The sequence below is a fragment of the Pseudophryne corroboree genome, chromosome 11 (genome assembly GCF_028390025.1).
Source record: "Pseudophryne corroboree isolate aPseCor3 chromosome 11, aPseCor3.hap2, whole genome shotgun sequence".
NCBI lineage: Eukaryota > Metazoa > Chordata > Amphibia > Anura > Myobatrachidae > Pseudophryne > Pseudophryne corroboree.
In genome coordinates this window covers 310,316,649-310,893,364 of record NC_086454.1, presented here as the reverse complement: position 1 = coordinate 310,893,364, position 576,716 = coordinate 310,316,649, and the positions used below count along the sequence as shown (strand labels likewise).

The window sequence follows — 576,716 nt, the reverse complement described above, 5'->3', positions numbered from 1 at the left end:
AAACTAACAGTTAAACTGGGGATATATCTGGATCAATGATGCATCCTCAAGGAATGATTCCTCTCCCCAGATATCTGTGGTGAAATCACATCCTCAACACTGGAAGAGAAGCAGATGGGCTTCTACCACAGGAGCTCCGGGGCAGGTATCCTGTCAGTTATGTGGCTTGGATGCATAACACCTCACGCATGCTGGCCTCGAGAAGGAGCAGAGGACTGACTCTACTTCCCATAGGAAGAAAAGGGCATTTTAAACTGGGAGAATTACCAGAGAGAAACTTTCCCACTGTGGCCATGGAAATAATCTTGCCCAACTCCGAGCTGACAATAACCTCTCCCAAGCAGGCCAGGGACTTAAGATCCTTTTTGGTCTCCACATCTGCCTCGCAGGTTCTAAGCCAGAAGACACAGTATGCAGAGGCTAATGAGAATGCCCTTGACAAGGTCCATCCCACCCGCAACAGTAACAGCCATCCTCCATCGCATTTCCCTTGCAGTGTTCGGAGTGGTGGTGGTGGTCTTGCGACCTACAGGACAATCAGCCTTCGTCAGAGAACCACATTTCACTGCACCACTCATAGGGACTGTAAAGAGACATAGCTTCCATAACTCCTTAAACCTATGATCAAGCTTTGCACAAAAGGTCTTCTAACTGAGGGGGGAGAACAATAAGTTTTCAAAAATCTGATTCCCCCACTGTTCATTTCCTGAAGCTGGCTCACACTAAACCTCCAGTCTCTGCGTCCTGCTGGAGCCCTCTCTAGCTGCCTTTCCTACCTCCTGGAAGGTGAGCCGCCAGACTTTTCACTTGTACTGTCAGGGGCTGTTGGTGGAATCGGATATCCTTTTAAGGGAGACCACACCTGACCTTGCACTGACAGAGCCCAGACTGACTGTTCAGATGCCGCAGGTGTGTGTGTTCAAAGGGTGTTGCCCTGTAGCTCCTGAGGGACAGGTGAAGGAGGAAGGTTCCCTGCTCTGTTCCTTTGCATTTGCGATGAGTGGGTTTGTCAGTTTCCAAGAAGGTGGTGCTGAACACAGAAGCCCCCAAACACCTGGAATTTTAAAAGAGCCCAACCTCCAGCAGTGCACTCTATGCCCCCATTAGGATGAATGACAAAGCTATTTAATTATGCATGTGTAACTGCGCAAATGAGATGGATCTTCCCGGAATAAGTGTTCCGCAGTCTCCTACACTGAGTAGTCTGTCAGGCCAGTGCCGAACGCTTCTTGTGCATCGGAGATGTCTCAGATATGTGCAGAAGGGCATTGGGCACCGGAGGTATCTCATGCGCAGAAGGGCATTGGGCAACGGAGGGGTCTCAGATATGTGCAAGAGGGGTGTTGGGCACTGGAGGTATCTCAGAACACCCCTTCTCCACAAATCAAAGATCTAGACTCCGCGTGTCCTTTGCAATATTTTTAAACACTTTTCTCTGACGTCCTAGTGGATGCTGGGGACTCCGTAAGGACCAAGGGGGATATAGCGGCTCCGCAGGAGACAGGGCACAATAATAAAAGCTTTAGGATCAGGTGGTGTGCACTGGCTCCTCCCCCTATGACCCTCCTCCAAGCCTCAGTTAGATTTTTGTGCCCGGCCGAGAAGGGTGCAATCTAGGTGGCTCTCCTGAGCTGCTTAGAATAAAAGTTTAAGTTAGGTTTTTTTCTTTCAGTGAGACCTGCTGGCAACAGGCTCACTGCTACGAGGGACTTAGGGGAGAGAAGTAAACTCACCTGCGTGCAGGATGGATTTGCTTCTTAGGCTACTGGACACCATTAGCTCCAGAGGGAGTCGGAACACAGGTCTCACCCTGGGGTTCGTCCCGGAGCCGTGCCGCCGACCCCCCTTGCAGATGCCGAAGTTGAAGAGGTCCAGAGATCCAGAAACAGGCGGCAGAAGACATTCAGTCTTCATAAGGTAGCGCACAGCACTGCAGCTGTGCGCCATTGTTGTCAGCACACTTCACCAACAGTCACCAACTGTCACTGAGGGTGCAGGGCGCTGGGGGGGGCGCCCTGGGCAGCAATGTACAGATGTAGCCACCTTTATCTTGAGTGGCCGCGGCGGTTGTCCCGTTCGACCATACGCAGCGTACTGTGGCGTAGCGAGGCGCGCCTAGCCACAGAGAGGCTATCTAATCGCACGGAGACAGACATTTGACGTTTGGCGTTACCTTTACGTGTAATACCTGCGATCAGCCACCAGATGTCGCTTTTTACAATCACCACTGCGCATGCGTGTGGTCTCCCGTAAAATACAATACTGACATACATAATAAGGACTACTTTACTAAGGCGTCTCATTACGCTGCATACAGCAAATACTGTACTCATTACGCTGCATTATTTAATACAGTACTGTATATACAGTACGACACCGACGCAAATACAGTAGTACAGCATACAGTATATGATCCATCTACAATACTTTATGAATACTGTATGTGAGCGTCCAAGTCCCGCAGACAAAACACAGTACTGTAAAACCAGTAGTGTACACTGTCGCAAATGGATGTGTGTTACAAGTTCACTATTGCCTCTCAAGATTAGGAATTTTCTACAGTATGTTATCGTCCTAATCCCGTAGCCATTACAGCATAATCAAAACCAACGGATTTATACATTTGTCTGCGGCGAAGTGGTGAAGTGTTTCGCTTCCTATACTCAGAGTCCAGGGTTCGATTCCTTAAGTACGAATGCATGTTACTGTAGTTTTTTTCAGACACTTTATTATTTTTTTTATTCACATACTGTAAACCAGGGCATACAGTAGCTGCATGAGCGGTTCTATGCGATCGAGTCCGGTGTACCATAATGTGCAGGTTCTATGCAGGTTAAGGTACTATGCTCCGTACACAGTACACATACAATTCTGTAGCTGGGCAGACTGAATAGAAATGGCTACCACCTATGACTCCTTGCCCCACAGAGGCCCTAGGCTACGGAGCAAGTAATAGTCCAGATTGTACAGACTATGGGGCAATGCTGAAGGAGCGTCACAATCCCCTAGCTAAAATACACAGTATGCATATTATGGTACACCGGACTCGATGACATACTGTAGCACACTGGCAAAATGGCCGCCGCCCCTGAACCCTTGTGCAGGTTATGGGGCAATGCTGAAGGAGCGTCACAATCCCCTAGCCAAAATACACAGGGGAGGGATAAGCCACTGTAGGATTGCATACAGTATTACGGTACACCGGACTCAATCGCATAGCACACTGTCAAAACGACCACTACCCATGAACCCCCACCTCCTGAACCCCCACCTCGTGGCATGCAGCAGTTGGGTATGGAATGAGAAATGGCATAAGCTGTGCAGGCTACGGGGCGATGCTGAAGGAGCGTCACAATCCCCTAGCCAAAATACACAGAGATACTGTAAGCGAGGTCTATGCACATTACAGTACTGTACGTTACACCGGGCTCGGTCGCATAGCAAACTGACAAAACACAAGTTTTACAGTACATACAGTAAAGCAGGCCAAAGCTGCAGGAGAGTTTCTACTGTAAAGGTTCTATGCACCGTACGGTAATGTACACATACCTGTACAATTCTATAGCAGGGCAGACTCAATTGAAATGGCTACCGCCTGTGACTCCTACAGTAGCTCCTAGGAGGCACTCAGCTATGGAGCAAATAACAGCACAGATTTTGCAGGCTACGGGGCAATGCTGAAGGAGCGTCACAATCCCCTAGCTACAATACACAGGGGTGATAGAGATAATCGAGTGGCTGGAGGGGGGTCCCCTTGATTTAAGTGGCCCCCACTCCTCCAGGGTACTCCGGCCAGGTGTGACTAGTTGGGTATTTAATTCCATGGCCGCAGGGACCGGTATAAAAGTCTCCCCCGGCTGTGCATTATCTGTCCAGCTAGTGGAGCCCAGTGCTGATTCAAAAAATATGGGGAACCCCTACGCTTTTTTTGTCCCCCTTATTTTTTGCACCAGGACCAGGCGCAGAGCCCGGTGCTGGTTCTAAAAAGATGGGGGATCCCGTGTCCATTTTTTCCGTATTCCTTCCGGAATTCGACTGCAATTGCATATACAGTACTGTACCCCTTAATGTCACTGCTTACAGTATACAGTATTTAGACATGAGCTTGTGTACAGTATCTGTCATGAGGTGCTTTTTTCACTGACACTATAACTTTTTTCTATTGTGATATACTGTACAGAGGCGGCAAACTAGCCAAACGGGAATAATCAGCTTCTGCAGAATAAAATGAGATGCTACAGTACATGCCTATATTCTGTGAGTGACTGCGGCTCTATGAAATTAAATCAGAAAATTTAAATATGAAATGCATTACTAATGTGTGGCATTACTGTACTGTATGTGTATAAGGTGTACTACAATATTTTCTGGTGTAACATAAGGAAAGGGCACTACTGCATGGTCTAATGCAGTGGTTCTCAAACTTGGTCCTCAGGACCCCACACAGTGCATGTTTTGCAGGTAAACCAGCAAGTGCACAGATGTATTCATTACTAACTGACACATTTTAGAAGGTCCATACAGTAGGTGGAGCTAATTTTTTCACTTGTGATTCTGTGAGACCTGCAAAACCTGCACTGTGTGGGGTCCTGAGGACTGAGTTTGAGAACCTGTGGTCTAATGTAAATAAAGATGAATGTGGTGGGGTGTAATGTGAATAAGGGGCATTACTGTTAGGAGTAATGTGGTACTATGATATGATGTCATGAGAATAAGAGACACCACTGCATGATATAATGTGAATAAAGTTGCAGTACTGTGTTGTGTCATTTCATCTTCGGGTATTATTGTGTTACCATGCCCCTTCCCAGCAAGAACATACTGTACACTGTTTTGGGCTGGCACTAAATGTGCACATTGTTCTTATTTAGATTATAGGGGGTAGGAGCGCCAAAATGGGTGATGGTGCTGGGAAAGGGGTGCAGGGTTAGAGGCGGAACTACGTAGCATCTGTGCAAGAGGGCATCAGCCAAAATCTAGCCTAGGGCATCATGTTGGTCAGGTTTGGCTCTGATAATACTGTATACTGTACTCTTACTGTACTTTGCATTCAATACAGATACTGTTTGCACACAGGTTTTACATGAATCATTGGCAATGCTGCAGGAGTGTCTCATTAGGCAATCTAAAATATACCACGACTATGGGTGGGGATACAGTAGGGAAGTTCTGTCACCATAAGCTGTCTGCTGTGTATAGCATATTTCCATCTGAGATGCATTTGTGTGTTTGTAATAAGAAAAAAACATTTTACTGTACATTTAGTGGATACAGTATTTCTCCCCCATAATGACGTATCATACTGTACAGGTACCCTCATGTACTGTACCGTACCATACTGTAAAATTGAATATTTATTGGAAAAACATCAATATTAATGTAAAAATAAAGTATTACAACATCCGATTCCATGTACTGCACTGATCAAAATGTACAGTACTCTTATTCAGGACTTATAAAACTGAAAATAACTGTTCATACAGTACACATCAATAACATTACTACTGTATAATATTCTACATTAGTTTATGCAATAATCAGACAAAGGCAATTTTATCATTTTTTTTAATAATGCACCAATTTAAAATTTTAAACAGAAAATACAGAACTACATATTTGTGGCTTGACCATTTCTTTCAACTACAACAGGTAATACTTTATACAGGTGATTTATATAATTATTACAATGTTCAGGTGTGAGTACTTCTAGCCAAAATTTCTTTATCCCATCCACCAGTTGCTGTTTTGTTGTTGGCTTTGCAACACTCCTAACGTACCTCTTCAATTGAGCCCACACTAATTCGATTGGGTTCATGTCTGGTGATCTATATAAAAATAAAAAAAAAGCGTATAGAAAAAATTAATTACATTACAGTAAATAGAGAAAATTAAACATACAATATTGTACTGTTTATTAAACAAAATTTTTTTTTACAGTACTAGAGTGCTATCCAAAATTTTACTTGTACACTGTTGAAAGAATACTCACTCTGGTGGTGTGCGTTCCCAATTCATACCTTTCTCTTCCATAAATTTGGCTGAGGCGGAGTGTTTAGGATCATTGTCTTGGAATATCCTATGGTGAGTTGGGTAATATTTATTCACAAATGGCACCATACATTTCTCTACTATTGTTTCTTGGAAATATTTCTTATCCATGATTCCTACAGAAATCAAAAAATGTTGTTCATTAATAAGCAACTCCTTTTATTGTGCAGTTACACGTACTCTACAGTACAACATGTATTTTTACAGAACACAGGCACAGAATAAAGTATAGTACTGTACCTTCGAAAAATAATAGGGGACCAGCTCCTAATCGTGATATGCCTCCCCATACATGGACTTTCAATGGATGCTTTGGGCGTGGTTTTAAAGAGATATGGTTACGTTTCCTGAATGACATTCTGGAGAACCGCTCAAGGGCAACAGACGATTCATCTGTGAAAATGACATCATCAAATGTTTCACCACTCTCAATCCATCGCCGTGCCTGTTCCACTCTCTTTTCTTTATTCACATCTCTTATCATTGGAGATATCCTGTGAAGAGCCAAAAATAATGAAATCAGATACAGTTATGAAATTACAGATTTACAGATTACTGTATATACAGTAGACTGTATGTGCAGTATACTGTATTATATACCTACTGTATACATTAAACTGTACATACAGTACATTAAGTTACATACAGAGTAATATATATATACATACTGTACATACACACAAACACACACACACAGTATACAGTATGTAATCATCACAATAAGCCGGCAATGCTTCATTGCTGTCTCTGAGTGCCTATACAGTAGGTATCTCTTTTGGGATAGAATATATACAGTATATACACACACACATACTGTATATAGTATAAAGTACACACTCTGTATAATGATTTATGGCATTATTATATCACGTATCAAGGGATTATTAACAGTGCATTTACTGTATGGTTTATACTGCTTTCAGTATTTTACCTTGTTGCGCCAAAGGTCCATCCCATTTTCCGTCGCATCCTTCTGATGCTGGTGGCCGATATGTCCAGGTCATACTTGGAATGGAGAATTCGTTTTATTTGCAGAGCAGTACGCTCATCATCCTCACGAGTTAGTTCCTCCACAATTTGTTGCACTCTCCTACAGTACAATACAGTATGAAAAATATGAATTCATGAACAGCACAATCACAGTTACAATTGATGAAGTTTTTATTTTATTTCAAAAAAATTGTTTATGGTATAAAGCAAGTCATTTAAACATTACAGTAGTGTACAGTACGTACCATGTGCATTTTGTAGGAAATACAAATCTGGGCGTTGTTCTCTCGAATGCATGATAGCGCACCGTTTCTAAAGTGACTATAATGCCACTTTCCTTGAGCCATGCATGGATCTCTTTGATGGTTTTATTTTCTTTTTTCATGTTGGCGATTATCTTGCTCATCGTTTTGTTGATAGTTACTGGCATGTTGTCCAACTATAATTCCTGTATGGAGAGAAAACATTTGTGAATACTGTAGTCTAAAATTTACACATCTGAAAATGCATAAGAGTTTTATGATAGAAGTTAATACTGTACATGTTTACTATCCAGTACCTGATGTTCAAATGTAAGTATTGTATACTGTACAGTACTGAAAATACAACTTCAGTGTTATGGACTGCAATTAGTTTCCTGTATGAAACAGATACAGTACAGTAAATAACCCTCCTTGGAAGTGCATGGGCCCTGTGAGACTTACAGTAGTGTACAGCATAAGGGTCGACTGACATGATGTACAAGCATTACATACAGTACATGTCAGTACTGTATGTAAATTCTTCAATTATTGCCTAACAACAATGCTGCTTACTGTATATTAAATACTGTAGGCCTAGAAATGTGCATCTCAATATAGTAGTTAAAAACACAGGGGCCTATGTGGATAAGCGAGTTCTATGCACACTAAAAATGGCCACCGACCGTGAACCCCCAGCACGTGGCAGCGCTCGTATATGTAGTGAGATACAGTATGGCATACATTTCACAGTTCAGGGGGCAATGCTGAAGGAGCGTCACAATCCCCTAGCTCAATTACATTGGGATAAGCGAGGTCTATGCACATTACGGTATACCGAGCTGGATCGCTTAGCAACCTGACAAAATGGCCGCCGACCGTGAACTCCCAGCACGTGGCAGCGCTCGGATATGTAGTGAGATACAATATGGCATACATTTCACAGTTCAGGGGGCAATGCTGAAGGAGCGTCACAATCCCCTAGCTCAATTACATTGGGATAAGCGAGGTCTATGCACATTACGGTATACCGAGCTGGATCGCTTAGCAACCTGACAACATGGCCGCCGACCGTGAACTCCCAGCACGTGGCAGCGCTCGGATATGTAGTGAGATACAATATGGCATACTGTACATTTCACAGTTCAGGGGGCAATGCTGAAGGAGCGTCACAATCCCCTAGCTCAATTACATTGGGATAAGCGAGGTCTATGCACATTACGGTATACCGAGCTGGATCGCTTAGCAACCTGACAAAATGGCCGCCGACCGTGAACTCCCAGCACGTGGCAGCGCTCGGATATGGAGTGAGAGATGGTATACATTTTAAAATACACCGGGATAAGTTGTATAGGCCATGGAGCAATGCACAGGGACATTCATCATTTACGTACAGTATATAAATAATTGTAAACCGTAAATGAAAGAATTACCGGTCAAATACTGTATGACGAAACTGTGTCAATGAGCTGGAACAGTATGGCCTGTGAAGAAGTTTTCGAAGGCAGAAACGGAGAGCAAATTATCAGGAGATTTCTGAAAGGTCGGAGAAGATCCACACAGCAAGTCTGCTTACGAGGAAACAGCTTTGCAAAGTGGGTAGCGGGGCGGTGACTGAGACGCTCTTTTATTCACATTCACACAAAAGGAATTCTTACCGCTGTGATTGGTGCCAATATAGGCGCATTCATCCTTACACCAATCACAGAGCATACTGTACTTTTGAATGTGAATAAAAGAGCGTCTCAGTCACCGCTGTTGGTTTATGCCTTAGAGGACTCGGACGCTCGCATTTGTAAAGCACGGTGTTTTCCTCCGCCTCCTGCTAGCCTGTTGCCCTTCCCCCATGGGAGCCTGCACAGATCATGCAGTAGACAGGGAGGGAATGCAGGTCATGTGCAATACACAAACGCCCACTGTAGTACTATTTTGCTCACTTACAGTACCGTACTGTAGGTTGCATTTAGCGTAAAGAATCGCTCCTGCAGATGTACTTTGATTTATGTGAAACCTGTGTGCATCCTTCCATTGGATGTACTGTATTGGAGAGAAAAAAAAAAATGTTAAAGTGAATGTCACGGGAACACATTAAAAATAAGGTTGGCACTTCCTTCCCATTGGTGTTGGTTTACAGTATGCCGTAGTGTACTCGGACGCTCATGTAATTGCATTTCAAAGGCACAGTATTTTCCATCGTCTCCCCCCTACCCCCATCGCCCTTCCCCCCTGGGGGCCTGCACAGGGAGGAAATTCAGGTCCTGTGCAATGCACAAACGCTGAAGATCTACAGTACTGTTTTGCTTAGTTGGTAGCGTCAGAATACACTCATTTCATTCACGCTGTTTGGGTGCATTTAGCGTAAAGAATCGCTCCTGCAGATGTACTTTGATTTATGTGAAACCTGTGTGCATCCTTCCATTGACTGTCTTACAATGTAAATAAAATAATACAGTGCATTATTACAGAAAAAAAAAAAAAAAGAAAGAAAGCACATCATGTCTCGAACCCTGGACCCCCAGTGAGGGAGGTGGGAGCCTTCACCCCTAGCCCACGATGCCTCATGAGAGATTTCTAATTTCATGTGTGAAAGTACTGCAAACAGCGCCCGGCCCTCGCCCCATTGCTGTTGGTTTATGCCTTAGAGGACTCGGACGCTCGCATTTGTAAAGCACGGTGTTTTCCTCCGCCTCCTGCTAGTCCTCCATTCCCATTATGCATTAGCGAACTCAGACGCTCATATATTTTAAAAGCACGGTGTTTATACATTGTACTGTACATTCTTCCTTTTACACAATTACTGTAGTTGCGTCTCCATACACATACAGTACTGTACTCCATACTTTTTCCACCGCCTCCCGTTACGCCTACAGTATTGCCAGAGCTGTAGATCAATCCGCCGCTATACTGTACGATCGAAAGTACTGGATTAGTGGAGCATTAGCCACACAGTGGTGGAGATGTGTAATGCATGATGAGTATCTAGATCGTCTCAACGCGCCTGCCTGTGATTAAACTCAGCTATCGCCTTAGCGTGGCTAAACGCCCGTCTCGGCGGAGAAACAGTCAAGATAAAGGTGGCTACATCTGTATAATACCTTTTTATGGCTAAAATACATCACATATAGCCCTTGAGGCTATATGGATGTATTTAACCCCTGCCAGATCTCACAAACTCCGGGAGAAGAGCCCGCCGAAAAGGGGGCGGGGCCTATTCTCCTCAGCACACGGCGCCATTTTCCTGCTCAGCTCTGCTGTGAGGAAGGCTCCCAGGCTCTCCCCTGCACTGCACTACAGAAACAGGGTTAAAACAGAGAGGGGGGGCACTTATTTGGCGATATGATTACATATATAAAAATGCTATAAGGGAAAACACTTGTATAAGGGGTTGTCCCTGTATAATTATAGCGTTTTTGGTGTGTGCTGGCAAACTCTCCCTCTGTCTCCCCAAAGGGCTAGTGGGGTCCTGTCCTCTATCAGAGCATTCCCTGTGTGTGTGCTGTGTGTCGGTACGTGTGTGTCGACATGTAGGAGGACGATGTTGGTGAGGAGGCGGAGCAAATTGCCTGTATTGGTGATGTCACTCTCTAGGGAGTCGACACTGGAATGGATGGCTTATTTAGGAATTACGTGATAATGTCAACACGCTGCAAGGTCGGTTGACGACATGAGATGGCCGGCAAACAAATTAGTACCTGTCCAGGCGTCTCAGACACCGTCAGGGGCTTGTAAAAACGCCCATTTACCTCAGTCGGTCGACACAGACACGGACACTGACTCCAGTGTCGACGGTGAATAAACAAACGTATTTTCCTTTAGGGCCACACGTTTCATGTTAAGGGCAATGAAGGAGGTGTTACATATTTCTGATACTACAAGTACCACAAATAAGGGTATTATGTAGGGTGTGAATAAACTACTTGTAGTTTTTCCTGAATCAGATAAATTAAATGAAGTGTGTGATGATACGTGGGTTTCCTCCGATAGAAAATTATTGGCGGTATACCTTTTCCCGCCAGAAGTTAGGGCGAGTTGGGAAACACACCTTAGGGTGGATAAGGCGCTCACACGCTTATAAAAACAAGGGGCGTTACCGTCTCCAGATACGGCAGCCCTCAAGGAGCCAGCTGATAGGAAGCTGAAAAATATCCTAAAAGTATATACACACATACTGGTGTTATACTACGACCAGCAATCGCCTCAGCCTGGATGTGCAGCGCTGAGGGGGCTTGGTCGGATTTCCTGACTGAAAATATTGATACCCTTGACAGGGACAAGATTTTATTGACTATAGATGCATTTCTATATATGCGAGATGCGCAGAGGGATATTTGCATTTTGGCATCAAGAGTAAATGTGATGTCCATATCTGCCAGACGAAGACACGACAGTGGTCAGGTGATGCAGATTCCAGATGGCACATGGAAGTATTGCCGTATAAAGGGGCGGTCCATCGGACCTGGTGGCCATGGCAACAGCTGAAAAATCCACCTTTTGTTACCCCAAGTCACATCTCAGCAGAAAAGGACACAGTCTTTTCAGTCTCAGTCCTTTCGTCCCCATAAGGGCAGGCGGGCAAAAGGGCCAGTCATATCTGCCCAGGGGTAGAGGAAAGGGAAGAAGACTGCAGCAGGCAGCCCATTCCCAGGAACAGAAGCCCTCCACAGCTTCTGCCAAGTCCGCAGCATGACGCTGGGGCAGTACAAGCGGACTCAGGTGCGGTAGGGGGTCATCTCAAGAGTTTCAGCACGCAGGGGGCTCACTCACAAGTGGACTCCTGGATCCTACACGTAGTATCCCAGGTGTACATTGGAAATTCGAGACGTCTCCCCCTCACAAGTTCCTGAAGTCTGCTTTACCAACGTCTCCCTCCGACAGGGAGGCAGTATTGGGAACAATTCACAGGCTGTATTCCCAGCAGGTGATAATCAAAGTACCCCTTCTACAACAAGGGAAGGGGTATTATTCCACACTATATTGTGGTACTGAAGCCAGACGGCTCGGTGAGATCTGAAATATTTGAACACTTACATACAAGCGTTCAAATCAAGATGGAGTCACTCAGAGTAGTGATAGCGAACCAGGAAGAAGGGGACGATATGGTGTCACTGGATATCAGGGACGCTTACCTACATGTCCAAATTTGCCTTCTCACCAAGGGTACCTCAGGTTCGTGGTACAGAACTGTCACTATCAGTTCAGACGCTGCCGTTTGGATTGTCCACGGCACCCCGGGTCTTTACCAAGGTAATGGCCGAAATGATGATTCTTCTTAAAAGAAATATGGACGCTTTCCTGATAAAGGCAAGGTCCAGAGAACAGTTGGAGGTCGGAGTAGCACTATCTTAAGTAGTTCTACGACAGCACGAGTGGATTCTAAATATTCCAAAATCGCAGTTTTTTCCGACGACACGTCTACTGTTCCTAGGGATGATTCTGGACACAGTCCAGAAAAGGATGTTTTCTCCCGGAGAAGAAAGCCAGGGAGTTATCCGAGCTAGTCAGGAACCTCCTAAAACCAGGAAAAGTATCAGTGCATCATTGCACAAGGATCCTGTGAAAAATGGTGGTTTCTTACAAAGCGATCCCATTCGGTAGATTTCACGCAAGAACCTTTCCGTGGGATCTGCTGGAAAAATGGTCCGGATCGCATCTTCAGATGCATCAGCGGATAACCCTGTCTCCAAGGACAAGGGTGTTTCTTCTGCGGTGGCTGCAGAGTGCTCATCTATGAAAGGGCCGCAGAGTCGGCATTCAGGACTGGGTCCTGGTGACCACGGATGCCAGCCTGAGTGGCTGGGGAGCAGTCACACAAGGAAAAAATTTCCAGAGAGTGTGATCAAGTCTGGAGACTTCTCTCCACATAAATATACTGGAGCTAAGGGCAATTTACAATGCTCTAAGCTTAGCAAGACCTCTGCTTCAAGGTCAGCCGGTATTGATCCAGTGGGACAACATCACGGCAGTCGCCCACGTAAACAGGGCGGCACAAGAAGCAAGAGGGAAATGGCAGAAACTACAAGGATTCTTCGCTGGGCGAAAAATCATGTGATAACACTCTCAGCAGTGTTCATTCCGGGAGTGGAAAACTGGGAAGCAGACTTCCTCAGCAGGCATGACCTCTACCAGGGAGAGTGGGGACTTCATCGGGAAGTCTTCCACATGATTGTAAACCGTTGGGAAAAACCAAAGGTGGACATGATGGCGTCCCGCCTGAACAAAAAACTAGACAGATATTGCGCCAGGTCAAGGGACCCTCAGGCAATAGCGGTGGACGCTCTGGTAACACTGTGGGTGTACCAGTCAGAGTATGTGTTCCCTCCTATGCCTCTCATACCAAAAGTACTGAGAATCATAAGAGGGAGATGAGTAAGAACGATACTCGTGGTTCCGGATTGGCCAAGAAGGACTTGGTACCCGAAACTTCAAGAGATGTTCACGGAAGACCCGTGGCCTCTACCTTTAAGAAAGGACCTGCTCCAGCAGGGGCCTTGTCTGTTCCAAGACTTACCGCGGCCGCGTTTGACGGCATGGCGGTTGAACGCCGGATCCTGAAAGGGCATTCCAGATGAAGTCATCCCTACCCTGGTCAAAGACAGGAAGGATGTAACCGCAAAACATTTTCACCGCATTTGGTGAAGATATGTTGCGTGGTGTGAGGCCAAGAAGGCCCCTACAGAGGAATTCCAACTGGGTCGTTTCCTACATTTCCTGAAAACAGGACTGTCTATGGGCCTAAAATTAGGGTCCATTAAGGTTCAAATTTCGGCCCTGTCGAATTTCTTCCAGAAAGAACTGGCTTTAGTGCCTGACGTTCAGATGTTTGTAAAAGGGGTACTGCATATACAGCCTCATTTTGTGCCCCAGTGGCACCTTGGGATCTCAATGTTGTTTTGAGTTTCCTAAAGTCACATTGGTTTGAACCACTCACCACTGTGGACTTAAAATATCTCACATGGAAGGTGACGATGCTATTAGCCCTGGCTTCAGCCAGGCGTGTGTCAGAATTGGCGGCTTTATCATATATAAAGCCCTTACTTAATTTTTCATTCTGACAGGGCAGAATTGAGGACTCGTCCTCAATTTCTCCTTAAGGTGTTTTCTGTTTTTCACATGAACCAACCTATTGTGGTACCTGCGGGTACTAGGGACTTGGAGGACTCCAAGTTACTTGACGTTGTCAGGGCCCTGAAAAATATGTTTCCAGGACGGCTGGAGTCAGAAAATCTGACTCGCTGTTTAGCCTGTATGCACCCAACAAGATGGGTGCTCCTGCTTCTAAGCAGACGATTGCTCGCTGGATTTGTAATACAATTCAGTTTACACATTCTGTGGCAGGCCTGCCACAGCCAAAATCTGTAAAAGCCCATTCCAAAAGGAAGGGGGCTCATCTTGGGCGACTGCCCGAGGGGTCTCGGCTTTACAACTTTGCCGAGCAGTTACTTGGTCAGGGGCAAACACGTTTGCTAAATTCTACAAATTTGATACCCTGGCTGAGGAGGACATGGAGTCTCTCATTCGGTGCTGCAGGGTCATCCGCACTCTCCCGCCCGTTTGGGAGCTTTGGTATAATCCCCATGGTCCTTACGGAGTCCCCAGCATCCACTAGGACGTCAGAGAAAATAAGATTTTACTTACCGATAAATCTATTTCTCGTAGTCCGTAGTGGATGCTGGGCGCCCATCCCAAGTGCGGATTGTCTGCAATACTTGTACATAGTTATTGTTACAAAAATCGGGTTATTCTTGTTGTGAGCCATCTTGTCAGAGGCTCCTTCGTTGTTATCATACTGTTAACTGGGTTCAGATCACAGGTTGTACGGTGTAATTGGTGTGGCTGGTATGAGTCTTACCCGGGATTCAATATCTTTCCTTATTATGCACGCTCGTCCGGGCACAGTATCCTAACTGAGGCTTGGAGGAGGGTCATAGGGGGAGGAGCCAGTGCACACCACCTGATCCTAAAGCTTTTATTATTGTGCCCTGTCTCCTGCGGAGCCGCTATATCCCCCTTGGTCCTTACGGAGTCCCCAGCATCCACTACGGACTACGAGAAATAGATTTATCGGTAAGTAAAATCTTATTTTTAATTAACCATTATAGTTCTTGGTTTGTATTACAGGACGGGCTTTATAAAAGTCAGTGACTGCATGTAAGGACATGTCTGTACATTATTTGCATGTAATAAACAGAATGGGGTAATGTCACAAAGGTGCTTTAGGTGTGGCATATGTATACACAGTTATCCTTCCTGTCCCCAGTGCCCTGACTCGCAGGAATCCCCCCTAGGTGGCGCTACATGGAGCAGTGAGACAGTAGCCCTACTAGCATGTAGTTGCTGTGTTAGCATGCACACACATGCACTGTTACATGGCAAGGCAGCACAATATGTAACACAAAGGCAGAAAAGTGGCACTTACTGATGGATGTTAGGAAGAAGCTCAGACTATGGTGGAAGGACTGAGGGAAATGTGACGTGGGTTCTGGGGAGAGATGCAGTCATTAGTGAGAGGTTAGGATTTAGCACCTGCAATAAAAAGCATCCAATCAGGAGATATTCACAGTCGCCGGGGCGTGACGGCTGGTCACACAGAGTCACAGCCGCCTGGGCGTGAGGGCTGGTCGCACAGAGTCACAGCCGCCGGGGCGTGAGGGCTGGTCGCACAGAGTCACAGCCGCCGGGGACCGTGAGCGCTGGTCGCAGAGTTACAGCCGCGGGGACCGTGAGCGCTGTTCGCACAGAGTCACAGCCGCTGGGGACTGTGAGCGCTGGTCGCACAGAGTCACAGCCGCCGGGGACTTGTGCACTGGTGCACAGAGTCACATCCCGCCGGGGACTTGTGCACTGGTGCACAGAGTCACAGCCGCCGGGGACTTGAGCGCTGGTCGCACAGAGTCACAGCCGCCGTGGACTTTAGCACTGGTGCACAGAGTCACAGCCGCCGGGGACTTGAGCACTGGTGCACAGAGTCACAGCCGCCAGGGACTTGAGCGCTGGTGCACAGAGTCACAGCCGCCGGGGACGTGAGCGCTGGCCGCACAGAGTCACACCCGCCGGGGACGTGAGCGCTGATTGCAGAGTCACAGCCGCCGGGAGCGCTGATCGCACAGAGTCACAGCCGCCAGGGGAGTGAGCGCTGATCGCACAGAGTCACAGCCAACACCTCAAGAAAATATTTCAACTTGTCAAAAGGAAAAACAAAAAAGTCTAATTTTCATTGCTCTTTCTGTAAATTCAGGGAACAGAGAACGGAGAAAGATAATTAGTGTATATTAATAGTATAATAATCCCACAATGGGGTCGATTCAATTTGTCAACTTATGAATAGCGCCGGGAATTAGCTCCCGACGCTATTCAATTCAGCTCCAGTTAAGTCGGCGATGTCCCGTTCTTGCCGACTAAACAGGTTGAATTGTCGGGAGAACGGGCATTCTCCGACTTAACTCCCCGGCGCGAGGCTGATTTCCCCGGGGATGAGAGAAGAATTCCTGACAATTGCGGGTAACTAGCAGCTGAATTGAATAGCGTTGGGAGCTAATTCCCGGCTTTATTCATAAGTTGCCGAATTGAATTGACCCCAATGTCTCATTAATATAAAAAAGTGTAAATTTTAATACGTTTATCTATATGTAATAGAAGTGGATACATAACATCAGGTAACAGCGCTGATCATAGTTAATTAGAAACCCACCGATGGCTACAGGCGGCTGGGGTGCAGGTAATAGGCTCTTGTACCTTTCCCAAGTATCCAGGCAGCAGTCAGTGGTACCAGGATAATAAGTAGCAGGTTATAATTACTCAGACACTTATCAGTAAAGTTGTATATTGTTAATGAAACTTGTTTTATTCCAGCGTGTAAAACATTAATCTAGATTTAATAAGTGGACGCTTCCTCTATTAGTGTATAACAACCATACTCTCCCCTCCGGGGTTAATCATGCAGCCTCAACGTCCTGTGTACCTTACTGTCAGCAGCAGAACAGCTCTGCAACCCCATCGTCCTAAATACCATACAGCCAGCAGCAGAACGGCTCTGCAACCCCATCGTCCTGTGTACCTTACTGTCAGCCGCAGAACGGCTCTGCAACACCATCGTCCTAAATACCATACTGCCAGCAGCAGAACGGCTCTGCAACCCCATCGTCCTAAATACCATACTGCCAGCAGCAGAACGGCTCTGCAACCCCATCGTCCTAAATACCATACTTCCAGCAGCAGAACGGCTCTGCAACCCCATCGTCCTAAATACCATACTGCCAGCCTCAGAACAGCTCTGCAACCCCATCGTCCTAAATACCATACTGCCAGCAGCAGAACGGCTCTGCAACCCCATCGTCCTAAATACCATACTGCCAGCAGCAGAACGGCTCTGCAACCCCATCGTCCTAAGTACCATACTGCCAACAGCAGAACGGCTCTGCAACCTCATCATCCTGTGTACCATACTGCCAGCCTCAGAACGGCTCTGCAACCTCATCGTCCTGTGTACCTTACTGTCAGCCGCAGAACAGCTCTGCAACACCATCGTCTTGTGTACCATCCTGCCATCCACAAAACGGCTCTGCAATCTCATCGTCCTGTGTACCTTACTGCCAGCCACAGAACGGCTCTGCAACCTCATCGTTCTGCATACCATACTGCCAGCCACAAAACGGCTCTGCAACCCAATCGTCCTGTGTACCTTACTGCCAGCCGCATGGGTGTAACAGTCACAGAACAGCTCAGCAATCAATGTAAAGGGTTCATAACCCTAACAGGAGCCCCAGGAAGCGCTGACACAGGGGCAGGGCGGCTGCACAACGCCTTCTGTACAGATCACGTGTAAGACACAAATCATGGGCAGAACTGCTCCACATTCATGAAAAGTTACTACATAGTGAAACATAATATTTGACGGCAGATAAGAACCACTTGGCCCACCTAGTCTGCCCTAAAATAAGGTTAAACCTTCCTAATAGTGATTGGATGATGTAATGAAATTCTAGTCATGATTGGTCAAGACCATGGGTCCTCAACCCGCGGCCCTCCAGCTGCCGCGGAACCACACAGCCCCGCATTCCCCAGCACAGCCCTGCTATTAAAACTGAGGCAGAGCATGCTGGGATGTGCAGCCCCCACAACAGCCAGAGGGCCCGCAGTCCGAAGACGCATGGTCAAGACACTTAAGTTGTGCAACCTACTTCGTGGCTAATTGAGCCTGCCCCGAAGACTCTTTGGTGGCTCCCTACACCTGCGTCTTATTTTACCTCCCCAGAACTGACAGCAACTCATAAAAAATATAACCACATGGTCTGATTAGGGTTATTGATGATTTTATTAGAAGGATATTAAATATTGGAAATAGGCTGATGCCACTATAAAAATAAGATTTTACTTACCGATAAATCTATTTCTCATAGTCCGTAGTGGATGCTGGGGACTCCGTCAGGACCATGGGGAATAGCGGCTCCGCAGGAGACAGGGCACAAAAGCAAGCTTTTAGGATCACATGGTGTGTACTGGCTCCTCCCCCTATGACCCTCCTCCAAGCCTCAGTTAGGTACTGTGCCCGGACGAGCGTACACAATAAGGAAGGATCTTGAATCCCGGGTAAGACTCATACCAGCCACACCAATCACACCGTACAACTTGTGATTTGAACTCAGTTAACAGTATGATAACAATGAAGTAGCCTCTAAAAAAGATGGCTCACAACAATAATAACCCGATTTTTTTGTAACAATAACTATGTACAAGTAATGCAGACAATCCGCACTTGGGATGGGCGCCCAGCATCCACTACGGACTATGAGAAATAGATTTATCGGTAAGTAAAATCTTATTTTCTCTAACGTCCTAGTGGATGCTGGGGACTCCGTCAGGACCATGGGGATTATACCAAAGCTCCCAAACGGGCGGGAGAGTGCGGATGACTCTGCAGCACCGAATGAGAGAACTCCAGGTCCTCCTCAGCCAGGGTATCAAATTTGTAGAATTTAGCAAACGTGTTTGCCCCTGACCAAGTTGCAGCTCGGCAAAGTTGTAAAGCCGAGACCCCTCGGGCAGCCGCCCAAGATGAGCCCACCTTCCTTGTGGAATGGGCATTTACAGATTTTGGCTGTGGCAGGCCTGCCACAGAATGTGCAAGCTGAATTGTACTACAAATCCAACGAGCAATAGTCTGCTTAGAAGCAGGAGCACCCAGCTTTTTGGGTGCCTACAATATAAACAGCAAGTCAGACTTCCTGACTCCAGCCGTCCTGGAATTATATATATATATATATATTTTCAGGGCCCTGACAACGTCTAGCAACTTGGAGTCCTCCAAGTCCCTAGTAGCCGCAGGCACCACAATAGGTTGTTTCAGGTGAAACGCTGACACCACCTTAGGAAGAAACTGGGGACGAGTCCGCAGTTCTGCCCTGTCCCGAATGGAAAATCAAATATGGGCTTTTGTAAGACAAAGCCGCCAATTTTGACAATCGCCTGGCCGAGGCCAGGGCCAACAGCATGGTCACTTTCCATGTGAGATATTTCAAATCCACATATTTGAGTGGTTCAAACCAATATGATTTGAGGAATCCCAACACTACGTTGAGATCCCACGGTGCCACTGGAGGCACACAAGGGCTGTATATGCAATACTCCCTTGACAAACGTCTGGACTTCAGGAACTGAAGCCAATTCTTTCTGGAAGAAAATCTATAGGGCCGAAACTTGAACCTTAATGGACCCCAATTTGAGGCTCATAGACACTCCTGTTTGCAGGAAGTGCAGAAATCGACCTAGTTGAAATTTTTTCGTGGGGCCTTCCTGGCCTCACCCACGCAACATATTTTTACCACATGTGGTGATAACGTTGTGCGGTCACCTCCTTCCTGGCTTTGACCAGGGTAGGTATGACCTCTTCCGGAATGCCTTTTCCCTTAGGATCCGGCGTTCAAACCGCCATGCCGTCAAACGCAGTCGCGGTAAGTCTTGGAACAGACAAGGTCCCTGCTGGAGCAGGTCCTTTCTTAAAGGCCGATGCCACGGTTCCTCTTGGAACAGACATGGTACTTGCTGAAAGCAAATCCCTTCTTAGCTCCCGAGGCCATTAGTCCTCTGTGAGCATCTCTTGAAGTTCTGGTTACCAAGTCCCTCTTGGCCAATCCGGAGCCACGAGTATAGTTCTTACTCCTCTATGTCTTATAATTCTCAATACCTTGGTTATGAGAAGCAGAGGAGGGAACACATACACCGACTGTTACACCCACGGTGTTACCAGGACGTCCACAGCTATCGCCTGAAGGTCTCGTGACCTGGCGCAATACCTGTCCCATTTTTTGTTCGGGCGGGACGCCATCATGTCCACCTTTGGTCTTTCCCAACGGTTCACAATCATGCGGAAAACTTCCCGATGAAGTTCCCACTCTCCCGGGTGGAGGTCGTGCCTGCTGAGGAAGTCTGCTTCCCAGTCGTCCACTCCCGGAATGAACACTGCTGACAGTGCTATCACATGATTTTCCGCCTAGCGAAAAATCCTTGCAGTTTTGCCACTGCCCTCCTGCTTCTTGTGCCGCCCTTTCTGTTTACGTGGGCGACTGCCGTGATGTTATCCCACTGGATCAATACCGGCTGACCTTGAAGCAGAGGTCTTGCTAAGCTTAGAGCATTATAAATTTGCTCTTAGCTCCAGTATATTTATGTGGAGAGAATTCTCCAGACTTGATCACACTCCTTGTGTGACTGCTCCCCAGCCTCTCAGGCTGGCCTCCGTGGTCACGAGCATCCAATCCTGAATGCCGAATCTGCGGCCCTCTAGAAGATGAGCACTCTGTAATCACCACAGGAGAGACACCCTTGTCCTTGGATATAGGGTTATCCGCTGATGCATCTGAAGATGCGATCCGGACCATTTGTCCAGCAGATCCCACTGAAGAGTTCTTGCGTGAAATCTGCCGAATGGAAGCGCTTCGTAATAAGCCACCATTTTTTACCAGGACTCTTGTGCAATGATGCACTGACACTTTTCCTGGTTTTAGGAGGATCCCGATTTACTCGGATAACTCCCTGGCTTTCTCCTCTGGGAGAAACACCTTTTCCTGGACTGTGTCCAGAATCATCCCTAGGACCAGCAGACGTGTCGTCGGAACAACTGTGGTTTTGGAATATTTAGAATCCACCCGTGCTGTCGTAGAACTACTTGAGATAGTGCTACTCCGACCTCCAACTGTTCTCTGGACCTTGTTCTTATCAGGAGGTCGTCCATTTTCTTTGAAGACGAATCCTCCTTTCGGTCATTACCTTGGTAAGGACCCGGGGTGCCTTGGACAATCCAACGGCATCGTCTTGAAACTGATAGTGACAGTTCTGTACCACGAACCTGAGGTACCCTTGGTGAGAAAAGGCAAATTTTGGGACATGGAGGTAAGCATCCCTGATGTCCCGGGACACCATATAGTCCCCTTGTTCTTTGCTATCACTGCTCTGAGTGACTCCATCTGGATTTGAACCCTTGTAAGTGTTCAAATTTTTCAGATTTAGAATAGGTCTCACCTAGCCTTCAGTACCACCATATAGTGTGGAGTAATACCCCTTTCCTTGTTGTCGGAGGGGTAATTTTATTATCACCTGCTGGGAATACAGCTTGTGAATTGTTTTAAATACTGCCTCCCTGTCGGAGGGAGACATTGGTACAGCAGACTACAGGAACCTGCGAGGGGGGAAACCTCTCGACATTCCAATCTGTACCCCTTGGATACTACTTGTAGGATCCAGGGGTCCTGTACGGTCCCAGCGTCATGCTGAGAACTTGGTAGAAGCGGTGGAGGGCTTCTGTTCCTGGGAATGGGCTGCCTGCTGCAGTCTTCTTCCCTTTCCTCTATCCCTGGGCAGATATGACTCTTATAGGGACGAAAGGACTGAGGCTGAAAAGACGGTGTCTTTTTCTGCAGAGATGTGACTTAGGGTAAAAAACGGTGGATTTTCCAGCAGTTGCCCTGGCCACCAGGTCCCATGGACCGACCCCAAATAACTCCTCCCCTTTATACGGCAATACATCTTTGTGCCGTTTGGAATCTGCATCACCTGACCACTGTCGTGTCCATAAACATCTTCTTGCAGATATGGACATCGCATTTACTCTTGATGCCAGAGTGCAAATATCCCTCTGCGCATCTCGCATATATAGAAATGCATCCTTTAAATGCTCTATAGTCAATAAAATACTGTCCCTGTCAAAGGTATCAATATTTTTAGTCAGGGAATCCAACCAAGCCACCTCAGCTCTGCACATCCAGGCTGAGGCGATCGCTGGTCGCAGTATAACACCAGCATGTGTGTGTATACTTTTTAGGATATTTTTCAGCCTCCTATCAGCTGGCTCCTTAAGTACGGCCCTATCCGTAGATGGTACCGCCACTTGTTCTGATAAGCGTGTGAGCGCCTTATCCACCCTGAGGGGTGTTTCCCACCGCGCCTTAACTTCTGGCGGGAAAAGGTATACCGCCAATAATTTTCTATCGGGGGAAACCCACGCATCATCACACACTTCATTTAATTTATCTGATTCAGGAAAAACTACAGGTAGTTTTTTCACCTCACATATAATACCCTTTTTTGTGGTACTTGGAGTATCAGAAATATGTAACACCTCCTTCATTGCCCTTAACGTGTGGCCCTAAAAGAAAATACGTTTGTTTCTTCACCGTCGACACTGAAATCAGTGTCCGTGTCTGGGTCTGTGTCGACCGACTGAGGTAAATGGGCATTTTACAGCCCCTGACGGTGTTTGAGACGCCTGGACAGATACTAATTTGTTCGCCGGCCCTCTCATGTCGTCAACCGGCTTGCAGCGTGTTGACATTGTCACGTAATTTCCATAAATAAGCCATCCATTCCGGTGTCGACTCCCTAGAGAGTGACATCACCATTACAGGCAATTTGCTCCGCCTCCTCACCAATATTTTCCTCATACATGTCGACACACACGTACCGACATACAGCACACACATAGGGAATGCTCTGATAGAGGACAGGACCCACTAGCCCTTTGGGGAGACAGAGGGAGAGTTTGCCAGCACACACCAAAACGCTATAATTATCCAGGGACAACCTTTATATAAGTGTTCCTCCCTTATAGCATTTTAATATATATACATATCGCCAAATCAGTGCCCCCCCTCTCTGTTTTAACCCTGTTTCTGTAGTGCAGTGCAGGGGAGAGCATGGGAGCCTTCCCACCAGCCTTTCTGTGAGGGAAAATGGCGCTGTGTGCTGAGGAGAATAGGCCCCGCCCCCTTTTCGGCGGGCTTCTTCTCCGGAGTTTTAGATATCTGGCAGGGGTTAAATACAACCATATAGCCTCAAGGGCTATATGTGATGTATTTTTCGCCATACAGGTATTATACATTGCTGCTCAGGGCGCCCCCCCCCAGCGCCCTGCACCCTCCGTGACCGCTGTGTGAAGTGTGCTGACAACAATGGCGCACAGCTGCAGTGCTGTGCGCTACCTGATGAAGACTGAGAGTCTTCTGCCGCCTGGTTCCGGACCTCTTCATCTTCAGCGTCTGCAAGGGGGGTCGGCGGCGCGGCTCCGGGACGAACCCCAGGGCGAGCCCTGTGTTCCGACTCCCTCTGGAGCTATGTCCAGTAGCCTAAGAATCCAATCCATCCTGCACGCAGGTGAGTTGAAAATCTCTCCCCTAAGTCCCTCGATGCAGTGAGCCTGTTGCCAGCAGGACTCACTGAAAATAAAGAACCTAAAAACTTTTTCTAAGTAACTCTTTAAGAGAGCCACCTAGATTGCACCCTTCTCGGCCGGGCACAAAAACCTAACTGAGGCTTGGAGGAGGGTCATAGGGGGAGGAGCCAGTACACACCATGTGATCCTAAAAGCTTGCTTTTGTGCCCTGTCTCCTGCGGAGCCGCTATTCCCCATGGTCCTGACGGAGTCCCCAGCATCCACTAGGACGTTAGAGAAAATAGTAGACCTATTTACACATGAAAACAATACTGACGGCCAAGAAGAATAAGAAGGTGCAAATTTCTAATTCACACTTTACCTCAAACTAATATTTAGCTAATATATTAGTACTAGGTGATTCATCGTGCCCTAGGGGCTCTCTTCACACCGTGGTAAGGGGCTACGCCCCCTTAACCCTTGCACATCCTTGTGGCGTGCAATATTTTTATTATATGGAGTATTACCTCCAATCATAATTGTGTGAGTGGTTAAATATTGCACGGACAAAGAGCATGCAATTTTTAAGGGGTGAGAAGCCCTTTGCAACGGCGTGAACAGCGCACACAGGGCATGATGAATCACCTAGTAAGTGCTTTGGTTGGGGGAGTGGCGGGTGCGGGGAAGATGCGGATGGGATCCAGGGGTGCCGCGGGAGTGGGAGGAGCACTTGCGGTGGTGCCGCAGGTGGGGGTCCGGAGTCACCGCGGGTGTGGGAGGAGCAGTTGCGGGGTTGCCCCAGGTGGGGGAGGGGCGGATGCGGTGGTGCGGCAGGAGGGGCAGGTGCGGGGTCGCTGCGGGTAGGGGACGAGGTCTGGAGCAACCGCGGGTGGTGGAGGGGGTGTGTGGGGGTGCCGCAGATGGGGCCCGGAGGTACTGTGAGTCGGGGAGGGGCGGGTAATGCTTCTCCTCCTGTCAGCAGCTAAGCTGCTGTCCTCCCTTTGGCAGTGGCTCTCCCAGAGACTCGCACAGCAGCCAGTCACTATTGTTTGCGCCGGTGACCCAAAGCGCTGCATTACAGGGAAGAAGATGAAACTACAGCTCCCAGCAGCCCTAAGGACTGGAATGCTTTGGCGCTAAGGGCTGCTGGGAGTTGTAGTTTAGGGGCGCTACGTGTGTATGCATCACTGGTACAGGGGGCGTTACGTGTGTAAGCATCACTGGTACAGGGGGCGTTACGTGTCTAAGCGGCACAGATACAGGGGCATTACATGTCTAAGCGGCACTGGTACAGAGGGCGTTACGTGTGTAAGCGGCACTGCTACGGGGGCGTTACATGTGTAAGCGCAGAGCCGGCGCTTCCATTAGGCAGCTTTAGGCAGCTGCCTATGGGCGCCGGGACTTGAGGGGGCGGCCCACTGAGACTGCCTAGTAGAAAAATGAAGAATGTCTCTGAGAGACACCCTTGTTTTTAGATTAGGGGTCGGCGGGCATAGGAGCAGCGCCTGTGTCATCAGCTGCTCAGGGAGTCAGGCACAGTCATAGAGATCGGCACCACTGAAAGCAAGAGAGGATGCAGAGCTGACAGGCAGGCGCCAGGGACAGAGGAGGACAGCGCGTTACCTGCCGCCGGAACTTCCAGGTTCCCTGCAGGCGTCTAAACGGCATTGCGCTTGCGCAGAAGCTGCAGCTGTACCCGGCCAGCGCTTTCAGCTGCATGTCCTGAATTCTTGGCAGCAAGGACCGCCGGACAAACAGCGCTTGACCTGAGCCGCCCCCACAGCACAGTATAGTCGCCAGGCAGAGGAGGAGAAACGAATCTGAGGTGAGGTAAGAATCTCTCCTCAGCATACACAACACTGAACTCCCAGTGCGGGTTTTGTATCTCCCCAATGCTCTCTTCCTCCACGATGATCCCAAGTGAGGTCCTGTGTCCCATCTTCCCCCCTGATGTCCCTAGATCCAATGTACCTTTTCCCCCCCTGATGTCCCTAGGTCCTATGTAACCCCCCCCCCCTTATGTCCCTAGGTCCTATGTACCTCTCTCTCCCCCCCCCTGATTTCCGTAGGTCCTATGTACTTCTCCCCCCCCCCCCCCCCGATGTCCCTAGGTCCCATGTCCCTCCTCACCCATCCTCCGTCTTGTGCCCAATGTCCTGTGTCACCCTTTCCCCCTCGTGTACTGTACATGTCCTGTGTCACCTCTCCCCATGTCCTCTGTTCCTGTGTCCCTCCTCTCCCTCTCTCCACCCTCATGTGCCCATGTACTGTCACCTTCTCCCCATGTGTAAATGTCCTGTGTCACCTTCCCATGTCCCCAGGTCCTGTGTCCCACCTCCACCCCTGATGTCCCTAGGTCCTATGTCCCTCCTTCCCTTTCCCCCATCTTGTGCCCATGTCCTGTGTCACTTCCTCCCATTCATGTTCCCAGGTACTGTCACCCCTTCCCCCTAATGTGTCCAGGTCTTGTCACCCCCCCCCCCCATATCCTGTGTCACCCCCCCCCCCCCATGTCCCCAGGTCCTGTGTCCCTCCTACCCCTCTCTCTACCCTCATGTCCCAGGTCCTGTGTCATCTCCTCCACCTCATGTGTACTGTACTTGTCCTGTGTCACCTCCCCCCCATGTCCCAAGGTTCTGTGTCCCCCCTCTCCCTCATGTGCCCAGGTCCTGTGTCACACCCCCTCATATCCTTAGGTTTTGTGTCCCTCCATCCCCTTCTACCCGCCTCATGTCCCCATGTCGCCCCTCATGTGCCCATGTCCTGTGTCACAGCTTCACCGGCTCCTCCATCCCTCCAGGGGGGGCAGAAAGCTAAAATTTTGCCTAGGGTGCTTAGAAACCTTGCACCGGCCCTGTGTAAGCGTCACTGCTACAGGGGGGCGTTGTGTGTGTAAGCGTCATTGGTACAGGGGGGCGTTACGTGTGTAAGCGTCACTGGTACAGGGGGTGTTACGTGTGTAAGCGTCACTGGTACAGGGGGGCGTTACATGTGTAAGCATCACTGGTAAAGGGGACGTTACGTGTGTAAGCGTCACTGGTACAGGGGGGCGTTACATGTGTAAGCGTCACTGGTACAGGGGACGTTACATGTGTAAGCGTCACTGGTACAGGGGGTGTTACGTGTGTAAGCATCACTGGTACAGGGGGACATTACGTGTGTAAGCATCACTGGTACAGGGGCCGTTACGTGTCTAAGCGGCACAGATATAGGGGCGTTACGTGTCTAAGCATCACTGGTACAGAGGGCGTTACGTGTCTAAGCGGCACTGGTACAGAGGGCGTTACGTGTGTAAGCGTCACTGGTACAGAGGGCGTTACGTGTGTAAGCGTCACTGCTACAGGGGGAGTTACGTGTGTAAGCGTCACTGGTACAGGGGGTATTATGTGTGTAAGCATCCCTGCTACAGGGGACGTTACGTGTGTAAGCGTCACTGGTACATGGGGGCATTACGTGTGCAAGCGTCACTGGTACAGGGGGGCATTACGTGTGTAAGCATCACTGCTACAGGGGAGGGGGCGTTACGTGTGTAAGCGTCACTGGTACAGGGGGCGTTACATGTGTAAGCATCACTGGTAAAGGGGACGTTACGTGTGTAAGCGTCACTGGTACAGGGGGGGCGTTACGTGTGTAAGCGTCACTGGTACAGGGGGGGGGGGGGGCGTTACGTGTGTAAGCGTCTCTGGTACAGGGGGCATTACATGTGTAAGCGTCTCTGGTACAGGGGGCGCTACATGTGTAAGTGTCTCTACTACAGGGGGTATTATGTGCGCTGTGCCTTTGTAAAGTATGCGAGGTTGCCAATTTATAGTTTGCAAGGGGGCGCCGAACACCCTAGCACCGTCCCTGACTGCACACCCACTGCACTGCACAGCACTGTCACCTTTTACATTGATTCTGTGTCCAGACATTACCCTCCGTGATATCACCTACTCTATCCGTTACATTAGCCATCTTGGTGCTTCCAGTCCGGCAGCCCAGGTGCTGTGTTGCGGAGTCAGGGCCTCTGGGGATCTGGGCGCGGCTCTGGCGGGGAGGCACTTCTGTGACATCACACGCAGAGAGGCTCGGGGCTCAGGGAGTATGCAGCGCAGGGAGGGCTATGAAAGCCTTCTGCTGTGCCGCTTTCATACACATGTATGCCAGTGGCCGCAGCAGCTTTTGTTCCACCTGCGCTGTGGCTAGGGACTGGGGATTGTTGATGCTGGAGGGGGCAGGCGGCCTGCCAGCAGGACATAGGACGCTGCAGTAAAAGGATGTTTTTTACCCCTATCTACAGCGCAGAGACTTGCTGCAGATGCAGTGGCATACCCTCCAGCTGCACCTTTTTGGCAGGTACAGTCCTTTTTTTTTATGGTCTGTACCGATTATTGACTCTCCAAGCTTCCATTGAAAGTATGGGAAAAGGGGCCTGGCCACATGGCTGTACCCGTGACCACGCCCCTTTTTCGAATTTGTATCAATGTTTATGTGTAAAGTGTTGGAGGGTGTGTTGCTGCAGATGTGGTGGGTCTATTTTGGGGTGTGGGGCTGGAGTTGCAGCTCCATCAGTCCCATTGCTAATCCTGCTCTGTGAAAACACAGCAGGCAAAGGGCAGAGCCCCCCATTGGATGTAACCTGTGTGGGAGGGAGTTTGTCGCCCAATCAGCTGTGGACTCGGTGTGATAGACCTGCCACTTACCCAATGAGAGATGCGTTATACACACAGGCACAAAGTCACAGAGCTGGGCTATTATATAGGAGAAGGGCTGTGAATGAGGCAAAACCTATGGGGATTTTAATGCATACCTAGTGGAAATATGTTTTTATTTCACAATAATATTAACAATACTAATCCCCTATCTCAGAATACTTTCCCTTTTTTTTTGCTCTTGACCTGATTTTCCTTATTGTGAGGTGCCCACCCTGATAGTATCTTATATTTGCGCACGTCGGGAGTGATAGGAAGTAGAGGAATAGTAGTGTATACTGTATGATAAGATTATATGGTACTTCAGTCTTTTAGTCCTTTTCCTAAACACAGGTCCTGCAGGCATCTGTAACTGCCTCCTGCATGCATTGTGATGTCAGTGTGATGTCACAATCGCCCTGTGATGTCACCATCACCCTGCCGCCCTATGTAAGGCATGCCCGGGCAGCTGCCAGCCACTTTGTGGTGGTAGCTTCTATCACTACATTGACTCCTCGTGAGTTCTTGTCCTTTATTTGGATAAACCTTTAACTAGTGACTTCTGATACAGATTTCACAACGATTGGGGGTACCAACTTCAGGTATCCACTTTTAGCCGTGCACGCAGACTGCACACCTGATATGAGCTTGACGACCATGCAGCCCTCCAGAGACAACACCGAGATGCTGCTTTATGAACTGAAACTCCTCTACTCTCCAGTGACGATAGAATGTCTTCCAGAGATCATCGCTGCTATGCCGCTGGAGAAACTTCTGCAGAAGATCGGCAGAATAAACGCTTTCCTGAGAGAGGGATCGCCCATTACTGAATCGCACCGGCTGATCTTTGCATTTCTGCGCCAAGCGTTGGAGGCGAGGATGGATGTGAGCAGCGCATTCACCGATATGCTTCCCGTTATTGTAAAGACTATGATTTGGGCAGAGCATGATAAGGTCACTTGGCTTTCAGCCAGCAAACTACTGTACCTGTTAGCCAGGGACCACATGGAGACCACAATAATGGAGCTAGAGACTACCCTACTGGTCCGCGGTAACTGCCCTCGGCGCTCTGTATTTACCACGCTAGCTGCAATACTGACATATCCCACCGTGCCATTTGATCACAAGGTCTATGTGTTACATGAGGTATGTTCAGCGATGGAAGCCATAACTCACCCCGGCACCCAGACGACTGTTTCAATGCTCATTAATAACGCTGCTGTGGCTTTTGGAAGTAGTGCGATGCAAGATCCGGATATCAGAGGATTGTTTACACAAGCCTGCACTACGCTCGCCAAGTGGGAGACCCTAAACCGGGATGGTGCTGTGGCGGTTGCCGACCTAATCACAGCCATCATAGGCCAAGTGAACACCTTACTGGCCGACGGTCTGCAGGGAACCAAGGCGACAACAGTCTCTTTTGGAGATGGTGAAATATACAGTGAACATCTAAAAGGCATTCCGTGGCATGAATACACTGAGAACGTTGTTGAACATCTTGCCGAGACCGGGGACTGGAAAGAAGTTGTGAGTCTGCTCAGGCCACTCTGTAAGTCGCCTGATATCCAGAGCAGATACACCTGTGTCACAGTATTTACATCTCTTGTGACATTTCCTGAATGTGTCAATGGGGGCCTACTTAACTTGGTTCTTGGCGACATCCTACTCATCATGGATGGCGCAGATAACTATGCAAGCCAGGAAGTTCTACAGTTCATTGAGATCTTCGCATGCTTCTACCCTAAAGAGGCAAAGAAGTTCCGGAATGCCTTTATGCAGCCACTCCTCCGTATGCTCAAAGAAAAAGAACATCAAACATTGGTTCCGGTCATCCTGAAGACCTTGGTGACCGTTATCCAACTGAGCAAGAAGAAAACTTGGTACAAGTATAATGATACCCTCAGCCACATCGCAGCAGAGTATCTATGTCAAAACAACCGTGACATCCAGCTACAGGCAACTAGACTGTTTGGGGAGCTTGTTCAGCGATGCAGAGTGTTTCCCTACAGTCCCATCACCAGGCTAGTGAGAGAACATTACTACTCATTAATGCTGAAGCTGCAGAACTCCAACCTGGAAATATCATCAGCTGCAGCGGTCTGCCTCACCCAGTGCTTTCCCCACCAGGGCTGAAGAACCATCGTCCAGGAAGAGGGCACCGACTAGGACACAGGGGACCCTCGTGCCATTTGTCTGGTAGAGATGTGAAAGGGGCAGACATACTAAAGAGAAGGAGGTAAAAGAGGGAATAATAGCAAGCGGGTCGTCAACAAGGCAACACGGAGAATAACACCTATCCGATGTCCGCCTAACCCAGCCTATGTGAAGTGCATAGCCGGTCCCAAGCCCGGATAAATGGGGAGAGGGTGGTTTCCATGGTGAAGGAACTAACGCCCAGCTACACAACCAATCTTAAGACAACTCTCAAACAAACACAGAGACACAGACTAAGTAGTGCGCAAGTTACAAATCTTACCCATAACTCTACCTGCGCTTGAATAGACATAATAAAAAGACCACTTTAATCAGATAAAGAAGCATGGGGGTAAGGAAAAGCCCAAGAAATGGAAGAGGCCATTAGAAAGAATGATTGACGGGCGCTGCTGTACAGCGTATTACACAGCTGCAATTACTGCTATATCTAGTGTTCACCTAATATCACTGTATTCAGCGTGTTTCTAAGGTGAGACCACACACATCTTAATCAGGCCACACACCCTTGTCGGGAGCGCGCCTTTGGCGCGCGCATGCTTTTTCTTTTTATAGCTATGGGGAGGGGGGCACATTTTTTTTTAATAGCAATGGGGGGGGGGGGGGAGCGCGGGGGAGACTTATCAAATCTTGGAGAGGGACAAAGTACCAACCAGTCTGCTTCTATGATTTCTCTACCACAGACTGTCAAATAGTTAGGGGGGGGGGGAGGGATTCGATTGTTTTACGTGCCCGCGCGTCCTATCTCCCATCTGAAGTGATGGAAGATTGTTTTGTTTTCTGCAACGCGAAAAGTGCAGTTTGTGCGCCCAAACGGGTTACTTTTCACTTGCTCCTGCTCGCCAGCCCAAGAGACTGGGAGCTAAAATGCCGACGCGCACAGCTGTTTATGCCCGAACAGAGAAACAATTTAATTTCTCCGTCTGGCGTCAACTAGTGGCTGCCGACACGTAAAAAACAATTGGATTTTCTATTTACAATCTGACTGGTGGTACTTTATCTCACTCCGAGATTTGACAACTCTCCCCCTAAATGTTCTTTACTATCTCGACACCCATTGTGCAGGCGTGGCTTTGAAATCACAAAACGTTTGCTTTATTTGTAAATACTAATAACACCTATTACACTTTTATTAAAAAACAAAACAACTTTTAACACTTGGAAGAGGAATTTAGTTTTTCCCACTGTTTGAGTCTTATATGTTTCTATCTACGGTAATACAGGTTGAGTCTCCCTTATCCAAAATGCTTGGGACCAGAGGTATTTTGGATATTGGATTTTTCCGTATTTTGGAATAATTGCATACCATAATGAGATATCATGGCGATGGGACCTAAATCTAATCACAGAATGTATTTATGTTTCACATACACCTTATACACACAGCCTGAAAGTAGTTTTAGCCAATATTTTTTTATAACTTTGTGCATTAAACAAAGTGTGTGTACATTCACACAATTCATTTATGTTTCACATACACCTTATACACACAGCCTGAAGGTCATTTAATACAATATTTTTTTATAACTTTGTGTGCATTGAGCCATCAAAAAACAAAGGTTTCACTATCTCACTCTCACTCAAAAAAGTCCGTATTTCGGAATATTCCGTATTTCGGAATATTTGGAAATGGGATACTCAACCTGTACAAAATAAGAATTTACTCACCGGTAATTCTATTTCTCGTAGTCCGTAGTGGATGCTGGGAACTCCGTAAGGACCATGGGGAATAGCGGGCTCCGAAGGAGGCTGGGCACTCTAGAAAGATTTATGACTACCTGGTGTGCACTGGCTCCTCCCACTATGACCCTCCTCCAAGCCTCAGTTAGGACACTGTGCCCGGACGAGCTGACATAATAAGGAAGGATTTTAAATCCCGGGTAAGACTCATACCAGCCACACCAATCACACCGTACAACTCGTGATACTATATCCAGTTTGACAGTATGAAAACAACTGAGCCTCTCAACAGATGGCTCAACAATAACCCTTTAGTTAGCAATAACTATTTACAAGTATTGCAGACAATCCGCACTTGGGATGGGCGCCCAGCATCCACTACGGACTACGAGAAATAGAATTACCGGTGAGTAAATTCTTATTTTCTCTGACGTCCTAGTGGATGCTGGGAACTCCGGAAGGACCATGGGGATTATACCAAAGCTCCCAAACGGGCGGGAGAGTGCGGATGACTCTGCAGCACCGAATGAGAGAACTCCAGGTCCTCCTCAGCCAGGGTATCAAATTTGTAGAATTTTGCAAACGTGTTTGCCCCTGACCAAGTAGCTGCTCGGCAAAGTTGTAAAGCCGAGACCCCTCGGGCAGCCGCCCAAGATGAGCCCACCTTCCTTGTGGAATGGGCATTTACAGATTTTGGCTGTGGCAGGCCTGCCACAGAATGTGCAAGCTGAATTGTACTACAAATCCAGCGAGCAATAGTCTGCTTAGAAGCAGGAGCACCCAGCTTGTTGGGTGCATACAGGATAAACAGCGAGTCAGATTTTCTGACTCCAGCCGTCCTGGAAACATATATTTTCAGGGCCCTGACAACGTCTAGCAACTTGGAGTCCTCCAAGTTCCTAGTAGCCGCAGGCACCACAATAGGCTGGTTCAGGTGAAACGCTGACACCACCTTAGGGAGAAACTGGGGACGAGTCCTCAATTCTGCCCTATCCATATGGAAGATCAGATAAGGGCTTTTACATGATAAAGCCGCCAATTCTGACACTCGCCTGGCTGAAGCCAAGGCCAATAACATGACCACTTTCCACGTGAGATATTTCAGATCCACGGTTTTTAGTGGCTCAAACCAATGTGATTTTAAGAAACTCAACACCACGTTGAGATCCCAAGGTGCCACAGGAGGCACAAACGGGGGCTGAATATGCAGCACTCCTTTCACAAATGTCTGAACTTCAGGTACTGAAGCTAGTTCTTTTTGAAAGAAAATCGACAGAGCCGAGATCTGTACTTTAATGGAGCCTAGTTTTAGGCCCATATTCACTCCTGCTTGCAGGAAATGCAGAAATCGACCTAGTTGAAATTCCTCTGTTGGGGCCGTTTCGGCCTCGCACCATGCAACATATTTCCGCCATATGCGGTGATAATGATTTGCCGTAACATCTTTCCTGGCTTTAATAAGCGTAGGAATGACTTCCTCCGGAATGCCCTTTTCCTTCAGGATCCGGCGTTCAACCGCCATGCCGTCAAACGCAGCCGCGGTAAGTCTTGGAACAGACAGGGCCCCTGCTGTAGCAGGTCTTGTCTGAGCGGTAGAGGCCACGGGTCCTCTGAGATCATCTCTTGAAGTTCCGGGTACCACGCTCGTCTTGGCCAATCCGGAACCACGAGAATTGTGTTTACTCCTCGCTTTCTTATTATTCTCAATACCTTTGGTATGAGAGGCAGAGGAGGGAACACATAAAACGACTGGTACACCTACGGTGTCACTAGAGCGTCCACAGCTATCGCCTGAGGGTCCCTTGACCTGGCGCAATATCTTTTTAACTTTTTGTTGAGGCGGGACGCCATCATGTCCACCTCTGGTATTTCCCAACGGTTTACCAGCATCTGGAAGACTTCTGGATGAAGTCCCCACTCTCCCGGGTGGAGGTCGTGTCTGCTGAGGAAGTCTGCTTCCCAGTTGTCCACTCCCGGAATGAACACTTCTGACAGTGCTAGTACATGATTCTCCGCCCATCGGAGAATTCTTGTGGCTTCTGCCATTGCCATCCTGCTTCTTGTGCCGCCCTGTCGATTTACATGGGCGACTGCCGTGATGTTGTCTGACTGGATCAGCACCGGCTGGTGTAGGAGCAGGGATTTTGTTTGACTTAGGGCATTGTAAATGGCCCTTAGTTCCAGAATATTTATGTGAAGGGAAGTCTCCTGACTCGACCATAGTCCTTGGAAGTTTCTTCCCCGTGTGACTGCCCCCCAGCCTCGAAGGCTGGCATCTGTGGTCACCAGGACCCAGTCCTGTATGCCGAACCTGCGGCCCTCTAGAAGATGGGCACTCTGCAGCCACCACAGTAGAGACACCCTGGTTCTTAGAGACAGGGTTATTAAGCGATGCATCTGAAGATGCGATCCGGACCATTTGTCCAACAGGTCCCACTGAAAGATTCTGGCATGGAACCTGCCGAAGGGAATTGCTTCGTAAGAAGCTACCATCTTTCCCAGGACCCGCGTGCAGTGATGCACCGATACCTGTTTTGGTTTCAGGAGGTCTCTGACTAGAGATGACAACTCCCTGGCTTTCTCCTCCGGGAGAAACACTTTTTTCTGGACTGTATCCAGAATCATACCCAGGAACAGTAGACGTGTCGTCGGAACCAGCTGTGACTTTGGGATATTCAGAATCCAGCCGTGCTGGTGCAGCACTTCCTGAGATAGTGCTACTCCCACCAACAACTGTTCCTTGGACCTCGCCTTTATTAGGAGATCGTCCAAGTACGGGATAATTAAAACTCCCTTTTTTCGAAGGAGTATCATCATTTCCGCCATAACCTTGGTAAATACCCTCGGTGCCGTGGACAGTCCAAACGGCAGCGTCTGGAATTGGTAATGGCAATCCTGTACCACAAATCTGAGGTACTCCTGGTGAGGATGGTAAATGGGGACATGCAAGTAAGCATCCTTGATGTCCAGGGATACCATGTAATCCCCCTCGTCCAGGCTTGCAATAACCGCCCTGAGCGATTCCATCTTGAACTTGAATTTTTTTATGTATGTGTTCAAGGATTTCAAATTTAAAATGGGTCTCACCGAACCGTCCGGTTTCGGCACCACAAATAGTGTGGAATAGTAACCCCGGCCTTGTTGAAGTAGGGGTACCTTGATTATCACCTGCTGGGAATACAGCTTGTGAATTGCCGCTAGCACCGCCTCCCTGTCTGAGGGAGCAATCGGCAAGGCAGATTTTAGGAACCGGTGGGGTGGAGACGCCTCAAATTCCAGTTTGTACCCCTGAGATACTATTTGAAGGATCCAGGGATCCACCTGTGAGCGAGCCCACTGATCGCTGAAATTCTTGAGGCGGCCCCCCACCGTACCTGGCTCCGCCTGTGGAGCCCCACCGTCATGCGGCGGACTTGGAAGAAGAAGCGGGGGAGGACTTTTGCTCCTGGGAACCTGCTGTTTGTTGCAGCCTTTTTCCCCTACCTCTGCCTCTGGACAGAAAAGGCCCGCCTTTTCCACGCTTGTTTTTCTGGGTCCGAAAGGACTGAACCTGATAAAACGGCGCCTTCTTAGGCTGTGAGGGGACATGGGGTAAAAATGCTGACTTCCCAGACGTTGCTGTGGAAACTAGGTCCGAGAGACCATCCCCAAATAATTCCTCACCCTTATAAGGCAAAACTTCCATGTGCCTTTTAGAATCTGCATCTCCTGTCCACTGGCGAGTCCATAAGCCTCTCCTAGCAGAAATGGACAATGCACTTACTTTAGATGCCAGCCGGCAGATTTCCCTCTGTGCATCTCTCATATATAAGACTGAGTCTTTGATATGGTCTATGGTTAGCAGAATCGTGTCTCTGTCTAGTGTGTCAATATTTTCTGACAGTTTATCTGACCACGCAGCGGCAGCACTGCACATCCATGCTGACGCAATAGCTGGCCTAAGTATAATGCCTGAGTATGTGTATACAGACTTCAGGATCGCCTCCTGCTTTCTATCAGCAGGTTCCTTGAGGGCGGCCGTATCCGGAGACGGTAGTGCCACCTTTTTAGACAAACGTGTGAGCGCTTTATCCACCCTAGGAGGTGTTTCCCAACGTGACCTATCCTCTGGCGGGAAAGGGAACGCCATTAGTACCTTCTTAGGAATTACCAATTTTTTATCAGGGAAAGCCCACGCTTCTTCACACACTTCATTTAATTCATCTGATGGGGGAAAAACTACGGGTAGTTTTTTCTCCCCAAACATAATACCCTTTTTAGTGGTACCTGTATTTATATCAGAAATGTGTAACACCTCTTTCATTGCCTCAATCATGCAGTGAATGGCCTTAGTGGGCATCAGGTTAGACTCATCGTCGTCGACACTGGTGTCAGTATCAGTGTCGACATCTGCGTCTGCGATCTGAGGTAGCGGGCGTTTCAGAGCCCCTGATGACCTTTGAGACGCCTGGACAGGCACGAGCTGAGAAGTCGGCTGTCCCACATTTGGCATGTCGTCAAATTTCTTATGCAAGGAGTCTATACGTGCACTCATTTCTTTCCATAAGCTCATCCACTCAGGTGTCTGCCCCGCAGGGGGTGACATCCCTTCTAAAGGCATCTGCTCCGTCTCCACATCATTATCCTCATCAAACATGTCGACACAGCTGTACCGACACACCGCACACACAAAGGGAATGCTCTAACAGAGGACAGGACCGACAAAAGCCCTTTGGGGGGACAGAGTGAGAGTATGCCAGCACACACCAGAGCGCTATATAATGCAGGGACTAACTGAGTTATGTCCCCTATAGCTGCTTTTTCTATATAAATGTATACTGCGCCTAAATTTAGTGCCCCCCCTCTCTTTTTTACCCTTTTCTGTAGTGTAGACTGCAGGGGAGAGCCAGGGAGCTTCCTTCCAGCGGAGCTGTGAGGGAAAATGGCGCCAGTGTGCTGAAGGAGATAGCTCCGCCCCTTTTCCGCGGACTATTCTCCCGCTTTTTCCTATATTCTGGCAGGGGTATTTTCCACATATATAGCCTCTGGGGCTATATATTGTGGTATTTTTGCCAGCCAAGGTGTTATTATTGCTTCTCAGGGAGCCCCCCCCCCCAGCGCCCTGCACCCTCAGTGACCGGAGTGTGAAGTGTGTGTGAGGAGCAATGGCGCACAGCTGCAGTGCTGTGCGCTACCTTGGTGAAGACTGATGTCTTCTGCCGCCGATTTTCCGGACCTCTTCTTGCTTCTGGCTCTGAAAGGGGGACGGCGGCGCGGCTCCGGGACCGAACACCAAGGCTGGGCCTGCGGTCGATCCCTCTGGAGCTAATGGTGTCCAGTAGCCTAAGAAGCCCAAGCTGGCTGCAAGCAGGCAGGTTCACTTCTTCTCCCCTTAGTCCCTCGCTGCAGTGAGCCTGTTGCCAGCAGGTCTCACTGAAAATAAAAAACCTAATTTCTATACTTTCTTTCTAAAGGCTCAGGAGAGCCCCTAGTGTGCATCCAACCTCGGCCGGGCACAAAATCTAACTGAGGCTTGGAGGAGGGTCATAGTGGGAGGAGCCAGTGCACACCAGGTAGTCATAAATCTTTCTAGAGTGCCCAGCCTCCTTCGGAGCCCGCTATTCCCCATGGTCCTTACGGAGTTCCCAGCATCCACTAGGACGTCAGAGAAATAACGATGTTCTTACTGCGGAAATGTATTGGCGGTTGATGAATCTGGATTTTTCCACAACCGGGGAGATGATGCTGGAACTGTTCCTCCTCTCTGGAAAGGTGTACTGTGCCGAGGCATCGCAGGGAGAACCGGCATCTTCAGACAGGTTGTCCTGTGGAATACTGGAGACGCAGCCGCTGTCCAAGCCACTGGATCCAGCACCAGACATGCACTGCGAGGTCTCCGAGCTCTCTGTGGCTGTAAGAAGAACAGGGGAAACGTCAGGTGGGTACACAGGAGAAGACGCAGAACCAGCAGACACTCCCCACCACACGTACTCATGGAAGGCTGACTGCAACTCGTCTCATTCTCCAACTCGTCTTCCTCCAGGCAGCTGCTCGTCTCAAAGGGTCTGTTGGCGGAGAGAACTCCGGGCAGAAGGGTCTGATTGACATACATATGCAGGTTTAGGGGACCCAGCAGTGAAGCCGAGGAGGGTCCGCAAGCAGAGGGCACAGAGCTGCAAGTGATGGGGGCCTGGGTCCTTTTGTAAGGATCTGAATGATCAAATAAGGACACTGCAATAGACGCCCTGGTCCTGGCACCTGCAAAAAATAAGAATTTACTCACCGGTAATTCTATTTCTCGTAGTCCGTAGTGGATGCTGGGGACTCCGTAAGGACCATGGGGAATAGACGGGCTCCGCAGGAGACTTGGCACTCTAAAGAAAGATTTAGGACTACCTGGTGTGCACTGGCTCCTCCCCCTATGACCCTCCTCCAAGCCTCAGTTAGGACACTGTGCCCGGAAGAGCTGACACAATAAGGAAGGATTTTGAATCCCGGGTAAGACTCATACCAGCCACACCAATCTCACCATATAACTCGTGATAGGAACCCCGGTTAACAGTATGATAACAATGGAGCCTCTGAACAGATGGCTCGCAATAACAACCCGATTTGTGTAACAATAACTATATACAAGTATTGCAGACAATCCGCACTTGGGATGGGGGCCCAGCATCCACTACGGACTACGAGAAATAGAATTACCGGTGAGTAAATTCTTATTTTCTCTGACGTCCTAGTGGATGCTGGGGACTCTGTAAGGACCATGGGGATTATTCCAAAGCTCCCAAACGGGCGGGAGAGTGCGGATGACTCTGCAGCACCGAATGAGAGAACTCCAGGTCCTCCTCAGCCAGGGTACCAAATTTATAAAATTTTGCAAACGTGTTTGCCCCTGACCAAGTAGCAGCTCGGCAAAGTTGTAAAGCCGAGACCCCTCGGGCAGTCGCCCAAGATGAGCCCACCTTCCTTGTGGAATGGGCTTTTACAGATTTAGGCTGCGGTAGTCCCACCGCAGAATGCGCCAGCTGAATAGTGCTACAAATCCAGCGCGCGATAGTCTGCTTAGAAGCAGGAGCACCCAGCTTGTTGGGTGCATATAGAATAAACAGCGAGTCAGTTTTCCTGACTCCAGCCGTCCTGGAAACATAAATTTTCAGGGCCCTGACTACGTCCAGAAACTTGGAATCCTCCAAGTCCCTAGTAGCCGCAGGCACCACAATAGGTTGGTTCAAGTGAAAAGCTGATACCACCTTCGGGAGAAACTGAGGACGAGTCCTCAACTCTGCCCTATCCATATGGAAAATCAGATAGGGGCTTTTACAGGACAAAGCCGCCAATTCTGACACATGTCTGGCCGAAGCCAGAGCCAACAGCATTACCACTTTCCACGTGAGATATTTTAAATCCACAGTCTTAAGTGGCTCAAACCAATGTGATTTCAGGAACTCCAAAACCACATTGAGATCCCAAGGTGCCACTGGGGGCACAAAAGGAGGCTGAATATGCAGAACTCCCTTGACAAAAGTCTGAACTTCAGGCAGTGAAGCCAGTTCTTTCTGGAAGAAAATCGACAGAGCCGAGATCTGGACCTTAATGGACCCAATTTGAGGCCCAATGTCACACCTGCTTGCAGGAAATGCAGGAATCGACCCAGTTGAAATTCCTCCGTTGGGGCCTTCCTGGCCTCACACCAAGCAACATATTTCCGCCAAATGCGGTGATAATGTTTTGCGGTGACATCCTTCCTGGCTTTGATCAGGGTAGGGATGACTTCCTTCGGAATGCCTTTTTCCTTTAGGATCCGGCGTTCAACCGCCATGCCATCAAACGTAGCCGCGGTAAGTCTTGGAACAGACAGGGTCCCTGCTGCAGCAGGTCTTGTCTGAGCGGCAGAGGCCAAGGGTCCTCTGCAAGCATCTCTTGAAGTTCCGGGTACCAAGCTCTTCTTGGCCAATCCGGAACCACGAGAAGAGTTTTCACTCCTCGCCTTCTTATTATTCTCAGTACCTTGGGTATGAGAGGCAGAGGAGGAAACACATAAACCGACTGGTACACCCACGGTGTCACTAGAGCGTCCACAGCGATCGCCTGAGGGTCCCTTGACCTGGCGCAATATCTTTTTAGCTTTTTGTTGAGGCGGGACGCCACCATGTCCACCTGTGGTCTTTCCCAACGGGTTACCAATATTTGGAAGACTTCTGGATGAAGTCCCCATTCTCCCGGGTGGAGGTCGTGCCTGCTGAGGAAGTCTGCTTCCCAGTTGTCCACTCCCGGAATGAACACTGCTGTCAGTGCTAACACATGATTCTCTGCCCATCGGAGAATCCTTGTGGCTTCTGCCATTGCCCTCCTGCTTCTTGTGCCGCCCTGTCTGTTTTCTTGGGCGACCGCCGTGATGTTGTCTGATTGAATCAGCACCGGCCGGTTCTGAAGCAGGGGTCTTGCTTGGCTTGGGGCATTGTAAATGGCCCTTAGCTCCACAATATTTATGTGAAGCGAAATTTCCTGATTTGACCACAGTCCTTGGAAATTTCTTCCCTGTGTGACTGCACCCCAGCCCCGAAGGCTAGCATCCGTGGTCACCAGGACCCAGTCCTGTATTCCGAATCTGCGGCCCTCTAGTAGATGAGCCCTCTGCAGCCACCACAGCAGCGACACCCTGGTTCTTGCCGACAGGGTTATCCGCTGTTGCATCTGGAGATGGGACCCGGACCATTTGTCCAACAGGTCCCACTGGAAAGTCCTTGCGTGAATGGAATTGCCTCGTACGAAGCTACCATTTTTCCCAGGACTCTTGTGCATTGATGTACCGACACCTGTCCCGGTTTTAGGATGTCTCTGACTAGAGATGACAACTCCTCTGCTTTTTCCACTGGAAGAAACACTCTTTTCTGGTCTGTGTCCAGAATCATTCCCAGGAACAGAAGACGTTTCGTCGGGACCAGCTGTGACTTTGGAATATTGAGAATCCAGCCGTGCTGTTGTAGCACTTCCCGAGAAAGTGCTACCCCCACTACCAACTGTTCCTTGGACCTCGCCTTTATCAGGAGATCGTCCAAGTACGGGATAATTAAAACTCCCTTCTTGCGAAAGAGTATCATCATTTCGGCCATTACCTTGGTAAAGACCCTCGGTGCCGTGGACAACCCAAACGGCAGCATCTGGAACTGATAGTGACAGTCCTGTACCACAAATCTGAGGTACTCCTGGTGAGGAGGGTAAATGGGGACATGCAGGTACGCACCCTTGATGTCCAGGGAGACCATGTAATCCCCCTCGTCCAGGCTCGCAATAACCGCCCTGAGCGATTCCATCTTGAACTTGAACCTTTTGATGTAAGTGTTCAAGGATTTTAGATTTAAGATGGGTCTCACCGAACCGTCCGGTTTCGGTACCACAAACATTGTGGAATAGTAACCCTTTCCTTGCTGAAGGAGGGGTACCTTGACAATCACTTGCTGTGAATACAGTTTTTGAATAGCCACCAAAACCGCCTCCCTGGCAGAGGGAGTTGCTGGTAAGGCAGATTTTAGGAAATGGCGGGGTGGAGACGTCTCGAATTCCAGCCTGTACCCCTGAGATATTACTTGAAAGACCCATGGATCCACTTGTGAGAGATCCCACTGAGCGCTGAAATTCCTGAGACGGGCCCCCACCGTACCCTGGTCCGCCTGAGCAGCCCCAGCGTCATGCTGTGGACTTACCGGACGCGGGGGAGGACTTCTGCTCTTGGGAACTAGCTGTGTGTTGCAGCTTTTTTCCTCTACCTTTGCCTCTCGGCAGAAAGGATGAGCCTCTAGCCCTCTTGCTTTCTGGGGCCGAAAGGACTGTACCTGATAATACGGTGCTTTCTTTTGCTGTGGGGCAGCCTGTGGCAAAAAGGTCGATTTCCCAGCAGTAGCTGTGGACACGATGTCACAACTGAGGGCCTGAGCTGACGGGAGGCAGCCTCCGTTGTAGGGGCTGAGATGTAACGGAACCTGGGAGGGTGTATCAGACCCCTAGACATGTAAGTAACATGTAGAAGAACTGCCCGAAGGCGTGACCACGACAACCAGGGTAAAAGTCAATGATGTTTATTTATGACAAACTCCGTAACACAGCAGCAGTAAAAAGAAAACATAAAAATCAGCAGAGGATAAATACAGTTCCTGGGTACTACAGGGTGGCAAGGGCCACAGGGCTCTGGTAGTGAGATAGTTCTTATAATCTTCTAGTTGGAAAGTCCTTACCAGGCCCGACTGTAGCAATGGAGATAGCCCAGGATCGTACCAGCTGGTGTTCCAGGAAAAGCTGGGCTGCTGTGGATAAAACGGCTGCTGTGGGTACTGGCTGGAACCAGACTGATGTTGGCACGGAGTGGATACTGGCTGGAACCAGTTAAATAATAAATGTAGCTTGAGAGCGATGAAATATGAAGTGATGTTTGGAGCTTGAGAGCGGTGAAATAATAATGCCGGTGATAAATGATAATCTGCAGAAAAGGGTACCGGCACTTTAAGAAGAGCTGACCTCTGCTGGAAGCTGAATGCTGAAAGCAGGTGGATCTGTAGCTGGAAGCAGATGAATCCAAATGGATAGGAGAGTCAGGCTACACCGCAGGTGGAATGCTGGTGAGGGTCTCTTTAGTGGAAGTGTGGAGATAGGAGCTGGAACCTGGAAAACAACCACAGGAGAGAGACAAACTGGAACTAGGTTTGACAACCAAAGCACTGACGCCTTCCTTGCTCAGGCACAGATTACTTATACCTGCAGCAAGGAAGGGATTGGCTAGGCAATTATGCAGATTAACATTGCAAACAACAGATTGGTGGAAATGAACAGATGACAGAATCCAAGATGGCTGCGCCCATGCAGACACTTGGAGGGAAGTTTGGTTTGTAATCTATGTGGGAATTAAAACAGTAATGGCGGCGCCGGCCACAGGAGACAGGAGACGCCAGACTGATAAGTGCACATTTAACCACGCGGGCACAGCGGAGGCCGCGGCTGACGTAATCACCACTCTGACATTCTGCATGTAGAAACTCAGGAACAGCGGCGGAGGCCGCGGGAGACGCCATTCCGGATGTAACAGGCGCTGCGGTGACCACGTCTCAGAATGACAGGAGAGGAGGCAGGAATGTGGACATCAGTATAACAGATGGTATCCGGTCCTGGAACGCTGAGCCAGCCTTAGGAGGCATCTGAAGGGTAAGTAATGGCGTCCAGATACCCGGATCGTGACAGCACCCCCCCCTTTAGGAGTGGCCCCAGGACACTTCTTTGGCTTTTGAGGAAACTTGGAATGGAATCTCCGGACCAAGGCAGGAGCATGGACATCAGAAGCATTGGTCCATGAGCGTTCCTCAGGGCCGTAACCCTTCCAGTCAATAAGATACTGTAATTGACCGTAACGGTGACGTGAGTCCAGGATCTTGGCCACTTCATACTCAACGCCTCGTTGAGTTTGGACTTTCGGAGTTGGAGGAAGTGAGGAATGAAACCGATTCAGGATCAGCGGTTTCAACAGGGAAACATGGAATGTCCTGGGTATTTTTAAGAAGGGAGGTAACTGAAGTCTGTAAGCAACAGGATTGATGACTTGTTCAATTTTGAAAGGACCGATGTAGCGAGGTGCAAACTTCATACTGGGAACTCTTAACCTCAAATTCTTTGTGTATAACCATACCCGATCACCCACCTTGAGAGCAGGAACCGCTCTACGCTTCTTATCCGCAAACCTCTTGTACCTGAACGATGCCTTGAGCAGAGCTGATCGTACACTCTTCCAGATGTTTGCAAACTGATGCAAGGTGATATCTACTGCTGGAACAGAAGTTGCTGGAAGCGGTTGGAATTCAGGAACTTTAGGGTGGAATCCATAGTTAGTGAAGAATGGTGTAGAAGAAGATGAGGAATGATATTGGTTGTTATGACAGAACTCAGCCCAAGGAAGTAATTGAACCCAGTCATCTTGAGAGGAAGACACATAGATGCGGAGGAAGGCCTCCAAGTCCTGATTTACCCTCTCAGTTTGACCATTGGTCTGAGGATGGTAGGCCGTGGAAAACTTAAGTTTGACTTGGAGGACTTGACATAAACTTCGCCAGAATTTGGCAGTGAATTGGACTCCTCGATCTGAGATAATTTCTTCAGGAAGACCGTGGAGTCGGAAGATCTCTTGTATGAACACTTGAGCCAACTTGGAAGCTGACGGAAGACCGGTAAGAGGAATGAAGTGTGCCATCTTGGTGAACCGGTCAACTACCACCCAGATGGTAATGAACTTGTTGCACATGGGTAAGTCTGTAATGAAATCCATCGACAAATGGGTCCATGGTCGACGGGGAACGGATAATGGAACCAGTTGCCCCGCAGGCGACTGGCGGGATACTTTATGTTGGGCACACTTTGGGCAAGATGCAATAAACTCCATGACGTCCTTTTTCAGAGTTGGCCACCAATAGGACCTAGAGATAAACTCCAGGGTTTTTTGGATACCTGTATGTCCGGCAAAACGGGAAGCATGGGCCCAATGCATGAGCTTCTTCCTTAGCACCGGCTTCACAAAACTTTTCCCTGGTGGGGGCATAGAGTCCATCCCTACCGTGGAGAATGCCAACGGATTGATAATAGGACGCTTGTCTGAAGACTCTGACTCATTTTCTTGCTCCCATGAGCGGGAAAGGGCATCGGCCTTGCGATTCTGAGAGCCCGGACAGAACTGGAGTTTAAAGTCGAACCTGGAAAAGAAAAGTGCCCATCTGGCCTGACGAGGGTTGAGACATTGTGCGCCTTTCAGATATAAAAGGTTCTTGTGGTCTGTAAGTATGGTGATTGAATGAGAAGCTCCCTCCAACAGATATCTCCACTCCTCTAGAGCGAGCTTGATGGCTAGCAACTCCTGGTCGCCAATGGCATAGTTGCGCTCCGCTGGGGAGAACTTCCGGGAGAAGAAACTGCAAGGATGTAAATGGCCATCTTTAGCCCTCTGAGATAACACCGGGTATCGGCCAATTCTGGATTGCTTGTAGTTTCTCAGGATCCATCTCTAGTCCGGAACCGGACACAATGTAACCTAGAAACGGAATGGACTTGACTTCAAAGACGCATTTCTCTAATTTGCAATAGAGATGATTGACACGGAGACGGGACAGAACCTCTTTTACCCAAAAACGATGTTCCTCTAAATTGTTGGCAAAAATGAGGATATCATCTAGATAGACCACGACATGACGGTATAAAATGTCTCTGAAGATCTCATTGACAAAATGCTGGAAGACAGCTGGAGCATTGCTCAATCCGAAGGGCATGACGAGGTACTCATAATGTCCGTCACGGGTGTTAAAGGCGGTCTTCCACTCGTCACCCTCACGAATCCGGATGAGATTGTATGCACCTCTCAAGTCCAGCTCTGTGAAGATGGTAGCTCCGCTAACTCTATCAAAGAGCTCAGTAATCAGGGGTAGTGGATAGCGGTTCTTGATGGTAATGTCGTTCAGACCTCTGTAGTCGATGCACGGCCGCAGACCACCATCTTTTTTCTTTACGAAAAAGAAGCCTGCGCCGGCTGGAGAAGAGGAAGGTCGAATAAACCCCTTTGCTAGGTTCTCTTTAATGTATTCCTCCATAGAATGCGTCTCAGGCAGAGACAACGGGTAAGTTCGGCCTCGAGGTGGAACCTTCCCTGAAACGAGATCAATCGGGCAGTCCCATTCTCTATGAGGAGGAAGGATATCAGCAGAAGCTTTACTGAACACATCCGTGAAATCTTGAAATGGAGGAGGTGGAACATCAGACGACCTGGGGGAGGAAGAACAGACAGGCAATACTTTAAACAAACATGTCTCAGCACAGGAGGGACCCCATGCCAGAATCTGCGTAGTCGTCCAATCAATAGATGGATTGTGAAGACGGAGCCATGGAAGGCCCAGGACCACAGGATGTGTGGCTCTTGGAATCACTAAAAAAGAAATAAATTCGGAATGAAGAACTCCCACTCTCAGACGAACTGGTAGAGTCCTTAGAGAAATAACTGCATCAAAAATCTTGCTGCCATCCACGGCAGTTAAGGAGATGGACGAAGGAAGTCTCTCGGTGGGTAGGGACCACCGTTTAACATAGGCTTCGGTAATAAAGTTCCCAGCTGCTCCGGAATCAAGGAGGGCAATGACGTTCCGATAACGATACCCGGATCGTGACACACGAGGTCCGAAAGACCATCCCCAAACAGTTCCACCCCCTTATAGGGCAAAACTTCCATGTGCCGTTTCGAGTCGGCATCGCCAGACCATTGCCGAGTCCATAACCCCCTTCTGGTGGCAATGGACATAGCGCTTATTTTTGATGCCAGCCGGCAAATATCCCTCTGTGCATTACGCATGTATAAGACTGCATCTTTTATATGCTCAATCGTCAGCAAAATATTGTCCCTATCCATGGTATCAATATTATCCGACAGGGAATCGGACCACGCAGCAGCAGCACTGCACATCCAAGCTGATGCAATAGCTGGTCGCAATATAATGCCCGTGTGTGTGTAAATAGCTTTTAGGGTAGTTTCCTGCTTCCTATCAGCAGGTTCCTTCAGGGCGGCCGTATCCGGAGACGATAGTGCCACCTTCTTTGATAAGCGTGTCAGCGCCTTATCTACCCTAGGGGGTGTTTCCCAACGTGACCTATCCTCTGGCGGGAAAGGGTACGCTGCCAATAACCGTTTAGAAATTATCAATTTCTTATCGGGGGAAGTCCACGCTACCTCACACACCTCATTTAATTCCTCAGATGCAGGAAAAACTACAGGTAGCTTTTTCTCACCAAACATAATACCCTTTTTTGTGGTACCTGGGGTATTATCAGAAATGTGTAAAACATTTTTCATTGCCTCAATCATGTAACGGGTGGACCTATTGGAGGGTACACTAGTCTCATCATCGTCGACCAGCAGCCCTAAGGAGACCATCTGCTGAGAAGGAAGCAGAATGGATATTTATGTAGTTCATGACCCAACTGTGAAATTCCAAGGTCAGGGCTGTTTCTCACTCATAGGGCCTTAAACAAGTAGCTAGGTCTTGATCAGACCTCAGGAGGCTAGCATGAACTTGGTTAATAACGTTAGTGCTAGTAATTAGCTGAAATTTTGAACAGAAAATGATGGGACGGTGGAGACACTGGTGTCCCTTTCTACCTAACATACAATGTTTCCTTAATGTCCATGAACTCCTCCTGCTCCATGCTTTTGCTGGCAGACCTCACAGACTCCATCTTCAGCTTTTCCACTTGAAGCTGGACCTTCAGAAAGAGAATACAAACCCAACTCCCTTGGTCTTCCAGAACTTTGAACCACTAGTTCTTTGGAAAGTAAAGACTGAATCTTTCTTTAGACCTGAAAGGCATTGCTTGGTCTTCAGCGAAACTAACGGTTAAACTGGGGATCTATCTGGATCAATGATGCATCCTCATGGAATGATTCCTCTCCCCAGATATCTGTGGTGAAATCACATCCTCAACACTGGAAGAGAAGCAGATGGGCTTCTACCACAGGAGCTCCTGGGCAGGTATCCTGTCAGTCATGTGGCTTGGATGCATAACACCTCACGCATGCTGGCCTCGAGAAGGAGCAGAGGTCTGACTCTACTTCCCATAGGAAGAAAAGGACATTTTAGAATGGGAGAATTACCAGAGAGAAACTTTCCTACTGTGGCCATAGAAATAATCTTGCCCAACTCCGAGCTGACAATAACCTCTCCCAAGCAGGCCAGGGACTTAAGATCCTTTTTGGTCTCCACATCTGCCTCGCAGGTTCTAAGCCAGAAGACACAGTATGCAGAGGCTAATGAGAATGCCCTTGACAAGGTCCATCCCAAAGTATTAAAAAGACTTCTATATCTACTCTACCAGGGTCAGCGATTCTAATCTGGTGCTTCCTGATATTAAACCCCCCCCCCACTTCACCCCCCCCCCCCCACCCCCAATAGCAACAGCCATCCTCCATCGCATTTCCCTTGCAGTGTTCGGAGTGGTGGTGGTGGTCTTGCGACCTACAGGACAATCTGCCTTCGTCAGAGATTCCCATTTTACTGCACCACTCATAGGGACTGTAAAGAGACATAGCTTCCATAACTCCTTAAACCTATGATCAAGCTTTGCACAAAAGGTCATCTAACTGAGGGGGGAGAACAATAAGTTTTCAGAAATCTGATTTCCCCACTGTTCATTTCCTGACGCCGGCTCACACTAAACCTCCAGTCTCTGCGTCCTGCTGGAGCCCTCTCTAGCTGCCTTTCCTACCTCCTGGGAGGTGAGCTGCCGGACATTTCACTTGTACTGTCAGGGGCTGTTGGTGGAATCGGATATCCTTTTAAGGGAGACCACTCCTGACCTTGCACTGACAGAGCCCAGACTGACTGTTCAGATGCCGCAGGTGTGTGTGTTCAAAGGGTGTTGCCCTGTAGCTCCTGAGGGACAGGTGAAGGAGGAAGGTTACCTGCTCTGTTCCTTTGCATTTGCGATGAGTGGGTTTGTCAGTTTCCAAGAAGGTGGTGCTGAACACAGAAGCCCCCAAACACCTGGAATTTTAAGAGAGCCCAACCTCCAGCAGTGCACTCTATGCCCCCATTAGGATGAATGACAAAGTTATTTAATTATGCATGTGTAACTGCGCAAATGAGATGGATCTTCCCAGGAATAAGTGTTCCGCAGTCTCCTACACTGAGTAGTCTGTCAGGCCAGTGCCAAACGCTTCTTGTGCATCGGAGATGTCTCAGATATGTGCAGAAGGGCAGTGGGCACCGGAGGTATCTCATGCGCAGAAGGGCAGTGGGCAACGGAGGGGTCTCAGATATGTGCAAGAGGGGTGTTGGGCACTGGAGGTATCTCAGAACACCCCTTCTCCACAAATCAAAGATCTAGACTCCGCGTGTCCTTTGCAATATTTTTAAACACTTTTTAATTAACCATTATAGTTCTTGGTTTGTATTACAGGACAGGCTTTATAAAAGTCAGTGACTGCATGTAAGGACACGTCTGTACAGTATTTGCATGTAATAAACAGAATGGGGTAATGTCACAAAGGTGCTTTAGGTGTGGCATATGTATACACAGTTATCCTTCCTGTCCCAAGTGCCCTGACTCGCAGGAATCCCCCCCTAGGTGGCGCTACATGGAGCAGTGAGACAGTAGCCCTACTAGCATGTAGTTGCTGTGTTAGCAGCATGCACACACATGCACTGTTACATGGCAAGGCAGCACAAGATGTAACACAAAGGCAGAAAAGTGGCACTTACTGATGGATGTTAGGAAGAAGCTCAGACTATGGTGGAAGGACTGAGGGAAATGTGACGTGGGTTCTGGGGAGAGATGCAGTCATTAGTGAGAGGTTAGGATTTAGCACCTGCAATACAAAGCATCCAATCAGGAGATGTTCACACTCAGTCGCCGGGGCGTGAGGGCTGGTCGCACAGAGTCACAGCCGCCGGGGACCGTGAGCGCTGGTCGCAGAGTTACAGCCGCGGGGACCGTGAGCGCTGTTCGCACAGAGTCACAGCCGCCGGGGACTGTGAGCGCTGGTCGCACAGAGTCACAGCCGCCGGGGACTTGTGCACTGGTGCACAGAGTCACAGCCGCCGGGGACTTGTGCACTGGTGCACAGAGTCACAGCCGCCGGGGACTTGAGCGTTGGTCGCACAGAGTCACAGCTGCCGGGGACTTGTGCACTGGTGCAGAGAGTCACAGCCGCCGGGGACTTGAGCGCTGGTCGCACAGAGTCACAGCCGCCGGGGACTTGAGCACTGGTGCACAGAGTCACAGCCGCCGGGGACTTGAGCGCTGGTGCACAGAGTCACAGCCGCCGGGGACGTGAGCGCTGGTCGCACAGAGTCACAGCCGCCAGGGGAGTGAGTGATGGTCGCACAGAGTCACAGCCATCGGGGACGTGAGCGATAGTCGCACAGAGTCACACCCGCCGGGGACGTGAGCGCTGATCGCAGAGTCACAGCCGCCGTGAGCGCTGATCGCACAGAGTCACAGCCGCCAGGGGAGTGAGCGCTGATCGCACAGAGTCACAGCCAACACCTCAAGAAAATATTTCAACTTGTCAAAAGGAAAAACAAAAAAGTCTAATTTTCATTGCTCTTTCTGTAAATTCAGGGAACAGAGAACGGACAAAGATAATTAGTGTATATTAATAGTATTATAATCGCACAATGGGGTTGATTCAATTTGTCAACTTATGAATAGCGCCGGGAATTAGCTCCCGACGCTATTCAATTCAGCTCCAGTTAAGTCGGCGATGTCCCGTTCTCGCCGACTAAACAGGTTGAATTGTCGGGAGAACGGGCATTCTCCGACTTAACTCCCCGGCACGAGGCTGATTCCCGATAGAATCAGCCTCGCGCCGGCTGCGAGGCAGCACTTTTGTCGGGTTTCTTCTCTCATCCCCCGGGGATGAGAGAAGAATTCCCGACAATTGCGGGTAACTAGCAGCTGAATTGAATAGCGTCGGGACCTAATTCCCGGCTTTATTCATAAGTTGCCGAATTGAATTGACCCCAATGTCTCATTAATATAAAAAAGTGTAAACTTTAATACGTTTATCTATATGTAATAGAAGTGGATACATAACATCAGGTAACAGCGCTGATCATAGTTTATTAGAAACCCACCGATGGCTACAGGCGGCTGGGGTGCAGGTAATAGGCTCTTGTACCTTTCCCAAGTATCCAGGCAGCAGTCAGTGGTACCAGGATAATAAGTAGCAGGTTATAATTACTCAGACACTTATCAGTAAAGTTGTATGTTGTTAATGAAACTTGTTTTATTCCAGCGTGTAAAACATTAATCTAGATTTAATAAGTGGATGCTTCCTCTATTAGTGTATAACAACCATACTCTCCCCACCGGGGTTACTCATGCAGCCTCAACGTCCTGTGTACCTTACTGCCAGCAGCAGAACGTCTCTGCAACCCCATCGTCCTAAATACCATACTGCCAGCAGCAGAACGGCTCTGCAACCTCATCGTCCTAAATACCATACTGCCAGCAGCAGAACGGCTCTGCAACCTCATCATCCTGTGTACCTTACTGTCAGCCGCAGAACGGCTCTGCAACCCCATCGTCCTGTGTACCTTACTGTCAGCCGCAGAACGGCTCTGCAACACCATCGTCCTAAATACCATACTGCCAGCAGCAGAACGGCTCTGCAACCCCATCGTCCTAAATACCATACTGCCAGCAGCAGAACGGCTCTGCAGCCCCATCGTCCTAAATACCATACTGCCAGCAGCAGAACGGCTCTGCAACCCCATCGTCCTAAATACCATACTGCCAGCAGCAGAACGGCTCTGCAACCCCATCGTCCTAAATACCATACTTCCAGCAGCAGAACGGCTCTGCAACCCCATCGTCCTAAATACCATACTGCCAGCAGCAGAACGGCTCTGCAACCCCATCGTCCTGTGTACCTTACTGTCAGCCGCAGAACGGCTCTGCAACACCATCGTCCTAAATACCATACTGCCAGCAGCAGAACGGCTCTGCAACCCCATCGTCCTAAATACCATACTGCCAGCAGCAGAACGGCTCTGCAACCCCATCGTCCTAAATACCATACTTCCAGCAGCAGAACGGCTCTACAACCCCATCGTCCTAAATAACATACTGCCAGCAGCAGAACGGCTCTGCAACCCCATCGTCCTAAATACCATACTGCCAGCCTCAGAACAGCTCTGCAACCCCATCGTCCTAAATACCATACTGCCAGCAGCAGAACGGCTCTGCAACCCCATCGTCCTAAATACCATACTGCCAGCAGCAGAACGGCTCTGCAACCCCATCGTCCTAAATACCATACTGCCAACAGCAGAACGGCTCTGCAACCTCATCATCCTGTGTACCATACTGCCAGCCTCAGAACGGCTCTGCAACCTCATCGTCCTGTGTACGTTACTGTCAGCCGCAGAACAGCTCTGCAACACCATCGTCCTGTGTACCATCCTGCCATCCACAAAACGGCTCTGCAATCTCATCGTCCTGTGTACCTTACTGCCAGCCACAGAACGCCTCTGCAACCTCATCGTTCTGCATACCATACTGCCAGCCACAAAACGGCTCTGCAACCCAATCGTCCTGTGTACCTTACTGCCAGCCGCATGGATGTAACAGTCACAGAACAGCTCAGCAATCAATGTAAAGGGCTCATAACCCTAACAGGAGCCCCAGGAAGCGCTGACACAGGGGCAGGGCGGCTGCACAACGCCTTCTGTACAGATCACGTGTAAGACACAAATCATGGGCAGAACTGCTCCACATTCATGAAAAGTTACTACATAGTGAAACATAATATTTGACGGCAGATAAGAACCACTTGGCCCATCTAGTCTGCCCTAAAATAAGGTTAAACCTTCCTAATAGTGATTGGATGATGTAATGAAATTCTAGTCATGATTGGTCAAGACCATGGGTCCTCAACCCGCGGCCCTCCAGCTGCCGCGGAACCACACAGCCCCGCATTCCCCAGCACAGCCCTGCTATTAAAACTGAGGCAGAGCATGCTGGGATGTGCAGCCCCCACAACAGCCAGAGGGCCCGCAGTCCGAAGACGCAAGGTCAAGACACTTAAGTTGTGCAACCTACTTCGTGGCTAATTGAGCCTGCCCCGAAGACTCTTTGGTGGCTCCCTACACCTGCGTCTTATTTTACCTCCCCAGAACTGACAGCAACTCATAAAAAATATAACCACATGGTCTGATTAGGGTTATTGATGATTTTATTAGAAGGATATTAAATATTGGAAATAGGCTGATGCCACTATAAAAATAGTAGACCTATTTACACATGAAAACAATACTGACGGCTAAGAAGAATAAGAAGGTGCAAATTTCTAATTCACACTTTACCTCAAACTAATATTTAGCTAATATATTAGTAAGGGCTGTGAATGAGGCAAAACCTATGGGGATTTTAATGCATACCTAGTGGAAATATGTTTTTAATTCACAATAATATTAACAATACTAATCCCCTATCTCAGAATACTTTCCCTTTTTTTTTTGCTCTTGACCTGATTTTCCTTATTGTGAGGTGCCCACCCTGATAGTATCTTATATTTGCGCACGTCGGGAGTGATAGGAAGTAGAGGAATAGTAGTGTATACTGTATGATAAGATTATATGGTACTTCAGTCTTTTAGTCCTTTTCCTAAACACAGGTCCTGCAGGCATCTGTAACTGCCTCCTGCATGCATTGTGATGTCAGTGTGATGTCACAATCTCCCTGTGATGTCACCATCACCCTGCCGCCCTATGTAAGGCATGCCCGGGCAGCTGCCAGCCACTTTGTGGTGGTAGCTTCTATCACTACATTGACTCCTCGTGAGTTCTTGTCCTTCATTTGGATAAACCTTTAACTAGTGACTTCTGATACAGATTTCACAACGACTGGGGGTACCAACTTCAGGTATCCACTTTTAGCCGTGCACGCAGACTGCACACCTGATATGAGCTTGACGACCATGCAGCCCTCCAGAGACAACACCGAGATGCTGCTTTATGAACTGAAGCTCCTCTACTCTCCAGTGATGATAGAATGTATTCCAGAGATCATCGCTGCTATGCCGCTGGAGAAACTTCTGCAGAAGATCGGCAGGATAAACGCTTTCCTGAGAGAGGGATCGCCCATTACTGAATCGCACCGGCTGATCTTTGCATTTCTGCGCCAAGCGTTGGAGGCGAGGATGGATGTGAGCAGCGCATTCACCGATATGCTTCCCGTTATTGTAAAGACCATGATTTGGGCAGAGCATGATAAGGTCACTTGGCTTTCAGCCAGCAAACTACTGTACCTGTTAGCCAGGGACCACATGGAGACCACAATAATGGAGCTAGAGACTACCCTACTGGTCCGCGGTAACTGCCCACGGCGCTCTGTATTTACCACGCTAGCTGCAATACTGACATATCCCACCGTGCCATTTGATCACAAGGTCTATGTGTTACATGAGGTATGTTCAGCGATGGAAGACATAACTCACCCCGGCACCCAGACGACTGTTTCAATGCTCATTAATAACGCTGCTGTGGCTTTTGGAAGTAGTGCGATGCAAGATCCGGATATCAGAGGATTGTTTACACAGGCTTGCACTACGCTCGCCAAGTGGGAGACCCTAAACCGGGATGGTGCTGTGGCGGTTGCCGACCTAATCACAGCCATCATAGGCCAAGTGAACACCTTACTGGCCGACGGTCTGCAGGGAACCAAGGCGACAACAGTCTCTTTTGGAGATGGTGAAATATACAGTGAACATCTAAAAGGCATTCCGTGGCATGAATACACTGAAAACGTTGTTGAACATCTTGCCGAGACCGGGGACTGGAAAGAAGTTGTGAGTCTGCTCAGGCCACTCTGTAAGTCGCCTGATATCCAGAGCAGATACACCTGTGTCACAGTATTTACATCTCTTGTGACATTTCCTGAATGTGTCAATGGGGGCCTACTTAACTTGGTTCTTGGCGACATCCTACTCATCATGGATGGCGCAGATAACTATGCAAGCCAGGAAGTTCTACAGTTCATTGAGATCTTCGCATGCTTCTACCCTAAAGAGGCAAAGAAGTTCCGGAATGCCTTTATGCAGCCACTCCTCCGTATGCTCAAAGAAAAAGAACATCAAACATTGGTTCCGGTCATCCTGAAGACCTTGGTGACCGTTATCCAACTGAGCAAGAAGAAAACTTGGTACAAGTATAATGAGACCCTCAGCCACATCGCAGCAGAGTATCTATGGCAAGACAACCGTGACATCCAGCTACAGGCAACTAGACTGTTTGGGGAGCTTGTTCAGCGATGCAGAGTGTTTCCCTACAGTCCCATCACCAGGCTAGTGAGAGAACATTACTACTCATTAATGCTGAAGCTGCAGAACTCCAACCTGGAAATATCATCAGCTGCAGCGGTCTGCCTCACCCAGTGCTTTCCCCACCTGGGCTGAAGAACCATCGTCCAGAAAGAGGGCACCGACTAGGACACAGGGGACCCTCGTGCCATTTGTCTGGTAGAGATGTGAAAGGGGCAGACATACTAAAGAGAAGGAGGTAAAAGAGGGAATAATAGCAAGCGGGTCGTCAACAAGGCGACACGGAGAATAACACCTATACGATGTCCGCCTAACCCAGCCTATGTGAAGTGCATAGCCGGTCCCAAGCCCGGATAAATGGGGAGGGGGTGGTTTCCATGGTGAAGGAACTAACGCCCAGCTACACAACCAATCTTAAGACAACTCTCAAAAAAACACAGAGACACAGACTAAGTAGTGCGCAAGTTACAAATCTTACCCATAACTCTACCTGCGCTTGAATAGACATAATAAAAAGACCACTTTAATCAGATAAAGAAGCATGGGGGTAAGGAAAAGCCCAAGAAATGGAAGAAGCCATTAGAAAGAATAATTCACGGGTGCTGCTGTACAGTGTATTACACAGCTGCAATTACTGCTATATCTAGTGTTCACCTAATATCACTGGATTCAGAGTGTTTCTAAGGTGAGACCACACCCATCTTAATCAGGCCACACACCCTTGTCGGGAGCGCGCCTTTGGCGCGCGCATGCTTTTTCTTTTTATAGCTATGGGGAGGGGGGCACATTTTTTTTAATAGCAATGGGGGGGGGAGCGCGGGGGAGACTTATCAAATCTTGGAGAGGGACAAAGTACCAACCAGTCTGCTTCTATGATTTCTCTACCACAGACTGTCAAATAGTTAGGGAGGGGGGGGGTTTGATTGTTTTACGTGCCCGCGCGTCCTATCTCCCATCTGAAGTGATGGAAGATTGTTTTGTTTTCTGCAACGCGAAAAGTGCAGTTTGTGCGCCCAAACGGATTACTTTTCACTTGCTCCTGCTCGCCAGCCCAAGAGACTGGGAGCTAAAATGCCGACGCGCACAGCTGTTTATGCCCGATCAGAGAAACAATTTAATTTCTCCGTCTGGCGTCAACTAGTGGCTGCCGACACGTAAAACAATTGGATTTTCTATTTACAATCTGACTGGTGGTACTTTATCTCACTCCGAGATTTGACAACTCTCCCCCTAAATGTTCTTTAATATCTCGACACCCATTGTGCAGGCATGGCTTTGAAATCACAAAACGTTTGCTTTATTTGTAAATACTAATAACACCTATTACACTTTTATTAAAAAACAAAACAACTTTTAACACTTGGAAGAGGAATTTAGTTTTTCCCACTGTTTGAGTCTTATATGTTTCTATCTACGGTAATACAGGTTGAGTATCCCTTATCCAAAATGCTTGGGACCAGAGGTATTTTGGATATTGGATTTTTCCGTATTTTGGAATAATTGCATACCATAATGAGATATCATGGTGATGGGACCTAAATCTAATCACAGAATGTATTTATGTTTCACATACACCTTATACACACAGCCTGAAAGTAGTTTTAGCTAATATTTTTTATAACTTTGTGCATTAAACAAAGTGTGTGTACATTCACACAATTCATTTATGTTTCAAATACACCTTATACAGACAGCCTGAAGGTCATTTAATACAATATTTCTCTGACGTCCTAGTGGATGCTGGGGACTCCGTAAGGACCATGGGGAATAGACGGCTCCGCAGGAGACTGGGCACATCTAAAGAAAGATTTAGGACTATCTGGTGTGCACTGGCTCCTCCCCCTATGACCCTCCTCCAAGCCTCAGTTAGATTTCTGTGCCCGGCCGAGCTGGATGCACACTAGGGGCTCTCCTGAGCTCCTAGAAAGAAAGTATAGTTTAGGTTTTTTATTTTACAGTGAGACCTGCTGGCAACAGGCTCACTGCAACGAGGGACTAAGGGGAGAAGAAGCGAACCTACCTAAGTGGTGGTAGCTTGGGCTTCTTAGGCTACTGGACACCATTAGCTCCAGAGGGATTGCACACAGGACCCGACCTCGTCGTCCGTTCCCGGAGCCGCGCCGCCGCCCCCCTTACAGAGCCAGGAGCAAGAAGGTCCGGAAAATCGGCGGCTGAAGACTTCTGTCTTCTCCAAGGTAGCGCACAGCACTGCAGCTGTGCGCCATTGCTCCTCATGCACACCACACACTGCGGTCACTGATGGGTGCAGGGCGCTGGGGGGGGGGGGGGGCGCCCTGAACAGCAATAAATAACACCTTGGCTGGCAAACTGACACCATATATAGCCCCAGGGGCTATATAGGTGCAAATTAACCCCTGCCAGAATTATTAAAATAGCGGGAGAAAGCCCGCCGAGAAAGGGGCGGAGCCATCTCCCTCAGCACACTGGCGCCATTTTCCCTCACAGCTCCGCTGGAAGGATCGCTCCCTGGCTCTCCCCTGCAGTCCTGCACTACAGAAAGGGTAAAAAAGAGAGGGGGGGCACAAAATTAGGCGCAGTATAGAATATAATGCAGCTATAAGGGAAAACACTCTTTATAGGTGATATCCCTGTGGTATATAGCGCTCTGATGTGTGCTGGCATACTCTCCCTCTGTCTCCCCAAAGGGCTTTGTGGGGTCCTGTCCTCTGTCAGAGCATTCCCTGTGTGTGTGCTGTGTGTCGGTACTGCTGTGTCGACATGTATGATGAGGAAAATGACGTGGAGGCGGAGCAAATGCCTGTGAATGTGATGTCACCCCCTGCGGGGTCGACACCTGTGTGGATGGACTTATGGAAGGAATTACGTGACAGTGTCAACTCCTTACACAAAAGGTTTGACGACATAGGACAGCCGGCTACTCAGCTTGTGCCTGTTCCAGCGTCTCAAATGTCATCAGGGGCTTAAAAACGCCCGCTATCTCAGATGACAGACACAGATGTCGACACGGATACCGACTCCAGTGTCGACGACGATGAGACTAGTGTACCCTCCAATAGGTCCACCCGTTACATGATTGAGGCAATGAAAAATGTATTACACATTTCTGATAATACCCCAGGTACCACAAAAAAGGGTATTATGTTTGGTGTGAAAAAACTACCAGTAGTTTTTCCTGCATCTGAGGAATTAAATGAGGTGTGTGAGGAAGCGTGGACTTCCCCCGATAAGAAATTGATAATTTCTAAATGGTTATTGGCAGATTACCCTTTCCCGCCAGAGGATAGGTCACGTTGGGAAACACCCCCTAGGGTAGATAAAGCGCTGACACCTTTATCAAAAAAGGTGGCACTACTGTCTCCGGATACGGCCGCCCTAAAGGAACCTGCTGATAGAAAGCAGGAAACTACCCTTAAAGCTATATACACACACACGGGCATTATATTGAGACCAGCTATTGCATCGGCATGGATGTGCAGTGCTGCAGCTGCGTGGTCAGATTCCCTGTCGGATAATATTGATACTATGGATAGGGACAATATTTTGCTGACGATAGAGCATATAAAAGACGCCGTCTTATACATGCGTGATGCACAGAGGGATATTTGCCGGCTGGCATAAAAAATAAGCGCTATGTCCATTGCCGCCAGGAGGGGGTTATGGACTCGGCAATGGTCAGGCGATGCCGACTCGAAACGGCACATGGAAGTTTTGCCCTATAAGGGGGTGGAACTGTTTGGGGATGGTCTTTCAGACCTCGTTTCCACAGCTACTGCTGGGAAATCGACTTTTTTGCCACAGGCTACCCCACAGCAAAAGAAAGCACCGTATTATCAGGTACAGTCCTTTCGGCCCCAGAAAAGCAAGAGGGCTAGAGGCTCATCCTTTCTGCCGAGAGGCAAAGGTAGAGGCAAAAAGCTGCAGCACACAGCTAGTTCCCAAGAGCAGAAGTCCTCCCCTGCGTCCGATAAGTCCACAGCATGACGCTGGGGCTGCTCAGGTGGACCCGGGTACGGTGGGGGCCCGTCTCAGAAATTTCAGCGCACAGTGGGCTCTCTCACAGGTGGATCCCTGGGTCCTTCAAGTAGTATCTCAGGGGTACAGGCTGGAATTCGAGACGTCTCCCCCCCCGTTTCCTAAAATGTGCCTTACCGGCAACTCCCTCTGCCAGGGAGGCAGTGTTGGTGGCTATTCAAAAACTGTATTCACAGCAAGTGATTGTCAAGGTACCCCTCCTTCAACAAGGAAAGGGTTACTATTCCACAATGTTTGTGGTACCGAAACCGGACGGTTCGGTGAGACCCATCTTAAATTTAAAATCCTTGAAAACTTATATCAAAAGATTCAAGTTCAAGATGGAATCGCTCAGGGCGGTTATTGCGAGCCTGGACGAGGGGGATTACATGGTCTCCCTGGACATCAAGGATGCGTACCTGCATGTCCCCATTTACCCTCCTCACCAGGAGTACCTCAGATTTGTGGTACAGGACTGTCACTATCAGTTCCAGACGCTGCCGTTTGGGTTATCCACGGCACCGAGGGTCTTTACCAAGGTAATGGCCGAAATGATGATACTCCTTCACAAGAAGGGAGTTTTAATTATCCCGTACTTGGACGATCTCCTGATAAAGGCGAGGTCCAAGGAGCAGTTGGTAGTGGGGGTAGCACTTTCTCAGGAAGTGCTGCAACAGCACGGCTGTATTCTCAATATTCCAAAGTCACAGCTGGTCCCGACGACACGTCTTCTGTTCCTGGGAATGATTCTGGACACAGACCAGAAAAAAGTGTTTCTTCCAGTGGAAAAAGCCAAGGAGTTGTCATCGCTAGTCAGAAACCTCCTAAAACCAGGACAGGTGTCGGTACATCAATGCACACAAGTCCTGGGAAAAATGGTAGCTTCGTACGAAGCAATTCCATTCGGAAGGTTCCACGCAAGGACTTTCCAGTGGGACCTGTTGGACAAATGGTCCGGGTCCCATCTCCAGATGCAGCAGCGGATAACCCTGTCGGCAAGGACCAGGGTGTCGCTGCTGTGGTGGCTGCAGAGGGCTCATCTACTGGAGGGCCGCAGATTCGGAATACAGGACTGGGTCCTGGTGACCACGGATGCCAGCCTTCGGGGCTGGGGTGCAGTCACACAGGGAAGAAATTTCCAAGGACTGTGGTCAAATCAGGAGATTTCGCTTCACATAAATATTCTGGAGCTAAGGGCCATTTACAATGCCCTAAGTCAAGCAAGGCCCCTGCTTCAGAACCAGCCGGTACTGATCCAATCAGACAACATCACGGCAGTCGCCCATGTAAACAGACAGGGCGGCACAAGAAGCAGGAGGGCAATGGCAGAAGCCACAAGGATTCTCCGATGGGCGGAAAATCATGTGTTAGCACTGACAGCAGTGTTCTTTCCGGGAGTGGACAACTGGGAAGCAGACTTCCTCAGCAGGCACGACCTCCACCCGGGAGAATGGGGACTTCATCCAGAAGTCTTCCAAATGTTGGTAAACCGTTGGGAAAGACCACAGGTGGACATGATGGCGTCCCGCCTCAACAAAAAGCTAAAAAGATATTGCGCCAGGTCAAGGGACCCTCAGGCGATCGCTGTGGACGCTCTAGTCACACCGTGGGTGTACCAGTCGGTTTATGTGTTTCCTCCTCTGCCGCTCATTCCCAAGGTACTGCGAATAATACGAAGGCGAGGAGTGAAAACTATTCTCGTAGTTCCGGATTGGCCAAGAAGAGCTTGGTACCCAGAACTTCAAGAGATGCTTTCAGAGGACCCATGGCCTCTACTGCTCAGGCGGGACCTGCTGCAGCAGGGGCCCTGCCTGTTCCAAGACTTACCGCGGCTGAGTTTGACGGCATGGCGGTTGAACACTGGATGCTAAAGGAAAAGGGCATTCCGGAGGAAGTCATTCCTACGCTGATTAAAGCTAGGAAGGATGTCACTGCAAAACATTATCACCGCATTTGGCGAAAATATGTTGCTTGGTGTGAGGCCAGGAAGGCCCCAACGAAGGAATTTCAACTGGGTCGATTCCTGCATTTCCTGCAAGCAGGGGTGACGTTGGGCCTCAAATTGGGGTCCATTAAGGTCCAGATTTCGGCTCTGTCGATTTTCTTCCAGAAAGAACTGGCTTCACTGCCTGAAGTTCAGACTTTTGTCAAAGGAGTTCTGCATATTCAGCCTCCTTTTGTGCCCCCAGTGGCACCTTGGGATCTCAATGTGGTTTTGGAGTTCCTGAAATCACATTGGTTTGAGCCACTTAAGACTGTGGATTTGAAATATCTCACGTGGAAAGTGGTCATGCTGTTGGCCCTGGCTTCGGCCAGGCGTGTGTCAGAATTGGCGGCTTTGTCCTGTAAAAGCCCCTATCTGATTTTCCATATGGATAGGGCAGAATTGAGGACTCGTCCTCAGTTTCTCCCGAAGGTGGTATCAGCTTTTCACTTGAACCAACCTATTGTGGTGCCTGCGGCTACTAGGGATTTGGAGGATTCCAAGTTACTGGACATAGTCAGGGCCCTGAAAATTTATGTTTCCAGGACGGCTGGAGTCAGGAAAACTGACTCGCTGTTTATCCTGTATGCACCCAACAAGCTGGGTGCTCCTACTTCTAAGTAGACTATCGCGCGCTGGATTTGTAGCACTATTCAGCTTGCGCATTCTGCGGTGGGACTACCGCAGCCTAAATCTGTAAAAGCCCATTCCACGAGGAAGGTGGGCTCTTCTTGGGCGGCTGCCCGAGGGGTCTCGTCTTTACAACTTTGCCGAGCTGCTACTTGGTCAGGGGCAAACACGTTTGCAAAATTCTACAAATTTGATACCCTGGCTGAGGAGGACCTGGAGTTCTCCCATTCGGTGCTGCAGAGTCATCCGCACTCTCCCGCCCGTTTGGGAGCTTTGGTATAATCCCCATGGTCCTTACGGAGTCCCCAGCATCCACTAGGACGTCAGAGAAAAATAAGAATTTACTTACCGATAATTCTATTTCTCGGAGTCCGTAGTGGATGCTGGGGTTCCTGAAAGGACCATGGGGGGGGGGATAGCGGCTCCGCAGGAGACAGGGCACAAAAAGTAAAGCTTTAGGATCAGGTGGTGTGCACTGGCTCCTCCCCCTATGACCCTCCTCCAAGCCAGTTAGGTACTGTGCCCGGACGAGCGTACACAATAAGGGAGGAATTTTGAATCCCGGGTAAGACTCATACCAGCCACACCAATCACACCGTACAACTTGTGATCTAAACCCAGTTAACAGTATGATAACAGCGGAGCCTCTGAAAAGATGGCTCACAACAATAATAACCCGATTTTTGTAACTATGTACAAGTATTGCAGATAATCCGCACTTGGGATGGGCGCCCAGCATCCACTACGGACTCCGAGAAATAGAATTATCGGTAAGTAAATTCTTATTTTCTCTATCGTCCTAGTGGATGCTGGGGTTCCTGAAAGGACCATGGGGATTATACCAAAGCTCCCAAACGGGCGGGAGAGTGCGGATGACTCTGCAGCACCGAATGAGAGAACTCCAGGTCCTCTTTTGCCAGGATATCAAATTTGTAGAATTTTACAAACGTGTTCTCCCCTGACCACGTAGCTGCTCGGCAGAGTTGTAATGCCGAGACCTCTCGGGCAGCCGCCCAAGATGAGCCCACCTTCCTTGTGGAATGGGCCTTAACCGATTTAGACTGTGGCAGGCCTGCCTCAGAATGTGCAAGTTGAATTGTGTTACAAATCCAACGAGCAATCGACTGCTTAGAAGCAGGCGCACCCAACTTGTTGGGTGCATACAGTATAAACAGCGAGTCAGATTTTCTGACTCCAGCTGTCCTGGAATATATTTTCAGGGCCCTGACAACTTCTAGCAACTTGGAGTCCTCCAAGTCCCTAGTAGGTGCAAGGCACCACAATAAGCTGGTTCAGGTGAAACACTGACACCACCTTAGGGAGAGAACTGGGGACGAGTCCGCAGCTCTGCCCTGTCCGAATGGACAAACAGATATGGGCTTTTTTGAGAAAAAACCACCAATTTGACACTCGCCTGGTCCAGGCCAGGGCCAAGAGCATGGTCACTTTTTATGTGAGATGCTGCAAATCCACATATTTGACTGGTTTTAAACCAATGTGATTTGAGAAATCCCAGAACTACGTTGAGATCCCACAGTGCCACTGGAGGCACAAAAAAGGGGTTTGTATATGCAATACTCCCTTGACAAACTTCTGGACTTCAGGAACTGAAGCCAATTCTTTCTGGAAGAAAATTTACAGGGCCGAATTTGAACCTTAATGGACCCCAATTTGAGGCCCATAGACACTCCTGTTTGCAGGAAATGCAGGAAACGACCGAGTTGAAATTTCTTTGTGGGGCCTTCCTGGCCTCACACCACGCAACAAATTTTCGCCACACGTGGTGATAATGTTGTGCGGTCACCTCCTTTCTGGCTTTGACCAGGGTAGGAATGACCTCTTCCGGAATGCCTTTTTTCCCTTAGGATCCGGCTTTCCATCGCCATGCCGACAAACGCAGCTGCGGTAAGTCTTGGAACAGACATGGTACTTGCTGAAGCAAGTCCCTTCTTAGCGGCAGAGGCCATAAGACCTCTGTAAGCATCTCTTGAAGTTCCGGGTACCAAGTCCTTCTTGGCCAATCCGGAGCCATGAGTATAGTTCTTACTCCTCTACGTCTTATAATTCTCAGCACCTTAGGTATGAGAAGCAGAGGAGGGAACACATACACCGACTGGTACACCCACGGTGTTACCAGAACGTCCACATCTATTGCCTGAGGGTCCCTTGACCTGGCGCAATACCTGTCCCGTTTTTTGTTCAGACGGGACGCCATCATGTCCACCTTTGGTATTTCCCAACGGTTTACAATCATGTGGAAAAAACTTCTCAATGAAGTTTCCACTCTCCCGGGTGGAGGTCGTGCTGAGGAAGTCTGCTTCCCAGTTTCCATTCCCGGGATGAAAAACTGCTGACAGTGTTATCACATGATTTTCCGCCCAGCGAAAAGTCCTTGCAGTTTCTGCCATTGTCCTCCTGCTTCTTGTGTCGCCCTGTCTGTTTACGTGGGCGACTGCCGTGATGTTTTTCCCACTGGATCAATACCGGCTGACCTTGAAGCAGAGGTCTTGCTAAGCTTAGAGCATTATAAATTTACCCTTAGCTCCAGTATATTTATGTGGAGAAAAGTCTCCATACTTGATCACACTCCCTGGAAATTTTTCCCTTGTGTGACTGCTCCCCAGCCTCTCAGACTGGGCTCCGTGGTTACCAGCATCCAATCCTGAATGCCGAATCTGCGGCCCTCTAGAAGATGAGCACTCTATAACCACCACAGGAGAGACACCCTTGTCCTTGGATATTGGGTTATCCGCTGATGCATCTGAAGATGCGATCCGGACCATTTGTCCAGCAGATCCCACTGAAAAGTTCTTACGTGAAATCTGCCGAATGGAATTGCTTCGTAGGAAGCCACCATTTTTACCAGGAATGATGCACTGTTTTTAGGAGGTTCCTGACTTGCTCGGATAACTCCCTGGCTTTCTCTTCCGGGAGAAACACCTTTTTCTGGACTGTGTCCAGAATCATCCCTAGGCACAGCAAACGTGTCGTCGGGATCAGCTGCGATTTTGGAATATTTAGAATCCACCCGTGCTGATTGTAGCAGTATCCGAGATAGTGCTACTCCGACCTCCAACTGTTCCCTGGACTATGCCCCTATCAGGAGATCGTCCAAGTAAGGGATAATTAAGACGCCTTTTCTTCGAAGAAGAATCATCAATTCGGCCATTACCTTGGTAAAGACCCCGGGGTGCCGTGGACAATCCAAACGGCAGCGTCTGAAACTGATAGTGACAGTTCTGCACCACGAACCTGAGGTACCCTTAGTGAGAAGGGCAAATTTGGGACATAGAGGTAAGCATCCCTGATGTCCCGGGACACTATATAGTCCCCTTCTTCCTGGTTCGTTATCACTGCTCTGAGTGACTTCATCTTAATTTGAACCTTTGTAAGTGTTCAAAAAAAATTTTTTAGAATAAGTCTCACCTAGCCTTCTGGCTTCAGTACCACAATATAGTGTGGAATAATACCCCTTTTCTGTAGTAGGAGGGGTAATTTAATTGTCACCTGCTGGGAACACAGCTTGTGAATTTTTTCCCATACTACCTCCTTGTCGGAGGGAGACTTGGTAAAGCAGACTTCAGGAGCCTGCGAAGGGGAAACGTCTCGACATTCCCATCTGTACCCCCGGGATACTACATGTAGGATCCAGGGGTCCTGTACGGTCTCAGCGCCATGCTGAGAACTTGTCAGACGCGGTGGAACGCTTCTGTTCCTGGGAATAGGCTGCCTGTTGCAGTCTTCTTCCCTTTCCTCTATCCCTGGGCAGATATGATCTTATAGGGACGAGAGGACTGAGGCTGAAAAGACGGTGTCTTTTTCTGCAGAGATGTGACTTAGGGTAAAAAACGGTGGATTTTCCAGCAGTTGCCGTGACCACCAGGTCCGATGGACCGACCCCAAACAAGTCCTCTTCCTTTATACGGCCATACTGTGCCGTTTGGAATCTGCATCACCTGACCACTGTCGTGTCCATAACATCTTCTGGCAGTTATGGACATCGCGTTTATTCATGATGCCAGAGTGCAAATATCCCTCTGTGCATCTCGCATATATAGAAATGCTCTATAGTCAATAAAATACTGTCCCTGTCAAGGGTATCAATATTTTTAGTCAGGGAATTCGACCAAGCCACCCTAGCTCTGCACATCCAGGCTGAGGCGATCGCTGGCCGCAGTATAACACCAGTATGTGTGTATATACTTTTTATTATATTTTCCAGCCTTGTCAGCTGGTCCTTGAGGACGGCCCTATCTATAGACGGTACCGCCACTTGTTTTGATAAGCGTGTGAGCGCCTTATCCACCTTAAGGGGTGTTTCCCAACGCGCCCTAACTTCTGGCGGGAAAGGGTATACCGCCCATAATTTTCTATCGGGGGGAACCCACGCATCATCACACACTTTATTTAATTTATCTGATTCAGGAAAAACTATGGTAGTTTTTTCACATCCCACATAATACCCTCTTTTGTGGTACTTGTAGTATCAGAAATACGTAACACCTCCTTCATTGCCTTTAACGTGTGGCCCTAATAAGGAATACGTTTGTTTATTCACCGTCGACACTGGATTCAGTGTCCCTGTCTGTGTCTGTGTCGACCGACTAAAGTAAACGGGCGTTTTAAAAACCCTTGACGGTGTTTTTGAGACGTCTGGACCGTACTAATTGTTTGTCGGCCGTCTCATGTCGTCAACCGACCTTGCAGCGTGTTGACATTATCACGTAATTTCCTAAATAAGCCATCCATTCCGGTGTCGACTCCCTAGAGAGTGACATCACCATTACAGGCAATTGCTCCGCCTCCTCACCAACATCGTCCTCCTACCTGTCGACACACACGTACCGACACACAGCACACACACAGGGAATGCTCTGATAGAGGACAGGACCCACTAGCCCTTTGGAGAGACAGAGGGAGAGTTTGCCAGCACACACCAAAAACGCTATAATTATATAGGGACAACCTTATATAAGTGTTTTCCCTTATAGCATCTTAATATATATATAAGCATATCGCCAAATTAGTGCCCCCCCTCTCTGTTTTAACCCTGTTTCTGTAGTGCAGTGCAGGGGAGAGCCTGGGAGCCTTCCCTCCAGCCTTTCTGTGAGGGAAAATGGCGCTGTGTGCTGAGGAGATAGGCCCCGCCCCTTTTTCGGGCGGCCTCGTCTCCCGCTCTTAACGGATTCTGGCAGGGGTTAAATATCTCCATATAGCCTCCGGAGGCTATATGTGAGGTATTTTTAGCCAAAATAGGTATTCATTTGCCTCCCAGGGCGCCCCCCTCCCAGCGCCCTGCACCCTCAGTGACTGCCGTGTGAAGTGTGCTGAGAGGAAAATGGCGCACAGCTGCAGTGCTGTGCGCTACCTTTAGAAGACTGAGGAGTCTTCTGCCGCCGATTCTGGACCTCTTCTTACTTCAGCATCTGCAAGGGGGCCGGCGGCAAGGCTCCGGTGACCATCCAGGCTGTACCTGTGATCGTCCCTCTGGAGCTGATGTCCAGTAGCCAAGAAGCCAATCCATCCTGCACGCAGGTGAGTTCACTTCTTCTCCCCTAAGTCCCTCGTTGCAGTGATCCTGTTGCCAGCAGGACTCACTGTAAAATAAAAAACCTAAGCTAAACTTTCCTAAGCAGCTCTTTAGGAGAGCCACCTAGATTGCACCCTTCTCGGCCGGGCACAAAATCTAACTGGCTTGGAGGAGGGTCATAGGGGGAGGAGCCAGTGCACACCACCTGATCCTAAAGCTTTACTTTTTGTGCCCTGTCTCCTGCGGAGCCGCTATCCCCCCCCCCCATGGTCCTTTCAGGAACCCCAGCATCCACTAGGACGATAGAGAAATAAGAATTTACTCACCGGTTATTCTATTTCTCGTAGTCCGTAGTGGATGCTGGGCGCCCATCCCATGTGCGGATTGTCTGCAATACTTGTAAATAGTTATTGTTACACAAATCGGGTTGTTATTGCGAGCCATCTGTTCAGAGGCTCCATTGTTATCATGCTGTTAACCGTCGTTCCTATCACGAGTTATACGGTGTGATTGGTGTGGCTGGTATGAGTCTTACCCGGGATTCAAAATCCTTCCTTATTGTGTCAGCTCTTCCGGGCACAGTGTCCTAACTTAGGCTTGGAGGAGGGTCATAGGGGGAGGAGCCAGTGCACACCAGATAGTCCTAAATCTTTCTTTAGATGATCCTGCGGAGCCGTCTATTCCCCATGGTCCTTACGGAGTCCCCAGCATCCACTACGGACTACGAGAAATAGAATTACCGGTGAGTAAATTCTTATTTTTTTTATAACTTTGTGTATTAAACATAGTTTGTGTGCATTGAGCCATCAAAAAACAAAGGTTTCACTATCTCACTCTCACTCAAAAAAATCCGTATTTCGGAATATTCCGTATTTCGGAATATTTGGATATGGGGGATAGTAGGGATACTCAACCTGTACAAATAACGATGTTCTTACTGCGGAAATGTATTGGCGGTTGATGAATCTGGATTTTTCCACAACCGGGGAGATGACGCTGGAACTGTTCCTCCTCTCTGGAAAGGTGTACTGTGCCGAGGCATCGCAGGGAGAACCGGCATCTTCAGACAGGTTGTCCTGCGGAACACTGGAGACGCAGCCGCTGTCCGAGCCACTGGATCCAGCATCAGACATGCACTGCGAGGACTCCGAGCTCTCTGTGGCTGCAAGAAGAACAGGGGAAACGTGAGGTGGGTACACAGGAGAAGACGCAGAACCAGCAGACACTCCCCACCACACGTACTCATGGAAGGCTGACTGCAACTCGTCTCATTCTCCAACTCGTCTTCCTCCAGGCAGCTGCTCGTCTCAAAGGGTCTGTTGGCAGAGAGAACTCCGGGCAGAAGGGTCTGATTGACATACATATGCAGGTTTAGGGGACCCAGCAGTGAAGCCGAGGAGGATCCGCAAGCAGAGGGCACAGAGCTGCAAGTGATGGGGGCCTGGGTCCTTTTGTAAGGATCTGAATGATCAAATAAGGACACCGCAATAGATGCCCTGGTCCTGGCACCTGCAAAAAAAGAAAACAATAATTGGTGATCTTAATCCAAACATTATGTTCCGGCCACCAGAAACCATATACACCTTATTACCCCCTTGTCTCACTTATACAGACACATCACCGCATAAATATGGCGGCTCCATGCAGTTAGCTGCCCCATAGTCAGCAGTCACCTGAGCCTGTATTATGGAAGATCAGGGCTTCTCACACCCGCTGCTCTAGGCACACTAACAGTCAAGGTTTTACGGCTAGCCATGCTTGAGCATAGAAGGTCAAATCAAAATGACTACAGGTACTGTGGTCATTTTGGGTGATCTTTAGTTTTACCAGCTGTCGGGTTCCCGGCGCCGCAATCCCGACAGCCGGCATACCGACACTTTTTCTCCCTCTTGGGGAGAATAGATAGTGTGGCGTGCATAGCGCGCCACCGTGCCCGCAGGGGGGCTCATTTGCACTCGCCCAGCTGTCGGTATGCCGGCGGTCGGGATTCCGGTGCCGGTATGCTGGTCGCCGGGAACCCGGCCGCCAGCATTCCCTACTACACCAGTCATTTTGATATAACCTTCTATGCTGAAACATAGCTAGCCTTAAAGCCTGTAAATGTACTTTGAGGAGCGGGTGTGAAAAGCAGGTAGAAGAGGTAGATGATAAACTACCCTCCGGCCGGGGTTTCTAGATATCCTGTGCATGTCACAATATCCTCCACATCAGGTCAGCTTGCATTGGGATTATTGTCCCTTTAAAATTCTGAACATTTCTAGGGTTCGTGCAAGAGTACTTCCGTGTCCTCTGCCTCCTTCCTGCGGATCTCATCACTACTACAGAGTATGGATCCGAATGTATTCCGTACCTCTCCCCTTCATGATGTAATCAATAGCGCGGTTGTTAATTGCTGCGTCACTTGGCTTTATGTCCAGAAACGGCTTGTTGCCAACACCCATAGAGACCATTTCCTGCATGCGGACCTCTGCCAGGGGAAAGGAGACACGTTCTGTGACACGGACAGTAATCCACCAATAGAAGCGCTCGCTTACTATACAGCATCTCGCTGGTTTACAGCACACTGACCACACACAATGATCCCTGTAATCCCTACTACATGTTTTATTTTATTTACAAATACGATCTCTTATTTCATACATAGCACTTAGTTCTATTTCTGTGATATGACTTCGGATATTTAACACGGGGTTTACATTTGCTATTCAGCTGCATATACAGGCTTAGAGGTTGCTGGCTGCAGTTCATTCAATGTAATTACAGACAGGAAGTATGCAGTGTGCAGGGAAATATCTTCCTCCACAACCACTTTATCTGACACACCTTTTATCTGGATTGGATCCTACAACATTATTAGCAGCCAACCAACCAGTATTTGGGGCTTAGTGACCCTGTATCTGCTATAAGTGACTTGATTGCAGGGGGCAGAGAAAATGGCAGTAAGACTGATGACGTACCCTTATTACAGGTCGCCTGCTGCCAGAGGATTTTAGCAATGTCCACGGTCCAGGCCTGCTTGATGTCGGCATTGCTCGCCTGGAGAATGTGTGTGTCGTTGGATTTACGTCGCCTGAACCAAATTTCAAAGCGCAGCCCGCTGTCTCCGGAATTCTCTGTCAGGCCGATGTCTGCTGTCTGCCAATCAGAGAATGTGGCATAAGCGGCAGGGCCGGCTACAAACTGGCCACCTCATGAGAGATCACTAACACACAGAGCTAAATGCCCAGGGCGAGAACCGTGCTCTTTGGGTCATTAATGTGATCCCTATGGCAATAAGCACAGATGTATATGATGTGATGTATCGCTACAGCTAATGTAAGGATACAACACACAGAAAATTGTACCCTTGAAAATTAAAATACACACGTCATACAATTTAGTTATTTTTACACCGTTATGTAAATATCCATCTGAAAATGTAACCTGCCAGTTCTCCCGCATGTGTACATTATATGGGTGTGGTATGCAAGGTCCACCACACTTAGGTCGACAGTGTCTAGGTCAACCACTATTGGTCAACAGTAAGTAGGTCGACATGGTTTCTAGGCCGACAGGGACAGTAAGTCGACATGACAGAAGGTCGACATGAGTTTCTGCACTTTTTTTGGTGCCATCTTCTCCATACAGTGACCGTAATCCCCAATTAGTGCACAGTGTCCCCTCGCATGACTCGTTACCGTTCCCAATTGTAGTCCACGTGGATCGTAAAGTATGAAAAAGTTTTTTAAAAATGTGAAGAACTCATGTCGACCTAGAGTCCCCGTCGACCTAGAGACCATGTCGACCTACTTACTGTCGACCAATGGTGGTAGGCCTAGACAGTGTCGACCCAAGTGTGGTCAACCTAGAGACCGGATACCACATTATATATATGTGTACACTATACAGAGTTTCCCACCATTCTAGGATCCTGGGATTCCCACGGTATTTATTCTTTTCCCGCATGCAGAAGTCCTCAGGGTGGAAGGAAGAGGTGATAGGGATACTGGGGTGTTGGGACCCTAGTAGACATTCTGGGGCTTCCCTTTGTGTGTGACACTCCTATACGAGTGGGTGATGGGCTGAGCTGCTTCACTTACTTTAAATGAGCGTTTGTATATGTAGACATCCAGTCCCCCTTCAATCCTCTTGGGCTTGCTGAATAAGATGAGATCCTCGAACAGGAAGACGTGTCTCTGGCACTTCCTCCGGCCCAACCACACTGTGAATTCGTCCTGTCTCACCAGCTGCCCTTGTTCCTTTAGATTCACCTGTTAACCCAAAATATGTAGGAAGGGGGGATGTCATCAGAGTGTATTACGCTGGGTGTGTGATATGTGACAATACATAGGAAGAATGACACAGGAACACATCACGTGTGACGTGTACACAAAGAAGTGTCTATAAAGTAGTAACTGCACTGTCCACCTCCTGAACCTGCTGCCCCTTCACTCACATCACAGTCCCGTATGGCGTCCATGGCTAGGAGGTCATTGCCGTGACGGAGCTGGAACTTCACCATTTCCTCGGCGGCGCGCAGATACACCAGCTCCTGTTCCTGAGCCTCACTCCTTGATCAGGTCCTTCAGGAGCAGAGCGTACTTGCTCATTCGCTGGATGGGCTTCAGCAGATACGAGGCCAGGTCCATCTTGTCTCCCAGCTGCCGCTGCTTATTCTGACAATAAGCACACAGCATGCATTAATCATTGTGGGGCACAACCTGCGTCTACTGATGCCAGAATCACAGAGTAGTCACAGAGGGGAACAGAGATCCTTTACATCTAGTGTAACGTTCTCACCTTAAAGAATATGTTCCCGTGGCTGGCTAGTAACAAGTCGGACCGGGGCTTATTCTTGCTGTATATAAAGCGTACATCCCAAACTGGTCTTTCTAGAGGGAAAAAATCAAAAAGTCTGTAATTTACCCTGAAACACTGCTCAGGGGCGTTTATCTGGTCGTATCTAAGAGCAACCGAGAAACATCTACTAACGGACTAATTATTTTCCGAAAAAACCCTCAGAAAATGTCAGGGTTTTTTATGCTTGAAATAGTTGTAGACTGTGTATTTAACCTTATTCAAAATTATTTTTGTTTAAAAAATATATATATTTTCTAATGTTTAAAAAAAAAAAAAAATTCACTCACCGGTAATTCTATTTCTCGTAGTCCGTAGTGGATGCTGGGTACTCCGTAAGGACCATGGGGAATAGACGGGCTCCGCAGGAGACTGGGCACTCTAAAGAAAGATTTAGTACTATCTGGTGTGCACTGGCTCCTCCCTATATGCCCCTCCTCCAGACCTCAGTTAGGGAAACTGTGCCCGGAAGAGCTGACATTACAAGGAAAGGATTTGGAATCCAGGGTAAGACTCATACCAGCCACACCAATCACACCGTACAACTTGTGATACTATACCCAGTTAACAGCATGAACAACAACTGAGCCTCATTTAACAGATGGCTCATAACAATAACCCTTTAGTTAAGCAATAACTATATACATGTATTGCAGAGAGTCCGCACTTAGGACGGGCTCCCAGCATCCACTACGGACTACGAGAAATAGAATTACCGGTGAGTAAATTCTTATTTTCTCTGACGTCCTAGTGGATGCTGGGAACTCCGTAAGGACCGTGGGGATTATACCAAAGCTCCCAAACGGGCAGGAGAGTGCGGATGACTCTGCAGCACCGAATGAGCAAACTCACGGTCCTCCTCAGCCAGGGTATCAAACTTGTAGAATTTTGCAAAAGTGTTTGAACCCGACCAAGTAGCAGCTCGGCAAAGTTGTAAAGTCGAGACCCCTCGGGCAGCCGCCCAAGAAGAGCCCACCTTCCTCGTGGAATGGGCTTTCACCGATTTAGGATGCGGCAGTACAGCCGCGGAATGTGCAAGTTGGGTCGTGCTACAGATCCAGCGAGCAATTGTCTGCTTTGAAGCAGGAGCACCCAACTTGTTGGGTGCATGCAGGATAAATAGCGAGTCAGTCTTTCTGACCCTAGCTGTCCTGGAAACATAGATTTTCAGGGCCCGGACTACGTCCAACAACTTGGAATCCTCCAACTCCCGAGTAGCCGCAGGTACCACAATAGGTTGGTTCAAATGAAAAGCTGATACCACCTTTGGGAGAAATTGGGTACGAGTCCTTAAATTCTGCCCTGTCCATATGAAAAATCAGATATGGGCTTTTACACGACAAAGCCGCCAATTCTGACACACGCCTAGCTGAAGCCAAGGCCAACAGCATGACCACCTTCCACGTGAGATATTTTAACTCCACGGTCTTAAGTGGTTCAAACCAATGTGATTTAAGGAAATCCAACACCACGTTGAGATCCCAAGGTGCCACTGGAGGCACAAAAGGGGGCTGAATATGCAGCACTCCCTTAACAAACGTCTGAACTTCAGGTAGTGAAGCCAGTTCTTTTTGAAAGAAAATAGACAGGGCCGAAATCTGGACTTTAATGGACCCCAATTTTAGGCCCATAGTCACTCCTGACTGTAGGAAGTGCAGAAATCGACCCAGCTGGAATTCCTCCGTTGGGGCCATTCTGGCCTCACACCAAGCAACATATTTTCGCCATATGCGGTAATTCTAACTGAGGTCTGGAGGAGGGTCATAGAGGAAGGAGCCAGTGCACACCAGGTAGTCCTAAAGCTTTCTTTAGTTGTGCCCAGTCTCCTGCGGAGCCGTTATTCCCCATGGTCCTTACGGAGTCCCAGCATCCACTTAGGACGTCAGAGAAATTTAGATTTATTTATTCAATGTTTTCAGTCCGTTCAGCATCCTACTGAGTGTTCTCCCTTCATTGCACTCGTTCTCCTGTTCAGTGGTTTTCTGTAAAGTTGTAATAGAAGTTCTGCATTTTGGCACCAGTCCCAGTGGATTCAAAGAAAAGGGTTTAGCAGAAGTATAAAAATGCCATATTCTGGCTGACGTAAGACCTGGTCACTAGTACACAGAATGACCGGTTTGTGTTTCTCTTCTGTAGGATACCCACCATACAATAACCTTACTATTTTGAGTAATTCTGGGATTATGTTGCAGATTAATAATCTCACCCCACACTACTCCGAAGTCGTTCACCTCACCTGTATTCTTATTTGTTTATAGCTGACTCTGCCATGTGCAAGAAAATTCAGCCAGTGCATTAAGATGATGCTACAGAAAGGGGGTCACCGGGCGGTATCCTGTCCTGCCGTCATGACCGGTAGCTGAAATTGTTCTGTTTTGTTTCTCAGTCCATAAAATCTGATGCCGGGGTTCCTGATTTATCAGGGGGGTAATTTAAGACTTGATCTGACAGGTTGAGACGTTATTTTATTGTACTAAATGTAACTATAATATGTTAATAAACATTTCTGCTAAACTGATGTCCTGCAAAGTGGGAAAAGGTAACAAATCTACAGACGTATATTAAATATAAATGTGATGGTACAATGATCCCATTTAATGGACTATACAAACAGGTCCTGTATACAGATTATCGTACGTTATTATAGTCTTGGGTACAAACTACCAGGGTAGCCAGAAGATCGTTTATTATTTAGGGCAATTTATGCTGTGTTAAACAACGAATGCAAGAGAAAAAAAAAATGAATCACTCAAATGAGATAAATCTGTTTTATTCAGATTTTAACATTATCTCCAGTAAATAAATTATTTCTAGTTTGGTAACAACTATAACAAAATAAGACGCACATCAAATTCCACTTCAACATGAAAAAATGACCTTTGTTATTTAAATATCTATTTAGCAAAAATGTTTTTTTTCAATAAATTGTACAAACTGTGCAGCTTAACAGGTAGATGAATCACCTGGAGGTCCTGCAGCGAAGTTCCTGGCTGACCCCCTCTGCTGGTATAATAAACTATATACAGGGAGAGAGGCCTGTTACACATTAACAAGCCACTAACTCATCATCTCTGGGAACAGAGCTGGATTAATGCTTCGGGGGGCCCGGAGCATTTAAGACAAGAGCCCCCCCCCCGACCCCGTGGACTAAAATAAATATATTGAAAACACTTGAAATGGCGTAAATGTTGCCTGTTTGTATAACATTTCTTTTTATCATATTATTTAGGTTCATAGCAGCAATCAGTCAAACTGTATTGAGATAGGTAAACAGTGACCTTCTGTGTTTCCTATTACAGAATACCACCATGCACAGGGGCCATTTTTGGTAGAGTGTTCCTGGGGAACCCTGACGGAACTACATCTCCGAAGTGTAGCACATATTAATACATCGGGCAGCATCGCATCCCCCATAGAAAAGTATGGGGGATGCGGCTGCAGGCAGAAATGGAGGGATCGCGGCAAGTATCAGAAATTCCTGCTGGGGTCCCTCCTTCTTACATTGCAGGGATACATAATATTTGCGGCTAGCCCCCCAAAACGGGTGTTTTCGGGGACATAGCTGCAAATGTTGTGTGATAAATTGTCCCTAGGTGTATTGTGCAAAGAAAGCAGCCTGGTGATAATACTGTGTGCACTGCACACATACAGCAGCCTGATGATGACACTACTGTAGATGCATATTGCACACACAGCATCTTGATAATGACGCTAGGTGCACCATGCGCACACAGTAGCTCTGATTTGGGGTCTCCAGTTGCAGTATAAGTAGAGTGGCCACCAATTTATGCACACACAATAGGTGAAGCTTGTTGTCTTCAGTATTAGTATTATGTATATTATATGGGGGGGCGGGTATTACTGTAAATCACCAACTATAGCCCCCCCCTGTCAGGTATGCCTCCAATATGGCTGGTGAGGCTGGAGCAGTATACAGAGGTACCCAAAAATTAAGGTCTCTCTGAGGGTTTATGGATCTCTGCTGCAATGGTGCGTGTGACCCTATCAGTGCCTGCTGGCACATATCTCCATCTGCAAGGTTAGAGGAAGGTGGCCCCAACCCTGCAGCTTACCTAGCGAGAGGGAGGCGCACGGGAGTGAATATCCTGCCTGTCAAATGATGCCCGGCATGGCCGCATCCTCCTGCTGGTGCGCTGGAAAAAGCTGCACCCGCCGAGGCTGCTGCTGCCAGCGTCATCCTCCTTCTTTTCCTCCGTGACCCGGTGATCAGCTGCTGCTGATCTCCAGGTTAAGCATCTGCTGGTTCCTAGCTCCTGCATTGTTAAGTAGCAAGGACGCCAGGTCAATTTACTGTATGTAGTGCGCATTCCTAAATTAAAACAATAATAATACGTACATGGTGAATGGTAAGCACGGGGGCCCCTGAGGGAGAGGGGGGCCCGAGATAATGTATCCCCTGAGCACCCCCCTTAATCCGGCTCTGTCTGGGAACAGAGGGTTCACGATGTCTGGAGGCAGCGGCTGGGAATCCAGGTAGACAAGTGGCGGCTGCCATTCTCCACTTGGAAAAACCTAAGCGTCCTGGAGTCCTGACTTGTTCAGACCTAGAAAATGACAAACGAGTAACCATAAGTCACCAATTGTAGTGTCTGGAGAGCAGGGGTGTACTGTCTGAAGAGCTACAGAGTGTTTTAACCTTTGCCCCACTGATCCATTTCCCAGTTATGTGCTAATGTATCACAAAGATGTAGTGTCAAGTGATGTACAGTAACAGATGCTCAGTAGTAGTAAAACTATCACCAATGATTTAAATGTAGCACAACATTAATTTTCCTCAAAATATATTTAATTCTGCTTCTCGTCAGGTTGCCGGTATTTATGGGGAAGTTTTAGGGTTGTTACAAGCAGAGATGCAACATGTTTAGTGAGTGCGACACATGTTTTTCCAATCCCGCTGTATGCGTAGTTCATGAATGTACCCACAGAACCTATTGTAGTGTTAAAACTTCTAAACGCTGCATGCAGCATTGCATTTGGCACTTGGAAAGTGCTTACAGGTTGTTGTTGTTTTTCTTTGGGGGGGGGGGGGGGGGGATTAGCTTGAGAGGTGCTGCAAAGAGGAATGGGTGAAACTGGCTAAAGATAGGTGTGCCAAGCTTGTGGCGTCATATATACAAAAAACTTGAGGCTGTAATTGATGCCAAAGGTGCATCAGCAAAGTATTGAGCAAAGGCTGTGAATACTTATGTACATGTGATTTCTTAGTTGTTTTTTTTTTTAATACATTTGCAAACATCTCTCAAAAAAAAATTTCACGTTGTCATTATGGGGTTTTGTGTGTAGAATTTTGAGGGAAAATGAATTTATTCCATTTTGGAATAAGGCTGTAACATAACAAAATGTGGAAAAAGTGAAGCGCTGTGAATACTTTCCGGATGCACTGTATGTTTTCTAGATTTCCTTGAATTGCTATGCCTAATTAAGCTAAGGTTCTGTAGACTGTCTTTTTGAAGTTTAGATTTATTACATGCATATATAGCCTGTTGTATCTGCAATTATTAATACCTGCAGGTTAGGGGGGTTATTCAATTAGTGCCGGCTTTTTCGGCTAGCCGGGAAAAAAAACGGCACTAATTCGACTCTGGGTATTCAATTACGGGCCCGTTTTTGAGTCCCTATTTCGCCCATGCCTTTTCACTTTTTTTTTTTTGTTGTTGAATCGGCATGGGCCGAAAACGGACCCAAAAATTATTAGGCCCGTGAATACGCCAGTGCCTAATAATCGGCACAGGCATTGAATGGAAATTTTACCTAAAAATGAGGGGAAAATACATTTTTTTTCAAATGGCTGAAAAAACGGCACTAACTGAATACCCCCCTAAGTAGCACATACTAACTTGCTGGTTATCCTCAGTTCCTCATACTGTATTATCATTATCATATGCCCTGTATATAAGCAAAGTGGTATTCTTGGTTGTTGTATCACTAAGAGTGAAAAATATTATAATAGTCAGATAATACTGATAATACCTAATACTAGGTATGGGCCCGGGGTGCTCCACCCCGGGCCCATACCTAGTATTAGGGACCCCCAGTGACGGAGAAGCCTTGTCAATCGGCCTGGGGGCTTAACCCTATATCTGCAGATATACGCAACTAAGATCTCCGTATTATCTGACTATTATTATGTAGTAATATTTTTCACTCGGTGTGCATTAGGGAACACAGTTTTTTTCCTACACAGAATTACCCCTCCCCTTTTAGCACCTGAGTGACATTACAATCTGATTGAGCAGCTTTCCATTTTGTGTATTGTATATAGAGAGGCATAAATGGGTCAGCATTAGGAGGGATTGCTGACTCCAGAAGTGCCACAGGGGAAGACAGGGGTATCCCCAGGTAAGCTGGCTCTCAGATGCTGTAGGTGCCATTACCATGTGGCCTTACACTGGGAATTTAACCCAGATATATTTGTAATTATTTATGGGGTGGGTGTGGGGTGCGGTGGCCCCTGTGTCGGTATGGCTGGGCTGCTTCAGGTCGGCACACCCTAACACTTTATTAACACTTATTATTTTTCCTATCACTTTGTATATATTATTTTAATCACACCACTTACAAAGCACTTCTGTGCTTCTTATTAACCCTATTAATTCTCACCTGTGTGCTGACCTGGGGTGGCCGACCTGTGCCGACATCGTGGGGTCCTGCACCCCGGGCCCATACCTAGTATTAGGGACCCCCAGTGACGGAGAAGCCTTGTCAATCGGCCTGGGGGCTTAACCCTATATCTGCAGATATACGCAACTAAGATCTCCGTATTATCTTACTATTATTATGTAGTAATATTTTTCACTCGGTGTGCATTAGGGAACACAGTTTTTTCCTACACAGAATTACCCCTCCCCTTTTAGCACCTGAGTGACATTACAATCTGATTGAGCAGCTTTCCATTTTGTGTATTGTATCACTAAGAGGTTGGCTGCGTGAAATCAATCACATTGGGGGAAAATTTACTAAAGCTTCTAAAAATGAAAAGAGAATCTGATTGGTTACTATACGCAACTTCACCAGTCTATCATTTTCTAGGATGCAATAGAGAAATGATAGACAGAATCTTGATTGTTTGCTATGGGAAACATCACCACTTTTCATTTTTAGAAACTTTAGTAAATTTATCCCATTGTTTGTGTTTGTGTGTCTTGTTTAGTCAGTCTTTATTGAAAAAATGAAATCTTCAGAGCAACCCAGACAGTAGAATTCTTCCCTCCTGTACAGTGTATCTAGGTTTCATTACTCTTGGAAGCACCATTGGTCTGTATAATTAGAAGAGATAATTAGGTATTATAAGTTCAAAACTATTTATTTGTCACTAAGATTTACTTCTATTTATGAGTACCGCTGTTCAGTGTAAGCCTGTGTGCCTGCCCACCCCTATCTCTCCTTCCAGCAGGTTTTATCCATAGTCCTGAAGGAGACCTGCCACCCAGCCTTTCAATGCTAAATGCCGAATAGGCTACTCTTGTTGAGGTCATTGCCTGGTCAAAGGAAGGTGAGACTTGCTCAATTTCTGAAAGCGTTAGATCTGGAGCTCCCTCGAGTGAAAACTGTATATTGAAGGTGATTACCATACAGCCGAGCACCTACATGCACCAGTGTGAGCCAACAGGAACTTCACTAGGATCTTGTTCTCCTGTGTGAATACCCTCTGCTGGAAAGTATCAACCAGCAGCCCTAAGGAGACCATCTGCTGAGAAGGAAGCAGAATGGATATTTATGTAGTTCATGACCCAACTGTGAAATTCCAAGGTCAGGGCTGTTTCTCACTCATAGGCCTGAAACAAGTAGCTAGGTCTTGATCAGACCTCAGGAGGCTAGCATGAACTTGGTTAATAACGTTAGTGCTAGTGATTAGCTGAAATTTTGAACAGGAAATGATGGGACGGTGGAGAGACTGGTGTCCCTTTCTACCTAACATACAATGTTTCCATAATGTCCGTGAACTCCTCCTGCTCCATGCTTTTGCTGGCAGACCTCACAGACTCCATCTTCAGCTTTTCCACTTGAAGCTGGACCTTCAGAAAGAGAATACAAACCCAACTCCCTTGGTCTTCCAGAACTTTGAACCACTAGTTCTTTGGATAGTAAAGATTGAATCTTTCTTTAGAGCTGAAAGGCATTGCTTGGTCTTCAGCGAAACTAACAGTTAAACTGGGGATATATCTGGATCAATGATGCATCCTCAAGGAATGATTCCTCTCCACAGATATCTGTGGTGAAATCACATCCTCAACACTGGAAGAGAAGCAGATGGGCTTCTACCACAGGAGCTCCGGGGCAGGTATCCTGTCAGTCATGTGGCTTGGATGCATAACACCTCACGCATGCTGGCCTCGAGAAGGAGCAGAGGACTGACTCTACTTCCCATAGGAAGAAAAGGGCATTTTAAACTGGGAGAATTACCAGAGAGAAACTTTCCCACTGTGGCCATGGAAATAATCTTGCCCAACTCCGAGCTGACAATAACCTCTCCCAAGCAGGCCAGGGACTTAAGATCCTTTTTGGTCTCCACATCTGCCTCGCAGGTTCTAAGCCAGAAGACACAGTATGCAGAGGCTAATGAGAATGCCCTTGACAAGGTCCATCCCAAAGTATTAAAAAGACCTCTATATCTACTCTACCAGGGTCAGCGATTCTAATCTGATGCTTCCTGATATTAAACCCCCCCCCCCCCACCCGCAACAGTAACAGCCATCCTCCATCGCATTTCCCTTGCAGTGTTCGGAGTGGTGGTGGTGGTCTTGCGACCTACAGGACAATCAGCCTTCGTCAGAGATACACATTTCACTGCACCACTCATAGGGACTGTAAAGAGACATAGCTTCCATAACTCCTTAAACCTATGATCAAGCTTTGCACAAAAGGTCTTCTAACTGAGGGGGGAGAACAATAAGTTTTCAGAAATCTGATTCCCCCACTGTTCATTTCCTGAAGCTGGCTCACACTAAACCTCCAGTCTCTGCGTCCTGCTGGAGCCCTCTCTAGCTGCCTTTCCTACCTCCTGGAAGGTGAGCCGCCAGACTTTTCACTTGTACTGTCAGGGGCTGTTGGTGGAATCGGATATCCTTTTAAGGGAGACCACACCTGACCTTGCACTGACAGAGCCCAGACTGACTGTTCAGATGCCGCAGGTGTGTGTGTTCAAAGGGTGTTGCCCTGTAGCTTCTGAGGGACAGGTGAAGGAGGAAGGTTCCCTGCTCTGTTCCTTTGCATTTGTGATGAGTGGGTTTGTCAGTTTCCAAGAAGGTGGTGCTGAACACAGAAGCCCCCAAACACCTGGAATTTTAAAAGAGCCCAACCTCCAGCAGTGCACTCTATGCCCCCATTAGGATGAATGACAAAGCTATTTAATTATGCATGTGTAACTGCGCAAATGAGATGGATCTTCCCAGGAATAAGTGTTCCGCAGTCTCCTACACTGAGTAGTCTGTCAGGCCAGTGCCGAACGCTTCTTGTGCATCGGAGATGTCTCAGATATGTGCAGAAGGGCATTGGGCACCGGAGGTATCTCATGCGCAGAAGGGCATTGGGCAACGGAGGAGTCTCAGATATGTGCAAGAGGGGTGTTGGGCACTGGAGGTATCTCAGAACACCCCTTCTCCACAAATCAAAGATCTAGACTCCGCGTGTCCTTTGCAATATTTTTAAATACTTTTTAATTAACCATTATAGTTCTTGGTTTGTATTACAGGACGGGCTTTATAAAAGTCAGTGACTGCATGTAAGGACACGTCTGTACAGTATTTGCATGTAATAAACAGAATGGGGTAATGTCACAAAGGTGCTTTAGGTGTGGCATATGTATACACAGTTATCCTTCCTGTCCCCAGTGCCCTGACTCGCAGGAATCCCCCCCTAGGTGGCGCTACATGGAGCAGTGAGACAGTAGCCCTACTAGCATGTAGTTGCTGTGTTAGCATGCACGCACACACACACGCACTGTTACATGGCAAGGCAGCACAAGATGTAACACAAAGGCAGAAAAGTGGCACTTACTGATGGATGTTAGGAAGAAGCTCAGACTATGGTGGAAGGACTGAGGGAAATGTGACGTGGGTTCTGGGGAGAGATGCAGTCATTAGTGAGAGGTTAGGATTTAGCACCTGCAATAAAAAGCATCCAATCAGGAGATGTTCACAGCCGCCGGGGCGTGAGGGCTGGTCGCACAGAGTCACAGCCGCCTGGGCGTGAGGGCTGGTCGCACAGAGTCACAGCCGCCGGGGCGTGAGGGCTGGTCGCACAGAGTCACAGCCGCCGGGGACCGTGAGCGCAGGTCGCAGAGTTACAGCCGCGGGGACCGTGAGCGCTGTTCGCACAGAGTCACAGCCGCTGGGGACTGTGAGCGCTGGTCGCACAGAGTCACAGCCGCCGTGGACTTTAGCACTGGTGCACAGAGTCACAGCCGCCAGGGACGTGAGCGCTGGCCGCACAGAGTCACAGCCGCCAGGGGAGTGAGTGATGGTCGCACAGAGTCACAGCCATCGGGGACGTGAGCGATAGTCGCACAGAGTCACACCCGCCGGGGACGTGAGCGCTGATCGCAGAGTCACAGCCGCCGTGAGCGCTGATCGCACAGAGTCACAGCCGCCAGGGGAGTGAGCGCTGATCGCACAGAGTCACAGCCAACACCTCAAGAAAATATTTCAACTTGTCAAAAGGAAAAACAAAAAAGTCTATTTTTCATTGCTCTTTCTGTAAATTCAGGGAACAGAGAACGGACAAAGATAATTAGTGTATATTAATAGTATAATAATCCCACAATGGGGTCGATTCAATTTGTCAACTTATGAATAGCGCCGGGAATTAGCTCCCGACGCTATTCAATTCAGCTCCAGTTAACTCGGCGATGACCCGTTCTTGCCGACTAAACAGGTTGAATTGTCGGGAGAACGGGCATTCTCCGACTTAACTCCCCGGCGCGAGGCTGATTTCCCCGGGGATGAGAGAAGAATTCCTGACAATTGCGGGTAACTAGCAGCCGAATTGAATAGCGTTGGGAGCTAATTCCCGGCTTTATTCATAAGTTGCCGAATTGAATTGACCCCAATGTCTCATTAATATAAAAAAGTGTAAATTTTAATACGTTTATCTATATGTAATAGAAGTGGATACATAACATCAGGTAACAGCGCTGATCATAGTTAATTAGAAACCCACCGATGGCTACAGGCGGCTGGGGTGCAGGTAATAGGCTCTTGTACCTTTCCCAAGTATCCAGGCAGCAGTCAGTGGTACCAGGATAATAAGTAGCAGGTTATAATTACTCAGACACTTATCAGTAAAGTTGTATATTGTTAATGAAACTTGTTTTATTCCAGCGTGTAAAACATTAATCTAGATTTAATAAGTGGACGCTTCCTCTATTAGTGTATAACAACCATACTCTCCCCTCCGGGGTTAATCATGCAGCCTCAATGCAACCCCATCGTCCTAAATACCATACTGCCAGCAGCAGAACGTCTCTGCAACCCCATCGTCCTGTGTACCTTACTGTCAGCCGCAGAACGGCTCTGCAACACCATCGTCCTAAATACCATACTGCCAGCAACAGAACGGCTCTGCAACCCCATCGTCCTAAATACCATACTGCCAGCAGCAGAACGGCTCTGCAACCCCATCGTCCTAAATACCATACTTCCAGCAGCAGAACGGCTCTGCAACCCCATCGTCCTAAATACCATACTGCCAGCAGCAGAACGGCTCTGCAACCCCATCGTCCTAAGTACCATACTGCCAACAGCAGAACGGCTCTGCAACCTCATCATCCTGTGTACCATACTGCCAGCCTCAGAACGGCTCTGCAACCTCATCGTCCTGTGTACCTTACTGTCATCCGCAGAACAGCTCTGCAACACCATCGTCTTGTGTACCATCCTGCCATCCACAAAACGGCTCTGCAATCTCATCGTCCTGTGTACCTTACTGCCAGCCACAGAACGGCTCTGCAACCTCATCGTTCTGCATACCATACTGCCAGCCACAAAACGGCTCTGCAACCCAATCGTCCTGTGTACCTTACTGCCAGCCGCATGGATGTAACAGTCACAGAACAGCTCAGCAATCAATGTAAAGTGCTCATAACTCTAACAGGAGCCCCAGGAAGCGCTGACACAGGGGCAGGGCGGCTGCACAACGCCTTCTGTACAGATCACGTGTAAGACACAAATCATGGGCAGAACTGCTCCACATTCATGAAAAGTTACTACATAGTGAAACATAATATTTGACGGCAGATAAGAACCACTTGGCCCATCTAGTCTGCCGTAAAATAAGGTTAAACCTTCCTAATAGTGATTGGATGATGTAATGAAATTCTAGTCATGATTGGTCAAGACCATGGGTCCTCAACCCGCGACCCTCCAGCTGCCGCGGAACCACACAGCCCCGCATTCCCCAGCACTGCCCTGCTATTAAAACTGAGGCAGAGCATGCTGGGATGTGCAGCCCCCACAACAGCCAGAGGGCCCGCAGTCCGAAGACGCATGGTCAAGACACTTAAGTTGTGCAACCTACTTCGTGGCTAATTGAACCTGCCCTGAAGACTCTTTGGTGGCTCCCTACACCTGCGTCTTATTTTACCTCCCCAGAACTGACAGCAACTCATAAAAAATATAACCACATGGTCTGATTAGGGTTATTGATGATTTTATTAGAAGGATATTAAATATTGGAAATAGGCTGATGCCACTATAAAAATAGTAGACCTATTTACACATGAAAACAATACTGACGGCCAAGAAGAATAAGAAGGTGCAAATTTCTAATTCACACTTTACCTCAAACTAATATTTAGCTAATATATTAGTACTAGGTGATTCATCGTGCCCTACGGGCTCTCTTCACACCGTGGTAAGGGGCTACGCCCCCTTAACCCTTGCACATCCTTGTGGCGTGCAATATTTTTATTATATGGAGTATTACCTCCAATCATAATTGTGTGAGTGGTTAAATATTGCACGGACAAAGAGCATGCAATTTTTAAGGGGTGAGAAGCCCTTTGCAACGGCGTGAACAGCGCACACAGGGCATGATGAATCACCTAGTAAGTGCTTTGGTTGGGGGAGTGGCGGGTGCGGGGAAGATGCGGATGGGATCCAGGGGTGCCGCGGGAGTGGGAGGAGCACTTGCGGTGGTGCCGCAGGTGGGGGTCCGGAGTCACCGCGGGTGTGGGAGGAGCAGTTGCGGGGTTGCCCCAGGTGGGGGAGGGGCGGATGCGGTGGTGCGGCAGGAGGGGCAGGTGCGGGGTCGCTGCGGGTAGGGGACGAGGTCTGGAGCAACCGCGGGTGGTGGAGGGGGTGTGTGGGGGTGCCGCAGATGGGGCCCGGAGGTACTGTGAGTCGGGGAGGGGCGGGTAATGCTTCTCCTCCTGTCAGCAGCTAAGCTGCTGTCCTCCCTTTGGCAGTGGCTCTCCCAGAGACTCGCACAGCAGCCAGTCACTATTGTTTGCGCCGGTGACCCAAAGCGCTGCATTACAGGGAAGAAGATGAAACTACAGCTCCCAGCAGCCCTAAGGACCGGAATGCTTTTGCGCTAAGGGCTGTTGGGAGTTGTAGTTTAGGGGCGCTACGTGTGTATGCATCACTGGTACAGGGGGCGTTACGTGTGTAAGCATCACTGGTACAGGGGGCGTTACGTGTCTAAGCGGCACAGATACAGGGGCATTACATGTCTAAGCGGCACTGGTACAGAGGGCGTTACGTGTGTAAGCGGCACTGGTACAGGAGGCGTTACGTGTGTAATCGTCACTGCTACGGGGGCGTTACATGTGTAAGCGTCACTGCTACAGGGGGGCGTTATGTGTGTAAGCGTCATTGGTACAGGGGGGCGTTACGTGTGTAAGCGTCACTGGTACAGGGGGTGTTACGTGTGTAAGCGTCACTGGTACAGGGGGGCGTTACATGTGTAAGCATCACTGGTAAAGGGGACGTTACGTGTGTAAGCGTCACTGGTACAGGGGGTGTTACGTGTGTAAGCGTCACTGGTACAGGGGGCGTTACATGTGTAAGCATCACTGGTACAGGGGACGTTACGTGTGTAAGCGGCACTGGTACAGGGGGCGTTACATGTGTAAGCGTCACTGGTACAGGGGACGTTACATGTGTAAGCGTCACTGGTACAGGGGGGTGTTACGTGTGTATGCGTCACTGCTACAGGGGGCGTTACGTGTGTAAGCGTCACTGGTACAGGGGGGCGTTGTGTGTAAGCGTCACTGGTACAGGGGGCGTTACGTGTGTAAGCGTCACTGGTACAGGGGGTGTTACGTGTGTAAGCATCACTGGTACAGGGGGCATTACGTGTGTAAGCATCACTGGTACAGGGGCCGTTACGTGTCTAAGCGGCACAGATACAGGGGCGTTACGTGTCTAAGCATCACTGGTACAGAGGGCGTTACGTGTCTAAGCGGCACTGGTACAGAGGGCGTTACGTGTGTAAGCGTCACTGCTACAGGGGGAGTTACGTGTGTAAGCGTCACTGCTACTGGGGGTATTATGTGTGTAAGCATCCCTGCTACAGGGGACGTTACGTGTGTAAGCGTCACTGGTACATGGGGGCATTACGTGTGCAAGCGTCACTGGTACAGGGGGGCATTACGTGTGTAAGCATCACTGCTACAGGGGAGGGGGCGTTACGTGTGTAAGCGTCACTGGTACAGGGGGGGGCGTTACGTGTGTAAGCGTCACTGGTACAGGGGGGGGGGGGGGCGTTACGTGTGTAAGCGTCTCTGGTACAGGGGGCATTACATGTGTAAGCGTCTCTGGTACAGGGGGCGCTACATGTGTAAGTGTCTCTACTACAGGGGGTATTATGTGCGCTGTGCCTTTGTAAAGTATGCGAGGTTGCCAATTTATAGTTTGCAAGGGGGCGCCGAACACCCTAGCACCGTCCCTGACTGCACACCCACTGCACTGCACAGCACTGTCACCTTTTACATTGATTCAGTGTCCAGACATTACCCTCCGTGATATCACCTACTCTATCCGTTACATTAGCCATCTTGGTGCTTCCAGTCCGGCAGCCCAGGTGCTGTGTTGCGGAGTCAGGGCCTCTGGGGATCTGGGCGCGGCTCTGGCGGGGAGGCACTTCTGTGACATCACACGCAGAGAGGCTCGGGGCTCAGGGAGTATGCAGCGCAGGGAGGGCTATGAAAGCCTTCTGCTGTGCCGCTTTCATACACATGTATGCCAGTGGCCGCAGCAGCTTTTGTTCCACCTGCGCTGTGGCTAGGGACTGGGGATTGTTGATGCTGGAGGGGGCAGGCGGCCTGCCAGCAGGACATAGGACGCTGCAGTAAAAGGATGTTTTTTACCCCTATCTACAGTGCAGAGACTTGCTGCAGATGCAGTGGCATACCCTCCAGCTGCACCTTTTTGGCAGGTACAGTCCTTTTTTTTTATGGTCTGTACCGATTATTGACTCTCCAAGCTTCCATTGAAAGTATGGGAAATGGGGCGTGGCCACATGGCTGTACCCGTGACCACGCCCCTTTTTCGAATTTGTATCAATGTTTATGTGTAAATTGTTGGAGGGTGTGTTGCTGCAGATGTGGTGGGTCTATTTTGGGGTGTGGGGCTGGAGTTGCAGCTCCATCAGTCCCATTGCTAATCCTGCTCTGTGAAAACACAGCAGGCAAAGGGCAGAGCCCCCCATTGGATGTAACCTGTGTGGGAGGGAGTTTGTCGCCCAATCAGCTGTGGACTCGGTGTGATAGACCTGCCACTTACCCAATGAGAGATGCGTTATACACACAGGCACAAAGTCACAGAGCTGGGCTATTATATAGGAGAAGGGCTGTGAATGAGGCAAAACCTATGGGGATTTTAATGCATACCTAGTGGAAATATGTTTTTATTTCACAATAATATTAACAATACTAATCCCCTATCTCAGAATACTTTCCCTTTTTTTTTTGCTCTTGACCTGATTTTCCTTATTGTGAGGTGCCCACCCTGATAGTATCTTATATTTGCGCACGTCGGGAGTGATAGGAAGTAGAGGAATAGTAGTGTATACTGTATGATAAGATTATATGGTACTTCAGTGTTTTAGTCCTTTTCCTAAACACAGGTCCTGCAGGCATCTGTAACTGCCTCCTGCATGCATTGTGATGTCAGTGTGATGTCACAATCGCCCTGTGATGTCACCATCACCCTGCCGCCCTATGTAAGGCATGCCCGGGCAGCTGCCAGACACTTTGTGGTGGTAGCTTCTATCACTACATTGACTCCTCGTGAGTTCTTGTCCTTCATTTGGATAAACCTTTAACTAGTGACTTCTGATACAGATTTCACAACGATTGGGGGTACCAACTTCAGGTATCCACTTTTAGCCGTGCACGCAGACTGCACACCTGATATGAGCTTGACGACCATGCAGCCCTCCAGAGACAACACCGAGATGCTGCTTTATGAACTGAAACTCCTCTACTCTCCAGTGACGATAGAATGTCTTCCAGAGATCATCGCTGCTATGCCGCTGGAGAAACTTCTGCAGAAGATCGGCAGGATAAACGCTTTCCTGAGAGAGGGATCGCCCATTACTGAATCGCACCGGCTGATCTTTGCATTTCTGCGCCAAGCGTTGGAGGCGAGGATGGATGTGAGCAGCGCATTCACCGATATGCTTCCCGTTATTGTAAAGACCATGATTTGGGCAGAGCATGATAAGGTCACTTGGCTTTCAGCCAGCAAACTACTGTACCTGTTAGCCAGGGACCACATGGAGACCACAATAATGGAGCTAGAGACTACCCTACTGGTCCGCGGTAACTGCCCACGGCGCTCTGTATTTACCACGCTAGCTGCAATACTGACATATCCCACCGTGCCATTTGATCACAAGGTCTATGTGTTACATGAGGTATGTTCAGCGATGGAAGCCATAACTCACCCCGGCACCCAGACGACTGTTTCAATGCTCATTAATAACGCTGCTGTGGCTTTTGGAAGTAGTGCGATGCAAGATCCGGATATCAGAGGATTGTTTACACAGGCTTGCACTACGCTCGCCAAGTGGGAGACCCTAAACCGGGATGGTGCTGTGGCGGTTGCCGACCTAATCACAGCCATCATAGGCCAAGTGAACACCTTACTGGCCGACGGTCTGCAGGGAACCAAGGCGACAACAGTCTCTTTTGGAGATGGTGAAATATACAGTGAACATCTAAAAGGCATTCCGTGGCATGAATACACTGAAAACGTTGTTGAACATCTTGCCGAGACCGGGGACTGGAAAGAAGTTGTGAGTCTGCTCAGGCCACTCTGTAAGTCGCCTGATATCCAGAGCAGATACACCTGTGTCACAGTATTTACATCTCTTGTGACATTTCCTGAATGTGTTAATGGGGGCCTACTTAACTTGGTTCTTGGCGACATCCTACTCATCATGGATGGCGCAGATAACTATGCAAGCCAGGAAGTTCTACAATTCATTGAGATCTTCGCATGCTTCTACCCTAAAGAGGCAAAGAAGTTCCGGAATGCCTTTATGCAGCCACTCCTCCGTATGCTCAAAGAAAAAGAACATCAAACATTGGTTCCGGTCATCCTGAAGACTTTGGTGACCGTTATCCAACTGAGCAAGAAGAAAACTTGGTACAAGTATAATGAGACCCTCAGCCACATCGCAGCAGAGTATCTATGGCAAGACAACCGTGACATCCAGCTACAGGCAACTAGACTGTTTGGGGAGCTTGTTCAGCGATGCAGAGTGTTTCCCTACAGTCCCATCACCAGGCTAGTGAGAGAACATTACTACTCACTAATGCTGAAGCTGCAGAGCTCCAACCTGGAAATATCATCAGCTGCAGCGGTCTGCCTCACCCAGTGCTTTCCCCACCTGGGCTGAAGAACCATCGTCCAGGAAGAGGGCACCGACTAGGACACAGGGGACCCTCGTGCCATTTGTCTGGTAGAGATGTGAAAGGGGCAGACATACTAAAGAGAAGGAGGTAAAAGAGGGAATAATAGCAAGCGGGTCGTCAACAAGGCAACACGGAGAATAACACCTATCCGATGTCCGCCTAACCCAGCCTATGTGAAGTGCATAGCCGGTCCCAAGCCCGGATAAATGGGGAGGGGGTGGTTTCCATGGTGAAGGAACTAACGCCCAGCTACACAACCAATCTTAAGACAACTCTCAAACAAACACAGAGACACAGACTAAGTAGTGCGCAAGTTACAAATCTTACCCATAACTCTACCTGCGCTTGAATAGACATAATAAAAAGACCACTTTAATCAGATAAAGAAGCATGGGGGTAAGGAAAAGCCCAAGAAATGGAAGAGGCCATTAGAAAGAATGATTGACGGGCGTTGCTGTACAGCGTATTACACAGCTGCAATTACTGCTATATCTAGTGTTCACCTAATATCACTGTATTCAGCGTGTTTCTAAGGTGAGACCACACACATCTTAATCAGGCCACACACCCTTGTCGGGAGCGCGCCTTTGGCGCGCGCATGCTTTTTCTTTTTATAGCTATGGGGAGGGGGGCACATTTTTTTTAATAGCAATGGGGGGGGAGCGCGGGGGAGACTTATCAAATCTTGGAGAGGGACAAAGTACCAACCAGTCTGCTTCTATGATTTCTCTACCACAGACTGTCAAATAGTTAGGGGGGGGGGGGGAGGGATTCGATTGTTTTACGTGCCCGCGCGTCCTATCTCCCATCTGAAGTGATGGAAGATTGTTTTGTTTTCTGCAACGCGAAAAGTGCAGTTTGTGCGCCCAAGCGGGTTACTTTTCACTTGCTCCTGCTCGCCAGTCCAAGAGACTGGGAGCTAAAATGCCGACGCGCACAGCTGTTTATGCCCGAACAGAGAAACAATTTAATTTCTCCGTCTGGCGTCAACTAGTGGCTGCCGACACGTAAAACAATTGGATTTTCTATTTACAATCTGACTGGTGGTACTTTATCTCACTCCGAGATTTGACAACTCTCCCCCTAAATGTTCTTTACTATCTCGACACCCATTGTGCAGGCGTGGCTTTGAAATCACAAAACGTTTGCTTTATTTGTAAATACTAATAACACCTATTACACTTTTATTAAAAAACAAAACAACTTTTAACACTTGGAAGAGGAATTTAGTTTTTCCCACTGTTTGAGTCTTATATGTTTCTATCTACGGTAATACAGGTTGAGTCTCCCTTATCCAAAATGCTTTGGACCAGAGGTATTTTGGATATTGGATTTTTCCGTATTTTGGAATAATTGCATACCATAATGAGATATCATGGCGATGGGACCTAAATCTAATCACAGAATGTATTTATGTTTCACATACACCTTATACACACAGCCTGAAAGTAGTTTTAGCCAATATTTTTTTATAACTTTGTGCATTAAACAAAGTGTGTGTACATTCACACAATTCATTTATGTTTCACATACACCTTATACACACAGCCTGAAGGTCATTTAATACAATATTTTTTTATAACTTTGTGTGCATTGAGCCATCAAAAAACAAAGGTTTCACTATCTCACTCTCACTCAAAAAAGTCCGTATTTCGGAATATTCCGTATTTCGGAATATTTGGAAATGGGATACTCAACCTGTACAAAATAAGAATTTACTCACCGGTAATTCTATTTCTCGTAGTCCGTAGTGGATGCTGGGAACTCCGTAAGGACCATGGGGAATAGCGGGCTCCGAAGGAGGCTGGGCACTCTAGAAAGATTTATGACTACCTGGTGTGCACTGGCTCCTCCCACTATGACCCTCCTCCAAGCCTCAGTTAGGACACTGTGCCCGGACGAGCTGACATAATAAGGAAGGATTTTGAATCCCGGGTAAGACTCATACCAGCCACACCAATCACACCGTACAACTCGTGATACTATATCCAGTTTGACAGTATGAAAACAACTGAGCCTCTCAACAGATGGCTCAACAATAACCCTTTAGTTAGCAATAACTATTTACAAGTATTGCAGACAATCCGCACTTGGGATGGGCGCCCAGCATCCACTACGGACTACGAGAAATAGAATTACCGGTGAGTAAATTCTTATTTTCTCTGACGTCCTAGTGGATGCTGGGAACTCCGTAAGGACCATGGGGATTATACCAAAGCTCCCAAACGGGCGGGAGAGTGCGGATGACTCTGCAGCACCGAATGAGAGAACTCCAGGTCCTCCTCAGCCAGGGTATCAAATTTGTAGAATTTTGCAAACGTGTTTGCCCCTGACCAAGTAGCTGCTCTGCAAAGTTGTAAAGCCGAGACCCCTCGGGCAGCCGCCCAAGATGAGCCCACCTTCCTTGTGGAATGGGCATTTACAGATTTTGGCTGTGGCAGGCCTGCCACAGAATGTGCAAGCTGAATTGTACTACAAATCCAGCGAGCAATAGTCTGCTTAGAAGCAGGAGCACCCAGCTTGTTGGGTGCATACAGGATAAACAGCGAGTCAGATTTTCTGACTCCAGCCGTCCTGGAAACATATATTTTCAGGGCCCTGACAACGTCTAGCAACTTGGAGTCCTCCAAGTCCCTAGTAGCCGCAGGCACCACAATAGGCTGGTTCAGGTGAAACGCTGACACCACCTTAGGGAGAAACTGGGGACGAGTCCTCAATTCTGCCCTATCCATATGGAAAAATCAGATAAGGGCTTTTACATGATAAAGCCGCCAATTCTGACACTCGCCTGGCTGAAGCCAAGGCCAATAACATGACCACTTTCCACGTGAGATATTTCAGATCCACGGTTTTTAGTGGCTCAAACCAATGTGATTTTAAGAAACTCAACACCACGTTGAGATCCCAAGGTGCCACAGGAGGCACAAACGGGGGCTGAATATGCAGCACTCCTTTCACAAATGTCTGAACTTCAGGTACTGAAGCTAGTTCTTTTTGAAAGAAAATCGACAGAGCCGAGATCTGTACTTTAATGGAGCCTAGTTTTAGGCCCATATTCACTCCTGCTTGCAGGAAATGCAGAAATCGACCTAGTTGAAATTCCTCTGTTGGGGCCGTTTCGGCCTCGCACCATGCAACATATTTCCGCCATATGCGGTGATAATGATTTGCCGTAACATCTTTCCTGGCTTTAATAAGCGTAGGAATGACTTCCTCCGGAATGCCCTTTTCCTTCAGGATCCGGCGTTCAACCGCCATGCCGTCAAACGCAGCCGCGGTAAGTCTTGGAACAGACAGGGCCCCTGCTGTAGCAGGTCTTGTCTGAGCGGCAGAGGCCACGGGTCCTCTGAGATCATCTCTTGAAGTTCCGGGTACCACGCTCGTCTTGGCCAATCCGGAACCACGAGAATTGTGTTTACTCCTCGCTTTCTTATTATTCTCAATACCTTTGGTATGAGAGGCAGAGGAGGGAACACATAAAACGACTGGTACACCTACGGTGTCACTAGAGCGTCCACAGCTATCGCCTGAGGGTCCCTTGACCTGGCGCAATATCTTTTTAACTTTTTGTTGAGGCGGGACGCCATCATGTCCACCTGTGGTTTTTCCCAACGGTTTACCAGCATCTGGAAGACTTCTGGATGAAGTCCCCACTCTCCCGGGTGGAGGTCGTGTCTGCTGAGGAAGTCTGCTTCCCAGTTGTCCACTCCCGGAATGAACACTTCTGACAGTGCTAGTACATGATTCTCCGCCCATCGGAGAATTCTTGTGGCTTCTGCCATTGCCATCCTGCTTCTTGTGCCGCCCTGTCGATTTACATGGGCGACTGCCGTGATGTTGTCTGACTGGATCAGCACCGGCTGGTGTAGGAGCAGGGATTTTGTTTGACTTAGGGCATTGTAAATGGCCCTTAGTTCCAGAATATTTATGTGAAGGGAAGTCTCCTGACTCGACCATAGTCCTTGGAAGTTTCTTCCCCGTGTGACTGCCCCCCAGCCTCGAAGGCTGGCATCCGTGGTCACCAGGACCCAGTCCTGTATGCCGAACCTGCGGCCCTCTAGAAGATGGGCACTCTGCAGCCACCACAGTAGAGACACCCTGGTTCTTAGAGACAGGGTTATTAAGCGATGCATCTGAAGATGCGATCCGGACCATTTGTCCAACAGGTCCCACTGAAAGATTCTGGCATGGAACCTGCCGAAGGGAATTGCTTTGTAAGAAGCTACCATCTTTCCCAGGACCCGCGTGCAGTGATGCACCGATACCTGTTTTGGTTTCAGGAGGTCTCTGACTAGAGATGACAACTCCCTGGCTTTCTCCTCCGGGAGAAACACTTTTTTCTGGACTGTATCCAGAATCATACCCAGGAACAGTAGACGTGTCATCGGAACCAGCTGTGACTTTGGGATATTCAGAATCCAGCCGTGCTGGTGCAGCACTTCCTGAGATAGTGCTACTCCCACCAACAACTGTTCCTTGGACCTCGCCTTTATTAGGAGATCGTCCAAGTACGGGATAATTAAAACTCCCTTTTTTCGAAGGAGTATCATCATTTCCGCCATAACCTTGGTAAATACCCTCGGTGCCGTGGACAGTCCAAACGGCAGCGTCTGGAATTGGTAATGGCAATCCTGTACCACAAATCTGAGGTACTCCTGGTGAGGATGGTAAATGGGGACATGCAAGTAAGCATCCTTGATGTCCAGGGATACCATGTAATCCCCCTCGTCCAGGCTTGCAATAACCGCCCTGAGCGATTCCATCTTGAACTTGAATTTTTTTATGTATGTGTTCAAGGATTTCAAATTTAAAATGGGTCTCACCGAACCGTCCGGTTTCGGCACCACAAATAGTGTGGAATAGTAACCCCGGCCTTGTTGAAGTAGGGGTACCTTGATTATCACCTGCTGGGAATACAGCTTGTGAATTGCCGCTAGCACCGCCTCCCTGTCTGAGGGAGCAATCGGCAAGGCAGATTTTAGGAACCGGTGGGGTGGAGACGCCTCGAATTCCAGTTTGTACCCCTGAGATACTATTTGAAGGATCAAGGGATCCACCTGTGAGCGAGCCCACTGATCGCTGAAATTCTTGAGGCGGCCCCCCACCGTACCTGGCTCCGCCTGTGGAGCCCCACCGTCATGCGGCGGACTTGGAAGAAGAAGCGGGGGAGGACTTTTGCTCCTGGGAACTTGCTGTTTGTTGCAGCCTTTTTCCCCTACCTCTGCCTCTGGACAGAAAAGACCCGCCTTTTCCACGCTTGTTTTTCTGGGTCCGAAAGGACTGAACCTGATAAAATGGCGCCTTCTTAGGCTGTGAGGGGACATGGGGTAAAAATGCTGACTTCCCAGACGTTGCTGTGGAAACTAGGTCCGAGAGACCATCCCCAAATAATTCCTCACCCTTATAAGGCAAAACTTCCATGTGCCTTTTAGAATCTGCATCTCCTGTCCACTGGCGAGTCCATAAGCCTCTCCTAGCAGAAATGGACAATGCACTTACTTTAGATGCCAGCCGGCAGATTTCCCTCTGTGCATCTCTCATATATAAGACTGAGTCTTTGATATGGTCTATGGTTAGCAGAATCGTGTCTCTGTCTAGTGTGTCAATATTTTCTGACAGTTTATCTGACCACGCAGCGGCAGCACTGCACATCCATGCTGACGCAATAGCTGGCCTAAGTATAATGCCTGAGTGTGTGTATACAGACTTCAGGATCGCCTCCTGCTTTCTATCAGCAGGTTCCTTGAGGGCGGCCGTATCCGGAGACGGTAGTACCACCTTTTTAGACAAACGTGTGAGCGCTTTATCCACCCTAGGAGGTGTTTCCCAACGTGACCTATCCTCTGGCGGGAAAGGGAACGCCATTAGTACCTTCTTAGGAATTACCAATTTTTTATCAGGGAAAGCCCACGCTTCTTCACACACTTCATTTAATTCATCTGATGGGGGAAAAACTACAGGTAGTTTTTTCTCCCCAAACATAATACCCATTTTAGTGGTACCTGTATTTATATCAGAAATGTGTAACACCTCTTTCATTGCCTCAATCATGCAGTGAATGGCCTTAGTGGGCATCAGGTTAGACTCATCGTCGTCGACACTGGTGTCAGTATCAGTGTCGACATCTGCGTCTGCGATCTGAGGTAGCGGGCGTTTCAGAGCCCCTGATGACCTTTGAGACGCCTGGACAGGCACGAGCTGAGAAGTCGGCTGTCCCACATTTGGCATGTCGTCAAATTTCTTATGCAAGGAGTCTATACGTGCACTCATTTCTTTCCATAAGCTCATCCACTCAGGTGTCTGCCCCGCAGGGGGTGACATCCCTTCTAAAGGCATCTGCTCCGTCTCCACATCATTATCCTCATCAAACATGTCGACACAGCCGTACCGACACACCGCACACACAAAGGGAATGCTCTAACAGAGGACAGGACCCACAAAAGCCCTTTGGGGGGAGAGAGTGAGAGTATGCCAGCACACACCAGAGCGCTATATAATGCAGGGACTAACTGAGTTATGTCCCCTATAGCTGCTTTTCTATATAAATGTATACTGCGCCTAAATTTAGTGCCCCCCCTCTCTTTTTTACCCTTTTCTGTAGTGTAGACTGCAGGGGAGAGCCAGGGAGCTTCCTTCCAGCGGAGCTGTGAGGGAAAATGGCGCCAGTGTGCTGAAGGAGATAGCTCCGCCCCTTTTCCGCGGACTATTCTCCCGCTTTTTCCTATATTCTGGCAGGGGTATTTTCCACATATATAGCCTCTGGGGCTATATATTGTGGTATTTTTGCCAGCCAAGGTGTTATTATTGCTTCTCAGGGCGCCCCCCCCCCAGCGCCCTGCACCCTCAGTGACCGGAGTGTGAAGTGTGTGTGAGGAGCAATGGCGCACAGCTGCAGTGCTGTGCGCTACCTTGGTGAAGACTGATGTCTTCTGCCGCCGATTTTCCGGACCTCTTCTTGCTTCTGGCTCTGTAAGGGGGACGGCGGCGCGGCTCCGGGACCGAACACCAAGGCTGGGCCTGCGGTCGATCCCTCTGGAGCTAATGGTGTCCAGTAGCCTAAGAAGCCCAAGCTGGCTGCAAGCAGGCAGGTTCACTTCTTCTCCCCTTAGTCCCTCGCTGCAGTGAGCCTGTTGCCAGCAGGTCTCACTGAAAATAAAAAACCTAATTTCTATACTTTCTTTCTAAAGGCTCAGGAGAGCCCCTAGTGTGCATCCAACCTCGGCCGGGCACAAAATCTAACTGAGGCTTGGAGGAGGGTCATAGTGGGAGGAGCCAGTGCACACCAGGTAGTCATAAATCTTTCTAGAGTGCCCAGCCTCCTTCGGAGCCCGCTATTCCCCATGGTCCTTACGGAGTTCCCAGCATCCACTAGGACGTCAGAGAAATAACGATGTTCTTACTGCGGAAATGTATTGGCGGTTGATGAATCTGGATTTTTCCACAACCGGGGAGATGATGCTGGAACTGTTCCTCCTCTCTGGAAAGGTGTACTGTGCCGAGGCATCGCAGGGAGAACCGGCATCTTCAGACAGGTTGTCCTGCGGAATACTGGAGACGCAGCCGCTGTCCGAGCCACTGGATCCAGCACCAGACATGCACTGCGAGGACTCCGAGCTCTCTGTGGCTGTAAGAAGAACAGGGGAAACGTCAGGTGGGTACACAGGAGAAGACGCAGAACCAGCAGACACTCCCCACCACACGTACTCATGGAAGGCTGACTGCAACTCGTCTCATTCTCCAACTCGTCTTCCTCCAGGCAGCTGCTCGTCTCAAAGGGTCTGTTGGCGGAGAGAACTCCGGGCAGAAGGGTCTGATTGACATACATATGCAGGTTTAGGGGACCCAGCAGTGAAGCCGAGGAGGATCCGCAAGCAGAGGGCACAGAGCTGCAAGTGATGGGGGCCCTGAGTCCTTTTGTAAGGATCTGAATGATCAAATAAGGACACTGCAATAGACACCCTGGTCCTGGCACCTGCAAAAAATAAGAATTTACTCACCGGTAATTCTATTTCTCGTAGTCCGTAGTGGATGCTGGGGACTCCGTAAGGACCATGGGGAATAGACGGGCTCCGCAGGAGACTGGGCACTCTAAAGAAAGATTTAGGACTACCTGGTGTGCACTGGCTCCTCCCCCTATGACCCTCCTCCAAGCCTCAGTTAGGACACTGTGCCCGGAAGAGCTGACACAATAAGGAAGGATTTTGAATCCCGGGTAAGACTCATACCAGCCACACCAATCACACCATATAACTCGTGATAGGAACCCCGGTTAACAGTATGATAACAATGGAGCCTCTGAACAGATGGCTCGCAATAACAACCCGATTTGTGTAACAATAACTATATACAAGTATTGCAGACAATCCGCAGTTGGGATGGGCGCCCAGCATCCACTACGGACTACGAGAAATAGAATTACCGGTGAGTACATTCTTATTTTCTCTGACGTCCTAGTGGATGCTGGGGACTCTGTAAGGACCATGGGGATTATTCCAAAGCTCCCAAACGGGCGGGAGAGTGCGGATGACTCTGCAGCACCGAATGAGAGAACTCCAGGTCCTCCTCAGCCAGGGTATCAAATTTATAAAATTTTGCAAACGTGTTTGCCCCTGACCAAGTAGCAGCTCGGCAAAGTTGTAAAGCCGAGACCCCTCGGGCAGTCGCCCAAGATGAGCCCACCTTCCTTGTGGAATGGGCTTTTACAGATTTAGGCTGCGGTAGTCCCACCGCAGAATGCGCCAGCTGAATAGTGCTACAAATCCAGCGCGCGATAGTCTGCTTAGAAGCAGGAGCACCCAGCTTGTTGGGTGCATATAGAATAAACAGCGAGTCAGTTTTCCTGACTCCAGCCGTCCTGGAAACATAAATTTTCAGGGCCCTGACTACGTCCAGAAACTTGGAATCCTCCAAGTCCCTAGTAGCCGCAGGCACCACAATAGGTTGGTTCAAGTGAAAAGCTGATACCACCTTCGGGAGAAACTGAGGACGAGTCCTCAACTCTGCCCTATCCATATGGACAATCAGATAGGGGCTTTTACAGGACAAAGCCGCCAATTCTGACACATGTCTGGCCGAAGCCAGAGCCAACAGCATTACCACTTTCCACGTGAGATATTTTAAATCCACAGTCTTAAGTGGCTCAAACCAATGTGATTTCAGGAACTCCAAAACCACATTGAGATCCCAAGGTGCCACTGGGGGCACAAAAGGAGGCTGAATATGCAGAACTCCCTTGACAAAAGTCTGAACTTCAGGCAGTGAAGCCAGTTCTTTCTGGAAGAAAATCGACAGAGCCGAGATCTGGACCTTAATGGACCCAATTTGAGGCCCAATGTCACACCTGCTTGCAGGAAATGCAGGAATCGACCCAGTTGAAATTCCTCCGTTGGGGCCTTCCTGGCCTCACACCAAGCAACATATTTCCGCCAAATGCGGTGATAATGTTTTGCGGTGACATCCTTCCTGGTTTTGATCAGGGTAGGGATGACTTCCTCCGGAATGCCTTTTTCCTTTAGGATCCGGCGTTCAACCGCCATGCCGTCAAACGTAGCCGCGGTAAGTCTTGGTACAGACAGGGTCCCTGCTGCAGCAGGTCTTGTCTGAGCGGCAGAGGCCAAGGGTCCTCTGCAAGCATCTCTTGAAGTTCCGGGTACCAAGCTCTTCTTGGCCAATCCGGAACCACGAGAATAGTTTTCACTCCTCGCCTTCTTATTATTCTCAGTACCTTGGGTATGAGAGGCAGAGGAGGAAACACATAAACCGACTGGTACACCCACGGTGTCACTAGAGCGTCCACAGCGATCGCCTGAGGGTCCCTTGACCTGGCGCAATATCTTTTTAGCTTTTTGTTGAGGCGGGACGCCATCATGTCCACCTGTGGTCTTTCCCAACGGGTTACCAATATTTGGAAGACTTCTGGATGAAGTCCCCATTCTCCCGGGTGGAGGTCGTGCCTGCTGAGGAAGTCTGCTTCCCAGTTGTCCACTCCCGGAATGAACACTGCTGTCAGTGCTAACACATGATTCTCTGCCCATCGGAGAATCCTTGTGGCTTCTGCCATTGCCCTCCTGCTTCTTGTGCCGCCCTGTCTGTTTACTTGGGCGACCGCCGTGATGTTGTCTGATTGAATCAGCACCGGCCGGTTCTGAAGCAGGGGTCTTGCTTGTCTTGGGGCATTGTAAATGGCCCTTAGCTCCAGAATATTTATGTGAAGCGAAATTTCCTGATTTGACCACAGTCCTTGGAAATTTCTTCCCTGTGTGACTGCACCCCAGCCCCGAAGGCTAGCATCCGTGGTCACCAGGACCCAGTCCTGTATTCCGAATCTGCGGCCCTCTAGTAGATGAGCCCTCTGCAGCCACCACAGCAGCGACACCCTGGTTCTTGCCGACAGGGTTATCCGCTGTTGCATCTGGAGATGGGACCCGGGCCATTTGTCCAACAGGTCCCACTGGAAAGTCCTTGCGTGGAACCTTCCGAATGTAATTGCCTCGTACGAAGCTACCATTTTTCCCAGGACTCTTGTGCATTGATGTACCGACACCTGTCCCGGTTTTAGGATGTCTCTGACTAGAGATGACAACTCCTCGGCTTTTTCCACTGGAAGAAACACTCTTTTCTGGTCTGTGTCCAGAATCATTCCCAGGAACAGAAGACGTTTCGTCGGGACCAGCTGTGACTTTGGAATATTGAGAATCCAGCCGTGCTGTTGTAGCACTTCCCGAGAAAGTGCTACCCCCACTACCAACTGTTCCTTGGACCTCGCCTTTATCAGGAGATCGTCCAAGTACGGGATAATTAAAACTCCCTTCTTGCGAAAGAGTATCATCATTTCGGCCATTACCTTGGTAAAGACCCTCGGTGCCGTGGACAACCCAAACGGCAGCATCTGGAACTGATAGTGACAGTCCTGTACCACAAATCTGAGGTACTCCTGGTGAGGAGGGTAAATGGGGACATGCAGGTACGCACCCTTGATGTCCAGGGAGACCATGTAATCCCCCTCGTCCAGGCTCGCAATAACCGCCCTGAGCGATTCCATCTTGAACTTGAACCTTTTGATGTAAGTGTTCAAGGATTTTAGATTTAAGATGGGTCTCACCGAACCGTCCGGTTTCGGTACCACAAACATTGTGGAATAGTAACCCTTTCCTTGCTGAAGGAGGGGTACCTTGACAATCACTTGCTGTGAATACAGTTTTTGAATAGCCACCAACACCGCCTCCCTGGCAGAGGGAGTTGCCGGTAAGGCAGATTTTAGGAAACGGCGGGGGGGAGACGTCTCGAATTCCAGCCTGTACCCCTGAGATATTACTTGAAAGACCCAGGGATCCACTTGTGAGAGATCCCACTGAGCGCTGAAATTCCTGAGACGGGCCCCCACCGTACCCTGGTCCGCCTGAGCAGCCCCAGCGTCATGCTGTGGACTTACCGGACGCGGGGGAGGACTTCTGCTCTTGGGAACTAGCTGTGTGTTGCAGCTTTTTTCCTCTACCTTTGCCTCTTGGCAGAAAGGATGAGCCTCTAGCCCTCTTGCTTTTCTGGGGCCGAAAGGACTGTACCTGATAATACGGTGCTTTCTTTTGCTGTGGGGCAGCCTGTGGCAAAAAGGTCGATTTCCCAGCAGTAGCTGTGGACACGATGTCACAACTGAGGGCCTGAGCTGACGGGAGGCAGCCTCCGTTGTAGGGGCTGAGATGTAACGGAACCTGGGAGGGTGTATCAGACCCCTAGACATGTAAGTAACATGTAGAAGAACTGCCCGAAGGCGTGACCACGACAACCAGGGTAAAAGTCAATGATGTTTATTTATGACAAACTCCGTAACACAGCAGCAGTAAAAAGAAAACATAAAAATCAGCAGAGGATAAATACAGTTCCTGGGTACTACAGGGTGGCAAGGGCCACAGGGCTCTGGTAGTGAGATAGTTCTTATAATCTTCTAGTTGGAAAGTCCTTACCAGGCCCGACTGTAGCAATGGAGATAGCCCAGGATCGTACCAGCTGGTGTTCCAGGAAAAGCTGGGCTGCTGTGGATAAAACGGCTGCTGTGGGTACTGGCTGGAACCAGACTGATGTTGGCACGGAGTGGATACTGGCTGGAACCAGTTAAATAATAAATGTAGCTTGAGAGCGATGAAATATGAAGTGATGTTTGGAGCTTGAGAGCGGTGAAATAATAATGCCGGTGATAAATGATAATCTGCAGAAAAGGGTACCGGCACTTTAAGAAGAGCTGACCTCTGCTGGAAGCTGAATGCTGAAAGCAGGTGGATCTGTAGCTGGAAGCAGATGAATCCAAATGGATAGGAGAGTCAGTCTACACCGCAGGTGGAATGCTGGTGAGGGTCTCTTTAGTGGAAGTGTGGAGATAGGAGCTGGAACCTGGAAAACAACCACAGGAGAGAGACAAACTGGAACTAGGTTTGACAACCAAAGCACTGACGCCTTCCTTGCTCAGGCACAGATTACTTATACCTGCAGCAAGGAAGGGATTGGCTAGGCAATTATGCAGATTAACATTGCAAACAACAGATTGGTGGAAATGAACAGATGACAGAATCCAAGATGGCTGCGCCCATGCAGACACTTGGAGGGAAGTTTGGTTTGTAATCCATGTGGGAATTAAAACAGTAATGGCGGCGCCGGCCACAGGAGACAGGAGACGCCAGACTGATAAGTGCACATTTAACCACGCGGGCACAGCGGAGGCCGCGGCTGACGTAATCACCACTCTGACATTCTGCATGTAGAAACTCAGGAACAGCGGCGGAGGCCGCGGGAGACGCCATTCCGGATGTAACAGGCGTTGCGGTGACCACGTCTCAGAGTGACAGGAGAGGAGGCAGGAATGTGGACATCAGTATAACAGATGGGATCCGGTCCTGGAACGCTGAGCCAGCCTTAGGAGGCATCTGAAGGGTAAGTAATGGCGTCCAGATACCCGGATCGTGACAGCACCCCCCCCCCCCCCCCCCCCTTTAGGAGTGGCCCCAGGACACTTCTTTGGCTTTTGAGGAAACTTGGAATGGAATCTCCGGACCAAGGCAGGAGCATGGACATCAGAAGCATTGGTCCATGAGCGTTCCTCAGGGCCGTAACCCTTCCAGTCAATAAGATACTGTAATTGACCGTAACGGTGACGTGAGTCCAGGATCTTGGCCACTTCATACTCAACGCCTCGTTGAGTTTGGACTTTCGGAGTTGGAGGAAGTGAGGAATGAAACCGATTCAGGATCAGCGGTTTCAACAGGGAAACATGGAATGTCCTGGGTATTTTTAAGAAGGGAGGTAACTGAAGTCTGTAAGCAACAGGATTGATGACTTGTTCAATTTTGAAAGGACCGATGTAGCGAGGTGCAAACTTCATACTGGGAACTCTTAACCTCAAATTCTTCGTGTATAACCATACCCGATCACCCACCTTGAGAGCAGGAACCGCTTTACGCTTCTTATCCGCAAACCTCTTGTACCTGAACGATGCCTTGAGCAGAGCTGATCGTACACTCTTCCAGATGTTTGCAAACTGATGCAAGGTGATATCTACTGCTGGAACAGAAGTTGCTGGAAGCGGTTGGAATTCAGGAGCTTTAGGGTGGAATCCATAGTTAGTGAAGAATGGTGTAGAAGAAGATGAGGAATGATATTGGTTGTTATGACAGAACTCGGCCCAAGGAAGTAATTGAACCCAGTCATCTTGAGAGGAAGACACATAGATGCGGAGGAAGGCCTCCAAGTCCTGATTTACCCTCTCAGTTTGACCATTGGTCTGAGGATGGTAGGCCGTGGAAAACTTAAGTTTGACTTGGAGGACTTGACATAAACTTCGCCGGAATTTGGCAGTGAATTGGACTCCTCGATCTGAGATAATTTCTTCAGGAAGACCGTGGAGTCGGAAGATCTCTTGTATGAACACTTGAGCCAACTTGGAAGCTGACGGAAGACCGGTAAGAGGAATGAAGTGTGCCATCTTGGTGAACCGGTCAACTACCACCCAGATGGTAATGAACTTGTTGCACATAGGTAAGTCTGTAATGAAATCCATCGACAAATGGGTCCATGGTCGACGGGGAACGGATAATGGAACCAGTTGCCCCGCAGGCGACTGGCGGGATACTTTATGTTGGGCACACTTTGGGCAAGATGCAATAAACTCCATGACGTCCTTTTTCAGAGTTGGCCACCAATAGGACCTAGAGATAAACTCCAGGGTTTTTTGGATACCTGTATGTCCGGCAAAACGGGAAGCATGGGCCCAATGCATGAGCTTCTTCCTTAGCACCGGCTTCACAAAACTTTTCCCTGGTGGGGGCGTAGAGTCCATCCCTACCGTGGAGAATGCCAACGGATTGATAATAGGACGCTTGTCTGAAGACTCTGACTCATTTTCTTGCTCCCATGAGCGGGAAAGGGCATCGGCCTTGCGATTCTGAGAGCCCGGACAGAACTGGAGTTTAAAGTCGAACCTGGAAAAGAAAAGTGCCCATCTGGCCTGACGAGGGTTGAGACATTGTGCGCCTTTCAGATATAAAAGGTTCTTGTGGTCTGTAAGTATGGTGATTGAATGAGAAGCTCCCTCCAACAGATATCTCCACTCCTCTAGAGCGAGCTTGATGGCTAGCAACTCCTGGTCGCCAATGGCATAGTTGCGCTCCGCTGGGGAGAACTTCCGGGAGAAGAAACTGCAAGGATGTAAATGGCCATCTTTAGCCCTCTGAGATAACACCGGGTATCGGCCAATTCTGGATTGCTTGTAGTTTCTCAGGATCCATCTCTAGTCCGGAACTGGACACAATGTAACCTAGAAACGGAATGGACTTGACTTCAAACAAGACGCATTTCTCTAATTTGCAATAGAGATGATTGACACGGAGACGGGACAGAACCTCTTTTACCCAAAAACGATGTTCCTCTAAATTGTTGGCAAAAATGAGGATATCATCTAGATAGACCACGACATGATGGTATAAAATGTCTCTGAAGATCTCATTGACAAAATGCTGGAAGACAGCTGGAGCATTGCTCAATCCGAAGGGCATGACGAGGTACTCATAATGTCCGTCACGGGTGTTAAAGGCGGTCTTCCACTCGTCACCCTCACGGATCCGGATGAGATTGTATGCACCTCTCAAGTCCAGCTTTGTGAAGATGGTAGCTCCGCTAACTCTATCAAAGAGCTCAGTAATCAGGGGTAGTGGATAGCGGTTCTTGATGGTAATGTCGTTCAGACCTCTGTAGTCGATGCACGGCCGCAGACCACCATCTTTTTTCTTTACGAAATAGAAGCCTGCGCCGGCTGGAGAGGAGGAAGGTCGAATAAACCCCTTTGCTAGGTTCTCTTTAATGTATTCCTCCATAGAATGCGTCTCAGGCAGAGACAACGGGTAAGTTCGGCCTCGAGGTGGAACCTTCCCTGGAACGAGATCAATCGGGCAGTCCCATTCTCTATGAGGAGGAAGGATATCAGCAGAAGCTTTACTGAACACATCCGTGAAATCTTGAAATGGAGGAGGTGGAACATCAGACGACCTGGGGGAGGAAGAACAGACAGGCAATACTTTAAACAAACATGTCTCAGCACAGGAGGGACCCCATGCCAGAATCTGCGTAGTCGTCCAATCAATAGATGGATTGTGAAGACGGAGCCATGGAAGGCCCAGGACCACAGGATGTGTGGCTCTTGGAATCACTAAAAAAGAAATAAATTCGGAATGAAGAACTCCCACTCTCAGACGAACTGGTAGAGTCCTTAGAGAAATAACTGCATCAAAAATCTTGCTGCCATCCACGGCAGTTAAGGAGATGGACGAAGGAAGTCTCTCGGGGGGTAGGGACCACCGTTTAACATAGGCTTCGGTAATAAAGTTCCCAGCTGCTCCGGAATCAAGGAGGGCAATGACGTTCCGATAACGATACCCGGATCGTGACACACGAGGTCCGAAAGACCATCCCCAAACAGTTCCACCCCCTTATAGGGCAAAACTTCCATGTGCCGTTTCGAGTCGGCATCGCCAGACCATTGCCGAGTCCATAACCCCCTTCTGGCGGCAATGGACATAGCGCTTATTTTTGATGCCAGCCGGCAAATATCCCTCTGTGCATTACGCATGTATAAGACTGCATCTTTTATATGCTCAATCGTCAGCAAAATATTGTCCCTATCCATGGTATCAATATTATCCGACAGGGAATCGGACCACGCAGCAGCAGCACTGCACATCCAAGCTGATGCAATAGCTGGTCGCAATATAATGCCCGTGTGTGTGTAAATAGCTTTTAGGGTAGTTTCCTGCTTCCTATCAGCAGGTTCCTTCAGGGCGGCCGTATCCGGAGACGGTAGTGCCACCTTCTTTGATAAGCGTGTCAGCGCCTTATCTACCCTAGGGGGTGTTTCCCAACGTGACCTATCCTCTGGCGGGAAAGGGTACGCTGCCAATAACCGTTTAGAAATTATCAATTTCTTATCGGGGGAAGTCCACGCTTCCTCACACACCTCATTTAATTCCTCAGATGCAGGAAAAACTACAGGTAGCTTTTTCTCACCAAACATAATACCCTTTTTTGTGGTACCTGGGGTATTATCAGAAATGTGTAAAACATTTTTCATTGCCTCAATCATGTAACGGGTGGACCTATTGGAGGGTACACTAGTCTCATCGTCGTCGACCAGCAGCCCTAAGGAGACCATCTGCTGAGAAGGAAGCAGAATGGATATTTATGTAGTTCATGACCCAACTGTGAAATTCCAAGGTCAGGGCTGTTTCTCACTCATAGGCCTTAAACAAGTAGCTAGGTCTTGATCAGACCTCAGGAGGCTAGCATGAACTTGGTTAATAACGTTAGTGCTAGTAATTAGCTGAAATTTTGAACAGAAAATGATGGGACGGTGAAGACACTGGTGTCCCTTTCTACCTAACATACAATGTTTCCTTAATGTCCATGAACTCCTCCTGCTCCATGCTTTTGCTGGCAGACCTCACAGACTCCATCTTCAGCTTTTCCACTTGAAGCTGGACCTTCAGAAAGAGAATACAAACCCAACTCCCTTGGTCTTCCAGAACTTTGAACCACTAGTTCTTTGGAAAGTAAAGACTGAATCTTTCTTTAGACCTGAAAGGCATTGCTTGGTCTTCAGCAAAACTAACGGTTAAACTGGGGATCTATCTGGATCAATGATGCATCCTCATGGAATGATTCCTCTCCCCAGATATCTGTGGTGAAATCACATCCTCAACACTGGAAGAGAAGCAGATGGGCTTCTACCACAGGAGCTCCTGGGCAGGTATCCTGTCAGTCATGTGGCTTGGATGCATAACACCTCACGCATGCTGGCCTCGAGAAGGAGCAGAGGTCTGACTCTACTTCCCATAGGAAGAAAAGGACATTTTAGAATGGGAGAATTACCAGAGAGAAACTTTCCTACTGTGGCCATAGAAATAATCTTGTCCAACTCCGAGCTGACAATAACCTCTCCCAAGCAGGGCAGGGACTTAAGATCCTTTTTGGTCTCCACATCTGCCTCGCAGGTTCTAAGCCAGAAGACACAGTATGCAGAGGCTAATGAGAATGCCCTTGACAAGGTCCATCCCAAAGTATTAAAAAGACTTCTATATCTACTCTACCAGGGTCAGCGATTCTAATCTGGTGCTTCCTGATATTAACCCCCCCCCCCCCCCCCCCCACCCCCAATAGCAACAGCCATCCTCCATCGCATTTCCCTTGCAGTGTTCGGAGTGGTGGTGGTGGTCTTGCGACCTACAGGACAATCTGCCTTCGTCAGAGATTCCCATTTTACTGCACCACTCATAGGGACTGTAAAGAGACATAGCTTCCATAACTCCTTAAACCTATGATCAAGCTTTGCACAAAAGGTCTTCTAACTGAGGGGGGAGAACAATAAGTTTTCAGAAATCTGATTCCCCCACTGTTCATTTCCTGACGCCGGCTCACACTAAACCTCCAGTCTCTGCGTCCTGCTGGAGCCCTCTCTAGCTGCCTTTCCTACCTCCTGGGAGGTGAGCTGCCGGACTTTTCACTTGTACTGTCAGGGGCTGTCGGTGGAATCGGATATCCTTTTAAGGGAGACCACTCCTGACCTTGCACTGACAGAGCCCAGAGTGACTGTTCAGATGCCGCAGGTGTGTGTGTTCAAAGGGTGTTGCCCTGTAGCTCCTGAGGGACAGGTGAAGGAGGAAGGTTACCTGCTCTGTTCCTTTGCATTTGCGATGAGTGGGTTTGTCAGTTTCCAAGAAGGTGGTGCTGAACACAGAAGCCCCCAAACACCTGGAATTTTAAAAGAGCCCAACCTCCAGCAGTGCACTCTATGCCCCCATTAGGATGAATGACAAAGTTATTTAATTATGCATGTGTAACTGCGCAAATGAGATGGATCTTCCCAGGAATAAGTGTTCCGCAGTCTCCTACACTGAGTAGTCTGTCAGGCCAGTGCCAAACGCTTCTTGTGCATCGGAGATGTCTCAGATATGTGCAGAAGGGCATTGGGCACCGGAGGTATCTCATGCGCAGAAGGGCAGTGGGCAACGGAGGGGTCTCAGATATGTGCAAGAGGGGTGTTGGGCACTGGAGGTATCTCAGAACACCCCTTCTCCACAAATCAAAGATCTAGACTCCGCGTGTCCTTTGCAATATTTTTAAACACTTTTTAATTACCCATTATAGTTCTTGGTTTGTATTACAGGACAGGCTTTATAAAAGTCAGTGACTGCATGTAAGGACACGTCTGTACAGTATTTGCATGTAATAAACAGAATGGGGTAATGTCACAAAGGTGCTTTAGGTGTGGCATATGTATACACAGTTATCCTTCCTGTCCCCAGTGCCCTGACTCGCAGGAATCCCCCCCTAGGTGGCGCTACATGGAGCAGTGAGACAGTAGCCCTACTAGCATGTAGTTGCTGTGTTAGCAACATGCACTGTTACATGGCAAGGCAGCACAAGATGTAACACAAAGGCAGAAAAGTGGCACTTACTGATGGATGTTAGGAAGAAGCTCAGACTATGGTGGAAGGACTGAGGGAAATGTGACGTGGGTTCTGGGGAGAGATGCAGTCATTAGTGAGAGGTTAGGATTTAGCACCTGCAATAAAAAGCATCCAATCAGGAGATGTTCACACTCAGTCGCCGGGGCGTGAGGGCTGGTCGCACAGAGTCACAGCCGCCTGGGCGTGAGGGCTGGTCGCACAGAGTCACAGCCGCCGGGGCGTGAGGGCTGGTCGCACAGAGTCACAGCCGCCGGGGACCGTGAGCGCTGGTCGCAGAGTTACAGCCGCGGGGACCGTGAGCGCTGTTCGCACAGAGTCACAGCCGCCGGGGACTGTGAGCGCTGGTCGCACAGAGTCACAGCCGCCGGGGACTTGTGCACTGGTGCACAGAGTCACAGCCGCCGGGGACTTGTGCACTGGTGCACAGAGTCACAGCCGCCGGGGACTTGAGCGTTGGTCGCACAGAGTCACAGCTGCCGGGGACTTGTGCACTGGTGCAGAGAGTCACAGCCGCCGGGGACTTGAGCGCTGGTCGCACAGAGTCACAGCCGCCGGGGACTTGAGCACTGGTGCACAGAGTCACAGCCGCCGGGGACTTGAGCGCTGGTGCACAGAGTCACAGCCGCCGGGGACTTGAGCGCTGGTGCACAGAGTCACAGCCGCCGGGGACGTGAGCGCTGGTCACACAGAGTCACAGCCGCCAGGGGAGTGAGTGATGGTCGCACAGAGTCACAGCCATCGGGGACGTGAGCGATAGTCGCACAGAGTCACACCCGCCGGGGACGTGAGCGCTGATCGCAGAGTCACAGCCGCCGTGAGCGCTGATCGCACAGAGTCACAGCCGCCAGGGGAGTGAGCGCTGATCGCACAGGGTCACAGCCAACACCTCAAGAAAATATTTCAACTTGTCAAAAGGAAAAACAAAAAAGTCTAATTTTCATTGCTCTTTCTGTAAATTCAGGGAACAGAGAACGGACAAACATAATTAGTGTATATTAATAGTATTATAATCGCACAATGGGGTTGATTCAATTTGTCAACTTATGAATAGCGCCGGGAATTAGCTCCCGACGCTATTCAATTCAGCTCCAGTTAAGTCGGCGATGTCCCGTTCTCGCCGACTAAACAGGTTGAATTGTCGGGAGAACGGGCATTCTCCGACTTATCGGGGGAAGTCCACGCTTCCTCACACACCTCATTTAATTCCTCAGATCAGGGAAAACTACAGGTAGCTTTTTCTCACCAAACATAATACCCTTTTTTGTGGTACCTGGGGTATTATCAGAAATGTGTAAAACATTTTTCATTGCCTCAATCATGTAACGGGTGGACCTATTGGAGGGTACACTAGTCTCATCGTCGTCGACCAGCAGCCCTAAGGAGACCATCTGCTGAGAAGGAAGCAGAATGGATATTTATGTAGTTCATGACCCAACTGTGAAATTCCAAGGTCAGGGCTGTTTCTCACTCATAGGCCTTAAACAAGTAGCTAGGTCTTGATCAGACCTCAGGAGGCTAGCATGAACTTGGTTAATAACGTTAGTGCTAGTAATTAGCTGAAATTTTGAACAGAAAATGATGGGACGGTGGAGACACTGGTGTCCCTTTCTACCTAACATACAATGTTTCCTTAATGTCCATGAACTCCTCCTGCTCCATGCTTTTGCTGGCAGACCTCACAGACTCCATCTTCAGCTTTTCCACTTGAAGCTGGACCTTCAGAAAGAGAATACAAACCCAACTCCCTTGGTCTTCCAGAACTTTGAACCACTAGTTCTTTGGAAAGTAAAGACTGAATCTTTCTTTAGACCTGAAAGGCATTGCTTGGTCTTCAGCGAAACTAACGGTTAAACTGGGGATCTATCTGGATCAATGATGCATCCTCATGGAATGATTCCTCTCCCCAGATATCTGTGGTGAAATCACATCCTCAACACTGGAAGAGAAGCAGATGGGCTTCTACCACAGGAGCTCCTGGGCAGGTATCCTGTCAGTCATGTGGCTTGGATGCATAACACCTCACGCATGCTGGCCTCGAGAAGGAGCAGAGGTCTGACTCTACTTCCCATAGGAAGAAAAGGACATTTTAGAATGGGAGAATTACCAGAGAGAAACTTTCCTACTGTGGCCATAGAAATAATCTTGTCCAACTCCGAGCTGACAATAACCTCTCCCAAGCAGGGCAGGGACTTAAGATCCTTTTTGGTCTCCACATCTGCCTCGCAGGTTCTAAGCCAGAAGACACAGTATGCAGAGGCTAATGAGAATGCCCTTGACAAGGTCCATCCCAAAGTATTAAAAAGACTTCTATATCTACTCTACCAGGGTCAGCGATTCTAATCTGGCGCTTCCTGATATTAAACCCCCGCCACCCCCCCCCCCCCCCACCCCCAATAGCAACAGCCATCCTCCATCGCATTTCCCTTGCAGTGTTCGGAGTGGTGGTGGTGGTCTTGCGACCTACAGGACAATCTGCCTTCGTCAGAGATTCCCATTTTACTGCACCACTCATAGGGACTGTAAAGAGACATAGCTTCCATAACTCCTTAAACCTATGATCAAGCTTTGCACAAAAGGTCTTCTAACTGAGGGGGGAGAACAATAAGTTTTCAGAAATCTGATTCCCCCACTGTTCATTTCCTGACGCCGGCTCACACTAAACCTCCAGTCTCTGCGTCCTGCTGGAGCCCTCTCTAGCTGCCTTTCCTACCTCCTGGGAGGTGAGCTGCCGGACTTTTCACTTGTACTGTCAGGGGCTGTTGGTGGAATCGGATATCCTTTTAAGGGAGACCACTCCTGACCTTGCACTGACAGAGCCCAGACTGACTGTTCAGATGCCGCAGGTGTGTGTGTTCAAAGGGTGTTGCCCTGTAGCTCCTGAGGGACAGGTGAAGGAGGAAGGTTACCTGCTCTGTTCCTTTGCATTTGCGATGAGTGGGTTTGTCAGTTTCCAAGAAGGTGGTGCTGAACACAGAAGCCCCCAAACACCTGGAATTTTAAAAGAGCCCAACCTCCAGCAGTGCACTCTATGCCCCCATTAGGATGAATGACAAAGTTATTTAATTATGCATGTGTAACTGCGCAAATGAGATGGATCTTCCCAGGAATAAGTGTTCCGCAGTCTCCTACACTGAGTAGTCTGTCAGGCCAGTGCCAAACGCTTCTTGTGCATCGGAGATGTCTCAGATATGTGCAGAAGGGCATTGGGCACCGGAGGTATCTCATGCGCAGAAGGGCAGTGGGCAACGGAGGGGTCTCAGATATGTGCAAGAGGGGTGTTGGGCACTGGAGGTATCTCAGAACACCCCTTCTCCACAAATCAAAGATCTAGACTCCGCGTGTCCTTTGCAATATTTTTAAACACTTTTTAATTAACCATTATAGTTCTTGGTTTGTATTACAGGACAGGCTTTATAAAAGTCAGTGACTGCATGTAAGGACACGTCTGTACAGTATTTGCATGTAATAAACAGAATGGGGTAATGTCACAAAGGTGCTTTAGGTGTGGCATATGTATACACAGTTATCCTTCCTGTCCCCAGTGCCCTGACTCGCAGGAATCCCCCCCTAGGTGGCGCTACATGGAGCAGTGAGACAGTAGCCCTACTAGCATGTAGCTGCTGTGTTAGCAGCATGCACACACACATGCACTGTTACATGGCAAGGCAGCACAAGATGTAACACAAAGGCAGAAAAGTGGCACTTACTGATGGATGTTAGGAAGAAGCTCAGACTATGGTGGAAGGACTGAGGGAAATGTGACGTGGGTTCTGGGGAGAGATGCAGTCATTAGTGAGAGGTTAGGATTTAGCACCTGCAATAAAAAGCATCCAATCAGGAGATGTTCACACTCAGTCGCCGGGGCGTGAGGGCTGGTCGCACAGAGTCACAGCCGCCTGGGCGTGAGGGCTGTTCGCACAGAGTCACAGCCGCCGGGGCGTGAGGGCTGGTCGCACAGAGTCACAGCCGCCGGGGACTGTGAGCGCTGGTCGCAGAGTTACAGCCGCAGGGACCGTGAGCGCTGTTCGCACAGAGTCACAGCCGCCGGGGACTGTGAGCGCTGGTCGCACAGAGTCACAGCCGCCGGGGACTTGTGCACTGGTGCACAGAGTCACAGCCGCCGGGGACTTGTGCACTGGTGCACAGAGTCACAGCCGCCGGGGACTTGAGCGTTGGTCGCACAGAGTCACAGCTGCCGGGGACTTGTGCACTGGTGCAGAGAGTCACAGCCGCCGGGGACTTGAGCGCTGGTCGCACAGAGTCACAGCCGCCGGGGACTTGAGCACTGGTGCACAGAGTCACAGCCGCCGGGGACTTGAGCGCTGGTGCACAGAGTCACAGCCGCCGGGGACGTGAGCGCTGGTCGCACAGAGTCACAGCCACCAGGGGAGTGAGTGATGGTCGCACAGAGTCACAGCCATCGGGGACGTGAGCGATAGTCGCACAGAGTCACACCCGCCGGGGACGTGAGCGCTGATCGCAGAGTCACAGCCGCCGTGAGCGCTGATCGCACAGAGTCACAGCCGCCAGGGGAGTGAGCGCTCATCGCACAGAGTCACAGCCAACACCTCAAGAAAATATTTCAACTTGTCAAAAGGAAAAACAAAAAAGTCTAATTTTCATTGCTCTTTCTGTAAATTCAGGGAACAGAGAACGGACAAAGATAATTAGTGTATATTAATAGTATTATAATCGCACAATGGGGTTGATTCAATTTGTCAACTTATGAATAGCGCCGGGAATTAGCTCCCGGCGCTATTCAATTCAGCTCCAGTTAAGTCGGCGATGTCCCGTTCTCGCCGACTAAACAGGTTGAATTGTCGGGAGAACGGGCATTCTCCGACTTAACTCCCCGGCGCGAGGCTGATTCCCGATAGAATCAGCCTCGCGCCGGCTGCGAGGCAGCACTTTTGTCGGGTTTCTTCTCTCATCCCCCGGGGATGAGAGAAGAATTCCCGACAATTGCGGGTAACTAGCAGCTGAATTGAATAGCGTCGGGACCTAATTCCCGGCTTTATTCATAAGTTGCCGAATTGAATTGACCCCAATGTCTCATTAATATAAAAAAGTGTAAACTTTAATACGTTTATCTATATGTAATAGAAGTGGATACATAACATCAGGTAACAGCGCTGATCATAGTTCATTAGAAACCCACCGATGGCTACAGGCGGCTGGGGTGCAGGTAATAGGCTCTTGTACCTTTCCCAAGTATCCAGGCAGCAGTCAGTGGTACCAGGATAATAAGTAGCAGGTTATAATTACTCAGACACTTATCAGTAAAGTTGTATGTTGTTAATGAAACTTGTTTTATTCCAGCGTGTAAAACATTAATCTAGATTTAATAAGTGGACGCTTCCTCTATTAGTGTATAACAACCATACTCTCCCCACCGGGGTTACTCATGCAGCCTCAACGTCCTGTGTACCTTACTGCCAGCAGCAGAACGTCTCTGCAACCCCATCGTCCTAAATACCATACTGCCAGCAGCAGAACGGCTCTGCAACCTCATCGTCCTAAATACCATACTGCCAGCAGCAGAACGGCTCTGCAACCTCATCGTCCTGTGTACCTTACTGTCAGCCGCAGAACGGCTCTGCAACCCCATCGTCCTGTGTACCTTACTGTCAGCCGCAGAACGGCTCTGCAACACCATCGTCCTAAATACCATACTGCCAGCAGCAGAACGGCTCTGCAACCCCATCGTCCTAAATACCATACTGCCAGCAGCAGAACGGCTCTGCAGCCCCATCGTCCTAAATACCATACTGCCAGCAGCAGAACGGCTCTGCAACCCCATCGTCCTAAATACCATACTGCCAGCCACAGAACGGCTCTACAAACTCATCGTCCTGTGTACCTTACTGCCAGCCACAGAACGGCTCTGCAACCCAATCGTCCTGTGTACCTTACTGCCAGCCACAGAACGGCTCTGCAACCCCATCGTCCTAAATACCATACTTCCAGCAGCAGAACAGCTCTGCAACCCCATCGTCCTAAATAACATACTGCCAGCAGCAGAACGGCTCTGCAACCCCATCGTCCTAAATACCATACTGCCAGCCTCAGAACAGCTCTGCAACCCCATCGTCCTAAATACCATACTGCCAGCAGCAGAACGGCTCTGCAACCCCATCGTCCTAAATACCATACTGCCAGCAGCAGAATGGCTCTGCAACCCCATCGTCCTAAATACCATACTGCCAACAGCAGAACGGCTCTGCAACCTCATCATCCTGTGTACCATACTGCCAGCCTCAGAACGGCTCTGCAACCTCATCGTCCTGTGTACGTTACTGTCAGCCGCAGAACAGCTCTGCAACACCATCGTCCTGTGTACCATCCTGCCATCCACAAAACGGCTCTGCAATCTCATCGTCCTGTGTATCTTACTGCCAGCCACAGAACGGCTCTGCAACCTCATCGTTCTGCATACCATACTGCCAGCCACAAAACGGCTCTGCAACCCAATCGTCCTGTGTACCTTACTGCCAGCCGCATGGATGTAACAGTCACAGAACAGCTCAGCAATCAATGTAAAGTGCTCATAACCCTAACAGGAGCCCCAGGAAGCGCTGACACAGGGGCAGGGCGGCTGCACAACGCCTTCTGTACAGATCACGTGTAAGACACAAATCATGGGCAGAACTGCTCCACATTCATGAAAAGTTACTACATAGTGAAACATAATATTTGACGGCAGATAAGAACCACTTGGCCCATCTAGTCTGCCCTAAAATAAGGTTAAACCTTCCTAATAGTGATTGGATGATGTAATGAAATTCTAGTCATGATTGGTCAAGACCATGGGTCCTCAACCCGCGGCCCTCCAGCTGCCGCGGAACCACACAGCCCCGCATTCCCCACCACAGCCCTGCTATTAAAACTGAGGCAGAGCATGCTGGGATGTGCAGCCCCCACAACAGCCAGAGGGCCCGCAGGCCGAAGACGCATGGTCAAGACACTTAAGTTGTGCAACCTACTTCGTGGCTAATTGAACCTGCCCCGAAGACTCTTTGGTGGCTCCCTACACCTGCGTCTTATTTTACCTCCCCAGAACTGACAGCGACTCATAAAAAATATAACCACATGGTCTGATTAGGGTTATTGATGATTTTATTAGAAGGATATTAAATATTGGAAATAGGCTGATGCCGCGATAGAAATAGTAGGCTTATTTACACATGAAAACAATACTGATGGCCAAGAAGAATAATAATGGGGGTAATTCCAAGTTGATCGCAGCAGGATTTTTGATAGCAATTGGGCAAAACCATGTGCACTGCAGGGGAGGCAGATATAACATGTGCAGAAAGAGTTAGATTTGGGTGGGTTATTTTATTTCTGTGCAGGGTAAATATTGGCTGCTTTATTTTTACACTGCAAATTAGATTGCAGATTGAACACACCACACCCAAATCTAACTCTCTCTGCAAATGTTATATCTGCCTCCCCTGCAGTGCACATGATTTTGCCCAATTGCTAACAAAAATCCTGCTGCGATCAGCTTGGAATTACCCCCAATGTGCACATTTCTAATTCACACTTTACCTCAAACTAATATTTAGCTAATATATTAGTAAGGGCTGTGAATGAGGCAAAACCTATGGGGATTTTTAATGCATACCTAGTGGAAATATGTTTTTAATTCACAATAATATTAACAATACTAATCCCCTATCTCAGAATACTTTCCTTTTTTTTTTTTGCTCTTGACCTGATTTTCCTTATTGTGAGGTGCCCACCCTGATAGTATCTTATATTTGCGCACGTCGGGAGTGATAGGAAGTAGAGGAATAGTAGTGTATACTGTATGATAAGATTATATGGTACTTCAGTGTTTTAGTCCTTTTCCTAAACACAGGTCCTGCAGGCATCTGTAACTGCCTCCTGCATGCATTGTGATGTCAGTGTGATGTCACAATCTCCCTGTGATGTCACCATTACCCTGCCGCCCTATGTAAGGCATGCCCGGGCAGCTGCCAGCCACTTTGTGGTGGTAGCTTCTATCACTACATTGACTCCTCGTGAGTTCTTGTCCTTTATTTGGATAAACCTTTAACTAGTGACTTCTGATACAGATTTCACAACCACTGGGGGTACCAACTTCAGGTATCCACTTTTAGCCGTGCACGCAGACTGCACACCTGATATGAGCTTGACGACCATGCAGCCCTCCAGAGACAACACCGAGATGCTGCTTTATGAACTGAAGCTCCTCTACTCTCCAGTGATGATAGAATGTATTCCAGAGATCATCGCTGCTATGCCGCTGGAGAAACTTCTGCAGAAGATCGGCAGGATAAACGCTTTCCTGAGAGAGGGATCGCCCATTACTGAATCGCACCGGCTGATCTTTGCATTTCTGCGCCAAGCGTTGGAGGCGAGGATGGATGTGAGCAGCGCATTCACCGATATGCTTCCCGTTATTGTAAAGACCATGATTTGGGCAGAGCATGATAAGGTCACTTGGCTTTCAGCCAGCAAACTACTGTACCTGTTAGCCAGGGACCACATGGAGACCACTATAATGGAGCTAGAGACTACCCTACTGGTCCGCGGTAACTGCCCACGGCGCTCTGTATTTACCACGCTAGCTGCAATACTGACATATCCCACCGTGCCATTTGATCACAAGGTCTATGTGTTACATGAGGTATGTTCAGCGATGGAAGCCATAACTCACCCCGGCACCCAGACGACTGTTTCAATGCTCATTAATAACGCTGCTGTGGCTTTTGGAAGTAGTGCGATGCAAGATCCGGATATCAGAGGATTGTTTACACAAGCCTGCACTACGCTCGCCAAGTGGGAGACCCTAAACCGGGATGGTGCTGTGGCGGTTGCCGACCTAATCACAGCCATCATAGGCCAAGTGAACACCTTACTGGCCGACGGTCTGCAGGGAACCAAGGCGACAACAGTCTCTTTTGGAGATGGTGAAATATACAGTGAACATCTAAAAGGCATTCCGTGGCATGAATACACTGAAAACGTTGTTGAACATCTTGCCGAGACCGGGGACTTGAAAGAAGTTGTGAGTCTGCTCAGGCCACTCTGTAAGTCGCCTGATATCCAGAGCAGATACACCTGTGTCACAGTATTTACATCTCTTGTGACATTTCCTGAATGTGTCAATGGGGGCCTACTTAACTTGGTTCTTGGCGACATCCTACTCATCATGGATGGCGCAGATAACTATGCAAGCCAGGAAGTTCTACAGTTCATTGAGATCTTCACATGCTTCTACCCTAAAGAGGCAAAGAAGTACCGGAATGCCTTTATGCAGCCACTCCTCCGTATGCTCAAAGAAAAAGAACATCAAACATTGGTTCCGGTCATCCTGAAGACCTTGGTGACCGTTATCCAACTGAGCAAGAAGAAAACTTGGTACAAGTATAATGAGACCCTCAGCCACATCGTAGCAGAGTATCTATGGCAAGACAACCGTGACATCCAGCTACAGGCAACTAGACTGTTTGGGGAGCTTGTTCAGCGATGCAGAGTGTTTCCCTACAGTCCCATCACCAGGCTAGTGAGAGAACATTACTACTCACTAATGCTGAAGCTGCAGAGCTCCAACCTGGAAATATCATCAGCTGCAGCGGTCTGCCTCACCCAGTGCTTTCCCCACCTGGGCTGAAGAACCATCGTCCAGGAAGAGGGTACCGACTAGGACACAGGGGACCCTCGTGCCATTTGTCTGGTAGAGATGTGAAAGGGGCAGACATACTAAAGAGAAGGAGGTAAAAGAGGGAATAATAGCAAGCGGGTCGTCAACAAGGCGACACGGAGAATAACACCTATACGATGTCCGCCTAACCCAGCCTATGTGAAGTGCATAGCCGGTCCCAAGCCCGGATAAATGGGGAGGGGGTGGTTTCCATGGTGAAGGAACTAACGCCCAGCTACACAACCAATCTTAAGACAACTCTCAAAAAAACACAGAGACACAGACTAAGTAGTGCGCAAGTTACAAATCTTACCCATAACTCTACCTGCGCTTGAATAGACATAATAAAAAGACCACTTTAATCAGATAAAGAAGCATGGGGGTAAGGAAAAGCCCAAGAAATGGAAGAGGCCATTAGAAAGAATGATTCACGGGTGCTGCTGTACAGCGTATTACACAGCTGCAATTACTGCTATATCTAGTGTTCACCTAATATCACTGGATTCAGCGTGTTTCTAAGGTGAGACCACGCCCATCTTAATCAGGCCACACACCCTTGTCGGGAGAGCGCCTTTGGCGCGCGCATGCTTTTTCTTTTTATAGCTATGGGGAGGGGGGCACATTTTTTTTAATAGCAATGGGGGGGGGGGGGGAGCACGGGGGAGACTTATCAAATCTTGGAGAGGGACAAAGTACCAACCAGTCTGCTTCTATGATTTCTCTACCACAGACTGTCAAATAGTTAGGGGGGGGGATTCGATTGTTTTACGTGCCCGCGCGTCCTATCTCCCATCTGAAGTGATGGAAGATTGTTTTGTTTTCTGCAACGCGGAAAGTGCAGTTTGTGCGCCCAAACGGGTTACTTTTCACTTGCTCCTGCTCGCCAGCCCAAGAGACTGGGAGCTAAAATGCCGACGCGCACAGCTGTTTATGCCCCGAACAGAGCAACAATTTAATTTCTCCGTCTGGCGTCAACTAGTGGCTGCCGACACGTAAAACAATTGGATTTTCTATTTACAATCTGACTGGTGGTACTTTATCTCACTCCGAGATTTGACAACTCTCCCCCTAAATGTTCTTTAATATCTCGACACCCATTGTGCAGGCGTGGCTTTGAAATCACAAAACGTTTGCTTTATTTGTAAATACTAATAACACCTATTACACTTTTATTAAAAAACAAAACAACTTTTAACACTTGGAAGAGGAATTTAGTTTTTCCCACTGTTTGAGTCTTATATGTTTCTATCTACGGTAATACAGGTTGAGTCTCCCTTATCCAAAATGCTTGGGACCAGAGGTATTTTGGATATTGGATTTTTTCGTATTTTGGAATAATTGCATACCATAATGAGATATCATGGTGATGGGACCTAAATCTAATCACAGAATGTATTTATGTTTCACATACACCTTATACACACAGCCTGAAAGTAGTTTTAGCCAATATTTTTTTATAACTTTGTGCATTAAACAAAGTGTGTGTACATTCACACAATTCATTTATGTTTCACATACACCTTATACACACAGCCTGAAGGTAATTTAATACAATATTTTTTTATAACTTTGTGTATTAAACAAAGTTTGTGTGCATTGAGCCATCAAAAAACAAAGGTTTCACTATCTCACTCTCACTCAAAAAAGTCCGTATTTCGGAATATTTGGATATGGGATACTCAATCTGTACAAATAACGATGTTCTTACTGCGGAAATGTATTGGCGGTTGATGAATCTGGATTTTTCCACAACCGGGGAGATGATGCTGGAACTGTTCCTCCTCTATGGAAAAGGTGTACTGTGCCGAGGCATCGCAGGGAGAACCGGCATCTTCAGACAGGTTGTCCTGCGGAATACTGGAGACGCAGCCGCTGTCCGAGCCACTGGATCCAGCACCAGACATGCACTGCGAGGACTCCGAGCTCTCTGTGGCTGTAAGAAGAACAGGGGAAACGTCAGGTGGGTACACAGGAGAAGACGCAGAACCAGCAGACACTCCCCACCACACGTACTCATGGAAGGCTGACTGCAACTCGTCTCATTCTCCAACTCGTCTTCCTCCAGGCAGCTGCTCGTCTCAAAGGGTCTGTTGGCGGAGAGAACTCCGGGCAGAAGGGTCTGATTGACATACATATGCAGGTTTAGAGGACCCAGCAGTGAAGCCGAGGAGGGTCCGCAAGCAGAGGGCACAGAGCTGCAAGTGATGGGGGCCTGGGTCCTTTTGTAAGGATCTGAATGATCAAATAAGGACACCGCAATAGACGCCCTGGTCCTGGCACCTGCAAGAAAAGAAAACAATAATTGGTGATCTTAATCCAAACATTATGTTCCGGCCACCAGAAACCATATACACCTTATTACCCCCTTGTCTCACTTATATAGACACATCACCGCATAAATATGGCGGCTCCATGCAGTTAGCTGCCCCATAGTCAGCAGTCACCTGAGCCTGTATTATGGAAGATCAGGGCTTCTCACACCCACTGCTCTAGGCACACTAACAGTCCAGGTTTTAAGGCTAGCCATGTTTCAGCATAGAAGGTTAAATCAAAATGACCACAGGTACTGTGGTCCTTTTGATATAACCTTCTATGCTGAAACATGGCTAGCCTTAAAATCTGGCCTGTAAGTGTGCACTGAGGAGCGGGTGTGAGAAGCACTGAGATAGATGATAAACTACCCTCAGCTTGCACTGGGATGATTGTCTCTTTAAAATTCTGAACATTTCTAGGGTTCGTGCAAGAGTACTTCCGTGTCCTCTGCCTCCTTCCTGCGGATCTCATCACTACTACAGAGTATGGATCCGAATGTATTCCGTACCTCTCCCCTTCATGATGTAATCAATAGCGCGGTTGTTAATTGCTGCGTCACTTGGCTTTATGTCCAGAAACGGCTTGTTGCCAACACCCATAGAGACCATTTCCTGCATGCGGACCTCTGCCGGGGGAAAGGAGACACGTTCTGTGACACGGACAGTAATCCACCAATAGAAGCGCTCGCTTACTATACAGCATCTCGCTGGTTTACAGCACACTGACCACACACAATGATCCCTGTAATCCCTACTACATGTTTCATTTTATCTACAAATACGATCTCTTATTTCATACATAGCACTTAGTTCTATTTCTGTGACATGACTTCAGATATTTAACACATGGTTTACATTTGCTATTCAGCTGCATATACAGGCTTAGAGGTTGCTGGCTGCAGTTCATTCAATGTAATTACAGACAGGAAGTATGCAGTGTGCAGGGAAATATCTTCCTCCACAACCACTTTATCTGACACACCTTTTATCTGGATTGGATCCTACAACATTATTAGCAGCCAACCAACCAGTATTTGGGGCTAAGTGACCCGGTATCTGCTATAAGTGACATGATTGCAGGGGGCAGAGAAAATAAGAATTTACTTACCGATAATTCTATTTCTCGGAGTCCGTAGTGGATGCTGGGGTTCCTGAAAGGACCATGGGGAATAGCGGCTCCGCAGGAGACAGGGCACAAAAGTAAAGCTTTTACAGGTCAGGTGGTGTGTACTGGCTCCTCCCCCTATGACCCTCCTCCAGACTCCAGTTAGGTACTGTGCCCGGACGAGCGTACACAATAAGGGAGGATTTTGAATCCCGGGTAAGACTCATACCAGCCACACCAATCACACCGTACAACTTGTGATCTAAACCCAGTTAACAGTATGATAACAGAGGAGCCTCTGAAAGATGGCTTCCTAAACAATAACCCGAATTAGTTAACAATAACTATGTACAAGTATTGCAGATAATCCGCACTTGGGATGGGCGCCCAGCATCCACTACGGACTCCGAGAAATAGAATTATCGGTAAGTAAATTCTTATTTTCTCTATCGTCCTAAGTGGATGCTGGGGTTCCTGAAAGGACCATGGGGATTATACCAAAGCTCCCAAACGGGCGGGAGAGTGCGGATGACTCTGCAGCACCGAATGAGAGAACTCCAGGTCCTCCTTTGCCAGGGTATCAAATTTGTAAAAATTTACAAACGTGTTCTCCCCTGACCACGTAGCTGCTCGGCAGAGTTGTAATGCCGAGACCCCTCGGGCAGCCGCCCAAGATGAGCCCACCTTCCTTGCGGAATGGGCCTTAACAGATTTAGGCTGTGGCAGGCCTGCCACAGAATGTACAAGTTGAATTTTGTTACAAAACCAACGAGCAATCGACTGCTTAGAAGCAGGTGCACCCAACTTTTTGGGTGCATACAGTATAAACAGCGAGTCAGATTTTCTGACTCCAGCCGTCCTTTAAATGTATATTTTTAAGGCTCTGACAACGTCCAACAACTTGGAGTCCTTCAAGTCGTCTGTAGCCGCAGGCACTACAATAGGCTGGTTCAGGTGAAACGCTGATACCACCTTAGGGAGAAAATGCGGACGCGTCCGCAGCTCTGCCCTATGTCGAATGGAAAATTAAATAAGGGCTTTTATAAGACAAAGCCCCCAGTTCAGATACTCTCCCGGCCGAAGCCAGGGCCAGTAACATAGTCACTTTCCATGTGAGATATTTCAAATCCACATTCTTTAGTGGTTCAAACCAATTGGATTTGAGGAAATCTAAAACTACATTTAGATCCCACGGTGCCACCTTAGGCACCACAGGAGGCTGTATATGCAGTACTCCTTTGATAAAAATCTGGACCTCAGGGACTGAGGCCAATTCTTTGTGGAAGAATATTGATAGGGCCGAAATTTGAACCTTAATAGATCCCAATTTGAGACCCATAGACAATCCTGATTGCAGGAAATGTAGGAAAACGACCCAGTTGAAATTCCTCCATCGGAGCACTCCGCTGCTCGCACCACGCAACATATTTTCGCCAAATACGGCGATAATGCTTCGCGGTGACTTCCTTCCTTGCCTTTATCAAGGTAGGAATGACTTCTTCTGGAATGCCTTTTCCTTTTAGGATCTGGCATTCAACGCCATGCCGTCAAACGCAGCCGCGGTAAGTCTTGAAAAAGACAAGGACCCTGCTGAAGCAGGTCCCTTCTCAGAAGTAGAGGCCACGGATCGTCCGTGACCATCTCTTGAAGTTCCGGGTACCAAGTCCTTCTTGGCCAATCCGGAGCCACTAGTCTTACTCCTCTTTGCCGTATAATCCTCAATACCTTTGGTATGAGAGGCAGAGGAGGAAACACATATACCGACTGGTACACCCAAGGTGTTACCAGCGCGTCCACAGCTATTGCCTGCGGATCTCTTGACCTGGCGCAATACCTGTCCAGTGTTTTGTTGAGGCGAGACGCCATCATGTCCACCATTGGTTTTACCCAACGGTTTAATAGCATGTGGAAAACTTCTGGATGAAGTCCCCACTCTCCCGGGTGAAGGTCGTGTCTGCTGAGGAAGTCTGCTTCCCAGTTGTCCACGCCCGGGATGAATACTGCTGACAGTGCTATCACGTGATTCTCCGCCCAGCGAAGGATCCTGGCAGCTTCTGCCATTGCCCTCCTGCTTCTTGTGCCGCCCTGTCTGTTTACATGGGCGACTGCCGTGATGTTGTCCGACTGGATCAACACCGGTCTTCCTTGAAGCAGAGGTTCCGCCTGGCTTAGAGCATTGTAGATTGCTCTTAGTTCCAGAATGCTTATGTGAAGAGACTTTTTCAGGCTCGACCACACTCCCTGGAAATTTCTTCCCTGTGTGACTGCTCCCCAGCCTCTCAGGCTGGCATCCGTGGTCACCAGGATCCAATCCTGTATGCCGAATCTGCGGCCCTCCAATAGATGAGCCTCCTGCAACCACCACAGAAGGGATACCCTTGTCCTCGGCGACAGGGTTATCCGCAGGTGCATCTGAAGATGCGACCCTGACCATTTGTCCAACAGATCCCTTTGCATGGAATCTGCCGAAAGGGATTGCTTCGTAAGAAGCTACCATTTTTTCCCAGGACTCTTGTGCATTGATGTACAGACACCTTTCCTGGTTTTAGGAGGTTCCTGACCAGGTCAGATAACTCCTTGGCTTTTTCTTCGGGAAGAAAAACCTTTTTCTGAACTGTGTCCAGAATCATCCCCAGGAACAGAAGACGAGTTGTCGGCATTAATTGGAATTTTGGAATATTCAGAATCCATCCGTGCTGCTTTAGCACCTCTTGAGATAGTGCTAAACCCATCTCTAGCTGTTCTCTGGACCTTGCCCTTATTAGGAGATCGTCCAAGTATGGGATAATTAATACGCCTTTTCTTCGAAGAAGAAATATTATCTCGGCCATTACCTTTGTAAAGACCCGAGGTGCCGTGGACAAACCAAACGGCAGCGTCTGAAACTGATAGTGACAGTTTTGTACAACGAACCTGAGGTACCCCTGGTGTGAGGGGTAATTGGAACGTGGAGATACGCATCCTTGATGTCCAAGGATACCATAAAGTCCCCTTCTTCCAGGTTCGCTATCACTGCTCTGAGTGACTCCATCTTGAACTTGAACTTCTTTATGTATAGGTTCAAGGACTTCAGATTTAGAATAGGCCTTACCGAGCCATCCGGCTTCGGTACCACAAATAGAGTGGAATAATACCCCTTCCCTTGTTGTAGAAGAGGTACCTTGACTATCACCTGCTGAGAATACAGCTTGTGAATGGCTTCCAAAACCGTCTCCCTTTCTGAGGGGGACGTTGGTAAAGCAGACTTCAGGAAACGGCGAGGTGGCTCTGTCTCTAATTTCAACCTGTACCCCTGAGATATTATCTGCAGGATCCAGGGATTTACCTGCGAGTGAGCCCACTGCGCGCTGTAATTTTTGAGACGACCGCCTACCGCCCCCGAGTCCGCTTGCGAAGCCCCAGCGTCATGCTGAGGCTTTTGTAGAAGCCGGGGAGGGCTTCTGTTCCTGGGAAGGAGCTGCCTGTTGCTGTCTCTTCCCTCGTCCTCTGCCTCGTGGCAGATATGAATAGCCCTTTGCTCTCTTATTTTTAAAGGAACGAAAGGGCTGCGGTTGAAAGGTCGGTGCCTTTTTCTGTTGGGGAGTGACTTGAGGTAGAAAAGGTGGATTTCCCGGCCGTAGCCGTGGCCACCAAATCCGATAGACCGACCTCAAATAACTCCTCTACGCATCGCCTGTCCACTGTCGTGTCCATAAAGCTCTTCTGGCCGAAATGGACATAGCACTTACCCGTGATGCCAGTGTGCAGATATCTCTCTGTGCATCACTCATATAAAGAAATGCATCCTTTATTTGTTCTAACGACAGTAAAATATTGTCCCTGTCCAGGGTATCAATATTTTCGATCAGGGACTCTGACCAAACTACCCCAGCACTGCACATCCAGGCAGTCGCAATAGCTGGTCGTAGTATAACACCTGCATGTGTGTATATACCTTTTTGGATATTTTCCATCCTCCTATCTGATGGATCTTTAAGTGCGTCCGTCTCAGGAGAGGGTAACGCCACTTGTTTTGATAAGCGTGTTAGCGCTTTGTCCACCCTAGGAGGTGTTTCCCAGCGCTCCCTAACCTCTGGCGGGAAAGGGTATAAAGCCAATAACTTCTTTGAAATTAGCAGTTTTTTATCGGGGCACCCCACGCTTCATCACACACGTCATTTAATTCTTCTGATTCGGTAAAAACTACTGGTAGTTTTTTCACCCCCACATAATACCCTGTTTAGTGGTACCTGTAGTATCAGCTAAATGTAACATCTCCTTTATTGCCAAAATCATATAACGTGTGGCCCTACTGGAAAATACGGTTGATTCGTCACCTTCACCACCGGAATCAGTGCCTGTGTCTGGGTCTGTGTCGACCGACTGAGGCAAGGGACGTTTTACAGCCCCTGACGGTGTTTGAGGCGCCTGGACAGACACTAATTGAGTGTCCGGCCGCCTCATGTCGGCAAACGACTGCTTAAGCGAGTTGACGCTATCCCGTAATTCCACAAATAAAGGCATCCATTCTGGTGTCGACCCCCTAGGAGGTGACATCCTCATATTTGGCAATTGCTCCGCCTCCACACCAATAACGTCCTCATACATGTCGACACACACGTACCGACACACAGCAGACACACAGGGAATGCTCTATACGAAGACAGGACCCACTAGCCCTTTGGGGAGACAGAGGGAGAGTCTGCCAGCACACACCAAAAAGCGCTATATATGACAGGGATAGCCTTATGATTAAGTGCTCCCTTATAGCTGCTTTTATATTAATATATTGCCATTTATTCTGCCCCCCCTCTCTGTTATACCCTGTTTCTGTAGTGCAGTGCAGGGGAGAGACCTGGGAGCCTTCCTGACCAGCGGAGCTGTGACAGAAAATGGCGCCGTGTGCTGAGGAGATAGGCCCCGCCCCTTTTTCGGCGGGCTCGTCTCCCGCTATTTAGTACATTTAGGCAGGGGTAAATATCTCCATATAGCCTCTGGGGCTATATGTGAGGTATTTTTAGCCTTTTTAAAGGTTTTCATTTGCCTCCCAGGGCGCCCCCCCCCAGCGCCCTGCACCCTCAGTGACTGCCGTGTGAAGTGTGCTGAGAGGAAAATGGCGCACAGCTGCAGTGCTGTGCGCTACCTTAAGAAGACTGCAGGAGTCTTCAGCCGCCGATTCTGGACCTCTTCTTGCTTCAGCATCTGTGAGGGGGCCGGCGGCGTGGCTCCGGTGACCATCCAGGCTGTACCTGTGATCGTCCCTCTGGAGCTTCATGTCCAGTAGCCAAGAAGCCAATCCATCCTGCACGCAGGTGAGTTCACTTCTTCTCCCCTCTGTCCCTCGTTGCAGTGATCCTGTTGCCAGCAGGAATCACTGTAAAATAAAAAACCTAAGCTAAACTCTCTAAGCAGCTCTTTATGAGAGCCACCTAGAATTGCACCCTTCTCGGCCGGGCACAAAAATCTAACTGGAGTCTGGAGGAGGGTCATAGGGGGAGGAGCCAGTACACACCACCTGACCTGTAAAAGCTTTACTTTTGTGCCCTGTCTCCTGCGGAGCCGCTATTCCCCATGGTCCTTTCAGGAACCCCAGCATCCACTTAGGACGATAGAGAAAATGGCAGTAAGACCGATGACGTACCCTTATTCCTGGTCGCCTGCTGCCAGAGGATTTTAGGAATGTCCACGGTCCAGGCCTGCTTGATGTCGGCGTTGCTCGCCTGGAGAATGTGTGTGTCGTTGGATTTACGTCGCCTGAACCAAATTTCAAAGCGCAGCCCGCTGTCTCCGGAATTCTCTGTCAGGCCGATGTCTGCTGTCTGCCAATCAGAGAAAGTGGCATAAGCGGCAGGGCCGGCTACAAACTGGCCACCTCATGAGAGATCACTAACACACAGAGCTAAATGCCCAGGGCGAGAACCGTGCTCTTTGGGTCATTAATGTGATCCCTATGGCAATAAGCACAGATGTATATGATGTGATGTATCGCTACAGCTAATGTAAGGATACAACACACAGAAAATTGTACCCTTGAAAATTAAAATACACACGTCATACAATTTAGTTATTTTTACACCGTTATGTAAATATTCATCTGAAAATGTAACCTGCTAGTTCTCCCGCATGTAGCGATGGCCAATGTGTGTACATTATATGGGTGTGGTATGCAAGGTCCACCACACTTAGGTCGACAGTGTCTAGGTCAGGGCTGGCCAAACCAGTCCTCGAGATCTACCAACAGTTCACATTTTCCAGACCATCTAGCTGGTGCACAGGTGTAGTCATTACTAATTAAGATGTGCTGCATTCATTCCTAACTGCCAATTCTACAGATCTCCAGGAGGCCTGGAAAACATGTACTGTTGGTAGAACTCGAGGACCGGTTTGGCCAGCTCTGGTCTAGATCAACCACTATTGGTCAACAGTAATTATGGCCGACATGGTTTCTAGGTCGACAGGGACAGTAAGTCGACATGACAGAAGGTCGACATGAGTTTTTGCACTTTTTTTGGGTGTCGTTTTCTCCATACAGTGACCGTAATCCCCAATTAGTGCACCGTGTCCCCTCGCATGGCTCGTTACCGTCCCCAATTGTAGTCCACGTGGATCGTAAAGTATGAAAAAGTTTTTTTTTTAAATCAAAAATGTGAAGAACTCACGTCGACCTAGAGTCCCTGTTGACCTAGAAACCATGTCGACCAATAGTGGTAGGCCTAGACAGTGTCGACCCAAGTGTGGTCAACCTAGAGACCGGATACCACATTATATATATGTGTACATTATACAGAGTTTTCCACCATTCTAGGATCCTGGGATTCCAACAGTATTTATTATTTTCCCACATGCAGAAGTCCTCAGGGTGGAAGGAAGAGGTGATAGGGATCACAGATACTGGGGTGTTGGGACCCTGGTAGACATTCTGGGGCTTCCCTTTGTGTGTGACACTCCTATACGAGTGGGTGATGGTCTGAGATGCTTCACTTACTTTAAATGAGCGTTTGTATATGTAGACATCCAGTCCCCCTTCAATCCTCTTGGGCTTGCTGAATAAGATGAGATCCTCGAACAGGAAGACGTGTCTCTGGCACTTCCTCCGGCCCAACCACACTGTGACTTCGTCCTGTCTCACCAGCTGCCCTTGTTCCTTTAGATTCACCTGTTAACCCAAAATATGTAGGAAGGGGGGATGTCATCAGAGTGTATTACACACTGGGTGTGTGATATGTGACAATACATAGGAAGAATGACACAGGAACACATCACGTGTGACGTGTACACAAAGAAGTGTCTATAAAGTAGTAACTGCACTGTCCACCTCCTGAACCTGCTGCCCCTTCACTCACATCACAGTCCCGTATGGCGTCCATGGCTAGGAGGTCATTGCCATGACGGAGCTGGAACTTCACCATTTCCTCGGCGGCGCGCAGGTACACCAGCTCATGTTCCTGAGCCTCGCTGCACTCCTTGATCAGGTCCTTCAGGAGCAGAGCGTACTTGCTCATTCGCTGGATGGGCTTCAGCAGATACGAGGCCAGGTCCATCTTGTCTCCCAGCTGCCGCTGCTTATTCTGACAATAAGCACACAGCATGCATTAATCATTGTGGGGCACAACCTGCGTCTACTGATGCCAGAACCACAGAGTAGTCACAGAGGGGAACAGAGATCCTTTACATCTAGTGTAACGTTCTCACCTTAAAGAATATGTTCCCGTGGCTGGCTAGTAACAAGTCGGACTGGGGCTTATTCTTGCTGTATAAGGCGTACATCCCAAACTGGTCTTTCTAGAGGAAAAAAAGCAAAACGTCTGTAATTTACCCTGAAACACTACAGATCAGCAGCTTACGCCCATCTGTCCACATTGCTCAGGGGCGTTTATATGGTCGTATCTAAGAGCAACCGACAAACATCTACTAAGACGACACAGAATCTGGAGTTTCCCTTTAACGGACTAATTATTTTCCGAAAAACCCCTCAGAAATGTCCGTATGGAATTTATGGATTTCCAGGTTTATTTATCCTAAATTAGTAAAGGCTAACTGCTCCTCACCTCTGTTATGTGCACCGGTGGCCACTGGAGGCCGCCACACAGACCAAATGAAAATGAAAGTGATCATGCAGGGAGATGTTCCAGCCTGCTGCTAATTACCTAAAAACACTGATCTGACTGTTTCACAATTGCTGAATATGGAGAGAGTGTGCTGGAGAGAGAGAGCGTGTGCTGGAGAGAGAGTGTGTGTGTGTGTGTGCTGGAGAGAGTGAGAGTGTGCTGGAGAGAGTGTGTGTGTGCTGGAGAGAGAGTGTGCTGGAGAGAGAGAGAGAGAGAGAGTGTGTGTGTGTGTGTGCTGGAGAGAGAGAGAGTGTGTGCTGGAGAGAGAGAGAGTGTGTGCTGGAGAGAGAGAGTGTGTGCTGGAGAGAGAGAGAGTGTGTGTGCTGGAGAGAGAGAGAGAGAGTGTGTGCTGGAGAGAGAGAGAGAGTGCTGGAGAGAGAGAGTGTGTGTGCTGGGGAGAGAGAGAGTGTGTGTGTGCTGGAGAGAGAGAGAGCATGCTGGAGAGAGAGAGAGAGTGTGTGTACTGGAGAGAGAGAGAGTGTGTACTGGAGAGAGAGAGAGCGTGTGTGTGCTGGAGAGAGAGAGAGTGTGTGTGCTGGAGAGAGAGATAGTGTGCTGGAGAGAGAGAGTGTGCTGGAGGGAGAGAGAGAGAGTGTGTGCTGGAGAGAGAGAGAGAGAGAGTGTGCTGGAGAGAGAGAGAGTGTGTGCTGGAGAGAGAGAGTGTGTTTGCTGGAAAGAGAGAGAGAGAGTGTATGCTGGAGAGAGAGAGAGAGAGAGAGAGTGTGTACTGGAGAGAGAGAGAGTGTGTGTACTGGAGATAGAGAGTGAGAGAGAGTGTGTGTGCTGGAGAGAGAGAGAGAGAGTGTGTGTGCTGGAGAGAGAGAGAGAGAGAGAGTGCTGGAGAGAGAGAGTGTGCTGGAGGGAGAGAGAGAGATAGTGTGCTGGAGCGAGAGAGAGAGAGAGATAGTGTGCTGGAGAGAGAGTGTGTGTGCTGGAGAGAGAGAGTGTGTGTGCTGGAGAGAGAGAAAGTGTGCTGGAGGGAGAGAGTGTGCTGGAGGGAGAGAGATAGTGTGCTGGAGCGAGAGAGAGAGATAGTGTGCTGGAGAGAGAGTGTGTGGGCTGGAGAGAGAGAGAGTGTGTGTGTGCTGGAGAGAGAGAGAGTGTGTGTGCTGGAGAGAGAGAGAGTGAGAGAGTGCTGGAGAGAGAGAGAGTGAGAGAGTGCTGGAGAGAGAGTGTGTGTGTGTGTGTGTGTGTGTGTGTGTGTGCTGGAGAGAGAGAGTGTGCTGGAGAGAGAGAGAGTGTGTGTGTGCTGGAGAGAGTGTGTGTGTGCTGGAGAGAGAGAAAGAGAGAGTGCTGGAGAGAGAGAGAGAGTGCTGGAGAGAGAGAGAGAGAGAGAGAGAGTGTGCTGGAGAGAGAGAGTGTGTGCTGGAGAGAGAGAAAGTGTGCTGGAGAGAGAGAGAGAGAGAGAGTGTGTGTGCTGAAGAGAGAGAGAGTGTGCTGGAGAGAGAGAGAGAGTGTTCTAGAGAGAGAGAGAGTGTGTGCTGGAGATAGAGAGTGAGAGAGAGTGTGTGTGCTGGAGAGAGAGAGAGAGAGTGTGCTGGAGAGAGAGAGAGAGTGTGTGTGCTGGAGGGAGAGAGTGTGCTGGAGGGAGAGAGAGAGATAGTGTGCTGGAGCGAGAGAGAGAGAGAGAGAGAGAGAGAGAGATAGTGTGCTGGAGAGAGAGTGTGTGTGCTGGAGAGAGAGAGTGTGTGTGTGTGCTGGAGAGAGAGAGAGAGTGTGCTGGAGGGAGAGAGTGTGCTGGAGGGAGAGAGATAGTGTGCTGGAGCGAGATAGATAGATAGTGTGCTGGAGAGAGAGTGTGTGTGCTGGAGAGAGAGAGTGTGTGTGCTGGAGAGAGAGAGTGAGAGAGTGCTGGAGAGAGAGTGTGTGTGTGTGTGTGTGTGTGTGTGTGTGTGTGTGTGTGTGTGTGTGTGTGTGTGTGCTGGAGAGAGAGAGTGTGCTGGAGAGAGAGAGAGTGTGTGTGCTGGAGAGAGTGTGTGTGTGCTGGAGAGAGAGAAAGAGAGAGTGCTGGAGAGAGAGAGAGTGTGTGCTGGAGAGAGAGAGAGAGAGTGTGTGTGTGCTGGAAAGAGAGAGTGTGTGCTGGAGAGAGAGAGTGTGCTGGAGAGAGAGAGAGTGTGCTGGAGAGAGAGAGTGTGTGCTGGAGAGAGAGAGAGAGTGTGCTGGAGAGAGAGAGAGAGAGTGTGTGCTGGAGAGAGAGAGAGAGAGAGAGAGAGAGAGTGTGCTAGAGAGAGAGAGTGTGTGTGCTGGAGAGAGAGAGTGTGTGTGTGCTGGAGAGAGAGAGAGTGTGTGTGCTGGAGAGAGAGAGAGTGTGCTGGAGGGAGAGAGAGAAAGTGTGCTGGAGCGAGAGAGAGAGATAGTGTGCTGGAGAGAGAGTGTGTGTGCTGGAGAGAGTGCGTGTGCTGGAGAGAGAGAGAGAGAGAGAGAGAGAGTGTGCTGGAGAGAGAGAGAGAGAGAGTGTACTGGAGAGAGAGTGTGTGTGCTGGAGAGAGAGAGTGTGCTGGAGAGAGAGAGAGTATGTGTGCTGGAGAGAGAGAGAGAGTGTGTGTGCTGGAGAGAGAGAGTGTGCTGGAGGGAGAGAGATAGTGTGCTGGAGCGAGAGAGAGATAGTGTGCTGGAGAGAGAGTGTGTGTGCTGGAAAGAGAGAGAGAGAGAGAGAGTGTGCTGGAGAGAGAGAGAGTGTGTGTGCTGGAGAGAGAGAGTGCTGGAGAGAGAGTGTGTGTGTGTGTGCTGGAGAGAGAGAGAGTGTGTGCTGGAGAGAGAGAGTGTGTGTGTGCTGGAGAGAGAGAGAGCTGGAGAGAGTGTGCTGGAGAGAGAGAGTGTGTGTGTGCTTGAGAGAGAGAGTGTGTGTGCTGGAGAGAGAGAGAGAGAGAGAGAGTGTGCTGGAGAGAGAGAGAGTGTGTGTGTGTGTGTGTGCTGGAGAGAGAGAGTGTGCTGGAGAGAGAGAGAGAGTGTGCTGGAGGTAGAGAGAGTGTGCTTGAGGGAGAGAGAGAGTGTGCTGGAGGGAGAGAGAAATAGAGTGTGTGTGTGCTGGAGGGAGAGAGAGAGTGTGCTGGAGAGATAGAGAGTGTGCTGGAGAGATAGAGAGATAGTGTGCTGGAGAGAGAGAGAGAGAGAGAGTGTGTGTGTGCTGGAGAGAGAGAGAGTGCTGGAGAGAGAGAGTGTGTGCTGGAGAGAGTGTGTGCTGGAGAGAGAGAGAGAGAGTGTGTGTGTGTGCTGGAGAGAGAGAGAGTGTGTGTGTGCTGGAGAGAGTGTGTGCTGGAGAGAGAGTGTGTGTGCTGGAGAGAGTGTGTGTGCTGGAGAGAGAGAGTGTGCTGGAGGGAGAGAGAGATAGTGTGCTGGAGAGAGAGTGTGTGCTGGAGAGAGAGAGAGTGTGTGTGTGTGCTGGAGAGAGAGTGAGAGAATGCTGGAGAGAGAGAGAGAGAGAGAGAGTGTGTGTGCTGGAGAGAGAGTGTGTGCTGGAGAGAGAGAGAGAGAGAGAGTGTGTGCTGGAGAGAGTGTGTTGGAGAGAGAGAGAGTGTGCGCTGGAGAGAGAGAGTGTGTGTGCTGGAGAGAGAGAGAGTGCTGGAGGGAGAGAGAGATAGTGTGCTGGAGAGAGAGAGAGTGTGTGCTGGAGAGAGAGAGTGTGTGTGTGCTGGAGAGAGAGATAGTGTGCTGGAGAGAGAGACATAGTGTGCTGGAGAGAGAGAGATAGTGTACTGGAGAGAAAGAGATAGTGTGCTGGAGAGAGAGAGAGTATGCTGGAGAGAGAGAGTGTGTGTGTGCTGGAGAGAGAGAGAGAGAGAGAGTGTGTGTGCTGGAGAGAGAGAGAGAGTGTGTGTGTGTGTGCTGGAGAGAGAGAGAGAGTGTGTGTGCTGGAGAGAGAGAGAGTGTGTGTGCTGGAGAGAGAGAGTGCTGGAGGGAGAGAGAGAGATAGTGTGCTGGAGAGAGAGATAGTGTGCTGGAGGGAGAGAGAGAGAGTGTGCTGGAGAGAGAGAGATAGTGTGCTGGAGAGAGAGAGTGTGCTGGAGTGAGAGAGTGTGTGTGCTGGAAAGAGAGAGAGAGAGAGAGAGAGTGCTGGAGAGAGAGTGTGTGCTGGAGAGAGAGTGTGTGTGCTGGAGAGAGAGAGAGTGTGTGTGCTGGAGAGAGAGAGTGTGTGCTGGAGAGAGAGAGAGTGTGTGCTGGAGAGAGAGAGAGTGTGTGCTGGAGAGAGAGAGTGTGTGTGCTAGAGAGAGAGATAGTGTGCTGAAGAGAGAGAGAGAGATAGTGTGCTGGAGAGAGAGAGAGAAAGAGAGAGAGAGATAGTGTGCTGGAGAGAGATATAGTGTGCTGGAGAGAGAGAGAGAGTGTGCTGGAGAGAGAGAGAGAGAGAGTGTGCTGGAGAGATAGAGAGAGAGAGTGTGCTGGATAGAGAGAGAGAGAGAGAGAGTTTGCTGGAGCGAGAGAGAGTGAATGTGCTGGAGGGAGGAGAGAGAGAGAGAGAGAGAGAGAGTGTGCTGGAGAGAGAGAGAGTGTGCTGGAGAGAGAAAGAGAGAGTGGGGGTAGGGTGCTGGAGAGACAGAGTGCTGGAGAGAGAGGGCCAGATGTACTAAGCCTGAAAAGTGATAAATATCACTGTGATAAAGCACCAGCCAATCGGCTCCTAACTGTCATTTTTCAAACACAGCCTGTAACATGGCAGTTAGGAGCCGATTAGCTGGTGCTTTATCACAGTGATATTTATCACTTTTCAGGCTTAGTACATCTCCCCCAGAGAGAGAGAGAGAGAGAGAGAGAGAGAGAGATAGTATGCTGGAGAGTGTGCTGGAGGGAGAGAGAGAGATAGTGTGCTGGAGCGAGAGAGAGAGATAGTGTGCTGGAGCGAGAGAGAGTGTGTGTGCTGGAGAGAGAGATAGTGTGCTGGAGAGAGAGAGAGTGTGTGTGCTGGAGAGAGAGAGAGAGAGTGGGGGGTAGGGTGCTGGAGAGAGAGAGAGAGAGAGTGTGCTGGAGAGAGAGAGTGTGTGTGCTGGAGAGAGAGAGAGAGTGGGGGGTAGGGTGCTGGAGATAGAGAGAGAGAGTGCTGGAGAGAGAGAGAGAGAGAGAGAGAGAGTGAGTGGGGGTAGGTTTTGGTGTGGCAGTTGCCATTTATAACAACCTTTCATATTCAAATGTGACTGGATTTTCTATCCTGTTGTTTGATTTCCACTTACAGTTACATTAGTCTAACGCTGCGCCTCACCTCTGTGGTGCCGGTGGCAGCCACTGGAGGGACAAGGACACACACACTCCCTTTGTACACTGCACCCCCGATCATATACAGCCCCTATATACACACTGCACCCTTATACCTCTCCATATAGTGCCCCCTATGTACAGGACACATCCCTCCTCCATATACCGCATACTCTGCACCCCTCCGCCATATACTATGCTGCAACCCCAGTTTACTTGCTATCCTGGGACTCGGCAACAAGTAGCTGCAGTAACCAGGAAACGGATGCAGGAACCACCAGACGGTCCCGTACCACACCGGGGACACGTGTGGCCGCTTACCAGCAGGGGTAGAAGGTGAATCAGTCCGGCAGGAAAGGGTGAGACCCTGTGTGGGGTGAGCAGTGCAGTGACCAGAGGAGGAGGGGTCGGCAATGGAGCTGCAGATAATGCCGGTGGGGGGCAGATAATCGGTTTAACTGCCTTATATATACCGCACACCAGTGGGGTCCTCTGCTTGCCCCTCCCACACCCTGCACAGGCCATGCCCAGACCCCTCTGGCCAGCTGCTGGTGTACTCTACCCCTAGACTAGGCAAGAGCTGTGCAGGGATTGGTGAGCTTACACATGCCAGCACTGATGTATACAGTGCAACATCATTATAGACTGCCCATTACAGATATACAATATATATATATATATATATATATATATATATATATATAAGGCTAATGCTACACCCTCAGCATGACAGAGCCCCAGCTAACAGCAGCAGGGCTTCCAGAAACCCGGCAGCTCCTGTGTGAGCCCACCCACCCCCACCATAATCCGCCCCTGGTGTCCGTCATATTGACGGGCTTTTCACTAGTACTATATAGTATCTGTAATAAAATAGTGAGAAACCAAACTAGACGGATTTATTTAGTCAAAACAAAAAGGACAAAAGCTACCTGCAATAAATGTCATCAGAGTAGCGTTTAAGAAAACGGTTGCTTAGTGCTACCAAGACATTGTGCAACCCTATGTAACAGCCTGCGGGATGCGGGCATGGGTGCGATTCCGATGAGTTAGCCCGTCTTTTTAATGTAGCAATAATTTAACCAATTAACTGATGATTTTTCCCTTCAAAACTGTTCATGACATTGTTTTTTTTAAATGTATTTAATATAATTTAAAAAGTATTTTTTTTTTTTATATTTAAATATATTATGCACATGTGCAGAAAGTATCTCCTCGTCAAAAAATAAGATTTTACTCACCGGTAAATCTATTTCTCGTAGTCCGTAGTGGATGCTGGGACTCTGTAAGGACCATGGGGAATAGCGGCTCCGCAGGAGACTGGGCACAACTAAAGAAAGCTTTAGGACTACCTGGTGTGCACTGGCTCCTCCCACTATGACCCTCCTCCAGACCTCAGTTAGGATACTGTGCCCGGAAGAGCTGACACAATAAGGAAAAGATTTTGAATCCCGGGTAAGACTCATACCAGCCACACCAATCACACCGTACAACTCGTGATATTATACCCAGTTAACAGTATGAATACAACTGAGCCTCTCAACAGATGGCTCTCAAAAATAACCCTTTTAGTTAAACAATAACTATATACAAGTATTGCAGACAATCCGCACTTGGGACGGGCGCCCAGCAGCCACTACGGACTACGAGAAATAGATTTACCGGTGAGTAAAATCTTATTTTCTCTAACGTCCTAAGTGGATGCTGGGACTCCGTAAGGACCATGGGGATTATACCAAAGCTCCCAAACGGGCGGGAGAGTGCAGATGACTCTGCAGCACCGAATGAGCGAACTCTAGGTCCTCCTCAGCCAGGGTGTCAAACTTGTAGAACCTTGCAAAAGTGTTTGACCCCGACCAAGTAGCTGCTCGGCAAAGTTACAAAGCCGAGACCCCTCGGGCAGCCGCCCAAGAAGAGCCCACCTTCCTCGTGGAATGGGCTTTTACTGATTTAGGATGCGGCAGTCCAGCCGCAGAATGTGCCAGCTGAATCGTGCTACAGATCCAGTGAGCAATAGTCTGCTTAGAAGCAGGAGCACCCAGCTTGTTGGGTGCATACAGGATAAATAGCGAGTCAGTTTTCCTGACTCTAGCCATCCTGGAAACATAAATTTTCAAGGCCCTGACTACATCCAGCAACTTGGAATCCTCCAAGTCCCGAGTAGCCGCAGGCACCACAATAGGTTGGTTTAAGTGAAACGCTGAAACCACCTTAGGAAGAAATTCGGAACGAGTCCTCAATTCCCCTATCCATATGGAAAATCAGGTAAGGGCTTTTACATGACAAAGCCGCCAATTCTGACACACGCCTGGCCGAAGCCAAGGCCAACAGCATGACCACCTTCCACGTGAGATATTTTATCTCAACGGTTTTTAGTGGCTCAAACCAACGCGACTTTAGGAAATCCAACACCACGTTGAGATCCCAAGGTGCCACTGGAGGCACAAAAGGGGGCTGAATATGCAGCACTCCTTTAACAAATGTCTGGACTTCAGGCAGTGAAGCCAGTTCCTTTTGGAAGAAAATCGACAGAGCCAAAATCTGGACCTTAATGGAACCCAATTTTAGGCCCATAGTCACCCCTGACTGTAGGAAGTGCAGGAATCGACCCAGCTGAAATTCCTCCGTTGGGGCCTTCCTGGCCTCACACCACGCAACATACTTTCGCCATATGCTGTGGTAATGTTTTGCGGTTACATCCTTCCTGGCTTTGATCAGCGTAGGAATGACCTCCTCCGGAATGCCCTTTTCCTTTAGGATCCGGTGTTCAACCGCCATGCAGTCAAACGCAGCCGCGGTAAGTCTTGGAACAGACAGGGCCCCTGCTGCAGCAGGTCTTGTCTGAGCGGTAGAGGCCATGGGTCCTCTGAGACCATCTCTTGAAGTTCTGGGTACCAAGCTCTTCTTGGCCAATCCGGAACAATGGAATAGTTCTTACTCTTCTCCTTCTTATTATCCTCAGCACCTTTGGTATGAGAGGAAGAGGAGGGAACACATAAACCGACTGGTACACCCACGGTGTCACTAGAGCGTCCACCGCTATCGCCTGAGGGTCCCTTGACCTGGCGCAATATCTTCCTAGCTTTTTGTTGAGGCGGGATGCCATCATGTCCACCTGTGGCCTTTCCCACCGGTTTGTAATCAGCCGGAAGACTTCTGGATGAAGTCCCCACTCTCCCGGGTGGAGGTCGTGCCTGCTGAGGAAGTCTGCTTCCTAGTTGTCCACTCCCGGAATGAACACTGCTGACAGTGCTAACACGTGATTTTCCGCCCATCGGAGAATCTTTGTGGCTTCTGCCATCACCACCCTGCTTCTCGTTCCGCCCTGTCGGTTTACAAGGGTGACTGCCGTGATGTTGTCTGACTGGATCAGCACCGGCAGGTTTAGAAGCAGGGGTCTTGCCTGACTTAGGGCATTGTAAATGGCCCTTATTTCCAGAATATTTATGTGTAGGGACATCTCCTGGCTTGACCATAGTCCTTGGAAATGTCTTCCCTGTGTGACTGCCCCCCAACCTCGAAGGCTGGCATCCGTGGTCACCAGGACCCAGTCCTGTATGCCGAATCTGCGGCCCATCAGAAGATGAGCACTCTGCAGCCACCACAGTAAAGACACCCTGGTCCTTGCAGACAGGGTTATCATCCGATGCATCTGAAGATGCGATCCGGACCACTTGTCCAACAGATCCCACTGAAAGATCCTTGCATGGAACCTTCCGAAGGGAATTGCTTCGTAAGAAGCTACCATTTTTCCCAGGACTCGCGTGCAGTGGTGCACCGACACCTGTTTTGGTTTTAGGAGGTCTCTGACTAGCGATGACAACTTCCTGGCCTTCTCCTCCGGGAGAAACACCTTTTTCTGTTCTGTGTCCAGAACCATCCCCAGGAACAATAGACGCGTTGCAGGAATCAGCTGCGACTTTGGAATATTCAGGATCCAGCCGTGCTGTTGTAGCACTTCTCGAGCTAGTGCTACTCCGATCAACAACTGTTCCCTGGACCTCGCCTTTATAAGGAGATCGTCCAAGTACGGGATAATTATAACTCCCTTCTTGCGAAGGAGTATCATCATTTCGGCCATTACCTTGGTAAATATCCTCGGTGCCGTGGACAGACCAAACGGCAACGTCTGGAATTGGTAATGACATTCCTGTACCACAAATCTGAGGTACTCCTGGTGAGGAGGGTAAATGGGGACATGCAGGTAAGCATCCTTGATGTCCAGTGATACCATGTAATCCCCTTCCTCCAGTCTTGAAATAACCGCCCTGAGCGATTCCATCTTGAACTTGTATCTTTTTATATATGTGTTCAAGGTTTTCAAATTTAAAATGGGTCTGACCGAACCATCCGGTTTCGGTACCACAAACATAGTGGAATAGTAACCCCTTCCTTGTTGAAGGAGGGGCACCTTGACTATCACCTGCTGCGAATACAGCTTGTGAATCGCCTCTAGCACTGCCTCCCTGTCCAAGGGAGTCGTTGGCAAGGCAGATTTTAGGAAACGGCGAGGGGGAGACGTCTCGAATTCCAGCTTGTAACCCTGAGACACTACTTGTAGAATCCAGGGATCCACCTGTGAGCAAGCCCACTGATTGCTGAAGTACTTGAGACGGGCCCCCACCGCACCTGGCTCCGCCAGTGGAGCCCCAGCGTCATGCTGTGGACTTTGAGGAAGCGGGGGAGGACTTTTGTTCCTGAGAACTGGCTGTATTTTGCAGCTTTTTTCCTCTACCTCCGCTTCTAACCCGCTTGCCCTTCTCGGGCCGAAAGGACTGTACTTGATAATACGGTGCTTTCTTTGGCTGCGAGGGAACATGGGGTAAAAATGCTGATTTCCCAGCTGTCGCTGTGGAAACTAGGTCAGAGAGACCATCCCCGAACAACTCCTCACCCTTGTAAGGCAAAACTTCCATGTGCCTTTTAGAATCTGCATCCTCTGTCCACTGCCGAGTCCATAAACTCCTCCAGGCAGAAATGGACAGTGCACTTACTCTAGATGCCAGCCGGCAAATATCCCTCTGTGCATCTCTCATGTATAAGACAGCGTCTTTTATATGCTCTATGGTTAGCAATATAGTGTCCCTGTCTAAGGTATCAATATTTTCTGACAGAGAATCTGACCATGCTGCTGCAGCACTGCACATCCACGCTGAAGCAATAGCTGGTCGCAGTATAATGCCTGAGTGTGTATAAATAGACTTCAGGATAGCCTCCTGCTTTCTATCAGCAGGTTCCTTGAGGGCGTCCGTGTCCGGAGACGGCAGTGCCACCTTCTTTGATAGACGTGTGAGCACTTTATCCACCCTAGGGGGCGTCTCCCAGCGTAACCTGTCCTCTGGCGGGAAAGGGTACGCCATTAGTAACTTTTTAGAAATTACCAGTTTCTTATCGGGGGAAGCCCACGCTTCTTCACATACATCATTTAATTCATCAGATGGGGGAAAAACCACTGGTAGTTTTCTCTCCCCAAACATTATACCCTTTTTTGTGGTACCTGGGGTAACATCAGAAATGTGCAAGACATTTTTCATTGCCGCAATCATATAACGGGTGGCTCTATTGGAATGTACAGTAGTCTCCTCGTCGTCGACACTGGAGTCGGTATCCGTGTCGACATCTGTGTCTGCCATCTGAGGTAGCGGCCATTTTAAGGCCCCTGATGGCTTTTGAGACGCCTGGGCAGGCACGAGCTGAGAAGCCGGCTGTCCCACATCTGTTATGTCGTCAAACCTCTTATGTAAAGAGTCGACACTATCACGTAATTCCTTCCACATTACCATCCATTCAGGTGTCGACCCCGCAGGGGGTGACATCACATTTATCGGCACCTGCTCCGCCTCCACATAAGCCTCCTCATCAAACATGTCGACACAGCCGTACCGACACACCGCACACACACAGGGAATGCTCTGACTGAGGACAGGACCACACAAAAGCCCTTTGGGGAGACAGAGAGAGAGAGTATGCCAGCACACACCAGAGCGCTATATAACACAGGGATTAACACTATAACTGAGTGATTTTTCACAATAGCTGCTTATATATGTAATACTGCGCCTAAATTTAGTGCCCCCCCTCTCTTTTTTACCCTGTATAGTCTGGAAACTGCAGGGGAGAGCCTGGGAGCTATCCTTCCAGCGGAGCTGTGAGGGAAAATGGCGCCAGTGTGCTGAGGGAGATAGCCCCGCCCCTTTTTCGGCTGACTTCTCCCGCTTTTTTATGGATATCTGGCAGGGGCATTTTGCACATATATAGCCTCTATGACTATATTATGTGCTTTTTATGCCAGCAAGGTATTCTATTATTGCTGCCCAGGGCGCCCCCCCCAGCGCCCTGCACCCATCAGTGACCGGAGTGTGAGGTGTGCATGAGGAGCAATGGCGCACAGCTGCAGTGCTGTGCGCTACCTTGTTGAAGACCGAAGTCTTCTGCCGCCGATTTCCAGGAACGTCTTCTCGCTTCTGGCTCTGTAAGGGGGACGGCGGCGCGGCTCCTGGACCGGACGACCGAGGCTGGGCCTGTGTTCGATCCCTCTGGAGCTAATGGTGTCCAGTAGCCTAAGAAGCCCAAGCTAGCTGCAAGCAGGTAGGTTCGCTTCTTCTCCCCTTAGTCCCTCGTAGCAGTGAGTCTGTTGCCAGCAGATCTCACTGAAAAAAAAAAAACCTAAACTATTACTTTCTTTCTAGGAGCTCAGGAGAGCCCCTAGTGTGCATCCAGCTCAGCTGGGCACAAAATTCTAACAGAGGTCTGGAGGAGGGTCATAGTGGGAGGAGCCAGTGCACACCAGGTAGTCCTAAAGCTTTCTTTAGTTGTGCCCAGTCTCCTGCGGAGCCGCTATTCCCCATGGTCCTTACGGAGTCCCAGCATCCACTTAGGACGTTAGAGAAACTGGAGGACACAGTAGGGCAGCGCGGTCACATGTGACGTGACCATGTTGTTTCTGCCTTCCAAATTATTGGTGCTTTACAAAATACGGTCTAATGTGCCGGAATCACGCCTGCATCTCGCTGATTGTGTTGTCCTCGCAGTTGCTGGCAATTACGTTTTCTTGAACCTACAAAGTGCTGGTCACAGTGAGGTTGTGACCACTCCAACAAGACCAAGCCATGACTGTGGCCACCTATAGGGCAAACACACGGGCAGCGGTAGTACAAGTAACCCAGGCAGGATGCCGGGCAACGTGTGATGGGTACTCACATGTCGGAGAAAGCAGTGGCTGACACGCAGAGGGTGGTTGCAGCAGCTCTCCAGCTCCTTCAGGAAATACTGTCTGTGGAAGTCCCTCAGCTTCTCCAGGTTGCCAAAGATGATGCCCCTTTTCCCGCGGAGGTCCTGGGGGAGGTCCATGCGATCCATTTCGGGGAAATAGTTCTCACTGATGTACCAGAGGGATCGTACATATTCCCTCTCTGTGGTCACCATCTCATCGATGATGTGCCGGAGCTTACTGCAACAGTAAATGAGAAACAAGTCAGGGTAGAGAGTGATGAAACTGATGCTTGTACAAACTGTAGGAGCAGAAACATTTCCGGGGGATGGTCCTGAGCCCAGCGCCCTACAGTCAGATAAGGATTCAATAACCTTAAACTACAACTTTTAAGACCTTTGAGGTTCTTAAACTGGATAATTCAGAAAACATCCAGAATGGGCTAAACCAATTCATTTCATTTAAAAAGCACTTCCCTCATACACTATTCATAGCACCGACCTCTACATGAAATACAATCGCATTGTAATGTGCCAAGTATCTCACTGGGCACTGATAAGCCAATGCACAGCAGTAAGACATTGTTACACTTTGGGAAGGACCCAAATGTCTCTTTATACCCCTGAGGAAACACAGAGAGAGCTGGACACCAGCCAGTTCCTACTACTTCCCACTATGCTGGGAGTAACGCACCTTCTGTGCTTCTTCTCATGAAACAGGCAGCAATACAAGGAACACTTTGGATAATGCAATTGGTTTACACTCATCTAGTGTAGCCTAAACTTCATCATATAATCACTATAAATCCCCCTCAGGTAGAGTCCACGTCAGTGGTTCTGTGTCTATGACACCTTTCATATTACCAATGAGGGGGACGCGGCTCTCACCTTCCATCTTTATTTATACACGGAGGCACTGGCCGCTACAGCGATGATCTACTCAGACACTGGGGTTCCGCCGGGGCACAATAAATAAAGGTGGTTTGTTTGAGGATGTTACACTGATTTCTATATCTTAGCGGCATCTTTTCCTTCCGGTATATAAAAACAACACCCTTCTACAGCAATCTGAAGATATATGTAACTTTAACCCATTTGTTAACTGTTTAATGCCTGGTCCTGGCCTCCACTATCATACCCCAAGGTCATCCCTGTGGATGGGATCAGGATTGAAAGTCGACAGTAACTAGGTCGACAATGTCTAGGTCGACCACTATTGGTCGACAGTAACTAGGTCGACAGGGTCAAAAGGTCGACAGGGTCAAAATGTCGACATGTTCTAGGTCGACAGGTCAAAAGGACTTTGTCGACCTCGTTACTGTCGACTTTCAATACCACACCCAAAAGCAATAGAGCAAATTGATGTTACAAAACGGGGAGGGGACAGGTTTAAGCGATTATGCAAGAGAGAAGCCTATTGGATATATGTATTGGGAACCCTCATCCCCGGAGGGCTCAATGATACAGTAGAATTAAATAATGTATAAATATAGAGGCTAGTATTTTAGTTAATTTTTATTATCCATTATTTATTTTTTAGATTAATGAGCAGTTTTTATGGGGGTGGTCTGTCTGTAATACATATGCGTCTGGGAACAGCTGTACAGCCTCATATGTATAATTGGTTCTTAGAGGTTATGGGTGATGCGCCTGCACGTATACTAGATGTGTATGTGCGCATCCTTCCATTATTTGTCCTGTCGTTCTCTTAGTTTGATGAGTCCTATCCTATTTATTCATATTATGGGTTCTGTCGTTCTCTTAGTCTGATTAGTTCTATCCCATTTAATCATATTTGTGTGTATATATGCGTTTGATGCACCCATGTCTGCATATATGTGTCAGGTATATGCGCATATACATGTGTACAGTTCTTATGTACGCCTATATATATATATATATATATATATTTATATGTATTTGTTTTTAAGTTTAGCGATAATGATTGCTGAAAATAGTAAAACTGAATTAACCTAATAATGAATATCTGGATGCACCTGAGTGGAGAATATAGGGATGTGAGGGATAGTGTGAACATGTGATATAACATCTGTGATCTTCTCCCTCACATGTTTAGCTTTAATTTTTTATTTTTTTTATTTTATAATTGTAAGTGTTAGGTTTATTGTAACTATGTCTCGATGCTGTGAAATTCTATTGTCCATTGAAGTTTATTAATAATGGATTATTTTGATTGTCCCTGTTATTAATGGACCATTTAGATTGTCCTTGACTAACTGTAGAGACTATGGAAAAAACTCTGTTAATCCTCTATGAATGGAGTCGAGTTGTCGGGACAATATGATCCCGCTGCTGATAGCGGCTACGCGATACAGCGGAGGAGAAGATTACAGCTGTATGTACGGCTGCGGTCCGACTTAAAACGAGGCTTGGATGGCAGCGCAGCACACAGACGTGAGTGAGACGTGTCTGTTACTCAAAATGAGGATTGGATGGCAGCATAGTGCGCATGCGCAAGTGGGACAAGGCTGCTATTTAAACAGCAGTATTGAGACATAGTGACATCGTCTCTGAGGAAGCCGCCGAGCGGTGATAAGGCGGAGAAACGCGTAAGTCTCTTACTAACTATCCGGTACCGGTACTTGGGACTCTGCTTATTGAGTTATTATCAAGCCCCCGCATTGGACACTCTTGATATGGCACCTCAAATGTGCTGAAGGCACCAGGAGCCGGGAGGCGCTTCCTATGCATTGGTGGAAGCTGGGCTAATTCCAAAGGTGATTTAAATGCTCACTATGTCTGCTTGCTGCATAATCTTCTAATACCAAGTTTGGCAGTATACTAACATAATTAATTGCAAGTTGGACTAATCCATCTAACACCGATTGGGCACCTGATGCCATTTGAATGTGTCTTTTTCAACTATACGGAGTTTATTGGGACTAATGATCTAATGGCTTGTTTCTAACTGTTTAATTAATTGCAATGAAAGTATTGGACTTTATTATAAGTCTTTATATGTCTGTTAATTTGCAGGCTCTCTATCCGGTCCGATTTTAATTGATATAATTATTTTAAATTGTGGTAATAAAACTTTTACTTATATACAGTAGCGCTGTTGTAATTGTTTGTTCTGATGCTGTACCTGCCCGTGTGTGACTGTCACCGAGTGACACTATACACGTGTGACTGTCAATGAGAGAAATTATTTCTGACCCCCTTGCTCTTGGACTTCCCACTTCTTTTATGAGTACTATCACCTGTGCTGGGTGATTGTTGAGGGGTGTGGTATGGAAGGTCAACAGGGTCTCTAGATCGACAGGTCAAAAGGTCGACGTGAGTTTTTTAATGTTTTTTTGGGAGTCGTTTTCTCTGTACAGTAACCAGGAACCCCAATTAGTGCACCATGTCCCCTCGCAAGGTGTCTCGCTCTGCTACCGCTGCCCTCGGCACAGGTTACTATTCCCATTCGTAGTCCGCATGGATCGTTAAGTATGAAAACGTTCAAAAAAAGATGAAAATTGTAAAAAATTCATGCCGGCCCTTTGACCTGTCGACCTAGTTACTGTCGACCAATAGTGGCCGACCTAGTTACTGTCGACCTAAAGACCGGAGGGAGTTTAACACAGGTGACAGCAATCACAGAGTCAGAGGGAAGTCCAGGAGCAGAGGACTTTGTACCTGACGGTTACAGTATGTTATAATTGGGTATATTGTGTGTGACTATCACTGGGTGACTGCATTACTATGGGCCTGATTCAGCATGTATCGCAAAAGCACATTTTTCTCAAATGGACAAAACCATGTGCACTGCAGGTGGGGCAGATGTAACATGTGCAGAGAGAGTTAGATTTGGGTGGGGTGTTCAAACTGAAACCTAAATTGCAGAGTAAAAATAAAGCAGCCAGTATTTACCCTGCACAGAAACAAAATAACACACCCAAATCTAACTCTCTCTGCACATGTTACATCTGCCACACCTGCTCGCACATGGTTTTAATCCATGCTGAATCAGGCCTTATGTGTGTGTGTGTTATGGGCCCTACACATTGCACAATCCGCCGCCGAGCTGCACAACGGCGGATACGGGCGACCCGGCGGCTGGGGGGCAGTGACAGGGGGAGTGAAGTTTCTTCACTCGCCCCGTCACCTGGCCCCCTCGCAGTGCAGGCAAATATGGACAAGCGACGGGGCACCAGCGATGAACGAGCGCGGGGCAGCGCATCGTTCATTGCTGGTGCCTCCACACTCAAAGATATGAACGGTATCTCGTTCATTAATGAACGAGATCGTTCATATCTGTGAGTATTATCGCCCAGTGTGTAGGGCCCTTAACAATTGCAGGGCAACATGGCCGTCTTAACAGCAGTGTAGGCCCCTGGGCACAGCAATGCACTGGGCCCTCTACCCATCCTCCAGGGATGGGGTGCTATCAGCAGGAGCTGGATGGAGTACACTAAACTGTAGATGGGGCATTGGGCTGAATGAAGGGTACCTATTACATGAGTTCTAGGGTGGTAGGGGGTGTTTAATACACGGGAGGAGTGGATAGTGGAGTGGGCTTAATATTTATCATTTTCTGGTGGGAGGGCAGCTTGCTTGACTGCAGATATCTCAAGTTCCTGAAAATAGATTTCTAAGCTTTAATGGAAATAAACACTAGAGAGTCCAGCCTTTCAGGAGGTACTGGGGACACCTTTCAGGAGGTACTGGGGACTTGGGGATCAGAGTTCAGGAGCCAGAGCAATCCACCAACAAATATAATACTGCATACCAGGCGTATGGAGCTGGAGCAGGGACCAGCTGCTGGAAGGCTGATATCTCTGGTTCTGGTCATAGCAGAGACAAGCTGCCAGTATCCACTAAAAGGGGAGAGTCAGACCGAACCCGAGATATCTGGCTGGAAAGAGCAATTAACAGGCTTGGATGGGGACTACTGCTTTTAAGTCAGATATCTTTGGTTCCCCATGGCTAGATTTTCTAAAATCTGGTACCCCAGGAAAGAGGGGACCCTCTGTCTTCAAGGCACACTAACATGGCAGGATTTAGTGATATCCAGACTTCAACACAGATGGTTATATCAAAATGATGACTGAGGTACTAATTAACTCACCTGTGCTCAAGCATGGATATCACTAAAACCTGGACTGTTAGTGTGCCTTGAGAACCGTGGTTGGGAGTGCCTGCTATAGAGATTCAATTTTCTCTTACGTCCTAGAGGATGCTGGGGACTCCAAAAGGACCATAGGGTATAGACGGGATCCGCAGGAGCTTGGGCACACTAAAAAAGACTTCAGACTAGGTGTGAAATGGCTCCTCCCTCTATGCCCCTCCTCCAGACCTCAGTTAGACTTTGTGCCCAGGAATGACTGGATGCACACTAGGGGAGCTCTACTGAGTTTCTCTGGAAAATACTTTTTGTTAGGTTTTTTATTTTCAGGGAGACCTGCTGGCTACAGGCTCCCTGCAGCGTGGGAGTGAGGGGAGAGAAGCAGGACCTACTTCTGTGAGTTTTAAGGCTCTGCTTCTCGGATACTGGACACCATTAGCTCCAGAGGGTTCGATCACTTGGTGCGCCTAGCTGCTTGTTCCCGGAGCCACGCCGTTACCCCCTCACAGAAGACAGAAGTCGGGTGAGTATGAGAAGATCAGAAGACTTCAGGACGGCAGAAGACTCATAGGGACACTCATAGGGACTGTAAAGAGACATAGCTTCCATAACTCCTTAAACCTATGATCAAGCTTTGCACAAAAGGTCTTCTAACTGAGGGGGGAGAACAATAAGTTTTCAGAAATCGTATTCCCCCACTGTTCATTTCCTGACGCCGGCTCACACTAAACCTCCAGTCCCTGCGTCCTGCTGGAGCCCTCTCTAGCTGCCTTTCCTACCTCCTGGGAGGTGAGCCGCCGGACTTTTCACTTGTACTGTCAGGGGCTGTTGGTGGAATCGGATATCCTTTTAAGGGAGACCACTCCTGACCTTGCACTGACAGAGCCCAGACTGACTGTTCAGATGCCGCAGGTGTGTGTGTTCAAAGGGTGTTGCCCTGTAGCTCCTGAGGGACAGGTGAAGGAGGAAGGTTCCCTGCTCTGTTCCTTTGCATTTGCGATGAGTGGGTTTGTCAGTTTCCAAGAAGGTGGTGCTGAACACAGAAGCCCCCAAACACCTGGAATTTTAAAAGAGCCCAACCTCCAGCACTGCACTCTATGCTCCCATTAGGATGAATGACAAAGCTATTTCTCTAACGTCCTAAGTGGATGCTGGGGACTCCGTCAGGACCATGGGGAATAGCGGCTCCGCAGGAGACAGGGCACAAAAATAAAGCTTTAGGATTAGGTGGTGTGTACTGGCTCCTCCCCCTATGACCCTCCTCCAAGCCTCAGTTAGGTTTTTGTGCCCGTCCGAGCAGGGTGCAATCTAGGTGGCTCTCCTAAAGAGCTGCTTAGAAAAAGTTTTTAGGTTTTTTATTTTCAGTGAGTCCTGCTGGCAACAGGCTCACTGCATCGAGGGACTTAGGGGAGAGAAGTTCAACTCACTTGCGTGCAGGATGGATTGGATTCTTAGGCTACTGGACACCATTAGCTCCAGAGGGAGTCGGAACACAGGTCTCACCCTGGGGTTCGTCCCGGAGCCGCGCCGCCGACCCCCCTTACAGATGCTGAAGATTGAAGGTCCGGAAACAGGCGGCAGAAGGCTCTTCAGTCTTCATGAAGGTAGCGCACAGCACTGCAGCTGTGCGCCATTGTTGTCACACACTTCACACCAAGCGGTCACGGAGGGTGCAGGGCGCTGCTGGGGGCGCCCTGGGCAGCAATATTTAATACCTTTATGGCAAAAGAATACATCACATATAGCCATTGAGGCTATATGTATGTATTTAACCCATGCCAGATATCTAAAACTCCGGGAGAAAAGCCCGCCGAAATAGGGGGCGGGCTTATTCTCCTCAGCACACAGCGCCATTTTCCTGCTCAGCTCCGCTGTGAGGAAGGCTCCCAGGACTCTCCCCTGCACTGCACTACAGAAACAGGGTAAAACAGAGAGGGGGGGCATTTTTTGGCGATATTTTGATATATTTAAGCTGCTATAAGGAACAACACTTATATAAGATTGTTCCCATATATATTATAGCGCTTGGGTGTGTGCTGGCAAACTCTCCCTCTGTCTCCCCAAAGGGCTAGTGGGGTCCTGTCTTCGATAAGAGCATTTCCTGTGTGTCTGCTGTGTGTCGGTACGTGTGTGTCGACATGTATGAGGACGATGTTGGTGTGGAGGCAGAGCAATTGCCGATAATGGTGATGTCACCCCCCAGGGAGTCGACACCGGAATGGATGGCTTTGTTTATGGAATTACGTGATAATGTCAGCACATTACAAAAATCAGTTGACGACATGAGACGGCCGGCAAACCAGTTAATACCTGCCCAGGCGTCTCAGACACCGTCAGGGGCTGTAAAGCGCCTTTTACCTCAGTCGGTCGACACAGACCCAGACACAGACACTGAATCTAGTGTCGACGGTGATGAAACAAACGTATTTTCAAGTAGGGCCACACGTTATATGATCACGGCAATGAAGGAGGCTTTGCATGTCTCTGATACTGCAAGTACCACAAAAAGGGGTATTATGTGGGGGGTGAAAAAACTACCTGTAGTTTTTCCTGAATCAGAGGAATTAAATGATATATGTGATGAAGCGTGGGTTAACCCAGATAGAAAAGTGCTAATTTCAAAAAAGTTATTAGCATTATACCCTTTCCCGCCAGAGGTTAGGGCGCGCTGGGAAACACCCCCTAGGGTGGATAAGGCGCTCACACGCTTATCAAAACAAGTGGCGTTACCGTCTCCTGATACGGCCGCCCTCAGGGATCCAGCTGATAGGAGACTGGAAACTACCCTAAAAAGTATATACACACATACTGGTGTTATACTGCGACCAGCCATCGCCTCAGCCTGGATGTGCAGTGCTGGGGTCGTCTGGTTGGATTCCCTGACTGAAAATATTGATACCCTGGATAGGGACAGTATTTTATTGACTATAGAGCAATTAAAGGATGCTTTCCTTTATATGCGAGATGCTCAGAGAGATATTTGCACTCTGGCATCGAGAGTAAATGCGATGTCCATATCTGCCAGAAGGAGTTTATGGACGCGACAGTGGTCAGGTGATGCGGATTCCAAACGACATATGGAAGTATTGCCGTATAAAGGGGAGGAATTATTTGGCGTCGGTCTATCGGATCTGGTGGCCACGGCAACTGCCGGAAATCCACCTTTTTACCTCAGACCCCCTCCCAACAGAAAAAGACACCGTCTTTTCAGCCGCAGTCCTTTCGGTCCTATAAGAACAAGCGGACAAAAGGACAGTCATATCTGCCTCGGGGCAGAGGAAGGGGTAAGAGAGGACAGCAAGCAGCCCCCCTGCCCAGGAACAGAAGCCCTCTCAGGGTTCTGCAAAGCCCTCAGCATGACGCTGGGGCCTTACAAGCGGACTCAGGAGCGGTGGGGGGTCGACTCAAGAATTTCAGCGCACAGTGGGCTTGCTCACAGGTGGACCCCTGGATCCTACAGGTAGTATCTCAGGGTTACAGGTTGGAATTCGAGAAGTCTCCCCCTCGCAGGTTCCTAAAGTCTGCTTTGCCAACGTCTCCCTCAGACAGGGCGACGGTATTGGAAGCCATTCACAAGCTGTTTTCTCAGCAGGTGATAGTCAAGGTACCCCTCCTACAACAGGGAAAGGGGTATTACTCCACGCTATTTGTGGTACCGAAGCCGGACGGCTCGGTAAGACCTATTCTAAATCTGAAATCTTTGAACCTGTACATACAAAAATTCAAGTTCAAGATGGAGTCACTCAGAGCAGTGATAGCGAATCTGGAAGAAGGGGACTTTATGGTGTCCCTGGACATAAAGGATGCTTACCTGCATGTCCCAATTTGCCCTTCACATCAAGGGTACCTCAGGTTCGTGGTGCAAAACTGTCATTATCAGTTTCAGACGCTGCCGTTTGGATTGTCCACGGCACCTCGGGTCTTTACCAAGGTAATGGCCGAAATGATGATTCTTCTGCGAAGAAGAGGCGTATTAATTATCCCTTACTTGGACGATCTCCTGATAAGGGCAAGGTCCAGAGAACAGCTGGAGGACGGAGTAGCACTAACCCGACTAGTGCTGCAACAACACGGGTGGATTCTGAATTTTCCAAAATCTCAGTTGACCCCGACGACACGTCTGCTGTTCCTGGGAATGATTCTGGACACGGTTCAGAAAAAGGTGTTTCTTCCGGAGGAGAAAGCCAGGGAGTTATCCGAACTTGTCAGGAACCTCCTAAAACCAGGGAAAGTGTCTGTGCATCAATGCACAAGAGTCCTGGGAAAGATGGTGGCTTCTTACGAAGCGATTCCATTCGGCAGATTCCACGCACGAACTTTTCAGTGGGATCTGCTGGACAAATGGTCCGGATCACATCTGCAGATGCATCAGCGGATAACCTTATCGCCACGGACAAGGGTGTCTCTTCTGTGGTGGTTGCAGAGTGCTCATCTGTTAGAGGGCCGCAGATTCGGCATACAGGACTGGGTCCTGGTGACCACGGATGCCAGTCTGAGAGGCTGGGGAGCGGTCACACAGGGAAGAAACTTCCAGGGAGTATGGTCAAGCCTGGAGATGTCTCTTCACATAAATATACTGGAGCTAAGAGCGATTTACAATGCTCTAAGTCTGGCAAAACCCTGCTTCAGGGTCAGCCGGTGTTGATCCAGTCGGACAACATCACGGCAGTCGCCCACGTAAACAGACAGGGCGGCACAAGAAGCAGGACAGCAATGGCAGAAGCTGCAAGGATTCTTCGCTGGGCGGAAGATCATGTGATAGCACTGTCAGCAGTATTCATTCCGGGAGTGGACAACTGGGAAGCAGACTTCCTCAGCAGACACGATCTACACCCGGGAGAGTGGGGACTTCATCCAGAAGTCTTCCACATGATTGTGAACCGTTGGGAAAAGCCAATGGTGGATATGATGGCGTCCCGCCTCAACAAAAAACTGGACAGGTATTGCGCCAGGTCAAGAGACCCTCAGGCAATAGCTGTGGACGCTCTGGTAACACCGTGGGTGTTCCAGTCAGTGTATGTGTTCCCTCCTCTGCCTCTCATACCAAAAGTACTGAGAATTATACGGCAAAAGGGAGTAAGAACGATACTAGTGGCTCCGGATTGGCCAAGAAGAACTTGGTACCCGGAACTTCAAGAGATGCTCACGGAGGATCCGTGGCCTCTACCTCTAAGACGGGACCTGCTTCAGCAGGGACCGTGTCTATTCCAAGACTTACCGCGGCTGCGTTTGACGGCATGGCGGTTGAACGCCGAATTCTAAGGGAAAAAGGCATTCTGGAAGAGGTCATTCCTACACTGGTAAAAGCCAGGAAGGAGGTGACTGTACAACATTATCACCGCATTTGGAGAAAATATGTTGCGTGGTGTGAGGCCAGGAAGGCCCCCACGGAGGAATTTCAACTGGGTCGATTCCTACATTTCCTGCAAACAGGATTGTCTATGGGCCTCAAATTGGGGTCCATTAAGGTTCAAATTTCGGCCCTGTCGATTTTCTTCCAGAAAGAATTGGCTTCAGTTCCTGAAGTCCAGACTTTTGTAAAAGGAGTACTACATATACAGCCCCCGGTTGTGCCCCCAGTGGCACCGTGGGATCTTAATGTAGTCTTGGATTTTCTCAAATCCCATTGGTTTGAGCCGCTCAAATCGGTGGAGTTGAAGTATCTTACATGGAAAGTAACCATGCTACTGGCCCTGGCTTCAGCCAGGAGAGTATCAGAATTGGCGGCTTTATCATATAAGAGCCCATATCTGATTTTCCATACGGACAGGGCAGAACTGCGGACGCGTCCTCATTTTCTGCCTAAGGTGGTGTCAGCGTTTCACCTGAACCAGCCTATTGTGGTGCCTGCGGCTACTAACGATTTGGAGGATTCCAAGTTGTTGGACGTGGTCCGGGCATTGAAAATATATATTTCAAGAACGGCGGGAGTCAGAAAGTCTGACTCACTGTTTATATTGTATGCACCCAACAAGATGGGTGCTCCTGCTTCTAAGCAGACGATTGCTCGTTGGATTTGTAGCACAATTCAACTTGCACATTCTGTGGCAGGCTTGCCACAACCTAAATCTGTCAAGGCCCATTCCACAAGGAAAGTGGGCTCATCCTGGGCGGCTGCCCGGGGGGTCTCGGCATTACAACTCTGTCGAGCTGCTACTTGGTCAGGGGCAAACACGTTTGCAAAATTCTACAAATTTGATACCCTGGCTGAGGAGGACCTTGAGTTCTCCCATTCGGTGCTGCAGAGTCATCCGCACTCTCCCGCCCGTTTGGGAGCTTTGGTATAATCCCCATGGTCCTGACGGAGTCCCCAGCATCCACTTAAGACGTTAGAGAAAATAAGAATTTACTTACCGATAATTCTATTTCTCGTAGTCCGTAGTGGATGCTGGGCGCCCATCCCAAGTGCGGATTGTCTGCAATACTTGTACATAGTTATTGTTACAAACAAATTCGGGTTGTTATTGTTGTAAGCCGTCTGTTCAGAGGCTCCTACGTTTGTCATACTGTTAACTGGGTTCAGATCACAAGTTATACGGTGTGATTGGTGTGGCTGGTATGAGTCTTACCCGGGATTCAATATCCTTCCTTATTGTGTACGCTCGTCCGGGCACAGTATCCTAACTGAGGCTTGGAGGAGGGTCATAGGGGGAGGAGCCAGTACACACCACCTAATCCTAAAGCTTTATTTTTGTGCCCTGTCTCCTGCGGAGCCGCTATTCCCCATGGTCCTGACGGAGTCCCCAGCATCCACTACGGACTACGAGAAATAGAATTATCGGTAAGTAAATTCTTATTTTAATTATGCATGTGTAACTGCGCAAATGAGATGGATCTTCCCAGGAATAAGTGTTCCGCAGTCTCCTACACTGAGTAGTCTGTCAGGCCAGTGTCGAACGCTTCTTGTGCATCGGAGATGTCTCAGATATGTGCAGAAGGGCAGTGGACAACGGAGGGGTCTCGGATATGTGCAAGAGGGGTGTTGGGCACTGGAGGTATCTCAGAACACCCCTTCTCCACAAATCAAAGATCTAGACTCCGCGTGTCCTTTGCAATATTTTTAAACACTTTTTAATTAACCATTACAGTTCTTGGTTTGTATTACAGGACGGGCTTTATAAAAGTCAGTGACTGCATGTAAGGACATGTCTGTACAGTATTTGCATGTAATAAACAGAATGGGGTAATGTTCCAAAGGTGCTTTAGGTGTGGCATATGTATACACAGTTATCCTTCCTGTCCCCAGTGCCCTGACTCGCAGGAATCCCCCCCTAGGTGGCGCTACATGGAGCAGTAAGACAGTAGCCCTACTAGCATGTAGTTGCTGTGTTAGCAGCATGCACACACACGCACTGTTACATGGCAAGGCAGCACAATATGTAACACAAAGGCAGAAAAGTGGCACTTACTGATGGATGTTAGGAAGAAGCTCAGACTATGGTGGAAGGACTGAGGGAAATGTGACGTGGGTTCTGGGGAGAGATGCAGTCATTAGTGAGAGGTTAGGATTTAGCACCTGCAATAAAAAGCATCCAATCAGGAGATGTTCACAGTCGCCGGGGCGTGAGGGCTGGTCGCACAGAGTCACAGCCGCCTGGGCGTGAGGGCTGGTCGCACAGAGTCACAGCCGCCGGGCGTGAGGGTTGGTCGCACAGAGTCACAGCCGCCGGGGACCGTGAGCGCTGGTCGCAGAGTTACAGCCGCGGGGACCGTGAGCGCTGTTCGCACAGACTCACAGCCGCCGGGGACTGTGAGCGCTGGTCACACAGAGTCACAGCCGCCGGGCACAGAGTCACAGCCGCCGGGGACTTGAGCGCTGGTCGCACAGAGTCACAGCCGCCGGGGACGTGAGCGCTGGTCGCACAGAGTCACAGCCGCCAGGGGAGTGTGCGATGGTCGAACAGAGTCACAGCCATCGGGGACGTGAGCGATAGTCGCACAGAGTTACAGCCGCCGGGGGAGTGAGCGCTGATCGCAGAGTCACAGCCGCCGGGGTCACAGCCAACACCTCAAGAAAATATTTCAACTTGTCAAAAGGAAAAACAAAAAAGTCTAATTTTCATTGCTCTTTCTGTAAATTCAGGGAACAGAGAACGGACAAAGATAATTAGTGTATATTAATAGTATAATAATCGCACAATGTCTCATTAATATAAAAAAGTGTAAACTTTAATACGTTTATCTATATGTAATAGAAGTGGATACATAACATCAGGTAACAGCGCTGATCATAGTTAATTAGAAACCCACCAATGGCTACAGGTGGCTGGGGTGCAGGTAATAGGCTCTTGTACCTTTCCCAAGTATCCAGGCAGCAGTCAGTGGTACCAGGATAATAAGTAGCAGGTTATAATTACTCAGACACTTATCAGTAAAGTTGTATGTTGTTAATGAAACTTGTTTTATTCCAGCGTGTAAAACATTGATCTAGATTTAATAAGTGGACGCTTCCTCTATTAGTGTATAACAACCATACTCTCCCCACCGGGGTTACTCATGCAGCCTCAACGTTCTGTGTACCTTACTGCCAGCAGCAGAACGTCTCTGCAACCCCATCGTCCTAAATATCATACTGCCAGCAGCAGAACGGCTCTGCAACCTCATCGTCCTGTGTACCTTACTGCCACAGCAGCAGAACGGCTCTGCAACCCCATCGTCCTAAATACCATACTGCCAGCAGCAGAACGGCTCTGCAACCCCATCGTCCTAAATACCATACTGCCAGCAGCAGAACGGCTCTGCAACCCCATCATCCTAAATACCATACTGCCAGCAGCAGAATGGCTCTGCAACCCCATTGTCCTAAATACCATACTGCCAGCAGCAGAACGGCTCTGCAACCCCATCGTCCTAAATACCATACTGCCAGCAGCAGAACGGCTCTGCAACCCCATCGTCCTAAGTACCATACTGCCAACAGCAGAACAGCTCTGCAACCTCATCATCCTGTGTACCATACTGCCAGCCTCAGAACGGCTCTGCAACCTCATCGTCCTGTATACCTTACTGTCAGCCTCAGAACGGCTCTGCAACACCATCGTCCTGTGTACCATCCTGCCATCCACAAAACGGCTCTGCAATCTCATCGTACTGTGTACCTTACTGCCAGCCACAGAACAGCTCTGCAACCTCATTGTTCTGCATACCATACTGCCAGCCACAAAACGGCTCTGCAACCCAATCGTCCTGTGTACCTTACTGCCAGCCGCATGGATGTAACAGTCACAGAACAGCTCAGCAATCAATGTAAAGTGCTCATAACCCTAACAGGAGCCCCAGGAAGCGCTGACACAGGGGCAGGGCGGCTGCACAACGCCTTCTGTACAGATCACGTGTAAGACACAAATCATGGGCAGAACTGCTCCACATTCATGAAAAGTTACTACATAGTGAAACATAATATTTGACGGCAGATAAGAACCACTTGGCCCATCTAGTCTGCCCTAAAATAAGGTTAAACCTTCCTAATAGTGATTGGATGATGTAATGAAATTCTAGTCATGATTGGTCAAGACCATGGGTCCTCAACCCGCGGCACTCCAGCTGCCGCGGAACCACACAGCCCCGCATTCCCCACCACAGCCCTGCTATTAAAACTGAGGCAGAGCATGCTGGGATGTGCAGCCCCCACAACAGCCAGAGGGCCCGCAGGCCGAAGACGCATGGTCAAGACACTTAAGTTGTGCAACCTACTTCGTGGCTAATTGAACCTGCCCCGAAGACTCTTTGGTGGCTCCCTACACCTGCGTCTTATTTTACCTCCCCAGAACTGACAGCGACTCATAAAAAATATAACCACATGGTCTGATTAGGGTTATTGATGATTTTATTAGAAGGATATTAAATATTGGAAATAGGCTGATGCCGCGATAGAAATAGTAGACCTATTTACACATGAAAACAATACTGACGGCCAAGAAGAATAAGAATGTGCAAATTTCTAATTCACACTTTACCTCAAACTAATATTTAGCTAATATATTAGTAAGGGCTGTGAATGAGGCAAAACCTATGGGGATTTTAATGCATACCTAGTGGAAATATGTTTTTAATTCACAATAATATTAACAATACTAATCCCCTATCTCAGAATACTTTCCTTTTTTTTTTTGCTCTTGACCTGATTTTCCTTAATGTGAGGTGCCCACCCTGATAGTATCTTATATTTGCGCACGTCGGGAGTGATAGGAAGTAGAGGAATAGTAGTGTATATGATAAGATTATATGGTACTTTAGTGGCAGATGTATTAACCTGGAGAAGGCATAAGGAAGTGATAAACCAGTGATATGTGCAAGGTGATAAAGGCAATCAGATCCTAACTGTAAATTTACATATTGGAGCTGATTGGCTGATGCCTTTATCACCTTGCACATATCACTGGTTTATCACTTCCTTATGCCTTCTCCAGGTTAATACATCTGCCCTTCAGTGTGTTAGTCCTTTTCCTAAGCACAGGTCCTGCAGGCATCTGTAACTGCCTCCTGCATGCATTGTGATGTCAGTGTGATGTCACAATCTCCCTGTGATGTCACCATCACCCTGCCGCCCTATGTAAGGCATGCCCGGGCAGCTGCCAGCCACTTTGTGGTGGTAGCTTCTATCACTACATTGACTCCTCGTGAGTTCTTGTCCTTTATTTGGATAAACCTTTAACTAGTGACTTCTGATACAGAATTCACAACCACTGGGGGTACCAACTTCAGGTATCCACTTTTAGCCGTGCACGCAGACTGCACACCTGATATGAGCTTGACGACCATGCAGCCCTCCAGAGACAACACCGAGATGCTGCTTTATGAACTGAAGCTCCTCTACTCTCCAGTGATGATAGAATGTATTCCAGAGATCATCGCTGCTATGCCGCTGGAGAAACTTCTGCAGAAGATCGGCAGGATAAACGCTTTCCTGAGAGAGGGATCACCCATTACTGAATCGCACCGGCTGATCTTTGCATTTCTGCGCCAAGCGTTGGAGGCGAGGATGGATGTGAGCAGCGCATTCACCGATATGCTTCCCGTTATTGTAAAGACCATGATTTGGGCAGAGCATGATAAGGTCACTTGGCTTTCAGCCAGCAAACTACTGTACCTGTTAGCCAGGGACCACATGGAGACCACAATAATGGAGCTAGAGACTACCCTACTGGTCCGCGGTAACTGCCCACGGCGCTCTGTATTTACCACGCTAGCTGCAATACTGACATATCCCACCGTGCCATTTGATCACAAGGTCTATGTGTTACATGAGATATGTTCAGCGATGGAAGCCATAACTCACCCCGGCACCCAGACGACTGTTTCAATGCTCATTAATAACGCTGCTGTGGCTTTTGGAAGTAGTGCGATGCAAGATCCGGATATCAGAGGATTGTTTACACAAGCCTGCACTACGCTCGCCAAGTGGGAGACCCTAAACCGGGATGGTGCTGTGGCGGTTGCCGACCTAATCACAGCCATCATAGGCCAAGTGAACACCTTACTGGCCGACGGTCTGCAGGGAACCAAGGCGACAACGGTCTCTTTTGGAGATGGTGAAATATACAGTGAACATCTAAAAGGCATTCCGTGGCATGAATACACTGATAACGTTGTTGAACATCTTGCCGAGACCGGGGACTGGAAAGAAGTTGTGAGTCTGCTCAGGCCACTCTGTAAGTCGCCTGATATCCAGAGCAGATACACCTGTGTCACAGTATTTACATCTCTTGTGACATTTCCTGAATGTGTCAATGGGGGCCTACTTAACTTGGTTCTTGGCGACATCCTACTCATCATGGATGGCGCAGATAACTATGCAAGCCAGGAAGTTCTACAGTTCATTGAGATCTTCGCATGCTTCTACCCTAAAGAGGCAAAGAAGTTCCGGAATGCCTTTATGCAGCCACTCCTCCGTATGCTCAAAGAAAAAGAACATCAAACATTGGTTCCGGTCATCCTGAAGACCTTGGTGACTGTTATCCAACTGAGCAAGAAGAAAACTTGGTACAAGTATAAGGAGACCCTCAGCCACATCGTAGCAGAGTATCTATGGCAAGACAACCGTGACATCCAGCTACAGGCAACTAGACTGTTTGGGGAGCTTGTTCAGCGATGCAGAGTGTTTCCCTACAGTCCCATCACCAGGCTAGTGAGAGAACATTACTACTCACTAATGCTGAAGCTGCAGAGCTCCAACCTGGAAATATCATCAGCTGCAGCGGTCTGCCTCACCCAGTGCTTTCCCCACCTGGGCTGAAGAACCATCGTCCAGGAAGAGGGCATCGACTAGGACAGAGGGGACCCTTGTGCCATTTATCTGGTAGAGATGTGAAAGGGGCAGACATACTAAAGAGAAGGAGGTAAAAGAGGGAATAATAGCAAGCGGGTCGTCAACAAGGCGACACGGAGAATAACACCTATACGATGTCCGCCTAACCCAGCCTATGTGAAGTGCATAGCCGGTCCCAAGCCCGGATAAATGGGGAGGGGGTGGTTTCCATGGTGAAGGAACTAACGCCCAGCTACACAACCAATCTTAAGACAACTCTCAAAAAAACACAGAGACACAGACTAAGTAGTGCGCAAGTTACAAATCTTACCCATAACTCTACCTGCGCTTGAATAGACATAATAAAAAGACCACTTTAATCAGATAAAGAAGCATGGGGGTAAGGAAAAGCCCAAGAAATGGAAGAGGCCATTAGAAAGAATGATTGACGGGTGCTGCTGTACAGCGTATTACACAGCTGCAATTACTGCTATATCTAGTGTTCACCTAATATCACTGGATTCAGCGTGTTTCTAAGGGGGAGACTTATCAAATCTTGGAGAGGGACAAAAGTACCAACCAGTCTGCTTCTATGATTTCTCTACCACAGACTGTAAAATAGTTAGGGGGGGAATTGGATTGTTTTACGTGCCCGCGTGTCCTATCTCCCATCTAAAGTGATGGAAGATTGTTTTGTTTTCTGCAACGCAAAAACTGCAGTTTGTGCGCCCAAACGGGTTACTGTTCACTTGCTCCTGCTCGCCAGCCCAAGAGACTGGGAGCTGAAATGCAGACGCGCACAGCTGTTTATGCCCGAACAGAGCAACAATTTCATTTCTCCGTCTGGCGTCAACTAGTGGCTGCCGACACGTAAAACAATTGGATTTTCTATTTACAATCTGACTGGTGGTACTTTATCTCACTCCGAGATTTGCCAACTCTCCCCCTAAATGTTCTTTAATATCTCGACACCACTGTGCAGGCGTGGCTTTGAAATCACAAAACGTTTGCTTTATTTGTAAATACTAATAACACCTATTACACTTTTATTAAAAAACAAAACAACTTTTAACACTTGGAAGTGGAATATAGTTTTTCCCACTGTTTGAGTCTTATATGTTTCTATCTATGGTAATACAAATAACGATGTTCTTACTGCGGAATTGTATTGGCGGTTGATGAATCTGGATTTTTCCACAACCGGTGAGATGATGCTGGAACTGTTCCTCCTCTCTGGAAAGGTGTACTGTTCCAAGGCATCGCAGGGAGAACCGGCATCTTCAGACAGGTTGTCCTGCGGAATACTGGAGACGCAGCCGCTGTCCGAGCCACTGGATCCAGCATCAGACATGCACTGCGAGGACTCCGAGCTCTCTGTGGCTGTAAGAAGAACAGGGGAAACGTCAGGTGGGTACACAGGAGAAGACGCAGAACCAGCAGACACTCCCCACCTCACGTACTCATGGAAGGCTGACTGCAACTCGTCTCATTCTCCAACTCGTCTTCCTCCAGGCAGCTGCTCGTCTCAAAGGAGCAAAAAGAATTTACCAAGCAAATGGATGATCGGGCGCTTTCAGGTGTTGTGTCTCTAATGCTGCTGCTATGACAACTTGGGGGTAGTCACACCCCAACTATACATCAAAGAAAACCAAGGAAATATATAGCAGCGCTACTGGAAATATTGTATAAAAATGCTAATATGAAGGATTGAATAAAAAATACTTCAATTTAATAAAACATGAATTAAGGCCTCAATAAAACATTGGATCCACGATCCATATATATCAATTTAAAACATGACAAATAATTAGCATGTATGGGTCAATAAATTATAGCTGCCTGTCACATTAATATCCGTTCCTCAAAAACCAGCCAGGCAATGCAGCTTTTTAAAAAAAAAAGCTGCATTGCTTGCAGTGAAACGCGTCAGGAGGAGGCTACTTGGGTCACTAAGTGTGCTATTTGCTGCTGCCTAAATATATCCGGACCAGACTGGACTTTGCCATCTGCAGAAAAAAACGGGACAAGCATCTAATAACCAGGAACACTATTTACCCCATCTCTATGAAGAGGACACCGCATCAAATGAGGATCCCAAACCTGGCTGGTTTTTGAGTCAAAACAACAGAGACACTCTTAAGGGACTACACCTCTAGCGGCCTTTGGGTAATGTGTACTGGTGTGACTACATTGTTAGTCTGTCTCCATCTGCTATAGAATCCAGTTGCATGAATAGGAACGGATATTAATGTGACAGGCAGCTATAATTTATTGACCCATACATGCTAATTATTTGTCATGTTTTAAATTGATATATATGGATCGTGGATCCAATGTTTTATTGAGGCCTTAATTCATGTTTTATTAAATTGAAGTATTTTTTATTCAATCCTTCATATTAGCATTTTTATACAATATTTCCAGTAGCGCTGCTATATATTTCCTTGCTCGTCTCAAAGGGTCTGTTGGCGGAGAGAACTCCGGGCAGAAGGGTCTGATTGACATACATATGCAGGTTTAGTGGACCCAGCAGTGAAGCCGAGGAGGGTCCGCAAGCAGAGGGCACAGAGCTGCAAGTGATGGGGGCCTGAGTCCTTTTGTAAGGATCTGAATGATCAAATAAGGACACCGCAATAGACGCCCTGGTCCTGGCACCTGCAAAAAAAGAAAACAATAATTGGTGATCTTAATTCAAACATTATGTTTCGGCCACCAGAAACCATATACACCTTATCACCTTCTTGTCTCACTTATCATAAATATGGCGGCTCCATGCAGTTAGCTGCCCCATAGTCATCAGTCTCCTGAGCCTGTATTATGGAAGATCAGGGCTTCTCACACCCGCTGCTCTAGGCACACTAACAGTCCAGGTTTTAAGGCTAGCCATGCTTGAGCATAGAAGGTTAAATCAAAATGACAACAGGTACTGTGGTCATTTTGGGTGGTCTTCAGTTTGCCAGCTGTCGGGATCCCGGCGCACAGTATACCGGTGCCGGAATCCCGACAGACGGTATACCGACACTTATTCTCCCTCGTGGGTGTCCACGACCCCCCTGGAGGGAGAATAGATAGTGTGGCGTGCATAGCGTGCCACCGTGCCCGCAGGGGGGCTCATTTGCACTCGCCCAGCTGTCGGTATGCCAGCAGCATTCCCTATGTCAAAGTCAGAAAAATATCACGCTGCACGTTGCCATATATGCACTTCATGCGTGTGTGTGCTGCATATTTAATCAAAATAATGTATTTTATAAGTTAATATTCCCCTGAGTTCAGCAAAGTATGGTATATTTAAGATGGCTCTTTGACCTTAGAGATTCCCCAAACAATAGTTTGCATGTTGGGAGGGCTTCACATGTTCTTATGCATAGTTAAGCACAGGAATAGTAATTGAAGATTAATTGTATTCCGAATCAGTTTCTTTCCCGCAGACGGAGTACAATAGCCTTTAATTACACTAAGCTTTGAGACTCAATGAGGAGGGCCAACACCTGTGTTTACGAATGGGGCTGGTTTTGTCTCCAGAAGAATGATTGCTGAGATGTCATTGTCTCAACTGATAGTGGACATTGAGAATACCGATCAAAACCCAGAGACAGGGTTTGTTTTGTATTCGCCAAACAATAGCTTTCCACAAGACAGGAATGTGTTAGTCATCACACAACGTTTTGCATAACCAAGATCACATGCTCAGCTCACTGATACAGCTAGCCCACATGCTGTGAAAGACACACACTTCCTGTGGTTGACACACCCCCACAGCTGGAATGCAGGTATGATATACCCACTGGAAATCACAGGGCACACTCACTCACACAGCTACCTTGCACCCAGCAAGCATGGCTGGCTCATCACCAGGACTGACCTCCTTACGAAGGCTAAGTATTGAATTCACATGGCTTAATGGCATAGAATAGTTTAAATATGTGTTTGTGGTAAAGTAGTTGTGAAATGATTGGCATAGAATAGTTAGTTTGGAGATACAAATGGCTTAAGGTTAATGATGCTTGTGCAGTTGTGTGATTGTTGGGTGTTTGGGATGATACTCTATGAAATCTGTAATGAATTGGAACAGTAGACAATCTGTAGCATAGCATCTCTGGTATACATTTATGGATGGTGATTTATAACAGATTATAGTAGTTTTACATGATACATCTTGCTGAAGGTTAGAAGTCAAAACATACTTCCTTTTGTTACTGTAGTCATGTGCTTGTAGCAATAGCAGGCTGATACTTGTGGGTACCTGGTTATTGAGATACTGTGTTGGCTTGAAATTGTGAAAGGTGATTTAGATGGTTTGGAATTGTAAAATCAGAACATATGCATTATATTGAAGCTTAGACATTTTGGAATATAGTGGAGTCTTATGTCTTCTGCTATGTGATTATGGTATAGCAAAGAATGCCATGTGTTTGGACTTGCAAATCTAAAATGGCTGCTAGCATTCCCTTTTAAATCATATGTTACAGACTTTGGAATCATGGGAGTTTTTCCCAAAATGGAGTCTAGCTTCTGTCCCATGCGGTATTGTAGGGACCATTGTGTTGTTGCTGTGTGTGTTGTGTATATAGGGACAGCCAGCCAGGGTGAGCACAAGTTTCTCAACACAAAGGTTCTCAACATTGACTAACTGCGCAGCGATCGCTCCCACATGTGTAAATTCTCTGCAGACATATTTATCTCCTATTAATGTTGTAAGCCATCTCTCTCTCTCTCTCTCCTTCCCCCCTCAAAAGTAAGTGTGTCTTTATTGTATTTTAACGTGTAGTAATTCAGTTAGGTATTTTATGTTAGTTTGGTAGTGTATGACTTGTATTGTGTATTCTTTTGCAATAGAACGTTCATTTAAGGTGTTAGAACCTAAGACCGGTATCTGAGTGTTTATTACATTGCTAAAGGGTTCTCAGAGCGTCACAATCGCTCATACTGCTTTTAAACTAACAAGGTTACACTGTGTTGCATTTACACCTTATCACTGCACAAATGTTTACAGTATAAGTACATTCCTTAAGGTATAGTTATTAAAGCTTAATTCTGTAAGTGTCTGCGACGCCTGTGCTCACACCCTGTGCACAGCGTCTGCTACACTAAGGGCGTACCCTTGCGGTACCTTTTGCGCCAATTGCGTACTGTGTCTCTTAACCTTTTAAAGTGTTTTAAATAGGATAAACATATAGGCTTTGTCAATTGAGGGCTCCTCCGGTCTTCACATATCTGCACTAGGTAATTTTAGCAGACATTATCGGTCAGCAAAGGGTGGAAAGGTAGTATCCCTCGTTAAACCGTTTGGAGGTCGGGGATACTGCAGTGCTGACCAGATAAGCGTCTGCTTCACTTGGTAAGGAGTGCTGAGGGAATTCGGGAACTGGAAGGTAGGAACAGTACGTTATTGTCTTTGTAAATCCGGTTTTTATTTCTATTTGGTGCCAACTACACACGCAGATTGGATGGTTTGTCTGTTTAAATAGGTTTAAAAATTATTTTTAATCGCTCTGCATAGCGTGATAACTAAAAGGAGCTGGCATGATGATTTTCTTTGTGACAAATGGTCTGTCCACCATTTTGTGTGGCCCTCATGGATGTGGAAGGGGGAGGAGCAGCGGCCATTTTGGGAAGGTCAAATTTTTCCCCCCCTAAGCGGCTGATTTTCAGTTGACTCGGGAAATAATCAGCCATCCATTGTCAAAAAGAAATCATCATTTAATGAGTTTTTTTTTAATGCATTTATTTAATCTATATCATAGTCAATCATAAGTAATAGTGATTGGTACATATATGTAATATCTATATGCGTGTGCTTACATCAATGTATGTTATTAGATTAAATTTAGAATTGCATTTTCATCTGTGTATTTTCGCATCTCACTTTCCTGTTTGCCATTTCATAATTGATAACGTGCTAAGAAAGATTTGTTGCTATTGGTAGTTAAAGAGTAAAAATAATACATTAAGGGGTAATTTGTAAAACATGCACACAGCCTTGCCTAAAGACATAAAGGAAGACCTGTGTGGTGCTCGGTAGATGATTACAGTTAAAGATCATCTACATTGATATAAACGTGTTAATTGTATTTCTGTGGACATATCTGGCTGGCATACACGTGTCTCTAACAAAAGGGTGAGACTAGTGTATGCAACACAAAGGCCGACGCACGTAGCGTATATTACGCAACGGAGCGTCTGGGTACGCCCACATAATACAAATCACACGATAGTATTATTTTAAATAGGTGAGAAGGAAGTAACGCGAGAATAGCGCAAGTCAATTTTAGTGTCCAAAATTTTAAGCTAATAGATCCTTCTCTAATTTGCGACTCATCTGGTCTAGACTGTGTTACTGAATGAAAGGGATTTCTGCGCAGAAATAAGTAAAGTGTACATGTGGTGAGTGTGTGTATAATTATATAAGTTTCTACAATTTTTTTGGGTTGAACCACAAGAAGTCGAGTTCTCGTGAGGTACATACATGTAATTGACGTGCATGGTGGCTTGGGAGGCATCCCTTGTTAAACATTAAATTGAGCATTAGAGTATAGCAGACCAAGAGGTCTACTGTAGCACAGACCAGGAGGTCCAAACAGACCAGGAGGTCTAGGTACAGCAGACTAAGAAGTCCGCTATAGAGAAAAGTAGCACAACACCAGGAAGGGTTGGTGCGGAACCCATATAGGCCATTAAAGCTCTGGCTGAAGGAATTCGCAGCCGAAATTTTCGATTCCGTTGGTCGCTCCGCACATAAGATTAGTTGCTTATGTGCAGAACGATTGTACCGCACGTAATTGTGTGCATTAGTTAGTAAATTGACCCAGTACCATTTGCGTACGCCAGAGAGGTCATAAACGCTATTTGTACATTCTAACGTGATTTGTATAATTTTTTTTATTTTAAGGGAGGTTCGCTGGTCACTCAGGAACTATCCAACAACCAATAGTTACTGGAAAGGGTTAAGTGCTCTGCGGATCACACTCACATGTTCCAGTAAATAGAGGTTCAGGTCGCAGGGGCCCTAGGTCGAGTACGCCAGCGCTAAGGCAGTGTGTGGGCGTATTGGTCGGCGTGGGCGAGTGAGTGGAGTACTCGGTAAACTGCCACCGTCGGCCTACCCCGGACATCTTGGTTTTGTAAGGGTTCGCTGAAGACCCTGATTTGAAGGTCAGAGGTAGTGAAAGCAACACCTGCAAGGATGGGGGCCAGTTGTTCAGGTAGGGGGCGATCAACCTTGGTTCGGGTTGATTCAGTAAACCGGCCAATCGGGTCGGCAAGGTATGTAATGTGTGAAAAATACGGTTCACACACAGAGGTTTTATGTGATGAATGGGAAAGAATGACTGTGCATGACGGGGAAAAGTTTCCCCGGGTAGGCAGCTTTAGCCCAGATGTGTTACAAAATCTAAGGAGAAGGATATGTCTCATTAAATCAGCAAAGAGACGGATCAAACATTATGACTATTTACAATTGTGGCAACAGAAAGGTGAAATACAAAGAAATTTAACTTACATATCAAACTCTCATCTTGGGAAGAGAGACATGGCAATGGAGAGGATTATGGCTGCAGAGAATGGCGCAATGGTGTACGATAAAAAAATGCACTTAGCAACTGTATTATAGATGATAAGAATAATTGTAATAAACGTAACAATGATAATTGTAATACTGTTAAATGTACAACTATTAACCCATGCAAATTGCACCCCATGTTAAACTTCCCTCAGGATTACCAGCGAGAAGGTGAAACCAACACGATGTCAACACTCTACCCAGCAGTCATCATACGAGACACCCAGAGGGACACGGCCAAGTTGGTAAAGGCAATAGCAGAACCCCCTAACGGAGGATCAGGTGAGGTCGTGTCAACAGGTAAGTACGGTATTGTATGTTACTCACAGACAAATGCATCTTACACCAAAGAGTTAACACAAAATAGCATAATGGAACAAAATCCTGTCAGGGTGAACACAATATATTAAAACAAATGTACACTACAGGAAAGTAGCAGTTTATGTGTTAATAAATGGTTTAAAGGAAGTATTAAGAACGAGTATACAAGCTTCTCTACCTAACTGGAGAAATAACTCAGTAACTGCATTAAGGAACTCCGCTGTTGGGCATGAGCAAAACATCATCAAGCACATGGAAACAAAGAAGCCCCAGATCCCTGTGGGTAAGTCAAAGGTGAAAAGGTGTTATAATTGCCAGAAGGAAGGTCATTTTGCAAGAGATTGTAGATCAAGAAGTAGACCAAATTCATATAAACCCCCTAGACAAAGATATGAGCAAAGTTATGACACACCAAATTGTAATCAGAGATCACATAGGAAGGAGTTTGGGCCGCACCTGTAACACGCAATCAGGAAAGGTGATCATTAGGACTGATAGTAAGCCTGAGGTTACAGTTAATGAAATGGGAGGTCAGTTCCTTGCAGGCACAAGGACGGCCGGGTAGACGTTGTAATTTATCTGTAAATGTTCTTTTCCCCATCTCTGACGTTCATCGGCAGGACCCAAATATCACATAGCTATTTGGTCCTTGCAGAAGTCTACCTAACCCCAGTATGACCTACCAGCATCGATGTATCCTGGCCAGATACAAAGGGTAGGTATGGAAATACTGGTGGGAGAGACTATGCAGGGATACCATTGGACATGTAGATGTGACAGCCTGAGGGTGAACGGAAGATCTGATAATGGTTTTTTTTGTTTTTTTTTGTTGCTTAATGAAAAATGTGATGAATTGTTCTCTCTCGTTTGTTTTTTTTCCTCTCTCTCTTCTCACTCATGTTTTCATGTTTTAAAGATGGTATGTCACACATCAGTTAGACAAATGGTAATGCAAGATTTTTGCTCCTTACAGAGAGATCGCTGATTTGGAAGGAATATTGCATCACCGGAGTGATCGTTTGGAAGACTGAGAGGCAGCACCTTTGAGATGACAGCAGAACAAGAAGAACAACAAGACTAGAGAACTAATTATCGTAACAAGTTTCTCTCCCCCTCAAACTGTTTTCCTGTACCCCCATTACAAATTTCTCCTTTTCTCCTCCTGTAAGATGGACTTGCCCCAAGAGACTGTGATATGGATTTTCCTGTTGACCATGATGTTGACCAGAGCAGTCTGTTTCGGTGAGAGTACCAGTGAGGTCGAGAAAGGATCCAGAAAGGTTCTGATGACAAAGATGGAGGCGTAGATTTCCAAAAACAACATAATCATCAAGCAAAGGCGAGTATCAGAAAACGATCTGGTAGCATTGACCATAGAAGGAATTGTGAAGGATTGTTAGCTGAAGAAAATTGCATCTGTAGGCATTGTGATAACTTAGTTGAGGATGGGTGCATCAAGAAATGTCAGTCCAGTTTTAACATTAACATGGACCGACATCCATTGGGTGACTATCACTCATTAGTGGGTAAGGTGTTAAACCAAACAGACTGTTGGCTATGCTCTCAAGTACCTCAAGGCCATAGCAAATCAGGATTAGTACCATTCCCTTTAACTATAGGAGAGGTACTTGAGTTAAGTGGTGGGAGACCGGTGGACAAGAGGTTTAATATCTCTAGTCCTCCTAGTTTGAAGCTCCACCAATATCATGTGGATAGGTCCTTAGTGTGTTTTAACATTTCCAATCCCCGAAAGCCGGGAAATTGGGAAGTGTCATGGAATAACAAAACCATGACCTTTTCATATAGAGCCGATAGAATGCCTACAGATACAGAGCTCATACGCCACATAGCCGATAGTGGAAAATATTTCCGATATAGGTATACCCTAGGAAGTAGGATCATGAGAGTTGGAGAAGTATCACCAGGATACTGTGCACATATCATACAATCGGATACGTGTACCAGACAGATGGGAAAATTAGGGTTAGGAGAGTCCACATGGAAAATGTGTAACATGGTAATGACATATTCAGTCCCATATGTTCTCCCCGATGATGCATATTTCATATGCGGGAGAAAGGCGTATGAGCGGCTTGCCCCAAACTCAGAAGGATTATGTTATATTGAAAAAGTACCGCCTGAAGTAATGACTGTATCGCATAACAAAATTGATTTGATTTACGACCCAACCATTGAAACCACGCTGTGATAAAAGGTGATTCCACGACCTGTTTCTTTCACCCGTTTCTCCTTTGTTTTCCTCCAAGGTACAAAGACATCCGCTTGGAAGAAGAATTTGACAACCTTTTACACAGACAACTGATGGACTATGCCATAGACCCCCATATCCCTAGTAATTTTAACTTACGCTAGCCCAACACTTTTTGTAAGTCTATGGACATTGAAAAAGCTTTTTGCACACCGTTGATAGCAAAAGCATCGGGAGACTACAGTCAACATGTACATCAAGACAAGACACCAGACAAGACTTCAATCAACAAATGTTTATTAAACTCACATAGTTTATGACTGCATTTACCATAATTGCTCTTTATCTTCATTTCTACAACCATCAGGTAATGACACACATAGTCGATAGGGAATACAGGCACAGATATCAGCACTCACATATCCCCCCATTCATGTATCATCAACTAAAATGTGCTCCCCCATTTTGTTGCAACCAAAAGCTGAAAAGAGCTCGGTAAAGTTTGACAGCCCATCCACAGACCCTTAATACGGGATAAGAAGGAATTCAAATGTATACTTCGCAATACCTCGAAGCTTGATTTAAAACACGTACGGCACGATGATACATGACCCCCCAAACACGGATTCATACACACATGCTTCTGCTATCTCACTAGGTCATACCCTTTTCCCACCTTCTTCTCTCCTCCCTTACCCAATCATAGAAATGTATTTACATATGACATATATTTTTCTCTTTTTGAAATGTTTTAGGAAGTGGCAGTTATTGGTGACTGCCAAAGGGTGGACTGTCAAAGTCAGAAAAATATCACGCTGCACGTTGCCATATATGCACTTCATGCGTGTGTGTGCTGCATATTTAATCAAAATAATGTATTTTTATAAGTTAATATTCCCCTGAGTTCAGCAAAGTATGGTATATTTAAGATGGCTCCTTGACCTTAGAGATTCCCCAAACAATAGTTTGCATGTTGGGAGGGCTTCACATATTCTTATGCATAGTTAAGCACAGGAATAGTAATTGAAGATTAATTGTATTCCGAATCAGTTTCTTTTCCGCAGACGGAGTACAATAGCCTTTAATTACACTAAGCTTTGAGACTCAATGAGGAGGGCCAACACCTGTGTTTACGAATGGGGCTGGTTTTGTCTCCAGAAGAATGATTGCTGAGATGTCATTGTCTCAACTGAAAGTGGACATTGAGAATACCGAACAAAACCCAGAGACAGGGTTTGTTTTGTATTCACCAAACAATAGCTTTCCACAAGACAGGAATGTGTTAGTCATCACACAACGTTTTGCATAACCAAGATCACATGCTCAGCTCACTGATACAGCTAGCCCACATGCTGTGAAAGACACACACTTCCTGTGGCTGACAAACCCCCACAGCTGGAATGCAGGTATGATATACCCACTGGAAATCACAGGGCACACTCACTCACTCACACAGCTACCTTGCACCCAGCAAGCATGGCTGGCTCATCACCAGGACTGACCTCCTTACGAAGGCTAAGTATTGAATTCACATGGCTTAATGGCATAGAATAGTTTAAATATGTGTTTGTGGTAAAGTAGTTGTGAAATGATTGGCATAGAATAGTTAGTTTGGAGATACAAATGGCTTAAGGGTAATGATGCTTGTGCAGTTGTGTGATTGTTGGGTGTTTGGGATGATACTCTATGAAATCTGTAATGAATTTGGAACAGTAGACAATCTGTAGCATAGCATCTCTGGTATACATTTATGGATGGTGATTTATAACAGATTATAGTAGTTTTACATGATACATCTTGCTGAAGGTTAGAAGTCAAAACATACTTCCTTTTGTTACTGTAGTCATGTGCTTGTAGCAATAGCAGGCTGATACCTGTGGGTACCTGGTTATTGAGATACTGTGTTGGCTTGAAATTGTGAAAGGTGATTTAGATGGTTTGGAATTGTAAAATCAGAACATATGCATTATATTGAAGCTTAGACATTTTGGAATATAGTGGAGTCTTATGTCTTCTGCTATGTGATTATGGTATAGCAAAGAATGCCATGTGTTTGGACTTGCAAATCTAAAATGGCTGCTAGCATTCCCTTTTAAATCATATGTTACAGACTTTGGAATCATGGGAGTTTTTCCCAAAATGGAGTCTAGCTTCTGTCCCATGCGGTATTGTAGGGACCATTGTGTTGTTGCTGTGTGTGTTGTGTATATAGGGACAGCCAGCCAGGGTGAGCACAAGTTTCTCAACACAAAGGTTCTCAACATTGACTAACTGCGCAGCGATCGCTCCCACATGTGTAAATTCTCTGCAGACATATTTATCTCCTATTAATGTTGTAAGCCATCTCTCTCTCTCTCTCTCCTTCCCCCCTCAAAAGTAAGTGTGTCTTTATTGTATTTTAACGTGTAGTAATTCAGTTAGGTATTTTATGTTAGTTTGGTAGTGTATGACTTGTATTGTGTATTCTTTTGCAATAGAACGTTCATTTAAGGTGTTAGAACCTAAGACCGGTATCTGAGTGTTTATTACATTGCTAAAGGGTTCTCAGAGCGTCACAATCGCTCATACTGCTTTTAAACTAACAAGGTTACACTGTGTTGCATTTACACCTTATCACTGCACAAATGTTTACAGTATAAGTACATTCCTTAAGGTATAGTTATTAAAGCTTAATTCTGTAAGTGTCTGCGACGCCTGTGCTCACACCCTGTGCACAGCGTCTGCTACACTAAGGGCGTACCCTTGCGGTACCTTTTGCGCCAATTGCGTACTGTGTCTCTTAACCTTTTAAAGTGTTTTAAATAGGATAAACATATAGGCTTTGTCACCTACTACACCAGTATGACCTTCTATGCTGAAACGTAGCTAGCCTTAAAACCTGTAAATGTACTTTGAGGAGCGGGTGTGAAAAGCAGGTAGAAGAGGTAGATGATAAACTACCCTCCGGCCCGGGGTTTCTAGATATCCTGTGCATGTCACAATATCCTCCACATCAGGTCAGCTTGCATTGGGATTATTGTCCCTTTAAAATTCTGAACATTTCTAGGGTTCGTGCAAGAGTACTTCCGTGTCCTCTGCCTCCTTCCTGCGGATCTCATCACTACTACAGAGTATGGATCCGAATGTATTCCGTACCTCTCCCCTTCATGATGTAATCAATAGCGCGGTTGTTAATTGCTGCGTCACTTGGCTTTATGTCCAGAAACGGCTTGTTGCCAACACCCATAGAGACCATTTCCTGCATGCGGACCTCTGCCGGGGGAAAGGAGACACGTTCTGTGACACAGACAGTAATCCACCAATAGAAGCGCTCGCTTACTATACAGCATCTCGCTGGTTTACAGCACACTGACCACACACAATGATCCCTGTAATCCCTACTACATGTTTTATTTTATTTACAAATACGATCTCTTATTTCATACATAGCACTTAGTTCTATTTCTGTGACATGACTTCGTATATTTAACACGTGGTTTACATTTGCTATTCAGCTGCAAATGTAATACCCACCAAGGTAAGTATCATGTGCAATTTAGGATACACTTTTATTTTAAAATACCTTTTGTAAAGACTTTAAAGACAATATCTAGAGACTGGAATTTTATTCAACTGTAACACTTCAGTGTAACTTCTTTTACTGTGAAACTTCGAGTAGTCAAGAGCGAAACAGTATTCGTATTATACTCAACATATGTTGCTTATAAAAAAAAACGTATTACAATGCACAATATTTAGAGAATAACAATCCTACTAAGAGAAAACATAAATTTACAATGGCATTCACAATAACAATTACCTTTTAATTGGGGCCCCTTTGTAACCTCTGTAATGTTCATATAAGTATATATAGATATTTCATAGTTATAGTGCACTTTCTCTAGATAGTCAATCTCCTGAGATTAATCACTGAATCTGGGTATGCTAAAAGTAATAGCGGAGAAATGACACAAGAAGAAAGGCAGCTTATTCCGTGTAGTCAGAGGGCTTGGTGTTGGAGTTCTGTCTGTGAGAAATTGCAGCGATGTTACCTTGCATGCAGCTGCAGTAACTGTGGAGACTGCTAAATCTTTCTAATTACACCCTGGTTAGTCTCAGAGCCCAATGTGTTACTAGCCAGCTGTACTTTATTACGGTGGATCTAAAGAACTGTTCCTTAGCAGAGATTGTCCATAATCTCTAACACTGTGATGAACCTAGCTAGGTTAGCTGTATCACTTGGTCCAGACTTGGCCTTGGCTCACCTCTCTGCTTTTAAGGGTGAGCTGCTGAATGCGCCGCCTGTATCACTAAGTATCTAAGCCGCTGAATGTGTCTCGGCTACTTTGGCCTGCAGCTACCGGTCCATATCACTGTGTTGGCCACTAATATATAACTGTTACAGATGAAATGACTTTCCTTGGACTCTCTAGAAGCATGGCAGCTGATACTGAGTGTATGATTGTGGCATGTATAAATAAGTATAGGCACGTATGCTGTCCTCTTTTCACAGTCTCTAAACTGTAAGTCTTTAATGCTAAATGATTTAACAACAGCTGCAGCAAGGAGAGGGTAAACTGCTGACAGAATATTCTTAGTAAGGGTTCTTGGGTCTGAAAGGTGCAATGTACTCAGTGTTTCCTCACCAGCTCCTGTTCACTGTGCTCACTGACGCACCGTCCCCTTTCTCAGGCTGGGAACTGCCTTCAGTCTGCCCCTATAGAGGATGGGAGCTACATCACCACACTCCCATGTCAGCTGCGATCACTGGAAGCTGTAGATATGCTGCGGGAGGCTCTCACTGCTCTCTGGTTGCCATTTCTCTAACTCCGGTCACGGGGACAGTGGCTTTTACAGGTAACCTGCGCAGCACCTCCTCACGCCAGTCCAACCACCGTGCTCTCCCTAAGATGTCCGCCTAACCTTCGCCAACTGTCACACCTGAAATTGGTCATGTGACCACCTCCTGACCTCTTGAGCAGCTGCAGAGACTGTTGGGAATTATCTGCCTGTGAAATGACAGAAATGCGTTGTAGTGCACTGCACAGTGTCAGATATAAAGTAGTATCTTGCATAGCAGGGTATTACACATATACAGGCTTAGAGGTTGCTGGCTGCAGTTCATTCAATGTAATTACAGACAGGAAGTATGCAGTGTGCAGGGAAATATCTTCCTCCACAACCACTTTATCTGACACACCTTTTATTTGGATTGGACCCTACAACATTATTAGCAGCCAACCAACTAGTAATTGGGGCTTAGTGACCCTGTATCTGCTGTAAGTGACATGATTGCAGGGGGCAGAGAAAATGGCAGTAAGACCGATGACGTACCCTTATTACTGGTCGCCTGCTGCCAGAGGATTTTAGCAATGTCCACGGTCCAGGCCTGCTTGATGTCGGCGTTGCTCGCCTGGAGAATGTGTGTGTCGTTGGATTTACGTCGCCTGAACCAAATTTCAAAGCGCAGCCCGCTGTCTCCAGAATTCTCTGTCAGGCCGACGTCTGCTGTCTGCCAATCAGAGAAAGTGGCATAAGCGTCAGGGTCGGCAACAAACTGGCCACCTCATGAGAGATCACTAACACACAGAGCTAAATGCCCAGGGCGAGAACCGTGCTCTTTGGGTCATTAATGTGATCCCTATGGCAATAAGCACAGATGTATATGATGTGATATATCGCTACAGCTAATGTAAGGATACAACACACAGAAAATTGTACCCTTGAAAATGAAAATACACACTTCATACAATTTAGTTATTTTTACGCCGTTCTGTAAATATTCATCTGAAAATGTAACCTGCCAGTTCTCCCGCATGTGTACATTATATGGGTGTGGTATGCAAGGTCCACCACACTTAGGTCGACAGTGTCTAGGTCAACCACTATTGGTCAACAGTAAGTAGGTCGACATGGTTTCTAGGTCGACATGACAGAAGGTCGACATGAGTTTCTGCACTTTTTTTGGTGCCGTCTTCTCCATACAGTGACCGTAATCCTCAATTAGTGCACAGTGTCCCCTCGCATGACTCGTTACCGTTCCCAATTGTAGTCCACGTGGATCGTAAAGTATGAAAAAGTTTAGATTCACCTGTTAACCCAAAATATGTAGGAAGGGGGGATGTCATCAGAGTGTATTACGCTGGGTGTGTGATATGTGACAATACATAGGAAGAATGACACAGGAACACATCACGTGTGACGTGTACACAAAGAAGTGTCTATAAAGTAGTAACTGCACTGTCCACCTCCTGAACCTGCTGCCCCTTCACTCACATCACAGTCCCGTATGGCGTCCATGGCTAGGAGGTCATTGCCGTGACGGAGCTGGAACTTCACCATTTCCTCGGCGGCGCGCAGGTACACCAGCTCATGTTCCTGAGCCTCGCTGCACTCCTTGATCAGGTCCTTCAGGAGCAGAGCGTACTTGCTCATTCGCTGGATGGGCTTCAGCAGATACGAGGCCAGGTCCATCTTGTCTCCCAGCTGCCGCTGCTTATTCTGACAATAAGCACACAGCATGCATTAATCATTGTGGGGCACAACCTGCGTCTACTGATGCCAGAACCACAGAGTAGTCACAGAGGGGAACAGAGATCCTTTACATCTAGTGTAACATTCTCACCTTAAAGAATATGTTCCCGTGGCTGGCTAGTAACAAGTCGGACCGGGGCTTATTCTTGCTGTATAAAGCGTACATCCCAAACTGGTCTTTCTAGAGGAAAAAAAGCAAAACGTCTGTAATTTACCCTGAAACACTACAGATCAGCAGCTTACGCCCATCTGTCCGCATTGCTCAGGGGCGTTTATATGGTCGTATCTAAGAGCAACCGACAAACATCTACTAAGACGACACAGAATCTGGAGTTTCCCTTTAACGGACTAATTATTTTCCGAAAAACCCCTCAGAAAATGTCAGGGTTTTTTATGCTTGAATTAGTTGTAGAATGTGTATTTAACCTTATTCAAAATGATTTTTGTTTAAAAAATATATATATTTTTTAATATTAAAATGTATTTAATTTTATTTTGAACATCGGTCGACAACATCAAAAACATTGCAGCTTTAATTTTGAAAGCCGGGAGAGCCACCACCAGGTACACAGGGGGGGCTTGGGAGGGGGATCATTTACACTTCCCCAGTGGCTGCTATTGTCTGCAGACGCTGGAGGGGAATGGGGGGGATCCTACCGTGCTGACCAATCAGCAGTGATCGGCAGCACGGCAGACAAGAGGAGAGTGCAGGGAGGCAGAGGGACCTTCCTGTCCCTCTGACAGCAGCAGCGGAGGGAAGTTTCTCTTCCCTGCTGCTGCTAACACTCTATCTGACTGGTCGCATCCTGTGCGACCAGGTCAGATAAGACACTTGCTGGTGTGGTTGCATCCGATGCCAAGCAAGTGGTTAAATACTGCATTTAACTTATCCGAATGGAATTGATGGATTTCCAGGTTTATTTATCCTAAATTAGAAAAGGCTAACTGCTCCTCACCTCTGTTATGTGCACCGGTGGCCACTGGAGGCCGCCACACAGACCAAATGAAAATGAAAGTGATCATGCAGGGAGATGTTCCAGCCTGCTGCTAATTACCTAAAAACAGGAGAGAGAGAGAGTGTGTGCTGGAGAGAGAGAGAGTATGTGCTGGAGAGAGAGAGAGAGAGAGAGAGAGAGAGAGTGTGCTGGAGAGAGACAGTGTGTGTGTGTGTGTGTGTGTGTGTGTGTGTGTGTGTGTGTGTGTGTGTGTGTGTGTGTGTGTGTGTGTCTGTGTGTGTCTGTGTGTGTGTGCTGGAGAGAGAGAGAGAGAGAGAGAGTGCTGGAGAGAGAGAGAGAGAGAGAGAGAGAGAGAGAGAGTGTGTGTGTGTGTGTGTGTGTGTGTGTGTGCGTGCTGGAGAGAGAGAGAGAGAGTGTGTGTGCTGGAGAGAGAGAGTGTGTGTGTTCTGAAGAGAGAGAGTGTGTGCTGGAGAGAGAGAGAGAGAGAGTGCTGGAGAGAGAGAGAGTGTGTGTGCTGGGGAGAGAGAGAGAGAGATGGAGAGAGAGAGAGTGTGTGTGTGCTGGAGAGAGAGAGAGTGTGTGTGCTGGAGAGAGAGAGAGAGTGTGTGTGTGTGTGTGTGTGTGTGTGTGTGTGTGTGTGTGTGTGTGTGTGTGTGTGTGTGTGCTGGAGAGAGAGAGTGTGCGGGAGAGAGAGAGAGAGATAGTGTGCTGGAGAGAGAGAGAGTGTGCTGGAGGGAGGGAGAGAGAGAGAGAGTGTGTGTGCTGGAGAGAGAGAGAGTTTGTGTGCTGGAGAGAGAGAGAGAGTGTGTGTGCTGGAGAGAGAGAGATAGAGAGTGTGCCGGAGAGAGAGAGAGAGAGAGAGAGTGTGCTGGAGAGAGAGAGAGTGTGCTGGAGGGAGAGAGAGAGATAGTGTGCTGGAGAGAGAGAATGTGTGTGCTGGAGAGAGAGAGTGTGTGTGCTGGAGAGAGAGAGAGAGAGAGAGAGAGAGTGTGTGTGTGTGTGTGTGTGTGTGTGTGTGTGTGTGTGTGTGTGTGTGTGTGTGCTGGATAGAGAGAGAGAGAGAGAGAGAGAGAGAGAGAGAGAGAGAGAGGGGGGTAGGGGTAGGGGTAGGGTGCTGGAGAGAGAGAGAGAGTGCTGGAGAGAGAGAGAGCATGGGGGTAGGGTGCTGGAGAGAGAGAGAGAGTGCTGGAGAGAGAGAGAGAGAGAGTGTGGGGGGAAGGTTTTGGTGTGGCAGTTGCCATTTATAACAACCTTTCATATTCAAATGTGACTGGATTTTCTATCCTGTTGTTTGATTTCCATTTATGGTTACATTAATCTAACGCTGTGCCTCACCTCTGTGGTGCCGGTGGCAGCCACTGGAGGGACAAGGACACACACACTCCCTTTGTATACTGCACCCCGGATCATATACAGCCCCTATATACACACTGCACCCTTATACCTCTCCATATAGTGCCCCCTATGTACAGGACACATCCCTCCTCCATATACCGCATACTCTGCACCCCTCCGCCATATACTATGCTGCAACCCCAGGTTACTTGCTATCCTGGGACTCGGCAACAAGTAGCTGCAGTAACCAGGAAACGGATGCAGGAACCACCAGACAGTCCCGTACCACACCGGGGACACGTGTGGCCACTTACCAGCTGGGGGAGAAGGTGAATCAGTCCGGCAGGAAAGGGTGAGACCCTGTGTGGGGTGAGCAGTGCAGTGACCGGAGGAGGAGGGGTCGGCAATGGGGCTGCAGATAATGCCAGTGGGAGGCAGATAATCGGTTTAACTGCCTTATATATACCGCACACCGGTGGGGTCCTCTGCTTGCCCCTCCCACACCCTGAACAGGCCATGCCCAGACCCATCTGGCCAGCTGCTGGTGGCTACTGGTATCCTCTACCCCCAGACTGGGCAAGAGCTGTGCAGGGACTGGTGAGCTTACACATGCCAGTACTGATGTATACAGTGCAACATCATTATAGCCTGCCCATTACAGATATACAATAATAAGATTTTACTCACCGGTAAATCTATTTCTCGTAGTCCGTAGTGGATGCTGGGAACTCCGAAAGGACCATGGGGAATAGCGACTCCGCAGGAGACTGGGCACAACTAAAGAAAGCTTTAGGACTACCTGGTATGCACTGGCTCCTCCCTCTATGCCCCTCCTCCAGACCTCAGTTAGGATACTGTGCCCGGAAGAGCTGACACAATAAGTAAAGGATTTTGAATCCCGGGTAAGACTCATACCAGCCACACCAATCACACCGTACAACTCGTGATACTATACCCAGTTTACAGTATGAAAACAACTGAGCCTCTCAACAGATGGCTCAACAATAACCCTTTAGTTAACAATAACTATGTACAAGTATTGCAGGCAATCCGCACTTGGGATGGGCGCCCAGCATCCACTACGGACTACGAGAAATAGATTTACCGGTGAGTAAAATCTTATTTTCTCTGACGTCCTAGTGGATGCTGGGAACTCCGAAAGGACCATGGGGATTATACCAAAGCTCCCAAACGGGCGGGAGAGTGCGGATGACTCTGCAGCACCGAATGAGAGAACTCAAGGTCCTCCTCAGCCAGGGTATCAAATTTGTAGAATTTTGCAAACGTGTTTGCCCCTGACCAAGTAGCTGCTCGGCAAAGTTGTAAAGCCGAGACCCCTCGGGCAGCCGCCCAAGATGAGCCCACCTTCCTTGTGGAATGGGCATTTACATATTTTGGCTGTGGCAGGCCTGCCACAGAATGTGCAAGCTGAATTGTACTATACATCCAACTAGCAATCGTCTGCTTAGAAGCAGGAGCACCCAGTTTGTTGGGTGCATACAGGATAAATAGCGAGTCAGTTTTCCTGACTCTAGCCGTCCTGGAAACATACATTTTCAAGGCCCTGACTACGTCCAGTAACTTGGACTCCTCTAAGTCCCTAGTAGCCGCAGGCACCACAATAGGTTGGTTCAAGTGAAAAGCTGATACCACCTTAGGGAGAAACTGGGGACGAGTCCTCAATTCTGCCCTATCCATATGGAAAATCAGATAAGGGCTTTTACATGACAAAGCCGCCAATTCTGACACACGCCTGGCCGAAGCCAAGGCCAATAACATGACCACTTTCCACGTAAGATATTTTAGATCCACGGTTTTAAGTGGCTCAAACCAATGAGATTTTAAGAAACTCAACACCACGTTGAGATCCCAAGGTGCCACTGGAGGCACAAACGGGGGCTGAATATGCAGCACTCCCTTCACAAACGTCTGAACTTCAGGCAGTGAAGCTAGTTCTTTCTGGAAGAAAATCGACAGAGCCGAGATCTGTACCTTAATGGAGCCTAATTTCAGGCCCATAGTCACTCCTGCTTGTAGGAAGTGCAGAAATCGACCCAGTTGAAATTCCTCTGTCGGGGCCTTTTTGGCCTCGCACCAAGCAACATATTTCCGCCATATGCGGTGATAATGCTTTGCAGTTACATCTTTCCTGGCTTTAATCAGTGTAGGAATGACTTCCTCCGGAATGCCCTTTTCCTTCAGGATCCGGCGTTCAACCGCCATGCCGTCAAACGCAGCCGCGGTAAGTCTTGGAATAGACAAGGCCCCTGCTGCAGCAGGTCCTGTCTGAGCGGCAGAGGCCATGGGTCCTCTGAGATCATCTCTTGAAGTTCCGGGTACCACGCTCGTCGTGGCCAATCCGGAACCACGAGTATTGTTCTTACTCCTCGTTTTTTTTTAATTCTCAATACCTTTGGTATGAGAGGCAGAGGAGGGAACACATAAAACGACTGGTACACCCACGGTGTCACTAGAGCGTCCACAGCTATCGCCTGAGGGTCCCTTGACCTGGCGCAATATCTTTTTAGCTTTTTGTTGAGGCGGGACGCCATCATGTCCACCTGTGGTTTTTCCCAACGGTTTACCAGCATCTGGAAGACTTCTGGATGAAGTCCCCACTCTCCCGGGTGGAGGTCGTGCCTGCTGAGAAAGTCTGCTTCCCAGTTGTCCACTCCCGGGATGAACACTGCTGACAGTGCTAGTACATGATTTTCCGCCCAACGGAGAATCCTTGTGGCTTCTGCCATTGCCATCCTGCTTCTTGTGCCGCCCTGTCAATTTACATGGGCGACTGCCGTGATGTTGTCTGATTGGATCAGTACCGGCTGGTGTAGAAGCAGGGATTTTGCCTGACTTAGGGCATTGTAAATGGCCCTTAGTTCCAGAATATTTATGTGTAGGGAAGTCTCCTGACTCGACCACAGTCCTTGGAAGTTTCTTCCCTGTGTGACTGCCCCCCAGCCTCGAAGGCTGGCATCCGTGGTCACCAGGACCCAGTCCTGTATACCGAATCTGCGGCCCTCTAGAAGATGAGCCCTCTGCAGCCACCACAGCAGAGACACCCTGGTTCTTGGAGACAGGGTTATTAAGCGATGCATCTGGAGATGCGATCCGGACCATTGGTCCAGCAGGTCCCACTGAAAGATTCTGGCATGGAACCTGCCGTAAGGAATTGCTTCGTAAGAAGCTACTATCTTTCCCAGGACCCGCGTGCAGTGATGCACCGATACCTGTTTTGGTTTCAGGAGGTCTCTGACTAGAGATGACAGCTCCTTGGCTTTCTCCTCCGGGAGAAACACTTTTTTCTGGACTGTATCCAGAATCATACCCAGGAACAGTAGACGTGTCGTCGGAACCAGCTGTGATTTTGGAATATTCAGAATCCAACCGTGCTGGTGCAGCACCTCCTGAGATAGTGCTACTCCTACCAACAACTGTTCCTTGGACCTCGCTTTTATTAGGAGATCGTCCAAGTACGGGATAATTAAAACTCCCTTTTTTCGAAGGAGTATCATCATTTCCGCCATTACCTTGGTAAACACCCTTGGTGCCGTGGACAGTCCAAATGGCAACGTCTGGAATTGGTAATGGCAATCCTGTACCACAAATCTGAGGTACTCCTGGTGAGGATGGTAAATGGGGACATGCAGGTAAGCATCCTTGATGTCCAGGGATACCATGTAATCCCCCTCATCCAGACTTGCAATAACCGCCCTGAGCGATTCCATCTTGAACTTGAATTTTTTTATGTATGTGTTCAAGGATTTCAAATTTAAAATGGGTCTCACCGAACCTTCCGGTTTCGGGACCACAAATAGTGTGGAATAGTAACCCCGGCCTTGTTGAAGTAGGGGCACCTTGATTATCACCTGCTGGGAATACAGCTTGTGAATTGCCGCTAGCACCGCCTCCCTGTCTGAGGGAGAAATCGGCAAGGCAGATTTTAGGAACCGGTGGGGTGGAGACGCCTCGAATTCCAGTTTGTACCCCTGAGATACTATTTGAAGGATCCAGGGATCCACCTGTGAGCGAGCCCACTGATCGCTGAAATTTTTGAGGCGGCCCCCCACCGTACCTGGCTCCGCCTGTGGAGCCCCACCGTCATGCGGCGGACTTGGAAGAAGAAGCGGGGGAGGACTTTTGCTCCTGGGAACCTGCTGTTTGTTGCAGCCTTTTTCCCCTACCTCTGCCTCTGGACAGAAAAGACCCGCCTTTTCCACGCCTGTTTTTCTGGGTCCGAAAGGACTGAACCTGATAAAACGGCGCCTTCTTAGGCTGTGAGGGAACATGGGGTAAAAATGCTGACTTCCCAGATGTTGCTGTGGAAACTAGGTCCGAGAGACCATCCCCAAATAACTCCTCACCCTTATAAGGCAAAACTTCCATGTGCCTTTTTGAATCTGCATCCCCTGTCCACTGGCGAGTCCATAAGCCTCTCCTAGCAGCAGGGCCGGTTCTATGATTTGTGGCGCCCCGGGCAAAATATGGGGGGCGTGGCTTCGATTGGGGGCGTGGTCAGCGCGCTGAAAGAAAAAATAAAAATAAATAAAAAGTATACTTACCATCCCCGTTCCTGATCCAGACCCCCTCCGCCGGCGGCGCCGCTCTTCTCCTCTCCTCCTCTCTTCTGTTCTCTTCGATCTATGGGAGAGACGTTATTACGTCTCTCCCATAGAACAGCATAGACACTAGAGGTCAATTATGACCCCTAGTGTCTGTGCCACTATGCTGTGCGGTGCGCGATGACGTCATCGCGCATCGCACAGCAAAGGTCCTCTAGACGAAGGGAAACTAGACCGTAGCGTCTAGTTTCCCTTCATGGAGAGGACCTTTGCTGTGCGGTGCGCGATGACGTCATCGCGCACCGCACAACTAAGGTCCTCTCCATGAAGGGAAACTAGACGCTACGCGTCTGGTTCCCTTCAAAGCGGGGGGGCACAGCAGGGCACTACGAGGGGCACAGTGGCGGATCTTGCCCTGGTGCGGCGCCCTCCGGATGGCGCCGGCGCCCTCCGGAAGGCGGCGCCCCGGGCAAAAGTACCGCTTGCCCGTGGCAAGAACCGCCACTGCCTAGCAGAAATGGACAATGCACTTATTTTAGATGCCAGCCGGCAGATCTCCCTCTGTGCATCTCTCATGTATAAGACTGAGTCTTTGATATGCTCTATGGTTAGCAGAACAGTGTCTCTGTCTAGTGTGTCAATATTTTCTGACAGGGAATCTGACCACGCAGCGGCAGCACTGCACATCCATGCTGACGCAATAGCTGGTCTAAGTATAATGCCTGAGTGTGTATATACAGACTTCAGGATCGCCTCCTGCTTTCTATCAGCAGGTTCCTTGAGGGCGGCCGTATCCGGAGACGGTAGTGCCACCTTTTTAGACAAACGTGTGAGCGCTTTATCCACCCTAGGAGGTGTTTCCCAACGTGACCTATCCTCTGGCGGGAAAGGGAACGCCATTAGTAACTTCTTAGGAATTACCAATTTTTTATCAGGGAAAGCCCACGCTTCTTCACACACTTAATTTAATTCTTCAGATGGGGGAAAAACTACGGGTAGTTTTTTCTCCCCAAACATAATACCCTTTTTAGTGGTACCTGGATTTATATCAGAAATGTGTAACACCTCTTTCATTGCCTCAATCATGCAGTGAATGGCCTTAGTGGGCATTAGACTAGACTCATCGTCGTCGACACTGGTGTCAGTATCCGTGTCGACATCCGCGTCTGCCATCTGCGGTAGCGGGCGTTTTAGAGCCCCTGATGACCTTTGAGACGCCTGGACAGGCACGAGCTGAGAAGCCGGCTGTCCCGCATTTGGCATGTCGTCAAATTTTTTGTGTAAAGAGTCTATACGTGCACTCAATTCTTTCCATAAAACCATCCACTCAGGTGTCTGCCCCGCAGGGGGTGACATCCCTTCTATAGGCATCTGCTCCGCCTCCACATCATTATCCTCATCAAACATGTCGACACAGCCGTACCGACACACCGCACACACACAGGGAATGCTCTAACAGAGGACAGGACCCCACAAAAGCCCTTTGGGGAGACAGAGTGAGAGTATGCCAGCACACACCAGAGCGCTATATAATGCAGGGACTAACTGAATTATGTCCCCTATAGCTGCTTTTATCTCTATATATATATATATTGCGCCTAAATTTAGTGCCCCCCCTCTCTTTTTTACCCTGTTCTGTAGTGTAGACTGCAGGGGAGAGCCAGGGAGCTTCCTTCCAGCGGAGCTGTGAGGGAGAAAATGGCGCCAGTGTGCTGAAGGAGATAGCTCCGCCCCTTTTCCGCGGACTATTCTCCCGCTTTTTTCTGGAGTCTGGCAGGGGTATTTACCACATATATAGCCTCTGGGGCTATATATTGTGGTGTTTTTGCCAGCCAAGGTGTTTTTCTTGCTGCTCAGGGCGCCCTCCCCAAGCGCCCTGCACCCTCAGTGACCGGAGTGTGAAGTGTGTATGAGGAGCAATGGCGCACAGCTGCAGTGCTGTGCGCTACCTTGGTGAAGACTGATGTCTTCTGCCGCCGCTTTTCCGGACCTCTTCTTGCTTCTGGCTCTGCAAGGGGGACGGCGGCGCGGCTCCGGGACCGAACACCAAGGACGGGCCTGCGGTCGATCCCTCTGGAGCTAATGGTGTCCAGTAGCCTAAGAAGCCCAAGCTGGCTGCAAGCAGGCAGGTTCGCTTCTTCTCCCCTTAGTCCCTCGCTGCAGTGAGCCTGTTGCCAGCAGGTCTCACTGAAAATAAAAAACCTAATTCTATACTTTCTTTCTAGAAGCTCAGGAGAGCCCCTAGTGTGCATCCAACCTCGGCCGGGCACAAAATCTAACTGAGGCTTGGAGGAGGGTCATAGTGGGAGGAGCCAGTGCACACCAGGTGACCTAAAGCTTTCTTTAGTTGTGCCCAGTCTCCTGCGGAGCCGCTATTCCCCATGGTCCTTTCGGTGTTCCCAGCATCCACTAGGACGTCAGAGAAATATATATATATATATATATATATATATATATATAAGGCTAATGCTACACCCTCAGCATGACAGAGCCCCAGCTCACAGCAGCAGGACTTCCAGAAACCCGGCAGCTCCTGTGTGAGCCCACCCACCCCCACCATAATCCGCCCCTGGTGTCCGTCATATTGACGGGCTTTTCACTAGTACTATATAGTATCTGTAATAAAATAGTGAGAAACCAAACTAGACGGATTTATTTCACCAATAATTAGTCAAAACAAAAAGGACAAAAGCTACCTGCAATAAATGTCATCAGAGTAGCGTTTAGGAAAACGGTTGCTTAGTGCTACCAAGACATTGTGCAACCCTATGTAACAGCCTGCGGGATGCGGGCATGGGTGCGATTCCGGTGAGTTAGTCCGTCTTTTTAATGTAGCAATAATTTAACCAATTAACTGATGATTTTTCCCTTCAAAACTGTTCATGACATTGTTTTGTTTTTTTTTAAATGTATTTAATATAATTATAAAGTATTTTTTTCATATTTAAATATATTATGCACATCTGCAGAAAGGATTTCCTCGTCAAAAACTGGAGGACACAGCAGGGCAGCGCGGTCACATGTGACCTGACCATGCTGTTTCTGCCTTCCAAATTATTGGTGCTTTACAAAATACCGTCTAATGCACCGGAATCACGCCTGCATCTCGCTGATTGTGTTGTCCTCGCAGTTGCTGGCATTTACGTTTTCTTGGACCTACAAAGTGCTGGTCACAGAGAGGTTGTGTCCACTCCAACAAGACCAAGCCATGACTGTGGCCACCTATAGGGCAATCATGTAATTGGCGGGCAGCGGTAGTACAAGTAACCCAGGCAGAAAGCCGGGCAGCGCGTGGTGGGTGCTCACGTGACGGAGAAAGCAGTGGCTGACACGCAGAGGGTGTTTGCAGCAGCTCTCCAGCTCCTTCAGGAAATACTGGCTGTGGAAGTCCCTCAGCTTCTCCAGGTTGCCAAAGATGATGCCCCTTTTCCCGCGGAGGTCCTGGGGGAGGTCCATGCGATCCATTTCGGGGAAATAGTTCTCACAGATGTACTAGAGGGATCGCACGTATTCCCTCTCTGTGGTCACCATCTCATCGATGATGTGCTGGAGCTTACTGCAACAGTAAATGAGAAACCAGTCAGGGTAGAGAGTGATGAAACTGATGGTTGTACAAACTGTAGGAGCAGAAACATTTCCCGGGGGCTGGTCCTGAGCCCAGCGCCCTGCAGTCAGATAAGGATTCAATAACCTTAAACTACAACTTTTAAGACCTTTGAGGTTCTTAAACTGGATAATTCAGAAAACATCCAGAATGGGCTAAACCAATTTATTTCATGTAAAAAGTAGGGATGTGCACTTGAAATTTTTCGGGTTTTGTGTTTTGGTTTTGGGTTCGGTTCCGCGGCCGTGTTTTGGGTTCGAACGCGTTTTGGCAAAACCTCACCGAATTTTTTTTGTCGGATTCGGGTGTGTTTTGGATTTGGGTGTTTTTCTTTTCAAAAAAACCTAAAAAACAGCTTAAATCATTGAATTTGGAGGTCATTTTGATCCCATAGTATTATTAACCTCAATAACCATAATTTCCACTCATTTTCAGTCTATTCTGAACACCTCACACCTCACAATATTATTTTTAGTCCTAAAATTTGCACCGAGGTCGCTGGATGACTAAGCTCAGCGACCCAAGTGGCCGACACAAACACCTGGCCCATCTAGGAGTGGCACTGCAGTGTCACGCAGGATGGCCCTTCCAAAAAACACTCCCCAAACAGCACATGACGCAAAGAAAAAAGAGGCGCAATGAGGTAGCTGTGTGAGTAAGATAAGCGACCCAAGTGGCCGACACAAACACCTGGCCCATCTAGGAGTGGCACTGCAGTGTCACGCAGGATGGCCCTTCCAAAAAACACTCCCCAAACAGCACATGACGCAAAGAAGAAAAAAAAGAGGCGCAATGAGGTAGCTGTGTGACTAAGATAAGCGACCCAAGTGGCCGACACAAACACCTGGCCCATCTAGGAGTGGCACTGCAGTGTCACGCAGGATGGCCCTTCCAAAAAACACTCCCCAAACAGCACATGACGCAAAGAAAAAAAGAGGCGCACTGAGGTAGCTGTGTGAGTAAGCTAAGCGACCCTAGTAACCGACACAAACACCTGGCCCATCTAGGAGTGGCACTGCAGTGTCACGCAGGATGGCCCTTCCAAAAACTACTCCCCAAACAGCACATGACGCAAAGAAAAAAAGAGGCGCAATGAGGTAGCTGTGTGAGTAAGCTAAGCGACCCTAGTGGCCGACACTAACACCTGGCCCATCTAGGAGTGGCACTGCAGTGTCACGCAGGCTGGCCCTTCAAAAAACTACTCCCCAAACAGCACATGACGCAAAGAAAAAAAGAGGCGCAATGAGGTAGCTGTGTGAGTAAGCTAAGCGACCCTAGTGGCCGACACAAACACCTGGCCCATCTAGGAGTGGCACTGCAGTGTCACGCAGGCTGGCCCTTCAAAAAACTACTCCCCAAACAGCACACGACGCAAAGAAAAAAAGAGGCGCAATGAGGTAGCTGTGTGAGTAAGCTAAGCGACCCTAGTGGCCGACACAAACACCTGGCCCATCTAGGAGTGGCACTGCAGTGTCACGCAGGATGGCCCTTCCAAAAAACACTCCCCAAACAGCACATGACGCAAAGAAGAAAAAAAGAAAAAAGAGGTGCAAGATGGAATTGTCCTTGGGCCCTCCCACCCACCCTTATGTTGTATAAACAGGACATGCACACTTTAACCAACCCATCATTTCAGCGACAGGGTCTGCCACACGACTGTGACTGAAATGACTGGTTGGTTTGGGCCCCCACCAAAAAAGAAGCAATCAATCTCCCCTTGCACAAACTGGCTCTACGGAGGCAAGATGTCCACCTCATCATCATCGTCCGATTCATCACCCCGTTCACTGTGTACATCCCCCTCCTCACAGATTATTAATTCGTCCCCACTGGAATCCACCATCTCAGATCCCCGTGTACTTTCTGGAGGCAATTGCTGCTGGTGAATGTCTCCAAGGAGTAATTGATTATAATTCATTTTAATGAACATCATCTTCTCCACATTTTCTGGAAGTAGCCTCGTACGCCAATTGCTGACAAGGTGAGCGGCGGCACTAAACACTCTTTCGGAGTACACACTGGAGGGAGGGCAACTTAGGTAGAATAAAGCCAGTTTGTGCAAGGGCCTCCAAATTGCCTCTTTTCCCTGCCAGTATACGTACGGACTGTCTGACGTGCCTACTTGGATGCGGTCACTCATATAATCCTCCACCATTCTTTCAATGGTGACAGAATCATATGCAGTGACAGTAGACGACATGTCAGTAATCGTTGGCAGGTCCTTCAGTCCGGACCAGATGTCAGCATCAGACTGCCCTGCATCACCGCCAGCGGGTGGGCTCGGAATTCTGAGCCTTTTCCTCGCACCCCCAATTGCGGGAGAATGTAAAGGAGGAGATGTTGACAGGTCGCGTTCCGCTTGACTTGACAATTTTCTCACCAGCATTTCTTTGAACCCCTGCAGACTTGTGTCTGCCAGAAAGAGAGATACAACGTAGGTTTTAAATCTAGGATCGAGCACGGTGGCCAAAATGTAGTGCTCTGATTTCAACAGATTGACCACCCGTGAATCCTTGTTAAGCGAATTAAGGACTCCATCCACAAGTCCCACATGCCTAGCGGAATCGCTCTGTGTGAGCTCCTCCTTCAATGTCTCCAGCTTCTTCTGCAAAAGCCTGATGAGGGGAATGACCTGACTCAGGCTGGCAGTGTCTGAACTGACTTCACGTGTGGCAAGTTCAAAAGGTTGCAGAACCTTGCACAACGTTGAAATCATTCTCCACTGCGCTTGAGACAGGTGCATTCCACCTCCTTTGCCTATATCGTGGGCAGATGTATAGGCTTGAATGGCCTTTTGCTGCTCCTCCATCCTCTGAAGCATATAGAGGGTTGAATTCCACCTCGTTACCACTTCTTGCTTCAGATGATGGCAGGGCAGGTTCAGGTTTTTTTGGTGGTGCTCCAGTCTTCTGTACGCGGTGCCTGCACGCCGAAAGTGGCCCGCAATTCCTCTGGCCACCGACAGCATCTCTTGCACGCCCCTGTCGTTTTTTAAATAATTCTGCACCACCAAATTCAAGGTATATGCAAAACATGGGACGTGCTGGAATTTGCCCAGATTTAATGCACACACAATATTGCTGGCGTTGTCCGATGCCACAAATCCACAGGAGAGTCCATTTGGGGTAAGCCATTCTGCGATGATCTTCCTCAGTTGCCGTAAGAGGTTTTCAGCTGTGTGCGTATTCTGGAAAGCGGTGATACAAAGCGTAGCCTGCCTAGGAACGAGCTGGCGTTTGAGAGATCCTGCTACTGGTGCCGCCGCTGCTGTTCTTGCGGCGGGAGGCAATACATCTACCCAGTGGGCTGTCACAGTCATGTAGTCCTGAGTCTGCCCTGCTCCACTTGTCCACATGTCCGTGGTTAAGTGGACATTGGGTACAACTGCATTTTTTAGGACACTGGTGAGTCTTTTTCTGAGGTCCGTGTACATTCTCGGTATCGCCTGCCTAGAGAAGTGGAACCTAGATGGTATTTGGTAACGGGGGCACACTACCTCAAGAAATTGTCTAGTTCCCTGTGAACTAACGGCGGATACCGGACGCACGTCTAACACCAACATAGTTGTCAAGGCCTCAGTTATCCGCTTTGCAGCAGGATGACTGCTGTGATATTTCATCTTCCTTGCAAAGGACTGTTGGACAGTCAATTGCTTACTGGAAGTAGTACAAGTGGTCTTCCGACTTGCCCTCTGGGATGACGATCGACTCCCAGCAGCAACAACAGCAGCGCCAGCAGCAGTAGGCATTACACTCAAGGATGCATCGGAGGAATCCCAGGCAGGAGAGGACTCGTCAGACTTGCCAGTGACATGGCCTGCAGGACTATTGGCTTTCCTGGGTAAGGAGGAAATTGACACTGAGGGAGTTGGTGGGGTGGTTTGTGTGAGCTTGGTTACAAGAGGAAGGGATTTACTGGTCAGTGGACTGCTTCCGCTGTCGCCCAAAGTTTTTGAACTTGTCACTGACTTATGATGAATGCGCTGCAGGTGACGTATAAGGGAGGATGTTCCGAGGTGGTTAACGTCCTTACCCCTACTTATTACAGCTTGACAAAGGCAACACACGGCTTGACACCTGTTGTCCGCATTTCTGTTGAAATACTTCCACACCGAAGAGCTGATTTTTTTGGTATTTTCACCAGGCATGTCAATGGCCATATTCCTCCCACGGACAACAGGTGTCTCCCCGGGTGCCTGACTTAAACAAACCACCTCACCATCAGAATCCTCCTGGTCAATTTCCTCCCCAGGGCCAGCAACACCCATATCCTCCTCATCCTGGTGTACTTCAACACTGACATCTTCAATCTGACTATCAGGAACTGGACTGCGGGTGCTCCTTCCAGCACTTGCAGGGGGCGTGCAAATGGTGGAAGGCGCATGCTCTTCACGTCCAGTGTTGGGAAGGTCAGGCATCGCAACCGACACAATTGGACTCTCCTTGTGGATTTGGGATTTCGAAGAACGCACAGTTCTTTGCTGTGCTTTTGCCAGCTTGAGTCTTTTCATTTTTCTAGCGAGAGGCTGAGTGCTTCCATCCTCATGTGAAGCTGAACCACAAGCCATGAACATAGGCCAGGGCCTCAGCCGTTCCTTGCCACTCCGTGTGGTAAATGGCATATTGGCAAGTTTACGCTTCTCCTCCGACAATTTTATTTTAGATTTTCGAGTCCTTTTTTTACTGATATTTGGTGTTTTGGATTTTTTTTTTTTAAATTCAATAATTTTTTATTAGAATTTTAAATTTTTCAAGAACATTTCACACAACAAAAAGAAAAAACAAAAACGAAAACATACAAACCATTACATACATACTCAATATGCATAAAACAACTGCACATATACAGAGCACATGGTACATCAATTATATATAATACCTCCTATAAGATATACTCACAGATGGACTATTCTTAAGAGTATCGCATCACAAACATATATTTCGAAAACAGACACCAGTATATCAGAGCAAGCACAGTAGAATTCACTAGGTTTCTGCAAGGCCTGCCGCGGGGCAACCACCCCCAAAGTGTACCGGGACAAAGTAAGGAGAAAGGCACATGGCAGGATTTTATGAATCCTTGAAGTATTTAGACTCTATCCATCTGCCCCAAATTGTACACCATTTCCTCTCCACCTTCCTCGCCAGGAACACAAATTTTTCGTGTGCGACAGTTTCGTTGACCAGGGCTATCCAGGCCTTAACTGTCGGGGCCTCACCCGCCAGCCACAGCCGGGCTATACAGACTCTGGCTAGAGCGCATAGGTTGACAACATATCTTCTGCTAGGTGGGTCTAGAGCTTCCTCGTCCACTATCAACAGGGTACATAAAGCAGGTGTGCATATGGCGGAGGGGACCCCCGTATCACCTATAGTGCGTATGACAGCCATCCAAAAGCGAGACACGCCAGGGCACACCCAGAGCAGATGCCAGAAATCAGCACCTGTGGTTCCACACTTAGGGCATTGGGAGCTGTGAGATCCCCCAATATGTGCTAACCTCACCGGGGTCATATATACTCTATGCAGGATATATAATTGTATTTGTTGGTACCTGGCAGAGGAAGTGGAGATCCGATGGGCTCCCATAGCGGCACTCCATGCATCGTCCGACAACATACCCACATCCGATTCCCACTTTCCCCGAAGAGCAGTTAGAGGATCCGTATGATGTAGCTGCAGAATACGGCCATATATCTTAGAGACCAAGTATCCCGAGTCTAACGTCTGCAGCATTAGTTTGACAGGGGAGTCAACAAGGATCGGAGGGCCATCTGGGAACTGGGTAGCCAGAGCGTGTCTCAGCTGAAGGAATCGATAAAAGAACCCCGAGGGGATATTATGTGCCTGTTGAAGTTGTTGAAATGAGGTGAGGGTCCCATCACTATATATCTGTCCCATGGAGTGTACTCCCCAGTTACCCCACACCTCCCTAACCTGAAGTTGACACAACTCCGGCAGCCCGTACGCGTTATCCAGTGGGGTATCAGGATCAATACCCTGGCCCCGCATCACAGAGTGCACCGATTTCCATATCAGGATGGATTGTTTAATCAGTGGCAATGTGGACATTTTGACGCTACCACACAAGAGCAGCTGCAATGGGGAGCCCCTAGGGTAGTCATGGTGCAACATCAGTGAGTGCAAAGCCAGGGCATCAAGGTCGGTAATCCACTCCCAGACATGCGCCAGCTGCGCAGCATAATAATAAAAGCGGAAGTTGGGGAGGGCCAAACCCCCCATGTCCCTTGACCTGGTCAAAGCATCTAATCGCAGACGTGCCCGCTTACTAGCCCATACTAGGGAGGAAAGTAGCCCATTTATTTGTTTAAAAGTCTTCAGCGGGATATAAACGGGAGATTGTTGGAGAACATATAGAAGTTTGGGCTGGAAGACCATTTTTACCATATTTACCCTCCCTGTGACTGTTAAGGGTAGTTTCCCCCATACCTTCACCCGACCACGGAGATACGTTATTTGTGGAGTGATATTTAGGGAGGAGAACTTTTGAGGATCAAGTATTTGAATGAGTCCACCCACCGCAACGGAAGAGCCACCAATGGGAAAGCAGGAACCTCCCCCCGGAGAGGGATAATAAAGGATTTCTCCCAATTAATCAGGAGCCCAGAGTATCGCCCGAACTCAACAATAATTCCCAAGATCCTAGGCATAGACTCAGCATAGCGATCCACGAATAACAGAACATCATCGGCATATAGTGCCACCCTGTCCTCGCGGGCACCCACCCTGAAGCCAGTGATCCCCGCATCCGCCCTCAGGAGGCAGGCAAGGGGCTCAATGGCCATAGCAAATAGAGCAGGGGACAGTGGGCAACCCTGTCGCGTACCCCTAGATAAAGGAAAGGAATGAGATACAAAACCGTTAATTGCCACTCTCGCCAAGGGAGAGGAATACATCAATTGAACATATTTAATGAAGTTTGGACCTATACCGAATCTACGCATAACTTCCCACAAATATGCCCATTCTACGGAATCAAAAGCCTTAGCGGCGTCCAACGAGACGACTATGGAGGTGGTGGGGTCCGTACAGGGGAGTTGTAGATGGGTAAACAGACGTCTAAGGTTAATGGATGTCGACTTATTGGGCATAAATCCCGTCTGATCCGGATGTATAATATGAGATATGACTGTATTTAATCTGCCGGCCAGAACCTTAGCCAATATTTTAATATCAGTGGGTAAAAGGGATATAGGGCGATAGGACTCAACTCTCCTAATATCCTTATCTGGTTTAGGGAGAACTACAATCAAAGCCTCCGCCATAGACGGAGGGAGAGACTCCTGTGCAAAAATTTGGCCGTACAGCTCTAGAAGGCGAGGGACAAAAAAATCCAGATGGTGCCCGTAGACCTCTGAAGGTATGCCGTCCATGCCGGAGGCCTTACCACTAGGGGAGGCCTTAATAGCAGCCATGATCTCTTCGGGTGAAATAGGCGCTTCCAGTAGGTCACAAGCCTCGCTGGACAGGGTGGGGAAGGAAACAGTGTTCAAATAATCCTTGAGATGCAATTGAGTGCACTCCAGCTTGGATTCATATAAGCGGCTATAATAGGACACAAATTCAGCCGCCATTTGTGGGGTCTGAGTTAGGGAAATGCCATCAGAATTTAAAATTTCAACCACTACATTAGTAGGTCTGTCACCCCGGGCCAGGGAGGCCAAGTACGCCCCCGGCCTATCACCCGTAGCGTAAAATTTATGGGAGGAGAAAAGGAGTCTATGCTGAGTCTTCTCCATTAGATAATCTTTCCATTCTCTCTGAGCCGATAACCAGGCTAACTTAGAACTATTCAAGGAGTCCTGCAAGTACTGCAATTCTGCGGCGACACTCTGGGCCTCCAACACCATCTCCCGTTGTTTATAAAAGGACTTCAAGTTAGCTACCCGTTTAATCAAACTCCCTCGCATAAAGGCCTTAAACGCGTCCCATAGAATAGATATAGCAGTTCCGGCACTATTTAACTCAAAGAATTCCCGCCATGTGGCCACCAGGTCAGAACCATCCCCCATGTGGACAAGCCAGAACGGGTTAAATTTCCATACGGTCTGGCCCCTAGAACAATTAAAATCTAAGGTAAGAGTCAAAGGGGAGTGATCCGATATACCCCTAGTTTCATACCTAATATCGCCCACCCGGGGAACCATGTCGCTCGAGAGGAGGGCCAGGTCAATCCTGGAGAACGAAGAATGGGAGTGAGAGAAACAGGAGTATTGTCTAAGAGACGGGTGTCTCAACCTCCAAGGATCAACTAGGCCCAACCCCGACACCACGTTGGCAAAAGAGAGATTCCCAGGGCATGCAGTCGACGGAGACCTAGACAACCTATCCAACGCTGCATCTAGCACATTGTTAAAGTCCCTGAGGCAAATAACCGATATCCCGGGGGAAGAGGCCATGAACCCGGCAGCCCTCTTAAGTACTTCAGGGGAATAGGGAGGGGGCACATAAACCGCCAGAAGAAGGACAGGGACGTAATATAATCTACATTTTAGAAACACATATCTCCCCCACGGATCCGTCTGCACAGATTCCAGCACGAAGGGGACGGTCCGCTTAATGAGGACTGAAACTCCACGAGAGGCAGAAGTATACGTGGAATGGTACGCCCATCCCACCCAAGGCCTTTTTAGTGAAAGAATCTTATTCCCCACCAAGTGTGTTTCCATAAGGCAGACTATATCAGCGGCACACGTTTTAATCTGTCGGAGTACCAAGGACCTCTTAACTTTGTCACTGAGACCCCGCACATTCCACGATAACACTTTAGTCCCAGCCATAGTGCATCAAAAGTAAAATAAATGTAGTACCCCGCGGCCAGCCCAATCCACCATGCTTATGCTCAATCACCAGATGCCAATACTCAGATAATACAACAATGAACCATGTCCACGTACACCATACCTCTCCACACACATTAGAACCATAACCCAGAACCCTCCCCCACCCCCCTCCCTGTATACCACCCCCAACTTGTAGCATACTTGGATCCCAAAACTAAACACAAGTACCCAAACTCAAATACACAGCTTTCGTAGCACCATTAAGTGGTGCAAGTACACCTTGATCGGGCCAAGAATATAATGACTCTTGGGAGAACAGAGATAGCCTCCCCTCCAGCCACCAAACCCCCCCCCACCCCCCCTATCCAGACAGGAGGGGAAATCACAGACATCCCCCCCCCCCTGGGTCTGTGTACAACTAATACGAAACAGCACACCCGCGTAGACAAGAGCCAACATAGCGAACTGTGGGTGTAACCCCCCACCCCCACCCCCCAGAGACAACAGGGGATAACAGAAATTACAAAGCCTACCTGAAGCATCGAGATAAACAAACGAGTAGTCCCTCGACCTGTCGTACCTGTGGTAACAGAGTATTGTAACTAGGGTACTGAAGTATAGAGGACAATGATCCCAGTTCAATGGTGTTTTGGATTTTACATGCTCTGTACTATGACATTGGGCATCGGCCTTGGCAGACGACGTTGATGGCATTTCATCGTCTCGGCCATGACTAGTGGCAGCAGCTTCAGCACGAGGTGGAAGTGGATCTTCATCTTTCCCTATTTTTGGAACCTCAACATTTTTGTTCTCCATATTTTAATAGGCACAACTAAAAGGCACCTCAGGTAAACAATGGAGATGGATGGATACTAGTATACTTATGGATGGACGAGCGACTGCCGACACAGAGGTAGCTACAGCCGTGGACTACCGTACTGCGTCTGCTGCTAATATAGACTGGATGATAATGATATAAAAAATATATATATATCACTACTGCAGCCGGACAGGTATATATTATATAATGACGGACCTGCTGGACACTGTCAGCACTGCAGACTCCTAAAGTAAGCTACTAGTAGTATCAAGAAGATTGAAAAAAAAAAAACACCACAGGTAGGTGGTATACAATTATGGATGGACGAGCGACTGCCGACACAGAGGTAGCTACAGCCGTGGACTACCGTACTGCGTCTGCTGCTAATATAGACTGGATGATAATGATATAAAAAATATATATATATCACTACTGCAGCCGGACAGGTATATATTATATATTGACGGAGCTGCTGGACACTGTCAGCACTGCAGTCTCCTAAAGTAAGCTACTAGTAGTATCAAGAAGATTGAAAAAAAAAAAAACACCACAGGTAGGTGGTATACAATTATGGATGGACGAGCGACTGCCGACACAGAGGTAGCTACAGCCGTGGACTACCGTACTGCGTCTGCTGCTAATATAGACTGGATGATAATGATATAAAAAATATATATATATCACTACTGCAGCCGGACAGGTATATATTATATAATGACGGACCTGCTGGACACTGTCAGCAGAATGCGTTTATAGAATAAAAACACCACACGACGAGTGTTTAACTTTTTCAGGCAGACAATTACAATATACTGGTGGTCAGTGGTCACTGGTCAGTCACACTGGCAGTGGCACTCTGGCAGCAAAAGTGTGCACTGTTAAATATGTACTCCTGCTATAACTGCTCCCCAGTCTCCCCCACAATTAAGCTGTGTGAGCAGTGAGCACTCAGCACAGTCAGATATACAACATAGATGATGCAGCACACTGAGGCTGAGCACAGATATGGTACTGTGTCACTGTGTATCGTTTTTTTTCAGGCAGAGAACGGATTATATTAAATAATAAAACTGCACTGGTGGTCACTGGTCAGTCACTACTAGTAAACTCTGCACTCTCTGAGTACTCCTAAGCTCCAGTAAATCAAGTGTCTCACTCTCACTCTCTATCTATTTCTAAACGGAGAGGACGCCAGCCACGTCCTCTCCCTATCAATCTCAATGCACGTGTGAAAATGGCGGCGACGCGCGGCTCCTTATATAGAATCCGAGTCTCGCGATAGAATCCGGGCCTCGCGAGAATCCGACAGCGGGATGATGACGTTCGGGCGCGCTCGGGTTAACCGAGCAAGGCGGGAGGATCCGAGCCTGCTCGGACCCGTGTAAAAAAAGCTGAAGTTCGGGCGGGTTCGGATTCCGAGGAACCGAACCCGCTCATCACTAGTAAAAAGCACTTCCCTCCTACACTATTCATAGCACCGGCCTCTACATGAAATACAATCGCATTGTAATGTGCCAAGTATCTCACTGGGCACTGATAAGCCGATGCACAGCAGTAAGACATTGTTACACTTTGGGAAGGACCCAAATGTCTCTTTATACCCCTGAGGAAACACAGAGAGAGCTGGACACCAGCCAGTTCCCACTACTTCCCACTATGCTGGGAGTAACGCACCTTCTGGGCTTCTTCTCATGAAACAGGCAGCAGTACAAGGAACACTCTGGATAATGCAATTGGTTTACACACATCTAGCGTAGCCTAAACTTCATCATATAATCACACTCTATAATCCCCCTCAGGTAGAGTCCACGTCAGTGGTTCTGTGTCTATGACACCTTTCATATTACCAATGAGGGGGACGCGGCTCTCACCTTCCATCTTTATTTATACACTGAGGCACTGGCCGCTACAGCGATGATCTACTCAGACACTGGGGTTCCGCCGGGGCACAATAAATAAAGGGGGTTTGTTTGAGGATGTTACACTTGATTTCTATATCTCAGCGGCATCTTTTCCTTCCGGTATATAAAAACAACACTCTTCTACAACAATCTGAAGATATATGTAACTTTAACCCATTTGTTAACTGTTTAATGCCTGGTCCTGGCCTCCACTATCGTACCCCAAGGTCATCCCTGTGGATGGGATCCGGATTGAAAGTCGACAGTAACTAGGTCGACAATGTCTAGGTCGACCACTATTGGTCGACAGTAACTAGGTCGACAGGGTCAAAAGGTCGACAGGGTCAAAAGGCCGACATGTTCTAGGTCGACAGGTCAAAAGGACATTGTCGACCTAGTTACTGTCGACTTTCAATACCACACCCAAAAGCAATAGAGCAAATTGATGTTACAAAACGGGGAGGGGACAGGTTTAAGCGATTATGCAAGAGAGAAGCCTATTGGATATATGTATTGGGAACCCTCATCCCCGGAGGGCTCAATGATACAGTAGAATTAAATAATGTATAAATATAGAGGCTAGTATTTTAGTTAATTTTTATTATCCATTATTATTTTTTTAGTTTAATGAGCAGTTTTTTATGGGGGTGGTCTGTCTGTAATACATATGCGTCTGGGAACAGCTGTACAGCCTCATATGTATAATTGGTTCTTAGAGGTTATGGGTGATGCGCCTGCACGTATACTAGATGTGTATGTGCGCATCCTTCCATTATTTGTCCTGTCGTTCTCTTAGTTTGATGAGTCCTATCCTATTTATTCATATTATGGGTTCTGTCGTTCTCTTAGTCTGATTAGTTCTATCCCATTTAATCATATTTGTGTGTATATATGCGTTTGATGCACCCATGTCTGCATATATGTGTCAGGTATATGCGCATATACATGTGTACAGTTCTTATGTACGCCTATATATATATATATATATATATATATATATATTTATATGTATTTGTTTTTAAGTTTAGCGATAATGATTGCTGAAAATAGTAAAACTGGATTAACCTAATAATGAATATCTGGATGCACCTGAGTGGAGAATATAGGGATGTGAGGGATAGTGTGAACATGTGATATAACATCTGTGATCTTCTCCCTCACATGTTTAGCTTTAATTTTTTAATTTTATAATTGTAAGTGTTAGGTTTATTGTAACTATGTCTCAATGCTGTGAAATTCTATTGTCCATTGAAGTTTATTAATAATGGATTATTTTGATTGTCCCTGTTATTAATGGACCATTTAGATTGTCCTTGACTAACTGTAGAGACTATGGAAAAAACTCTGTTAATCCTCTATGAATGGAGTCGAGTTGTTGGGGCAATATGATCCCGCTGCTGATAGCGGCTACGCGATACAGCGGAGGAGAAGATTACAGCTGTATGTACGGCTGCGGTCCGACTTAAAACGAGGCTTGGATGGCAGCGCAGCACACAGACGTGAGTGAGACGTGTCTGTTACTCAAAATGAAGCTTGGATGGCAGCATAGTGCGCATGCGCAAGTGGGACAAGGCTGCTATTTAAACAGCGGTATTGAGACATAGTGACATTGTCTCTGAGGAAGCCGACGAGCGGTGATAAGGCGGAGAAACGCGTAAGACTCTTACTAACTATCCGGTACCGGTACTTGGGACTCTGCTTATTGAGTTATTATCAAGCCCCCGCATTGGACACTCTTGATATGGCACCTCAAATGTGCTGAAGGCACCAGGAGCCGGGAGGCGCTTCCTATGCATTGGTGGAAGCCGGGCTAATTCCAAAGGTGATTTAAATGCTCACTATATCTGCTTGCTGCATAATCTTCTAATACCAAGCTTGGCAGTATACTAACATAATTAATTGCAAGTTGGACTAATCCATCTAACACCGATTGGGCACCTGATGCCGTTTGAATGTGTCTTTTACAACTATATGGAGTTTATTGGGACTAATGATCTAATGGCTTGTTTCTAACTGTTTAATTAATTGCAATGAAAGTATTGGACTTTATTATAAGTCTTAATATGTCTGTTAATTTGCAGGTTCTCTATCCGGTCCGATTTTAATTGATATAATTATTTTAAATTGTGGTAATAAAACTTTTACTTATATACAGTAGCGCTGTTGTAATTGTTTGTTCTGATGCTGTACCTGCCCGTGTGTGACTGTCACCGAGTGACACTATACACGTGTGACTGTCAATGAGAGAAATTATTTCTGACCCCCTTGCTCTTGGACTTCCCACTTCTTTTATGATTACTATCACCTGTGCTGGGTGATTGATGAGGGGTGTGGTATGGAAGGTCAACAGGGTCTCTAGATCGACAGGTCAAAAGGTCGACGTGAGTTTTTTTAATGGTTTTTTGGGAGTCGTTTTCTCTGTACAGTAACCAGGAACCCCAATTAGTGCCCCATGTCCCCTCGCAAGGTGTCTCGCTCTGCTACCGCTGCCCTCGGCACAGGTTACTATTCCCAATCGTAGTCCGCATGGATTGTTAAGTATGAAAACGTTCAAAAAAAGATGAAAATTGTAAAAAATTCATGCCGGCCTTTTGACCTGTCGACCTAGTTACTGTCGACCAATAGTGGCCGACCTAGTTACTGTCGACCTAAAGACCGGAGGGAGTTTAACACAGGTGACAGCAATCACAGAGTCAGAGGGAAGTCCAGGAGCAGAGGACTTTGTACCTGGCGGTTACAGTATGTTATAATTGGGTATATTGTGTGTGACTATCACTGGGTGACTGAATTACTATGGGCCTGATTCAGCATGTATCGCAAAAGCACATTTTTCTCAAATGGACAAAACCATGTGCACTGCAGGTGGGGCAGATGTAACATGTGCAGAGAGAGTTAGATTTGGGTGGGGTGTTCAAACTGAAACCTAAATTGCAGAGTAAAAATAAAGCAGCCAGTATTTACCCTGCACAGAAACAAAATAACACACCCAAATCTAACTCTCTCTGCACATGTTACATCTGCCACACCTGCTCGCACATGGTTTTAATCCATGCTGAATCAGGCCTTATGTGTGTGTGTGTGTTATGGGCCCTACACATTGCACAATCCGCCGCCGAGCTGCACGACGGCGGATACGGGCGACCCGGCGGCTGGGGGGCAGTGACAGGGGGAGTGAAGTTTCTTCACTCGCCCCGTCACCTGGCTCCCTCGCAGTGCAGGCAAATATGGACAGGCGACGGGGCACCAGCGATGAACGAGCACGGGGCAGCGCATCGTTCATCGCTGGTGCCTCCACACTCAAAGATATGAACGGTATCTCGTTCATTAATGAACGAGATCGTTCATATCTTTGAGTATTATCGCCCAGTGTGTAGGGCCCTTAACAATTGCAGGGCAACATGGCCGTCTTAACAGCAGTGTAGGCCCCTGGGCACAGCAATGCACTGGGCCCTCTACCCATCCTCCAGGGATGGGGTGCTATCAGCAGGAGCTGGATGGAGTACACTAAACTGTAGATGGGGCATTGGGCTGAATGAAGGGTACCTATTACATGAGTTCTAGGGTGGTAGGGGGTGTTTAATACACGGGAGGAGTGGATAGTGGAGTGGGCTTAATATTTATCATTTTCTGGTGGGAGGGCAGCTTGCTTGACTGCAGATATCTCAAGTTCCTGAAAATAGATTTCTAAGCTTTAATGGAAATAAACACTAGAGAGTCCAGCCTTTCAGGAGGTACTGGGGACACCTTTCAGGAGGTACTGGGGACACCTTTCAGGAGGTACTGGGGACACCTTTCAGGAGGTACTGGGGACTTGGGGATCAGAGTTCAGGAGCCAGAGCAATCCACCAACAAATATAATACTGCATACCAGGCGTGTGGAGCTGGAGCAGGGACCAGCTGCTGGAAGGCTGATATCTCTGGTTCTGGTCATAGCAGAGACAAGCTGCCAGTATCCACTAAAAGGGGAGAGTCAGACCGAACCCGAGATATCTGGCTGGAAAGAGCAATTAACAGGCTTGGATGGGGACTACTGCTTTTAAGTCAGATATCTTTGGTTCCCCATGGCTAGATTTTCTAAAATCTGGTACCCCAGGAAAGAGGGGACCCTCTGTCTTCAAGGCACACTAACAGGGCAGGATTTAGTGATATCCAGACTTCAACACAGATGGTTATATCAAAATGACTGAGGTACTAATTAACTCACCTGTGCTCAAGCATGGATATCACTAAAACCTGGACTGTTAGTGTGCCTTGAGAACCGTGGTTGGGAGTGCCTGCTATAGAGATTCAATTTTCTCTTACGTCCTAGAGGATGCTGGGGACTCCAAAAGGACCATAGGGTATAGACGGGATCCGCAGGAGCTTGGGCACACTAAAAAAGACTTAAGACTAGGTGTGAATTGGCTCCTCCCTCTATGCCCCTCCTCCAGACCTCAGTTAGACTTTGTGCCCAGGAGAGACTGGATGCACACTAGGGGAGCTCTACTGAGTTTCTCTGGAAAATACTTTTTGTTAGGTTTTTTATTTTCAGGGAGACCTGCTGGCTACAGGCTCCCTGCAGCGTGGGAGTGAGGGGAGAGAAGCAGGACCTACTTCTGTGAGTTTCAAGGCTCTGCTTCTCGGATACTGGACACCATTAGCTCCAGAGGGTTCGATCACTTGGTGCGCCTAGCTGCTTGTTCCCGGAGCCACGCCGTCACCCCCTCACAGAAGACAGAAGTCGGGTGAGTATGAGAAGATCAGAAGACTTCAGGACGGCAGAAGACTCATAGGGACACTCATAGGGACTGTAAAGAGACATAGCTTCCATAACTCCTTAAACCTATGATCAAGCTTTGCACAAAAGGTCTTCTAACTGAGGGGGGAGAACAATAAGTTTTCAGAAATCTGATTCCCCCACTGTTCATTTCCTGACGCCGGCTCACACTAAACCTCCAGTCCCTGCGTCCTGCTGGAGACCTCTCTAGCTGCCTTTCCTTCCTCCTGGGAGGTGAGCCGCCGGACTTTTCACTTGTACTGTCAGGGGCTGTTGGTGGAATCGGATATCCTTTTAAGGGAGACCACTCCTGACCTTGCACTGACAGAGCCCAGACTGACTGTTCAGATGCCGCAGGTGTGTGTGTTCAAAGGGTGTTGCCCTGTAGCTCCTGAGGGACAGGTGAAGGAGGAAGGTTCCCTGCTCTGTTCCTTTGCATTTGCGATGAGTGGGTTTGTCAGTTTCCAAGAAGGTGGTGCTGAACACAGAAGCCCCCAAACACATGGAATTTTAAAAGAGCCCAACCTCCAGCAGTGCACTCTATGCCCCCATTAGGATGAATGACAAAGTTATTTAATTATGCATGTGTAACTGCGCAAATGAGATGGATCTTCCCAGGAATAAGTGTTCCGCAGTCTCCTACACTGAGTAGTCTGTCAGGCCAGTGCCGAATGCTTCTTGTGCATCGGAGATGTCTCAGATATGTGCAGAAGGGCATTGGGCACCGGAGGTATCTCATGCGCAGAAGGGCATTGGGCAACGGAGGGGGTCTCAGATATGTGCAAGAGGGGTGTTGGACACTGGAGGTATTCTCAGAACACCCCTTCTCCACAAATCAAAGATCTAGACTCCGCGTGTCCTTTGCAATATTTGTAAACACTTTTTAATTAACCATTATAGTTCTTGGTTTGTATTACAGGACGGGCTTTATAAAAGTCAGTGACTGCATGTAAGGACATGTCTGTACAGTATTTGCATGTAATAAACAGAATGGGGTAATGTCACAAAGGTGCTTTAGGTGTGGCATATGTATACACAGGTATCCTTCCTGTCCCCAGTTCCCTGACTCGCAGGAATCCCCCCCCCCAAGGTGGCGCAACATGGAGCAGTGAGACAGTAGCCCTACTAGCATGTAGTTGCTGTGTTAGCAGCATGCACACACACGCACTGTTACATGGCAAGGCAGCACAAGATGTAACACAAAGGCAGAAAAGTGGCACTTACTGATGGATGTTAGGAAGAAGCTCAGACTATGGTGGAAGGACTGAGGGAAATGTGACGTGGGTTCTGGGGAGAGATGCAGTCATTAGTAAGAGGTTAGGATTTAGCACCTGCAATAAAAAGCATCCAATCAGGAGATGTTCACAGTCGCTGGGGCGTGAGGGCTGGTCGCACAGAGTCACAGCCACCTGGGCGTGAGGGCTGGTCGCACAGAGTCACAGCCGCCTGGGCGTGAGGGCTGGTCGCACAGAGTCACAGCCGCCGGGGCGTGAGGGCTGGTCGCACAGAGTCACAGCCGCCGGGGACCGTGAGCGCTGGTCGCAGAGTTACAGCCGCGGGGACCGTGAGTGCTGTTCGCACAGAGTCACAGCCGCCGGGGACTTGTGCACTGGTGCACAGAGTCACAACCGCCGGGGACTTGTGCACTGGTGCGGAGAGTCACAGCCGCCGGGGACTTGAGCGCTGGTCGCACAGAGTCACAGCCGCCGGGGACTTGAGCGCTGGTGCACAGAGTCACAGCCGCCGGGGACTTGAGCACTGGTGCACAGAGTCACAGCCGCCGGGGACGCGAGCGCTGGTGCACAGAGTCACAGCCGCCAGGGGAGTGAGTGATGGTCGCACAGAGTCACAGCCATCGGGGACGTGAGCGATAGTCGCACAGAGTCACACCCGCCGGGGACGTGAGCGCTGATCGCAGAGTCACAGCCGCCGTGAGCGCTGATCGCACAGAGTCACAGCCGCCAGGGGAGTGAGCGCTGATCGCACAGAGTCACAGCCAACACCTCAAGAAAATATTTCAACTTGTCAAAAGGAAAAACAAAAAAGTCTAATTTTCATTGCTCTTTCTGTAAATTCAGAACGTACAAAGATAATTAGTGTATATTAATTAGAGATGAGCGGGTTCGGTTCCTCGGAATCCGAACCCGCCCGAACTTCACCTTTTTTTTACACGGGTCCGAGCGACTCGGATCCTCCCGCCTTGCTCGGTTAACCCGAGCGCGCCCGAACGTCATCATCCCGCAGTCGGGTTCTCGCGAGACTCGGATTCTATATAAGGAGCCGCGCGTCGCCGCCATTTTCACACGTGCATTAAGATTGATAGGGAGAGGACGTGGCTGGCGTCCTCTCCGTTTATATAGTTAGTAGTTAGTTGATCTGATTGCTACTGCTTAGCTTATTGTGGGGAGGATTGGGGAGCAGCTGTTAGGAGGAGTACAGACAGTGCAGAGTTTTGCTAGTTTTTTTTTATCCGTTCTCTGCCTGAAAAAAACGCTCCATACCATATCTGTGCTCAGCCTCAGTGTGCTGCATGATATATCTATGTATATCTGACTGTGCTGAGTGCTCACTGCTCACACAGCTTAATTGTGGGGGAGACTGGGGAGCAGTTATAGCAGGAGTACAGTGCACACTTTTGCTGCCAGTGACCACCAGTATATTGTCTGCCTGAAAAAGTTAAACACTCCTGTGGTGTTTTTTTTTTTATTCTATAAACGCATTCTGCTGACAGTGTCCAGCAGGTCCGTCATTCATTATATTATATAAATATTTACCTACTGTAGTGTTATATATTTTTTTTCATCTCTATCATCTTTATCATCTCTATATCAGCAGACGCAGTACGGTAGTCCACGTCTGTAGCTAGTGCTACCTCTGTGTCGTGACTACTAGTGCTCGGCCAATATTGTAAATAATATACCTCTACCTGTGTGGTGTTTTCTTTTTTCTATCTTCATTCATACTAGTCTAGTACTAGTTAGTTTAGCAGTCTGCTGACAGTGTCCAGCAGGTCCGTCATTATATTATATACTACAGTAGTGATATATATATATTTTTAATTTCATTATCATCTCTATACTAGCAGACACAGTACGGTAGTCCACGGCTGTAGATACCTCTGTGTCGTCAGTGCTCGTCCATAATTGTATACCTACCTGTGGTGGGGGGTTTTTTTCTATCTTCTTCATACTAGTAGTTTAGCAGTCTGCTGACAGTGTCCACCAGGTCCGTCATTATATTATATACGTACAGTAGTAATATATTTATTATATTATCTATACTAGCAGACGCAGTACGGTAGGCCATGGCTGTAGCTACCTCTGTGTCGTCAGTGCTTGTCCATAATTGTATACCTACCTGTGGTGGGTTTTTTTTTTCTATCTTCTTCATACTAGTAGTTTAGCAGTCTGCTGACAGTGTCCACCAGGTCCGTCATTATATTATATACCTACAGTAGTAATATATTTATTATATTATCTATACTAGCAGACGCAGTACGGTAGGCCACGGCTGTACCTACCTCTGTGTCGTCACTCGTCCATAATTGTATACCTACCTGTGGTGGTTTTTTTTTTCTATCTTCTTCATACTAGTAGTTTAGCAGTCTGCTGACAGTGTCCACCAGGTCCGTCATTATATTATATACCTACAGTAGTAATATATTTAGTATATTATCTATACTAGCAGACGCAGTACGGTAGTCCACGGCTGTAGCTACCTCTGTGTCGTCAGTGCTCGTCCATAATTGTATACCTACCTGTGGTGGGTTTTTTTTCTATCTTCTTCATACTAGTAGTTTAGCAGTCTGCTGACAGTGTCCACCAGGTCCGTCATTATATTATATACCTACAGTAGTAATATATTTATTATATTATCTATACTAGCAGATACAGTACGGTAGGCCACGGCTGTACCTACCTCTGTGTCGTCATTCCTCCATAATTGTATACCTACCTGTGGTGGGGTTTTTTTTTCTATCTTCTTCATACTAGTAGTTTAGCAGTCTGCTGACAGTGTCCACCAGGTCCGTCATTATATTATATACCTACAGTAGTAATATATTTATTATATTATCTATACTAGCAGACGCAGTACGGTAGGCCACGGCTGTACCTACCTCTGTGTCGTCACTCGTCCATAATTGTATACCTACCTGTGGTGGGTTTTTTTTTTCTATCTTCTTCATACTAGTAGTTTAGCAGTCTGCTGACAGTGTCCACCAGGTCCGTCATTATATTATATATACCTACAGTAGTTATATACATATTTTTTTTATATCATTAATTATCATCTCTATACTAGCAGACGCAGTACGGTAGTCCACGGCTGTAGCTACCTCTGTGTCGTCAGTCACTCGTCATCCATAAGTATACTGGTATCCATCCATCTCCATTGTTTACCTGAGGTGCCTTTTAGTTGTGCCTATTAAAATATGGAGAACAAAAATGTTGAGGTTCCAAAAATAGGGAAAGATCAAGATCCACTTCCACCTCGTGCTGAAGCTGCTGCCACTAGTCATGGCCGAGACGATGAAATTCCATCAACGTCGTCTGCCAAGGCCGATGCCCAATGTCATAGTACAGAGCATGTAAAATCCAAAACACAAAAGATCAGTAAAAAAAGGACTAAAAATCTAAATTAAAATCGTCGGAGGAGAAGCGTAAACTTGCCAATATGCCATTTACCACACGAAGTGGCAAGGAACGGCTGAGGCCCTGGCCTATGTTCATGGCTAGTGGTTCAGCTTCACATGAGGATGGAAGCACTCAGCCTCTCGCTAGAAAAATGAAAAGACTTAAGCTGGCAAAAGCACAGCAAAGAACTGTGCGTTCTTCGAAATCACAAATCCACAAGGAGAGTCCAATTGTGTCGTTTGCGATGCCTGACCTTTCCAACACTGGACGTGAAGAGCATGCGCCTTCCACCATTTGCACGCCCCCTGCAAGTGGTGGAAGGAGCACCCGCAGTCCAGTTCCTGATAGTCAGATTGAAGATGTCAGTGTTGAAGTACACCAGGATGAGGAGGATATGGGTGTTGCTGGCACTGGGGAGGAAATTGACAAGGAGGATTCTGATGGTGAGGTGGTTTGTTTAAGTCAGGCACCCGGGGAGACACCTGTTGTCCATGGGAGGAATATGGCCATTGACATGCCTGGTGAAAATACCAAAAAAATCAGCTCTTCGGTGTGGAAGTATTTCAACAGAAATGCGGACAACAGGTGTCAAGCCGTGTGTTGCCTTTGTCAAGCTGTAATAAGTAGGGGTAAGGACGTTAACCACCTCGGAACATCCTCCCTTATACGTCACCTGCAGCGCATTCATCGTAAGTCAGTGACAAGTTCAAAAACTTTGGGCGACAGCGGAAGCAGTCCACTGACCAGTAAATCCCTTCCTCTTGTAACCAAGCTCACGCAAACCACCCCACCAACTCCCTCAGTGTAAATTTCCTCCTTCCCCAGGAATGCCAATAGTCCTGCAGGCCATGTCACTGGCAATTCTGACGAGTCCTCTCCTGCCTGGGATTCCTCTGATGCATCCTTGAGTGTAACGCCTACTGCTGCTGGCGCTGCTGTTGTTGCTGCTGGGAGTCGATGGTCATCCCAGAGGGGAAGTCGTAAGACCACTTTTACTACTTCCACCAAGCAATTGACTGTCAAACAGTCCTTTGCGAGGAAGATGAAATATCACAGCAGTCATCCTGCTGCAAAGCGTATAACTGAGTCCTTGGCATCCTGGGCGGTGATAAACGTGGTTCCGGTATCCATCGTTACTTCAGAGCCAACTATAGACTTGATTGAGGTACTGTGTCCCCGGTACCAAATACCATCTAGGTTCCATTTCTCTAGGCAGGCGATACCGAAAATGTACACAGACCTCAGAAAAAGACTCACCAGTGTCCTAAAAAATGCAGTTGTACCCAATGTCCACTTAACCACGGACATGTGGACAAGTGGAGCAGGGCAGACTCAGGACTATATGACTGACAGCCCACTGGGTAGATGTATTGACTCCCGCCGCAAGAACAGCAGCGGCGGCACCAGTAGCAGCATCTCGCAAAATCCAACTCGTTCCTAGGCAGGCTACGCTTTGTATCACCGCTTTCCAGAATACGCACACAGCTAAAAACCTCTTACGGAAACTGAGGAAGATCATCGCAGAATGGCTTACCCCAATTGGACTCTCCTGTGGATTTGTGGCACCGGACAACGCCAGCAATATTGTGCGTGCATTACATCTGGGCAAATTCCAGCACGTCCCATGTTTTGCACATACCTTGAATTTGGTGGTGCAGAATTATTTAAAAAACGACAGGGGCGTGCAAGAGATGCTGTCGGTGGCCAGAAGAATTGCGGGATACTTTCGGCGTACAGGCACCGCGTACAGAAGACTGGAGCAACACCAAAAACGCCTGAACCTGCCCTGCCATCATCTGAAGCAAGAAGTGGTAACGAGGTGGAATTCAACCCTCTATATGCTTCAGAGGATGGAGGAGCAGCAAAAGGCCATTCAAGCCTATACATCTGCCCACGATATAGGCAAAGGAGGTGGATTGTACCTGTCTCAAGCGCAGTGGAGAATGATTTCAACGTTGTGCAAGGTTCTGCAACCTTTTGAACTTGCCACACGTGAAGTCAGTTCAGACACTGCCAGCCTGAGTCAGGTCATTCCCCTCATCAGGCTTTTGCAGAAGAAGCTGGAGACATTGAAGGAGGAGCTAAGACAGAGCGATTCCGCTAGGCATGTGGGACTTGTGGATGGAGCCCTTCATTCGCTTAACCAGGATTCACGGGTGGTCAATCTGTTGAAATCAGAGCACTACATTTTGGCCACCGTGCTCGATCCTAGATTTAAAACCTACGTTGTATCTCTCTTTCCGGCAGACACAAGTCTGCAGGGGTTCAAAGACCTGCTGGTGAGAAAATTATCAAGTCAAGTGGAACTTGATCGGTCAACAGCTCCTCCTTCACATTCTCCCGCAATTGGGGGTGCGAGGAAAAGGCTACGAATTCCGAGCCCACCCGCTGGCGGTGATGCAGGGCAGTCTGGAGCGACTGCTGATGCTGACATCTGGTCCGGACTGAAGGACCTGCCAACGATTACTGACATGTCGTCTACTGTCACTACATATGATTCTCTCACCATTGAAAGAATGGTGGAGGATTATATGAGTGACCGCATCCAAGTAGGCACGTCAGACAGTCCGTACGTATACTGGCAGGAAAAAGAGGCAATTTGGTGGCCCTTGCACAAACTGGCTTTATTCTACCTAAGTTGCCCTCCCACAAGTGTGTACTCCGAAAGAGTGTTTAGTGCCGCCGCTCACCTTGTCAGCAATCGGCGTACGAGGTTACTTCCAGAAAATGTGGAGAAGATGATGTTCATTAAAATGAATTATAATCAATTCCTCCGTGGAGACATTCACCAGCAGCAATTGCCTCCAGAAAGTGCACAGGGAGCTGAGATGGTGGATTCCAGTGGGGACGAATTGATAATCTGTGAGGAGGGGGATGTACACGGTGATGAATCGGAGGATGATGATGAGGTGGACATCTTGCCTCTGTAGAGCCAGTTTGTGCAAGGAGAGATTAATTGCTTCTTTTTTGGTGGGGGTCCAAACCAACCCGTCATTTCAGTCACAGTCGTGTGGCAGACCCTGTCACTGAAATGATGGGTTTGTTAAAGTGTGCATGTCCTGTTTATACAACATAAGGGTGGGTGGGAGGGCCCAAGGACAATTCCATCTTGCACCTCTTTTTTCTTTAATTTTTCTTTGCGTCATGTGCTGTTTGGGGAGTATTTTTTGGAAGGGCCATCCTGCGTGACACTGCAGTGCCACTCCTAGATGGGCCAGGTGTTTGTGTCGGCCACTTGGGTCGCTGAGCTTAGTCACACAGCTACCTCATTGCGCCTCTTTTTTTCTTTGCGTCATGTGCTGTTTGGGGAGTGTTTTTTGGAAGGGCCATCCTGCGTGACACTGCAGTGCCACTCCTAGATGGGCAAGGTGTTTGTGTCGGCCACTTGGGTCGCTGAGCTTAGTCACACAGCTACCTCATTGCGCCTCTTTTTTTCTTTGCGTCATGTGCTGTTTGGGGAGTGTTTTTTGGAAGGGCCATCCTGCGTGACACTGCAGTGCCACTCCTAGATGGGCCAGGTGTTTGTGTTGGCCACTTGGGTCGCTGAGCTTAGTCATCCAGCGACCTCGGTGCAAATGTTAGGACTAAAAATAATATTGTGAGGTGTGAGGTGTTCAGAATAGACTGAAAATGAGTGGAAATTATGGTTATTGAGGTTAGTAATACTTTGGGATCAAAATGACCCCCAAATTCTATGATTTAAGCTGTTTTTTAGGGTTTTTTGAAAAAAACACCCAAATCCAAAACACACCCGAATCCGACAAAAAAAATTCGGTGAGGTTTTGCCAAAACGCGTTCGAACCCAAAACACGGCCGCGGAACCGAACCCAAAACCAAAACCCGAAAAATTTCCGGTGCACATCACTAATATTAATAGTATAATAATCGCACAATGGGGTCGATTCAATTCGTCAACTTATGAATAGCACTGGGAATTAGCTCCAGACGCTATTCAATTCAGCTCCAGTTAAGTCGGCGATGTCCCGTTCTCGCCGACTAAACAGGTTGAATTGTCGGGAGAACGGGCATTCTCCGACTTAACTCACCGGCGCGAGGCTGATTCCCGACAGAATCAGCCTCGCACCGGCTGCGAGGCAGCACTTTTGTCGGGTTTCTTCTCTCATCCCCTGGGGATGAGAGAAGAATTCCCGACAATTGGCGCCAATGTCTCATTAATATAAAAAAGTGTAAACTTTAATACGTTTATCTATATGTAATAGAAGTGGATACATAACATCAGGTAACAGCGCTGATCATAGTTCATTAGAAACCCACCGATGGCTACAGGCGGCTGGGGTGCAGGTAATAGGCTCTTGTACCTTTCCCAAGTATCCAAGCAGCAGTCAGTGGTACCAGGATAATAAGTAGCAGGTTATAATTACTCAGACACTTATCAGTAAAGTTGTATGTTGTTAATGAAACTTGTTTTATTCCAGCGTGTAAAACATTAATCTAGATTTAATAAGTGGACGCTTCCTCTATTAGTGTATAACAACCATACTCTCCCCTCCGGGGTTACTCATGCAGCCTCAACGTCCTGTGTACCTTACTGCCAGCAGCAGAACAGCTCTGCAACCCCATCGTCCTAAATACCATACTGCCAGCAGCAGAACGGCTCTGCAACCCCATCGTCCTAAATACCATACTGCCAGCAGCAGAACGGCTCTGCAACCCCATCGTCCTAAATACCATACTGCCAGCAGCAGAACGGCTCTGCAACCCCATCGTCCTAAATGCCATACTGCCAGCGGCAGAACGGCTCTGCAACCCCATCGTCCTAAATACCATACTGCCAGCCTCAGAACGGCTCTGCAACCCCATCGTCCTAAATACCATACTGCCAGCAGCAGAACAGCTCTGCAACCCCATCGTCCTAAATACCATACTGCCAGCAGCAGAACGGCTCTGCAACCTCATCGTCCTGTGTACCTTACTGTCAGCCGCAGAACGGCTCTGCAACACCATCGTCCTAAATACCATACTTCAGCAGCAGAACGGCTCTGCAACCCCATCGTCCTAAATACCATACTGCCAGCAGCAGAACGGCTCTGCAACCCCATCGTCCTAAATACCATACTGCCAGCAGCAGAATGGCTATGCAACCCCATCATCCTAAATACCATACTGCCGGCAGCAAAACGGCTCTGCAACCCCATCGTCCTAAGTACCATACTGCCAACAGCAGAACGGCTCTGCAACCTTATCATCCTGTGTACCATACTGCCAGCAGCAGAACGGCTCTGCAACCTCATCGTCCTGTGTACCTTACTGTCAGCTGCAGAACGGCTCTGCAACACCAACATCCTAAATACCATACTGCCAGCAGCAGAACGGCTCTGCAACCCCATCGTCCTGTGTACCTTACTGTCAGCCGCAGAACGTCTCTGCAACACCATCGTCCTAAATACCATACTGCCAGCAGCAGAACGGCTCTGCAACCTCATCGTCCTGTGTACCTCACTGTCAGCCGCAGAACGGCTCTGCAACACCATCGTCCTGTGTACCATCCTGCCATCCACAAAACGGCTCTGCAATCTCATCATCCTGTGTACCATACTGCCAGCTGCAGAATGGCTCTGCAACCCAATCGTCCTGTGTACCATACTGCCAGCAGCAGAACGGCTCTGCAACACCATCATCCTAAATACCATACTTCAGCAGCAGAACGGCTCTGCAACCCCATTGTCCTAAATACCATACTGCCAGCAGCAGAACGGCTCTGCAACCCCATCATCCTAAATACCATACTGCCGTCAGCAAAACGGCTCTGCAACCCCATCGTCCTAAGTACCATACTGCCAACAGCAGAACGGCTCTGCAACCTTATCATCCTGTGTACCATACTGCCAGCAGCAGAACGGCTCTGCAACCTCATCGTCCTGTGTACCTTACTGTCAGCCGCAGAACGGCTCTGCAACCCCATCGTCGTAAATACCATACTGCCAGCAGCAGAACGGCTCTGCAACCCCATCGTCCTGTGTACCTTACTGTCAGCCGCAGAACGGCTCTGCAACACCATCGTCCTAAATACCATACTGCCAGCAGCAGAACGGCTCTGCAACCTCATCGTCCTGTGTACCTTACTGTCAGCCGCAGAACAGCTCTGCAACCCCATCGTCCTGTGTACCATCCTGCCATCCACAAAACGGCTCTGCAATCTCATCGTCCTGTGTACCATACTGCCAGCCACAGAACGGCTCTGCAACCTCATCGTTCTGCATACCATACTGCCAGCCACAGAACGGCTCTACAAACTCATCGTCCTGTGTACCTTACTGCCAGCCACAGAACGGCTCTGCAACCCCATCGTCCTAAATACCATACTTCCAGCAGCAGAACGGCTCTGCAACCCCATCGTCCTAAATACCATACTGCCAGCAGCAGAACGGCTCTGCAACCCCATCGTCCTAAATACCATACTGCCAGCAGCAGAACTTCTCTGCAACCCCATCGTCCTAAATACCATACTGCCAGCAGCAGAACGGCTCTGCAACCCCATCGTCCTAAATACCATACTGCCAACAGCAGAACGGCTCTGCAACCTCATCATCCTGTGTACCATACTGCCAGCCTCAGAACGGCTCTGCAACCTCATCGTCCTGTGTACCTTACTGTCAGCCGCAGAACAGCTCTGCAACACCATCGTCCTGTGTACCATCCTGCCATCCACAAAACGGCTCTGCAATCTCATCGTCCTGTGTACCTTACTGCCAGCCACAGAACGGCTCTGCAACGTCATCGTTCTGCATACCATACTGCCATCCACAAAACGGCTCTGCAATCTCATCGTCCTGTGTACCTTACTGCCAGCCACAGAACGGCTCTGCAACCTCATCGTTCTGCATACCATACTGCCAGCCACAAAACGGCTCTGCAACCCAATCGTCCTGTGTACCTTACTGCCAGCCGCATGGATGTAACAGTCACAGAACAGCTCAGCAATCAATGTAAAGTGCTCATTTCCCTAACAGGAGCCCCAGGAAGCGCTGACACAGGGGCAGGGCGGCTGCACAACGCCTTCTGTACAGATCACGTGTAAGACACAAATCATGGGCAGAACTGCTCCACATTCATGAAAAGTTACTACATAGTGAAACATAATATTTGACGGCAGATAAGAACCACTTGGCCCATCTAGTCTGCCCTAAAATAAGGTTAAACCTTCCTAATAGTGATTGGATGATGTAATGAAATTCTAGTCATGATTGGTCAAGACAATGGGTCCTCAACCCGCGGCCCTCCAGCTGCCGCCCTCCAGCTGCCGCGGAACCACACAGCCCCGCATTCCCCAGCACAGCCCTGCTATTAAAACTGAGGCAGAGCATGCTTGGATGTGCAGCCCCCACAACAGCCAGAGGGCCCGCAGGCCGAAGACGCATGGTCAAGACACTTAAGTTGTGCAACCTACTTCGTGGCTAATTGAACCTGCCCCGAAGACTCTTTGGTGGCTCCCTACACCTGCGTCTTATTTTACCTCCCCAGAACTGACAGCAACTCATAAATAAAAAATATAACCACATGGTCTGATTAGGGTTATTGATGATTTTATTAGAAGGATATTAAATATTGGAAATAGGCTGATGCCACAATAAAAATAGTAGACCTATTTACACATGAAAACTATACTGATGGCCAAGAAGAATAAGAAGGTGCAAATTTCTAATTCACACTTTACCTCAAACTAATATTTAGCTAATATATTAGTAAGGGCTGTGAATGAGGCAAAACCTATGGGGATTTTAATGCATACCTAGTGGAAATATGTTTTTAATTCACAATAATATTAACAATACTAATCCCCTATCTCAGAATACTTTCCCTTTTTTTTTTTGCTCTTGACCTGATTTTCCTTATTGTGAGGTGCCCACCCTGATAGTATCTTATATTTGCGCACGTCGGGAGTGATAGGAAGTAGAGGAATAGTAGTGTATACTGTACGATAAGATTATATGGTACTTCAGTGTTTTAGTCCTTTTCCTAAACACAGGTCCTGCAGGCATCTGTAACAGGGACGTGCAGTCAGGGGAGGCAGGGGAGGCAGTGCCTCCCCTGTCATAATGATTAAGATAATACAAAGAAGATGCATATGACACATATTCTGTGCCATATGTATCTTCTTAATATTATTCTTAGGATTGCTCCCCTCTGTATGTGTTTGGGAGGCACCGATCGTGGTGCCTCCCGTTGTCACTGGGGAAAGTATGGGGAGCGGGGGGCGGGCACGGGCGGGGACTAGCCTTGGGCTGTAAAAGCCCATTAAAAATATATGGGAAAGCGGCACCATTAGTGGTGACGCTTTCATACAGCAGGGACGTGCTTTCAACCTGGCGACGCTGGCGGAGGAGGTGCGGGCGGCTGGATGCGGCGATGGTGCGGGCTGCGGGATGCGGCGGTGGAGCGGGCATCGGCGGTGCGGGTTGCGGCGGCGGTGCGGCGGCGGAAATTACCATTTTCCTGCAGAGTTTGGCAGTGGAGCGGTTCCAGTTTCAAAAATGGCGCCTCAGCGTCATTTTTGAAATTCAAGATGGCCGCCGCGAGCCAATCACGACTTGCAGCGTCATCGCCCCGCCCCCTCCGGCTGACTTATATAAGTCAGCGCGAGGCAAAGGAGAGTCAGTCTGACGGCGGAGGAGGAGCTGGGAAGAGCTCCTGAAGAATGAAGACGCCGGAAGTCCTGGCTGGGCGGCGGCTATGCAAAAGAGCTTAGCAGCCGCCGCCCACCAGGTGAAGACGCTGGAAGCCCTGGGGAGGTGGCGCCCCCCCAGGTGAAGACGCCGGAAGCCCTGGGAAGGCGGCGGCCACGCAAAAGAGCTTAAAGGCCGCCGCCCCCCCAGGTGAAGACCCAGTTTAATAAAGCTTATTTTCAAGACTTGTGTGGTGTTTTTATTTTAATATTTTCTTTACAGGTGGACTACAGGTGCCAGCGGGCACTTTATGTCCGGGCATGCTGGCACTTGTGATTCTCCAAGTGCCAGCATGCTGGGGCAGGCTTGCTGGGACCTGTAGGCTACCTGTAAAGAACAATATTACTATTCTTTGCAGGTGGACTACAGGTGCCAGCAGGCCCTTTGTGTCCGGGCATGCTGGCACTTGTGGTTCTCCAAGTGCCAGCATGCTGGGGCAGTCTTGCTGGGACTTGTAGGCCACCTGTAAAGAACACTATTAGCACACAATGAACCCCGCACCCACCGCCACCAGGGGTGCGGGGCATAGCACTGGGCTATCAGCCCAGTGCTGGTTATTGCTCGGGAGGGGGGGACCCCATTTTAATTTTTTGGGGTTCCCACTTTCCGAGGAATTCCAACCCTGGGCTGACTGGCTGGGGGGCAGATTAATGTTATGGCAGGGGGACCCCACACTGAGTGTCTCCCCTGCTGTGGCATTACTCCCCCTGGCTGGTTCTGCCTAGTGTTGGTTTTACTGGTGTGTTGGGGGACCACACTTTTTTTTTTTTTTTCAGGGGGGGGAGGGCTTGTTAGCTGCCAGTGCCTCCCCAACCAGTGACCTCACCGCACGTCACTGTTCCAAATAGGCAAGGACCCTATGAATAGATATACCTGGTAAGCTAGGTGTAAATATATGAATTGTTTATAATATGCATATCGTAATAAAAGTGTAACTATTTTAAGTATATAATATATATGGGGGATGCTGGAGGACGATATATCCATATGGGTATTGAACTAGGGGATTATATGAGTAAATTGGCACGAGCGGGGATAGAGAGACTAGTCCAGAATCCCCTCGTGCTGTAAAAAGTGTGATCGCATGCGGGGGAGGACTTCAAGCAGCGCACAAGGATAAAGTCAGTTAGAGACCGTTACCCCCCGGGAAGAGGAGAGCCAGAGCGGTGATGCAGATGAAGAGAGACGGGCTGAAAGGCTATATGCGGCCAGCTGAAGGGAGCTGAGTGACTGGCGGAGGAGAAGGCCAGAGAGCTGAGCTAGGGGAGCCACGGATACCGCTAACCTGATCCATCTCCCGGAGACTGATGAACGGAGGCAGGCGGGCGATGAGCTGTTGTGACGGAAATAACCAAATAACCCCAGCTGTAACCAGATCTGCTAATGATGCTGCAGGTACGGGGGGAGCGATGCCCACTGCTGTTATAGCGCTGCCTATATTGTGAAACGCCCCTATCTGATAATTGCCCAATAAGGGACATAAAGGACAGCACAGCAATAGGAGCAAGACAAAGGGACTACCCTCTCGAGGGGGGGGGGGGGGGGTCAGTAATCCTATATATAATTACAGCCCTCAAATACATAGTGCAGCACAGTCAGAGGAGCAAGAGGAAAGGGACTACCCTTTTGGGGACCAGTAAGCCTGCCTACTAACAGCCGCACGTAGGTCCATAATACAGCCAGAACAGCAAGGACCAGGAAGGTAAATTCAAGAGCTTTATGTGATTTACATGGTTTTCACTTAATAATACCCCCTACACAGCGATGGGAACTGAGGAGGAACTTTGATAACGGGCTGTAAGTGCGTATGGATGAGAGGCTATAGGGACGCGCAGCACTGCCCAGCCAGGTGAACCTGGAGATGTTGCATAGCAGGTACGGGGTATCGCTTTTACACAAGTGCCGATAGACCGCAACTATACCCTTCTACCAGGATAAATATCCCCTCCAGTGACAGAGAAATTACCGAGATAAATATCCACTCAGTGGCAGTAGAGGGAGTCACCGCACCTTTCACCTCCCCTCTACCTATTGAACTCATCTCTGTCAGGAAAATAGGGAAGGTAGAGTGGAACTCTGGGAAGCAACCATAGTAAGTGATCAAACCCCTTGCCGTGGAATTGAGTGACACACCTAGGAGGAGAATATATATACATATATATATAAAATTCTAGACTGGTATTATCCACAGGATCCCATCATTGGCCAAGCGTGGCTCAACTATCATCACTGTACACTGGGCCCCAACTGTGCACCAACGTGTTACCTCAATTACTTCACCCAGAGAGACACAGAGACTGGAGTAATTGATTAGCGATAGTATTACACTAGGTAATACAATAAGTCTTAAGACTAATTACCTTATCTATTTTTCTACCTAACCAGTAATGTTGACTTTTTTTTGTAATGCATGCAGGAGGAAGTGTATAGGAATTGGTATACATTAACATATTAATATTTATAGAGTGTTAGTGTTGGTAACGGTATAACATTTAAATAAAAGGTAAATTCTGCTGTTGTGAAAATGCACTGTATTGCTGAACAATAAATACTTACCAGGACTACCGAACTCCGAACGAACACGTCATTAAGGGATCTGGAAGAAACGAAAAAATCAAGCGGTGGTAAATGTAGGTAATAAGTTATTACTGAGTAAAGTGTATTGATATATACCCTTTATTGGCTTTCCCAAGCAAGCCTATAATATCCATAACGCTTGGGTGGAGGCACACATAGTCTACAGTATAGTACAACCCCAATACCATTATTGCCATTAAGTTGGGAGGGGTTACAAACATCTTGCCGAGACCGGGGACTGGAAAGAAGTTGTGAGTCTGCTCAGGCCACTCTGTAAGTCGCCTGATGTCCAGAAAAGATACACCTGTGTCACAGTATTTACATCTCTTGTGACATTTCCTGAATGTGTCAATGGGGGCCTACTTAACTTGGTTCTTGGCGACATCCTACTCATCATGGATGGCGCGGATAACGATGCAAGCCAGGAAGTTCTACAGTTCATTGAGATCTTCGCATGCTTCTACCCTAAAGAGGCAAAGAAGTTCCGGAATGCCTTTATGCAGCCACTCTTCCGTATGCTCAAAGAAAAAGAACATCAAACATTGGTTCCGGTCATCCTGAAGACCTTGGTGACCTTTATCCAACTGAGCAAGAAGAAAACTTGGTACAAGTATAATGAGACCCTCAGCCACATCGCAGCAGAGTATCTATGGCAAGACAACCGTGACATCCAGCTACAGGCAACTAGACTGTTTGGGGAGCTTGTTCAGCGATGCAGAGTGTTTCCCTACAGTCCCATCACCAGGCTAGTGAGAGAACATTACTACTCACTAGTGCTGAAGCTGCAGAGCTCCAACCTGGAAATATCAGCTGCAGCGGTCTGCCTCACCCAGTGCTTTCCCCACCTGAGCTGAAGAACCATCGTCCAGGAAGAGGGCACCGACTAGCACACAGGGGACCCTCGTGCCATTTGTCTGGTAGAGATGTGAAAGGGGCAGACATACTAAAGAGAAGGAGGTAAAAGAGGGAATAATAGCAAGCGGGTCGTCAACAAGGCGACATGGAGAATAACACCTATCCGATGTCGGCCTAACCCAGCCTATGTGAAGTGCATAGCCGGTCCCAAGCCCGTATAAATGGGGAGGGGGTGGTTTCCATGGTGAAGGAACTAACGCCCAGCTACACAACCAATCTTAAGACAACTCTCAAAAAAACACAGAGACACAGACTAAGTAGTGCGCAAGTTACAAATCTTACCCATAACTCTACCTGCGCTTGAATAGACATAATAAAAAGACCACTTTAATCAGATAAAGAAGCATGGGGGTAAGGAAAAGCCCAAGAAATGGAAGAGGCCATTAGAAAGAATGATTCACGGGTGCTGCTGTACAGCGTATTACACAGCTGCAATTACTGCTATATCTAGTGTTCACCTAATATCACTGGATTCAGCGTGTTTCTCAGGTGAGACCACACCCATCTTAATCAGGCCACACACCCTTGTCGGGAGCGCGCCTTTGGCGCGCGCATGCTTTTTCTTTTTATAGCTATGGGGAGGGAGGCACATTTTTTTTAATAGCAATGGGGGGGGAGCACGGGGAAGACTTATCAAATCTTGGAGAGGGACAAAGTACCAACCAGTCTGCTTCTATGATTTCTCTACCACAGACTGTCAAATAGTTAGGGGGGGGGGGAATTCGATTGTTTTACGTGCCCGCGCGTCCTATCTCCCATCTGAAGTGATGGAAGATTGTTTTGTTTTCTGCAACGCGAAAGTGTAGTTTGTGCGCCCAAACGGGTTACTTTTCACTTGCTCCTGCTCGCCAGCCCAAGAGACTGGGAGCTAAAATGCCGACGCGCACAGCTGTTTATGCCCGAACAGAGCAACAATTTCATTTCTCCGTCTGGCGTCAACTAGTGGCTGCCGACACGTAAAACAATTGGATTTTCTATTTACAATCTGACTGGTGGTACTTTATCTCACTCCGAGATTTGACAACTCTCCCCCTAAATGTTCTTTAATATCTCGACACCCATTGTGCAGGCGTGGCTTTGAAATTACAACACGTTTGCTTTATTTGTAAGTACTAATAACACCTATTACACTTTTATTAAAAAACAAAACAACTTTTAACACTTGGAAGAGGAATTTAGTTTTTTCCACTGTTTGAGTCTTATATGTTTCTATCTACGGTAATACAGGTTGAGTCTCCCTTATCCAAAATGCTTGGGACCAGAGGTATTTTGGATATTGGATTTTTCCGTATTTTGGAATAATTGCCTAACATTACATAAGGAGAGAGAATTGACTGCATAGGAAAGGAAAGAGTTAAACATCTGGTGAGGGGTGGACCTAGCTGTGAGGAAAGTACAGCCTTTTTTGAAGGGGAGGGTTTGTGATATATAAGAAAGGTGAGGCCATTTTAGATCTCTCTTGTGGGGATTTTGCCTTGGTGAGTACTGCTGTGCAGACATTAATATTGTCCACACATATTTTGTGGTAATTTTGGGTGCAATTCTGCTGTGTTCCCCCCTGCCAGTGCCATCCTTCAGTGTCAGCATACTGCTGTGCAGACATTAATATTGTCCACACATATTTTGTGGTAATTTTGGGTGCAATTCTGCTGTGTTCCCCCCTGCCAGTGCCATCCTTCAGTGTCAGCATACTGCTGTGCAGACATTAATATTGTCCACACATATTTTGTGGTAATTTTGGGTGCAATTCTGCTGTGTCCCCCCCTGCCAGTGCCATCCTTCAGTGTCAGCATGTCTGCCCGCCCTCACTGTTCCGCTGGGCCTCCAGCTCGATACCGCGGTTCTAGCGGTGGAGCTGAGCCAGGGGAAGGGGTGGTTGGCCTGGGAGACGGGGCTCCGTCCCCCAGAGCCTCCACGGGCACGGGCAGGAGAGCGACTCGGCGGGCCGGATCGGCCTCGCCGTTTGGGGCCGGGCAGGCGTTGCCGGCTAGTTACGGGCGGCGGGGGGCGCCAGAGGTCCGTCCAGGCCGCCCGGGGGTTGACGGGCTTCGGCCTTCGCCTCCGGGTGCAGCGGAGGCAGTGTCGGCGGCGGGCGCCCGTGGGCGCGCGCGCGCGCCGCGGCGGGCGCCAGGTGATGCGGGCAGACCCGGCCTCTGTCTCCCCCCCCTTGCCGCGGCCGGGTGGAAGTGCCGGGCAGGGGGAGAGGGCCGGACAGAGGTCGCCTGTTCGCCGCGCGGGGCCTGTATCTGAGCCTCGCGCGGTGGCAGCAGTGGATGCGGCGGCTGGGATAGTCACGGCGGGCGGCAGTGGGACGCGCGCACGAGGTGCGCGCGCGCCCGCGCTCACCGCAAGTGGCCGCAACCGCGCACGGGGGCGCGCAGGGACATCACCAGCGCTTCTGTCCCCTCTCATAGCTCCCCGGCAGCCGGGGGCTGGCAGGGGCCGGGGGAGGGGGACGGACAGGGGGGTGCAGCGCATGTCAGTTGAAGGCAGCGCTGGGCAGGAGAGACCAAGGCAGGGGCAAGAGGTCCTTTCAGTGAGCGGTGCTGGGGCGCGTACACGGCGTGCGCGCGTACCCACCGCGGGCGGTGCTGTGCGCGCGGGACCGCGCGCAGCAGCACCACGGCCCTCCCTGTCTACCCAAAATGCTTCACCGGAGCCAGAATACAGTGGCTTCCGGGGGAGGAGGGGCGACAGGGAATGGGTCAGCGGCCGGAGGGCCGCAGCACGCGCTGCGTGGCAGGATGGCGGCTCCTCCCCAGGTTCGGGGGATAAATCTGAGTTCCAAGGGGAGGAGGCGTTTTCTGATGGGGAGAGTGGGGTTTCCGACAGGGGTGCCCCCGCTTTCCCGCCTGGGCGGCGGACGTCGGGTGCCGGGAGCATGACCATCGGGCGGCGGGCGCGGGATCGCGCCCGGGCGCTGGCCGGGGGTCCTTCGGGGTCCGTTACCGGTTTTCGCGGCGGTCGGAACCCTCCCGGGGCACTGGCGTCGGCCCTGGCCACAGTGGTGGAGGCGTTGGGGCCGCTTGCCGCGGTGGCCTCCCCGAGGGCGGCGGCAAGTTCCGGCGTGTCTGCGGAGGCAGGCGGGTTCGGCAGGCGGGGAGCCTCAGCAGAGCAGCGGGTGGCCCGCGCCTGCCGGGAGCTTGGAGCAGCCGCTGCGGAATTGGAGCTAGGGCAAGGACGGGATGGGCAGGGGCGCGCGGGCGCAGGGCCCCCCGCTCGTGGGGCTCGGCATGCGCCGCGAGTGCGAGCCGGGTCCCCCTCTTCTTTGTCTTTTGTAGAACACGAGGACGAAGGGATGGCAGGCTTCATCGATGAAGACGTCGAGGTTGACGCGCCAGAGGATTCCATGTCGGAACAGTCGACAGCATCAGGTGAGGTGGTGCAGTCAGTATCGGGGTCCTCCGCGAGCTCTTGTTCTCGCAGCTCTTCTTCTTCCTCCTCTTCATCTTCCTTGTCGTCGCAGGCGTCCGAAGTAAGTAGCACTACTAGGGCGAGGAAGAGGGCGACGAAATTCGCCAAGCGGGCGGCAAAGCAGCAGAAGAGGCGTAAGCGGCGCAAGCGGGATAGCGAGGAAGCTCGTAGGGCCAAGAAGCGCCGCGATTTGCCCGGGGTCGTTCGCTGCGACTACACCGCAGTAATGCGGGGGCTGCGGGATAGCTGCCGCAAGAAGATTCGTAGGGGCGACTTCGTGGACGTTTTCGTTTTAACAAGGGCCATGAAGAAGGATTATAAGGCAGGGGCCGCAAAGAAGGGCATGGGGGCTGAGGCTTTCCGGTCCTTCGATAATTGGCTGGCCGGGTTCTGCGTATTTGCGGCATGCTACCTGGAGGATAGGCCGGAGGAGCACATGAATGTAATCCGGTATCTGCATCTCGTACACGGCATGCAGCGCACATCCTCGGGCTCGGAGTGGCGTCGGTATGATCAGGAGTTTCGGGAGAAGCAGGATGGCTTGCGGGTCATGGACTTCGGATTTAAGGATGTGGAGGTCTGGCTCAAAGTAACCCGGGCCTCGCAACAGGAGGAGGAACCCCGGAAACAGGGGACGGATGGGCGACGCGCGGGGTCAGCAGCACAGGGGTCCGGCGCGGACGGCGGATTTGCCAAAGCGGGTGGATCGGCCGTCCGTGCAGATGGGCGTTCCATCACGAGAGGAAAGTGTTTCGCATTTAACAGCGGAACATGTTCCTTTGGCAAGCAGTGTCGTTTTCGACACTCCTGCCAGCAGTGTGGCGGAGCCCACCCAGCCTCCGCCTGTTTCAAAGGCGGCAGACAGGGGGCGCGGGGTAAGCAAGCGTACCACAGGCAGGCCGCGAGCGGGACCGCTCCGCAGAGCTCCAACACCAATTAAGTTGGGGACTATGGGCCGGTGATTGGAATGGTATCCGAATAGAGAGGATGCAAATTTTTTGTTTGACGGTTTTAAGTTTGGCTTTCGCTTGCCTGTTGCAAGTGAGGTGTCCGTGCGGGCACAAAGGAACCTCCAATCTGCCCGAGCCTTGCCGAGAGTGCTTCGGGAGAAAGTGGATAAGGAGGTCAGGTTGGGCAGGATGGAGGGACCGTTTATGGCACCCCCGGTTGATGATTTGGTCATCTCTCCGGTCGGGGTGGTTCCTAAGAAGACTCCAGGCGCTTTCCGGCTCATCCAGCATCTTTCTTACCCGTTAGGGGCGTCGGTCAATGACGCAATACCACCGGCTTATTGCTCGGTGGTTTATCAGTCATTCGATGAGGCGCTAGAGATGGTCCGCAGCTACGGGACCGGGGCCCTTATGGCTAAGATTGATGTTGAGTCAGCTTTTAGGTTATTGCCGTTGCATCCGGACTCATTCCGTTTTATGGGTTTCCGGATTGGGGCGGAGTATTTCATCGACAAATGCTTGCCGATGGGATGCTCCGTTTCATGCTCATTTTTCGAGCGCTTTAGCACGTTTCTTCATTGGTGCGTGGAGTCTTCGTCAGGGGGTCACGGGGTAGCCCATTACCTCGATGACTTTCTGTGTGCAGGTCCGGCTAATGCTACGAGGAACGGTGACTTGCTTTTTAGCATACGAGCTCTCTTTTACCACTTCGGTGTTCCCGTGGCCGGGGACAAAACAGAGGGTGCGGCCTCCTGCTTGTCATTATTGGGGATTGAAATCGACATGGTGGCGGGAGAGTGTCGGCTGCCCCGGGACAAGGTTTCGAAGCTCCGTGAGACCATTTGCCGGTTCGAAGGTTCGCGTAAAGTCACGCTGCGGCAGGCGCAGTCCTTGCTGGGCATGTTGAACTTTGCTTGTCGGGTAATACCGATGGGCAGGGTTTTCTGCCGGAAGCTTGAAAGGGCGACGGCGGGGTGTGCCAGGCCACATCATTTTGTGCGTTTGTCCTCCGAAATAAAAAGGGATTTGGCCATATGGGCCTCGTTCCTGGAGGATTTTAACGGGGTGTGTATATGGCAAGCACCAGCAGTGGACAGCGAGCGGTTGCAGCTGTTCACCGACGCAGCGGGTGCCTCTGGATTCGGGTGTTTTCTGGAGGGATCTTGGTGCGCGGCAGCCTGGCCGGCAAAATGGCATAGCGAGGGTCTAACTAAAGATCTGGTGCTTCTGGAGATTTTTCCCATTATGGTGGCGTTGGAGGTCTGGGGCGATAGGCTGGCTAATCGCAGCATATTGTTTAGAAGCGATAATCTGGGCGTGGTGCATGCGATTAATAACCAGAGGGCAAAGTCGTTGGTGGTTCTGTGAGTGCTCGGGCAATTGCTTTTGACATGCTTGCGTAGGAACCTGTGGTTCCGCGCGCAGCATGTGCCCGGTTTGGAGAATGGGATTGCCGACGCTTTGTCGCGAGGACAGTGGGAGAGGTTTTGGGTGTTGGCACCTGAGGTCGAGGAGCAAGGTTTTCATTGTCCCGGTTATGTTTGGCAGGTGATCGGGCCGGACTGGAGGGTCTAGCGTTGCGGTCAGTCGCGCCAGCCACGCTCAGGGCTTACGGACAAGCTTGGAGCGAGTGGGAGGAGTTTGTCAAAGGTCGTCAGCAACAAGGTAAGAGCAGACATCGGCTGATGTTTTCTTTTATTTGGCAGCTGTATGTTTCGGGTAGGTCCCGAGCGGTGGTATCCCGGTACTTGGCTGGGATCTCGTTTTTCTGTAAGCTGCGGGGCGTCCCAGATGTGACAAAAAGCGAGGTTCTGCGGAAGGCAATGAAAGGGTGGGCGCGAGTAGCGCCGACGCCACCGGATAGGAGGCGGCCCATCGATGCGGCTTTGTTGCCGGCCGTCATCGCGGCGGTGGGGCAAGTCGCGTCGTCCAGGTTTGAGACGCTTTTGTTCAGTTTGGCGTTCTCAATGGCTTACCACGGGGCCTTTAGGGTTTCGGAGTTGGTAGCGCCTTCCAAGAGAGCGGATTCGCGCATGCTGGTCGAAGACGTGGTAGTGGGTGAGAGGTCCTTGCTGTGCAGATTGCGGCGCTCTAAGACGGACCAAGTGGGGAGAGGTCGCTGGGTCACTTTGGTTCCGGCGCAGGAGGAGGGCGTTTGCCCAGTAGGTCTAGCTGTGCAATATGTGGCGGTGCGACCCGTGAGGAGGGGGTCATGGCTATTGCACTATGATGGACGGCCGTTGACGAAATACCAGTTTCGTTGGATGAGAGCCGTTGTTTGGCGAGCTTGGGCCTCCCACCCGCTGAGTTCGGTACCCATTCCTTCCGAATAGGCGCTGCGACGTCGGCTGCGGCGGCGGGTTTGTCCAGAACTGAAATCCAGGCGGTGGGGCGATGGAAGTCGTCAAGTTACAGACGATATATTCGCCCCGTTGCATGAGAGGTCGGATTGCGCATGGTGCTGTGTTTATTTGCGTTGTATTATGTTGTTTACAGTTCTGTCAGTATGGTATTGTGCGTCTGTTGGTGTTCCCCCTTTTTATCCTACTCAGGGATTAGCTACTCGTCGTTGCTGGCATGAGTCGGCAGCGGGGGTCTGGAGTTATTTTGCGATTTTTTGCCTGACTTGACGGACTGAATTCTAATCTACAATTCGGCTAATCTGTTCTAATCAGAGTCCCTCAGCAGGTCTTTACGCTTTCACCTCCAGCTGAGTTATTACATGTGTTTCCCATTTTATACCCCCCCCCCCTCCTGTTTTTATTTCATTTGATTTTATTTGAACTTCCCCTTTGTGTGTCTATGTTCGCTTCAAATTGGCAACGAAACATGGTGCAGATCGGCTAGGCCGTGACTGCTGCAATGGCGAGATCTAAAGTTTTTTCTTTTTGGCAGATCCTTCAGGTATAAGCATTTAAGGGAGCCTTTTAGTAATCAATTTTACCCCTTTTTCCCCTTCAGGTTGGTTTGAAGACGATTTGGCTATTTGGGTGGTCGGCCACTCTTACGTATACTGGGCAGCCAAGTTTGTGGCCTCGGAGGGGGCTCAGGCGTTGCCTGGAGCACAGGGTGTCAGATGGCTTGGTTGGCGAGGGATGATGTGGAGCGAGCTGAAGAGTAGGCTCGTTAGTCAGGCCAGCAAGCATGGAGTCCCTAGGGTCTTGGTTGTCCATCTAGGTGGCAACGACCTGGGGAAGAGGACATCCTTGGATCTGCGGTGGGCCATGATACAGGATCTGGCAAGTGTGACCGCGGCATGGACCAATTGTGTGTTGGTTTTTTCATTGATGGTGCCGAGGTTGAGTTGGAGGGGTGTGGCAGATGGTCGCCAGATTGATGAGGCCCGGAAAAAGGTGAACGGGGCGGTGGCAAAGTGGGTGCTGTCCCACGGAGGGAGGGTGGTTCGCCACCCTAGGATTCGGTTCAGAGACAGCCACCTTTTTCCGGCCGGATGGAGTACATCTATCCAATGAGGGGATGATGTTGTTCCTGGAGGATCTTGGTTTCGTTTTGCAGGAGTTAGGGTAGGTTATGGTGGCGGTGCGAAGACTTTGGGGATGAGTCTTTCGCTGTTGGCGGAAAAGAACGGCAGTTTTCTATTTGTATGGTAAACTGTAGTGTTTTACAGTTTAGTATGGTTTAGGTGCACTCACCTCCATCGACTTATTGGCCGCTTGACCACCCGTCCGGGAAGGCAGCGGCAGGGCACCCAGGAGCGGTGGGTAGTCACTGTGGGGGTTGAGTTGTCACCTATTACCGGTGTGTGATGGTTGTATTAAAATTAGGATCGTTTCGAAGTTTTAGTAATTTAAGGTTAATTTAGGTTAATAGAGCCGTTCTTTTTGCTGCCACCATATGCCGGCTGGATCGGCATCTTAATAAAATTTTCTATTTACAGGTTTGCTGTTGGTTAGGGACAAATAAATAGCTAGCAATTTTTCTGCCAAAATTCAAGTCTCCGTGTCTTTATTTCTGGTTGTGAAGGTAATGAAGGTTTACTTTAAAGAAGGGGGTCCACCAAATATCACTAAGATGTTTATGAGATATCATTGTGATGGAACCTAAATCTAATCACAGAATGTATTTATGTTTCACATACACCTTATACACACAGCCTGAAAGTAGTTTTAGCCAATATTTTTTTATAACTTTGTGCATTAAACAAAGTGTGTGTACATTCACACAATTCATTTATGTTTCACATACACCTTATACACACAGCCTGAAGGTCATTTAATACAATATTTCTCTGACGTCCTAGTGGATGCTGGGGACTCCGTAAGGACCATGGGGAATAGACGGCTCCGCAGGAGACTGGGCACATCTAAAGAAAGATTTAGGACTATCTGGTGTGCACTGGCTCCTCCCCCTATGACCCTCCTCCAAGCCTCAGTTAGATTTCTGTGCCCGGCCGAGCTGGATGCACACTAGGAGCTCTCCTGAGCTCCTAGAAAGAAAGTATAGTTTAGGTTTTTTATTTTACAGTGAGACCTGCTGGCAACAGGCTCACTGCAACGAGGGACTAAGGGGAGAAGAAGCGAACCTACCTAAGTGGTGGTAGCTTGGGCTTCTTAGGCTACTGGACACCATTAGCTCCAGAGGGATCGCACACAGGACCCGACCTCGTCGTCCGTTCCCGGAGCCGCGCCGCCGCCCCCCTTACAGAGCCAGAAGCAAGAAGGTCCGGAAAATCGGCGGCTGAAGACTTCTGTCTTCTCCAAGGTAGCGCACAGCACTGCAGCTGTGCGCCATTGCTCCTCATGCACACCACACACTGCGGTCACTGATGGGTGCAGGGCGCTGGGGGGGGCGGGGTGCCCTGAGCAGCAATAAATAACACTTTGGCTGGCAAACTGACACCATATATAGCCCCAGGGGCTATATAGGTGTAAATTAACCCCTGCCAGAATTATTAAAATAGCGGGAGAAAGCCCGCCGAGAAAGGGGCGGAGCCATCTCCCTCAGCACACTGGCGCCATTTTCCCTCACAGCTCCGCTGGAAGGATCGCTCCCTGGCTCTCCCCTGCAGTCCTGCACTACAGAAAGGGTAAAAAAGAGAGGGGGGGGCACAAAATTAGGCGCAGTATAGAATATAATGCAGCTATAAGGGAAAACGTGTGTATGCATCACTGGTACAGGGGGCGTTACGTGTGTAAGCATCACTGGTTCAGGGGGCGTTACGTGTCTAAGCGGCACAGATACAGGGGCATTACATGTCTAAGCGGCACTGGTACAGAGGGCGTTACGTGTGTAAGCGGCACTGGTACAGGAGGCGTTACGTGTGTAATCGTCACTGCTACGGGGGCGTTACATGTGTAAGCGTCACTGCTACAGGGGGGGCGTTGTGTGTAAGCGTCATTGGTACAGGGGGTGTTACGTGTGTAAGCGTCACTGGTACAGGGGGTGTTACGTGTGTAAGCGTCACTGGTACAGGGGGGCGTTACATGTGTAAGCATCACTGGTAAAGGGGACGTTACGTGTGTAAGCGTCACTGGTACAGGGGGCGTTACATGTGTAAGCGTCACTGGTACAGGGGACGTTACATGTGTAAGCGTCACTGGTACAGGGGGTGTTACGTGTGTAAGCGTCACTGCTACAGGGGGCGTTACGTGTGTAAGCATCACTGGTACAGGGGGGCGTTGTGTGTAAGCGTCACTGGTACAGGGGGTGTTACGTGTGTAAGCATCACTGGTACAGGGGACATTACATGTGTAAGCATCACTGGTACAGGGGGCGTTACGTGTCTAAGCATCACTGGTACAGAGGGCGTTACGTGTGTAAGCGTCACTGGTACAGGGGGCGTTACGTGTGTAAGCGTCACTGGTACAGGGGGCGTTACGTGTGTAAGCATCACTGGTACAGGGGGTGTTACGTGTGTAAGCATCACTGGTACAGGGGACATTACATGTGTAAGCATCACTGGTACAGGGGGCGTTACGTGTCTAAGCATCACTGCTACAGGGGGAGTTACGTGTGTAAGCGTCACTGCTACAGGGGGTATTATGTGTGTAAGCATCCCTGCTACAGGGGACGTTACGTGTGTAAGCGTCACTGGTACATGGGGGCATTACGTGTGCAAGCGTCACTGGTACAGGGGGGCATTACGTGTGTAAGCATCACTGCTACAGGGGAGGGGGCGTTACGTGTGTAAGCGTCACTGGTACAGGGGGCGTTACATGTGTAAGCATCACTGGTAAAGGGGACGTTACGTGTGTAAGCGTCACTGGTACAGGGGGGGCGTTACGTGTGTAAGCGTCACTGGTACAGGGGGGGGGGGGCGTTACGTGTGTAAGCGTCTCTGGTACAGGGGGCATTACATGTGTAAGCGTCTCTGGTACAGGGGGCGCTACATGTGTAAGTGTCTCTACTACAGGGGGTATTATGTGCGCTGTGCCTTTGTAAAGTATGCGAGGTTGCCAATTTATAGTTTGCAAGGGGGCGCCGAACACCCTAGCACTGTCCCTGACTGCACACCCACTGCACTGCACAGCACTGTCACCTTTTACATTGATTCAGTGTCCAGACATTACCCTCCGTGATATCACCTACTCTATCCGTTACATTAGCCATCTTGGTGCTTCCAGTCCGGCAGCCCAGGTGCTGTGTTGCGGAGTCAGGGCCTCTGGGGATCTGGGCGCGGCTCTGGCGGGGAGGCACTTCTGTGACATCACACGCAGAGAGGCTCGGGGCTCAGGGAGTATGCAGCGCAGGGAGGGCTATGAAAGCCTTCTGCTGTGCCGCTTTCATACACATGTATGCCAGTGGCCGCAGCAGCTTTTGTTCCACCTGCGCTGTGGCTAGGGACTGGGGATTGTTGATGCTGGAGGGGGCAGGCGGCCTGCCAGCAGGACATAGGACGCTGCAGTAAAAGGATGTTTTTTCCCCCTATCTACAGCGCAGAGACTTGCTGCAGATGCAGTGGCATACCCTCCAGCTGCACCTTTTTGGCAGGTACAGTCCTTTTTTTTTATGGTCTGTACCGATTATTGACTCTCCAAGCTTCCATTGAAAGTATGGGAAATGGGGCGTGGCCACATGGCTGTACCCGTGACCACGCCCCTTTTTCGAATTTGTATCAATGTTTATGTGTAAATTGTTGGAGGGTGTGTTGCTGCAGATGTGGTGGGTCTATTTTGGGGTGTGGGGCTGGAGTTGCAGCTCCATCAGTCCCATTGCTAATCCTGCTCTGTGAAAACACAGCAGGCAAAGGGCAGAGCCCCCCATTGGATGTAACCTGTGTGGGAGGGAGTTTGTCGCCCAATCAGCTGTGGACTCGGTGTGATAGACCTGCCACTTACCCAATGAGAGATGCGTTATACACACAGGCACAAAGTCACAGAGCTGGGCTATTATATACTAGGAGAAGGGCTGTGAATGAGGCAAAACCTATGGGGATTTTAATGCATACCTAGTGGAAATATGTTTTTATTTCACAATAATATTAACAATACTAATCCCCTATCTCAGAATACTTTCCCTTTTTTTTTTGCTCTTGACCTGATTTTCCTTATTGTGAGGTGCCCACCCTGATAGTATCTTATATTTGCGCACGTCGGGAGTGATAGGAAGTAGAGGAATAGTAGTGTATACTGTACGATAAGATTATATGGTACTTCAGTGTTTTAGTCCTTTTCCTAAACACAGGTCCTGCAGGCATCTGTAACTGCCTCCTGCATGCATTGTGATGTTAGTGTGATGTCACAATCGCCCTGTGATGTCAACATCACCCTGCCGCCCTATGTAAGGCATGCCCGGGCAGCTGCCAGACACTTTGTGGTGGTAGCTTCTATCACTACATTGACTCCTCGTGAGTTCTTGTCCTTTATTTGGATAAACCTTTAACTAGTGACTTCTGATACAGATTTCACAACGATTGGGGGTACCGACTTCAGGTATCCACTTTTAGCCGTGCACGCAGACTGCACACCTGATATGAGCTTGACGACCATGCAGCCCTCCAGAGACAACACCGAGATGCTGCTTTATGAACTGAAACTCCTCTACTCTCCAGTGACGATAGAATGTCTTCCAGAGATCATCGCTGCTATGCCGCTGGAGAAACTTCTGCAGAAGATCGGCAGAATAAACGCTTTCCTGAGAGAGGGATCGCCCATTACTGAATCGCACCGGCTGATCTTTGCATTTCTGCGCCAAGCGTTGGAGGCGAGGATGGATGTGAGCAGCGCATTCACCGATATGCTTCCCGTTATTGTAAAGACTATGATTTGGGCAGAGCATGATAAGGTCACTTGGCTTTCAGCCAGCAAACTACTGTACCTGTTAGCCAGGGACCACATGGAGACCACAATAATGGAGCTAGAGACTACCCTACTGGTCCGCGGTAACTGCCCTCGGCGCTCTGTATTTACCACGCTAGCTGCAATACTGACATATCCCACCGTGCCATTTGATCACAGGGTCTATGTGTTACATGAGGTATGTTCAGCGATGGAAGCCATAACTCACCCCGGCACCCAGACGACTGTTTCAATGCTCATTAATAACGCTGCTGTGGCTTTTGGAAGTAGTGCGATGCAAGATCCGGATATCAGAGGATTGTTTACACAGGCTTGCACTACGCTCGCCAAGTGGGAGACCCTAAACCGGGATGGTGCTGTGGCGGTTGCCGACCTAATCACAGCCATCATAGGCCAAGTGAACACCTTACTGGCCGACGGTCTGCAGGGAACCAAGGCGACAACAGTCTCTTTTGGAGATGGTGAAATATACAGTGAACATCTAAAAGGCATTCCGTGGCATGAATACACTGAAAACGTTGTTGAACATCTTGCCGAGACCGGGGACTGGAAAGAAGTTGTGAGTCTGCTCAGGCCACTCTGTAAGTCGCCTGATATCCAGAGCAGATACACCTGTGTCACAGTATTTACATCTCTTGTGACATTTCCTGAATGTGTCAATGGGGGCCTACTTAACTTGGTTCTTGGCGACATCCTACTCATCATGGATGGCGCAGATAACTATGCAAGCCAGGAAGTTCTACAGTTCATTGAGATCTTCGCATGCTTCTACCCGAAAGAGGCAAAGAAGTTCCGGAATGCCTTTATGCAGCCACTCCTCCGTATGCTCAAAGAAAAAGAACATCAAACATTGGTTCCGGTCATCCTGAAGACCTTGGTGACCGTTATCCAACTGAGCAAGAAGAAAACTTGGTACAAGTATAATGAGACCCTCAGCCACATCGCAGCAGAGTATCTATGGCAAGACAACCGTGACATCCAGCTACAGGCAACTAGACTGTTTGGGGAGCTTGTTCAGCGATGCAGAGTGTTTCCCTACAGTCCCATCACCAGGCTAGTGAGAGAACATTACTACTCACTAATGCTGAAGCTGCAGAGCTCCAACCTGGAAATATCATCAGCTGCAGCGGTCTGCCTCACCCAGTGCTTTCCCCACCTGGGCTGAAGAACCATCGTCCAGGAAGAGGGCACCGACTAGGACACAGGGGACCCTCGTGCCATTTGTCTGGTAGAGATGTGAAAGGGGCAGACATACTAAAGAGAAGGAGGTAAAAGAGGGAATAATAGCAAGCGGGTCGTCAACAAGGCAACACGGAGAATAACACCTATCCGATGTCCGCCTAACCCAGCCTATGTGAAGTGCATAGCCGGTCCCAAGCCCGGATAAATGGGGAGGGGGTGGTTTCCATGGTGAAGGAACTAACGCCCAGCTACACAACCAATCTTAAGACAACTCTCAAACAAACACAGAGACACAGACTAAGTAGTGCGCAAGTTACAAATCTTACCCATAACTCTACCTGCGCTTGAATAGACATAATAAAAAGACCACTTTAATCAGATAAAGAAGCATGGGGGTAAGGAAAAGCCCAAGAAATGGAAGAGGCCATTAGAAAGAATGATTGACGGGCGCTGCTGTACAGCGTATTACACAGCTGCAATTACTGCTATATCTAGTGTTCACCTAATATCACTGTATTCAGCGTGTTTCTAAGGTGAGACCACACACATCTTAATCAGGCCACACACCCTTGTCGGGAGCGCGCCTTTGGCGCGCGCATGCTTTTTCTTTTTATAGCTATGGGGAGGGGGGCACATTTTTTTTTATAGCAATGGGGGGGGGGGAGCGCGGGGGAGACTTATCAAATCTTGGAGAGGGACAAAGTACCAACCAGTCTGCTTCTATGATTTCTCTACCACAGACTGTCAAATAGTTAGGGGGGGGAGGGATTCGATTGTTTTACGTTCCCGCGTGTCCTATCTCCCATCTGAAGTGATGGAAGATTGTTTTGATTTCTGCAACGCGAAAAGTGCAGTTTGTGCGCCCAAACGGGTTACTTTTCACTTGCTCCTGCTCGCCAGCCCAAGAGACTGGGAGCTAAAATGCCGACGCGCATAGCTGTTTATGCCCGAACAGAGAAACAATTTAATTTCTCCGTCTGGCGTCAACTAGTGGCTGCCGACACGTAAAACAATTGGATTTTCTATTTACAATCTGACTGGTGGTACTTTATCTCACTCCGAGATTTGACAACTCTCCCCCTAAATGTTCTTTAATATCTCGACACCCATTGTGCAGGCGTGGCTTTGAAATCACAAAACGTTTGCTTTATTTGTAAATACTAATAACACCTATTACACTTTTATTAAAAAACAAAACAACTTTTAACACTTGGAAGAGGAATTTAGTTTTTCCCGCTGTTTGAGTCTTATATGTTTCTATCTACGGTAATACAGGTTGAGTATCCCTTATCCAAAATGCTTGGGACCAGAGGTATTTTGGATATTGGATTTTTCTGTATTTTGGAATAATTGCATACCATAATGAGATGTCATGGCGATGGGACCTAAATCTAATCACAGAATGTATTTATGTTTCACATACACTTTATACACACAGCCTGAAAGTAGTTTTAGCCAATATTTTTTTATAACTTTGTGCATTAAACAAAGTGTGTGTACATTCACACAATTCATTTATGTTTCACATACACCTTATACACACAGCCTGAAGGTCATTTAATACAATATTTTTTTATAACTTTGTGTGCATTGAGCCATCAAAAAACAAAGGTTTCACTATCTCACTCTCACTCAAAAAAGTCCGTATTTCGGAATATTCCGTATTTCGGAATATTTGGAAATGGGATACTCAACCTGTACAAAATAAGAATTTACTCACCGGTAATTCTATTTCTCGTAGTCCGTAGTGGATGCTGGGAACTCCGTAAGGACCATGGGGAATAGCGGGCTACGAAGGAGGCTGGGCACTCTAGAAAGATTTATGACTACCTGGTGTGCACTGGCTCCTCCCACTATGACCCTCCTCCAAGCCTCAGTTAGGACACTGTGCCCGGACGAGCTGACATAATAAGGAAGGATTTTGAATCCCGGGTAAGACTCATACCAGCCACACCAATCACACCGTACAACTCGTGATACTATATCCAGTTTGACAGTATGAAAACAACTGAGCCTCTCAACAGATGGCTTAACAATAACCCTTTAGTTAGCAATAACTATTTACAAGTATGGCAGACAATCCGCACTTGGGATGGGCGCCCAGCATCCACTACGGACTACGAGAAATAGAATTACCGGTGAGTAAATTCTTATTTTCTCTGACGTCCTAGTGCAGGCCTGGCCAACCTGTGGCTCTCCAGCTGTTGTAAAACTACAAGTCCCATCATGCCTTGCCACATTTGTGCTATTAGTGAATGCTAAAACTGTGGCAGAGCATGCTGGGATGTGTAGTTTCACAACATCTGGAGAGCCACAGGTTGGCCAGGCCTGTCCTAGTGGATGCTGGGAACTCCGTAAGGACCATGGGGATTATACCAAAGCTCCCAAACGGGCGGGAGAGTGCGGATGACTCTGCAGCACCGAATGAGAGAACTCCAGGTCCTCCTCAGCCAGGGTATCAAATTTGTAGAATTTTGCAAACGTGTTTGCCCCTGACCAAGTAGCTGCTCGGCAAAGTTGTAAAGCCGAGACCCCTCGGGCAGCCGCCCAAGATGAGCCCACCTTCCTTGTGGAATGGGCATTTACAGATTTTGGCTGTGGCAGGCCTGCCACAGAATGTGCAAGCTGAATTGTACTACAAATCCAGCGAGCAATAGTCTGCTTAGAAGCAGGAGCACCCAGCTTGTTGGGTGCATACAGGATAAACAGCGAGTCAGATTTTCTGACTCCAGCCGTCCTGGAAACATATATTTTCAGGGCCCTGACAACGTCTAGCAACTTGGAGTCCTCCAAGTCCCTAGTAGCCGCAGGCACCACAATAGGCTGGTTCAGGTGAAACGCTGACACCACCTTAGGGAGAAACTGGGGACGAGTCCTCAATTCTGCCCTATCCATATGGAAAATCAGATAAGGGCTTTTACATGATAAAGCCGCCAATTCCGACACTCGCCTGGCTGAAGCCAAGGCCAATAACATGACCACTTTCCACGTGAGATATTTCAGATCCACGGTTTTTAGTGGCTCAAACCAATGTGATTTTAAGAAACTCAACACCACGTTGAGATCCCAAGGTGCCACTGGAGGCACAAACGGGGGCTGAATATGCAGCACTCCTTTCACAAATGTCTGAACTTCAGGTACTGAAGCTAGTTCTTTTTGAAAGAAAATCGACAGAGCCGAGATCTGTACTTTAATGGAGCCTAGTTTTAGGCCCATATTCACTCCTGCTTGCAGGAAATGCAGAAATCGACCTAGTTGAAATTCCTCTGTTGGGGCCGTTTCGGCCTCGCACCAAGCAACATATTTCCGCCATATGCGGTGATAATGATTTGCCGTAACATCTTTCCTGGCTTTAATAAGCGTAGGAATGACTTCCTCCGGAATGCCCTTTTCCTTCAGGATCCGGCGTTCAACCGCCATGCCGTCAAACGCAGCCGCGGTAAGTCTTGGAACAGACAGGGCCCCTGCTGTAGCAGGTCTTGTTTGAGCGGCAGAGGCCACGGGTCCTCTGAGATCATCTCTTGAAGTTCCGGGTACCACGCTCGTCTTGGCCAATCCGGAACCACGAGAATTGTGTTTACTCCTCGCTTTCTTATTATTCTCAATCCCTTTGGTATGAGAGGCAGAGGAGGGAACACATAAAACGACTGGTACACCTACGGTGTCACTAGAGCGTCCACAGCTATCGCCTGAGGGTCCCTTGACCTGGCGCAATATCTTTTTAACTTTTTGTTGAGGCGGGACGCCTGTGGTTTTTCCCAACGGTTTACCAGCATCTGGAAGACTTCTGGATGAAGTCCCCACTCTCCCGGGTGGAGGTCGTGTCTGCTGAGGAAGTCTGCTTCCCAGTTGTCCACTCCCGGAATGAACACTTCTGACAGTGCTAGTACATGATTCTCCGCCCATCGGAGAATTCTTGTGGCTTCTGCCATTGCCATTCTGCTTCTTGTGCCGCCCTGTCGATTTACATGGGCGACTGCCGTGATGTTGTCTGACTGGATCAGCACCGGCTGGTGTAGGAGCAGGGATTTTGTTTGACTTAGGGCATTGTAAATGGCCCTTAGTTCCAGAATATTTATGTGAAGGGAAGTCTCCTGACTCGACCATAGTCCTTGGAAGTTTCTTCCCCGTGTGACTGCCCCCCAGCCTCGAAGGCTGGCATCCGTGGTCACCAGGACCCAGTCCTGTATGCCGAACCTGCGGCCCTCTAGAAGATGGGCACTCTGCAGCCACCACAGTAGAGACACCCTGGTTCTTAGAGACAGGGTTATTAAGCGATGCATCTGAAGATGCGATCCGGACCATTTGTCCAACAGGTCCCACTGAAAGATTCTGGCATGGAACCTGCCGAAGGGAATTGCTTCGTAAGAAGCTACCATCTTTCCCAGGACCCGCGTGCAGTGATGCACCGATACCTGTTTTGGTTTCAGGAGGTCTCTGACTAGAGATGACAACTCCCTGGCTTTCTCCTCCGGGAGAAACACTTTTTTCTGGACTGTATCCAGAATCATACCCAGGAACAGTAGACGTGTCGTCGGAACCAGCTGTGACTTTGGGATATTCAGAATCCAGCCGTGCTGGTGCAGCACTTCCTGAGATAGTGCTACTCCCACCAACAACTGTTCCTTGGACCTCGCCTTTATTAGGAGATCGTCCAAGTACGGGATAATTAAAACTCCCTTTTTTCGAAGGAGTATCATCATTTCCGCCATAACCTTGGTAAATACCCTCGGTGCCGTGGACAGTCCAAACGGCAGCGTCTGGAATTGGTAATGGCAATCCTGTACCACAAATCTGAGGTACTCCTGGTGAGGATGGTAAATGGGGACATGCAAGTAAGCATCCTTGATGTCCAGGGATACCATGTAATCCCCCTCGTCCAGGCTTGCAATAACCGCCCTGAGCGATTCCATCTTGAACTTGAATTTTTTTATGTATGTGTTCAAGGATTTCAAATTTAAAATGGGTCTCACCGAACCGTCCGGTTTCGGCACCACAAATAGTGTGGAATAGTAACCCCGGCCTTGTTGAAGTAGGGGTACCTTGATTATCACCTGCTGGGAATACAGCTTGTGAATTGCCGCTAGCACCGCCTCCCTGTCTGAGGGAGCAATCGGCAAGGCAGATTTTAGGAACCGGTGGGGTGGAGACGCCTCGAATTCCAGTTTGTACCCCTGAGATACTATTTGAAGGATCAAGGGATCCACCTGTGAGCGAGCCCACTGATCGCTGAAATTCTTGAGGCGGCCCCCCACCGTACCTGGCTCCGCCTGTGGAGCCCCACCGTCATGCGGCGGACTTGGAAGAAGAAGCGGGGGAGGACTTTTGCTCCTGGGAACCTGCTGTTTGTTGCAGCCTTTTTCCCCTACCTCTGCCTCTGGACAGAAAAGACCCGCCTTTTCCACGCTTGTTTTTCTGGGTCCGAAAGGACTGAACCTGATAAAATGGCGCCCTCTTAGGCTGTGAGGGGACATGGGGTAAAAATGCTGACTTCCCAGACGTTGCTGTGGAAACTAGGTCCGAGAGACCATCCCCAAATAATTCCTCACCCTTATAAGGCAAAACTTCCATGTGCCTTTTAGAATCTGCATCTCCTGTCCACTGGCGAGTCCATAAGCCTCTCCTAGCAGAAATGGACAATGCACTTACTTTAGATGCCAGCTGGCAGATTTCCCTCTGTGCATCTCTCATATATAAGACTGAGTCTTTGATATGGTCTATGGTTAGCAGAATCGTGTCTCTGTCTAGTGTGTCAATATTTTCTGACAGTTTATCTGACCACGCAGCGGCAGCACTGCACATCCATGCTGACGCAATAGCTGGCCTAAGTATAATGCCTGAGTGTGTGTATACAGACTTCAGGATCGCCTCCTGCTTTCTATCAGCAGGTTCCTTGAGGGCGGCCGTATCCGGAGACGGTAGTGCCACCTTTTTAGACAAACGTGTGAGCGCTTTATCCACCCTAGGAGGTGTTTCCCAACGTGACCTATCCTCTGGCGGGAAAGGGAACGCCATTAGTACCTTCTTAGGAATTACCAATTTTTTATCAGGGAAAGCCCACGCTTCTTCATACACTTCATTTAATTCATCTGATGGGGGAAAAACTACGGGTAGTTTTTTCTCCCCAAACATAATACCCATTTTAGTGGTACCTGTATTTATATCAGAAATGTGTAACACCTCTTTCATTGCCTCAATCATGCAGTGAATGGCCTTAGTGGGCATCAGGTTAGACTCATCGTCGTCGACACTGGTGTCAGTATCAGTGTCGACATCTGCGTCTGCGATCTGAGGTAGCGGGCGTTTCAGAGCCCCTGATGACCTTTGAGACGCCTGGACAGGCACGAGCTGAGAAGTCGGCTGTCCCACATTTGGCATGTCGTCAAATTTCTTATGCAAGGAGTCTATACGTGCACTCATTTCTTTCCATAAGCTCATCCACTCAGGTGTCTGCCCCGCAGGGGGTGACATCCCTTCTAAAGGCATCTGCTCCGTTTCCACATCATTATCCTCATCAAACATGTCGACACAGGCGTACCGACACACCGCACACACAAAGGGAATGCTCTAACAGAGGACAGGACCCACAAAAGCCCTTTGGGGGGACAGAGTGAGAGTATGCCAGCACACACCAGAGCGCTATATAATGCAGGGACTAACTGAGTTATGTCCCCTATAGCTGCTTTTTCTATATAAATGTATACTGCGCCTAAATTTAGTGCCCCCCCTCTCTTTTTTACCCTTTTCTGTAGTGTAGACTGCAGGGGAGAGCCAGGGAGCTTCCTTCCAGCGGAGCTGTGAGGGAAAATGGCGCCAGTGTGCTGAGGGAGATAGCTCCGCCCCTTTTCTGCGGACTATTCTCCCGCTTTTTCCTATATTCTGGCAGGGGTATTTTCCACATATATAGCCTCTGGGGCTATATATTGTGGTATTTTTGCCAGCCAAGGTGTTATTATTGCTTCTCAGGGCGCCCCCCCCAAGGCCCTGCACCCTCAGTGACCGGAGTGTGAAGTGTGTGTGAGGAGCAATGGCGCACAGCTGCAGTGCTGTGCGCTACCTTGGTGAAGACTGATGTCTTCTGCCGCCGATTTTCCGGACCTCTTCTTGCTTCTGGCTCTGTAAGGGGGACGGCGGCGCGGCTCCGGGACCGAACACCAAGGCTGGGCCTGCGGTCGATCCCTCTGGAGCTAATGGTGTCCAGTAGCCTAAGAAGCCCAAGCTGGCTGCAAGCAGGCAGGTTCACTTCTTCTCCCCTTAGTCCCTCGCTGCAGTGAGCCTGTTGCCAGCAGGTCTCACTGAAAATAAAAAACCTAATTTCTATACTTTCTTTCTAAAGGCTCAGGAGAGCCCCTAGTGTGCATCCAACCTCGGCCGGGCACAAAATCTAACTGAGGCTTGGAGGAGGGTCATAGTGGGAGGAGCCAGTGCACACCAGGTAGTCATAAATCTTTCTAGAGTGCCCAGCCTCCTTCGGAGCCCGCTATTCCCCATGGTCCTTACGGAGTTCCCAGCATCCACTAGGACGTCAGAGAAATAACGATGTTCTTACTGCGGAAATGTATTGGCGGTTGATGAATCTGGATTTTTCCACAACCGGGGAGATGATGCTGGAACTGTTCCTCCTCTCTGGAAAGGTGTACTGTGCCGAGGCATCGCAGGGAGAACCGGCATCTTCAGACAGGTTGTCCTGCGGAATACTGGAGACGCAGCCGCTGTCCGAGCCACTGGATCCAGCACCAGACATGCACTGCGAGGACTCCGAGCTCTCTGTGGCTGTAAGAAGAACAGGGGAAACGTCAGGTGGGTACACAGGAGAAGACGCAGAACCAGCAGACACTCCCCACCACACGTACTCATGGAAGGCTGACTGCAACTCGTCTCATTCTCCAACTCGTCTTCCTCCAGGCAGCTGCTCGTCTCAAAGGGTCTTTTGGCGGAGAGAACTCCGGGCAGAAGGGTCTGATTGACATACATATGCAGGTTTAGGGGACCCAGCAGTGAAGCCGAGGAGGATCCGCAAGCAGAGGGCACAGAGCTGCAAGTGATGGGGGCCCTGAGTCCTTTTGTAAGGATCTGAATGATCAAATAAGGACACTGCAATAGACACCCTGGTCCTGGCACCTGCAAAAAATAAGAATTTACTCACCGGTAATTCTATTTCTCGTAGTCCGTAGTGGATGCTGGGGACTCCGTAAGGACCATGGGGAATAGACGGGCTCCGCAGGAGACTGGGCACTCTAAAGAAAGATTTAGGACTACCTGGTGTGCACTGGCTCTTCCCCCTATGACCCTCCTCCAAGCCTCAGTTAGGACACTGTGCCCGGAAGAGCTGACACAATAAGGAAGGATTTTGAATCCCGGGTAAGACTCATACCAGCCACACCAATCACACCATATAACTCGTGATAGGAACCCCGGTTAACAGTATGATAACAATGGAGCCTCTGAACAGATGGCTCGCAATAACAACCCGATTTGTGTAACAATAACTATATACAAGTATTGCAGACAATCCGCACTTGGGATGGGCGCCCAGCATCCACTACGGACTACGAGAAATAGAATTACCGGTGAGTAAATTCTTATTTTCTCTGACGTCCTAGTGGATGCTGGGGACTCTGTAAGGACCATGGGGATTATTCCAAAGCTCCCAAACGGGCGGGAGAGTGCGGATGACTTTGCAGCACCGAATGAGAGAACTCCAGGTCCTCCTCAGCCAGGGTATCAAATTTATAAAATTTTGCAAACGTGTTTGCCCCTGACCAAGTAGCAGCTCGGCAAAGTTGTAAAGCCGAGACCCCTCGGGCAGTCGCCCAAGATGAGCCCACCTTCCTTGTGGAATGGGCTTTTACAGATTTAGGCTGTGGTAGTCCCACCGCAGAATGCGCCAGCTGAATAGTGCTACAAATCCAGCGCGCGATAGTCTGCTTAGAAGCAGGAGCACCCAGCTTGTTGGGTGCATATAGAATAAACAGCGAGTCAGTTTTCCTGACTCCAGCCGTCCTGGAAACATAAATTTTCAGGGCCCTGACTATGTCCAGAAACTTGGAATCCTCCAAGTCCCTAGTAGCCGCAGGCACCACAATAGGTTGGTTCAAGTGAAAAGCTGATACCACCTTCGGGAGAAACTGAGGACGAGTCCTCAACTCTGCCCTATCCATATGGAAAATCAGATAGGGGCTTTTACAGGACAAAGCCGCCAATTCTGACACATGTCTGGCCGAAGCCAGAGCCAACAGCATTACCACTTTCCACGTGAGATATTTTAAATCCACAGTCTTAAGTGGCTCAAACCAATGTGATTTCAGGAACTCCAAAACCACATTGAGATCCCAAGGTGCCACTGGGGGCACAAAAGGAGGCTGAATATGCAGAACTCCCTTGACAAAAGTCTGAACTTCAGGCAGTGAAGCCAGTTCTTTCTGGAAGAAAATCGACAGAGCCGAGATCTGGACCTTAATGGACCCAATTTGAGGCCCAATGTCACACCTGCTTGCAGGAAATGCAGGAATCGACCCAGTTGAAATTCCTCCGTTGGGGCCTTCCTGGCCTCACACCAAGCAACATATTTCCGCCAAATGCGGTGATAATGTTTTGCGGTGACATCCTTCCTGGCTTTGATCAGGGTAGGGATGACTTCCTCCGGAATGCCTTTTTCCTTTAGGATCCGGCGTTCAACCGCCATGCCGTCAAACGTAGCCGCGGTAAGTCTTGGAACAGACAGGGTCCCTGCTGCAGCAGGTCTTGTCTGAGCGGCAGAGGCCAAGGGTCCTCTGCAAGCATCTCTTGAAGTTCCGGGTACCAAGCTCTTCTTGGCCAATCCGGAACCATGAGAATAGTTTTCACTCCTCGCCTTCTTATTATTCTCAGTACCTTGGGTATGAGAGGCAGAGGAGGAAACACATAAACCGACTGGTACACCCACGGTGTCACTAGAGCGTCCACAGCGATCGCCTGAGGGTCCCTTGACCTGGCGCAATATCTTTTTAGCTTTTTGTTGAGGCGGGACGCCATCATGTCCACCTGTGGTCTTTCCCAACGGGTTACCAATATTTGGAAGACTTCTGGATGAAGTCCCCATTCTCCCGGGTGGAGGTCGTGCCTGCTGAGGAAGTCTGCTTCCCAGTTGTCCACTCCCGGAATGAACACTGCTGTCAGTGCTAACACATGATTCTCTGCCCATCGGAGAATCCTTGTGGCTTCTGCCATTGCCCTCCTGCTTCTTGTGCCGCCCTGTCTGTTTACTTGGGCGACCGCCGTGATGTTGTCTGATTGAATCAGCACCGGCCGGTTCTGAAGCAGGGGTCTTGCTTGGCTTGGGGCATTGTAAATGGCCCTTAGCTCCAGAATATTTATGTGAAGCGAAATTTCCTGATTTGACCACAGTCCTTGGAAATTTCTTCCCTGTGTGACTGCACCCCAGCCCCGAAGGCTAGCATCCGTGGTCACCAGGACCCAGTCCTGTATTCCGAATCTACGGCCCTCTAGTAGATGAGCCCTCTGCAGCCACCACAGCAGCGACACCCTGGTTCTTGCCGACAGGGTTATCCGCTGTTGCATCTGGAGATGGGACCCGGACCATTTGTCCAACAGGTCCCACTGGAAAGTCCTTGCGTGGAACCTTCCGAATGGAATTGCCTCGTACGAAGCTACCATTTTTCCCAGGACTCTTGTGCATTGATGTACCGACACCTGTCCCGGTTTTAGGATGTCTCTGACTAGAGATGACAACTCCTCGGCTTTTTCCACTGGAAGAAACACTCTTTTCTGGTCTGTGTCCAGAATCATTCCCAGGAACAGAAGACGTTTCGTCGGGACCAGCTGTGACTTTGGAATATTGAGAATCCAGCCGTGCTGTTGTAGCACTTCCCGAGAAAGTGCTACCCCCACTACCAACTGTTCCTTGGACCTCGCCTTTATCAGGAGATCGTCCAAGTACGGGATAATTAAAACTCCCTTCTTGCGAAAGAGTATCATCATTTCGGCCATTACCTTGGTAAAGACCTTCGGTGCCGTGGACAACCCAAACGGCAGCATCTGGAACTGATAGTGACAGTCCTGTACCACAAATCTGAGGTACTCCTGGTGAGGAGGGTAAATGGGGACATGCAGGTACGCACCCTTGATGTCCAGGGAGACCATGTAATCCCCCTCGTCCAGGCTCGCAATAACCGCCCTGAGCGATTCCATCTTGAACTTGAACCTTTTGATGTAAGTGTTCAAGGATTTTAGATTTAAGATGGGTCTCACCGAACCGTCCGGTTTCGGTACCACAAACATTGTGGAATAGTAACCCTTTCCTTGCTGAAGGAGGGGTACCTTGACAATCACTTGCTGTGAATACAGTTTTTGAATAGCCACCAACACCGCCTCCCTGGCAGAGGGAGTTGCTGGTAAGGCAGATTTTAGGAAATGGCGGGGGGAGACGTCTCGAATTCCAGCCTGTACCCCTGAGATATTACTTGAAAGACCCATGGATCCACTTGTGAGAGATCCCACTGAGCGCTGAAATTCCTGAGACGGGCCCCCACCGTACCCTGGTCCGCCTGAGCAGCCCCAGCGTCATGCTGTGGACTTACCGGACGCGGGGGAGGACTTCTGCTCTTGGGAACTAGCTGTGTGTTGCAGCTTTTTTCCTCTACCTTTGCCTCTCGGCAGAAAGGATGAGCCTCTAGCCCTCTTGCTTTTCTGGGGCCGAAAGGACTGTACCTGATAATACGGTGCTTTCTTTTGCTGTGGGGCAGCCTGTGGCAAAAAGGTCGATTTCCCAGCAGTAGCTGTGGACACAATGTCACAACTGAGGGCCTGAGCTGACGGGAGGCAGCCTCCGTTGTAGGGGCTGAGATGTAACGGAACCAGGGAGGGTGTATCAGACCCCTAGACATGTAAGTAACATGTAGAAGAACTGCCCGAAGGCGTGACCACGACAACCAGGGTAAAAGTCAATGATGTTTATTTATGACAAACTCCGTAACACAGCAGCAGTAAAAAGAAAACATAAAAATCAGCAGAGGATAAATACAGTTCCTGGGTACTACAGGGTGGCAAGGGCCACAGGGCTCTGGTAGTGAGATAGTTCTTATAATCTTCTAGTTGGAAAGTCCTTACCAGGCCCGACTGTAGCAATGGAGATAGCCCAGGATCGTACCAGCTGGTGTTCCAGGAAAAGCTGGGCTGCTGTGGATAAAACGGCTGCTGTGGGTACTGGCTGGAACCAGACTGATGTTGGCACGGAGTGGATACTGGCTGGAACCAGTTAAATAATAAATGTAGCTTGAGAGCGATGAAATATGAAGTGATGTTTGGAGCTTGAGAGCGGTGAAATAATAATGCCGGTGATAAATGATAATCTGCAGAAAAGGGTACCGGCACTTTAAGAAGAGCTGACCTCTGCTGGAAGCTGAATGCTGAAAGCAGGTGGATCTGTAGCTGGAAGCAGATGAATCCAAATGGATAGGAGAGTCAGGCTACACCGCAGGTGGAATGCTGGTGAGGGTCTCTTTAGTGGAAGTGTGGAGATAGGAGCTGGAACCTGGAAAACAACCACAGGAGAGAGACAAACTGGAACTAGGTTTGACAACCAAAGCACTGACGCCTTCCTTGCTCAGGCACAGATTACTTATACCTGCAGCAAGGAAGGGATTGGCTAGGCAATTATGCAGATTAACATTGCAAACAACAGATTGGTGGAAATGAACAGATGACAGAATCCAAGATGGCTGCGCCCATGCAGACACTTGGAGGGAAGTTTGGTTTGTAATCCATGTGGGAATTAAAACAGTAATGGCGGCGCCGGCCACAGGAGACAGGAGACGCCAGACTGATAAGTGCACATTTAACCACGCGGGCACAGCGGAGGCCGCGGCTGACGTAATCACCACTCTGACATTCTGCATGTAGAAACTCAGGAACAGCGGCGGAGGCCGCGGGAGACGCCATTCCGGATGTAACAGGCGTTGCGGTGACCACGTCTCAGAGTGACAGGAGAGGAGGCAGGAATGTGGACATCAGTATAACAGATGGGATCCGGTCCTGGAACGCTGAGCCAGCCTTAGGAGGCATCTGAAGGGTAAGTAATGGCGTCCAGATACCCGGATCGTGACAGCACCCCCCCCCTTTAGGAGTGGCCCCAGGACACTTCTTTTGCTTTTGAGGAAACTTGGAATGGAATCTCCGGACCAAGGCAGGAGCATGGACATCAGAAGCATTGGTCCATGAGCGTTCCTCAGGGCCGTAACCCTTCCAGTCAATAAGATACTGTAATTGACCGTAACGGTGACGTGAGTCCAGGATCTTGGCCACTTCATACTCAACGCCTCGTTGAGTTTGGACTTTCGGAGTTGGAGGAAGTGAGGAATGAAACCGATTCAGGATCAGCGGTTTCAACAGGGAAACATGGAATGTCCTGGGTATTTTTAAGAAGGGAGGTAACTGAAGTCTGTAAGCAACAGGATTGATGACTTGTTCAATTTTGAAAGGACCGATGTAGCGAGGTGCAAACTTCATACTGGGAACTCTTAACCTCAAATTCTTCGTGTATAACCATACCCGATCACCCACCTTGAGAGCAGGAACCGCTCTACGCTTCTTATCCGCAAACCTCTTGTACCTGAACGATGCCTTGAGCAGAGCTGATCGTACACTCTTCCAGATGTTTGCAAACTGATGCAAGGTGATATCTACTGCTGGAACAGAAGTTGCTGGAAGCGGTTGGAATTCAGGAACTTTAGGGTGGAATCCATAGTTAGTGAAGAATGGTGTAGAAGAAGATGAGGAATGATATTGGTTGTTATGACAGAACTCGGCCCAAGGAAGTAATTGAACCCAGTCATCTTGAGAGGAAGACACATAGATGCGGAGGAAGGCCTCCAAGTCCTGATTTACCCTCTCAGTTTGACCATTGGTCTGAGGATTGTAGGCCGTGGAAAACTTAAGTTTGACTTGGAGGACTTGACATAAACTTCGCCAGAATTTGGCAGTGAATTGGACTCCTCGATCTGAGATAATTTCTTCAGGAAGACCGTGGAGTCGGAAGATCTCTTGTATGAACACTTGAGCCAACTTGGAAGCTGACGGAAGACCGGTAAGAGGAATGAAGTGTGCCATCTTGGTGAACCGGTCAACTACCACCCAGATGGTAATGAACTTGTTGCACATGGGTAAGTCTGTAATGAAATCCATCGACAAATGGGTCCATGGTCGACGGGGAACGGATAATGGAACCAGTTGCCCCGCAGGCGACTGGCGGGATACTTTATGTTGGGCACACTTTGGGCAAGATGCAATAAACTCCATGACGTCCTTTTTCAGAGTTGGCCACCAATAGGACCTAGAGATAAACTCCAGGGTTTTTTGGATACCTGTATGTCCGGCAAAACGGGAAGCATGGGCCCAATGCATGAGCTTCTTCCTTAGCACCGGCTTCACAAAACTTTTCCCTGGTGGGGGCGTAGAGTCCATCCCTACCGTGGAGAATGCCAACGGATTGATAATAGGACGCTTGTCTGAAGACTCTGACTCATTTTCTTGCTCCCATGAGCGGGAAAGGGCATCGGCCTTGCGATTCTGAGAGCCCAGACAGAACTGGAGTTTAAAGTCGAACCTGGAAAAGAAAAGTGCCCATCTGGCCTGACGAGGGTTGAGACATTGTGCGCCTTTCAGATATAAAAGGTTCTTGTGGTCTGTAAGTATGGTGATTGAATGAGAAGCTCCCTCCAACAGATATCTCCACTCCTCTAGAGCGAGCTTGATGGCTAGCAACTCCTGGTCGCCAATGGCATAGTTGCGCTCCGCTGGGGAGAACTTCCGGGAGAAGAAACTGCAAGGATGTAAATGGCCATCTTTAGCCCTCTGAGATAACACCGGGTATCGGCCAATTCTGGATTGCTTGTAGTTTCTCAGGATCCATCTCTAGTCCGGAACCGGACACAATGTAACCTAGAAACGGAATGGACTTGACTTCAAAGACGCATTTCTCTAATTTGCAATAGAGATGATTGACACGGAGACGGGACAGAACCTCTTTTACCCAAAAACGATGTTCCTCTAAATTGTTGGCAAAAATGAGGATATCATCTAGATAGACCACGACATGACGGTATAAAATGTCTCTGAAGATCTCATTGACAAAATGCTGGAAGACAGCTGGAGCATTGCTCAATCCGAAGGGCATGACGAGGTACTCATAATGTCCGTCACGGGTGTTAAAGGCGGTCTTCCACTCGTCACCCTCACGGATCCGGATGAGATTGTATGCACCTCTCAAGTCCAGCTTTGTGAAGATGGTAGCTCCGCTAACTCTATCAAAGAGCTCAGTAATCAGGGGTAGTGGATAGCGGTTCTTGATGGTAATGTCGTTCAGACCTCTGTAGTCGATGCACGGCCGCAGACCACCATCTTTTTTCTTTACGAAAAAGAAGCCTGCGCCGGCTGGAGAAGAGGAAGGTCGAATAAACCCCTTTGCTAGGTTCTCTTTAATGTATTCCTCCATAGAATGCGTCTCAGGCAGAGACAACGGGTAAGTTCGGCCTCGAGGTGGAACCTTCCCTGGAACGAGATCAATCGGGCAGTCCCATTCTCTATGAGGAGGAAGGATATCAGCAGAAGCTTTACTGAACACATCCGTGAAATCTTGAAATGGAGGAGGTGGAACATCAGACGACCTGGGGGAGGAAGAACAGACAGGCAATACTTTAAACAAACATGTCTCAGCACAGGAGGGACCCCATGCCAGAATCTGCGTAGTCGTCCAATCAATAGATGGATTGTGAAGACGGAGCCATGGAAGGCCCAGGACCACAGGATGTGTGGCTCCTGGAATCACTAAAAAAGAAATAAATTCGGAATGAAGAACTCCCACTCTCAGACGAACTGGTAGAGTCCTTAGAGAAATAACTGCATCAAAAATCTTGCTGCCATCCACGGCAGTTAAGGAGATGGACGAAGGAAGTCTCTCGGTGGGTAGGGACCACCGTTTAACATAGGCTTCGGTAATAAAGTTCCCAGCTGCTCCGGAATCAAGGAGGGCAATGACGTTCCGATAACGATACCCGGATTGTGACACACGAGGTCCGAAAGACCATCCCCAAACAGTTCCACCCCCTTATAGGGAAAAACTTCCATGTGCCGTTTCGAGTCGGCATCGCCAGACCATTGCCGAGTCCATAACCCCCTTCTGGCGGCAATGGACATAGCGCTTATTTTTGATGCCAGCCGGCAAATATCCCTCTGTGCATTACGCATGTATAAGACTGCATCTTTTATATGCTCAATCGTCAGCAAAATATTGTCCCTATCCATGGTATCAATATTATCCGACAGGGAATCGGACCACGCAGCAGCAGCACTGCACATCCAAGCTGATGCAATGGCTGGTCGCAATATAATGCCCGTGTGTGTGTAAATAGCTTTTAGGGTAGTTTCCTGCTTCCTATCAGCAGGTTCCTTCAGGGCGGCCGTATCCGGAGACGGTAGTGCCACCTTCTTTGATAAGCGTGTCAGCGCCTTATCTACCCTAGGGGGTGTTTCCCAACGTGACCTATCCTCTGGCGGGAAAGGGTACGCTGCCAATAACCGTTTAGAAATTATCAATTTCTTATCGGGGGAAGTCCACGCTTCCTCACACACCTCATTTAATTCCTCAGATGCAGGAAAAACTACAGGTAGCTTTTTCTCACCAAACATAATACCCTTTTTTGTGGTACCTGGGGTATTATCAGAAATGTGTAAAACATTTTTAATTGCCTCAATCATGTAACGGGTGGACCTATTGGAGGGTACACTAGTCTCATCGTCGTCGACCAGCAGCCCTAAGGAGACCATCTGCTGAGAAGGAAGCAGAATGGATATTTATGTAGTTCATGACCCAACTGTGAAATTCCAAGGTCAGGGCTGTTTCTCACTCATAGGCCTTAAACAAGTAGCTAGGTCTTGATCAGACCTCAGGAGGCTAGCATGAACTTGGTTAATAACGTTAGTGCTAGTAATTAGCTGAAATTTTGAACAGAAAATGATGGGACGGTGGAGACACTGGTGTCCCTTTCTACCTAACATACAATGTTTCCTTAATGTCCATGAACTCCTCCTGCTCCATGCTTTTGCTGGCAGACCTCACAGACTCCATCTTCAGCTTTTCCACTTGAAGCTGGACCTTCAGAAAGAGAATACAAACCCAACTCCCTTGGTCTTCCAGAACTTTGAACCACTAGTTCTTTGGAAAGTAAAGACTGAATCTTTCTTTAGACCTGAAAGGCATTGCTTGGTCTTCAGCGAAACTAACGGTTAAACTGGGGATCTATCTGGATCAATGATGCATCCTCATGGAATGATTCCTCTCCCCAGATATCTGTGGTGAAATCACATCCTCAACACTGGAAGAGAAGCAGATGGGCTTCTACCACAGGAGCTCCTGGGCAGGTATCCTGTCAGTCATGTGGCTTGGATGCATAACACCTCACGCATGCTGGCCTCGAGAAGGAGCAGAGGTCTGACTCTACTTCCCATAGGAAGAAAAGGACATTTTAGAATGGGAGAATTACCAGAGAGAAACTTTCCTACTGTGGCCATAGAAATAATCTTGCCCAACTCCGAGCTGACAATAACCTCTCCCAAGCAGGGCAGGGACTTAAGATCCTTTTTGGTCTCCACATCTGCCTCGCAGGTTCTAAGCCAGAAGACACAGTATGCAGAGGCTAATGAGAATGCCCTTGACAAGGTCCATCCCAAAGTATTAAAAAGACTTCTATATCTACTCTACCAGGGTCAGCGATTCTAATCTGGTGCTTCCTGATATTAAACCCCCCCCCCCCCCCCCACCCCCAATAGCAACAGCCATCCTCCATCGCATTTCCCTTGCAGTGTTCGGAGTGGTGGTGGTGGTCTTGCGACCTACAGGACAATCTGCCTTCGTCAGAGATTCCCATTTTACTGCACCACTCATAGGGACTGTAAAGAGACATAGCTTCCATAACTCCTTAAACCTATGATCAAGCTTTGCACAAAAGGTCTTCTAACTGAGGGGGGAGAACAATAAGTTTTCAGAAATCTGATTCCCCCACTGTTCATTTCCTGACGCCGGCTCACACTAAACCTCCAGTCTCTGCGTCCTGCTGGAGCCCTCTCTAGCTGCCTTTCCTACCTCCTGGGAGGTGAGCTGCCGGACTTTTCACTTGTACTGTCAGGGGCTGTTGGTGGAATCGGATATCCTTTTAAGGGAGACCACTCCTGACCTTGCACTGACAGAGCCTAGACTGACTGTTCAGATGCCGCAGGTGTGTGTGTTCAAAGGGTGTTGCCCTGTAGCTCCTGAGGGACAGGTGAAGGAGGAAGGTTACCTGCTCTGTTCCTTTGCATTTGCGATGAGTGGGTTTGTCAGTTTCCAAGAAGGTGGTGCTGAACACAGAAGCCCCCAAACACCTGGAATTTTAAAAGAGCCCAACCTCCAGCAGTGCACTCTATGCCCCCATTAGGATGAATGACAAAGTTATTTAATTATGCATGTGTAACTGCGCAAATGAGATGGATCTTCCCAGGAATAAGTGTTCCGCAGTCTCCTACACTGAGTAGTCTGTCAGGCCAGTGCCAAACGCTTCTTGTGCATCGGAGATGTCTCAGATATGTGCAGAAGGGCATTGGGCACCGGAGGTATCTCATGCGCAGAAGGGCAGTGGGCAACGGAGGGGTCTCAGATATGTGCAAGAGGGGTGTTGGGCACTGGAGGTATCTCAGAACACCCCTTCTCCACAAATCAAAGATCTAGACTCCGCGTGTCCTTTGCAATATTTTTAAACACTTTTTAATTAACCATTATAGTTCTTGGTTTGTATTACAGGACAGGCTTTATAAAAGTCAGTGACTGCATGTAAGGACACGTCTGTACAGTATTTGCATGTAATAAACAGAATGGGGTAATGTCACAAAGGTGCTTTAGGTGTGGCTAATGTATACACAGTTATCCTTCCTGTCCCCAGTGCCCTGACTCGCAGGAATCCCCCCCTAGGTGGCGCTACATGGAGCAGTGAGACAGTAGCCCTACTAGCATGTAGTTGCTGTGTTAGCAGCATGCACACACACATGCACTGTTACATGGCAAGGCAGCACAAGATGTAACACAAAGGCAGAAAAGTGGCACTTACTGATGGATGTTAGGAAGAAGCTCAGACTATGGTGGAAGGACTGAGGGAAATGTGACGTGGGTTCTGGGGAGAGATGCAGTCATTAGTGAGAGGTTAGGATTTAGCACCTGCAATAAAAAGCATCCAATCAGGAGATGTTCACACTCAGTCGCCGGGGCGTGAGGTCTGGTCGCACAGAGTCACAGCCGCCTGGGCGTGAGGGCTGGTCGCACAGAGTCACAGCCGCCGGGGCGTGAGGGCTGGTCGCACAGAGTCACAGCCGCCGGGGACCGTGAGCGCTGGTCGCAGAGTTACAGCCGCGGGGACCGTGAGCGCTGTTTGCACAGAGTCACAGCCGCCGGGGACTGTGAGCGCTGGTCGCACAGAGTCACAGCCGCCGGGGACTGGTGCACAGAGTCACAGCCGCCGGGGACTTGAGCGTTGGTCGCACAGAGTCACAGCTGCCAGGGACTTGTGCACTGGTGCAGAGAGTCACAGCCGCCGGGGACTTGAGCGCTGGTCGCACAGAGTCACAGCCGCCGGGGACTTGAGCACTGGTGCACAGAGTCACAGCCGCCGGGGACTTGAGCGCTGGTGCACAGAGTCACAGCCGCCGGGGACGTGAGCGCTGGTCGCACAGAGTCACAGCCGCCAGGGGAGTGAGTGATGGTCGCACAGAGTCACAGCCATCGGGGACGTGAGCGATAGTCGCACAGAGTCACACCCGCCGGGGACGAGAGCGCTGATCGCAGAGTCACAGCCGCCGTGAGCGCTGATCGCACAGAGTCACAGCCGCCAGGGGAGTGAGCGCTGATCGCACAGAGTCACAGCCAACACCTCAAGAAAATATTTCAACTTGTCAAAAGGAAAAACAAAAAAGTCTAATTTTCATTGCTCTTTCTGTAAATTCAGGGAACAGAGAACGGACAAAGATAATTAGTGTATATTAATAGTATTATAATCGCACAATGGGGTTGATTCAATTTGTCAACTTATGAATAGCGCCGGGAATTAGCTCCCGACGCTATTCAATTCAGCTCCAGTTAAGTCGGCGATGTCCCGTTCTCGCCGACTAAACAGGTTGAATTGTCGGGAGAACGGGCATTCTCCGACTTAACTCCCCGGCGCGAGGCTGATTCCCGATAGAATCAGCCTCGCGCCGGCTGCGAGGCAGCACTTTTGTCGGGTTTCTTCTCTCATCCCCCGGGGATGAGAGAAGAATTCCCGACAATTGCGGGTAACTAGCAGCTGAATTGAATAGCGTCGGGACCTAATTCCCGGCTTTATTCATAAGTTGCCGAATTGAATTGACCCCAATGTCTCATTAATATAAAAAAGTGTAAACTTTAATACGTTTATCTATATGTAATAGAAGTGGATACATAACATCAGGTAACAGCGCTGATCATAGTTAATAAGAAACCCACCGATGGCTACAGGCGGCTGGGGTGCAGGTAATAGGCTCTTGTACCTTTCCCAAGTATCCAGGCAGCAGTCAGTGGTACCAGGATAATAAGTAGCAGGTTATAATTACTCAGACAGTTATCAGTAAAGTTGTATGTTGTTAATGAAACTTGTTTTATTCCAGCGTGTAAAACATTAATCTAGATTTAATAAGTGGACGCTTCCTCTATTAGTGTATAACAACCATACTCTCCCCACCGGGGTTACTCATGCAGCCTCAACGTCCTGTGTACCTTACTGCCAGCAGCAGAACGTCTCTGCAACCCCATCGTCCTAAATACCATACTGCCAGCAGCAGAACGGCTCTGCAACCTCATCGTCCTAAATACCATACTGCCAGCAGCAGAACGGCTCTGCAACCTCATCGTCCTGTGTACCTTACTGTCAGCCGCAGAACGGCTCTGCAACCCCATCGTCCTGTGTACCTTACTGTCAGCCGCAGAACGGCTCTGCAACACCATCGTCCTAAATACCATACTGCCAGCAGCAGAACGGCTCATCAACCCCATCGTCCTAAATACCATACTGCCAGCAGCAGAACGGCTCTGCAGCCCCATCGTCCTAAATACCATACTGCCAGCAGCAGAACGGCTCTGCAACCCCATCGTCCTAAATACCATACTGCCAGCAGCAGAACGGCTCTGCAACCCCATCGTCCTAAATACCATACTTCCAGCAGCAGAACGGCTCTGCAACCCCATCGTCCTAAATACCATACTGCCAGCAGCAGAACGGCTCTGCAACCCCATCGTCCTGTGTACCTTACTGTCAGCCGCAGAACGGCTCTGCAACACCATCGTCCTAAATACCATACTGCCAGCAGCAGAACGGCTCTGCAACCCCATCGTCCTAAATACCATACTGCCAGCAGCAGAACAGCTCTGCAACCCCATCGTCCTAAATACCATAATTCCAGCAGCAGAACGGCTCTGCAACCCCATCGTCCTAAATACCATACTGCCAGCAGCAGAACGGCTCTGCAACCCCATCGTCCTAAATACCATAATGCCAGCAGCAGAACGGCTCTGCAACCCCATCGTCCTAAGTACCATACTGCCAACAGCAGAACGGCTCTGCAACCCCATTGTCCTAAGTACCATACTGCCAACAGCAGAACGGCTCTGCAATCTCATCGTCCTGTGTACGTTACTGCCAGCCACAGAACGGCTCTGCAACCTCATCGTTCTGCATACCATCCTGCCATCCACAAAACGGCTCTGCAACCCAATCGTCCTGTTTACCTTACTGCCAGCCGCATGGATGTAACAGTCACAGAACAGCTCAGCAATCAATGTAAAGTGCTCATAACCCTAACAGGAGCCCCAGGAAGCGCTGACACAGGGGCAGGGCGGCTGCACAACGCCTTCTGTACAGATCACGTGTAAGACACAAATCATGGGCAGAACTGCTCCACATTCATGAAAAGTTACTACATAGTGAAACATAATATTTGACGGCAGATAAGAACCACTTGGCCCATCTAGTCTGCCCTAAAATAAGGTTAAACCTTCCTAATAGTGATTGGATGATGTCATGAAATTCTAGTCATGATTGGTCAAGACCATGGGTCCTCAACCCGCGGCCCTCCAGCTGCCGCGGAACCACACGGCCCCGCATTCCCCAGCACAGCCCTGCTATTAAAATTGAGGCAGAGCATGCTGGGATGTGCAGCCCCCACAACAGCCAGAGGGCCCGCAGTCCGAAGACGCATGGTCAAGACACTTAAGTTGTGCAACCTACTTCATGGCTAATTGAACCTGCCCCGAAGACTCTTTGGTGGCTCCCTACACCTGCGTCTTATTTTACCTCCCCAGAACTGACAGCAACTCATAAAAAATATAACCACATGGTCTGATTAGGGTTATTGATGATTTTATTAGAAGGATATTAAATATTGGAAATAGGCTGATGCCACTATAAAAATAGTAGACCTATTTACACATGAAAACAATACTGACGGCCAAGAAGAATAAGAATGTGCAAATTTCTAATTCACACTTTACCTCAAACTAATATTTAGCTAATATATTAGTAAGGGCTGTGAATGAGGCAAAACCTATGGGAATTTTTTTAATGCATACCTAGTGGAAATATGTTTTTAATTCACAATAATATTAACAATACTAATCCCCTATCTCAGAATACTTTCCCTTTTTTTTTTGCTCTTGACCTGATTTTCCTTATTGTGAGGTGCCCACCCTGATAGTATCTTATATTTGCGCACGTCGGGAGTGATAGGAAGTAGAGGAATAGTAGTGTATACTGTACGATAAGATTATATGGTACTTCAGTGTTTTAGTCCTTTTCCTAAACACAGGTCCTGCAGGCATCTGTAACTGCCTCCTGCATGCATTGTGATGTCAGTGTGATGTCACAATCGCCCTGTGATGTCACCATCAACCTGCCGCCCTATGTAAGGCATGCCCGGGCAGCTGCCAGCCACTTTGTGGTGGTAGCTTCTATCACTACATTGACTCCTCGTGAGTTCTTGTCCTTCATTTGGATTAACCTTTAACTAGTGACTTCTGATACAGATTTCACAACCACTGGGGGTACCAACTTCAGGTATCCACTTTTAGCCGTGCACGCAGACTGCACACCTGATATGAGCTTGACGACCATGCAGCCCTCCAGAGACAACACCGAGATGCTGCTTTATGAACTGAAGCTCCTCTACTCTCCAGTGATGATAGAATGTCTTCCAGAGATCATCGCCGCTATGCCGCTGGAGAAACTTCTGCAGAAGATCAGCAGGATAAACGCTTTCCTGAGAGAGGGATCACCCATTACTGAATCGCACCGGCTGATCTTTGCATTTCTGCGCCAAGCGTTGGAGGCGAGGATGGATGTGAGCAGCGCATTCACCGATATGCTTCCCGTTATTGTAAAGACTATGATTTGGGCAGAGCATGATAAGGTCACTTGGCTTTCAGCCAGCAAACTACTGTACCTGTTAGCCAGGGACCACATGGAGACCACAATAATGGAGCTAGAGACTACCCTACTGGTCCGCGGTAACTGCCCTCGGCGCTCTGTATTTACCACGCTAGCTGCAATACTGACATATCCCACCGTGCCATTTGATCACAAGGTCTATGTGTTACATGAGGTATGTTCAGCGATGGAAGCCATAACTCACCCCGGCACCCAGACGACTGTTTCAATGCTCATTAATAACGCTGCTGTGGCTTTTGGAAGTAGTGCGATGCAAGATCCGGATATCAGAGGATTGTTTACACAGGCTTGCACTACGCTCGCCAAGTGGGAGACCCTAAACCGGGATGGTGCTGTGGCGGTTGCCGACCTAATCACAGCCATCATAGGCCAAGTGAACACCTTACTGGCCGACGGTCTGCAGGGAACCAAGGCGACAACAGTCTCTTTTGGAGATGGTGAAATATACAGTGAACATCTAAAAGGCATTCCGTGGCATGAATACACTGAAAACGTTGTTGAACATCTTGCCGAGACCGGGGACTGGAAAGAAGTTGTGAGTCTGCTCAGGCCACTCTGTAAGTCGCCTGATATCCAGAGCAGATACACCTGTGTCACAGTATTTACATCTCTTGTGACATTTCCTGAATGTGTCAATGGGGGCCTACTTAACTTGGTTCTTGGCGACATCCTACTCATCATGGATGGCGCAGATAACTATGCAAGCCAGGAAGTTCTACAGTTCATTGAGATCTTCGCATGCTTCTACCCTAAAGAGGCAAAGAAGTTCCGGAATGCCTTTATGCAGCCACTCCTCCGTATGCTCAAAGAAAAAGAACATCAAACATTGGTTCCGGTCATCCTGAAGACTTTGGTGACCGTTATCCAACTGAGCAAGAAGAAAACTTGGTACAAGTATAATGATACCCTCAGCCACATCGCAGCAGAGTATCTATGTCAAAACAACCGTGACATCCAGCTACAGGCAACTAGACTGTTTGGGGAGCTTGTTCAGCGATGCAGAGTGTTTCCCTACAGTCCCATCACCAGGCTAGTGAGAGAACATTACTACTCACTAATGCCGAAGCTGCAGAGCTCCAACCTGGAAATATCATCAGCTGCAGCGGTCTGCCTCACCCAGTGCTTTCCCCACCTGGGCTGAAGAACCATCGTCCAGGAAGAGGGCACCGACTAGGACACAGGGGACCCTCGTGCCATTTGTCTGGTAGAGATGTGAAAGGGGCAGACATACTAAAGAGAAGGAGGTAAAAGAGGGAATAATAGCAAGCGGGTCGTCAACAAGGCGACACGGAGCATAACACCTATCCGATGTCCGCCTAACCCAGCCTATGTGAAGTGCATAGCCGGTCCCAAGCCCGGATAAATGGGGAGGGGGTGGTTTCCATGGTGAAGGAACTAACGCCCAGCTACACAACCAATCTTAAGACAACTCTCAAAAAAACACAGAGACACAGACTAAATAGTGCGCAAGTTACAAATCTTACCCATAACTCTACCTGCGCTTGAATAGACATAATAAAAAGACCACTTTAATCAGATAAAGAAGCATGGGGGTAAGGAAAAGCCCAAGAAATGGAAGAGGCCATTAGAAAGAATGATTGACGGCTGCTGCTGTACAGCGTATTACACAGCTGCAACTACTGCTATATCTAGTGTTCACCTAATATCACTGGATTCAGCATGTTTCTAAGGTGAGACCACACCCATCTTAATCAGGCCACACACCCTTGTCGGGAGCGCGCCTTTGGCGCGCGCATGCTTTTTCTTTTTATAGCTATGGGGAGGGGGGCACATTTTTTTTAATAGCAATGGGGGGGGGGAGCGCGGGGGAGACTTATCAAATCTTGGAGAGGGACAAAGTACCAACCAGTCTGCTTCTATGATTTCTCTACCACAGACTGTCAAATAGTTAGGGGGGAGGGGATTCGATTGTTTTACGTGCCCGCGCGTCCTATCTCCCATCTGAAGTGATGGAAGATTGTTTTGATTTCTGCAACGCGAAAAGTGCAGTTTGTGTGCCCAAACGGGTTACTTTTCACTTGCTCCTGCTCGCCAGCCCAAGAGACTGGGAGCTAAAATGCCGACGCGCATAGCTGTTTATGCCCGAACAGAGAAACAATTTAATTTCTCCGTCTGGCGTCAACTAGTGGCTGCCGACACGTAAAACAATTGGATTTTCTATTTACAATCTGACTGGTGGTACTTTATCTCACTCCGAGATTTGACAACTCTCCCCCTAAATGTTCTTTAATATCTCGACACCCATTGTGCAGGCGTGGCTTTGAAATCACAAAACGTTTGCTTTATTTGTAAATACTAATAACACCTATTACACTTTTATTAAAAAACAAAACAACTTTTAACACTTGGAAGAGGAATTTAGTTTTTCCCACTGTTTGAGTCTTATATGTTTCTATCTACGGTAATACAGGTTGAGTCTCCCTTATCCAAAATGCTTGGGACCAGAGGTATTTTGGATATTGGATTTTTCCGTATTTTGGAATAATTGCATACCATAATGAGATATCATGGCGATGGGACCTAAATCTAATCACAGAATGTATTTATGTTTCACATACACCTTATACACACAGCCTGAAAGTAGTTTTAGCCAATATTTTTTTATAACTTTGTGCATTAAACAAAGTGTGTGTACATTCACACAATTCATTTATGTTTCACATACACCTTATACACACAGCCTGAAGGTCATTTAATACAATATTTCTCTGACGTCCTAGTGGATGCTGGGGACTCCGTAAGGACCATGGGGAATAGACGGCTCCGCAGGAGACTGGGCACATCTAAAGAAAGATTTAGGACTATCTGGTGTGCACTGGCTCCTCCCCCTATGACCCTCCTCCAAGCCTCAGTTAGATTTCTGTGCCCGGCCGAGCTGGATGCACACTAGGGGCTCTCCTGAGCTCCTAGAAAGAAAGTATAGTTTAGGTTTTTTATTTTACAGTGAGACCTGCTGGCAACAGGCTCACTGCAACGAGGGACTAAGGGGAGAAGAAGCGAACCTACCTAAGTGGTGGTAGCTTGGGCTTCTTAGGCTACTGGACACCATTAGCTCCAGAGGGATCGCACACAGGACCCGACCTCGTCGTCCGTTCCCGGAGCCGCGCCGCTGCCCCCCTTACAGAGCCAGAAGCAAGAAGGTCCGGAAAATCGGCGGCTGAAGACTTCTGTCTTCTCCAAGGTAGCGCACAGCACTGCAGCTGTGCGCCATTGCTCCTCATGCACACCACACACTGCGGTCACTGATGGGTGCAGGGCGCTGGGGGGGGGGGGGGGGGGGCGCCCTGAGCAGCAATAAATAACACCTTGGCTGGCAAACTGACACCATATATAGCCCCAGGGGCTATATAGGAGTAAATTAACCCCTGCCAGAATTATTAAAATAGCGGGAGAAAGCCCGCCGAGAAAGGGGCGGAGCCATCTCCCTCAGCACACTGGCGCCATTTTCCCTCACAGCTCCGCTGGTAGGATCGCTCCCTGGCTCTCCCCTGCAGTCCTGCACTACAGAAAGGGTAAAAAAGAGAGGGGGGGCACAAAATTAGGCGCAGTATAGAATATAATGCAGCTATAAGGGAAAACACTCTTTATAGGTGATATCCCTGTGGTATATAGCGCTCTGGTGTGTGCTGGCATACTCTCCCTCTGTCTCCCCAAAGGGCTTTGTGGGGTCCTGTCCTCTGTCAGAGCATTCCCTGTGTGTGTGCTGTGTGTCGGTACTGCTGTGCAGTGCCGTTTCTAGCGGTGGGCGAGCCGTGCAACCGCACGGGGCGCCCGCCGCGGCACTTCGTGGGTCTTTTTCTCCTCTCCTCCCTCTTCCCGAGCGCTCCTGCTCGGGGGGCGGAGTTTCGCGGAATGACGCGTTTGCGTCGTGACGTCACGACGCAAACGCGTCATTCCGCGAATCTCCGCCCCCCGAGCAGGAGCGCTCGGGAAGAGGGAGGAGAGAAGATAAGCGTGGAAGGAGGAGGCGGCCGGCGGACGTGAGGCGGCCGGACCTGAAGAGCGGGAACATGTAAGTATAATCTCTCTCCCTCTTCCTTCCCCCCCACTTGACACCTGCATGCCGCACTGTGAAAAATGGGGATACCTGTCTGCCGCACTATATAAAATGGGGATACCTGTCTGCCGCACTATATAAATTGGGGATACCTGTCTGCCGCACTATATAAAATGGGGATACCTGCCTGCCGCACTATGTAAAATGGGGATACCTGTCTGCCGCACTATATAAAATGGGGATACTTGTCTGCCGCACTATGTAAAATGGGGATACCTGTCTGCCGCACTATGTAAAATGGGGATACCTGTCTGCCGCACTGTGTAAAATGGGGACACCTGCCTGCCGCACTATGTAAAATGGGGACACCTGCCTGCCGCACTATGTAAAATGGGGACACCTGTCTGCCGCACTATGTAAAATGGGGACACCTGCCTGCCGCACTATGTAAAATGGGGACACCTGCCTGCCGCACTATGTAAAATGGGGACACCTGTCTGCCGCACTATGTAAAATGGGGATACCTGTCTGCCGCACTATGTAAAATGGGGATACCTGTCTGCCGCACTATGTAAAATGGGGATACCTGTCTGCCGCACTATGTAAAATGGGGACACCTGTCTGCCGCACTGTGAAAAATGGGGCACCTGCCTGCCGCACTATGAAAAATGGGGGCACCTGCCTGCGTACTGTGTAAAATGGGGGCACCTGCCTGCGTACTGTGTAAAATGGGGGCACCTGCCTGCGTACTGTGTAAAATGGGGGCACCTGCCTGCGTACTGTGTAAAATGGGGGCACCTGCCTGCGTACTGTGTAAAATGGGGGCACCTGCCTGCGTACTGTGTAAAATGGGGCACCTGCCTGCGTACTGTGTAAAATGGGGGCACCTGCCTGCGTACTGTGTAAAATGGGGGCACCTGGGGCGTGGCTTGACACAGCATGGTGTAGGCAGCTTCCTGCCAGAGCTCCTGCTAATATCCTGATCTATCTCCTGTTTCCCTTGTGTTCTGTGGCTGAAAATTTCTGCAAGAGTGCAGTACCCCCCTCTGCTCCTGCAGTGTGACTCTGTGCCAAGAGTCCTAACTTACTGGCTGGTGAAGTCTGTGACTGGATCCTGAGGCAGACTCTGCTCTCAGTGTGGCTGGTGCTCCTGCTGCAGCTCTGCCCTCACTCAGCTGCTGGGGCCAGTGTGCTCAGGGCTGGTGAGCTTGTATTATACACAGCACACATTCCACTGCCTGTCCCCTTCTCCCCTGGTGCGGATATTACTGAGCACATAGTATTATAGAGACAACACTCCCTGTGAATGTGGGACAGAGCTTTAACTAGAACTGTAGTGCAGGGAAGAGCACTGTATGCCTGGCCCCCTCTCACCTCTAGAACACATTTGCTGGACTCACACGCCTGCGTTCTGTGGATGAGCCGAGCTCCTGTGTGTATAACTCTGCTCCCTTTCTACCAGTGGATCTTCCTCTTGCTCCTACAGTATATTGCTTCTTCCCCCTGCAGCCATGTTTAATCCTGTTCATACTTCTGGACATTCAGTCTCAATCATCCTGAAGGCTATCGCGGAATCCGAGCAAAGGGTTCTTAATATGTTTAGAGTAGAGACTGTTGCAGTAACTGGTTCTCCTGTGGGGTCCACCTGTCCGCCGGTGCTGCTACCCTCGGAACCTTTGGGGGAGCTTGTATCTGTGGTGCCTGCCGCTCCGCTACAGTCGATGCTTAATGCTGGAGGTTCCTCCGACGAACGCATTGTGAACAAAATGGGGGAGCTGCGGATTCTTCCTGCGCATATTCACCGTTATTTGCAGTGGGTGATGGTGCGTGGGATGTCGGTGACTGCCTCCGTCTCATCGTTGGTGACTGTATGGACCTCCATTGCAATTTTCTTTGAGGGTCCACAGTGTGACCTCCTTGATAAGGGGGGAGAACGGTATTGTATCATTTCGCAGTTAATTGTGATGTTTGGGAGAGGGATGGTTCTCCATTCTACATTTACTGTGGAACTGTGGCCTATCCTCTTATCTATCTGGCTAATGCTGTGCGGGATGGTTGCTGGCTCCACTACCTTCCCGACTACTGCTCGTGTACCGCTAAATGACTTGATTCCAGAGTGGGCTTATCCTCCGGACTGATTTTCTTTCTTTCCAAGTCTGTATAATACCTCACTGGTAACCGGGTCCTTGGCTGTGTTCTATTTTATTGTTGATACTTTCTTAAATACTATGTTCTATTGTTTTTTGTATGTCTTACCATTGATATAATTTCGTTATTTGATGGTTCTAAGATACGTTTTATTTGACCATCGCTTATTTAAGGGTTACATATCTCTATATACTGTTGTTCCTGTAGGGTGCTACCAGCATTATTCCTTATATTTCCGGGTCGGTTATCATATCTCCATATTTGCATTTTCATTTTTTATTCTCATATGAGGGAGATCTACTCTATTTACTGTTCGGCCATATTTCTTCTTTTTTATTTTTATTTGCCCCAGTCACTTATTTTTTTATTTATCCTGGTATTAGGGAAGGGAGGGAGGGGGGTGTTAGACAGTTAGGTCACGTAGTTTAATGGGGGGCGGGGGGGTTGGGGATCCAGGTATACCTAGGTTGGGGATAGGCTATACAGGGTGGGGGGTTTGAGGTGGTTTGTTTTGGGGGTTTTTGTTTTTTGTTCTGTATTGTAGGGATTTTTGTTTTATATCTAGGAGCAGCAGAGGTCTTAGGATTTTAATTATTTATCTTTTTTTTTTTTCTGTATACTCAGGCAGGTGTTTTATCTAGTTTGCAGTGCCAATACTTTTGTATTTTTCTACGCCTCATGGGTCAGTCTTTTTTTTAAATTTTATTTTATCATTTTATCCTCAATGTGTGAGCTCACATGGCGCCTGTGGGCTCTTACTCTTACTGCTTATTGCTATAATGTGGGGCGTATTGTATATCCTGTACTATTAGACATGTACTGCAATTGTATTCTGTGTCTCCTGTCTGACCGTACTTCTGATTGCATCCTGCATACTTTACTATACCTGCCGGTATTGTTTGTTTTATATGTATACTTTTTTTTTTTTCATTTTTTTTTTTCATATTATTCTTTTTGGGATGTTCATTTAAAACTTTCAATAAAAAATACGCAATTTAAAAAAAAATGGGGGCACCTGCCTGCGTACTGTGTAAAATGGGGGCACCTGCCTGCATACTGTGTAAAATGGGGGCACCTGCCTGCGTACTGTGTAAAATGGGGGCACCTGCTGCGTACTGTGTAAAATGGGGGCACCTGCCTGCCGTACTGTGTAAAATGGGGACACCTGCCTGTGTACTGTGTAAAATGGGGGCACCTGCCTGCGTACTGTGTAAAATGGGGGCACCTGCCTGCGTACTGTGTAAAATGGGGGCACCTGCCTGCGTACTGTGTAAAATGGGGGCACCTGCCTGCGTACTGTGTAAAATGGGGGCACCTGCCTGCGTACTGTGTAAAATGGGGGCACCTGCCTGCCGTACTGTGTAAAATGGGGACACCTGCCTGCCGCGCTGTGTAAAATGGGGACGCCTGCCTGCCGCACTGTGTTTAAATTGGGACACTTGCCTGCTGTAATGTGTAAAATGGGGACTTTTTATTTTTTTCCCCCTGTGGTGGGCGTGATGATATCAGATGAGGCCATGCCCACTTTAATGAGACCACACCCATTTTAATCAGGCCACTTACCCTTGTCGGGAGCGCGCGCGCCTTCGGCGAGCGCATGCATTTTCTTTTTATAGCTATATGGGGGGAGGGGGACGCAGTTTTTTTTTTTTATAGCAAAGGGGGGGGGGGGGGCGCATTTTCAAATCTCGCACTGGGAGCCAAATTGTCTAGAAACAGCCCTGCTGCTGTGTCGACATGTATGATGAGGAAAATGACGTGGAGGCGGAGCAAATGCCTGTGAATGTGATGTCACCCCCTGCGGGGTCGACACCTGTGTGGATGGACTTATGGAAGGAATTACGTGACAGTGTCAACTCCTTACACAAAAGGTTTGACGACATAGGACAGCCGGCTACTCAGCTTGTGCCTGTTCCAGCGTCTCAAATGTCATCAGGGGCTTTAAAACGCCCGCTATCTCAGATGACAGACACAGATGTCGACACGGATACCGACTCCAGTGTCGACGACGATGAGACTAGTGTACCCTCCAATAGGTCCACCCGTTACATGATTGAGGCAATGAAAAATGTATTACACATTTCTGATAATACCCCAGGTACCACAAAAAAGGGTATTATGGGGGTCATTCCGAGTCGTTCGCTCTGAAAATTTCTTCGCATCGCAGCGATTTTCCGCTTAGTGCGCATGCGCAATGTCCGCACTGCAACTGCGCCAAGTAAATTTGCAAAGAAGTTTGGATTTTTACTCACGGCTTTTTCATCGCTCAGGCGATCGTAATGTGGTTGACAGGAAGTGGGTGTTTCTGGGCGGAAACAGGCCGTTTTATGGGCGTGTGGGAAAAACGCTACAGTTTCTGGGAAAAACGCGGGAGTGGCTGGAGAAACGGAGGAGTGTCTGGGCGTACGCTGGGTGTGTTTGTGACGTCAAACCAGGAACGACAAGCACTGAACTGATCGCACTGGCAGAGTAAGTTTCGAGCTACTCAGAAACTGCACAGAGATGTCTTTTCGCAATGTTGCGAATCTTTCGTTCGCAATTTTAAGATGCTAAGATTCACTCCCAGTAGGCGGCGGCTTAGCGTGTGCAATACTGCTAAAATCGCCTTGCGAGCGAACAACTCGGAATGACCACCTATGTTTGGTGAGAAAAAACTACCAGTAGTTTTTCCTGCATCTGAGGAATTACATGAGGTGTGTGAGGAAGCGTGGACTTCCCCCGATAAGAAATTGATAATTTCTAAACGGTTATTGGCAGCGTACCCTTTCCCGCCAGAGGATAGGTCACGTTGGGAAACACCCCCTAGGGTAGATAAAGCGCTGACACGTTTATCAAAAAAGGTGGCACTACTGTCTCCGGATACGGCCGCCCTAAAGGAACCTGCTGATAGAAAGCAGGAAACGACCCTTAAAGCTATATACACACACACGGGCATTATATTGAGACCAGCTATTGCATCGGCATGGATGTGCAGTGCTGCAGCTGCGTGGTCAGATTCCCTGTCGGATAATATTGATACTACGGATAGGGACAATATTTTGCTGACGATAGAGCATATAAAAGACGCCGTCTTATACATGCGTGATGCACAGAGGGATATTTGCCGGCTGGCATAAAAAATAAGCGCTATGTCCATTGCCGCCAGGTGGGGGTTATGGACTCGGCAATGGTCAGGCGATGCCGACTCGAAACAGCACATGGAAGATTTGCCCTATAAGGGGGTGGAACTGTTTGGGGATGGTCTTTCAGACCTCGTTTCCACAGCTACTGCTGGGAAATCGACTTTTTTGCCACAGGCTACCCCACAGCAAAAGAAAGCATCGTATTATCAGGTACAGTCCTTTCGGCCCCAGAAAAGCAAGAGGGCTAGAGGCTCATCCTTTCTGCCGAGAGGCAAAGGTAGAGGGAAAAAGCTGCAGCACACAGCTAGTTCCCAAGAGCAGAAGTCCTCCCCTGTGTCCGGTAAGTCCACAGCATGACGCTGGGGCTGCTCAGGCGGACCCGGGTACGGTGGGGGCCCGTCTCAGAAATTTCAGCGCACAGTGGGCTCTCTCACAGGTGGATCCCTGGGTCCTTCAAGTAGTATCTCAGGGGTACAGGCTGGAATTCGAGACGTCTCCCCCCCGCCGTTTCCTAAAATGTGCCTTACCGGCAACTCCCTCTGCCAGGGAGGCAGTGTTGGTGGCTATTCAAAAACTGTATTCACAGCAAGTGATTGTCAAGGTACCCCTCCTTCAACAAGGAAAGGGTTACTATTCCACAATGTTTGTGGTACCGAAACCGGACGGTTCGGTGAGACCCATCTTAAATTTAAAATCCTTGAACACTTATATCAAAAGATTCAAGTTCAAGATGGAATCGCTCAGGGCGGTTATTGCGAGCCTGGACGAGGGGGATTACATGGTCTTCCTGGACATCAAGGATGCGTACCTGCATGTCCCCATTTACCCTCCTCACCAGGAGTACCTCAGATTTGTGGTACAGGACTGTCACTATCAGTTCCAGACGCTGCCGGTCTTTACCAAGGTAATGGTCGAAATGATGATACTCCTTCGCAAGAAGGGAGTTTTAATTATCCCGTACTTGGACGATCTCCTGATAAAGGCGAGGTCCAAGAAGCAGTTGGTAGTGGGGGTAGCACTTTCTCAGGAAGTGCTGCAACAGCACGGCTGGATTCTCAATATTCCAAAGTCACAGCTGGTCCCGACGACACGTCTTCTGTTCCTGGGAATGATTCTGGACACAGACCAGAAAAAAGTGTTTCTTCCAGTGGAAAAAGCCAAGGAGTTATCATCTCTAGTCAGAAACCTCCTAAAACCAGGACAGGTGTCGGTACATCAATGCACACGAGTCCTGGGAAAAATGGTAGCTTCGTACGAAGCAATTCCATTCGGAAGGTTCCACGCAAGGACTTTCCAGTGGGACCTGTTGGACAAATGGTCCGGGTCCCATCTCCAGATGCAGCAGCGGATAACCCTGTCGGCAAGGACCAGGGTGTCGCTGCTGTGGTGGCTGCAGAGGGCTCATCTACTAGAGGGCCGCAGATTCGGAATACAGGACTGGGTCCTGGTGACCACGGATGCCAGCCTTCAGGGCTGGGGTGCAGTCACACAGGGAAGAAATTTCCAAGGACTGTGGTCAAATCAGGAGATTTTGCTTCACATAAATATTCTGGAGCTAAGGGCCATTTACAATGCCCTTAGTCAAGCAAGGCCCCTGCTTCAGAACCAGCCGGTACTGATCCAATCAGACAACATCACGGCAGTCGCCCATGTAAACAGATAGGGCGGCACAAGACGCAGGAGGGCAATGGCAGAAGCCACAAGGATTCTCCGATGGGCGGAAAATCATGTGTTAGCACTGACAGCAGTGTTCATTCCGGGAGTGGACAACTGGGAAGCAGACTTCCTCAGCAGGCACGACCTCCACCCGGGAGAATGGGGACTTCATCCAGAAGTCTTCCAAATGTTGGTAAACCGTTGGGAAAGACCACAGGTGGACATGATGGCGTCCCGCCTCAACAAAAAGCTAAAAAGATATTGCGCCAGGTCAAGGGACCCTCAGGCGATCGCTGTGGACGCTCTAGTAACACCGTGGGTGTACCAGTCGGTTTATGTGTTTCCTCCTCTGCCGCTCATTCCCAAGGTACTGCGAATAATACGAAGGCGAGGAGTGAAAACTATTCTCGTGGTTCCGGATTGGCCAAGAAGAGCTTGGTACCCAGAACTTCAAGAGATGCTTTCAGAGGACCCATGGCCTCTACCGCTCAGGCGGGACCTGCTGCAGCAGGGGCCCTGCCTGTTCCAAGACTTACCGCGGCTGAGTTTGACGGCATGGCGGTTGAACGCCGGATCCTAAAGGAAAAGGGCATTCCGGAGGAAGTCATTCCTACGCTGATTAAAGCTAGGAAGGATGTCACTGCAAAACATTATCACCGCATTTGGCGAAAATATGTTGCTTGGTGTGAGGCCAGGAAGGCCCCAACGGAGGAATTTCAACTGGGTCAATTCCTGCATTTCCTGCAAGCAGGGGTGACGTTGGGCCTCAAATTGGGGTCCATATTTCGGCTCTGTCGATTTTCTTCCAGAAAGAACTGGCTTCACTGCCTGAAGTTAAGACTTTTGTCAAAGGAGTTCTGCATATTCAGCCTCCTTTTGTGCCCCCAGTGGCACCTTGGGATCTCAATGTAATTTTGGAGTTCCTGAAATCACATTGATTTGAGCCACTTAAGACTGTGGATTTGAAATATCTCACGTGGAAAGTGGTCATGCTGTTGGCCCTGGCTTCGGCCAGGCGTGTGTCAGAATTGGCGGCTTTGTCCTGTAAAAGCCCTTATCTGATTTTCCATATGGATAGGGCAGAATTGAGGACTCGTCCTCAGTTTCTCCCGAAGGTGGTATCAGTTTTTCACTTGAACCAACCTATTGTGGTGCCTGCGGCTACTAGGGATTTGGAGGATTCCAAGTTACTGGACGTAGTCAGGGCCCTGAAAATTTATGTTTCCAGGACGGCTGGAGTCAGGAAAACTGACTCGCTGTTTATCCTGTATGCACCCAACAAGCTGGGTGCTCCTGCTTCTAAGCAGACTATCGCGCGCTGGATTTGTAGCACTATTCAGCTTGCGCATTCTGCGGTGGGACTACCGCAGCCTAAATCTGTAAAAGCCCATTCCACGAGGAAGGTGGGCTCTTCTTGGGCGGCTGCCCGAGGGGTCTCGGCTTTACAACTTTGCCGAGCTGCTACTTGGTCAGGGGCAAACACGTTTGCAAAATTCTACAAATTTGATACCCTGGCTGAGGAGGACCTGGAGTTCTCTCATTCGGTGCTGCAGAGTCATCCACACTCTCCCGCCCGTTTGGGAGCTTTGGTATAATCCCCATGGTCCTTACGGAGTCCCCAGCATCCACTAGGACGTCAGAGAAAATAAGAATTTACTCACCGGTATTTCTATTTCTCGTAGTCCGTAGTGGATGCTGGGTGCCTATCCCATGTGCGGATTGTCTGCAATACTTGTAAATAGTTATTGTTACACAAATCGGGTTGTTATTGCGAGCCATCTGTTCAGAGGCTCCGTTATTATCATACTGTTAACCGGGGTTCCTACCACGAGTTATACGGTGTGATTGGTGTGGCTGGTATGAGTCTTACCCGGGATTCAAAATCCTTCCTTATTGTGTCAGCTCTTCCGGGCACAGTGTCCTAACTGAGGCTTGGAGGAGGGTCATAGGGGGAGGAGCCAGTGCACACCAGATAGTCCTAAATCTTTCTTTAGATGTGCCCAGTCTCCTGCGGAGCCGTCTATTCCCCATGGTCCTTACAGAGTCCCCAGCATCCACTACGGACTACGAGAAATAGAATTACCGGTGAGTAAATTCTTATTTTTTTTATAACTTTGTGTATTAATCAAAGTTTGTGTGCACTGAGCCATCAAAACACAAAGGTTTCACTATATCACTCTCACTCAAAAAAGTCCGTATTTCGGAATATTCCGTATTTCGGAATATTTGGATATGGGATACTCAACCTGTACAAATAACGATGTTCTTACTGCGGAAATGTATTGGCGGTTGATGAATCTGGATTTTTCCACAACCGGGGAGATGATGCTGGAACTGTTCCTCCTCTCTGGAAAGGTGTACTGTGCCGAGGCATCGCAGGGAGAACCGGTATCTTCAGACAGGTTGTCCTGCGGAATACTGGAGACGCAGCCGCTGTCCGAGCCACTGGATCCAGCACCAGACATGCACTGCGAGGACTCCGAGCTCTCTGTGGCTGTAAGAAGAACAGGGGAAACGTGAGGTGGGTACACAGGAGAAGACGCAGAACCAGCAGACACTCCCCACCACACGTACTCATGGAAGGCTGACTGCAACTCGTCTCATTCTCCAACTCGTCTTCCTCCAGGCAGCTGCTTGTCTCAAAGGGTCTGTTGGCGGAGAGAACTCCAGGCAGAAGGGTCTGATTGACATACATATGCAGGTTTAGGGGACCCAGCAGTGAAGCCGAGGAGGATCCGCAAGCAGAGGGCACAGAGCTGCAAGTGATGGGGGCCTGAGTCCTTTTGTAAGGATCTGAATGATCAAAAAAGGACACCGCAAATAAAGAAAACAATAATTGGTGATCTTAATCCAAACATTATGTTCCGGCCACCAGAAACCATATACACCTTATTACCCCCTTGTCTCACTTATACAGACACATCACCGCATAAATATGGCGGCTCCATGCAGTTAGCTGCCCCATAGTCAGCAGTCACCTGAGCCTGTATTATGGAAGATCAGGGCTTCTCACACCCACTGCTCTAGGCACACTAACAGTCCAGGTTTTACGGCTAGCCATGCTTGAGCATAGAAGGCTAAAACAAAATGACAACAGGTACTGTGGTCATTTTGGGTGATCTTTAGTTTGCCAGCTGTCGGGTTCCCGGCGCCGCAATCCCGACAGCCGGCATACCGACACTTTTTCTCCCTCTTGGGGGTCCACGACCCCCCTGGAGGGAGAATAGATAGTGTGGCGTGCATAGCGCGCCACCGTGCCCGCAGGGGGGCTCATTTGCACTCGCCCAGCTGTCGGTATGCCGGCGGTCGGGATTCCGGTGCCGGTATGCTGGTCGCCGGGAACCCAGCCGCCAGCATTCCCTACTACACCAGTCATTTTGATATAACCTTCCATGCTGAAACATAGCTAGCCTTAAAACCTGTAAATGTACTTTGAGGAGCGGGTGTGAAAAGCAGGTAGAAGAGGTAGATGATAAACTACCCTCCGGCCCGGGGTTTCTAGATATCCTGTGCATGTCACAATATCCTCCACATCAGGTCAGCTTGCATTGGGATTATTGTCCCTTTAAAATTCTGAACATTTCTAGGGTTCGTGCAAGAGTACTTCCGTGTCCTCTGCCTCCTTCCTGCGGATCTCATCACTACTACAGAGTATGGATCCAAATGTATTCCGTACCTCTCCCCTTCATGATGTAATCAATAGCGCGGTTGTTAATTGCTGCGTCACTTGGCTTTATGTCCAGAAACGGCTTGTTGCCAACACCCATAGAGACCATTTCCTGCATGCGGACCTCTGCCGGGGGAAAGGAGACACGTTCTGTGACACGGACAGTAATCCACCAATAGAAGCGCTCGCTTACTATACAGCACATTGCTGGTTTACAGCACACTGACCACACACAATGATCCCTGTAATCCCTACTACATGTTTCATTTTATCTACAAATACGATCTCTTATTTCATACATAGCACTTAGTTCTATTTCTGTGACATGACTTCGGATATTTAACACGTGGTTTACATTTGCTATTCAGCTGCATATACAGGCTTAGAGGTTGCTGGCTGCAGTTCATTCAATGTAATTACAGACAGGAAGTATGCAGTGTGCAGGGAAATATCTTCCTCCACAACCACTTTATCTGACACACCTTTTATTTGGATTGGATCCTACAACATTATTAGCAGCCAACCAACTAGTATTTGGGGCTTAGTGACCCTGTATCTGCTATAAGTGACATGATTGCAGAGGGCAGAGAAAATGGCAGTAAGACCGATGACGTACCCTTATTCCTGGTCGCCTGCTGCCAGAGGATTTTAGGAATGTCCACGGTCCAGGCCTGCTTGATGTCGGCGTTGCTCGCCTGGAGAATGTGTGTGTCGTTGGATTTACGTCGCCTGAACCAAATTTCAAAGCGCAGCCCGCTGTCTCCGGAATTCTCTGTCAGGCCGATGTCTGCTGTCTGCCAATCAGAGAAAGTGGCATAAGCGGCAGGGCCGGCTACAAACTGGCCACCTCATGAGAGATCACTAACACACAGAGCTAAATGCCCAGGACGAGAACCGTGGTCTTTGGGTCATTAATGTGATCCCTATGGCAATAAGCACAGATGTATATGATGTGATGTATCGCTACAGCTAATGTAAGGATACAACACACAGAAAATTGTACCCTTGAAAATTAAAATACACACGTCATACAATTTAGTTATTTTTACACCGTTATGTAAATATTCATCTGAAAATGTAACCTGCCAGTTCTCCCGCATGTAGCGATGGCCAATGTGTGTACATTATATGGGTGTGGTATGCAAGGTCCACCACACTTAGGTCGACAGTGTCTAGGTCAACCACTATTGGTCAAAAGTAAGTAGGTCGACATAGTTTCTAGGCCGACAAGGACTGTAGGTCGACATGACAGAAGGTCGACATGAGTTTCTGCACTTTTTTTGGTGCCGTCTTCTCCATACAGTGACCGTAATCCCCAATTAGTGCACAGTGTCCCCTCGCATGACTCGTTACCGTTCCCAACTGTAGTCCACGTGGATCGTAAAGTATGAAAAAGTTTTGAAAAAATGTGAAGAACTCATGTCGACCTAGAGTCCCTGTCGACCTAGAAACCATGTCGACCTACTTACTGTCGACCAATGGTGGTAGGCCTAGACAGTGTCGACCCAAGTGTGGTCAACCTAGAGAACGGATACCACATTATATATATGTGTACACTATACAGAGTTTCCCACCATTCTAGGATCCTGGGATGCCCACGGTATTTATTCTTTTCCCGCATGCAGAAGTCCTCAGGGTGGAAGGAAGAGGTGATAGGGATCACAGATACTGGGGTCTTGGGACCCTAGTAGACATTCTGGGGCTTCCCTTTGTGTGTGACACTCCTATACGAGTGGGTGATGGTCTGAGCTGCTTCACTTACTTTAAATGAGCGTTTGTATATGTAGACATCCAGTCCCCCTTCAATCCTCTTGGGCTTGCTGAATAAGATGAGATCCTCGAACAGGAAGACGTGTCTCTGGCACTTCCTCCGGCCCAACCACACTGTGAATTCGTCCTGTCTCACCAGCTGCCCTTGTTCCTTTAGATTCACCTGTTAACCCAAAATATGTAGGAAGGGAGGATGTTATCAGAGTGTATTACGCTGGGTGTGTGATATGTGACAATACATAGGAAGAATGACACAGGAACACATCACGTGTGACGTGTACACAAAGAAGTGTCTATAAAGTAGTAACTGCACTGTCCACCTCCTGAACCTGCTGCCCCTTCACTCACATCACAGTCCCGTATGGCGTCCATGGCTAGGAGGTCATTGCCGTGACGGAGCTGGAACTTCACCATTTCCTCGGCGGCGCGCAGGTACACCAGCTCCTGTTCCTGAGCCTCGCTGCACTCCTTGATCAGGTCCTTCAGGAGCAGAGCGTACTTGCTCATTCGCTGGATGGGCTTCAGCAGATACGAGGCCAGGTCCATCTTGTCTCCCAGCTGCCGCTGCTTATTCTGACAATAAGCACACAGCATGCATTAATCATTGTGGGGCACAACCTGCGGATGCCAGAATCACTCACAGTAGTCACAGAGGGGAACAGAGATCCTTTACATCTAGTGTAACGTACTCACCTTAAAGAATATGTTCCCGTGGCTGGCTAGTAACAAGTCGGACCGGGGCTTATTCTTGCTGTATAAGGCGTACATCCCAAACTGGTCTTTCTAGAGGAAAAAAAGCAAAAAGTCTGTAATAAACCCTGAAACACTACAGATCAGCAGCTTACACCCATCTGTCCGCATTGTTTAGGGGCGTTTATATGGTCGTCTCTAAGAGCAACAGACAAACATCTACTAAGACGACACAGAATCTGGATTTTCCCTTTAACGGACTAATTATTTTCCGAAAAACCCCTCAGAAAATGTCAGGGTTTATTATGCTTGAATTAGTTGTAGAATGTGTATTTAAACCTTATTCAAAATGATTTTTGTTTAAAAAATATATATATTTTTTAATATTGAAAAAAAAAATAAGAATTTACTTACCGATAATTCTATTTCTCGTAGTCCGTAGTGGATGCTGGGGACTCCGTAAGGACCATGGGGAATAGCGGCTCCGCAGGAGACTGGGCACATCTAAAGAAAGCTTTAGGACTACCTGGTGTGCACTGGCTCCTCCCCCTATGACCCTCCTCCAAGCCTCAGTTAGGATACTGTGCCCGGACGAGCGTACACAATAAGGAAGGATTTTGAATCCCGAGTAAGACTCCTACCAGCCACACCAATCACACTGTATAACTCGTGATCTGAACCCAGTTAACAGCATGATAACAGAGGAGCCTCTAGAAAAGATGGCTCACTACAGCAATAACCCGATTTTTTTGGTAACCATAACTATGTACCAGTATTGCAGACAATCCGCACTTGGGATGGGCGCCCAGCATCCACTACGGACTACGAGAAATAGAATTATCGGTAAGTAAATTCTTATTTTCTCTAACGTCCTAAGTGGATGCTGGGGACTCCGTAAGGACCATGGGGATTATACCAAAGCTCCCAAACGGGCGGGAGAGTGCGGATGACTCTGCAGCACCAAATGAGAGAACTCCAGGTCCTCCTCAGCCAGGGTATCAATTTTGTAGAATTTTACAAACGTATTTGCTCCTGACCAAGTAGCTGCTCGGCAAAGTTGTAAAGCCGAGACCCCTCGGGCAGCCGCCCAAGATGAGCCCACCTTCCTTGTGGAGTGGGCATTTACAGATTTTTGGCTGTGGCAGGCCTGCCACAGAATGTGCAAGCAGAATTGTACTACAAATCCAACGAGCAATAGTCTGCTTAGAAGCAGGAGCACCCAGCTTGTTGGGTGCATACAGGATAAACAGCGAGTTAGATTTCCTGACTCCAGCCGTCCTGGAAACATATATTTTCAGGGCCCTGACAACGTCTAGCAACTTGGAGTCCTCCAAGTCCCTAGTAGCCGCAGGCACCACAATAGGTTGGTTCAGGTGAAACGCTGAAACCACCTTAGGGAGAAACTGAGGACGAGTCCTCAATTCCGCCCTGTCCGAATGGAAAATCAGATAAGGGCTTTAACAGGATAAAGCCGCCAATTCTGACACGCGCCTGGCCCAGGCCAGGGCCAACAGCATGACCACTTTCCATGTGAGATATTTTAACTCCACAGATTTAAGTGGTTCAAACCAATGTGACTTTTGGAACCCAAAAACTACATTGAGATCCCAAAGTGCCACTGGAGGCACAAAAGGAGGCTGTATATGCAGTACCCCTTTTACAAACGTCTGAACTTCAGGGACTGAAGCTAGTTCTTTTTGGAAGAAAATTGACAGAGCCGAAATTTGAACCTTAATGGACCCCAATTTCAGGCCCATAGACACTCCTGTTTTCAGGAAATGTAGGAATCGACCCAGTTGAATTTCCTCTGTCGGGCCTTACTGGCCTCGCACCACGCAACATATTTTCGCCAAATGCGGTGATAATGTTTTGCGGTTACATCCTTCCTGGCTTTGATCAGGATAGGGATGACTTCATCCGGAAAGCCTTTTTTCCTTCAGGATCCGGCGTTCAACCGCCATGCCGTCAAACGCAGCCGCGGTAAGTCTTGGAACAGACAGGGTCCTTGCTGGAGCAGGTCCCTTCTTAGAGGTAGAGGCCACGGATCCTCCGTGAGCATCTCTTGAAGTTCCGGTTACCAAGTCCTTCTTGGCCAATCCGGAGCCACGAATATAGTGCTTACTCCTCTCCATCTTATCAATCTCAGTACCTTGGGTATGAGAGGCAGAGGAGGGAACACATATACTGACTGGTACACCCACGGTGTTACCAGAGCGTCTACAGCTATTGCCTGAGGGTCCCTTGACCTGGCGCAATACCTGTCGAGTTTTTCCCAACGGTTTATAATCATGTGGAAGACTTCTGGGTGAAGTCCCCACTCTCCCGGGTGGAGGTCGTGCTGAGGAAGTCTGCTTCCCAGTTGTCCACTCCCGGAATGAATACTGCTGACAGTGCTATCACATGATTTTCCGCCCAGCGAAGAATCCTTGTGGCTTCTGCCATTGCCCTCCTGCTTCTTGTGCCACCCTGTCTGTTTACGTGGGTGACTGCCGTGATGTTGTCCGACTGGATCAACACCGGCTGACCTTGAAGCAGAGGTCTTGCTAAGCTTAGAACATTGTAAATGGCCCTTAGCTTCAGGATATTTATGTGAAGTGATGTCTCCAGGCTTGACCATAAGCCCTGGATATTCCTTCCCTGTGTGACTGGTCCCCAGCCTCGCAGGCTGGCATCCGTGGTCACCAGGACCCAGTCCTGAATGCCGAATCTGCGGCCCTCTAGAAGATGAGCACTCTGCAACCACCACAGGAGGGACACCCTTGACCTTGGTGACAGGGTTATCTGCTGATGCATCTGAAGATGCGACCCGGACCATTTGTCCAGCAGGTCCCACTGGAAAGTTCTTGCGTGGAATCTGCCGAATGGGATTGCTTCGTAGGAAGCCACCATTTTACCCAGAACCCTTGTGCATTGATGCACTGAGACTTGGCTCGGTTTTAGGAGGTTCCTGACTAGCTCGGATAACTCCCTGGCTTTCTCCTCCGGGAGAAACACCTTTTTCTGGACTGTGTCCAGGATCATCCCTAGGAACAGAAGACAAGTCGTCGGAACCAGCTGCGATTTTGGAATATTGAGAATCCAATCGTGCTGCCGCAACACTACCTGAGATAGTGTTACACCGACCTCCAACTGTTCCCTGGATCTTACCCTTATCAGGGAATCGTCCAAGTAAGGGATAACTAAAATTCCCTTCCTTCGAAGGAATATCATCATTTCGGCCATTACCTTGGTAAAGACCAGGGGTGCCGTGGACCATCCATACGGCAGCGTCTGAACTGATAGTGACAGTTCTGTACCATAAACCTGAGGTACCCTTGGTGAGAAGGGTAAATTTTGACATGAAGGTAAGCATCCTTGATGTCTCGAGACATCATGTAGTCCCCTTCTTCCAGGTTCGCAATCACTGCTCTGAGTGACTCAATCTTGAATTTGAACCTCTGTATGTAAGTGTTCAAAGATTTTAGATTTAGAATCGGTCTCACCGAGCCGTCTGGCTTCGGTACCACCACAGTGTGGAATAATACCCCGTTCCCTGTTGCAGGAGGGGTACCTTGATTATCACCTGCTGGGAATACAGCTTGTGAATGGCTTCCAAAACTGTCTCCGTGTCAGAAGGAGACATCGGTAAAGCCGACTTTAGGAAACGGCGAGGGGGAGACGTCTCGAATTCTAATTTGTACCCCTGAGATATCACCTGAAGGATCCAGGGGTCTACTTGCGAGTGAGTCCACTGCGCGCTGAAATTCATTGAGACGGGCCCCCCACCGTGCCTGATTCTGCTTGTAAAGCACCAGCGTCATACTGAGGGCTTGGCAGAGGCGGGAGAGGGTTTCTGTTCCTGGGAACTGGCTGATTTCTGCAGCCTTTTTCCTCTCCCTCTGTCACGGGGCAGAAATGAGGAACCTTTTGCCCGCTTGTCCACGAAAAGACTGCGCCTGATAATACGGCGTCTTCTCATGTTGAGAGGCGACCTGGGGTACAAACGTGGATTTCCCAGCTGTTGCCGTGGCCACCAGGTCTGAAAGACCGACCCCAAGTAACTCCTCCCCTTAATAAGGCAATACTTCCAAATGCCGTTTGGAATACGCATCACCTGACCACTGACGTGTCCATAACCCTCTACTGGTAGAAATGGACAACGCACTTAGGCTTGATGCCAGTCGGCAAATATTCCGCTGTGCATCACGCATATATAGAAATGCATCTTTTAAATGCTCTATAGGCAAAAATATATTGTCCCTATCTAGGGTATCAATATTTTCAGTCAGGGAATCCGACCACGCCAACCCAGCACTGCACACATCCAGGCTGAGGCGATTGCTGGTCGCAGTATAACACCAGTATGTGTGTAAATACATTTTAGGATACCCTCCTGCTTTCTATCAGCAGGATCCTTAAGGGCGGCCATCTCAGGAGAGGGTAGAGCCCTTACAAGCGTGTGTGCGCTTTATCCCCCCTAGGAGGTGTTTCCCAACGCACCCTAACCTCTGGCGGGAAAGGATATAATGCCAATAACATTTTAGAAATTATCAGTTGTTATCGGGGGCAGGGCCGAAACTAGGATTTTCGGCACCCGGGGCAAGGCTGCAATTTGGCGCCCCCCCCTCCCCAACGCACCACACACGCATTATCACACTAAATGACCATATATTTAGAAAAAAAGTGGATACTATTAGACTATACTGCCCCCCTGTGTGCCCCAGATGCCCTAAGCATCTGTCATATGTCACACAGCAGCGTGTTCCCCACATGTCCACCGTGTGCCCCAGATGTGCTTAACTTCTGTCACATGGCCTCCCTAACAGCGTCTTCCACTACATGCCCCGTTTGTCCCCATACATTGCACGACGTAACTGCACTGCATCATTACACTACATCACTATAATACATCACAAATATCCCCCTATATGCCACACTGCACTACACTACATACCCCTATACACTGTACTACATTACTACACTATAACCCCTGATACGCTGCACTACATTACTACACTACATGTTCCTATACACTGCACTACATACCATATCTACTACACTACATAACTACACTACAGCCCCCATTCCCTACAATAACATTACAACATCTTACTGACTCCACATAAGCTTACCTTTAGTAAGGTGTGTCTTTGATTCTTAGCTCCTCTGTGCTACTATGGAGATCCATAGTTTAAATTAGGGCAGTATGGAGTGGGCTCGGTGGATGAAGGGGGGCGGGCCACCTGGTTCACATCAGCGCAGCACACGGGTGGCTGGTCCTGGAGCAGGGACCAGCCGCCATATAATAAAGGTCACTGGCAGAGAAGGCAGGGCGTAGCAGAGATTGCAGGGCGGGAGGCAGGGCGTAGCAGAGATTGCACTGACACTCTGCTGGCCGCCTCCTCTTCTCTGGCCGGGACGCCTGCTAGTGGCTTCAGCAGGCTGCCAGAGAGCTGAGTAATCACAGCGGTGCCTGAACCTTGTGGTGAGTGACAGCCACGGCTGTGAGAGGCAGACTCGGGAGGCGCGGCTTCACCAGTGCTCCTAGGAGAAGCCGGGATCTGTGTCACAGCTCCATCGCGGGTCCGCCTCTCACAGCCGCGAGCTCTAAGTTATGTATACCGCTGCTGCTGCCGGGTCTGCCACATGTCTCTCTCTCTCTCTGCGCCCCCCAGAATGCTGCGCCCAGGTCACGTGCCCCCCTAGCCCCCCGCTAGTTACGGCCCTGTCGGGGGGAAAACCACGCATCATCACACACCTCATTTAATTTCTCAGATTCAGGAAAACTACAGGTAGTTTTTCCTCACCGAACATAATACCCCTTTTTTTGGTGGTACTCGTATTATCAGAAATGTGTAAAACATTTTTCATTGCCTCAATCATGTAACGTGTGGCCCTACTGGAAGTCACATTTGTCTCTTCACCGTCGACACTGGAGTCAGTATCCGTGTCGGCGTCTATATCTGCCATCTGAGGTAACGGGCGCTTTAGAGCCCCTGACGGCCTATGAGACGTCTGGACAGGCACAAGCTGAGTAGCCGGCTGTCTCATGTCAACCACTGTCTTTTATACAGAGCTGACACTGTCACGTAATTCCTTCCAACAGTTCATCCACTCAGGTGTCGACCCCCTAGGGGGTGACATCACTATTACAGGCAATCTGCTCCGTCTCCACATCATTTTTCTCCTCATACATGTCGACACAAACGTACCGACATACAGCACACACACAGGGAATGCTCTGATAGAGGACAGGACCCCACTAGCCCTTTGGGGAGACAGAGGGAGAGTTTGCCAGCACACACCAGAGCGCTATATATATACAGGGATAACCTTATATAAGTGTTTATCCCCTTATAGCTGCTGTATCTTTAATACTGCGCGTAATTAGTGCCCCCCCCCCCTCTCTTTTTTAACCCTTTCTGTAGTGTAGTGACTGCAGGGGAGAGACAGGGAGCTTCCCTCCAACGGAGCTGTGAGGGAAAATGGCGCCAGTGTGCTGAGGAGATAGGCTCCGCCCCCTTATCGGCGGCCTTATCTCCCGTTTTTCTATGTATTCTGGCAGGGGTTAAATGCATCCATATAGCCCAGGAGCTATATGTGATGCATTTTTTGCCATCCAAGGTGTTTTTTATTGCGTCTCAGGGCGCCCCATCCCAGCGCCCTGCACCCTCAGTGACCGGAGTGTGAAGTGTGCTGAGAGCAATGGCGCACAGCTGCAGTGCTGTGCGCTACCTTGTTGAAGACAGGACGTCTTCTGCCGCCGATTTTCCGGACCTCTTCTGCCTTCTGGCTCTGTAAGGGGGCCGGCGGCGCGGCTCTGGGACCCATCCAGGCTGGGCCTGTGATCGTCCCTCTGGAGCTAATGTCCAGTAGCCTAAGAAGCCCAATCCACTCTGCACGCAGGTGAGTTCGCTTCTTCTCCCCTTAGTCCCTCGATGCAGTGAGCCTGTTGCCAGCAGGTCTCACTGAAAATAAAAAACCTAAACTAAAACTTTCACTAAGAAGCTCAGGAGAGCCCCTAGTGGTGCACCCTTCTCGTTCGGGCACAGAGATCTAACTGAGGCTTGGAGGAGGGTCATAGGGGGAGGAGCCAGTGCACACCAGATAGTCCTAAAGCTTTCTTTAGATGTGCCCAGTCTCCCGCGGAGCCGCTATTCCCCATGGTCCTTACGGAGTCCCCAGCATCCACTTAGGACGTTAGAGAAAATATCTTTATTTTGAACATCGGTCGACAACATCGAAAACATTGCCGCTTTCATTTTGAAAGCTGGAAAAGCCACCACCAGGTGCACAAGGTGGGCTTGGGGGGGATCATTTACACTTCCCCAGCGGCTGCTATTGTCTGCAGCCGCTGGAGGAGGGGGATCCTGCCGTGCTGACCAATCAGCAGTGATCGGCAGCACAGTAATCACTGGGGAGGGTGCAGGGAGGCAGAGGGACCTTCCGGTTCCTCTGACAGCAGCAGTGGTGGGAAGTTTCTCTTCCCTGTCGCTGCTAACACTCTCTATCTGACTGGTCGCATCATGTGCGACCAGGTCAAATAAGACACTTGCTGGTATGGTCACATCTGATGCCACCATGCCAGGCAAGTGGTTAAATACTGCATTTAACTTATCCGGATGGAATTTATTTATTTCCAGGTTTATTTGTTCTACATTATAAAAGGCTAACTGCTCCTCACCTCTGTTATGTGCACCGGTGGCCACTGGAGGCCGCCACACAGACCAAATGAAAATGAAAGTGATCGTGCAGGGAGATGTTCCAGCCTGCTGCTAATTACCTAAAAACACTGATCTGACTGTTTCACACTTGCTGAATATGGAGAGAGTGTGCTGGAGAGAGAGAGAGAGAGAGAGAGAGAGAGAGAGAAAGAGAGAGAGTGTGTGCTGGAGAGATAGTGGGAGGTAGGGGTAGGGTGCTGGAGAGAGAGAGTGGGGGTAGGGGTAGGGTTTTGGTGTGGCGGTATCCATTTATAACAACCTTTCATATTCAAATGTGACTGGATTTTCTATCCTGTTGTATTATTTCCACTTACAGTTACATTAATCTAACGCTGTGCCTCACCTCTGTGGTGCCGGTGGCAGCCACTGGAGGGACAAGGACACACACACACTCCCTTTGTACACTGCACCCCCGACCATATACTGCCCCTATATACACACTGCACCCTTATATCCCTCTATATAGTGCCCCCTATGTACAGGACACATCCCTCCTCCATAAACCGCATACTCTGCACCCCTCCGCCATATACTATGCTGCAACCCCAGGTTACTTGCCATCCTGGGACTCAGCAACCAGGAAACGGATGCAGGAACCACCAGACAGTCCCGTACCACACCGGGGACACGTGTGGCCGCTTACCAGCAGGGGGAGAAGGTGAATCAGTATGGCAGGAAAGGGTGAGACCCTGTGTGGGGTGAGCAGTGCGGTGACCGGAGGAGGAGGGGTCGGCAATGGGGCTGCAGATAATGCCGGTGGGGGGCAGATAATCGGTTTAACTGCCTTATATATACCGCGCACCGGTGGGGTCCTCTGCTTGCCCCTCCCACACCCTGAACAGGCCATGCCCAGACCCCTCTGGCCAGCTGCTGGTAGCTACTGGTGTCCTCTACCCCCAGACTGGGCAAGAGCTGTGCGGGGACTGGTGAGCTTACACATGCCAGTACTGATGTATACAGTGCAACATCATCATAGCCTGCCCATTACAGATATACAACATATATCTATATATGTATGTATGTATGTATGTATGTATGTATGTATGGCTAATGCTACACCCTCAGCATGACCGAGCCCCAGCTCACAGCCGCAGGACTTCCAAAGAGTAGACCCCGCAGCTCCTGTGTGAGCGAACCCCCCTCCCACCCCACCCCACCTCACCATAATCTTGGTGTCCGTCGGACGGATTTATTTCACCAATAATTAGTCAGGAACAAAGTCAAAACAAAAAGGACAAAAGCTACCTGCAATAAATGTCATCAGAGTAGTGTTTAGGAAAACGGTTGCTTAGTGCTACCAAGACATTGGGCAACCTTATGTAACAGCCTGCGGGATGCGGGCATGGGTGCGATTCTGGTGAGTTAGCCCGTCTTTGTAATGTAGCAATAATTTAACCAATTAACTGATGATTTTTCCCTTCAAAACTGTTCATGACATTGTTTTTTGTTTAAAATGTATTTAATATAGTTTAAAAAGTATTTTTTTTTCATATATAAATATATTATGCACTTCTGCAGAAAGGATTTCCTCGTCAAAAACTGGAGGACACAGTAGGGCAGCGCGGGTCACATGTGATCTGACCATGCTGTTTCTGCCTTCCAAATTATTGGTGCTTTACAAAATACGGTCTAATGCGCCGGAATCACGCCTGCATCTCGCTGATTGTGTTGTCCTCGCAGTTACTGGCATTTACGTTTTCTTGAATCTACAAAGTGCTGGTCACAGTGAGGTTGTGACCACTCCAACAAGACCAAGCCATGACTGTGGCCACCTATAGGGCAATCATGTAATTGGCGGGCAGCGGTAGTACAAGTAACCCAGGCAGAAAGCCGGGCAGCGCGTGGTGGGTACTCACGTGTCGGAGAAAGCAGTGGCTGACACGCAGAGGGTGGTTGCAGCAGCTCTCCAGCTCCTTCAGGAAATACTGGCTGTGGAAGTCCCTCAGCTTCTCCAGGTTGCCAAAGATGAGGCCCCTTTTCCCGCGGAGGTCCTGGGGGAGGTCCATGCGATCCATTTCGGGGAAATAGTTCTCACTGATGTACCAGAGGGATCGCACGTATTCCCTCTCTGTGGTCACCATCTCATCGATGATGTGCCGGAGCTTACTGCAACAGTAAATGAGAAACAAGTCAGGGTAGAGAGTGATGAAACTGATGGTTGTACAAACTGTAGGAGCAGAAACATTTCCCGGAGCTGGTCCTATGCCCAGCGCCCTACAGTCAGATAAGGATTCAATAACCTTAAACTACAACTTTTAAGACCTTTGAGGTTCTTAAACCGGATAATTCAGAAAACACCCAGAATGGGCTAAACCAATTCATTTCATTTAAAAAGCACTTCCCTCATACACTATTCATAGCACGGACCTCTACATGAAATACAATCGCATTGTAATGTGCCAAGTATCTCACTGGGCACTGATAAACCAATGCACAGCAGTAAGTCATTGTTACACTTTGGGAAGGACCCAAATGTCTCTTTATACCCCTGAGGAAACACAGAGAGAGCTGGACACCAGCCAGTTCCCACTACTTCCCACTATGCTGGGAGTAACGCACCTTCTGGCCTTGTTTTGTTCCTATTCTCATGAAACAGGCAGCAATACAAGGAACACTCTGGATAATGCAATTGGTTTACACTCATCTAGTGTAGCCTAAACTTCATCATATAATCACACTCTATAAATCCCCCTCAGGTAGAGTCCACGTCAGTGGTTCTGTGTCTATGACACCTTTCATATTACCAATGAGGGGGACACGGCTCTCACCTTCCATCTTTATTTATACACTGAGGCACTGGCCGCTACAGCGATGATCTACTCAGACACTGGGGTTCCGCCGGGGCACAATGACTAAAGGGGGTTTGTTTGAGGATGTTACACTGATTTCTATATCTCTGCAGCATCTTTTCCTTCCGGTATATAAAAACAACACCCTTCTACAGCAATCTGAAGATATATGTTACTTTAACCCCTTTGTTAACTGTTTAATGCCTGGTCCAGGCCTCCACTATCGTACCCTAAGGTCATCCCTGTGGATGCCTATGGATCCTGAGGAAGAATATTTTATTTATTTTTTTCATTCTTTTTTTTCTTCCTCAGAGGAATTTACTGAAATAACATTCGTTTGCCTTTTCTGCAATTTCATTTAAAAAAATAAATAAAAAGTGAACAAAAAGCAAATGTGGCTATTTATTGGGTTTTTTTTTGTAACCACAGCCAAGAAATACTTTGCGGTTCTTGCTTCTGCATTAATTCACCTCACAGCAAAAGGTCGTATTCTACCCGCAGGTTCCATAATAATATATGTTCTAGGAAATGATCATGCTTTTACCTGTTTGCAGGATGTGGGAGATCTGGGCATTAGAACCCCCCCCCACCTCTGGATTTCCCAATGCTTTCTATAGCATGGGGCCTTACTGGTGATCACCAATAAATATCTGCTCCTCTCTCAAGCAAGGCTACCCCCAAGTGTGTAGGTGCCAGGGCGGGGGAAATCGTACACGTTAATTCCCCTCCCCACGGCCTACTAGTATTTCTGCAGTGCGCGTTGATATTCTCTGTTGACCACCAGCCAATAACCAGTAAGAGGCCACATCCCCTCTTCCAAACAAGGGTATCCCCGTGTCTGTGGATGCCAGGGTGGGGGCATCAGAGCACTTTAAACACTCGCTCCCCTATTTCCCAGCTTTCTAAAAAGTTCTATAATGCTAATCCTGAAGGTAACGGCTGAGTGATGTCACTGCAGGTCACACGACATGAGGTCATTAACTTTCAATAGCACTAAGACTCACCTTAAATGTTGTAATAAAGAGCTAAGTATCTGGCAAACGCCACTATTTCTAGGAGAAACCAAACTGCTCTGATAGGAACAGACTGGTTGTGGTGTACCGAGCAAACTAGGAGGTTGGGAGAGAGTTAACGTTTTTGGGCACATACTCTATATAGCCGGTGAAAACTACAGAATGCCCCAATCGGGTACAGTTTTCTGCGTCTTGCCCAGTAGTGTGAGCATGGAGGACTGGAGATGATACAGTGACATGTATTCTATTCTAGCAATAGGAATATTATCGGAATACAGCTCTGTAAAATAGATAGCTACGTTATTAGCAATGCCTCTCTTATCCAACGCATGTTATCAGTCACCCGTTCCGCTGGCGGCTTACGCTCAGAGGAAACGGACAACACGCTTTCTTTACATGCGTTTTCTAGTCACATGATAAAGTTCCATTTGGTGCTAGAATAATTATTTGCACAGATCCGAACCTTCCAGCGGATTTGTGGTATGGCTCCTGATTAGCTATATCTGGGTTATAAAATGCTTTTCTGGGGAACAGCACCCCAGCTGACTGGGCTGCAGTGTCTGATATTCAGCCTGAGCACTTCACTGATTGTGTGACGTCCCCAAAGCTTCAGTCCTGCATTGTGTTGGCATCAGGCACCACAAACAATGGAGCCAACACCAGTGGGTGCAGACCAAAGCTCTGAGATTCTGTTTCACCATTTCAAGAAGTATTTTATTGTCCTGCAATGTCTGTGCCCGGAACGTGGCCTGTGCAACACACGGAGCAGGATCTTTCCGGCGGGCGTCTCTCCATCCAATGAGCCAGTCCAAGCCCCATCTCTATGGAGGCCAGATGCGAGTGGGTGATAGGCAGGTGCAGAAGTGGCATTGCAGCACTCTGCACCTACAACCCATGCAAGGAGTGTATACACTATAGACATAGAAGCCTTGCTAACATTAGATTATTATTATTTCTCTAGATTTGTTTTTCTCACAGAACGGCCCAAACCACAGTTCCCTGAGCATGCCTCATGTTCTAACTGCAGACAGTATAACAACAGCTAAGAACTGTCCTACCTGCTGCGGCTCCTCCCGTCCGCTGATGAGACGCTACTCCAGGGCCGTCTTATCAGCAGTGTAGGCCCCTGGGCACAGCAATGCACTGGGCCCCCCTACCCATCCTCCAGCGGTAGGTGTGGGGGGCGCTATCAGCGGCACCTTTGATGTATAATGGGCGGTAGGGGGTGTTCTATCTTCTGCTCAGCATGTAGGACCTGGAGCAGTAGTTTCTGCTAATTACTCCTTTACTGCACAAATGGGGCTGAACTGTAGAAGGGGGCATTGGGCTGAATGAAGGGGCCCTGGTATACGGCTTCCAGGGGGGTAAGGGGTGTTTAATACGTAGGGAAGGGGTTCCTGAAATTAGATTTCTTAGCTTTGAATGGGATCAAAAAAACTAGAGAGTCCCACCTTTCAGGAGGTACTAGGGACACCTTTCAGGAGGTATTGGGACACCTTTTGGAGGTACTGGGGACATCTTTCAGGTGGTACTGGGGACTTGGGTATCAGAGCTCAGGAGCCAGAGCAATTCACCAATGCAAATATAAAACTGCATCCCAGGCGTTTGGAGCTGGAGCAGGGACTGGCTGCTTGAAGGCTGATATCCCTGGTTCTGGGCATAGTAGAGACAAGCTGCCAATGTCCGCCAAAAGGAGACAGTCCCAGCTTTTGGTGTGATGGTGTAGGGGCTTTCTTAGTATAGCAAATATATATTGATTCAAGCTTTTTCGCATTAACTAAGATATTTACTCCTGCTCACAAATATAGGTTCATGTTTCCTTAAAAGCTTCACAGATATTTCATAAGCTCAAAATTATATTCAAAGCATGAATTGGTCAATGTCACAGCACCAGATGTATCCAAGGCCAGTCAAGCATATCGCCAAAAGTTCTGAACATCGAGGAGGATTTTGACCTGTCCTGACCTCCAGAGAGGATGTTCCGGGAAAACTGATAATCGCAAAGCAATAAATATATTCTAATTGCTAATTATAATCCTGTTTGACAATTGATGTGTTTCAGTTTTCAAGACATACATGGTGTATTCTGATTGGCTAAATGTATTGGCACACATGAATCCTTTGTTCTTTTACTATAAAATAAACCTTATATGGCCCCTAAGACAGATCAACTATGAACTGCTTAGGTTACACAATGATCCTGTGTCACCTTTTCATTCACTGATCTCCAACCGGTTGCTAAGGGAAACAGAATTCTGACTGATGACTGCAGAGAGTTTATAGACCAGACCTGAATAGGTTAACATACCCTATCATTTTGGGACCTCGTCCGGAGATCTTCCAGCATCTCCCCCACTCGCAACAAATCCTCTGATCTTTCAGGAACCGCTGATAAAAAAAAACCGGTAAGTGACATTTAATGTGTAGATTTCTACCTGCTCACTTGAACTCAGCGTTTCTTGAAATCTGGGGAAGTCCAGTCGGGAAGGTCAGAGAATATCTTAAAGAGCCCAGTGTCAGTCAGAAGAAATTTTTTAAGGTACCATACATGTATGTTATATTGTTGAATTGTGGGTAAATAATTTCAGATAATTAGCCACAAGTGCACAGGGGGAATTAATCAAATATGCAGAAAACTTTTAAATTGTGAAAGTACTAATACATGTTTATTAAGAAAATAGAGCCGTTTTATAAAGGTGGCGCATTGCCAAGATATGTTCTAATGCTGATAACCAGTTTGAATTGATAAATAACCAAAGAGGTATATGCAAATCTTGTACCTGTGTTGTTGTGTTAAGAAAATACAAAGGGTCCGTAGCACCGAGATTGGTGGCAATTACAAGCACTGAAGTCTCATTTGGTTATGTGGAAAATGATGATGAATTTTATTGTACAAAAGGTTGTCATTTTAAAAAGGGAATTGTTGGAACATTACATTGAGAATGATTGGTCTAACATCATAACCTATTGGCCTAGGAACCACATAATCCCAGGTCTAAGACCCATTTGCCCGTGCAGCCTCAAACAGCTGCCTTGCACACAGATAACAGATATAGCATTTACTGTCATCCTTGTTTTTGTATCCTTGCACTGTTATATGTACTCTGTCAATATGCTTTTGAAAAGGTGGGGGGGGGGAGTCGGGGTGTCTGCTGAATAATGAAACCAGTGTAACTAGATTCTGCTGCACACATTGTACTGTATATATTGTATGTCCCTATGCAAGACAGTTAAAGGGGTAGGATTGGGTCAGTAATAAAGAACAACTACTGTCTGAAAGAGACACAAGGTGAACGTATTCCAAGAATAGTGGGGAGTTTACCAAGAACACAAGGTACAAGCAGGAGTCTATATAGGCAGAGGGATAGACCCTTGGAGTGACTTAACAATAAATATTAGGGACGCATCTCAGTGATCCAGAAGAAATAATCTATTATGCAGGTCTCACTTGGGGAGCAGTACTAACAGATTTTCCACCAACACAGGGAGGAAGGGGCAACACTACAACCCCAGTCATTTGTCCACAGACGGATTTAAGGAGCTTTTTAGGTACAAGGATAGAAGAGATTCTTCAGAGTCAGCGTCTCACAAGGAGATTTTAATTCCCTCATAAGGGGTTGCTAAAATACCACATCAGGATGGGTTCAAACCCGTGGATATTGTTAGTAACAGGGAGGGTAAGAAAAGCTTTAAAAGGAGATTTTAATTCCCTCATAAGGAGTTACTAAAATACCACATCAGGATGGGTTCAAACCCGTGGATATTGTTAGTAACAGGGAGGGTAAGAAAAGCTTTAAAAGGAGATTTTAATTCCCTCATAAGGAGTTACTAAAATACCACATCAGGATGGGTTCAAACCCGTGGATATTGTTAGTAACAGGGAGGGTAAGAAAAGCTTTAAAAGGAGATTTTAAGTCCCTCATAAGGAGTTACTAAAATACCACATCAGGAGGGGTTCCGCGCACGTTCACCGAGGCATGGGAGCGCGGTCTGTAAAGATGTCAGGGCCCGACAAACCCGTGGATATTGTGAGTAACAGGGAGGGCAGTAAAGCTCTGAAAGGAATAAGTAAAATTTTCAAAAGAGCAGGCTTCCCGTCAGAAGGGACACTTGACCTAGAGAAATGGGAAAAATTTGCCTCCTGTAACAAGAGTTGGATAATTAAGCATAATAGTAGAGATCAAGCATCCATCTGGATCACTGTAGCACAAGAATTAGGAGCAGAGAATAGAAGAAGACATGAGGAAAATGATTTCCCCATTGTACCAGAGTACTCAATAGCACCACAACCAGCGTTAAACTCACTGCCTGTAATTTCAGCAACAACACCTGCACACTATACCCCACCCCTATACCCAGACATGCATGCACACCAAGTATGAACAGAATGAAATCATCTGCAAGCTCACTAACAGTAAAATTGAAAAAAAGATGTGCCAGGAAAAGAGTGACGAATAATCAGCCCTATCTTGGAAGGATCTGTGGTTGAAAATCCGAATGATTTACCTGAGCTATGTGTACAGAGTATGCCCCAGTGTCCTGATACTTTATCACAAGAAACCCCAACAAGACCAATCAAAGAAACTGGGCAGCTAAAGTTCCCCTCATGTTTAAACGAGTGGTGGACACCTGGAATCAAGCTATGAGTCCAGTAAACAATTGTCCACAATCAGGAACTATAGGCGAAAGGGTGCAAATCAGGTGAAGAGGAGAAGCAAGGGGTCAAGACACAGCCTCTACAGCTTTTCATGCCCAGGTGCATAATGTACAGAATAAACTGACATATTTTCCAGAAAAATTGTGTCCGGTATGTCAGTTTTGCGTTCCAGAAGGATATGAACATTGCCCAAATTGTGGAAACTGGATTTCACCCCATGAACCGCCATGCCAAGATATCTATGCGACTAGAAATACTGAAAGACGGTCATCATTGCCTATTTCTCTGTATCCAGCACAAGTACAGAGAATACGCAACCCAGATAATGCAGCCAGGACGAACGAACCATACATCGTACAGAGCCAACACCACAAACCATGGTATGGCAATGGCCTCGCAAATATAGTTGCAGAGTCCCCAGATCCTAAAAAAAAACCCAATAGCAGTTTATGCCTATATGGAAAGAATTCAAACCATATGGACACCGGCATGGGTCGACTACCACCAGTTGTGTGAGGCTATACTAGGACCAGCAACTGCCCAAACAGTAAGCACCATGTTAAAAGCAGATGCAGTAGATGATTGCCCAGCCATAACGGACGTTCCGACAGAGAAAAATAGAACAACGTTTGAAAGTGGAAAGATGTACATGACAAGACTTAAGAGATGGTGTCATGCACAGACACTCAGGGCACCAGCAGCCCCAGATTTGAAACAGGAAAAGACTGAGTCCATCAGAACTTACTATGATAAAGTCACTATACGACACACAAGATGATAGAATATGAAGGTGTGCAACTCCTGTGTCGGCAACAGTGTACTCAGTCACCACTGGCAGTTCGATAAAAGTGACTTTACCCACAGGAGACCCAAGGGTTTCAAGAGCTGTTTTTATGCACAACCAGATTCCTCTACGTTTACTTACAGATCAAGCCATTGCAACGACTGGATTGGGAGGTTAAGCCCTACCCCTGCAAGAAAGCAAAGATGTAACCTGAAATACAAGCTGCTATACAAGACTATCTCTCACAGGAAAAGTAAGACAAAGAGGAACAACAACTCCCAGCATAAACATCATTATGTTAAACACCAGCCTGGGTGGACTTGGACTAAGAAGATGACATGCCAGCAGCAGTGAGAAAGAATATGCAAGTAAAGAAAGGACAAAGTATGAAGAATAATGAATGAATCATAAAGAGAGGTGATTGGAAAAAGAAAAGTTGAGAAACAATATGAAGGTTGCATGAAAGTTTGGAGACTAAAGGAAGTCTGCTTTAAGAAGGACAATGAAAGACATCTGACAAGTGGTCAGTACTACCTGGCAAGATTACAGAGATAATGCCATGATTTAAAGCAACAGAAGCTCCGGGGTTTAAAGCAAATAATAAGGAACAAGACAGAAAAAGTTCCAGAAGACAAATGAATGATGCTTCTTCTGCCAATATGAGGTACGGGCTTCTTCGGGTACTCCCCAGTGAACATAATGTCTCCAGAGGAAACAGCAGAAGGTATGATTACAGTCACCTTGCCCACTGGAGAAATACGTTTGTGCCTAATGAATGCTGGAGCCGGCACACGCAGAAGACAGCAGAGGGAGATACCACAAGAACTGGTGATATCAGAAATTCTTAAAGGGACAGGAGATGAGAGAAATGCAGTCACCAATACCAGCCCAGGTTCTTGACCTTGGAGTACATGTCCAGTGACTTTGCTGAAGCACAATGTACTAAAGCTTATCCAAGGAGAATACAGTACACACCAGCAGAAGTTTAACTTTCCAGCAACTTATCAAAGGAAAGAACAAAAAGCCATTTAGAAGCAAGTTAAAACAGAAGTTCAGTATTGGCTCATTCCCGCAGTACCAGTTGTAGAAGAAAGGAAGCAATACTACTGGACCAGGATAGCTTTGTGGAGGGGCTATATCACCAAGTGATTTATCCACAAAACACACAGCTAAATACAGGATGTGAATGAACTGTTGATTGCCACCACCACTAAAAGAAGTACCAAGAAGGGGCAGTGTCCTTAGTGAAGTTTCTGGAAGAACAAGACTGCAGAGCCTCAGAAGGAGAAATTGCAGCTAGTCAAGCAAGAGTTAATCTTCCTAGGACACCCAAGGTACCCGACATCTAACAAAAGTGAGAAGGAAAAGATTCAGACTGCAAGCTAAGATGCCAACTAGTGTCAAGCAAGTCAGATGATCATTCCTGGGCCTAGTAGGACACTACAGAACACGGATACCTCTAGCACCAGTCTACATGCAAGCATTGTATGACAACACTTAAAGGGAGGAGGGTCCGCATCCTACATACAGCAACAGATAAATTAGGCTATTGAACAGTTGGAAACAGCAGTTGCCTCATGTCAAGCCCTAGAACTACCTGACTATTAAAGAAAGAGGCCATACATAGAAGTCCTTATGCAAAATCATGGACTGAGGTGAAGACCAGTGGCCTACAACTCAAGCAAGCTTGACAGTGGTAATCAAAGAGCACCTACCGGCATCAGAGCAGTAATAGCAGCAACAGTCCTAGAAGAGTATAAGAGCACAGAGACAGTGATGAATCAGAAGTCCTAGAAGAGGACAAGAGCACAGGCATAGTGCTGAATCATGAACATATCATCCAGGGTCCACATGCAGGTACAGATAAGCTTCAACAAGCAAGAACCAAACACCTGTCAGTGGCACGGCTGACCATGTATGAAGTAGCACTGCCAAAGTGCGACAAGTAACCATCAGAAGATGTATTACCCTCAACGCAGCAACCCTTTTCCAACATTAATCAATAAAGGTGTTGAATCTCAAGATTCAAAAGGAGGGAAAAACAGATTATCTACTGATGAATGGGAAAGCCAGGAGTTTCTAACATTCACTCACGAAGGTAAACAATATTGTTGGACACGATTACTCCAAGGGGGAGCAACCAGTCCATCAGATTTCTCAGAGGCAATGGCATTAATCCTGCAGAAATGGAGACCGCACTTTACAGACATCCAGTTAGTTCAATATGTCGATGATCTGGTTATTGCTGCACAGACAGAAGAGAAGTGAAAAAAAGGAAAACAGCATCACTGCTCATCTTTTTGGCAGAAGAAGATTGCAGAGTGTCAAAAGACAAGCTTCAGCTAGTACAGAAAAAAGTTGTCTTCTTAGGACACTGCATATCTCAAGGAACAAGGCATCTTACTGATGAAAGAACAAAAGCAATAACTCAAGCAAAAACCCCAAGAACATTAAATGAAATCAGAGCTTTTCTGGGCCTTATTGGTTATTGCAGAGAATGGATACCCTCAGCTTCATTACTGATGCAACCTCTATATGAATTAACAAAAAAGTAGGCGTCAGCAGAAAACAGGGACACCATTGAAGAAGCAGTAAAAAAAAAAAACTAAAGCAAGCCATAATAACAGCCCCAGCATTGGGATTGCCTGATTACAAAAAGCCTTTTAACCTATTCTGCCATGAAAACAGAGGGCATTCTTTAGGGGTGCTCACCCAGAAATACGGACCAAAACAAAGACCAGTGGCATACTATTCAGCCCAGCTGGATCCGATTATCAGAGGAGCACCATCCTGTGTCCGAGCAGTGGCAGCAGCAGCAATAATGAAGGAAAAGGTGACAGACATCATTGTGCTTGATCATCCACTGTGTATACAAGTACCGCACGCTGTAACAGAAATACTAAGTCAAGAAAAAAGCAAGCATCTTTCTGCAGCCAGACTTACCAAATATGAAGTGATTGCCTAGCCCTCATGGAATTAGAGACTTTACCTCTTCCTAATGTCCAAGATACACCACTGGACAATCCAGACATGAACCTGTTCGTCGATGGATCAAGATATTATGATAATGGATCCCCAAGGACAGGATATGCAGTAACAACTGAAACTTAAGTCATAGACTCTGGACCATTGCTACCAGGAATGACAGCACGAGAAGCAGAACTCATAGCAATGACCAGAGCCTGCATACATGCTGAAAACATGACAGCTAACATCTAGTCCCAGGATTACGCTGTTATTTGGAAAAGTAGGGACTTCAAAGGTGCAAATGGAAAACCCATCAAACATGCCAGTTTGATTATGGAACTCTTCAGAGCATTGGAACTACCTAAAAGGATTGGCATAATCAAGGTACAAGCACATACTAAGAGCCAAACCATGGAAGCTAAAGGAAATGCATTTGCAGATGCAGAAGCCAAGAGAATTGCCTTACAATCAAAAGAACTTGAGCAAGTCTTAGTAGCTCAAGATGTGAAGCAAATGCCCAGTGAGAGGAGTTGATCAAAATTCAACAACAAACATCACAAGGAGAAAAGGAGAAATGGAGATGATTGGGGGCAGAAGAAGATGAACATGGACTTTGGAAGTCAAGAGAATTAAAGTACTGTCTACCAGCAGCTCTATTTCCACCTATGTTACAAGTAGCTCATGGACAAGTACATCATTCAAAGGAAGCCATGGCTCCTGGCTTCAATAAAGCTGCAACAAACTTTGTAGCAGGATGCTGGATCTGTGGAATCAGCAATCCAGGACAAAGAACCAAGACACCTCTAGGAACTATACCCAAAGCCTCTTACCCATTTGAAAGACTACAAATTGACTATATACAGTGGCCACGAAGCGGTCCATATGAATATGTACTAGTAGCAACGGACATGTTTAGTCGCTGGGCCAAAGCCTGGCCAGTAAGCAAAGCCATAGCAAAAACCACTGCAAAGAAACTGATAGCAGAAGTAGTATGTAGATTTGGGATACCTGAGGTTATAGAATCAGATAGAGGTACACATTTCACAGGAGAAGTCATGCAGCATATAATGAAAGATTTGGGGGTACAGCAGGCCTTCCACGTGCCTTACCGCGCCCAGGCGAGTGGGAGGGTGGAACGTTTGAACTTTGACCTTAAGCTAAAACTACAGAAAATGATGACAGAAACCAAAAGAACGGCCAGAATGCCTACCTATAGTATTGTTCAATATTAGGACCACACCCATGAAACCTAGTAAACTAACTCCATATGAAATATTGTTTGGGACATCTCTAAGAACAGGTTGTTATTATCCACAACAATTACAACATAATCATGGTGATTTTTACAGGTTATGTACAGGAGGTCTGTAAAACATTGACTAACCTCCATTGCCAAGTGTTGTCTTCCATTCCAGACCCAGAAGGATCAGCTACGCATAAGCTAAATCCAGGAGATTGGGTCTATTTAAAGAGACATGTGAGAAAGACCTTTGAACCAAGATATGATGGTCCATATCAAGTGCTGCTAACCATGTCTACCTTAAATTAAGGTGAAAGGTCGTGATACCTGATTACATGCATCCCACTCGAAGAAGTTGACAGTGACTCTCCAGCCAGAAGAATGAAGTTGCTTATCCTTTGGTTGTTGTTAGGAGTAATCCCCAAGGTTTGGACTATAAGTCCAGGGGACTGGTTTACTGAAAGGGAATAGTTCATGCCTAGTGTAGGTAAAATAGGGAGAAAAAGTGGAATCAAAAAGAGGGGAAATGATGGTGTAGGGGCTTTCTTAGTATAGCAAATATATATTGATTCAAGCTTTTTCGCATTAACTAAGATATTTACTCCTGCTCACAAATATAGGTTCATGTTTCCTTAAAAGCTTCACAGATATTTCATAAGCTCAAAATTATATTCAAAGCATGAATTGGTCAATGTCACAGCACCAGATGTATCCAAGGCCAGTCAAGCATATCGCCAAAAGTTCTGAACATCGAGGAGGATTTTGACCTGTCCTGACCTCCAGAGAGGATGTTCCGGGAAAACTGATAATCGCAAAGCAATAAATATATTCTAATTGCTAATTATAATCCTGTTTGACAATTGATGTGTTTCAGTTTTCAAGACATACATGGTGTATTCTGATTGGCTAAATGTATTGGCACACATGAATCCTTTGTTCTTTTACTATAAAATAAACCTTATATGGCCCCAAAGACAGATCAACTATGAACTGCTTAGGTTACACAATGATCCTGTGTCACCTTTTCATTCACTGATCTCCAACCGGTTGCTAAGGGAAACAGAATTCTGACTGATGACTGCAGAGAGTTTATAGACCAGACCTGAATAGGTTAACATACCCTATCAGGTGTATACCCTCAGAGTAATTCTAAGCCAGACAGAACCCGAGATATCTGTCTGGGAAGAGCAATTAACAGGCTTGGATGGGGACGACGGCTTTCAAGTCAGATATCGCCAGTTCCCCTGGGCCGATTTTCAAAAATCTGGTACCCCTGGAAAGAGGGGACCCTCAGCTCTCAGCCTAGGGCCCTTATACTCCTGGGGCCCTTGGGCAAGAGCCCATTGAGCCCATATGAAAAGACGGCCCTGCTCTACTCCTCCGATCTCTAAGCAGTCGCTCTGCTGACCAGTCCAGGGAGGGCGGCTGTCGGGGGCTGCAGGGCCTGTCTGCCAGTTCTGTGCTGCTTACTTCCAGCCCTTTAATGAACACACCAGTGTTACCCCGCCTGCCAGGCTTGCTCAACCGCCTCTGGCACCCGTGACTTCCCACATCACTTCCAGGAAGGTCAAAGCTCTGTGCCTTCCTCAATAACCTTCTGCCCATGGGGCGACATGGAGTTGGCGTGGAAGACCCAGAAGGCACCTGCTGGAGTAGATGGAGGTGAAGGTCCTCCCCGGGGACACTCTGTAGGGACAGCTTACGCACTCTTAAAGCAGATGATGTGATAGAGCTGGTAGTTGAGCCAAATGGGCTCGCCACATATGGAATCTGGTCTGTTGTATTTCCCACCTCTGGTCGGTTACAGAGGACTCTGCCCAGCCTCCTCTCCCTGCTGCAAAGGGGTGATTTAGGCTCGTTTAGGAAATAAGGCTCTTTGCGGTCTACAGCGTCCGAATTTCTCCTATGGGAAAGCAATCTAGGAGAGCGCTGGTCCCCGGATAACGAGCCTTTCGCCCTCAGCGTCGCCTCCAATTTCTTCTCGAAGACTTGCCTGGCCTCCTGGCACTTTGACCATGCAAACTTCCACTGCTTGGCCCCCTTCTCGCTCTTCAACTCGTAGGCAAGCTCCCTCATCTCTTCGAACTTCTTCTCTCCGATCTCCGTGTGCTGCACCTGGTACTTCTCCAGACTCTCTACAGCACCGGCGCAGAGCTCAGGGGAGTTACAGTCATCAAAACTAATGGCGGCAAGATGTCGCATCCCTTCCAGAGCCCATTCATACGCCTGAAAAAGCAAATGCGGTGGTCAGAACAGCGGAAAACATCTCACACTGGTGCAGTCAGCAAATTATTTAAATGACATTAGATAATACATTGTACAGATGGAACATCAGCAGCTGACAACACCAATCTCAGGCACAAACAGGTTATCGTGATCAGAGTAATACTGTGCAGCAAGCACTGACGGTTTTCTCCATAAGTCCTTTCAGGGAGAGAACGGAGAGGCGTTAATGGATAGAAAGTGCTGACAGTGTACACCCCACGGTACAAATGACCAGACCCCGTAACCAAAACAACAATGTGACCCAGGAGTCTCGGACCCATCTGAGAATACACAATACAAGCTGCTCTGAGTTTGGGCTCAGCCGGCGTCCCATAACTGCTGTATGTAGTCATCACACGGTGCTGTGCGGTGCCATTCTCAGGAATCCGACCAGCACTGCTGGACTTCTGTCAGGAACACATGGGGTATATGCAATTGCGGTCGAATTCCCGAAATTGTCGAAAAACTGGACTTTTTTGGCAAAAAAAAAAAATTCGACAATGCAATTCAGTACTTTTCGTAAAAAAAACGGACTTTCCAAATTCGACTTCTTGAAATTCGACATTTGTCAAATTCGACATTTCTGCAATGGTACAAATGCGGCAATTCGACAAAAGTATATTCAATTGAAGTTTGGAAATTCGACAACTGTGCTTTTAGACAGTAAATTCGTCATTTTCAATCCGCCACACTTTGCTGGCGGAATCTAATAAAAAAATGTTAAAGCATGTTTTTTTTGGTGTTTTTTTTTTATTGGTAATAGCATATCTATTTATATTAGAAGGGATTAGGTACTTGGTTTGTCTTTTTTGGAGGCACAAGTATTATTTATATATTTTTTAAAATATTTTTCTTTATTTTTTTTAATGGAATGGTAAAAATCAGAAAAAAAATTGCGTGGGGTCCCCCCTCCAAAGTATAACCAGCCTCGGGCTCTTCGAGCCGGTCCTGGTTCTAAAAATCTGGGGGAAAAACTGACAGGGATCCCCCGTATTTTTTAAACCAGCACCGGGCTCTGCGCCTGGTGCTGGTGCAAAAAATACGGGGGACAAAAAGAGTAGGGGTCCCCCGTATTTTTTACACCAGCTAGACAGATAATGCCACAGCCGGGGGTCACTTTTTTACAGCGCCCTGCGGCCGTGGCATTAAATATCCAAATAGTCACCCCTGGCCGGGGTACCCTGGGGGAGTGGGGACCCCTTCATTCAAGGGGTGTCCCCCCCAGCCACCTAAGGGCCAGGGGTGAAGCCCGAGGCTGTCCCCCCCATCCAAGGGCTGCGGATGGGGGGACTGATAGCCTTGAGAAAATTGAAAGAATATTGTTTTTTCCAGTAGTACTACATGTCCCAGCAAGCCTCCCTCGCAAGCTGGTACTTGGAGAACCACAAGATACGCTGATACTACACCCGTGTGTGACTGTCACTGAGAGACACCGTGCCCGTGTGTGACTATCTCTGAGATACGCTGATACTACACCCGTGTGTGACTGTCACTGAGAGACACTATACCCATGTGTGTGACTGTCACTGAGAGATGCTGTTCCTGTGTGTGTGACTGTCACTGAGAGATGCTGTTCCTGTGTGTGTGACTGTCACTGAGTGAAGCTGTATCCGTGAGTGTGACTGAGAGACACTAGACCCGCGTGTGTGACTGTCGCTGAGAGAAGCTACAACCGCGTGTGTGACTGTCGCTGAGAGATGCTACACCCGTGTGTGCGACTCAGAGACACCATACCTGTGTGTGACGGTCACTGAGAGACACCGTACCTGTGTGTGACTGTCACTGAGAAACACCGTACCGGTGTGTGACTGTCACTGAGAGACACCGTACCCGTGTGTGTGACTGTCACTGAGAGACGCTGGTGCAAACGCCTTTGCAAAATTCTACAAGTTTGATACCCTGGCTGATGAGGTCCTCATGGTTGCTCAATCGGTGCTGCAGAGTCATCCGCACTATCCCGCCCGGTCTGGAGCTTTGGTGTAATCCCCATGGTCCTTACGCCCCAGCATCCTCTAGGACGTAAGAGAAAATAAGATTTTAAACCTACCGGTAAATCTTTTTCTCCTAGTCCGTAGAGAATGCTGGGCGCCCGTCCCAGTGCGGACAAATTCTGCAAGGCTTGTATATAGTTGTTGCTTTACATAAGGGTTATGTTACAGTTGAGATCAGCCTTTGGCTGATGCTGTTTGCTTCATACTGTTAACTGGTTTGGTTCATTCCATGTTGTACGGTATGTATGGTGTGGGCTGGTATGTATCTTGCCCTTAGATTAACAAAAATCCTTTCCTCGTACTGTCAGTCTCCTCTGGGCACAGTCCTAACTGAGGTCTGGAGGAGGGGCATAGAGGGAGGAGCAAGTGCACACCCATTCTAAAGTCTTTACAGTGCCCATGTCTCCTGCGGAGCCGTCTATACCCCATGGTCCTTACGGAGTCCCCGGAGTCTACGGACTAGGAGAAAAAGATTTACCTGTAGGTTTAAAATCTTATTTTTAACCTTACTGAATGTTTTCTGTTATTCATTTGGGGACAGAAACTTCTGGTAAAGGCTTCAAGTCATGGAGGGGGGGGGGGGGGAGGGGGTCCATATTCTCTTCCCAGTAAATGATTATGACCCCTCAAATGAGTGGCTTGGCCAAAGTGCACCTAACTAGAGATGAGCGCCGGAAATTTTTCGGGTTTTGTGTTTTGGTTTTGGGTTCGGTTCCGCGGCCGTGTTTTGGGTTCGACCGCGTTTTGGCAAAACCTCACCGAATTTTTTTGTCGGATTCGGGTGTGTTTTGGATTCGGGTGTTTTTTTCAAAAAACCCTAAAAAACAGCTTAAATCATAGAATTTGGGGGTTATTTTGATCCCAAAGTATTATTAACCTCAAAAACCATAATTTCCACTCATTTTCAGTCTATTCTGAATACCTCACACCTCACAATATTATTTTTAGTCCTAAAATTTGCACTGAGGTCGCTGTGTGAGTAAGATAAGCGACCCTAGTGGCCGACACAAACACCGGGCCCATCTAGGAGTGGCACTGCAGTGTCACGCAGGATGTCCCTTCCAAAAAACCCTCCCCAAACAGCACATGACGCAAAGAAAAAAAGAGGCGCAATGAGGTAGCTGTGTGAGTAAGATAAGCGACCCTAGTGGCCGACACAAACACCCGGCCCATCTAGGAGTGGCACTGCAGTGTCACGCAGGATGTCCCTTCCAAAAAACCCTCCCCAAACAGCACATGACGCAAAGAAAAAAAGAGGCGCAATGAGGTAGCTGACTGTGTGAGTAAGATAAGCGACCCTAGTGGCCGACACAAACACCGGGCCCATCTAGGAGTGGCACTGCAGTGTCACGCAGGATGGCCCTTCCAAAAAACCCTCCCCAAACAGCACATGACGCAAAGAAAAAAAGAGGCGCAATGAGGTAGCTGACTGTGTGAGTAAGATAAGCGACCCTAGTGGCCGACACAAACACCGGGCCCATCTAGGAGTGGCACTGCAGTGTCACGCAGGATGTCCCTTCCAAAAAACCCTCCCCAAACAGCACATGACGCAAAGAAAAAAAGAGGTGCAATGAGGTAGCTGACTGTGTGAGTAAGATAAGCGACCCTAGTGGCCGACACAAACACCGGGCCCATCTAGGAGTGGCACTGCAGTGTCACGCAGGATGGCCCTTCCAAAAAACCCTCCCCAAACAGCACATGACGCAAAGAAAAATAAAAGAAAAAAGAGGTGCAAGATGGAATTGTCCTTGGGCCCTCCCACCCACCCTTATGTTGTATAAACAGGACATGCACACTTTAACCAACCCATCATTTCAGTGACAGGGTCTGCCACACGACTGTGACTGATATGACGGGTTGGTTTGGACCCCCCCCAAAAAAGAAGCAATTAATCTCTCCTTGCACAAACTGGCTCTACAGAGGCAAGATGTCCACCTCATCATCATCCTCCGATATATCACCGTGTACATCCCCCTCCTCACAGATTATCAATTCGTCCCCACTGGAATCCACCATCTCAGCTCCCTGTGTACTTTGTGGAGGCAATTGCTGCTGGTCAATGTCTCCGCGGAGGAATTGATTATAATTCATTTTAATGAACATCATCTTCTCCACATTTTCTGGATGTAACCTCGTACGCCGATTGCTGACAAGGTGAGCGGCGGCACTAAACACTCTTTCGGAGTACACACTTGTGGGAGGGCAACTTAGGTAGAATAAAGCCAGTTTGTGCAAGGGCCTCCAAATTGCCTCTTTTTCCTGCCAGTATAAGTACGGACTGTGTGACGTGCCTACTTGGATGCGGTCACTCATATAATCCTCCACCATTCTTTCAATGTTGAGAGAATCATATGCAGTGACAGTAGACGACATGTCCGTAATCGTTGTCAGGTCCTTCAGTCCGGACCAGATGTCAGCATCAGCAGTCGCTCCAGACTGCCCTGCATCACCGCCAGCGGGTGGGCTCGGAATTCTGAGCCTTTTCCTCGCACCCCCAGTTGCGGGAGAATGTGAAGGAGGAGATGTTGACAGGTCGCGTTCCGCTTGACTTGACAATTTTGTCACCAGCAGGTCTTTGCACCCCAGCAGACTTGTGTCTGCCGGAAAGAGAGATCCAAGGTAGGTTTTAAATCTAGGATCGAGCACGGTGGCCAAAATGTAGTGCTCTGATTTCAACAGATTGACCACCCGTGAATCCTTGTTAAGCGAATTAAGGGCTGCATCCACAAGTCCCACATGCCTAGCGGAATCGCTCCCTTTTAGCTCCTTCTTCAATGCCTCCAGCTTCTTCTGCAAAAGCCTGATGAGGGGAATGACCTGACTCAGGCTGGCAGTGTCTGAACTGACTTCACGTGTGGCAAGTTCAAAGGGCATCAGAACCTTGCACAACGTTGAAATCATTCTCCACTGCACTTGAGACAGGTGCATTCCACCTCCTATATCGTGCTCAATTGTATAGGCTTGAATGGCCTTTTGCTGCTCCTCCAACCTCTGAAGCATATAGAGGGTTGAATTCCACCTCGTTACCACTTCTTGCTTCAGATGATGGCAGGGCAGGTTCAGTAGTTTTTGGTGGTGCTCCAGTCTTCTGTACGTGGTGCCTGTACGCCGAAAGTGTCCCGCAATTCTTCTGGCCACCGACAGCATCTCTTGCACGCCCCTGTCGTTTTTTAAAAAATTCTGCACCACCAAATTCAAGGTATGTGCAAAACATGGGACGTGCTGGAATTTGCCCATATTTAATGCACACACAATATTGCTGGCGTTGTCCGATGCCACAAATCCACAGGAGAGTCCAATTGGGGTAAGCCATTCTGCGATGATCTTCCTCAGTTGCCGTAAGAGGTTTTTAGCTGTGTGCGTATTCTGGAAAGCGGTGATACAAAGCGTAGCCTGCCTAGGAAAGAGTTGGCGTTTGCGAGATGCTGCTACTGGTGCCGCCGCTGCTGTTCTTGCGGCGGGAGTCCATACATCTACCCAGTGGGCTGTCACAGTCATATAGTCCTGACCCTGCCCTGCTCCACTTGTCCACATGTCCGTGGTTAAGTGGACATTGGGTACAACTGCATTTTTTAGGACACTGGTGAGTCTTTTTCTGACGTCCGTGTACATTCTCGGTATCGCCTGCCTACAGAAGTGGAACCTAGATGGTATTTGGTAACGGGGGCACACTGCCTCAATAAATTGTCTAGTTCCCTGTGAACTAACGGCGGATACCGGACGCACGTCTAACACCAACATAGTTGTCAAGGCCTCAGTTATCCGCTTTGCAGCAGGATGACTGCTGTGATATTTCATCTTCCTCGCAAAGGACTGTTGGACAGTCAATTGCTTACTGGAAGTAGTACAAGTGGGCTTACGACTTCCCCTCTGGGATGACCATCGACTCCCAGCAGCAACAACAGCAGCGCCAGCAGCAGTAGGCGTTACACGCAAGGATGCATCGGAGGAATCCCAGGCAGGAGAGGACTCGTCAGAATTGCCAGTGACATAGCCTGCAGGACTATTGGCATTCCTGGGGAAGGAGGAAATTGACACTGAGGGAGTTGGTGGGGTGGTTTGCGTGAGCTTGGTTACAAGAGGAAGGGATTTACTGGTCAGTGGACTGCTTCCGCTGTCGCCCAAAGTTTTTGAACTTGTCACTGACTTATTATGAATGCGCTGCAGGTGACGTATAAGGGAGGATGTTCCGAGGTGGTTAACGTCCTTACCCCTACTTATTACAGCTTGACAAAGGGAACACACGGCTTGACAAATGTTGTCCGCATTTCTGGTGAAATACTTCCACACCGAAGAGCTGATTTTTTTGGTATTTTCACCAGGCATGTCAACGGCCATATTCCTCCCACGGACAACAGGTGTCTCCCCGGGTGCCTGACTTAAACAAACCACCTCACCATCAGAATCCTCCTGGTCAATTTCCTCCCCAGCGCCAGCAACACCCATATCCTCCTCATCCTGGTGTACTTCAACACTGACATCTTCAATCTGACTATCAGGAACTGGACTGCGGGTGCTCCTTCCAGCACTTGCAGGGGGCGTGCAAATGGTGGAAGGCGCATGCTCTTCACGTCCAGTGTTGTGAAGGTCAGGCATCGCAACCGACACAATTGGACTCTCCTTGTGGATTTGGGATTTCGAAGAACGCACAGTTCTTTGCGGTGCTTTTGCCAGCTTGAGTCTTTTCAGTTTTCTAGCGAGAGGCTGAGTGCTTCCATCCTCATGTGAAGCTGAACCACTAGCCATGAACATAGGCCAGGGCCTCAGCCGTTCCTTGCCACTCCGTGTGGTAAATGGCATATTGGCAAGTTTACGCTTCTCCTCCGACAATTTTATTTTAGGTTTTGGAGTCCTTTTTTTACTGATATTTGGTGTTTTGGATTTGACATGCTCTGTACTATGACATTGGGCATCGGCCTTGGCAGACGACGTTGCTGGCATTTCATCGTCTCGGCCATGACTAGTGGCAGCAGCTTCAGCACGAGGTGGAAGTGGATCTTGATCTTTCCCTAATTTTGGAACCTCAACATTTTTGTTCTCCATATTTTAATAGCACAACTAAAAGGCACCTCAGGTAAACAATGGAGATGGATGGATACTAGTATACAATTATGGATGGACTGCCGAGTGCCGACACAGAGGTAGCTACAGCCGTGGACTACCGTACTGTACTGTGTCTGCTGCTAATATAGACTGGATGATAATGAGATGTAGTATGTATAAAGAAGAAAGAAAAAAAAACCACGGGTAGGTGGTATACAATTATGGATGGACTGCCGAGTGCCGACACAGAGGTAGCTACAGCCGTGGACTACCGTACTGTGTCTGCTGCTAATATAGACTGGATGATAATGAGATGTAGTATGTATAAAGAAGAAAGAAAAAAAAAACCACGGGTAGGTGGTATACAATTATGGACGGACTGCCGAGTGCCGACACAGAGGTAGCTACAGCCGTGGACTACCGTACTGTACTGTGTCTGCTGCTAATATAGACTGGATGATAATGAGATGTAGTATGTATAAAGAAGAAAGAAAAAAAAACCACGGGTAGGTGGTATACAATTATGGATGGACTGCCGAGTGCCGACACAGAGGTAGCTACAGCCGTGGACTACCGTACTGTACTGTGTCTGCTGCTAATATAGACTGGATGATAATGAGATGTAGTATGTATAAAGAAGAAAGAAAAAAAAAACCACGGGTAGGTGGTATACAATTATGGACGGACTGCCGAGTGCCGACACAGAGGTAGCTACAGCCGTGGACTACCGTACTGTACTGTGTCTGCTGCTAATATAGACTGGATGATAATGAGATGTAGTATGTATAAAGAAGAAAGAAAAAAAAACCACGGGTAGGTGGTATACAATTATGGATGGACTGCCGAGTGCCGACACAGAGGTAGCTACAGCCGTGGACTACCGTACTGTGTCTGCTGCTAATATAGACTGGTTGATAATGAGATGTAGTATGTATAAAGAAGAAAAAAAAAACACGGGTAGGTGGTATACAATTATGGATGGACTGCCGAGTGCCGACACAGAGGTAGCTACAGCCGTGGACTACCGTACTGTACTGTGTCTGCTGCTAATATAGACTGGATGATAATGGAATGTGGTATGTATAAAGAAGAAAGAAAAAAAAAACCACGGGTAGGTGGTATACAATTATGGATGGACTGCCGAGTGCCGACACAGAGGTAGCTACAGCCGTGAACTACCGTACTGTGTCTGCTGCGACTGGATGATAAATAATGATATAAAAAATATATATATATCACTACTGCAGCCGGACAGGTATATATTATATAATGACGGACCTGCTGGACACTGTCTGTCAGCAGAATGAGTTTTTTATTTTATAGAATAAAAAAACACCACACAAGTCACACGACGTGTGTTTAACTTTTACAGGCAGACATTCACAATACAATATAGTATACTATATACTGGTGGTCAGGTCACTGGTCAGTCACACTGGCAGTGGCACTCCTGCAGAAAAAAAGTGTGCACTGTTTAATTTTAATATGTACTCCTGGCTCCTGCTATAACCTAACTGCTCCCCAGTCTCCCCCACAATTAAGCTGTGTGAGCACAGTCAGATATTATACATAGATGATGCAGCAGCAACACTGGGCTGAGCACAGATATGGTATGTGACTGAGTCACTGTGTATCGTTTTTTCAGGCAGAGAACGGATTATATTAAATAATATAAAACTGCACTGGTGGTCACTGGTCAGTCACTAGTATAACTAACTAATACTATCAGCAAAATTCTGCACTCTCTGTCTGAGTACTCCTCCTAAGCTCCAGTAAATGAAGTGTCACTGTCTCACTCTGTCACTAGTATAACTAACTAATACTATCAGCAAAATTCTGCACTCTCTGTCTGAGTACTCCTCCTAAGCTCCAGTAAATGAAGTGTCACTGTCTCACTCTCACTCTCCTATCTATTTCTTCTCTAAACGGAGAGGACGCCAGCCACGTCCTCTCCCTATGAATCTCAATGCACGTGTAAAATGGCGGCGACGCGCGGCTCCTTATATAGAATCCGAGTCTCGCGATAGAATCCGAGCCTCGCGAGAATCCGACAGCGTCATGATGACGTTCGGGCGCGCTCGGGTTAACCGAGCAAGGCGGGAAGATCCGAGTCGCTCGGATCCGTGTAAAAAAAGCTGAAGTTCGGGCGGGTTCGGATTCCGAGGAACCGAACCCGCTCATCTCTACACCTAACACTGACATATATATGTCTAAAGGTCCATACACACGGTGAGATGCGGGCTAACCCCGATTCTCACTGTGCAATAGGGACTAGGTCGGTATCACAAGCATAGAAGACTGTGCTTGCGATACTATGTGCGATTTTGGCTAAGTCTTTTCTATGAGATAGTCAAAATTGACTTGCCTGCATAGTCTATCACCTTGTGATCTGCACTAACTTTTCTTACAATTTTGACTATATAGTCAAAATCGTCAGAAAATATCTCACCGTGTGTACGCGCCATTAGATTATTTTGCGTTTAATCCTTGCAAAGCTTTACCATTAGCACGTGTCCTGTATCTAAACCTACTCTGGCCTTTATCCCCAAACCTAACATTAGCACAAGCATAGATGCTGGAAAACAATACACACATGCACACATTAATACTTCTTACCACTGGACACTTTCATATATTCTCCAGAGGATACGGGATACAAGTTGTAAATTACCTCTTCTATTTAAAATGAGTGGTATGGGGCCTTTAATGCTCTGCAGTGTCTCCAAGTCTCTTATTGATTTGAGGGGGAAAATGCCACCTTCCATAACACATCTTGTGCTCAGTAATGTTACATTTGCATTATACTTGTACTGTAATTGTATTAGTTGGTTGTTCATGCTTTATTATATTCAGGGCCAGTGCAAGGTATCTCTGCACCCTAGGCAAAGCCCCCCCCCCCCCCACACACACGCACAAACCTCCCGGAGGTATCATTATTACATAAATGATTAGTGGTATGTTAGGAATTGATTAGGACACTGAGGCCAGTTTCACTTTTATGCTGAATGATATACATCTGGTGGGGATATTTAATTGTATGTGTATACATACATATATATGTACCCACATATTTCCCCCCATAACCCCCACCCTCTGTTTTCTCGCAGAAACCCCCATGAGTTTCTTACCTTATGTTGTCTTCCCTCATCATTAGCAGGGTTCCTCTTACAGGCAGCAGCAGTATTACAGCGACACTGCAGGTGCAGACATGTAGTCAGGTGCTGCTGGAGAGTCGGGATCCAGGAGGTGAATCAGGACTATGATGAGTGAGGGCGCCCGTCAGGAGCCGTAGTTACATCTGCCTCCTATGTGCCTTCACATGACTTGATGAGACACGTGTCGGCACGTAGGAAGCGCTGAGGCACGATGTGGTACAGCCTGATAGCGGCAGCTCTACCTGATTAGACCTGCAGCCGCTGCCAGTGCAGTGTAAAAGGAGGATGTCTTGTACAGAGACATCCTCCACTTTATTGCTTGATGAATTCAGTGGCGCCCTCCAAGGGCCGGTGCCCCTAGGCAGCTGCCTAATGGAAGAGCAGGCCCTGATTATCTTACGGGTAATGATCCCTTTGACAGGACATACTGGGCCTCCTCTATGAGTGAAGAGGTCCGTATACCCCGATGAGAGGTTTATTGCTGCAGGAAAGCCATAACTCCCTTACACTTTATTTTGTTGGCTTTGGCAGATACTTGGCATTTTGCACCTACCAGCGTGTTGGAAATGATCTGCGTGTGAACTCATTTACTGGACAGCGTCTGTTCTTCACGTGTCTCTGCCATTTGTTATTAACAGGCTGCAGATAAGTTACAGGCAGGAGAGCCCCAGCTGTGCGATCTGGCAGCAGATATACCCATCACTGAGAAAGCATCCATCTACTACTGGAAGACTCGTAAATGTAGCAGCAGACTATCCGAATTCCCAATAAAACGTTCACTCTTCCCAGGTAATGGCTCATTCTCCTTCTCTCATATGGGCCTGATTCTGAGTTGGAATCGGCGGCGTCCGTATCTGCGTCCTTTGGCGATCACACAAAGTCAGCTTTATGCAAATGCCGCTACAAAGCCCTTCCCTGGTATCCACCCGTGCGCCAGACTGTGCAAGACTGAGACACCACTTTGAGTGTCTGTAGAAGATGTAATCTAGCGACCTTTCCATAACACGCCCATATGACAGACCATTTTTGCACATTTGAATAGCCACCTCCAAGTCACCTCCCAGCAAATTTCCAATGCATTACAGATACTGTGCGTCTCAATTGCAACTGCACCTCTATTTACTAAGTTTTGGAGAGAGATAAAGTGGGCAAAGATAAAGTAACAGCCAATCAGCTCCTCATTGTCACGTCACAGGCTGGAGATGACAGTTAGGAACTGATTGGTTTATGCTTTATCACAGTCTACTTTCTCTCCAAGCAGTGTGTAACACATGCGCCGTGTGAGTTTTCAGGGTTTTTCACGCATGCACAGAAGCAAAAAATCGATGACCTCCGTGAACTGCGAAAGAATCAGGCCCATGTGATCTGTGCCTATCAGGTTCTTATTGCACTGTTGTCCTTGCTTGTTTGAGACGGTGGATTGGTGATAGAGTGCACAACAATGACTTCACCTTATCTTCTAGGGCTACACGACAAAGCTCCGCTTGGGCTCTTAGACTCTCCGCTTATCGACACTGAAGAGGAGGTGCTTTATTGCTTCTTTCCAATACACGTGCTGGAGAAGTATCCGTCACTGGTCACAGATGACGGCTTGCTGTGGTTCTCCGACAGTTTCATATTTATAGAATGCGGATGTGACGAATTCAGATTCATAGGTTAGAGCAATGTGAATGCACAATTCTATTATATTTCATTTAATTTCATGAAGGAATTGTGACAACTTTTACTCATCTGGTTTGTTGCTCTCTCTAACCTCCTCTCTCTAACCTCCTCTCTTCATCTCCCGTTGAAATATGAAGAATGCATGACTAGTATTAGTGGGTTCTAGTGAGGTGGAAACAGTGTATACACGGCACGCTCATCCTGCTGCCAGACCTGTATCTGGTAGACGATTACAGGGCCATTCCCACCAGATCTAACAGAAGCCTCAAAAGCTTCTTTCCTCAAGCAGTCCACCTGCTGAACTCCTGACCAACCGACCCCCTGGTAGACCGCCCAGTTGCTCTACTCTAATTTTCTGCACGTAATGAACACTGTGGGGCAGATTTATTAAGCTCGGTGAAGTGATAAAGTGGAAGGTGATAAAGGACCAGCCAATCAGATCCTAACTACCATGTCACAGGCTGGGTTTGAAAAATGACAGTTAGGAGCTGACTGGCTGGTCCTTTATCACCTTCCACTTTATCACTTCACCGAGCTTAATAAATCTGCCCCTCTGTTCCCTATGGTTCTTTTATCTGAAGACTGCACATGTCCCCCTTCCCCCTTGTTTACTTGTTCCCTTCGTGTTTGCTGCACTGTAAACCAAAAACAAATTCCTGGTATACGCAAGTATACCTGGCCAATAAAGCTGATTCTGATAGGTCCACACCTTGTTTTCATACCTGTGTATTAAAGACTGAGTAGCTTGAATGTCCTTGAACTAGAGATGAGCGGGTTCGGTTTTACTCGGTTTTACTCGGTTCTCAAAACGGCATCTAATTGGCTCACGGATGTCACGTGTTTTGGATAGCCAATAAGGGTCGGTTTTGAGAACCGAGTAAAACCGAGTAAAACCGAATCCGCTCATCTCTACCTTGAACCCATATAGATTTAGGAGGTATTGTCTAACAAAGGGAAATTGGGGAAGATTGCTCACTTCTACCCAGTGGCGAGAAGAGGTTGGATGTAGATTTAAAGCCCCTGCACACAAGACAGTTTTTTGAACGATATGGGCGATGCCGACGCATAGGAACGACGTGTCGTTCAAATCGTAAAGTGTATACGCACTATACGCACTCCCGCAGTGTCGCCCGTCGCATCTTCAGTTCTTCCCTACATGCAGTTCAATCTGAGGATGTCGTCAACAATACATACTCCTGGATGTGGCCACTGACGATATCTTTTGCACAGTGTGTATGCACTATATCGTTTGTCCAGAAGTTCAAGGGAAATCATTGACGATATCACATCAATTGCAAGTCGTCTAGTGTGTACCTAGTATAAGGGAGAAATAAATGATTTTTGTGTTTGTATTTAATATTTTTCTCATAATCCATTGAGGGACACTGGAACCACTGGGAATAGAGGTCTAAGCAGTTATGGAGAGAGAAGGAAGACTTTATCCTCCCACAACAGACAATTTACAGCATTGAAGGAAGAACCAGACTATAAGGGTGGGCGACCAGTAAAAGCATAAATGGTAGTACAAAAATCTTTCATCTTACAAACTCTTATAGTACATCCTTACCAGACACCAGCTCTCTAGCCTACAGCAGGGTCTCCACTATGCTACCAGAAAGTCCATTGGATCAAGAATCATGGATTCAGCAGCCACGCAATTAGTCAGCTGTGATAAATCTCAGTGATTGGTCTAATCGGTCCCGCCTAGAGGTAAAGGCCAGGTCGAGCTTGCAGCCGTTTTGAGGACATCGGTGTATCAAGGTCTTCTTGGGCAATCTTGCAACAAGGATCACCTGAGCATCCGCTCTTTGTACTTTTTTTTTTTTTGATAGTGATTGGAACATTGCTACTTGAGGGAACAGTTAAACAAGTTGTAATTTACAAAGAAATTTCATGGCATCCATTTTATTCGATCAATAACAGTCTACCTTGTGGTACTATTGAGAATCCATAATGGCTGACATCTGGGTGCCTCCACTTTCCGATTATCTGAAGTAGGGAATGTTCTCCAGGGTGTAGGGAATGACTGCTTCCCATTTCTAGAGAAGATTGCTGGAATGTTCCGCCCAGTGCATTATGTGGTTTCTCTTATCACAAGGGAGCTGTAGGTGTCTCCCTGGTGCTTAATGTCTGCCACTGCCATGGTCTAGTTCTAACCGAATTTTCTATAGGCTTCCCTTATACGAGAGGCCGTGTTCTGACTAGAGAGATATAAAGCTGCTGTGAGTTAGAGTATTTATGGGGAGCTTTTACTCCCCTGGAGAGCACACGCTACCCTGGGCCACCAGAGGAGTGACTGGTGCTCTTTTGTAGACCATCTGTTGAGCTCATTGGTAATGTGATCGTGTGGCATATTCCATTTTAATAAGCATTTGCGTGGAACCAAGAAAACTTGAAGTTCAACATTATCTTCAAACGTGTTTATGTCTGAGAGCCAATATGGACTTTACTAGTCTCTGCAATGAGTGAATACTCTCTACTGTCTGTTGCCTGACAGCAACCATAGAAAAGGCATCTGTTGGAATTCTAGAATACATTTTGATTCTGCTCCAGCCTCCTAAGCTGTAAACGAAAGTGTACGTTTCATCACGACTCCAAGGGCGGAATTCTGATAAGTCCCAAATCAAGAGCACCCAGAAATTCATCTGTGTCCGTCTCTGTCCTTCCAAAGTCAGCAATTCTGATCTGTATGTGTGTGTATATAAATGTACACCAGGGACCCCAATCTCTCCTTAGTAATTTCATTCACCTTAATACTTTAATACATAACTGGATAAATAATGGGGTTTTAGCACATGAATTGTACAATGCAGTTAAGCTTGCAGCCCACATCAAGGGACCCCATTTCACTGCAAGTCCTACTCTATCACATACATTTTCACATATGGGGCAGATGTATTAAGCCTGGAGAAGTGATATAGCCGTGATAAGTGCAAGGTGGTAACGCACCAGCCAATCAGCTCCTAAAACGTCGATTTACATATTAGAGCTGATTGGCTGGTGCATTATCACCTTGCACTTATCACTGCTTTATCACTTCTTCAGGCTTAATACATCTGCCCCATCCCCTGAGGAAGGCTATCGAAACGGCTGTTCGGGTGATAAGTATTGTTCGTCTGTTTGCCTGTGCTGCTATGCCTGCCTTTTTGTATTCTCATTTTTGCTGAAGATGCATTAAAAGTGTTCACGATTACTCTACAACAGTGTGCTGGTCTAGTCTGAGCTTGAGCCCCTGGTGGTTTCTGTTTTTGGATGAACATTTATACAAAATTTCCTTGGATCTAGCGCCTGTAATTTTGCATTTGGATGTGTTTTGTGTGGTTCGCTCTGGGACTTGTTATGGGGTTTGTACATCACATTTTCATGTATTTGTGAAGGCTGTCACATTGCTATACTTGCTACATACTCATTATTGTATTATGGTTTGCTGTACTGTTACTGCTGCTATGTCTGACTAAGCGAAAGGGTAACATGGAGGCTGCTGCTCCTATGCTGGTCTCATGCAGGTCCTGTTCATTGGGATTATCCCCTCAGGATACTGTACAGGATGGCCTGTGTGCATCTTGCTATATTCCACCTAACCAGCCGGCCCCTCCAGTCCCTGTTCAGGACCACCCCATTACTTTGCCATTCATAAAGTCTACACAGCTTTCAGATTCTGAAGTGTCATCTGGGGAAGCAGATGTCCCCCTTCGTGAGTCCCCCTTCGGTGAGGAGGCGCGTCATTCTACATTGGATATACCTGCACTAGTGAGGGCAGTCAAATCCATTCTACAAATAGAGGAGAAGCCAGTTCCAAACCAAAAACCCAGCTATTCAAACGCCAGAAGGTTGTAAAGGTCAGCTTACTGACCTCATGCGTGAAGCATGGAGTAGCCCTGGTAAGAAGTTCCAGATACCAAAATGCCTGGCTTCTTTTTACCCTTTTACCCTCTCCCATCTGGTGACTGTGCTAAGTGGGAGGTTCCCCCTACAGTGGGCTCCCGTGTGGTGCGCCTGGTTCAAAGCTCTACTTTGCTTATCCTGACAGCATATTCCCTGCAGGAGACTGTCGATAGGAAGATTGAAGCTGGTCTTAAATCTGTCTATTCTCTGACAGGAGCTACAGTATTACTCGACCGGCTATGGCCGCTGCCTGGGTGGCTAAGGCCATTGAGAGCTGGACAGAGGCTCTAGAGCATGGGTCTTCAACCTGTGGCCCTCCAGCTACTGTGAAACTACACATCCCAGCATGCCCTGCCACACTTTTGTTATTAAGGTATGCTAAAACTGAGGCAGGGCATGCTGGGATGTGTAGTTCCACAGCAGCTGGAGGGCCACAGGTTGAAAACCCATGCTCTAGAGCAGGGATGGGGAACCTTTGACCCTCCAGCTGTTGTTGAACTACACATACCAGCATGCTTTGCTACAGTTTTTCTATTTGGCCATGCTAAAACTGTTGCAGGGCATGCTGGGATATATAGTTCAACAACAGCTGGAGGGCCAAAGGTTCCCCATCCCTGCTCTAGAGGAAATCCTTCCTACTGGTGTTACTAGGGAACAGCTGTCCCACATATCGCATATTAGGTAAGCAACGTCCCACTTAGGTGAAGCGGCTTGGATACTGGTAACTTCCAAGGCATCTGCTACTTCAGTGGTAGCCTGCCGAATTATCTGGCTACACTCTTGGAAAGCTGACATGGACTCCAAGAATGCCGTTGAATCACTGCCTTATACTGGAGAGATCCTGTTTGGCGCAGAGTTGGACAAAATAGTGGCTACTCTGGCAACCTCTAAAACTGCTTTCCTGCCCTCAGCATCTACCCTGAAGCCTCAGACATCTTCCTTTTGGTCATTTTTCCCCTAAGGCAAAGCTAAAGGACAGTCCTTTCCTAGCCCAGTCGAAGGCCTCAAAACGCCAAGCGAAACAGGCTTGGGCTACCAGATGTCCAGCCACCAAGTCTAGAAGATAAACCCTTGGCCTGATGGGGCATGCCTCCAACTGTGGTCTCTCACGAGTACGTTTTTATTCATGAGACACCCCCAGCAGTTCTTTTGTACACGCCCTCTATAAGACCCGAGCAAAGCCCTGGCCCTCCAAAAGGCCATTCTCTCTTTGCTGCACTCATGTAATCCCTTGTCCTTCAACACAGCAAGGGATGGGTTTTTACTCTACCCTTTTCTTGGTTCAGAAGCCCAATGGATCTCTTCGAGCTATCCTCAATCTCAAGTCCCTGAACAAGTTTATCCGAGTGCCCAGGTTTCGTATGGAAACCCTCCGCTCCATTGTCCTAGCAATGGAGCCTGGGGACTTTATGGTGTCTCTGGACATTCAGGACGCTTACCTGCATGTGCCTATAGCGCCGCCCTCTCGTCAACGATATCTCCGGTTTTCTGTCCTACAGCAACCTTTCCAATTTCGGGCCCTGCCTTTTGCTCTCTCCACAGCTCCTCGGGTCTTTACCAAAATCATGGCTGTTATGGCAGCTCAGGTTCGTCATCGGGGAGTCAAAATACTTCCATACCTAGATGACCTGCTGATTCTGGCACTTTCTCCGTAGGTCCTTCACCAGAGGTCCTTCAGCTGACCAATGCCTTCCTACAGACACACGGCTGGCTCCAATTGGAAAAAGTCCTCCCTGACTACTTCTCAAAGGATGTTGCTTCTGGGAGCTCTCCTGGATTCTCAGGTAGAGAGGATTTTTCTGCCAGCAGACAAAATGTCCACACTGCAAACGCGAGTACGCAAATTACTTCACGGTCGCTGAGTGTCTATCCAGCAATGCAGGTTCTGGGATTCATGGTCTCCACTTTTGACATGGTGGAGTACGCCCAATTCCACTCCAGGCCCCTTCAACACCTGATCGTCTCCAGGTGGACTGGACAACATCATCTAATCAGGTCCTAGACAATGGTCCTCTCTCCGGAAGTTCACCTGTCCCTATCCTGGTGGCTACAGACGTCCCACTTGGACAAGGGTCGCCCTTTCTGGATTCTGGATTACCACGGATGTCACACACACACACACCCTCTCCCCGCGGGTGGGGCGCACTCCTTTCAGAGCCGTTGAACTCCCACTGGGAATTGCTTGCCAATCAACGTACTGGAGCTTTGAGCAGTTTACAGACCTCTTACTCTGTCACGGGACATTCTCCAGGGCAAGCCTGTCCAAGTTCAGTCTGACAACGCCACTGAGGTAGCGTACCTCAATCATCAGGGAGGTATTCATAGTTTGTTGGCAATGCAGGAAGTGGCACAAATTCTCAGATGGGCCGAACGTCATCTCCTGGCCATCTCGGCGGTGTTCATCCCATGGATCCTCAACTGGGAAGCGGACTTCCTCAGCCATCATGACATACACGCCAGAGAGTGGGCACTACACCCAGAAGTCTTCCAGCTCCTGGTGGACAAATGGGACCTACTGGAAGTGGACCTCATGGCATCACAACACAACCACAAAGGTCCTGTGTACTGATCCAGGACCAGAGACCCTGAAGCCGCCTTCGTGGACAATCTGGTAGTGAAGTGTATCTTCAATCTGGCGTACCTCTTTCCTGAGGTATCCCTCCTTCCCAGAGTTCTTCCCAAGTTGACGTAGGAAGACGTCATCTGCTGTTGTTAGTGCCAGCCTAACACAGGCACCATTGGTTCACAGATCTCCAGAGTCTCTCCATAGATGCTCCCTATCCACGTCCTCTGCGACCAGACCTGTTGTCTCAGGTTCCCTGTCTGCACCCAGACCTAGCATACCTGTCTTTGACGGTGTGGCTCTTCAGTCATCCCTACTAAACTAAGGTCCAAAGGTTTCTCTCACTTTGTGATTCAAACAGGCTCAGGGCACGGAAGCCTGCCTCAGCCCGTATCTTCTACCATGTTTGGCACGCTTACTCCCAGTGCTGTGCTGCAAGACGATATGACCCTCTGGTTTTTCGGGTTTTCAGGGTCCTGGCATTTCTCAAAGCTAGATTGGATCTCGGACTCCGCCTGGCATCTCTGAAAGTGCACGTCTCTGCTCTCTGTCTGGTTCAAGCGAAGAATCACTCCACTGCCTGATATTCACACCTTTCACGGTGTACTTCGTATTTAACCTCCCTTTGTCCCTCCAATGGCTCTGTGGGATTTGTCGGTGGTTCTCAGTAAATACAGTGGACCTCAAATGGCTGATGACGAAAACAGTTTTTCTTCTGGCTATTGCATCTGCCCATTGGGTGTCAGATCTAGGGGCACTCCCTGTCGTTTCCCCTTTCTGATCTTTCAAACGCCCAGAGCTGTCCTTCGGACCCGGACTTGCTACCTCCCCAAGGTGGTGCCCAGTTTCCACCTTAAAGAAATCGTGGTTCTGGCCTTCCAGTCCCCTGACTTCTCTGTGGGGAAGGCCTCCTTGGATGTGGCCCGTGCTCTTCTGATTTACGTGGATCATACCAGCTCCATCAGGAAAACGGATTCCTTCTTTGTCCTATATGGGTTCCACAAGAGGGGCTGGCCAGCTAACAGACTCTTGCCAGATGGGTTCACATGACTATCTCACAGGCTTACAAGCAGGCTGACCTCTCTGTGCCGGATACAGTCTCTGCCCATTCTACTCGCTCTGTGGGTCCTTCGTGGGCAGTCCGCAGTGGCAAGTTGCTGAACAGCTGTGCAAGGCGGCCACGTGGTCTTCTGTCCACACCTTTCTTAGGTTCTATGCCTTTGATACATTTACCTCTCAGGATACTTCACTTTGACGCCAAATTCTTCTCTCTGCTCAGGAGCGTCCTCTCCCTTAAATAACTGCTTCGGGACATCCCCAATGTCTACTCTGTGGAGCCTATAGATCACATAGAAAAAGAGTTAACAAAGGTAAGTTTTACCATAACTCTTATTTTATAGCATGTGGGGGAGGGATGTTTTTAGTGTGTGTGTGTGTGTGTGTGTGTGTGTGTGTGTGTGTGTGTGTGTGTGTGTGTGTGTGTGTGTGTGTGTGTGTGTGTATGGATGACTTACAGAGTGTGGGGGAGGTACAATTTATAGCATACAGTGGCTGTATCTTTGTTCATTTCATTTATCACATTTACAGTGTGTGTGTGTGTGTGTGTGTGTGTGTGTGTGTATAGCATGATTGTGTTACTGCCTTGTGATTCTGATTTCCTTCAGGAAACTTTCTTCTTACTGGGAAGTTTTTGTTGCCGGAGAATTTCTCAAAGTTTGAGGATTTGGAAGCAGAAATTAAATCGCTGGGAATTCCAGGCGTCCTACAGGCACTCCGAAGTGAAAAAAAGAAATCCTTAGGTATGTGCAGACACCATCCCTGAGTGTTGTTCAGACTCCTGTGCCGCTGCATATGGCAGAATTAAAGAATGTTATATCCCCCACATCAATGCTGCATTCCAGGGTTGTAACACACAATTGCCAGGCCCATAGTAAGCTCTTTTGCAAATGTAGCCAATGAACAAAACTTTTAGACACATACAATATAGCTTACATTATAAAGTTACAAGTCGTAACAGTCTGAAAACTTATTTTGGTAATGCAAATGCTGGGGTGTAGTATTGACTGGTCTACTACGCTTGCCCGACTGTCAGGATCCCGGCGACCAGCATACCGGCGCCGGGATCCGGAATGCCGGCAGCGGGGCGAGTGCAAAAGAGCAACTTGCGGGCACGGTGGCGCAACGCTATTTATTCTCCCTCCAGGTGAAAATAGTTGTCGGTATCCTGGCCGTCAGGATCCCGGAGCAGGTATGCTGAGCGCCAGGATCCTTACAGCCGGGATATCAAGTGCCAGCCATCTTTACTATTCAGAGCTAAGAGATGCACTGTGAGATTTGTGTCAGAAAATAAAGATTTAGCAACCAAGCCAGGAGTATTGTAGAGGTGTGGGGTAGAAGCCAGTTTTATCAAACATTAATTGCTCACTTTTTTTCTTGTACGTTATTGGAGTCCATGATTATATAGGTCCAAAGCCAAGCCCTATTCTGTCCCTGCTTCCTCTTCCTGCTAGCTCACTACCGTTTACACAATGGACCTGGGCTCATGGCTATTGGCGCTAGGACCACGACCGCTGCCCACCTTTCTATATGAAAGGAATTAGCCATTAAATCGCAGCCGTAGAGTACGGCAGAGATTGGAACCTTCTTAATTGTTGATCTATTGCTTCTAGGAAATCACAGCTACAGAAAAACAGGCATACCGGTGAGCTCATCCTCCAGTAACTGTGTGACTGGCGATAAGCTAGAAAAGCCTCTGTACACGATGGCCCTGGAGCTGCTAGCCAAGTACCCAGACTCCGCACTAGGACAGCTGAGCATAGAGAGCAGTGTAACTGGCAGTAAGCTGTATATCACTGGCACCGGGACCCTCTTCCAGCATGTCAAGTATGTTCTAGATACCCCTAGTCTATGCAGTAGCTGGTGATGACTGTCAGTTATGAGATTGGAAAGTGTTTGTGTAAATCAAATAAGTAATTTAAAGGTCCTTTAATATCCATGTGCAGGTGTCAGCCTTCTCGTCCAGAAATCAGGATGAAAAAGAGAAATAATTGCGGCTGTTGTTCACCTAATGGGGTACACTGGATCCCCTCCCCCGCTCCTTCTGTTCAGTTCTGTTATTCAGCTAGGCCTTCTCTCCTCTCCTTTTACTTCACTTCTGTACTGGAGGCATGGGCATCCTGGGCACTTACCTGTGATGGTAGTGACCGGGTCCCCCCGGAGACATCTCACGCTGTGGGACAGACTCTTGGTAGTTTGAGACGCCGGTACAGCATCTCTGTAGTCTGATCCAGGGCATCACTTTGCCGCAAGATGTTAAACAGTGAAAAATAGAAAAAAATCTAATTCCTTACATATAATAGGCTGCCTAATGCAGCCCCATAGGGAGTACCCAGCTCCATCAGGTACTTAGAGCAAACTATGCGGCAAGTTGGGGGCATAGCGGGGGAGGAGACTGAGTGCCAAGCTTCCCACACCACTTGCTATACCCCAGTGTTCCAGTGCCCCCCCCATGGAATCAGAGAAAAGGATTTAATGTAATGTTACTCTTTTATATTTTGATAAATACCTTTTCACTCTACGTTTAATTATTATTATATAGATGTCTGATTTATTACTGCATCATACTCATACTGCTTCTGCAAATAATGGCAGGAATTGGTTGGGAACCTGCAGACTTCCGCTGACCTGCAGCCCTTTGGAGATTTATGGTTTATGTACGTACCTGGACAAAGGTGATATTATATACCAGCCAATGAGAGAAGCGGTGAGATCTTACCTAAAGTGCAGGACAGGTGTTGGCCTTGGAAGAGTGTGTAAGTGCAATGGATTACAATATCATTTTACTAAAGTACTTTATTTGCAAAAGGAACTGCTCTAACTTCATACTGATCACTATGCGGTCTATTCAATTAACCCAACAAGTTGGAAAAACTTAATTTTCCAACTTTTTAAGGACGAATCTGGATTCGACCTATTCAAGTCCGTTGCCGTTTTTCCGACTAGTCGGAAAATACATGGATCGGCGGATTAGCTGCGGATTTACGTATTTTGTCAAATCTGCGGGCATTTTCAACAGGTTTTTGGCCCGTTTTCGACAATGCCATTTCGACTTTAAAAAAAGTCGGATCGGCATTGTCGAAAAATGGGCTAAACCTGTCAAACGCCCGCAAATTGAATACTGAAGTATCGGATTCTGTCCGTCGGAGAGGATCCGACACTAATTGAATACTGCCCTATATCTGTGTACGATAGCTACTGAGTAATCAGAAAATCATATTATCTAACCTTATTAAGAGGTCTGGTGACCACGTATCCTAGATGTCTACTTACCTTCCAGTCTGACATCATCTGAGCAGTGGTGACATCATCAGCTACCAGAAGTATATGGGAGGCAGCTTCTATGGAATTAAGTGCTAGTCATGTGTTTGTGTAGTAATCGCCCAGGTTACATGGAGACGCTATGTCTAGCAATTGTCTGTTCTAGAGTTAATTTGGTTTTATGCATGTTATATTAATCTATACCTAGGTAATAACTGGACACCTAATGTACAAGAGTTCCGTTCGCAGCAGATCGTCAGGGTCTATGTTGGCACCCACTGGTATGCCACGCACTTGAAAACTCTGCTTAAGGTATAGTAAGATAGAGACCCAGTTCTGTAGTGGCTGGTTCCAGAATGCTCTTGTCAATGTAGTACATCTTACAGTCCTCCCAGACTTTTACTGTTGTGAAGCTCTCTAGCACTTAAATTGTCAGATGTTTTCTTATAAAATGTTCAAGACTAGTCTTTCCATAACTAAATATGGGTAGAACCTAAAGTTAGTAAGAAGCACAAACACCAGTGGCAAACGCAGGGTTTCTAGAGGGGAGTTTCCTAATGCAGCCCCTAATATCCCACTCTGTAGAACACTGGACCAAGTGCAGGAGTCTGGGGGAGCAGTAGAAGAACCCAGTAATGACCATGGACATAAATGTAAACATTGGTCTTTTTATACACCGCATACAGTATTAAAATTTAACACCACAGATGCAGAGTATGGCACTTTCTAAGCACACATTCTCCCACATCATTGTAAGGCTCCTGCCTCTTCTTCCTGGTAGCTACTCTCTGGTCTAGTGCACTGATTGAGGATACACACACACACACAGCAAACTTGGTAGAAGAAGTGGCTGCCACTGGTCATGTCCCATACACTGCGGCAGCTCTAGTAGTTGTATTATATACCATTGCTATTGTCACCATTTGATCCACTTGCCAAAAGGAGGGGGGTTTCCAGGCAACCGGACCCCCCCCCCCCCCCCCTGCATTTGCCTATGTACACAGTGGTTAAACTGGTATAGAGGGTTCATATCAGGAGCAGGTTTGGTAATGTCACCGTTTAATAACTTGTACTGTAGCTGTGTAATGAATAATGATGAATCCAGCTCTTTTCTGTTCAGTATCCTGAGCTGCTGGATAACCCCAGGAAGACACGCTGGATCTCTTTTGGATTTGCCTTATTGGTGAATGGAGATGGACAGATGTTCCGGCACATCCTCAACTTCCTGAGACTTGGCAGCCTCCTCTTGCCCTCTGCATTCACGTGAGTACCTTGGCTTCCGCTTGCTGTGCACCCTATTGCTACGCTCGATAAACAATTGCGCGAGTTACAACTCTGGGGCGTGACTGTGTATGAGTGAAGTGTAAATATAATATACAGTATGTAGAATGACTGCCAGGAAGATATGGCTCCTACTGACAGCGGAGAGAAGAACCCGCCTCAAGGTTAGTACAGCGGGATTGGGCAGACCTGTCGTAAGCCTGGTTCTAAACTGCTTGTTCGTTATAATGTTAATCTGAATTATGATGATCAAAACTCAAAATGTATGGAATGGTTTCACCTTACAAAGCAAATGCAGTCTGTGTATAAAGGATGAGTAAAAGGCGAATGATGCTGGAGTAGAAAATGCTGGCTAGGTTGCAGCTGCTTCCATTTACTATGCAGAACGCTGGCACCAGTCATTTTTTCCATCAAACAGAGCCACTTGGCAGTTGGCACTGCTAGGTAACAGTGTCAGTGCCTGGCACACGGAACTGGCACATCACATGACTCATAGTATGCTATAACATGAGGCAGGGCCATTGGATTTGATCCAAGTCTCACAGAGTGCAGAAGTCCGTTAAATTGAAGCGTTGGTTTACTAAAATGACTGCAAACGCGAAGGGCTGTATGTTACAGGGTTCTATTTCTGTGATCTGTCACTATCTCTATACAGTGTAAGCCTGTGACCAGGGCCCTCTTACCTCTCTGTTACTGCTGTGACCAGGGCCCTCTTACCTCTCTGTCTGTTACTGCTGTGACCAGGGCCCTCTTACCTCTCTGTCTCTGTTTGTTATTGCTGTGAGCAGGGCCCTATTACCTCTCTGTCTGTTATTGCTGTGAGCAGGGCCCTCTTACCTCTCTGTGTCTGTTATTGCTGTGAGCAGGGCCCTCTTACCTCTCTGTGTCTGTTATTGCTGTGAGCACGGCCCTCTTACCTCTCTGTGTCTGTTATTGCTGTGAGCAGGGCCCTCTTACCTCTCTGTGTCTGTTATTGCTGTGAGCACGGCCCTCTTACCTCTCTGTGTCTGTTATTGCTGTGAGCAGGGCCCCCTTACCTCTCTGTCTCTGTCTGTTATTGCTGTGAGCACGGCCCTCTTACCTCTCTGTGTCTGTTATTGCTGTGAGCAGGGCCCTATTACCTCTCTGTCTGTTATTGCTGTGAGCAGGGCCCTCTTACCTCTCTGTGTCTGTTATTGCTGTGAGCAGGGCCCTCTTACCTCTCTGTGTCTGTTATTGCTGTGAGCACGGCCCTCTTACCTCTCTGTGTCTGTTATTGCTGTGAGCAGGGCCCCCTTACCTCTCTGTCTCTGTCTGTTATTGCTGTGAGCACGGCCCTCTTACCTCTCTGTGTCTGTTATTGCTGTGAGCATGGCCCTCTTACCTCTCTGTCTGTTTGTTATTGCTGTGAGCAGGGCCTCCTTACCTGTCTGTTATTGCTGCGAGCAGGGCCCCCTTACCTCTCTGTTATTGCTGTGAGCATGGCCCTCTTACCTCTCTGTCTGTTATTGCTGTGAGCAGGGCCCCCTTACCTCTCTGTGTCTGTTATTGCTGTGAGCAGGGCCCCCTTACCTGTCTGTTATTGCTGTGAGCAGGGCTCCCTTACCTCTCTGTCTGTTATTGCTGTGAGCATGGCCCTCTTACCTCTCTGTCTGTTATTGCTGTGAGCAGGGCCCCTTACCTCTCTGTCTGTTATTGCTGTGAGCAGGGCCCCCTTACCTCTCTGTCTGTTATTGCTGTGATCAGGGCCCTCTTACCTTTCTGTCTGTTATTGCTGTGAGCACGGCCCTATTACCTCTCTTTCTCTGTCTGTTATTGCTGTGAGCACGTCCCTCTTACCTCTCTGTGTCTGTTATTGCTGTGAGCAGGGCCCTCTTACCTCTCTGTCTGTTATTGCTGTGAGCAGGGCCCTCTTACCTCTCTGTCTTATTGCTGTGAGCACAGCCCTCTTACCTCTCTGTCTGTCTGTTATTGCTGTGAGCAGGCCCTCTTACCTCTCTGTGTCTGTTATTGCTGTTAGCACAGCCCTCTTACCTCTCTGTCTGTCTGTTATTGCTGTGAGCAGGGCCCCCTTACCTGTCTGTTATTGCTGTGTGCAGGGCCCCCTTACCTCTCTGTCTGTTATTGCTGTGTGCAGGGCCCCCTTACCTCTCTGTCTGTTATTGCTGTGAGCAGGGCCCTCTTACCTCTCTCTCTGTCTGTTATTGCCCAGTCTTGTTTTATTTCTGTCAAGTGCAACAGAGTAAATGTTAATTAATAAATCTTGACGATTAAGCCTGTAGATTTAAAGTGATAATAATTTGAAAAGGTAAAACCAAGTTGGTTTTGCCTTTTTAAATATTCGTTGATTTAAATATACAGGATTAATCACAAGATTGCCCCAGTTCACGGAAATGAAACACTTCCGTATGTATGCCCCTAGATCTCTACTTACTGAAATTTGTGAGAAAAAAGCTGCTAAATGATTGATGTTCTCAGCTGTTGCTGTATTGCAGAGAATGGAGACTCCTCTGTCAGGAAGTGAATGAGTTTAATATCCCGTCTCTGGAGGAAGCGCTGCAGGAGTCCCGGGCATACAGGTGATATTAGGGACATGACGCTAGTATAGTGTACATACATCCGTTCCCAGCTATTGAGCAATGACACACAATTGCAATGGCAGGAGTGTAATCCCTATACAAACCTGGCTGTATATGTGATAGAGGCAGTGTTTCTTCTGCAGATTATGGCTAGAAAAGCGCGTGCCCACCGGGTGTTCAGAAGACCCCAAGCCTAAGGTGATTCCTGTGTATGATAGCTGTCTGTGTGTAAAGCACCATGTTGCACGTACTGTAATATATAAAACATAGGGGCTAATTCAGACCTGATCGCTGGTGTGCGAAAACACAGCAGGCGATCAGATCTGAACTGCGCATGCATAGGCACCGCAATACGCAGGCACGATGGACCGCAGCAACCGGGATCGCCAGTCAGCGACAGGATGGTTCGAAATTTCCGCACGGGAGATCGCAAGGAGATTGACAGGAAGAGGGCATTTGTGGGATTTCTGGGAAAAACGCAGGCGTGTCCATGCGTTTGCAGGGAGGGTTCCTGATGTAAATTCTAGTCTCGGACAGGCTGATGTGATCGCAGCGGCTGAGTAAGTCCTGGGCTGCGCAGAGACTGCACAAAATCAGTTTGTACATCTCTGCTACACATGCGATCGCACACCTGCACAGCTATAATCCACTCCCCCTGTAGGCGGCGACTATCTGATCGCAGCAGTGCACAAATCACTGCCTAGCAATCAGGTCTGAATTACTCACTTAGTTATTTCTTGTTATTTTCCAAAGACCATCCCAGGTTTCTGATATGAAGTTTGACAAGTTTGTTGTGGCCACATCTGAGCACTGCACATCCCCTCTCTCTGAACAGGGAGCAGTCAGCAGGGAGACCCAGCAGTTACTGTGTCCGATAGGCGGCACTTCATGTTAAACCATAATCTCAGAGAGTAACATCAAATATGGACAATGTGGAAGGGGATACTTGTACAGTGAAATTATAGGAATGAATATTCATATGTGGGGATAACAAGTGATGGTTCTAATGATCCTCATTGGTTGTGCAGTGGTGGATTGTGCCACTAGAGATATTTCCAGCCAGTCCGGCAGATGAAAGATTTGTTCTGAATGCTTAGCGTAGAGCAGGGGTAGCCAACCCTGGTCCTCAAGAGCTACCAACAGTTAATGTACGGTTTTCCAGGTCTCCTGACAGAATCACAAGTTAAGTAATTAGCTCCATCTGTGGTTCTTTTACAATATGTCAGTGAGTAATGACTGCACCTGTGCTTCTGCTAGGTGAGCTGGAAAACGTGAACTGTTGGTAGCTCTCGAGGACCAGGGTTGGCTACCACTGGCGTAGAGCGTATGTACATGAAACATAATCTACCCACACTCGGAAAGCGGCTGTGATATTTTGATTTGCACTTCCGTTCATGTTTGATCGGTCAGACTGTCCTGCAGCTGTTGTTAATTCTTACCAGTCTAGAGTGATAACGTTTTATCACGCTACGGTGCAAACGGTGCAAGATCTTTTGCACCGTTTGTCAGAATTGCTGGAAAATTCTCTAGTGTATGGCTAGCTTAAAGGGCTGAGTTTGCAGCAGATATTGGGGGTCATTCTGACCTGATCGCACGCAGCAGTTTTTCGCAGCGGTGCGATTGGGTCAGAACTGCGCATCATTTCCAGCCTATTGATCTAGGTGTGATCATTTGCTACTAACCAACCTATAGTGCACTAAACTAAGCATATTAACTCCGGAGAGGTTATGAGAAGTTTTAAGCTGTTTTAATTGTATTATGAATAGTGATACACCGGCCGTGTGATATATAAGTGTGTAATGTATGTCTAATAAATGTTTTGTGTTTTTAAATTTACACTAATTTGGACAGCGCTTCATTTTCTGTATATACAATTTGTTTTCTAGCGAGGTTAACAGTGACCTCATAGTAAAGCTGCAGCCTTAAATCAGTGCGGGTAAACCCCATAGGACTTTAGTGTCAGCGCCCAGGTATTCTTGTTTTTTTTGTTATCATGGAAGGCTAGATAAATGTAGACAGCCATTTCTCAACCTTCACTGCAGGAGGCAGCTTAAGTTATACTCCTCCTACCAGGAAGATACATACTCTAAGTTTCACCTGTTAGGTAATATCGAGGTAGATGCCATGGTGGTTCCTTGGCACTACCATCTTTCTACCATGTATCCCCTTACTGGCTATTGTGTCATTAGGTTTTACGCGAGAGGTTCAGGAGTTGTCTATAGTCTTTACTGCCTATTGACTGCGTGTTACACCATAAGTTTTCAATTGACTGCTTTAGTGGCTTGTCATGTTTATAAACCCTGTAGTGTCTGTGCATGCCAGTAAAATGTTGTAACGTTAGTGACACATCTTATTTTGCCCAGTATTTTTGAGCTAGGTGAGATAAGGTTGCTCCAGACTGAGGTCACAAACCATACATCTGGCCTGGATTGTGTGTGTGTGTGTGTGTGTGTGTGTGTGTGTGTGTGTGTGTGTGTGTGTGTGTGTGTGTGTGTGTGTGTGTGTGTGTGTGTGTGTGTGTGTGTGTGTGTGTGTGTGTGTATATAATACTGCTCAGATAGTTATGTTATAAGCATCTTCAGTGGTTGGTTTGCTCAAATTATTTTATGAATGTAATACAAGGCATATGGTGGAATGTAGGCCATGAACTGACAGTTCTTGGAGATTGATGCATTCCAGCAAATCGGAGAGGAAAAAGGACATTGTATATTGGACAGTTACTGCAAAGGGGTTAACCACAATGTGATAAAGAGGAGGTCTGCATGTCCCATATCATATCAACATTAATTATTGACATGGACTGATTCTTCCCATAGTACTGTAATACAGTTTTGAGAAAGGGTCAAACTGTAGAAAATGGAGGCACAGAATAAACAGTCTCACCAATATTATACAGAATATTTATTATCAAACAGCTTCATCAAACCAGCACCAAGAGCTCTGTCTGTGACCAACGCCACAGAATACATGTCTCTTCTCCCGGACCAAGTGGTGGGGACGCCCTGAAGCTGCACTCTGTGCAGCGGCACAGTCCAGTACATAAGGGGGCAATGCAGCAGGCTATTCCTGTATACAAGGACCCCAAGCAATGCCTGAATTCTGCACACGAGGAAGAAAAGGCCACAGCGACAACATGCAAAGGTCCCAGAAATGATGATGGAACAGCGTTACCTAAAGGTGAGCAATCCACAGTGACACCATTCTCTCTGCTGCGGTTATGTTTACTGTATAATTGGTAGGCCTAGGTGATTGCTGGAAACAGCGTGGGGCATTGCTGAGGAGCAGTCCTAGGTGATTGCTGGAAACAGTGTGGGGAGTTGCTGAGGAGCAGTCCTAGGTGATTGCTGGAAACAGTGTGGGGAGTTGCTGAGGAGCAGTCCTAGGTGATTGCTGGAAACAGCGTGGGGCATTGCTGAGGAGCAATCCTAGGTGATTGCTGGAAACAGTGTGGGGCATTGCTGAGGAGCAGTCCTAGGTGATTGCTGGAAACAGCAGAGGCGGAACTACCAGCAGTGCAAGCAGTGCGTTGCACTGGGGCCAGCCTCTGTCCGGGGGCCCAAGCATGTAATGAGTCAAACTGACTCATTACATGCCGCTGTGCGCTGCAGGCAACCGCTGCCCGCAGCGCACAGCCGCCCATTGAGGAGAGGAGCAGTGGCACGGACGGGGGAAGGAGGAGGAGGGAGGTGAAGGAGGGAGTCGCAGCAGCGCTTTGTTACTGGTGGAGGCGCTGCTGCTGCTGCCCCTCTGCTTCACTATAGGCTGTCTTCCGAGAACAGTCTATAGTGAAGCAGAGGGGCAGCAGCGCCTCCACCAATAACACAGCGCTGCTGCGGCTCCCTCCTTCACCTCCCTCCTCCTCCTTCTCTCCTGCCCGGGAATCGTCAGACGCTGCACCGAGGAGCCTGAGCCAGCGGAGAGGGTAAGTATAATTCTTCTTTCTTTCTTTCTTGCCGCAATGTGTAAAAAGTGGGAATCTGCCTGCCGTAATGTGTAAAAAGGGGGACGCTGTCTGCCGTTATGTGTAAAAAGGGAACGCTGTCTGCCGTTATGTGTAAAAAGTGTACGCTGTCTGCCGTAATGTGTAAAAAGGGGACGCTGTCTGCCGTAATGTGTAAAAAGAGGAATCTGTCCGCTGTAAGGTGTAAAAGGGTCTCTACCTGGTGTAGTGGTGCTACTGTGCGGCGTAATTTGAAGAATGGAGACTACTGTGCACCGTTTTATGAATTGGTATTATTTTGTGGCTAAACCCCTTCCCCACGAAGCCACGCCACTATGTATTTTTGCGCGCGCCTACGGCGCGCACTGCCCCTGTTTTGCATGCAGGGGTGGAGCTCCGATGCCGTTTCTTGCACACAGTGCTAAAATGTCTAGTTACGGCACTGTTGCTAGGTATCCATTTCTCTGGCCCTGAGCAGGTCCCCCTCACCAGATCCTCTGCAGGGGTGAGGGGGTGGACTTGGATGGGATGTGGGGGGGTCCAAAGCATTTTGTCGCACCTGGGCCCACCGCTCGCTAGTTCCGCCACTGGGAAACATTGTGGGGCGTTGCTGAGGGGCAGGCCTAGGTGATCGCTGGAAAGAAAACCAAGAAACTGCTTTCTATAGTTGCTCACAAACGATTGATTTTACATCTGTGCTTTATCCCCTGCTCTGGTCCCCTCAGTGTTTTCTACATTTGTGAGCAGGTGGGTAAATCCGATTACTGGGAACTTACATATTGCTCCTGTGAGAAATTCCCCATACTGTGTCCTGTTGTTGAAGCTGGTTTGAGAACCGTTATCCTAGATCAGTTTTCAGATTCCACGTGGTGGAAGGTGCAGTATGATAAATTGTGTGTGTGTTAGGACAAAAGCCAAAGATACAAGGATCACCCACAGAACTTAGCACACAACAGCCAAAATCATTGTAAAGCTGGACCTACACCTTTTGTATTACAGTACCTTTCCAGCCACTAGTTGGCTGGTTGGTATGCAAATGAGAATCATCAATTTGATCTCACACTGGAAAACGGAAAAAACTGTTTAGACAAATTTGTTCTGTCTGTACATACAGGGCCGGTTCTACACCTTGTGGCGCCCAGTGCGAAAGTTTCCACTGGCGCCCCCCCCCCCCCCCGCGCGTTTCAAAAAGTAGGGGCGTGGCTTCATAGGGGAGAGGCGTGGCCACAGTTATGCCCCCAGATTTGCGCCCTCCAGTTGATTTGTCCTCTGTTGCTGTGCCCCCTGTTGCTTTGCCCCCAGTAGTGTGTCCCCTGTCGCTGTACCCCCAATAGTTGTGCCCCCTGCTGCTGTGCCCCTTGTTGTGCCCTCTGCTGCTGTGCCCTCTGTTGCTTTGCCCCAGTAGTTGTGCCCTCTGTTGCTGTGCCCCGTTGCTTTGCCCCCAGTAGATTTGCCCCAGTAGTTGTGCCCCCAGTTGCTTCGCCCCCAGTAGTTGTGCCCTCTGCTGCTGTGTCCCCAATAGTTGTGCCCTCTGCTGCTGTGCCCCCAATGGTTGTGCCCTCTGCTGCTGTGCCCCCTCTGGCCCTGAGCAGGTCCCCCTCACCAGATCCTCTGCAGGGGTGAGGGAGTGGACTTGGATGGGATGTGGGGGGGTCCAAAGCATTTTGTCGCACCTGGGCCCACCGCTTGCTAGTTCCGCCACTGGGAAACATTGTGGGGCGTTGCTGAGGGGCAGGCCTAGGTGATCGCTGGAAAGAAAACCAAGAAACTGCTTTCTATAGTTGCTCACAAACGATTGATTTTACATCTGTGCTTTATCCCCTGCTCTGGTCCCCTCAGTGTTTTCTACATTTGTGAGCAGGTGGGTAAATCCGATTACTGGGAACTTACATATTGCTCCTGTGAGAAATTCCCCATACTGTGTCCTGTTGTTGAAGCTGGTTTGTTTCAGATTCCACGTGGTGGAAGGTGCAGTATGATAAATTGTGTGTGTGTTAGGACAAAAGCCAAAGATACAAGGATCACCCACAGAACTTAGCACACATAACAGCCAAAATCATTGTAAAGCTGGACCTACACCTTTTGTATTACAGTACCTTTCCAACCACTAGTTGGCTGGTTGGTATGCAAATGAGAATCATCAATTTGATCTCACACTGGAAAACGGAAAAAACTGTTTAGACAAATTTGTTCTGTCTGTACATACAGGGCCGGTTCTACACCTTGTGGCGCCCAGTGCGAAAGTTTCCACTGGCGCCCCCCCCCCCCCCCCGCGCGTTTCAAAAAGTAGGGGCGTGGCTTCATAGGGGAGAGGCGTGGCCACAGTTATGCCCCCAGATTTGCGCCCTCCAGTTGATTTGTCCCCTGTAGCTGTGCCCTCTGTTGCTGTGCCCCCTGTTGCTTTGCCCCCAGTAGTTGTGTCCCCTGTCGCTGTACCCCCAATAGTTGTGCCCTCTGCTGCTGTGCCCCTTGTTGTGCCCTCTGCTGCTGTGCCCTCTGTTGCTTTGCCCCAGTAGTTGTGCCCTCTGTTGCTGTGCCCCGATGCTTTGCGCCCAGTAGATTTGCCCCAGTAGTTGTGCCCCCAGTTGCTTCGCCCCCAGTAGTTGTGCCCTCTGCTGCTGTGTCCCCAATAGTTGTGCCCTCTGCTGCTGTGCCCCCAATGGTTGTGCCCTCTGCTGCTGTGCCCCCTCTTGTGCCCTCTGCTGCTGTGCCCCCTGTTGTGCCCTCTGTTGCTGTGCCCCTGATAGTTGTGCCCTCTCTTGCTGTGCCCCCTGTTGTGCCCTCTATTGCTGTGCCCCTGATAGTTGTGCCCTCTGCTGCTGTGCCCCCTGTTGTGCCCTCTGCTGCTGTGCCCCCTGTTGTGCCAATAGTTGTGGCCTCTGCTGCTGTGCCCCATGTTAACACACACACACACACACACACACACACAAAAATAAAAAAACAATACTTACCACTGCCCCGTTCCTGCTTCCCGACCGGCTGCTGCTGCCGCTCCGTCTGGCCGCCAGCTCCTCTGTATGGGAGAGACGTCATTACGCCTCTCCCATAGCAGCGACGCACAGACACTAGAGGTCAATCCTGACCTCTAGTGTCTGTCACTGGAGCCGGCTGCAGCGGACGCCCACACAGGCCACGGCGTCCGCTGCAGCCGGGGAGCGGGGTGCGGGTAGGCGGCGGTGCCTGCGGGGTGACTGCGGCCGCGCCCCCAGGCCACAGCGCCCCGGGCGCAGGCACTGCCTGCCCGCACCTAGGACCGCTCCTGTGTACATAAGATTGTAAGCTTGCGAGCAGGGCCCTCCTACCTCTATGACTGTTTGTTTATTACCCAGTTTTGTTGTATCATTGTGTCCAATTGTAAAGCGCAACGGAATTTGCTGCGCTATATAAGAAACCGTTAATTAATAAATAAATAATAATAATATCTCTAACGTGTGTTCTCTTTAGGATATGTCTGGCTAGCCATGGAAAGGGGAGGACCAGATGATCTCGGTGCTATTCTCTGGGTCCATCATCACCACCTAGTGGCCAATGATGGCAGTGCAGCTTCCTTTCAAGAAAGCATTCTATATACTACAGAGTATAATATCCCAGAGGCTGCTGATTGTGCAGCTGCACCAAATGGTACAATATAAGATAGATTTAAGTTTACTTGTCACTTAAAGATAATGGATAGTTATTATGTAAAGTGAATGTGTGTTTGTGAAAATGCATTGAGCCAGTTCTCTTACTGAGGCCAAGCCAAATAATAAGTACATGGTTACTCCTAGAGGTCATTGTTACTTTGCTTCCACTATGAGTTTGGGCGAGCTGTAGCTTGTAGCTACTCACCCATTGTCGTCTTGTGTTATGATTGTATTGCAGATCTAGTTTTTCTTAGTGTTAATATGACGTATGAGGAGATATTTTATGCCAGGAACTGTCACTCCTTTCTGACCGGCGTGATCTTGGACTCCATACAACAGGGGGACCCTGTGTCCAGGACTTGCTCTGTGATGAGTCTTGTGAGCATGCTGTGGGTAAGCTATACCGGCGATAAATAGGGACTAGTGATCCTACCACACATAAACATAAGCTTTCATATGTTACAATAAAGTCTGGGAGACCCCTGAATAATGGACGGCACTCCTGGAAGAGTAGTCGGGTCTACTGCAAGCAACTCACTGCCGTCTGCTGCTGCTGCTGCCGCTCACTCCCCAAGTGAAGTCCAGACGGCTCGATGATGCGATTTGCGTTGATTAGCGTCGGCACGACTCAGGACTTGCAGAGCCATAAAGACGCAATTTCTGCATCCCCCCACCATTAATATTGCCAACTTATTTCATTAAGTATTATTACTTACCCAGTCGTTAGTGATTCCTGGTCAGGCCAGTATGTAATCATGGGGATACCCGTTTCTAAAAACTACAAGAACCTTCCACAAATCATTCCCTGTGGTCGGACAGTTCTCTGCCCCAGCCTGTTATGGATTACAAAGGAACTGGAGTAAGGATAACATGCAGCAGTGTCGTCATTTGCATGGCTTTCTATAGGGTGTCATGGCAGACATCGCTGCGGGGATCAGGTCCCTATGGGGGGGGTTTCAGTAGCTTGCTCTTTGATATTAACTTTTATCATTTCATTTCAGGATTTTCAGCTTCCTACTAGACAGTTTGTAGATGATTTACTAACCCTGGAGTCTTACAGAGATGAGAAAAGCACGAGGGAGAAGTTACTGTGCTGGCTGGAGGTAAGAGACGACCCTGTGTGACTGTATGTAGTGATGTTACATTTATATACAGGTGGAGCATACAGGAGGTGTAGTGCGTTCAGGTGACCGCCAGCATGTGTTGCACTCCGCATGTGGTAATAACTGCAGCTGCTCCTTCATTTACCATGGGCATTGCAGAGGCGTCGGTAACCAATTTGACTGAAAGGAACATCATATATCTGTATCCGCTCCTACTAGCACAGGATTGATGCTAGGCACTTATAATGGGTTGTAGACCAAGGAGTAAAAGGGTTTCCACCTTCAGATGACTAAGTTATCGGCTTGTGTATGCCCTCCTGCAACACTTACTGCACTGTATCACCAGACGGCTCACGCAATGGTGACCGTTATATGGGGGGGAGGGGCAATTCATTAATGGTGTTTAAAAAGCTTAAATGAGAGTCACCACATAGGACACAGAGATGAGACAAGTGTAATATGTATATTTGCAGGACATGATACAAATGTATTAACGGCAGCTATGTGTGTGGGGGGGGGGGGGGGGGTGCAGCATCTATAAGAGTGGAGGAATGGAAAATGTACATAAAAATGATGGTAAAAATATACAATGTTACACCATATTGTTCTACCAGTTCCCTAGGATCCTTCTGTTTGGAGAGTTGTGTGTTGCTGTACGTTGCAGATAAATAGATGCGCAAGTAGCCGTTTGCTGTTCTCTTCAGACTGAACCATTTTCCAGTTTCATTTTTATATATATATATATATATATATATATATATGTGTGTATTCTAGAAAAGTGATGTATGGTGGACATTATATCAGGGCGACTTTCTTATTCATCCAATTGGGGGACATCAGGCCATGATGAAACCATTTTAGTCCCTCCCTCTTCTATACACCATCTTGCAAGGAACCTGTAGCTGTGTATTTATAGTTTTCTTCCTCACCACAGCGATTGCTGGGAAGCAAAGATGGCTGACCTGACAACTGGAGCGGGCAGAGTAGGCACCATTCCCAGTACCGCATCCTGTTGGTATGGCACAGCCTTGACAACTGCAGGTGGTAACTGGGACTCTTGCTCTGCTACCGCACCATTGGATGAGCCAGTGGCTGCATCCAGGAAACTGTCTGCCTTCTCTTTGTCCCGCGGGGAAGGGTGGTACTATACATTGTGGACCGCCCTCCAGTCAGTGATGAGAGAAGTCAGCTGGGGGCACCCTGGTATGGCAGCTCCTGCTCTGCCTCTCCTGTATCCCTGCTGCACGGACGTGCTCTAGAGTTTGGGTTCTGTTTGCTAGGTTGTCTTTGTCTGCTGCTTACAGGGATTACTTTCTGCATCAGTTTTATTTCTCTATCGTCCTAGTGGATGCTGGGGTTCCTGAAAGGACCATGGGGAATAGCGGCTCCGCAGGAGACAGGGCACAAAAAGTAAAGCTTTTCCAGATCAGGTGGTGTGCACTGGCTCCTCCCCCTATGACCCTCCTCCAGACTCCAGTTAGATTTTTGTGCCCGGCCGAGAAGGGTGCAATTCTAGGTGGCTCTCATAAAGAGCTGCTTAGAGAAAGTTTAGCTTAGGTTTTTTATTTTACAGTGATTCCTGCTGGCAACAGGATCACTGCAACGAGGGACAGAGGGGAGAAGAAGTGAACTCACCTGCGTGCAGGATGGATTGGCTTCTTGGCTACTGGACATCAGCTCCAGAGGGACGATCACAGGTACAGCCTGGATGGTCACCGGAGCCGCGCCGCCGGCCCCCTTGCAGATGCTGAAGTAAGAAGAGGTCCAGAATCGGCGGCTGAAGACTCCTGCAGTCTTCTAAAGGTAGCGCACAGCACTGCAGCTGTGCGCCATTTTCCTCTCAGCACACTTCACACGCAGTCACTGAGGGTGCAGGGCGCTGGGGGGGGGCGCCCTGGGAGGCAAATGAAAACCTATTAAAAGGCTAAAAATACCTCACATATAGCCCCCAGAGGCTATATGGAGATATTTAACCCCTGCCTGGATTCACAAAATAGCGGGAGACGAGCCCGCCGGAAAAGGGGCGGGGCCTATCTCCTCAGCACACGGCGCCATTTCCTCTCACAGCTCCGCTGGTCAGGACGGCTCCCAGGTCTCTCCCCTGCACTGCACTACAGAAACAGGGTAAAACAGAGAGGGGGGGCAAATTTAATGGCAATATTTTGATATATATAAAGCAGCTATAAGGGAGCACTTATTATAAGGCTATCCCTGTCATATATAGCGCTTTTTTGGTGTGTGCTGGCAGACTCTCCCTCTGTCTCCCCAAAGGGCTAGTGGGTCCTGTCTTCGTGTAGAGCATTCCCTGTGTGTCTGCTGTGTGTCGGTACGTGTGTGTCGACATGTATGAGGACGATATTGGTGTGGAGGCGGAGCAATTGCCAAATATGGGGATGTCACCTCCTAGGGGGTCGACACCAGAATGGATGCCTTTATTTGTGGAATTACGGGATAGCGTCAACTCGCTTAAGCAGTCGTTTGACGACATGAGGCAGCCGGACAATCAATTAGTGCCTGTCCAGGCGCCTCAAACACCGTCAGGGGCTGTGAAACGCCCTTTGCCTCAGTCGGTCGACACAGACCCAGACACAGGCACTGATTCCAGTGGTGACGGTGACGAATCAACCGTATTTTCCAGTAGGGCCACACGTTATATGATTTTGGCAATGAAGGAGGCGTTACATTTAGCTGATACTACAGGTACCACTAAACAGGGTATTATGTGGGGTGTAAAAAAACTACCTATAGTTTTTCCTGAATCAGAAGAATTAAATGACGTGTGTGATGAAGCGTGGGTTGCCCCTGATAAAAAGCTGATAATTTCAAAGAAATTATTGGCATTATACCCTTTCCCGCCAGAGGTTAGGGAGCGCTGGGAAACACCTCCTAGGGTGGACAAGGCGCTAACACGCTTATCTAAACAAGTGGCGTTACCCTCTCCTGAGACGGCCGCACTTAAAGATCCATCAGATAGGAGGATGGAAAATATCCAAAAAAGTATATACACACATGCAGGTGTTATACTACGACCAGCTATAGCGACTGCCTGGATGTGCAGTGCTGGGGTAGTTTGGTCAGAGTCCCTGATTGAAAATATTGATACCCTGGACAGGGACAATATTTTACTGTCGTTAGAACAAATAAAGGATGCATTTCTTTATATGCGTGATGCACAGAGGGATATCTGCACACTGGCATCACGGGTAAGTGCTATGTCCATTTCGGCCAGAAGAGCTTTATGGACGCGACAGTGGACAGGCGATGCGGATTCAAAACGGCATATGGAAGTTTTGCCGTATAAAGGGGAGGAGTTATTTGGAGTCGGTCTATCAGATTTGGTGGCCACGGCTACAGCCGGGAAATCCACCTTTCTACCTCAAGTCACTCCCCAACAGAAAAAGGCACCGACTTTTCAACCGCAGCCCTTTCGTTCCTTTAAAAATAAGAGAGCAAAGGGCTATTCATATCTGCCACGAGGCAGAGGTCGAGGGAAGAGACAGCAACAGGCAGCTCCTTCCCAGGAACAGAAGCCCTCCCCGGCTTCTACAAAAGCCTCAGCATGACGCTGGGGCTTCTCAAGCGGACTCGGGGACGGTGGGCGGTCGTCTCAAAAATTACAGCGCGCAGTGGGCTCACTCGCAGGTAGATCCCTGGATCCTGCAGATAATATCTCAGGGGTACAGGTTGGAATTAGAGACAGATCCACCTCGCCGTTTCCTGAAGTCTGCTTTACCAACGTCCCCCTCCGAAAGGGAGACGGTTTTGGAAGCCATTCACAAGCTGTACTCTCAGCAGGTGATAGTCAAGGTACCTCTTCTACAACAAGGGAAGGGGTATTATTCCACTCTATTTGTGGTACCGAAGCCGGATGGCTCGGTAAGGCCTATTCTAAATCTGAAGTCCTTGAACCTGTACATAAAGAAGTTCAAGTTCAAGATGGAGTCACTCAGAGCAGTGATAGCGAACCTGGAAGAAGGGGACTTTATGGTATCCTTGGACATCAAGGATGCGTATCTCCACGTTCCAATTTACCCCTCACACCAGGGGTACCTCAGGTTCCTTGTACAAAACTGTCACTATCAGTTTCAGACGCTGCCGTTTGGTTTGTCCACGGCACCTCGGGTCTTTACAAAGGTAATGGCCGAGATGATGATTCTTCTTCGAAGAAAAGGCGTATTAATTATCCCATACTTGGACGATCTCCTAATAAGGGCAAGGTCCAGAGAACAGCTAGAGATGGGATTAGCACTATCTCAAGAGGTGCTAAAGCAGCACGGATGGATTCTGAATATTCCAAAATCCCAATTAATGCCGACAACTCGTCTGCTGTTCCTAGGGATGATTCTGGACACGGTTCAGAAAAAGGTTTTTCTTCCCGAGGAAAAAGACAAGGAGTTATCCGACCTGGTCAGGAACCTCCTAAAACCAGGAAAGGTGTCTGTACATCAATGCACAAGAGTCCTGGGAAATATGGTGGCTTCTTACGAAGCAATTCCATTCGGCAGATTCCATGCAAGAATTTTCCAAAGGGATCTGTTGGACAAATGGTCAGGGTCGCATCTTCAGATGCACCTGCGGATAACCCTGTCTCCAAGGACAAGGGTATCTCTTCTGTGGTGGTTGCAGAGGGCTCATCTATTGGAGGGCCGCAGATTCGGCATACAGGATTGGATCCTGGTGACCACGGACGCCAGCCTGAGAGGCTGGGGAGCAGTCACACAAGGAAGAAACTTCCAGGGAGTGTGGTCGAGCCTGGAAAAGTCTCTTCACATAAACATTCTGGAACTAAGAGCAATCTACAATGCTCTAAGCCAGGCGGAACCTCTGCTTCAAGGAAGACCGGTGTTGATCCAGTCGGACAACATCACGGCAGTCGCCCATGTAAACAGACAGGGCGGCACAAGAAGCAGGAGTGCAATGGCAGAAGCTGCCAGGATCCTTCGCTGGGCGGAGAATCACGTGATAGCACTGTCAGCAGTGTTCATCCCGGGCGTGGACAACTGGGAAGCAGACTTCCTCAGCAGACATTGCGCCAGGTCAAGAGATCCGCAGGCAATAGCTGGGGACGCGCTGGTAACACCTTGGGTGTACCAGTCGGTGTATGTGTTTCCTCCTCTGCCTCTCATACCAAAGGTATTGAGAATCATACGGCAAAGCGGAGTAAGAACGATACTAGTGGCTCCGGATTGGCCAAGAAGGTCTTGGTACCCGGAACTTCAAGAGATGGTCACGGACGATCCGTGGCCTCTACCTCTGAGAAGGGACCTGCTTCAACAGGGTCCCTGCCTCTTTCAAGACTTACCGCGGCTGCGTTTGACGGCATGGCGGTTGAACGCCAGATCCTAAAAGGAAAAGGCATTCCAGAAGAAGTCATTCCTACCTTGATTAAGGCAAGAAAGGAAGTCACCGCGAAGCATTATCACCGCATTTGGCGGAAATATGTTGCGTGGTGCGAGGATCGGAGTGCTCCGACGGAGGAATTTCAATATTCTTCCAAAAAGAATTGGCCTCAGTCCCTGAGGTCCAGACTTTTGTCAAAGGAGTACTGCATATACAGCCTCCTGTGGTGCCTCCGGTGGCACCGTGGGATCTAAATGTAGTTTTAGATTTCCTCAAATCCCATTGGTTTGAACCACTAAAAAATGTGGATTTGAAATATCTCACATGGAAAGTGACTATGTTACTGGCCCTGGCTTCCACCAGGAGAGTATCTGAACTGGCGGCTTTATCTTATAAAAGCCCTTATTTAATTTTCCATTCGGATAGGGCAGAGCTGCGGACGCGTCCGCATTTTCTCCCTAAGGTGGTATCAGCGTTTCACCTGAACCAGCCTATTGTAGTGCCTGCGGCTACAAGCGACTTGGAGGACTCCAAGTTGTTGGACGTTGTCAGAGCTTTAAAAATATACATTTCAAGGACGGCTGGAGTCAGAAAATCTGACTCGCTGTTTATACTGTATGCACCCAACAAGTTGGGTGCGCCTGCTTCTAAGCAGTCGATTGCTCGTTGGATTTGTAACACAATTCAACTTGCACATTCTGTGGCAGGCCTGCCACAGCCTAAATCTGTTAAGGACCATTCCACAAGGAAGGTGGGCTCATCTTGGGCGGCTGCCCGAGGGGTCTCGGCATTACAACTCTGCCGAGCAGCTACGTGGTCAGGGGAGAACACGTTTGTAAAATTCTACAAATTTGATACCCTGGCAAAAGAGGACCTGGAGTTCTCTCATTCGGTGCTGCAGAGTCATCCGCACTCTCCCGCCCGTTTGGGAGCTTTGGTATAATCCCCATGGTCCTTTCAGGAACCCCAGCATCCACTAGGACGATAGAGAAAATAAGAATTTACTTACCGATAATTCTATTTCTCGGAGTCCGTAGTGGATGCTGGGCGCCCATCCCAAGTGCGGATTATCTGCAATACTTGTACATAGTTATTGTTAACTAATTCGGGTTATTGTTTAGGGAGCCATCTTTCAGAGGCTCCTCTGTTATCATACTGTTAACTGGGTTTAGATCACAAGTTGTACGGTGTGATTGGTGTGGCTGGTATGAGTCTTACCCGGGATTCAAAATCCTCCCTTATTGTGTACGCTCGTCCGGGCACAGTACCTAACTGGAGTCTGGAGGAGGGTCATAGGGGGAGGAGCCAGTGCACACCACCTGATCTGGAAAAGCTTTACTTTTTGTGCCCTGTCTCCTGCGGAGCCGCTATTCCCCATGGTCCTTTCAGGAACCCCAGCATCCACTACGGACTCCGAGAAATAGAATTATCGGTAAGTAAATTCTTATTTTCTCCTCATGTTTGAGGAGAGTAATTCCAGGTGTTGGAATGAGGTGTTTAGGCAGTAACGTTTTATACTTTTGTGTAAATGTCTTTGTGGCCTGTCAGACTGTCACACACACATGTCAATAGGTTTTATGTAGAGATTGGTGAGTCTACGAGGACCATTTCAGTGTCCTTATCAATCAACAAAGCTGGGGGAAGTGGCCAGAGCAACTCCCAGAAGGCTTGCAGTCCGGGAACCCTAAGGAGAAAGTAGTGACATTTATTTAACACATTTAAGAAGCATCTGAGTAACTGGGGGACACGCTCAGGATGCTGTTTTTTGGAGGGCCTAGACTCTCCGCTTTGGTGGTCTCTACCTGAAAAACACTCTGGCGCACAACTTGGGAGATGGATTTAGTTTAAAAATCCTGTGAGATCATATTAAACCTGGCGCTGTATAAGATCTTTACACAAGCAGTGGGTGAGTGAAGGATTTTGGGTTTTTTTCTGACCGTGAATTTTCCGATGGCGTGGGGTTTGTTGCACCCTTTGAACAGGTTGGGTTCCATATCTTGTGGAGGACAAAACAGCGGTAAATAGGCCTAGTCTAAATAAACCAGAGCTCAAGCTCTCACAATGGGAAGGGGATTGGAGTCTGCTGAACACAGGCATAAGGAACACTCCTTAATAACACAAGGTGGTGCAATTCTACTCCATGATCAATGAGCTACGGGCATGCCTCGATGACACCTTGTTGGTCCTGTGGTATTTCCACTTAATTTATCAGTTTCTTCTGGTGGCAGTGCATCCACAAAGTCTCAGAAGATAAGGATGATGGTAATATCACTGAACTGACTAAAATGTCAGTAAGGGTCCATCATGGTGTAATTAGTAATCTCAATATAAGAATTTTTTCTAGGCTCCATTATGCTCAAGACATTGTGTTTCCAGCAACGGGAACTGAATCCGTCTACTGCAAAAGTGGAATCTCTTTACTCTTTGGCTGTTCTGAAGGCATTGCAAAATCTGTCAGACACGTAGAAAGTCCTATATAATGCCCAGAAAAATAGAGGTCCTGCTAAACAGACCATAGTTAGTTGAATTCCCCTCTGTAATACCCCTTTCAGACAGAAAGTGAAATTACCGGGTGAAGCAGTTCCACCAGGTAATTTCATGAAACACGCGGGTCCTTTATCTGTGTGAAACGGTCAACCCGTGTTGTAATTCCCGGGACTTCAACCCAGGAATTTACTAGGGTCGGAGACATGGGAATTATGACATGGGTTGACCCTTTCACACAGACAAAATACCCGTGTTGATCTGCAAATTACCGGGTCGAAATTTTCAACCCGGTATTTGCATGTCTGTGTGAAACGGGGGTCAGGCAGGTCCCGGCAAAACTGCCCGGCACTGAAATGCTGAGTAATTGCCACTGTCCGAAAAGGGTATAAATCAGCATGTCTGGATTGGCCCTGATCAGAGGCCGGTGTGTCACGAAACTTCATCATACAGTAGCAGCCAGGCGACAATGTTTTGTGTCCAAGGACATCAGCTTCTACCTCTGGAAGGCGCGGTCTGTGCTACTTGTTTGGAATATCCCCAAGGCTCAGAGTTCCCCCAATTGGATGAATAAGAAAATTTAGATTTATTTATTCAATGTTTTCAGTCCGTTCAGCATCCTACTGAGTGTTCTCCCTTCATTGCACTCTAGTTCTCCTGTTCAGTGGTTTTCTGTAAAGTTGTAATAGAAGTTCTGCATTTTGGCACCAGTTCCAGTGGATTCAAAGAAAAGGATTTAGCAGAAGTATAAAAATGCCATATTCCGGCTGACGTAAGACCTGGTCGCTAGTACACAGAATGACCGGTTTGTGTTTCTCTTCTGTAGGATACCCACCATACAATAACCTTACTATTTTGAGTAATTCTGGGATTATGTTACAGATTAATAATCTCACCCCACACTACTCAGAAGTCGTTCACCTCACCTGTATTCTTATTTGTTTATAGCTGACTCTACCATGTGCAAGAAAATTCAGCCAGTGCATTAAGATGATGCTACAGAAAGGGGGTCACCGGGCGGTATCCTGTCCTGCCATCATGACCGGTAGCTGAAAATTGTTCTGTTTTGTTTCTCAGTCCATAAAATCTGATGCCGGAGTTCCAGATTATCAGGGGGGTAATTTAAGACTTGATCTGGCATGTTGAGATGTTATTTTATTGTACTAAATGTAACTATATGTTAATAAACAACATTTCTGCTAAACTGATGTCCTGCAAAGTGGGAAAAAGGTAACAAATCTACAGACGTATATTTAATATAAATGTCATGGTACAATGATCCTATTTAATGGACTATACAAACAGGTCCTGTATACAGATTATGGGGGGTCATTCCGAGTTGTTCGTTCGCAAGGCGATTTTAGCAGTATTGCACACGCTAAGCCGCCGCCTACTGGGAGTGAATCTTAGCATCTTAAAATTGCGAACGAAAGATTCGCAACATTGCGATAAGACATCTCTGTGCAGTTTCTGAGTAGCTCGAGACTTACTCTGCCAGTGCGATCAGTTCAGTGCTTGTCGTTCCAGGTTTGACGTCACAAACACACCCAGCGTTCACCCAGACACTCCTCCGTTTCTCCAGCCACTCCCGCGTTTTTCCCAGAAACGGTAGCGTTTTTTCCCACACGCCCATAAAACGGACAGTTTCCGCCCAGAAACACCCACTTCCTGTCAATCACACTCCGATCGCCTGAGCGATGAAAAAGCCGTGAGTAAAAATCCAAACTTCTTAGCAAATTTACTTGGCGCAGTCGCAGTGCGGACATTGCGCATGCGCACTAAGCGGAAAATCGCTGCGATGCGAAGAAATTTTCCGAGCGAACGACTCGGAATGACCCCCATAGTACGTTATTATAGTCTTGGGTACAAACTACCAGGGTAGCCAGAAGATCGTTTATTATTTAGGGCAATTTATGCTGTGTTAAACAACGAATGCAAGAGAAAAAAAAAAATGAATCACTCAAATGAGATAAACCTGTTTTATTCAGATTTTAACATTATCTCCAGTAAATAAATTATTTCTAGTTTGGTAACAACTATAACAAAATAAGACTCACATCAAATTCCACTTCAACATGAAAAAATGACCTTTGTTATTTAAATATCTATTTAGCAAAAAATGTCTTTTTCAATAAATTGTACAAACTGTGCAGCTTAACAGGTAGATGAATCACCTGGAGGTCCTGCAGCGAAGTTCCTGGCTGACCCCCTCTGCTGGTATAATAAACTATATACAGGGAGAGAGGCCTGTTACACATTAACAAGCCACTAACTCATCATCTCTGGGAACAGAGGGTTCACGATGTCTGGAGGCAGCGGCTGGGAATCCAGGTAGACAAGTGGCGGCTGCCATTCTCCACTTGGAAAAACCTAAGCGTCCTGGAGTCCTGACTTGTTCAGACCTAGAAAATGACAAACGAGTAACCATAAGTCACCAATTGTAATGTCTGGAGAGCAGGGGAGTACTGTCTGAAGAGCTTTTAACCTTTGCCCCACTGATCCATTTCCCAGTTATGTGCTAATGTATCACAAAGATGTAGTGTCAAGTGATGTACAGTAACAGATGCTCAGTAGTAGTAAAACTATCACCAATGATTTAAATGTAGCACAACATTAATTTTCCTCAAAATATATTTAATTCTGCTTCTCGTCAGGTTGCCGGTATTTATGGGGAAGTTTTAGGGTTGTTACAAGCAGAGATGCAACATGTTTAGTGAGTGCAACACATGTTTTTCCAATCCCCCTGTATGCGTAGTTCATGAATGTACCCACAGAACCTGCTGTAGTGCTAAAACTTCTAAACGCTGCATGCAGCATTGCATTTGGCACTTGGAAAGTGCTTACAGGTTTGTTTTGGGGGGGACTATTAGCTTGAGAGGTGCTGCAAAGAGGAATGGGTGAAACTGGCTAAAGATAGGTGTGCCAAGCTTGTGGCATCATATATAAAAAGACTTGAGGCTGTAATTGCTGCCAAAGGTGCATCAGCAAAGTATTGAGCAAAGGCTGTGAATACTTATGTACATGTGATTTCTTAGTTGTTTTATTTTTAATACATTTGCAAACATCTCTCCAAAAAAAAATTCACGTTGTCATTATGGGGTATTGTGTGTAGAATTTTGAGGGAAAAATGAATTTATTCCATTTTGGAATAAGGCTGTAACATAACAAAATGTGGAAAAAGTGAAGCGCTGTGAATACTTTCCGGATGCACTGTATGTTTTCTAGATTTCCTTGATTGCTATGCCTAATTAAGTTAAGGTTCTGTAGACTGTCTTTTCGAAGTTTAGATTTATTACATGCATATATAGCCTGTTGTATCTGCAATTATTAATACCTGCAGTTTAGGGGGGTTATTCAATTAGTGCCGGCTTTTTCGGCTAGCCGGGGGAAAAAACGGCACTAATTCGACTCTGGGTATTCAATTACGGGCCCGTTTTTGAGTCCCTATTTCGCCCATGCCTTTTCACTTTTTTTTTTTTTCTGTTGAATCGGCATGGCCAAAAACGGACCCAAACATTATTAGGCCCGCGAATACGCCAGTGCCTAATAATCGGCACAGGCATTGAATGGAAATTTTACCTAAAAATGAGGGAAAAATTTAAATTTTTTCCAAATGGCTGGAAAAAACGGCACTAACTGAATACCCCCCTAAGTAGCACATACTAACTTGCTGGTTATCCTCAGTTCCTCATACTGTATTATCATACGCCCTGTATATAAGCAAAGTGGTATTCTTGGTTGCTGTATCACTAAGAGGTTGGCTGTGTGAAATCAATCACATTGGGGGAAATTTTACTAAAGCTTCTAAAAATGAAAAGAGAATCTGATTAGTTGCTATAGGCAACATTACCAGTCTATCATTTTCTAGGATGCAATAGAGCACAAGTTCTCAAACTCGGTCCTTTGCAGGTCTCCTCACAGAATCACAAGTGAGATAATTAGCTCCACCTGCGGTCCTTTTAAACTGTGTCAGTGAGTAATTAATACACCTGTGCACTTGCTGGGTTACCTGCAAAACATGCACTGTGTGGGGTCCTGAGGACCGAGTTTGAGAACCTATGCAATAGAGAAATGATAGACAGAATCTGATTGGTTGCTATGGGAAACATCACCACTTTTCATTTTTAGAAACTTTAGTAAATGTACCCCATTGTTTGCGTTTGTGTGTCTTGTTTAGTCAGTCTTTATTGAAAAAATGAAATCTTCAGAGCAACCCAGACAGTAGAATTCTTCGCTTCTGTACAGTGTATCTAGGTTTCATTACTCTTGGAAGCACCATTGGTCTGTATAATTAGAAGAAATAATTAGGTATTATAAGTTCAAAACTATTTATCTGTCACTAAGATTTACTTCTATTTAGGAGTACCACTGTTCAGTGTAAACCTGTGTGCCTGCCCACCCCTATCTCTCCTTCCAGCAGGTTTTATCCATAGTCCTGAAGGAGACCTGCCAACCAGCCTTTCAATGCTAAATGCCGAATAGGCTACTCTTGTTGAGGTCATTGCCTGGTCAAAGGAAGGTGAGACTTGCTCAATTTCTGAAAGCGTTAGATCGAGTGCAAACTGTATATTGAAGGTGAAGACCATACATCCGAGCACCTTCATGCACCAGTGTGAGCCAACAGGAACTTCACTAGGTTCTTGTTCTGCTGTGTGAATACCCTCTGCTGGAAAGTATCAACCAGCAGCCCTAGGGAGACCATCTGCTGAGAAGGAAGCAGAATGGATATTTATGTAGTTCATGACCAAACTGTGAAATTCCAAGGTCAGGGCTGTTTCTCACTCATAGGCCTGCAACAAGTAGCTAGGTCTTGATCAGACATCAGGAGGCTAGCATGAACTTGGTTAATAACGTTAGTGCTAGTGATTAGCTGAAATTTTGAACAGGAAATGATGGGACGGTGGAGAGACTGGTGTCCCTTTCTACCTAACATACAATGTTTCCATAATGTCCGTGAACTCCTCCTGCTCCATGCTTTTGATGGCAGACCTCACAGACTCCATCTTCAGCTTTTTCACTTGAAGCTGGACCTTCAGAAAGAGAACACAAACCCAACTCCCTTGGTCTTCCAGAACTTTGAACCACTAGTTCTTTGGAGAGTAAAGACTGAATCTTTCTTTAGAGCTGAAAGGCATTGCTTGGTCTTCAGCGAAACTAACGGTTAAACTGGGGATATATCCGGATCAATGATGCATCCTCAAGGAATGATTCCTCTCCCCAGATATCTGTGGTGAAATCACATCCTCAACACTGGAAGAGAGCAGATGGGCTTCTACCACAGGAGCTCCTGGGCAGGTATCCTGTCAGTTATGTGGCTTGGATGCATAACACCTCACGCATGCTGGCCTTGAGAAGCAGAGGTCTGACTCTACTTCCCATAGGAAGAAAAGGGCATTTTAGACTGGGAGAATTACCAGAGAGAAACTTTCCTACTATGGCCATGGTAATAATCTTGCCCAACTCCGAGCTGACAATAACCTCTCCCAAGCAGGGCAGGTATTTAAGATCCTTTTTGGTCTCCACATCTGCCTCGCAGGTTCTAAGCCAGAAGACACAGTATACAGAGGCTAATGAGAATGCCCTTGACAAGGTCCATCCCAAAGTATATATCTATTCTACCAGGGTCAGCGATTCTAGTCTGGTGCTTCCTGATATTAACCCCCCCCCCCCCCCCCCCCCCCCCCCCAACAGCAACAGCCATCCTCCACCGCATTACTGACCCAAGCTAAGATGGGTCTAAGGGTGGCCCTCACTGCATTTATAAACAGACTTATGGGTGCCCTCAATCTACCTTCCCTTGCAGTGTTCGGAGTGGTGGTGGTGGTCTTGCGACCTACAGGACAATCTGCCTTAGTCAGAGATTCCCATTTCACTGCCCAACTCATAGGGACTGTAAAGAGACATAGCTTCCATAACTCCTTAAACCTATGATCAAGCTTTGCACAAAAGGTCTTCTAACTGAGGGGGGAGAACAATAAGTTTTCAGAAATCTGATTCCCCCACTGTTCATTTCCCGACGCTGGCTCACACTAAACCTCCAGTCTCTGCGTCCTGCTGGAGCCCTCTCTAGCTGCCTTTCCTACCTCCTGGGAGGTGAGCTACCGGACTTTTCACTTGTACTGTCAGGGGCTGTTGGTGGAATCGGATATCCTTTTAAGGGAGACCACTCCTGATCTTACACTGACAGAGCCCAGACTGACTGTTCAGATGCCGCAGGTGTGTGTGTTCAAAGGGTGTTGCCCTGTAGCTCCTGAGGGACAGGTGAAGGAGGAAGGTTCCCTGCTCTGTTCCTTTGCATTTGCGATGAGTGGGTTTGTCAGTTTCCAAGAAGGTGGTGCTGAACACAGAAGCCCCCAAAAACCTGGAATTTTAAAAGAGCCCAACCTCCAGCAGTGCACTCTATGCTCCCATTAGGATGAATGACAAAGCTATTTAATTATGCATGTGTAACTGCGCAAATGAGATGGATCTTCCCAGGAATAAGTGTTCCGCAGTCTCCTACACTGAGTAGTCTGTCAGGCCAGTGCCGAACACTTCTTGGGCATCGGAGATGTCTCAGATATGTGCAGAAGGGCAGTGGGCACCGGAGGGGTCTCGGATATGTGCAAGAGGGGTGTTGAGCACTGGAGGTATCACAGAACACCCCTTCTCCACAAATCAAAGATCTAGACTCCGCATGTCCTTTGCAATATTTTTAAACACTTTTTAATTAACCATTATAGTTCTTGGTCTGTATTACAGGACGGGCTTTATAAAAGTCAGTGACTGCATGTAAGGACATGTCTGTACAGTATTTGCATGTAATAAACAGAATGGGGTAATGTCACAAAGGTGCTTTAGGTGTGGCATATGTATACACAGGTATCCTTCCTGTCCCCAGTTCCCTGACTCGCAGGAATCCCCCCCCCCCCCCCCAAGGTGGCGCTACATGGAGCAGTGAGACAGTAGCCCTACTAGCATGTAGTTGCTGTGTTAGTATGCACACACACACGCACTGTTACATGGCAAGGCAGCACAATATGTAACACAAAGGCAGAAAAGTGGCACTTACTGATGGATGTTAGGAAGAAGCTCAGACTATGGTGGAAGGACTGAGGGAAATGTGACGTGGGTTCTGGGGAGAGATGCAGTCATTAGTGAGAGGTTAGGATTTAGCACCTGCAATAAAAAGCATCCAATAGAGATGTTCACAGTCGCCGGGGCGTGAGGGCTGGTCGCACAGAGTCACAGCCACATGGGCGTGAGGGCTGGTCGCACAGAGTCACAGTCGCCGGGGCATGAGGGCTGGTCGCACAGAGTCACAGCCACCTGGGCGTGAGGGCTGGTCGCACAGAGTCACAGCCGCCGGGGCGTGAGGGCTGGTCGCACAGAGCCACAGCCACCTCGGCGTGAGGGCTGGTCGCACAGAGTCACAGCCGCCGGGGCGTGAGGGCTGGTCGCACAGAGCCACAGCCACCTGGGCGTGAGGGCTGGTTGCACAGAGTCACAGCCACCGGGGACTGTGAGCGCTGGTCGCACAGAGTCACAGCTGCCGGGGACTTGAGCAATTGTCGCACAGAGTCACAGCCACCGGGGACTTGAGCGCTGGTCGCACAGAGTCACAGCCGCCGTGGACGTGAGCGCTGGTCGCACAGAGTCACAGCCGCCAGGGGAGTGAGCGATGGTCGAACAGAGTCACAGCCACCGGGGATGTGAGCGATAGTCGCACAGAGTCACAGCCGCCGGGGACGTGAGTGCTGGTCGCATAGAGTCACAGCCGCCAGGGGAGTGAGCGATGCTCGAACAGAGTCACAGCCACCGGGGATGTGAGCGATAGTCGCACAGAGTCACAGCCGCCGGGGACGTGAGTGCTGGTCGCATAGAGTCACAGCCGCCAGGGGAGTGAGCGATGCTCGAACAGAGTCACAGCCATCGGGGACGTAAGCGATAGTCGCACAGAGTCACAGCCGCCGGGGACGTGAGCACTGATCGCAGAGTCACAGCCGCCGGGGACGTGAGCGCAGATCGCAGAGTCACAGCCGCCGGGGACGTGAGCGCTGATCGCAGAGTCACAGCTGCCGGGGACGTGAGCGCTGATCGCAGAGTCACAGCCGCCGTGAGCGCTGATCGCACAGAGTCACAGCCAACACCTCAAGAAAATATTTCAACTTGTCAAAAGGAAAAACAAAAAAGTCTAATTTTCATTGCTCTTTCTGTAAATTCAGGGAACAGAGAACGGACAAAGATAATTAGTGTATATTAATAGTATAATAATCGCACAATGTCTCATTAATATAAAAAAGTGTAAACTTTAATACGTTTATCTATATGTAATAGAAGTGGATACATAACATCAGGTAACAGCGCTGATCATAGTTAATTAGAAACCCACCGATGGCTACAGGTGGCTGGGGTGCAGGTAATAGGCTCTTGTACCTTTCCCAAGTATCCAGGCAGCAGTCAGTGGTACCAGGATAATAAGTAGCAGGTTATAATTACTCAGACACTTATCAGTAAAGTTGTATGTTGTTAATGAAACTTGTTTTATTCCAGCGTGTAAAACATTAATCTAGATTTAATAAGTGGAGGCTTCCTCTATTAGTGTATAACAACCATACTCTCCCCACCGGGGTTACTCATGCAGCCTCAACATCCTGTGTACCTTACTGCCAGCAGCAGAACGGCTCTGCAACCCCATCGTCCTAAATACCATACTGCCAGCAGCAGAACGGCTCTGCAACCCCATCGTCCTAAATACCATACTGCCAGCAGCAGAACGTCTCTGCAACCCCATCGTCCTAAATACCTTACTGCCAGCAGCAGAATGGCTCTGCAACCCCATCGTCCTAAATACCATACTGCCAGCAGCAGAACGGCTCTGCAACCCCATCGTCCTAAATACCATACTGCCAGCAGCAGAACGGCTCTGTAACCCCATCGTCCTAAATACCTTACTGCCAGCAGCAGAACGGCTCTGCAACCCCATCGTCCTAAATACCATACTGCCAGCAGCAGAACGGCTCTGCAACCCCATCGTCCTAAATACCATACTGCCAGCAGCAGTGGCGTAAGTTCGCCCCAGTCGCCCGGAGGCATGACAAAATGTTGGTGCCCCCCTTTCACCCCACACACACACATATATGCCATATGTAGATATCTGGTACTCAGGGTGAACAGTAGCAGTGTACTCAGATGCCTTTCACAATAGTAGTATAGACATACACACACGCATCTTTCACTTACACACACACAAATACACACACATGCCTATTTCATTTATACACACACAATTACACACACATACACGACAATCACTTACACACGCACAATTACACACACACGCCACTTTCACATACACACAATTACACACACACACACGCCTCTTTTACTTAAACACACAACTTTCCTTGAAAAAACACAGACTTACACACCTCACTTAAAACCATTCACACACAAACACAGTGTTGCCAACATTATTAAAGATACCCCCGGTAATCACCCCCCCTCCCTCCCCACACACACACAGACATACACCACACACATACACACAAACACACAATGCAGCAGCTGGAGGCAGGTCATGCCCGTGCCTACCTGTTGCTATAACCAGGACGGAGGAAGAGAGAGCTTCAGCCGGCCAGCTCTATTTGGAAGTCTCTCTGTGAGTGTGAGCAGCTATGCGCTAGAGCTCCCCCTAGCTGCAGCTAGTTGCCAGCTCGTCTCTCTGCATACGAGGAGGCAGCTGCTGCCGTGTCATGACACTGACACGCTCCTCCGTCCAGTCTGATGCGGTGATGAATTGTCGGGCAGTGGGAGGCAATGGAGAAGTGCCCCCTGCAGGTCAGGAGCCCGGCGGCAGCCGACTCCATTGCCTCCCACAGTTCCGCCTCTGGCCAGCAGCAGAACGGCTCTGCAACCCCGTCGTCCTAAATACCATACTGCCAGCAGCAGAACGGCTCTGCAACCCTATCGTCCTAAATACCATACTGCCAGCAGCAGAACTGCTCTGCAACCCCATTGTCCTAAATACCATACTGCCAGCAGCAGAACGGCTCTGCAACCCCATCGTCATAAATACCATACTGCCAGCAGCAGAACGGCTCTGCAACCCCATCGTCCTAAATACCATACTGCCAGCAGCAGAACGGCTCTGCAAACCCATCGTCCTAAATACCATACTGCCAGCAGCAGAACGGCTCTGCAACCCCATCGTCCTGTGTACCTTACTGTCAGCCGCAAAACGGCTCTGCAACACCATCGTCCTAAATACCATACTGCCAGCAGCAGAACGGCTCTGCAACCCCATCGTCCTAAATACCATACTGCCAGCAGCAGAACGGCTCTGCAACCCCATCGTCCTAAATACCATACTTCCAGCAGCAGAACGGCTTTGCAACCCCATCGTCCTAAATACCATACTGCCAGCAGCAGAACGGCTCTGCAACCCCTTCGTCCTAAATACCATACTGCCAGCCTCAGAACAGCTCTGCAACCCCATCGTCCTAAATACCATACTGCCAGCAGCAGAACGGCTCTGCAACCCCATCGTCCTGTGTACCTTACTGTCAGCCGCAAAACGGCTCTGCAACACCATCGTCCTAAATACCATACTGCCAGCAGCAGAACGGCTCTGCAACCCCATCGTCCTAAATACCATACTGCCAGCAGCAGAACGGCTCTGCAACCCCATCGTCCTAAATACCATACTTCCAGCAGCAGAACGGCTCTGCAACCCCATCGTCCTAAATACCATACTGCCAGCAGCAGAACAGCTCTGCAACCCCTTCGTCCTAAATACCATACTGCCAGCCTCAGAACAGCTCTGCAACCCCATCGTCCTAAATACCATACTGCCAGCAGCAGAACGGCTCTGCAACCCCATCGTCCTAAGTACCATACTGCCAACAGCAGAACGGCTCTGCAACCCCATCGTCCTAAATACCATACTGCCAGCAGCAGAACGGCTCTGCAACCCCATTGTCCTAAATACCATACTGCCAGCAGCAGAACGGCTCTGCAACCCCATTGTCCTAAATACCATACTGCCAACAGCAGAACGGCTCTGCAACCTCGCCATCCTGTGTACCATACTGCCAGCCTCAGAACGGCTCTGCAACCTCATCGTCATGTGTACCTTACTGTCACAGAACGGCTCTGCAACACCATCGTCCTGTGTACCATCCTGCCATCCACAAAACGGCTCTGCAATCTCATCGTCCTGTGTACCTTACTGCCAGCCACAGAATGGCTCTGCAACCTCATCGTTCTGCATACCATACTGCCAGCCACAAAACGGCTCTACAAACTCATCGTCCTGTGTACCTTACTGCCAGCCACAGAACGGCTCTGCAAACTCATCGTTCTGCATACCATACTGCCAGCCACAAAACGGCTCTGCAATCTCATCGTCCTGTGTACCTTACTGCCAGCAGCAGAACGGCTCTACAACCCCATCGTTCTGCATACCATACTGCCAGCCACAAAACGGCTCTGCAACCCAATCGTCCTGTGTACCTTACTGCCAGCCGCATGGGTGTAACAGTCACAGAACAGCTCAGCAATCAATGTAAAGGGCTCATAACCCTAACAGGAGCCCCAGGAAGCGCTGACACAGGGGCAGGGCGGCTGCACAACGCCTTCTGTACAGATCACGTGTAAGACACAAATCATGGGCAGAACTGCTCCACATTCATGAAAAGTTACTACATAGTGAAACATAATATTTGACGGCAGATAAGAACCACTTGGCCCATCTAGTCTGCCCTAAAATAAGGTTAGACCTTCCTAATAGTGATTGGATGATGTAATGAAATTCTAGTCATGATTGGTCAAGACCATGGGTCCTTAACCCGCGGCCCTCCAGCTGCCGCAGAACCACACAGCCCCGCATTCCCCACCACAGCCCTGCTATTAAAACTGAGGCAGAGCATGCTGGGATGTGCAGCCCCCACAACAGCCAGAGGGCCCGCAGGCCGAAGACGCATGGTCAAGACACTTAAGTTGTGCAACCTACTTCGTGGCTAATTGAACCTGCCCCGAAGACTCTTTGGTGGCTCCCTACACCTGCGTCTTATTTTACCTCCCCAGAACTGACAGCAACTCATAAAAAATATAACCACATGGTCTGATTAGGGTTATTGATTTTATTAGAAGGATATTAAATATTGGAAATAGGCTGATGCCGCGATAGAAATAGTAGACCTATTTACACATGAAAACAATACTGACGGCCAAGAAGAATAAGAAGGTGCAAATTTCTAATTCACACTTTACCTCAAACTAATATTTAGCTAATATATTCGTAAGGGCTGTGAATGAGGCAAAACCTATGGGGATTTTTTTAATGCATACCTAGTGGAAATATGTTTTTAATTCACAATAATATTAACAATACTAATCCCCTATCTCATAATACTTTCCCTTTTTTTTTTGCTCTTGACCTGATTTTCCTTATTGTGAGGTTCCCACCCTGATAGTATCTTATATTTGCGCACGTCGGGAGTGATAGGAAGTAGAGGAATAGTAGTGTATACTGTATGATAAGATTATATGGTACTTCAGTGTTTTAGTCCTTTTCCTAAACACAGGTCCTGCAGGCATCTGTAACTGCCTCCTGCATGCATTGTGATGTCAGTGTGATGTCACAATCGCCCTGTGATGTCACCATCACCCTGCCGCCCTATGTAAGGCATGCCCGGGCAGCTGCCAGCCACTTTGTGGTGGTAGCTTCTATCACTACATTGACTCCTCGTGAGTTCTTGTCCTTTATTTGGATAAACCTTTAACTAGTGACTTCTGATACAGATTTCACAACGATTGGGGGTACCAACTTCAGGTATCCACTTTTAGCCGTGCACGCAGACTGCACACCTCATATGAGCTTGACGACCATGCAGCCCTCAAGAGACAACACCGAGATGCTGCTTTATGAACTGAAGCTCCTCTACTCTCCAGTGACGAGAGAATGTCTTCCAGAGATCATCGCTGCTATGCCGCTGGAGAAACTTCTGCAGAAGATCGGCAGGATAAACGCTTTCCTGAGAGAGGGATCGCCCATTACTGAATCGCACCGGCTGATCTTTGCATTTCTGCGCCAAGCGTTGGAGGCGAGGATGGATGTGAGCAGCGCATTCACCGATATGCTTCCCGTTATTGTAAAGACCATGATTTGGGCAGAGCATGATAAGGTCACTTGGCTTTCAGCCAGCAAACTACTGTACCTGTTAGCCAGGGACCACATGGAGACCACAATAATGGAGCTAGAGACTACACTACTGGTCCGCGGTAACTGCCCACGGCGCTCTGTATTTACCACGCTAGCTGCAATACTGACATATCCCACCGTGCCATTTGATCACAAGGTCTATGTGTTACATGAGGTATGTTCAGCGATGGAAGCCATAACTCACCCCGGCACCCAGACGACTGTTTCAATGCTCATTAATAACGCTGCTGTGGCTTTTGGAAGTAGTGCGATGCAAGATCCGGATATCAGAGGATTGTTTACACAGGCTTGCACTACGCTCGCCAAGTGGAAGACCCTAAACCAGGATGGTGCTGTGGCGGTTGCCGACCTAATCACAGCCATCATAGGCCAAGTGAACACCTTACTGGCCGACGGTCTGCAGGGAACCAAGGCGACAACAGTCTCTTTTGGAGATGGTGAAATATACAGTGAACATCTAAAAGGCATTCCGTGGCATGAATACACTGAAAACGTTGTTGAACATCTTGCCGAGACCGGGGACTGGAAAGAAGTTGTGAGTCTGCTCAGGCCACTCTGTAAGTCGCCTGATATCCAGAGCAGATACACCTGTGTCACAGTATTTACATCTCTTGTGACATTTCCTGAATGTGTCAATGGGGGCCTACTTAACTTGGTTCTTGGCGACATCCTACTCATCATGGATGGCGCAGATAACTATGCAAGCCAGGAAGTTCTACAGTTCATTGAGATCTTCGCATGCTTCTACCCTAAAGAGGCAAAGAAGTTCCGGAATGCCTTTATGCAGCCACTCCTCCGTATGCTCAAAGAAAAAGAACATCAAACATTGGTTCCGGTCATTCTGAAGACTTTGGTGACCGTTATCCAACTGAGCAAGAAGAAAACTTGGTACAAGTATAATGAGACCCTCAGCCACATCGCAGCAGAGTATCTATGGCAAGACAACCGTGACATCCAGCTACAGGCAACTAGACTGTTTGGGGAGCTTGTTCAGCGATGCAGAGTGTTTCCCTACAGTCCCATCACCAGGCTAGTGAGAGAACATTACTACTCACTAATGCTGAAGCTGCAGAGCTCCAACCTGGAAATATCATCAGCTGCAGCGGTCTGCCTCACCCGGTGCTTTCCCCACCTGGGCTGAAGAACCATCGTCCAGGAAGAGGGCACCGACTAGGACACAGGGGACCCTCGTGCCATTTGTCTGGTAGAGATGTGAAAGGGGCAGACATACTAAAGAGAAGGAGGTAAAAGAGGGAATAATAGCAAGCGGGTCGTCAACAAGGCGACACGGAGAATAACACCTGTCCGATGTCCGCCTAACCCAGCCTATGTGAAGTGCATAGCCGGTCCCAAGCCCGGATAAATGGGGAGGGGGTGGTTTCCATGGTGAAGGAACTAACGCCCAGCTACACAACCAATCTTAAGACAACTCTCAAACAAACACAGAGACACAGACTAAGTAGTGCGCAAGTTACAAATCTTACCCATAACTCTACCTGCGCTTGAATAGACATAATAAAAAGACCACTTTAATCAGATAAAGAAGCATGGGGGTAAGGAAAAGCCCAAGAAATGGAAGAGGCCATTAGAAAGAATGATTGACGGGCGCTGCTGTACAGTGTATTACACAGCTGCAATTACTGCTATATCTAGTGTTCACCTAATATCACTGGATTCAGCGTGTTTCTAAGGTGAGACCACACCCATCTTAATCAGGCCACACACCCTTGTCGGGAGCGCGCCTTTGGCGCGCGCATGCTTTTTCTTTTTATAGCTATGGGGAGGGGGGCACATTTTTTTTTAATAGCAATGGGGGGGGGAGCGCGGGGGAGACTTATCAAATCTTGGAGAGGGACAAAGTACCAGCCAGTCTGCTTCTATGATTTCTCTACCACAGACTGTCAAATAGTTAGGGGGGGGTTCGATTGTTTTACGTGCCCGCGCGTCCTATCTCCCATCTGAAGTGATGGAAGATTGTTTTGTTTTCTGCAACGCGAAAAGTGCAGTTTGTGCGCCCAAACGGGTTACTTTTCACTTGCTCCTGCTCGCCAGCCCAAGAGACTGGGAGCTAAAATGCCGACGCGCACAGCTGTTTATGCCCGAACAGAGAAACAATTTAATTTCTCCGTCTGGCGTCAACTAGTGGCTGCCGACACGTAAAACAGTTGGATTTTCTATTTACAATCTGACTGGTGGTACTTTATCTCACTCCGAGATTTGACAACTCTCCCCCTAAATGTTCTTTAATATCTCGACACCCATTGTGCAGGCGTGGCTTTGAAATCACAAAACGTTTGCTTTATTTGTAAATACTAATAACACCTATTACACTTTTATTAAAAAACAAAACAACTTTTAACACTTAGAAGAGGAATTTAGTTTTTCCCACTGTTTGAGTCTTATATGTTTCTATCTACGGTAATACAGGTTGAGTCTCCCTTATCCAAAATGCTTGGGACCAGAGGTATTTTGAATATTGGATTTTTCCGTATTTTGGAATAATTGCATACCATAATGAGATATCATGGCGATGGGACCTAAATCTAATCACAGAATGTATTTATGTTTCACATACACCTTATACACACAGCCTGAAAGTAGTTTTAGCCAATATTTTTTTATAACTTTGTGCATTAAACAAAGTGTGTGTACATTCACACAATTCATTTATGTTTCATATACACCTTATACACACAGCCTGAAGGTCATTTAATACAATATTTTTTTATAACTTTGTGTATTAAACATAGTTTGTGTGCATTGAGCCATCAAAAAACAAAGGTTTCACTATCTCACTCTCACTCACAAAAGTCCGTATTTCGGAATATTCCGTATTTCGGAATATTTGGAAATGGGATACTCAACCTGTACAAATAACGATGTTCTTACTGCGGAAATGTATTGGCGGTTGATGAATCTGGATTTTTCCACAACCGGGGAGATGATGCTGGAACTGTTCCTCCTCTCTGGAAAGGTGTACTGTGCTGAGGCATAGCAGGGAGAACCGGCATCTTCAGACAGGTTGTCCTGCGGAATACTGGAGATGCAGCCGCTGTCCGAGCCACTGGATCCAGCACCAGACATGCACTGCGAGGACTCCGAGCTCTCTGTGGCTGCAAGAAGAACAGGGGAAACGTCAGGTGGGTACACAGGAGAAGACGCAGAACCAGCAGACACTCCCCACCTCACGTACTCATGGAAGGCTGACTGCAACTCGTCTCATTCTCCAACTCGTCTTCCTCCAGGCAGCTGCTCGTCTCAAAGGGTCTGTTGGCGGAGAGAACTCCGGGCAGAAGGGTCTGATTGACATACATATGCAGGTTTAGGGGACCCAGCAGTGAAGCCGAGGAGGGTCCGCAAGCAGAGGGCACAGAGCTGCAAGTGATGGGGTCCTGGGTCCTTTTGTAAGGATCTGAATGATCAAATAAGGACACTGCAATAGACACCCTGGTCCTGACACCTGCAAAAAATAAGAATTTACTCACCGGTAATTCTATTTCTCGTAGTCCGTAGTGGATGCTGGGGACTCCGTAAGGACCATGGGGAATAGACGGGCTCCGCAGGAGACTGGCCACTCTAAAGAAAGATTTAGGACTACCTGGTGTGCACTGGCTCCTCCCCCTATGACCCTCCTCCAAGCCTCAGGACACTGTGCCCGGAAGAGCTGACACAATAAGGAAGGATTTTGAATTCCGGGTAAGACTCATACCAGCCACACCAATCACACCATATAACTCGTGATAGGAACCCCGGTTAACAGTATGATAACAATGGAGCCTCTGAACAGATGGCTCGCAATAACAACCCGATTTGTGTAACAATAACTATTTACAAGTATTGCAGACAATCCGCACTTGGGATGGGCGCCCAGCATCCACTACGGACTACGAGAAATAGAATTACCGGTGAGTAAATTCTTATTTTCTCTGACGTCCTATTGGATGCTGGGGACTCCGTAAGGACCATGGGGATTATACCAAAGCTCCCAAACGGGCGGGAGAGTGCGGATGACTCTGCAGCACCGAATGAGAGAACTCCAGGTCCTCCTCAGCCAGGGTATCAAATTCATAAAATTTTGCAAACGTGTTTGCCCCTGACCAAGTAGCAGCTCGGCAAAGTTGTAAAGCCGAGACCCCTCGGGCAGTCGCCCAAGATGAGCCCACCTTCATTGTGGAATGGGCTTTTACAGATTTAGGCTGCGGTAGTCCCACCGCAGAATGCGCCAGCTGAATAGTGCTACAAATCCAGCGCGCGATAGTCTGCTTAGAAGCAGGAGCACCCAGCTTGTTGGGTGCATATAGAATAAACAGCGAGTCAGTTTTCCTGACTCCAGCCGTCCTGGAAACATAAATTTTCAGGGCCCTGACTACGTCCAGAAACTTGGAATCCTCCAAGTCCCTAGTAGCCGCAGGCACCACAATAGGTTGGTTCAAGTGAAAAGCTGATACCACCTTCGGGAGAAACTGAGGACGAGTCCTCAACTCTGCCCTATCCATATGGAAAATCAGATAGGGGCTTTTACAGGACAAAGCCTCCAATTCTGACACACGTCTGGCCGAAGCCAGAGCCAACAGCATTACCACTTTCCACGTGAGATATTTTAAATCCACAGTCTTAAGTGGCTCAAACCAATGTGATTTCAGGAACTCCAAAACCACATTGAGATCCCAAGGTGCCACTGGGGGCACAAAAGGAGGCTGAATATGCAGAACTCCCTTGACAAAAGTCTGAACTTCAGGCAGTGAAGCCAGTTCTTTCTGGAAGAAAATCGACAGAGCCGAGATCTGGACCTTAATGGACCCAATTTGAGGCCCAATGTCACACCTGCTTGCAGGAAATACAGGAATCGACCCAGTTGAAATTCCTCCGTTGGGGCCTTCCTGGCCTCACACCAAGCAACATATTTCCGCCAAATGCGGTGATAATGTTTTGCGGTGACATCCTTCCTGGCTTTGATCAGGGTAGGGATGACTTCCTCCGGAATGCCTTTTTCCTTTAGGATCCGGCGTTCAACCGCCATGCCGTCAAACGTAGCCGCGGTAAGTCTTGGAACAGACAGGGTCCCTGCTGCAGCAGGTCTTGTCTGAGCGGCAGAGGCCAAGGGTCCTCTGCAAGCATCTCTTGAAGTTCCGGGTACCAAGCTCTTCTTGGCCAATCCGGAACGACGAGAATAGTTTTCACTCCTCGCCTTCTTATTATTCTCAGTACCTTGGGTATGAGAGGCAGAGGAGGAAACACATAAACCGACTGGTACACCCACGGTGTCACTAGAGCGTCCACAGCGATCGCCTGAGGGTCCCTTGACCTGGCGCAATATCTTTTTAGCTTTTTGTTGAGGCGGGATGCCATCATGTCCACCTGTGGTCTTTCCCAACGGGTTACCAACATTTGGAAGACTTCTGGATGAAGTCCCCATTCTCCCGGGTGGAGGTCGTGCCTGCTGAGGAAGTCTGCTTCCCAGTTGTCCACTCCCGGAATGAACACTGCTGTCAGTGCTAACACATGATTCTCTGCCCATCGGAGAATCCTTGTGGCTTCTGCCATTGCCCTCCTGCTTCTTGTGCCGCCCTGTCTGTTTACATGGGCGACCGCCGTGATGTTGTCTGATTCAATCAGCACCGGCCGGTTCTGAAGCAGGGGTCTTGCTTGGCTTGGGGCATTGTAAATGGCCCTTAGCTCCAGAATATTTATGTGAAGCGAAATTTCCTGATTTGACCACAGTCCTTGGAAATTTCTTCCCTGTGTGACTGCACCCCAGCCCCGAAGACTGGCATCCGTGGTCACCAGGACCCAGTCCTGTATTCCGAATCTGCGGCCCTCTAGTAGATGAGCCCTCTGCAGCCACCACAGCAGCGACACCCTGGTTCTTGCCGACAGGGTTATCCGCTGTTGCATCTGGAGATGGGACCCGGACCATTTGTCCAACAGGTCCCACTGGAAAGTCCTTGCGTGGAACCTTCCGAATGGAATTGCCTCGTACGAAGCTACCATTTTTCCCAGGACTCTTGTGCATTGATGTACCGACACCTGTCCCGGTTTTAGGATGTCTCTGACTAGAGATGACAACTCCTCGGCTTTTTCCACTGGAAGAAACACTCTTTTCTGGTCTGTGTCCAGAATCATTCCCAGGAACAGAAGACGTTTCGTCGGGACCAGCTGTGACTTTGGAATATTGAGAATACAGCCGTGCTGTTGTAGCACTTCCCGAGAAACTGCTACCACCACTACCAACTGTTCCTTGGACCTCGCCTTTATCAGGAGATCGTCCAAGTACGGGATAATTAAAACTCCCTTCTTGCGAAAGAGTATCATCATTTCGGCCATTACCTTGGTAAAGACCCTCGGTGCCGTGGACAACCCAAACGGCAGCATCTGGTACTGATAGTGACAGTCCTGTACCACAAATCTGAGGTACTCCTGGTGAGGAGGGTAAATGGGGACATGCAGGTACGTACCCTTGATGTCCAGGGAGACCATGTAATCCCCCTCGTCCAGGCTCGCAATAACCGCCCTGAGCGATTCCATCTTGAACTTGAACCTTTTGATGTAAGTGTTCAAGGATTTTAGATTTAAGATGGGTCTCACCGAACCGTCCGGTTTCGGTACCACAAACATTGTGGAATAGTAACCCTTTCCTTGCTGAAGGAGGGGTACCTTGACAATCACTTGCTGTGAATACAGTTTTTGAATAGCCACCAACACCGCCTCCCTGGCAGAGGGAGTTGCCGGTAAGGCAGATTTTAGGAAACGGCGGGGGGGAGACATCTCGAATTCCAGCCTGTACCACTGAGATATTACTTGAAAGACCCAGGGATCCACTTGTGAGAGATCCCACTGAGCGCTGAAATTCCTGAGACGGGCCCCCACCGTACCCGGGTCCGCCTGAGCAGCCCCAGCGTCATGCTGTGGACTTACCGGACGCGGGGGAGGACTTCTGCTCTTGGGAACTAGCTGTGTGTTGCAGCTTTTTTCCTCTACCTTTGCCTCTCGGCAGAAAGGATGAGCCTCTAGCCCTCTTGCTTTTCTGGGGCCGAAAGGACTGTATCTGATAATACGGTGCTTTCTTTTGCTGTGGGGCAGCCTGTGGCAAAAAGGTCGATTTCCCAGCAGTAGCTGTGGACACGAGGTCCGAAAGACCATCCCCAAACAGTTCCACCCCCTTATAGGGCAAAACTTCCATGTGCCGTTTCGAGTCGGCATCGCCAGACCATTGCTGAGTCCATAACCCCCTTCTGGCGGCAATGGACATAGCGCTTATTTTTGATGCCAGACGGCAAATATCCCTCTGTGCATCACGCATGTATAAGACTGCATCTTTTATATGCTCAATCGTCAGCAAAATATTGTCCCTATCCATGGTATCAATATTATCCGACAGGGAATCGGACCACGCAGCAGCAGCACTGCACATCCAAGCTGATGCAATAGCTGGTCGCAATATAATGCCCGTGTGTGTGTAAATAGCTTTTAGGGTAGTTTCCTGCTTCCTATCAGCAGGTTCCTTCAGGGCGGCCGTATCCGGAGACGGTAGTGCCACCTTCTTTGATAAGCGTGTCAGCGCCTTATCTACCCTAGGGGGTGTTTCCCAACGTGACCTATCCTCTGGCGGGAAAGGGTACGCTGCCAATAACCGTTTAGAAATTATCAATTTCTTATCGGGGGAAGTCCACGCTTCCTCACACACCTCATTTAATTCCTCAGATGCAGGAAAAAATAAGAATTTACTTACCGATAATTCTATTTCTCGGAGTCCGTAGTGGATGCTGGGGTTCCTGAAAGGACCATGGGGTTCCTGAAAGGACCATGGGGAATAGCGGCTCCGCAGGAGACAGGGCACAAAAGTAAAGCTTTTCCGATCAGGTGGTGTGCACTGGCTCCCCCCCGTATGACCCTCCTCCAGACTCCAGTTAGGCACTGTGCCCGGACGAGCGTACACAATAAGGGAGGAATTTTGAATCCCGGGTAAGACTCATACCAGCCACACCAATCACACCGTACAACTTGTGATCTAAACCCAGTTAACAGTATGATAACAAAAGGAGCCTCTGAAAGACGGCTTCCTACAACAATAACCCGATTTTTGTAACAATAACTATGTACAAGTATTGCAGAATAATCCGCACTTGGGATGGGCGCCCAGCATCCACTACGGACTCCGAGAAATAGAATTATCGGTAAGTAAATTCTTATTTTCTCTATCGTCCTAGTGGATGCTGGGGTTCCTGAAAGGACCATGGGGATTATACCAAAGCTCCCAAACGGGCGGGAGAGTGCGGATGACTCTGCAGCACCGAATGAGAGAACTCCAGGTCCTCTTTTTGCCAGGGTATCAAATTTGTAGAATTTTACAAACGTGTTCTCCCCCGACCACGTAGCTGCTCGGCAGAGTTGTAATGCCGAGACCCCTCGGGCAGCCGCCCAAGATGAGCCCACCTTCCTTGTGGAATGGGCATTTACATATTTTTTGCTGTGGCAAGCCTGCCACAGAATGTGCAAGCTGAATTGTACTACAAATCCAACGAGCAATAGTCTGCTTAGAAGCAGGAGCACCCAGCTTGTTGGGTGCATACAGGATAAACAGCAAGTCAGATTTCCTGACTCCAGCCAACCTGGAAACTATATTTTCAGGGCCCTGACAACATCCAGCAACTTGGAGTCCTCCAAGTCCCTAGTAGCCGCAGGTACCACAATAAGCTGGTTCAGGTGAAACGCTGACACCACCTTAGGGAGAAACTGGGGACGAGTCCACAGCTTTGCTCTGTCCGAATGGACAATCAGATATGGCTTTGTGAGATAAAGCCGCCAATTCTGACACTCGCCTGGCCGAGGCCAGGACCAACAGCATGGTCGCTTTCCATGTGAGATATATCAAATCCACAGATTTGAGTTGTTTAAACCAATGTGATTTTAGGAATCCCAAACTACGTTGAGATCGCCCAGTGCCACTGGAGACATCAAAAGGGGGTTGTATATGCAGTACTCCCTTAACAACTTCTGGACTTCAGGAACTGAAGCCAATTTCTTTCTGGAAGAAAATCGACCGGTCGAAATTTGAACCTTAATGGACCCCAATTTGAGACCCATATACACTCCTGTTTGCAGGAAATGTAGGAATTAACCTAGTTGAAATTCTTCCGTGGAGCCTTCCTGGCCTCACACCATGGAACACATTTTCACCTAAGCAGTGATAATGTTGTGCGGTCACCTCCTTCCTGGCTCTGACCAGGGTAGGGATGACCTCTTCCGGAATGCCTTTTTCCCTTAGGATCCGGCGTTCACCCGTCAACGCGGCTGCGGTAAGTCATGGAACAGACATGATTCTTGCTGAATCAAGATCCTTTCTAGTATCTCTTGAAGTTCCGGGTACCAAGTTCTTCTTGGCCAAACCGGAGCCACGAGTATAGTTCTTACTCCTCTCCTTCCTATCATTCTCCATACCCTGGGTATGAAAGGCAGAGGAGGGAACACATACACCGACTGGTACACCCACGGTGTTACCAGAGCGTCCCAGCTATTGCCTGAGGGTCTCTAGACCTGGCGCTTCATGTGGGACGCCATCATAACCACCTTTGGTCTTTCCCAACGGTTTACAAACATGTGGAAACTTCCAGATGAAGTTCCCACTTTTCCGGGTGGAATTCATTCATGCTGAGGAAATCTTCCTAGTTGTCCACTCCCGGAATGAACACTGCTGACAGTGTTATCACATGATTTTTCGCCCAGCGAAGAATCCTTGCTGTCATTGCCCTCCTGCTTCTTGTGCCGCCCCGTCTGTTTACGTGGGCGACTGCCATGATGATGTCCTACTGGATCAGCACCGGTTGACTTTGAAGCAGAGGTCTTCCTAGGCTCAGAGCATCGTAAATTGCCCTTAGCTCCAGTATATTCATGTGGAGAGAAATCTCCAGACTTGACCACACTTCCTTGGAAATTTCTTCCCTGTGTGACTGTTCCCCAGCCTCTCAGACTGGCATCCGTGGTCACCAGAACACAGTCCTGAATGCTGAATGTGCTGCCCTCTAGAAGATGAGCACTCTGCAGCCCCCACAGAAGAGACACCCTTGTCCTTGGAGACAGGGTTATCCGCTGATGCATCTGAAGATGCGATCCGGACCATTCGTCCCGCAAATCCCCCTGAAAAGTTTTTGCGTGAGATCTGCCGAATGGAATCGCTTCGTAAGAAGCCACCATTTTTCCCAGGACTCCTGTGCATTGATGCACTGATACTTGGCCTGGTTTTAGGAGGTTTCTGACTAGGTCGGATAACTCCCTGGCTTTCCCCTCCAGGAGAAATACCTCTTTCTGGACTATGCCCAGAATCATTCCTAGGAACAGCAGACGTATCATCGGAAAACAGCTGCGATTTTTGGAATATTTAGAATCCACTCGTGCTGTCGTAGAACTACTTTAGATAGTTCTTTTCCGACCTCCAACTGTTCTCTGGAAACTTGCCCCTTTCAGGATATCATCCAAGTAAGGGATAATTAAGATGCCTTTCTTCTTTTAAGAATCATCTTTTCGGCCATTACCTTGGTAAAGGCCCGGGGTGCCGTGGATAATTCAACGGCAGCGTCTGAAACTGATATTGACAGTTCTGTATCACGAACCAGAGGTACCCTTGTTGAGAAGGGCAAATTTGGACATGGAGGTAATCCTTGATGTCCAGGGACACCATATAGTCCCCTTTTTTCCGGTTCTCTATCACTGCTCTGAGTGACTCCATCTTGATTTGAACCTTTTTATGTAAGTGTTCAAAGATTTCAGATTTAGACTATGTCTCACCAAGCCGTCTGGCTTCAGTACCACAATATAGTGTGGAAGACTAATACCCTTTTCCTTGTTGTAGGAGGGGTACTTTGATTATCACCTGCTGGAAATACAGCTTGTGAATTTTTTCCCAATACTGCCTCCCTGTCGGAGGGAGCCGTTGGTAAAGCAGGCTTCAGGAACCTGCGAGGAAAAAATGTCTCGACTCTCCAATCTGTACCCCTGGGATAATACTTGTACGATCTAGGGGTCAACTTGCGAGTGATCCCACTGCGCGCTGAGACTCTTGAGACTACCCCCCCACCTCACCTGAGTCCGCTTGCACGGCCCCAGCGTCACGCTGAGGACTTGGCAGACGCGGTGGAGGGCTTCTTTTCCTGGGAAGGGGCTGCCTGCTGCAGTCTACTTCCCTTTCCTCTATGTCTGGGCAGATATGACTGGCCTTTTGCCCGCTTGCCCACATGGGAAACGGAAGGATTGAGGCTGAAAAGACAGTGTCTTTTTCTGCTGAGATGTAACTTGGGGTAAAAAGGTTGGATTTCCCAGCTGTAGCCGTGGCCCCCAGGTCCGATGGACCGACCCCAAATAACTCCTTCCCTTTATACGGCAATACTTCCATGTGCCGTATGGGATCTGTATCACCTGACCACTGTCGTGTCCATGACATCTTCTGGGAGATATGGACAACGCACTTATCTTGATGCCAGAGTGCAAATATCCCTCTGTGCATCTCGCATACATATATATAGAATGCATCCTATTAAATGCTCTATATCAATAAAATATTTTTAGTCAGGGAATTCGACCAAGCCAACCCAGCACTGCATCTCCAGGCTGATGGCGATCACTGGTCGCAGTATAACCACCGTATGTGTGTATATACTTTTTAGGATATTTTTCCAGCTGCCTATCAGCTGGCTCCTTGAGGGCGGCCGTATCTGGAGACGGTAACGCCACTTGATAAGCGTGTGAGCGCCTTATCCACCCTAAGGGGTGTTTCCCAACGCGCCCTAACTTCTGGCGGGAAAGGGTCTAACGCCAATATTTGCTATCGGGGTAAACCCACGCATCATCACACACTTCATTTTATTTTATCTGATTCAGGAAAAACTACAGGTAGTTTTTTCACTCCCACATAATACCCTTTTTTGTGGTACTTGTAGTATCAGAAATATGTAACACCTCCTTCATTGCCCTTAACGTGTGGCCCTAATGAGGAATACGTGTTTATTCACCGTCGACACTGGATTCAGTGTCTGTGTCTGTGTCGACCGACTGAGGTAAATGGCGTTTTTTTAAAAACCCCTGACGGTGTTTCTGAGACGCCTGGACCGGTACTAATTGTTTGTCGGCCGTCTCATGTCGTCAACCGACCTTGCAGCGTGTTGACATTTTCACGTAATTCCCTAAATAAGCCATCCATTCCGGTGTCGACTCCCTAGAGAGTGACATCACCATTACAGGCAATTTCTCCGCCTCCTCCAACATCGTCCTCATACATGTCGACACACACGTACCGACACACAGCACACACACCTGGAATGCTCTGACAGAGGACAGGACCCCACTAGCCCTTTGGAGAGACAGAGGGAGAGTTTGCCAGCACACACCAAAAAACGCTATAATTACATAGGGACAACCTTATATAAGTGTTTCTCCCTAATAGCATCTTTATATATATATTTATATCGCCAATTAGTGCCCCCCTCTCTGTTTAAACCCTGTTTCTGTAGTGCAGTGCAGGGGAGAGCCTGGGAGCCTTCTCTCCAGCCTTTCTGTGAGAGAAAAAATGGCGCTGTGTGCTGAGGAGATAGGCCCCGCCCCTTTTCCGGCGGGCTCGTCTCCCGCTCTTTAGTGAAGTTTGGCAGGGGTTAAATATCTCCATATAGCCTCTGGGGGCTATATGTGAGGTATTTTTAGCCAGTATATAGGTTTACATTTGCCTCCCAGGGCGCCCCCCCCCAGCGCCCTGCACCCTCAGTGACAGCGTGTGAAGTGTGCTGAGAGGAAAATGGCGCACAGCTGCAGTGCTGTGCGCTACCTTTAGAAGACTGTCAGAGTCTTCAGCCGCCGATTCTGGACCTCTTCTAACTTCAGCATCTGCAAGGGGGCCGGCGGCGCGGCTCCGGTGACCATCCAGGCTGTACCTGTGATCGTCCCTCTGGAGCTGATGTCCAGCAGCCAAGAAGCCAATCCATCCTGCACGCAGGTGAGTTCACTTCTTCTCCCCTCAGTCCCTCGTTGCAGTGATCCTGTTGCCAGCAGGACTCACTGTAAAATAAAAAACCTAAGCTAAACTTTCTCTAAGCAGCTCTTTAGGAGAGCCACCTAGAATTGCACCCTTCTCGGCCGGGCACAAAAATCTAACTGGAGTCTGGAGGAGGGTCATAGGGGGAGGAGCCAGTGCACACCACCTGATCGGAAAAGCTTTACTTTTGTGCCCTGTCTCCTGCGGAGCCGCTATTCCCCATGGTCCTTTCAGGAACCCCATGGTCCTTTCAGGAACCCCAGCATCCACTAGGACGATAGAGAAACTACAGGTAGCTTTTTCTCACCAAACATAATACCCTTTTTTGTGGTACCTGGGGTATTATCAGAAATGTGTAAAACATTTTTCATTGCCTCAATCATGTAACGGGTGGACCTATTGGAGGGTACACTAGTCTCATCGTCGTCGACACTGGAGTCGGTATCCGTGTTGACGTCTGTATCTGTCACCTGAGGTAGCGGGCGTTTTAAAGCCCCTGATGACATTTGAGACGCTGGAACAGGCACAAGCTGAGTAGCCGGCTGCCCTATGTCGTCAAACCTTTTGTGTAAGGAGTTGACACTTTCACGTAATTCCTTCCATAAGTCCAACCACACAGGTGTCGACCCCGCAGGGGGTGACATCACATTCACAGGCATTTGCTCCGCCTCCACATCATTTTCCTCCTCATACATGTCGACACAGCAGTACCGACACACAGCAGACACACAGGGAATGCTCTTACAGAGGACAGGACCCCACAAAGCCCTTTGGGGAGACAGAGGGAGAGTATGCCAGCACACACCAGAGCGCTATATATCACAGGGTTATCACCTATAAAACGTGTTTTCCCTTATAGCTGCATAATATATGTATACTGCGCCTAATTTGTGCCCCCCCTCTCTTTTTTACCCTTTTCTGTAGTGCAGGACTGCAGGGGAGAGCCAGGGAGCGATCCTTCCAGCGGAGCTGTGAGGGAAAATGGCGCCAGTGTGCTGAGGGAGATGGCTCCGCCCCTTTTTCGGCGGGCTTTCTCTCGCTATTCTAAAAGTTCTGGCAGGGGTTAATAAACACCTATATAGCCCCATGGGCTATATATGGTGTCAATTCACCAGCCAAGGTGTTAATATTGCTGCTCAGGGCGCCCCCCCCCCAGCGCCCTGCACCCATCAGTGACCGCAGTGTGTGGTGTGCATGAGGAGCAATGGCGCACAGCTGCAGTGCTGTGCGCTACCTTGGAGAAGACAGAAGTCTTCAGCCGCCGCTTTTCCGGACCTTCTTGCTTCTGGCTCTGTAAGGGGGACGGCGGCGCGGCTCCGGGAACGGACGACGAGGTCGGGTCCTGTGTGCGATCCCTCTGGAGCTAATGGTGTCCAGTAGCCTAAGAAGCCCAAGCTACCACCACATAGGTAGGTTCGCTTCTTCTCCCCTTAGTCCCTCGGTGCAGTGAGCCTGTTGCCAGCAGGTCTCACTGAAAATAAAAAACCTAACATATACTTTCTTACTAGGAGCTCAGGAGAGCCCCTAGTGTGCATCCAGCTCAGTCGGGCACAGAAATCTAACTGAGGCTTGGAGGAGGGTCATAGGGGGAGGAGCCAGTGCACACCAGGTAGTCCTAAATCTTTCTTTAGAGTGCCCAGTCTCCTGCGGAGCCTGTCTATTCCCCATGGTCCTTACGGAGTCCCCAGCATCCACTAGGACGTCAGAGAAAAAGAAAACAATAATTGGTGATCTTAATCCAAACATTATGTTCCGGCCACCAGAAACCATATACACCTTATTACCCCCTTGTCTCACTTATACAGACACATCACCGCATAAATATGGCGGCTCCATGCAGTTAGTTGCCCCATAGTCAGCAGTCACCTGAGCCTGTATTATGGAAGATCAGGGCTTCTCACACCCACTGCTCTAGGCACACCAACAGTCCAGGTTTTAAGGCTAGCCATGCTTGAGCATAGAAGGTTAAATCAAAATGACCACAGGTACTGTGGTCATTTTGATATAACCTTCTATACTGAAACATGGCTAGCCTTAAAATCTGGCCTGTAAGTGTGCACTGAGGAGCGGGTGTGAGAAGCACTGAGGTAGATGATAAACTACCCTCAGTTTGCACTGGGATTATTGTCCCTTTAAAATTCTGAACATTTCTAGGGTTCGTGCAAGAGTACTTCCGTGTCCTCTGCCTCCTTCCTGCGGATCTCATCACTACTACAGAGTATGGATCCGAATATATTCCTTACCTCTCCCCTTCATGATGTAATCAATAGCGCGGTTGTTAATTGCTGCGTCACTTGGCTTTATGTCCAGAAACGGCTTGTTGCCAACACCCATAGAGACCATTTCCTGCATGCGGACCTCTGCCGGGGGAAAGGAGACACGTTCTGTGACACGGACAGTAATCCACCAATAGAAGCGCTCGCTTACTATACAGCATCTCGCTGGTTTACAGCACACTGACCACACACAATGATCCCTGTAATCCCTACTACATGTTTTATTTTATCTACAAATACGATCTCTTATTTCATACATAGCACTTAGTTCTATTTCTGTGATATGACTTCAGATATTTAACACGTGGTTTACATTTGCTATTCACATACCTCCCAACATGACCCTCTCCAGGAGGGACAGAAGGCTCTGCTCCTGGACTTCCCTCTTAATCTATGATTGCCCTCACCTGTGCTGAAACACCTTTCTTGTCCATTAACCTGTTCAGCACAGGTGCCGGCAGTTATAAATGAAGCGAAAAGTCCAGGAGCAGAGCATTGTGTCCCTCCTGGAGGGGGTCATGTTGGGAGGTATGTATTCAGCTGCATATACAGGCTTAGAGGTTGCTGGCTGCAGTTCATTCAATGTAATTACAGACAGGAAGTATGCAGTGTGCAGGGAAATATCTTCCTCCACAACCACTTTATCTGACACACCTTTTATCTGGATTGGATCCTACAACATTATTAGCAGCCAACCAACCAGTATTTGGGGCTAAGTGACCCGGTATCTGCTATAAGTGACATGATTGCAGGGGGCAGAGAAAATGGCAGTAAGACCGATGACGTACCCTTATTCCTGGTCGCCTGCTGCCAGAGGATTTTAGCAATATCCACGGTCCAGGCCTGCTTGATGTCGGCGTTGCTCGCCTGGAGAATGTGTGTGTCATTGGATTTACGTCGCCTGAACCAAATTTCAAAGCGCAGCCCGCTGTCTCCGGAATTCTCTGTCAGGCCGATGTCTGCTGTCTGCCAATCAGAGAAAGTGGTATAAGCGGCAGGGCCGGCTACAAACTGGCCACCTCATGAGAGATCACTAACACACAGAGCTAAATGCCCAGGGCGAGAACCGTGCTCTTTGGGTCATTAATGTGATCCCTATGGCAATAAGCACAGATGTATATGATGTGATGTATCGCTACAGCTAATGTAAGGATACAACACACAGAAAATTGTACCCTTGAAAATTAAAATACACACGTCATACAATTTAGTTATTTTTACACCGTTATGTAAATATTCATCTGAAAATGTAACCTGCTAGTTCTCCCGCATGTGTACATTATATGGGTGTGGTATGCAAGGTCCACCACACTTAGGCCGACAGTGTCTAGGTCAACCACTATTGGTCAACAGTAAGTAGGTCGACATGGTTTCTAGGTCGACAAGGACTGTAGGTCGCCATGACAGAAGGTCGACATGAGTTTCTGCACTTTTTTTGGTGTCGTTTTCTCCATACAGTGACCGTAATCCCCAATTAGTGCACAGTGTCCCCTCACATGACTCGTTACCGTTCCCAATTGTAGTCCACGTGGATCGTAAAGTATGAAAAAGTTTTGAAAAAATGTGAAGAACTCATGTCGACCTAGAGTCCCTGTCGACCTAGAAACCATGTCGACCTACTTACTGTCGACCAATGGTGGTAGGCCTAGACAGTGTCGACCCAAGTGTGGTCAACCTAGAAACCGGATACCACATTATATATATGTGTACATTATACAGAGTTTCCCACCATTCTAAGATCCTGGGATTCCCACGGTATTTATTCTTTTCCCGCATGCAGAAGTCCTCAGGGTGGAAGGAAGATGTGATAGGGATCACAGATACTGGGGTGTTGGGACCCTAGTAGACATTCTGGGGCTTCCCTTTGTGTGTGACACTCCTATACGAGTGGGTGATGGTCTGAGCTGCTTCACTTACTTTAAATGAGCGTTTGTATATGTAGACATCCAGTCCCCCTTCAATCCTCTTGGGCTTGCTGAATAAGATGAGATCCTCGAACAGGAAGACGTGTCTCTGGCACTTCCTCCGGCCCAACCACACTGTGAATTCGTCCTGTCTCACCAGCTGCCCTTGTTCCTTTAGATTCACCTGTTAACCCAAAATATGTAGGAAGGGAGGATGTTATCAGAGTGTATTACACTGGGTGTGTGATATGTGACAATACATAGGAAGAATGACACAGGAACACATCACGTGTGACGTGTACACAAAGAAGTGTCTATAAAGTAGTAACTGCACTGTCCACCTCCTGAACCTGCTGCCCCTTCACTCACATCACAGTCCCGTATGGCGTCCATGGCTAGGAGGTCATTGCCGTGACGGAGCTGGAACTTCACCATTTCCTCGGCGGCGCGCAGGTACACCAGCTCCTGTTCCTGAGCCTCGCTGCACTCCTTGATCAGGTCCTTCAGGAGCAGAGCGTACTTGCTCATTCGCTGGATGGGCTTCAGCAGATACGAGGCCAGGTCCATCTTGTCTCCCAGCTGCCGCTGCTTATTCTGACAATAAGCACACAGCATGCATTAATCATTGTGGGGCACAACCTGCGTCTACGGATGCCAGAACCACAGAGTAGTCACAGAGGGGAACAGAGATCCTTTACACCTAGTGTAACGTTCTCACCTTAAAGAATATGTTCCCGTGGCTGGCTAGTAACAAGTTGGACCGGGGCTTATTCTTGCTGTATAAGGCGTACATCCCAAACTGGTCTTTCTAGAGGGAAAAAAGCAAAATGTCTGTAATAAACCCTGAAACACTACAGATCAGCAGCTTACGCCCATCTGTCCGCATTGCTCAGGGGCGTTTATATGGTCGTATCTAAGAGCAACCGAGAAACATCTACTAACGGACTAATTATTTTCCGAAAAAACCCTCAGAAAATGTCAGGGTTTTTTATGCTTGAAATAGTTGTAGAATGTGTATTTAACCTTATTCAAAATGATTTTTGTTTAAAAAATATATATATATTTTCTAATGTTTAAAAAAAAAAAAAAATTCACTCACCGGTAATTCTATTTCTCGTAGTCCGTAGTGGATGCTGGGTACTCCGTAAGGACCATGGGGAATAGACGGGCTCCGCAGGAGACTGGGCACTCTAAAGAAAGATTTAGTACTATCTGGTGTGCACTGGCTCCTCCCTCTATGCCCCTCCTCCAGACCTCAGTTAGGGAAACTGTGCCCGGAAGAGCTGACATTACAAGGAAAGGATTTGGAATCCAGGGTAAGACTCATACCAGCCACACCAATCACACCGTACAACTTGTGATACTATACCCAGTTAACAGCATGAACAACAACTGAGCCTCATTTAACAGATGGCTCATAACAATAATAAGAATTTACTTACCGATAATTCTATTTCTCGGAGTCCGTAGTGGATGCTGGGGTTCCTGAAAGGACCATGGGGAATAGCGGCTCCGCAGGAGACAGGGCACAAAAAGTAAAGCTTTTCCGATCAGGTGGTGTGCACTGGCTCCTCCCCCTATGACCCTCCTCCAAGCCTCAGTTAGGTACTGTGCCCGGACGAGCGTACACAATAAGGGAGGAATTTTGAATCCCGGGTAAGACTCATACCAGCCACACCAATCACACCGTACAACTTGTGATCAAACCCAGTTAACAGTATGATAACAGAGGAGCCTCTGAAAGATGGCTTCCTAAACAATAACCCGAATAGTTAACAATAACTATGTACAATTATTGCAGATAATCCGCACTTGGGATGGGCGCCCAGCATCCACTACGGACTCCGAGAAATAGAATTATCGGTAAGTAAATTCTTATTTTCTCTATCGTCCTAGTGGATGCTGGGGTTCCTGAAAGGACCATGGGGATTATACCAAAGCTCCCAAACGGGCGGGAGAGTGCGGATGACTCTGCAGCACCGAATGAGAGAACTCCAGGTCCTCCTTAGCCAGAGTATCAAATTTGTAAAATTTTACAAACGTGTTCTCCCCTGACCACGTAGCTGCTCGGCAAAGTTGTAATGCCGAGACCCCTCGGGCAGCCGCCCAAGATGAGCCCACCTTCCTTGTGGAGTGGGCCTTTACAGATTTAGGCTGTGGCAGGCCTGCCACAGAATGTGCAAGTTGGATTGTGCTACAGATCCAACGAGCAATCGTCTGCTTAGACGCAGGAGCACCCATCTTGTTGGGTGCATACAATATAAACGAGTCAGATTTTCTGACTCCAGCTGTCCTTGCAATATATATTTTTAATGCTCTGACAACGTCCAGTAACTTGGAGTCCTCCAAGTCACTTGTAGCCGCAGGCACTACAATAGGCTGGTTCAGATGAAATGCTGACACCACCTTAGGGAGAAAATGCGGACGAGTCCGCAGTTCTGCCCTGTCCGAATGGAAAATCAGATATGGGCTTTTGTAAGATAAAGCTGCCAGTTCTGACACTCTCCTGGCCGAAGCCAGGGCTAGTAACATGGTCACTTTCCATGTGAGATATTTTAAATCCACCTTTTTTAGTGGTTCAAACCAATGAGATTTTAGAAATTCCAAAACCACATTGAGATCCCACGGTGCCACTGGAGGCACCACAGGAGGCTGTATATGCAGCACTCCCTTAACAAAAGTCTGGACTTCAGGAACTGAAGCCAATTCTTTTTGAAAGAAAATCGACAGGGCCGAAATTTGAACCTTAATAGATCCCAATTTGAGACCCATAGACAATCCTGATTGCAGGAAATGTAGGAATCGACCCAGTTGAAATTCCTCCGTCGGAGCACTCCGATCCTCGCACCACGCAACATATCTTCGCCAAATGCGGTGATAGTGTTGCACGGTTACTTCCTTCCTTGCTTTAATCAAAGTAGGAATGACTTCTTCCGGCATGCCTTTTTCCTTTAGGATCCGGCGTTCAACCGCCATGCCGTCAAACGCAGCCGCGGTAAGTCTTGAAACAGACAGGGACCCTGCTGAAGCAAGTCCCTCCTTAGAGGTAGAGGCCACGGATCTTCCGTGATCATCTCTTGAAGTTCCGGGTACCAAGTCCTTCTTGGCCAATCCGGAACCACTAGTATCGTTCTTACGCCTCTTTGCCGTATAATTCTCAATACTTTTGGTATGAGAGGCAGAGGAGGAAACACATACACCGACTGGTACACCCAAGGCGTTACCAGCGCGTCCACAGCTATTGCCTGCGGATCTCTTGACCTGGCGCAATACCTGTCCAGTTTTTTGTTGAGGCGAGACGCCATCATGTCCACCATTGGTCTTTCCCAACGGGTTACCAGCATGTGGAAGACTTCCGGATGAAGTCCCCACTCTCCCGGGTGAAGGTCGTGTCTGCTGAGGAAGTCTGCTTCCCAGTTGTCCACTCCCGGGATGAACACTGCTGACAGTGCTATCACATGATTCTCTGCCCAGCGAAGAATCCTTGCAGCTTCTGCCATTGCACTCCTGCTTCTTGTGCCGCCCTGTCTGTTTACATGGGCGACTGCCGTGATGTTGTCCGACTGGATCAACACCGGTTTTCCTTGAAGCAGAGGTTCTGCCTGGCTTAGAGCATTGTAGATTGCTCTTAGTTCCAGAATGTTTATGTGAAGAGACGTTTCCAGGCTCGTCCACACTCCCTGGAAGTTTCTTCCTTGTGTGACTGCTCCCCAGCCTCTCAGGCTGGCGTCCGTGGTCACCAGGATCCAATCCTGTATGCCGAATCTGCGGCCCTCCAATAGATGAGCACTCTGCAACCACCACAGAAGAGATACCCTTGTCCTTGGAGACAGGGTTATCCGCTGGTGCATCTGAAGATGCGACCCTGACCATTTGTCCAACAGATCCCTCTGGAAAATTCTGCCGAATGGAATTGCTTCGTAAGAAGCCACCATTTTTCCCAGGACTCTTGTGCATTGATGTACAGACACCTTTCCTGGTTTTAGGAGGTTCCTGACAAGCTCGGATAACTCCTTGGCTTTTTCCTCCGGGAGAAAAACCTTTTTCTGAACCGTGTCCAGAATCATCCCTAGGAACAGCAGACGAGTTGTCGGCATTAACTGGGATTTTGGAATATTCAGAATCCAGCCGTGCTGTTTTAGCACTTCTTGAGACAGTGCTAATCCCCTCTCTAGCTGTTCTCTGGACCTTGCCCTTATTAGGAGATCGTCCAAGTATGGGATAATTAATACGCCTTTTCTTCGAAGAAGAATCATCATCTCGGCCATTACCTTTGTAAAGACCCGAGGTGCCGTGGACAATCCGAACGGCAGCGTCTGAAACTGATAGTGACAGTTTTGTACAACGAACCTGAGGTACCCCTGGTGTGAGGGGTAAATTGGAACGTGGAGGTACGCATCCTTGATGTCCAATGACACCATAAAGTCCCCTTCTTCCAGGTTCGCTATCACTGCTCTGAGTGACTCCATTTTGAACTTGAACTTCTTTATGTACAGGTTCAAGGACTTCAGATTTAGAATAGGTCTTACCGAGCCGTCCGGCTTCGGTACCACAAATAGAGTGGAATAATAAGATTTTACTTACCGATAAATCTATTTCTCGTAGTCCGTAGTGGATGCTGGGGACTCCGTCAGGACCATGGGGAATAGCGGCTCCGCAGGAGACAGGGCACAAAAGCAAGCTTTTAGGATCACATGGTGTGTACTGGCTCCTCCCCCTATGACCCTCCTCCAAGCCTCAGTTAGGTACTGTGCCCGGACGAGCGTACACAATAAGGAAGGATCTTGAATCCCGGGTAAGACCCAAACCAGCCACACCAATCACACCGTACAACTTGTGATCTGAACCCAGTTAACAGTATGATAACAATGAAGTAGCCTCTAAAAAAGATGGCTCACAACAATAATAACCCGATTTTTGTAACAATAACTATGTACAAGTAATGCAGACAATCCGCACTTGGGATGGGCGCCCAGCATCCACTACGGACTACGAGAAATAGATTTATCGGTAAGTAAAATCTTATTTTCTCTAACGTCCTAGTGGATGCTGGGGACTCCGTCAGGACCATGGGGATTATACCAAAGCTCCCAAACGGGCGGGAGAGTGCGGGTGACTCTGCAGCACCGAATGAGAGAACTCCAGGTCCTCCTCAGCCAGGGTATCAAATTTGTAGAATTTTACAAACGTGTTCCCCCCTGACCACGTAGCTGCTCGGCAAAATTTTAAAGCCGAGACCCCCTCGGGCATCCGCCCAAGATGAGCCCACCTTCCTTGTGGAATGGGCATTGACAGATTTTGGCTGTGGCAGGCCTGCCACAGACTGTGCAAGCTGAATTGTACTACAAATCCAACGAGCAATAGTCTGCTTAGAAGCAGGAGCACCCATCTTTTGGGGTGCATACAATATAAACAGCAAGTCAGACTTTCTGACTCCAGCCGTCCTGGAAATATATATATATATATATATATATATATATATATATATCTATTTTTAGGGCCCCGACAACGTCTAGCAACTTGGAGTCCTCCAAGTCCCTAGTAGCCGCAGGCACCACAATATGTTGTTTCAGGCGAAACGCTGACACCACCTTAGGAAGAAACTGGGGACGAGTCCGCAGTTCTGCCCTGTCCGAATGGAAAAACAAATATGAGCTTTTTTTTAAGACAAAGCCCCCAATTCTGACAATCGCCTGGCCGAGGCCAGGGCCACAACATGGTCCCTTTCCATGTGAGATATTTCAAATCCACAGATTTGATCGGTTCAAACCAATATGATTTGAGGAATCCCAACACTACGTTGAGATCCCACGGTGCCACTGGAGGCACACAAGGGGCTGTATATGCAATACTCCCTTGACAAACGTCTGGACTTCAGGAATTGAAGCCAATTTTTTCTGGAAGAAAATCTACAGGGCCGAAACTTGAACCTTAATGGACCCCAATTTGAGGCTCATAGACACTCCTGTTTTCAGGAAGTGCAGAAATCGACCTAGTTGAAATTTTTTTTTGTGGGGCCTTCCTGGCCTCACCCACGCAACATATTTTCACCACATGTGGTGATAATGTTGTGCGGTCACCTCCTTCCTGGCTTTGACCAGGGTAGGTATGACCTCTTCCGGAATGCCTTTTCCCTTAGGATCCGGCGTTCAACAGCCATGCCGTCAAACGCAGTCGCGGTAAGTCTTGGAACAGACAAGGTCCCTGCTGGAGCAGGTCCTTTCTTAGAGGCAGATGCCACGGTTCCTCTTAGAACAGACATGGTTCTTGCTGAAAGCAAATCCCATCTTAGCTCCCGAGGCCATTAGTCCTCTGTGAGCATCTCTTGAAGTTCCGGGTACCAAGTCCCTCTTGGCCAATCCGGAGCCACGAGTATAGTTCTTACTCCTCTACGTCTTATAATTCTCAATACCTTGGTTATGTGAAGCAGAAGAGGGAACACATACACCGACTGTTACACCCACGGTGTTACCAGGACGTCCACAGCTATCGCCTGAAGGTCTCGTGACCTGGCGCAATACCTGTCCCGTTTTTTGTTCGGGCGGGACGCCATCATTTCCACCTTTGGTCTTTCCCAACGGTTCACAATCATGCGGAAAACTTCCCGATGAAGTTCCCACTCTCCCGGGTGGAGGTCGTGCCTGCTGAGGAAGTCTGCTTCCCAGTCGTCCACTCCCGGAATGAACACTGCTGACAGTGCTATCACATGATTTTCCGTCTAGCGAAAAATTCTTGCAGTTTTGACCACTGCCCTCCTGCTTCTTGTGCCGCCCTATCTGTTTACGTGGGCGACTGCCGTGATGTTATCCCACTGGATCAATACCGGCTGACCTTGAAGCAGAGGCCTTGCTAAGCTTATAGCATTACAAAATTTGCTCTTAGCTCCAGTATATTTATGTGGAGAGAATTCTCCAGACTTGATCACACTCCCTGGAAATTTTTTCCCTGTGTGACTGCTCCCCAGCCTCTCAGGCTGGCCTCCGTGGATACCAGCATCCAATCCTGAATGCCGAATCTGCGGCCCTCTAGAAGATGAGCACTCTGTAATCACCACAGGAGAGACACCCTTGTCCTTGGATATAGGGTTATCCGCTGATGCATCTGAAGATGCGATCCGGACCATTTGTCCAGCAGATCCCACTGAAGAGTTCTTGCGTGAAATCTGCCGAATGGAAGCGCTTCGTAATAAGCCACCATTTTTTACCAGGACTCTTGTGCAATGATGCACTGACACTTTTCCTGGTTTTAGGAGGATCCCGATTAGCTCGGATAACTCCCTGGCTTTCTCCTCTGGGAGAAACACCCTTTTCCTGGACTGTGTCCAGAATCATCCCTAGGACCAGCAGACGTGTCGTCGGAACAACTGCGGTTTTGGAATATTTAGAATCCACCCGTGCTGTCGTAGAACTACTTGAGATAGTGCTACTCCGACCTCCAACTGTTCTCTGGACCTTGTTCTTATCAGGAGGTCGTCCATTTTCTTTGAAGACGAATCCTCATTTCGGTCATTACCTTGGTAAAGACCCGGGGTGCCTTGGACACTCCAACGGCATCGTCTGAAACTGATAGTGACAGTTCTGTACCACGAACCTGAGGTACCCTTGGTGAGAAAAGCAAATTTTGGGACATGGAGGTAAGCATCCCTGATGTCCCGGGACACCATATAGTCCCCTTGTTCCCAGTTCGCTATCACTGCTCTGAGTGACTCCATCTGGATTTGAACCCTTGTAAGTGTTCAAATTTTTCAGATTTAGAATCGGTCTCACCTAGCCTTCTGGCTTCAGTACCACCCTATAGTGTGGAACAATACCCCTTTCCTTGTTGTAGGAGGGGTAATTTTATTATCACCTGCTGGGAATACAGCTTGTGAATTGTTTTCAATACTGCCTCCCTGTCGGAGGGGGACATTGGTACAGCAGACTACAGGAACCTGCGAGGGGGGAAACGCCTCGACATTCCAATCTGTGCCCCTTTGATACTACTTGTAGGATCCAGGGGTCCTGTACGGTCCCAGCGTCATGCTGAGAACTTAGTAGAAGCGGTGGAGGGCTTCTGTTACTGGGAATGGGCTGCCTGCTGCAGTCTTCTTCCCTTTCCTCTATCCCTGGGCAGATATCTTATAGGGACGAAAAGACTGAGGCCGAAAAGACGGTGTCTTTTTCTGCAGAGATGTGACTTAGGGTAAAAAACGGTGGATCTTCCAGCAGTTGCCGTGGCCACCAGGTCCCATGGACCGACCCCAAATAACACCTCCCCTTTTATACGGCAATACATCTTTGTGCCGTTTGGAATCTGCATCCCCTGACCACTGTCGTGTCCATAAACATCTTCTTGCAGATATGGACATCGCATTTACTCTTGATGCCAGAGTGCAAATATCCCTCTGCGCATCTCGTATATATAGAAATGCATCCTTTAAATGCTCTATAGTCAATAAAATACTGTCCCTGTCAAGGGTATCAATATTTTTAGTCAGGGAATCCGACCAAGCCACCTCAGCTCTGCACATCCAGGCTGAGGCGATCGCTGGTCACAGTATAACACCAGCATGTGTGTGTATACTTTTTAGGATATTTTTCTGATAAGCATGTGAGCGCCTTATCCACCCTGAGGGGTGTTTCCCAATGCGCCTTAACTTCTGGCGGGAAAGGGTATACCGCCAATAATTTTCTATCGGGGGAAACCCACGCATCATCACACACTTCATTTAATTTATCTGATTCAGGAAAAACTACAGGTAGTTTTTTCACCTCACACATAATACCCTTCTTTGTGGTACTTGGAGTATCAGAAATATGTAACACCTCCTTCATTGCCCTTAACGTGTGGCCCTAAAGGAAAATACGTTTGTTTCTTCACCGTCGACACTGAAATCAGTGTCCGTGTCTGGGTCTATGTCGACCGACTGAGGTAAATGGGCGTTTTTACAAGCCCCTGACGGTGTCTGAGATGCCTGGACCGGTACTAATTTGTTCGCCGGCCGTCTCATGTCGTCAACCCACTTGCAGCGTGTTGACATTATCACGTAATTCCATAAGTAAGCCATCCATTCCGGTGTCGACTCCCTAGAGAGTGACATCACCATTACAGGCAATTTGCTCCGCCTCCTCACCAACATTTTCCTCATACATGTCGACACACACGTACCGACATACAGCACACACATAGGGAATGCTCTGATAGAGGACAGGACCCACTAGCCCTTTGGGGAGACAGAGGGAGAGTTTGCCAGCACACACCAAAATGCTATAATTATACAGGGACAACCCTTATATAAGTGTTCCTCCCATATAGCATTTAATATATATGTATATCGCCAAATCAGTGCCCCCCCTCTCTGTTTTAACCCTGTTTCTGTAGTGCAGTGCAGGGGAGAGCCTGGGAGCCTTCCCCTCAGCCTTTCTGTGAGGGAAAATGGCGCTGTGTGCTGAGGAGAATAGGCCCCGCCCCCTTTTCGGCGGGCTTCTTCTCCGGAGATTGTGAAGTCTGGCACGGGTTAAATACATCCATATAGCCTCAAGGGCTATATGTGATGTATTTTTCGCCATACAGGTATTCTACATTGCTGCCAGGGCGCCCCCCCCCGCGCCCTGCACCCTCCGTGATCGCTGTGGGAAGTGTGCTGACAGACAATGGCGCACAGCTGCAGTGCTGTGCGCTACCTGAGGAAGACTGAAAAGTCTTCTGCCGCCTGGTTCCGGACCTCTTCAATCTTCAGCATCTGCAAGGGGGTCGGCGGCGCGGCTCCGGGACGAACCCCAGGGCGAGACCTGTGTTCCGACTCCCTCTGAAGCTAATGGTGTCCAGTAGCCTAAGAATCCAATCCATCCTGCACGCAGGTGAGTTGAAATTCTCTCCCCTAAGTCCCTCGATGCAGTGAGCCTGTTGCCAGCAGGACTCACTGAAAATAAAGAACCTAAAAACTTTTTCTAAGCAACTCTTTAAGAGAGCCACCTAGATTGCACCCTTCTCGGACGGGCACAAAAACCTAACTGAGGCTTGGAGGAGGGTCATAGGGGGAGGAGCCAGTACACACCATGTGATCCTAAAAGCTTGCTTTTGTGCCCTGTCTCCTGCGGAGCCGCTATTCCCCATGGTCCTGACGGAGTCCCCAGCATCCACTAGGACGTTAGAGAAAATACCCCTTTCCCTGTTGTAGAAGAGGTATCTTGACTATCACCTGCTGAGAGTACAGCTTGTGAATGGCTTCCAAAACCGTCTCCCTTTCGGAGGGGGACGTTGGTAAAGCAGACTTCAGGAAACGGCGAGGCGGATCTGTCTCTAGTTCCAACCTGTACCCCTGAGATATTATCTGCAGGATCCAGGGATCTACCTGCGAGTGAGCCCACTGCGCGCTGAAATTCTTGAGACGACCGCCCACCGCCCCCGAGTCCGCTTGAGAAGCCCCAGCGTCATGCTGAGGCTTTTGTAGAAGCGGGGGAGGGCTTCTGTTCCTGGGAAGGAGCTGCCTGTTGGTGTCTCTTCCCCCTTCCTCTGCCTCGTGGCAGATATGAATATCCCTTTGCTCTCTTGTTTTTAAAGGAACGAAAGGGCTGCGGTTGAAAAGTCGGTGTCTTTTTCTGTTGGGGAGTAGCTTGAGGTAAAAAGGTGGATTTCCCGGCTGTAGCCGTGGCCACCAAATCTGATAGACCGACTCCAAATAACTCCTCCCCTTTATACGGCAAAACTTCCATATGCCGTTTTGAGTCCGCATCGCCTGACCACTGTCGCGTCCATAAACTTCTTCTGGCCGAAATGGACATAGCACTTACCCGTGATGCCAGTGTGCAGATATCCCTCTGTGCATCACGCATATAAAGAAATGCATCCTTTATTTGCTCTAAAGACAGTAAAACATTGTCCCTATCCAGGGTATCAATATTTTCAATCAGGGACTCTGACCAAGCTACTCCAGCACTGCACATCCAGGCTGTCGCTATAGCTGGTCGTAGTATAACACCTGTATGTGTGTATATACTTTTTTGGATATTTTCCATCCTCCTATCTGCTGGATCTTTAAGTGCGGCCGTCTCAGGAGAGGGTAACGCCACTTGTTTAGATAAGCGTGTGAGCGCCTTGTCCACCCTAGGAGGTGTTTCCCAGCGCGCCCTAACCTCTGACGGGAAAGGGTATAAAGCTAATAACTTCTTTGAAATTAGCATCTTTTTATCGGGGGCAACCCACGCTTCATCACATACATCATTTAGTTCTTCTGATTCAGGAAAAACTATAGGTAGTTTTTTCACACCCCACATAATACCCTGTTTAGTGGTACCTGTAGTATCAGCTAAATGTAACGCCTCCTTCATTGCCAAAATCATATAACGTGTGGCCCTACTGGAAAATACGGTTGATTCGTCACCGTCGCCACTGGAATCAGTGCCTGTGTCTGGGTCTGTGTCGACCGACTGAGGCAAAGGGCGTTTTACAGCCCCTGACGGTGTTTGAGGCGCCTGGACAGGCACTAACTGATTGTCCGGCCGTCTCATGTCGTCAAACGACTGCTTTAGCGTGTTGACACTATCCCGTAATTCCATAAATAAAGGCATCCATTCTGGTGTCGACCCCCTAGGAGGTGACATCCCCATATTTGGCAATTGCTCCGCCTCCACACCAATATCGTCCTCATACATGTCGACACACACGTACCGACACACAGCAGACACACAGGGAATGCTCTTAACGAAGACAGGACCCCACTAGCCCTTTGGGGAGACAGAGGGAGAGTTTGCCAGCACACACCAAAAGCGCTATATATGACAGGGATAGCCTTATAATAAGTGCTCCCTGTAAAGCTGCTTTTATAATATAATTTTTGCCACTATTTTGCCCCCCCTCTCTTGTTTTACCCTGTTTCTGTAGTGCAGTGCAGGGGAGAGACCTGGGAGCCGTCCTGACCAGCGGAGCTGTGTAAGGAAAATGGCGCTGTGTGCTGAGGAGATAGGCCCCGCCCCTTTTCCGGCGGGCTCGTCTCCCGCTCTTTAGTGTATTCTGGCAGGGGTTAAATATCTCCATATAGCCCCCGGAGGCTATATGTGAGGTATTTTTTAGCCAAATAGGTTTACATTTGCCTCCCAGGGCGCTCCCCTCCCAGCGCCCTGCACCCTCAGTGACTGCCGTGTGAAGTGTGCTGAGAGGAAAATGGCGCACAGCTGCAGTGCTGTGCGCTACCTTTAGAAGACTGAGGAGTCTTCTGCCGCCGATTCTGGACCTCTTCATGTTTCAGCATCTGCAAGGGGGCCGGCGGCGAGGCTCCGGTGACCATCCAGGCTGTACCTGTGATCGTCCCTCTGGAGCTGATGTCCAGTAGCCAAGAAGCCAATCCATCCTGCACGCAGGTGAGTTCACTTCTTCTCCCCTAAGTCCCTCGTTGCAGTGATCCTGTTGCCAGCAGGACTCACTGTAAAATAAAAAACCTAAGCTAAACTTTCTCTAAGCAGCTCTTTAGGAGAGCCACCTAGATTGCACCCTTCTCGGCCGGGCACAAAAATCTAACTGAGGCTTGGAGGAGGGTCATAGGGGGAGGAGCCAGTGCACACCACCTGATCGGAAAAGCTTTACTTTTTGTGCCCTGTCTCCTGCGGAGCCGCTATTCCCCATGGTCCTTTCAGGAACCCCAGCATCCACTAGGACGATAGAGAAAACCCTTTAGTTAAGCAATAACTATATACATGTATTGCAGAGAGTCCGCACTTAGGACGGGCTCCCAGCATCCACTACGGACTACGAGAAATAGAATTACCGGTGAGTAAATTCTTATTTTCTCTGACGTCCTAGTGGATGCTGGGAACTCCGTAAGGACCATGGGGATTATACCAAAGCTCCCAAACGGGCGGGAGAGTGCGGATGACTCTGCAGCACCGAATGAGCAAACTCACGGTCCTCCTCAGCCAGGGTATCAAACTTGTAGAATTTTGCAAAAGTGTTTGAACCCGACCAAGTAGCAGCTCGGCAAAGTTGTAAAGCCGAGACCCCTCGGGCAGCCGCCCAAGAAGAGCCCACCTTCCTCGTGGAATGGGCTTTCACCGATTTAGGATGCGGCAGTCCAGCCGCGGAATGTGCAAGTTGGGTCGTGCTACAGATCCAGCGAGCAATTGTCTGCTTTGAAGCAGGAGCACCCAACTTGTTGGGTGCATGCAGGATAAATAGCGAGTCAGTCTTTCTGACCCTAGCTGTCCTGGAAACATAGATTTTCAGGGCCCGGACTACGTCCAACAACTTGGAATCCTCAAACTCCCGAGTAGCCGCAGGTACCACAATAGGTTGGTTCAAATGAAAAGCTGATACCACCTTTGGGAGAAATTGGGTACGAGTCCTTAAATTCTGCCCTGTCCATATGGAAAATCAGATATGGGCTTTTACACGACAAAGCCGCCAATTCTGACACACGCCTAGCTGAAGCCAAGGCCAACAGCATGACCACCTTCCACGTGAGATATTTTAACTCCACGGTCTTAAGTGGTTCAAACCAATGTGATTTAAGGAAATCCAACACCACGTTGAGATCCCAAGGTGCCACTGGAGGCACAAAAGGGGGCTGAATATGCAGCACTCCCTTAACAAACGTCTGAACTTCAGGTAGTGAAGCCAGTTCTTTTTGAAAGAAAATAGACAGGGCCGAAATCTGGACTTTAATGGACCCCAATTTTAGGCCCATAGTCACTCCTGACTGTAGGAAGTGCAGAAATCGACCCAGCTGGAATTCCTCCGTTGGGGCCATTCTGGCCTCACACCAAGCAACATATTTTCGCCATATGCGGTGATTCTAACTGAGGTCTGGAGGAGGGTCATAGAGGGAGGAGCCAGTGCACACCAGGTAGTCCTAAAGCTTTCTTTAGTTGTGCCCAGTCTCCTGCGGAGCCGCTATTCCCCATGGTCCTTACGGAGTCCCAGCATCCACTTAGGACGTCAGAGAAATTTAGATTTATTTATTCAATGTTTTCAGTCCGTTCAGCATCCTACTGAGTGTTCTCCCTTCATTGCACTCGTTCTCCTGTTCAGTGGTTTTCTGTAAAGTTGTAATAGAAGTTCTGCATTTTGGCACCAGTCCCAGTGGATTCAAAGAAAAGGATTTAGCAGAAGTATAAAAATGCCATATTCCGGCTGACGTAAGACCTGGTCGCTAGTACACAGAATGACCGGTTTGTGTTTCTCTTCTGTAGGATACCCACCATACAATAACCTTACTATTTTGAGTAATTCTGGGATTATGTTGCAGATTAATAATCTCACCCCACACTACTCAGAAGTCGTTCACCTCACCTGTATTCTTATTTATTTATAGCTGACTCTGCCATGTGCAAGAAAATTCAGCCAGTGCATTAAGATGATGCTACAGAAAGGGGGTCACCGGGCGGTATCCTGTCCTGCCGTCATGACCGGTAGCTGAAATTGTTCTGTTTTGTTTCTCAGTCCATAAAATCTGATGCCGGGGTTCCTGATTTATCAGGGGGGTAATTTAAGACTTGATCTGACAGGTTGAGACGTTATTTTATTGTACTAAATGTAACTATAATATGTTAATAAACATTTCTGCTAAACTGATGTCCTGCAAAGTGGGAAAAGGTAACAAATCTACAAACGTATATTTAATATAAATGTGATGGTACAATGATCCCATTTAATGGACTATACAAACAGGTCCTGTATACAGATTATCGCACGTTATTATAGTCTTGGGTACAAACTACCAGGGGTAGCCAGAAGATCGTTTATTATTTAGGGCAATTTATGCTGTGTTAAACAACGAATGCAAGAGAAAAAAAAAATGAATCACTCAAATGAGATAAACCTGTTTTATTCAGATTTTAACATTATCTCCAGTAAATAAATTATTTCTAGTTTGGTAACAACTATAACAAAATAAGACGCACATCAAATTCCACTTCAACATGAAAAAATGACCTTTGTTATTTAAATATCTATTTAGCAAAAAATGTTTTTTTCAATAAATTGTACAAACTGTGCAGCTTAACAGGTAGATGAATCACCTGGAGGTCCTGCAGCGAAGTTCCTGGCTGACCCCCTCTGCTGGTATAATAAACTATATACAGGGAGAGAGGCCTGTTACACATTAACAAGCCACTAACTCATCATCTCTGGGAACAGAGGGTTCACGATGTCTGGAGGCAGCGGCTGGGAATCCAGGTAGACAAGTGGCGGCTGCGATTCTCCACTTGGAAAAACCTAAGCGTCCTGGAGTCCTGACTTGTTCAGACCTAGAAAATGACAAACGAGTAACCATAAATCACCAATTGTAGTGTCTGGAGAGCAGGGGAGTACTGTCTGAAGAGCTACAGAGTGTTTTAACCTTTGCCCCACTGATCCATTTCCCAGTTATGTGCTAATGTATCACAAAGATGTAGTGTCAAGTGATGTACAGTAACAGATGCTCAGTAGTAGTAAAACTATCACCAATGACTTAAATGTAGCACAACATTAATTTTCCTCAAAATATATTTAATTCTGCTTCTCGTCAGGTTGCCGGTATTTATGGGGAAGTTTTGGGGTTGTTACAAGCAGAGATGCAACATGTTTAGTGAGTGTGACACATGTTTTTCCAATCCCGCTGTATGCGTAGTTCATGAATGTACCCACAGAACCTGCTGTAGTGTTAAAACTTCTAAACGCTGCATGCAGCATTGCATTTGGCACTTGGAAAGTGCTTACAGGTTTGTTTTCGGGGGGACTATTAGCTTGAGAGGTGCTGCAAAGAGGAATGGGTGAAACTGGCTAAAGATAGGTGTTCCAAGCTTGTGGCATCATATATAAAAAGACTTGAGGCTGTAATTGCTGCCAAAGGTGCATCAGCAAAGTATTGAGCAAAGGCTGTGAATACTTATGTACATGTGATTTCTTAGTTGTTTTATTTTTAATACATTTGCAAACATCTCTCAAAAAAAAAAATCACGTTGTCATTATGGGGTATTGTGTGTAGAATTTTGAGGGAAAATGAATTTATTCCATTTTGGAATAAGGCTGTAACATAACAAAATGTGGAAAAAGTGAAGCGCTGTGAATACTTTCCGGATGCACTGTATGTTTTCTAGATTTCCTTGAATTGCTATGCCTAATTAAGCTAAGGTTCTGTAGACTGTCATTTTGAAGTTTAGATTTATTACATGCATATATAGCCTGTTGTATCTGCAATTATTAATACCGGCAGGTTAGGGGGGTTATTCAATTAGTGCCGGCTTTTTCGGCTAGCCGGAAAAAAAAACGGCACTAATTCGACTCTGGGTATTCAATTACGGGCCCGTTTTTGAGTCCCTATTTCGCCCATGCCTTTTCACTTTTTTTTTTTCTTTCTGTTGAATCGGCATGGCCGAAAACGGACCCAAAAATTATTAGGCCCGCGAATACGCCATTGCCTAATAATCGGCACAGGCATTGAATGGAAATTTGACCTAAAAATGGGGGGGAAAATTAAAATATTTTCAAATGGCTGAAAAAACGGCACTAACTGAATACCCCCCTAAGTAGCACATACTAACTTGCTGGTTATCCTCAGTTCCTCATACTGTATTATCATACGCCCTGTATATAAGCAAAGTGGTATTCTTGGTTGTTGTATCACTAAGAGGTTGGCTGTGTGAAATCAATCACATTGGGGGAAAATTTACTAAAGCTTCTAAAAATGAAGAGAATCTGATTGGTTGCTATAGGCAACATCACCAGTATCATTTTCTAGGATGCAAACGAGAAATGATAGACAGAATCTGATTGGTTGCTATGGGAAACATCACCACTTTTAATTTTTAGAAACTTTAGTAAATTTACCCCATTGTTTGCGTTTGTGTGTCTTGTTTAGTCAGTCTTTATTGAAAAAATGAAATCTTCAGAGCAACCTAGTAGAATTCGTTCCTCCTGTACCGTGTATCTAGGTTTCATTACTCTTGGAAGCACCATTGGTCTGTATAATTAGGTATTATAAGTTCAAAACTATTTATCTGTCATTAAGATTTACTTCTATTTATGAGTACCACTGTTCAGTGTAAACCTGTGTGCCTGCCCACCCCTATCTCTCCTTCCAGCAGGTTTTATCCATAGTCCTGAAGGAGACCTGCCACCCAGCCTTTCAATGCTAAATGCCGAATAGGCTACTCTTGTTGAGGTCATTGCCTGGTCAAAGGAAGGTGAGCCTTGCTCAATTTCTGAAAGCGTTAGATCTGGAGCTCCCTCGAGTGAAAACTGTATATTGAAGGAGAAGACTATACAGCCGAGCACCTTCATGCACCTGTGTGAGCCAACAGGAACTTCACTAGGATCTTGTTCTCCTGTGTGAATACCCTCTGCTGAAAAGTATCAACCACCAGCCCTAAGGAGACCATCTGCTGAGAAGGAAGCAGAATTGATATTTATGTAGTTCATGACCAAACTGTGAAATTCCAAGGTCAGGGCTGTTTCTCACTCATAGGCCTGAAACAAGTAGCTAGGTCTTGATCAGACCTCAGGAGGCTAGCATGAACTTGGTTAATAACGTTAGTGCTAGTGATTAGCTGAAATTTTGAACAGGAAATGATGGGACGGTGGAGAGACTGGTGTCCCTTTCTACCTAACATACAATGTTTCCTTAATGTTCATGAACTCCTCCTGCTCCATGCTTTTGATGGCAGACCTCACAGACTCCATCTTCAGCTTTTCCACTTGAAGCTGGACCTTCAGAAAGAGAGTACAAACCCAACTCCCTTGGTCTTCCAGAACTTTGAACCACTAGTTCTTTGGAGAGTAAAGACTGAATCTTTCTTTAGAGCTGAAAGGCATTGCTTGGTCTTCAGCGAAACGAACGGTTAAACTGGGGATATATCCGGATCAATGATGCATCCGCAAGGAATGATTCCTCTCCCAGGATATCTGTGGTGAAATCACATCCTCAACACTGGAAGAGAAGCAGATGGGCTTCTACCACAGGAGCTCCTGGGCAGGTATCCTGTCAGTCATGTGGCTTGGATGCATAACACCTCACGCATGCTGGCCTCGAGAAGGAGCAGAGGTCTGACTCTACTTCCCATAGGAAGAAAAGGGCATTTTAGACTGGGAGAATTACCAGAGAGAAACTTTCCCACTGTGGCCATGGAAATAATCTTGCCTAACTCCAAGCTGACAATAACCTCTCCCAAGCAGGGCAGGGACTTAAGATCCTTTTTGGTCTCCACATCTGCCTCGCAGGTTCTAAGCCAGAAGACACAGTATGCAGAGGCTAATGAGAATGCCCTTGACTAGGTCCATCCCAAAGTATTAAAAAGACTTCTATATCTACTCTACCAGGGTCAGCGATTCTAATCTGGTGCTTCCTGATATTAACCCCCCCCCCCCCCCCCCCCCAACAGCAACAGCCATCCTCCACCGCATTACTGACCAAAGCTAAGATGGGTCTAAGGGTGTCCCTCACTGCATTTATAAACAGACTTATGGGTGCCCTCAATCTACCGTCCCTTGCAGTGTTCGGAGTGGTGGTGGTGGTCTTGCGACCTACAGGACAATCTGCCTTAGTCAGAGATTCCCATTTCACTGCACCACTCATAGGGACTGTAAAGAGACATAGCTTCCATAACTCCTTAAACCTATGATCAAGCTTTGCACAAAAGGTCTTCTAACTGAGGGGGGAGAACAATAAGTTTTCAGAAATCTGATTTCCCCACTGTTCATTTCCTGACGCTGGCTCACACTAAACCTCCAGTCTCTGCATCCTGCTGGAGCCCTCTCTAGCTGCCTTTCCTACCTCCTGGGAGGTGAGCTGTCAGACTTTTCACCTGTACTGTCAGGGGCTGTTGGTGGAATCGGATATCCTTTTAAGGGAGACCACACCTGACCTTGCACTGACAGAGCCCAGACTGACTGTTCAGATGCCGCAGGTGTGTGTGTGTTCAAAGGGTGTTGCCCTGTAGCTCCTGAGGGACAGGTGAAGGAGGAAGGTTCCCTGCTCTGTTCCTTTGCATTTGCGATGAGTGGGTTTGTCAGTTTCCAAGAAGGTGGTGCTGAACACAGAAGCCCCCAAACACCTGGAATTTTAAAAGAGCCCAACCTCCAGCAGTGCACTCTATGCCCCCATTAGGATGAATGACAAAGCTATTTAATTATGCATGTGTAACTGCGCAAATGAGATGGATCTTCCCAGGAATAAGTGTTCCGCAGTCTCCTACACTGAGTAGTCTGTCAGGCCAGTGCCGAATGCTTCTTGTGCATCAGAGATGTCTCAGATATGTGCAGAAGGGCAGTGGGCAACGGAGGGGTCTCGGCTATGTTCAAGAGGGGTGTTGGGCACTGGAGGTATCTCAGAACACCCCTTCTCCACAAATCAAAGATCTAGACTCCGCGTGTCCTTTGCAATATTTTTAAACACTTTTTAATTAACCATTATAGTTCTTGGTTTGTATTACAGGACGGGCTTTATCAAAGTCAGTGACTGCATGTAAGGACATGTCTGAACAGTATTTGCATGTAATAAACAGAATGGGGTAATGTCACAAAGGTGCTTTAGGTGTGGCATATGTATACAGTTATCCTTCCTGTCCCCAGTGCCCTGACTCGCAGGAATCCCCCCTAGGTGGCGCTACATGGAGCAGTGAGACAGTAGCCCTACTAGCATGTAGTTGCTGTGTTAGCAGCATGCACACACACACACTGTTACATGGCAAGGCAGCACAATATGTAACACAAAGGCAGAAAAGTGGCACTTACTGATGGATGTTAGGAAGAAGCTCAGACTATGGTGGAAGGACTGAGGGAAATGTGACGTGGGTTCTGGGGAGAGATGCAGTCATTAGTGAGAGGTTAGGATTTAGCACCTGCAATAAAAAGCATCCAATCAGGAGATGTTCACAGCCGCCGGGGTGTGAGGGCTGGTCGCACAGAGTCACAGCCGCCGGGGCGTGAGGGCTGGTCGCACAGAGTCACAGCCACCGGGGACTGTGAGCGCTGGTCGCACAGAGTCAAACAGCTGCCGGGGACTTGAGCAATGGTCGCACAGAGTCACAGCCACCGGGGACTTGAGCGCTGGTCGCACAGAATCACAGCCGCCGGGGACGTGAGCGCTGGTCGCACAGAGTCACAGCCGCCAGGGGAGTGAGCGATGGTCGAACAGAGTCACAGCCGCCGGGGACGTGAGCGATAGTCGCACAGAGTCACAGCCGCCGGGGACTTGAGCGCTGGTCGCACAGAGTCACAGCCGCCAGTGGAGTGAGCGATGGTCGAACAGAGTCACAGCCATCGGGGACGTGAGCGATAGTCGCACAGAGTCACAGCCGCCGGGGATGTGAGCGCTGATCGCACAGAGTCACACCCGCCGGGGACGTGAGCGCTGATCGCACAGAGTCACAGCCGCCGGGGACGTGAGCGCTGATCGCACAGAGTCACAGCCGCCAGGGGAGTGAGCGATGGTCGAACAGAGTCACAGCCATCGGGGACGTGAGCGATAGTCGCACAGAGTCACAGCCGCCGGGGACTTGAGCGCTGGTCGCACAGAGTCACAGCCGCTAGGGACGTGAGCGCTGGTCGCACATAGTCACAGCCGCCAGGGGAGTGAGCGATGGTCGAACAGAGTCACAGCCATCGGGGACGTGAGCGATAGTCGCACAGAGTCACAGCCGCCGGGGACGTGAGCGCTGATCACAGAGTCACAGCCGCCGGGGACGTGAGCGCTGATCGCACAGAGTCACAGCCGCCGGGGACGTGAGCGCTGGTCGCACAGAGTCACAGCCGCCAGGGGAGTGAGCGATGGTCGAACAGAGTCACAGCCATCGGGGACGTGAGCGATAGTCGCACAGAGTCACAGCCGCCGGGGACGTGAGCGCTGATTGCACAGAGTCACAGCCATCGGGGACGTGAGCGCTAATCGCAGAGTCACAGCCGCCGGGGTCACAGCAAACACCTCAAGAAAATATTTCAACTTGTCACAAGGAAAAACAAAAAAGTCTAATTTTCATTGCTCTTTCTGTAAATTCAGGGAACAGAGAACGGACAAAGATAATTAGTGTATATTAATAGTATAATTATCGTATAATTATGTCTCATTAATATAAAAAAGTGTAAACGTTAATACGTTTATCTATATGTAATAGAAGTGGATACATAACATCAGGTAACAGCGCTGATCATAGTTAATTAGAAACCCACCAATGGCTACAGGCGGCTGGGGTGCAGGTAATAGGCTCTTGTACCTTTCCCAAGTATCCAGGCAGCAGTCAGTGGTACCAGGATAATAAGTAGCAGGTTATAATTACTCAGACAGTTATCAGTAAAGTTGTATGTTGTTAATGAAACTTGTTTTATTCCAGCGTGTAAAACATTGATCTAGATTTAATAAGTGGACGCTTCCTCTATTAGTGTATAACTACCATACTCTCCCCTCCGGGGTTACTCATGCAGCCTCAACGTCCTGTGTACCTTACTGCCAGCAGCAGAACAGCTCTGCAACCCCATCGTCCTAAATACCATACTGCCAGCAGCAGAACAGCTCTGCAACCCCATCGTCCTAAATACCTTACTGCCAGCAGCAAACGGCTCTGCAACCCCATCGTCCTAAATACCATACTGCCAGCAGCAGAACGGCTCTGCAACCCCATCGTCCTAAATACCATACTGCCAGCAGCAGAACGGCTCTGCAACCCCATCATCCTAAATATCATACTGCCAGCAGCAGAACAGCTCTGCAACCCCATCGTCCTAAATACCTTACTGCCAGCAGCAGAACGGCTCTGCAACCCCATCGTCCTAAATACCATACTGCCAGCAGCAGAACGGCTCTGCAACCCCATCGTCCTAAATACCATACTGCCAGCAGCAGAACGGCTCTGCAACCCCATCGTCCTAAATACCATACTGCCAGCAGCAGAACGGCTCTGCAACCCCATCGTCCTAAATACCATACTGCCAGCAGCAGAACGGCTCTACAACCCCATTGTCCTAAATACCATACTGCCAGCAGCAGAACGGCTCTGCAACCCCATCGTCCTAAGTACCATACTGCCAACAGCAGAACGGCTCTGCAACCTCATCATCCTGTGTACCATACTGCCAGCCTCAGAACGGCTCTGCAACCTCATCGTCCTGTGTACCTTACTGTCAGCCGCAGAACAGCTCTGCAACACCATCGTCCTGTGTACCATCCTGCCATCCACAAAACGGCTCTGCAATCTCATCGTCCTGTGTACCTTACTGCCAGCCACAGAACGGCTCTGCAACCTCATCGTTCTGCATACCATACTGCCAGCCACAAAACGGCTCTGCAACCCAATCGTCCTGTGTACCTTACTGCCAGCCGCATGGGTGTAACAGTCACAGAACAGCTCAGCAATCAATGTAAAGTGCTCATAACCCTAACAGGAGCCCCAGGAAGCGCTGACACAGGGGCAGGGCGGCTGCACAACGCCTTCTGTACAGATCACGTGTAAGACACAAATCATGGGCAGAACTGCTCCACATTCATGAAAAGTTACTACATAGTGAAACATAATATTTGACGGCAGATAAGAACCACTTGGCCCATCTAGTCTGCCCTAAAATAAGGTTAAACCTTCCTAATAGTGATTGGATGATGTAATGAAATTCTAGTCATGATTGGTCAAGACCATAGGTCCTCAACCCGCGGCCCTCCAGCTGCCACGGAACCACACAGCCCCGCATTCCCCACCACAGCCCTGCTATTAAAACTGAGGCAGAGCATGCTGGGATGTGCAGCCCCCACAACAGCCAGAGGGCCCGCAGTCCGAAGACGCATGGTCAAGACACTTAAGTTGTGCAACCTACTTCGTGGCTAATTGAACCTGCCCCGAAGACTCTTTGGTGGCTCCCTACACCTGCGTCTTATTTTATCTCCCCAGAACTGACAGCGACTCATAAAAAAATATAACCACATGGTCTGATTAGGGTTATTGATGATTTTATTAGAAGGATATTAAATATTGGAAATAGGCTGATGCCGCGATAGAAATAGTAGGCTTATTTACACATGAAAACAAAACTGACGGCAAAGAAGAATAAGAAGGTGCAAATTTCTAATTCACACTTTACCTCAAACTAATATTTAGCTAATATATTAGTAAGGGCTGTGAATGAGGCAAAACCTATGGGGATTTTTAATGCACACCTACTGGATATATGTTTTTAATTCACAATAATATTAACAATACTAATCCCCTATCTCATAATACTTTCCCTTTTTGTTTTGCTCTTGACCTGATTTTCCTTATTGTGAGGTGCCCACCCTGATAGTATCTTATATTTGCGCACGTCGGGAGAGATAGGAAGTAGAGGAATAGTAGTGTATACTGTATGATAAGATTATATGGTACTTCAGTGTTTTAGTCCTTTTCCTAAACACAGGTCCTGCAGGCATCTGTAACTGCCTCCTGCATGCATTGTGATGTCAGTGTGATGTCACAATCGCCCTGTGATGTCACCATCACCCTGCCGCCCTATGTAAGGCATGCCCGGGCAGCTGCCAGCCACTTTGTGGTGGTAGCTTCTATCACTACATTGACTCCTCGTGAGTTCTTGTCCTTTATTTGGATAAACCTTTAACTAGTGACTTCTGATACAGATTTCACAACAACTGGGGGTACCAACTTCAGGTATCCACTTTTAGCCGTGCACGCAGACTGCACACCTGATATGAGCTTGACGACCATGCAGCCCTCCAGAGACAACACCGAGATGCTGCTTTATGAACTGAAGCTCCTCTACTCTCCAGTGATGATAGAATGTCTTCCAGAGATCATCGCTGCTATGCCGCTGGAGAAACTTCTGCAGAAGATCGGCAGGATAAACGCTTTCCTGAGAGAGGGATCGCCCATTACTGAATCGCACCGCCTGATCTTTGCATTTCTGCGCCAAGCGTTGGAGGCGAGGATGGATGTGAGCAGCGCATTCACCGATATGCTTCCCGTTATTGTAAAGACTATGATTTGGGCAGAGCATGATAAGGTCACTTGGCTTTCAGCCAGCAAACTACTGTACCTGTTAGCCAGGGACCACATGGAGACCACAATAATGGAGCTAGAGACTACCCTACTGGTCCGCGGTAACTGCCCTCGGCGCTCTGTATTTACCACGCTAGCTGCAATACTGACATATCCCACCGTGCCATTTGATCACAAGGTCTATGTGTTACATGAGGTATGTTCAGCGATGGAAGACATAACTCACCCCGGCACCCAGACGACTGTTTCAATGCTCATTAATAACGCTGCTGTGGCTTTTGGAAGTAGTGCGATGCAAGATCCGGATATCAGAGGATTGTTTACACAGGCTTGCACTACGCTCGCCAAGTGGGAGACCCTAAACCGGGATGGTGCTGTGGCGGTTGCCGACCTAATCACAGCCATCATAGGCCAAGTGAACACCTTACTGGCCGACGGTCTGCAGGGAACCAAGGCGACAACAGTCTCTTTTGGAGATGGTGAAATATACAGTGAACATCTAAAAGGCATTCCGTGGCATGAATACACTGAAAACGTTGTTGAACATCTTGCCGAGACCGGGGACTGGAAAGAAGTTGTGAGTCTGCTCAGGCCACTCTGTAAGTCGCCTGATATCCAGAGCAGATACACCTGTGTCACAGTATTTACATCTCTTGTGACATTTCCTGAATGTGTCAATGGGGGCCTACTTAACTTGGTTCTTGGCGACATCCTACTCATCATGGATGGCGCAGATAACTATGCAAGCCAGGAAGTTCTACAGTTCATTGAGATCTTTGCATGCTTCTACCCTAAAGAGGCAAAGAAGTTCCGGAATGCCTTTATGCAGCCACTCCTCCGTATGCTCAAAGAAAAAGAACATCAAACATTGGTTCCGGTCATCCTGAAGACCTTGGTAACCGTTATCCAACTGAGCAAGAAGAAAACTTGGTACAAGTATAATGAGACCCTCAGCCACATCGTAGCAGAGTATCTATGGCAAGACAACCGTAACATCCAGCTACAGGCAACTAGACTGTTTGGGGAGCTTGTTCAGCGATGCAGAGTGTTTCCCTACAGTCCCATCACCAGGCTAGTGAGAGAACATTACTACTCACTAATGCTGAAGCTGCAGAACTCCAACCTGGAAATGTCATCAGCTGCAGCGGTCTGCCTCACCCAGTGCTTTCCCCACCTGGGCTGAAGAACCATGGTCCAGGAAGAGGGCACCGACTAGGACACAGGGGACCCTCGTGCCATTTGTCTGGTAGAGATGTGAAAGGGGCAGACATACTAAAGAGAAGGAGGTAAAAGAGGGAATAATAGGAAGCGGGTCGTCAACAAGGCGACACGGAGAATAACACCTATACGATGTCCGCCTAACCCAGCCTATGTGAAGTGCATAGCCGGTCTCAAGCCCGGATAAATGGGGAGGGGGTGGTTTCCATGGTGAAGGAACTAACGCCCAGCTACACAACCGATCTTAAGACAACTCTCAAATAAACACAGAGACACAGACTAAGTAGTGCGCAAGTTACAAATCTTACCCATAAACTCTACCTGCGCTTGAATAGACATAATAAAAAGACCACTTTAATCAGATAAAGAAGCATGGGGGTAAGGAAAAGCCCAAGAAATGGAAGAGGCCATTAGAAAGAATGATTGACGGCTGCTGCTGTACAGCGTATTACACAGCTGCAATTACTGCTATATCTAGTGTTCACCTAATATCACTGGATTCAGCGTGTTTCTAAGGGGGAGACTTATCAAATCTTGGAGAGGGACAAAAGTACCAACCAGTCTGCTTCTATGATTTCTCTAGCACAGACTGTAAAATAGTTAGGGGGGGGGGATTGGATTGTTTTACATGCCCGCGCGTCCTATCTCCCATCTAAAGTGATGGTAGATTGTTTTGTTTTCTGCAACGCAAAAACTGCAGTTTGTGCGCCCAAACGGGTTACTTTTCACTTGCTCCTGCTCGCCAGCCCAAGGGACTGGGAGCTGAAATGCCGACGCGCACAGCTGTTTATGCCCAAACAGAGCAACAATTTAATTTCTCCGTCTGGCGTCAACTAGTGGCTGCCGACACGTAAAACAATTGGATTTTCTATTTACAATCTGACTGGTGGTACTTTATCTCTCTCCGAGATTTGCCAACTCTCCCCCTAAATGTTCTTTAATATCTTGACACCACTGTGCAGGCGTGGCTTTGAAATCACAAAACGTTTGCTTTACTTGTAAATACGAATAACACCTATTACACTTTTATTAAAAAACAAAACAACTTTTAACACTTGGAAGTGGAATATAGTTTTTCCCACTGTTTGAGTCTTATATGTTTCTATCTACGGTAATATAAATAACGATGTTCTTACTGCGGAAATGTATTGGCGGTTGATGAATCTGGATTTTTCCACAACCGGGGAGATGATGCTGGAACTGTTCCTCCTCTCTGGAAAGGTGTACTGTGCCGAGGCATCGCAGGGAGAACCGGCATCTTCAGACAGGTTGTCCTGCGGAATACTGGAGACGCAGCCGCTGTCCGAGCCACTGGATCCAGCACCAGACATGCACTGCGAGGACTCCGAGCTCTCTGTGGCTGCAAGAAGAACAGGGGAAACGTCAGGTGGGTACACAGGAGAAGACGCAGAACCAGCAGACACTCCCCACCACACGTACTCATGGAAGGCTGACTGCAACTCGTCTCATTCTCCAACTCGTCTTCCTCCAGGCAGCTGCTCGTCTCAAAGGGTCTGTTGGCGGAGAGAACTCCGGGCAGAAGGGTCTGATTGACATACATATGCAGGTTTAGGGGACCCAGCAGTGAAGCCGAGGAGGGTCCGCAAGCAGAGGGCACAGAGCTGCAAGTGATGGGGGCCTGGGTCCTTTTGTAAGGATCTGAATGATCAAATAAGGACACCGCAATAGACGCCCTGGTCCTGGCACCTGCAAAAACAGAAAACAATAATTGGTGATCTTAATTCAAACATTATGTTCCGGCCACCAGAAACCATATACACCTTATTACCCCCTTGTCTCACTTATACAGACACATCACCGCATAAATATGGCGGCTCCATGCAGTTAGCTGCCCCATAGTCAGCAGTCACCTGAGCCTGTATTATGGAAGATCAGGGCTTCTCACACCCGCTGCTCTAGGCACACTAACAGTCCAGGTTTTAAGGCTAGCCATGCTTGAGCATAGAAGGTCAAATCAAAATGACTACAAGTACTGTGGTCATTTTGGGTGGTCTTCAGTTTGCCAGCTGTCGGGATCCCGGCGCACAGTATACCGGTGCCGGAATCCTGACAGCCGGTATACTGACACTTATTCTCCCTCGTGGGTGTCCACGACCCCCCTGGAGGGAGAATAGATAGTGTGGCGTGCATAGCGCGCCACCGTGCCCGCAGCGAGCCCGCAAGGGGGCTCATTTGCACTCGCCCAGCTGTCGGTATGCCGGCGGTCGGGATTCCGGTGCCGGTATGCTGGTCGCCGGGAGCCCGGCCTCCAGCATTCCCTACTACACCAGTCATTTTGATATAACCTTCTATGCTGAAACATAGCTAGCCTTAAAGCCTGTAAATGTACTTTGAGGAGCGGGCGTGAAAAGCAGGTAGAAGAGGTAGATGATAAACTACCCTCCGGCCCGGGGTTTCTAGATATCCTGTGCATGTCACAATATCCTAAACATCAGGTCAGCTTGCATTGGTATTATTGTCCCTTTAAAATTCTGAACATTTCTAGGGTTCGTGCAAGAGTACTTCCGTGTCCTCTGCCTCCTTCCTGCGGATCTCATCACTACTACAGAGTATGGATCCGAATATATTCCTTACCTCTCCCCTTCATGATGTAATCAATAGCGCGGTTGTTAATTGCTGCGTCACTTGGCTTTATGTCCAGAAACGGCTTGTTGCCAACACCCATAGAGACCATTTCCTGCATGCGGACCTCTGCCGGGGGAAAGGAGACACGTTCTGTGACACGGACAGTAATCCACCAATAGAAGCGCTCGCTTACTATGCAGCACATTGCTGGTTTACAGCACACTGACCACACACAATGATCCCTGTAATCCCTACTACATGTTTTATTTTATTTACAAATACGATCTCTTATTTCATACATAGCACTTAGTTCTATTTCTGTGACATGACTTCGGATATTTAACACGTGGTTTACATTTGCTATTCAGCTGCATATACAGGCTTAGAGGTTGCTGGCTGCAGTTCATTCAATGTAATTACAGACAGGAAGTATGCAGTGTGCAGGGAAATATCTTCCTCCACAACCACTTTATCTGACACACCTTTTATCTGGATTGGATCCTGCAACATTATTAGCAGCCAACCAACTAGTATTTGGGGCTTAGTGACCCTGTATCTGCTATAAGTGACATGATTGCAGGGGGCAGAGAAAATGGCAGTAAGACCGATGACGTACCCTTATTCCTGGTCGCCTGCTGCCAGAGGATTTTAGCAATGTCCATTGTCCAGGCCTGCTTGATGTCGGCGTTGCTCGCCTGGAGAATGTGTGTGTCGTTGGATTTACGTCGCCTGAACCAAATTTCAAAGCGCAGCCCGCTGTCTCCGGAATTCTCTGTCAGGCCGATGTCTGCTGTCTGCCAATCAGAGAAAGTGGCATAAGCGGCAGGGCCGGCTACAAACTGGCCACCTCATGAGAGATCACTAACACACAGAGCTAAATGCCCAGGGCGAGAACCGTGGTCTTTGGGTCATTAATGTGATCCCTATGGCAATAAGCACAGATGTATATGATGTGATGTATCGCTACAGCTAATGTAAGGATACAACACACAGAAAATTATACCCTTGAAAATTAAAATACACACGTCATACAATTTAGTTATTTTTACACCGTTATGTAAATATTCATCTGAAAATGTAACCTGCCAGTTCTCCCGCATGTGTACATTATATGGGTGTGGTATGCAAGGTCCACCACACTTAGGTCGACAGTGTCTAGGTCAACCACTATTGGTCAACAGTAAGTAGGTCGACATGGTTTCTAGGTCGACAAGGACTGTAGGTCGCCATGACAGAAGGTCGACATGAGTTTCTGCACTTTTTTTGGTGTCGTTTTCTCCATACAGTGACCGTAATCCCCAATTAGTGCACAGTGTCCCCTCACATGACTCGTTACCGTTCCCAATTGTAGTCCACGTGGATCGTAAAGTATGAAAAAGTTTTGAAAAAATGTGAAGAACTCATGTCGACCTAGAGTCCCTGTCGACCTAGAAACCATGTCGACCTACTTACTGTCGACCAATTGTGATAGGCCTAGACAGTGTCGACCCAAGTGTGGTCAACCTAGAAACCGGATACCACATTATATATATGTGTACATTATACAGAGTTTCCCACCATTCTAGGATCCTGGGATTCCCACGGTATTTATTCTTTTCCCGCATGCAGAAGTCCTCAGGGTGGAAGGAAGATGTGATAGGGATCACAGATACTGGGGTGTTGGGACCCTAGTAGACATTCTGGGGCTTCCCTTTGTGTGTGACACTCCTATACGAGTGGGCGATGGTCTGAGCTGCTTCACTTACTTTAAATGAGCGTTTGTATATGTAGACATCCAGTCCCCCTTCAATCCTCTTGGGCTTGCTGAATAAGATGAGATCCTCGAACAGGAAGACGTGTCTCTGGCACTTCCTCCGGCCCAACCACACTGTGAATTCGTCCTGTCTCACCAGCTGCCCTTGTTCCTTTAGATTCACCTGTTAACCCAAAATATGTAGGAAGGGGGGATGTCATCAGAGTGTATTACACACTGGGTGTGTGATATGTGACAATACATAGGAAGAATGACACAGGAACACATCACGTGTGACGTGTACACAAAGTAGTGTCTATAAAGTAGTAACTGCACTGTCCACCTCCTGAACCTGCTGCCCCTTCACTCACATCACAGTCCCGTATGGCGTCCATGGCTAGGAGGTCATTGCCGTGACGGAGCTGGAACTTCACCATTTCCTCGGCGGCGCGCAGGTACACCAGCTCCTGTTCCTGAGCCTCGCTGCACTCCTTGATCAGGTCCTTCAGGAGCAGAGCGTACTTGCTCATTCGCTGGATGGGCTTCAGCAGATACGAGGCCAGGTCCATCTTGTCTCCCAGCTGCCGCTGCTTATTCTGACAATAAGCACACAGCATGCATTAATCATTGTGGGGCACAACCTGCGTCTACTGATGCCAGAACCACAGAGTAGTCACAGAGGGGAACAGAGATCCTTTACATCTAGTGTAACATTCTCACCTTAAAGAATATGTTCCCGTGGCTGGCTAGTAACAAGTCGGACCGGGGCTTATTCTTGCTGTATAAGGCGTACATCCCAAACTGGTCTTTCTAGAGGAAAAAAAGCAAAAAGTCTGTAATTTACCCTGAAACACTACAGATCAGCAGCTTACGCCCATCTGTCCGCATTGCTCAGGGGCGTTTATATGGTCGTATCTAAGAGCAACCGACAAACATCTACTAAGACGACACAGAATCTGGAGTTTCCCTTTAACGGACTAATTATTTTCCGAAAAACCCCTCAGAAAATGTCAGGGTTTTTTATGCTTGAATTAGTTGTAGAATGTGTATTTAACCTTATTCAAAATGATTTTTGTTTAAAAAAATAAGATTTTACTCACCAGTAAATCTATTTCTCGTATTCCGTAGTGGATGCTGGGGACTCCGTAAGGACCATGGGGAATAGACGGGCTCCGCAGGAGACTGGGCACTCTAAAGAAAGATTTAGGACTATCTGGTGTGCACTGGCTCCTCCCCCTATGACCCTCCTCCAAGCCTCAGTTAGGAACTGTGCCCGGAAGAGCTGACACAATAAGGAAGGATTTTGAATCCCGGGTAAGACTCATACCAGCCACACCAATCACACCATATAACACGTGATAGGAACCCCGGTTAACAGTATGATAACAATTGGAGCCTCTGAAGAGATGGCTCACAACAAAACCCGATTTTTGTAACAATAACTATGTACAAGTATTGCAGACAATCCGCACTTGGGATGGGCGCCCAGCATCCACTACGGACTACGAGAAATAGATTTACCGGTGAGTAAAATCTTATTTTCTCTGACGTCCTAGTGGATGCTGGGGACTCCGTAAGGACCATGGGGATTATACCAAAGCTCCCAAACGGGCGGGAGAGTGCGGATGACTCTGCAGCACCGAATGAGAGAACTCCAGGTCCTCCTCAGCCAGGGTATCAAATTTGTAGAATTTAGCAAACGTGTTTGCCCCTGACCAAGTAGCTGCTCGGCAAAGTTGTCAAGCCGAGACCCCTCGGGCAGCCGCCCAAGATGAGCCCACCTTCCTTGTGGAATGGGCTTTTATTGATTTAGGCTGCGGTAATCCTACCGCAGAATGCGCCAGCTGAATAGTGCTACAAATCCAGCGCGCAATAGACTGCTTAGAAGCAGGAGCACCCAGCTTGTTGGGTGCATACAGGATAAACAGCGAGTCAGTTTTTCTGACTCCAGCCGTCCTGGAAACATAAATTTTCAGGGCCCTGACTACGTCCAGCAACTTGGAGTCCTCCAAGTCCCTAGTAGCCGCAGGCACCACAATAGGTTGGTTCAAGTGAAAAGCTGAGACCACCTTCGGGAGAAACTGAGGACGAGTCCTCAATTCTGCCCTATCCATCTGGAAAATCAGATAAGGGCTTTTACAAGACAAAGCCACCAATTCTGAAACCCGCCTGGCCGAAGCCAGGGCCAACAGCATGACCACTTTCCGCGTGAGATATTTTAAATCCACAGTCTTAAGTGGTTCGAACCAATGTGATTTCAGGAATGTCAAAACCACATTGAGATCCCAAGGTGCCACTGGGGGCACAAAAGGAGGCTGAATATGCAGAACTCCTTTGACAAAAGTCTGAACTTCAGGCAGTGAAGCCAGTTCTTTCTGGAAGAAAATCGACAGAGCCGAAATCTGGACCTTGATGGACCCCAATTTGAGGCCCAACGTCACCCCTGCTTGCAGGAAGTGTAGGAATCGACCCAGTTGAAATTCCTCCTTCGGGGCCTTCATGGCCTCACACCAAGCAACATATTTCCGCCAAATGCGGTGATAATGTCTTGCGGTGACATCCTTCCTGGCTTTGATCAGGGTAGGGATGACTTCCTCCGGAATACCATTTTCCTTTTGGATCCGGTGTTCAACCGCCATGCCGTCAAACGCAGCCGCGGTAAGTCTTGGAACAGACAGGGTCCCTGCTGCAGCAGGTCTTGTCTGAGCGGCAGAGGCCAAGGGTCCTCTGCCAGCATCTCTTGAAGTTCCGGGTACCAAGCTCTTCTTGGCCAATCCGGAACCACGAGTATGGTTTTCACTCCTCGCATTCTAATTATTCTCAGTACCTTGGGTATGAGAGGTAGAGGAGGAAACACATAAACCGACTGGTACACCCACGGTGTCACTAGAGCGTCCACAGCGATCGCCTGAGGGTCCCTTGACCTGGCGCAATATCTTTTCAACTTTTTGTTGAGGCGGGACGCCATCATGTCCACCCGTGGTCATTCCCAACGGTTTACCCGCATTTGGAAAACTTCTGGAAGAAGTCCCCATTCTCCCGGGTGTAGGTCGCACATCGGAGAATCCTTGTGGCTTCTGCCATCGCCATCCTGCTTCTTGTGCCGCCCTGTCTGTTTACATGGGCGACCGCCGTGATGTTGTCTGATTGGATCAGTACCGGCTGGTTCTGAAGCAGGGGCCTTGCTTGGCTTAGGGCATTGTAAATGGCCCTTAGCTCCAGAATATTTATGTGAAGCGAAATCTACTTGGAAATTTCTTCCCTGTGTGACTGCACCCCAGCCCCGAAGGCTGGCCTCCGTGGTCACCAGGACCCAGTCCTGTATTCCGAATCTGCGGCCCTCTAGTAGATGAGCCCTCTGCAGCCACCACAGCAGCGACACCCTGTTTCTTGCTGACAGGGTTATCCGCTGATGTATCTGTAGATGGGACCCGGACCATTTGTCCAACAGGTCCCACTGGAACGTCCTTGCGTGGAACCTTCCGAATGGAATTATGCTTTGTACAAAGCTACCATTTATTTCCAGGACTCGTGTGCATTGATGTACCGACACCTGTCCTGGTTTTAGGATGTCTCTGACTAGAGATGACAACTCCTCGGCTTTTTCCACTGGAAGAAACACTCTTTTCTGGTCTGTGTCCAGAATCATTCCCAGGAACAGAAGACGTGTCGTCGGGACCAGCTGTGACTTTGGAATATTGAGAATCCAGTCGTGCTGTTGTAGCACTTCCCGAGAGAGTGCTACCCCCACTACCAACTGTTCTTTGGACCTCGCCTTTATCAGGAGATCGTCCAAGTACGGGATAATAAATACTTCCTTCTTGCGAAGGAGTATCATCATTTCGGCCATTACCTTGGTAAAGACCTTCGGTGCCGTGGACAACTCCAACGGCAGCGTCTGGAACGGATAGTGACAGTCCTGTACCACACATCTGAGGTACTCCTGGTGAGGAGGGTAAATGGGGACATGCAGGTACGCATCCTTGATGTCCAGGGAGACCCTGTAATCCCCCTCGTCCAGGCTCGTAATAACCGCCCTGAGCGATTCCATCTTGAACTTGAATCTTCTGATATAAAAGTTCAAGTATTTTAATTTTAAGATGGGTCTCACCGAACCGTTCTGTTTCGGTACCACAACCATTGTGGAATAGTAACCCCTCCCTTGCTGAAGGAGGGGCACCTTGACAATCACTTGTTGTGATTATAGTGTTGAATAGCCACCAACACCGCCTCCCTGGCAGAGGGAGGTGCCGGTAAGGCAGATTTTAGGAAACGGCGGGGGGAAGAACGTCTCGAGCTCCAGCCTGTACCCCTGAGATACTACTTGAAGGACCCAGGGATCCATGTGAGAGAGCCCACTGGGCGCTGAAATTTCTGAGACGGGCACCCACCGTACCCGGGTCCGCCTGAGCAGCCCCAGCGTCATGCTGTGGACTTACCGGACGCAGGGAGGACTTCTGCTCTTGGGAACTAGCTGTGTGCTGCAGCTTTTTCCTCTACCTTTGCCCCTCGGCAGAAAGGATGAGCCTCTAGCCCTCTTGCTTTTCTGGGGCCGAAAGGACTGTACTTGATGATACGGTGCTTTCTTTTGTTGTGGGGTAGCCTGTGGCAAAAAAGTCGATTTCCCAGCAGTAGCTGTGGAAACGAGGTCTGAAAGACCATCCCCAAACAGTTTTACCCCCTTATAGGGCAAAACTTCCATGTGCCGATTCGAGTCGGCATCGCCTGACCATTGCCGAGTCCATAACCCCCGTCTGGCGGCAATGGACCTAGCGCTTATTTTTGATGCCAGCCGGCAAATATCCCTCTGTGCATCACGCATGTATAAGACCACGTCTTTTATATGCTCTATTGTCAGCAAAATATTATCCCTATCCATAGTTATTTTCCGACAGGGAATCTGACCACGCAGCGGGAGCACTGCACATCCATGCCGAAGCAATGGCTGGTCGCAATATAATGCCCGAGTGTGTGACTATATCTTTTAGGGTAACCCCCTGCTTTTTATCAGCAGGTTCCTTCCGGGCGGCCGTATCCGGAGACGGTAGTGCCACCTTTTCTGATAAGCGTGTAAGCGCTGTATCTACCCTATGGGGTGTTTCCCAACGTGACCTATCCTCTGGCGGGAAAGGGTACGCATGCCAATAACCGTTTAGAAATTATCAATTTCTTACCGGGGGAAGACCACGCTTCCTCACACACCTCATTTAATTTCTCAGATGCAGGAAAAACTACTGGTAGTTTTCTCTCACCAAAAATAATACCCTTTTATGTGGTACCTGGGGTATTATCATAAATGTGTAATACATTTTTCATTGCCTCAATCATGAAACGGGTGGACCTATTTGGAGGGTACACTAGTCTCATCGTCGTCGACACTGGAGTCGGTATCCGTGTCGACATCTGTTTCTGCCATCTGAGGTAGCGGGCGTTTTTAGAGCCCCCATGACATTTGAGACGCTGGAACAGGCACAAGCTGAGTAGCCGCTTGTTCTGTGTCGTCGACCTTTTGTGTAAGGAGTTGACACTTTCACGTAATCCTTCCATAAGTCCAACCACACCGGTATCGACCCCTCAGGGGGTGACATCACATTTACAGGCATTCGCTCCGCCTCCACATCATTATCCTCCTCATACATGTCGACACAGCCGTACCGACACACAGCACACACACAGGGAATGCTCTGACAGAGGACAGGACCCCACAAAGCCCTTTGGGGAGACAGAGGGAGAGTATGCCAGGACACACCAGGGCGCTATATATCACATATAAAGAGTGTTTTCCCCTATAGCTGCCTATATATATTGTATACTGCGCCTAAATTGTGCCCCCCCTCTCTTTTTAACCCTTTCTGTAGTGTATTGACTGCAGGGGAGAGCCAGGGAGCTTCCCTCCAGCGGAGCTGTGAGAGAAAAATGGCGCCAGTGTGCTGAGGGAGATAGCTCCGCCCCTTTTTCGCGGACTTTCTCCCGCATTTTTATGGATTCTGGCAGGGGTTAAAAAAGCACCTATATAGCCTCTGGGGCTATATATGGTGCCAGTTTGCCAGCCAAGGTGTCAGTATTGCTGCTCAGGGGGCCCCTGCCCCCAGCGCCCTGCACCCATCAGTGACCGCAGTGTGTGGTGTGCATGAGGAGCAATGGCGCACAGCTGCAGTGCTGTGCGCTACCTTGGAGAAGGCAGAAGTCTTCAGCCGCCGATTTTCCAGACCACCTTCTTGCTTCTGGCTCCGTAAGGGGGACGGCGGCGCGGCTCCGGGAACGGACGACGAGGTCGGGTCCTGTGTTCGATCCCTCTGGAGCTAATGGTGTCCAGTAGCCTAAGAAGCCCATGCTACCACCACTTAGGTAGGTTCGCTTCTTCTCCCCTTAGTCTCTCGATGCAGTGAGACTGTTGCCAGCAGGTCTCACTGAAAATAAAAAACCTAACAAACACTTTCTTCCTAGGAGCTCAGGAGAGCCCCTAGTGTGCATCCAGCTCAGCCGGGCACAGAAATCTAACTGAGGCTTGGAGGAGGGTCATAGGGGGAGGAGCCAGTGCACACCAGATAGTCCTAAATCTTTCTTTAGAGTGCCCAGTCTCCTGCGGAGCCCGTCTATTCCCTATGGTCCTTACGGAGTCCCCAGCATCCACTAGGACGTCAGAGAAATATATATTTTTTTTAATATTTAAAAAAAAAATTTTTATTTTGAACATCGGTCGACAACATCGAAAACATTGCGGCTTTCATTTTGAAAGCCGGGAGAGCCACCACCAGGTACACAGGGGGGGCTTGGGAGGGGGATCATTTACGCTTCCCCAGCGGCTGCTATTGTCTGCAGCTGCTGGAGGGGAAGGGGGGGGATCCTGCCGTGCTGACCAATCAGCAGTGATCGGCAGCACGGCAGGCAAGAGGAGAGTGCAGGGAGGCAGAGGGACCTTCCTGTCCCTCTGACAGCAGCAGCGGAGGGAAGTTTCTCTTCCCTGTCGCTGCTAACACTCTCTATCTGACTGGTCGCATCCTGTGCGACCAGGTCAGATAAAACACTTGCTGGTGTGGTCGCATCCGATGCCAAGCAAGTGGTTAAATACTGCATTTAACTTATCCGAATTGAATTTATGGATTTCCAGGTTTATTTATCCTAAATTGGAAAAGGCTAACTGCTCCTCACCTCTGTTGTGTGCACCGGTGGCCACTGGAGGCCGCCACACAGACCAAATGAAAATGAAAGTGATCATGCAGGGAGATGTTCCAGCCTGCTGCTAATTACCTGAAAACACTGATCTGACTGTTTCACAATTGCTGAATATGGAGAGAGTGTGCTGGAGAGAGAGAGAGCATGTGCTGGAGAGAGTGTGTGTGTGTGCTGGAGAGAGAGAGTGTGTGCTGGAGAGAGAGAGAGAGAGAGAGAGTATGTGTGCTAGAGAGAGAGAGAGAGTGTGTGTGTGCTGGAGAGAGAGAGTGTGTGTGCTGGAGAGAGAGAGAGAGAGAGAGTGTGCTGGAGAGAGAGAGAGAGAGAGTGAGAGTGTGCTGGAGAGAGAGAGAGAGAGAGTGTGTGTGCTGGAGAGAGAGAGTGTGTGCTGGAGAGAGAGAGAGAGAGTGTGTGTGTGTGCGCTGGAGAGAGAGAGAGAGAGAGAGTGTGTGTGTGCTGGAGAGAGAGAGAGAGTGTGTGTGTGCTGGAGAGAGAGCGAGAGAGAGAGTGTGTGCTGGAGAGAGAGCGAGAGAGAGAGAGTGTGTGCTGGAGAGAGAGAGTGTGTGCTGGAGAGAGAGAGTGTGTGTGCTGGAGAGAGAGAGAGAGAGAGAGAGTGTGTGTGCTGGAGAGAGAGAGTGTGTGTGTGCTGGAGAGAGAGAGTGTGCTGGAGAGAGAGATAGTGTGCTGGAGAGAGAGAGTGCTGGAGGGAGAGAGAGAGAGATAGTGTGCTGGAGAGAGAGAGAGAGAGAGATAGTGTGCTGGAGAGAGTGTGTGTGCTGGAGGGAGAGAGAGTGTGAGAGAGAGTGTGAGAGAGAGAGATAGTGTGCTGGAGAGAGAGAGAGAGTGTGTGCTGGAGAGAGAGAGAGAGTGTGCTGGAGAGAGTGCTAGAGAGAGAGAGAGAGTGTGTGTGTGTGTGTGCTGGAGAGAGAGAGAGAGAGAGTGTGCTGGAGTGCTAGAGAGAGAGAGAGAGAGTGTGCTGGAGAGAGAGAGAGAGAGAGTGTGCTGGAGAGAGAGAGAGAGAGTGTGTGCTGGAGAGAGAGAGAGAGAGTGTGCTGGAGAGAGAGAGAGAGTGCTGGAGAGAGAGAGTGTGTGTGTGCTGGAGAGAGAGAGAATGTGTGTGCTGGAGAGAGAGAGAGAGAGAGTGTGTGCTGGAGAGAGAGAGAGAGAGAGAGAGAGAGAGAGAGTGGGGGGTAGGGTGCTGGAGAGAGTGTGCTGGAGAGAGAGAGAGAGAGGGGGGGTAGGGTGCTGGAGAGAGAGAGAGAGTGTGTGTGCTGGAGAGAGAGTGTGTGCTGGAGAAAGAGAGAGAGAGAGAGAGAGAGAGAGAGTGTGCTGGAGAGAGAGAGAGAGAGAGAGAGAGAGAGAGAGAGAGAGTGTGCTGGAGAGAGAGAGAATAGGATTTTGGTACTTACCAGGTAAATCCTTTTCTTTGAATCCATAGGGGGCACTGGAGTACTCTTGGGATATGGACGGTTTCCGTAGGAACAAGGCACTGAATATTCAAATTTAGAACTCTCCTCCCCTCCATATCCCAGAGTACCTCAGTGTTTTTTACTGAGCCGAACAGGAGCGATAGAGAGGTTGACAATGGAGAATTACATATAACAGAACAGACAACAATAAAGTTGACACATAACGTGACTGACAACTAAACAGTTGGCACAATAACCGATAGAACTTGAAACTTGAACCAGTCGGTGAGAATGTGTTACCATAAGATTCCCTGAACTTACCGCAAACCAGGTAAAACTGCTCTGGGTGGGTGTCCAGTGCCCCCTATGGATTCAAAGAAAAGGATTTACCTGGTAAGTACCAAAATCCTATTTTCTCTGACGTCCTAGTGGATGCTGGGGACTCCGTAAGGACCATGGGGAATAGACGGGCTCAGCAGGAGACTGGGCACTCTAAAGAAAGATTTAGGACTATCTGGTGTGCACTGGCTCCTCCCCCTATGACCCTCCTCCAAGCCTCAGTTAGATTTCTGTGCCTGGCTGAGCTGGATGCACACTAGGGGCTCTCCTGAGCTCCTAGGAAGAAAGTATAGTTTAGGTTTTTTATTTTACAGTGAGACCTGCTGGCAACAGGCTCACTGCAACGAGGGAATAAGGGGAGAAGAAGCGAACCTACCTAAGTGGTGGTAGCTTGGGCTTCTTAGGCTACTGGACACCATTAGCTCCAGAGGGATCGCACACAGGACCCGACCTCGTCGTCCGTTCCCGGAGCCGCGCCGCCGTCCCCCTTACAGAGCCAGAAGCAAGAAGGTCCGGAAAATCGGCGGCTGAAGACTTCTGTCTTCTCCAAGGTAGCGCACAGCACTGCAGCTGTGCGCCATTGCTCCTCATGCACACCACACACTGCGGTCACTGATGGGTGCAGGGCGCTGGGGGGGGGGGGGGGGGGGGGCGCCCTAAGCAGCAATATTAACACCTTGGCTGGCAAACTAACACCATATATAGCCTCAGGGGCTATATAGGTGTATATTAACCCCTGCCAGATATATTAAAATAGCGAGAGAAAGCCCGCCGAAAAAGGGGCGGAGCCATCTCCCTCAGCACACTGGCGCCATTTTCCCTCACAGCTCCGCTGGAAGGATCGCTCCCTGGCTCTCCCCTGCAGTCCTGCACTACAGAAAAGGGTAAAAAAGAGAGGGGGGGCACAAATTAGGCGCAGTATAAGATTTATATGCAGCTATAAGGGGAAAACACTTCTATAGGTGATATCCCTGTGATATATAGCGCTCTGGTGTGTGCTGGCATACTCTCCCTCTGTCTCCCCAAAGGGCTTTGTGGGGTCCTGTCCTCTGTCAGAGCATTCCCTGTGTGTCTGCTGTGTGTCGGTACTGCTGTGTCGACATGTATGAGGAGGAAAATGATGTGGAGGCGGAGCAAATGCCTGTGAATGTGATGTCACCCCCTGCGGGGTCGACACCTGTGTGGATGGACTTATGGAAGGAATTACGTGACAGTGTCAACTCCTTACACAAAAGGTTTGACGACATAGGACAGCCGGCTACTCAGCTTGTGCCTGTTCCAGCGTCTCAAATGTCATCAGGGGCTTTAAAACGCCCGCTACCTCAGGTGACAGACACAGATGTCGACACGGATACCGACTCCAGTGTCGACGACGATGAGACTAGTGTACCCTCCAATAGGTCCACCCGTTACATGATTGAGGCAATGAAAAATGTTTTACACATTTCTGATAATACCCCAGGTACCACAAAAAAGGGTATTATGTTTGGTGAGAAAAAGCTACCTGTAGTTTTTCCTGCATCTGAGGAATTAAATGAGGTGTGTGAGGAAGCGTGGACTTCCCCCGATAAGAAATTGATAATTTCTAAACGGTTATTGGCAGCGTACCCTTTCCCGCCAGAGGATAGGTCACGTTGGGAAACGCCCCCTAGGGTAGATAAGGCGCTGAAACGCTTATCAAAAAAGGTGGCACTACCGTCTCCGGATACGGCCGCCCTAAAGGAACCTGCTGATAGAAAGCAGGAAACTACCCTTAAAGCTATCTACACACACACGGGCATTATATTACGAACAGCGATTGCATCAGCTTGGATGTGCAGTGCTGCTGCTGCGTGGTCAGATTCCCTGTCGGATAATATTGATACCATGGATAGGGACAATATTTTGCTGAAGATAGAGCATATAAAAGATGCAGTCTTATACATGCGTGATGCACAGAGGGATATTTGCCGGCTGGCATCAAAAATAAGCGCTATGTCCATTGCCGCCAGAAGGGGGTTATGGACTCGGCAATGGTCTGGCGATGCCGACTCGAAACGGCACATGGAAGTTTTGCCCTATAAGGGGGTGGAACTATTTGGGGAAGGTCTTTCGGACCTCGTGTCCACAGCTACTGCTGGGAAATCGACCTTTTTGCCACAGGCTACCCCACAGCAAAAGAAAGCACCGTATTATCAGGTACAGTCCTTTCGGCCCCAGAAAAGCAAGAGGGCTAGAGGCTCATCCTTTCTGCCGCGAGGCAAAGGTAGAGGAAAAAAGCTGCAGCACACAGCTAGTTCCCAAGAGCAGAAGTCTTCCCCCGCGACCGGTAAGTCCACAGCATGACGCTGGGGCTGCTCAGGCGGACCCGGGTACGGTGGGGGCCCGTCTCAGAAATTTCAGCGCTCAGTGGGCTCTCTCACAAGTGGATCCCTGGGTCCTTCAAGTAGTATCTCAGGGGTACAGGCTGGAATTCGAGACGTCTCCCCCCCGCCGTTTCCTAAAATCTGCCTTACCGGCAACTCCCTCTGCCAGGGAGGCGGTGTTGGTGGCTATTCAAAAACTGTATTCACAGCAAGTGATTGTCAAGGTACCCCTCCTTCAGCAAGGAAAGGGTTACAATTCCACAATGTTTGTGGTACCGAAACCGGACGGTTCGGTGAGACCCATCTTAAATTTAAAATCCTTGAACACTTATATCAAAAGGTTCAAGTTCAAGATGGAATCGCTCAGGGCGGTTATTGCGAGCCTTGACGAGGGGGATTACATGGTCTCCCTGGACATCAAGGATGCGTACCTGCATGTCCCCATTTACCCTCCTCACCAGGAGTACCTCAGATTTGTGGTACAGAACTGTCACTATCAGTTCCAGACGCTGCCGTTTGGGTTATCCACGGCACCGAGGGTCTTTACCAAGGTAATGGCCGAAATGATGATACTCCTTCGCAAGAAAGGAGTTTTAATTATCTCATACTTGGACGATCTCCTGATAAAGGCGAGGTCCAAGGAACAGTTGGTAGTGGGGGTAGCACTTTCTCGGGAAGTGCTACAACAGCACGGCTGGATTCTCAATATTCCAAAGTCACAGCTGGTCCCGACAACACGTCTTCTGTTCCTGGGAATGATTCTGGACACAGACCAGAAAAGAGTGTTTCTTCCAGTGGAAAAAGCCGAGGAGTTGTCATCTCTAGACAGAGACATCCTAAAACCGGGACAGGTGTCGATACATCAATGCACACGAGTCCTGGGAAAAATGGTAGCTTCATACGAAGCAATTCCATTCGGAAGGTTCCACGCAAGGACTTTCCAGTGGGACCTGTTGGACAAATGGTCCGGGTCCCATCTCCAGATGCATCAGCGGATAACCCTGTCGGCAAGAACAAGGTGGCTGCAGAGGGCTCATCTATTAGAGGGACGCAGATTCGGAATACAGGACTGGGTCCTGGTGACCACGGATGCCAGCCTTCGGGGCTGGGGTGCAGTCACACAGGGAAGAAATTTCCAAGGACTGTGGTCAAATCAGGAAATTTCGCTTCACATAAATATTCTGGAGCTAAGGGCCATTTACAATGCCCTAAGCCAAGCCAGGCCCCTGCTTCAGAACCAGCCGGTACTGATCCAATCAGACAACATAACGGCGGTCGCCCATGAAAACAGACAGGGCGGCACAAGAAGCAGGAGGGCAATGGCAGAAGCCACAAGGATTCTCCGATGGGCAGAGAATCATGTGTTAGCACTGACAGCAGTGTTCATTCCGGGAGTGGACAACTGGGAAGCAGACTTCCTCAGCAGGCACGACCTCCACCCGGGAGAATGGGGACTTCATCCAGAAGTCTTCCAAATACAGGTAAACCGTTGGGAAAGACCACAGGTGGACATGATGGCGTCCCGCCTCAACAAAAAGCTAAAAAGATATTGCGCCAGGTCAAGGGACCCTCAGGCGATCGCTGTGGACGCTCTAGTGACACCGTGGGTGTACCAGTCGGTTTATGTGTTTCCTCCTCTGCCTCTCATACCCAAGGTACTGAGAATAATAAGAAGGCGAGGAGTGAAAACTATACTCGTGGTTCCGGATTGGCCAAGAAGAGCTTGGTACCCGGAACTTCAAGAGATGCTTGCAGAGGACGCTTGGCCTCTGCCGCTCAGACAAGACCTGCTGCAGCAGGGACCCTGTCTGTTCCACGTCTTACCGCGGCTACGTTTGACGGCATGGCGGTTGAACACCGGATCCTAAAGGAAAAGGGCATTCCGGAGGAAGTCATCCCTACCCTGATCAAAGCCAGGAAGGATGTCACCGCAAAACATTATCACCGCATTTGGCGGAAGTATGTTGCTTGGTGTGAGGCCAAGAAGGCCCCAACGGAGGAATTTCAACTGGGTCGATTCCTGCATTTCCTGTAAGCAGGTGTGACGTTGGGCCTCAAATTGGGGTCCATTAAGGTCCAGATCTCGGCCCTGACGATTTTCTTCCAGAAGGAACTGGCTTCACTGCCTGAAGTTCAGACTTTTGTCAAGGGAGTTCTGCATATTCAGCCTCCTTTTGTGCCCCCAGTGGCACCTTGGGATCTCAATGTGGTTTTGGAGTTCCTGAAATCACATTGGTTTGAGCCACTTAAGACTGTGGATTTGAAATATCTCACGTGGAAAGTGGTTATGCTGTTGGCTCTGGCTTCGGCCAGACGTGTGTCAGAATTGGCGGCTTTGTCCTGTAAAAGCCCTTATCTGATTTTCCATATGGATAGGGCAGAGTTGAGGACTCGTCCTCAGTTTCTCCCGAAGGTGGTATCAGCTTTTCACTTGAACCAACCTATTGTGGTGCCTGCGGCTACTAGGGACTTGGAGGATTCCAAGTTACTGGACGTAGTCAGGGCCCTGAAAATTTATGTTTCCAGGACGGCTGGAGTCAGGAAAACTGACTCGCTGTTTATTCTCTATGCACCCAACAAGCTGGGTGCACCTGCTTCTAAGCAGACTATCGCGCGCTGGATTTGTAGCACTATTCAGCTGGCGCATTCTGCGGTGGGATTACCGCAGCCTAAATCTGTTAAAGCCCATTCCACAAGGAAGGTGGGCTCATCTTGGGCGGCTGCCCGAGGGGTCTCGGCTTTACAACTTTGCCGAGCTGCCACTTGGTCAGGGGCAAACACGTTTGCTAAATTCTACAAATTTGATACCCTGGCTGAGTCATCCGCACTCTCCCGCCCGTTTGGGAGCTTTGGTATAATCCCCATGGTCCTTTCGGAGTCCCCAGCATCCACTAGGACGTCAGAGAAAATAAGAATTTACTCACTGGTAATTCGATTTCTCGTAGTCCGTAGTGGATGCTGGGCGCCCATCCCAAGTGCGGATTGTCTGCAATACTTGTAAATAGTTATTGTAACACAAATCGGGTTGTTGTTGCGAGCCATCTATTCAGAGGCTCCATTGTTATCATACTGTTAACCGGGGTTCCTATCACGAGTTATATGGTGTGATTGGTGTGGCTGGTATGAGTCTTACCCGGGATTCAAAATCCTTCCTTATTGTGTCAGCTCTTCCGGGCACAGTGTCCTAACTGAGGCTTGGAGGAGGGTCATAGGGGGAGGAGCCAGTGCACACCAGATAGTCCTAAATCTATCTTTAGAGTGCCCAGGCTCCTGCGGAGCCCGTCTATTCCCCATGGTCCTTACGGAGTCCCCAGCATCCACTACGGACTACGAGAAATAGAATTACCGGTGAGTAAATTCTTATTTTCTTTTTCATCCACTAGGGGTCACTGGAGTACTCTTGGGACGTACCAAAGCTTCCCCCGTGGGCGGGAGAGCAGTTTGGCACCTGTAACACTAGGCGGCCAAAGCTAGATGCTGATGCCGCAAACGTATCAAACTTGTAAAAGCGCACAAACGTGTGCACTGATGACCAGGTAGCCGCACGGCAAAGCTGCGTCGTAGAAGCCCCACGACCAGCTGCCCATGAAGTTCCCACAGAACTTGTGGAATGAGCGGTTACTGATGTAGGCGGCTGTAACCGAGCATGAAGGTAAGCCTGACGTATGGTCAGTTTAATCCATCTGGATAAGGTCTGCTTAGAAGCGGGCCAACCCATCTTGGCAGCATCATACAGAACAAACAACGTATCCGTCGTACGAACTGTAGATGTTCGTGACACATAAACGCGTAATGCGCGTACCACATCCAAGGTTCCAGAATTTCCTTTCAACACAGGAACTACTATTGGTTGATTGATGTGAAAGGATGACACTACCTTTGGTAGGAAAGCGGGATTCGTCCGAAGTTCCGCTCTGTCGTTATGAAACACCAAATACGGTGGCTTGCATGACAAGGCATCCAAATCGGAAACACGCCTTGCCGAAGCCAAGGCTAGTAGGAAAATTGTTTTCCAAGTGAGAAACTTAATATCCACTTGGTGTAAGGGTTCAAAATATGAAGACTGTAAGAAATCTAAAACCAGATTCAAGTCCCATGGCGCTGTAGGTGGAATGAATGGAGGCTGTACTCTGAGGACACCTTGCAGAAAAGTGTGTACAGACGGCAATAGAGCCAATCGTCTTTGAAAGTAAATTGACAAAGCAGATACCTGCACCTTTAGTGTAGATAAACGCAGTCCTCCATCCAGCCCTGTCTGTAGAAATAACAAAAGACGGGATAACTTAAAAGATGTCGGAAACTTCCGATCCTCACACCAACCTATATAGGCACGCCAGATTCTGTAATAATGAGCTGCCGTAACTGGCTTCCTAGCACGTAACATGGTTGGTATAAAAGATTCTGGAATGCCCTCTCTCCTTAAGAGGGCGGTTTCAACAGCCACCCCGTCAAACGCAGCCGCGCTAAATCGGGGTAAAGGAACGGACCCTGTTGTAACAGGTCCGGACGAAGTGGGAGCGGCCAAGGCTCGTCTGCGAGTAGTCCTCGGAGATCCGAGAACCAAGCTCTCCGAGGCCAATGAGGCGCCACTAGTATGACTGTGACGGCCTCTCTTTTGATCCGTTTTAGCAACAGAGGGAGCAGCGGAAACGGTGGAAACAGGTACACGAGGCTGTACGGCCACGCGACGGTGAGAGCATCCACCGCCACAGCCTTTGGATCTCGCGTTCTGGACACATACTGGGGCGTTTGATGATTGTGGCGAGATGCCATCAGGTCCACTTGAGGGTAACCCCACCTCTGGGCCAACATGTGAAACACTTCTGGATGTAATGCCCATTCTCCTGGATGGAAATCCCGACGGCTGAGATAATCCGCCTCCCAGTTGTCCACTCCCGGAATGAACACTGCCGACAACATCACTTGGTGACACTAGGCCCAATTGAGGATTCGAGCTACTTCCCGCATTGCCATGCGGCTTCTCGTTCCTCCTTGTTTGTTGATGTATGCGACCGCCGTCGCATTGTCCGACTGCACCTGGACAGGCTGAGACCGAAGAACGTGCACTGCTTGTCGTAGCGCATTGTAAATTGCCCGGAGTTCCAGGACATTTATAGACAGCAATCTTTCGTGAGCCGCCCAGAGACCCTGGAGCTGACAATTTTGAACTACAGCTCTCCAACCTCTGAGACTCGCGTCCGTCGTTAGAATTATCCAATTCCAGGCGCCGAACCGTTTCCCTGCGGTCAGATTGTGTACATTGAGCCACCAGAGTAGAGATACCCTGGCCCGTGACGACAACCTCACCCTGTGGTGAATCTGTAGATGCGAGCCCGACCACTGTGCGAGCACATCCAGTTGAAAAGGACGTGAGTGAAGCCTCCCGAACTGAAGCGCTTCGAAAGCCGCCACCATTGTGCCTAAGAGGCGAATGCACAAATGTACCGAGACTGTGCGTGGCTTGAGCACCAATCGAACCAGATGACGAATGATCTGTACTTTCCGTTCTGGTAGGTAAATTCTTTGATTTACTGTATCGAGAATCATACCTAGGAATTGCAGTCGTTGAGACGGAATCAGATGTGATTTCTTGAAGTTGACAATCCAACCGTGCTGAACGAGGACATCGTACGTTAGCAACGCATGTTGGAGAAGTATCTGTTGAGACGGAGCTTTGATGAGCAGATCGTCCAAGTACGGAACTATGGGGGTCATTCCGAGTCGTTCGCTCGGAAAATTTCTTCGCATCGCAGCGATTTTCCGCTTAGTGCGCATGCGCAATGTCCGCACTGCGACTGCGCCAAGTAAATTTGCAAAGAAGTTTGGATTTTTACTCACGGCTTTTTCATCGCTCAGGCGATCGTAATGTGATTGACAGGAAGTGGGTGTTTCTGGGCGGAAACAGGCCGTTTTATGGGCGTGTGGGAAAAAACGCTACAGTTTCTGGGAAAAACGCGGGAGTGGCTGGAGAAACGGAGGAGTGTCTGGGCGAACGCTGGGTGTGTTTGTGACGTCAAACCAGGAACGACAAGCACTGAACTGATCGCACTGGCAGAGTAAGTTTTGAGCTACTCAGAAACTGCACAGAGATGTCTTTTCGCAATGTTGCGAATCTTTCGTTCGCAATTTTAAGATGCTAAGATTCACTTCCAGTAGGCGGCGGCTTAGCGTGTGCAATACTGCTAAAATCGCCTTGTGAGCGAACAACTCGGAATGACCCCCTATGATCACTCCCAGGGATCTGAGATGAGCTATCATCACAGACATCACTTTGGTGAATACCCGAGGCGCTGACGAGAGGCCAAACGGTAGAGCCTGAAACTGGTAATGGTTCTGCCGGATTGCAAACAGCAAGAACCTCTGATGAGGTGGCCAAATCGGAATGTGTAAATACGCATCTTTGAGATCCAGCGCAATCATGAATTCCTGTGGCTCTAAACCTGCAATTACTGACCGCAGAGATTCCATCTTGAATCTGTAGTAAGTGACGTACTGATTGAGGCCCTTTAAGTTCAATATTGGCCTGACCGAGCCATCCGGCTTTGGTACCACAAACAGACTGGAATAATAACCCTGCCCTTGTTGGTGTACAGGGACCGGAATCAAAACTGCTGACTCCAGCAGGGATTGAATGGCAATTTGCAGAACCGCCCTTTTGTCGTCCGACACAGGCAGTCCTGTCTTGAAAAACCGCAGTGGCGGGAGACAGTCGAATTCTATTTTGTAACCTTTTAGCACTAAATTGCGGATCCACCCATCTGTGGACGTCTGAAACCACGCCAAATGGAACGTCTGAAGGCGTGCTCCCACAATTGGAGATCCAAGATGGGCTGGGAGTCCGTCATGCCACTGGTTTGTCGGTGACCTTAGCATCTTGACGACTGGCGTTGGTTTGTTGGAAACCACGCCCTCGACCTCGTCTACCGGCCGTGGCTGATCCTCTACCACGGCCTCGAAAGGGCTGAGGCCGAAAGGATTTGAACGCCGGCCCCGAGTATTTCCGTCTAGGCGCCGTTGGAGGCAATGGTAAGAAAACAGACTTACCACCCGTGGCCTCAGCAATCCATTTGTCCAATTCAGGACCAAACAACTTCTCGCCACCGTAAGGTAACGCCTCTATACCTCTTTTGACCTCCGCCTCCGCTTGCCAAGAGCGCAGCCAGAGTGCTCGTCGTGCTGTAACTAGCGACGAGGAAAGGCGAAAAGTGAGCTGACATACGTCAGTAGAAGCTGTACATAGATAATCAGCAGCTTCCCAGATTTGATCAGCGAGAAGTATAAGGTGATCGTCATGTAGGGCAGATTTGAGTTCTGTTATCCATACCATGAGCGCCTTAGTTACCCAAATGCCAACCAACCCAGGTCTAAGCAACACTCCTGCTGCTACATACATGGATTTTAGCATAGCTTCAATTTTACGGTCTGAAGGGTCTTTAAGCGTAGTAGCCGTCGGTACTGGTATGGTTAATTTCTTTGTAAGTTTAGACACAGACGAATCCACCAATGGCGGATTCTCCCATGTAGCTGTCACAGACTCCGGAAACGGGTAACTAGACTTAAACCTGCGAGGAATAGAAAACAGTTTATCCGGATTCTTTCGTGTTTCCAGTAACATCTTACTAAGAGATTCCGAAACCGGAAAACACATCGGAGTCCTCTGTCGTTTAGCAAAGACGACTTCATCATTCGTCAGAGGCGACTCAGATTCTGTAAACTTCAGAGACTGACGCACCGCTCTGATGAGATTATCAATGCCTGGGCTGTCAAAATCTTCACTATCTGACTGCTGGTCTACTTCGCCCTCCTCACCCTCATCTTGCGCAGTGAGGTCTCGCATAGAATCATCAGACTGTAACATAGCCGAAACTGGTAAATCATAAGACAAATGAAATTTATCCCTACTATTCAAAATGGACTTGGACTTTTGGCAAGGCTGAGACCCCTCCGGTAGTCCTAGCGGTCTCACCCTAGACTCAGATCTTGCCGCTTCCCGCTCCTGTCGAGCGGCGGCCAATTCAGATTGCAATCCAGCCATGACATCTGCTAGCATAGCCCATGGAGGGTCCGGGAATGAAACCGGTTTACACAGCGGAGCCAAAATCGTATTCGTAGCGGAATCCACAAAACATACTGTGCATGTGGTAGATCCATCCGGTAACACACTCTGACAGACATGGCAGTGGTTTTTAGGTTTTGCTGGTGCCTTACTCATTATGCCGACAGACAACACAATACACAAAGACAGACAACCTGCACGACTCAGTAAATAATACTAAGGTGTCTCTCTATATATATATCTGGCATGGTGTAGTGCACATGCCAGTACTATATGAAACTGATCCCAAATTCCCACCAACACCCCTGTGCCTCCGGTGGAGTAGAGATGCAGTACAGGATCTGGAATCACAACAGGAAGACAGGAAGCAAGATTAAAATGGCTGCCATGCCTTACAGTGCAGGGTATATGTAACATGCAGCCAACCCTGTAATATAGGCTTAACAGCCTATTTCCCCCCTTATGCAGCCCTCCGCTAATGTCCTCTCCCCCCTCTGCTCCCTCCCCCGTCGTGTACCGCTGTCTGAGCGGGAATGCCGGTGCGCGGGTATCTGCAGGGAGCCGGGGAGCGCTGTAATGGAGCGTCCTGCAGCGGCGGCCGGTGCTTGTGTGGCTGGCGGGTGCGAGCGGCGGGTGAGCGCGGTGGCCGGCGGGTGTGAGCGGCGGGTGAGCACGGTGGCCGGCGGGTGTGAGCGGCGGCCGGCGAGTCTCAGTGGTGGAGGCGGCGCGGTCCGGAGCGGTTGCCGGGCGGCCTGTCCGGGGAGGCGGTTGCGGGTGCAGTGCGAGCGGCGGCCGTCTTCAGTGAACAGTGTCCCCACACAGCGGGGCGGCAGCGTGCGCTGACCGCCCCGTACCCCCAGCATACCTGACTCCAGAGGCGAAGGCTGTGACGGGGCTTCTATCTGTAAGCTCCGTCCACCTGTAGCAGCAGTCAGGGAATGTGCTGCGTGTGGCTGTGAGGGTGCTCTTCGTGAGGACCGACACGCCATGCGCTGCTCCGTGCAGCGGCACTATCCCGGACCCAAGTTTTTACAGAAACTGGGAAGGGATGTGCTGTTAGTAGAAAAAGTAAAAGGTAGAAAAAAAAAAAAAAAAAAAAAAAATATTCAAAGTAGTGTGGTTTAAGCTCCACACAAGCCCTGTTGCTATGAGAAGCACAGAAAAAACACTGAGGTACTCTGGGATATGGCGGGGAGGAGAGTTCTAAATTTGAATATTCAGTGCCTTGTTCCTACGGAAACCGTCCATATCCCAAGAGTACTCCAGTGACCCCTAGTGGATGAAAAAGAAAAAGTGTGTGCTGGAAAGAGATAGAGAGAGAGAGTGTGTGCTGGAGAGAGAGAGAGAGAGAGAGAGAGAGAGAGAGAGAGAGAGAGAGAGAGAGAGTGTGTGTGCTGGAGAGAGAGAGTGTGCTGGAGAGAGAGAGAGTGTGCTGGAGAGAGAGAGAGAGATAGTGAGCTGGAGAGAGAGAGATAGTGTGCTGGAGGGAGAGAGATAGTGTGCTGGAGAGAGAGAGAGAGTGCTGGAGAGAGAGAGAGAGTGGGGGTAGGGTGCTGGAGAGAGAGAGAGAGTGCTGGAGAGAGAGAGAGTGAGTGGGTAGGTTTTGGTGTGGCAGTTGCCATTTATAACAACCTTTCATATTCAAATGTGACTGGATTTTCTATCCTGTTGTTTGATTTCCACTTACAGTTACATTAATCTAACGCTGCGCCTCACCTCTGTGGTGCCGGTGGCAGCCACTGGAGGGACAAGGACACACACACTCCCTTTGTACACTGCACCCCGGATCATATACAGCCCCTATATACACACTGCACCCTTATACCTCTCCATATAGTGCCCCCTATGTACAGGACACATCCCTCCTCCATATACCGCATACTCTGCACCCCTCCGCCATATACTATGCTGCAACCCCAGGTTACTTGCTAATCTGGGACTCGGCAACAAGTAGCTGCAGTAACCAGGAAACAAATGCAGGAACCACCAGACAGTCCCGTACCACACCGGGGACACGTGTGGCCGCTTACCAGCTGGGGGAGAAGGTGAATCAGTCCGGCAGGAAAGGGTGAGACCCTGTGTGGGGTGAGCAGTGCAGTGACCGGAGGAGGAGGGGTCGGCAATGGGGCTGCAGATAATCGGTTTAACTGCCTTATATATACCGCACACCGGTGGGGTCCTCTGCTTGCCCCTCCCACACAGGCCATGCCCAGACCCCTCTGGCCAGCTGCTGGTGTCTACTGGTGTCCTCTACCCCCAGACTGGGCAAGAGCTGTGCAGGGACTGGTGAGCTTACACATGCCAGTACTGATGTATACAGTGCAACATCATTATAGCCTGCCCATTACAGATATACAATATATATATATATATATATATATATATATATATATATATAAGGCTAATGCTACAACCTCAGCATGACAGAGCCCCAGCTCACAGCAGCAGGACTTCCAGAAACCCGGCAGCTCCTGTGTGAGCCCACCCACCCCCACCATAATCCGCCCCTGGTGTCCGTCATATTGACGGGCTTTTCACTAGTACTATATAGTATCTGTAATAAAATAGTGAGAAACCAAACTAGACGGATTTATTTAGTCAAAACAAAAAGGACAAAAGCTACCTGCAATAAATGTCATCAGAGTAGCGTTTAGGAAAACGGTTGCTTAGTGCTACCCAAGACATTGTGCAACCCTATGTAACAGCCTGCGGGATGCGGGCATGGGTGCGATTCTGGTGAGTTAGTCCGTCTTTTTAATGTAGCAATAATTTAACCAATTAACTGATGATTTTTCCCTTCAAAACTGTTCATGACATTGTTTTTTTTTTTTTTTTTAAATGTATTTAATATAATTTAAAAAGTATTTTTTTTCATATTTAAATATATTATGCACATCTGCAGAAAGGATTTCCTCGTCAAAAACTGGAGGACACAGTAGGGCAGCGCGGGTCACATGTGACCTGGCCATGTTGTTTCTGCCTTCCAAATTATTGGTGCTTTACAAAATACGGTCTAATGCGCTGGAATCACGCCTGCATCTCGCTGATTGTGTTGTCCTCGCAGTTGCTGGCATTTACGTTTTCTTGAACCTACAAAGTGCTGGTCACAGTGAGGTTGTGACCAATCCAACAAGACCAAGCCATGACTGTGGCCACCTATAGTGCAAACACATAATTGGCGAGCAGCGGTAGTACAAGTAACCCAGGCAGGAAGCCGGCCAGTTTGTGGTGGGTACTCACGTGTCGGAGAAAGCAGTGGCTGACACGCAGAGGGTGGTTGCAGCAGCTCTCCAGCTCCTTCAGGAAATACTGGCTGTGGAAGTCCCTCAGCTTCTCCAGGTTGCCAAAGATGATGCCCCTTTTCCCGCGGAGGTCCTGGGGGAGGTCCATGCGATCCATTTCGGGGAAATAGTTCTCAGTGATGTACCAGAGGGATCGCACGTATTCCCTCTCTGTGGTCACCATCTCATCGATGATGTGCCGGAGCTTACTGCAACAGTAAATGAGAAACAAGTCAGGGTAGAGAGTGATGAAACTGATGCTTGTACAAACTGTAGGAGCAGAAACATTTCCCGGGGCCTGGTCCTGAGCCCAGCGCCCTGCAGTCAGATAAGGATTCAATAACCTTAAACTATAACTTTTAAGACCCTTGAGGTTCTTAAACTGGATAATTCAGAAAACATCCAGAATGGGCTAAACCAATTAATTTCGTGTAAAAAGCACTTCCCTCATACACTATTCATAGCACGGACCTCTACATGAAATACAATCGCATTGTAATGTGCCAAGTATCTCACTGGGCACTGATAAGCCAATGCACAGCAGTAAGACATTGTTACACTTTGGGAAGGACCCAAATGTCTCTTTATACCCCTGAGGAAACACAGAGAGAGCTGGAAACCAGCCAGTTCCTACTACTTCCCACTATGCTGGGAGTAACGCACCTTCTGGGCTTCTTCTCATGAAACAGGCAGCAATACAAGGAACACTCTGGATAATGCAATTGGTTTACACTCATCTAGTGTAGCCTAAACTTCATCATATAATCACTATAAATCCCCCTCAGGTAGAGTCCACGTCAGTTGTTCTGTGTCTGGGACACCTTTCATATTACCGATGAGGGGGACGCGGCTCCCACATTCCATCTTTATTTATACACTGAGGCACTGGCCGCTACAGCGATGATCTACTCAGACACTGGGGATCCGCCGGGGCACAATAAATAAAGGGGGTTTGTTTGAGGATGTTACACTTGATTTCTATATCTCATCAGCATCTTTTCCTTCCGGTATATAAAAACAACACCCTTCTACAGCAATCTGAAGATATATGTAACTTTAACCCTTTTGTTAACTGTTTAATGCCTGGTCCTGGCCTCCACTATCGTACCCTAAGGTCATCCCTGTGGATGCCTATGGATCCTGAGGAAGAATTTATTTTTCTTTTTTCTTTTTTTTTTTTCTTCCTCACAGGAATTTACTGAAATAACATTCGATTTCCTTTTCTGCAATTTCATAAAAAAAATAAAAGTGAACAAAAAGCAAATGTTGCTATTTCTTGGGGGGTTTTTTTGTAACCAAAGCCAAGAAATACTTTGCGGTTCTTGCTTCTGCATTAATTCACCTCACAGCAAAAGGTCGTATTCTACACGCAGGTTCCATAATAATATATGTTCTAGGAAATGCACACGCTTTTACCTGTTTGCAGGATGTGGGAGATCGGGGCATTAGAACCCCCCCCCCCCCCCCCCCCCCCCCCTCCCCACCTCTGGATTTCCCAATGCTTTCTATAGCATGGGACCTTACTGGTGATCACCAATAAATATCTGCTCCTCTCTCAAGCAAGGCTGCCCCCAAGTGTGTAGGTGCCAGGGTGGGGGAAGTCGTACACGTTAATTCCCCTCCTCCCGGCCGGATCTGGGACTGAGGGTCGACTGCACAAAGGTCGACACACCTTAGGTCGACGCCAATTGGTCGACACACCTTAGGTCGACATGGACAAAAGGTCGACAGGAACAAGGTCGACATGGAAAAAGGTCGACATGAGTTTTTTTATGTTTTTTTGGTGTCGTTTTCTTCGTAGAGTGACCGGGAACCCCAATTAGTGCACCGCGTCCGCTCGCCATGCTTCGGGCATGGTGCCTTCGCTTCCGCTACCGCTTCGTTCGGCACACTTTACCGTTCCAATCGTAGTCCACGTGGATCGTTAAGTATGAAAAGGTTCAAAAAAAGAAAAAAAATCTTGAAAAACTCATGTCGACCTTTTTCCATGTCGACCTTGTTCCTGTCGACCTTTTGTCCATGTCGACCTAAGGTGTGTCGACCAATTGGCGTCGACCTAAGGTGTGTCGACCTTTGTGCTGTCGACCTGGAGTCCGGATACCCTCCCGGCCTACTAGTATTTTTGCAGTGCACGTTGATATTCTCTGATGACCACCAGCCAATAACTAGTAAGAGGCCACATCCCCTCTTCCAAACAAGGGTATCCCCGTGTCTGTGGATGCCAGGGTGGGGGCATCAGAGCACTTTAAACACTCGCTCCCCTATTTCCCAGCTTTCTAAAAAGTTCTATAATGCTAATCCTGAAGGTAACGGCTGAGTGATGTCACTGCAGGTCACACGACATGAGGTCATTAACTTTCAATATCACTAAGACTCACCTTAAATGTTGTAATAAAGAGCTAAGTATCTGGCAAACGCCACTATTTCTAGGAGAAACCAAACTGCTCTGATAGGAACAGACTGGTTGCGGTGTACCGAGCAAACGGGATCCGGACTGAAGGTCGACAGTAACTAGGTCGACAATGTCTAGGTCAACAATGTGTAGGTCGACCACTATTGGTCGACAGTAACTAGGTCGACAGGGTGTCTAGGTCGACAGGGTCTTTAGGTCGACATGTTCTAGGTCGACAGGTCAAAAGGTCGACAGGTCAAAAGGTCGACATGAGTTTTTCACAATGTTTTTCTTTTTTTGAACCTTTTCATACTTAATGATCCACGTGGACTACGATTGGAATGGTAATCTGTGCCGAGCGAAGCGAAGGCACCATGCCCGAAGCATGGCGAGCGAAGCGAGCCTTGCGAGGGGACGCGGTGCACTAATTGGGGTTCCCGGTCACTCTACGAAGAAAACGGCACCAAAATAACATTAAAAACTCATGAACATGTCGACCTAGACACCCTGTCGACCTAGTTACTGTCGACCAATAGTGGTCGACCTAGACATTGTCAACCTAGTTACTGTTGACTTTCAATACCACACCCGAGCAAACTAGGAGGTTGGGAGAGAGTTAGCGTTTTTGGGCACATACTCTATACAGCCGGTGAAAACTACAGAATGCCCCAATCGGGTACAGTTTTCTGCGTCTTGCCCAGTAGTGTCAGCATGGAGGACTGGAGATGATACAGTAACATGTTTTCTATTCTAGCAATAGGAATATTATCGGAATACAGCTCTGTAAAATAGATAGCTACGTTATTAGCAATGCCTCTCTTATCCAACGCATGTTATCAGTCACCCGTTCCGCTGGCGGCTTACGCTCAGAGGAAACGGACAACACGCTTTCTTTCTTTAGATGCGTTCTCTAGTCACATGATAAAGTTCCATTTGGTGCTAGGATAATTATTTGCACAGATCCGAACCTTCCAGCGGATTTGTGGTATGGCTCCTGATTAGCTATATCTGGGTTATAAAAAGCTTTTCTGGGGAACAGCACCCCAGCTGACTGGGCTGCAGTGTCTGATATTCAGCCTGGGCAATTCACTGATTGTGTGACGTCCCCAAAGCTTCAGTCCTGCATTGCGTTGGCATCAGGCACCACAAACAATGGAGCCAACACCAGTGGGTGCAGACCAAAGCTCTGAGATTCTGTTTCACCATTTCAAGAAGTATTTTATTGTCCTGCAATGTCTGTGCCCGGAACGTGGCCTGTGCAACACACGGAGCAGGATCTTTCCGGCTGGCGGCTCTCCATCCAATGAGCCAGTCCAAGCCTCATCTCTATGGAGGCCAGATGAGAGTGGGTGATAGGCAGGTGCAGAAGTGGCATCGCAGCACTCTGCACCTACAACCCATGTAATGAGTGTATACACTGTAGGCATAGAAGCCTTGCTAACATTAGATTATTATTATTTCTCTAGATTTGTTTTTCTCACAGAACGGCCCAAACCACAGTTCCCTGAGCATGCCTCATGTTCTTACTGCAGACAGTATAACAACAGCTAAGAACTGTCCTACCTGCTGCGGCTCCTCCCGTCCGCCGACGAGACGCTACTCCTCCGATCTCTAAGCAGTCGCTCTGCTGACCAGTCCAGGGGGGGCGGCTGTCGGGGGCTGCAGGGCCTGTCTGCCAGTTCTGTGCTGCTTACTTCCAGCCCTTTAATGAACACACCAGTGTTACCACGCCTGCCAGGCTCGCTCAACCGCCTCTGGCACCCGTGACTTCCCACATCACTTCCAGGAAGGTCAAAACTCTGTGCCTTCCTCAATAACCTTCTGCCCATGGGGCGACATGGAGTTGGCGTGGAAGACCCAGAAGGCACCTGCTGGAGTAAATGGAGGTGAAGGTCCTCCCCGGGGACACTCTGTAGGGACAGCTTACGCACTCTGAAAGCGGATGATGCGATAGAGCTGGTAGTTGAGCCAAATGGGCTCGCCGCATATGGAATCTGGTCTGTTGTATTTCCCACCTCTGGTCGGTTACAGAGGACTCTGCCCAGCCTCCTCACCCTGCTGCACTGGGGGGATTTAGGCTCGTTTAGGAAATAAGGCACTTTGCGGTCTACAGCGTCCGAATTTCTCCGATGGGAAAGCAATCTAGGAGAGCTCTGGTCCCCGGATAACGAGCCTTTCGCCCTCAGGGCCGCCTCCAATTTCTTCTCGAAGACTTGCCTGGCCTCCTGGCACTTTGACCATGCAAACTTCCACTGCTTGGCCCCCTTCTCGCTCTTCAACTCGTAGGCAAGCTCCCTCATCTCTTCGAACTTCTTCTCTCCGATCTCCGGGTGCTGCACCTGGTACTTCTCCAGACTCTCTACAGCACCGGCGCAGAGCTCAGGGGAGTTACAGTCATCAAAACTAATGGCGGCAAGATGTCGCATCCCTTCCAGAGCCCATTCATACGCCTGAAAAAGCAAACACGGTGGTCAGAACAGCGGAAAACATCTCACACTGGTGCAGTCAACAAATCATTTAAATTACATTAGATAATACATTGTACAGATGGAACATCAGCAGCTGACAACACCAATCTCCGGCACAAACAGGTTATCGTGATCAGAGTAATACTGTGCAGCAAGCACTGACGGTTTTCTCCATAAGTCCTTTCAGGGAGAGAACGGTGAGGCGTTAATGGATAGAAAGTGCTGACAGTGTACACCCCACGGTACAAATGACCAGACCCCGCAACCAAAACAACAATGCGACCAAGGAGCCTCGGACCCATCTGAGAATACACAATACAAGCTGCTCTGAGTTTGGGCTCAGCCGGCGTCCCATAACTGCTGTATGTAGTCATCACACGGTGCTGTGCGGTGCCATTCTCAGGAATCCGACCAGCACTGCTGGACTTCTGTCAGGAACACCAAGTGCCTATTGTGCCAATTACAGAGCTGGACATTTATATGCAAATACACCAGGCTTTGATCTTTGCTTAATCTGCTACAGTAACTGCAACCCCGGCTCCTCAACCGTTCCGAGCTCCCGGCATACACTTCTGTACAGACATTTACTGCTGTCACATGCTCCGAGAATACAGACCTGCATGGACCCAGGTAGGTGTAGAACAAAGCATTTATCTGCTGACTGGACACAGTCAGCAGATAAATGTCCAACACAGGGGAAGGAGACGGAAATAGGGGCGTGTGCAGCGCCTGAAGAAGACGGAAATGGTTTGTGACAAAGCAACGAATTGTAAGCTTTTCTGCCAAGCTGTAAAGTTTTATTCCCAGGAGGAACAATGTAATTCTGAGTTAGAAATCTCCCGTTCAGTATCTTTACTCTGAGACATCTCGGTGCCAACCCCCTGATATATACGTGCACCAACTGCTAAGTATTCATAGCGGTGCCTCCAGGAGAACAATACCAGGCACTTTTCCTGTGGGAAAGCGGAGGCCGGACTCCTGCCGTGACTTACAAATAGTCATCTTACATTCAGAGCTGCTAACGGCAGAAATCCATGGAGGGTGACCCCGTGCCAGGCCAGGAGTTACCCAGTATCAGTAGGAGGTAGAGTATACGCCCAGACAAGAGCTTTACCCCTTACCCTGGAGTGCGCAATACTACGCTGTGCGACAGGATTCCATATTCATCCCCTACACAATGGATCTTGCTACAACCACAAATATACTGTACATATAAGGGTCCTCATTACTTCAGTTTGCAAATAGCATACAGCCCCTAAAGCAGGTCTGGCCGACTTGTGGCTCTTCAGCTGTTGTGAAACTACAAGTCCCAGCATACCCTCCCACCATCAAGTGGTAAAGCATGCTGGGACTTGTAGTTTCACAACAGCTGGAGAGCCACAGGTTGGCAAATTGTCTTTGTACTGCTATCAACCCTTGGTGTCTTCCTGTAGTGTCCTTATACTAGAGCTTCCTGTCAGGAGTGCATGTGAATATCATTCTTCCAACTGAACAAATGCAATTTCCCGTTATTAGAGTTCAGACCTGGAAACATTTCCATACAGTTTACCCCTAATTCTATGTTACAGGAGCGCCATTGCAGACAGATTTGTATAAAGTGACATTATGGAAATAAATATGGGAAATGTGTATTACAGGGGTCCCAGCATTCCCTGCCACCGTTTTGGCATTAGGGCGTGCTGGGATGTGTAGTTCCACAGCAGCTGGAGGGCCACATGTTGAATACACGTGTTAGCAGGTGGTTAGACACTGACCAGTCCCTGCTATAGTATTACACAGCTATTACTTGGTGCGTTCCAGCCAAGTGTCCACATCATCCTTCAACTAATTAGAACCATGGTAAAACTGCTTTCTGGTTACAACACAATGGTGGTCATTCTGACCCGTTCGCTCACTGCTTTTTATCGCAGCCGAGCGAACGGATACCCACTGCACATGCGCCAGCGTCGTAGTGCGCCGGCGCATGCCAGACGGCCGAAGGCCGTAGCAGGGCTGCGATCGCCTCTGACTGATTGACAGGCAGATGCATTCGCTAAGCGGGAGGCGGCGGAACGGCAGCGTTTGGGCACCGTTTCGTTGGCTTGGCAGGACCGTGTGGGGAGTGACATCATATGCAGCCGCTGCGGGCCGGGGAGCGACGAGTAGCTCCCGGCCAGCACGCTAAAGCTGCGCTGGTCGGGAGCTACTCTGGAAGTGCAAAGGCATAGCCGCTGTGCAATGCCTTTGCACTTATGCGGGGGGCGGCACTGACATGCGGGGCAGACTAGCCCTGTGCTGGGCGTCCCCCCGCATGTCAGTGTGAATGATCGTAGCTGTTTAGAAGTGTCCACAGACCAGATTTATTAACGCCTGGAGAGTGATAAAATGGAGAGATAAAGTGGCAACTACTCAGCTTCTGTTGTTTTTGACACACAGCCTGTAACATGACAGTTAGAAGCTGATAGGTTGGTACTTTATCTCTCTCCAAACGTTGATAAATCTGACCCAAGTTTTAAAAAAATCTGCTCACTTCCTACAGACAGTGGATGGAGCTGATTTTCAGCCTATGACCTCATCAGGAATTTATGACATCACTGATTCGGAAAAAGAAACTTCTGTATAAGAGTTTTGTCACGGACACAAAATATTATTGTTTGACATACGCAGGATTATACATGTATGAGACAAAAGGGAGCCTGTGCGCAGGATTAATAACAGTCCAGCACTTTATCTCCACCAAGAGAGAAATCCTAATTTCAGTCATCTCCGACAGCAGCCGCTAAACACAGAGACCATTAAAGGCCTGTGTCCACTCACGACCTCACTGTCCAGCTATAAATGACACATTGTCCCTGGTAACAATCTCCCACTCACAAATGCGCTGTGTGCAATCTCTTCCCCGCACAACTGCTGCACTTCCAATGCTGCATGTCACAGAGTGACAGAAGCGGAGGCTTCTCATGCAGAGGTGCAGGAAGGTGCAGGATTTAGGGACAACTTTGCTGGCCTCTAGCAATCGATGTACAGAACAATAGCTTCATTAATCAGCAGTCAGTGCTGTGATCTATGGATGCTACAGTCACATCTGCTCTAAGCACAGGGCAGATGTATGCGTCTTTCCATTCAGTGGCGGCCTTAGTGTGTGTGTGTGGGGGGGGGCACCAGGACCTCTCTATAGACAACACATAAAGAAAGAAGCTGGCAGCAGCTGCTGGTGCCCCGTGTCAGCCCCATCCATTGGTAACGCTAGCCCCTATACAGCGCTGCAGACGTAGCGTCCCCAGCACAATGAGGGGTCAGCAGCGGGAGCAGCTCTATGGAGACCCCCGCAAGACTTACGTCCAGCAACTAATGAATGGCTGCAGCTTCAGCAGCACAGCAGAACACAGGGCGCACTTGCAAAACCTGCGATCAGTCATTAAATCCCTGTACTGTACTGTGATAACTTTTTCAGCAAGGGAGTTTTATTGTTTTTGTTTTTTTTAAAACCTGAATCCATGAAGAAGTGTCATCTCCAATGCGGGGACAGTGGAGATCGCCCAGTTTGTATCCCAGTTAATCCCTATTTGTGCCCTGTTCTAGAAGCGGTGCAATGAATAGATAAATGCTGCCACCGGTCCACATTATCATCCCTGACGGCGGTGAGGAACCCCGGCCATGGGTGGCTTTCATCTGCCTCACCTTTGCACCAGTCCAGGTGTGAGAGAGTTAACGTGTTCCAGCTCAAGGAGCGATGATTTGGAGATTGAGGACCGTGTGGCTGGAATTTTAATTCAGCTGAAAGGAATTAGCTAAGAGGGGTGCAGGAAAGGACAGCGGAGATCTCAGCCAGGAACATGCACTACATGGAACATAAAAGGGACAGCGTTGCGTTACGGGACGTGTTTAACTCTGGTACTTTCCTGATATTACAGCACTCAGAAAATAAAGAGTGGCCCCCACTGTGTCCTAGCTGAAGTCCCACAGATAGATAGATAGATAGATAGATAGATAGATAGATAGATAGATAGATAGATAGATAGGAGGGGGCCCATCACGCAGAGTGGAGAGCAGTGTTATTTTAAGCCCCAGGACACAACAAAGGTCCCTTCTTCAGCCTGATGAAGGAGTCTGAGTGTCCTTACAGCCGGGTCAGGACCCCTGAATGGAAGTCACAGCTGCAGCCCCACATCTCCCACTGAATACCCTGCCGATCTGCATGTGAGATTGTACGGATCATTTATCAGTCACCCTTGTGGGGTAGAACAGGGTAACGTCTTCTTCTAAAGTTACTGCTTGGTAAAAATAAGCAACTATTTCATCCCAGTGGAGCCTTTAGTTGTTATTTCCATTGAACTTGGAATGACAGATGAGGGACGCCGGTGTCACCGCCTCGAGGCATTAGTAACCAGACAAGAAGTATAATTTACAGCCCCACAGGACAAATGGAGAGATATATATGTGTTGCTGTGTTTCTCTCTAGATAATAAGAATAAGCCTGGACACAAACGGTAGATGAAGACACGTTATATATCCCAGTTCCCCTGCATCGGGTACACATAACTGGATGCACAGATATATAGACGAAAGCACTGACAGGAGAGAGGGATCAGGGGTCCTATATATCCCCAGCGAGCCCGGAGACAGGGAAACAACCTCCCACATACCCAGCCGCTCCAGGATTTTGTTAGTGTTTGGCTCATCCAGGTTACACTTGCTCTGTTGGTGTCAGCAATGGGAGAACCCCTCAGAGCCAACTACTACCAGATTTGTGGTCATTTTCACCAATTGTGTGACAGGAACCACAGAAACCTATGGAAAGACCATTTTCCAAATGACCCGTCACGGTTTTCCCCTATGTAATGCATCTGATGACCCCAGTACGCTGCCACTATAGAGCCCCTCTGTTAATCCAGAACTTCCATACACTATAAAACGCAGAGGTGCAGCTTAAAAATACAATATTTTCATAGAGTTTTGTCCTAAGTGTTAGACTTAGTTGCTAGGATCCAGCATTCCGTCCAGGCAGCTCTTCCCTCTGTATAACATGTCGGATACACCTCACAGCTCCATATTGATGTATGTATTACAATGCAAGCGCCGGGCCGGTGACTGACAGCTCTGCCGTGTATTTAATAATCCGTGACCCTAAAAACACAGCAGCTGTCGGTCATTAGACCCCTGTCGGCTTCATGTAACTTCCAGCCTAATGACAGGAGTAGCTGTCAGGTCTGGGATCTACCGACACATATGTGAAGCGGTGGATTAATTCAGCAGCCAATTAGACGAGGACCAGACATTTATATGCAGGAGCTACATAGCGAGTTACAGAGAGCTGCCCCGTTACGCGGGCAGTATACTCTCACCTCTGTACCTCTAAGGAATAATAATTCCGAGTCTCCCTTCAGGAAGAGGTAATCACAAGCGGAGTTATGCACCAGACAAGTAGCTACAATTCTCATTTTACATATTAAGCTTATAGTAGATAGTGATTGGAGAACACATTGTATGTGTCTGCAGTACATTCAGCCCCTGGCCTGCCTGCACTTGCTGTTATATGGTCAGTCCTCAGCGGCTGCCTGGGTCCCCATAACTAACAGTAGAGGATACATTATCCCATAGATCACCTTCACCTGGATGGAAACGTCTCTTAAGTGGAGTTTTAGTAGGTTTCTGATTTGTCTTTGTGGAACAGATTCAGGGGCTTCTGTGGCGCTAGATGCAAATGTGATTTGTGTGTTTTCTTTTCCCCCCGCAAACTGTATTTGCTTTCACCGGCACAGACGCACCGGATGCCCAGACGCATCCTCTCCCATACAGACTGAGATGCATTTGTGCGCTAAGGGGGGGCGTGACAGGGGTTGGGAGGAGGCATGTAAGTGCAGCCAAAATACAGTAAGGGCGTGATCATGAGAAATTCACCCCGTGCTCCCCACATGCAGCGGACCACTTACAGGTGCTCAACTCCTGATGCAAAATGCAAACTGATGATGCTTCAAATTTAACTTAACTGAAATGTAATTATTAGGTAATAATAAGCCGGTCTATTCATGTCCTGTACTGTGTATGAATTGTGTGCTGTCATATACTACTGACACTGTGCAGCTACACATCTCCCGGTTCTCACCCGGCATATATACTACCCTTGCAGAGCCGGATGCATCTTGATCATATAGCCAGTTCTGCAAGCCTAGCACAACACACTTTTTCCATTCTGTTCGGGGGGAATTTTGCGCTAGCGATTTAGACACAAGCCCCGTACAACTGTACATGAACCCCCCCCCCCACAAGGTTTAGCACAACCCAGGAGACAGATATGATCCCCCCAGGATAGAAAGGAGGACGTCTCTTGTACGTCTCTGATCAGTGACCATCCCATCTCCTTCCTAGAGGGATAGTTCTCTGTACACCACAAATTCTCTATTTACATAGAGATGAACTATTGGCTGCTAGGAGCGTACTAGAGGCATCTGGCTGTTTACGGCCACTCGCACTGACAGCCGGAGAACGTTAATGCATCAGGGTCTCTAAAGGCTACTTGTATGTATAGGGGCCCGCTCAGTAATAGGCATGTAATTACCCCTTTCAGTGTAAGCCTCTGTTTCTCTCATTAACCCCCTAAGACCATTAACCCCCCTTCTTGTAGAATCCCAGCTGCAATAATACTGACCTGGCCAATCTCAGCGCTGGCTGCCTGGTAAATGTAACGCTACCAAGTTCTTATCGCTGAATCCTGTCTACGAATTTCACACAGACGCCCAACTCAAAATGAGCGCACACAAAGGAGCTCAACACACCCAAATCCCTCTCAGCACGAGCGCAGTAATACGTATAATGTTTTATGCTGTATAAATGTACCTCTGATAAAGAGAAGTAGGCTGATCGATACCCAGTGAGTTCCCAGTGTCCAGTTAACAAGTGAATTAATTAATGTTTTGGGTTTTTTTCTTATTAAATTGTCTGGAGCCCCCAATATTCCAACATTGCGATGCATTAAACATAATCACCGGTCCCTCTATAACCGTTTCCTTGAGAGCAGGATTATCCAGCACCTGCCTCTGCAAACAATAGGGACCGCCGGGCACTAGATAAAGGATGCAGTATTATAGAAAGCGGGGGATCATCGTACCTGTACGTCTGCAGATCCCATTGGTGTGTTCCAAGTCTGAGCTCTGCTCCTCGCAGCCGTCTTCTCATGATCAGCAGAAGAACAGAGTGACCGGCGCCCAACGTCTACACCCTACCAAGAGCAGCTATTCACAAGCAAATGTGAGCTAGCTGAGCAGATGGGCTGCCCCTGAACCCATTGAGAAGACTGGGGAGGGGGATGGGCCCAGACTGAAGTGTGTGTCTGGGGGAGAGAGAGAGAGGGGGGCTTCATGCCAGATGAGAGCTGGTGAAGGGGCAGAAGAAACACGTGGCTCTATGGTAGTAACAAATGCAGAGTTTTATCCACACCGGCACTCTGTGGGTTAATGGTCATTACGTTTGTCCACAACAGGTCAGAATTAGGTAACAAATACTGTAGCGCTTCAGGGTGCAGATTGCTCCTCACTATCGGGAGACACCTCCACTAACCAGATATGCATTAAGGTGCAATGGTCGCATCAAAGTCCAACCTCCTACCACCAACACCCCTCTCAGTACATAACACTCCTAAGCACTGCTGGGAATATCCGAAATGACAGCTTTCAGTACTGTGAGAGCGAGGGGGCTGAGTCCGGATGTATCTGGTACTTTATAGGTTTTCTTTACATTGGGTAAAGTGCACCCAGGAACGCGACTCTCTGCAACTGGAAGGTACAAAATGCGTAGAATGACATCTATAGGCCCAGACCCGCTCCCTGCCAGGTCAGTGCTTGGCACAGGATAAAGTGCTGTGCAGGATGTAAATGGCCATTGCTGCAGTGCATTGCAGAGCCGGGGGGGGGGACCGGGGACAAAGCACTGACAAGGGTCATTCATATGATGCCCATGGGGCCTGCAGGGTATTACTAATCCCGGTAAGGATACACTGTGACAGGTATCCCATATTCTGACATGAAGGGTTAATGTGAGATCAGACCGCTTCATGGACGGACATGTACACTAGAGGGGGCAATGGCCCAGCTCCTGCACGCACCTGTCTGTCCGCCCTCACAGTGTCGCCCCCCAGCCCACCGACCTGCCCTGCCCTCATTTCCATCACAGCCCAGGCCTGCGGTGCCTCCTGATGGCAGATGCCGGAGGCAGCACCTGGTCACAAAGGGATCCCCTGTCATCAGACAGCTGCTGTGTGACTACTGAGAGTCACATATCCCAGCCCCTATGTCAGGACAGCGGAGCACAGCGCCGTCACACCACATCAGCTCTTCCATGAAGGGCGGAACCGGCTGCCACATTCCTCATGCTCAACCCTAATAACGGGGAGAGGACTCGTCACATGCCGGCAGTAATTCCGCACAGCCTCACGCTCTCTCCGGCTCACGTCAGCTAACAAAGGCCGGAGAGCAGTTTCCTGGGGAACCGGCTGTCAGCAACACAGCGGGTCACACCTGTATGCCTGGTCTGTAACACATCGCGCCCCAGAATATCACCCTCAGGTAATTAGGCTGGAAGATTCAAAGTACAGTTGTAACAGAACTATAGATCCCAGCATGCCCTGCCAGTCTACACTATGCCGCTGTGGTAGAATTAGAACTTTCAACATTCTCTATCAGGGGTAAATTTACTAAAGCTTCTAAAAATGAAAAGAGCTGCTGTTGCCCACAGCAACCAATCACATTCTGTCTATCATTTTCTAGGCTGCAATAGAGAAATGATAGACAGAATCTGGTTGGTTGCTATGGGCAACAGCAGCACTTTTCATTTACCCCTCTGTCTCTAAACATCACAAGTAGTTCTGCTGGGGTTTGTAGTTCCACAAAACCAGGAATTTGGTACTTACCGATAATTCCCTTTCTCCGAGGCCATAGGGGACACTGAAGTCTTCTTCCGATGGGGAAATAGGTGGTGACAGATAGGAGCCAGCACTTACATTTTTTTTTGCTATGACAGGCTCCTCCCCCTCCATCACCAGTCTTGGAAAGGTGCCCGATAGGAGTCGGAGACCAGGCAATCTCCCAAGAGGAAGGAAGCAGAAGAAGACAGAACAGGATCAGAACAGAAGAACACAAGATCCAACCCACGCAGACACAGACATACTGCAACAGGAAGCAGCGCTGGGAGGGCGTTCAGTGTCCCCTATGGCCTCGGAGAAAGGGAATTATCGGTAAGTACCAAATTCCTGTTTTCTCCTGCAGGCCATAGGGGACACTGAAGTCGTCTTATGATGGGGACGTCCCAAAGCTACCCCCACGGGCGGGAGAGCGCTGAGACCCTGTAACACCATGCGACCAAAGCGAGAAGCAGAAGCCGCAAAAGTGTCGAACCTGTAGAACCGAATAAAAATGTGCGAGGCAGACCAAGTGGCCGCCCTGCACAAATGGGTAAGTGAGACCCCACGGGCAGCTGCCTAGGAAGGGCCCACCGAATGAGTAGAATGGGCCAAAATGGACTCAGGAGGCGGCTGCGAAGCCGCTAAATATGCCTGACGGATAGTCAGCCTGATCCAACGAGCTTAGGATTGTTTGGAAGCAGGCCAACCACGTTTTGATGCGTCATACAAGACAAACAGTACGTCCGTCTTGTGGAGAGATGCCGTCCGTTCCACATAGGTGCGCAAGGCGCGCACCACATCCAAGGAACTAGAGTCTCCTGACAACGCAGGAACCACAATGGGCTGGTTGATGTGGAACGCTGAAACAACCTTCGGTAAAAATTCCGGACGTGTTCGCAGTTCCGCTCTATCCTCGTGGAATATCAAGTAAGGCGACCTGCAAGACAGGGTGCCGAGGTCTGAAACCCGTCTTGCTGATTCCAAGGCTAGTAGCAAAACCGTTTTCCACGTGCGTAAATGGAGCTCCACACAATACCATAATGTCCTACATAAACCGACAGGGCGGAACGAAGAGCAGAGCGGCAATGTCAGAGGTAACAAGAATCCTCCTCTGGCCAGAAAAGCATGCGGTGGCGCTATCAGCAATCTTCATTCTGGGAGTGGACAACTGGGAAGCAGCCTTCCTCAGCAGACACGATCTCCATCCAGGAGAATGGGGCCTCCACCCGGAGGTATTCGCAGAGGTGACAAGCCGTTGGGGCGTACCTCAGGTTGACATGATCGCCTCCCGCCTCAACAAGAAGCTTCGCAGGTACTGTTCCAGGTCGAGAGACCCACAGGCAGTCGTGGTGGACGCACTGGTAACTCCGTGGGTGTTCCAGTCAGTGTATGTGTTCCCTCCACTTCCACTCATCCCAAGGATTCTCAAACTAATAAAAAGAACAAGAGTTCAGGCGATCCTCATTGCTCCGGAGTGGCCAAGGAGGGCTTGGTACGCGGATCTTCAGGAATTACTCCTGGATGATCCAAGGCCTCTTCGCGAGGACCTTCTTCAACAGGGGCCGTTCGCTTATCAAGACTAAACTCGGCTACGTTTGATGGCATGCAGGTTGAACGCCAGATCTTAGCTCGGAAGGGCATTCTGGAAAAGGTCATTCCTACAGGCAGGTGTGGATGTGGGCTTACGCTTGGGCTCCATAAAAGTCCAGATTTCGGCCTTGTCCATTTTGTTCCAGAAACAATTAGCTGCCCTTCCCAAGGTTCAGACATTCTTGAAAGGGGTTCTGCACATCCAACCACCCTTTGTGCCACCTACGGCACCTTGGGATCTTAATCTGGTGCTGCAGTTCCTGCAATCGGATTGGTTTGAACCTTTGCAGGAGGTGGACGTCAAGTTTCTTACTAGGAAGGCGGTCACACTGTTGGCATTGGCATCTGCTAGAAGTGTGTCAGAATTAGGGGCATTGTAATGCAAGATCCCCTTTTTGTTTTTCCATGAAGATAGGGCTGAGCTCAAAAGGTTGTGTCGGCTTTTCATATCAACCAACCTATTGTGGTGCCAGTGGCTACTGACTCCTCAATTACCTCACAGTCCTTGGATGTGGTAAGGGCTTTGAAGATTTATGTGAAGAGAACCTCTCGTCATAGGAAGTCGGACGCTTTGTTCGTCCTTTATGATCCCAACAAGGTTGGGTGTCCTGCTTCTAAGCAGACGATTTCTCGTTGGATCAGGTTTACTATCCAGCATGCTTATTCTGTTGCAGGCTTGCCGTGTCCAAAATCTGTTAAGGCCCACTCTACTCGTAAAGTGGGTTCTTCCTAGGCGGCTGCCCAGGGTGTCTTGGCTTTACAGTTTTGCCGAGCAGCTACTTGGTCTGAGACGAACACGTTTGCTAAGTTCTACAAGTTCGATACTTTGGCCTCTGAGGACCTAAAGTTTGGTCAATCTGTTCTGCAGGAACCTCAGCACTCTCCCTCCCGTACTGGGAGCTTTGGTACATCTCCATGGTACTAAACGGTCCCCAGCATCCTCTAGGACGTAAGAGAAATTAGGATTTTAATTACCTACCGGTAAATCCTTTTCTAGTAGCCAGTAGAGGATGCTTGGCGCCCGCCCAGTGCTTCGTATTCCTGCTTTGTTACTTGGTTCAGTATTGTTATTTCAGCAGTTGCTGAAATGTTCCAAGTTGGTTACCTTGGCTTTCCTTTTTTTTGTTATGTGTGAGCTGGTGTGAATCTCACCACTATCTGTGTATTTCCTTCTCTCGAAGTATGTCAGTCTCCTAGGGCACAGTTTCTAGACTGAGTCTGGTAGGAGGGGCATAGAGGGAGGAGCCAGCCCACACTATTAAACTCTTAAAATGCCCATGGCTCCCAAGGGACCCGTCTATACTCCATGGTACTAAATGGACCCCAGCATCCTCTACGGACTACGAGAAAAGGATTTACCGGTAGGTAATTAAAATCCTATTTTCCCCATCATAAGAAGACTTCAGTGTCCCCTATGGGCTGCAGGAGAAAGTTGAAGGAGGTCAACAGTTGCTCTAGCCCCAAGCTCAAATACCAGCATGTCACTACTCGGGGACCCCACATGCCAGGGTGGCACTACTCAGGGACCCCACATGTCAGCATGGCACTACTCAGGGACCCCACATGCCAGCATGGCACTACCCAGGGACCCCACGTGCCAGCGTGGCACTACTCAGGGACCCCACGTGCCAGTGTGGCACTACTCAGGGACCCCACGTGCCAGCGTGGCACTACTCAGGGACCCCACATGCCAGCATTGCCACTACTCAGGGACACCACATGTCAGCATTGCCACTACTCAGGGACCCCACATGCCAGCGTGGCACTACTCAGGGACCCCACATGTCAGCATTGCCACTACTCAGGGACCCCACATGCCAGCGTGGCACTACTCAGGGACCCCACATGCCAGCATTGCCACTACTCAGGGACCCCACATGCCAGCGTGGTACTACTCAGGGACCCCACATGCCAGCGTGTCACTACTCAGGGACCCCACATGTCAGCATTGTCACTATTAAGGGACCCCACATGTCAGCATTGTCACTACTAAGGGACCCCACATGCCAGGGTGGCACTACTCAATGATCCCACATGCCAGCGTGGCACTACTCAGGGACCCCACATGCCAGCGTGGCACTACTCAGGGACCCCACATGCCAGCGTGGCACTACTCAGGGACCCCACATGCCAGCACTCAGGGACCCCACATGTCAGCGTGCCAGTACTCAGGGACCCCGCATGCCGGCGTGGCACTACTCAGGGACCCCGCATGTCAGCGTGGCACCACTCAGGGACCCCACATGCCAGCGTGGCACTACTCAGGGACCCCACATGCCAGCGTGCTAGTAATCTGGGACCCCACATGCCAGCGTGCTAGTACTCTGGGACCTCACATACCAGTGTGGCACTACTCAGGGACCCCACATGCCAGCGTGGCACTACACAGCGGATGAAGCTACAAGCGAGTTATCTGTCTGCCTGGCGCAACTGCAGGAAACAGCGAAATGTGAGATCAGCGGATGAAGCTACAGCACAGACACTCAGGGGTTGTACATTAATCAGACGCTATGCTGATGTTTGCAAATACGGTTGATGTTTTTCAAATGCACAAGTGTCTGAGTCCCTGAAAACTCGCCCAGCATTTGTGTACCGCAGTGTGTACGCACAGAAGCGCGGTGTCAGAAATGTAGTGTCCCATTCCTCGCACAGTCAGATGCCCTGATACTAGCATTAGCATAACGTTTCAGACGCAACTATGGTAAAATACGCTAACCTAGCCGCAGCAGCAGTGCGCGTCTCTGAATAAGCCCCTTACTGTGGCCCCAGGTTCATATCTCGGCGACCGTATCTCAGGGCCTTGGAGGATGCACACAGCTGTGTTACTATGTGTGATCCCTGTGAAAACACTGACTATCCTCAGAAAACTGGGACACTCACAATCCCTATTTAAGGCACGGATTCACACAGAATGGATGCAACCATTATGCAACACCAGTCCGCTCTGGCCCTATCAGGCAATATCTTATTTAATTTAAAATGAAAAGCAACACTCAGTTATAAACCGATCTTCATATACTGCCACCCATCTCCAACACAAACTGCGGAATGAAGCAGAACAGGCAGAAACAATGAGAATCGCACATTATTCGCTGCAGTTACACCTGTGACCAGCAGAGGGCAGGGGTGAACCCCCCAGTGGGAGATCCAGGCCAAGATGTGGTTTTCCTGATCTCTCCCGCTTAGGCTTTGGTGCTGAAAACTTCAGACGCCAGCATCACGGCCGATTAATGAACCAGGACAGGGGGAAGATTTGTAGACAGGCAGATTAAAGTTGCACTAAATGAGGCACCAGCAAAATATGGCCCAGAGAGGGTTACGTAGGAAAAAGAAAGCAATCAGAGAATGAGTCACAAGACTGAAACCCCAACCGCAACATCTGGAGTAATTTACTTATTATAAAAAGTGCACTTTATCCAATATAGGAGTAAGCCTCAGCCATGTACATCTGTAGCTGGCTGTAATTCTGCCCTATACTGTCTGCATAATACCACATTATATTAGCTTTCCACTGGCGGCTCTCCTCCAGCTGTCGTGGAACTGTAAATCCCAGCATGCCTCGACAGCCCCTGCTGAAAACTGCTGTTTACAACCCCCCCCACCCCCAAAAGGACCATTACAGTGAAATCTGTAGAACTTGATTTGTAAAATTTATTTTTATTGCAAAAGGTATTCCTTACAAAGGTACTCCCATCATTAGGAAATCAATTCCTCTTATACTCTTTCCACTAGATGGCAGCACTCCACTAACAACTACAGGGCTTTTTTTTCTATTTTTAACCATTTCATTCTTCTATTTTGGTCCAAGTTTGCAAATCCGATTCTGAGTAAATCCGGGTGATGTATTCTTTTCTATGGAAAGTGCTTGTAAAGTTGGTTTGATGGTGTATTGAACACTATGGGGAAAATGGAATAGGGTGTGAGAATCACAAAGTGAGAGATTTTGGGCAAATTCTATTTTTTTTTTTAAAGTGGCAATCATTTATATGGCAAAACCGGGGCTGATTTTCCCATGTAAATGATTGCCACTTTAAAAAACCCAGGAGAATTTGACCAAAATCTCTCACTTTGTGATTCTCACACCCTATTACATTTCCCCCTATTTGCGCGTTTGCCGTGGTTTTCAAATAGAAGCGTGTTTTTACACCCATGTTTGGCTTTAGTAAAGCTCAGAGTTTCAATAACAGCCTAAACTCGCATGAGAATGCATTCTCAGCCAAACATGTTTCTTAGTAAACTTACCCCTGGGTGTGTAACACGTAGACGGAATACAGATCGTCAGTTCCATGGGTGTCAGTGGGATTATTACACACCACGCTGGAACACTTCCGGACAGAGATTAGACCTAACCTGCTATTAGCAGACACGATTGGATTGCTTGATTGGGGAAAATGATGGAAAAAAATACAAAATGCACCAATATATATACTGACACCCGCCTGCCCCTCCCCCCTAAGAGTAAGGTATTTCATAGGTTATCTACAGGTCTGACAATACTGTAGAGACCATTTTACATCCAGTTTCACGCACTGCATAAATTAGGGATTCATGGACCACACATCCAGTGGAGCCGAGGGGGTAGGGGGGGGGGGGGGTTGGGGGGGGAAGTGTTACTCTTTACCCGGATCTGAGACCATTGGATGGACCGAGAGGGTAGGGGAGGGAGCAGGTACTATGGGAGGGGCAGAGAGGGTACTCTTTACGGTTGATTCTATATTGGAGTGGGGGAAGGGACCTTCTGACGTACCTAGGGGAGGAGACCCGTCACCAGGGGGAGGAGCTACGGCCGAACAAGGTACCCGAAAAGTACCCTTGCGGGCTCGCTTCGCTCGCCACGCTTCGGGCACGGTGGCTCGCTCCGCTCGCCACCTAATTACTAAAGGTAATAGTTGGTGGCGTGGATACTAGAGCAACTGTCCCGCTGGCATAGCTCCTCCCCCTTGTGTTGTGGCTCCTCCCCCTGGCGGAAAAGGTCCCTTAGGCCACTTGGATCTAGCCTCAACCGTACTCTTTACCCGGGCTGGGGACCATTGGAGGGGCAGACAGGGAAGGGGAGGAGCAGGTACTCTTTACCTGGGCCGGGGACCATTGGAGGCGCCGAGAGGGTAGGGGAGGGCGCGGGTACTATGGCAGGGGCAGAGAGGGTACTCTTTACCCGGGCCGAGGAACATTGGAGGGGCAGAGAGGGGGGGCGGGTACTCTTTACCCATGCCGGGGACCATTGGAGGGTCCCGCTGGCCTCCCCCTCGCCCGTAGTTGACAGTCGCATGTGAAGTAGAGTGGGGAGAGAGGATTGGCCGCCACTGCAGCAGCCTCTCTCCCAGCAGCATGTGCTGCGGATAGAGAGCTCAGCGCTGGCTAGTCCTCTCTCCCGTGATGAAAGGAAGGGGAGCGATCGCACCCTGCCTCCAACCGCTGGTACTGACGCTGTAATGCATTGTTTATGGCGCCTTACCTGCCCCCTGCAGCAGTCTCTCTAGCACGGGCCTCAATTGGAGACACAGAAACATCATACTGACACATAAATGTAGCAATCACACAGAGGATAGAGCCTGGCCATCTTGTTATTACTGAATAATGGGTAAATCTTCCCACTGACCTTGTCGAAAAACTGATACAGCCGGACGGTCTTCTCCAGCCTGTTCCGACACTCCTCGAGCCTCCTGGAGAAATCTCCCACCTTCTCCTTACACCTCTGTATCTTCTCCGTGCACTTCTGCACCTCAGGGGACGAGAGGTCCTGCCATTTGTCCATGGACTGTAGCATCTCCTGGCCGCGTCTGCAGTACTCCTAGGAGAGATCCACAACGACGCATTATAAAACATTCCCTGCTCCGGATATATGGCCCCACTCTGGGTGCACCAATATAGAAGACATCTGACCTCCAACCCCGCCACTTACACATGCCACGCCGTCAAACTCCTGGAAGTGTCTCTGCGTTTGAAGGAGGACCTCCAAAGAATCCTCTAGAACACTACACTCGCCAAGTAACCGTTCGCCAACATTCTCTATCCAGCCGCCAACCTGTGGGAAATAACAGGGCACACGGAATGCAGAATTACAAGACGTGCTGATAAATCTGTGGATCCGCTGTAGACATGCACTGAACAGAAAATCACTTTCATGTAACATGGAGGGTTCTTTAGGGTTAAGAGACAAGTTTTACTTGGACAGAACAGTGTTACACGGCATTGAGGTCTATTCAATTCAAGTCGGAACTGCCGTCTTGTCGGAAAGACTGCAGTTTCCCACTTTTATAGGTCGAATCATGATTCAATGGGGCTGCCGTTTTTCCGAGTTGTCGGAAAACAAGTGGCTCGGCGGATTAGCGTATTTTGTCGGATTTGCGGCCAAATCAGACAGGTTTTTGGTCCGTTTTCGACAATGTCAATTAGCCTTTTTTTGACATTGGGGGTGATTCCGAGTTGTTCGCTCGCTAGTTGCTTTTAGCAGCATTGCACACGCTAAGCCGCCGCCCTCTGGGAGTGTATCTTCGCTTAGAAGAATTGCGAACGAAAGATTAGCAGAATTGCGAATAGAAAATTCTTAGCAGTTTCTGAGTAGCTCCAGACCTACTCACAGATTGCGATCACCTCAGTCCGTTTCGTTCCTGGTTTGACGTCACACACACGCCCAGCGTTCGGCCAGCCACTCCCCCGTTTCTCCAGACACGCCTGCGTTTTTCCGCACACTCCCAGAAAACGGACAGTTTCCGCCCAGAAACACCCACTTCCTGTCAATCACACTCCGATCAGTTCAACGATTAAAATTCTTTGTTCGGAAGTGAGTAAATCTATTAAGTTTTGTGCTAAAATACTTACCGCATGCGCACTGCGAACCATGCGCATGCGCATTTTTGCCTTAATTGCTCCGTTGCGAAAATCGGCAACGAGCGAACAACTCGGAATGACCCCCCATTGTCGGAAACGGCCAAAACCTGTCGGATTTGGCCTCAAATTGAATACTGATCTGACATCACTTGAATAGACCCCATTGGGAGGAAATGTAAAACAGAATCTCTGTTAGGAAGGTGGCCATCTATTAGTTCAACCCTACCTCCCAGCATTTAGGCATGTGAAACTGGGATGATATAAACCCCATCCTTGTCCGTCAAGAATCAATCATTTTTGGGTAAAACTCCACCCACATCTTTTTAAACCAAAATTGTGACTCGGCAAAAATAGGAACAGGCGGGACGTATGGTTTAACTAACGTTTACTGTGTTAAAGACAAATTACTTTTTTATGTTACTAGATTTCCTGCTTAATCTGCTGTCCTGTTTGTATATCAGAAATGTGAGGTAACAGAGAATGTTAATAAATGAAATATACCCCCCATGTACGTTGGCAACACTGGGATTACATCAGTAAAACAGTACATGCTCTCACCGGCCTGTGCCCCGTTACTGATTGTGTCCTCACCTCCTGAAATCGCTCTTCAAATGCCTCAACCTCCTTCACCAGCTCCAAGTCATGAATACGCTTGTTGGAAAGCCTCACCAGACTGTGCACCCCCTCATCCACCCGGTTGTACAGCTCCGCCGCCATGTCCACCGCTTCCCTAACACAAGATGGAGAGAGGACCCGTAAATACATGAGGGCTGTAAGGTGAATTACTCGCAATGCCTAAGGCTGAGACAGTGATGCATGGGATAAACATATCCCGAGAGCAGGTCACAAACCTACGATGGCCTCCTGTCCATGACGTGGAACTTGCATCCTGCCAGGGCCTGTTATAAACATTTACTCTCTGCCCTGAGAGTGCTTAGTATCGCCTTCAGTATGATTACACAGTAATGAAAAGACGTTGCGATACCGCATGTCTAGACTGGAACAGCAGTGCACTAGCTTAGTTGTGTGACGCGGTGCGCCACCTATCAATGCGCCAGTTTCTACGGGTGAGAATGTGTGTCTGCAGAGTAAGATGGCGGGGTCTGAAGAGGGTAAATCTAAGTAACTTCTGATGGGAGGAAATTAGTGATTCCCCAGAAAATAAGAATTTACTTACCGATAATTCTATTTCTCGGAGTCCGTAGTGGATGCTGGGGTTCCTGAAAGGACCATGGGGAATAGCGGCTCCGCAGGAGACAGGGCACAAAAGTAAAGCTTTCCGATCAGGTGGTGTGCACTGGCTCCTCCCCCTATGACCCTCCTCCAAGCCAGTTAGGTACTGTGCCCGGACGAGCGTACACAATAAGGGAGGAATTTTGAATCCCGGGTAAGACTCATACCAGCCACACCAATCACACCGTACAACTTGTGATCAAACCCAGTGAACAGTATGATAACAGAGGAGCCTCTGAAAGATGGCTTCCTAAACAATAACCCGAATTAGTTAACAATAACTATGTACAATTATTGCAGATAATCCGCACTTGGGATGGGCGCCCAGCATCCACTACGGACTCCGAGAAATAGAATTATCGGTAAGTAAATTCTTATTTTCTCTATCGTCCTAGTGGATGCTGGGGTTCCTGAAAGGACCATGGGGATTATACCAAAGCTCCCAAACGGGCGGGAGAGTGCGGATGACTCTGCAGCACCGAATGAGAGAACTCCAGGTCCTCCTTAGCCAGAGTATCAAATTTGTAAAATTTTACAAACGTGTTCTCCCCTGACCACGTAGCTGCTCGGCAAAGTTGTAATGCCGAGACCCCTCGGGCAGTCGCCCAAGATGAGCCCACCTTCCTTGTGGAGTGGGCCTTTACAGATTTAGGCTGTGGCAGGCCTGCCACAGAATGTGCAAGTTGGATTGTGCTACAGATCCAACGAGCAATCGTCTGCTTAGACGCAGGAGCACCCATCTTGTTGGGTGCATACAATATAAACAACGAGTCAGATTTTCTGACTCCAGCTGTCCTTGCAATATATATTTTTAATGCTCTGACAACGTCCAGTAACTTGGAGTCCTCCAAGTCACTTGTAGCCGCAGGCACTACAATAGGCTGGTTCAGATGAAATGCTGACACCACCTTAGGGAGAAAATGCGGACGGGTCCGCAGTTCTGCCCTGTCCGAATGGAAAATCAGATATGGGCTTTTGTAAGACAAAGCTGCCAGTTCTGACACTCTCCTGGCCGAAGCCAGGGCTAGTAACATGGTCACTTTCCATGCGAGATATCTTAATTCCACCTTTTTTAGTGGTTCAAACCAATGAGATTTTAGAAATTCCAAAACCACATTGAGATCCCACGGTGCCACTGGAGGCACCACAGGAGGCTGTATATGCAGCACTCCCTTAACAAAAGTCTGGACTTCAGGAACTGAAGCCAATTCTTTTTGAAAGAAAATCGACAGGGCCGAAATTTGAACCTTAATAGATCCCAATTTGAGACCCATAGACAATCCTGATTGCAGGAAATGTAGGAATCGACCCAGTTGAAATTCCTCCGTCGGAGCACTCCGATCCTCGCACCACGCAACATATCTTCGCCAAATGCGGTGATAGTGTTGCACGGTTACTTCCTTCCTTGCTTTAATCAAAGTAGGAATGACTTCTTCCGGCATGCCTTTTTCCTTTAGGATCCGGCGTTCAACCGCCATGCCGTCAAACGCAGCCGCGGTAAGTCTTGAAACAGACAGGGACCCTGCTGAAGCAAGTCCCTCCTTAGAGGTAGAGGCCACGGATCTTCCGTGATCATCTCTTGAAGTTCCGGGTACCAAGTCCTTCTTGGCCAATCCGGAACCACTAGTATCGTTCTTACGCCTCTTTGCCGTATAATTCTCAATACTTTTGGTATGAGAGGCAGAGGAGGAAACACATACACCGACTGGTACACCCAAGGCGTTACCAGCGCGTCCACAGCTATTGCCTGCGGATCTCTTGACCTGGCGCAATACCTGTCCAGTTTTTTGTTGAGGCGAGACGCCATCATGTCCACCATTGGTCTTTCCCAACGGGTTACCAGCATGTGGAAGACTTCCGGATGAAGTCCCCACTCTCCCGGGTGAAGGTCGTGTCTGCTGAGGAAGTCTGCTTCCCAGTTGTCCACTCCCGGGATGAACACTGCTGACAGTGCTATCACATGATTCTCTGCCCAGCGAAGAATCCTTGCAGCTTCTGCCATTGCACTCCTGCTTCTTGTGCCGCCCTGTCTGTTTACATGGGCGACTGCCGTGATGTTGTCCGACTGGATCAACACCGGTTTTCCTTGAAGCAGAGGTTCTGCCTGGCTTAGAGCATTGTAGATTGCTCTTAGTTCCAGAATGTTTATGTGAAGAGACGTTTCCAGGCTCGTCCACACTCCCTGGAAGTTTCTTCCTTGTGTGACTGCTCCCCAGCCTCTCAGGCTGGCGTCCGTGGTAACCAGGATCCAATCCTGTATGCCGAATCTGCGGCCCTCCAATAGATGAGCACTCTGCAACCACCACAGAAGAGATACCCTTGTCCTTGGAGACAGGGTTATCCGCTGGTGCATCTGAAGATGCGACCCTGACCATTTGTCCAACAGATCCCTCTGGAAAATTCGTGCATGGAATCTGCCGAATGGAATTGCTTCGTAAGAAGCCACCATTTTTCCCAGGACTCTTGTGCATTGATGTACAGACACCTTTCCTGGTTTTAGGAGGTTCCTGACAAGCTCGGATAACTCCTTGGCTTTTTCCTCCGGGAGAAAAACCTTTTTCTGAACCGTGTCCAGAATCATCCCTAGGAACAGCAGACGAGTTGTCGGCATTAACTGGGATTTTGGAATATTCAGAATCCAGCCGTGCTGTTTTAGCACTTCTTGAGACAGTGCTAATCCCCTCTCTAGCTGTTCTCTGGACTTTGCCCTTATTAGGAGATCGTCCAAGTATGGGATAATTAATACGCCTTTTCTTCGAAGAAGAATCATCATCTCGGCCATTACCTTTGTAAAGACCCGAGGTGCCGTGGACAATCCGAACGGCAGCGTCTGAAACTGATAGTGACAGTTTTGTACAACGAACCTGAGGTACCCCTGGTGTGAGGGGTAAATTGGAACGTGGAGGTACGCATCCTTGATGTCCAAGGACACCATAAAGTCCCCTTCTTCCAGGTTCGCTATCACTGCTCTGAGTGACTCCATTTTGAACTTGAACTTCTTTATGTACAGGTTCAAGGACTTCAGATTTAGAATAGGTCTTACCGAGCCGTCCGGCTTCGGTACCACAAATAGAGTGGAATAATACCCCTTTCCCTGTTGTAGAAGAGGTACCTTGACTATCACCTGCTGAGAGTACAGCTTGTGAATGGCTTCCAAAACCGTCTCCCTTTCGGAGGGGGACGTTGGTAAAGCAGACTTCAGGAAACGGCGAGGCGGATCTGTCTCTAGTTCCAACCTGTACCCCTGAGATATTATCTGCAGGATCCAGGGATCTACCTGCGAGTGAGCCCACTGCGCGCTGAAATTCTTGAGACGACCGCCCACCGCCCCCGAGTCCGCTTGAGAAGCCCCAGCGTCATGCTGAGGCTTTTGTAGAAGCGGGGGAGGGCTTCTGTTCCTGGGAAGGAGCTGCCTGTTGGTGTCTCTTCCCCCTTCCTCTGCCTCGTGGCAGATATGAATATCCCTTTGCTCTCTTGTTTTTAAAGGAACGAAAGGGCTGCGGTTGAAAAGTCGGTGTCTTTTTCTGTTGGGGAGTAGCTTGAGGTAAAAAGGTGGATTTCCCGGCTGTAGCCGTGGCCACCAAATCTGATAGACCGACTCCAAATAACTCCTCCCCTTTATACGGCAAAACTTCCATATGCCGTTTTGAGTCCGCATCGCCTGACCACTGTCGCGTCCATAAACTTCTTCTGGCCGAAATGGACATAGCACTTACCCGTGATGCCAGTGTGCAGATATCCCTCTGTGCATCACGCATATAAAGAAATGCATCCTTTATTTGCTCTAAAGACAGTAAAACATTGTCCCTATCCAGGGTATCAATATTTTCAATCAGGGACTCTGACCAAGCTACTCCAGCACTGCACATCCAGGCTGTCGCTATAGCTGGTCGTAGTATAACACCTGTATGTGTGTATATACTTTTTTGGATATTTTCCATCCTTTAAGTGCGGCCGTCTCAGGAGAGGGTAACGCCACTTGTTTAGATAAGCGTGTGAGCGCCTTGTCCACCCTAGGAGGTGTTTCCCAGCGCGCCCTAACCTCTGACGGGAAAGGGTATAAAGCTAATAACTTCTTTGAAATTAGCATCTTTTTATCGGGGGCAACCCACGCTTCATCACATACATCATTTAGTTCTTCTGATTCAGGAAAAACTATAGGTAGTTTTTTCACACCCCACATAATACCCTGTTTAGTGGTACCTGTAGTATCAGCTAAATGTAACGCCTCCTTCATTGCCAAAATCATATAACGTGTGGCCCTACTGGAAAATACGGTTGATTCGTCACCGTCGCCACTGGAATCAGTGCCTGTGTCTGGGTCTGTGTCGACCGACTGAGGCAAAGGGCGTTTTACAGCCCCTGACGGTGTTTGAGGCGCCTGGACAGGCACTAACTGATTGTCCGGCCGTCTCATGTCGTCAAACGACTGCTTTAGCGTGTTGACACTATCCCGTAATTCCATAAATAAAGGCATCCATTCTGGTGTCGACCCCCTAGGAGGTGACATCCCCATATTTGGCAATTGCTCCGCCTCCACACCAATATCGTCCTCATACATGTCGACACACACGTACCGACACACAGCAGACACACAGGGAATGCTCTTAACGAAGACAGGACCCCACTAGCCCTTTGGGGAGACAGAGGGAGAGTTTGCCAGCACACACCAAAAGCGCTATATATGACAGGGATAGCCTTATAAAAAGTGCTCCCTGTATAGCTGCTTTTATAATATAATTTTTGCCACTATTTTGCCCCCCCTCTCTTGTTTTTACCCTGTTTCTGTAGTGCAGTGCAGGGGAGAGACCTGGGAGCCGTCCTGACCAGCGGAGCTGTGTAAGGAAAATGGCGCTGTGTGCTGAGGAGATAGGCCCCGCCCCTTTTCCGGCGGGCTCGTCTCCCGCTCTTTAGTGTATTCTGGCAGGGGTTAAATATCTCCATATAGCTCCCGGAGGCTATATGTGAGGTATTTTTTAGCCAAATAGGTTTTCATTTGCCTCCCAGGGCGCTCCCCTCCCAGCGCCCTGCACCCTCAGTGACTGCCGTGTGAAGTGTGCTGAGAGGAAAATGGCGCACAGCTGCAGTGCTGTGCGCTACCTTTAGAAGACTGAGGAGTCTTCTGCCGCCGATTCTGGACCTCTTCATGTTTCAGCATCTGCAAGGGGGCCGGCGGCGAGGCTCCGGTGACCATCCAGGCTGTACCTGTGATCGTCCCTCTGGAGCTGATGTCCAGTAGCCAAGAAGCCAATCCATCCTGCACGCAGGTGAGTTCACTTCTTCTCCCCTAAGTCCCTCGTTGCAGTGATCCTGTTGCCAGCAGGACTCACTGTAAAATAAAAAACCTAAGCTAAACTTTCTCTAAGCAGCTCTTTAGGAGAGCCACCTAGATTGCACCCTTCTCGGCCGGGCACAAAAATCTAACTGGCTTGGAGGAGGGTCATAGGGGGAGGAGCCAGTGCACACCACCTGATCGGAAAGCTTTACTTTTGTGCCCTGTCTCCTGCGGAGCCGCTATTCCCCATGGTCCTTTCAGGAACCCCAGCATCCACTAGGACGATAGAGAAATAAAGTATATTTTAAAAGCTTTCCTCTGTATATTCCAGTGATCCTCAATGTACAACCACCCCCCGCTCCTCATGTATCTCTGGTGACAGGTGCCATTCTTACAGATACAATCATGTATTGGTTTCCCATATAGTGCGTGTGGGGATGGGGAGAGGAGGATGGGGCGGTGGTAAGGGGTTAGGAAGCATTCTGGGCTGCAGACCCAGGCTGGCCCACGTTCCCCAGCAGGACTCCGGCAGTAGCCGTCTGTGCTGTTCAGGAGAGAGTTTGGTGCCAGATGACAGAGGGATGGACGGGAAAGATTTTAACAATTCCAACAGCTTCAATAGAATTCCAAACATGAGGCGGTGACCCGGAGGACGGGGGGGGGGGGGGGTTGGAAAAATGCTGGCCAGGCCAAAGCGTTGCTGGCAGATAACCCCCACTTCCCCCAACACCTTCATTATCCACTGCAGCGGCCAGATCCCTTCCCCACTTTAACCCTTTCATCACCAGGCAAGATGTTCCGACCCCCTTTATAATAATAATAATAATGTTATTTATATAGCGCTCTTTCTCCAATAGGACTCAAGGCGCTTAACAGATACATAGCATAATATAGTACAGAAAATAATGAAGTACATTTTCATAAAATACAGAAGCATGTAGATACTAAAGGGACATTATGGGAATGCTGAGTAAGCAGGAAAGTCTTGAGTCTACTTTTGAAGGATTCTATAGTTGAGGCCTCTCGCACTGTGCGGGGAAGTGAGTTCCATAGAGTCGGAGCCGCATGACTAAAAGCTCGACCCCCAGATGAATTACGGTAGATTCTAGGTACTGCTAAAAGCCCTTCATCTACAGATCGCAGTAAGCGAGTGGGGCAGTATGGGGTCAGAAGCTGCTTCAGGTACCTTGGGCCCTGGTCATGTAGTGCTTTGAAACTCAGTAAGCCAATCTTGAAGATGATTCGCCATCTTACAGGCAGCCAGTGAAGGGAGTAGAGGATGGGTGTTATGTGGCTAGAACGGGGCTGGTTGGTTAACAGCCTGGCAGCTGTGTTTTGCACCAGCTGTAAGCGGTGCAATTCTTTTGCTGGGAGACCAAGATAGAGGGCATTACAGTAGTCTAAACGAGATGATACAAATGCATGGATGACTTTTGGCAGATCATCTGAGGGAATTAAGTGCTTGATTCTGGCTATGGTCCTCAGGTGAAAGAATGAGGATTTGATTGTGGCTGATATCTGATGTTTAAGTGTCAAGCCACCATCCAGGACAACGCCAAGATTCCGCACACGATCACTGGTCTGTAATTCTGAATCCCCGAGTGTAAGTCCAGTTGGTTGGCTATGCTGCAGTCTTGTCCTTTGATGTTGCGGTCGTATCATAAGGACCTCTGTTTTAGAGGCTACCGCACATTTCTGCTACGTATTTCACTTCACCAATAAAACAACTTGATATACTACAACCAGGACAATCACCTGTTTGAACATAAATACGAAGGGAGGTATCCAATTAGCCACGAAAATGTTGCCACGGCGAAAAAAATTTTTTTTTAAATGATTTTTAAAACCTTTTCACCAGTATGTTATTGTTACTCACGAAAAAAAAAACAAAGACCAATGTTTTTTCGCAGCCATATCGCTGAAAAAAAGGCCACTTTTCGCAGATTTGGCGTCGTCTGTGTGGGGTCCTGAGGACCAAGTTCCAAATCATGTGTTCTAGACATTCCACCATCGCTGCCAACCATCCTGCAGAAATGGCTGAATCTCTGCATAGCGCAGATATTCTCTGGTACTCTGAATAGGCCTCAGATCCGCAGAGATGCTCAGATTTGCCATGGACAGCTTCCTAACCATGCGCAATGAAATCACATTGCAGATTCGGCTGTTTTCCATGCGACTTGGGCCCACAGTGAGGCTGAACCAGAAGGCAGCCTTCCCCTAGAAGCCGGTGACACTAGAGGTAGTGCAGCCACTCAGGGCCCATTTTCCCGGCATTCCAGCATACATGGTCCAGAAGGTGGGACAGGAACGTGAAGCACATTATGTTACAAAGGTGTCCAAGGTGTACCTGTAATCCTCCGTCAGCATAACACAGGACTCCTCCTTCCTCAGTCTGGCCAGGACAGCGCCCCCTTCTGTCTGCAGCTTCACCAGTCTCGTGTCCTCCAGGACCGTCCTCATCAACTCTCCGAACCTGGTCAGCTGCAGTCTGGCCTCCTGCCAGAGAGAAGAGACAACGCAGAACCCTTAACAACAGGACCACACGCTATGCCACTGAGACGGAGGGGACAGGTTCAGCAGGCATTCTGGTCAGTTATAAAGAAAGTATCCTGCATCTTAGAAAATAAAATCAGAATAAAACGTGCAGGAGGACAACACTCCGTGATTACACATAAAACATAGATCTGCTCAACGCGAGGTGGAAACCTCTCCCCAGTCTCAGAGAAGAAATAGTTTCCTCACCTCAGCCTTCTCCGGTACGAAGCTGCTGTGCATGTTATGGATAGCGTTCTGCAGAAAGACGCAGGCGTCGCAGCAGCTGTCCTGCAAGTTCTCCAACTTCTACAACACAAAAACAGGGATTTCTGTACAGGCCACCCATCAGCTGATAATTCCCTAACTGACTGAAGCACTACATTCTGGGTACCAGCATTTGGCTCACGCCAGCACGGTACACTGCTCACCGTTCGGAATGCCAGCCAGTCCTGGTGAGAGTACGGAAACGGTCCATAAAAGGTGGGCGGGAGCTGCGAGGCCTCGATGTGCTTGTGCAGAGACTTTGTCGACGTCAGAATATCAAACTGCAGAGAAGAAAAATACAAATCAGAGACTGGAAACACATTTCACAGGCGACAAAGGGATAAAGGTAAAACAATTATACTGAAACATTTACTCAGTATGTTATAGCAGTAATCCATGATTAAGGGCTTGTAGCCTGAAACGCGTATAATCCATGATTAAGGGCTTGTAGCCTGAAACGCGTTGGAAGCACTGCTAACGGACTCCAAGGACTCTGATTAATTTGAACCTGCAATTGCAGCATGCTGCCGAGCTCATTTAAGCCGCCTCACAGACCGGGACTCTAATCAGTTACAAAGCGCCGCACGGCGCTAAGGAGAAGCGGACAGAGTAATAGCAGCAAGCCGGAGTGGGGGAACCAGCCGGAGGAAGACCGACGTCACCATAACACCGTGAACAAGGTTGGTAGCATAGGGAAAGTGAGGGAATTTAGGACTTTCACAATAAGTTCATCCCCTCCTGATACGGCAAAAACCTGGAGACCGCAGCAAATGTACAAAAGGGCTGTATAATATTTAATTAACCCCCCCTTTCCTTTCAAGTATTGCACTTTTTAAACAGTTACATTTCATTCAAACAGTTACATTGCACATATACAGTATCAAGCGCTCTGGTTTCATTATTTACAAATTTACTATTATTTTTAGAGCAGCTAAAGCACAGGGCATAGCGCAGTTTTTCAATACCATTTTATACTGCTATGCTAGACGTATGTTATAGCAATAATACATTATTGATATTGTTACATGTCCATTATAGCAATAATACGTTACTGTTAGACGTGGGTTATAGCAATAATACGTTTTTGTTAGATGTAGGTTATAGCAATGACACATTACTGTTAGATGTAAATTTTAGCAATAATACATTACTGTCAGATATCCGTTCTAATAAGTTACTATTGGATGTAAGTTATAGCAATAATACATTACTGTTAGATGTAGGTTATAGCAATGACACATTACTGTCAGATATCCGTTCTAATAAGTTACTATTGGATGTAAGTTATAGTAATAACACATTACTGTTAGATGTAGGTTATAACAATAATACATTACTGTTAGATGTAGGTTATAGCAATGACACATTACTGTTAGATGTAGGTTATAACAATAATACATTACTGTTAGATGTAGGTTATAACAATAATACATTACTGTTAGATGTAGGTTATAGCAATAATACAATACTGTTAGAGTAATTTTCTAACAAAATAATACAATACTGTTAGATGTAGGTTATAACAATAATACATTACTGTTAGATGTAGGTTATAGCAATGACACATTACTGTTAGATGTAGGTTATAGCTGTCAAAGTCAGAAAAATATCACTATGCACACTGCCATATTTGCACCTCATATGTGTCCCTGCTGCGCATGCGTGCGCTCTCCCGTGCGTGCGCATACTCGCTGTTGCGGGCACCCGCAGGCGCACGGTATGCGCATTTACGGTAGAGATTGTGTGCGTCTAGCGGGCGACTCTTTCGTTACATATTTTCACCATATAATGTATTTTGTAGATTATGGTCCCTTTGATAGAATCTGAAAGTTTGGTTAATGTAGAATGTTCATGGACAGAGAAATCCCTCTTTGTTTGATACGAAGGGTCAGACAGGAGTAATACAGTGGTGTTTAGTATCCATCGGAAGAGTATTTAATTAGCAATATTCCGGTGTTGGTTTGGAGCGGATTAATCGCTCGTGCAAATAGTTATGGACATAAGAAGTTTATGTCCATTTACTATTATTTGCACTTACTTATCCATGCGGCGGGAAACCTAGTTTCCCACCCACCTGAGCAGTTGGAAATTGTCACAGCCCACCTGTATGAATCAACCTATGACCTTTTGTTATAATGCGAGGAGGAATTCCTGTGTCCAATGAACAATGAGATTGTAGGGACCATTGAATTGTATTGTGTGTGGGGCATAAATAGACAAGCCGATCACATCCAGCTCACTCTTCAACGGTTCTCATTGCTGATAATCGGGAGCTGGATGTCCAGAGGCGCATGCGATCGTTTCCCCTTTGTGCGTAAGTTTTTCTCCGCAATCATATTGTCTTCCTTGTTATTCTGAGCCATATCTCTCCATATCTCTCTCTCTCTCTCTCCTCCTTCTCTCGTATTCTCTTAAATGTAATAGTATTGTATTGTATTTCCTGTGTAGTTATCTGGTTAGTTAGTCTATGTTATATTGTAGTGTATGACTTGTATTGTATTCATTCTTTTGCAAGTATAACATTCATAATATATATATAAGGCGTTGGACCCTAAGCCCAGGTATCTGTGTATTTCTCATAGTGTTAAGTATTTTCAGAGCGTCGGTGACGCTCGAACAGCTTTTAAGATAATCAGGCTACACAAGGTTGCATCTACACTCTATCACTACACTAAGGTTTTGCTGCATAATACACTGTTTATGGTTTAGATATAAAGGTTTAACATTGTGAGCGTCAGCGCCGCTGGTGATCACCTCGTGGTCCCGAGCGTCCGCTACGCTATAGCGAATCATTACGTTAGTCGGCAGCCAATAGCGTGCCTGCCTGTGATCTCTTGGCCGTGAGCGAACGTGACGCTTGAGCGTCTCGACCACGGCTAAGCGATTGTTACGCAACGTGCGTACCCTTACGGTACTCCATACGTAAATAGCGTACAGTGTTCTTAGACCTCATAAAGGGTTTTATATAAGATAAATATTTAGCTTTATCAATTGGCGGCTCGTCCTGTCCTTCACATATCTCTGCTAGGTAATTTCAGCAGACATTATCCATCAGCAAAGGGCGGGAGATCATATTCTTCGCAGTGCTGACGGGATAAGCGTCTGCTTCGCTTAGTAAAGGGTGCTGAGGGAATCCGGAACCGGAGGTAAGAACAACACGCTAGTGTCTTTTAAAACTGTTTATTTCTATCTTGCGTACGCACACACGCATATCTGCATTTCTTTTTCGTGTATTTTCATATATCACTCTCCTGTTTGCCATTTTAAATTGATAAAACGTGCTAAGAGAGATTTGTCGCTATTTCATAGTTAAAGTGTAAAAGTAATATTAAGGGATAAAGTGTAAAGCACACACGCAGCTCTACCTAAAGGTACAAGGAGAGATTGGTGTGGGGTTCAGTAGAGGATCGAGGATCATCTACATTGATAAACGTGTACATTGTGTTACGGTGGACATTGGTTTTGTGTACACGTGTCTCTAACAAAGGGCTGAGACTCGCGTACGCAAAGGCCGACGCACGCAGCGTAAATTACGCAACGGAGCGTCTGGGTACGCCCACGTAACTCAAGTCACACGATAGTGTTGATTTTTAACAAGCGAAAAGGTGACAACGCGATAAATAGCGCAACAGGCGATAAATAGCGCAAGTTTATTTTAGTATTCGAAATTTAAATTAACAGATCCTTCTCCAAATTTACAACACATCTGGTCTAAAGAAAATTTCTGCGCAGAAATAGAAATAGAAACAAAAGTGTATATGTGGTGAGTGAGTGTTTGTTTTTACAATTTTGGGGATTGAACCACAGAAATCATCGAGTTCTCGTGAAGGTACATACGTGTAAGTGACATGCACGGTGGCTAGGGAGGCATCCCTGGTTAAACATAAAATTTGAGCATTAGAGTGTAGCGGACCAGGAGGTAGGTCAGACCAGGAGGTCGTATAACAGACCAGGAGGTCTAAGTACAAAGAAGTCCGCTATAGAGACAAGGCACAACACCAAGAAGGGTTGGTGCAACACCCATATAGGACAAAAAAAGCTCAGGCTGAAGGAATTCGCAGCTGCCGAATGTCGATTCCACTGGTCGCTCCGTACATAAGATTAGTTGCTTATGTGCTGAACGACTGTACCGCACGTAATTGTGTGCATTAGTTAGTAACCTGACCAGTACCATTTGTGTACAAACCCGGTCACAAACGCTATTTGTACATTCTAACGTGATTTGTGTAATTTTTTATTTTTTCAAAAAGGGAAGTTCGCTGGTCACTCTAGAACTATCCGACAACCCCACCTTTACTGGAAAGGGTTAATGCTCTTCGGATCATACCTACATGTTCCAGTAAACTAAGGTTAATAGGGGCCCTGGGTCGAGTACGCCAGCACTATATCAGTGTGTGGGCATATTGGTCGGCGTGGGCGAGTGAGTGAGGTGCTCGGTAAACTTCACCGTCAACCTATCTTTGAATATTTTGGTTTTTTGTAAGGGTTCGCTGAACACCCTGATATAAAAGGTCAGAGGTAGAGCAAGCAACACCTGCAAATTATGGGGGCCAGTTGTTCAGGAAGGGGGCGATCAACCTCGGTTCGGGTTGATTCTGTAAACCGACCAGTCGGGTCGGCAAGGTATGTAATGTGTGAAAAATACGGAAGACACACAGAAATTTTATGTGATGAATGGGAAAGAATGACTGTACATGACGGGGAGAAATTCCCAAGAATAGGTAGCTTTAGCCCAGAAGTGTTACTAAATCTAAGGAGAAGGATAGGTCTCATTAAACCAGCAAAGAGACGGATCAAACATTATGATTATTTGCAGTTATGGCAACAGGAAAGTGAATTGCAAAGAGAGTTAACTGACATATCTGACTCTCATCTTGGGAGGAGAGACATGGCAACGGAGAGGATTATGGTTGCGGAGAAAGGCACAATGTTGAACAATAAAAACGCACTTAGCAACTGTAGTATAGATGATAAGAATAAGTGTAATAAACATAACAATGATAATTGTAATGCTGTTAAATGTACAACTATTAACCCGTGCAAGTTGCACCCCATGTCAAACTTCCCTCAGGAATACGAGCAAGAAAGTGAACCCAACACGATGTCGGCACCTCTTCCAGCAGCCATCACACAAGACATCCAGGTGGACGCGACCAAATCGGTAAAGGCAATAATCAAACCCCCTAACGGAGGGTCAGGTGAGGTCGTGTCCACAGGTACGTACAATGTTTTATATCACGCACAAACAAATGTACCCCATATTGTAAGACCAAAACAAGGTGATGTAATTGAGTTTAGTCCTGTCAGGGTGATCACAGTCCCCAATGGGAAGACTGACGATCAGGGAACCATTCCCGTCCAGGACAGTGCAATGCGCTGTCCCTGGTCCCGGACCGAATTGAGATCAATTATGTCTGAATTTCCTGATCCTAGGAAAAATCTAGTCGCATGTCAAAGGTTTGTTAAAGAACTAGGAAACTCCACAGAACCCACCAACAAAGAGTGGCGTACAGTGCTGAGGGCATGTTTGCCCTCCAGTGTTGACCCTGCGAAATTTATTGCTGATTGTAAATTAGACACAGAAGTACCTCAAACGGAGGAACACAATCAGGAATGTATTAAGCAGATCAACCGACAGTTGGAAGTATATTTCCCAGCCATTGTCGAGTGGAACAAAATCTTCTCCATAAGACAAAACAAAGGGGAAAGTACTTCTAATTATTTCCACCGGGCATTGCAGGACATGACTAGGTATACGGGTATAGAAAACATTGAAACAAGTGCACCGCACAGAGAAGTAGCAGTATCTGTGCTAATGGATGGTTTAAAGGAAGTGTTGAGAACAAGGATACAGATCACCAATCCATACTGGAGAGGTAAATCAGTAATTGCATTAAGGGACTCTGCTGTTGGGCATGAGCAAACCAGCATCAAGCAAAGGGAAACAAAGGAGCCTCAGATCCCTGTGGGTAAGTCCAAGGTGATAAGGTGTTACAATTGTCAGAAGGAAGGTCATTGTGCAAGAGATTGTAGATCAGGAAGTAGACAAAAGTCACATCAGTCCCCTAGACAACAACATAATCATGGTATCCAAGGAATCAGGGAAGCACAGGGAAAACGGTTGATGGTGATGAGCATCCAAGCGTTTGAGGAGGCATCAAATCAACCAAGGCCCCATTTCACTGACACTTGGAGGAAGCCCAGGGTTTGTTATCGTTGTAAAAGAGAAGGGCATTATGCCAGTAACTGTAACATCCCACGTAAGGTCAGACCCCCTAGACAATGAAAATGACACACCAAATTACAATCAGGGATCATATAGGAAGAATTTTGAGCCACACCCATGATATGTAGTCAGGAAAGGTGATCATTAGGACTGATGGTAAGCCTGAGGTAACAGTTAATTAATTGGGAGGTCATTCCCTGAAGACACAGGAATGACCGGGTGAAACGTTGTAAATGTATCTGTGGAATGTTTCTTTTTCTCTCCCCATCTCTGACAATTATTGGTAGGACTCAAACATTGCATGTCTGCTTGGTCTTTGCAGAAGTCTACCAAACCCCAGCATGACCTATCCGCATCAATGTATTCTGGCCAGATACAGACAGTGGAATATGGAGGTGCTGGGGGGAGGGACTGCGCAAGGAAACCATTGGACATGTAGATATGACAGCCTGATGATCTGACAATGTTTTAAAAATGTTTGAAAAATGTTTTTCCCTGTTGTTGTTTATTGTTGATTTATGTGATATATACATATATGAACGGTTCTCTCTCTTTTGTTGTTTTTTTTTCCTCTCCCTCTTCTCACCCATGTTTTTATGTTTTAAAGATGGTATGTCACACCTCAGTTAGACAAATGGTAACGCAAGATTTTTGCTCCTTACAGAAAGATCGCTGGTTTGGAAGGAATATTGCATCATCGGAATGTTCGTTTGGAAGACTGAGAGACAGCACCTTTGAGATGACAACAGAACAGGAAGAACGACAAAGACTAGAGAACTTAATTATCGTAACAAGTTTCTCTCCCCCTCAAACTGATTTTCTGTACCCCCATTACAAATTTCTTCTTTTCTCCTCCTGTAAGATGGACTTGCCCAAAGAGACTGTGATATGGATTTTCCTGTTGACCATGATGTTGACCAGAGCAGTCTGTTCCGGCGAGAGTACCAGTGAGGTCGAGAAAGGATCCAGAAAGATCCCGATGACTGAGACAGAGGTGTAAATTTCCAATAACAACACAACCACCAAGCAAAAGGCGAGTACCGGAAACGATCTAGCAGCCATGTTATTTGTAAACAGTGTTAGCTGAAAAGAGAACTGTATCTGTAGCCTCTGTGACAACGTAGTTGAGGATGGGTGCATTAAGAAATGCCAATCCAGTTTTAATATCCACATGGACCGGCACCCCTTGAGTGACTATCACTCCTTAGTGGGTAGTGTGTTAAATCAAACAGATTGTTGGGTATGCTCTCAAGTACCTCAAGGTCATAGCAAATCAGGACTAGTACCATTTCCTTTAACGATAGGGGAGGTACTTGAGCTAAAGGGTGGGAGACCGGTGGACAGGAGATTTAATATCTCCAGTCCTCCTAGTTTGAAGCTCCACCAATATCATGTGGATAGGTCCCTAATATGTTTCAACATTACCAATCCCCGAAAGCCGGGAAATTGGGAAGTGTCATGGAGTAACCAAACCATGACCTTTTCATATAGAGCAGATAGAATGCCGACAGATACAGAGCTTATACGCCACATAGCCAGTAGAGAAAAATCTTTCCGATATAGGTATACCCTAGGAAGTAGGATTACGAGAGTTGGAGAGGTATCACCAGGATACTGCGCACATATCGTACAAACTGATACGTGTACTAAACAGATGGGAGCATTAGGGTTAGGAGATTTCACATGGAAGATGTGTAATATGGTTATGTCCTACTCCGTCCCATATGTTCTCCCCGATGATGCATATTTCATATGCGGGAGGAAGGCGTATAAGTGGCTTGCCCCAAACTCTGAAGGATTGTGTTATATTGGAAAAGTACTGCCTGAGGTAATGACTGTATCACATGCCAAAATGAAAGATATTCACCGTGTTGCCCAAGCTCCTTATACTCACACCCACTACGAGCACGTAGTTAAACGGCACCTGATAGAAAGAACAGAGCATCCGGCCTCTGACATGATCCATGAATCCACCGGGATTCAGTTTCTAATCGCGTTAGACATCACTCGGACCGCCAGAGGAGTGTTGAATTATAAATACATATCTGCGCTTGCAAATTTGTTAGACAATATCACAGAAATGTATGATGACACGTTTAGGTATACTGGAAGAGAACTTCAAGCTTATAAAACAGAACTGGTCCAGCATAGAATGGTTCTTAATTATCTCACAGCAGTGACAGGCGGATATTGTGTCACACTGGCAACGCAGTACGGCGTGAAATGCTGCACATATATAACGAATAGTACCGAGGACCCGGTCGAGGTCATAGACCAAAAGATGGACGATATTCTCCAATTGAAGTGGGAATTTCGCAGGAGACACAATCTCACACTTGCTGCTGTAGGTAATGAGCTGACTGGTTGGGTGTCATGGTTGAACCCGCGAAATTGGTTCTCTGGTTTAGGAGAATGGGCTCAAGGAGTCATAATGGATGTTGGGAAGTTTCTTCTATGTATCTTAGGTGTTGTCATATCCATTGGCTTGATATTTAGATGCGGTCAGGCTTTAATGAAGTGCAAACGTAGTACCAGGGTAATGAGTCTAAGGAGTGAGGAAATTGTAATTCCAATGGATTTGATCTATGACCCAAATGTAGAAACAATGATGTGATGAAAATGCGATTTCTACGGTCCGTTTCTTTCACCTGTTTTTCTGGTTTTTCCAAGGTAAAAAGACCCACTTTTGACGAGGAATTTGATGATCCGGTATACAGACAACTGATGGATTAAAGAAGAAGTTTTGACAACCTTATACACAGATTTTGATGAACAATGCCATAGACCCCCAGTTTCCCTAGAAATTTTAAAATTACGCTAGCCCAACACTTTTGTAAGCCTATGGACATTGACAAAGCTTTTTGCCCACACGCCTTTTGGCAAAAGCACAAAGAAGACTGCATTCAACAGACACCGAACAAGACTTCAACCGACAAATGTTCATTAACCTGACATAGAATACCACTGCATTTACCGTAATTATGTCTTTTCTTCATCTCTACGACCTTCAGGTAATTACACACATAGGCGATAAGGAATACAGGCACAGATATCAGCAATCACATATTCCCCCATTCATGTATCATCAACTAAAATGTGCTCCCCCATTTTGTTGCAACCAAAACCCGAAAAGAGCTCGGTAAAGTTTGACAGCCCATCCACAGACCCGTACCACGGGATAAGAAGGAATTCAAATGTATACTTCGCAATACCTCGAAGCTTGATTTAAAACACGTACGGCACGATGATACATGACCCCCCAAACATGGATTCATACACACATGCTTCTACTATCCCACTAGGTCATACCCTCTTCACACCTTCTCCTCTCTCCTCCCTTACCCAACCATGGAAATGTATTAACCCCTGACTTATATTTTTCTCGTTTTGAAATGTTTTAGGAAGTGGCAGTTATTGTTGACTGCCAAAGGGTGGACTGTCAAAGTCAGAAAAATATCACTATGCACACTGCCATATTTGCACCTCATATGTGTCCCTGCTGCGCATGCGTGCGCTCTCCCGTGCGTGCGCATACTCGCTGTTGCGGGCACCCGCAGGCGCACGGTATGCGCATTTACGGTAGAGATTGTGTGCGTCTAGCGGGCGACTCTTTCGTTACATATTTTCACCATATAATGTATTTTGTAGATTATGGTCCCTTTGATAGAATCTGAAAGTTTGGTTAATGTAGAATGTTCATGGACAGAGAAATCCCTCTTTGTTTGATACGAAGGGTCAGACAGGAGTAATACAGTGGTGTTTAGTATCCATCGGAAGAGTATTTAATTAGCAATATTCCGGTGTTGGTTTGGAGCGGATTAATCGCTCGTGCGAATAGTTATGGACATAAGAAGTTTATGTCCATTTACTATTATTTGCACTTACTTATCCATGCGGCGGGAAACCTAGTTTCCCACCCACCTGAGCAGTTGGAAATTGTCACAGCCCACCTGTATGAATCAACCTATGACCTTTTGTTATAATGCGAGGAGGAATTCCTGTGTCCAATGAACAATGAGATTGTAGGGACCATTGAATTGTATTGTGTGTGGGGCATAAATAGACAAGCCGATCACATCCAGCTCACTCTTCAACGGTTCTCATTGCTGATAATCGGGAGCTGGATGTCCAGAGGCGCATGCGATCGTTTCCCCTTTGTGCGTAAGTTTTTCTCCGCAATCATATTGTCTTCCTTGTTATTCTGAGCCATATCTCTCCATATCTCTCTCTCTCTCTCTCTCTCCTCCTTCTCTCGTATTCTCTTAAATGTAATAGTATTGTATTGTATTTGCTGTGTAGTTATCTGGTTAGTTAGTCTATGTTATATTGTAGTGTATGACTTGTATTGTATTAATTCTTTTGCAAGTATAACATTCATAATATATATATAAGGCGTTGGACCCTAAGCCCAGGTATCTGTGTATTTCTCATAGTGTTAAGTATTTTCAGAGCGTCGGTGACGCTCGAACAGCTTTTAAGATAATCAGGCTACACAAGGTTGCATCTACACTCTATCACTACACTAAGGTTTTGCTGCATAATACACTGTTTATGGTTTAGATATAAAGGTTTAACATTGTGAGCGTCAGCGCCGCTGGTGATCACCTCGTGGTCCCGAGCGTCCGCTACGCTATAGCGAATCATTACGTTAGTCGGCAGCCAATAGCGTGCCTGCCTGTGATCTCTTGGCCGTGAGCGAACATGACGCTTGAGCGTCTCGACCACGGCTAAGCGATTGTTACGCAACGTGCGTACCCTTACGGTACTCCATACGTAAATAGCGTACAGTGTTCTTAGACCTCATAAAGGGTTTTATATAAGATAAATATTTAGCTTTATCATAGCAATGACACATTGGCCCTCATTCCGAGTTGATCGCTCGGTATTTTTCATCGCATCGCAGTGAAATTCCGCTTAGTACGCATGCGCAATATTCGCACTGCGACTGCGCCAAGTAATTTTACAATGGAGATAGTATTTTTACTCACGGCTTTTTCATCGCTCCGGCGATCGTAATGTGATTGACAGGAAATGGGTGTTACTGGGCGGAAACAGGCCGTTTTATGGGCGTGCGGGGAAAAACGCTACCGTTTCCGGAAAAAACGCAGGAGTGGCCGGGGAAACGGGGGAGTGTCTGGGCGAACGCTGGGTGTGTTTGTGACGTCAAAACAGGAACGACAAGCACTGAACTGATCGCACAGGCAGAGTAAGTCTGAAGCTACTCTGAAACTGCTAAGTAGTTAGTAATCGCAATATTGCGAATACATCGGTCGCAATTTTAAGAAGCTAAGATTCACTCCCAGTAGGCGGCGGCTTAGCGTGTGTAACTCTGCTAAAATCGCCTTGCGAGCGATCAACTCGGAATGAGGGCCATTACTGTTAGATGTAAGTTATAGCAATAATATATTACTGTTAGATGTAAGTTATAGCAATGACACATTACTGTTAGATGTAGGTTATAGCAATGACACATTACTGTTAGATGTAGGTTATAGCAATAATACATTACTGTTAGAGTAATTTTATAACAAAATAATACATTACTGTTATATGTAACAGTCATGTTTCATGGGGGCAGATGTATTAAGCCTGGAGAAGTGATAAAGCAGTGATAAGTGCAAGGTGATAACGCACCAGCCAATCATTATGGGTTTGAAAACTGACAGTTAAGAGCTGATTGGCTGGTGTGTTATCTCCTTCCATTTATCAGTGTTTTTACTTCTTCTCTAGGCTTAATATATCTGCCCCATGGTGCATTACAAAGTAAATGACATGATTTAATTGCTGCACTGCTAAACGATGGCTGATAATGGTGTTGTTCTGCGACATCTACACATACGTCTGAGCATCGCGGCTCATAAAAGACATGTGACCTTCTGCGAGGAGCCAATAGCTTCATTAGGCAATGAGAATTATTTGGACTGCTAACGCACTACTGGTGGTATCTCTGAGGATATCAGTAATCCCCTGTAACTAAAGGGGGGTACTCACGGGAGAGATGTGTGCTGAGCGATCTTAACACAGACCGCTCAGCACACATCTCTCACCCCGCTCAGCACAGCGCGATGTGCTGAGCGAGGGGGAAAGCCGACGGGGGGCCGCTCACTTCACACAACGGTGAAGTGAGCGACCCGCTAGATTGAGCCTGCATGCAGCTCAATCTAGCATCGGCGATAGCGATGCGCAGGGCCGCGCATCGCTATCGCTGGAGGGCATACACACGGCAGATCCGTGCTTAAAATCTAAGCAATCTAGCAAGATTGCTTAGATTTTAAGCACGGATCTCTCCGTGTGTACCCCCCTTTACTGTACAGAGCTGCAGAACATCCTGGTGCAATCAGAACAAGGGGGGGTCATTCCGAGTTGTTCACTCGCAAGCTGCTTTTAGCAGCTTTGCACACGCTAAGCCGCCGCCTACTGGAAGTGAATCTTAGCTTATCAAAATTGCGAACGAAAGATTTGCAATATTGCGAAAAGACTTCTCTGTGCAGTTTCTGAGTAGCTCGAGACTTACTCTGCCACTGCGATCAGTTCAGTGCTTGTCGTTCCTGGTTTGACGTCACAAACACACCCAGCGTTCGCCCAGACACTCCTCCGTTTCTCCAGCCACTCCCGCGTTTTTCCCAGAAACGGCTGCGTTTTTTCACACACTCCCATAAAACGGCCTGTTTCCGCCCAGAAACACCCACTTCCTGTCAATCACATTACGATCACCAGAAAGAAGAAAAAACCTCGTAATGCCGTGAGCAAAATTCCTAACTGCATAGCAAATTTACTTGGCGCAGTCGCACTGCGGACATTGCGCATGCGCATTAGCGACTAATCGCTCCGTTGCGACAAAAAAATAACGAGCGAACAACTCGGAATGACCCCAAGATTCCTTCTTATGAGAATGTGATCATTAAAATATCTGAAGCAAGACATTCACAAGCTTTCACTTCACAGGCGCCAGATCTTCTTTACAAGCACCGTGCGCCTTTAAATAAGGGACTAGAGACCTCTGTGTGCAGGAAACCACAGAGTATATAAATCATCAGTCCTGGGACTTAACTTCCACTTAACTTCCACGGGTCACAGGTCATAGCCCAACATTGTTCCGTCTTATATTGTCCTAATGAACCAAGAACAGGATCTGTTTATCAAAGCTTCTAAATTAGCTGGTGTGGAAGCTGCAGCTCTTTGTGGAAGGTGGACAGAGAGGAAAAGGTCAGGCGGAGAGCTGATGCTAAGCCTGACCCCGGCGATGCCCCAGGCGAACGGGCAGGGGGGACAGACGCACTTCTGTCGGAGCCTCCATATGCTTTGTCATAATTAAGTCAGACATTAAGGATGGAGAGATTCGATTTCAGGACAATTAAGGAAACCTTTACATAAACAGTTCTGTGGAAAGCGTCAAAGCTCGTTACACTTGTATCACAACTGTGTGTATATAGACATATAAGCAGGATTAATGGAGAACAGAATTTAAAGGACACTTGTGGACACGTTGCTTTGTAGCACTGAATGTAACATGCTCACTAAAAGGATAATTTGTGGAGCTGGAGTTAAGAGTGACGGTGACCCCAATAGAGGAGACAAGGGAGGACCTACAGTGCTACTGCCTATAGGTGGGGGTTGGCGCATCTTCCCTGTCAATGCCCCAACCAGCGGCAGCACGGGGGTTCCACACAATCTCTCACTTCCTCTGGCTTACTGATGCTCCCTCTAGTGACCAGCTGTGGTCACAGTAACAAAAAGGAGCCTGTGATTGGACTAATCAGCAGAGGGAGCTTCAGTCAGCCGGAGGAGGTGAGGCAGTATCGGCTTCATATACAGGGGAGGAGGGAAGGGGGGTGTAATACCAAGTTATGCTGTGGTGCCCACGTTCTTGTGGAACTATATACTAAAATATTCTTTTTCTGACTCTGAGCAGCCAAGATGTAAGTGGCAATACGCTGAATGCAGACAAATAGTTACAGGATGCTGCTTTCACTGCTCAATATATAAACATGACAGGGATTCTAATATAACCAACAGACTGCGTTTCCTATAAGTGTCTCTAATAATAAATAACTGCCAGTAAGAGCAAGATCTAATCAATATGGCTTCAAAGCTATAAACATGAATGCGTATCACTGCAATGTAATGGTTACAGGATACGGATTAGGACATCAGTGGTGGCGTCACGCAGCAAGGACGGTCATTACCTGCACTCCCTGCGGCCTCTCCAGTGACAGGACAAGATCCTTCTCTGCCAGGAGTAACACCCCATGGATACAGCCTGGCACAGCAGCCTGGAACAGGAGAACATGGGATGGAAGAGGTTAAAACATACCGGATAATGGACACGGGATAGCCTCCTAAATGCGGATTTAGCTTTTTGTATCATATATGCGGTTCCTGTAAGCCCATCCTCTGGCCTAACCTGTAATTAAGACCGGTCAGCAGCCTGCTCCCATTGTGTTTTATCCTAATGTTGTTCTTATTTAAAAACTGGGGGGACCCTGCTTTGTTTGATGTGGGGGGACCCTGGCTTATGTGATAGAAAGACCCTGATTTGTTTGATGTGGGGGGACCCTGGCTTGTGTGATAGGAAGACCCTGGTTTGTTGATGTGGGGGGACCCTGGCTTGTGTGATAGGGAGACCCTGCTTTGTTTGATGTGGGGGGACCCTGGCTTGTGTGATAGGAAGACCCTGCTTTGTTTGATGTGGAGGGACCCTGGCTTGTGTGATAGGAAGACCCTGCTTTGTTTGATGTGGGGGACCCTGGCTTGTGTGATAGGAAGACCCTGGTTTGTTGATGTGGGGGGACCCTGGCTTGTGTGATAGGGAGACCCTGCTTTGTTTGATGTGGGGGGACCCTGGCTTGTGTGATAGGAAGACCCTGCTTTGTTTGATGTGGGGGGACCCTGGCTTGTGTGATAGGAAGACCCTGCTTTGTTTGATGTGGGGGACCCTGGCTTGTGTGATAGGAAGACCCTGGTTTGTTGATGTGGGGGGACCCTGGCTTGTGTGATAGGAAGACCCTGCTTTGTTTGATGTGGGGGGACCCTGGCTTGTGTGGTAGGAAGACCCTGATTTGTTTGATGTGGGGGGACCCTGGCTTGTGTGATAGGAAGACCCTGCTTTGTTTGATGTGGGGGACCCTGGCTTGTGTGATAGGAAGACCCTGGTTTGTTGATGTGGGGGGACCCTGGCTTGTGTGATAGGAAGACCCTGATTTGTTTGATGTGGGGGGACCCTGGCTTGTGTGATAGGAAGACCCTGCTTTGTTTGATGTGGGGGGACCCTGGCTTGTGTGATAGGAAGACCCTGGTTTGTTGATGTGGGGGGACCCTGGCTTGTGTGATAGGAAGACCCTGCTTTGTTTGAGGTGAGGGCACCCTGGCTTGTGTGATAGGAAGACCCTGATTTGTTTGATGTGGGGGGACCCTGGCTTGTGTGATAGGGAGACCCTGCTTTGTTTGAGGTGAGGGCACCCTGGCTTGTGTGATAGGAAGACCCTGGTTTGTTGATGTGGGGGGACCCTGGCTTGTGTGATAGGAAGACCCTGCTTTGTTTGATGTGGGGGACCCTGGCTTGTGTGATAGGAAGACCCTGCTTTGTTTGATGTGGGGGGACCCTGGTTTGTGTGATAGGAAGACCCTGATTTGTTTGATGTGGGGGGACCCTGGCTTGTGTGATAGGAAGACCCTGCTTTGTTTGATGTGGGGGGACCCTGGCTTGTGTGATAGGAAGACCCTGATTTGTTTGATGTGGGGGGACCCTGGCTTGTGTGATAGGAAGACCCTGGTTTGTTGATGTGGGGGGACCCTGGCTTGTGTGATAGGAAGACCCTGATTTGTTTGATGTGGGGGCACCCTGGCTTGTGTGATAGGAAGACCCTGGTTTGTTGATGTGGGGGGACCCTGGCTTGTGTGATAGGAAGACCCTGATTTGTTTGATGTGGGGGGACCCTGGCTTGTGTGATAGGAAGACCCTGCTTTGTTTGATGTGGGGGGACCCTGGCTTGTGTGATAGGAAGACCCTGCTTTGTTTGATGTGGGGGGACCCTGGCCTGTGTGATAGGAAGACCCTGCTTTGTTTGATGTGGGGGGACCCTGGCTTGTGTGATAGGAAGACCCTGATTTGTTTGATGTGGGGGGACCCTGGCTTGTGTGATAGGAAGACCCTGCTTTGTTTGATGTGGGGGGACCCTGGCTTGTGATTTGAAGATAATATGGGCAAACAGAGTTTTTCTTGGTCTAGTACATACCGGCAGGAGGGGAGTATACAAAAGGCAGGGACTGATGCCTCCACACAAATCGGATTGCACAACGTGCTGGAATGTGTTGGCATTATGTAAAGGTGAAGAATACCGATAACACACAAGCCGCTAAGCTGCACTGACAATTGTGCAGTTCCCCAATGTCCCCTACAGTCCCAGTTATCTGTGTGTGACTCTTACACCCTCTCAGCTCCGACGTGATGTGTAATAGAGCCCTATGCGATCTAGGAGTGTTGGGCTTATTCCGAGTGACAATGAGCGTATAACAGCTATCAGGAGGTCTCCTGGTGTCTGACGGGTGACCTGGTGTGTAACAATATACAGCCCTGACGGGCGGTGACAGCAGATGGAAGATGCAGTGTGCTGAGTGACGGGAGGTGGACGAGCTGTCAGATCTGCCCCACACAGGGCACTAGGTTACCGCTGTGCGGCACAGACATCTATACAGGGAGAGCAATTAGTCCGGAGATATTAACGACACACATTTCATATATCTCTATATATCGCAACAGACACCCAACATTCTTATATATATATATATATATATATATATATATATATATATATATATATATATATATATATATATATATATATATAGTCCTCCAGTGACAGCGTGGTTGCACTTTCAATAACATCACATTTTTAGACTGAATGCCTTTGTAAATACAGTGAGGAAGGGGACACTTGCCCAGTTTGGTGCAACTTTCCCGTAACAAATCAATCTCTCACAAGTAATAAATAAATGCTGGAGGGTTGTAAATCCGCATAGGTTCATCGCTAACCCTTCTCTATAATGGACACAAGACACAAACAATCCACATACCTGGACCATATGAAGGGCTTTAAATAAGGCGGGCACAGGGGAGCACCTCCGGGCATCCACTAGCAGCGTCAGACCCAGCATTCTGCAGTCTCTCCTGGAGAGGGGACAAGACACCAGGAGTATGAGATTTAATAAAATGTGCAAGTGATAACATAGTGTTCACTCTAGGCTGTTTTAGCAGGCAAAACCCACCCTGCCCCTTTTGCGGCGCCCTGCTAGAACAGCCGTCCGCTTCCTGCCCTCCCAGCGTGTAAAGATGCGCGCGGCATCCATTCACGCTTTGGGAGAGAGCTGGGGGAAGCCCAGCACCGACGGAGGTGCTGGGCACGCCCCCAACAGTGACGTCGACGGCCACAGACGCCCTCTATAGCAGCGTCTGTGGGCCGCACCGCCCACTAAAATGACGGGGTGTGGCCACGTCCCCTTATTTGCATGACCGCGCCCCCATTTTGGGCGCGCGCCATTGTGCCCCGGGAACTCCAGCGCCCTGCCCCATCATCATCCTAGAAAGAACACTATAACATTACAGAGATGTACACTTGGTAATGCAAACCACCCTATGGCCATAACAGCATGTAATAATTTGGTCCAATAAAAGGAGAAAATGTTCAGTTAGTGAATATAGGGGCAGATGTATTAACCTGGAGAAGGCTTAACCACTTAACTGACGATTTATTTCGCAAAAAAATGCTCCGAAATGGTCGGGGTTTTTTGAGTGAATTAGGTGAAGAACATGAATTTAACCATATCCCAAATGATTTTAGTTAAAAAAAGGAAAAAAATAAGAATTTACTTACCGATAATTCTATTTCTCATAGTCCGTAGTGGATGCTGGGGACTCCGTCAGGACCATGGGGAATAGCGGCTCCGCAGGAGACAGGGCACAAAAGCAAGCTTTTAGGATCACATGGTGTGTACTGGCTCCTCCCCCTATGACCCTCCTCCAAGCCTCAGTTAGGTACTGTGCCCGGACGAGCGTACACAATAAGGAAGGATCTTGAATCCCGGGTAAGACTCATACCAGCCACACCAATCACACCGTACAACTTGTGATCTGAACCCAGTTAACAGTATGATAACACAGAAGTAGCCTCTAAAAAAAGACGGCTCACAACAATAATAACCCGATTTTTGTAACAATAACTATGTACAAGTATTGCAGACAATCCGCACTTGGGATGGGCGCCCAGCATCCACTACGGACTATGAGAAATAGAATTATCGGTAAGTAAATTCTTATTTTCTCTAACGTCCTAGTGGATGCTGGGGACTCCGTCAGGACCATGGGGATTATACCAAAGCTCCCAAACGGGCGGGAGAGTGCGGATGACTCTGCAGCACCGAATGAGAGAACTCCAAGTCCTCTTTAGCCAGAGTATCAAATTTGTAAAATTTTACAAACGTGTTCTCCCCTGACCACGTAGCTGCTCGGCAAAGTTGTAAAGCCGAGACCCCTCGGGCAGCCGCCCAAGATGAGCCCACCTTCCTTGTGGAGTGGGCTTTAACAGTTTTAGGCTGTGGCAGGCCTGACACAGAATGTGCAAGTTGGATTGTGCTACAGATCCAACGAGCAATCGTCTGCTTAGACGCAGGAGCACCCATCTTGTTGGGTGCATACAAGATAAACAACGAGTCAGATTTTCTGACTCCAGCTGTCCTTGAAATATATATTTTCAATGCTCTGACAACGTCCAGTAACTTGGAGTCCTCCAAGTCGCTAGTAGCCGCAGGCACCACAATAGGCTGGTTCAAGTGAAAAGCCGAAACCACCTTAGGGAGAAAATGAGGACGTGTCCGCAGTTCTGCCCTGTCCGAATGGAAAATCAGATATGGGCTTTTGTACGATAAAGCCGCCAATTCTGATACTCTCCTGGCTGAAGCCAGGGCCAGTACCATGGTTACTTTCCATGTAAGATACTTCAAATCTACCGATTTGAGAGGCTCAAACCAAAGAGATTTGAGAAAATCCAAAACTACGTTTAGATCCCACGGTGCCACTGGAGGCACAATTGGGGGCTGTATATGTAGTACACCCTTGACAAAAGTTTGTACTTCAGGCACTGAAGCCAATTCTTTCTGGAAGAAAATTGATAAGGCCGAAATTTGAACTTTAATAGACCCCAATTTTAGGCCCATAGACAATCCTGCCTGCAGGAAATGTAGGAATCGACCCAATTGAAATTCTTCCGTTGGGGCCTTCTTGGCTTCACACCACGCAACATATTTTCTCCAAATGCGGTGATAATGTTGTGCGGTCACTTCCTTCCTAGCTTTAATCAAGGTAGGAATAACTTCCTCTGGAATGCCCTTTTCTTTTAGAGTCCGGCGTTCAACCGCCATGCCGTCAAACGCAGTCGCGGTAAGTCTTGGAACATACAAGGTCCCTGCTGAAGCAGATCCCTTCTTAGAGGTAGAGGCCACGGCTCTTCCGTGAGCATCTCTTGAAGTTCCGGGTACCAAGTTCTTCTTGGCCAATCCGGAGCCACTAGTATTGTTCTTACTCCCCTTTTCCGTATAATTCTCAGTACCTTTGGTATGAGAGGCAGAGGAGGGAACACATACACTGACTGGTACACCCACGGTGTTACCAGAGCGTCCACAGCTATTGCCTGAGGGTCTCTTGACCTGGCGCAATATCTGACCAGTTTTTTGTTGAGGCGAGACGCCATCATGTCCACCTTTGGTTTTTCCCAATGGTTCACAATCATGTGGAAAACTTCCGGATGAAGTCCCCACTCTCCCGGGTGAAGGTCGTGTCTGCTGAGGAAGTCTGCTTCCCAGTTGTCCACTCCCGGGATGAACACTGCTGACAGTGCTATGACATGATTTTCCGCCCAGCGAAGAATCCTTGCAGCTTCTGTCATTGCTCTTCTGCTTCTCGTGCCGCCTTGTCTGTTTACGTGGGCGACTGCCGTGATGTTGTCCGACTGGATCAACACCGGCTGACCCTGAAGCAGCGGTTTCGCCAGGCTTAGAGCATTGTAGATCGCTCTTAGCTCCAGTATATTTATGTGAAGAGACTTCTCCAGGTTTGACCATACACCCTGGAAGTTTCTTCCCTGTGTGACTGCTCCCCAGCCTCGTAGGCTGGCATCCGTAGTCACCAGGACCCAGTCCTGTATGCCGAACCTGCGGCCCTCTAACAGATGGGCACTCTGCAACCACCACAGGAGAGACAACCTTGTTCTTGGTGACAGTGTTATCCGCTGATGCATGTGCAGATGCGATCCGGACCATTTGTCCAGCAGATCCCACTGAAATATTCGTGCGTGGAATCTGCCGAATGGAATTGCTTCGTAAGAAGCCACCATCTTTCCCAGGACTCTTGTGCATTGATGTACTGACACATTTCCTGGTTTTAGGAGGTTCCTGACAAGTTCGGATAACTCCCTCGCTTTCTCCTCCGGGAGAAACACCTTTTTCTGAACAGTGTCCAGAATCATTCCCAGGAACAGCAGACGTGTTGTCGGTGTCAATTGAGATTTTGGAAGATTCAGAATCCACCCGTGTTGTTGAAGTACTACTTGGGTTAGTGCTACCCCGACTTCCAGCTGTTCTCTGGACCTTGCCCTTATCAGGAGATCGTCCAAGTAAGGGATAATTAATACGCCTTTTCTTCGTAGAAGAACCATCATTTCGGTCATTACCTTGGTAAAGACCCGAGGTGCCGTGGACAAACCAAACGGCAGCGTTTGAAACTGATAATGACAGTCTTGTATCACGAACCTGAGATACCCTTGGTGTGAGGGGTAAATTGGGACATGCAGATAAGCATCTTTTATGTCCAGGGACACCATGAAGTCCCCTTCTTCCAGATTCGCTATCACTGCTCTTAGTGACTCCATCTTGAACTTGAATTTCTGTATGTACAGGTTCAAGGATTTCAGATTTAGAATAGGTCTTACCGAACCGTCCGGCTTCGGTACCACAAATAGTGTGGAATAATACCCCTTTCCCTGTTGTAGGAGGGGTACCTTGATTATCACCTGCTGAGAATACAGCTTGTGAATGGCTTCCAATACCGTCGCCCTTTCTAAGGGAGGCGTTGGTAAAGCAGACTTTAGGAACCGGCGAGGGGGAGACCTTTCGAATTCCAACATGTAACCCTGAGATACTATCTGCAGGATCCACGGGTCCACCTGTGAGCGAGCCCACTGATTGCTGAAAATCTTTAGTCGACCCCCCACCGCTCCTGAGTCCGCTAGTAAAGCCCCAGCGTCATGCTGATGGCTTTGTAGAACCCGGGGCGGGCTTCTGTTCCTGGGCAGGGGCTGCTTGCTGCCCTCTCTTACCCTTTCCTCTGCCTCGGGGCAGATAAGACTGTCCTTTTGCCCGCTTGTTTTTATAGGAGCGAAAGGACTGCGGCTGAAAAGACGGTGTCTTTTTCTGTTGGGAGGGAGTCTGAGGTAAAAAAGTGGATTTGCCGGCAGTTGCCGTGGCCACCAGATCCGATAGACCGACCCCAAATAATTCCTCTCCTTTATATGGCAATACTTCCATATGCCTTTTGGAATCCGCATCACCTGACCACTGTCGCGTCCATAAACTTCTTCTGGCAGATATGGACATCGCATTTACTCTCGATGCCAGAGTGCAAATATCCCTCTGAGCATCTCGCATATAAAGAAACGCATCCTTTAATTGCTCTAAAGTCAATAAAATACTGTCCCTATCCAGGGTATCAATATTTTCAGTCAGGGAATCCAACCACACTACCCCAGCACTGCACATCCAGGCTGAGGCTATTGCTGGTCGGAGTATAACACCAGTATGTGTGTATATACTCTTCAGTGTAGTTTCCAGCCTCCTATCTGCTGGATCCTTGAGGGCGGCCGTATCAGGAGACGGCAACGCCACTTGTTTTGATAAACGTGTGAGCGCTTTATCCACCCTAGGGGGTGTTTCCCAGCGCGCCCTAACCTCTGGTGGGAAAGGGTATAATGCCAATAACTTCTTTGAAATTAGCAGTTTTCTATCGGGTTTAACCCACGCTTCATCACACACGTCATTCAATTCCTCTGATTCTGGAAAAGCTACAGGTAGTTTTTTCACCCCCCACATAATACCCCTTTTTGAGGTACCTGCAGTATCAGAGATCTGCAAAGCCTCCTTCATTGCCGTGATCATATAACGTGTGGCCCTATTGGAAAATACGTTTGTTTCTTCACCGTCGACACTAGATTCATCTGTGTCGGTACCTGTGTCGACTGACTGAGGTAAGGGACGTTTTACAGCCCCTGACGGTGTCTGAGACGCCTGAGCAGGTACCAACTGGTTTTCCGGCCGTCTCATTTCGTCAACTGACTTTTGTAATGTACTAACATTATCACGTAATTCCATAATTAAAGCCATCCATTCCGGTGTCGACTCCCTAGGGGGTGACATCACCATTACCGGCAATTGCTCCGCCTCCATACCAACATCGTCCTCATACATGTCGACACACACGTACCGACACACAGCAGACACACAGGGAATGCTCTTATCGAAGACAGGACCCCACTAGCCCTTTGGGGAGACAGAGGGAGAGTTTGCCAGCACACACCAAAAGCGCTATAAAATGTATATAAACAACCCTAAAAGGTGTTGTTTCTGTTATATGCGCTTTAAATATATAAATATCGCCAAAATATGCCCCCCTTCTCTTTGTTACCCTGTTTCTGTAGTGCAGTGCAGGGGAGAGTCCTGGGAGCCTTCCTCACAGCGGAGCTGAGCAGGAAAATGGCGCTGTGTGCCGAGGAGAATAAGCCCCGCCCCCTTTTCGGCGGGCTTTTCTCCCGGGTTTTGAGATATCTGGCCTGGGTTAAATACATACATATAGCCTCAATGGCTATATGTGATGTATTCTTTGCCATAAAAGGTATTAAATATTGCTGCCCAGGGCGCCCCCAGCAGCGCCCTGCCCCCAGCAGCGCCCTGCACCCTCCGTGACCGTTCAGTGTGAAGTGTGTAGCAACAATGGCGCACAGCTGCAGTGCTGTGCGCTACCTTCATGAAGGCTGAAGAGCCTTCTGCCGCCTGTTTCCGGACCCACGATCTTCAGCATCTGTAAGGGGGATCGGCGGCGCGGCTCCGGGACGAACCCCAGGGTGACCTGTGTTCCGACTCCCTCTGGAGCTATGTCCAGTAGCCTAAGACTCCAATCCATCCTGCACGCAGGTGAGTTGAAAATCTCTCCCCTAAGTCCCTCGATGCAGTGAGCCTGTTGCCAGCAGGACTCACTGAAAATAAAAAACCTAAAAACTTTTTCTAAGCAGCTCTTTAGGAGAGCCACCTAGATTGCACCCTGCTCGGACGGGCACAAAAACCTAACTGAGGCTTGGAGGAGGGTCATAGGGGGAGGAGCCAGTACACACCATGTGATCCTAAAAGCTTGCTTTTGTGCCCTGTCTCCTGCGGAGCCGCTATTCCCCATGGTCCTGACGGAGTCCCCAGCATCCACTAGGACGTTAGAGAAATAATAATTTTTTTTGCATTTTTTAAAATAAAAACATTTTCCCCTAAACATCGAAACATCGATCGAGAACATCGCGACCATCGCGGCTTTCATTTTGAAAGCCGAGACAGCCTCGAGGTATGTAGGGGGCAGCTAGGGAGGGTTTATTTACACTCCCCAGGGGCTGCCATTGTCTGCAGCCGCTGGAGGGGAGATCCTGCTGTGCTGACCGATCAGCAGTGACTGGCAGCACGGCAGACACGGGGAGAGTGCAGGGAGGCAGAGGGACCTTCGGTCCCTCTGACAGCAGCAGCAGAGGGAAGTTTCTCTTCCCTGTCACTGCTAACACTCTCTATCTGACTGGTCGCATCCCGTGCGACCAGGTCAGATAGAGCACTTGCTGGTATGGTTGCATCTGATGCCACCATGCCAGGCAAGTGGTTAAAGAAGTGATAAACCAGTGATAAGTGCAAGGTGATAAACGCACCAGCCAATCAACTCCAATATGTAAATTAACAGTTAGGAGCTGATTGGCTGGTGCATTTATCACTGGTTTATCACTTTCTTATGCCATTTCCAGGCTTAATACATCTGCTCCAATAAGTTCTAGAGACTGTTACACGTAGAGGGGCCGGTGTGCAGCACCGCTGGAGCCGGGTAGCTACCAAACAAAGTATTTCTACTTAATATGGGGCGTAGTGACAATCCTTACAGAGCGGCAGACGTGTACTCACCGTACAGTGCTGTAGAAGTACAGCAAGAGACGCCCCAGTTCGGAGGCGTTGCAGTACGGGTTTAGCCAGCACGTGTTCCGAGTGTTGATTATCACCAGGGAGCGTCCACTCCTGTCCCGTGTCCCTAAGCGGAGAGACAATATGGAATGTTGGCGAGAGAGAAAGAGACAGCTCGTCACTCATGAGAGCACAGAATGCTGAAAGAGACAGATTTATCCACTAGACCTGGCCTGGCCAACCTGTGGCTCTCCAGCTGTTGTGAAACTACATATCCCAGTATGCTCTGCCACAGTTTTAGCATTTCCTAATAGCAAAAGTGTAGAAGGCCATGCTGGGACTTGTAGTTGCGGAGCCACAGGTTGGCCAGGCCTGCACTAGACTGTAAACTCTGCAGGCCAATCCCACCTAATATATATATATATATATACACACAGGCTGCACACGTGTGTTATATAATAAAGTGGAAGCTCACCAGGCACATACACCATCCCGCTCACTAGCACTTCCAGGTTGACATCTCTGACCCGAGTGGGGAGGGTCTGGCCTTCCCTCCTCCTCAAGACACCTGGGGAGCCCGGGCCTTGCCTCCATGACAGCGACTGATCCCTCTGTGGTCTCTTCTCCTGCGTCCTCTCCTGATCACTGCTCTGTGCTGTAAAGATAGGAGCCCAAATGTCACACAGCAGCATCCACTGCCGGATAGTACACACACCCCACAGGCAACCTCTGTATCAATGAAACATTAGCTGCAAATCTCATACCACAGACAGTGCGTCTAGTAGAAAGACTAGATATGTAGAGAGGTCTATGTACGAAGACAAACATGGAGAGATGTGCACTTCTGCTCGTTCCAGCGTATGGGGCTGATACTATGTAAATGTTCATGTAGATTTGTGGGGTTTTTTGCAACTTTGCATGCATCTAAAGCATTGCACAATGAATGCGCCTCGCTGTGTTTGTGCACTGACCGAGCCGCGCTGCCTCTGTATTGGGTGTTCCTGGAAGGTGGCTAAACAGACGCTGATACTAGCATTCGGTCACAGATGCGACAACAGCAAAGCAGCGTGCGATTCAGAATCAACCAGTGTGCCACACTGTGCAGCCATCCACCAAGGCAATCCACCTAGAGTGTGCTACAGAACACAAACCTAATACGAAGATCAATCTCCCACTATAATACAGAGATCAACCCCACCGCCTCCGTGCGGCATGATCACCCACCACATCAGGTGATCATTATTTGGAGCAGAGAGACAAGTCTTACATAAATGTGCACTCAGGGGGTCTTCTGTGCATTGGTGCATACTGTCTTCCCTGTGACGTCCTTATAATAAACATGGGGGACAGTTTTTGAATATGACTGGTTTATTTTTTCCTTTTTACAATGAACTCAGAGTTTGTGCGACACTTTGAGAATTCAGAACAGCAAAAGCCATTGCACGCAGCCTGACACACACTCCAGGAATCCAGCATCTGGGTGCGGCCTCTCCCACTAGGTGACACATTAAACCCCACCGCAGGCTGACCCGGCGACGCATCTCACCCAGGGGTGACTAATAATGTCACACGAGCCCCCTCCATGCAACGTAAATACAATTCTTGCCTCCTAAATACACTGCCAGTAACTCCGGAGCGCACAGGAAGCCGAACGTATGGGAAGGACAGAGGTGATTACAGCATGCAGGGGGAATGTGACGCTGGTTCCAGGTCGGAGACAGTTACAGCTGATGGCTGCTGACACATCCCAGCTTCAAATGACTTGTCCCACTGATATGGGGCAGGGCAGGACCACACACAGCTGGAGAGGTCTTTAGCCAACAATAAAAGCAGCCCCATACCACTATACCCCCTGACAAGGCTGCTGAAAGATCTCCATGAATTTTCCATAGCCGATGATGGGACAGGATAGCGAACAGCGGGTCGGGAGCAGGATAAAAGGGAGAAGTGTGGAATTTCCACCCTAGTTCACGCTCTCTTCCCTCTAATCCCTCCTAGATCACAGACAACCTACCTAGGTCTCATTAGCAGTAACCGGCAAGAGAAATGGCTGTGATCCTAAAAACAGATGGAGCAGCGCCTATAACCCAGTGTTGCTTCGGAGAATTGCACTGGCCTGGGGAACATGACACTGTCCAGCTGGTAATAAACCACACGCTCAGATGGACAGCTCTACAGCAGCTGAGGCAATACAGGTAGCCAAAGCCTTTCCCAGTGATTATGTAGGAGCAACAGAACAAGGCACAGCGCCCATTCACTGAAAGCTGGCTGGGACAATCCGCAGCTCGCAGGTGTGGTGGAACTACAAGTACCTGCATGACCTGCTTTGGACGTTCTACCACAGTTTCCATTGTAAAGCCAAACAAACGAAGAAGAGTTGTTGCTAGCATAGAGCAGATAAAAAAAATCATTATTTTTTAAATTTCAATTCAGCGTTCTTCAAATCACTGGGGTATTATCAAGCGATACCTCAATGCTCAGCCATGAGGTGAGAAATGCCTCAAATACTAAGAATAAAAACTACTCCTACATTTATAATGACTGTAACCCCCGTTACCACCCCAGGGCGATGAATATTGCAGCCGCCATGCATATATAAAACAACACCTGAGCGTCACTCAGCCTGTATGGGGCAAATGTATCGAAGCTTGGAGGGAGATAAAAGTACCAACCAATCAGCTCCTGTCATTTTTCAAAAACAGAGACAGATTTAACAACGAGTAATAGTCTTGTAATCACTCGTTACGAATGGTAAATGGTGCTCCAGCCAATCAGCTCCTGTCACGAGTTTGAAAAATGACAGGTGTTGATTGGCTGGATCACCACTTATCACCATTTTTCAAACACATGACAGAAGCTGATTGGCTGGAGCATTCATTATGAGTGAGAACAAGAATATCACTCGTTATAAAGTCTCCCCCACAGTCTGTCAACTGACAGTTATGAGCTGATTGGCCGGTACTTTAACTCTCTCTGTACTTTATCTCTTTATATGCCCCAGGAACACAACGTATAAGAAACCCTAATGATGGTGTATAAAAGGTCTAGCTGTCGCATGACATCATGGTCTGACACACCGGCCCCAGCTGCTGACCACCACATTTGGGAGAGCGTTTGCTGCCCGTCCCTTAAGAACACAATACTCGGACCTGAATCCGGCAACGAGCAGGAAGTGAGCACATGTACGGGAGATGTCAGGAAACACATGGAGGGGATAAAGATATCACTGCATAGGGGGTAATTCTATCATTATGAATATAGATCTTTTTAGAACGCATTAACGGTAAGCTCAGTTACGTGATATCAGAAGATTATTTCTGCAGGACTGTATTAGGGACAGCAAAGACCAGTGTGCCACATGCTCTCCTGGAGGAGGAGCGGAGGACCACGGGCGCATTCATGGATTAGTGAGGGCTGGACAAGGTATTTAAAGGTGGAGATGTTGGTTTCCTCATGGAGAATGCATAATTATATTGCCAGGATTCTTGTAAGTAACTCCAGTTAGGGTTAGTATAGAGAGCTGCACTGTTTGCATAATGGGGGTCATTCCGAGTTGATCGCTAGCTGCATTTGTTCGCAGCGCAGCGATCAGGCTAAAAAATGGCGTACGGGCACAACAATTATGCAGTTTTGCACAGGGTCTAGCGATGCATTTCAGTCGCACTGCTTGCCGCAGAGTGATTGACATGAAGTGGGCGTTTCTGGGTGGCAACTGACCGTTTTCAGGGAGTGTTCGGAAAAACGCAGGCGTGCCAGGGAAAATGCAGGCGTGGCTGAGCGATCGATGGGCGGCTGTGTGACGTCAAATCCGGAACTGAACAGTCTAAAGTGATCGCAAGCGCTGAGTAGGTTTTGAGCTACACTGAAACTACACCAGAATTTTTTTGCAGGCGCTCTGCGATAAAAACGTTTGCACTTCTGCTAAGAGTAAAATACACTCCCAGTGGGCGGCGGCATAGTGTTTGCACGGCTGCTAAAAACTGCTAGCGAGCGATCAACTCGGAATGACCCCCAATATGTCCTGTTAACTAGCAATTTGTGCAACTAATCAGAGCATAAAGTAATGTCTGATGACCTCTCAACAATTTGTTGCTAAGCACTTTTACCGTCACTACAAGCATCACTGGAATAAAACTTTAAGACAGACAACAGATTTGGAATCTAGAAGTAATTTTTCTAAATCATGTATCTGACTGTATTTTGCAGGAACACCCCTCAATGGCATCATGCTTAGCCAACTACAAAAGATGACATTCATATTTAAGCATCAGTGAAGTATCTAAGCTCCCATGCTACCGGACAATCTCTACATGAATAACTGCAGATGCTACAAGATCGCCTTTAGTACATACAGCCTAGACTTCCACTCCAACCGTGGCACCATCTATTCTACGTAGAGTCTTTAGGTTCTCCCCGGACTTTCTGCTGCAGTAGAAAGATACACCAGGAGGATAGGAGACCTAAGCAGACTAATATGGCCTTGTATGTGTGGAAGGTAAATTAGATTGTAAGCTCCAATGCAGCAGCAGATGACGTGACTCATCAGAGCACTCTAACTGTACCGGAGTAGTGGTATATACAGGCCCTACAGCAATAATGGCTAATAATAATAATACATCCGTGTGTTAGAATATTTACATTTATATTGCAAAGATGCGATCCCGCTATTTACCTGTGGAAGGCGCAGGCTCCTCTCCACCAGCAGCATCTGTGCTATCAGACAGAGAGTCAGCGTTTGCGGCCTGCTCCTCCTCAGTATCCTCATGGAGGGTCTCTAGAGGTAGTTGTGCTGACAGCAGACTGCTGGTGTGTTGTAGGCATGTTGGTGAACGCTCACCTTCCCCCCAGTAATATGGTGAATCCGGTTCAGTCCGTTCTCCGGTCTCCACAGTCAGGTCAGTTGCTTCTCCAGTAACAGTCTGAGGGTCAGCTTCCCCAAGTTGCTCCCCACAAGCAGCAAGGTGAAGTCCTTGTCCTTCTTCTGGTGCATCTTGCACGCTTTGGCCGCAAATATCCACAATCTGAGGCGATTCCTCAGCTGCGGGCAAATCGCTGTGTTTTAGGTCTTGTAGATCTAGACCGCTTATATCATCTGTTATCACATCCTCTGCATTTTCCAGAGGAGCGCTGTCACTCTCCAGCGAGTTCAGTAACAGAGGCACGGATTGGTCACTCTCCTCCGTGTCTGCCTGGGGTTTACTAGCCTCAGAAAGCCCTGACTTAGAAGCTTCCAAGGCCTCGATGACCTCACTGTCCGGTGTCCTGGAATGCTCTACAACAGGTTCTTGTGTAGCATCTGTCATGCCCCAGGCATCCCCAGTGCACTCTCTAAAGTGGCTTCTGTTTTCCTCCTGGAACGTTAATGATGTGCTATAATTATCTGGCTCTGAACTTGGCTGCAAACAGCTCTGTGTGCTATTATCAGCCTCCTCTTTTGTATCAGCGTCCCCTGCCTCCACAGACACCTCGAGCAAGGCCTCGTTTTCCAGACTAAACGTTTGGTGGAAATCCTTCGCTCCCTTGTCGACAGACAAAGAGGTGTCGGACAATAATAGGGATTCACGGCCCCCAAATTCAACGTCCACCAAATTAATGGACTCTGGTTTTTGTGCATAATTCGTATCATAGTGTGTCACACTGGCCCCCATAATAGTCACCTTGTCAGGAGGCTGCAAAGGAAGGCACACCGGTATCTCAGTGCAGTTGCGGCTGCTTAAAATACTTAAGTTCTGGTTACTTTGTGCTCTTTGGGTTGATTTCTGCTGGCTTTTGTAGTTTAAGGCTATAGACTGAGTTAAGGATCCCAACTGAGGTCCGAAACGTGGCACTTTGATATCACGTAGTTCCACATACTCCCCTTCCATCTCGCTGGAGATTTCTGTGTGGACATCCAAATCATTAACCACTGCATCCTGACCAGGAAGGACAGCTGGATATTCATGAATATCTTCCTCTTCTTGCTGGACCATCAAATCTCCCATGTGAGGTTCCGCTGACTCGTCATTCCCTTTGTGAGCCACTAGCTCTGAGGTTTCACAAACTTTCGCCGGGCTCTCAGTTGACTGTGTTTTCTCTACAAACTCTGGATGAACTATCATATCCCAGGGTACCCTGAAGAGCTGCTCATCAGATGTCAGGAGGCAGTTCTCCAGAGAGGGCCCAATTTGTTCGGAGTTGATGAATTCCAACCATTCTGAGGTAAAGATGGAAGTGTAGGAGGCGTCTGGGAGCACCACCTCCTTAACATTATGTAGATCCTCCGCAAGACATTTTAGGACAATCCTTGGAGTCTTCTTCAGATAAGGCACCACCTGGAGGTAGAAGTCTCCAGGTTGCAGGAGTCTCCAGTCGATGGAAGCCAGCTGCAGGACAATCTTGTCATGGATGCAAAGAGGCCATCCAGCATGCCGGAACAGCAGCCCACAGTACTGCAACTGCAAGGAGAAGACAACAATGAAAATCTATTGAAAAGCAAATACCTGCTTTGTCTGTTCAAGAAACATTAAACTGGCCACATAAACCTATGTTTTCTGCGTAGCTTGACCTCCAAGTGATAGGATCAGTTTCCAATTGGGTAAGTGGAACGATAGGATAGATTTAGCTCCAGGTAACCATGCTGGATCATAAGATGGCCTGAGAGTGTAAGACCAATTAGTGACAACAGTAGTCATCTACCGACCAGATTTGGGGTTATGTTTAAAAATGATCAACCAATAACATAATAATTCAGCTATTTCGAGGTAATCTAATGATTTTGTCGCCATGGAAGCAGCGATATTGGCAAAAGTAGGGTGTCGAATACAACATAATAAACTAAGTGATAGATACATTTTTATTTTTTTTTAAATGGCAAATAATGAACCAAGTTTTGGGTCAGATAAAACCAACAAAACTGTGGTCACTGGTGACTTTCTAGAGCATCCGCACACGGAATGTTCTAGATTATCTGTACGTAACAAAACCATATTCCAGTCTAGCTCACCTGCCCTAGAGCCAGGATCTCACCAGCTTTCTCAAGCCATGGTAATGCAGAAAACAGAACACAAGACTGGGTTGATGAAATAAGTACACCTTATACAGAGTCTCTGGCAACTAATTCAGACTCTCCAAGTGGTAAAATGTCTATCACAAACTGTCCAGTCAGTAAATGAACCCCCTTCCACTGAGAACTTACACAGGCCTCCTGCTGTAGTCCCTGCAAGACTCGTTTGGCTGGGATGAGGAAGTCGATGAGGTAACTGAGGCCGTCTCCACGGTAGGTCTTCTCCACAACATCCAAGACTTGGCACAGCACCGTGGCAGCAGTGGACTCGAAGGGATGGTAGAGGGAGGAGAGGGTCTTCTGAATGCAGTTATCCAGGGACTGGGAATCCTGTGGTGGGGAGAAAGCAAACAGACAGCTGCTAAAAACATTTCCGTTTAAAGACCACCCTTCACCCATATAACCACACGGCCTCATAGGACCAAAAGCAGTTATCCGACTCTCAGGGAAATAACCTTGACCTTTTCCATATACAAAATTTCACCATGGAGTGTGCATGGCATTTCTAACAGGAAACAGTGGTTCACAAAATAATCCTGTCCCCTCCGCCTGGCAGGAGAGCAACTGTGAAGTCCCTACGGAGGATAATCTGAGTTTCGTCAGAGAACATGGTCATCCCCGTCCCCTTCTATCATACCTGTGCTGCGACACCTAGAGAGATTGCGCTGCAGTCAGGAGCAAACCAGAGTTAAACACGGCCAAAGAGGAGTTAAGTGTCAGCTCAGCTGCTCCTGCCGCACCTCAGACAAAGACACACAATGTAATCTCATCACACATCATCTCATTCACTTAAACAATTAGGACAATAAGGGGAAGGAGGGGAGGTGGGGGGCGGATTTCAAGTGACTAAATCCTTTTTAATTACAGTCATTTAGAGTCACCATGATTTGGAAGGGGAGATAATGGAGACTGAAGGCAGAGGTGCCTGAATACTGAGTGAAGATCAGGACATCTCCCAGCTGTTTATGTTTTTCTTAGTGGTAAGAGAGATGGAAGTGATGAGACGAGCCAGGGATTATTTTATGAGCCGTTATTTGTACTGCACAGCACAGTATATTTAGTCCTTCACATCAGTCCCTGCCCCGTTGGAGCTTACAATCGATGGAGGGGGGGGGGGATCAGAAACAACCAGAGGAAACCCATGCAAACACAGGTAGAACATACAAACTTCACACAGATAGAACTTTGGTCCGGAAATGAACTCATGACCTCAGGGCAGTAATGCTAACCACTATGCCACCATGCTGTGAACGGGCTGATGTTCAAGGGTTAAAAGTGAAATGCACTCAATGAGTTCCTACCTAGACTGCGAGGTCCCCAGCGGCAGAGACTGATGTGACGGATTAATTACTATCTGCCTGCAGCTGTGTAATATGATTGGCGCTATATAAACACACAATAATAATAATTTAGCCACTAGATAGATGATTATGGGACACAATGGAGAGGATTATTATTACATATATATCACTCACAATGGGGGGTAATTCAGAATGAAATCCGAAGTGTAAGAGCCGTTGCTTTCCCCTCGGGGAAATATTATAATAATGCTCTTATTCTTCTTTTAACGGTTAGCTTTATTTTTAAAACCCATTAATTTTATATGTTGTACCATAATTGAATGAGAAGCTTGTAAAACATTTTTAAACATTGTAAAATTGCAGAGCAGGGAAAAATGGGAGATGTATTAAGAGATAAATAATCCATTCAATTCCAAGCCAGCTACAAGTAGATGGCTGTCTACACTGGTATTCGTTTGGATGGTCGACAGTCATTAGGCCGACCACTATTGGTCGACTATAGGGTCGATTCAATTCACTGACAGTTGAATAGCGCCGGGAATTAGCTCCCGGCGCTATTCAATACAGCGCCAAGTGACACTCAATTGTCGGGAATTCTTCTCTCACCCCCGGGGGATGAGAAAAGAAATCCGACAAAAGTGCTGCCGCGCGTCGGCGCGAGGCTGATTCTGTTGAGAATCAGCATCGCGGCGGGGAGTTAAGTCGGAGAATGCCCGTTCTCCCGACAACTCAACCTGTTAAGTCCGAGAGAACGGGCATTCGCAGACTTAACTTGAGCTGAATTGAATAGCGTCCGGAGCTAATTCCCGGCGCTATTCAACTGTCGGTGAATTGAATCAACCCTACTGACATGGTCAACATGGACACGTGGTCGACACATGGAAATGGTCGACACATGAAAAGGTCGACATGAGTTTTTCACATATTTTTTTTTCTTTTGTGGAACTTTTCCATACTTTACGATCCACGGTGACTACGATTGGGAACGGTAACCTGTGCCGAGTGCAGTGGCAGTGGAGTGAGGCACCTTGCCCGAAGCATGGCGAGTGAAGCAAGCCATGCGAGGGGACGCGGTGCACTAATTGGGCTTCCCCCGTCACTTTACGCAGAAAACGACACCAAAAAAGTTTAAAAAAATCATGTCGACCTTTTCATGTGTCGACCATGCCAATGTCGACCAACAGTGGTCGACCAGGTTCTATTTCCACTATATGAGACCCACGGCTGGGAATAATCCCTTTTAGTCGGCATGCCGACTGTCGGGTTTGTGAGGCTTCGGGATGTAGGAGGAGGTATTGTGACCGGTGGTCTCCTGACCCCCGGTCACATAACTACATCCTGTGTATATGTCCACAAGGGAGTAACAAGTGCAAAAAAATAAAAAATAAAATAAATAAAAATAATAATAATAATAAATAAGGATGTAGGATGTAAATAAGGTCCTGAAGAGCTTACAATCTAAATTGGTATATACATCAAGAAAGAGTAAATTCAACAAGTGGTGTTCTGTATACAAGTTCACACACAAAACTGATCGTTAAATATAAAAATGTATCCTTCTCTATCGGACACCTACTATACTAACGTGCGCCACCCTCCCTTGCTACCAGCTGTGCAGGGCTTCATTGCAGCCCTGCTGGAGAAACCCAGTTTTCTCATTTAGTTGTGGGAGAATTGTCCGGTCCAAAGACTACGGGGGGCTTTAGGGAGTGAGGAACCGCAGAAACAGGACCCTATGAGAGAAGAAGCAATATGCAGTCCCGCCCTGGAGCCCTATGCAGTGGGAATTACGGGGTTAAGCAGACTATGATGTAGGAAGCTGACATTTCCTGCGTCATTGTTAACAAAAGAGCCATTTAATGGGCACAATAAACTGACAGTATGACATGAGGGGCTTCCTGCAGAACGTACGTCTTCCCCACACTGCCTGCTAAACCAGACAACCATTAAACTGGTCTTTGTTTAATAACGGGCAGGAGAATTCTCCTTTACGAATGGAGAACGGATGTGATAAGCGCTGCGGACCGGTACGCCAATTTTAATGAAAGGCAACGCGGTGCCAGATAACCACAGCACGGACGCACCGATGCCGGGGGAACATATGTATGTCAATTGTAAAGCGCAACGGAATGTGCTGGCGATATAGAAGTAACTGTTAATAAATAATACATTTTATATGTATCACACGAGGAATACAGTAAAGGGGCCTCTGAGGTTTAATACTAATGAACGGGCCCCTATCCCCAACATCCGATGCCAGGAAATGTTGGCTCCCTCTCGGCCATATGTCTGGGCCCCGCTGTACAGACGGCAGTTTTACGGGCTGATAAGCATGAGATGAAGTGACACATCACCGCTCTATCATGTGCCCAAATTACCCTCTTACTCTGCAGTCTGTAGGTGCTGACTCTGCAACAGGCCCTGACAGGCAGCAACACGGAAAGTGACGGGCACCTAATTGTGCCCATATCGGAGGCACTTTCTTCTTCTCCAGCATACCAGCGCAAACTGCGCTATTCAGCCGAAGCAAGACAAAGCGCCCGGCATTACACCCCAAAACTGTACTGACTGTTAAAATTCAACAGAAGATTCTGCACGAAAACGTCTTTCAAGTTACTGCAATGAACTCAGCTCCAGGTGTTAAAGTACAATAAACCTGGCATTTGTCACCCTGGCGTTGTAACCGGATTCCAGACACAAGTATAAACAAGTCCTCATTTAATGACTGCCAATGAAAAAGGTTCTGTCCTGGGGACTTGCCATCCAGCCGCGACAAATAAGGCGCACTTGCCTTCTATTGCATTCATACTTCCCTAGGGAAAAGGAGCGTGGAACGTGCGACTGGACCAGATGAGATGGTCTCAGGTCATTCCAAACATATTCTGTACTAAGCAGATTTCTGCTGAAGCGGCCCATTGTCTGCCACCCCACTGACATTTCGTTTTGTTTCTCCTCGGACATTTAAAGTCTGTTTCCCATGAGGACAAAAATCCAGATAAAAAGACAAAAGAATCCAATTGCTGCTGTGAAAATCACTGCTTACTAACCCGAAACTCAGGACACTGCCCTAACCTGGTGCCACTCTGGTATTTATTAGGTGCTAAATGCAGAAACACAGTGACAGGGGTGCACTTCCAGTATAACAAAAATCCCAACAGTAACATTTTCACACAAGATAAGAAGACGTCAGTAAAGACCATTGCTTGCTGAGCAATCGCGCTTCCAGTGTGACAAAAGCTTGCCGGGAGGTATTTAATAAGGGATCCGATCTCTAGCGCGACAGTGACTAGGTCGACACTATCTCGGTCGACCACTATTGGTCGACAGTAACTAGGTTGACATGTTCTAGGTCGACAGGTCAAAAGGTCGACATGAGTTTTTCACAATTTTTTTCCTTTTTTTGAACCTTTTCATACTTAACGATCCACGTGGACTACGATTGGAACGCTAATCTGTGCTGAGCGAAGTGGTATCAGAGCAAGGCTCCTTCGCGAGCCATGCGAGGGGACACTGTGCACAACACCAAAAAAACATTAAAAAAAATAAGATTTTACTCACCGGTAAATCTATTTCTCGTAGTCCGTAGTAAATGCTGGGACTCCGTAAGGACCATGGGGAATAGCGGCTCCGCAGGAGACTGGGCACAACTAAAAGAAAGCTTTAGGTCTACCTGGTGTGCACTGGCTCCTCCCTCTATGACCCTCCTCCAGACCTCAGTTAGGATACTGTGCCCGGAAGAGCTGACACAATAAGGAAGGATTTTGAATCCCGGGTAAGACTCATACCAGCTACACCAATCACACTGTATAACTCGTGATACTATACCCAGTTAACAGTATGAACAACAACTGAGCCTCTCAACAGATGGCTCAACAATAACCCTTTAGTTAAACAATAACTATATACAAGTATTGCAGACAATCCGCACTTGGGATGGGCGCCCAGCATCCACTACGGACTACGAGAAATAGATTTACCGGTGAGTAAAATCTTATTTTCTCTGACGTCCTAAGTGGATGCTGGGACTCCGTAAGGACCATGGGGATTATACCAAAGCTCCCAAACGGGCGGGAGAGTGCGGATGACTCTGCAGCACTGAATGGGCAAACTCTAGGTCCTCCTCAGCCAGGGTGTCAAACTTGTAGAATTTAGCAAATGTGTTTGACCCCGACCAAGTAGCTGCTCGGCAAAGTTGTAGAGCCGAGACCCCTCGGGCAGCCGCCCAAGAAGAGCCCACCTTCCTTGTGGAATGGGCTTTCACTGATTTAGGATGCGGCAGTCCAGCCACAGCATGTGCAAGCTGAATCGTACTACAGATCCAGCGAGCAATAGTCTGCTTTGAAGCAGGAGCACCCAGCTTGTTGGGTGCATACAGGATAAACAACGAGTCAGTTTTCCTGACACTAGCTGTCCTGGAAACATAAATTCTCAGGCCCTGACTACGTCCAACAACTTGGAAGCCTCCAAGTCTTTAGTAGCCGCAGGCACCACGATAGGTTGGTTCAAATGAAAGGCTGATACCACCTTAGGGAGAAACTGGGGACGAGTCCTCAATTCTGCCCTATCCATATGGAAAATCAGATAAGGACTCTTACATGACAAAGCCGCCAATTCTGACACACGCCTGGCCGAAGCCAAGGCCAACAGCATGACCACTTTCCACGTGAGATATTTTAATTCCACGGTTTTAAGTGGCTCAAACCAATGTGACTTTAGGAAATCCAACACCACGTTGAGATCCCAAGGTGCCACTGGAGGCACAAAAGGGGGCTGAATATGCAGCACTCCCTTAACAAAAGTCTGAACTTCAGGTAGTGAAGCCAGTTCTCTCTGGAAGAAAATCGATAGAGCCGAAATCTGGACCTTAATGGAACCCAATTTTAGGCCCATAGTCACCCCTGACTGTAGGAAGTGCAGAAAACGGCCCAGCTGAAATTCCTCCGTTGGGGCCTTCCTGGATTCACACCACGCAACATATTTTCGCCAAATGCGGTGATAATGGTTTGCGGTCACTTCTTTCCTAGCTTTAATCAGCGTAGGAATGACTTCCTCCGGAATGCCCTTTTCTTTCAGGATCCGGTGTTCAACCGCCATGCCGTCAAACGCAGCCGCGGTAAGTCTTGGAACAGACAGGGCCCCTGCTGCAGCAGGTCCTGTCTGAGTGGCAGAGGCCATGGGTCCTCTGAGATCATTTCTTGAAGTTCCGGGTACCAAGCTCTTCTTGGCCAATCCGGAACAATGAGTATAGTTCTTACTCCTCTTCTCCTTATTATCCTCAGTACCTTGGGTATGAGAGGAAGAGGAGGGAACACATAAACCGACCGGTACACCCACGGTGTCACTAGAGCGTCCACAGCTATCGCCTGAGGGTCTCTTGACCTGGCGCAATATCTTTCTAGCTTTTTGTTTAGGCGGGACGCCATCATGTCCACCTGTGGCCTTTCCCAACGGTTTACAATCAGTTGGAAGACTTCTGGATGAAGTCCCCACTCTCCCGGGTGGAGGTCGTGCCTGCTGAGGAAGTCTGCTTCCCAGTTGTCCACTCCCGGAATGAACACTGCTGACAGTGCTAACACGTGATTTTCCACCCATCGGAGAATCCTTGTGGCTTCTGCCATCGCCGTCCTGCTTCTTGTGCCGCCCTGTCGGTTTACATGGGCGACTGCCGTGATGTCTGACTGGATCAGTACCGGCTGGTTTTGAAGCAGGGGTTTTGCCTGACTTAGGGCATTGTAAATGGCCCTCAGTTCCAGAATATTTATGTGAAGGGAAGTCTCCTGACTTGACCATAGTCCTTGGAAGTTTCTTCCCTGTGTGACTGCCCCCCAGCCTCGAAGGCTGGCATCCGTGGTCACCAGGACCCAGTCCTGTATGTCGAATCTGCGGCCCTCTTGAAGATGAGCACTTTGCAGCCACCACAGCAGAGACACCCTGGTCCTTGGATACAGGGTTATCAGCCGATGCATCTGAAGATGCGATCCGGACCACTTGTCCAACAGGTCCCACTGAAAAGTCCTTGCATGGAACCTGCCGAATGGAATTGCTTCGTAGGAAGCTACCATTTTTCCCAGGACTCGCGTGCAGTGATGCACCGACACCTGTTTTGGTTTTAGGAGGCCTCTGACTAGAGATGACAGCTCCTTGGCCTTCTCCTCCGGGAGAAACACTTTTTTCTGTTCTGTGTCCAGAACCATCCCCAGGAACAGTAGACGTGTCTTTGGAATATTTAGAATCCAACCGTGCTGTTGTAGCACCTCCCGAGATAGTGCGACCCCGACCAACAACTGCTCCCTGGACCTCTCCTTTATCAGGAGATCGTCCAAGTACGGGATAATTAAAACTCCCTTTTTTCGAAGGAGAATCATCATTTCGACCATTACCTTGGTAAATACCCTCGGTGCCGTGGACAGACCAAACGGCAACGTCTGGAATTGGTAATGACAATCCTGTACCACAAATCTGAGGTACTCCTGGTGAGGATGGTAAATGGGGACATGTAGGTAAGCATCCTTGATGTCCAGTGATACCATGTAATCCCCCTCGTCCAGGCTTGCAATAACCGCCCTGAGCGATTCCATCTTGAACTTGAATTTTTTTATATATGTGTTCAAGGATTTCAAATTTAAAATGGGTCTCACCGAACCGTCCGGTTTCGGTACCACAAACATTGTGGAATAGTAACCCCGTCCTTGTTGAAGTAGGGGCACCTTGACTATCACCTGCTGGGAATACAGCTTGTGTATTGCCTCTAACACTGCCTCCCTGCCTGAGGGAGTTGTAGGCAAGGCAGATTTGAGGAAACGGCGGGGGGGAGACGTCTCGAATTCCAGCTTGTACCCCTGAGATACTACTTGAAGAATCCAGGGATCCACCCGTGAGCGAGCCCACTGATTGCTGAAGTTTTTGAGACGGTCCCCCACCGTACCTGGCTCCGCCTGTGGAGCCCCAGCGTCATGCGGCGGACTTGGAGGAAGCGGGGGAGGACTTTTGCTCCTGGGAACTGGCTGTATGCTGCAGCTTTTTCCCTCTACCTCTGCCTCTGGGCAGAAAGGATGCGCCTTTAACCCGCTTGCCCTTATGGGGCCGAAAGGACTGTACCTGATAATACGGTGCTTTCTTTGGCTGTGAGGGAACATGGGGTAAAAATGCTGACTTTCCAACTGTTGCTGTGGAAACGAGGTCCGAGAGACCATCCCCGAACAACTCCTCACCCTTATAAGGCAAAACTTCCATGTGCCTTTTAGAATCTGCATCACCTGTCCACTGCCGAGTCCATAACCCTCTCCTGGCAGAAATGGACATTGCACTTATTTTAGATGCCAGCCGGCAAATATCCCTCTGTGCATCTCTCATGTATAAGACTGCATCTTTAATATGCTCTACGGTTAGCAATATAGTGTCCCTGTCTAGGGTATCAATATTTTCCGACAGGGAATCTGACAACGCAGCTGCAGCACTGCACATCCATGCTGAAGCAATAGCTGGTCTCAGTATAATACCTGTGTGTGTATATACAGACTTCAGGATAGCCTCCTGCTTCCTATCAGCAGGCTCCTTTAGGGCGGCCGTATCCGGAGACGGTAGTGCCACCTTCTTTGACATGCGTGTTTATCCACCCTAGGGGATGTTTCCCAACGTGACCTATCCTCTGGCGGGAAAGGGTACGTCATTAGTAACCTTTTAGAAATTACCAGTTTCTTATCGGGGGAAGCCCACGCTTCTTCACACACTTCATTTAATTCCTCAGATGGGGGAAAAACTACTGGTAGTTTTTTCTCTCCAAACATAATACCCTTTTTTGTGGTTCCTGGGGTAACATCAGAAATGTGCAACACATTTTTCATTGCCTCAATCATGTAACGTGTGGCCCTATTGGAAGTTACATTAGTCTCATCGTCGTCGACACTGGAGTCAGTATCCGTGTCGACATCTGTGTCTGCCATCTGAGGTAGCGGGCGTTTTAGACCCCCTGATGGCTTTTGAGACGCCTGGGCAGGCACAGGCTGAGAAGCCGGCTGTCCCATATTTGGTATGTCGTCAAACCTTTTATGTAAGGAGTTGACACTTTCACGTAATTCCTTCCACAAGTCCATCCACTCAGGTGTCGGCCCCGCAGGGGGTGACATCACATTTATCGGCATCTGCTCCGCCTCCACATAAGCCTCCTCATCAAACATGTCGACACAGCCGTACCGACACACCGCACACACACAGGTGAATGCTCTGACAGAGGACAGGACCCCACAAAGCCCTTTGGGGAGACAGAGAGAGAGAGTATGCCAGCACACACCAGAGCGCTATATAACACAGGGATGAACACTATAACTGAGTGATTTTCCCTTATAGCTGCTTATATATATACTGCTGCGCCTAAATTTAGTGCCCCCCCTCTCTTTTTTACCCTTTGTAGTCTTGAAACTGCAGGGGAGAGCCTGGGAGCGATCTTTCCAGCGGAGCTGTGAGGGAAAAATGGCGCCAGTGTGCTGAGGGAGATAGCCCCGCCCCTTTTCCGGCGGACTTCTCCCGCTTTTTTATGGATCTCTGGCAGGGGTATTTTTCATATATATAGCCTCTAGGACTATATATTGTGATTTTTTTGCCAGCCAAGGTGTTAATATTGCTGCTCAGGGCGCCCCCCCCCAGCGCCCTGCACCCATCAGTGACCGGAGTGTGAGGTGTGCATGAGGAGCAATGGCGCACAGCTGCAGTGCTGTGCGCTACCTTGTTGAAGACCGAAGTCTTCTGCCGCCGATTTTCAGGACCATCTTCTTGCTTCTGGCTCTGTAAGGGGGGCGGCGGCGCGGCTCCGGGACCGGACGATCGAGGTCGGGCCCTGTGTTCGATCCCTCTGGAGCTAATGGTGTCCAGTAGCCCAAGAAGCCCAAGCTAGCTGCAAGCAGGTAGGTTCGCTTCATCTCCCCTCAGTCCCTCGTAGCAGTGAGTCTGTTGCCAGCAGGTCTCACTGAAAATAAAAAAAACCTAAAATATACTTTCTTTTCTAAGAGCTCAGGAGAGCCCCTAGTGTGCATCCAGCTCAGCCGGGCACAAGATTCTAACTGAGGTCTGGAGGAGGGTCATAGAGGGAGGAGCCAGTGCACACCAGGTAGACCTAAAGCTTTCTTTTAGTTGTGCCCAGTCTCCTGTGGAGCCGCTATTCCCCATGGTCCTTACGGAGTCCCAGCATCCACTTAAGACGTCAGAGAAACTCATGTCGATCTTTTGACCTGTTGACCTAGACCCTGTCGACCTAGAGACCCTGTCGACCAATAGTGGTCGACCTAGTTACTATCTACCTTCCATACCACACCAATTTAATAAAGACTGGGAATTGGGGCTTATTGCACTTAGGGCGCAGATAGAGTTGGGGCCCGAATCAACCGATTTCCTGAACACAAAACTCACTTTCCCATTAATCTAAGTGAATCAGGACCTGGATTTGGTTTCATGTACGAAGATGTATAACGCCCCACTACTACCAGGTGTATAATGCGCTCATCTGCCCCTGACTGATCCACTTTCTCTGATTAGCTGCATATAGAAGCCCTGGCTGCATCAGGTTGCAGAGAAGATTGTGTGGATGGAACGCGGCCCAGCCTTGTACAAGCAGATAAACCACAGCGCATTGCTGGAATACGGAATGCAAAAAGTTTCCCGGGCACATTAACCCACTGTAGAAAGTTTTCTGGTGGGACACCGGAGCTGGAGACACGTTCCCACCACAGCGCTCCACATTGACCAAGCACCACAGTAATTTCCTAAAGTACATACCGTCTGTTAGATATGACATGGGCAATACCAATCCCTTTAAAAATAAACTGTGTGACAATACAGTTTCTGCTTGTACCAAAAAGAATCTGACTTGGGGTAGATGGAATAACCTTCTACGGAGAAGATTCCCATAGCAACCAATCAGGTTCTAGCCATCATTTATCAACTAGTGTCTATAAAATAAGAACTGGAATCTGATTGGTTGTTAGAGCCAACACCTCCATTTGTCCTCTTTAGGACCCTTGGTGTAATGAGAGCACCAATGTTGGACACCCCAATTATCTTGGAGGACACTGTACCACGACTGGGACCGAACGCACTATAAGTGTAGCCATTCTGTAGGCCGAAGCAATACTACACCTATCATTCGTGAATGGATAAGCTGCATTACAGATCTATATTAATTTAGTCAACAAAATGGCCGCCTCCGCTGTAAGCAGACAACTAGCTGCTGACCAGACTAATATTCCCAGAGCTCCTCTCCGTGTTTATTTTCCCCCTGCCATATAATGTTCTGCTATCCAGGGCTGGAATTCTTTCTCTCTCTGTAGCTCAGACGGACTGGGGGCTCCTCTTGTCTGACCCCGAAAGCTATGCCCCTAAATGAAACCCATTCCTTGGCGAATGTTTGGGCAGAGCGCCCAGTACTTTGCATGGGTTTAGCCGCTTTACGCTTCTAAACCTGGTGCATTTGGGTGCGACATGTGTGATAAGTAATGGGCACCCAAGTAGCTCGCGAATACCAGCATAAACACTTGAATGTGGCCCTGTAACTTTATACGCGAGTGGACGCAATACAAATTAGAGTTTCCCCCTTGATGACACACGGCAAACAGCTAACTTAGAACCCGCTGTAGTAAATACCAGTTTTGGCGTAACAGCCTTTTCGTTTCAGTAGTGACCCAAAACTACTATATAAAATGTACAGTCAGCAAAAGGTGCATAATTATATACAACAAAAATATTCTATATTAAGGTGAAAATAATGATTACTGCTTCACCAGCAGTGTATCGGGGGAATTATAAGGTAACCAGTCAGGGGTCCGTGTGTGAGATGGACGTAGCCTCAAGTAGAAAATACAGTAACTGGAAAGGGCATATTCCCAGCCAGCCAGGACCCTGATACTTCCCTGCACCATGCAAGACCAGGGGCACTGCCCACTCAGCATTTCTTCCCAGTGTAAGCCCAATTTCAGCAGCACCCACATACTGGCTAATGTCCCAGCACTGAACAAAGCCCTGATTATGGGTCAGAGCAGACGGATTCCCATCCACGCCACTCCCCCCTTAAAATACCTCAGTGAGCAAATATCAGCTATGCCCAAAATACGTGAAATGCTAGTCATATCCTCTATGGTCACACACAGCCCTATCCCAGGTCTCCGATACTCAGGCAGCGCAGTTAGAACCAGGGAGGAACGCTGCACTGGAATCCCAGGCGGTTCACCTGGGTATAGAATACATAAGGCAGACTATCTCCCACGTTACATAAAGCATGATATTTCTCTATCATGTACTAGCATATCGAATACCATGTAAAGCATGGTTCTTCAACCTGTGGCCCTCCAGCTGCTGTGGAACTACACATCCCAGCATGCCTTACCGCAGTTTTGCTACTAAGGTATGAGGCAGGGCATGCTGGGATGTGTAGTTCCACAGCAGCTGGAGGGCCGCAGGTTAAATTTATTTATTTATTATTTATTAAAGACCAATGATGTAAAGGAAGCTGGCCCTCTGGTCAGACTGTAACTGTAGCACTGAACTACAACTGCCATCACACCCAGACAACCAGTTACTGACCGACAGAAAAAAAAGAAAGCGCCAATAATAATTTTATATAGAGAGCTTTCCTGCAATAGGACTCAGGGAGATGTACAGATACTATGCACATAGGACCTTATTCAGTAAGTTTTGTGAAATTTTGCGATTCGCAATCTGACCGATTATCGAACAACTGCGCACATGTGAGCAAAAATAGCGACACAAATTGCGTACAGATCGTGATTACAATGCAGCCGCTGTTTGACTGACAGGAAGCCGGTGTTTCTGGGTGAAAACCTGCCGTTTTCTAGGTGTGTCTGAAAAAACACAGGCGTGCCCAGGCGTTTTTAAGGAGGGCCTCCGACGTCAGCGACGACCACTTCCAGCCTCTTGCGTCACAAGAATTGTGGACGACAGTGCCTGGCGCAGACAGAAATGCTCTTCGATGTTCTGGTAACTGCGTATGGTTTTGCGATCAGACCGCGCATTGCGATGCATTCGCAATGTCTGCAATGGGCGTTTTTTTCTCTATTTCTGGGTGGCAACTATCTGATCGCAGTAACTGCTTTGTAGCAGAAACTGCAATCCTTACTGAATGACGGCCATAATACAGAGGTTTAGATTTGCATAAATTACTAAAAACATATATATATGTTTCATATTTTTTGAGGAGGCAATTGTTTTGTGTGTGAGGTTTTACATTCGAATTACCAGGCGCTGCTAGGTATTGTATTAGTTCAGAGGCATTTTTTACATTTATAAACACCTTTTGTTTTACTTTTATATCTCTGCAATTTGTTATGTGCACTAATTATATAAACTTGTGTCTGTTCTGTGAGTGAGGAAATGAACAGTCAGCAGACAAAGCATTACACCAATTGCCCTGGAATTCAGGACTGAACACCCAGATATTGCAGTTCTATTTAAATAATCTTTAAAATATTGGTTATCAGGGGCACATTAAGAGAGATGCGGAACCGTGTGCAGTCTCTGGCAGCCATTTTACCAGCTATATTTGCATCGCTGCTGCCGCGGGACTCCGGAGGGGTAAGTATTGAAGACATGGGGTAACCCTGTGGGAATTTACCCTGGCTAACCCACATTCTTCCACAGCTCTCACATCCCTCCACCGTGCACCTACATCATCTACTTCCTCTCTATCAGCGGACTTCTCCCCACTCACAGTTATAGTTTCCCCTATTACTCCCCTCCATACTAGTCTGCACCCATAAATGGTTTTGTGTCCTGCACCAACCGGCCTGTATAAGAAGGGACTATCCTCATTGCCACAAACCATTCTCACGTGTCCTCCTTATCATGGCTGATCATCGCACCCAACACTGGGCCACGTGCACGTGCTCACACTCATTCCGCTGAATTTAAAGAGGCGACTTGCCTTGAAACTAACACATTTAGCAGCAAACTCGCTGAAATCGCGCTGGTTCCGTAATTTTGTCATCTATTCTATCATTCCCATAGTTTCCAACCAAGCAAACCACCGCCTTGACCCACCAAACAGACCGCCGCCTGCAAAAGCCCTGTCACAAGGCTGACCGCCATCTTTTCATTTTTCTAAACTGCCCTTGTACTTGCAATGCTGAAATACTTCCAACACTCATCCAGTCTTGCAAACCCCCAACCCCTCTTTGCGATCTTCACCTCTCTTCTCTGCCTGCACCTCCTCCACCACTGTCCATGATTTTGCCACGTACTCCAAATGCAAAAGTGAAACCATATTGCCTAATGCCAAACCCTGCACACTCCACCCGCCTTCAGTTTATTCTCTCTAGTAACCAAAGACAACGTCTCTGCATCCATCTCATCACTTCATCCCACAACCTGCCTGCCTCCCCCGTCCTAATTCCCCCCCAACTTCCCCGCTCCGTCTCCCCCTTGTCCTCCTCTCGCTCACCTCTTCAACCTGCCTAACCCCCCTGGCACATTTCCAACCACCATCAAGATACTGTGGTCAGCCTGGTGCACTACAAAGCAATGAAAAGCCCTCCTGCAACAAGATGCAATACACCAACAATCTAATTTGCATACGTAGAGTTACTGATCACTTGACCTAATGACCCCGCCGTAGATAGATTTGCTCCATGGCATAATGTTATATGTTGATACATCAGCTCATCACGGTTTTATAGATACTCCTGACTAGGCAAGGCCTCTAATGATATGTATACTCCCCATGAAGGGGGTTGAACATCCTAAATAAAAGCTCATTATTACATAGTATGAGGGTTAAATGTATTACAAGCAAGCTAATATTCCCCTCTTGCTAATATAGATATTAAATTTGCTTTGCACATACCACCACCACCTCCCGCCGCCCACAATTTACCAAGCGGTTAGACAGACCTATTTTACTCTTTCATCTTGAGCAACAAATGAACTTAGGTCAAGTTGGCTTTCTGAACCAGCTGTCTCCCACTCTTACGAGTGCTCGTAAAAGGCCAAGTTATTTTTGGCTGGGGACCTTCATTTATCTGCAATTCCTCTCATTAAACAGATCTCAGTATCGCCTTCTCTAAAATTACCCCAACAGACACGGGCCGCTCTACCTCTGAGATAAGGCCATTTCCTGCTGCAGCAATACCATCTCCAATAATTCACCATTAATTCTTGGCGTCCAGCAGAAACTGAACGCATCTTACCATCATAATTAAAATTCAAACAGGATTTCGTCCTTTTTTATCAACAAGCGCTCTCCCCGACCTCACACCCACTGGGTAGCCCACATCCAGTCACAAATGTTAAACAGGAAAGACCCTGGTAAATTATGGATTGGTTTTGCAATCATCAGTGGCCTATGGCAAGTGTTTTGTCGAACAATGCCCGTACTCGCACCTTAAACAGGGTGTTTAGGTGCGAAAACGGGCATTCTCCAACATAAGTGCCCCACACTAAGGGGGGCATTTCGACCGATCGCTCGCTGCAGTTTATTGCAGCGCAGCAATCGGGGTGGAACTGGGCATGCGCCGGCGCATGCCAGACGGCCAAAGGCCGTCGTTGCCTAGCGATCACCTCTGCCTGATTGACAGGCAGAGGCGCTCGCTGGGCGGAAGGGGGCTGGATGGCGGCGTTAAGCCGCCATTTAGGAGGCGTGGTCCAGCCAACGAAGGCGTGGCCGGACTGCTGGGAGGGCGGGCCGCGGCGGCTGCATGACATTGTGACTCGGGCACCGAAGAAGTTCTCCCGGCCAGCCGCAGGAGCTGTGCTGGCCGGGAGTTACTCCTCAAATGCAAAAGCATCGCCGCTGTGCCATGCTTTTGCATTTCTGCGGGGGTAGGGGGGAGCGGCACTGACATGCGGGGCGGACTAGCCCTGTGCTGGGCGTCCCCCCGCATGTCTGAGTGCCTGATCGTAGCTGTGCCCAAAACAGGATTGCAGCACTAGTTTTGTACAGGGGTGCGAGCAGAAATCCACTAGTCGGACTAAACAGCGGGCAGAATTGAATATCGCCAGGTATTCAATTCACATTCATCTGAATCAAGGCTAAATTATTTATGTCAAGGTGATAGGCAAATCCAGAGCGGATGGCTGCCATTCTTAAAATATGTAGACAATTGGAAGCACAACCATGCCCAAGACCACATCATTGAAATACATGATGACAGGTAAGGACAATTTACTTAAATTAAATTAATATTTTTTCTGAATTTCTCACTAAGAAATTTTTGGCCAACTAATCCTGTAAAAAAAATAAAAAATGCTGATACTCTAGGGCGCCATGTTTGGGAACCACTGTCCTAAAGTTATCAGCGGCCATTTTGAATTTGAATGTCAAAAAAGGATTCTGACAGAGAGACCTCTGGTAAATTCCCACAGGGTTACCCCATTCGAATGTTAGAAGTCTGATCCAGTCTCCCCTCATCTCGTCAGATAAATTAGGCCCCTTTCTTGACCATCCGTCAGAATATTTATGGGTTTCAGCTAAATTCCAATCATCTGAGTTCTAAGAAGCCTGCTATCGAATTCCCAAAACTGCTATAAGGAGTCGGCGGATATTCCAGTTGCTGCTAGGAAAAACTCGGAAACGTTGGGAACTCAGTCTGGCTTTTCCTAGAATGCTAGGCCATGTAAGAAGGTAGGTACAGAGATTCTAGGAATCTTTATACAATACTACCTCCCCAATTAATAATTTACATAGATCTTTAAATCACTTGGGGGGAACGGAACATTTTTTGGCTCTTCATCGGTGGCTGCCTTCACCCTGCCAAAACTACATTAAAGGATTAGCCCCCTGAGCCTGTTCTTCTGGTTTCGATGCGGATACAAGAGTTGTGTTTAGGAGGGTAGGAAACGCAAACTTAAACTTACAATACAGAAATGTTGGGGACGGGGGTCTGATACATTAAGGTACAACAGGAAGATTCATTGGTGACAAACAATTCACGAGTCCTGTTCAGTCCTGGAGGTGTGAAGGGATGGGTAGATTTGGAGGTTATATTCTCTTGAGTTCACCCCTCTCCGTTTAGTATCATGGAGAGCCCAGCCACCCCCCTTTAGAACTAGCGCAGTTACCTCAATGGGATCTGGGCTCTCTCGAGCCTTAACAAACTCCCCCGGCATCCCTCGCCTCTTGTGCCCCAATTTATGAACCTGGATTTTCCCTACGAAACGCATTGGGGTCGATTCAATTCTCTGACAGATGAATAGCGCCGGGAATTAGCTCCTGTTGCTATTCAATACAGCGCCAAGTCACACTCAATTGTCGGGAATTCTTCTCTCACCCCCGGGGGATGAGAGAGGAAATCCGACAAAAGTGCTGCCACGCGGCCGGCGCGAGGCTGATTCTGTTGGGAAACAGCATCGTGGAAGTCGGAGAATGCCCGTTCTCCCAACAAATCAACCTGTTAAGTCCGGGAGAACGGGCATTTGCTGACTTAACATGAGCTGAATTGAATAGCGATGGGAGCTAATTCCCGGCGCTATTCAACTGTCGGAGAACTGAATCGACCCCATTGGGGTCAATTCAATTCGGCAAGTTATGAATAGCGCCGGGAATTATCTCCCGACGCTATTCAATTCAACTGCTAGTTACCCGCAATTGTCGGGAATTCTTCTCTCATCCCCGGGGGATGAGAGAAGAAACCCGACAAAAGTGCTGCCTCGCGGCCGGCGCGAGGCTGATTCTGTTGGGAATCAGCCTCGCGCCGGGGAGTTAAGTCGGAGAATGCCAGTTCTCCCGACAATTCAACCTGTTTAGTCGACGAGAACGGGACATCACCGACTTAACTGGAGCTGAATTGAATAGCGTCGGGAGCTAATTCCCGGCGCTATTCATAAGTTGCCGAATTGAATTGACCCCATTGTGACTCCTTTCACTGGTAAAAAGTGCAGGGCTATACCACGTTGATAATTGCTCTTTTATGTCTCGTCAGGAACACTTAAAAGCTTTGAAGATTTCCTTACGGATTATACTGCCCAACAATCAGCATTTTACCCCTTTTACCATATTCAACACCATCTCCAGAAACAGACAATTTAGGAGCCCACTGGCGCCATTCAGACACTGAGCAGCACAGAAAGAACACCGGACGCCTGGTCCAGGAGGTGTAAGCGGATTCCAGGTGTGGCGAATTGCACTTACATTCTGATGATGCGCTAATGGTGTCAGCAACCAGATTCAGTATTCAACAATATATAAGAAAACTGCTGGTGGAGCTTACTGCCAGTTACGGGCACCCATAGCCCCTCTCCCTTCTCCTAAACTCTGCCATGAAAATAAAACACCTCAATGCCATATACCCTCTAGTTTACAGTACCAGGAGTTTCAATCAGGAAAACAAGTATTGCTGTCAGGACAGCATGAGCATACCCCACCTGGGTTTATCACAACATCCGAAATATACAACGACTTAGTTAATAAATTACTGTATTAATACAACACAAAGACCTTCTGCATGCTACTTTCCCGACTGCACATTCTATACACCGGAACGCTCACTTTTTGACTTGGGGTTGGGTGGGTGATATTGGGGATTCTCTCCTCTGTGTGTCTCGTAAAAGCAAATATAAACATTTATATAGCGCACACATATTCTGCAGCGCTGTATAGAGAATATTTGCCCATTCATATCAAACCCTGCCCCAGTGGAGCTTACAATCTATATTCCCTATCACCTGTATACACTAGGGTTATTTTTATTTCAAAAGCCAGCTAACCTTACCAGTGGTTTTTTTGGATTGTGGGAAAAAAACGGAACACCTGGAGGAATCCCATGAAAACATGGCGAGAACATACAAACTACACACATATTGGGCCTTAGTGGTGATCAAACCCAAGACCTCAGTGCTGTAAGGTGGCAATGCTAACCATTACACCAACTGTGCTGCCCAATAGATTAATTGCCGCAGGAGGTCATGTGTACCCTAAATAAACTGCTGAATTACTTCTAGCGAAACTGAACCTGGTTAATTCTGGCAGAAGGCAGCACACACAGGCTGAAAGCGGCCATCATCTTTCTGCCTTTACCAACACACCCCGAGAATGATGGAATCAGATTATTGGCAGGCGAGATCTGGCTAACCAACCAATAACGTCTGCAATACATGTTTGGTCAGTTTTACAATTATAAGTTAATGAATAGCTTCTGTTCACAAAGGAAATGTAAAAGTTTGCTCTCCGCACGCTGCCAGTTGTCAATGAAAGTCTCTCCCAGAGATCATGTTACCGACAAGGATGTATGAATAAGCGGTCTTATCAGAGGCAAGGTGTGCGACGGACAGCTGTGATAACATAACAAAAGTTTATCAGTGCAAGGTGTTAAATGTTACAGCACCGTCTTTGCTCTCAGTATATAAGATCTTGAAAGATTAGTAAAGCTGAATGAAAATTATTTTCATTTAGATATCCTGTTCCTAAAACGCGTGGGACAATGAAACAAACATTTAAAGCCAAACATGTTTTATGCTATGTAATTAGTTTCTGTTAAATGTAATTTTCATCAATAGACTTACAAGAAACGAATGACAATACCAGTAACTACAATCCATGTTTCTTTAACTTTATCTAGTCTTGCACTGCAAAACCTGCGTTGTCATGGTCAGCGAGCTGGGTATAACGGGGTTAACTTTGGAAGCACTCCGGCAGAACGAAATGCAGAGCCATCAAAACTAGCCGGGAGGCAGACAATGGGATGTTATAGAACATGGATGTTCCCTTCTTCCCAGTCACAAATCTGAAGGCTGGGTTAAAGCACGCGGAGAACTCGGGAACGCAAACTCAGCGCTCGCACAGGAGCCGTGTCGCCCACGCTGGCCGCACCTCGCTTCCATTGGCGAGGATTTGCAGGAATACATCCCAGAATAAAAAAAATGCAGATATGCAGACCGCCCAGCGTTTTCTGGGATTTGTCCTTGAAAAGTGTTTTTCAAGATAATTTCCCTATTTCTCATAACAGACTGCAGGCCCAGTCCCGCCTCTGTTCTGCATTATATAATCATTTCCTATAGTAAATGTGTCTGGTTTACAATGTAAAAAAAAATAAAAAGAAAGTTTCAGAATGACTCGACTTAAGTGGTCATGTCCTGAGGAGAGCCACTGCTACCGGAGGCCCCATCGTTTAAAAATGAAAAGCCAGGACAGCCACGTGACCTGATGTTTACGCAAATTGTAAATCTCAACACATACATACTTGTGGTTCAGAGTGGAACGGCCCAACATGGATTCCTCTTTTTCCAGATTTTTCCTCAAAGAAAAGAGAGAACGCACCTCATAGGGCAATGGTTTTTTTCTGCAGATATCACAACAACACACAGTAATGTGGACTCCTACCATATTGATGGGTCTACATAACAAGTAATAGCATATGTGTTGAGAGGGTTAGTCCCACAATAGATTCGCAACCCTCACGTCCTCAAAAAGAAGAAATTGGTCCACAATAGCGTAACACAGTTATTTAATGAACAAACAAAAAAGACATGAACAGAGGCAGTTGTTCTAGACTCTCACCCGGTTGAATGGTCTACTTTGCATAAGCAGACAAACGAGCATAAGTATAGTAAAGGCCGGCGTCCTTTCAAGCCCTTTTCCACCTACGAGCACGGGTCGCAGCCGGGAGCCTGACACGGGAGCTGCCCGGCTGCGACCAGTGCTCAGCCCCTTTCCCATCAGCAGTCACCAGCCAGCATATTACCGGGTTGGTGACGCTCCTAGTGACGCGGCAGGGGCGGCGCTGGGAGATCACATGATCTCCCAGCGCCGCCCTTCCATACAATGTAAACGGGAGCCATGTCGCATTGACACGGCTCCCATTTACACTACAACCCAACCCGGATCATTCCCGTGTCCTACCCAGGTAGATACCCGGGTAGGATTCACGGGTCACTTGATCCGGGTTTTTGCGGGGGGACCCTTTTCCACTTGCAAAAAACACGGGTAAATGCGCGCCCCCATGCATTTACCCGTGTTTTTTGAGCTAGTGGAAAAGGGGTATCAGTGTCCAGCCGGTGAGAATCAGGATTCCTGCCCCCAACCTCCTTGCCAACGCGTTTCAATACTCCTGGTATCTTTGTCAAGGCATAAGGAGGTGGCGCTGAACAGGGTATTTATACCCACAATAATCCATCTAAAAGCTAACCCTCTCACCACATATGCTATTTTGTCTACTTGTTATGTAGACCCATTTATGTGGTAGGAGTCCACATTACTGTGTATTGTTGTGATATCTGCAGAAAAAAACCATTGCCCTATGAGGTGCGTTCTCTCTTTTCTTTGAGGAAAAATCTGGAAAAAGAGGAATCCATGTTGGGGCGTTCTACTCTGATCAAGTGATTGTGTTGGGTTATTAAAGCGCAGAGGGACTCTATGGGGTCGATTCAATTCACCGACAAGTTGAATAGCGCTGGGAATTAGCTTCCAAGTGACACTCAATTGTCGGGAATTCTTCTCTCACCCCCCGGGGTATGAGAGAGGAAATCCGACAAAAGTGCTGCCGCGCGGCCGGCGCAAGGCTGTTTCTGTCGGGAATCAGCATCGCGGCGGGGAGTTAAGTCGGAGAATGCCCATTCTCCCGACAAATCAACCTGTTAAGTCCGACAGGCATTCGCCGACTTAACTTGAGCTGAATTGAATAGCGCCGGGAGCTAATTCCCGGCGCTATTCAACTGTCGGTGAATTTAATCGACCCCTATATTGGTGATATTGTCTGTATTTGTGTTATTGAAGCGTGGGTGATGCTTTACATCAATTGAATCCTATAGGCTGCTTTGTTGGTGCGCAGTGGTTAAGTTCAAGCCATTTTCTTTATACCATAAAATCAGTTAGAGGAACCTATTCCCAATGCTCTATTCCCAGTCGCACACAAGGGGTAATTAGCGATGGTAGCCTACCTATAATGTGCATTCGGGACCCCTCCCTATCTCAGAGATCACTAAAGGACCAGTCATGGCTGTCTGTTTTGTGTATGCAAAACGCTCGTCTCCCACGGAAATGTTAACTGTTCCTAAATTTCAATGAAGGTCACAGGTTTTAAAGTTTTGTCCCTGGACATGTCCCTGTTGCTCAGAACAGGACAACACCATAAAAAAAAAATCCCCTTTCTCCATGTACGGTTTGCTTCTATTGTCAGTAATTCTTATACTTTACAATTCTTTTAACATTTCAAAAAGTTTGACAATGGGGACTGTAGAGCTTCCAGTTCAAAGGTCAGAAGATAGTGTCGCACGCAAAAGTGCAACGTTACAGGGTGCCTAGAATTCACTGAAAAATGTTAGTAAACACGTACACAATACAAAGTGTTAATTACCCTTCAATAGGGGGTTAATTCTGAGTACAAAACTGAGTTATGGAAAACACAATGAAGACCATGGGGGAAGGGTCAAAAAGTATGGACATAGAACTAGATGGCGTTAAGTTTTTATAATGTACGAAGCTCCAGATTTCTTAATCTTCCAAACTGCACTTTGAAGGGGGAGAACCTCCTATGACTATAACTGTAAATAACAAACCTTGCAATATATACACACTGGTCCACAACCGAACAAACATCTGCCATGTATAATAAAACACGTCACATAAATTCGCAGGTTTCCCGTCAGACCGCCTGTCTACAAAGACACCAGACGGGATTTCAATAACAGATTTATGCAAATCAGTCATGTTTTCTCTGAGTGACAGACGTGGAGACATGAATAATGGGTTTTTAGTCAGATCGGCATGCTTTCTCCACTGCAATATCCCCTAGATACGCTGTTGCAGCATTATTATATACACACAAGGCAGAGGTTGCAATGTATTAATAGGAGGTTTCAAATGAAACAGAATATTAGTAAAGCTCTCATATACAACACACCCTCCCGACAGCTATCACACATGCAAAGAATAGAAATGTAAAAACTAAAGCGTAGAGAATTCGGTAGGGTCTTGTGTTATTTATCTGCAATTTCGCCTTCAAACACAATGATAAGAACGAACTGCAATGGGAGATCCACGATGAACAGACACAATCAAAACTAATCATGTATAAACATTCCACAGAGAAAAAGGCCGTTTCACCGAGGGGGGTGCAAATTTACGGCGATACGAGTTCCGCTATTGCTTTGCTATTCCGCATAATTCCGTTACGCTCTGTATTTGTAAATACATGTTGCAGCATTCATTCTCTGGCCAATGGGATTATAACGGGGAATCCGCTGGAAGGCCTTGGAAACCGCAAAACCATCAACGAAACGTGCAAAACTTTGTGGTTAAATGCAGAATTTTTCTCAGAATTATTTAATGTGATTCTGAAACTGGGTGCAAACATGACTAATCCCCCGGTTCTCAAACATGTCTACAGGCCTCACAACAGTACATAGCTTTGTTGACACTCATCACATCCTGTACACTGTATAATTAACACTGTGGTAATGCATTTACAAAGCGTCTCAAGACAAATCATTCGGTCGCATATCTGACAACTTGATCCGTTTAATATTCTGATTCTGCTTTTCCATCTCAGTGCCAAATTACAATGTCCCGAAATATTACAAGTATTAAACTTCAGTGTGGATAAATCGCGGCTTTGCGGTACGTATATCCATTTCCAAATCTGGAATTTTGGGCAGCAGAGATATGTGGTTGTATAAAGGGAACAACAACAACTTGACTATCAAACTTTTTTTTTCTTTGCTATGTTTTCCAATTATTCCGAAAACCTACAGTAGTTTCTCCAAATGAGATCTAATTACGCTAGGCCGAAAGCCTCAACTGGAGTGCTGCCTTGGCAACGCAACCAAACTGCATCCACCCAGTTTCAGGGAATGGAAACCTGCGCTACGCACAAACTTTCTTGTGAAGATAATGAGCTTTAAAGCCTATTAACTACATCAAAGGGCTGCGGGGGAAGATATTCACAAGCATTAAAATTATCTTTATATATAGGGAAAAAAAGCACTTCGTTGCCTGCTAGACTAGATGATCAACCTTATCCTCAACCGCCCTTAACATGCCAGGTTTTCATGGTTTCTTTATTTATACCTGGCTAAATTAATCAAACTGAGTTGCTCCGTAATTATCACACGCTGACAGAAATTTCCAGAAAGTATTTCGGCTTCACTAAAAGCAGAATGCTTGTCTCCTGACTGGAAGATACTTTATCTGAGGGGTTAATTTCAGGAATACTTTCTCCTATGCAAACTTAGGAACGGAGATGCAAATCCAGTAAACATGGCAGGACGTTAGGCCTTGTGCTGTGATAAAATTCTAATTTTTCCCAGGACTTATCCTCTGCAAGCACCAGAGGGGAAATCACTTCTCTTTACATTTCCTCTACCATTTTGGGTGCTAAGTGTCCTCGGAGAATCCAGCATTGCAAGTCCAGACAAGTTTACAACCTCTGCCTCTGTCCTCATGTCAAAAACAGTTTTTAAAATAGCTATATGTATATTTAGGCCTGAAACACAAATATACCGTAGCTATAAATATACAACCGTAGATGCTATATCTACTGACTGGAACCGCCCCGACTGTCCGGATATGCTTGTGTATTTATATATCTTGTTTTTAATGTGTTCCACGGCACTGAGCTTCATTACAACAAAGTCTAGGCCAATTCCAAGATTATTTACAGTAAATTTAACCTCTGGGTTTATTCACCAGTCAGTGAGCCACCTGCTGTGATGGCGACGAAAGTGCTATTCAGGTATCTTGAGTAAGTCTGAAAAAGACGAATTTACTGAGTATATGTCACCTAAACACAAGAGGAAGCCATTTTACGTGTGGCACCACTACTCATGTCATTGTAAACACCAAGTCATCTCTGCAATGCTGCACCGCCGGCGGCGAAAACTTTTAATTAATTAGTCTGATCTGCTACGTGCCGCCGTATGCTGAAAGCTCTTCCAATTCTGTAAGTCAGCACTGGAAAAATCAATGAAGACTGTCATCGTTAAATGGCAGTGGAGGCGAGATTGTAAACAGGACGGAGCAATTTCTTTATTGAAACTTGTGATTGGTCCTATTGCTGAGAAAGTCGGGTTTTCTACAACCCGCCACCCCAACTTGGTCCCCAAGACTTCGGCAAAGGCTCCGATAGAAACGGAGCAGCCCCGGGGCTCCAACTAGAGGCCACCTTAGTAAAATAGTTTCCTAGGAGGTAATGCACCTATCAGCTACTGATGGCGGACAATTTCTGGGTTGAACCAAGATCAGACTATTAACTTGCTAAATAACCAGTGGCACCACTGCAGAATATTCATGAGGCCAGACTATCACTCAAGAGGCCGGACTATCACTCATCACTCAGGAGGCCAGACTATCACTCAGGAGGCCAGACTATCACTCAGGAGGCCAGACTATCACTCATCACTCAGGAGGCCAGACTATCACTCAGGAGGCCAGACTATCACTCATCACTCAGGATGCCAGACTATTACTCAGGAGGCCAGACTATCACTCAGGAGGCCAGACTATCACTCAGGAGGCCAGACTATCACTCAGGAGGCCAGGAGGCCAGACTATCACTCAGGAGGCCAGACTATCACTCATCACTCAGGAGGCCAGACTATTACTCAGGAGGCCAGACTATCACTCAGGAGGCCAGACTATCACTCAGGAGGCCAGACTATCACTCATCACTCAGGAGGCCAGACTATCACTCAGGAGGCCAGACTATCACTCATCACTCAGGATGCCAGACTATTACTCAGGAGGCCAGACTATCACTCAGGAGGCCAGACTATCACTCATCACTCAGGAGGCCAGACTATCACTCAGGAGGCCAGACTATCACTCAGGAGGCCAGACTATCACTCAGGAGGCCAGACTATCACTCATCACTCGGGAGGCCAGACTATTACTCAGGAGGCCAGACTATCACTCAGGAGGCCAGACTATCACTCAGGAGGCCAGACTAATGATATTCATAAGAAGTGGTTGAGCAGACAAAAATGGCAGCCTCCACTGTCTGTAAGTGGGAGGTGAACATGAACGCTGATCATATCATTACTCTTGTTGACCAGATTATACAGATACAGACAAATGCAAACACTTTCTTCCCTCCCTCGTTTTAAACACAGATGGACCTGCAAAGGGAAGTTGTCCCTTTATGTGGCTGGGAATGTAAATAAGCAGCACCTGTTTCATGTTACGCGTTATGCAGAGCAGGTTGTATGTTGCACAAGAGAAACACCAGCTTTCGGAGGTTTCCACTGTTTACTTTTGCTCAGTAATGATAAAACTATGCAATGCATAAATATTCTATAAACGCAATACAATCACTACAAAAGGTACATTCTTTAGCTCTACCAACGTTGCAGACAGATATCCGCGAACCGTGCAAAATGTTATGCCAGGAGATTTCTGCACGCAACACTCGGTACAGGGCAGAGAAACACATGAGATCATAGATCCAGGACTGGAACGGCTGAAGTCTCGCAGGTCACCAGTTTCAGCTTATTCTAAGCTGGCATCTGCCCAAAATAAATGTCTTGCTTTCCCTAAGGTTTCACCAGTTCAAGCCAGTCTTTCCCGCTGCTGTATTACATAGGTCTGCGGCTCACCCACTGCAAGTGCTTCATGTTACACACTGCATGAGGGGAACAGGACAGGTCTGTCACATATAGACGGCTACTACACATCTAGCAGTCGGGATCCCGGCGCCAGTATGCTGAGCGCCAGGATTCCGACAGCCGGTATATCGAGTGCCACCCCTAAGCAACAATAGAAAAGTAATTATTCATGAAGCAAACAATAATGTAATGTATGCCACAGATGACCAATATAGATGGATATTCCTAGTACCCAGACCAGCAGGTGATGTGCCAGGTTGTCTCTAGTACGGGTAATGTGTCAGGATGCCCCCGGTACCTTGGCAGACAGGTGATGTAGCGGGTTGTCTCTAGTATGGGTAATGTGTCAGGATGCCCCCGGTACCTTGGCAGACAGGTGATGTAGCGGGTTGTCTCTAGTATGGGTAATGTGTCAGGATGCCCCCGGTACCTTGGCAGACAAGTGATGTAGCGGGTTGCCTCTGGTACGGGTAATGTGTCAGGATGCCCCCGGTACCTTGGCAGACAGGTGATGTAGCGGGTTGTCTCTGGTATGGGTAATGTGTCAGGATGCCCCCAGTATTTTGGCAGACAGGTGATGTGCCAGGTTGTCTCTAGTACGGGTAATGTGTCAGGATGCCCCCGGTACCTTGGCAGACAAGTGATGTAGCGGGTTGCCTCTGGTACGGGTAATATGTCAGGATGCCCCCAGTATTTTGGCAGACAAGTGATGTAGCGGGTTGCCTCTGGTACGGGTAATGTGTCAGGATGCCCCCAGTATTTTGGCAGACAAGTGATGTAGCGGGTTGCCTCTGGTACGGGTAATGTGTCAGGATGCCCCCAGTATTTTGGCAGACAAGTGATGTAGCGGGTTGCCTCTGGTACAGGTAATGTGTCAGGATGCCCCCAGTATTTTGGCAGACAAGTGATGTAGCGGGTTGTCTCTAGTACGGGTAATGTGTCAGGATGCCCCCAGTATCTTGGCAGACAAGTGATGTAGCGGGTTGTCTCTAGTATGGGTAATGTGTCAGGATGCCCCCGGTACCTTGGCAGACAGGTGATGTAGCGGGTTCTCTCTGGACAGGCTGAAGTGAGTATAACAATACACTGACATCATGATGACAGTCGCACAATCTATGTGTGATTTGGAGTCATGATAACAACCTCACATTCCCGGAGATATACAATGTCTCCGCGGCTCATTCCTGTGCGCGCCTGGCCGGTACCCGGGGGAAGGGATGTAATACTATGGGGTAACACGCACTTTCTCTTAATACACAGGGCACACAAATAGAGAGACAAATGGGAGAAAAGAGGGACAGGGGGATCTGAGACACAGCAGGGAAGCATACACAGTACTGGCACTAAATATGTATGTACTGTATATTCATACAAGGTGCAATGTGTCAGTAACACACATGTATGCACAGGGTGTAACGTTTCAGTAACACACATACTCAAAATACAAGCAGCATGCAAGTAACACACATGTCCACACAGTGCAGGCAGCATGTCACTGACACACATGTACACACAGTGCAGGCAGCATGTCAGTGACACACATGTACACAGTGCAGGCAGCATGTCAGTAACACACATGTCCACACAGTGCAGGCAGCATGTCAGTGACACACATGTACACACAGTGCAGGCAGCATGTCAGTGACACACATGTACACAGTGCAGGCAGCATGTCAGTAACACACATGTACACACAGTGCAGGCAGCCTGTCAGTAACACACATGTACACACAGTGCAGGCAGCATGTCAGTGACACACATGTACACAGTGCAGGCAGCATGTCAGTAACACACATGTACACACAGTGCAGGCAGCATGTCAGTGACACACATGTACACAGTGCAGGCAGCATGTCAGTAACACACATGTACACACAGTGCAGGCAGCATGTCAGTGACACACATGTACACAGTGCAGGCAGCATGTCAGTAACACACATGTACACACAGTGCAGGCAGCATGTCAGTGACACACATGTACACACAGTGCAGGCAGCATGTCAGTGACACACATGTACACACAGTGCAGGCAGCATGTCAGTGACACACATCTATACACACAGTGCAGGCTGCATGTCAGTGACACACATCTATACACACAGTGCAGGCGGCATGTCAGTAACACACATGTACACACAGTGCAGGCAGCATGTCAGTGACACACATGTACACAGTGCAGGCAGCATGTCAGTAACACACATGTCCACACAGTGCAGGCAACATGTCAGTGACACACATGTACACACAGTGCAGGCAGCATGTCAGTGACACACATGTACACAGTGCAGGCAGCATGTCAGTAACACACATGTACACACAGTGCAGGCAGCCTGTCAGTAACACACATGTACACACAGTGCAGGCAGCATGTCAGTGACACACATGTACACAGTGCAGGCAGCATGTCAGTAACACACATGTACACACAGTGCAGGCAGCATGTCAGTGACACACATGTACACAGTGCAGGCAGCATGTCAGTGACACACATGTACACACAGTGCAGGCAGCATGTCAGTGACACACATGTACACAGTGCAGGCAGCATGTCAGTAACACACATGTACACACAGTGCAGGCTGCATGTCAGTGACACACATGTACACACAGTGCAGGCAGCATGTCAGTGACACACATCTATACACACAGTGCAGGCTGCATGTCAGTGACACACATCTATACACACAGTGCAGGCTGCATGTCAGTGACACACATGTCCACACAGTGCAGGCAGCATGTCAGTGACACACATGTACACACAGTGCAGACAGCATGTCAGTAACACACGTACACAGTCACACATGTACACACAGTGCAGGTAGCATGTCAGTGACACACATGTACACACAGTGCAGGCAGCATGTCAGTAACACACATGTACACACAGTGCAGGTAGCATGTCAGTAACACACATGTACACAGTCACACATGTACACACAGTGCAGGTAGCATGTCAGTAACACACATGTACACAGTCACACATGTACACACAGTGCAGGCAGCATGTCAGTAACACACATGTACACAGTCACACATGTACACACAGTGCAGGCAGCATGTCAGTGACACACATGTACACACAGTGCAGGCAGCATGTCAGTAACACACATGTACACAGTCACACATGTACACATAGTGCAGGTAGCATTTCAGTAACACATATGTACACACAGTGCAGGCAGCATGTCAGTAACACACATGTACACAGTCACACATGTACACATAGTGCAGGTAGCATTTCAGTAACACATATGTACACACAGTGCAGGCAGCATGTCAGTAACACACATGTACACAGTCACACATGTACACATAGTGCAGGTAGCATTTCAGTAACACATATGTACACACAGTGCAGGCAGCATGTCAGTAACACACATGCATACTTCCCAACATGAGCCTCTCCAGGAGGGACACAATGCTCTGCTCCTGGACTTAAATGTATGATTACCGCCACCTGTGTTGAACAGGTTAATGGATAAGAAAGGTGTTTCAGCACAGATGATGGCAATCATACATTAAGAGAGAAGTCCAGGAGCAGAGCATTCTATCCCTCCTGGAGAGGGTCATGTTGGGTGGTATGCACATGTACACACACAGTGCAGACAGCATGTCAGTGACACACATGTACACACAGTGAAAGCAGCATGTCAGTAACACACATGTACACACAGTGCAGGCAGCATGTCAGTGACACACATCTATACACACAGTGCAGACAGCATGTCAGTGACACACATGTACACACAGTGAAAGCAGCATGTCAGTAACACACATGTACACACAGTGCAGGCTGCATGTCAGTGACACACATGTACACACAGTGCAGGCAGCATGTCAGTGACACACATGTACACACAGTGCAGGCGGCATGTCAGTAACACACATGTACACACAGTGCAGGCGGCATGTCAGTGACACACATCTATACACACAGTGCAGACAGCATGTCAGTGACACACATCTATACACACAGTGCAGACAGCATGTCAGTGACACACATGTACACACAGTGAAAGCAGCATGTCAGTAACACACATCTATACACAGTGCAGACAGCATGTCAGTAACACACATGTACACACAGTGCAGGCTGCATGTCAGTGACACACATGTACACACAGTGCAGGCAGCATGTCAGTGACACACATCTATACACACAGTGCAGGCTGCATGTCAGTGACACACATGTACACACAGTGCAGGCGGCATGTCAGTAACACACATGTACACACAGTGCAGGCGGCATGTCAGTGACACACATCTATACACACAGTGCAGACAGCATGTCAGTGACACACATGTACACACAGTGCAGGCAGCATGTCAGTGACACACATCTATACACACAGTGCAGGCAGCATGTCAGTGACACACATGTACACACAGTGCAGGCGGCATGTCAGTAACACACATGTACACACAGTGCAGGCGGCATGTCAGTAACACACATGTACACACAGTGCAGACAGCATGTCAGTGACACACATCTATACACACAGTGCAGACAGCATGTCAGTGACACACATGTACACACAGTGAAAGCAGCATGTCAGTAACACACATCTATACACAGTGCAGACAGCATGTCAGTAACACACATGTACACACAGTGCAGGCTGCATGTCAGTGACACACATGTACACACAGTGCAGGCAGCATGTCAGTGACACACATCTATACACACAGTGCAGGCTGCATGTCAGTGACACATATGTACACACAGTGCAGGCAGCATGTCAGTGACACACATGTACACACAGTGCTGGAGGCATGTCAGTGACACACATGTACACACAGTGCTGGCGGCATGTCAGTGACACACATCTATACACACAGTGCAGGCTGCATGTCAGTGACACACATGTACACAGTGAAAGCAGCATGTCAGTAACACACATCTCTACACACAGTGCAGACAGCATGTCAGTAACACACATGTACACACAGTGCAGGCTGCATGTCAGTGACACACATGTACACACAGCATGTCAGTGACACACATCTATACACACAGTGCAGGCGGCATGTCAGTGACACACATCTATACACACAGTGCAGGCTGCATGTCAGTGACACACATGTACACACAGTGCAGGCGGCATGTCAGTGACACACATCTATACACACAGTGCAGGCAGCATGTCAGTGACACACATGTACACACAGTGCAGGCGGCATGTCAGTGACACACATGTACACACAGTACAGGCGGCATGTCAGTGACACATGTACACACAGTGCAGGCGGCATGTCAGTGACACACATCTATACACACAGTGCAGGTAGCATGTCAGTGACACACATCTATACACACAGTGCAGGCAGCATGTCAGTAACACACATCTATACACACAGTGCAGACAGCATGTCAGTGACACACATCTATACACACAGTGCAGGCGGCATGTCAGTGACACACATCTATACACACAGTGCAGGCGGCATGTCAGTGACACACATCTATACACACAGTGCAGACAGCATGTCAGTGACACACATCTATACACACAGTGCAGACAGCATGTCAGTGACACACATCTATACACACAGTGCAGACAGCATGTCAGTGACACACATCTATACACACAGTGCAGGCAGCATGTCAGTGACACACATCTATACACAGTGCAGACGGCATGTCAGTGACACACAGGAGAGTGTAAGAAGTGACACACATGTGAGCAGAGTGTATGGTATAACATATATCCCGGGCGCTGCTCCTCTCACCATGTCCTGCGCTGGCTCCGGCCGCTCCGCCGCCGCCTCTCACCTCCCCGCCGCTGCTGCTGCTGCTGCTGCTGCCGCTGCCATGTCCCGGGCACTCTCTCAGTCAGCGCTACTGCCTGAGAGCCCGGCCCCGCCCCCCGGAGCCCTGCACTGGGGGGAGCGCGACAGCCAACACACAGCGTACTGGTGCCAGCATGCCCGTAGCACAAAGGGCCCCCCTGTGACCCCTGCTTATCACTGTCCTGTGTATATTATATATACCTGTCTGCATCTATACAGGGAGATTACATGGGAAGCTCCCCGGTGCTGTACACAGGTATGTAGCAGGTAAATATATAGAGATAGCAGCCCAGGTGCACAGCAGAGAGGTGCTTACTGTACACAGGAAAGGAGGCAGGCACTCCAGTGGGACTTTGGGGCTTATTTGAGGTAATCCGAAATATTTAGTGAGGAATTCAATTGCTGGTGATGATCTGACCCCGGCTGAATTTGCACGACACCCGTCCTGCTTTACAGCAGTGGATCTCGCACAGAAGTGCTACCCCATAGGGTAGCGAGCACTTTTGTGCAAATTGGATGGGCGAAGGTCGCAGGCCGGCAGCTGCTGTCGCCGTTTAAACGCTGCGGCAATGGCAATTCACACACTTCACCTGCAATTGAATTCCCCCCATATGTATCCCGATGGCAGCCGCAACCCCCATAGGTTTCTGTGCGGGATGTGCAGCTGTCATATTTACCAAGCCCCGGAATGCAAAGCATTTTAGAGATTGACCCCCCGCCGATCCCGCCATCTTCAGATCGCAACAATCTTCCACCTTCTATGGGCTACAGATCGCAGCAATCACCATGAGAGTGTTCCCCTGGAACCTTCCCTGGGAATGGACACCGTGCATGCCTGGTCAGCAGACCGTACATGCACAGGAGTCCCCGCACTGAGGTGAGCACATTGCAGGGACAATCTCCCTGCGGTTACTGCTTCATACATCTGGGCAGTGGAATCGCGTATTGCCATGCAATCTTAGGTGCTGATATCACGCCCAGATCACACTGCATATGCGATTCTTGATGAATGGCCGGCTTAGTGAAAACTTATCTTTAATAAAGTGAAGGCTCAGCAGCGACGTCTCGGAGAATCCAATTCCTTTCTCAAGCTTCTGGTGTAGAAATGTATCTGCCACGGAGGAGCAACAGACGGCGGCGCAGATACTAGCCTCGCGGAAACGCTTCAGCAATTTAATTCTGCCCTTTCGATGGCTATCCCTAGGCGGCTGCACTGAATGAGAGTCTTGTCACAGCAGCGTTCATAGGCTGAGCATAGGGCGCTGTGGGTGTTGCGCTGGACAGTGATGTCATAGCCCATAATATAGGTTCATCGGTAGAATTGTAGGGACTCGAGGTTCCCTATTCTAGTAATGAGACTGAATAGCTGACCGATTTGCAGGGGTTACAGTAGGTTTGTGTACGGGATCCGGTCTGAAGATCGACACTGTCTAGGTCGACAATGTTTAGGTCGACCACTATAGGTCGACAGGGTTGGAAGGTCAAGAGGGTTTCTAGGTCGACATGTGCTAGGTCAAAAGGTTGACATGAGTTTTTCACATACTTTTTTCTTTTTTTGAAGTTTTTCATACTTAACGATCCACGTGGACTACGATTGGAACGGTAATCTGAAGCATGGCGAGCGAACAAGGTGCACTAATTCGGCTTCCCGGTCACTGTACACAGAAAACGACACAAAAAAACTCATGTCGACCTTTTGACCTGTCGACCTAGCACGTATCGACCTAGAAACCTTGTCGACCTTCCAACCCTCTCGACCTAGTGACTGTCGACCTATAGTGGTCGACCTAAACATTGTCGAACTAGACACTGTCGATTTGATGATCCACACCCTTGTGTACTTAGAATACTGAAGAAAATAGTGCTTCACGGCCTCAATCTGACACCAAATGAAATTATGTCCCTTAATTCTATTAATTGTACAATTGATTTTTATTTTATTTTTTTGCATCTCCGAATTCTATTAGTCGTCCCTGGATGAAGACTGACACATCGCTCTCTCAATAAGAGCACAAGCTGCGGCATAGGCCATATCAGGGTATGACTCTCTGCTCTGCAAAGCTTGAAATCTACCTTAAGCTTTGCTATACAGACTGTCAAGATGAATGCCAAAGCAGAAACATATTTAGGATGTGATTCGGCGGTGGATGCAATGCCGACGTTTGAGTAATCGGGTCATTATTTGCTACTGTGCAAGCATGAAAAAGTCCTGAAAACCCCTACAGGGCATGCGTACCGCTAAATATACGCAGAGACCGCTGTTGTGTACGGGATTTGCTAGCATTTCAGCTGGACGCGCAAAGCCATGGGCGCTCCTTGGCAGTGACTGGGAGGTGGCCCGGAAGGAACATGAAATAAGGCCGTGTTATGGGATAGTCAGTGACCGGGCAGCGGTTCCAAGTGGAGATCCATAGCTGCAGAGGCCATATTTAGAGAAGGAGATACTGGGTCTGCCATAAGCTGTGCAAGTGTCAATGGTGAACGCAATGGTGCACCGGTGGTGGAGTGTTTACAAGCGCTGGCGGAGTTGCACTGTCCACGAGCATTCAAAGTGCTAGTACACAAGGGGAAGGCTAAAACTAGCATTACCACCGCTGTGACTCCTCAACAAGTCACAGCCACTCCTGCTTTAGCGCCCACCTCTAAATATTGCCATTATACCACCCTTTTTGCTACATGGCTCAAACCAATTTATTAAAAAAGGACCTTATCAGTGTCGGACTGGGGAATGAAGGCCCCCCCAGGAAACTACACTAGAAGCGGCCCATGTTTAGGGGTGTGGCCAGTCTCCAGAGGAGGTGTGGCCAGCCACCACATTGGTTTGCCTAACCATTAGAGAGTGCATGGGCTGGGCCTCTTGATAAATATATATATATATATATATATATATATATATATATATTAAATACTTGTAGTGCATGCATAATACTGTACCAGAATAATAACAGTAATGCACTTTAGAAAATATACCATAGTCCTGTGCAGTAAAAGTAACATATGTATAATTCGGGTGTGGTATGGAGGGTCGAGAGTAGGTCGACAGTACAGTGTCTAGGTCGACTACGACTGGTCGACAGTAAATAGGTCGACAGGGATACTATGTCGACATGGTCTAGGGTTGACTGGTCAAAAGGTTGACATGAGTTTTTTAATGTGTTTTTGGTGTCATTTTCTCCGTACAGTGACCGGGAACCCCAATTAGTGCACCGTGTCCCCTTGCATGGCAAGAGAGCTTCGGGCAAGGTTTCTATTCCCAATCGTAGTCTGCGTGGATGGTTAAGTATGAAAAAGTTTAAAAAAATGTGAAAAACGCATATCGACCTTTTGACCTGTCGACTTAGTTACTGTCGACAAATAGGGGTCGACCTAGTTACTGTCGACCTAGAGACCAGATACCGTATAATTCAACTGCACAATCTGGAACCTGATCCCTAGAGGAGGTACCCCCTACCCCCCCCCCCCCCCCCCCCCCTCACACCACCCCAGGCAGTGGGGCCCACCGTGGGTTTTCCCTGTACCCCTATGGGCCAGTCCAACCTTGCAAACTAATTATCATCTCTCCAACAAACATCCCACAATACTCTCAACTAAATCTTTATTCCCCTTACCTAGAAATTCTACAAGTTAATTATTATTATTATAATTTAGGTTTATTGACCATCCACGGGCTACAATACTCAGCAAAGGGAGGTTTCACAAAAATGTAATGTTATTTATGTATGAAAGGATGGGACGGGCTCATGAATTGTATCATTTGGCACTTATACAAAAATGCATTAATGACAACTTCCCGAAAGGAAAGATCCTGTGGCGATAAGGGTGATGCGGTCACTTAATATACAGCAGCTAACGTCAAGCAGGAAATATAAGCAGGCAGGATAGATAATAAGGCAAGCCTTGACGGGCAGCTCTCCAGGAGGGGAATTATCCTGGGGTAAAATGAACAATTACAGGGGATCCTAGTTCTTTCATAGACAATACAGAAACACTTTCAGTCCTTTTGCAGAATAGCTTTCTTTAAATAAGTATTATTATTATCTTATGTATAGGTGTTGTAGTTGCAAGCTTCAAATAGAGCAAACACAGTGGTTTCTCATCTCTAGGTGGGGTCCTGAGGACCGAGTTTGAGAACCTGTGCTCTAGGTTAGTGTTATAATGTATGTGAGGTTGATTATTTGGTATTATCAGATTGGTGGACAACCAAATTGTTAAACATTTGGGTCGTGACATGTTTGTTCAAGTGTTTATTTATTAGATTGGTCCACATTGTATGAGGGAAAAATAATTGTTTATGTTGGTTATATTGGACAAACACGTCCAGAACCATCTTAACATATAGGCACACCGGGCAGCTGCCCAGGGACCCACAATTCTAGGGGCCTCCGAGCAGGAGCGGGTGGTGGTCACACAATCAGAGCAGTGAGGCAGCATTCTCTAGGGATGGCCATCGACCATCAATAGTTGCTGAACATCAATGGCTAACTACCAATTGTTGATGGTTTTGCCATCGATGACATAGAGCCAATGGTTCTCTGCCATCGATGGTTTAGTGGAACCGAATATATATTTTTCTATCCACACTCATGGAGCTTAGCTCCGCACCCAGCTACCCACTAAGCCCCACCTCCACTTTTTCATTGACCTGTGGCCCAGCCAGGGGTGGCCATCAAGTGATGCAAGCCATCAATGGTTCACCATAGATGGTTTAAGAGCTATCGATGGTTATCACCAATGGCACCATCTATGGAATGGTTAAAAGGCGATAAATATATGCCACCACCAGGCGTGTTGCAATGTTGCAAAAATTCCACTGCACACTTAAGGTGGCCATCCCGTTTTTGCACTGTGTTGACTTTATCATGAACCTCAAAGTACTGAGGGTCCTGCAGGCATGCTTTGTCAGTCCGAGGTCAGAGGTCACAGCTCACTGCGGAACAGTAGCCTGGCCTGCGTACACATGGGGTGTGACGGCACACCTGGCAGCTGTAGTCTGCTGCTCCCCCGTCCTCCAGGTCAATGGGAATGTTACTTTAACATTTTCTTTTCTATTTTGGAGCTATATAATTGTCAAGAGAGGTTACCTAGGCTCAACCGTTCAGACAAACAATCTACAACATCGTCACCTATCAACCGATTTAAACAAGAAACAAAAAGCCATTCATATCTCAGCAGCTTAATGGACTGTTTACCTTCCACTGGCAGAAAGGTGGATTAGTGGGATGGTTTCCCGGTTTCTCACAGGCTGGGCTGCCGTGCCCACAGAGTTGGCAACCTAATCAAGTCTACATCCTTTTAACCTCTTCTGCCACATAGGCTTTTATAAATATATATATATATATATATATATATATATATATATATACAAACAAAGATTAACCCCGTAATATACAAACAAATCTAGAAAACCACAGCACTCGCCACCCCAGAAGCGGGGTGCAATATCTGCACTCACCACTCATTCATTTATTTATTTATTGATGTTGTGAGAATAAGTGAGCTTGCTATGGTGAGTGCTGAACTTTCTGTTTGTATGTATTTGGGTAGGTGGCCATGGGCTACATGCACCCCACCCTATGAGTGGTGAGTGCAGACACTGCACCTCGCTTCTGGGGTGGTGAGTGCTGTGGTTTTCTATATTTGTTTGTATATTATGGGGTTAATCTTTGGTTAACTCTGATTAACCGTGGTCACAGGCCTTTTCATGCACCCCTGTGTAATCTCAATTGTTCTAAACCTGTGTCAGCTGCTCCTCAGTAATTTATCAGCCAGTGTCAGGTGACTAGTGTACCTTTAAAAGCCATAAGATGCATGGCAGATACACATTAAACCTAGTGGGCATGTGTGCAGTATATTATGTGTGATACAGTTGCCAGGTTTTAATTTTTGAGACTTTGTGATAGTGTAGGACCTGCAGGAAGGTGGGGTACCTTGGCGAGCGGTATGCAGGCTTCCGTGCATTGGCCAATTCACTAACTAAACCCCCATCATTTATTTATTTATTGATGTTGTGAGGATAAGTGAGCTTGCTATGGTGAGTGCTGAACTTTCTGTTTGTATATATATATATGTATATATATATTAAGATTATTGCAAATATATCAAAACTGAATAATGAAGTGATCGAATACGACCTAACGTATGGATGGAGGGAAACATTTTTGAAGCTTTTCATCATTTGTCACAATGAAGGTAAAATCTAAAAGCAGGCTAGAGTAACCTGGGCCTTTCAGTGCTCACTGGGTCCTAGAGAGCAGCCTAGGTTGCCTGATGGATAATCTGACTGTGTATACCATGCAAGATACGGATGTCTGTAGCTAGTAGGCTATGAAGCATACCCTTAGGTCTTTCACCACCACTGTCCCATGATTGCGTATGGAATTGCAGATTGAAGCATGCTGCAGGGGACAGTCCCTGGAACATGTCAGAAAAACCCCTCGGCCCCCCTTAGGGGTGGGAGATATGCAAAATATGCTGCTGTAAAATAAACAGCTCACATGTGTAGTAATCCCAGCACTATTTGAGTGCTGTCCCCGGCACTTGTGTTCTGTGCTGTCGCGGAACAACACAACCTTGAAGCGGCCTGCGGAACGGCACATCTCGTGCGTTACTTTGTGTCTCTCTCTGCCACTTTCCTCAATGTTTAGATGTGGTCTGCTTTACAAAGGTGGATAATGTTGACATTATCTGTATAGTTAATAATTTATGTTTAAATACTAAATAAAAATCAATTAAAAAGGGTATTTGCTAATGAGCGCGAGTTGTGTCCCCTTCTCAGTCCAAAGTAAGGTGTTTTTTTTTAAACTCCAAGGTAAAATTTAATTTGATGTCAAAATAGCAAATGAAATAGGGGTGGGGTCACAGTGAGGGCAGATTCTGAGTCCAAACGCAGCTGCGCCCCGCTATTGTTAGCAAACTGTGCATGCGTCACTCATGGGCTGCATGCGCATCTCTAAGTACTTAGGAGCGATTCTAATTTGTGCACATCTCAGTCTTATCTCTGCAACGGGTGATTGGGCGTTACTGCCGCACGTGAGAGAAACGTCCTATGGGCATATAGCCAGATCTGCATATACACAGATCACACCATGTTCAGTTGCATCATCTGTACCTAGCGTGGGATAGGTGTGATTGCTGTTACTAGTAATTAGGCCACAAGGAGGATGGTGCGGACAGTGCCACCGCACAGAGTGTGGGGCGGGGGGCGGGCCCTCCCTCTCCCCTGCTCACCTGATCCCTCCCTCTCCCCTGCTCACCTGATGGCCATTATCAGGCCAATGTTCCAGCCTTTACCAGTCGCTTTCTATCACCTCCCTCACTTTCCTTAAGACTCACCATCACTATTTATCTCACAGTTCCAACCCTAAGGGGTACATTTACTAGGCAGTGATAAGAATGGAGAAGTGAGCCAGTGGAGAAGTTGCTCATGGCAACCAATCAGCACTGAAGTAACATCTATAATTTGCATACTATAAAATGATACAGAGTTGCTGATTGGTTGATGGGGAAATTTCTCCACTGGCTCACTTCTTCGCTCTTATCACTGCTTAGTAAATGTACCCATGAATAAGGTGGGGCTGGTAATCCGGCAGCACCCAGAGGACCACAAGTCACCCACCTCAGGCAGTGGAAAATCCCCAGATAAAGCTGCCGTACATTAGTAGTGGCCCAGCGACCTCTTCTGTATCTCTCACTATGTTACCCCATGTATATTTACTTCCCTGTCCCAGCAGTATATATAAATAGATGTGTGCGGCAGGAGAGCTGCCAGATGATTAGGAAGAGTCTGACACCGAAGTGTGACATTCTCAGCCCCCCCCCCCCCCCCCCCCCCATACACTTCAGGACTTGTTTGTCCTCCTTTGTTTACTTACACAATAGAGCGAAGACCCCCCCCTCCCGCTCCCTTTAAAACATCACCTGATGAAGCGATCTTCTATTCCTGCATTTAAGTTACATAGTGTGGGAGAATATCACTCTAGGAGCAGGCCGCTGCAGACCCCATGTAACCCTCCAGACTCGTCTAGACCATGTTCTCTCCCAAGCACAGAAGTTACAAGCTTAAATGCGGCATCTTATGAGCAAAACTGAAAGTCCCCAATATGGGTATGAAACACCTACAATCAAAATCCCGACGACAATTTTTTTCATTGTTTTTTTTTGTGTGTGTCTGTCGACATAGGTCGACATGGACACCGTATAAGTGTACCACGTCCCCTCACATGGCTCGTCATTCTTCGGGCACAGTGCCTCGTGGCGCTTGGCACACTATTATATTCCCCCTCCAGGTCCACTGGGATGGTTAAGTATAAACAAGTCAGTTTCAATGACAAAATCATGAACAACTCATGTCGACTTTTTGACCTGTCTACATTTTTAAACGTCAGTATTTTGACCTTGTCGGTATTTTAAATGTCAGGATTTTGACCAAGTCAGTATTTTGACCGTCGGTCGATGGCAGTCGGTATTTTGACCATCAGGATTTTTATTGTAGGTAAATTTACCGCATCCCCCCAATATGGCACCAGATGGCCAGACTGACTTTAGGCCTGGGAAGTTCAGGGGGGGGCATATTCCCCAAGAGAAGAACTCTGCTTTTAGTCCATGACAGGGTTTTATTTTCCACAGATCCCTTTAGGGAAGGCCGCGGCCTGCACACACAGCAGAGGCAGCCATTTTGTGTGTCCCAGACCCACAGTCATGACATTTCAGCCTGTCCATCGCTAGGACATGAGTTTTCTGAGGAATGTTGGGGCCACTGTGTCCGGGATGTAGTTATGTGAACGGCAGTTCACCCGCATTAAATCCCTGTGTCCATGGGGGTAGCTTCACGTACAAGGCTGTGATTTTAAGGTGAGCACCCAGCAGCCCTTTCCTTCATGACCTACGCCTGAAACCTTCCGAGCTCCAGAGAAATCAGAGAACTCCTCTCATTGTGTCTGCTAAATCCCTTGTTTTATATTCCGATCCCAACATCTGCAAACATTGGTCCGTCATTATATTTATCCAGGTGGGGCCCTGAAACAGGCCGAGACTCTCAGACCGCAAACACGGCAAATAAAATAATTCCCTATTACAAGTTACAGCAGACCCGAGCTGCGAATCTGTGTACAGGAACTCACACCAGCCCTGGAGGAATTAACTCCTTCCTGCACCCTTCTACAGTGACTCCGTACACAACACGGTCATCTGCTCATTCATGTTATATTATATACTGACAGACGTCAGTCTCCGCGGTGGCTGCACTGCGCTGGGTAGACGGAACGTAAAGAGAATTACAGATTGTCTCATTTTATGGAAGATGTCAACAGGGAAAGTTAAAGAAAGTTTCTGTCTGTGGGTAGAATGTACTAAACGGAAAATGCGGTAATCCCCCGTTTACCGCATTTTTCAAATGCACTAACCCCCGGCCACCGGGACAGTGCCACAGAGGGGAACGCAAGTGATACCCCATAGAAGCCTATGGGCTTCTCTCCGCAGCGTTGGTGTGAGGGATCCAATCAGATGCCTCCCAGCATGCCCCATGGCCACACCCATCACTCTGTGCATGCACAGAATGACTCCCAGGGCTGAAAACCGAAAGTCGGGGACCCGCTGGAGATTGCGAAGGAGCTGTCCTTCGCAATACCAATCGCATATGTTAGTGCATATGCGATTTATATCAGTGTGATGGGCGGCAATGTCGTTTATTACATCCCGCCATGTGTGCCTAATTCAGAGCTGTACGTAAACCCGATGGTCTCTGTATATCTCCAGTGTATATCAGCCTGTGCATGTGCAGATAGATCTGTGTCTGTCACGGTCGCAGCACGGACCTGCAGCACTGCAGTGTCTCCTACGTCACAGCATGATTGACATGAGGCGACCGTTTGGGGGAGGTGAAGGCCGTCGTTACAGAATTTTGTGGGCCCATTTTTCTGTACGTGCCAAGGCCTGTGGCTGTGAGCTTCACCTGCCCCAGGAGCGTGAAACCACCAGGGGGCGTCTATTTACATGAGAAGCCTCCGCAGACCTACGACATTAGCATATTTTGACACAGCACCTGCGTTGAAAAACTGAATTAGGCCCCTGTAAGCGGGGGAAATGTATTTACTCCTCAATAGCCAGTGACTTCCACATAAATATTGTAATTATCCTATATAATAAAAGGCTAATGCTGCTCCTCACCTCTATGGGGGGGAATTCAAGTGTTTTGCACACCGGCGGCCACTAGACGGCGCCTGACGAAGCAATTCAAATGTTGCTCCATTTGGGTGCGCACATACGCCATCGCTGTTATTACTGTTATGTTGTTCTGTCATTCTGACTGGCTGGTAATACCCCTTTCACACCGCCAATGCCGGAGCCCACCCGGGAATTGGAAACGGGTCCTTCCCGGGTGTGATCCGGCATTGGCCGCTGCTGCTGGCTTCCCCGACCAGGGTTGCCATAGCAGCGGGGGTGGAGCCGGCAGCGGAGGTGGAGGCGGCCTAGGAGATAAGATCATCTCCGCGCCGCCTCTCCCTGCTGTAGTAAACAGGTCCCGGGTAGCGTTGACCCGGGAATCCGTTTATGCTGCCATTGACCCGTATTCAACCCGGGTATAACACCGCTTTATTCCCTGGTTGAATTGCCGGGTCAGACGACCCGGGATTTCCGCTATGCCCCTTTCACACCGCACGCTGACTCGTGTCGCACTGGCAATATGCCGGGTTATTTGTGCGGTGTGAAAGGGGTATTACTAGTGTAGTATACAGTTTATTATCTGTTATTGCTATTATTAAGTATATATGATACACCGGCATATTCCACAGTGCAGGACAGTATGGGATAATAGAATACAAATATCAAATCATAATACTGATGAAAAATACATTTATGACCTTGTCCATAGGAGCTTACAATCTAGTGAAATCTAAACAAGAGACACATAAGAATTGGCAATTGTGTTAGTAAAGCTTGAGGTAACTCCTATGTCTGTTTTTGTCACAATATTAAAATAAAACCTATTTCCATGGAGAGCAAGGGAGGATTATATTGGAGAGGGATTGGAGATTGTGTACAGTCAGCGCCATTGTTATCATGGTCTTGCTCTTCACAATCAGCGATTAGTTATGGACGTGCTATAATTACTGTCAATCCCACAATCCTCAAAAATCTGTCACATCTGAAGTCACCAAAATGAACAGACCCCTCTGTCCCCCATAACATAGTATATTTATAGTCATATACGGGTTCACTTCGATATGCCGGCGGTCGGGCTCCCGGCGACCAGCATACCGGCGCCGGGAGCCCGACCGCCGGCATACCGACAGCATGGTGAGCGCAAATGAGACCCTTGCGGGCTCGCTGCGCTTGCCACGCTACGGGCACGGTGGCACGCTATTTTATTCTCCCTCCAGGGGGGTCGTGGACCCCCACGAGGGAGAATAAGTGTCGGTATGCCGGCTGTCGGGATGCCGGCTGTCGGGATCCCGGCGCCGGTATACTGTGCGCCGGTATCCCGTCACTCGGCATACTGAAGACCACCCTCATATACAGTAAGATGCAAAGGCAAGACTATAGCTCAACACTACCTCTACTGACTGAACTGGGACACTACATGTATTATATGTTACATTCTCCACCCAGACTTTCCAGTGTCATTCTGTTGTAAATACAGCTGTGCAAGTATGCGGTGCGGGTACGCTCGGATACGGAGTACCCATAAGAATTTGGCAGCGGGTACGCAGTACCACCTGCCACACACTTTGCCATTGCCACAATTATAATGTGCCACAAAGCTACAAGACCATGGTGCTTGGCAGCATGACGGCTCCTCCCACTTTGTCAGGGTTACTGGGAGTGCAACAGTGGCTGTATTTTCCTGTTATAATGGAGGCATTACTATATATTGTTATTAAATTGGGAGCATTACTATATATTTCTATTATACTGGAGGTATCACTATATATGTCTATTATACTGGAGGCATTACTATATATTTTTAGCCCTGCCTCCAGATTCCAAAAAAAAAGGGGGCTGTGTCGTGTGGCCACGCCGCTAGTGTCATGTAGCCACTCCCACTAGCAGCATGTGGCCACGCCCCCTCAGAACACATGGCCACGCCCATTTTTCTGCACTCAGTACCACTAAGAAAATATTTCTCCTTGCACCACTGTGTAAATATGAACATATCCTACGCCAACAATGATTTTCTCAATTGTGAATAATACAGCAAAGTGGGACTTGGTGGTATCAAGGTGCCCAAGCAATTGTATTATTATTTATTTATAAGGTGCCCCACAGTTGCCCAGGGCAGTATAGTGAAGAAATAGATTACACGCAGTACAAAATCATAGGGGGGAAATATAAGCAAAGGCAAAATACAGGACATTCAAGAAGCATAAATGGAAGAAGGCATGAAATGAAACTTAATGCTGTGAATAAGACACATTGGGGGGCCCATTTATTAACGGGTGTTTACGGGGAAATAGCCGCAAATATTTATTGATAAATGAGCCTAGGTGAGATATATAACAAGTACTGTACAGAAAAAGGATGCACAGATGGCTAAAGGGCCTAATTCAGACCTGATTGCTAGGCAGCGATTTTTGCACTGCTGCAATCAGATAGTCACCGCCTACAGGGGGAGTGTATTTGTGTAGCAGAGCTGTACAAACTGATTTTGTGCAGTCTCTGCACAGCCCAGGACTAACTCAGCCGCTGCGATCACTTCAGCCTGACTGGGACTGGAATTGACGCCGGGAACCCTCCCTGCAAACGCTTAGACACGCCTGCGTTTTTCCAAACACTCCCTGAAAACGGTCAGTTGCCACCCACAAACGCCTTCTTCCTGTCGATCTCCTTGTGATCGCCCGTGCGAACGGATCCGTTGCACAAACCCATTGCTGAGCGGCGATCCGCTTTGTACCCATGCAACGTGCCTGCGCATTGTGGTGCATACGCATGCGCAGTTTACACCTAATCACCCGGTGTGCGAAAACGCACAACAGCTATCAGGTCTGAATTACCCCCAAAGTTGGAAGTGGATGTGGGGAAACAGGGCCCTGCTCAAAAAAGCTTGCTCTTTTGTACAGTGCTGTGGAATATGTGTGTGCTGTCCAAATAACTGATAATAAATTATAATAATAAATTCTAGTTGTGCAGTGTGGCCGAAGATGTGGTCTGCCAAAATACGCTGTACAATGGGGGTCATTCTGACCCGATCGCACGCTGCAGTTTATCGCAGCGGTGCGATCGGGTCAGAACTGCGAAGGCCGTCAGGCCACTACGAGCCTACGAGTGTCAATCAGGCAGAGGCGGTCACTGGGTAGGGGGGCGGAACGGCGGCGCTTGGCCGCAGTTTCATGAGCGCGGTCCGGTCAAAGCAGGCGTGGCCGGACCAAGCGGAGGCGGGCCGCAGCGGTTGCGTGATGTCACACGCAGCCGCTGCGGGCCGGGGAGCGATGAATAGCTCCCGGCCAGCACGCTAAAGCTGTGCTGGTCGGGAGCTACTTTTGAAGTGCAAAGGCATCGCCGCTGTGCGATGCCTTTGGACTTCTGCGGGAGGGGGGCCGGCACTGACATGCGGGGCGGGATAGCCCTGTGCTGGGCGTCCCCCCGCATGTCAGTGTGAATGATCGTATTTAGCACAGCTACGATCATCTCGGAATGACCCCCAATGTGTGCTGCATCAGGTCCACTGCCCTCCTCCCTGCAACCAGTGAATGCAGTGGAAGAGGTGTGACCACTGCATTGGGGAGAGGGGTAAGTGGTAAGCTACGGCCCAGGAGGAGGAGAGGCGAGACTATTATCTGCTGGGGAAAAAACAGCTGTAACTATTTTCACAAAAGCCTCTCCACTGTCCTTGGTGTCAGTGCAAAACTAATGTTTGGATATAATGGAGTATAATGCACATAGCAGAGCCAAACTGTGTCATATCTAAGGGCAACGGAGAAGGAAAAATATACAGAAGTATATCAAAATCTACTCACATGCTGGGGGCCGCCCAGCGCAGGGCAAGGCCGCCCAGCATGTGTGTGGCGCCGCGAATGCATCAGTTTGAGGACGACCCATGGCTGCGCTGGCAGGTGCCCTTTTTATGGTCTCATCACATGCAGCCACCCCGAAAATGGACCATGCCCATGAAACAATGCAGTGACCCCCGACACCCGGAGCTGTCAGTCACTATGCGATCACATCCTTCCGGGACACGATCGCATGGTGAAGGGTCGCGTATGCGCACTATGGCCACTGTGCGAGCGCAGACCCGATGGACGCGGACCCTGCATGCGAAGGCAACGGCTGCGTCCATCTCTGAATAAAGCAATACAGCCAGTGTGAGTGTGAGTCTGTAGCATCTATGGTGCCGTGGTGTGATCAGTCATCATTATCACTGCGCATTTGCGCCAACCCTGTCCTTGTTGCAACGGATTACTACTCTTTATAGCCTGCCATTCTGTCAACACCACCTCACCTAAGTATATTTTGTCTCACCTTAATGTATAACAGAGGGTCCACAGCAGGTATCTCCGATACCTGCTGTGATCCCACCATTCCCTCCAGCAGCCACAACCCACCCATAGGGATGTGATGCTGTGAGATTTACAAAGCGCTCCCAAGCTTGGCTCCCCCGCAGCTAGTTAGCCCGCTGTAGCTTATGGCTACACTTTGTATAATCAACCAGCAAAGAGGCCGCCAGATCTCAACCCCAGTAATGGCCGCCGCGCATGCATAGCGTACCCTACAACATTTTACACATAGAAATCGGTACAAATTAGCAAAGGGGGCGTGGCCATGGGTAAAGGGGACGTGACCACGCCCCTTTTCCTATACTTTCAATGGAGGTCTGGAGAGACAAAAATCGGTACAGACCATAAAAAAAAGGTACGGTACCTGCTAAAAAGGTACAGTTGGAGGGTGTGGCATAGGGGTCCCGCTACCACTCTGAACCGCTACCACTCTGAACCGCTACCACTCTGAGCACACTCGCATCACTGGGGCGGGTTCCGCTGTCCAGGCGGCTGCTCAGTAATACATTTACCTAGTATAATCACATACTGCAATGAGTATGTGATTAGTGATAGAGCACTTAGGGGTCTATTTACTAAGCCTCAGATGGAGATAAAGTACACGGAGATAAAGTACCAGCCAATCGGCTCCTAACTGCCATGTCACAGGCTGTTTGAAAAATGATAGTTAGACACTGATTGGCTGCTACTTTATCTCCATCCAAGGCTTAGTAAATAGACCCCTTAGTCCCTTCAGCTGCAAGCGGAGATGCGACTGAGTGCCGTACGACTGCATCACGCGTTGTTGTGTGCGCTCAGCTCCTGAGCGTATGTAGTATGGAAGCCTGAAATATACGTCTGTATATCTGACTTGTGTTCAACACGGCATCAGCCGCTATATGTTTTTGGCAACAACAACCACCCGTGTGGCCATTGTCTCTCAGGAAAAGAAGAGATGCAATATGCTGCACCACAGACAATGTCAGGGACATGTACGGAACAAAGGGGTGACCTTGCGTGTCCTCTATGTTCTGTCACTGATGCCAGAGCCTCCCGGGACAATGGCTGTCTGACAACACTGATAGCAATGGTGTTGTGTTACTGCGATAAGACGCTGGTTATCATGCACAGGCCCGGATCCGTCCCAAAGTGTTTATGTGCTGTTCCTGCGCAGCGGTCAGCATCGGCCAGACAATATTCTCACCCTGAAAGTCCCTGGCTGTGTTCACGTGTGACAGAGATTAGGGGCCTAATTCAGATCTGATCGATCAGTTTCTCAGACATGCGGGGGGACGCCCAGCACAGGGCTAGTCCGCCCCGCATGTCTGGCCCTACCCCCTGCAAGGGCGCATAGGCATCACAGAGCAGCGATGCTTTTGCACCCGCCGAGTAGCTCCCTGCTAGCCTAGCTCCTGCACGCTGGCAGGCGGCTACTCGCCACGTCCCTGGTCGCAGCGGCTGCGTGTGACACATCAGTCCGGACATGACTTCGATGTCCGGACCACGCCTCACCAACGGTGTACACCCAATTGTACAACCATTATTATTGTTAGAAACATTTATATAGGGTTTGCACAGAAAGACCTATAGCTGAGATTTATGCGGCAGATGGGTGTGGATCCTTAGATCGACGGTGTCGAGGTCGACAATGTTTAGGTCAACAGTCACTAGGTCGACAGGGTTGGAAGGTCGACATGTCAAAAGGACGACATGAGTTTTTTTGTGTTTTTTTTTTCTGTCGTTTTCTTTGTAGAGTGACCGGGAACCCCAATTAGTGCACCGTGTCCCCTCGCATGACTTGCTTCGCTCTGCTCAGATTACCGTTCCAATCGTAGTCCACGTGGATCGTTAAGTATGAAAAAGTTCAAATAAAGAAAAAAAAACCTAAGACTCATGTCGACCTTTTGACCTGTCGACCTAGCACATGTCGACCTTCCAACAATGTCGACGTAGTGACTGTCGACCTATAGTGGTCGACCTAGACAGTGTCGATCTTCAGACCGGATCCCGTACAATTACAGGCAGTGCCTGTGGAAATGTACTATTTACAGAAGACTTTATTACCAGAAGGTGGCGCTCTCTTATCCTAAAATGATCTATCATTTGGGTGTTTAATATATTTGCAAGGTCCATGAATACTGGCCCTCATTCCGAGTTGTTCGCTCGCTAGCTGCTTTTAGCAGCATTGCACACGCTAGGCCGCCGCCTACTGGGAGTGAATCTTAGCTTAGCAGAATTGCGAACGAAAGATTCTCAAAATTGCGAATAGACATTTCTTTGCAGTTTCTGAGTAGCTCGGGACTTACTCTGCCACTGCGATCAGTTCAGTCAGTTTGGTTCCTGGTTTGACGTCACAAACACACCCAGCGTTCGCCCAGACACTCCTCCGTTTCTTCAGCCACTCCTGCGTGTTTCCCAGAAACGGTAGCGTTTTTTCACACACTCCCATAAAACGGCCAGTTTCCGCCCAGAAACACCCACTTCCTGACAATCACATTACGATCACCAGAATGAAGAAAAAACCTCGTAATGCCGTGAGTAAAATACCAAACTTCTTAGCAAATTTACTTGGCGCAGTCGCAGTGCGAACATTGCGCATGCGCAATTAGCGGAAAATCGCTGCGATGCGAAGAAAATTACCGAGCGAACAACTCGGAATGACCACCACTATGTGGTTGCTACGTGTGTTTCGGCATTTAGGTTAAGTGTTTCAGCATTTAGGTTACGTATTAACCCTCTTTTGGGGTCAGATTTATAGACCTGCAGCCTCTTGTCGCACAAAAGCATCTACCTGACTCCTAAATCCAACGTTCAGGATTGTAGCACTTTGGGGGCTTATTGCTGCGTAGAAGAACTAGGGGGTTTGTTTCAGATAATTACAAAGCAAATGAAAGTGTGGACAGGAGGGGGAGCTTAGGACATAGGGGGTCATTCCGAGTTGATCGCATGTAGCAACTTTTTGCTGCCAGTGCGATCAACTAGACGCCGCCTATGCTGTGCAAAAAAAGTTTCTTGTAAAAGAAGACCAGGGTAAGAGTTACTTCCCCTGTGCGATGGATCCAGCGATGCAGGTCCCGGAATTGACGTCAAACATCCGCCCTCCAAACGCCTCGACATGCCTGCGTTGGACTCATCACTCCTCGAAAACGGTGAGTTGCTGCCCGGATCCGCCTTCCTCCCGTCAATCTACTTGCGGTCGCCGCTGCAACCGCTTTCTTCATTCACGGCGTCGCTGCCGTCGCCGGGCAACACCGAGCCTGCGCAATGCAGCCGCCGCGCATGTGCATTTCCGACCCGATCGCACGGCTGCGAAGAAGTGCAGCGTGCGATCGGGTCGGATTGACCCCCATAGGCAGCACAATGAGTGCCAGGTATGGAGAAGTGTGTTCCAGAGTATAGCGATTTATCAAGTACATTATATAGCGCACAGTAGCGGCTCTTGCCACGGGCAAGCAGGACTTTTGCCCGGGGCGCCGCCATACGGAGGGCGCCGGCGTCATCCGGAGGGCGCCGCACCATGGCAAGATCCGCTACTCTTTGGCAGTGCACCCCGCTGTGAAGGGAACTAGATGCTACCCGTCTAGTTTCCCTTCGTGGAGAGGACCTTTGCTGTGCGGTGTGCGATGATGTCATCGCGCACCACACAGCATTGTGGGACTGGCACAGACGCTAGGGGTCATAATTGACTTCTAGTGTCTATCTATGCCATAGATCTGAAGAGAGGAGCGGCGCCGGCGGAGGTCTACAGCGGTCGGGAATCAGGAGTCGGGATAGTAAGTAGTATTTTTTTTTTTTTTTTTTTAGTAAGCGGCGCTACTGTACAGGGGGCACAAATGGGGGCACAACTCTACAGGGGGCGTAACTGACCACACCCCTGTATGAAGCCACACCCCTATTTTTCGCCCGGGGCGCCACAAGGGCCAGAACCGGCCCTGATAGCGCACACATATACCACAGCACTTTACAGAGACTATTACAGACTATTACAGACATACACATTAGTCCTTTCAACAATGAAGCTTACAGTCTATGGGGGTGATGTATGAAGCAATTAAAACAGTGAAGTGAGCCACGGAGAGGTTGCCCATGACTAAGAAAACATTTCTAGAATGCAAGTGATAAATGTTACCTCAGAGCTGATTGGTTGCCATGGCAACTTCTCCACTCTTACCACTGCTTCACATCTCCTCCTGAATGCCCAACCACATGGACACACACACACACATACACTAGGGTTAATATTTGCCAGAAGCCAATTACCCTACTCGTATGTCTTTGGTGGGTGAGAGGAAAAACGGAGTATCCAGAGGAAACCCACGTAAACACAGAGAGGACATGCAAACTCCACACAGATGCAGATTCGGATAGGAGTTGAACGCATGACCTCAGTGCTGTGATGCAGCAATGATGACCAATATGCCACTATGCTGCCCCAGCTAGACCTGATATATAGGACTTTGCCACAAGCTTCCATCTCTGAGAACATGAGCTTGCAGAGCTTTGCACAGTAATATAAGTGTACTGAAGATAAATGGTGCCTTAGGATTGAAACTCGCTGCATTCTTGTTTTAAAATGGAATGCTACGTGTACAGAAGACCCAGCTCCACGTTGTCCCACGCACAGCAATGTGAGGCTCTTTGTGCTCTGTGTGCAAGCACTGAGATGCATAATGACACCTAGGTGTGATATCACACAGCTGGGATCATGCTGGTTACACACAAACAACACTGTTTGCTTTATAAAGACATCTTCACAGAGTACAAACCAAACCAGGCAGATGCTGACAGTGGGTTCCGGGACGGACGACTGCTGTGTGTCAGTCACACAGCGTCAGGGAGGGTCATGTACGAAGCGCAAGTGTAAACACATACAGCAAATGCTATATAGTGACAACTGGGGATTGCAGATATTTGAACATGGAAGTTGAAGGAATTTTCAGGAAAGATGGCGGCATCTGAGGGGCGATAATTGTGCCTCAGAGGGAGGCAAGTGTAGCTTCAAACATATAATCATGCCTCATGCAATAACAGTGGCTCCAACATATCCAGATTCTTTTAGAACAGTATATTAGGAAAAGAGAATGAATGTGCTGGTCCCATGGTGGATGGAGGTTGGATAGTGAAGCAACCAAAACCGCGAAGCGAGGAGCAGATTGATTTTCAGCTGATGTTTCTAAAGACTGTGAGGTGGTCCTGCACCATGAAATGCGTTAACAGACGAGAAGGCGCACCTTCCACTTATAAATAGTGGATGCAGCCATTTTGTACGATGAGCCAATGTGGGGGGTTTTATATTTTTATTTTAACAAATGTAACACTTAGAAACCGGAAATAACATCTTTACTAGAGATACATCAAAAGTAGAATGTAGAATAAATCACCATGGTCACACATAAACAAAGAAAATAAAAAGTAAGAGGATCAAACCAGAGACAACTACCAATGGGTGATCTTGTTGTTGGATTTCAATTTTGTATACCACAATTTCAAGGATGAGCCAATGTTTATGAGACTGTCACCTACAAATTCACCAATGAGGTTGCTGGTCCATGGTATTATTTACCTCACAAAATGGCTGCCTTGGTGATGTCACTGGCTCCTGCTCAGTGGGGCAAGTAGAAATATTTTCTTATGGGTGCTGAGTGACGAAAATGGGTGTGGTCATGTGTTGTGATGGTGCGTGGCCACATGCTGCTAGTGGGAGTGGCTACATGACACTGGCGGCATGGCCACATGACACAGACCCTTTTTTGGGTGGATTCTGGAGGCAAGGCTAAAAATATATAGTAATGCCTCCAGTATAATAGAAATAATAAGATTTTAAACCTACCAGTAAATCTTTTTCTCCTAGTCCGTAGAGGATGCTGGGGACTCCGTGAGGACCATGGGGTATAGACGGGCTCCGCAGGAGACATGGGCACTATAAAGAACTTTTAGTATGGGTGTGCACTGGCTCCTTCCTCTATGCCCCTCCTCCAGACCTCAGTTAGAGAACTGTGCCCAGAAGAGATGGACAATATGAGGAAAGGATTTTGTTAATCTAAGGGCAAGATTCATACCAGCCCACACCAATCATACCATATAACCTGGAATATACACAACCAGTCAACAGTATGAACAAAAAACAGCATCAGTCAAAGACCGATTCCAACTGCAACATAACCCTTATGAAAGCAACAACTATATACAAGTCTTGCAGATTTAGTCCGCACTGGGACGGGCGCCCAGCATTCTCTACGGACTAGGAGAAAAAGATTTACCGGTAGGTTTAAAATTGTATTTTCTCTTACGTCCTAGAGGATGCTGGGGACTCCGTAAGGACCATGGGGTTTATACCAAAGCTCCAAACCGTGCGGGAGAGTGCGGACGACTCTGCAGCACCGACTGAGCAAACGCAAGGTCCTCCTCAGCCAGGGTATCAAACTTGTAGAATTTAGCAAAAGTGTTTGAACCCGACCAAGTTGCTGCTCGGCAAAGCTGTAATGCCGAGACGCCTCGGGCAGCCGCCCAAGAAGAGCCCACCTTCCTAGTGGAATGGGCCTTTACCGAATTAGGTAACGGCAATGCAGCCAAAGAATGAGCCTGCTGAATCGTGTTACAGATCCAGCGAGCAATAGTCTGCTTAGAAGCAGGAGCGCCAACCTTGTTGGCTGCATACAGGACAAACAGAGCCTCTGTTTTCCTAATCCTAGCCGTCCTGGCTACATAAATCTTTAAGGCTCTGACCACATCCAGGGACTTGGGGAGTCCTCCCAGTCCCCCTTAGCCACAGGCACCACAATAGGTTGGTTCATGTGAAATGAAGAAACCACCTTAGGCAAAAATTGAGGACGTGTCCTCAACTCAGCTCTATCCACATGGAAAATCAAATAGGGGCTCTTGTGGGACAAGGCCGCCAATTCGGACACCCGCCTTGCAGATGCCAAGGCCAATAACATGACCACCTTCCATGTGAGAAATTTTAATTCAACTGTTTGAAGAGGTTCAAACCAGTGAGACTTCAGAAAGTTTAAGACCACGTTAAGGGCCCGCGGTGCCACTGGGGGCACAAAGGGGGGCTGGATGTGCAGCACTCCCTTCACAAACATTTGGACTTCTGGGAGAGAAGCGAATTCCCTCTGAAAGAAGATAGATAAGGCCGAAATCTGTACCTTAATGGAGCCTAACTTCAGGCCCATATCCACTCCTGTCTGTAAAAAGTGGAGAAATCGGCCTAGATGGAAATCTTCCATAGGAGCATTCTTGGCTTCACACCAAGAAACATATTTCCTCCAAATACGTGTCCAATATACACTTTTCACTTATTAATTTTTTAACACTATTTCTCTATTTTCTCTATCGTCCTAGTGGATGCTGGGGTTCCTGAAAGGACCATGGGGAATAGCGGCTCCGCAGGAGACAGGGCACAAAAAGTAAAGCTTTTCCAGATCAGGTGGTGTGCACTGGCTCCTCCCCCTATGACCCTCCTCCAGACTCCAGTTAGATTTTTGTGCCCGGCCGAGAAGGGTGCAATCTAGGTGGCTCTCCTAAAGAGCTGCTTAGAAAAAGTTTAGCTTAGGTTTTTTATTTTACAGTGAGTCCTGCTGGCAACAGGATCACTGCAACGAGGGACTGAGGGGAGAAGAAGTGAACTCACCTGCGTGCAGGATGGATTGGCTTCTTGGCTACTGGACATCAGCTCCAGAGGGACGATCACAGGTACAGCCTGGATGGTCACCGGAGCCGCGCCGCCGGCCCCCTTGCAGATGCTGAAGTCAGAAGAGGTCCAGAATCGGCGGCTGAAGACTCCTGCAGTCTTCTAAAGGTAGCGCACAGCACTGCAGCTGTGCGCCATTTTCCTCTCAGCACACTTCACACGCAGTCACTGAGGGTGCAGGGCGCTGGGGGGGGGCGCCCTGGGAGGCAAATGTAACCTATATAAAGGCTAAAAATACCTCACATATAGCCCCCAGAGGCTATATGGAGATATTTAACCCCTGCCTGGATTCACTAAATAGCGGGAGACGAGCCCGCCGGAAAAGGGGCGGGGCCTATCTCCTCAGCACACGGCGCCATTTCCTCTCACAGCTCCGCTGGTCAGGAAGGCTCCCAGGTCTCTCCCCTGCACTGCACTACAGAAACAGGGTAAAACAGAGAGGGGGGGCAAATTTATGGCGATATTTTGATATATATAAAGCAGCTATAAGGGAGCACTTATTATAAGGCTATCCCTGTTATATATAGCGCTTTTGGTGTGTGCTGGCAAACTCTCCCTCTGTCTCCCCAAAGGGCTAGTGGGTCCTGTCTTCGTTAGGAGCATTCCCTGTGTGTCTGCTGTGTGTCGGTACGTGTGTGTCGACATGTATGAGGACGATATTGGTGTGGAGGCGGAGCAATTGCCAAATATGAGGATGTCACCCCCTAGGGAGTCGACACCAGAATGGATGCCTTTATTTATGGAACTACGGGATAGTGTCAACACGCTAAAGCAGTCGTTTGACGACATGAGACGGCCGGACAATCAATTAGTGCCTGTCCAGGCGACTCAAACACCGTCAGGGGCTGTGAAACGCCCTTTGCCTCAGTCGGTCGACACAGACCCAGACGCAGGCACTGACTCCAGTGGTGACGGTGACGAATCAACCGTATTTTCCAGTAGGGCCACACGTTATATGATTTTGGCAATGAAGGAGGCGTTACATTTAGCTGATACTACAGGTACCACTAAACAGGGTATTATGTGGGGTGTGAAAAAACTACCTATAGTTTTTCCTGAATCAGAAGAACTAAATGACGTGTGTGATGAAGCGTGGGTTGCCCCTGATAAAAAGCTGATAATTTCAAAGAAATTATTGGCATTATACCCTTTCCCGCCAGAGGTTAGGGAGCGCTGGGAAACACCTCCTAGGGTGGACAAGGCGCTAACACGCTTATCTAAACAAGTGGCGTTACCCTCTCCTGAGACGGCCGCACTTAAGATCCATCAGATAGGAGGATGGAAAATATCCAAAAAAGTATATACACACATGCAGGTGTTATACTACGACCAGCTATAGCGACTGCCTGGATGTGCAGTGCTGGGGTAGTTTGGTCAGAGTCCCTGATTGAAAATATTGATACCCTGGACAGGGACAATATTTTACTGTCGTTAGAACAAATAAAGGATGCATTTCTTTATATGCGTGATGCACAGAGGGATATCTGCACACTGGCATCACGGGTAAGTGCTATGTCCATTTCGGCCAGAAGAGCTTTATGGACGCGACAGTGGACAGGCGATGCGGATTCAAAACGACATATGGAAGTTTTGCCGTATAAAGGGGAGGAGTTATTTGGAGTCGGTCTATCAGATTTGGTGGCCACGGCTACAGCCGGGAAATCCACCTTTCTACCTCAAGTCACTCCCCAACAGAAAAAGGCACCGACTTTTCAACCGCAGCCCTTTCGTTCCTTTAAAAATAAGAGAGCAAAGGGCTATTCATATCTGCCACGAGGCAGAGGTCGAGGGAAGAGACAGCAACAGGCAGCTCCTTCCCAGGAACAGAAGCCTTCCCCGGCTTCTACAAAAGCCTCAGCATGACGCTGGGGCTTCTCAAGAGGACTCGGGGACGGTGGGTGGTCGTCTCAAAAATTACAGCGCGCAGTGGGCTCACTCGCAGGTAGATCCCTGGATCCTGCAGATAATATCTCAGGGGTACAGGTTGGAATTAGAGACAGATCCACCTCGCCGTTTCCTGAAGTCTGCTTTACCAACGTCCCCCTCCGAAAGGGAGACGGTTTTGGAAGCCATTCACAAGCTGTACTCTCAGCAGGTGATAGTCAAGGTACCTCTTCTACAACAAGGGAAGGGGTATTATTCCACTCTTTTTGTGGTACCGAAGCCGGATGGCTCGGTAAGGCCTATTCTAAATCTGAAGTCCTTGAACCTGTACATAAAGAAGTTCAAGTTCAAGATGGAGTCACTCAGAGCAGTGATAGCGAACCTGGAAGAGGGGGACTTTATGGTATCCTTGGACATCAAGGATGCGTATCTCCACGTTCCAATTTACCCCTCACACCAGGGGTACCTCAGGTTCGTTGTACAAAACTGTCACTATCAGTTTCAGACGCTGCCGTTCGGATTGTCCACGGCACCTCGGGTCTTTACAAAGGTAATGGCCGAGATGATGATTCTTCTTCGAAGAAAAGGCATATTAATTATCCCATACTTGGACGATCTCCTAATAAGGGCAAGGTCCAGAGAACAGCTAGAGAGGGGATTAGCACTGTCTCAAGAAGTGCTAAAACAGCACGGGTGGATTCTGAATATTCCAAAATCCCAGTTAATGCCGACAACTCGTCTGCTGTTCCTAGGGATGATTCTGGACACGGTTCAGAAAAAGGTTTTTCTCCCGGAGGAAAAAGCCAAGGAGTTATCCGAGCTTGTCAGGAACCTCCTAAAACCAGGAAAGGTGTCTGTACATCAATGCACAAGAGTCCTGGGAACAATGGTGGCTTCTTACGAAGCAATTCCATTCGGCAGATTCCACGCAAGAATTTTCCAATGGGATCTGTTGGACAAATGGTCAGGGTCGCATCTTCAGATGCACCTGCGGATAACCCTGTCTCCAAGGACAAGGGTGTCTCTTCTGTGGTGGTTGCAGAGTGCTCATCTATTGGAGGGCCGCAGATTCGGCATACAGGATTGGATCCTGGTGACCACGGACGCCAGCCTGAGAGGCTGGGGAGCAGTCACACAAGGAAGAAACTTCCAGGGAGTATGGACGAGCCTGGAAACGTCTCTTCACATAAACATTCTGGAACTAAGGGCAATATACAATGCTCTAAGCCAGGCAGAACCTCTGCTTCAGGGAAAACCGGTGTTGATCCAGTCGGACAACATCACGGCAGTCGCCCATGTGAACAGACAGGGCGGCACAAGAAGCAGGAGTGCAATGGCAGAAGCTGCAAGGATTCTTCGCTGGGCAGAGAATCATGTGATAGCACTGTCAGCAGTGTTCATCCCGGGAGTGGACAACTGGGAAGCAGACTTCCTCAGCAGACACGATCTTCACCCGGGAGAGTGGGGACTTCATCCAGAAGTCTTCCACTTGCTGGTAACCCGTTGGGAAAGACCAATGGTGGACATGATGGCGTCTCGCCTCAACAAAAAACTGGACAGGTATTGCGCCAGGTCAAGAGATCCGCAGGCAATAGCTGTGGACGCGCTGGTAACGCCTTGGGTGTACCAGTCGGTGTATGTGTTTCCTCCTCTGCCTCTCATACCAAAAGTATTGAGAATTATACGGCAAAGAGGCGTAAGGACGATACTAGTGGTTCCGGATTGGCCAAGAAGGACTTGGTACCCGGAACTTCAAGAGATGATCACGGAAGATCCGTGGCCTCTACCTCTAAGGAGGGACTTGCTTCAGCAGGGTCCCTGTCTGTTTCAAGACTTACCGCGGCTGCGTTTGACGGCATGGCGGTTGAACGCCGGATCCTAAAGGAAAAAGGCATGCCGGAAGAAGTCATTCCTACTTTGATTAAAGCAAGGAAGGAAGTAACCGTGCAACATTATCACCGAATTTGGCGAAAATATGTTGCGTGGTGCGAAGATCGGAGTGCTCCGACGGAGGAATTTCAACTGGGTCGATTCCTACATTTCCTGCAATCAGGATTGTCTATGGGTCTCAAATTGGGATCTATTAAGGTTCAAATTTCGGCCCTGTCGATTTTCTTTCAAAAAGAATTGGCTTCAGTCCCTGAAGTCCAGACCTTTGTTAAGGGAGTGCTACATATACAGCCTCCTGTGGTGCCTCCAGTGGCACCGTGGGATCTCAATGTGGTTTTGGACTTTCTAAAATCTCATTGGTTTGAACCACTAAAGAAGGTGGATTTGAAATATCTCACATGGAAAGTGACCATGCTTCTAGCCCTGGCTTCGGCCAGGAGAGTGTCAGAACTGGCAGCTTTATCTTACAAAAGCCTATATCTGATTTTCCATTCGGACAGGGCAGAACTGCGGACTCGTCCGCATTTTCTCCCTAAGGTGGTGTCAGCATTTCATCTGAACCAGCCTATTGTAGTGCCTGCGGCTACAAGTGACTTGGAGGACTCCAAGTTACTGGACGTTGTCAGAGCATTAAAAATATATATTGCAAGGACAGCTGGAGTCAGAAAATCTGACTCGTTGTTTATATTGTATGCACCCAACAAGATGGGTGCTCCTGCGTCTAAGCAGACGATTGCTCGTTGGATATGTAGCACAATCCAACTTGCACATTCTATGGCAGGCCTGCCACAGCCTAAATCTGTAAAGGCCCACTCCACAAGGAAGGTGGGCTCATCTTGGGCGGCTGCCCGAGGGGTCTCGGCATTACAACTTTGCCGAGCAGCTACGTGGTCAGGGGAGAACACGTTTGTAAAATTTTACAAATTTGATACTCTGGCTAAGGAGGACCTGGAGTTCTCTCATTCGGTGCTGCAGAGTCATCCGCACTCTCCCGCCCGTTTGGGAGCTTTGGTATAATCCCCATGGTCCTTTCAGGAACCCCAGCATCCACTAGGACGATAAGGAAAATAAGATTTTACTTACCGATAAATCTATTTCTCGGAGTCCGTAGTGGATGCTGGGCGCCCATCCCAAGTGCGGATTATCTGCAATAATTGTACATAGTTATTGTTAACTAATTCGGGTTATTGTTGAAGGAAGCCATCTTTCAGAGGCTCCGCTGTTATCATACTGTTAACTGGGTTTAGATCACAAGTTGTACGGTGTGATTGGTGTGGCTGGTATGAGTCTTACCCGGGATTCAAAATCCTCCCTTATTGTGTACGCTCGTCCGGGCACAGTACCTAACTGGAGTCTGGAGGAGGGTCATAGGGGGAGGAGCCAGTGCACACCACCTGATCTGGAAAAGCTTTACTTTTTGTGCCCTGTCTCCTGCGGAGCCGCTATTCCCCATGGTCCTTTCAGGAACCCCAGCATCCACTACGGACTCCGAGAAATAGATTTATCGGTAAGTAAAATCTTATTTTAATTGCATTTCATTTTTGTATCACTCTCTCTATAGCTTCGGCTTCCTAAATACTAATTTATTAACACTATAGTTTTTTCACTGGTATGCTACGCTGGGCTTTCTGGCTTATGCTGGTGTTTTGGGGTGCCACACCCTGCACCTAGATATAGCGCTAGGGACCCCAAATATACAGAGACGCCTTGATGCGGCTTTGGGTCTTATTTACACATTTGCGCAAATATGTGTAACGAAGATCTCTGAATTCTATTATTATGTGGAATTTATATCTGGTTACGGTTATCATTCAGGGTGCTGGGGGAAACAAATGCCTTTTTTTCTTGATGTGTAAACAAGCCTCCTGGCTTGACCATAGTCCCTGAAAATTTCTTACTCGTGTGACTGCTCCCCATCCTCGGAGGCTCGCGTCCGTGGTCACCAGAACCCAGTCTCGAATGCCGAACCTGCGACCCTCTAGGAGGTGAGCACTCTGCAGCCACCACAGAAGAGACACCCTGGCCCTGGGGGACAGGCTTATTTTCTGATGAATTTGAAGATGGGACCCGGACCACTTGTCCAGAAGGTCCCACTGAAATTTCCTCGCATGAAACCTTCCGAAGGGGATGGCCTCGTAGGTTGCCACCATTTTTCCCAGTACTCGAGTGCATTGATGGACTGACACTCTTTTCGGTTTTAACAGGTCTCTGACCATGTTCTGGAGTTCCTGGGCTTTTTCCATCGGGAGAAAAATCCTCTTTTGTTCCGTGTCCAGAATCATGCCTAGGAACGATAGCCGAGTCGTTGAAACCAATTGTGACTTTGGCAGATTGAGAATCCAACCATGCTGTTGGAGCACTTTCAAGGAGAGCGACACGCTCTCCAGCAATTTGTCTCTCGATCTCGCCTTTATCAGGAGATCATCCAAGTATGGGATAATTGTGACTCCCTGCCTGCGCAGGAGCACCATCATCTCTGCCATTACCTTGGTGAAAATCCTCGGGGCCGTGGAAAGCCCAAACGGCAACGTCTGAAACTGGTAATGACAGTCCTGTACAGCGAATCTCAGGTACTCCTGATGAGGAGGGTATATGGGGACATGAAGGTATGCATCCTTTATGTCTAATGACACCATAAAGTCCCCCCCTTCCAGGCTGGATATGACTGCTCGGAGCGATTCCATCTTGAATTTGAACTTTTTTAAGTACAGGTTTAGGGATTTTAGATTTAAAATGGGACCACAAACAGGGTTGAATAATACCCTTTTCCCTGTTGAACCAGGGGAACCTTGACCACCACATGCTGTTGACACAGCTTTTGAATTGCAGCTAACACTACCTCCCTTTCCGGTGGCGAAGCAGGCAGGGCCGACTTGAAAAATCGTCGGGGGGGGGGCACCTCTTCGAATTCCATCTTGTAGCCCTGGGAAACAATTTCGATTGCCCAAGGATCCACTTCTGAAAGAACCCAGATTCGGCTGAAAAGTCGAAGACATGCCCCCCACCTGTGCGGACTCCCTTAGGGGAGCCCCAGCGGCATGCGGTGGATTTTGTAGAAGCCGGGGAGGACTTTTGCTCCTGGGAGCTAGCCAACGCAGGTGTTCTTTTCCCTTTACCCTTACCTCTGGCAAGGAAAGAGGAGCCCCGACCTCTTCTGGCCTTATGCGACCGAAAGGAATGCATCTGATACTGTGGAGTTTTCTTTTGCTGTGGGGGAACAAAAGGTAAAAAGGTAGATTTACCCGCGGTAGCTGTGGCAACCAGGTCCGCGAGCCCCTCCCCAAACAACACTTCACCCTTGTAAGGTAAAACCTCAATATGTTTCTTGGAGTCTGCGTCACCCATCAATTGGCGGGTCCATAGAGCTCGTCTCGCAGAAATAGCCATGGCATTGGCTCTGGAACCCAGCAGCCCAACGTCTCTTTGAGCGTCCCTCATAAATAAGACTGCGTCTTTAATGTGAGCTAATGTTAATAAAATGGTATCCCTGTCTAGGGTATCAAGGCCATCTGACAAGGTATCTGTCCATGCTGCAACTGCGCTACATACCCATGCCGATGCTATCGCCGGTCTGAACAAAACACCTGTATGTGCATAAATAGACTTTAAAGTAGTCTCCTGTCTGCGATCAGCAGGATCCTTGAGGGCTGCCGTGTCCAGAGACGGCAGCGCCACCTTCTTGGACAAGCGCGTCAAAGCCTTGTCCACCCTGGGAGAGGATTCCCAACGCACCCTGTCCTGAGCAGGGAAAGGATACGCCATAAGAATCCATTTGGGAATCTGCAGTTTTTTATCTGGAGTTTCCCAAGCTTTTTCAAACAACTCGTTCAGCTCATGAGATGGGGGAAAGGTGACCTCAGGTTTCTTCTCCTTATACATGCGCACCCTCGTGTCCGGGACAGAGGGGTCATCTGTGATATGCAAAACCTCTTTCATTGCAATAATCATACACTGAATACCTTTAGCCACCCTTGGGTGCAATCTTGTATCATCGTAGTCGACACTGGAATCAGAATCCGTGTCGGTATCAGTGTCAGCTATTTGGGATAGGGGACGTTTTTGAGACCCAGACGGGCCCTGTGACCTAGATTGACTCCCAGCTTTTTCCCTGGACTCTGCCAGGTCCAGTCTCTTATGTAATGAGGCCACACTTGCATTTAACATATGCCACATGTCCATCTATTCATGAGTCCGCGTTGCCGACGGAGACACACCACTCATTCGCTCCACCTCCTCCTTGGACGAGCCTTCCGCCTCAGACATGCAGACACGCACGCACCGACACCCCCACACACACAGGGATATATCTATAAGGGGACAATTCCCCAACAAGGCCCTTTGGAGAGAGAGAGAGAGAGAGAGTATGCCAGCACACACCCAGCGCCTAGTAAATACTGGAAGATCACCCAGATAGCGCTTTTTATTCACAAACAATGTGTAAAACACTCACTGCGCCTACAAAATGCCCCCCCCCCCTCCTCTTTTTCAGCCCTCTGTCACCGAGTTCAGCAGGGGAGGGTCCGGGGAGCCAGCTTCTCTGCAGCGTTCTGTGGAGAAAATGGCGCTGTTAGTGCTGAGGGATCAAGCTCCGCCCCCTCCAGCGGCGGGCTTCGGTCTTGCTTCAATAAGTAAAAAATGGCGGGGGATCTTTACATTTACTGACTCCGCAGCCTAATGTACCCAGAAAAGCCATACCCGAGGTTTATTGCTGCCCAGGGCGCCCCCCCTGCGCCCTGCACCCATCAGTGCCTGTTCCGTGTGTGTCTTGTGTGGGAGCAATGGCGCGCAGCGTTACCGCTGCGCGCTTACCTCAGTGAAGATCTGAAGTCTTCTGCCGCCTTGAAGTCTTCTTTTCTTCTTATACTCACCCGGCTTCTATCTTCTGGCTCTGCGAGGAGGACGGCGGCGCGGCTCTGGGACGAACTGCGGGGTGAGACCAGCGTTCCGACTCCCTCTGGAGCTAATGGTGTCCAGTAGCCTAAGAAGCAGAGCCTATCATCTAAGTAGGTCTGCTTCTCTCTCCTCAGTCCCATGATGCAGGGAGCCTGTTGCCAGCAGTGCTCCCTGAAAATAAAAAACTTAACAAAATTCTTTATTTAGAGAAACTCTGGAGAGCTCCTCTGTAATGCACCCTATATCCTCTGGGCACAAAATCTAACTGAGGTCTGGAGGAGGGGCATAGAGGGAGGAGCCAGTGCACACCCATACTAAAAGTTCTTTATAGTGCCCATGTCTCCTGCGGAGCCCGTCTATACCCCATGGTCCTTACGGAGTCCCCAGCATCCTCTAGGACGTAAGAGAAATATAGTGATACCTCCAGTATTATAGAAATATATAGTAATACCGCCAGTATAATAGAAATATATAGTGATACCTCTAGTATAATACAGATATATAGTGATGACCGCAATTTAATAACAATATATAGTAATGCCTCCATTATAACAGGAAAATACAACCATTGTCGCACTCCCAGTAACCCTGACAACGTGGGAGGAGCAGTCATGCTGCTAAGCACCATGGTCTTGTTGCTATGTGGCACATTATAATTGTGGCAATGGCAAAGTGTGTGCCAAATTCTTAAGGGTACTCCGTACCCGAGCATACCCGCATACTTGCACCACTGTTCCTGCTGCTATTTAATTGGTTCACCTCACAAAATGGAAAAAAAATGGCTGTGTGAAAGCTATGGCTGAACCTTAATCTATGCAATAGAACCCAAGTGGGCAAATTATTTTGAAAAACAATAAAATATACATATTTCTTTGTTCGGATATGAACCATTAGGATTATTATGATGTGCTGCATAACCAAATTCAGCCACCTAATGTAGGCGCAAGATCACTTTATGTGGGGTTCACTACGGGTGGCCGGCGGTCGGGCTCCCGGCGACCAGCATCCCGGCGCCGGGAGCCCGACCGCCGGCTTACCGACAGCTTGGCGAGCGCAAATGAGCCCCTTGCGGGCTCGCTGCGCTCGCCACGCTACGGGCACGGTGGCGCGCTACACGCGCCACACTATTTTATTCTCCCTCTATGGGGGTCGTGGACCCCCACGAGGGAAAATAAGTGTCGGTAAGCCGGCGGTCGGGCTCCCGGCGCCGGTATACTGAGCGCCGGGAGCCCGACCGCCGGCAAACAGAAGACCACCCCTTTATGTGTAGCTGACTTTAATAGGATGTTTACACCTTTATCACACTTTTACAACTCTTAGAGGTCTATTCATGAAGCAGTGAAAAGTGTGGAGAAGTGAGCCAGTGGAGAAGTTGCCCATGGCAACCAATCAGCATTGAAGTGACATTTATAATTTGAATACTATACAATTGTACGGAGCAGATGATTGGTTGGCATGGGCAACTTCTCCACAGGCTCACATCTCCACTATTTTCACTGCTTCATAAATAGACCCCTAACTGTACTCTTACACAAAGCCATGTACTTTGCAAGGAATGCCCTCACTCCACCCAACTCTGCCACCTATAGGTGCCAACGCCTGCTCCTGCGCAGATGACATCTTCCTTGCTAAATCTCTGCGCGTCGCCTGGAATCTAGACACCCCTGTGTAAATTGAGGCAACAAAAAAATAGTATTGTGCGCTGCTCTTTCAGTGGTTTGGTGCTTTAAGAGTGAAGTCCATGTCGTGTCTAAGTTCTGGTGCTGTGTGAGACCCAGGCAGTGTCAAGAAGGGGTTAAGTCCCCGGCAGACTAGAAATAACAAGTACCAGTTACTGGTGATATGATCAATGTGACGTGGAGCCGCACTGAGGCAGAAAGAGGATTAGTAGTCAGCAGAGCTCCGGCACTAAGACCTGGCAATCCTCCCACCTCCAATTACTTGCAGGTTATATAATGATGGCGAGTGTTCAGCAAAGGCTGTGAGATGTAATGGGAGCATTTGATGGACATGCATGAAAGAGGGATCAGTACTCTGTAATCGTAGCCTGTACTCCTGCATGGACAGTAACAGGACACTTTATTATTGCAATGTGATCTGGGCGCGATATTAGCGTGTGTTCGTAGCGGGGGAATGTATTATTGAGCAACCTCAGAGACAGGGGCTCCGAAAAGAGCCCGTCCTTATCAGCGGGACTAATGTGCATGCACCGTTCTCCTGGCCATGCATGCACGGCGGCCTTTGCCGATGAGGGTTCCAGGGTACCTTCTGGCAGCTACTTTGGAGGGTTTTTGGGGAACCCTCTGCCAGCTGAGTTTGGAGGGTGTGAGGGGAAGCCTCTGACAGCTAAGTTTGGAGAAAGTGGGGGGAAGCCTCTTCCAGCTAAGTTTGGAGGGTGTGGGGAGAAGCCTCTTCCAGCTAAGTTTGGAGAAAGTGGGGGGAAGCCTCTTCCAGCTAAGTTTGGAGGGTGTGGGGGGAAGCCTCTTCCAGCTAAGTTTGGAGGGAGTGGGGGGAAGCCTCTTCCAGCTAAGTTTGGAGGGAGTGGGGGGAAGCCTCTTCCAGCTAAGTTTGGAGGGTGTGGGGGGAAGCCTCTTCCAGCTAAGTTTGGAGGGAGTGGGGGGAAGCCTCTGCCAGCTAAGTTTGGAGGGAGTGGGGGGAAGCCTCTTCCAGCTAAGTTTGGAGGGAGTGGGGGGAAGCCTCTGCCAGCTAAGTTTGGAGGGAGTGGGGGGAAGCCTCTGCCAACTAAGTTTGGAGGGAGTGGGGGGAAGCCTCTGCCAGCTAAATTTGGAGGGAGTGGGGGGAAGCCTCTGCCAGCTAAGTTTGGAGGGAGTGGGGGGAAGCCTCTTCCAGCTAAGTTTGGAGGGTGTGGGGTGAAGCCTCTTCCAGCTAAGTTTGGAGGGAGTGGGGGGAAGCCTCTGCCAGCTAAGTTTGGAGGGTGTGGGGGGAAGCCTCTTCCAGCTAAATTTGGAGGGTGTGGGGGGAAGCCTCTTCCAGCTAAGTTTGGAGGGTGTGGGGGTAAGCCTCTTCCAGCTAAGTTTGGAGGGTGTGGGGGAAGCCTCTTCCAGCTAAGTTTGGAGGGTTTTGGGGGAAGCCTCTGCCAGCTAAGTTTGGAGGGTGTGGGGGGAAGCCTCTGCCAGCTAAGTTTGGAGAAAGTGGGGGGAAGCCTCTTCCAGCTAAGTTTGGAGGGTGTGGGGGGAAGCCTCTTCCAGCTAAGTTTGGAGGGAGTGGGGGGAAGCCTCTTCCAACTAAGTTTGGAGGGGGGGGAAGCCTCTTCCAGCTAAGTTTGGAGGGAGTGGGGGGTAGCCTCTGCCAGCTAAGTTTGGAGGGAGTGGGGGGAAGCCTCTTCCAGCTAAGTTTGGAGGGAGTGGGGGGAAGCCTCTGCCAGCTAAGTTTGGAGGGTGTGGGGGGAAGCCTCTGCCAGCTGTTTGGAGAAAGTGGGGGGAAGCCTCTGCCAGCTAAGTTTGGAGGGAGTGGGGGAAGCCTCTGCCAGCTAAGTTTGGAGGGAGTGGGGGGAAGCCTCTTCAAGCTAAGTTTGGAGGGTGTGGGGTGAAGCCTCTTCCAGCTAAGTTTGGAGGGAGTGGGGGGAAGCCTCTGCCAGCTAAGTTTGGAGGGTTTTGGGGGAAGCCTCTGCCAGCTAAGTTTGGAGGGTGTGGGGGGAAGCCTCTGCCAGCTAAGTTTGGAGGGTTTTGGGGGTAAGCCTCTTCCAGCTAAGTTTGGAGGGAGTGGGGGGAAGCCTCTGCCAGCTAAGTTTGGAGGGTTTTGGGGGAAGCCTCTGCCAGCTAAGTTTGGAGGGTGTGGGGGGAAGCCTCTGCCAGCTAAGTTTGGAGGGTTTTGGGGGTAAGCCTCTTCCAGCTAAGTTTGGAGGGTGTGGGGGGAAGCCTCTTCCAGCTAAGTTTGGAGGGTGTGGGGGGAAGCCTCTGCCAGCTAAATTTGGAGGGTTTTGGGGGAAGCCTCTGCCAGCTAAGTTTGGAGGGTGTGGGGGGAAGCCTCTGCCAGCTAAGTTTGGAGGGTTTTGGGGGTAAGCCTCTTCCAGCTAAGTTTGCGATGTGTAGCCCTTAGTCTGCAGCGAACTAACACTGTCTTCAGATGGCATTAGCTGAAGCTTTTTGGAGCTTGGTAAATCTAGCAGCATCGCATTCCCCATAGAAACCTGTGGGGGTTGCAGCTGCAGGTGGGAATGGAGGGATCATAACATGCATCAGAGATAACTGCTGCGGGACCCTCTGTGATACATTTGGGGGACACTAAACATATGTGGTTGCCGACCGACCCCCCCCCCCCCGAAAATGGGTGTTTTTTGGGATTAAGCTGCAAATACTCAATGATAAACTGGGGGCGATGTCTCAAACCTTCTAAAGAGGACAAGTGGAAATGGTGTCCATAGTAACCAATCAGCTTCAAGCTATCATTCATCATATTCTATGAAATGCTAGCTAGAATTTGATTTGTTTCAAGAGGCAGCAAGTCCACTTGACTTTTTTAGGTTTGATACATTGCCCCCATAGTGTGAGAAGCAGCGCACATACAAAGAATGACACCATGTTGGCGGGTGGGGGCATAGTCATGCCACATGAGGGCAAGACATGTCTTTGTGGGGACATAATAACACCATGTGAGGGCAACTTGCATCCCCCAAGAGCGTACCTAGCACCTCCGAAGCACCAGGTCACCCTTAGCTCTCTTCTCTCCCCTAATGTAACTTTGAATTGGCGTGTACACAGAGGCAGACTTAAGTGGAGGCATGCCCCCCCCCCCCCCCCCCCCCCCACAAATTCCCTGCACCTAGGACTGAGGTGCAGAATGGTGGGGCTCTCCCCTCAAATCAGCATCGTCCTAAAGCAGCTAACGCAAAGTTATTCAATATCTCAATTACATTACCTCTATTGATCGTCTTTTTAAACACCGCTCAAACTATGCTTGTAAGTAATGTGGTACCACAGTATGGTAACTCACAGGATTAAAAAAAAGCTGGGGATACAAACAGACCCCTCCGAAAAACCCACCCTCAATATATCCTTAGGATCACGAGACCACACCCTGCCAATGGATCACATCTCAGGACAGTGCTGCCAACATAGCCAATGTAAGCCCATCCACGTATGTGGAGCCTTAAGGTGTTAAGGTTGGAAAAGACAGAGGAACCCAGATTTGGCTCAACAGCATTGTAGGCCCTGGCCACTGTGGCCCCGGCCCCTTCCCACCCATTCATGGGAATAAATTGAAGAAAAAAAATCCTCCTGAGGTCATGTGCCATCCCTCCACATGTTTCCATACTGTGAATGACTGTCAGCACTCTGATTGGTAGACAGCTCCATCCATCCACCAATTAGCATGCTGACAGCAACTCACTGTCTGCAGGCTGGGAGGCAGGTAGGAAATGCTTGATGGCCGCTTCGATAGTGTGTAATTCACAATAAGTGCGGCCAGTCAGCATTATCTACCTGCCTCAGAAGAAGCTTGAGACACCAGCCCTCCCCTGTGCGAAGACCCCTAGAATCATGGGGACCAGAGCAGTTGCCCAGTGTGTCATCTGTCAAACAACGACTGTCAGAATTTCAGATAAATTCATTGTGCACTTTTGTTTTGGAAGCTGTTGGAAGTGAGCAAGTTTGAGTTTTTCCTAACTATGGAGAAAGTGCAGTACCGATCGGTGATTAGATTCTTGTTTTTGGATGGGAAGATGTGTGAGGAAATCAAAGAAAAGTTGGAGACCGTTTATGGGGACCTTCCACCTTCGATGAAAACCATCAGATATTGGTTCAATTATTTCAAGCGTGGTCGTACATCCGTCCTCGATGAAGAGCGTCCAGGTCGCCCAAGTGAGGTGACTACAGATGAAATAGTCAACAAAATCCATGATATCGTATTGGCAGACCGGCGAGTGAAGATCAGAGAGATTGTTGAGATCGTAGGCATCTCATCTGAACGTGTGCAGAATATCCTACATGAACATTTGGGCATGACAAAACTATTGGCAAGATGGGTGCCACGTTTGCTCACTGTAGACAACAAGCGGAATCGAATGACCACTTCGAAGCAGTGTTTGGGCCAGTTTAAGCGCAATATGAAGGAGTTTCTGCGCCATTTCGTGACTGTTGATGAAACATGGATCCATCACTACACGCCAGAAATGAAGGAACAAACAAAATAGTGGACTTCTCCCTGCGAACGTGCACCAAAGACAGTTCCATCGACCGGAAAGGTCACGGCCACCGTTTTCTGGGATTCGAAAGGCATAATCTTCATCAACTATTTGGAAAAGGGAAGAACGATCACAGGGCAGTATTATGCTAAATTATTGGGCAGATTCGACAATGCATTGAAGAAAAAACAGCCCCACTGGGCGAAGGAAAAAGTGCTGTTCCACCACGACAATGCGTCGGCACAGTCGTCCCACCTCGCCACAGTGAAATTGGTGGAATTGAGCTACAAATTGCTGCCGCGTCCGCCGTATTCTCCAGATTTGACCCCCTGCGACTTCTTCCCGTTTCCATTAAAAAATGGCTCGGCAGAAAGATATTCGCATTGAACGAGGAGGTCGTCGCCGAAACTGAAGCTGAGTTCGGCAAATCCTATTTTTTGGGGGGCTTGAAAAAGTTGGAATATCGTTGGGCCAAGTGTATCGAGCTAAAAGGGGACTATGTTGAAAAATATATAAAAATTTTCCCAATAATTTTTCCTTTTCTTGCCTAACACGGGTACTTATCAATCACCCCTCGTATATAGAGATGTGGGTACTCCGTCCTGGCTCCCAACCATCAGTAAATGTGCTGGCAGTCAGTAAAGAAAAAAAATGAGCCCCATATTTGCCTGTCAGTAAGAAAACAAAGAGAGATAAATAAAGCAAATATGACACTGACACTGCAAATGGTCAGGAAAAAAAAACTTCCCCACAGTTGGCAGCCGTGAAACACACGTTTTTCTCATTTCCAGCTGCTGTCGAGGGTTAATCCGTAAATCAACATCTTTGGTCGCTGCAGAGCTTCCTCTTCTTTCTGCACAAGTGGTCGCAGCGTCTATCTCTCCCATAGACAGGTTTCCTCTCCTCTCATACACTATCAACAGGTTTGTTTTCCTTATATTAAAGTGAGACCAACACACAGTTCAATGTATGGTGGCAAAATTCAGCACAACCGAAAGGAAAAGTTTTGGCTGCATTTTCCGTCCTTTTCCCTGCTCTCTGAGTTACTTGGCTGGGAATGTTTTGGCACAGGGAGGAGATGCCTTTAATGCTCTCATCATTCTCTCCGATTGTACGACTGCTTAATAAACAGCTCCACTCATATCACTATGGGATGCATTACTGTCACTTAACGTTACTGACAACTGCAGGGGTCACTGTGGGGAGAGCAGGGTGCCGGGCTATCACAAAACAGAACAGATTAAGCCAATTTGGCATCCTATGTCGCCAGTCCTCTGTTACTGGAGAGCATAGAGGCACCCAACTGGCCAACGGTGCCCAAAGGTGATGTGCCGACTGCTGGCACCAGACTTTGCAGGACTTGCGCTGTTATCTGTACGACGCCGGTCAGGCTTGACAGATCTACGGACTTGGAATTGGTCCCTAGCAAAAGTAGTGAACTCGGGAACTGGATCATAACTGCAATGTGAAATTGCTATGGGTATGGTTGTTTAGTTGTTCTCTGTGAGGTGTAACTGAGGACGGGTATTCCTTCTAGTAGTGTGAACTCTGTGTTATTGGATTTTGACAACATAGGCCCTCATTCCGAGTTGTTCGCTCGCAAGCTGCTTTTAGCAGCTTTACACACGCTAAGCCGCCGCCTACTGGGAGTGAATCTTAGCTTATCAAAATTGCGAACGAAAGATTAGCAGAATTGCGAATAGACACTTCTAGTTTCTGAGTAGCTCGAGACTTACTCGGCATCTGCGATCAGTTCAGTGCTTGTCGTTCCTGGTTTGACGTCACAAACACACCCAGCGTTCGCCCAGACACTCCCCCGTTTCTTCAGACACTCCCGCGTTTTTCCCAGAAACGGTAGCGTTTTTTCACACACACCCATAAAACGGCCACTTTCCGCCCAGAAACACCCACTTCCTGTCAATCACATTACGATCACCAGAACGAAGAAAAAACCTTGTAATGCCGTGAGTAAAATACCTAACTGCATAGCAAATTTACTTGGCGCAGTCGCACTGCGGACATTGCGCATGCGCATTAGCGACTAATCGCTCCTTTGCGGAAAAAAATTAACGAGCGAACAACTCTGAATGACCACCATAGTGCATTTGTACCTTCCAACAGTTCCCTATGTGATTCCTGACCCTAGATCATAGAATCTCAAACTTGGCCTCAGGACCCCAAACAGTGCATGTTTTCCAGTTCTCCTCACAGAAGTGAAATAATTAGCTCCACCTGTGAATCTTCAAAAATGTCTCAGGGCAGGATGTACTAAGGGGTATTAATTATTTCACGTTTTCGGGGGTTTTACTGCATTTTTAAATGTACTAAGACCCGGCTGCCGGGTTTTCGCCGCCCAGGATGGTGATACCCTATAGAAGCCTATGGACTTATTGCCGGCCGCTGCAACCCGCCGCCTCCGCTGCCTCCCACCGCAGATGCCTCCCCCCCGGCATACCTTCCTCCAGGCAGCCTGGACCCGGAAGGTAAACTCCTCCTCCCTGTAGCAACGCAGCCAGAGGTCCTTCCGGCTGCAGGGGGGAGGAGGAGGCGTCGGGGACAGCCTGCTGCTGCTTCCCAGCGTGCAGGAAGTGTGGAGACCCCTGGGAGATGACGGAGACCCCCCTGCACACCACCTCACAGGTATCGCGGGGGGCCTTCGTCATCGCATTGCGATGTTGATTGCATATGTATGTTATTACATCCCGCCCTGATGTGAGAAATAATTACACCGATGCAACTGCTGGGTGATCTGGTTTAAAAACCACTTGAAATCCTTAGTCTGTACATAAGACTGCTGACGGGCCGACCAGTTTATTGTTTCGTTTAATTAAGAGGTTTAGGGGTCTATATATTAATAATCATGGCACTGCTGCAATTATTAACAATCTGTTTCATGATGCATATTTCCAATTGTAGTGAAAATATCCCTGCTATGTACTAAGTGAAACCTGCAGGGACAGTGGTTGTGATAATCGCTGTCCCTGTGAGTAACGTCCCGGCATTTTAGGAGGATTTTCTCAAGTTTGCGAAAAACTCCTCTGGGGAACCTGACACTGATGTCCTTATTTATTAATGAGTGATACATTTCACTGTGAGTGATAAATTGCACCAGCCAATCCGCTCCTAAAGGGGGGTACTCACGGGAGAGATGTGTGCTGAGCGATCTTAACACAGACCGCTCAGCACACATCTCTCACCCCGCTCAGCACAGCGCGATGTGCTGAGCGAGGGGGAAAGCCGACGGGGAGCCGCTCACTTCACACAACGGTGAAGTGAGCGACCCGCTAGATTGAGCCTGCATGCAGGCTCAATCTAGCACCGGCGATAGCGATGCGCGGCTATCGCTGGGGGGCATACACACGGCAGATCCGTGCTTAAAATCTAAGCAATCTAGCAAGATTGCTTAGATTTTAAGCACGGATCTCTCCGTGTGTACCCCCCTTAACTGTCATTTTTCAAACACAGCCTGTGACATGGAAGTTAGGAGCTGATTGGCTGGTGCAATTTATCACTCACAGTGAAATGTATTACTCATTGATAAATAAGGGCACACGCATGGTATAGTATCAGCTTCCGGAATCAGAGCAGGAGCTGGACGAAGGCTGCAGGAGAGGGATCGGAGGATCTCTCTCCTGCTATTGTACCTCCATAGGCTTAAAGCACTTTATACCATCTGAATATGGTGTACTAACGTGGCCAAACTGTGACAATGCAGTATCACAAAACTGTGTGGCCGTGCGCACGTTTTCATAGAACTGTGAACGTTTACAGAAAAACATGGCTGATTGAGGGACATTTATCATTGAAATACAGAACTATGGGGGGTGATTCCGAGTTGTTCGCTCGCTAGCAGATGTTAGCAGTATTGCACACGCTAGGCCGCCGCCCTCTGGGAGTGTATCTTAGTTTAGCAGAATAGCGGACGAAAGATTAGCAGAATTGCGAATAGAAATTTCTTAGCAGTTTCTGAGTAGCTCGAGACTTACTCACAAATAGCGATCAGTTCAGTCAGTTTCGTTCCTGGTTTGACGTCACACACACGCCCAGCGTTCGGCCAGCCACTCCTCGTTTCTCCAGCCACTCCCGCGTTTTTCCCTGACACGCCTGCGTTTTTCTGCACACTCCCAGAAAACGGTCAGTTTCCGCCCAGAAACATCCACTTCCTGTCAATCACACTACCATCACTTCAATGATGAAAATTCTTCGTTCGGACGTGAGTAAATCTACTACGTTTTGTGCTAAAATACTTACCGCATGCGCACTGCAAACCATGCGCATGCGCATTTTTGCCTTAATTGCTCCGTTGCGAAAATCTGCAACGAGCGAACTCGGAATGACCCCCAATGTGACTCGTCTAGAAATGTAATAATGATAAAAGATGGCCGTTGCGCTTATTTGAAAGCTTCCATATCTCGGTGGAGCATCACCCGCCGAATAGCTAGGCAAACGGATGTGAAACGTAATGCACGGTTGGAAATGGTGGAGACATTAATGTCCTGTGCACCTTTAACTTGGCACAAAAGGAGGTGGGGCAAAGCTTTAAAGGAGGTGGGGCTTATTGGCAGACTGCGATATGGCAATCTGGACACAATGGGGTAAATTTATTAAGATCAGAGTTCTATTTAACATGGGATGTTGCCAATAGCAACCAATCAGATTCTACTTCTCATTTATCTAGCACCTTCTAGAACAGGGTTGGCCAACCAGTCAGTGACAAAGAGCCAAAAAACCTTGTTAGGTACGTCAAAGAGCCGACATCGAGCCGATGGCACACATGCAAAAATGGAATGTGGCCTTGTGCCTGCTAGACCACACCCCTGGTATAAAATACATTGAAAAAGCCAGAACGACATAAAACAAGAATTTTTAAGCCAGATCCAATGAAAAAGCCACTTTCACATAAAATAATTGAAAAAGCCAGATTCACATAATAAACTTCAGCTCCCCCATGTTTCACTCCAGCCAGCACCCTCCTGTCACTCCAGCCAGCTCCCCCATGTGTCACTCCTGCTAGCACCCTACGGTCACTCCAGCCAGCTCCCCCATGTGTCACTCCTGCTAGCACTGTCCTATGTCACTCCAGCCAGCTCCCCCATGTCACTCCAGCCAGCTCTCCCATGTGTCACTCCTGCTAGCACCCTATGTCACTCCAGCCAGCTCCCCCATGTCACTCCAGCCAGCTCACCCATGTGTCAATCCTGCTAGCACCCACCTATGTCACTCCAGCCAGCTCCCCCATGTGTCACTCCTGCTAGCACCCTCCTATGTCACTCCAGCCAGCTCTCCCATGTGTCACTACTGCCAACACCCTCCTGTCACTCCAGCCAGCTCCCCCATGTGTCACTCCTGCTAGCACCCTCCTATGTCACTCCAGCCAGCTCCCCCGTGTCACTCCAGCCAGCTCTCTCATGTGTCACTACTGCCAAGACCCTGCTGTGTCACTCCAGCCAGCTCTCCCATGTGTCATTACTGCCAAGACCCTGCTGTGTCACTCCAGCCAGGTCTCCCGTGTGTCACTCCTGCCAACACCCTCCTGTCACTCCAGCCAGCTCCCCCATGTGTCACTCCTGCTAGCACCCTCCTATGTCACTCCAGCCGCTCCCCCATGTGTCACTCCTGCTAGCACCCTCCTATGTCACTCCAGCCAGCTCCCCCGTGTCACTCCAGCCAGCTCTCCCATGTGTCACTACTGCCAAGACCCTGCTGTGTCACTCCAGCCAGGTCTCCCGTGTGTCACTCCTGCCAACACCCTCCTGTCACTCCAGCCAGCTCTTCCATGTGTCACTCCTACTAGCACCCTCCTATGTCACTCCAGCCAGCTCTCCTATGTGTAACTACTGCCAAGACCCTGCTGTGTCACTCCAGCCAGGTCTCCCATGTGTCACTCCAGCCAACAACCTCCTGTCACTCCAGCCAGCTCTCCCATGTGTCACTGCTGCTACCATCCTCCTAGGTCACTCCAGCCAGCTCTCCCATGTGTCACTACTTCCAGCTCCCCCATGTGTCACTACTGCTGCCATCCTCCTATGTCACTCCAGCCAGCTCTTCCATGTGTCACTACTTCCAGCACCCTCCCACGTCACTCCTGCCAGGACCCTCCTGTGTCTTTCCAGCCAGCTCTGCCACGTGTCACTCTAGCACTACATCCCCCCCCCCCCCATCAACTCATGCCATTGCAGCAGTCCCTAATGTGTCCTCTGTTTTCCAGTGGGTGTCACACCTCTAGTATCCAACTCCTTCAGTTTTCAGTCCCTGTAGTGCTGCTGCGTGTCTGGCTGGAGTGCAGCGGTTTCTGTATCTGTTGTGGTCACATGATTTAGAGTGTTGGGAGCCACATTTGAATAAAGAAAGAGCCACATGCGGCTCAAGAGCCACAGGTTGGCCACCGCTGTTCTAGAATATAATACCTGGAATCTGATTGGTTGTTATGGGCAACATCCCATCTTAAATAGAACTCCAATCTTAGTAAATTTACCCCAATGGCTGTAACGTAGGCCACTCATTTTCCACTACTGTTTTGTGCTCACTTTTTCTCTGCAACAGTTTTCTGCAACCGTTTGCTCAAATGTTCCCCTAAGCAATATAATTTATACAGCATTTATACAAATACCCTAATGATAGCTTTCCTTTCCTGTCCACTAGTCCAAACCATTTAAATTGGTTATTTAACAGCATGGATAGAAAATGCATATCACCAGCTCAGTAACAAGAATAATAATACAGAATAAAAGGGCAAATAATAACAGTGCACTCATTCCCTCATTACACCCTATTTCCATGACTTCACCCCCATTTACAATGAGCCGTGTGTGATGTAACCCAACACTGGGCAAGTTACAGGCTCAATTATAGCAGAGAACCAGGCAATTAGGGGTCAGTGATTCAGCAGCTCTCCCGCAATGTGTTCTCAGCTCCCGGTTCCGGAGTTTGTGGCTCGGGGGAACCTGCCAGGAAAATGTCTTTACGGAGGACAGGATCCGAGTACCTCTCTCATAAGAAGATCTCAGTACTCTGGGGTCTAAATTTACTTCTTCTGTTTTTCACTCCACTGAGCTGCAAAGTTAAGGGCCGTACTGACGGGGAGATTTCCTCCAGAGATGTGTTCTGAGCGGTCTAGCACAGACCGCTCAGAACACATCTCTCCACCCGCTCAGCACAGCGCGATGTGCTGAGTGAGGGACGGACGGACACGGAGGGCCGCTCATTTTTCCCAGTGGTGAAATGAGCGACCTGCTAGACTGTGCCTGCATGCAGGCCAATCTAGCACCGACGATAGCGACCATGCATCCGTCACCCCTACACACGAATATTCCCCCTAAGCAATCTAGTGAGATAGCTTAGAAATTAGCTGAACATTGCTCCGTGTGTACCCCCCTATACATGGATCTAGCTATAAAGCCCATGGGGGTCATTCCGAGTTGTTCGCTCGTTGACGATTTTTGCTATACTGCGATTAGTCGCTTACTGCGCTTAGTTATTTTACTCAAAAGTTAGGTTTTTTACTCACGGCATAACGAAGCTTTTTCATCGTTCTGCTGATCGGTGAGTGATTGACAGGAAGTGGGTGTTTCTGGGCGGAAACTGACCGTTTTCTGGGAGTGTGCGGAAAAACGCAGGCGTTTCAGGGAAAAACGCGGGAGTGGCTGGAGAAACGGGGGAGTGGCTGGCCGAACGCAGGGCGTGTTTGTGACATCAAACCAGGAACGAAACTGACTGAACTGATCGCAATGTAGGAGTAAGTCTCGAGCTACTCAGAAACTGCTAAGAATTTTCTATTCGCAATTCTGCTAATCTTTCGTTCGCAATTCTGCTAAGCTAAGATACACTCCCAGAGGGCGGCGGCTTAGCATGTGAATGCTGCTAAAAGCAGCTAGCGAGCGAACAACTCGGAATGAGGGCCAATATTTGCTGTTAGTCGGTCCTATTGTGTTTGGCCAAATCATTTTCCTTTCTACAAGGCTTGCTCTTGGATTCCATCCATTATACTTTGGGAAAACTATTATAACTGTATCATGACCATGAGCCGCTTTCTAGATACAGACAACTTCCACTCACCACAAAGAGACCTTTATGATCAACTAACATCAAGATCGGAGGATTGTTTGATGGTGCAGCTTTCATTCTCTTGCCAGGCCCTAAACCTACGCAATGGGCCTTTCACTTTGGAGACATTTGCCAATAAAAGTGATTCTGGATTAAGTAGTTCTAGATTACAGATACTGCATCGTTGTCACTGCATTAATTCCTGTAACAGAAAACCCTGAAAAGTGTATCACATGGTACCTTCGACAGCAGTCCATGGCTTTCATATATCATCCTATATAATAAAAGGCTAACGCTATTTCCCACCTCTATGGGGGGAATTCAAGTTTTTTCTGCGTCGGCGGCCACTAGATGGTGCCCCAGCGGAGAAATTCAAGTTTGTGCTGACATTACCGTTATGTTGTTCCGTCGGAAGACAACTTTTTTTAATAAAAACATATTGTAAGGGTGGCCGTACCAAATAGACGGAAACACAGCAGTAACTGAAGAACATGGATAGTGGGTATATACAGTACTTCAGCAGATATATGTAAATAATAAGACACTCTTTTCTACACACTGCGCCATGTTGCTTTAATACCACCGTGCAGTACAAAATTGGTCTCTGGACCATGGAGGGCGCCATGTTTCCGGAGACCCGCGCCTGTGCAGTAGACTCCAGCACAATGCCGGAGCCTATGGCACCGTGGAGAGGAGGGGGCCAACTTGGAGACTGCACTCAGGCCCCCTCCTCTCTTAAAACGCCCCTGACCCTTACCCTATGTTTTTATAAATCAATGTTGTCTTCTGACATTTTTTCACCACAATTGAGTCTATCATATATACATGGGACGGACAAGATATATCACCCCAACTATCTGTGGAGAAAGAATGACGTTTTAAAGAAACCTTTATGTGCTTTGCAGCAACGTTGTTGAAGTAAGCATACATGCAAGAGTTTATGCATTGCCCATAATCCATCATCTTTCGGGTGACATAACGGAATCAGGAAATCCTGATCTCCTGGACGGGACCGTTTTCACCTTTCCCTTCTAACATTTATGTGTTGGAATTCCGATTTCATTCAGGGCCGTCTTTTCATATGGGCTCAGTGGGCTCTTGCCCAAGGGCCCCAGGAGTATAAAGGCCCTAGGCTGATAGCTGAGGGTCCCCTCTTTCCAGGGGTACCAGATTTTTGAAAATCGGGCCAGGGGAACCAGAGATATCCGACTTCAAAGCAGTGGTCCCCATCCAAGCCTGTTAATTGCTCTTCCCAGGCAGATATCTCGGATTCTGTTTGGCTTTTAGTTTTTCTGAAGGTATACTCCAAAAGCTGGGACTCTCCCCTTTTGGTGAATACTGACAGCTTGTCTCTACTATGCCCAGAACCAAAGATATCAGCCTTACAGCAGCTGGTCCCTGCTCCAGCTCCACACACCCAGTACCTCCTGAAAGGTGAGACTCTTTAGTGTTTTTATCCCATTCAAAGCTAATCAATCTATCTCCAGGACCTGGAGATATCTGCAGTCAAGAAAGCTGCCCTCCCACCGGAAAATGGTGAATATTAAACCCACTCCACTATCCACCCCTCCCCTGCGTATTAAACACCCCTTACCACCCTGGAAGTCATATACCAGGGTCCCTTCATTCAGCCCAATGCCCCTTATACAGTTTAGTGTTCCCTCCACCGCATATGTGCAGTAAAGGATTAGCAGAAATTACTGCTCCAGGTCCTACATGCTGAGCTGAAGATAGAACACCCCTACCGCCCACGGGACATCAAAGGTGCCGCTGATTACACCCCCAACCGCTACCGCTGGAGAATAGGTAGGGGCCCCAGTGCATTGTTGTGCCCAGGGGCCCACACTGCTGTTAAGACGGCCCTGATTTCATTGCAATATTACACTATTGTATTGTTCTTATGTTTTTCTTTACATATATGGACAATTTAATTGGACATAAAAGAAAATCATATCACCATCCACTGTTGGACAATCCGAAGCGCAAGTGAGCTTGTTGCATTTTTCTGTATTTGTCCATTTATATAACTTTGGTGACCCTTTTTGTTTTGTATCATACTGTAGGTGTGTACATTTTGCATTGTTTAAACCCCAAAATGTGTCCTGTGAGGGAGAATCCGGTGTGGCGCTCCAATCATTTTGGGGCAGGAATCTATGACACCCATACAGGCTTCTTCTCTAAACCTCTTCCACCCATCACTAAGTAGTAAGAACTAACTTTTATCTGGATTTAGACCCTGCCGTTGACTCTGGTCCTATAGCAGCAACTCTTACTGAAGCTGTACAGGAGCCAGGTTATATAGAGGTCTGTCACAGAGATGGTGGCACAGTATGTAATGCTTCCTCAGGCCGCAGCTCCCACCCTGATTCTTCTCATACAAGAGCCCAGAGTCTGACTTCCATGGAGAGAAACAGCACAGCGGATTTGCATTCCCACACATGTCAGGGTCATAAACCTCTAAGGACTCGCATCACTTGTATACAGTATTATTTCTCTCTGGTTAATGGCCGGAGCTGACGAGAGTAAGTTGCCAGGTGCATAATGTGATCCCAGCCTTTCCTAGGCCCTGCCAGACAGATATATATACAATGACAACATTCATAGAAAGGGTCCCCGCCCCCTGACACAGCTGCTGGAATCATCAAACACTTCCAGGCTTCACAACAAATAGCCCTGTGTAGCAAGTGGGGGATCCCTGTAGGTGAGTACACACTGGCACTGCAAGATCCCATTCACCTACAAACATGACATGTGTATAGCACTGAAGCCAACCATGGCAGGATAATAACTCACATAATATAAAAGTAATACTAAAATACTCTGTGCCGCAAGCTTGGGGCAAGGCAAATGACTATCCTGCAGAGCTTACAATCAATTGTCTGAGAAGTGTCATCATGAAACTTTACCACATTTATGGATTGTTATAATACATATACACCCAACACACATACAGTATTCATACATGTATAAAGTAATTATAATAATGCATAATAATGTATAATAATTATGTATATATTGATTCATGCACATTATACCTTCAGCATCCACAGGGCAGAGACTCCCAGTGACAGCTTTCCAGAGACCCCAAACTTCAGTCACAGAGGCTGAGACTCCAGGCGATCTGGAACAGCTCAGACACTGAGGGCTGACAATACATTGCACCAGCACTGACTGTGTAACTGGAGAGGGAACCTCCTCTGTAATAACTGCAGCACTGACATGAATCAGAGTCAGCTCTCACCCCCCTCCTCTACACACACTGCCTGCCCTTCTTGGCTTCCACACAGCCCTCTGCCAAGGAAAAGTGCAGGAGAGGGGTACTCTGTCCTCTGCCCAGGGAAAGTGCAGGAGTGGGGTACTCTGTCCTCTGCAGAGGGACACTGCAGGAGAGGGGTACTCTGTCCTCTGCCAAGGAAAAGTGCAGGAGAGGGGTACTCTGTCCTCTGCCCAGGGAAAGTGCAGGAGAGGGGTACTCTGTCCTCTGCCCAGGGAAAGTGCAGGAGTGGGGTACTCTGTCCTCTGCCCAGGGAAAGTGCAGGAGAGGGGTACTCTGTCCTCTGCCAAGGGAAAGTGCAGGAGAGGGGTACTCTGTCCTCTGCCCAGGGACACTGCAGGAGAGGGGTACTCTGTCCTCTGCCCAGGTAAAGTGCAGGAGTGGGGTACTCTGTCCTCTGCCCAGGGACACTGCAGGAGTGGGGTACTCTGTCCTCTGCCCAGGGAAAGTGCAGGATGGGGTACTCTGTCCTCTGCCCAGGGACACTGCAGGAGAGGGGTACTCTGTCCTCTGCCCAGGGACACTGCAGGAATGGGGTACTCTGTCCTCTGCCCAGGGACACTGCAGGAATGGGGTACTCTGTCCTCTGCCCAGGGAAAGTGCAGGAGTGGGGTACTCTGTCCTCTGCCCAGGGACACTGCAGGAGAGGGGTACTCTGTCCTCTGCCCAGGGAAAGTGCAGGAGTGGGGTACTCTGTCCTCTGCCCAGGGAAAGTGCAGGAGTGGGGTACTCTGTCCTCTGCCCAGGGACACTGCAGGAGTGGGGTACTCTGACCTCTGCCCAGGAAAAGTGCAGGATGGGGTACTCTGTCCTCTGCCCAGGGACACTGCAGGAGAGGGGTACTCTGTCCTCTGCCCAGGGAAAGTGCAGGAGAGGGGTACTCTGTCCTCTGCCCAGGGAAAGTGCAGGAGAGGGGTACTCTGTCCTCTGCCCAGGGACACTGCAGGAGTGGGTACTCTGTCCTCTGCCCAGGGAAAGTGCAGGAGTGGGGTACTCTGTCCTCTGCCCAGGGAAAGTGCAGGAGTGGGGTACTCTGTCCTCTGCCCAGGGAAAGTGCAGGAGTGGGGTACTCTGTCCTCTGCCCAGGGAAAGTGCAGGAGAGTGGTACTCTGTCCTCTGCCCAGGGAAAGTGCAGGAGTGGGGTACTCTGTCCTCTGCCCAGGGAAAGTGCAGGAGAGGGGTACTCAGACCTCTGCCCAGGGACACTACAGGAGTGGGGTACATGGCCCTCTGCCCAGGGACGCTGCAGGAGTGGGGTACTCTTGTCCTCTGCCCAGGGCCACTGCAGGAGTGGGGCACTCGGCCCCCTGGCCAGGGCAACTGCGGAGTGGGGCACTCAGCCCCCTGCCCAGGGCAACTCAGCCCCCCTGCCCAGCAACTGCAGGAGTGGGGCACTCAGACCCCTACCCAGGGACACTGCAGGAGTGGGGCACTCAGCCCCCTACCCAGGGCCACTGCAGGAGCGGGGCATTCAGTCCTCTCCAACCAGGGACACTGCAATAGTGGAGTAATCATTGTCGCAGCTACAATAATAAGGAAACGTGGCGTAAGGAAACGTGGTTGGACTGTAAAGTGATTGTTAAACTTTAATCGAAAAGAGTTGCAACGTTACAAACAGATATTCCCGAAGACTCTATTTCCCAGCCTGTGCTTCCTAATACCCGGATGCTGGTGATCCGACGCTGAGGATGCCGCACTCGGATCTACGACGCCGGCAGGAGGCGTGTTTTGCCCTCAGACGTGCGGCATTTGTGTTGAGTCCAAAGACGCAGCAGCGATACTTCTAGTGTACAACTCTGAATCACACCACAGAATAGATATATATTTAGCAAGGGGCAATCACAACTGCAGAAATCCAGAAATGTCCTTTCATTAATGCAGTGTTTCTCCAATCCAGTCCTTGGCCACCATAACAGTCCTCGTTTTCCAGGTCTACTCACGGAATCACAAGTGAAATAATTAGCACCACTGGTAAATCAATTAAAATGTGTCAATTAATAACCAACAAGGGAGATATGGAAAACATGCACCGTTAGGGTGCCCTGAGGACTGGCTTTGGGAACGCTGATTATTAATCATGGTCATGCAGATTAGGCGATCACCCGACTGATGTACCGCATGGGATTACCGCGTCTGCTCTGGCTTTCCCGGATACTATAATAACATACTTGTAGGTTACTCGGCTTCTGACCAATTTAACCCATGGGTCTTTGTGTCACTGCCCAATTAAATGGCTCTATATAGAGGTTAATCTATGTAATAGTCTGCTTGGGGGACAAAAATACATCACACCCTTGCTGCGCTATACCATTAATAAGCCGCATCTCTACGCTATTGTACAGTGCCAGTACACTGCTTCCACCTCGACGTAGCGTATACATGGAAGTCTGCTCTGTTTTTGTCTTTCACATCACTGTATTTACATATCCGGACATCATTATCATCCAGTCCCCACATGTGACAAATAACCCAAAACAGATTTCAGTCAACAACAAATAAAAAAAGCCATCATGGAGAATCCTTGGAGGTAATTCAATTGTGCTTTGGCAACCATAGCTCCCATCAAAACTGATGGGCACCCATTATTTCTGCTCGGAACCTCCTGGGGTGGCGAGCAGAAATCCTCTGAAGGTAGAGCTTTTGAATGTCCAAACACAGCGCACCCAGAGCTTTGCGCGCCTAACCCCAGTGCATTTGGGAGCGACATGCACGATAAGTAATGGAAGCCCAGTAACTCGCACCCATTGGTATAAACAATTGAATATCACCAGACGCATCTTATTTGAGGAATTTTGGGCAGCTCCACCTTACAATACCGCTTCAGATCACTGGTGTTGGAGGGCCTTCATTCATATCATAATGGGGCACTTGAACAATTCAAAACTTTTATTATCTCCTTTTTAAGCCACTTGTATCTTTGGCATCATTGTCCTGTTGCATGGCGGCCTTAATGATGGTGAGGCTGCAACAAGTTCTTGTGATCATGCACAGGTGTCCAGGTGTCACCAAGCAAGGCACGGTCCACGCTGATGAAGTAACGCCACCTTCTTGGCTTTCATCTTGGTGCAAAGCTAAGCTGCGCTGACAATTTGCCCCTTAGAGAGGGCTACTAGTTACCCTTCTATGAAAGCCATACTTGCTAAGGGGGGTATTCAATTAGCTCCGGCATTTCGGAGCTATCAAATTTACCCCCCTGCATATTCAATTGTGGGCCATTTTCGCCTGTTTTTAAGGCATTTTCGCCAATTAGGGCTGCCACCTCATCCCTTTAATTCTGGACATATATTAATTACACAGGTTCTGTGGCTGATTAAAACCAGGTGAAATGGAGTCTTGAAGTCAGCCAGCCACAGAACCTGTGTAATTAATGTGTCCAGAATTAAAGGGATGAGGTGGCAACTCTATCGCCAATGCCTTTTCACTTCTTTATTTGTTTGTTTTTAAGTGAAAAGGCATTGGCGAAAAAATGCCTCAAAATTGGCTAAAACAGCACGCATTTTTGCTGGCGCAGGTGCGAAAACGTGGATTCGCCAATCCATGTGTTTTTCGCTCCAGCCTAATGTTTCGCCTAGGCAAAAAAACAGCCCTGCTATTGCATAGGGCGAATCCCCATTCGCCCTAAAAAATAGTGAAAAGTGCCAATTTAATACCCCCCTTAGTCTTTTACTCTCTGATGGTAACTTAGGAAGGCCACTAGCTACCTGCCTGCAATATTTGGGTTCTTTGTGATTTCTCATTTCATGTTATGGAGAGGAACCAGTCATCCCGAGTTTGGTCTAAAACCCGCTCTCTACTCCCTTTTATCTGGTGGTCTTCAGTTTGCCGGTGGCCGGGCTCCCGACGACCAGCATACCGACGCCGGAATCCCGACCGCCGGCATACAGACAGCTTTTCTCCCTCTTGGGGGTCCACGAACCCCCTGGAGGGAGAACAGATAGCGTGGTGTGCGCCCAGCTGTCAGTATGCCGGCGGTCGGGATTCCGGCGCCGGTATGCTGGCCGCCGAGAGCCCGATCGCCGGCATAACATACTACACCCCTTTAATCTATATGTAAGTAGATTGGCAACACACTGGCTGCATACTGGACTATCAATACGTGCCACTATGGCATACAGTTGCTGAATACCTTGACAATGCTAAATTCCTTTGTCGTATAAACAACCCTTATGAAGCTAAGAACACTGTACGCTGCTTACTTAAGAAATACCGTAATGATACGCTATTTGCGTAACGATCGCTCAGCCGTAGGCGAGACGCTCAAGCGTCACGTTCGCTCACGGCCCAGTGATCACAGGACACGTTATTGGTTATGTCTAGGGGAAAGATTCGCTGTAACGTAGCATACGCTAGAGACCACGAGGAGGTCACCAGCGGTGCAGACGCTCACAACACTATACCTTGATATTAAACCTTATACCGATGAAACACACAGAATACCTTAATGTGAGTACAGGGTGTAAGTGCAACCTTGTGGAACCTGACTATCTACAAAGCTGCATGAGCGTCACCGACGCTCAAATGAACACTTATCACTATAGGAAATACACAGATACTGGTTTAGGTTTCCAAGGCCTATTAACTGTATTATGTCTAATATACTTGTAAAAGGGGATAACAGTACATATGATACACTACAATATAACAGAGACTTCCTAACCACAGAACTAAACAATAAATACAAAAAGACAATACTATACTGACCTAAATGCAATACGATACAATACTATAATACTATAAGGTATTTAAGAGAAAAAGAGGAGAGAGAGAGATAGAGAGAGAGAGAGAGATTGGCTCGCAGAAAGACAATGATTATGGAGAGAACTTACGCACAAAGGGTATGATCGCCAGCGCCTCGATATCCAGCTCCCGATTATCAGCAGATAACCGTTGATGAGAGAGTGAGAGCTGGATGTGGTCGGCCTGCCTATTTATGCTCCACACACAATGCAATCTCCTGGTCCTACAATCCCATTGTCCATTGGCCGAAGGAATTCGGCCCTGTACTGTAACCAAAGGTCATAGGTTGATTCATACAGGTGGGCTGTGCTGATTTCCAACAGCTCAGGTGGGTGGGGAACTGGGTTTCCCGCCGCATACCTGAGTATGTGCAAATCATAGAAATGGACATAAACTTCTTATGTCCATAACTATTCGCACGAGCGATTAATACGCTCCAAACCAACACCGGAATATTGCTAATTAAATACTCTTCCGATGGGTATCAAACACTGCTGTATGACTCCTGTTAGACCCTTCGTGCAATACAAAGAGGGATTCCTCAGCTCTGGGACATTATACTTTAACCAAACTTACAGAAACTATCAAAGGGATCATGATCTATAAACTACATTAATTGTGAACATTTGTAACTAATGAGTCGCACGCTACGATCACATAAACTCTACCGTAAATGCGCATACTGCGCGTGCGAGTGCACGCTATTGCGGGTATGCGCTTCCACGGGAGAGCGTACGCATGCGCAGCACGGACCAGTGTGCGGTGCAAATATGGCAGTGTGCACTAAGACATTTTTCTGACTTTGACAGTCCACCCTTTGGCAGTCAATAATAACTGCCACAAAATATTTAAGGAGAAAAATGTAAGTCAGGGGTTAATTGATTTCCATGGTGGGGAAAGGAAGAAGAATGGAGTAGGTGTGAAGAGAGTATGACCTAGTGAGAAAGTAGAAGCATGTGTGTATGAGTCCATGTTTGGAGGGTCATGTATCATCGTGCCGTACGTGTGGTAAATCAAGCTTCGAGGTATTGCGAAGTATACATTTGAATTCCTTCTTATCCTGTGGTACAGGTCTGTGGATGGGCTGTCAAACTCTACCGAGCTCATTTCGGCTGTGGTTGTAACACAATGGGGATGCACATTTTAGTTGATGATACATGAATTGGGGGGGGGTATGTGGTTGCTGCTATCTGTGCCTGTATTCCCTATCGACTATGTGTGTTATTGCCTGAGGGTTGCAGAGATGAAGATAAAGAACACTTACGAAAAATGCAATGATATTCTATGTCAGGGTAATGTACGTTCGTCGATTGAGGTCTTGATTGGTGTCGGTTGATTGGAGTCTTCTTCTTTGTGCTTTTGCTCATAAATCGTGAGTAAAGCATACAACGTCCATGGATTTACAAAAAATGTTGGGCTAGCGTGGTTTTAAAGTTCCTAGGGAAACTGGGGTACCCATGGCATTGTCCATCAAAATCTTGTTTATCAGGTCGTCTGCTCTTCTTCTTTCCATCTTTCCGTTGTCGGCCCCTTGGCTCATCAAATCCTTCGTCTACGTGGGTCTTTGTACCTCGGAGGAAAACATAGAAATGGGTGAAAGGCGGACCGTATACTCATTACATCATTACGTCATGGTTTCTAGCATTGGGTCATAAATCAAATCCAGGTTAATTACAGTTTCCTCACTCCTCAAGCTCATCACTTTTGTACTTTGTTTGCACCTTATTAAAGCCTGCCCGCATCTAAATATCAATCCAAACGATATAACGACACCCAAAATACATAGGAGAAACTTTCCAACATCCATTATGACTCCTTGAGCCCAGTCTCCTAAACCGGAGAACCAATTTCGCGGGTTCAACCATGACACCCAACCAGTCAGCTCATTACCTACAGCAGCAAGGGTGAGATTGTGTTTTCGACGAAATTCCCACTTTAATTGCAGAATATCGTCCATCTTTTGGTCTATGACCTCTACCGGATCCTCGGTGCTATTTGTGATATACGTGCAACACTTTATGCCGTACTGTGTTGCCAATGTAACACAATATCCGCCTGTTACTGCTGTAAGATAATTAAGAACCATCCTATGCTGAACTAGTTCTGTTTTGTAAGCTTGAAGTTCTCTTCCAGTGTATCTAAACGTGTCATCATACATTTCAGTGATATTATCTAACAAATTGGCGAGTGCGGAAATGTATCTATAATTCATCACACCTCGAGCGGTGCGAGTGAAATCTAACGCTACCAGAACCTGAATCCCGGTGGATTCATGGATAAGATCAGAGGCCGGATGCTCTAACCTTTCTGACAGTTGTCTTTTAACAAGGTGCTCGTAGTGAGTGTGAGTATAAGGAGTTTGGGCACCACGGTGTATGTCCTTCATTTTGTCATGTGTAACAGTCATTACTTCAGGCAATACTTTTCCAATATAACACAATCCTTCAGAGTTTGGGGCAAGCCACTTGTACGCCTTTCTCCCACATATGAAATATGCATCATCGGGGAGAACATAGGGGACGGAGAAGGACATGACCATGTTACAAACCTTCCAGGTGAAATCTCCTGACCCTAATTCTTCCATCTGCCTAATGCACGTATCGGTTTGTACGATATGTGCACAGTATCCTGGTGATACCTCTCCAACTTTAGTAATCCTATTTCCTAAGGTATATCGATACCGGAAAGATTTTCCTCTACTGGCTATGTGGCGTACGAGCTCTGTATCTGTAGGCATTCTATCTGCTCTGTGTGAAAAGGTCATGGTAAGGTTGCTCCATGACACTTCCCAATTTCCCGGTTTTCTGGGATTGGAGATGTTAAAACATATGAGGGACCTATCCACATGGTATTGGTGGAGCTTCAAACTAGGAGGGCTGGAGATGTTAAACCTCCGGTCCACCGGTCTCCCACCACTTAGCTCAAGTACCTCCCCTAACGTTAAAGGAAATGGTACTAGCCCTGATTTACTGTGACCCTGAGGTACTTGAGAGCATACCCAACAATCTGTTTGGTTTAACACGTTACCCACTAAGGAGTGATAGTCACTCAATGGATGCCGGTCTATATGGATATTAAAACTAGATTGACATTTCTTTATGCATCCATCTTCAACCAGATTATCACAGAGCCTACAGATACAATTTTCCTCAGCTAACAATCCATCACAATTTCTTCTATCGGATCGTTTTCTGATACTCGCCTTTGCTTGTTGGCTTGGTTGATCTTGGAAAACTACACCTCCATCATCATAATCGGAACCCATTCCAGAACCTCTTTCGACCTCTATGGTACTCTCGCCGGAACAGACTGCTCTGGTCAACATCATGGTTAACATCAAAATCCGGACCACAGTCTCTTGGGGCAAGTCCATCTTTGAGGAGGAAATAGAGAAGAATGAGAAGGGGGAAAAAGAAATTTTAAAGGAGAGGGGATGGGAAGTGGAGAAAACAATAAAAGGGAGAGGGGAGTCGACAGCTGCTTTCGGTCTTCAAGGCTCAGGTGCCGCCTCAGTCCTCCTGGAACAGACACTCTAGTGATACAACCTCTACCGTCTGTTCCTTATCACGGGACTTCTCTGGATCAGCAACCTTCTTGCAGTGGGATGAATGGACCCAAGTCTCTCTCTCAGCAACCTTCAATGCTGTGGTGCTAGTCAATAAGACCTGGTATGGTCCTTCCCATCTATCAATAAGACAACCTGAGCGTAGAAAATTTCGTATCATTACATAATCCCCAGGTTCAATGTCATGACAATTACTATCTGGTAAATCAGGAATCACCAACTTCAGATTATCATTTTGATTCCTCAACTGTTTACTCATGTTAATCAAGTACTTTACAGTTACTTCATTGTTACATTTCAAATCATCCTGAGGGTTAATCATGACATGCGGTTGTCGACCAAACAAGATTTCAAAAGGGGACAGATTAAGAGGGGACCTGGGAGTGGTTCTGATGCTATACAAAACAATGGGTAAAGCTTCTGGCCACGTCAATCCTGTCTCTGCCATTGCTTTACTCAATTTATTTTTAATAGTGCTGTTCACTCTTTCGACCTTCGCGCTCGCCTGTGGACGGTACGGAGTGTGCAGCTTACTATCAATTCCCATCAACTTACACATTCCTTGAAAGACATCACCTGTAAAATGGGTACCCCTATCACTTTCAATGATTCTAGGGATACCATATCTACATACAAATTCCTGCACAATTTTCTTAGCTGTAAACATAGCGGTATTTGTAGCTGCTGGAAAAGCTTCGACCCAATTCGAGAAAACATCTATACAAACAAGTACATATTTCAAATTTCGACATGGGGGTAATTGAATGAAGTCAATTTGTATTACTTGGAAAGGGCCGCCGGCAGGTGGGATATGGGATGGTTCTGTTGGTATTGCTTTTCCAATATTCTTTCTCAGACAGGTAAGGCATGACATTGCTCTTTTACTAGCATGAGAGGAGAATCCTGGGGCGCACCAGTATGCTCTTACCAACTTGCACATCCCCTCCTTGCCTAGATGAGTCAGCCCGTGAGCTGCTTCAGCCAGACACGGAAGGTATGCCCTGGGGGCCACTGGTTTACCATGTCCATCCGTCCAGAGCCCTGAGGACTCCTGGCCATATCCCTTTGCCTTCCAGACTGCTCTCTCCTGAGTGGAACACAAATTCTGCATTTCACACAACTTTCGTGT

At 48.2% G+C, this 576,716-nt stretch overlaps 6 protein-coding genes and 1 pseudogene across 10 annotated transcripts; 1 reads left to right on the top strand and 6 right to left on the bottom strand.

Moving 5' to 3' along the window:
* Positions 1–55,454: 55,454 nt before the first annotated feature.
* LOC134968768 (puratrophin-1-like) lies at positions 55,455–80,986 on the bottom strand (annotated as a pseudogene).
* A 31,870-nt stretch (positions 80,987–112,856) lies between these two features.
* LOC134969570 (puratrophin-1-like) lies at positions 112,857–155,259 on the bottom strand. Its single transcript, XM_063945607.1, is given in 11 exon segments — positions 112,857–112,915; positions 120,527–120,601; positions 120,603–120,751; positions 120,832–121,098; positions 121,640–121,756; positions 127,856–128,033; positions 129,200–129,370; positions 129,558–129,782; positions 129,907–129,996; positions 142,707–142,956; positions 155,196–155,259. Coding segments are annotated over 10 exon segments (1,539 nt in total). The 5' UTR covers positions 142,932–142,956; positions 155,196–155,259; the 3' UTR covers positions 112,857–112,873.
* Positions 155,260–162,428: 7,169 nt separating this feature from the next.
* Positions 162,429–175,245, bottom strand: LOC134969569 (puratrophin-1-like). The gene is made up of 3 exons (XM_063945606.1): positions 173,921–175,245; positions 173,257–173,373; positions 162,429–162,688 (listed from the first exon to the last, which is right to left on the bottom strand). The coding sequence occupies exons 1-3, from the start codon at positions 173,958–173,960 to the stop codon at positions 162,441–162,443; spliced, it is 405 nt and encodes a 134-aa protein (XP_063801676.1). The 5' UTR covers positions 173,961–175,245; the 3' UTR covers positions 162,429–162,440.
* Positions 175,246–176,226: 981 nt separating this feature from the next.
* LOC134969567 (pleckstrin homology domain-containing family G member 4B-like) lies at positions 176,227–187,009 on the bottom strand. Its single transcript, XM_063945605.1, has 3 exons — positions 186,794–187,009; positions 176,726–176,815; positions 176,227–176,601 (listed from the first exon to the last, which is right to left on the bottom strand). Exons 1-3 carry the CDS (start codon positions 186,950–186,952, stop codon positions 176,293–176,295), a joined length of 558 nt encoding a protein of 185 aa, XP_063801675.1. The 5' UTR covers positions 186,953–187,009; the 3' UTR covers positions 176,227–176,292.
* An 85,095-nt stretch (positions 187,010–272,104) lies between these two features.
* LOC134968767 (puratrophin-1-like) lies at positions 272,105–308,187 on the bottom strand. The gene is made up of 9 exons (XM_063944256.1): positions 308,168–308,187; positions 298,062–298,164; positions 297,149–297,966; positions 284,147–284,396; positions 274,591–274,680; positions 274,246–274,470; positions 273,890–274,060; positions 272,744–272,921; positions 272,105–272,253 (listed from the first exon to the last, which is right to left on the bottom strand). The coding sequence occupies exons 1-9, from the start codon at positions 308,185–308,187 to the stop codon at positions 272,105–272,107; spliced, it is 2,004 nt and encodes a 667-aa protein (XP_063800326.1).
* A 379-nt stretch (positions 308,188–308,566) lies between these two features.
* On the top strand, positions 308,567–342,154 carry LOC134968766 (BTB/POZ domain-containing protein KCTD19-like). Its single transcript, XM_063944255.1, has 15 exons — positions 308,567–308,596; positions 308,833–308,983; positions 309,658–309,849; positions 317,969–318,103; positions 318,974–319,187; positions 319,956–320,116; positions 320,830–320,933; positions 321,742–321,884; positions 324,377–324,460; positions 324,604–324,658; positions 327,376–327,637; positions 331,845–332,021; positions 332,262–332,416; positions 333,025–333,126; positions 341,899–342,154. The coding sequence occupies exons 1-15, from the start codon at positions 308,567–308,569 to the stop codon at positions 342,001–342,003; spliced, it is 2,070 nt and encodes a 689-aa protein (XP_063800325.1). The 3' UTR covers positions 342,004–342,154.
* An 802-nt stretch (positions 342,155–342,956) lies between these two features.
* LOC134969566 (pleckstrin homology domain-containing family G member 4B-like) lies at positions 342,957–567,155 on the bottom strand. 5 transcript variants are annotated; one of them, XM_063945601.1, is made up of 24 exons: positions 567,047–567,155; positions 486,510–486,707; positions 484,008–485,769; positions 479,811–479,990; positions 479,339–479,462; positions 472,169–472,262; positions 469,282–469,368; positions 455,034–455,150; positions 454,813–454,911; positions 454,418–454,566; positions 446,154–446,292; positions 444,634–444,756; positions 444,331–444,522; positions 427,362–428,248; positions 423,366–423,615; positions 372,068–372,157; positions 371,719–371,943; positions 371,363–371,533; positions 370,234–370,411; positions 369,413–369,529; positions 357,348–357,614; positions 357,044–357,267; positions 348,002–348,064; positions 342,957–343,352 (listed from the first exon to the last, which is right to left on the bottom strand). In XM_063945601.1, exons 1-23 carry the CDS (start codon positions 567,053–567,055, stop codon positions 348,023–348,025), a joined length of 5,724 nt encoding a protein of 1,907 aa, XP_063801671.1. In that variant the 5' UTR covers positions 567,056–567,155; the 3' UTR covers positions 342,957–343,352; positions 348,002–348,022. The 5 variants fall into 5 exon arrangements, with proteins under 5 accessions (XP_063801671.1, XP_063801674.1, XP_063801670.1 ...); XM_063945600.1 differs by lacking the exons at positions 342,957–343,352; positions 348,002–348,064; positions 357,044–357,267; ... (4 more) ...; positions 371,719–371,943; positions 372,068–372,157 and adding exons at positions 386,131–386,567; positions 391,030–391,092; positions 397,622–397,845; ... (4 more) ...; positions 401,175–401,399; positions 401,524–401,613 and having other exon boundaries at positions 567,047–567,154; XM_063945602.1 differs by lacking the exons at positions 342,957–343,352; positions 348,002–348,064; positions 357,044–357,267; ... (5 more) ...; positions 372,068–372,157; positions 567,047–567,155 and adding exons at positions 386,131–386,567; positions 391,030–391,092; positions 397,622–397,845; ... (5 more) ...; positions 401,524–401,613; positions 518,936–519,041.
* Between the last annotated feature and the right edge of the window lie 9,561 nt (positions 567,156–576,716).

What these genes read in the sequence shown, in the direction of transcription:
- LOC134968766 (XM_063944255.1), top strand. Translation starts at nt 308,567, where the DNA reads ATGGAAGAGCAGGCCCTGATTATCTTACGG. An exon ending in CAGGAGTCCCGGGCATACAG is followed by an intron (nt 324,461 to 324,603) that starts GTGATATTAGGG and finishes TTTCTTCTGCAG; the next exon opens with ATTATGGCTAGAAAAGCGCG. An exon ending in TTGTGCAGCTGCACCAAATG is followed by an intron (nt 332,022 to 332,261) that starts GTACAATATAAG and finishes ATTGTATTGCAG; the next exon opens with ATCTAGTTTTTCTTAGTGTT.
- LOC134968767 (XM_063944256.1), bottom strand. Translation starts at nt 308,187, where the DNA reads ATGAGGGAAGACAACATAAG. An exon ending in ATGAGGGAAGACAACATAAG is followed by an intron (nt 298,165 to 308,167) that starts GTAAGAAACTCA and finishes TCTCCCTGAAAG; the next exon opens with GACTTATGGAGAAAACCGTC. An exon ending in CAGCTGCTGATGTTCCATCT is followed by an intron (nt 297,967 to 298,061) that starts GTACAATGTATT and finishes TTGCTTTTTCAG; the next exon opens with GCGTATGAATGGGCTCTGGA.
- LOC134969567 (XM_063945605.1), bottom strand. Translation starts at nt 186,952, where the DNA reads ATGGATCGCATGGACCTCCCCCAGGACCTCCGCGGGAAAAGGGGCATC. An exon ending in GCCACTGCTTTCTCCGTCAC is followed by an intron (nt 176,816 to 186,793) that starts GTGAGCACCCAC and finishes TTTTTCCTCTAG; the next exon opens with AAAGACCAGTTTGGGATGTA. An exon ending in ACGGGAACATATTCTTTAAG is followed by an intron (nt 176,602 to 176,725) that starts GTGAGAATGTTA and finishes GCTTATTGTCAG; the next exon opens with AATAAGCAGCGGCAGCTGGG.
- LOC134969566 (XM_063945601.1), bottom strand. An exon ending in TTGAAGAGCGATTTCAGGAG is followed by an intron (nt 444,757 to 446,153) that starts GTGAGGACACAA and finishes TATTTCCCACAG; the next exon opens with GTTGGCGGCTGGATAGAGAA. An exon ending in TGTATCAGTTTTTCGACAAG is followed by an intron (nt 428,249 to 444,330) that starts GTCAGTGGGAAG and finishes TTGCTTTTTCAG; the next exon opens with GCGTATGAATGGGCTCTGGA.
- LOC134969569 (XM_063945606.1), bottom strand. Translation starts at nt 173,960, where the DNA reads ATGAACATTACAGAGGTTACAAAGGGGCCCCAATTAAAAG. An exon ending in AAAGGGGCCCCAATTAAAAG is followed by an intron (nt 173,374 to 173,920) that starts GTAATTGTTATT and finishes TTCCCCCGGCAG; the next exon opens with AGGTCCGCATGCAGGAAATG. An exon ending in TTACATCATGAAGGGGAGAG is followed by an intron (nt 162,689 to 173,256) that starts GTACGGAATACA and finishes CTTTTTTTGCAG; the next exon opens with GTGCCAGGACCAGGGCGTCT.